General features: G+C 40.2%; 4 protein-coding genes and 1 non-coding gene across 35 annotated transcripts; 3 read left to right on the forward strand and 2 right to left on the reverse strand.

Annotated features, from left to right (window-relative positions):
• Nucleotides 1-14,324: 14,324 nt before the first annotated feature.
• On the reverse strand, nt 14,325-81,400 carry ARL6IP6 (ADP ribosylation factor like GTPase 6 interacting protein 6). Of its 2 annotated transcripts, none has more exons than XM_060409926.1 (4): nt 80,992-81,400; nt 79,129-79,182; nt 69,165-69,297; nt 14,325-14,870 (listed from the first exon to the last, which is right to left on the reverse strand). In XM_060409926.1, exons 1-4 carry the CDS (start codon nt 81,389-81,391, stop codon nt 14,852-14,854), a joined length of 606 nt encoding a protein of 201 aa, XP_060265909.1. In that variant the 5' UTR covers nt 81,392-81,400; the 3' UTR covers nt 14,325-14,851. The 2 variants fall into 2 exon arrangements, with proteins under 2 accessions (XP_060265909.1, XP_004004740.1); XM_004004691.6 differs by lacking the exon at nt 14,325-14,870 and adding an exon at nt 43,522-44,946.
• Nucleotides 74,534-74,636, forward strand: LOC114113342 (U6 spliceosomal RNA). Its single transcript, XR_003588395.1, has one exon. It is a non-coding gene; the product is annotated as a U6 spliceosomal RNA (small nuclear RNA).
• Nucleotides 81,401-82,514: 1,114 nt separating the features above from the next.
• On the forward strand, nt 82,515-145,908 carry PRPF40A (pre-mRNA processing factor 40 homolog A). 15 transcript variants are annotated; one of them, XM_060409920.1, is made up of 28 exons: nt 82,537-82,746; nt 83,876-84,007; nt 85,356-85,435; nt 95,591-95,630; nt 97,127-97,207; nt 98,453-98,483; nt 100,685-100,701; nt 118,505-118,615; nt 120,386-120,506; nt 120,735-120,788; nt 122,391-122,415; nt 123,074-123,445; nt 125,401-125,509; nt 126,009-126,073; nt 126,440-126,604; nt 127,441-127,549; nt 128,496-128,646; nt 130,135-130,268; nt 133,882-133,996; nt 134,154-134,257; nt 134,354-134,470; nt 134,765-134,902; nt 135,151-135,246; nt 137,213-137,299; nt 137,386-137,482; nt 137,566-137,627; nt 139,448-139,579; nt 140,862-145,908. In XM_060409920.1, exons 1-28 carry the CDS (start codon nt 82,537-82,539, stop codon nt 140,952-140,954), a joined length of 3,048 nt encoding a protein of 1,015 aa, XP_060265903.1. In that variant the 3' UTR covers nt 140,955-145,908. The 15 variants fall into 15 exon arrangements, with proteins under 15 accessions (XP_011992529.1, XP_027820746.1, XP_011992586.1 ...); XM_060409921.1 differs by having other exon boundaries at nt 134,166-134,257; XM_060409922.1 differs by lacking the exon at nt 120,735-120,788.
• Nucleotides 145,909-147,278: 1,370 nt separating this feature from the next.
• FMNL2 (formin like 2) lies at nt 147,279-475,672 on the reverse strand. 16 transcript variants are annotated; one of them, XM_042243860.1, is made up of 28 exons: nt 475,087-475,672; nt 283,808-283,891; nt 254,493-254,573; nt 248,734-248,810; nt 238,674-238,757; nt 235,599-235,751; nt 215,241-215,349; nt 211,313-211,389; nt 209,302-209,395; nt 185,196-185,270; nt 180,581-180,691; nt 177,644-177,793; nt 175,564-175,665; nt 173,330-173,642; nt 172,771-172,983; nt 169,777-169,797; nt 167,526-167,650; nt 166,745-166,947; nt 165,234-165,468; nt 164,105-164,173; nt 163,897-163,977; nt 162,246-162,375; nt 159,374-159,537; nt 158,329-158,430; nt 155,616-155,714; nt 154,760-154,883; nt 151,138-151,184; nt 147,279-149,332 (listed from the first exon to the last, which is right to left on the reverse strand). In XM_042243860.1, exons 1-28 carry the CDS (start codon nt 475,201-475,203, stop codon nt 149,294-149,296), a joined length of 3,279 nt encoding a protein of 1,092 aa, XP_042099794.1. In that variant the 5' UTR covers nt 475,204-475,672; the 3' UTR covers nt 147,279-149,293. The 16 variants fall into 16 exon arrangements, with proteins under 16 accessions (XP_042099794.1, XP_042099792.1, XP_027820761.1 ...); XM_042243858.1 differs by having other exon boundaries at nt 151,091-151,184; XM_042243859.2 differs by lacking the exon at nt 151,138-151,184 and adding an exon at nt 152,708-152,833 and having other exon boundaries at nt 149,224-149,332.
• On the forward strand, nt 201,461-202,032 carry LOC101117395 (large ribosomal subunit protein eL21). Its single transcript, XM_027964963.3, has one exon. It carries the CDS (start codon nt 201,501-201,503, stop codon nt 201,981-201,983), a length of 483 nt encoding a protein of 160 aa, XP_027820764.1. The 5' UTR covers nt 201,461-201,500; the 3' UTR covers nt 201,984-202,032.
• Nucleotides 475,673-576,716: the final 101,044 nt, after the last annotated feature.

A 576,716-nucleotide genomic window follows, 5' to 3' on the forward strand; every position in this document is an offset into this window, starting at 1 on the left:
AAAATGAATATATGTATATGTACATATACACACATACGGGGGAGCCTGGTGGGCTGCCGTCTATGGGGTCGTGCAGAGTCGGACACGACTGAAGCGACTTAGCAGCAGCAGCAGCAGCATTTATATAACTGACTCACTTTGCTGTACATCTGAAACTAACACAACATTGTAAATCAACTATACTCCAATAAAACTTTTCATAAAGATCTAATGGAAAAACCAGATTCAAGCAAAACAAGTATTAACTATATGGGACTAAACCAAGTGAAAAAGATAACTATTTTTTATGATTTTTTGTTTGCAACATAGCTAGTTACTTAATGTTTTGTTTTTCCAAATTTAAGGAAACTTTTTTCTTAAGCTATATATAACACGCAACAATTTGACTGACTATACCTTTATATAGGGGTTTCCCTGGTGGCTCAGAAGGTAAAGAATCTGCCTGCAATGCAGGAGATTTGAACCCAGGTTCAATCCCTGTGTCAGGAAGATCTCCTGGAGAAGGGAATGGCTACCCAGTTTAGTATTCTTGCCTGGGAAATCCCATGGACAGAGGAGCATGGTGGGCTACAGTCCATGGGTCACAGAGTCAGACACAACTGAGTAACTATTACTTTCATTCTGGGCTTCCCTGATGGCTCAGTGGGTAAAGAATCTGCCTGCAATGCAGGAGACACAGGAGGCATGTGTTCTATCCCTGGGTTGGGAGAATCCCTTGCAGGAAGAAATGGTAACATACTCCAGTATTCTTGGCTGGGAAATCCCATGGACAGAGGAGCCTGGTGGGCTATAGTCCATGGGGTCACAAAGAGTGGGACATGACTTAGTGACTAAATAACAAACAAACAACATTTACAAACAAAGATGAAATATTATTTTCTCCCTATCTGATCCCTCAAGACATTGGAAACGCTTAAATATTCTTTTCATGGAAATACAGTTAGTTATTTGCATAAGCTTAATAAGAATCTATTCTCCTTGTAACAGGACACAATTAAAACACTGGCTGTATTCCCAAGACTTTGACTGGAATGGCATATTTGAGAGAGATGTGCATAGACTTAGATATAACAGTTTAAAGAAACTAAGATTAACTTTACAGAGCCAATGTAGCCCCTTGGGAAAATAGAACTGGTACCTTGCTTACCAGGTTTCAGCTATGCAGTCTTAAAGTTTATATAATCACTATTTTGCAGCACTTATGTAAATAATCAGGCCAAATGTAACAAAAACAAATTACTTTTACTGTGATTATCCTTGAAAAAAAGAAATAGGGATAATTATAGAAAGAAAAATTAAGTTTGCACCTTTGTAAATATTAAATTCTAATCCTGTTTTGAAGTTTTGCTATATACCTGTAAATTGGACTGGATCCCATATTCTAGTTTCCTCAAATATGAATCTCCAAACTAACATTTCCAATTTTCTCCCCCTTTTTTCCTTGGGATCACTGAGAACAAACTCTGCCCTTGAATCTCCTTGCGGGGAACTATAATAAGTCTCCTCACTACCCAAATGGCAACCAGACTTCAGGGACTTGAACCTTAGAAGAAGGCTCCACTTGCAATCTGGCCCTAAGAAAATATTGGAGACCTCTAAATCAAATAGTCTAGAAAGAGAAGTAGCCAGCATTGAGGTAGACTGGTTCCTCCCAAGATGCCAGATCAAGACTTCATACTGTGGCACTCCCTGGTGGTCCAGTGGCTGAAACCCCACGCTCCCAATCCTGGTGGCCCACGTTTGATCCTTGCTCAAGGAACTAGATCCAACATGCTGCAACTAAGAGTTTGAATGCTACAACTAAATATCCCATGTGCCACACCTAAAGGTCCCAACTAAGACCCAGTGCAGCCGAATTATAAATACTTGAAAAGAAAAAAAATGATTTCATATAAACATGAAACCCGTGTCATCTTCTCTTTCTTTCCTTTACTCTGGGCTTGGCCTGGAAAGGTAATGCCACCACCCATATCTCCCAGGCCATTGCTAAGGGGAGTAAATTTTCAGACTGCTAGATTTGTTATCAGAAAGTCTAATCTGTCCAAGATGGTATAGAACCATGGTCTATTTCCTTGTCTCTGATTAACAACCGCAAACTTGGTGAACTTTACATCTGGCCTCTATGCAAAGAAAGGAATGCAAGGCAAAAGTACCCAGAATCAAACTGCCTGTGTGGTCTACAAATCCTTAAACTTTTACTGGCCTCCATGACTATCAGTCCTGAGCCACAGATTCACAGGCATTATCTGGTGGGTTCTTTTTATTTCCAGATTTTATTTTATTTATTTTTTTACTTTACAATATTGCATTGGTTTTGCCATACCTCAACATGAATCCATCACAGATGTACACGTGTTCCCAATCCTGAACCTCCCTCCCATCTCCCTCCCCATACCATCTCTCTGGGTCATCCCAGTGCACCAACCCCAAGCATCCTGTATCCTGCATTGAACCTGGACTGGCGATTTGTTTCTTATATATCTGGTGGTTTCTGATTCGCTTCTTTTAGCAGGAGCCCTACTTCCCTGATTAGGAGTAAATGTAAATGAGGCCATCATCAGAAGCCTCTTCCTAACTCTTGAAAGTATTCATGGAATTTTCTGTAGAAGCAATAGATGCTCAACAAAAATCCTTAGATTCTCTGCCCAACGTTGTTCTTGATAATAGGACAGCCTGTGATAATCTTTTAGCAAGATGTCTGTGTTGTGGCCAACATCCTGTTGCACCGAATTAACTCCTCTGGAGAAGCTGAAACTCAGTTATATATAATTACTCAGCAAGCTGCTTGGCTTGCAAAGACCCCTTCAGGAGGGTCTTTCTTTGATTTACTTGACTCTATTAGTTTGGGTCTTGGGGGCCATGGTTTCTAGATGCACTCCAAGCACTGGGAATTATCCCACTTACAATAATCATAATGGTCTCCCTGATGCATGTGTTCTCTGAAAGAATTTAAATGCATACTTGCAGCCATAAACCACCAAGCAAATGATCTCCCAAAGACTGGAATGTCAGAAAAGGAACAAAGAGAATGATTGACTTAAAAAACAAACAAAAAACCCCTGTGAATCTGAAGTTGTGGCCTGTGAATATCACAGATGTTAAGCAAATAGGCATCGTGACCTGTGAATGCCACAAGAAGGATCAACAAAACCTGCAAGAACATCAGAGCAGTGGCACCTTAAATTTTTGTCACATCTCTCAGTTAAGCTGAGAGTCTGACCAAAAGAGGGGAATTATTAAAAAAGAGACAATAGACTCAAGATGGAGTCACTTGTGCTAAGCCCATGCCACCAAACCAAGACTTAATACCTAACCTATTAAGTTTCAACCTCCATCAAGAATGCAGTCTTAACCAGTCAGTCAGGAATTTCCTAGTGAGGTACTAGCACTAGTGAGGTAATCCATTTGATAGTTCCTTTCATCCCCAAGGGGAAGATGACCTTGCTTTGAAACAATCCATTCTTTTCCATTATATCTGTAAGAGCCTATTGTACAGTTCCTTGGGGTTCTTTTCTGCTTGTTCAATTTATGAATCATTCAGTTCAGTTCAATCGTTCAGTCATGTCCGACTCTTTGCAACCCCACAGACTGCAGCACGCCAGGATTCCATGTCCATCACCAACTACCAGAGCTCATTCAAACTCATGTCCATCAAGTTGGAGATGCCATCCAAACATCTCATCCTCTGTCATACCCTTCTCCTCCCACCTTCAATCTTTCCCATCAAGGTCTTTTCCAATGCGTTGGTTCTTCACATCAGGTGGTCAAAGTATTAGAGTTTCAACTTCAGCATCAGTCCTTCCAATGAATATCAGGACTGATTTCCTTTAGGATGGACTGGTGGAATCTCTTTGCAGTCCAAGGGACTCTCAAGAGTCTTCTCCAGCACCACAGTTCAAAACCATCAATTCTTTGGTGTTCAGCTTTCTTCATAGTCCAGTTCTCACATTCATACATGACTACTGGAAAAACCGTAGCTTTAACTAGAAGGACCTTTGTTGGCAAAGTAATGTCTCTGCTTTTTAATATGCTGTCTAGGTTGGTCATAGCTTTTCTTCCAAGGAGCAAGCGTCTTTGAATTTCATGGCTGCAGTCACCATCTGTAGTGATTTTGGAGCCCCCAAAACAAAGTATCTTACTGCTTCCATTGTTTCCCCATCTATTTGTCATGAAGTGACGGGACTGGATGCCATGATCTTCGTTTTCTGAATGTTGAGCTTTAAGCCAACATTTTCACTCTCCTCTTTCACTTTCATCAAGAGGCTCTTTAGTTCTTCTTCACTTTCTGCCATAAGTGTGGTATCTTCTGCATATCTGAGGTTATTGACATTTATCCTTGCCATCTTGATTCCAGCTTGTGCTTTGTGCAGCCTGGCATTTTGCATGATGTACTCTGCATGTAAGTTAAATAAGCAGGGTGACAATATACAGCCTTGATGTACTCGTTTCCCAATTTGGAACCAGTCTGTTGTTCCATGTCCAGTTCTAACTGTTGCTTCTTGACCTACATACAGATTTCTCAGGAGGCAGGTCAGGTAGTCTGGTATTCACATCTCTTGAAGAATTTTCCAGAGTTCGTTGTGACACAGTCAAAGGCTTTGGCATAGTCAATAAAGCAGAAATAGGTGTTTTTCTGGAAGTCTTTTGCTTTTCTGATGATCCAACGGATGTTGCCAATTTGATCTCTGGTTCCTCTGCCTTTTCTAAATCCAGCTTGAACATCTGGAAGCTCACAGTTCACATACTGTTGAAGCCTGGCTTGGAGAAATTTGAGCATTACTTTGCTAGTGTGTGAGATGAATGCACTTGTGTGGTAGTTTGAGCATTCTTTGGCATTGCCTTTCTTTGGGATTAGAATGAAAACTGACATTTTCCAATCCTGTGGCCATTGCTGAGTTTTCCAAATTTGCTGGCATATTGAGTGCAGCACTTTCACAGCATCATCATTTAGGATTTGAAATAGCTCCACTGGAATTCCATCACCTCCACTAGCTTTGTTCATAGTGATGCTTCCTAAGGCCTACTTGACTTCGCATTCCAGGATGTCTGGCTCTAGGTGAGTGATCACACCATCGTGGTTACCTGGGTCATGAAGATCTTTTTTGTATAGTTCTTCTGTGTATTCTTGCCACCTCTTCTTAATATCTTCTGCTTCTATTAGGTCCATACCATTTCTATCTTTATTGTGCCCATCTTTGCATGAAATGTTACCTTGGTATCTCTAATTTTCTTGAAGAGATCTCTAACCTTTTCCATTCTATTGTTTTCCTCTATGTCTTTGCATTGATCGCTGAGGAAGGCTTTCTCATCTCTCCTTGCTATTCTTTGGAACTCTGCAACAAATGGGTATATCTTTCCTTTTCTCCCTTGCCTTTAGCTTCTCTTCTTTTCTCAGCTATCTGTAAGGCCTTGTCAGACAACTATTTTGCCTTTTTGCATTTCTTTATCTTGGGGATGGTCTTGAACACTGCCTCCTGTACAATGTCAGGAACCTCCATCCATAGTTCTTCACATACTCTATCAGATCTAATCCCTTGAATCTATTTGTCACTTCCACTGTATAATCATAAGTGATTTGATTTAGGTCATACCTGAATGGTCTAGTAGTTTTCCCTATTTTCTCCAATTTCAGTCTGAATTTGGCAATAAAGTGTTCTTGATCTTAGCCAAAGTCAGCTCCTGGTCTTGTTTTTGCTGACTATAGAATCGCTGTATGAATCCTTGGATAAAGTCAGTTCAATCTTCAAATTTACTTGGTGAATTTTGTTTTTCAATCCTTCAGTTTGGTTCAGTTCAGTTCAGCCACTCCGTCATGTCCGACTCTTTGCGACCCCATGAATCACAGCACGCCAGGCCTCCCTGTCCATCACCAACTCCCGGAGTTCACTCAGATTCACGTCCATCAAGTCAGTGATGCCATCCAGCTATCTCATTCTCTGTCGTCCCTTCTCCGCCTGCCCCCAGTCCCTCCCAGCATCAAAGTCTTTTCCAATGAGTCAACTCTTTGTATGAGGTGGCCAAAGTACTGGAGCTTCAGCTTTAGCATCATTCCTTCCAAAGAAATCCCAGGGCTGATCTCCTTCAGAATGGGCTGGTTAGATCTCCTTGCAGTCCCAGGGATGCTCAAGAGTCTTCTCCATCACCACAGTTCAAAAGCATCAATTCTTCAGCACTCAGCCTTCTTCACAGTCCAACTCTCACATCCATACATGACCACAGGAAAAACCATAGCCTTGATTAGACAGACCTTCAATCCTTAGACTAGTGTTAATTGTTTTATTATTTTATAGACTAATGTCTTGAATATATTTATGATATTTTACTGGCTACCCTTTTTTTAAATCATTTAAAACAGTAACATTATTTACTTCCAATTTCCTTGAACTTAACTCTGCCCACAGTCTATTTTAGATTAAAACTATCTATTGAGACATGCTAAATGGTGAATTAATTTAGGCTCTATAATTTTTTATTTCATCATTTATCTCAAATGAGATCTTGTGTTTAATTTATTGATTCTAGGCACCAGCTTAGTCTAAAGATGGGAATACATTTCCAGATGTTAGCACATAGAGAAAAAGAAAATCTTGCTTCTTTTAAATCAGAATTGCTTTTCTCTTTCTTCCCACATTCTCACCCATATACCCTTCTTGAGTGTTAATACTTTGCTTCCTGGAGAACAGGATTTGCTTCCTGGAATCCTGACCTAAAGCTTTAGGGACAGACTTCAGTAACAACAGATAATCTCTGAACCTGAATTGATTTCTTAGGGGCAAAAAGCTGACTGGCCAGCAAGCTTTGATATGTTTTGTGAAGTGAAGTGTGAACAGAGCTGAAGGGCTCCAGAAAACAGTTAAGGTTTTGGAGGCTCTGGAAGAGATTAGGACATGAACATAAGTCAGCCAGAAAGAACATTTGGGAATAGATCTAAGATGTATTATAGAGATATTACTAAGTATCACTGTGGTATAGGCAATCTAAACTGTCTTCTCCATTACCCATTATATCTTCAGTTAAAAAAAATCTACATTATTTTGAGGAAGAAGCCTATTTTTTATGATGTGACATCTTGCTGAAAAGAACAACTAAATGTGTGTGGGCAGTAGCTGTCCACAAGCCTTACCAAGGTTATGTACTGGTGATAAGTTATATTGGAGGCAGGCAGGCGGAAGGAGTAATGCTCTGCAGACTTTTCTGAAATACTGGTAAGGTTGACAGTGTGCACTGATCAGCACTTGATGTCTTTGGGGGGCTTTTGATCAGGTCCTTTGTCATATCCATTTTGCCTAGTTAAAGAGATTTACAAGAGATAGATTAATCTCATTCTCCAATAACTCTATGCTCTACTGAATAATCACAGTGCTTCTTCCTTTCAAAAAGCACTTTATAAATATTAATCCCCACATCATTCCCATAAATTCCACTTTTTAAATAAAAGGGAAAAGACAGCTGCTTCCCATTAATTATCATATCAGAACATTGATTGGACATTTTCTGAAGAGCTTGATTATGTATGAGGGAAAAATAATTTTTCCTCTATCCTTCTGAGTTCTTAGCTGAGGACACTGTAGTAAAAGATTAGCCAGAGATAAACTCATAGAAGTTTATTAACATGTATATGCATGTATGCATAGGAAATATCCAGGAAAAAATGAGTCACACCCCTAGATGCCTTTAGAATTCAGGATTAAAGACCATCTTAACAGGAAAAGCAGAAGAGGGATGTAGAAGCTCTTAGGGCACAGTAAATGGATTTTTACAAAAGATGGAAAGACAAGTGGGCCCTTAGGAGAATACATAGGGGGTGTGACAGATTGTGACAAAGTCTGTCTGGCTGTGGTGCCAGTTTTTAGTCTCCTGTCCTGTGATATAGTAATCTTCCCTGGCTGATGAAACTTCTTCCTGGGATTTGTGACAATTGAGTTCCTTTTGGAGGATTTGTCTTTAGACAGATAAGGAGTGTTAGAAAAATCCTCTCCCTGCATTTGTGGTTTTTCAACTACCTACAGCTCAAAATAATCAAAATACCAAAGTGGCATATTTTAGTGTGGAATGCCGTGAACTCCTACAGTGGTATTTTGGGGTGACACATTCTGCTACCCTTTAACTATGAATATAACTTCTATCTCTCGGGGTAGGGAGCCCCAAAGTTGAAAATGCCAAAAGCTCCGAGCCTTCAGTCTTAATAATGGGCTCCATTTGGCATATGGAATTGGATGAGTCACTGTTTCCAGTCTTGCATGAGGCACTTGCCCAGTTATGTGATCCTAGAGGTGTCACCTTACTTCTCTCATCTTAGGGGAGAAAAAAATCTCTTCCTCTACCAATCTTACCAACTGAAGCCCTGTAAATTAGATTAACAAGAGAAAAACAATAGAATTTCATGAACATGAACATGTACGCATGGAAGCTCCCAGAAATGAGTCACCCAGATTAGGGGTTAGATACCCTGTTGGCTTTAAATACCAACAAAAGAAGAGTTTGGGGCTTTCCAGGTGGTAGCGGCAAGTTGGGGGAAAGTGACAGGAAAATTATGTTTAGTAAAAATCTGTTGTGCAGATTTTTTTTAACATTTTTTTTCCTTGCTTTCCTTCTTTTGTTGCAAAGCACAGGCTCTAGGTGCATGAGCTTCAGTAGTTGCAGCTCAAGGGCTCAGTATTTGTTGAGCACGGGCTTCACTCCTCTGCAGCGTACGGAATCTTCCAGCACCAGGGATCGAACCTGTGTCCTCTGCAATTGACAGGCAGATTCTTATCCATTGCACCACCAGGAAAATCCTGTTGTTCTGTTTTAAGTATGACCTGGGCTTCCCTTGTGGCTTAGCTGGTAAAGAATGTGCCTGCATCCACCTCATTAGAACTGATTCAAATGTATTCTTTTTAATGGCTGAGTAATACTCCATTGTGTATATGTACCACAGCTTTCTTATCCATTCGTCTGCTGATGGACATCTAGGTTGCTTCCATGTTCTGGCTATTATAAACAGTGCTGCAATGAACATTGGGGTACATGTGCTCTTTCAATTCTGGTTTCCTCAGTGTGTATGCCCAGCAGTGGGATTGCTGGGTCATAAGGCAGTTCTATTTGTAGTTTTTTAAGGAATCGCCACACTGTTCTCCATAGTGGCTATACTAGTTTGCATTCCCACCAACAGTGTAAGAGGGTTCCCTTTTCTCCACACCCTCTCCAGCATTTATTGCTTGTAGACTTCTGGATTGCAGCCATTCTGACTGGTGTGAAATGGTACCTCATTGTGGTTTTGAATTGCATTTCTCTGATAATGAGTGATGTTGAGCATCTTTTCATGTGTTTGTTAGCCATCCCTATGTCTTCCTTAGAGAAATGTCTGTTTAGTTCTTTGGCCCATTTCTTGATTGGGTCATTTATTTTTCTGGAATTGAGCTGCATAAGTTGCTTGTATATTTTTGAGATTAGTTGTTTGTCAGTTGCTTCATTTGCTATTATTTTCTCCCATTCCAAAGGCTGTCTTTTCACCTTGCTTATATTTTCCTTTGTTGTGCAGAAGTTTTTAATTTTAATTAGATCCCATTTGTTTGTTTTTGCTTTTATTTCCAGTATTCTGGGAGATGGATCATAGAAGATCCTGCTGTGATTTATGTCGGAGAGTGTTTTGCCTATGTTCTCCTCTAGGAGTTGTATAGTTTCTGGTCTTACGTTCAGATCTTTAATCCATTTTGAGTTTATTTTTGTGAATGGTGTTAGAAAGTGTTCTAGTTTCATTCTTTTACAAGTGGTTGACCAGTTTTCCCAGCACCACTTGTTAAAGAGATTGTCTTTAATCCATTGTATATTCTTGCCTCCTTTGTTGAAGATAAGTTGTCCATAGGTGTCTGGATTTATCTCTGGGCTTTCTATTTTGTTCCACTGATCTATATTTCTGTCTTTGTGCCAGTACCATACTGTCTTGATGACTGTGGCTTTGTAGTAGAGCCTGAAGTCAGGCAGGTTGATTCCTCCAGTTCCATTCTTCTTTCTCAAGATTGCTTTGGCTATTCTAGGTTTTTTGTATTTCCATACAAATTGTGAAATTATTTGTTCTAGCTCTGTGAAAAATACATTCGAATCAGTTCTAATGTGGTGGATGAAACTGGAGCCGATTATACAGGGTGAAGTAAGCCAGAAAGAAAAACACCAAATCAGTATACTAACACATATATATGGAATTTAGAAAGATGGTAATGATAACCCTATATGTGAGATAGCAAAAGAGACACAGATGTATAGAACAGACTTTTGGACTCTGTGGGAGAGGGAGAGGGTGGGGTGATTTGGGAGAATGGCATTGAAATATGTATACTATCATGTAAGAAATGAATCGCTAGTCTAGGTTCAATGCAGGATACAGGATGCTTGGGGCTGGTGCACTGGGATGACCCAGAGAGATGATATGGGGAGGATGGTGGGAGGGGGGTTCAGGGTTGGGAACTCATGTACAACTGTGGTGGATTCATGTCAATGTATGGCAAAATCAATATAGTATTGTAAAGTAAAAAAATAAAATAAAATAAAAAAAAAAGAATGTCCCTGCAATGTGGGAGACCTGGGTTCAATCCCTGGGTTGGGGAGATCCCCTGTAGAAGGAAAGGTTACCCACTCCAGTATTCTGGCCTGGAGAATTCCATGGACTGTATAGTCCGTGAGTTCCCAAAGAGTCAGACACGACTGAGTGACTTTCACTTTCACTTTTCTCCATTCATAAAAGAGTTGGTAAAAGTCCTCCTCTTCCTGTATGGGAGAGACATTTCCACAAATGGAAGTCTTATTTACTAATCCTATGTATATTTCTTTACAAAAGAAACTCTGTGCCCTAGTTTTAGAGCCTCTGCTGTGTCTGCTGGTTCTCTATGGCCTTTAATTCAAAATAACCCATACTCCAAAAAGGCATATTTTGGGCAGCATATTCTGGTATCTCTCACTGCCCCTTTTCCACAACAGAAACCTTCCTTTGTGTTCATTTTACTTAGGGAACTGGATGTAGAACTGTTAACACAGAGATATATTTTAATGAGACATTAAGGTGCATGCATGGGGAATTAGGAGCTTTCTCTAAATAACAGAGAGAGAAAAAGTTCCCTGGAGAAAATTCAGGGAATTCCCTGGAGGAACACAGAAACCAGAGGGTTTGCATTTTCTTGGTAGAATGAAAAGCAGAAAAGAAGAAGACTATAGCAGTGAACCTCTAACAGTCTGGTTTTAAAGCTCAATTTTGCCCCCAATTAGCTGTGTTACCTTGGGCAAACTATTGCTCTTTCTGGACTTTCTGGAATTTCCTTACCTGTAAATAGTAATAGTATTCATCTAATAGAGTCAAACATACAAAGTCCTTAAAAAGTACTATATGAACCTCCCTTTACTGTAAACTTTCCTCTTCTTGAGGCAAGAACTTAGATGAGGCCTGAGAGAACAAAATTTTGAAGGCAGATTTTAAACTTAGCTAAGAGGATAGCAAATAAGCCTTATATGTCTCTATTGTGTAGTTTTCAGTGGAGTATACATAATTCACTAATGTTTTTATGCATTCTTACTTTATTATGTTTGTCTTTAAAAAAAGAACATTTATAATACTGGTGCTGAATATAGGTCCTATCTATTTCTTCTGAAAATACCCACTTGTGGAAGATAACTGCTTTATTATAGATAAATATGTAATAAAGTCAAAGAGATAACTACTGGGACTGCATTTCATGGACTGTCTTTCATCTCTTTAAAATTAAAAAAATAAATAAAATATAATATAAATATTATAGCAAACACCCTCTTGCAACAATACAAGAGAAGACTCTACACATGGACATCACCAGATGGTCAACACCGCAATCAGACTGTTATAGTCTTTGTAGCCAAAGATGGAGAAGCTCTATACAATCAGCAAAAACAAGACCAGGAGCTGACTGTGGCTCAATCATGAACTCCTTATTGCCGAATTCAGACTTAAGTTGAAGAAAGTAGGGAAAACCACTAGACCATTCAGGTATGACCTAAATCAAATCCTTTATGATTATACAGTGGATGTGAGAAATAGATTTGAGGGACTAGATCTGATAGACAGAGTGCCTGATGAACTATGGATAGAGGTTCATGACATTGTACAGGAGACAGGGATCAAGACCATTGCCATGGAAAAGAAATGCGAAAAAGCAAAATGGCTGTCTGGGGAGGCCTTACAAATAGCAGTAAAAAGAAGAGAAGTGAAAAGCAAAGGAGAAAAGGAAAGATATAAGCATCTGAATTCAGAGTTCCAAAGAATAGCAAGGAGAGATAAGAAAGCTTTCCTCAGCAATCAATGCAAAGAAATAGAGGAAAACAACAGAATGGGAAAAACTAGAGATCTCTTCAAGAAAATTAGAGACACCAAGGGGACATTTCATGCAAAGATGGGCATAATAAAGGACAGAAGTGGTATGGACCTAACAGAAGCATAAGATATTAAGAAGAGGTGGCAAGAATACACAGAAGTACTGTACAAAAAAGATCTTCATGACCCAGATAATCACAATGGTGTGATCACTCACCTAGAGCCAGACATTCTGAAATGTGAAGTCAAGTGGGCCTTAAGAAGCATCACTATGAACAAAGCTAGTGGAGGTGATGGAATTCCAGTGGAGCTATTTCAAATCCTAAATGATGATGCTGTAAAAGTGCTGCACTCAATATGCCAGCAAATTTGGAAAACTCAGCAATGGCCAGAGGACTGGAAAAGGTCAGTTTTCATTCTAATCCCAAAGAAAGGCAATGCCAAAGAATGCTCAAACTACTGCATAATTGCACTCATCTCACAGGCTAATAAAGTAATGCTCAAAATTCTCCAAGCCAGGCTTCAGCAATATGCGAACCGTGAAGTTCCAGATGTCCAACCTGGTTTTAGAAAAGGCAGAGAAACCAGAGATCAAATTGCCAACATCTGCTGAATCATGGAAAAAGCAAGAGAGTTCCAGAAAAACATCTATTTCTGCTTTATTGACTATGCCAAAGCCTTTGACTGTGTGGATCACAATAAACTGTGGAAAATTCTTCAAGAGATGAGAATACAGACCACCTGACCTGCCTCTTGAGAAACCTATATGCAGGTCAGGAAGCAACAATTAGAACTGGACATGGAACAACACACTGGTTCCAAATAGGAAAAGGAGTACATCAAGGCTGTATATTGTCACCCTGCTTATTTAATTTATATGCAGAATACATCATGAGAAACGCTGAGCTGGAAGAAGCACAAGCTGGAATTAAGATTGCTGGGAGAAATATCAGTAACCTCAGATATGCAGATGACACCACCCTTACGGCAGAAAGTGAAGAGGAACTAAAAAGGCTCTTGATGAAATTGAAAGAGGAGAGTGAAAAAGTTGGCTTAAAGCTCAACATTCAGAAAACAAAGATCATGGCATCTGGTCCCATCACTTCATGGGAAATAGACGGGGAAACAGTGGAAACATTGTCAGACTTTTTTTGGGGAGGGCTCCAAAATCACTGCAGATGGTGACTGCAGCCATGAAATTAAAAAACACTTACCCCTTGGGAGGAAAGTTGTGACCAACCTAGATAGTATATTAAAAAGCAGAGATTACTTGCTCAACAAAGGTCCATCTAGTCATGGCTATGGTTTTCCCAGTGGATGTGAGAGCTGGACTGTGAAGAAAGCTGAGTGCCAAAGAATTGATGCTTTTGAACTGTGGTGTTGGAGAAGACTCTTGAGAGTCCCTTGGACTGCAAGGAGATCCAAGCAGTCCATCCTAAAGGAGATCAGTCCTGGGTGTTCATTGGAAGGACTGATGCTGAAGCCAAAACTCCAATACTTTGGCCACCTCATGCGAAGAGGTAACTAATTAGAAAAGCCCCTGATGCTGGGAGGGATTGGGGGCAGGAGGAGAAGGGGATGACAGAGGATGAGATGGCTGGATGGCATCACAGACTCCATGGACGTGAGTTTGAGTGAACTCCTGGAGTTGGTGATGGACAGGGAGGCTTAGCGTGCTGCAATTCATGGGGTCGCAAAGAGTCAGTCACGACTGAGCAACTGAACTGAACTGACTGAACGGAATATAAATATATTTAATTTTAAAAGTTATGATTGGATCTGAGAAAATCATTCATATTAACCAAATTCATAGGAGATCAATTTAAGGGTTGATAAAGGAAAGTACATCTTTCAGAAAAGTCTGTTGTGAGGCCTAAGATCACTTAACAAATCACATTATAGATTGGAAACTAATGAATTGATTTAGAGTCCAGTATTAAAGATAAAGGAACTGAATGAGCAAAAGCAGTATTTTCAGGAAAGTACAGCGATTTGCTTAATGAATTGCTTTGTAGGCTCAAGGAATACTTCTTTATTCAGAAACAGGACTTGTCATCGGAAGATCACCCTTCTCCCAGAACCACAGCAGAGACACAGAATGGACACATCTTTGATTCTCAAGACTCCAGTTTAGAGGAGAATAGGATATGTTACCCAACAAATTGGTTCCCACTGCTTACTGCTTACAAAATCAGTTACATACTCGCAAATGGTAGAAGGGAACGGTGCCTTTGATCAGAATGCTGGCAATCTGAGGACATGGAATTCACATTCCCCCCAAAACCACCTCCAGAGATTCCGCTTGGCCATGAAAGCTTTTTAAGAGAAACAGAGACATAATCTCAGTTAATCATTGAAATAGGGGTCAGAGTCATCACCATCCCCTTCTCTGTGCAGACTTGTGTACAGGCTTGTTGACTCCTTGTGATCTTCCTCTAGATGTTATCCTGTTCACACAGTTTGGTTGCAGAGTTTGTTCTGGCAATTACTGGAAGGGAAGCTAGGGAAGAGATCTGATCATCTGTTACTCATTCTTCATTTCTGCTGATTTAATCTACAAAAAGAACCAACAAGTTAGGCAAGATATTGGGTGATTAAAAGATCTGAAAGGTGTGCTTGGGCCAGAGATGAATAGAATAGCATGAGGGTGCCTGGTTTAAAAATGCATTACTATATAGCTATAGCTCTGCTGAAATGACAAGAAGAGGGGGCTTTTGGCTGAGGGCCGTTTCCAGTAAAGAGCTGCTTACAGGGCGTGGAAGAGAATTCACTATAGGCAGGTAAAACCTGTGTTTGAATCCTGATTCAACTACTCACTAGTTTTGTGAATGGGCAATTGAGTAACAACCCTGCCCCTTGGGTTTTTAATGTATCAAATGGGGCAGGTATAGAAGGTACTTTATAGAGAATGAATGAGACAATAAGTGTAGCACTTACCACAGGGCAAATTATGTATGTTAAAAAATGTTAGTTGCAATGGATCATACTCCTATTATGACATATCCTTGTCCATAATAACATTAATTGTATCATGGCCTTCACTGTATCATTTATACTTTACTTCTCCATGTAGAATTTTGAAGACTCCCTGGTTCTTTAATTGGGCAGCATAAGTGGTATATTTACAATTCATCTCAGCCAGATAACTTCAAAGAGACGAACTATCTCATCCATTTTCCTTTTCTTGTTCTTATGAGCTTTATACTATTTAAAATTTTAATCACACTCATTATCATGTCAATTTTTCAGAATGGCCTTCCCTTTTGTCATTCTCGAGTCTTTTGGCTCCAGGAAGACAAAATCATGATTTCCTTATGGCCATTTATATCCAGCACTTAGCATTGTGCCAAGCATATAGTATATACTTTTTCAAATGAAAAATATACATGTATCACTCTTTCCTGATTATATAAATAGCCATCTTCTCCTACAAATCCCATACTGAATTTTTTTATTTGGAAATCATGGAGGTTAGGGGGGCACTTTTTTCTAGGAAGTCTAATTTGTGCTTTACTTGAAAACTTGAGTTCTAATAATTGCTTTGTTCAATTTGTTCTCCATCTAATCTAGCATCTCTATTTCTTTGGAGGCCTATTCATATTGTTCCCTTTGTTTGCCTCTTTCTAGTGTTAAGCCTGCTTAGATGTAGTGCAATTTTTCTTCATTGGCCCATTGAGACTATGGGGACTTTAGTGTGACTGATACCTTAAGTGAGGAGGGTCATGAGAGGTGGAGGGGCCTGGAGGCTGGCGCTATAGCCACCAGAAGGTTGGTTGTCAGTCCTCTTTTAAGGCATCAGAATGAAACTTCTCTGCTGTTCTCTCTCCTACCTCAAGGAAGAGAGGATGATCCCATTATTCAGTTCCTCCTCCATTTCCTGGACCATAACTGGCTGATCCTTCCCTGGAAGGTCAAAGATCCTTAAAGCCCACACTTTCTACGATCCAAAGATGCAGCATGCTGTGTTGATCTCAAGGCTCTCGTTGGATCCATAGGGGAGAAGGCCTTGTAACAACCTCTAGTTGGCACCTCTGGACCCCAGTATCTGCTAGGCTCAGGGTAATTGGGCAAGACAGAGTCAGAGTGCAACTCCAATTTCACAGAGTGACATTTTTTGATCTCTTAACCAAATTCTAAATGTTAACCATATTTTGCAACTTATGAATGCAAACCTCTCCAAAATTAGTTATTCTTATTTATGTGGGTATCTCGAGAACCATGGGAAATAAAACTATATAAGCTGGAAAAAGAGCATAACAGAGAACCTTTCAAATGGCCCTTTTATCTTCTCTCACTGGACACACAAGTGATTGCATCCTGGGGAGCTGGTAGTCAGTGCTCTTCTCTCACTGGACACACAAGTGATTGCATCCTGGGGAGCTGGTTGTCAGTGCTCTTGAGAACAGGGGCTTCTCTTCAGAGTCTGAGTTAGTATTTAGCACATGTATGATGCAACTGAGAACTATAGAGACTTTGGTCATATTTACACAATTGACCAGTAGTTTTTAAAACCCATTTTTAGCCTAAAAGACTTTTGTTCAAATAACACTTAGTGGGAAATCTCAGTTAATGAAACAGAAGAACTATTCTGGCTGAAATGAGCATAAAGTACTCAAACCATTCCTGTTTAGGTATCTCTCTGGCCAGTGAGAGGGCTCCCCAGAAACCTTTTTATTCTGAGGGGTCACAACACTGCAATAGACAAACAAGGCTCTTAAATGATTGTTACACTTATTTCAGCTACATTTTCTTTCAATATCAATCTCACCAGCTGAACCACTGGATTCAATGAACTGCATCAGTTATTGAGATGGATAAGTAAATGAATGGGTCATTACGTTTATGAGCAGTCTAAGCTAGTCATTAAGTCAAAATGATAAAAAGTCAGAAGATTGAAAGTAAAGCTGGGCAATAACTTCAAAAGAAATTTAATCAATTATCATATATCTAATGTAGAAATTTTTGGAGAAATTTGATCAATTTTTAGAACTTAACTAACCAGATCCTTAATAAACTGAATTTTTCTCACATGTGTTTATTAATAAAGATGTAGATGGTGAGGAGATACTAAAATCAATCATTAGTATTTATATGTTATGCTGTCTATCCAGCACAGCTCTTAGCATTATGAAGGATACAAAGATATATAAAACATGGCTATTAGAGTTAAGCTTTATACACATATAAGCTTTTACAATGTACCTGGGAAGATAAAACCCACATATGTGAAATTATCTGGAAAGAATTAAGTGTTAAATTCTATGTAATTAATTTTTAAGTAGGTAATTTAATTATTTTAGGGCTATTCTTTGTAATTCAAGCACTATTAAGTAGATTTTCAATGCACATTCTTAGAATATACTCTGGAGTCAGTAAAGATTGAGTTCAATACATTATGGTTTTATAGTAATATAGCTGTCTACCATGAAGGGTAAGATTTAGAGTAATAGCTTTGGGTTATTATTTAATCCACAGACGCCAAAGTTCACATCAATCAAGAATTTTAGGCAAAAGTGATAGAGCAAAGCCAAATCATAGGCACCATATCTGGAAGGTTTTATAATCTACTCTTACCAAACCTTCAAAGAAAGAATAATTCCTACTGTAAACAAATTCATAGAATAAAAAAATGGAGGTGTTCCTGAATTAATTTTATGAGACAAGAATGACACATACCAAAACCACTCCTGATTAATAAAAAAGCTTTTGGTGAAACTCACTTATGAAATGAGATGCTAATATACCAAGTTAAATAGCAATTAAGTAATCCTGCAAAATCACAACCAAGTGGAGATTACCTCCAGGAACCTGAGCTCATCCTTAGAAATTCTATTACTATAATGGGTTATTTTTTTTCCAGATTTTATTTTATTTTACTTTACAATACCGTATTGGTTTTTGGTAAAGGTGATGGATTAAACAAATGCATTTACTTTTGTTATCTCCAAAAGTCCCATTAAGATGACAGTAAAGAGGTATTTGAGCTTCCCAGGTGGCACTAATGGTAAAGAACCCATCTGCCAAAGCAGGAGACGTAAGAGATGAGGACTGGATCCCTGGGTTGGGAAGATCCCCAGGAGGAGGTCACAGCAACCCACTCCAGTATTCTTGCCTGGAGAATCCCATGGCTAGAGGAGCCACAAGGCTGCAGACCATGAGGTCACACAGAGTCAGACACGACTGAAATTATTTAACATGATGCACTCAAAGAGGTGTTTTGATTTGCTTGCTTTATTGGGTTTTTCTTTCTTTCTTTAATATATATTTCTTTCTTTAATGTATTTACTCAGATAAGAACTGAAGGGGAGATACAACAATAAAATTATGGAAATTGGAAAACAGGAAGACAGGCAGTAACTAACTGGAGAAAGATGAGCTTTAAGCAAACAGGAGAAAGCTGAGAGATGACCAGATGTGTGTGTGTGTGTGTGTGTGTGTGTGTGTGTGTGTGTGTGTGTGTATAATAGAACATCAAAAGCCTTGGCATTTGGGACACCAGGAACTTCTGAAGGTAGGAAGAAAATGAAACTAAGAACCAAAAGATTATTTACAACTCCACTTATGAAGAACCCTCCCCAGTCACGAAATCAGCTTACTCCGACTTTCCAGCAAACTGGGCAGGAGACTGAAAGCTTACTCAGTGAAAGGAAAGAAGGTTTCTCATTGCAGTTGCTCCTCCTGCGGCAGAGCATGGGCTCTAGGCAAGTGCTGACTCTGTAATTATTGCCACGTGCTTTGTTATTCCACGACATGTGGGATCTTCCCAGACCACGGATAGAACCAGTGTCCCTTGCATTGCAAAGCAGATTCTTAACCACGGGAGTATCAGGGAAACCCTGAGAAGAAAATCTTTTATGCTTCTGGAATGGAGAGTGGGACCCAGGTAGAATACAAAGTCTCAGGACTCAGAGCAGCTTGGAGTTTTCCATGTCAACACTAGAATCCAGAAAATAATGGAACAAAACCTTCACAGTTCTGAGATAAAAGGTTTTCAGTCTTCAGTCAGGTTATCAATTGGTGTGAGAGTAGGATGTAGACATTTTTAGACATGTGAGTTTTAAAATATAAATTACCTCCCAAGCACCCTTTCTTAAGAAGTTACTGGAAAATGTGCTCTACCAAAGTGAGGGGACACAACAAGAAAAAGGAAGATGGAAAAGGAAATAGGATATCCAACCAAATAGACAAGCAAAGGAATCCCCAGAGTGATGATGAAGAGAGATTCCAAGATGACAACTGAATCCCAGGCAAATAGAACACCCAGCAGAGACTGGGGCAAGTCCAAGAGCTCCAGGAGACTTCTCTTCAAGAAGACAGACTACCTGCTGTATCCAAATACGTAGTGAGAGGAAACTAAACTTGAATCAGTGATAAGTACGTCGAAACTAAGCAAATAAAATGGGTAATTATGAGCTCTGGGGAATAAATACCTGCTTCTCTGGTGGGACTCTGATACAGATTTTGGTAATTATAATTCTTAAAGAGGAACAGAATCTTAATGCATTTCTTAAATTGCTTCAGAGTTTTCTTGCATTGGGCCTCTAATTTGATTAGATTTAAAATACTAAAGGGTATCTAGTAGTAAAGAGGGCATTTGCCCTCCACAATGTGAAGTGGCAATAAAGATATGCAGAATATCACCATTTGCTGCTACTGCTGCTGCTGCTAAGTCGTGTCAGTCGTGTCCGACTCTGTGCGACCCCATAGACAGTAGCCCACCAGGCTCCTCCATCCCTGGGATTCTCCAGGCAAGAATACTGGAGTGGGTTGAGGTTCTTAGTGACTATGTAGTTGATAACCTTAGAACATTTTAGTCAAACTGAGGAGTATAATAAGATTCAGTGATTGCTCCTAAATGCACTAGAGAAAATGGGCAAAGAAAATGATGAGCTCAGGGCTTCAAATTTCCAGCTCAAGCTCAGCTTAAATGACCTAAAAATCTCTATGTCCGATCTGAAAAAAAAAAAAAAAAACAAAACCAAAAAGCCTTATCACCTATAGTTGCAAAGCTGAGATTTCTGAAAATAACCAAAGTTTCATCCTGAAAGTAGCTGAATTACAATGCAAACTGAATTCTCAACCTCACCCAGTGTTTTCTGTTAAAGTAAAACATTGATTGCTAAGGAATGGGATCCTGATAATTAGAATGAGGATATCTGGGAAGATCCCAATGAAGCTGGGGGCACAAAGCTTTTAAGTTCTGCCAGTAGAAGCAGCCCTTACACCCTTGCCTGTGGAGGTCAACCCTGCTTAGTCTGAAGAGCCCATAAAAACCTCTCCTGAAGTAGTTGCCTTGCAAGTCACTACTGATTCTGTACAGGACTTACCACTGCCACTCCCTGTGCCTCTAGACCTAAAAGCAGACTCAAGTCCTGACAAGCCCTAAAGGATGAGAGGTGAGTTTATCATGAGCTGTTTCTCCACACAACAAAAGAAGTACATGAGTTTTCCAATTTATAAGGACAGAAATCTGGGAAGTAGGTATTAAGGGTGTGGGTGAATGGGGTAGAAAATATAAAGTTAGGCCACATTTATTGATATGGGCTCCCTAAGCAAGAGATTCTGAACTTTATGATTTAGCTTGAATGGTGAAAAAGGCTCTGGCAGATTGTTTGGTTGACTAATACTCTGACCAAAAGTTGTGCTACACTAAATTAAGTTAGAATGCCACACCTGCCTTGGTATGCTATTGAAGAAGGAATTAAAAGGCTTAAGGATATAGAGATGTTAGAGTGGATTTATCATGTAAGACCTCTTGGCCATGTTTAAAGAGTCCAGAAGAACATTTTAATTATCTAGTAGATAGCATGGCCCATCTCTGCCTACCAGTCATCCTCTTTTTCCAGTCAATACTGTCATTACCCAATAAGCTCATGAATGGAGTAGGCAAGGAGTGGTATGAATGGAGATTTTAGATGGGCTCAGTAGTGTGGCCTCAGTCTCCAAGGCTGACCTGACTATAGCCACTGCTGAGTACCCAAACTGCCAGCAGCAGAAACCAACACAGACTCCACACATTCTTCAGGAGATCAGCCAGTTAACTGGTGGCACATTGATTATATTGAACCACTTCCTTCAATGCAGAGGCAGCATTCTGGTTTTACTGGAATAGAAACTTAAATTTGCCTCCCTGCAGACAATGTTTTTTTCAAAACTATTATCCATGGACTTACATAATACCTTATCCACTATCATGGTATTCTACACAGTGTAGTTAGAAGTGATAACTAACTTCACAGTAAATGAAGTGTGATAATACAATCATATTATGGAATTCACTGAGCTTACCATGTTCCCCATCATCATGAAGCAGCTGGCTTGATAGAATGATGGAATGAACTTTAGAAGACTCAGTTACGGGATCAATTAGGCGGCAGTAACTTGCAGGACAGGAGCAAAAGCTCTTCAGAGAATTATACATGCTCTAAATAAACACCCAGTATAAGGTGCTATTTCCCTCATAGCCAAGATGCACCGGTTAAAGAATCAAAGAGAAGAGATAGGAGTGGCATCATTTACTACTAATCCTACTGATTCACTGGCAAAATGTTTGTTTCCTGTTCCTAAAACCGTATGCTCTGCTGGTCACAAAATCTTAGTCTCAAATGAGAGGAATGCTTCTACCAGGAAACTCAACAGCGATTTCATTGAACTAAAATTTAGACTGCTACTCAGTCACCTTAGGCTTCACATGCTTCTGAATCTACAGGAAAAGAAGGTTGTTACTATACTCATTGGAGCAATGGGGCACTCGATCCTGATTACCAAAGGGAAATTGGGCTGCTACTACAAAATAGAGGTAAGGAAGAATATGGCTAGAATACAGAAAATCCCTCAGGGGATCACTTAGTACTATCATATCCTGTGATTAATGCCAATGGAAAATTACAACAACCCAAGTCAGGAAGGATTTCTAATGGCCCAGAGCCTTCAGAAATAAACATTTAGGTTACCCAACCAGCCAAACACAACTCCTTGAAATGCTTGCTGAGGACAAAGGGGGATATGGAATGGGTAGTAGAAAAAGGTAGTTAAAAATAGCAGCTAAAATCCTGTTACCACTATTGAAACAATTCCTGTAATAGTTGAGTATTTTTATATGTAAATAGTTTTATTCCCTCTCTTATTCCTTATTATCTCATATAAAATATGCTGCTGCTACTGCTGCTGCTAAGTCGCTTCAGTCGTGTCCGACTCTGTGCGACCCCATAGATGGCAGCCCCCTAGGCTCCCCCGTCCCTGGGATTCTCCAGGGAAGAACACTGGAGTGGGTTGCCATTTCCTTCTCCAATGCATGAAAGTGAAAAGTGAAAGCTCAGTCATGTCCGACTCTTCACGACCCCATGGACTGCAGCCTACCAGGCTCCTCCGTCCATGGGATTTTCCAGGCAAGAGTACTGGAGTGGGGTGCCATCGCCTTCTCCCCTAACTTTATATCATAATATTTAAGTTATAGAATATCAAGTAGAAAAGTGAAGTTTACTCAAGGATTTTGCATTCTGTTTTTTTAAAAAAAACATTTATTTGGCTTCATCAGGTCTTAACTGCAGTACATGGGATCTTCATTGCCTCGTGGGCTCAGTAGTTGCGGCATATAGGTTTTCTGGTTGCAGCCTGCAGGCTTGGTTGCCTCAGGCATGTGGGATCTTAGTTCTCCTACCAGGGATCCAACTCGAGTTCCCTGCAAGATGGGTTCTTAACCAACCACCAGGAAGTCCCAGAGTTAGCATTTTTATCTAGGGAAATGGTTGGTGAATTTTAATGTGTATTCAGGATAGGTGAATCATATTAAGCAGAGCTATGACCTTGTTATTGTTTCAGAGACTAAGTGTCATTTAAGGAGATGTGTATGGGTGCTAAGTTGACAAAGGGTGGGTCATACCAGTTTGTGTCAACTTGCTTAGGCTATGTGTGCGTGCTAAGTTGCTTCAGTTGTGTACAACTCTGTGAGACCCTATGGACTGTAACCAGCCAGGCTCCTCTGTGCATGGGATTTCCCAAGCAAGAATACTGGAGTGAGTTTCTGTGCCCTTCTCCAGGGATCTTCCCAACCCAGAGATCAAACTCCTGTGCAGGCAGATTCTTTACTGCTTGAGCCATCAGGGAAAGCCTGCCTAGCTTATAGTACCCAGTTATTCAACCAAACACCAATCTAGGTATTCCTGTAAAGGTATTTGGTAGATGTCATTAATATCAACAATCAGTTGACTTTAGGGCAATTATCTCCAATAATTTGGGTGGACCTAATCCCTGCTTGCAACTTCCCTGTGTCTATATGTGCTAAGTCGCTTCAGTCCTGCCTGACTCTTTGCAACCCTATGGACTGTAGCCCACCAGGTTCCTTCCCTGAAGAAGAAGAAATTCCATTTATGGACTGCAGTCTCAGCTTCTAAGAGTTTTCAGCCTGCCTTTCCTAATAGCCTGCCCTATACATCTGAACTTGCCTAGTAATTTTCCCCAGTGGCTGACTACCAATATCATTAATATTATATGATAATATGCTATATTTTATATATAATACATATAATAATATATAGAGAGGTTTATTGTAAAGCATAGGCTTATAAATAAGTATATAGGTATCTTTACACCTATCCATGTATCTATCTCCTACTGATTTTGCTTTTCTGTTGGAATCCTGTTACAGTATCTTTTAAAGAGACTTTCTCTGTCTTTGAGATTAATCTGAAGCAAATGACCTGAGAGAATTTTTTGTTTGTTTTTTCTGTGAGTTTGCTTCATAATGTTGTAAAGAGGTAACATAAAGTGCAGGGCCACTGTTTCAAAACAAAGCAGGGCTACCAGGAAAAGATAAGGGCTATTAAATTCCAATTTTTTTTCAGCTTCCTTTATTCCTGGGAAGCCAGGAAAACATCTTTGATTTATAGGCAAAGTTCTTTTAAAACGTCTCGAAATTATTTCTCTAATTTCTTGAAGAGACAGGTTTCTTTTGTAGATGTCTTTTTATTTATGGCTGTGCTGGGCCTTCATTGCTGTGCCCAGGCTCTCTCTAGTTTCAGAGAGAAGGGGCTACTCTTTGTTGTGGTGCATGGTCTTCTCACTGCAGTGGCTTCTCATGTTGTGGGGCACAGGCTCTAGGTGTGCGGGCTCAGTGATTTCAGTCCACAGGCTTAGTTGCCCTGTGGCAAGTAGAATCTTCCCAGACCAGGGGCCAGGCCTGTGTCCCCTGCATTGGCAGGCAGATTCTTAGTCATTGAACCATGAAGGAAGCCCTATAGATATTTTTTAAATATCAAGAATAACACAAAACCCCATGCCTATAGTCACTTAAAATCTTACTGTTCTTAAGTTGTTAAAAAAAAAAAAAGCATGAAAGATTCTTTCAGCTTTCTCCAATATACTCTCCACTGATAATCACTGTTTTTGAATGAATTCTTTAAAATTTTAATATGTTTATATATATATATATACCATTTGTTAAATAAAATAAATTTTAAAACTATAAACATCTAACAGCCTTATCATGAATAATTTCCCCAGGTATATAAGTATATACCTAACTCATTACTCTTTGAAAGTTAGAGTCATATCTATTGTACGGATATACCATAAATTGGTTACTATTTCCATATTGATAGATTCAACCTCTTTTATTCATCTTTGTATCACTGATCCCAAGCACAATATCCACTGCATAATGGGCTCAGAGAAAATAGAGGAAGAGCAATGAATATGTGTCTGTTTTCTGACAGCAGTGATCTTGCGCTGGAGAGTATAAGACTGAACAAACAAGTCCCATCCAAAACTGTCCAGTGTTGCTGCAAAATTGCTCTAACTCAGCTCTTCCACCATGACTATGCCCTCCAACTTCACCAAAGCCTTGGAGAAATCAACTCTGTCTCAAAAGGATCACAATTTTTTTTTCCTTTACTATTGAAACATAACTCCCTCTCAAACAAGCACAGCAGAAAATATTAAATTAATATAATATGAAAACAAGGATGGAGTTATGACAATGCCACATGGCAGACTCTGAGATGACCAACAGTGGAGGAGGGTCTGTATGAACCTTATTTTCATACGTTGCCCTTTTTGAATGAAATTAATGTGCCTTACTTCCCATTCAAAAAGCAAGTAAGAAAGACAGCTATGCTTTCTTTTAAAACTTTTTTGAAAAAGAAACTACTGCTACTGGGGTACTTTTATTAATTTAGCCAGTGCTGTGTGTTTCCCCTGGGCTAGGATCCTCTGTGCAGAACTTCTAACCTCCCCTGCTCATTGAATCAAACTGAAGAGCCTAAAAACACACTTAGGCCTGGTTCCACTCCTCAGAGATTCTGGTTTACTTGTCGTGGGGCATGTCCTGAGCCCTGGGCATTTTTAAAAGTCCCCAGACGTGCAGCCAAAGCTGAGAGGCAATCTTCTACAAAAGGAGAAGCCACAGTGGTGCCATTAGTCCTCACAGGATTTCCTATCCCATCACTAGTACAAGAAAAGGAAGGGAGAAGGTAGATGGAGTTTCAGAATAAGAGGACTGTAGAGGCATGAGGGAGAAGAAAAATAAATGTGCATCGCATGGGGGAGCAGGATGAAACAACACAGGCACACCCACAGTACAGCTTCCCAGCAAACCTGGCCTGTGGCTCTCAGATTGAGAGACTGACTGAACTTGAGGACAATCTTTTCTCCTTCTCCCTCTCTCTGGAGAATGAAAACGAGGTATCTTTATTATCTGAGTTCAGGCTCCTATAATGAGATTTCATTGACCAGAAGGCTTCAACAACGGAAATATAAGTCTTATAGTTCTGGAGACAAGTCTAAGAGCAGGGTATACTGGCAAATTCAGGGTCTAGGGAGAGTTTCTTGTGTTCTCACATGACTGTGAGTGAATTCTGGTCTCTTTTTCTTCTTAAAAAGGCGCTCTACGCCAACCATGGTGGCCACACCCTTAGGAAAGTGTTAGTCATCAGTCATGTCTGACTCTGAGAATCAATGGACTGTAGCCTGCCAGGCTCCTCTGCCCATGGGATTCTCCAGGAAAGAAGACTGGAGTGAGTTGCCATGCCCTCCTCAAGGGGATCTTCCTGACCCAGGGATCTAACCTGAGTCTCCCACATTGCAGGCTGATTCTTTACCATCTCAGCCACCAGGGAAGCCCTGGGTACTGGCACGTTCAGTGTCTATGGAGAGCTGTCTTCCTTATTTGCAGACAGCCATCTTCTTGTATTCTCACAGAGTGAGAGTAAGCTCTAGTGTCTTTCTCTTCTTAAAAAGGCACTGTAAGCCAATCATAAACTTCATCTAAACCTACACCTCCTAATATCATTGCATTGGTGGTTAGGGCATCACCGTATGAATGGGGGAGACAGACAAACCTGCAGTCCATACTGATCATAAGCTCACTATTTTATTTTTATTTTTACTTTATTTTACTTTACAATACTGTATTGGTTTTGCCATACATTGACATGAATCCACCACAGGTGTACATGCATTCCCAAACATGAACCCCCCCTCCCACTTCCCTCCCCATAACATCTCTCTGGGTCATCCCCGTGCACCAGCCCCAAGCATGCTGTATCCTGCGTCAGACATAGACTGGCAATTCGATTCTTACATGATAGTATGCATGTTTCAATGCCATTCTCCCAAATCACCCCACCCTCTCCCTCTCCCTCTGAGTCCAAAAGTCCGCTATACACACCTGTGTCTTTTTTGCTGTCTTGCATACAGGGTCATCATTGCCATCTTTCTAAATTCCATATATATGTGTTAGTATACTGTACTGGTGTTTTTCTTTCTGGCTTACTTCACTCTGTATAATCGGCTCCAGTTTCATCCATCTCATCAAAACTGATTCAAATGTATTCTTTTTAACGGCTAATACTCCATTGTGTATATGTACCACGTAAACTCACTATTTTAAAGATATTGGCATTGTCACCATCCTAGAGGTCTGCCATTCAGATCTTCCTTCAAGATAGAAACTGCTTGTAAGAGTTGGAGTTTGCTGATTCCCACTAGTTAATGTTGGGATCCCCAGCAGTGGGGATCCCCTACTCTGAGACTATGGTCCTCCTAGGCTGCTTATAGCTAATGACACAGCAGAGGTACCAAAACCAGCCCATGGCAGGACTCTGCTAATGGGCAATCTTTGTTCTGGGACTCCCTGAGACCTTCTCAGAGCTGTGGTAAAGTCTGAGATTTTTAACGCCTAATCCTCCTTCCTTTCTCTTCTTTCACAGGACTCAGATGGTATCACTGTCTTTGCTTCCTGCTGCTCCTTTACCCCTTCAGCTTTTGTAAGCATTTCCTCCAGCAAATCTCTTGCACCCTTAATACTTTCTTGGCATCTTCTTCTCCGAGGACCCACCCAAACTGACACAGGATGAGACCTCAAACCGCACAGGATGAGATCTGTGTGCTGTGTGCTAAGTTGCTCAGCCATGTCTGACTGTTTGCGCCCCCATTGACTGTATCCTGCCAGGCTCCTCTGTCCATAGGCTTCCCCAGGCAAGAAAACGAGAGCAGGCTGCCATGCCCTTTAGGCTCATTAAATACTTCTTAACTTGGGAATCTGAGATTTCAGATGATTTTCTGAATGTCACAAGTCTCCTACTTGGCTGACCAGGATTAGTGATAGGTTTTACAACCCACAATCAAATGCTTTTGCTACCAAAATAGGAGATTCAAAGTAAAGATGCTGAAAGTAATAAAAATAGAATTGCAACAATTTATACTAAGAACACTGAAAGATTCACAGGATAGTCTAACAAGGAATGCTCACAAAATAGAACAGGCAAAGCAAACACAGAGGCAGGAGCTGGAAAGCAAAGAAAAACATTAGGAACACCCACAACATCCAAGCACAGTTTCAGGTTCTCTCTCAGTCGCACAGATATTCCTCATTTCCAAAACGCAAACCACCAGAGTACATGTGAGGTGTCTTGTCTCAGAGAATACAGTGGGTTAAACAGTACCTCCTCATCCCCCCTCCACTCAACAATTCATGCCCACCTGGAATCTCTGAATGTCACCTTATTTGGAAGTAGGGTCTTTGCAGATGCAATTAAAGGTAAAGACTGAGATATGAGCATACTGGGTTAGCATGCAGGCTAAGTTGCTTTAGTTGTGTTCAACTCTTTATAACCCTATGGACTGTAGCCTGCTAGGTTCCTCTGTCCATGGGATTCTCCAGGCAAGAATACTGGAGTGGGCTGCCATGCCCGCCTCCAGGGGGATCCTTCTGACCCAGGGACCAAACCTGCGTCTCTTGTGTCTCCTGCATTGGCGCTACCACTAGCGCCACCTGGGAAGCCCATACTGAGTTAGAGTGGGCCCTAAATCCAATTCAAATGTCTTTATAGGAGACAGTAAAAGACAGAGGAAAATAGCCTGGAGTGAGGATGCATATACGATTCAAGGAATGCCAGGAACCACTAGACACTGGAAGAGGAAAGGAAGAAGTCTCCCCATGAGGTTTTGGAAAGGGTGTGGCCCTGCCAGGACCTTGATTTTGAACTTCAGAACTGTGAGTGAAGAAATTTCTGTTGCTCTAAGCCAGCAAGTTTGTGGTAATTTGTTATAGCAGCCCTAGGAAATTAATATGCTAAGGCACAAGTTTACTGATGGGTCACCGAGCCAAAAGCAGACTGTGTGACCAAATATAAAAAGGAAAGACTATCAGTGTATGTCTTTTCAGCAAACAAGATAGAGAAACTGGTATAGGATACCCCAGGAGAGTTTTGGACTTTAAGACATTCCATTGCCTACCATTAGGTAGCATATTCCACTCCCATGCTGATCAAGAGTGAGTACCATGGTTCCATGTGGCCTGAGAGAGAAGCACAGAGCTCCCACAGAACAGCTGCAAGCTAAACTGTCCTTACTCAGTTACAAAGCCAGAGAATTGGTCTAGGATCCTGTGGTGAGAATGTAAAGAAAGAATCAACCAGCCTCAACCTGTCTGCCATCCTCTCATCCTTAGTTTCCTCAGTTATAGAATGAGGTCAGATTAAATCAACTTCCAGTGCTAGCATCCTCTAATTAAGGACCTCTGTGTATGGGTGTATGGGTCAAGCAGACCTCCTTATTTGGGGGAGGGTGGTTTAACACTTATGTTGGTTTTAAGATTAGGAGCGTAGCTATCTTTTGACAAATTTTTGGTTAATTCTTGTATCAGGGTTCGCAAGACCACCCTTAGGCTTGGTGATTTACTAGAAGGACTTGCAGAACTCAAAGGATGTTACACTCATGGTTACAGTGTATTACGGCAAAAGGATGCAGATTGAAATCAATAAAGGGAAAAGGTATATGGAGTGAAGTCCAAGAGAAATCAGGTATTGCTTCCAGGGGTCCCTTTTCAGTGGAGTCATATAGTGAAGTGAAAGTTGCTTAGTCGTGTCTGAATCTTTGCGACCCCATGGACTATATGGTCCATGGAATTCTCCAGGCCAGAATACTGGAATGGGTTAGCTGTTCCCTTCCCCAGGGGATCTTCCCAACCCAGGGATTGAATCCTGCATTGTAGGTGGATTTTTTTTTTTACCAGCTGAGCCACAAGGGAAACCCAGAGTAATTTAGGGACACACTAAATTCTCCCAACAACACAGGTGAAGTGCTATCAACCAGGGAAGCTCACTTGAGCCTTGGTGTGCTAGACTTTTATTGGGATTCAGTCATGTATGCAGGGTAGTGCTTGTGTGACTGACCTCAGCTACTCACATTTCAACCTCTTCCATCCCAGAACAAAAACAGGCATTCACCATAAATCATCACGTTGTTAGGATAAATTTCTCTCATCAAACTGGTACAGCAGGCCAAAGACCTCGGGCATATGAAAACACTTTTATCAGGGAGAATGTGCCAAGACCTTTGTACTTCAGCCTGTGTCTGAGATTCCATAGCATGCATATAATAAAGTAGCATAAGTCCATTTCTTTTACCTGCACCCAAAAGTCTTGTCAGATACCTTAAGCTTAGTCATTTGCTGATGTCTTGCAACACTAAAATATCCAGATTATGCTGATTTTAAAGTTGAAATCTTAACTTAATACTTGGACACATAAGCTAGAGGCATTTTTCTAATTTGTAGATCAGGTACTCAGCTATATCATCTGTTTAGTCTCTTAAGAATATTATATCAGACCTATAAAATGTAAGATTTTTTTCCTGGTTTCATTTTGCCTTTGATAAAGCCAGGATTATACTATAATTCTGTTCTGCAACTTAGCTTTCATTTAAAACTATATCATGGATATCTTGGTTTTTAAGGCTTCCATTATCTATCTCATTATTTTTATGGGATAAATATAATTAACCAAACCAAACAAAATATACTTAATCCTCCATTGTAATTCATTTAGGTTGTTTTCTGCTTTTAACTATTAAAACAATTCTCAAATTAGTATCTCTGAAAATGTGTGGAGTGACAGAATTTGATTCTGTGCAGCATGCAGGATTTTTTATTACTATTTTTTGACAATAATGGAAGCAACTCTGATTGCTAGGTGGTGAAGCCACCCCTTCTTTTAGTTGTGCTTTAAAGGAAATACTCAGTATTATATATGCTAGAGAATTTCATATCCAGGATCTTATGTAATCCTCACAAGAACTGAGAGGGTAACAGGCAGGAAGCCCAGGGGTCTCCAAATAGAGGAAATAGCCTGCAAGTGTCAGACATTTTTATCTCTCTTAAGCGGCAGGAGGAAACAAAGTAATGATATTTTTCCTTCTCTATACAAATTTAAAAGGAGGTTTCTCTTAAAATTCTGTGTTGCCATGACACCTGGTTTCACCTGAAGTTAACCAATGCCTTTTTCTTATGGAAATGTTTATCTTAGGCCATGCTAATGTACTACGCATTTACCCCAAACTCTGTCTTCAAGTCAGAGAACCTACTTGATAAACCAGTATGTTATACTCCCATATTGTTCCTTTAATCTATGTAAATGACAGTATTTGTATGCTGCTCTGCCCTTCTTCAAGATTCAAGCTTATCCTCTTATGGCCCAAGATGAACCATTTGGAGCCAAGATTATCCCAAAATACATCCTATGGGTGAGGGGCCTGGTGCCATTCTAAGTTTAGAGACATTCCTTTCTTTCATTAACAGACTGCTGATAACTATATAACATCCAGCTAAAGACTAGCAGGGGGGTACTCTTTCTGCCCCCTTCTGATGCCTATGTCAGAAGCTTTCTCTATCTCCTTTATACTTTAATAAAACTTTGTTACACAAAAGCCCTGAGCGATCAAGCCTCGTCTCGGCCCCGGATTGAATTCTTCTCCTCCGGGGGCCAAAAATCCCGGCGTCGTAATTCAACAACCTTTCAGAACTATATGTAGTTAATGGCTATTCCTAGTTTTAAAATTCTAATATTTTTCTAATTACAAAATGATACATACTTATAAGGAATTTGGAACATGTGGAGGGGCTTTCCTAGTAGTTCAGTGGTTAAGACTCCACCTTGCGATGCAGGGGACACCAGTTTGATCTCTGGTCCAGGAAGATTTCACATGCCACAGGTCAACTAAGCCCGTGCACCCCAACTATTGAGGTCCATCCATATGCACCTGGAGCCTGTGCTTTGCAACAAGAGAAGCCACCTCAATGAGAAGCCCATATACCGCTACCCTCTGTGCAGCAACACTCAGCATAGCCAAAAATTACATAATTTTTTAAAAAAGAACACATAGAAATCCTTAAAGAAGAAAACTATCACCACCTATAATTTAGCTGTTCTATGAAAATCTCTATCAATATTCCAGTGAATCTCCATGTCTTCTGTCTGTGCAGTATTTCACATGGTTGAAATTCAGCTCTAGACACTTCTATATCCTGCTCAATTTAGGGATTGAACCCATCCCCCCCTGAATTGGAAGTGCAGAGTTTTAACCACTGGACTGCCAGGGAAGTCCCTTGTGTCCTGCTTTTTAATTTAAGATTATAACATTTCTTATGTCACTCCTCTTGATAACCATTTTTAAATGCTACATAATACTCCATTATGTTTCTGTACCATATGTTACCAGTCTTTTAGTTTGCTTCCATTATTTCCCACTATAACATGTTATTTGCTTTGAAGGATATCTTTCATGTATAGAGATTTTTCTGCATTTTGTATTATTTAGGAGAGAGCCCTAGAAGTGAAATTAGGAGATAAAAGCTCTTATTGCATATTGCTGAACTAAAGGTTTCATTAGTCACTCATTGAATTGTTCCTACCAAGCCTTTAAGATAATCAGTCAGGAAGGAGGATGCCTTTAGCACTCCTATACCCCTCTAGCTTTGTGGTATCAACATCAGCCATTTACTACACATTTTTCTTCTTGTATTATCAGAAAAAAATCCTTTATATAAGAAGATATGAATAATCAGAACAATTATAATAAGAACTTGGCTATCATATACTTTAAAGTTTTGTTCTTTGGGGTTTCTATTCATATTTCATGAAGTGAAGTGAAGTCGCTTAATCGTGTCCGACTCTTTGCAACCCCGTGGACTGTAGCCTGCCAGGCTCCTCTGTCCATGGGATTTTCCAGGCAAGAATACTGGGGTGGGTTGCCATTTCCTGTTACCTATATCCTTAAGATTTATTTCTTTAAATACCAAGACATTTTTAATTGTTTACAATTTTTATTGTTGGGTTGGGAGTATTTTCCTGTTGTGGGTAGCAGTAAGTTACTAAAATTTAAAAAATATATATCTAAGATTTTTTTCTATGAAAAATTGCTTAATTTTCCTTTTATGTATTTATTACTAAAATAAGCTTTTTAAAGAAATCACTGATTATGTTTCTGAAAAATTTCTACAAAGTAAAAATTTAATTCTAACTGGGAAACAGAGAAATAGGAATCATTAATGATTCTGATTTACAAAATACACTTCTGATTCATTTTAATTGTAGATTTCTACATGCTATTAGGTTAGTATAAAAATGTGTTTATCAAGATTTTTTTTAAGAAACATTTTCTGACATTCATTCTTGTATTTCCTTTAAAACAATTTATCTGTCAGTTTTATAGGATATTTATTGGATGTTTATATGATATTTAAAAGTATAATCCTTATTGTGTTTCTCCAAACTTGAATACAAATGGAAATTTGTACAACCTGAAAGTATATAAAACTGAAACAGAATAAATGTCAAGCAATCTATATTTTATATTAATAGGAACTTATAACATCCAACAGTGTAAGCACCAGTTGTATTTAAGGCAAAATGGAAAATTATACTCTCATTCTACTTTTAGATCCAGCATACTTTCACCTTGGGCAGATTTGTACAGCACTAAGAATCATAAATGATTATAACTTACCTAGAAGTTGGAGTAATTACTTTCTCAGTATCTAGCTAAAATACAGACATAAGAAGTCCTATCTTTTGACACACAAATTATGCTGACAGATTTTTAAATGGTACTTTAAAAGGCTGAACTTTCAGCAGCAGAGCCATCTACAAAAGTTTGGAGGGAGTCAGGATTTTAACTTTGAATTGCTCTTAGGAATTCCTGTCTTTCCTGACATATCACACTAAACTGCATATCCAGGTCCATTCTGGAGCTGATTCAAAGCCACTAACTGGCTGGTCTTGCAGTCTTCTTTAAGGAGAAGGAAAATTGAGTTTCATTGAGTCCAGGATGGGCTCATCTCAGCAGTTAGTTTCATGTAAGCAGCTATAAAGCAGTGCTGATTTCTGGGAATAGCGGGAGAGACCAGGAGTATGTTGCTCAAAGAGGCAGCAAGGAGGCTGTGTTTTATTAAGAGTTTTGTTGGAAAGGAAAAGCTGTTAGGGCAAAGCAGTGATTTTCATTCAGTTTACTGCTCTCTCAGAGAGGTAACACAAAACAGCTCTTATTTTCCAGAACCTTTTTTCTCCCACAAGATTAATTATATCTCTGAAACATTCCCCCTCTAAAGACTGCAGCTTTCTTCTTTCATGGTTTTATAAGCCTTTATCAAAGCTGTATGCTCAGTGGCTCTGTTGTGTGCAACTCAGACTCCGTGGATTGTAACCCAAACAGGCTCTGTCCGTGGAATTTTCCAGGCAAGAATACTGGCTGCTGCTGCTGCTAAATTGCTTCAGTCGTGTCCGACTCTGTGCGGCCCCATAGACGTCAGCCCACCAGGCTCCCCCATCCCTGGGATTCTCCAGGCAAGAACACTTGGGTGGGTTGCCATTTCCTTCTCCAACGCATGAAAGTGAAAAGTGAAAGTGAAGTCGCTCAGTCGTGTCCGACTCTCTTGCTCCTCCGTCCATAGGATTTTCCAGGCAAGAGTACTGGAGTGGGGTGTCATTGCCTTCTCCAAGAATACTGGAGTGGGTTGCCATTTCCTACCCCAGGGGATCTTCACAACTCAGGGATCAAATCCATGCTTCTTTTGTTTCCTGTACTGGCAGGTGGATTTCTTTATCCCTGTGCCATCTGGGAAGCCCTTATCAAAGCTATCTAGATTTTTAGGCCATACTATATCTGTAGGTAAAAACTATCACAACTTTGCAACGCTCTGAATATTTTTCTTCTGACATTACCACAGACAAGCCCTAAAGTATTCTTTATTATTTTAATATCTATTTATTGGTTATTTGCCCATGCTCATTTTACTTGTATTCATTTCCGTTATGATTTAATAAACCACTAATGACTACTCCCCTCAAGTCCCCCTCACCCCAGCCACACGTTTAAGCTACTCTTAAACTTAGGATTTTGGTCCATCTTTTCAGCACAGATTTGCAATACTTTTTTCTTGAGCAGCAGAGGCTCCTATAGACCAAAGCAAGTATTTCAGTTTGTTTCTAACACCTCTCCAGGTGGTCCTTTATAAAAACATTTGGATTTTCTTCCCATGCTACCAGGGTGTCCACCATTAAACATATGTTATTTTTCTGCCCACTTGTACATCTTTCTGGGATATTCTTGTAGTTTTTCCAAATTCCAGTACTGAGGGGAGTTTAGTTCATTGTACATTTGGATGTTTTGTTGTACACAACTTTTCCAGATTATAAGTAAAAATACTATCATTCTAAGCACTGATGTTTGACTAACCATCTTATGCTGCTGGAAACTTTTTACTCCAAGAAGTGACTTATAGTTCTGTACAATGACTACAAGTGACTTGTACTTCTGTAGTTCTGTACTCTGTGGAGTTTGGTTCTGATATATGAACTTATGAAAATACAAATAAATTGCATTCTGACTGCCCTTTAATTATACCACTTGTCTGCTCAGTCCAATGTCAATTGTAAATGGTTAGACCTAAAGGAAATCCAAAGATATGTTTTATTTCAAATATCACACTTATACATTCCTATTAACTTTCTTTGCATTTTTGAAAAACAATCAGCATTGTATAAAAAGATATTTGTACTAGTATAAGGAACAGTTACTCATGTGCTTGTAATAAGTTTTCTTATTGTCAATTTATGTATAAGATCTGAAGTAATTTCTTCCAAAATTAAAAAACAAATTTCCTTTACCACTTTGTAATTCTATGCATAGATAAGTGTTTAAAACATGTCATATACAATTACTGAACACCTGCTGTGTCTAAGCCTCAGCCTAAGTACTGTATGCATTTTAAAAGAATCTAAAAGATTCTTTAGGAAGACAAGTGATTATAAAATAATAAGGCTGAGATAGCATACAATAATTTTTTAAATTAGTAAAGTAAATAAGTCTACGTCGATGAAATCGTGGTGGAACAAAGTTTTTTCAAGGAGCTTTGTGGACAAGCAGTGGTGGAAGTTGATATATGAATCCTTAGTACTTGATTTTAAACATCAGAATCTAATTTTTGCTGGCTAGGAACAAAATAATTTTATTATAAGGTTAAGGAGTAGCTCACAAAATTGAAGAAAGGTCAGACAACCAGGATCATAAAATGCCAGACACCAAGGAAAGCTTGGTAGCAAAGACAGCAAAAGTTATGCATCAAAACAGCCTGATCAGGATTCTATTACTGGCCTGATCAGAGCAAAATGCAGCTAGAAACCATTGCCAATGCCACAGACTGGCACAACTGCGAATGAATTCTAAGTCTTCTGTTAGTTATTATGCCATCCTTTCACAACTCAAAGCTCAGGCAGGAGCAGTAAAATTGGTGGCACCAAGGTTACATATTAGCAATCAATTTGTGAGAAAGAAAACATCTATTCTCTTAGCCTTCTCTAATGCAGTGTGGAGGTTTGCCTTCTAACAGACATTCACATAACAAGGAATCCCCCCTAAATAAAAACAGGTTTTGGGATCTGACAGTCAGTAAATGACAAAATACCCACTAAAGTCTACTCCTCCTCCTGCCCAATATACACATACTCATTATTTCCCATGATTACACTTCAAAAAATTATCTCATCTAACATAATGTACAACGATTGATTGCTCATTCAATTGAGAATGCACTGATCTTTCCTCATAGGAGGACAATTAAAGTTCTCATAGGTTACTGTATTTAGTTTCATGGTCAGGATTACAGGGAATGCCATTCCTTCCCAATTCCACAATTAATCCCATCACAACATATTCTGCAAACAATGCACTACATTGTAATTAGAGCCAATGTCAAAATCCTTCAAACAACAGTGTGAGAAATTAAAAAAATAAAAAGGAAGTTAGTTAGACTACATGAATGCCATTCCAAAAGAAATACGGATAGAGGCTCTAGCTATTTGTTTTTTGAAAGTAGTTTTGAGGACCAAAACAATACCTAGCTGGTTATTACCTTGTCTAATATCTATTTAATGTTCCCCTGACTTTCATCCAGAACTCTTACCAGGTGTAGGACTTCAATCCAGTGGGGTGACGAAAACCTCATGTCTGAGGGACTTGAGGCTCTGCCTGTTGTAATATTCTACTAGCAGTATGAGAGTCTAACAAGGAAGTAACTTTATTTGGGTTTTGGGGCCTTTGGGTTTTTGTCCATACTCCTTCTGGCTCCTATTGTGTGGCAGCCAACTCAGTTACCTCTTGGCGTATTAGCAATCACTCCAGTCAGTGCCCTAACATCCATTTTGCTTGTACCCAGTGCTTAAGGAATTTGGAATAGGCAAATGCAGTCTCAGCTTCCAATTCAACAATAATAGCATTGTTATATGCAAACTTTGTGGAAGCATTCTCCCTTGAGCACAAAAACAGATAACATATGGAGATGGGAAGAAAATGTTTTGTGGGTGGATTTTATTTTTTATGAATTCTTTGACCAGAAGTAGCATCATGTGGGGAATCTCAATAATATACAAAGTCATAGTAGTTACTGACTAGTGTCTATGACAGAACTTGCCAAGCAGAGGTCCACAGGGTAGTCAGCAGTAAGTACTCTTAGGATAATAATTTCCTTTTGAGATACAGGCTCTTTCTACTTGGCCTTTTGAAGAATGAACACCTGACCTTGGGACTCCAGATAACCCTGTTACCCGAGCTGTCCATTCTGAACAGGACATCATCTAATTCACTTAGTCATGTATATATATACATCAGGGTTTCTCAACCTTGGCACTACTGATATTTGAGGTGATTATTCTTTCTAGTGGGGAATTGTCCTGGGCCTTACAGATGTTGAGCAGCGTCCCTGGCCTGTATCAACTGATTGCCAGTGATATCCCCCACTCACGACCATAAAAAATGTCTCTCAGTTCAGTCAGTTCAGTCATTCAGTTGTGTCTGACTCTTTGCAACCCCATGAATTGCAGCACGCCAGGCCTCCCTGTCCATCACCAACTCCCAGAGTTCACTCAGACTCACATCCATCGAGTCAGTGATGCCATCCAGCCATCTCATCCTCTGTCGTCCCCTTCCCCTCCTGCCCCCAATACCTCCCAGCATCAAAGTCTTTTCCAATGAGTCAACTCTTCGCATCAGGTGGCCAAAGTACTGGAGTTTCAGCTTTAGCATCATTCCTTCCAGAGAAATCCCAGGGCTGATCTCCTTCAGAATGGACTGGTTGGATCTCCTTGCAGTCCAAGGGACTCTCAAGCGTCTTCTCCAACACCACAGTTCAAAAGCAACAATTCTTCAGCCCTCAGCCTTCTTCACAGTCCAACTCCCACATCCATACATGACCACAGGAAAAACCATAGCCTTGACTAGACAGACCTTAGTCGGCAAAGTAATGTCTCTGCTTTTGAACATGCTATCTAGGTTGGTCATAACTTTTTTTCCAAGGAGTAAGCGTCTTTTAATTTCATGGCTGCAATCACCACCTGCAGCGATTCTGGAGCCCCCCAAAATAGTCTGACACTGTTTCCACTGTTTCCCCATCTATTTCCCATGAAGTGATGGGAGATGATGCTGTGAAAGTGCTGCACTCAATATGCCAGCAAATTTGGAAAACTCAGCAGTGGCCACAGGACTGGAAAAGGTCAGTTTTCATTCCAATCCCAAAGAAAGGCAATGCCAAAGAATGCTCAAACTACCGCACAATTGCACTCATCTCACATGCTAGTAAAAGTAATGCTCAAAATTCTCCAAGCCAGGCTTCAGCAATACGTGAACCGTGAACTTCCTGATGTTCAAGCTGGTTTTAGAAAAGGCAGAGGAACCAAAGATCAAAGTGCCAACATCCGTTGAATCATGGAAAAAGCAAGAGATTTCCAGAAAAACATCTATTTCTGCTTTACTGACTATGCCAAAGCCTTTGACTACGTGGATCACAATCAACTGGAAAATTCTGAAAGAGATGGGAATACAGACCACCTGACCTGCCTCTTGAGAAATCTGTATGCAGGTCAGGAAGCAACAGTTCGAACTGGACATGGAACAACAGACTGGTTTCAAATAGGAAAAGGAGTACGTCAAGGCTGTATATTGTCACTCTGCTTATTTAACTTACATGCAGAGTACATCATGAGAAACGCTGGACTAGAAGAAACACAAGCTGGAATCAAGATTGCCGGGAGAAATATCAATAACCTCAGATATGCAGATGACACCACCTTGATGGCAGAAACTGAAGAGGAACTAAAAAGGCTCTTGATGAAAGTGAAAGTGGAACCAGAATTGAAAGAGACACATGTACCCCAGTGTTCATCGCAGCACTGTTTATAATAGCCAGGACATGGAAACAACCTAGATGTCCATCAGCAGATGAATGGATAAGAAAGCTGTGGTACATATACACAATGGAGTATTACTCAGCCATTAAAAAGAATTCATTTGAATCAGTTCTGATGAGATGGATGAAACTGGAGTCGATTATACAGAGTGAAGTAAGCCAGAAAGAAAAACACCAATACAGTATACTAACACATATATATGGAATTTAGAAAGATGGCAATGACGACCCTGTATGCAAGACAGGAAAAAAGACACAGATGTGTGTAACGGACTTTTGGACTCAGAGGGAGAGGGAGAGGGTGGGATGATTTGAGAAGAATGGCATTCTAACATGTATACTATTATGTAAGAATTGAATCGCCAGTCTATGTCTGACGCAGGATACAGCATGCTTGGGGCTGGTGCATGGGGATGACCCAGAGAGCTGTTATGGGGAAGGAGGTGGGAGGGGGGGTCATGTTTGGGAACGCATGTAAGAATTAAAGATTTTAAAATTAAAAAAATAAAAAAAAAAAAAGTGAAAGTGGTGAGTGAAAAAGTTGGCTTAAAGCTCAACATTCAGAAAATGTCTCTAAACACTGCTAAATATTTAAGCTAAATTGCTAAAAGTTTGCCACTGTGAGGCAAAATTCATCCTTACTTGAGAACTACTGGAGTATTAGTTGAGTATTAGCTACATGTTCTCATTCCCCATATGGGTTCTCCTGTCACGCTGCCTCTTTTCATTCAACTCAAAACCATGGCTGCATGAGAGTTCCTTATGGACAACTGATTGATCAGAAAAAAAATCCAAGCTTGACTTCCAGGTGGCTCAGATATTATGTTCCTACCAGTCATAAACGAGGTGGTGGAGGCCATGAAACCCCCTGTGCACAGGTGGCAGTGAAGAACAGACAAGGAAAAGCCTCCTAGGGAGCAGAACTTCAAGCAGTTCAGTGTTGTCTCTGTAGCCTGAAGAGACGTGGTAGGAAATAAGGATTAGACACAGTCGTGGAGAGGGAACTAGCAGTGTGGCTGGATTGTCAGGGGCTTGGAAAAGAATTGGTGCCAACTTAATAAGGCTGGGAAGCGGATCCAGAATAAGAGAGTATGTCTGAGATATGTTAATGCACATACCAAAGCCCTGTGAAAGAGGCTCTAAATAATCAAGTAGACAAGATAACATATTCTGTATTAGTGTCCTCCTGTCAAGCCATGTTTGATGGGAGAATTAAGTGCGGGATGGCAAGGATGGAATCCACAGACACAAGTGTGATTTCAGAGGTGATCCTGGCTACTGTCGTGTTCCCACCCCATCTTCGCCCCCATCACCCTTTCATGGTGTCACCTGTTGGGGGAGGGGAAGAGGGGCAGGGCAGTCAGCCTTGTTACCTGGTAGCTAACTAACTGCATTAGGAGTAACATCTCAGTGGTTTTGTCCGCACTGGTAAACATACTATGGTCTTAGATTTGCTTTTCTCACCTGTGTTACACCTGGCAGCACCATTATTTATGGATTTACTGAATAGTTTATATATTATCATGGATTCTCATACAACACTGCCCTAGCCAAAAAAACACAGTCCATAGGAGAGGTCAGATGATGTAATTAATTCTTATTTTGTTAATCTCTTTATCAGCTGCTAGGTTTTGTTTCTGCTTGCAGGATCTTGGTTCCCTGATCAGGGATCAAACCTGGGCCCCAGGGTCTGAGTCCTAACCACTGGACTGCCAGGGAATTCCCATTAGCTAGTATTGGAATAATCTACTGAAGATTTAGTTATGGAGCCAACTGGGACACAAGATTTTAAGTTGGGGTCTCTCCAGATGTTGTATGTATTTTTATCCAACAATTGACTTTTGATGCTGTTTCTCCCATTCCTATATTACACAGGTCCAGGAACCAAGAGGCCTCTCACTATTACACCCAGTGATATCCTCACAAAGTTTTTGCCCTTTGTTCCCAACTCTGAACTCTGCTGTTCTTAAAGATTTAAGTACATAATGAAAGAGTTCAAAAGAAATTAGTTCAGAAGAGTTCAAACAGCCACATTATAGATTCTTTATGCCACCAGGTAATCATGCAAAACAAAAAAAGACTGCTAAGTTAGTTGGGGTGTTTTACCCTTGTGATACATTTGCTACCACACGATGTGAGCAGAGGAGTATAGAGAGAAAACTAAAGATACTCTGGGGTGTGTTGTACTACCACACATGGTAGCGAAGAATCAACAAGACATTAGACACGTCAGAAGTAAATTTGTTCACTCTTAGGGAAACCTAATTTGCCAAGACAGTGGCCAAAGCAAAGATAAAAGAACGGCTACAAAGGAAGGTCTTGTGACCAGGATCTTAAGACAGTAACTTCTACCTATCTTCTTGATGTCATATACAATATGTATTTTAAGAAATTTCTCTTCCCTGTCACTTGGATTAAAAAGAGCATATTTTGTAGAATGTCCAAAACTAGAAGAATGAACATACTCTGAAGTCCTGGCCTCAGATGTAGTAAATAGCTGCACTGTTAGGCACGCTTTACTTTTAGAAAGTCAAGTATGAAAGGAATGGTATGTGTGGGGAAACTGAACAGTCAAGAATGAGCTGTAGTGAATGTTTCTCTTTTGGGGCTGCTCATCCCAAATTACAGAAGCTAAATAGAGGAGGCACATGACCAAATCTTGGTCGGTTGGTAGTCTATCCAAAGAGTCTGAACGTTGAGCTGATCTTGCAAGGAATAAGAACAAATGACAAAAAGGATTCATTTTATTATCCTGATCATACTGTTCCTACCAACAAACAGTTCCTTTGCTTCCTCCTCGTTCACCTTTCAGTACTTTTTTGATTTCTGCCTACCAGTTCTGAGAGTCACTGGATATCCTTCCACTAAATTCCTTTTCCTTAAGTCAGTCAGATGGTATCTGTTGCTTACAACAAGTTCCTGATATAATCAAGGAAACAGGCAGAAATGGAAAAATAGACAAACATGGAAAATCTCTTTTAAGATCTGTTTTATTACTAGAAGTCTATCTTATCTTTTCAAAGAACCTACTTTTGCTACTGGTATTTTATGGACTGCACGTTGGTGCCCCCTGAATACCACCAAATTCACTGGTTGAAACTAAAACTCAACAGGATGGTATTAGGAGGTGGGACCTTTGGGAGGTAATTAGGTAGTGAGAGTGGAGCCCTCATTATGGGGTTAGAATCTTTCTAATGGAAGACAGCTAGCCTCTCTCCCACCAGTGAGGACACAGTAAGACAGCTATCTTCACTAGAACCCAATAATGTTGGCAGCCTATTCTTGGACTTCTAGCTTCCAAAACTGTGAATAAACCAAATTTCAATAACAGCAGGGTCACCACTGGGCATCAGGGACTATAGGAAATGTTATTAGCAGTATCCATGTCAGCCTTATTCTGTTTCACTGAATTTGGCTAAACCCTGGTTGCCAGCATCTCCTGGGTTTGTATCTTCCCAGCTTAATTAACCTTAATTTCAACCTGAAAAATTCTGGGAAGAGACTAGCCTAATTTAAGTCATGTCTTTATTCCTACTGCAATCACTGTGGCCAGGGAAGATGAGAAACTAGGAGTGGCCTAGCTTTGGTTAGATACCTATCCTCAGTCAATCACTCTGCTAAGGAAGTAGGATAGTTTATATTTTCATCCTATGATAGACTGCAGAGAGGAGTTTCCCAAGAAAGAGGAGTCCCAGTCCAAAAGAAACAGAGCTCCAGAAGTAGCTTAAGAGATACATACTGAGTAAATTTATATGTATCCATGTTATATAGATATAGTATCTTATAGATACTTACATGTAAAGGGTCTACTAGATTTTCCTTAGTCATAAGACATAAAAATCAGGAAGTTTTCCAAATTTGAGGGTGCTGGGGAGTTCTTGGGGGTAGAGAGAAGAAAAACTGATTTTGTTACTTGTACATTCCTTTGCAATAGAAGAGCCCTTTGGAGCCAAGGTTGCTGGGGAAGGGAGAAGGAGAAGGGTTCGTGGGGTAGGGAAGAAGATAGGAAGCACTACTCTGCAAGGAATCATTAAGCCATGGGATGTGTGTGTTTGTGTAATATGTGTGCCTTACAAAAACACCCCCTTCTCCTATTAATCTAAACACTTTAGATAATTTAAATTAGAGAGAGCAGCATTTGGCATTTTCAATGAAAGGTTTTTGAATGGTAAAAGAAAAAAAATGTTAAGACTTTTAGAAACATTATTAAATCATTTACTCAGTAACAACAATTAGCAGGTAACATGAACAGATGTATATATTCGTTTCCCATCTGGCCTGAATAAGCAGTTTTGCTACACAATGCTATCCTAAGGCAGGTTTTCCTATGGCCAGGGAAAACAGTATTTTAAATAGTCCATCTTTCTAAAATTCAAGTGACTATTCCTAAGCAGGTATTTAGAAAGGAATTGGAACAATTAAGGCTTAATTAGAATGAGAACAAAAACAAAACAAAACAATTACAAAAGAACATTTAAATAGGAAAATAAGGCAACTATACATAAAAAATTATACATGTACACGCACTGTATCAAAATACTTTTTCTATTTTGGTAACCAAATTTTGGAGACTAAAAACAAACTATTTCAAGCATTCCTAAATATAAAAATGTCAAGTCTATATTTATTAAAAAAAAGATAGTATCAGTTCTGTTGAAGTAACCATATATGCACCAAGATAAATATTTGGCATTGTGAAAATGGAAAGAGGGAATAGCTTTAAATTTCCTCAATATTATCATTCCTTAAATAAACTTTTTTCAGTTACTTTTTTGTCAAAAATAAGTTTACTTAGTTTTAAATGTGAGGCCAATGTGCTTTTCTTAAAAGACAAAATACTTATTAAAAGTGGAAGGTATTAGGTTTGCACCAGATAAAAAATAATGTTTACATTTGCCTAGATGCAACAATTTAAAAAGATACAAATTCAATATATAGTAGGAAAATATGTAAAAAAAACAAAAACAAAAACACCAAAGAACCATACCCCGTTAAAAAAATAAGTGCACCTTCTATTGATTATATATCGAAAACTAAATATTCTGATTTAAAAGTAGCTTCTATAAAATGTCAAAGTAGTAGGCATTGTTTGCTTTTCTAATATAATGAATAAATAAGAAATATTTCTATCTCAAAAGTACTATCAGTATTTCTTAGCAAAAATGTAGTAGATACATAGAAAAGCAGGCTTTGATACAGGATGTTCTGCATCTAGGTTTCTGAGTTTGATTTGCATTAAATTGTTTTCTACAACTTATAAGGACAACACACACAAAAGTAAAAAGATGAGGTAAACATCTTACACTTTTAAGAACTACTTGAAACTTAATACTTATACATTCCCAATGCCTAGGCTCTAGAATGATGTTTAAAAAGTCCTCCATAATGATGATGATATGACTTGTATCTGAACGACATAATGAGCAGCAACTTTCTTGGACTTCCGAATAGGCAGTGATATTCTTCTGTTATTACAAAGTAATCATGACTAAGTTTTATCCAGTACTTTGCTTCAGTGCAGGTTTACATGAGGCACCAAGCTACAGTCAGAGCAGCTACAATGCCATTCAAAATTGCCATACTGTAGCCCATGTGGAAGGAATGTCCGGTCATTTTCCTAGGGGGAGAAAAAAACAGATGAAAAAAGGAAAATGTAATTTGGTGTAACAAAGACACCATCAGTTTTTACTGAAAATGCTTACAACCTGGAAACACGTTTCCCAAACACTGTTTATATATTAATATACAAGTTAAAAAAGAATATTAGACAGCTACAGGATTAGTAAAGATGTAAGCTCTCTGTCAAAAACTGTGTTATCAAATATAATTTTTCAATCTCATTAATTGGAGTAAAATGCTGTTTGATCCCTGTAACTTCTTTACTGTGTTTCATAGTCACATGTGTGTACCATCACCTAATTCTAAAATATAAATCTTGTTACTACTATATTACAAGCATACTTTTTCATTTAAATTAGCACTGGTTTCCCCACTCTCTTCTTACTGCTAATTTAAAATACGTATTTTTTCCAGTATTTGTCCTACTTATACCATGTTTTCTTTAGATTACATGAAATTCTACTTTTTCTCTGAGCACTAAAAACAGCATTTGTCCATATGTAAATCATTAACAGATATGTCTATTATAAACATTACAGTTTTCAACTTAATAGGTTACTTAATTTAGGTGGCTTTCAGTGGGTTCCCAGGTGTCAGTAAAGACACTGTCTTATGATTACTATGAGGGCCAGCTAGCTCATGTGCACAGACTTTCCATGACATTTGTTCCCTTGATCGTGGAGCAATTTTACTTATTTTACTACATTTTCTTAACATTCTTTACACTAACTCTATTGCAGTTAATATTCTTTGCTTATCCTAATAAGGATGAGACATGCTAAGAAGAACAGAAGGTAGTGTCCAATTGGTGTCAGAGGCAGAAAAGAATCTTCTCAGTGGAACAATCCAAATCGAGGACATAGAGGGAGGTATACTAGTAGTAGTAAGACTATCAAGTTGTTAAGTATTAAACAATAAGGGCCCTGGACTGAGAGGGTTACCATGCCCCTAGTCCTCTTTAATCGCAGATCAAAGCCAGGCAAGTATTTAGATAAAAATTAACATCTGAAGAGCACCTTATTATAATGATTCCAGTCCAGTAAAATCAGGAGTAAAGACTAAAGAATTTACACTTTTCGAAGAACAGCCCCTTTGCATTCACCTGGGACTACAGAAGACTTGTATTCTGAGAGCCTCCTATTTTGGTCATGGGAGTTATTACTCTCTCCACTCAGTCCTTCTCATCTGGGACTAGTTTAAGATACTTCTCGTTTGCTCATAAGGGCTATTCTACCTAGCTGTATAACCTACTATTTGGTAAAATAAAACAGGTAACACTAAATATTTTGCCCCTTTAAGAAAAAGAAATTCCTCTCACAAAAACTGGTGAACAGAAATCTAATTGTAACTGTCAACATTATCATTCATTGTAAAAAACAAAACAAAACCTATCACTGACCTAAGAATATTTAAATTCACACTAACAAAGTTAATCATGGAATAGAACTTCAGGACTTTATTGTTCTCTTTTACTAGTTTGAGACCCCACATTCCAATAAAAATAGAAAAATCTCTAAAGTACAGCTTATCAGACATTAGGAAATTATAATAACTACAATGCTGACATAATTGAATTTTACTGAGATGTACAAGCTCAAATGCTCAGTGGCTTTCACAAACCAGTAAAACAATGAATTTTAATAACATTGAAGAAATACTCCAGAGCTGTGGTTCTTATTCTCTCTACCACCTCAGACATACCATGCTCCCACTGCAAACACTGTAGCGGTTCATGAATGTACTGCCAGGCAAGGGACTTAAAATATTTGAGGAATTTCTAGTTTAAAACTGCTTTTTAAATTCACATGATTTTCCTCCCTGAAGAAGATATACAGAACCCTTGGCAGGTTTTCTCTTCTATGACCTATTTGTGACCTTTGAAGTCCTGTAAAAAACTGAAGGTACTTTAATTCCCCTTTGTCAAATACTCCATAAGATGTTATGGAAAAACCTGAACAAACTTTTGGCCAACCCAATATAATGAAAACTAACATGTGACTTCATTTAACATACGAATTCAAAAATTTAAGACCTGACTATTCATTTGACCATTTAAAAATAAATACAGAAACACACAGAGACCTCAATGACAAAACCAGGATCCTTCCTAAAGTAAATGTTAGAATTCCCAACTGTGGATTTTATTATGCTGAGAAACAGTTCTATTCCACCGCAATACATTTCTGAAATCAAAACGGAAATAAATGGGCAACATTGAGTAAGAAAAAATACTAGAAAAAAATATGGTTACAAAGCAAAGCTCATAATAATGCAACTCTTTCTATATCCTAAAAGATTAGTTATAAGAAGGTACTATCTTGTTTTGGTTCTAAAGAATTCCTAATAATAAAGAATCCTACAAAAAGGTACTCATGTGAATCCTATTAGTGGTTAAGAGTCTTTGAGAGACAGTTTTGAGCGCCAGCTTTGCCACTTTCAGGGTGTATGAAGCCAGAATTTGACCACTGAGCCTCAATTTCCCAAAATAGAAATAAAAAGAAAGTCTACTCTTACATAAAGTTATGAGAATCAGGTATCTGGCACATACCAAATAATCAATAAATGTTAGCCACTATCTACTATGGAAAAGAAAGCTTAGCTATAGATTTTGAAAAATTCTTTTGATCTTCTACTTCAATTCCTGCTTCTAAGTAAAACACCTAAATCTAGACCCAACCCAAATCAAAACAGAGGAACAAGAACATACAAGCACACTCAAGAGGTGGAGGGAAGAAAAGAGACTGAAGAACTACAGGTCTGTGTTTGTGTGTGCGTTTCTGCTTGCTATTACCCTCTTCCAAAAAGTTCATAATCACTTCTCCCTTTATAATTCACAAGGGAACTCAAGACTTCCACTATTTAGATCTAGATTTTGTAGTCTGGAAATGCACTTTCTAGCAATATAGTTATATTGATATCTAACAAACTTGTAAAGTGACTAAATCATGGAAGAACTATACCTTAATTATTTTCATTTATTCAGGAATGGAATACATTTCAAATTTAAGATTCAAATTAATTCAATGATTCTGGCAATTGGTGGGCTGCCGTCTATGGGGTCGCAGAGGGTCGGACACGACTGAAGTGACTTAGCAGCAGCAGCAGTCTTACTTTTAAACTACAAATTAAAGCACTGAATAAGCCACTACCATAAGTCTCAAATAAATTACCTTTGTTTATTTCAGAGAGAGACCAAACAGATTGGCAGCTCTTTTTTCATGTTTTATATTTACTGCTTTTCCTCTAATCATGGTCTGGTTGACTCCTAACTGAATCTCTGTACTACACAGTGCTGTGCTTAGTCACTCAGTCGTGTCCAACTCTTTGTGGTCCCATGGACTGGGGCCTGCCAGGCTCCTCTGTCCACAGGGATTCTCTAGGTTAAGAACAGTGGAACGGGTTGCCATGCCTTCCTCTAAGGGACCTTTCCAATCCAGGGATCAAACCCAGGTCTCCCTCATTGCAGGTGGATTCTTTACTGTCTGAGCCAATACTACATAGTGGTCTTCACTTTCTTGAAGTCTTCATTCGTATACCATATTAATTCCTATATTTCCTTTCCCTCACATATATTCCACATTTCAAACACGCTTATGACAGAACTCTTTCAATTTAATACAGTAACATCACTGCCAACTGATTTTGCTCTGAGCAGAAAGCTCTCTGCTTGCCAGTAATACAACCAACTGGCTATTTGTCTGTGTGTCTGACTGGCTCAGCAGGAGACAGGATGACTAGTTGATACTAATCTATTCCTTCTTCACACATCTGAGCTGCCTTTTACTGCTCATTCTCTCCCTAGCCAAGACATCTCTAATGCCGAAAGAATTTTAAGCTGTGTGAGCCTGACTGGAGTAACCAGCAGTTACCTGGAATCAGAAATTCTTAACCCAAGCCCAAAATCTGAAAGAAAATAACCTCACCATATTTCAATCACTTGCAAAGCATTTCTCTTATGTTTCTTTCAGAAACACAAAATGATACAACAAATTACTTGCAAAAATTGCTGAGGAAGATGAAACTGTCAGTATTCCAATTAACTTTACCAGTGTTATTTAAGAAGGGTTACAATTTCAAAGAGAAAGCTTTCCTCCCTGAGGAAATGCTGTCTCTCATTAAGGAAAAAAACAATATATATTACATTCACCGTTTATACTCTAAAGTTCCGTTTTCTGTTGTTGGAGAAATGTCTTTCTTCTTCACTTTTTAAATTATTTTTTAAGTTGCAGTAGAGTTGATTTACAATGTTGTGTTAGTTTCTGCAGTACATCGAAGTGAGTCAGTTATATACTTATACACATATATCCACTCTTTTAGATTCTATTCCTATAGGTCATTAAAGAGTATTGAAGAGTCTCCTGTGCTATACAATAGGTTCTTATAGTAGTGTGTATATGTGCCAGGTGGCGCTAGTGGTAAGAACCTGCCTGCTAATGCAGGACAGATAAGACAGCAGTTCAATCCCTAGGTTGGGAAGATTCCCTGGAGGAGGGCATGGCAACCCCTCCAGTATTCTTGCCTGGAGAATCCCATGGACAGAGGAGCCTGGAGGGCTACAGTCCATGGGGTTGCAAACAGTCAGACACAACTGAATCTACTTAGCATAGCAAGCACGTGCATGTCAGTCCCAATCTCCCAATTTATCCCTCCTGCCCCCTTTCCCCCTTGGTAACTGTATTTGTTTCCTACATCTGTGACTCAATCTCTGTTTTGTAAATAGGTTCATTTGTACCGTGCTTATATTTCACATATAATCGATATCATATGATATTTGTCTTTCTCCATCTGACTTACTTCACTTGGTATGATGGTGTCTAGGTCTATCCATGTCACTGCAAATGGCACTATTTCATTCTTTTTAATGGCTGAGTAATATATACTTACCCCATCTTCTTTATCCATTCCTGTCAATGGACATTTAGTTTGCTTCCATGTCCTGATTACTTAAATAGTGCTACAATGAACATGGTGGTGCATGGTCTTTTTGAATTATGGTTTTCTCTAGATTTATGTCCAGGAATGGGACTGCTGGATCATATGGTAGCTCTACTTTTAGTTTTTAAAGAAACCTCCATAGTGTTTTCCATAGTAGCTGCACCAATTTATATTCCTACCAACAGTGTAGAAGGGTTCCCTTTTCTCCACATGTTGATTTTTTGACTATGGCCATTCTAACTAGTATAAGGTGATACCTCACTGTAGTTTTGATTTGCATTTCTCTAGTAATTAGTGATGTTGAGCATCTTTTCATATGCTTTTTGACCCGCTGTATGTGTTCTTTAGAAAAATGTCTACTTGGATTTTCTGTCTACTTTTTGATTGTTTTTTTTTTTGGGGGGGGATACTCAGATATATGGACTGTTTATATATTTTGAGATTAATCCCTTTTTGGTTGCTTTGTTTGCAAATATTTTCTTCTATTCTGTGGGTTTTCTTTTCATTTCCTTTATGGTTTCCTTTGCTGTGCAAAAGCTTTTAATTAGGTCCCATTTGTTCATTACTCTTGGAAATAGATCAAAAAAGATCTTACTGCAATTTATGTCAGAAAGTGTTCTGCCTATGTTTTCCTCTAAGAGTTTTATAGTATCCAGTCTTCTATTTAGGTCTTTAATCCATTGAGTTTATTTTTGTATATGGTGGTATAGAATGTTCTAACTTCATTCTTTTATATGTATCTGTCCAGTTATCCCGGCACTATTTACTGAACGCACTGTTTTCCTCTACTGTATATTCTCACCGCCTGTCATGGACTCAGTGACTCAAAGTGCATGGCTTTACCTCTGCGGTTTCTATCCTGCTCCACTGATCTGTATTTCTGTGTTCTGTGCCACTATCATTCTGTTTTGATTAAAGTTCTCTATTTTATAATTTTCTTCTCTTTCCATTAAACTTCACCAAAATTTATAGGATGAGTTCTTTATACCAGGCAATATACATGGGAGACAAGGATGTGTTTATTGACATAGTGTGCTAAGAATTAAAGTTCTGCAGACAGCATTACTTAGAAGACAAAGCGCTGTTTGGTTTGTAGAAGGGGAGAGATTTTAATTTTAAAAGAACAGTCAGTACCTGAGCTAAAATTGACTATGATGAATTCAGCATTCTAAACAAATAACAATATGTGCAGGGGCAACACAGAGAGAATGCAGGAAATGGTTAATAGTTTATCATGGTGAGAGAGAAGGACTTGGAAAACTAACTCTCCTTCCATGGGGTGGAGGTGGAGGGGTTAAACCTGGCTCTGATATTTATAGGACTACTTTAGCCTCCTTGAAAATCTAATTCCCATCTTTAAAGTAAGGTTAATAATTCCTCTCTTTAGTGCTCCTGTGAAGACTGAGATAATATTAACAAGTACTTGTTGCAGTGTCTTGAATGTACTGAGCACACAATCATTAACACAATAAATGTCAACCATTATTTTTCGTGCTGGACTGGCTAGAGTTAATGAGAGAGAAGGAAGAACTGAAGGTGAGGGCAGATTTCCCACTTTACTGGCTGGATGAAATATCACTCACCATGATAAGGAACCCGAAATACAGGTTGATAACAAAGTGGGAAATTTTAGATGTGTTAAACTGCAAATAGCTACTGGACACTGAAGTAAAAACTCCTAGTAAGCAACAGGAAATACAAATGAATATTAAAAGGGAGGTTCTCAGGAGAGAGACTCAAGACAGGCTAGACAGACTCAGAAGTCTATTTCTCAGAATAGTAGCTTAGGAAAAGGGATTCCACAAGTGCCAAGTAGGGGTCAGAAAGCTGGAAAGAAAGAACAAAACAAAACAGAAGGGAGCAGTGTCAGAGAAATTAAGAAAGAACATCATTTTGAAAAGGAATATTTGACTTTCAAATAATGGATTGAAAGTGATTTTAAATTTTGTAATTAAGAGTTCTGCGGTCAATTTAAGGAGAAAAAATTTTAGTCTAGGAGTGACTGCACAACATACGTGGTAGCAACTATAGTTCACTGTGAAGCGGGAACTATCTCTTCTCTAGTCTTACAAGATACTTAACTATGGAGAGATTTAGGCATGAAGATTTTTTCTCTAACACAGGAGAAACTTAAATGTTTTAAAAATATCCTAAAAAGAACACTGGGTATAAAGGAAAGGCTGCAGTGAGATGGGGCAATATACACAGCACAGGAAGTAGAATTAAGTTTGGGCAGGGAGAACCCTTTATCCTCTGAGATACAAAGAAAAATGGTATGATCGAAGTGGATGTAAATTAAGTTTGTAATTAATTTCATGAAAGAGGGAGGAAGAAGCAAGAAGTTCCCTCATGATGTCATGAAACTGGAGGTGAGGTCCACTGAAGCCTAAAATGCAAAGTGAATATGTGGAATAGACACAGAGAAAAAAAACGGGACAGGGATGTAGGATGATGCGCTGCTGATGAGTTCAGCTGTGTCTGACTCTGTGCAGCCCTGTGGACTGTAGCCCGCCAGGCTCCTCTGTCCATGGGATTCTCCAGGCATGGACGGATAGTGCTAGCTAGTAAGATTCTAGTTCAGAATATGAAGGTTGTGAACTTTAGTTACTCAGATCTTAATTTGGATGATTCACCACTTAGTCTCTTCATCCTTTCTATATGGAATACCACCACACCTGATCCATTTTAGAATGGATTTGAGGTCTTCTGCTGTTGCAACGTTTTGCTAGCTTTGCTGCAGGCTCTCTCCTACCAGACCTTCCTTTTTTTTTTTTTTTTTTTAATTTTACTTTGTTTTACTTTACAATACCTCTATAACTTTACAATTTTTCAGGGCAGGCACTTCATCCTTCCTTCTCTGCACAGGCCTGGTAAAAGGAAGCTAGTTTTACTTATAGTTCCTAACAACTATGACCAAGTTTTGATGTATTTCATTTGGCTTCCCCTTTTAAAGTTTCTATTATAATTATTTTTCTTGCCAATAATTTATTTCTCCTAGTCGATTTCTTAATCCTGAAAAACACTTACCGTACTTGGGAAAAAAGTAACTTGTAGACTCACAATCTAAAAGAAGTGCGTAAAGTTACTACAACGGGTTTTTATAACTGTCTTGGGTTGTTGTGTGTGTGCTTGCTCAGTCATGTCCAAATCTTCACGACCCCATGGACTATATTTTGTCAGGATCCTCTGTCTATAGGATTTTCCAGGCAAGAATACTGCAGTGGGATGTCATTTCCTTCTCCAATAACTGTCTTCAGTTCAGTTCAGTCGCTCAGTCATGTCCGACTCCCTGCGACCCCATGAATCGCAGCACGCCAGGCCTCCCTGTTCATCACCATCTCCCAGAGTTCACTCAGACTCACGTCCATCGAGTCAGTGATGCCATCCAGCCATCTCATCCTCTGTCGTCCCCTTCTCCTCCTGCCCCCAATCCCTCCCAGCATCAAAGTCTTTTCCAATGAGTCAACTCTTCTCATGAGGTGGCCAAAGTACTGGAGCTTCAGCTTTAGCATCATTCCTTCCAAAGAAATCCCAGGGCTAATCTCCTTCAGAATGGACTGGTTGGATCTCCTTGCAGTCCAAGGGAGGCTCAAGAGTCTTCTCCAACACCACCGTTCAAAAGCATCAATTCTTCAGCGCTCAGCCTTCTTCACAGTCCAACTCTCACATGCATACATGACCACAGGAAAAACCATGACTAGACAGACCTTAGTCGGCAAAGTAATGTCTCTGCTTTTGAATATACTATCTAAGTTGGTCATAACTTTTCTTCCAAGGAGTAAGCATCTTACTTTGTTATAATTTTAAACATCCTCAAGCTGTAAGCTTTCTTGTTTGTTCAAATGGCCTTTAGAGGACCCTTTATCACTACTTTATCATCATTTATTCACTAAAACTTAGATGTTCAGTAAAAGTTAATACATTTACCATTTAAGTGTGAAGGAATTATTATGGGCTTCCCTTGCAGCTCAGTTGGGAAAGAATCCACCTGCAATACGGGAGACCTGGGTTAGATCCCTGGGTTGGGAAGACCTCCTGAAGAAGGGAAAGGCTACTCACTCCAGTATTCCATCCATGGGGAAGTAATTATTATAAATTAATGTAAAATGGGACTTTAAAAAAAGTGTGTCATATCCTGACAACTATAAAACTGAGCTGAACAAACATATCCTGACAACTATAAAACTGAGCTGAACAAACATATCCTGACAACTATAAAACTGAGCTGAACAGACAAGTCCACTTGATCTTATAAACATATATGTGTGTGTATACACATATATTTCTCAGATTTTTAGAAACTTTATAAGAAATGTCTAATTTCAGAGTGGTCCTCTAAGGAAGGCTTAGCAAACTAGGACACACCTGTCCTGCCACCTGTTTCTTTTTCTTGGAACATAGTCTCAGTCATTCCTTTATGTGCTGTCTTTGGGTGCTTTGGTGCTACAGTGGCAGAGCTGAAGAGTTGTGACAGGGACCACATGGCCCACAAAGCCAAAGTACTACTTGGTACTATACAGAAAAAGTCTGCCAACTTTTTTCCTAAAGCCTTCCTATTCAAAGTATAATCCATAGATTAGCAGTATACTAGCCTTGCTTGGGAATTCCTTAGAAATTCAGAATTTCAGAATGTACCCCGACATACTGAATCAAAATTTCTCTTCAGCCAGAACCTCTAGTGACTCTAAAAACCTCAAAGTAAATACTATTACTGTTTGGAAATATATAAATTAGCAAAGACACTTCCTAGAAGATTATCACTTCAGAAATCTATCCCACTTCAAAAATCTATCCCAATTGCTTTCCACTTGAAAGCTTCAAAGTTACTACAGTTTTAAACAAAAAAATAAGTTGAACAATGATAAAACGTATTTGTTTCACTTTATCATTATGTTCCTAAAACAGATTTTGACTTCTTTAGAATGTTGTAACACAGATAACTCAAATAAGAAATCAAGTAAGAAACTATGCAGAAGTTAAAAAAATTCTCCCATTTGTCCCTCTCTTGTTTTTGTGTATATTTACATTGGTAAGACAGTGGCTACACATTGGATGCATTGTACAACTGTGCATGTATATATACATTTGTATTTCTTTTGCCTTAAAAAAAAATACATTTCAAAGTAATCTGTCAGGAGAAAATACAGCAAAATATTTTTAGAATGAAGTGCCAGAGAATAAGACTAAAACTATCATATTAGCTAGTTTAACAGATTATAAGTCTAACCCCTCAAGAAAATCAGAGATACCAAGGGAATATTTCATGCAAAGATGGGCTCAATAAAGGACAGAAATGGTAGGGACCTAATAGAAGCAGAAGATATTAAGAAGGGGTGGCAAGAATACACAGAAGAACTGTACAAAAAAGATCATGACCATGATAATCACGATGGTGTGATCACACACCTAGAGCCAGACATCCTGGAATGTGAAGTCAAGTGGGCCTTAGGAAGCATCACTACGAACAAAGCCAACGGAGGTGATGGAATTCCAGTTAAGCTATTTCAAATCCTAAAAGATGATGCTGTGAAAGTGCTGCACTCAATATGCCAGCAAATTTGGAAAACTCAGCAGTGGCCACAGGACTGGAAAAGGTCAGTTTTCATTCCAATCCAAAGAAGGTAAAGGTGAAGGTGAAGTTGCTCAGTCGTGTCCCACTCTCTGCGATCCCGTGGACTGTAGCCTACCAGGCTTCTCGGTCCACGGGATTCTCCAGGCAAGAGTACTGGAGTGATTTACCATTTCTTTCTCCAGGGGATCTTCTCGACCCAGGAGGGATCGAACCCAAGTCTCCCGCATTGGAGGCAGACGCTTTAACCTCTGAGCCACTAGGGAAGCCTAATCCAAAGAAAGGCAATGCCAAAGAAAGCTCAAACTACTGCCCAATTGCACTCATCTCACATGCTAGTAAAGTCATGCTCAAAATTCTCCAAGCCAGGCTTCAACAGTACGTGAACCATGAACTTCCAGATGTTCATGCTGGATTTAGAAAAGGCAGAGGAACCAGAGATCAAATTGCCAACATCCGCTGGATCATCGAAAAGCAAGAGAGTTCCAGAAGAACATTTACTTCTGCTTTATTGACTATGCCAAAGTCTTTGACTGTGTAGATCACAACAAACTGTGGAAAATTCTGAAAGACATGGGAATACCAGACCACCTGACCTGCCTCTTAAGAAATCTGTATGCGGGTCAAGAAGCAACAGTTAGAACTGGACATGGAACAACACACTGGTTCCAAATAGGAAAAGGAGTAAGTCAAAGCTGTATATTGTCACCCTGCTTATTTAACTTATATGCAGAGTACATCATGAGAAATCCTGGGCTGGATGAAGCACAAGCTGGAATCAAGATTGCTGGGAGAAATATCAAAAACCTCGGATATACAGATGATACCACCCTTATGGCAGAAAGTGAAGAACTAAAGAGCCTCTTGATGAAAGTGAAAGTGGAGAGTCCAAAAGCTGGCTTAAAGCTCAATATTCAGAAAACTAAGATCATGGCATCCAGTCCCATCACTTCATGACAAATAGATGGGGAAACAGTGGAAACAGTGTCATACTTTATTTGGAGGGGGGGGGGCTCCAAAATCACTGCAGCCATGAAATTAAAAGACGCTTACTCCTTGGAAGTAAAGTTATGACCAACCTAGACAGCATATTCAAAAGCAGAGACATTACTTTGCCAACAAAGGTCCGTCTAGTCAAGGCTATGGTTTTTCCAGTAGTCTATGGATGTGAGAGATGGACTATAAAGAAAGCTGAGAGCCAAAGAATTGATGCTTTTGAACTGTGGTGTTGGAGAAGACTCTTGAGAGTCCTTTTGACTGCAAGGAGATCCAACCAGTCCATCCTAAAGGAGATCAGTCCTGAATGTTCATTGGAAAGACTGATGTTGCAGATGAAACTCCAATACTTTGGCCATCTCATGCAAAGAGCTAACTCATTTGAAAAGACCCTGATGGTGGGAAAGACTGAAGGCAAGAGGAGGTGATGATAGAGGATGAGATGGTTGGATGGCATCACTGACTTAATGGACACGAGTTTGGATAAACTGTGGGAGTTGGTGATGACAAGGAGGCCTGGCGTGCTGCAGTCCATGGGGTGGCAGAGTTGGACACAACTGACCGACTGAACTGAAGTGAACTGAAGGTGTAGTTATATTTGGGTGGAATGATGTATTTCCAGTGCATATACCACACCATATACACACATATGCATGTCTAGAGTCATATGGTTTTAGTAATCAAGGTTACAGAAATAATTATTTTAAAATATGTGCTATGTGATTATACTTGTATCAAAACAGGAATATTTACATATATATAGTTTTTTTTAAAATCTGAAGTATAATCTGCAGTCTGTTCACATTGGTTAATTCAGTATTATTCAAAATAAGATTCTGCAGCAGTTAACTAAGTTATACAATTCTGTGCTACATGTATTAATTCTATAATCATAAAAAAATCAATAAAGAGAAATTTTAAATCAGTCACTGTCCTAGCAGATAAATTTCTCAATTACTACTTGAAATAGAAATGTTATTAAAATATAAAGCATTAGAAATACGACTGTGCACTGACTTCAAGGTTTCACGATAATCCTAAGGATCATCTCGAAAAGCATTTACTTAAAAGATGTGAGGGGGGGAATATATATATATACACACGTAATGTTGAGCTATAATGCATCATTCTTAAAAATATATGGGCTTCTGAGGTGATGCTAGTGATAAAGAACCTGTCTGCCAGTACAGGGAATGTAAGAGGTATGTTCGATCCCTAGATCGGAAAGATCCCCTGAAAAGAGGGTTTGGCAACCCACTCCAGTATTCTAGCCTGGAGAATCCCATGGACAGAGAAGCCATTTTGAGCATTTACTCCATTGTGTCATTAGCCTGGTAATTAGGCTAATGATGTGCATTAGGAGTAAGTATTAGTTATAAAGTAGCTACCATTTTAATGAAGCAAGTTGGTTTATCAATCTACACAATGGTAGACTATGTTATAATACAATTCAAATTTCAACTTTAAGCAGCTCCTCATTTTTTAAAAAAGGATTTTCTTTTTCCTTACTTTCCCAGCTATACTGCCAACTTCTCTAGTCCTTATGATGTCTTTAATCACGTCTGGATCTCCATTCTATAATAATCTATGCCTCATCTAGAATTTTACCAACTAGAAATTTTAACTGAATCACAACCTATGTTTTGCTGGTGTGATATTAACTAACATAATAACATACAAGCACTGAAAGATCCTAACAATGAGCTGAGTTCTTTAACATGGAATTAAAATGTATGCATTTATTTCTCATTGTATTACAGTTTCCTGAAAATTAAAGAGAAATAAATGTATATCTGGTTGGATGAAACTGCATACTAACTTACAGTCTAGTTTACTTATATACAGCAATCTGTTGTTACTGTTTAACTGTTAAGTCCTGTCCCATGCTTTGGCGACCCCACAAATTGCAGCCCATGTGGTTCCTCTGTTCATGGGATTTCCCAGGCAAGAATACTGGAGTGAGGTGCCAGGTTGCCATTTCCTTCTCCAGGGATCTTCTCGACCTAGGGATTGAACCTGCGTCTCCTACATTATTAGCAGATTCTTTATCAATGAGCCAACAGGAAAGCCATATAGCAGTTTACTTGGTTGCAAACTGAACTAAACATGTTAACTTTATTCATCAGTGGATCGAGGTAGAAAAATGGCTAAGGACATCTATCTGTCCTGGATACTGTCCTTAGTTAGACAAAGTCCTTATTTGTTAGAAAGTTAGGCCAAACAGTATTAAAAAAAAAAAAAAAGGGATTCCCAAGACCTTAGATTTCATAAGTCAGTTTAAAAATAACACGATGTTTTGTTGACAAACCTGTTTTGCCAAGAACAAGGTTTAAAAACCACTACCATGTACTATTAGCATTATTTAATACAAGAAAGAGCATATTACTATCAAAAGAACAGAAAGGGGAAAAAATTTAAAGGATAAAAATCTAGAGATAAATAACAATTACTCAAGAAAAGATAATTTGTAACCAGTGGTAGGCCACAGTCAGACATCCAGCTTGAATTAAGGAAAGGAAAGCAAAGCTCTGGGACTGTATCAGATTTATCATCTGATGTATCTGTTGCTTTACGTGGTAAACATATTTATTGCCCATGAGTGTAGATATCACTGCTTTCAATCCCATTTTGGAGAGGAGGAAATTAAGGTTCAGAGATACCAACTGACTTGTTCAAAAGTTCTTCTGAGTAGTATATGGTATAGCCTGCATTTGGAAGTTGCTCCTGACTTATAAGCTCTTTATAACATACCAAGCTGACTCGTAATTTATGTAGATTGTTGAACACATATAAAGGGTTTGAAGTATAATATTACCAAGTGCTATCTCTCAGGTATTTCTTATCCATGCTATTCTGTGCATATGGACACCCGTGTCTATTCAGCAACCCATACATAACACATTGTAAATCTGTGTAAGCAAAAGCCATAGCAAATAGGTGCAAAGCGAACAGCAGCTATATTACTTTATGAAAGCAACAAAGAAACCAAGAATATTTAATATGATTTCTTACAGGATTTTGTTACATCTATTTAAGTCTCCATTCAGAATTTTAATGGAATATATAAGACATGCATATATTTTAACCCTTCAAGAAGCCTCTGTGCAGTGCCATCAATATATTCATTAATAGTGACAGCTTTACAACTGATGGCTCCAAACAGTTCCTAGAATGAAGATAATGAATAACGAAAAGATAAATAATGAAACTTCATGATACTCAAATAGCAAGGCCAAGTTCTTGATCTGTCTCTTTTGTCAGTAGCTTCTCTCCAACTGCAATTAGCCATCTGACATCTGTTTCATTAGCCCATGGCAATAAAGAATATCTGATCTCACAAAGCGGCAACTCTCCAAAGTCTGTATAGAAGAGTCACACCATCAATTTATTGTGTTCAATGTTAATCTTGTGTGCTTGGAAAAGAAACTTCCAATTTAAATACTAAATCACCTACTTGTCTTGATCTTTAAGACTTATATTACTGATCAAGAACTCATAACCTCATTTCTATTATGATTTTACTATTTTGTTTGTACTATATCTTAACCTGTAAGAAAAATAACGGCCCCAGTATTAAGAACAAGAACTTAGAGAAAACCCTTTCACATACAAATGTAGTAGAGATTTAAATATTTCAGCATCTGAATATATCCAGAACATTACACAGGAAATAACATGTGAGATATGTGAATTTTCATTCTGTAAAAGTTACCAAAAACAGTTTACCAAAAAGCAATTCAAATGAAAATCAATTGTTCACTTTTCTTTCTTACTTCTAATTTAATCTGCAAATACCAAATACCATTGCAACACAATTAAAAAAAAAAAGGGCTGTTCAGAAATGTTTAAATTGAATTAAAAGTATGTGTTTGTTGAAACTGAGTGTCCTAATATTCACAAATATCATTTGTGATTGGAAGAAGCAGAAAGGTGGATAACTCAGTGATCCAGACAAAAAAACCAATAGCACCAGGAAGACAGTAGTTTGTATATTCAGTATAGACTGCCAATCAAATTCTATATATTTTAACATTTTAGGAAATGCACAGATGTGACCATTTGAGAGGCATCTACATTACAAATGAAACAAAAGGGAGGGGGAAGGGAACAACCTTTAAAACAATGATATGGCCATAGGACAAGACAAAAACTAGTTAGAACCAACTAGGTCCAAGATGGTAGAAGATTGAACCACATCATATACTCCTTGTAATACCTTAGTATCTAAATGATGCCCCCACCAGCCCCATGACAGTTCTGAGGCTAACATAAAAGGTCAAGAAGTAGGTGGTAGCCTAATCTTGAAGTTGCTGCACCTTCCCCAAATTAATTGGGATAATCCTCCCACTCATTAGCCTATGAAATTACTCAGCCCATAAAAAATAACCACACCATATTTCGAGGCTCTCTCACCTTCTGAGACAGCCCATACTCTGCGGAGTGGTGCTGTTGTTCAGTAACTAAGTCATGTCTGACTCCTTGCAACTTTATGGACTGTAGCAGATCAGGCCCCCCTGTTCTTCACTATCTCTGAGTTCGCTCAGATTTACTTCCATTGAGTCAGTGATGCTCTTTAAGCATCTCATCTTCTGCTGCTCCCTTCTTTTGCTTCCCTCATAGCTTAGTTGGTAACGAATCCACCTGCAATGCAGGAGACCCCGGTTCAATTCCTGGGTTGGGAAGATCTGCTGGAGAAGGGATAAGCTACCCACTCCAGTATTCCTGGGCTTCCCTTGTGGCTCAGCCAGTAAAGAAATCTGCCTGCAATGCAGGAGACATGGGTTCCATCCCTGAGTTGGGAAGATCCCCTAGAGAAGGGAAAGGCCACCCACTCCAGTATTCTGGCCTGGAAAATTCCATGGACAGTCACAAAGAGTCGGACATGACTGAGCGACTTTCACTTACTTACTCTTGTTTTCAGTATTTTCTAGCATCAGCGTCTTTTCTAATGAACTGGCTGTTCACATCAGGTGTCCAAAGTATTAGAGCTTCAGCATCAGTCCTTCCAGTGAATATTACAGGGTTGATTTCCTTTAGGATAGACTGGGTTGAATTCCTTGCAGTCCAAGGGACTCTCAAGAGTCTTCTCCAGCACCACAGTTCAGAAGCATCAATTCTTTGGTGCTCAGCCTTCTTTACGGTCTAATTCTCACATCCATACATGACTACTGAGAAAACCATAGCTTTGACAGTACATACCTTTGTCAACAAAGATATGTCTCTGCTTTTTAATATACTGTCTTAGGTTCCTCATAGCTTTCCTGCCAAGGGGTAAGCATCTTCTAATTTCGTGGCTGTACTAGCTGTCTACAAGTCTGTGAAGTGTGTTTTTCTCTAAGTAAGTCTAGTTTTTAACCCATTACTTTGTCTCCAAATTTTTTCATGATGAAGCAAGAACCTTAAATTCACTGGCAACACAAACACTGCCTTTGACTTGAGTTATAACAAAAATATAATATTTTGCTTATTTCTGATAATTAAAAATGGCTACTTGAGTAATAATTTTCACTCAAATTTTGGGCTTAGGTCTCCTTTAAAAGCTATCTAAGAAAACTTACAGTGATGTCTATTTTTTGTTTTAACAAATATTCCCATATCCTTAGAAACTTTAAATATAAGCATTAGTTTTTCCTCCTCGGAAATAAGTCTCTGGATATTTCCAGAACAAAATAATATTGTTATCTCTATAATGCTAACATCTTGGCTTGAATGTTACAGGAGTAATGCTGTTAAATTTGAACTCTGACCTAAATAAGATCAAAGAAGATCATGCTAGCAGTTAAGACTTCTGTCTAGCAACTGAAATTAAAGAATACCTTTACTTCTTAAAGAATACTGGCCCTTAAAAAAAAAAATACTGGCCCTTAACCTCTGACTCTATGTAAAAGTCCTATAAGGCAGACAAACTTAATGACTTATTTAAATATATTTTTCATCACTTTAATGGAATATTTTGACTCAATTAAAAAACTAGTGAGCTATCTACATTGTGTTTTTGCTAGACCCATCACATACATTATCATTTCCCAACTAAATTTATTTCTAGATTATCAACTAACATTTTTACCCTAGACAGGACCTATGATAATCATTGAGTTATCTAACAAGCTGATAACTATAAAACTGCAGCCACATCACTGGAAACAGTGGGAGACATTATTTTCTTGGTCTCCAAAATCAAAATCATTACAGATGGTGACTGCAGCCTTGAGTTAAAAAACACTTGCTCCTTGGAAGAAAAGCTATGACAAACCTAGACAGCACATTAAAAAGCAGAGACATTACTTTGCCAACAAAGGTCCCTCTAGTCAAAGCTATGGTTTTTCTAGTAGTCACATATGGATGTTGACAGTTGTACAATAAAGAAAGCTGAGTGATGAAAGAATTGATGCTTTTGAACTGTGGTGTTGGAGAAGACTCTTGAGAGTCCCTTGGACTGCAAGGAGATCCAACCAGTCAATCCTAAAGGAAATCAGTCCTGATATTCATTGGAAGGGCTAATGCTAAATCTGAAGCTCCAGTACTTTGGCCACCTGAGCAAAGAACTGACTAATGATGCTGGGAAAGACTGAAGCCAGGAGAAGGGAATGACAGAGGATGAGCTGGCTGGATGGCATTACTGACTCAATGGACATGGGTTTGAGCAAGCTCCAATAGTTGTTGATGGGCAGGGAAACCTGGTGTGCTGCAGTCTATGGGGTCGCAAAGAGTTGGACACTACTGAGGGACTGAACTGAACTGAGCTGGCATTTGTGCACAGGTAATATGAGAGAAATCATTCTGAAGGGGAACACTCTGGTCCCTGAGAGAAAACAGTGAAGGGGAGAACAGAGTAAGACTTTATTAATAAGAACAGACTTTAACTGGATTTGGCAATATTGCATGGGCAAAAGTGCCACAGAGCAGACTCACAGCAAGTGCCTTTAATTGTCAATAAAACGACACTGCTTTAATCAGTGAAATTCTCCCTGTTGATTTGAGATGGGCAAACAAAAACAATAAACATAGTTAGGTGTCAGCTATGCCACATGCAAATTATTTGACTTTGTGCAAGGCACTAATATTCCTTGGGACTCATGTCTTTATCTGTTAAAAAAAATGGAGGACCTAGACTAATGATAACCCCTATGAGTGACTCAGAGGAGACTAAGTTCTCCAAAACCTTTAATATGAAGGTCTAAGACATCCACAGTGATCTCAGAATATTTGTTAAAAAGTTGTACTTTTTAACAGCTCAAGTACACATCTCCTATCCATACCTATCTTCCTCCCTATTCAGGAGGACTTAAACAAGTTCTTGTGCTGCCACCAGCTCAGCCTGGAAAGAACCCCAAGATTCTTTTAGGCTTTGGATTCTCTGACTGTAGTATCTTTACATGGGTGGTCATATACTTAAAACGCATTAACTCCTGAAAACTATAATTAAAGCAGATTACCATTATGTGAAATATTAACTACAGAGTTGGGCATGACTGAAGTGACTTAGCATGCATGCATGCATTGGAGGAGAAAATGGCAGCCCACTCCAGTATTCTTGCCTGGAGAATCCCAGGGACGGAGCCTGGTGGGCTGCCGTCTATGGGGTCGCAGAGAATCAGACACGACTGAAGCGACTTAGCAGCAGCAGCAGCATACTGTTAAAGTTGTCTGCTTGGAAATCACTAACAAAACCCAATGAGTGAACAGGAAAAACCTAATGAATAGTGAACTAAAGATGCTGATTAAATAGGATAGAAGAATAGGATAATGAATTATAAAGTAGGGAGAAGTGGGCAATGCCTAAATAGACACCCCAGGGAATCTAAAGTTACTGCCTTTGCCTCTAGCTCTTTAACAGCTTTTTCAGGAACTAAGAAAATAATTTAAAAGTACAATTGACCAAAATTTCTTTCTCTGCAAAGAAAGTGACTGCTTCCTCATCAAGAAGTTTATACATTTGACAATGCAGCATACCTTCTAACCCAGTAAGTTTGCAAAGTCAGCTTGACAACCATCTTTCTTAAAAATATGCCTCTGGGGGTTTTCCCTGGCAGTCCAGTGGTTAAGACCCCATACTTTCACTGCAGGGGGCGTGGGTCTGAGACCTGGTTGGGAAACTAAGATCTTGCATGCCTCAGTGAGTGGCAAAAAAAAAAAAAAAGCCTTTGAAGCCCATTAAGTAGCTGACTAAAAATACACCTTGCAAAATTCTTTAACCATCTCATTTCCTAAAGGTCTTCCCTTGTGGCTCAGCTGGTATAGAATCCGCCTGCAATGCAAGAGACCTGGGTTCAATCCAGGGGTTGGGAAGATCCCCTGAAGAAGGTTAACAGCTACTCACTCCTGTATTCTGGCCTGGAGAATTTCATGGACTGTATAGTCCATGGGGTCACAAACAGTTAGACACAACTGAGCGACTTTTACTTTTCTAAAGTTCTGTGCGTATGTAAAAATGAAAGTTTCTCAGCTATATCTGTTATGGACTATGTGTCCATTTCCTTACCACCCAATTCATGTCAAAACCTTACCCTCCAACTGACCGTATTAGAAAGTAGGGCCTTTGGAGGTAATTAGGATTGGATGGGAGTCATGAGTTAAGCCCTCATAAATGGGATGTGGGTAAGTGCTCTTATAAGAGTCACAAGAAAGCTTGCATCCTCTCTCTGTTCTCTGCCCTATGAGGATACAATGAGAAGGATGTCCTCTGCAACCCAGAAGATGGACCTCACCAGAAACTGACCATGCTGGTACCCTGATCTTAGAATTATAGTCTCCAGAACTGTGGGAAATAAATTTTTGTTGTTCATGAGGCTTCCTAGGTGGCTTAGATGGTAAAGAATCTGCCTGCAATGCAGGAGACCCGGGTTTGATCTCTGGATCAGGAAGATCCCCTGGAGAAGGGCATGACATTCCACTGCAGTATTCTTGCCTGATGAATTCTATGGACAGAGGAACCTGATGGGCTACAGTCCATTGGGCTGCACAGTCGGACATGACTGAATGACTAACATACGCATATGCATAAGCCCAGTTTATGGTACTTTTTTATAGCAGCCTGAACTAAGACAATACCTAACAAACATGAAAATGTAAATATAAAAAAAATTTTATGAGTACAAAGGTTTTCTTTCTTATCTCAACTCCTCTAATTAATTATTGATCCAAACTGTGATTTCATTGAACATCTCATCTAAAATTTACTATTATAACAATAAAGATTATTATTTTCTCCCCTCAAGGAGTTTATGTTTCTAAGGAAGTACAACTAATTGATAGCCATAGTAAATATGGGCTTCTCAAATTTTTTTCCCACTCTACTAATTAGTTTAAAAAAATACCCTTGGGTTTAAATCTGCAAAGGAGAGCAAACGACTGCTTTTTGTAAAAAACAAACCAATTAGACTTGATTATTTTATTCTCTTCATCATTGATCCTCATGATGGACTTAGAAATATGGAATATTTTTAATAATAAACTTAAAAAATAGAAAATTCTCTTTGTTTTACGTCTCAACTATCGTGCCTTTCTTTACTTTTTAGTTAACGAGACCTCTGTTTAATAAATTATCTTAGAATCTAGCTATCATTTATATTAGATTTTCCTTAAAAAATATATAGGATGACTGATCTTTAAAATATACTTAAAACATTGAAATCTCAAAGAAATATTGAATAGAAAATGTTGTAACAAAATTTAAATTAAAACTGGATTACAAATATCTATACTATGATCCCAATTTTAACTTTTAAAAAATGCTAAGAATGGAAAGATACATATTAAAATGTCAGTCATTTTCTCTAATTTAGAGTTTTTCCATTATTTTTCTTTTTGTCTTCTGAATTTTTAACAAAGAACCTGTACTTTATGTAATGAGGAAACATTTATATTAACATCGCTTTATTTTAAATAAAATATACATAACCTGTTATAAACATATTTCTATAAAAGTGTGATGTTGAAAAATAATAAAATGCATCAATCTGATTTCTCAGAAAATAAAAGTCTGAAGATTTTAACTTTCTCAAAAGGCAGAGTTGTTTCCCTGTACAAGCACTCACTCTGCTGGTAACAAAGAGAATGTACTTATATCCTGCCAGTTCTGAAGTAATTGCATTATTTGCTTCAAACACCAGAGGGCAGGGTTTTCACTAGGAAACAACTATCAGTTATCACTATGTTATATACCTTTTTTGGGTCTGTGGTTTCCGTTAATCTGTGATCAAAGGCCACTGTATTTATTATGTCTTTTTGGACTGTACTTCTATTTAGTAAATATGGATCAATTAAAATTACAGTTTGACTCAAGATAAAGCTGAAGATAAAGTTGGAAAAGTAGAGTAGGGTCACTTGGGGAATGCCTGTTAGGCTATTCTTGGGAGTCAGACTTGCTTTTGAGCTAATAGCTGATTTATCATATATAAAATTGGACTTCCCAACTTTGGGTGACTCAGACAATACAGAATTTGCCTACAATGCAGGAGACCCGGGTTCAATCCCTGGTTTGGGAAGATCTTCTGGAGAAGGGAATGGCAATCCACTCCAGTATTCTTGCCCGGAAAAATTCCATGGACAGAGGAACCTGGGGGACTACAGGCCATGGGATGACAAACAGTCAGACACGAATGAGCAACTAAGACACACACGTATGTAAAATGAACTTCTCTACACTTATCAATATGTAAGTCTCTGACCTGACACTATCTCATATTTGAATGACTAATTAAGACATTGAAAACTGAGGTCCATCACTACTGGTTCTAGTCTAATAAAAAATGCAAAGATAAATTTTAGGAAATTAGTTAAATGTCCTTAGAATTCCAGATCCTTAAAGGAACACTGAAATGCTTTTTTCTAACTCTAAAAGCTTCTAACACATGAGTCTTAGGAATTCTGGTGACAGTGGAAGTGAAGCTGAGAGGGAAAATATTCCAGGAAGAAAGAATAGCAAGAGCAAAGCCAAAAGTTCAGTTTGTTTAGAGAATGTCACAGTAATTTGGTAATGGCTAAGAGAGAGGGAGCACTGGAGAAAAAGCTGGAGATAAAGCTGGAAAAGTAGAGCAGGGTCACTTGGGGAAGGCTTGTTAGGCTATACTTGGGAGTCAGACTTGCTTTTGAAAGAACTGAGAAAGCCACTGAAGACTTTTAAACAAGAGAACTGTGACTAAGATCTGTTTTTTATAAAGGCTGTAACACACAGGATAAATCAGAGTAAGAGCCTGGGAGCAGGGGACTCCAAGGAGTCAAGTACCCCAGCCAAGACTTTAGATAAGGCAAAAACACCGTGGGTGCTAGGACAAAGTTTTCCAATAACACCTCAAAAGGCAAGAATGACTGGACTTAATGAAGGGCTCAATAGAGTAAAAAAGGGTTTCAGGCCTTGATAAGTAGGTGGATACTTATGTCTTAGACTAAAAGTTTTAACAATTCTAAGTGCCAGGTGCTTTCTGACTCCAGGTGGCAAAATCTACTAAATACCTGGAAATATAGGACTAGAATTCAGGGGCGAAGTGAGACATAAATAAGTAAAAGAAAAAACAATAAAATTAAGGTCTTTTTTGTATGACTTATTTTATCATCTACATTAGACTCACAACCTCATTAAAGTTAACTGGTTGATGTCAATGAGCAGCAATAGAAAGTTAACTCTGAAGTGAATACTCAGCAAAATTAACTTTCGAACTGAATGTCACCCATGTAAATTATGTAAGGGCACTGCACCATTACATATAACTTAGTTTAGATTATTAATTAATCATTATCCACTCAAAACACACACACACAATTTATTGGCAAGTATGTGATTTATGTTACATATATAGATAGGGATCTATTAAGATGCTTTAAATAAACTTACACATTTCATTTAAAGTGAAGTCAAAAATTTTATAAATTTATTTATAAGACAGAAAAATGAATTTAAAAATAACAAAGACCACTAATAACAATGATTATTAGTAACTATCATTAGTATCAAACTTATTTACAGAGTGCCTCAAACATATTTCATTTGATCTCTATGAGTTGTCCACGGGGTGGGCAGGAACTGGTAGTAACAACAGTACCAAGTATAGTACTCTTGATAACATATGTATCATTAATAGAATTTATTTTCTACTCTTCATACTCTTCTCCCACTTCTTCCAACCTTAGTTTGTAGGATAAACTAGAGGTCTTAGATGCTTTCATTTGGAAAATTGTATTTAAAACCCGAGTCCTCCTCACATAAACAAACTAGATTAGAATACTGATTACCAAATTTTCTGAAACTCTTTGAAACAGAAAATACAGACCAAAGAAATTTAATGTTCCACTATAAAACAAATCTAATATTGTCTAGATACATAAATTTGGGGGGTATGCCATAAATGCTTGCTAATTATTACACAGAGTTTAAGGAAAATTTCAACTCAATTATTAAGTCTTAACTATCCAAGCATGAATTTTTAATTCAGCCTTCATAAAGTGTTTCAAATGAAATTTCATCCCCAAAGGATTAATAGCCGTCAAAGTTGGATACATCTTATTTTTTGAATTTAATTTTTAAAAACACCTCTGCATTATCTACATACAGAGTTTAAAATATTCTTCTCCACTTATCTAAAGACGGAGCCAAGCTGTACTTTATAAAGATTGGGACCTCAACATATTATTTCAAAAATAAGCAGCCTCTTGCTTCTATTGTAGTATGTTTAACAGAGCTGGAATGGGTTGGGGAAAAAAGAAACAAGAATACTTACTTGAACCTGGCAGGTGAAAGAGGAGTAGGAGGAAACATTCCTGGTTCAAAAGAATCAAAGTAAGTCACTGTCCAAGAAAAGCTGCAGCAGGAGAATCCAGCAGTTAGGGATATTATAAGTAGACTCCAGAATCCTTAATGGGGAAAGAGGAGAAAACTTGAATTATTAACACCAAAGCAATTAAATTAACTCAGATCACGTTCAGAAGATCATACATATTTCTAAGCCTCTAAATTATACGTAATAAAAGAGATATGAGCCTTGGAGAAAATCTTTTGTGGAAGTGTAAAGTATTAAAGCACAACTAGAAGTCATATCAATGAATATTTTAATTCAATTATAATTTACCATGTGGAAAAGAATACAAATTCAACTTAAAAATAAAGCTTTTATCTTCAGTTTTATATAACTGAAAACTGTGGGGAAAATGTTAAAACACTTCACTGTTAAAATGTCCTAACATTTTTTATTTAACTCTGTGATCACAGCTTGCTACTTTTTATTACTTAGTACTAAGTGATCCTTGAGAAACCTATAGGCAGGTCAGGAAGCAACAGTTAGAACTGGACGTGGAGCAAGACTGGTTCCAAATAGGAAAATGAGTACATCAAGGCTGTATATTGTCACCCTGCTTAGTACATCATACGAAATGCTGGGCTGGAGGAAGCACAAGCTGGAATCAAGATTGCTGGGAGAAATATCAGTAACCTCAGATATGCAGATGACGCCACCCTTATGGCAGAAAGTGAAGAGGAACTAAAAGCCTCTTGATGAAAGTGAAAGAGAGCGCAAAAGTTGGTTTAAAGCTCAACATTCAGAAAACTAAGATCATGGCATCTGGTCCCATCACTTCATGGGAAATAGACGGGAAACAGTGGAAACAGTGGCTGACTTTATTTTGGGGGGCTTCAAAATCACTGCAGATGGTGATTGCAGCCATGAAATTAAAAGACGCTTACTCCTTGGAAGAAAAGTTATGACCAACATAGATAGCATATTAAAAAGCAGAGACATTACTTTGCCAACAAAGGTCCGTCTAGTCAAGGCTATGGTTTTCCAGTGGTCACATATGGAAGTGAGAGTTGGACTGTGAAGAAAGCTGAGCGCTGAAGAACTGATGCTTTTGAACTGTGGTATTGGAGAAGACTCTTGAGAGTCCCTTGGACTGCAAGGAGGTCCAAGCAGTCCATCCTAAAGGAGATCAGTCCTGGGTGTTCATTGGAAGGACTGAGTTTGAAGTTGAAACTCCAGTACTTTGGCTACTTCATGCGAAGAGTTGACTCACTGGAAAAGACCCTGATGCTGGTAAGGATTGGGGGCAGGAGAAGAAGGGGATGACAGAGGATAAGATGGCTGGATGGCATCACCGACTTGATGTACATGAGTTTGAGTGAACTCCAGGAGTTGGTGATGGACAGGGAGGCCTGGCATGCTGCGATTCATGGGGTTGCAGGGAGTCGGACACAACTGAGAGACTGAACTGAACCAATCCCTTTCTTTCCATACCATGAACTTTTGACATATGAATTAATTTTATTAGAGTGTCTACTCTTTATAATTTTCCTACAAACATTACAAACCTAATCTGATTACTTAACTTTGCTTGGTACATGAAGAAATGTTACTTTCCAATTTATAAATGGGCTGGGATCCTAGATTTTCATTCACACTGTAACTGCAATTTATGAGAGATATCAAGTCAAAAGAACAGTACTACAACGAGCTGCAAGAGGAAAGAGTTAAGATATGGAACAATGTGGGAAATAAACAGAGTGACTGAGAGAGAGAAGAAATTAATTTGAAGGATTGAACATACACATTCAAATTACCTCCTTCATAGTTTACCAAGCCACCACTACCGATGAGTGTATCCCAGGCCTCAGGAGTACACAGAAGAAAGGCTGAGAAGACTACAACAGATGCTGACTTATGAATTACCAAATTCCCTGGCTGCACAAAATGCACAACCAAATATAGCTTTATTTTAGCAAGTAGAAAATAAGTATGTGGACTGGACTGTCTGTAAACTAATTAAAACTCAGTACCAGACTGAGTTACTGAAAGAGAAACTCAGAGCAATGAAGTAATAAACAAATCTGTGACAAAGTATTTTTGAAAGATGAACCTAATTTTTTTCTCCTGATAGTTCCCCTTCCCTTACCCCGTTTTCAAAAGATAACGAACTTTGTGTTAACTGCCCCAGAAGGATGTGGCAAAGAAAGGAGAAACAGCCCTACGTCTCTTTGGTTTTTATGCTGCAAAATTAAGGGAACTAGTAGGACAGATATAAGAAGGAGGAGGGTAAAGACAAAATATTTTGGATAGCAAGGATACAGAAAAAAATGTGTAGAACAGGGAGACAGTGAGGGCTTTATCTATAGATGAGAAACAGTCCTGGTTTTGAAAGTGGTGTATGTGTGGCTACATTTGTATGTGTATATGGAGAGGTGGTAGTGTTGCTGAGGCTTCCTGGTGGAGCCATCAAGAAGCCACACACACTAAAGAGGAAATGGAGCTGTATACAGAATCTTGGCAGACAGGTCCTGAGCCAAGTTTGCAGATGCCTCTGCCTTAAGTGGGGCATAGAAATAGCACATGGTCATGTGGCTTGGAAGCTGCTGTATCTGAAAGGCCATCCTGAACAGAATGCAAAATGTTTCAGCAGTAAGTCATTTGAGCAAATGTCTTGAGGACTAGATCATATTCCCATCCCAATGTCCTGGCACAGTCAAACCCTAAAACTGTACCCAATGTGGGACTGAGCAGAGAGAACCTGAGTAAAGACTGAGGGCAACCTTCCTGCCAACTCAGAGACTGTATGGGGACTATGGTGGAATGATGGAAAATTCTAAATATCTAAAAAAGTGAGAAAGACACAAAATAACCAACAAGAAATGTGAGGCTCCTTAAGGCCCATCAGGCTTTTTTACTCAGGTGCTTTAATAGAACACTTATCGGATTTAATACAAAAATATTCTTGAGTCTTCAGAAATAACTACTATTCTATGATCTAAGTGCCTGCTTCATTTTAGGCATTTTAGTTATTTTACATTCACTTCGAACTGATCAACAGTTACATACCTGATAAAAGTCACATCACAACGATAAGGCTAAAAGAGTACCTCGCAATACTGTAGTACATTGCAACACTGTGGTCTAGAAGTGTGTGTATGCTTCTGAAATTACTCAATTCATGTATGAACAAGCAGAAAAGCCACAAAAGTTGGCAGTTCACAAATGCATTTTTTAACAAAAATCTTTAAGTTTAAAATTTGATAACTTATGTTTTATAAACCCATTTTACCAAGTTAACATAATTTTTTAAAGGTACATAAAAATTAAGTTAGTCTTCCTTCTCCAATTTACCAACTCTGTTTCTAAAAGCAACCAGTTTATTGTTCATCTTTTGTAAAAATTACAGGTAATGTAGATAGCTATGTACAAGAATGAGCCAGTTACATACAAATGTATGCCATGTATTTATTTTCTCAGTTTATTTTCCACAAATGGGATTCTCACTAGAAAAACTGTTCTGAACTTTTTCACACAACATTTTTGGAGACCTTCCATATCCAGTACACATAGCCGCAATTCCATTGCGTATTTTTATTATTGCACTTTTCACTATTAAAAACAAAGCTGCAAGTAACATTCTTATACAGCTATACAAAGACATCTGTAACAAATTTCTGAACAACTGCTGTGTCAAAGGATACAGGTCTTTAAATACACACATCCTTGTTTCTTTTCTATAGTTAATTTTCATCAGTTGATATGATGGAAAATCTCTTTCATCCACTGTAACCCCGTGGACTCAATGGTTTCACCTAAAGCAAATACGAGAGCAGGTGGGAAATTCCTATTCTAATCCCTTTACTGGAGTTTTATATTCACTTATCTAATTGAGGAGATCGGTTTTCAAAATATATGATTTTTATTTCAAAGTATAGTTATTTTCCTAGAAATATGATGGCAGCTCTGTTTTCTAAAAAAGCTTCCAGCAAAGAAAGATTATGATATGTTGTAAACATTTCAATTTTATTTAGCAATTTCAGGCTTATAGAGATGAGATGACTTTCAGAAGTTTTATGAAGTCAGAGATGTAAGCAGAAACAAACAGAAAAACAAAACAAAAATCTCCCATGTTCCCATACTGGGAAAGGTGTCTTATTAAAAAATGTTAAGCTATCAGTTACATTCTTCTAAGATGTATTCCTGTCATAAGTAAACAAGAGGACAAGATGTGACCACATATTGATAAATTCCAAGTTCTGTTTTAGAGCTTCTGACGTTTGAAATGTTTAAGTAAACTGAAATAGTATGAAATATAATGCAGTAATAAAAAAGAATGAGGTAGAACTATGTTTACTGATACAGAATGAATTCCAAGATATTTTAATGAAGCTGCAGCATATGCATGGTAACAATTATTTTTTCTACAGCTGTGATAAAACTGCATATCTTAAGTTATTACACTTATTATATACATATAAACAAATAGAAAAAAACCTGAAAATACACAAGTAGGTTAATGGTCACCTTTGTTTTAATGAAATTTTTTTCATGAGACTATAACTCATATAACTAAGTTATGAAATTAAAAATAAAAATTAACGGTAGTTTTATAAGCTGTAAAAACTATACCCACCTGGCTACTAATAAAAGCTTTGATGGACTTATGCATAGAACTAATCAACAATTTTAATGGTAAGCAAATGTGTGCAACTTTATCAAAAAGCTCAACAGCCATGGGTCTTCAAACTTATTTCCAAGTATAGGAGCAGAGGAAAGGGGTCTTTCCTCCCCTACCAGTGCCATCTGACCTGAACACACAGTTGGAGTAGAGCAGCTGCACTGATAAAGGTCTCCACTCAACTATTCTGTCAATCTGCCACTCAGCTTGTAGGAATTTCACTCTCTTTCCTATTAAAAGGTTAAGGAGTGAAAGGGAATATTCTGACTGAAACTGATGAAACTTGAGTTAAGTATCATTTGTAGTTTTCCAATCCTGTTAAAACATCATATTCACAAGGGAAACTTTAAAAAAAAACTTTTTTTTATTATGAACAATACACAAAAGTAAAAGAAAGAATATAGTGAGTGCTCACTTTGGCAGCACATAAGGCGATGGCACCCCACTCCAGTCCTCTTGCCTGGCAAATCCCATGGGCAGGGGAGCCTGGTAGGCCACAGTCCATGGGGTCACTAAGAGTCGGACACGACTGAGCGACTTGATTTTCACTTTTCACTTTCATGCATTGGAGAAGGAAATGGCAACCCACTCCAGTGTTCTTGCCTGGAGAATCCCAGGGACGGGGGAGCCTGGAGGCCTGCCGTCTACGGGGTCACACAGAGTCGGACACAACTGAAGTGACTTAGCAGTAGCAGCATACTAAAACTGCAACAATCCAGAGATTAGCATGGCCCCTGTGCAAGGATGACATGCAAATTTATTAAGTGTTCCACATTTTTGGAAGCAACCTAGATGACCACTGACAGATGAATGCATAGAGAAGCTATGGTATATGTATACAATGGAATATTACTTAGCCAACTTAGCTCCATAATCTGTAAAACATCTTCATTTTTAGATTTTTAAACAATCTGAATGCTCAATCCAATGATTTTTCCCCCTATTCCTTTCCAATCACCTGACATTAGCATTTGTCCATTTACAAACAGTATCAAATAAACTAGTAGGCACAGACTCATAAAAGATGAAAAGAATATTATACATATTTTAGCAAAAGGGGATGGTTTCTGTTTTTCCTTCGTCCTCTCTGTTAAATGACACCTGGTTGAGAATACAATAGTTTTCCCGAAAACAACCAGATGGTAAATATCCTCAGCTCCGCTTACCATCAGGTCTCTTTCCCAACTACTCAACTCTGACGTTTTAGCATGAAAGCAGCCATAATCAATATATAAAACAATGGGGCACAGGTATGCTACAACGAAATTCAATTTGCAAAAACAGGCAGCAGATCAGGATTCGCTGACCTCTGCTCTGGAATATTTTATCAAAATTATTTTATTCTTTTTAGCACAGTTGAGAATAACTGATGAGTAATATTAAATGATTCCTAATATAATACAATAACAAAGTGTTTCCAGATACAGGAAAATAAATCATTAAAATCTTATAATGTATCTTTGATATATAAAAGAGGCCAATGCACCAGTAAGGTAATTTCAAGATTAAATAAGCTTTATTCTATCAAAAAATATATATCTCAATTTTCTCTTTATTCCGTGGAAGGTCCCATAAGTAAGAATAAGCGACATGAAATAATTCTTACAAAAAGAACTGCTCAAGAAAATTTAAAAATGAAGACTGGGTCTAACAGACCCTGAGAGGATACTGAGAGTGCAGCCTATTAGGTGACTTTAACTTCGATCCAGGAGACTAAGGATAGGGTCTGAAATTTCATAAATTTAGAGTAAGAAAATCTTCAGGGTTTTTTTTTGTTTGCTGTTGCTATAACTGAGGAATAAAAACCACTAGACTAGTGGTTCTTATAAACTAGCAGCATGAGCATCACCTAGAAATCTATGATGAATGAAAATTTCTGGGCTCTACCTTATACTTACTGAACAGAAACTCTAGGTGCTGCTGCTGCTGCTAAGTTGCTTCAGTCATATCTGACTCTGTGCAATCCCATAGACAGCAGCCCACCAGGCTCCCCCATTCCTGGGATTCTCCAGGCAAGAACACTGGACTGGGCTGCCATTTCCTTCTCCAATGCATGAAAGTGAAAAGTGAAAGGGAAGTTGCTCACTTGTGTCTGACTCTTCGCAACCCCTTGGACTGCAGCCTACCACGCTCCTCCATCCATGGGATTTTCCAGCCAACTGGGTGAAGCCCAGCAAAACGCTTTATAGCAGTTTTCCAGGTGATTCTGATGCTAACTTGTCTGACTTCATTAGCCTAAGAAACATCCTTTCCATCAGCTGGGCCAGGTAGCACCACACTAACAATAATAAACCAATTTCTTGAGAAATAGAGCTCCTAATGTCTGCTTCTCATTAATACTTTTACGTGTTAGGAGGAGACTTGTAATGATTTAATGACTAATAATTCACCTGCACACTGTAATTCCGGATAATGATCTGTATCGTTTTTGCCTTGCTACCACACCTAAGCTATCTGATGGCATAAAAATTCTAATATACACTGTCTTGAGTTTTGATTTAGAACGAGTATTTTATATTTATGGATGCAGGATAGTTGGGAATACCAGGTGAGATAACACATTTTTGGCATACTGTAATAGTTCAGTACTATTGTTAATTGTTGAACATGGTTTTCACACTTTCTTAAACTTACACTTGTGCTTTTTTTAAACAAAGTTTTTCTCATTAGGCGTTAGAGTCATTCATTACAAACTACAGAGATTAAAAAAAGCTATAATTTCAAAATTCAGATAAACTAACAGTTTGGTTGTATCCTGCCAGTGTTTTAGGGCTTTTTGCTTTTCTCTTCTTTTTTTGCCTTGGTTCTTTTACTGTTATCAGCAATATACAAAATTTTACAAAGACTCTGCTGCAGAATAGGATAACATATTTGTGAATTTTTAGATGAAATATTAGAGTTACCCTACCCAGCTACAGAGTACTATATTATTTCCTTAGTAGACTGCGGGCTCAAATTATAAGGTTCATATTATACACCCACTAAAAAGATCAAGTTTATGGTTTCAATCAGCTTTCACTGTGAGGAAGAAACTGAGTCCGTTGCTACCAACTTGCACCTTTCTAAGAGAATGGGTCATTTCCCAACACATCCTTTCCCTTGGAAATTTTTACCATATTTCTAATGTTCTGTATCATTCAGTTATGATGATACAAAGTCTCATTTATCACTCTGCAGAAGAAAAGAAATCAATCATCATCTCTTTAAATGAGCAGGCTTCATCTTTGTCAGTCATCTCTCCTCTGGAAAATGTGTAGAAGCCTGGAAACATCTCAAGCATAAAACGAGCAGTAAATGGGCAGCTAAAAAATAAACAGCCCTTGACACTGCTAGGAATCTGCTCCTAGCCACAAAAGAGACTTAAAGGTAACTACTAACTAATAGATGTCATAGGAACCAAAGATTAAATTTAAAACCTTTTTTAGACACTGAAGGAACTCCACAAAATCTGATTACAATTTCCGTATAGTACTATTTACAGTGTTTGTAAAAGTACTAGCACTACATTTGATAACAACAGTCTCAGATTAAGGAGTATCTGCTAAGGGCAATTCCTTCTATTATTTTATGCACTTATTTCAGATTTGCCTCAAATAAAAAATCATTTATCATTCTTTCTTATACTTTCCTAGTTATAAAACTAAGGAAAAAATGCAAAAATTGGAAATAGGACTAACTGTGAAACGTGATAAAATTTGGGAAAATGCTGAAAGAAAAGCAAATGTGGAAAATGAAACAGTTCAATGTTATATATGATTAGTGCAATCAATTTGGCCAGAAAATAACTTCAAGGAGGAATGGCTGGAATGTGATTTTCAACTAAATGACCTTAAGTTTTATTTTATTAATTTATCTGAAAAATAGGCTTACAGGACAATTATAAAAGGAAAGCCCTACGAACTCTGCAGTGTGATTCCAATGCCACCCAGGGAAGATTTGGGGAGATGAGTTCCAAAGCCAACCGCAAGTATTAATCACATCTCCTTGGTGGGACTACCTCACTAGTTAAGATGAACACTAATAGCCTAATCCTGTTAGCCATTAGGATCAATTAACTCCCAAAGGCACTGATAACAATGCTCATCAGGAACTCTAGGGGGGTTCATGTTTGGGAACGCATGTAAAAATTAAAGATTTTAAAATTAAAAATAAAATAAAATAAAACAACTATAAATGGGGCTCCCCATGAACATTTCTTTCACAGAAATAAGCATGAGCATAGCAGTGTCTCAGCTCCTTTAGAAACTAAGTTTCTTAACAGGCATTTAGGCTTATATACTGTTCCTTTCAGTCAAGAGTTGACAGATCAATAAATGCTATGAAAAGCCTTATGATCACTGTTGATTTTAGAGATGCAACAGTTTAACAACACAGAGGCACACTAACAAAATGAGCAACTGAAAAGGACGTGTTTTCTCATGCCAGAAGTTAAGCACAGACAAGTTTTCATGGGACATCCAGCAAACTAATCTGTTCATAATTTGAAGATGTAAAGCTTCCCTTTCGGCAAAATCAGGTGGACTCTGTTGTCCTAATCATGAGGACATTAGGCTTGAAGAGCTAATTTAAATAGTTAGCTAAGATTGGGAGAGGGAATAACAAGTGGGATAGGCTCTCAATCATTTCCCATACCCTCATCCCCAATTCAAAGTGATCAGCCAAATAAATTATAGCAAATAGGAGAAAAATATGCCAGACAGGTAAAATTCTGAACTCTTCACAATTATTTTGGCAGAGAAAAATAAAGATTAAATAACAACTGAATTTTTTACTACAAATCTGTAAACTAGCATTCTACTGACATTCTATAGAAACTCAGGTCTTTTCCCTGGTCATAACTAGCTTGTGTTAAGTATACCCAATACTTTTCATATTTTTTAAAAAACCAAGTTGCTTATAAGGAGATTTGAACTTAAACTTCTGAGGCCTGCTTAAGATGTTATCTTTGTTAAGTCTGTGGGGAAATGTTTGTTTACCTCCTCAAAAGAAGTGTAGAGAAGCTTTTGCAAAAGGTAACTAAAAAATGTTAAGTATTCTCTGGGTCTGTTACATACAGTTGTGTTCAAAATATATTCCTAGTGTGTCTGGCATACACACAAACATATACATAAAAAGAAAGTCTAACGAAATATACCACATACATATACAAGTGAAGAAAAGTGAACCACCACCACACAGGGAATATATTAAGTATTTTATCCAAACCTGTATATCATTAAAACATAAAAAACAACAGTGAGCTCAAAAATCAAGTGACAGTAAGGTCCATACCTAACAGTCCAGTGTTTACATCATCTTCATTCTTCAAATTTTCAGCATGTAACTCTGTAAATACAAAAAAGAGATGATTTTATAACTTGAACAGAAACGCAAAGGCTAGAAAGACGCAGAGTTCTGGAAACTGCTCTGGAGCTGGGAACAACTAGGTTCAAACCTGGATTCCATTTACTAGCTATGTGACTTTCAGGAAGCAAATAAGATGTCTTTATGATCAACTGCTATGTATTTAAAATGGGAATTTCTATTCCCAAGACATTTTATACAAGGCAAATTACTAGTTTTTGAGTTCAGCTCTTTATTCTCCAAAATAAACACAGTTTAAGGTCTCCTGCAATGCACTTCCACTTACCAAGTTTTATGACTTTATGAACAAAGGCAATCTCTCTGAGTAAAACAGAAATAACTACCTACAAGACAAAACTGAGCTGCTTTGAAAAAATGGAGGAAGGGAGTGGTTGAGGAATGAAACACTGGTACCCAAATATTTAACACTGACAGTTTACACCCTGTACCATTGTATGAAGAGGTCAAACTCTCACATTAACATGCCAATCTGTCTTCTGTATGAAAATCAAGCATGGAGAGGTGTTGCTACTGCTAAGTCACTTCAGTCGTGTCCGACTCTGTGCAACCCCATAGATGGCAGCCCACCAGGCTCCCTCCTCCCTGGGATTCTCCAGGCAGGAACACTGGAGTGGGGTGCCATTTCCTTCTCCAATGCATGAAAGTGAAAAGTGAAAGTGAAGTCGCTCAGTCATGTGCGACCCTCAGCGACCCCATGGACTGCAGCCCACCAGGCTCTTTCATCCATGGGATTTTCCAGGCAAGAGTACTGGAGTGAGGTGCCATTGCCTTCTCCAGGAGAGGTGTTAGATGCCATGAACAGCTCATGAGGGGCCTGAAGCAAAGAGGGAAATAAAAACTATAATTAAATAGATTTAATTCTACTTAGTGAAGTAAAACTAATACTCGAGTGATGTGTTGGGTGCTTTTCATACAACTAAGGTAGTTTTTTTCCCCAATAACTTAGCCAAAATCACAGAACTGAGGTTTCAACTCAGGTCTGATTCTTCCTATGGTAAAATATCCAAACACATAATACATTTGTACGAGTTCTGGAAAACCTATCAAGGCATATTTCTATTTCAACCTGGCCAGTATTTCAACTTCAGACACGGAAATGTAAAACCATTAATCAGAGAAAGAACAGACTTGGTTTGCAACAGAATTTCACCAATACACTGGGTTGCAAACCTAGTACAAAATCCAAGAGGGACTATTTTACCTAAGTAGCGTTCTTGCCTGGAGAATGCCAGGGACGGGGGAGCCTGGTGGGCTGCCATCTATGGGGTCGCACAGAGTCGGACACGACTGAAGCGACTTAGCAGCAGCAGACATTTTGGGCTGTGCAATGGAAATCCTTGTTCTTTAGGAACTCAATGTGTACAGAACAGGTGGACTGTACACCTCTAGCCATTTGTGGAACTCGTATAGCTTTTTTAGATTACCCTTTTCACCGCCTTCCTCTAAGGATAGTTGTTTTGCATTTTGCTTGATTTTACCAACATTTTATCCCCAAGTGTTCACTGATTTCATTATTTCTTCAAGACTACCAACCTATCAAGACTCTTTCTTAAAATGGGCCTCTTGATCACCGACCAAAGTCTTCTACTTTTAAGAAAAGAGAAGACAAAGGGGAAGACCAAAGAAAAGTGCGGGTAAGGCGTACGGATGAAACCAGCTACCAAGCTTGCAGCTTCGATAGGGGAGAGGGCGATGAAGGCAAAGGCCACGTCCAGGCTCAACCGAAGTTAACTCTGGATAGACTTTCAAGGCCCGGGCTTCCTTCTGTACCTTTTACGATCAGGTAGGTGATGGCGAGCACGCAGGCAAGGAGGATGGCGAACAGCAGCGAACAGAGAATTGAGAGGACCTGGACCGGCCAACGCCGAGCCAGGGCTTTACCACCCGCATCCGCCGAGAAAATTCCATTGCGTTTATCGGGCAGAATCGGAGATCCGTCCCCATCTGTCCGGAGTACCGGGTCCTTTCTGAGTTTCGATGACGCCCCGGCCGAGAACTCCGCCCGCAAATCACGGGCCACTTGGTCGCATCCCTCCTCCTCTTCGACTTCGCCCTCACCCCAGCTATCTCCCTGACTGAAAACTGAATACGGAGGTCGAGCGAACGGGACAGGGGTGCCGGGCCGGCGGCGCAGAAGGGCCGAACGCCTCCCGCTCTCCACAAACGACATGGCGGGAAAGACACTCAGGCCCTCGGAGGTCCAACGTCGCCCACCTACCCCGCCCCGCGGTCGCAGTAGCCAATGAGCAGCCTGGCCCCCCCGCGGCCTCCACCACTAGGCCCAGGCGCGCAGGGGTGCGTGCTGGGGCAAGGAAGGTGCCGTGGGGCCGACGAGAGGCTGAGCGCCCCTGGACCAGAGCACTACCCGCAAGCAGTACGAGGGAAGGCGAGCCGAGGCCCAAGGCAGCCGAGTTTCCTCTCCGTGCAGCGTTTAGTCTCTCCGCCAAAAACCTCCGCCACCTTCGCGTCACCTCTAAACTAGCGCGTGCCTTCGCAGTCCCAAAGCCGCACCTCCTCTACGCCCGGTCCTAGCGCCCGCCAACACACATTCCCGAACCTGTTTGCTTTCTCCCATCTTCTCTGCACCTGCACTCTCCCTCGGCTTCCCTCAGTAATGGAAGCTCAGCGCCTAGCGCCCTCATCTCCCTTAACTGCCCAATACAGGTTTCCCTTTCACATTGTTCTCCCCGCCCCTACCACAACTTTCCTCCACGCCGCTGGGCAGGCCTCCACCCCTGCCCCACCCTGGCGCGCGCCGCCCAGCTGGTGCGTAAGGAGCTCGAACCCGCTCCTAACGACCCCTCCTCTAGCTTGCCCCGCCCCCTTCCTCCGCCTGTAGTTCCGCGCGCAAGCTCCTGCCCTGGTCAAGGCTAACGCTAGAGGCTGCTTACCCCACCCCCATCCCATCCCACCTCTGGCGGCCTCAGAGTTGTGGGGCATAGGTAATTCGGACGGGGGAGTGTTGAAGGTGGCAGGCCTCCACTGGTCCACCCCCTACGGGGTGTGGCAGTCTAAGTTCGGGAAGCTGGGACACCGTTGTCTTCCCTTCCCCGGGGAAAGTTGGTGGTTTTCCCTGCAGGGGAATCGGCGCAGAAACTTCTTCCGTCCCCCTCCCCCAACTCCATGCAGTCGACGCTGAGTTAGGGTGAGGCTGGGGGCGAATCGCCAAAGAGCTGCGAGTCAGCAACGCAGTCTGATTGGACAGCAGGGAAGCCTGTCAGCCTACTGGCCCCGCTGATCCCGCCCCATAGCGCAGGGCAGCCTTTAACCTTTGGCCCCACTGGGCGCCAGCCACTCAGATCGCTTCTTGTTGGTATGTGTAGCGGCAGTGGCCGCCGGCGGAGCAGTCTGAGCCCAACGATGAGGCCGGGGACGGGAGCCGAGCGTGGAGGCCTCATGGTGAGTGAAATGGAGAACCATCCTCCCTCGCGGGGTCTCGGGGACGGGGAGCGGAGATTGTCCGGCTCAAGCCTCTGCTCCAGCTCTTGGGTCTCTGCTGACGGCTTCCTGAGGAGACGGCCCTCGGTAAGGGAGCGGTGGGGCAGGGGGAAAGCGGCACAATGAAAAGCGGAGTCAGAGAGACAGGAAGCATTCTCCAAAAGGAGAAGAAGATGAGAGTGGACGAAGGAAGAGCTCGAGATGGTGGGATTTGTTCCGAGGGAGAGAAATGGAGAGCGGGGATGCACAAAGGAAAGGAAGTGGGACCCTGGAAGTTCTCAGTAGGTTCGGCCTAGGCAGATGCGCGGTGGAGGTGCTGGGCCCAGGGCGGGGTGAGCGTTTTGGAGAGGTAGGCCGGGTTAAGCAGGGAGGGGGAGGCGGAGACGGAGACTTTTTCCGTAGACTTTTAACAGAGTCTGCCAGAATCTTAACTAATAGTAGTGGTGTTCGCCGCAGGGGGATAGGTGGGAGAATTGGCAGGAGATAACTACCTGGTTTTACGACCTGGAACAATGGACACAAGTAAAAAAAGGAGTTGTCTTATAAAAAGCGCATTAAGGTGCCTAAATTAGTTGTTTACGTTTAGTGTTCGTAAATAACAGAGCTTAGTCTTTGGGGGGAAAATTTTTTTTTGCATAAGTAATTTTAGCTGTGTTAGAGATTCCATTAGGAAATAATATGTTTGTTTGTTAGGAGTAAAGTGTCCCCGGGTACCGACGCTGTCTTTTATAAGATCAGCCCTCATCTCAGTTAATTGGGTAAATTTTCAGCGTTCTAAAGCTTAAAATCAGCTTAGAAATGAACTTGATAATGCGACGTTATAAAATAAACATAGTTGGCTATCTTATATCTGTGAAGTAGGACAAAGTTGTGGTTTTCACCATAACAGTTAAAGTGGCCTTCACATGCATTTCCTCCCAGTTTAGCAAGCCAACTGGCAATTGATTAAATCAGCATGCTCTTAAAAAAAAAAGAACAACTATGAATTAGGTGTCCGGTACTGATTTTAATTTTTCCTTTTTCTGAAGTTTGGTCAAATTCAAGCTCATAAATACTGGTATGATTCTTTTATTTAAGACAAGAAAGTATAAGCTAAGTAATTGAGTCGAACATTAGCCAAATATTATGTCATGCACAAAACTGATTTGTAGGAGTCAGATTTTTGAGAAGCATTTATTGAAACTTGGCAAATTTTTAAATTGTCCCTCTTTTTCAGATGGGGCACCCTGGCATGCATTATGCCCCAATGGGAATGCATCCTATGGGTCAGAGAGCGAATATGCCTCCTGTACCTCATGGAATGATGCCACAAATGATGCCCCCAATGGGAGGACCACCAATGGGACAAGTAAGAATGTTTTGTTTTGTATTTATTTGTTTACTTTTGCCTGTGGTATTCTTATGTCAAAGAATTTCAAAATTTGGGTCAATACTTACAGCTGTTTGTTTCATTTTATGTCAAAATAATGTTTTAAGTAAGTGAAATGTGGAATAATCATGACACTAATCAAATTTTGATGGTATTGAAAAGTCTTCTGTATAAGAGGTTTGTTTTCTGCAGTAACAAAACTGAGTTGTTTTTATTTTGTATTTTTAATTTAAAAGTAGCAGTGTATATCTAAGCTTTTGAGTTTAATGGCTTTACTCCCCCCAAGAATGTCAACTGAAGTAATTTGCTATGTCAATACAATTTATGTCGGTGGACGTTGTACATGCATAGAATCTGAAAACAGCAATTGTTTAGGCCTTTGACTTAGAATGAATTTTATTTCTGAAATAGCTTCCTGTCGTGTGTGGATGTGTGTGGTGGGGGTGGATGTGGGAAGATTCTACTCTGATTTGGTTCTTCATAGGATGGTGCCAAACAGGTAGATTATTTTCCACTTACACTAGTTTGTTTTTTTGTTTTCTTAAATGCTTATTGCTTCTGCACTCCTGCTTTTGAGCTAGCTATCTCTCATCTCCAGCATAAATTATAAACAGACATTTTGTGGGAGTGATTTGGACCAAAAGATTTTAATGCTGACTCAATGAATTCAGTAAACTGAATTCCTAGAAAAACAGTGAAGAAAGGTAACAGGTTTGGTTACCATAAATAATTTTATGCCCCCCGTTAGGTTCTGTAATACACATATCCTTTAGTGGCTGGGTTCTTTCCATTTAGTATCTGGATAAATCAACTGTTTAGGCTAACAATATTTTGGAAAGCCAGTCAATTAGGTATGAGCTTTCTGCCAGTTGGGGGCATCATTTGCTTTGATAATCATTTAAACCTTGATGGTTTGAGTTAAATTGGTGAAATTGCAGTGGAGAAGGGAGCTCACTCTGTGTCTTTTTTTTTTTTAACTCAAGAGTAAAAGGGCTTAATGTCAAGTGGTTTATCTTTTTTATTTGGAATATAGCCCTTAATTTTGTATAAAAGTCTTTATTCAAAGGCACCAGGCCCAAAATTTCTACTTATAGGAGTTCTTTAAATAAGAGAACTATTTATGTTACTTTAGGATGACACAAGTTTTAAAACTCCCTAGGTGATGGAGAAACAACTCTGATTCCTCTTCTGTTTCCTTCCATCTCTAAACAACAAGGAGCTCTTCTTGTTTTCTTAGTAGAGCTGCTCTAACTAGATAATGAGCTTTAAAAAAATATTTACTCTTTAAATGCTCTGGTTCTTATTTAAAATTAGTTTCTTTCCACAGAAAGATAAAATAAAACAATTTGCTACTGCCAGATGCTTCTCTCTTTTCTGGGGCCTTCTGTTTCCATTGGGCCAATCAAGGTAAGTTTTGCAAGGGATTGACCTGCTTACCCTTGCTGTATTGGTGCTATTGCACTACCAAAGCCAAGATACCAGCTAGTCATTTCGAGTAACATGCAGATATTATTTTATTTTTTAAGTATTCATGTATCTCATTGACATAAGCTGGTCACAGTTTGCTTTATGGCCCTTTCTCTTTACTTTATAGTGACCATCTTCCTAGTGAGGTTATTTGCTACTTGGTACACATTCATTCAGATACTTTTACCTTGTGGTTTTCTTCTACATTTTTCCTAGCCCAGGATATGCCCTTTAAGCTTTTGTGCCTTTATGCTTACCCTGACTATTTAGATGTGTAAAAGTCTGTCTGTCTCTTTAGGATGATAATTGAATGACTTAAGAGTCCAGCTTTGAGGAAATCAAGAGAATCCTTTTTTTTTTTTCCCTTAAATTAGATTACTCCGTTTTTTTCCTCTTGGTATCTAACAAATATGGAGCCCAAATCTTGGTAAAACAAATTTTTTTAGGTGTTATAGCAGACTGAGAGGGCATGAATAATATAATCATGTATTCAGGAATCTAAAGCCCAGTGAAAAACTACCTTAAAGTAAGTTGATAATTCTCAAACTTGATCTTTCTTTCTGCATCATGTCTTCTTTCTACTCAACCTCAGAAGTGTTAGTGAGCAGTAAGTGGTCAGAAGATAATAAGAAGCAGGGTGCCTATATAGTTGGCTGCAGTGATACAAAGTTGGTAGGGTTCTGCCATCCAATTTTAAAAAGTTGATTCACAGATTCTTTAGACTTTGCAACTGAAGGTTATGGAACCTTCATGTGTATTATCTAGTTCACATTAAGATCTCATTCTGGGGCCAGCTGAGGACTATAATTGGTGGCAGTCTTACTTGCTAAATGATTGTGGTATTTGGAATGCTACTGAACATGACATGAAATTTTAAAACTTGTTTGTAAAATAATATGCAGACTGAACGTAACAGTCTACATTAGCCAGAGTTTGTATTTTTTGAAATTAGAGCAAATGATTTTGATTAAAGGAGTAGTATGTTTTCATTTGTTTTAATTTAGAAGATAACCTAGAATGCCCCTTTTAGAATTCAGACTCAATCTGTTAGTAATAAGCATTTGGGCTTAATAATATTCTTTGAAGTTTATCCTGTAAGTTAAACTTACCTTTCTCGTTGTACAGTAGCTTCAGATGGGAAAGTTTTGCTTCTACTTTTATAGAATTATAGGATCTTATAGTTGGAAGGGACCTTACAAGTTGTATAAATGTTATTTCCGGTAAGAGAGTGTATTAAGATATGTATGAAGCTGTCTTCTTTCTCCATGTGTATTGTAAATAATGTTTTGCTTTAAAATATTTTCACATCTTATTCTTCTGTTGTCTTTTCTACAACATAAACTGTCCTTATACAGGTGATTTTGTCTTCACTTAAGCCCAAGAGAGTCTTCCTCCCTATCTTTTTTTCCCCTTTCTTTAATTCTTAATATTTCTCTTCTTTCAATGAGAAGAGTAGAGTAAAAGAATTAAGGTCCCTTTCAGCTCTAACAGCCTATGATTCAATTTAGATCGTTTGATAAGGATAGATGATATATATAAGATTTTATGGGTTGATATATAAGAAAATAAATTCTTTTAGTAATGCCTCCCTAATTCTAGTTATTCAGTATTTTTTCTTTTTGCTTTTGTTCATTAAAATTGATAAATGAATAATTCCTCTTTAAGTTGGGTTTTCTTGTTCTTGTATTGAATAAGGCAGGTTTTTATAGACCTTATTTCTATTCCTGTTGCTATCTGAGCTGCATCATGCCTTGGATATCGTTATAACGTTTTAGCTAGTTTTCTTGCCTCAAGCTTGTCCCCTCAAAAACTTTTTAGATTTCAGTGAGTTATTTTCTTGCCCTAACACTTTCAGTGTTTTCCTGTGTGGATAGTTTAACATCTACTTTCCACAACTTAACTTTCAGTGATCTCCTGTTGTATAATTCAAAGCATGATTCTGAGCTGCATGCCTTTGCATTCCCTAATATGAATTCAGACTGGTCTTCTCATGGTATTTTGAGTGATGATATTTCACAACCAAGCTTGTGTTTTTCTTGCTCTCCTGCCCCCAGCTCATTACCACTGTGAACTTTACTTTATTTACCTAAATTCTCCCATTTCAAGTCCTGCCTTCTCCAATAGGTACTCAGCAATAAATTTGCCCAGCATACATCTCCCCTTCAGATTATCAAAATAAAATCCTATATAATCCGCCCATAACTCTTACTGTTTCACTTATTCTAGCCTTGTTTTATTATGGTTTTACTTGCTTTGTCTTTTCAATGAGTAATAGATTGTAAGCTCTTAGAGGGCAGAGGCTGTGATCTGAACTTTTAAGAAGTCTATAGTGCTGAGCACAGTTCTTGGCACATCATGGGTGCTCAGTAAATTACTTGTTGAATGAATGAAACAAACACAGATACTCTTTCCTACAATATAAGCCAGGAGATTAGTCAGTTACATGTAACTGTTTTCAGTAGTTACTTATGACTTTACATTGTTACCACTTATTTTTAGAGTCTGCCTTTACTATTGATTTTTCATTTGACAAGAATGGAAGATACATAAGATGAAATACATAAGTAATTTTTGTTTGGTGAATAAAATTAAAGAAGTTACTTCCATTTACTTTAAATTACAGGCAAGTGTATTTCTGTCTGTATGACTTCATTGGTGATCATCTCTTTAAGTTTTACCACATATTTTTCCATACCCTAGGGAGAAATGATTTGAAATATAGGCCTTCCAGAAAAATCCAGTATATTGGTATCTTAGATTGATTTGACTATGACTAACGTTATAAGTTGATTTGTTGTTGCTTTTAAGTTATTGTCATTTTTGGGTGTTCACAAAGTCCTTCCCGTGTAACTGAACATTAGCCAGTGACAAAGAGACTTTTTTTAGGTTGTCTGCTTACAGATTATTGAATCTGGGTAACTTTCTTTATGCATTTATATTACCCAGATGAGTACATTTTAAAAAATAGATTGACCCATACCTAACGTGTTGGTATAACTTTTGGCCTATGAATACAGTGAGATTTTGATAGGTTTTAGTTTCATTATTTTTACATAGTAACTTATTTAAGTCTGAATTTATTCAAAAACTTCAGCTAAAGTAGTATTTCTGAGTATATGGGGATTACTTGGAGAGATGTTAAGGAGACTATGTCCTTTTGGAAGAATGAACTGTACCCCTTTGGCCCTCTTGAGATTCACAGGGTGCAGTATTTTCTAAAGATGTCAAGTTTTGCTGAAGCCTTTTAAAACTTTTTACCTAGTATTTTCAGTTTTATTTGGCCATCTTTCTCTCCCCCACTTCTGCAGTTTCCATTACTGCCCCCCTTGTCTGTTTATTTTGCTTTGTCTATCACATTGCATAGAATTAACATTGCCTGAAATTTAACAATTTGTGAGAAATGGTGGATTGGGAACACTTACCCATTTAGTCTGCTTTTTTAGGAGAAAAGGGCATATTAACACACATAAATGTATGTGTGTGTGTGTTAGTAGCTCAGTTGTGTCTGAATCTCTGCGACCCCATGAACTATAGCCTGCCAGGCTGCTCTGTCCTTGGAGTTCACAAGGCAAGAATACTGGAGTGGGTTACCATTCCCTTCTCCAAGGGATCTTCCCAACCCAGGGATTGAACCCAGGTCTCCTGCATTGCGGTAGACTCTTTACCCTCTGAGCTCCCAAGGAAGTCCAGGGCAACATTGAAATTACTAAGTATTAACACACTTCGGCCACCTCACGCAAAGAGTTGAATCATTGGAAAAGACTGATGCTGGGAGGGATTGGGGGAAGGAGGAGAAGGGGATGACAGAGGATGAGATGGCTAGATGGCAGAAAGTGAAGAGGAACTAAAAAGCATCTTGATGAAAGTGAAAGAGGAAAGTGCAAAATTTGGCTTAAAGCTCAACATTCAGAAAACAAAGATCATGGCATCTGGTCCCATCACTTCATGGGAAATAGATGGGGAAACAGTGTCAGACTTTATTTTTGAGGGGCTCCAAAATCACTGCAGATGGTGACTGCAGCAATGAAATTAAAAGATGCTTATCCTTGGAAGGAAAGTTATGACCAACCTAGATAACATATTAAAAAGCAGAGATATTACTTTGCCAGCAAAGGTCCATCTAGTTAAGGCTATGGTTTTCCCAGTGGTAATGTATGGATGTGGGAGTTGGACTGTGAAGAAGGTTGATGCTGAAGAATTGATGGTTTTGAACTGTGGTGTTGGAGAAGACTTTTGAGAGTCCCTTGGACTGCAAGGAGATCCAACCAGTCCATTCTGAAGAAGATCAGCCCTGGGATTTCTTTAGAGGGAATGATGCTGAAGCTGAAACTCCAGTACTTTGGCCACCTCATGCTTAGAGTTGACTCATTGGAAGAAACTCTGATGCTGGGAGGGATTGGGGGCAGGAGGAGAAGGGGACGACAGGACGAGATGGCTAGATGGCATCACGGACTCGATGGACGTGAGTCTGAGTGAACTCCGGGAGATGGTGATGGACGGGGAGGCCTGGCGTGCTGCGATTCACGGGGTTGCAAAGAGTCAGATATGACTGAGCGACTGAGCTGAACTGGACTGAGAGTTGGACACAGCTGAGCGACTGGACTGAACTGAACTGACTGAACACACATAAATGTAACAGCTTGTAAAGTGCAACAAATGTATTCATTAATGGTGGGATCAAAAAGGAAAGTGAATAAAAGGACTTCCCTGGTGGTCCAATAGTTAAGTGTGTGCTTCCACTGCAGGGGTAGGGGCACAGGTTTCACCCCTGGTGGAGAAACTGAGAGCCTGCATACTACAAGGCACGATCCAAAATAAAGGAGAAAGGAAAGAACAGGCTAACTTGTTGATTTTTAAACTGGATTTATTAGAAATTTTGATGGCATTACTTCTGGTCATTATAAAGTAGTAAATCAGTAGATTTTACAGAGTTGGCACCTATATATGTACACACAGCTGTGTACTAGAGTTTTTGTAGAAATAATTGGCCTAAGTTGTAAAGGTTTATAAGTAGGAATCTGTGGATATACAATGTCTCATAAAGTTGTTGGTCTTGCATTCTTATTTCCTATTTCTATACCTTCATGTTTCCATTGTCAGTTTAGCCAGTAGACATTGTCCATTTTAGTCAGTAGATGTTAAGCCTCTTTTTGACTATGCATCAGTACAAAGACGCTGTATGTGTACCCTGCACTCAGGGAACTTAAGGAATTACTGAGATGCCTGCCCAAACTGGGTTTTCTCATCTTTCAACTGTTGATTGGATTGTCATGATAGTTGTAGATTTGTAGATATTTGGATATTTAGTGAAGATGAATTTTGTATTTGCCTTTTTCTCCCTAGTCAGGTAATCATGTTTCTTCTACTTATTAAAAAAGGTTCGTTGTAGTTAGTGGTCACTAAATATGTGATACTTTGCATGTCGGGCTTGAAAGAAAATCTGCTTCTTTCTTAATTAATAATCCACTGCACTTAAAGTGGAAATCTGAATATTCCCCAAATCTGAGAGTTGCTGTTTGCCCAGTCTCTTAAAGGACTAAACATGCCAGCAAGTGAGAACTGAGCTGAAATGTAGTTTGCTTTGTCTTAGGCTTTTTTTTTTTTAACAAAATTTTCATCTCATTTATCTTAGATTTATTTTTAAAACAATTTTCATAATTAGCTCCTAATCTGTTTGGGCTAAGTCTTTCTAAATTTTAATTAACAAATGAGCATTAAGTTTATGTTTGAAAACATGGGCTTGGTATACTTTATTTGGTCCTCAGGTATCAAAGTTGTTAATTCTCAGATGATTTTTTAGTAGTTTTAAGATTATTGCATATTTTTATCATATTTTTGTTAAATAAAATAGACAATTAAACTCTTTCTTTTGCAGTTGTAAGAACTAATCATAAAGTTGTCTACTACAAGTGTTTTGAGTCTCTGCTATATCTGTGTAATTAAGTTTCATGTAGACAAATATCTAATGATTTAGCTAGATACAATATTAAATCTAGTTTAAAGCATTTGGGGTAGTAATAGTCTTATGCCCCTCTTTGCTTGTGTCCTAGAAGACTTGAATCCGTTGACTTTCTAGAGTAAGTTTTATAAATCTTTTAATTGTATGTGACATGAAACACCACAATTTGTGTGTGTCCCCAGTATGTTTAGAGCTTTTTAAAAATTAAAAGTTCATTTTTATTCAGGTCCTTTCTAAGTTTTTGTGTCATGTATATTTTCCGTACCTCATTTAAGAAGTTTGGGGTTTAACCAGAGACAGTGGACTAAATATTTTAAACTCCTTACTTGCCCTTTTTTCGTATAGTTTTGTAAGGTTTCAGGGAGTAGAACTGATACCTAATCTGTGTTAAAATCATGATTTTTATTGCTATGTTTGTATATAACTGATTTCGTATGCCCTATTGAATTTGATACAACCAGACTAAAAAGTGGATTGGCTAGATGAATGTCCAATTTTAGAGAGGAATAATAAGGCCTAGAGAGTTGGGTGACTTGTAAAGTGACGCTGAGGAGCCAGCACTAAATGTGTTCCTTAATCTAGGATTGACTTCTTGTTAACTTGTTTTGATTTCTACTGAAAGTGATGGTTTGACAGTATTTATTAGATGTCTTTAAAGAACTGAAGTTCCTATCTAATAGATAGCTAGGGAATAAAGAAGGGGCAACATGAGGGATACTTTATATGAGTTGGAGAGCAGTTGTAATGAAACAGCTTTTATTTATTGAGTGCTGCTTTAAGTGCCTATGTGTATTCATGTGTTATTCCCTTTCATTCTACAACAGTCCTATCAGATGAGTACTGTTTTTCCTCGTATTGTGGGTGAGGAAGTTGAGGGTTAAGGAAAGTTGCCCAGGGTTACACAACTGGGGTAGGAATTCTGGCAGTCTGATTCCAGAGTATACTTAATAGTTGTACTAGGCTTCTTCCTTGTATTGCTGTTTGAGATTATGCCATTACATTACACCTTAGAATTTGAAGGAATAGCGTTTTACTTTAGTGATTCTAAAGTCTCTAGGTTGAAAGAATTTAGCAAACTAATAATGACTACTGGAAGTTGACTTATTAAATGGAAGATTTTACTCCATGTGGAAGCGGTTTTGCAAATATTGTCAATTTTTTTGTTTAAATGTTATATCAGAAAGTGACAGATGTCTGGAGTTTATGTATAACTGCAGGTGAAGAGGAAGTAAGTGATTGTCCCAGAATATAGCCACTTATTTTGGGTTGTTAAGAGTATGCTTTAAACAGGTATTTCTATATATTTCCAATTGAATGAACATTTAGTTACATTCAAAGATGTAGTTTTCACATTTATTCAAAACTTAATTTGCATTCATGTATTTGTATATAAGGTAAGTTAGTGGTATAGGAAATAGTTGTCTGTAAATACTATACTTACTAGGCTCTGTAGAGTGTGTTGTGGAATTAACTTTAGCACATTTAAAAGGAACCAAGTATAAAGGCGAGACTCAAACTATCAGTTTCCAGCTACAGGGGGAGCAAGAGTGGTTTTTTAAAAGTCAACCAAATTCAAGAGTTAATATTTAGACAAAAAGTAAGTTAGGTTGTGTGATTTCTTTCCAACAGGAGAAGCTTCAGGAAATAATTATGAAGAAAAGAAAATTTGAGGTGCCAACATGAAGATGTGCACTTTTGTTTTCATATCATAATAAAATTGGGCTAATTTACATTTTGTGTAACTAATTTGCTATAGCATTAACAGGATTGCTTTTATTACTGAAATTTTGTTTTAAAATTAAAATAGAGTGATCAATGAATCATGCTTGTTTTTGTCTAACATGAGAAATTTTCTAAATTAGGATGCTAAGAATGACTGAGTGGATTGTGTGGTGCTTCCTAGTTTTTACTCATTTTTTAATTTTCTGCAAATGGATGATTCTTAGAATTTTCAAGAGATTTTCTTGATTTAACTTTTATCATTAAAAAAATAGAAACATATCACACAAATCATTGCCTACTTTGAAAAAGCATATCAAGTTGTGTATGAGTTATTTTTTTAAAGGTGCCGAAGTGTCCATTATATTTAGATGCTTAATATTTTAGGCAATTTAGTTTATATCTCACGTATGCCTTTCACCCTTCTCATTCTTCCTTTGTCTCCTAACAACTAAAAATTCTTAATTATAGCACTTAATATATTTGCTAAAGTAGCTTAAGTAGAAATTTGTGAAGCTCTACAGAGTCATTTGTAATTTTATAGTGTGCTTCTCAGCAAGCTTAGTGTAAGCTACCACTTTGAAGCTTTAAGAGGATCTGGCTTATGGAATTTGTTGTGGCATTATTGTAGCAACTGTGCAAGAATTGTTCCCTTTAACCATTTTTAATGAACATCCTGTCTTCGTTGAACTTAAGATCTCAATATTGATGAGAAATTCCATTATATCGTGTTGGCCAAAGAGTTTGTTCGGATTTTTGGAAAAATCAACTCTTTGGCCAAGAGAATATTACATGCCCTGAGTGAGAAAAAAACAAACAAAAATGAGAAGTCTGTGGATAAAGTTGGGATGCCAAAGGGCTGTTCCCTGCCTGTGAAGCAAAAGGTAATCTGCCATGTAAAAAGGGACAGGAAAGCAACTCAAATGTCTTGACTTTGCTAATTGGGCAAAGGGGAAGGCAAAAAAGTCACTTCTGAGGATTTAACCACAAGCCAGTTCTGTCATAAGCTTGCAGCCTAGATTCCATTGTGGTGTTAAAACAAGTAACTTAGAAAAATTTAATAATCTCAGATTGATGATGCTGCCAAGTGACTGGCATCAGTCAACACAAATCCTCCAAAAGAATTCAGCTTCAGTCAGTCAGGCTGACACATGCATCTCCATATTAGGTGTATCCTAGAATTAATGCAAAGTGGAAATCATAGCAGTTCCACAAAATAGATTTTTCAGACTTTGAGAAACAAGCTTTTCTATGATGTGCAAGTCTCTGGAGGAGCTCTTAATTTTATCAGATTCTTGTAATAGTTTTTCATGAGAAACAATACTTTGCGTATTTATGTTTTTGTCCCTTGGTTTCATGTTAATAACATCACAGTTTAGCTTTAGAATTAAATTAATGATCTGTTTACTTTTAGAGGGCTTCCCAGGTGGTTCTAGTGATAAAGAACCCACCTGCCAATGCAGGAGAGATGCAAGTTGGATGCCAGAGTTGGGGAAGATTACCTAGAGAAGGAAATAGCAACCCAGTCCAGTGTTCTTGACTGATACTCAATTGTACATAATTTAAGAATCTTACCAGTGTTTGTTAGGATGAACAGGCTTCAACTGGTTGCTACCCTTCAAAATGTACAGAGATTCAGAGGGAGAATTTAACTTTTTATTTGACATTAAATTTCATCATATAACCAGTAGCACTAATACTAACGTATAAAGGCAAATTTTTGAGACGTTTTAAAATCTGAAGTGTGGGAAGAATAACAATTGAAAGAACTCTGTCAAATTCTCTTCAGATATTATTTGCTATCTCATTGACCTGGTCTAGTAAAACTTTTGTTATATGTAAGTCCTGTTGTGCTTTGTTTTAAGATGGGCCTTGATCACGATGTCTTAATGAAGTATAGTATTTCAGTTTGCAATTAAATTTATTTGTACAGTCGTTTGTACTGCTGTCATGTGGAAATACTCTGATTGCATGATGGAGATTTTACTTTTAAAATGTCTTTAATCCTTTTTTTAAGAAGTAAAATTAGGACAGAATTCTTTCAGTTTGGTTCTTTAGTTTTAAAGACATCATTCCAGAAGGTTTGAAAAGTAGAATGAAAAATAAATAACCCATATTATCATTTCTGGTAAATTTTATTCCAGATTTTATGGTATGTACATCTCTGTTTCAAAATTTTAATCATAGTTTATGTACTGTTTTGATTATGAGTTTTTCCTCTTAACATGGAGTCATAAGCATTTTACATGTTGCCACAAAAGTCTTGGTAGCTACAATTTTGATATTTGCTTAGTGTGGAATTTATTTTTCTTTTAATTGAAGTCTAGTTGATTTACAATACTGTGTTAGTTGCAGATGTACAGTGCAGTGATTTGGTGATCCATATATATGTATATTTTTTTTATTTTTCATTATAGTTTATTACAAGATGTTGAATATAGTTCTCTGGACAGTACAGTAAGTCCTTGCTGTTCATTTTATATATGGTAGTGTGCATCTGTTAGTCTCATATTCCCAATTTATCTTTTCCCTTCAGTGTCTTTAATTCTTATGAGAAAAGACTTTGATTCATTTTTCTCTTTAAGTTTTTTAACTTCAGTTTCTCTATTTGGCTTAGAATCCTAGTTTGGGGATGTGTTACTAGCTTTTGATTTTATACACAGACCATTTTAATAGCAGGCCATTTCTCTCTGTTGCCCACTATGCTTCCCCTCACAATATGTTACTTAGTTCTTTTAGAATTCAAACATACTTTGCTGTTAGCCTAAAGCAGAATTAATTGTGCAGGAAGGCGGAGATAAAACCTAGTTCTGTTAGTCATGGGGTTGTAGAGGCTCGTCAGTAATTTGTTTTGAAATTCTGTACTTTAAAAAAAGAAAACATTATTTTAGTCACATGTTTTCTGTCAAGTTCTTGTTTAGTGATGTTTAAACAATAAGTGTTTTGAGGACTAAAAAGACTTTTTTGGTTAATTTTTTTCATCCATAAATATCATGCAACTTCATTTTAATGATACTTAGCCTGGTTTTGCATCATTAGTTGACTTGACTTTCACAAGTAATAAACATCAGTGTTTGAGTGTTCTCCTCTACTTTCAGTAGGCTTTATATGTTCCTGTTGACCAATATCCTTCTTTTTTGTTGTTCCTATTTTTTAGATTGTTCATTTAATTTGAAACTGCTGAATAACTGGTTACCTTGTTCCAGTACCTGTGATTGATTGTTTTATATAATTTTATCTCTCTTCATGTTTTCCTTACATTTGTTCATATTAAAATTATGATGTGAGATTGAACTAAATATGTGACAAATCCTTTGGAAATTTGTGTCAATTTTTGTGATTTTTATTCATAGTAGTGAAGATTCATTCATAGGTTTGGTTGACAGTCATTGGTAGATGAGATTAAGCCACCAAGCTAATACTTTCTTTCTTCAGATATGCGTGTGTATATGTGCTTTAAGTTTTTCTTTATAGATTTGAGTTTGAAAAGTCTATTACTTATGTATTTGTTTAAAGTCAGTGAGTTACAGGCACCTTTGACTTAGCGATTTTAAAAAGACCAGATGAATATGAAAATTATTTAATACAGATATTAAAAAACAAAGGTGCGAAACACTGAAAAAAAATTTTGCCTTGCTCCAAAGAAAGGTGAAAAACGTTGGTTTTGAGTTAAAAGGAAATTAATATTCTTAAATTTTAGGTTACAAATAGCACATAATCTAAACTTTTAAATGTATTTGTTAAAGTAATTATGACACACACATAAATAGATTGTTAATAAAATCACTTCATTCATTCAACAAGCACTTACTAAGCATGCTATTCATATAGTATAGTATTCATTGGGTTTTAATCTTAAATTGTACACAGTTGCTTTAATAACCAGATAGATTCTTAAAATCTTACTAGGTGCTTTGGCCTTATATAGTAATCTTTTTTTACTTTTGTTCTAGATGCCTGGAATGATGTCTTCAGTAATGCCTGGAATGATGATGTCTCATATGTCTCAGGCTTCCATGCAGCCTGCCTTACCGGTAATCTTGTGAAAATAACTTTTTCTGTGATGTTTTGATTTCTTTTTGAAATAGCATATATATTTTGTAGACATTCATGTTAGTCATTTAAGCGCCTCCCGAGTACTATAAGATAGGAAGTAAGTTTTTAGATTCCAGGCATTTACATTTTTTGTATGTTTATAATAGATGTGCATCCTTAGTTATTCTACGTTAAGCAAATCTAGAATTCTGAAAAGCGTAATTTGTTAGCTAGAAGCATTTAATTGCTCTGCTGCTGCTGCTCAGTCGCTTCAGTCGTGTCCAACTCTGTGCGACCCCATAGATGGCAGCCCATCAGGCTCCTCTGTCCATGGCATTTTCCAGGCAAGAACACTGGAGTCGAGTGCCATCGCCTTTTCCGATTTAATTGCTCTAGTAGCATTCTAACCTTAAACAGTAGACATTCTTTACTGAGTGCTGATTAAAAGTTGACGTGATGTGATTTAATATTGGATCCTAAATTTAGAAATCAGATTTCATTTGAAATCCACAATTCATGAGACTTCAGCTATGGCACATTACTTAGAAAATTTTTGAATAATCTTACCACCCTATTAGATAGTATTAGATAGTATAGCAATATAGAAATCATTATGATATTAAAATTAGTGTGACTTATTTATTGGTTAGTTTTAATGAACAGATGTGGCATACTCCACTGGGATGGTAAGTTTGCAGTGACTTCTCCAAAACCCCTCGGGGCAGATACATTTCAAAGTTTGTTTTTAATATTATAAAGTAGTACACTGCATATAGTATATAATAATTATGTATAATATACCCACGGGGTCTTGGCCAGTGCCCTTTAATTTCTAACACATATTTCTAAATCAGAACATAGAGATGTTTATTCTGATATGGGATAAATAAGACTAAAGAATTCCTATTACTCAGGTTAGCTTTGGCCACTGTGATGAGTTTTGATGACAAACTTAAAAGGTTTTCAGCTTTTTGAATCTTAGAATTGTGGATCTTTTATATAATTGATGATCATATAAATAAAACATTTAAAGTGCTTCAGTAGCTGTAGGTTACTGTTTTGTTTTTAACAATTTATAGCAAGCTTAGGGAACCAAGATCATTAAAACTTAACCAAAATTTTTGAGTCGGTGACTAGAGAATTAATACAGAGAAGGGGTTGATTTACTATGCTTTATGAGGATTGTATATAAAATATAGCTTGTGCAAAGTAAATGTTACTAATTTCATTTTTTCTTCTTACAGCCAGGAGTAAATAATATGGATGTAGCAGCAGGTATGTATACCATTTATGGTGATATACTAGACTTAATATAGACAGTCACAGCCATCCTCGAATGAGGAATAAAACAGTGTCTCCTGGGCATTATAATCAGCTCCCAATATTTTTTTTTTATATAGCGTTCATAATTAAATCCATAAGAAATTGTCATAATTTTAGGTGTGGAGTTCTGGGACCAGATTTGGTCTATAGGATATACTTTGGCCCATACAATGTTTTTACATTTTATAATTTAGTTCAGTTCAGTTGTTCAGTCATGTCCGACTTTGCGACCCCATGAATCGCATCACACCCGGCCTCCCTGTCCATCACCAACTCCCGGAGTTCACTCAGACTAACATCCATTGAGTCGGTGATGCCATCCAGCCATCTCATTCTCTGTCATCCCCTTTTCCTCTTGCCCCCAACCCTTCCCAGCATCAGAGTCTTTTCCAGTGAGTCAACTCTTCGCGTGAGGTGGCCAAAGTACTAATTGGTTGCTAACATTAACATCTGTAGGCTTATATAAAGTTGAATTTATCATTTTACACAAAGATTGAATTTATTTTAAAGTTGGATGATTTGTACTTTTAATATTTACAGTGGTCCTCAGTACAGTAGATACTCAAAGAATATTTGAATAAAAAATTCTGGTTGAGTCCATATTTGTGTTCAACAAACCCTGTGGAATGGAATAGGGACTCTATACTTCAGATATCAAGCATGTACTCTCAGCCTTCTGGACTATTTCAGTCATTTTTTAGGTACCTGCTTGGTCTGTGTAGTTTGTAAGTCCTCTGATAATGCATATTTTTTTCCAGCAGGTTACCTATGAGTGTTATAAATATAGCTAGTATGACTTTAATGTATAATAATAATGCTTCAATTATACACAAGTAATGTTCCATGTATTCTAGATGGTGTACTTTGTCCCATGATTCTGCCAAAACATTTTTTCTTTTAAACATTATCAGTTGAAACATGTTTAAAATGCAGTATGAGGGCCGTAGTTGATGTTTTTAAGATGTTTCATGGATTTCATCATTTAAGCTATAACAATATTCTGATATACTTTAAAATAGTATTCTAGGTCTATTTAGATATCTTGAGCTGGTTACTATTACCCTAAATAATCCTGAACAATTACCTTAACATTTTCTTTTTAGTTTTTAAATGCTCTGGCTCTCTTACTGATATTTTCATACTAGCTGCTTTTGATTGCTGTTAGTATCTATGTACTTAGTTTTGTTTTCTTTTTACAGTCAGTTTGTTTTTTTACATACAATTTTAAGCTACTTGTTTCTAAAGTTAAAGATTATTTGTATGAACTTCGTAACTAATGTGGATTTCCTTTTATGTCTTAATGGGGCTTTGGTAGTAATTTAAGATAGTACCATCTGATAGAACTTTCTGAAAGGAAGGAATTGTTCTGTGGTCTGTAGTGTCATATATAGCCACATGTAATTATTGAGTATTGAAATGTGGCTAGTGCACAGGAGGAACTGAACATTAAAATTTTACTTAATCTAATTTAAACAGGGCTATGTGATGGCCAAAGGATACTGTATTATACAGCATATGTTTTGGAACCTAGATAATTGAAATTGTCATAAACCTAAAGCATAGAGGGCTTCCCTGGTGGCTCAGGCGGTAAAGAATCTGCCTGCAATGCAGGAGACCTGGGTTTGATCCCTGGGTTGGGAAGATACCCTGGAGAAGGAAACAGCTACGCACTCCAGTATTCTGGCCTGGAGAATTCCATGGACAGAGGAGTCCATGGAGTCACAAAGAATCAGACACGACTGAGTGGCTTTCACTTTAAAGAATAGACTCAGGGGCCTGAAACATTCATTACTGTACATATTCATTACTACCAGCAGTATAGCAGAGAAACAGAAATTAACAGTTAAGATTGGACAGCTATAACAACAGGAAGAGGAGAAACAAAAGGCAAACTGTTAGCTTCTCTAACTGCTGTCAAGTGAGTTTGTAGATTGCAGGTTCAAAGTGCCAACTTAATTCTGAAAGTGCGTTGCACTGTAGATGTTTTATTTTTGTGGGAAAGAGAGCAAGCACAGAAGTCATATGGGACAGTCTTAGGATACTTAATGTGATGGCATGAGGAGAAAAAGTAGTATGAATAAATATTTTAAAACTTAACTCAAGGACAGCATGATTTATCACACTGTAATACTCTTCCCCCAATTTTTTTTTAGGTACAACTTCTGGCGCAGTAAGTACCTTTGGAATATATTTATTTCTGTAATTGTTTGCCTGCTACACTGATTCTTATTTCTTTGTATTTTAAATGTTACTTATTATTTACTTCTGGCTGTGCTGAGTCGTCTTTGTTGTGCATGTGCTTTCTCTACTTGCGGCGTGTGAGGACTACTCTAGTTGTGGTCCATGGGCTTCTTGTTGTGGTGGCTTCTCTTGTTACAAAGCATGGGTGGAATAGTACTGACTCAATAGTTGAGATGCACCAGCTTAGTTGCTCAAGGTGTGTGGAATTTTCCCTGACCAGGGATCAAAGCTCTGTCCCCTGCACTGGCAGGCAGATTCTTTACCACTGGACCACCAGGGAAGACTGATCCTTATTCTGTTTTAGAGATCATCTACTCACTTGAACCCTTTTACTTTCTTTTCTGTGGTAAAGATTGAAAAATTGTTTGATTTATTTTAAAACATAATTTTCCTGGGACTTAATGAGAGATTGTTGTTGTTCAGTCACTAAATTGTGTTCAGCTCTTTGCAATCCCATGGACTGCAGCTTGTCAGGGTCTGCTATCCTCCGCTATCTCTCAGAGTTTACTCAAATTGCTCTCCACTGAATCAGTGACACTATCTGACCATCTCATCCTCTGCTGTCCCCTTCTCCTTTTGTCCTCAATCTTTCCTGGCATCAGGGTCCTTTCTAGTCAGTTGGCTGTTTGCATCAGGTAGACAAAGTATTGGAGCTTAAGCTTCAGTATCACTCCTTCCCATGAATACTAAGGATCGATTTCCTTTAGAAGTGACTAGCTAGAACTCCTTGCAGTCTAAGGGATTCTCAAGACTCTTCTCCAGCACCACAATTTGAAAGCATCAATTCTTCAGGCTCATCCTTCTTCATGATCCATGTCTAACATCTGTACATGACTACTGGAAACACCATAGCTTTGACTTTTACTGACCTTTGTTGGCAAAGTGATGTCTGCTTTTTAATACACTGACTAGGTTTGTCATAGCTTTCCTTCCAAGGAACCAACTGTCTTAATTTCATGGCTGCAGTCACCATCTGCAGTGATTTTGAAGCCCAAGAAGGTAAAATCTGTCACTGTTTCCACTGTTTCCCTATCTGTTGGCCATGAAGTGATAGAACCAGATGCCATGATCTTAGTTTTTTGAATGTTGTTTTAAGCCAGCCTTTTCGCTCTCCTCTTTCACTTTCATCAAGAGGCTCTTTAGTTCCTCTTCACACTCTGCCATTAAGAGTGGAATCATCTGCGTATGTGAGGTTGTTGGTATTACTCCCACCAATTTTGGTTCTAGCTTGAGATTCATCCAGTCCAGCATTTTGCATGATGTACTCTGGATATAAGGTAAATAAGCAGGGTGACAATATACAGCCTTGTTGTACTCCTTCCCAATTTGGAATCAGTCCGTTGTTCCATGTTTAATTGTTGCTTCTTGACCTACATACAGATTCTCAGGAGACAGGTAAGGTGGTCTCTATTCTCATCTCTTTTAAGAATTTTCCGCAGTTTGTTGTGGTCCCCACAGTCTAAATCAATGAAGCAGAAGTTGGAGAAGGAAATGGCAACCCACTCCAGTATGCTTGCCTGGAGAATCTCACAGACAGAGGAGCCTGACGGTCCATGGGGTCACAAAGAGTCGGATACAACTGAAGCAACTTAGCACAAGCAGCACATGGAAGCAGACGTAGATATTTTTCTAAAATTTCTTTGCTTTCTCCATGACTAGCGAACCTTGGCAATTTGATCTCTGGTTCCTCTGCCTTGTTTAAACCCAGCTTGTACATCTGGAGATCTTGGTTCATGTACTGCTGATGCTTAGCTTAAAGGGGTTTAAGCATTACCTTATGGGCATGTGAAATGAGTGCAGTTGTTCATTGGTCTGAATATTCTTTGGTAGTGCCTTTCTTTGGGATTGGAATGAAAATTGACCTTTTCCAGAACTGTGGTCACTGCTGAAGTGGTGAAATGAAGTCGCTCAATCGTGTCCGACTCTTTGCGACCCCATGGACTGTAGCCTACCAGGTTCCTCCATCCATGGGATTTTCCAGGCAGTAGTATTAGACTGGGTTGCCATTTCCTTCTCCAGGGGATCTTCCTGAGCCAGGGATCGACTCCCGCATTGTAGACAGACATTTTGCTGTCTGAGCCACGGTAAATACTTGGATTTTAAGTAACTCAGTTGGAATTCTGTCACCTCCACTAGCTTTGTTGTAGTAATGCATCTCAAAGCCTACTTGATTTCACACTCCAGGATATCTGGCTCTAGATGAGTAACTACCTAGATCATCTAGATTTTTTAAATCATCGTAGTTATCTGGGTTAATAAGACATGTTTTTCTGTGTGTTGTTGCCTCCTTTTAATCTCTTCTGCTTCTGTTAGGTCCTTAACCATTTCTGTCCTTCATTGTGCCCATCTAAGAAAGCCACCTTATTAACTCTTTGCTCTTCTCTGGAACTCTGTGCTCAGTTTGGTATACCTTTACCTTTCTCCCTTCCCTTTTACTTCTCTTCTTTCCTCAGCTATTTGTAAAGCTTCCTCAGATAACCACTTTGCCTTCTTGCGTTTCTTTTTCATGGGATGGTTTTGATCACTGCCTCCTAAACAGTGTTAACACCTCCGTCCATAGCTCTTTAGGCATTCTGTCTGTGAGATCTAACCTGTTAACTATTTGTCACTTCCCTGTAAAATCATAAGGAATTTTATTTAGGTCATATCTGAATGGCCTAGTGGTTTTCCCTACCTTCTTCCATTTAAGCCTGAATTTTGCAATAAGGAGCTCGTGATCAGAGCCATAGTCAGCTCCAAGTCTTGTTTTTGCTGACTGTGTAGAGCTTCTTCATCTTGGACTACAAAGAATATAATCACTCTGGTTTTGGTATTGACCATCTGGTGATGTTCATGTATAGAGTTATTTCTTGGGTTGTTGAAATGTTTGCTATGACTAGTGTGTTCTCTTGACAAAACTCTTGTTAGCCTTTGCCCTGCTTCATTTTGTACTTCAAGTCCACACTTGCCTGTTATTCTGAGTATCTCTTGACTTTTTACTTTTGCATTCCAACCCCCTATGATGAAAAGGACTTTTTTATTTTAACAGTATTTCTAGAAGCTGTTCTTAAACCAGTCATCTTCACCTTCTTCGGTATTAGTGGTTGGCACATAGACATGTTGTGATGTTGAATTATTTGCCTTGGAGATGAATGGAGTTGATTCTGTTGTTATTAAGATTATACCCAAATACTGCATTTTGATTCTTTTGTTGACTGTGAGGGCCACTTCATTTCTTCTATGGGATTCTTGCCCGCAGTAGTAGATACAGTGGTCATCTGAATTAAATTCAGCCATTGCCTTCAGTTTTAGTTCACTGATTCATAAGATGTCAGTGTTCACTCTTGGCCATCTTCTGTTTGACCACTTCCAATTTACCTTGATCCATGGACCTAACATTCCTGTTTCCTATGCAGTATTATTTTTTTTACAGCAGACTTTACTTTCACCACCAGACACATCTACAACTGAGGGTTGTTTTTCTCTTTGGCACAGCTGCTTCATTCTTTCTAGAGCTATTTATCACTCTTCTCCAGTAGCATACTGGACACCTTCTGACATAGGGGGCTCATCTTCCAGTATCATATCATTTTACCTTTTCATACTATTTGTGGGGTTCTCCTGGCAAGAATACTGGAGTGATTTGCTGTCCCTTGTTTTGTTAGAACTCTTCACTATGACTGATCAGTGTTGGGTAACCCTGCAGGGCATGGCTCATAGCTTTATTGAGTTACCCAATCCCCTTCGCCATGGGTAGGCTGTAACCCATGAAGGGGTAATGAGAGATACGGGAATCAAATATAAATCAGTTTTTACAGGATTTGAATTCTCCCTATCACAATTAGAATGGAAACAGGTATATAGTAATTAATAATTTTTAATTAAGCATTACATTAGAATGTACTCCTTTGTAAACAAAAATTTGTCTACTTTTGTCTATTACTGTAAATTTGATGTAGATTTTCCCTAATATTTAGTTGTTTAAAATACTTCTTTGCTTGTATCTTCCTTAACACAGAATCAGAAAGACAAAAGTTGCTTGATTTTCCTTAGAAAAGGAGAGAATGACATTGCTGTACAGCATTCCGCACCCCGCCCCCCTTAGGACTTAATTTTAAGATAGTAATATTCTAGTTCTTTTTGCTAATGTTCTGAATGCTCTTTTCTCATACATTTTCATGGTGTTTAGAAAAATAATGTAAGCCTGAGGCCTCACTTAAAGATGGCTATTTTATGGTTATTGATAATAGCTCTATTCTTTAGCCTCCAAGCATTTTCTGGTGTTTTTTTTCCCCTTAAAGCTTTATGAAGTTTATGTGTGTAATCTCGTTTAATCAAAACAATAGTCTTGAGAGGTAGTTGTCATACTCAGAGTTGAGAAAATTCAGAAAGCTGTGAATTAATTGCAGGTATGGTAAATCTGGGGGGAAAGATGTTTAATTGTGAACTGTATTTAAATATATTAAACTTATATCTTTTTTTAAAAGCTTTAAAAGTTGAATGGTTATAAAATATCCACTTGGTATTTTTTCATTATATGTCTGTCTTTTTGGTTTTGACTGATGATAGCATCTTGTTTTTCCTGCTTATTTAAATAATATGGGCTCACTGGGAGGAAAATGAAGCAGACATAAGTTAAAAAGAAGAAAGAAAATTACCTTAAGTTTCTATTTCCATGAGGAAACCACCAAGATTAATATTTTGGTTGTTTGAATCGTGTGTCAAACCTTTAGTTTTCTCACTTGATTGAAATAGCTTTCTTTGTCATATATTAAACTCTCACATATTCTGACATCTATTTCTGGGTTTTCTTTTTCACTCTGTTTCTAATTCAGTATTATACCTTTTCCTGATTATTGTTGTTTAGTCACCCAACTCATGTCTGACTGATGACCCCTGGACTGTAGTCTGTTAGGCTCCTCTGTCTATAGGTTTTCCGAGGCAAGAATACTGGAATGTTGACAGGCACCAACACAATCCTGTAAAGCAATCATCCTTCAATTACAAGTAAGTAAAAAAAAAAAATACTGAATTGGATTGCCCTTTCCATCTCCAGGGACTCTTAGGATTGAACCTGAGTCTCCTACGTTGGCAGATGGATTGTGTACCGCTGAGCCACCAAGGAAACTTAGAGTAGATTTCATATTTAATGAGGCAAGTTGTTCATGGTTTCTCTTTTCATTATTTCCTTTGCTATTTTCAGATATTAGCATGTACATTTCCCTGTTCCCACCAAAAATAATCTGTAAATATGTAAACAGAGATGCTTAAAAGGCAAGATTGTGTTTTCATCTGGAATTAAATTTAATTCTTCCATTTTAAGAGAAGTAACAGTTCATATTTTTCAATTAAGTTTTCTTATCCAAAAATAGAATGTATTTATTTTAAAACTTGTTGTTTTTTTATTCTTCTTAGAGTCCTGGTACACAAATTTGAGTTACTTGTAGTTTTCAGACTGTGGTCATTATTGTTGATCCATGCAGGTTCCCTCATAATTTTTCCCTTTGTTCTTCATCTTTGGGCTTCCCTGGTGGCTCAGCTGGTAAAGAATTTGCCTGCAGTGTGAGACCTGGGTTCGATCTCTGGTTTGGGACGATCCCCTGGAGAAGGGAATGGCTACCCATTCCAGTATTCTGACCTGGAGAATTCCATTGACTGCACAGTCCATGGGGTTGCACAGAATCGGACATGAATGAGTGACTTTCACTTTCATTCCATCTTTACTCCAGTTTACCCTCCCTAGTAGGTGCTCACTAGGATATATGTCCTAAGACATGTAAATATTGGGGAAAGCTTATGAAATTTTTTTGTTTTCATTAAGTATAATTGACATAAAATATTAGTTTCCGGTGTAAATGCAGTGGTTCGGTATGGTACTTGTATACATTGTAAAATAATTACTATAAGTAAATCTAGTTAACATACCAGCATTGTTTTTTTTCTTGTGAGGTAGAATTTTAAGACTTACTCTGATCAACTTTGAAAGACATAATACAGTATTGCTAACTATACTCACCATGCTGTACATTTTGTCCCCCGTGATTTCCTTGTTTTATAGCTAAAAGTTTGTACATTTTGACCCTCTTCACCCATTTCTCTCACCCGCCAAGCTACCCTTCTCTACGGCAGCCATCAGTCTGTTCTCTGTTTCTGTAAGCTTGGGTTTTTTGTTTTTTTATATTCTACTTGTAAGTGAAATTATATTAATCTTGTCTTTCTCTCCCTGGTTTATTTCACGTAGCCTTCAGGGTCCATCCATGTTGCAGGTGGCAAGATTTCATTCATTTCATTTTTATGGCTTAATTGTTTTGTTCTGTGTGTATGTGTATTTTATATATATCTTCTTTATCCATTAATTCATCCATGGGCAGTTAAAATTATTTCCATTTCTTAGCTACTATATATGATGCTTAAGTGCAATTTTATAAGAAACTTCATACTGTTTTCCATTGTGACTATACAGCTTACTTTCCACCAACAGTATACTGGGCTTCCAATTTCTGCGCACGCTTGCCAGCATTTGTTATTTCTTGGTTTTTTGATAACAGCTATCCTGACAGATGTGAGGTGATATCTCATTATGGTTTTGATTTGTGTTTCTCTGATTAGTGATGTTGAGTATCTAATGTACCTTATGGACATTAGTATGCCTTTTTTCACCCATTCTTTAATTGGATTATTTGCGATTTCTTGATATTTATTTGGAGGAGTTTCTTAGGTATTGTGGCTATTAACCCTGTATTAGTTATATGGTTTGCAAACATTTTCTCCCACTCCAAAGATTATTTTTTCGCTGTTTTCTTTACTGTGCAGAAGCTTTTTACTTTTTAGTTTGATGTAATCACACTTTCTATTCCAAAACATGAAGAACTAGTTCAAAATTACTTTTGGTTCAGTTCACTCAGTTGCGTCTGACTCTTTGCGACCCCATGAACTGCAGCACACCAGACTTCCCTGTCCTGGAAGTCTCCAACTTCCAGAGCTTGCTCAAACTCAAGTCCACTGAGTCAGTGATGCCATCTAGCCATCTCATCCTCTGATGTCCCCTTCTTCTCCCGCCTTCAGTCTTTCCCAGCATCAGGATCTTTCAAATGAGTCACCTCTTCACATCAGGTGGCCAGAGCATTGAGTTTCAGCTTCAGCATCAATCCTTCCAATGAATATTCAGGACTGATTCCCTTTAGGATGTACTGGTTGGATCTCCTTGCAGTCCAAGGGACTCTCAAGAGTCTTCTCCAACACCACAGTTCAAAAACATCAATTCTTCATCCCTCAGCTTTCTTTATAGTCCAACTCTCATATCCATACATGACTACTGGAAAAATCATACTACATAGCTTTGACTAGACGGACCTGTGTTGGCAAAATAATGTCTCTGCTTTTTAAAATGCTGTCTATGTTTGTCATAGCTTTTCTTACAAGGAACAAGAGTCTTTTAATTTCATGGCTGCAGTCACCGTCTACAGTAATTTTGGAGCCCAAAAAGATAAGTCTTTTATTGTTTCCACTGTTTCCCCATCTATTTGCCATTGAAGTGATGGGACTGGATGCCATGATCTTAAGTTTTGTGAATGTTGAGTTTTAAGCCAGCTTTTTCGCTCTCTCCTTTGACCTTCATCAGGAGGCTTTTCAGTTCTTTGCTTTCTGCCATAAGAGTGCTATCATCTGCATTTCTGAGGTTATTGCTGTTTCTCCCGGCAGTCTCGATTCCAGGTTGTGCTTCATCCAGCCCAGCATTTCGCATGATATACCCTGCATATAAGCTAAGTAAACAAGTGACAGTATACAGCCTTGACATGCTCCTTTCCCCAGTCTGTTGTTCCATGTCTTGTTCTAAATGTTGCTTCTTGACTTGCATACAGGTTTCTCAGGAGGCAGCTAAGGTGCTCTGGTACTCCCATCTCTTGAAGAATTTTCCAGAGTCAAAGTCTTTGGTATAATCAATAAAGCAGAAGTAGATGTTTTTGTCAGAGAAGGCAATGGCACCCGACTCCAGTACTCTTGCCTGGAAAATCCCATGGATGGAGAAGCCTGGTGGGCTACAGTCCTTGGGGTCCCTAAGAGTCAGATATGACTGAGCGACTTCACTTTTACTTTTCATTTTAATGCATTGGAGAAGGAAATGGTAACCCAGTCCAGTGTTCTTGCCTGGAGAATCCCAGGGACGGGGGAGCCTGGTGGGCTGCCATCTGTGTGGTCGCACAGTGTCGGACACGACTGAAGCGACTTAGCAGCAGCAGCAGATGTTTTTTCTGGAATTTTCTTGCCTTTTCCATGATCCAGCAGGTGTTGGCAATTTGATCTCTCGTTCCTCTGCCTTTTCTAAAACCAGCTTGAACATCTGGAAGTTCATGTTTCACGTACTATTGAAGTCTGGCTTGGAGAATTTTGAGCATTACTTGGCTAGCGTTTGAGATAAGTGCAATTGTGCAGTAGTTTGGCATTGCCTTTCTTTGGGATTGAAATGAACACTGACCTCTTCCAGTCCTGTGGCCACTACTGTGTTTTCAAAATTTGCTGGCATATTGAGTGCAGCACTTTTCACAGCATCATCTTTTAGGATTTGAAATAGCTCAAGTAGAGTTCGATCACCTCCACTAACTTTGTTCATAGTGATGCTTCTTAAGGCCCCTTTGACTGCACATTCCAGGATGTCTGGCTCTAGGTGAGTGATCACACCATCATGACTATCTGGGTCATGAAGATCTTTTTTGTATAGTTCTGTGTATTCTTGCCCCCTTTCTTAAAATAATTAGCTCCATACCGTTTCAGTCCTTTATTGTATCCATCCTTGCATGAAATGTTCCCTTGGTATATCTAATTTTGTTGAACAGATCTCTAGTCTTTTCCATTCTATTGTTTTCCTCTGTTTCTTTGCCGTGATCACTGAGGAAAGCTTTCTCTCCGTCCTATTCTTTGGAACTCTGCATTCAGATGGGTATATCTTTCTTTTTCTTCTTTTCCTTTACCTTCTCTTCTTTTCTCAGCTGTTTGTAAGGCTGCCTCAGACAACCATTTTGCCTTTTTGCATTTCTTTTTCTTGGGGATGGTCTTGATCCCTGTCTGTTGTACAGTGTCACGAACCTCAGTCCATGGTTCTTCAGGCACTCTTATCAGATCTAATCCCTTGAATGTATTTGTCACTTCCACTGTATAATCATAAGGGATTTGATTTAGGTCATACCTGAATGGTCTAGTGGTTTTCTGAATAGTATTCCATTGTTTGTGCACGCACAGGTCTGTGTATGTGTGTGCGCGCACTGTGTTTACCACCTTTTCTTTATCCATTCATCTGTTGATAGACCCCTTAGTTTCCTTCCTTGCCCTGGCAATTGTAAATAATTCTACTGTGAACATTTGAGTGCGTGTATTTTTTCAAATTTAGTGTTTTTATTTTCCCAGGAGTGGACTTGCTGGGTCATATGGTAGTTCTATTTTTAGTTTTTTGAGAAATCTCCATATTGGTTTCCACAGTGGTTGTACCAATTTACATTCCTTCCAGCATTTATGAGAGTTCTGTTTTCTGTATATCCTTGCCAACATTTGTTATTTGCATTCCTTTCAATGATAGCCATTCTGACAGGTGTGATGTGGTATCTCACTGTAATTTTAATTTCCATTTCCTTAATGATCACTTGATGTCAAACATCTCTTCATGTGTCTGTTGGCCTACTGCTTTTCCTCCTTGGAAAAATGGCTGTGTAGGCCTTGTGCCCATTTTTTAATTGGGTTGTTTGGGAGGTTTTTTGGTGTTGAGTTGTATAAGCTATTTATATTTTGGATATTAACCTCTTATCAGTCATAGCATTTGCAAATATTTTCTATTCGGTAGTTTCTTTTTTCAATTTGTGGATGGTTTCCTTTGCTGTACAGAAGCTTTTAAGGTTGATTTTGGATCTAATACTTTTTGAAGGTAATGGTTTGGTGTTACCATTTCAATTTTCTTAGCAGTTATTGGGCTCTTCCAGATGTTTATGTTACAGAGGTTTAATAATTATTTAGCATACAATTAGAGATCATAATAGCCATCATTGTCCTTTTTTTTTTTTTTGGTAGGGGCAAAAAGTAAATATTCAATTTCTATTAAGTTTTGATGTAAAAGGGTTTTGTTGTTATTTAGCTCTCAATATCTTGTTTTCTGTTTTCTTCATTTGATTTTTCTATTTACTAGGTAGTAAGTGGGTTTTTTTCAGCTTCTAGATGTAAGATTTGTTGTTGTTATTCAAATTACCTGTTGTTTTTTAGAGAAATCTTAAATTCAGTGCAAAGTAGAGAATCTCACAAACATACAGCCTTCTCTACCATCAGCATCTCTTACAAAGTGGTACATTACTGCAGTTGGTGAACATACAATGACACATCATTATCGCCCAAAGTCCGTTTTGTATTAGGGTCACTCTTGGTGTTATGTATTCTGTGAATTTTGACAAATGTTTAGTGACATGTATTCCACACAGTAGTGTCATACAGAATAGTTTCACTGTCCTAAAAATCCTCTGTGCTATTCCTCTTCATCTCTCTTGCCACTTCCACAACCATTGTATGCCACAATTTGTTTGTCCATTCATCTGTTAAAAGACATCTTGATTGCTTCCAGGTTTTAGCAATTATGAATAAAGCTGCTACAAATATTATGTACAGATAATTATATGGAAAAGTTTTCAACTCATTCGGGTAAATATTCCAGAACATGATTGCTTCATCGTATGTTGTTCAGTCTCTGTCACGTCCCAACTGTCTGTGATCCCGTGGACTACAGCATGCCAGGCGTCTCTGTCCTTCACTATCTCCTGGAGTTTGCTCAGTCTCATGTCCATTCAGTCAATAATGCCGTCCAACCATCTCATCCTCTGTTGCCCTTTTCTCATATAGTAAGAGTATATTTACTGTTTTTAAAAAAGAAAAGATTTGTTCAGCTGCATCAGGTCTTAGTTGTGGCATGCAGGATCTTTTGTTGCAGCACATGAACTCTGGCTGTGGTGTGTGGGCTTAGTAGTTGTGGTCTGTGAGCTCCAGAGGGCATGGGTTTCAGTAGCTGGAGCACCCAGGCTCAGTAGCTGTGTCATCAATGCTCTAGAATGCATGGGCTTCAGTAGTTGCAGTTTGAGGCCTTAGTTCCTCCACAGCATGTGGGATCTTAGTTTCCAGACCAGGAATCAAGCCCACCTTCCCTGCATCACTGCAAGGTGGATTCTTAACCACTGGACCACCAGGAAAGTCCCAGGAGTGTGTTTACTTTTATAAGAAGCTGCTGAACTGTCTTCCAATGTGACTGTACCATTTTGACGTCTCATTAACAGTGAATGAAAGTTCCTGTTGCCCCATAACATTTCACATTATTGGTGTTTTTAGTTTGTTTGTTTTTCATTTTAATAGGTGTGTGGTGCATTTTAATTTCCACGTCTATAATAATGTATGATGTTGAGCATGTTTTCATATGCTTACTTGCATCTATATTTCTTTTTTTGTTGAGGTGTCCAGATATTTTTACTCATTTATTGTGAAGTTTAGAGGTTTGGTGTGTTTTTTTAATGTAATTTGGTAAATTATACTGGTTAAAAGTACTTAAATGGATGTGTCTTTTTGCAAATAATTTGTTTGCGGCTTTTCTCTTTCTTTGAACTGTCTTTGGGAAAGCAGAAGTTTTTAATTTTAATTAAGTCCATCTATCAGTTATTTATTTCATTGATCATGCCTTTGACTTATTTTTTATAAGGCATACCTTTTTGCATTGTGATCAGAAAGCACAGTGTATAAGATGTTGATTCTTTGCAGTTTATTAAAGTCTCACTTACGTTCTGTGTCAAGACCAATTTTAAGAGTATTTTTTTGTGTTGACAGTTTAAAGTTACTTTGTTATTCTGTATCTTGGCATATCTAATCTGCTTGATCTCCCTAAGGAGATAGGTATATTAAAATCTTTTTTTATCTTGTTCTCCTATATTTTTCTCTCATTGCTCTGTATTTTAAGGCTCGGGTGCAAAATAAATGCATGTATGATGTAGCTCATAGCCAGCTATATTATCACAGTCATTGGATAATTAGAATAGATTTTATAGGAGTTCTTAGCAAAGTAAAGGCAGGAGAATTTATCTTTTTCCCAAACTTAATACCCATCATTGAATTTTATTGCCATGCTTTTCATTGAATTATGGTGATTGCAGACTCATATTTTGGTCATAAGTTTAGTAGAAGTGGGTTTAGAATAATTTTTATTGGTTTTTGATAAATTATCATTTAAATATTTTTCTTTTTATTATTGTATTATTTGAGAATTTATTTTTCAGGATGTAGTTTGGTTGTGAAAAGTGAAAGTCAGAGTAGTTCAGTTGTCCAACTCTTTGACCCCATGGACTGTAGCACACCAGACTCCACTGTCCATCAAGATTACTGCAGTGGGTTGCCATTTCCCTTCTCCAAGGAATCTTCCCAACCCAGAGATGGAACCTGGGTCTCTTGCATTGCAGATTCTTTACTGTCTGAGCCACCAGGTTGTACCAAGTCTGTTGGTGTGATCCTGTGATGGTGGATTGTTTTGTTTTGTTTTTTTTTTTCAGTTTGTTAATAGAAATACTATTACACATTGCCTAATATTGAATTACCCTAGCACTTTTATATAATAAATTCTACCTTTTCAAAGTGTATACATTGTAGAATCCTCTTGGCTAATATTTTAATTCTTACATTTATAAGCATCATTGCCTGCCTTTCTTTTTTGATACTTTTTTGTTGTGCCTTGTTACTCTTATAAAGAGCTTTTCATCTCTTTCTGTGATCTGAAATGATAATGAACTACTCTATTCTTGAAAGGTTCCATAGAGTTCTGCTGTAAAATCAGCTGGTTTAAGTTTCTTTCAGTTGCATCTATGGTAACTGAAATATTCAAGTGTGATGTTTTTTCTTTTCGGTGAATTTTGGTAAATAGTTTGGGAGGAAATCTTTTTCTCTAGATTTTGAAATTGGTTGTGAATCTGTTCTCTGTGGTTTGTTTTCCTTACTTAGAGTAGTGAGCAGCTTTTCTACATTTCTTGGTGTTTTATTTAGTCATTTTTAAAAAATGATTTAGTTTTTTTTTTTCACTCAGTTGAGCTTATACATTGTATAAATGTTCACATTTTGAGTTTGAATGTGCTGAGTTTATTCACAACCCAGTTGTTGACTGACTTTTTTGACTCTGAAAAGTATGTAAGGTCTCTTATAATTATGTATGTGCATTTTCCCCCCTTATACCCAGGATTTTGTTTTTGTTTTTTTTCCTCTCAGGTATTTTTGGTATATATTGTGCCACTACATCTTCTGTTACAATGTCGTACTGTTTTTAGTTAGCTCTGCGTATTTTTCACTATATTAAAAGCAGATCTGAGTTTATAGTATGAATTGAGGACTGTAATTGAACTGTCCTTGGGTGATTATTATCTTAAGTCTTTGATAGGTAACTTTTGCTTATTGCTTTGGGGAACTCATGTTTTTTAAAAAACAGTAATTTTGTAGGTAAATGTTTTATATTATTATTAACATGACTGTCAATACTTAGTAACTACTTGCCTAGGTCATATTTTAGCCTATGAAGATAACTCTAGTTGTTAGTTGTTGCTAATGTTTTTTATGCCACTCAACATTCAGATATATTTGTTTTTAAGCTTTTAAAATATTATGAGTTTTGACCAGAAACATAATTTTACTGTAAGTTGCAGATTAGATATGTTTAAGGTAAAAGAGTGAAAAATTTATCAGATAAATGGCTTTTCTCCAAAATTGACTTTTATAAGTGAATTTGGTGTATTGCTTAAGACATTTATACAGAATTTATATTCCTGTCTGGAATGATTCAATTTCTATTGATGCGAAGAGCTGGACCCTTGATCCATAGTAAAACCTTAGTTTTGGGCTGAGACAGTGTTGTTAGGAACTCAGGCTAGCTATATTACCTTGGGCATGTTACTTTACTTCCTTGTGCTCCCTTTTCTCTTCCATAAAGTGAGGCTGGTAGATGGTACCTACCTCATAGGGTTTTTAAAAGGGTTATTAAAGAGGATTATTAAAAGAGTTAACTGATAACTCATGCAAAGCAGTTAGTACAGGGCTTAATATTAAATAGTTGGCCATGAATTTGTCTATTAGACTGTCCCTGAATGCAGGCTTGAAACAGTGGTATTTCCTGAATCACTGTGAGCAAGTTGTTAACCCTTGTAAGCTTTGTTCTTTTAATTTGTAAAATGAAGATAATGGTCTTACCTGCTTTTAAGATTCAAAGAAAGTAATAGGTAGTGAATGTTAAATTGCTTACTGTTTTGTATCTTCTCTTCCCATTTTTGGTGAAGAGCACATAGTCCTTTTTCATTCTGTTATCTCGTGTTTGTTTATCTGTGTTAACATCATTTAATTTATGAAGTAAGCATTACCCATACAGTTGAAGAAGCTTCCATATATGTCTCTTACTGTATCACTTTTTTATTTCATTTCCAGCAATTATTTAATGTTGGCTCCAGAGAAATTGTCATATTCTGCAAAGGTGCTGGAACAAGTTAAGGAATTTAAATACACTTGCAGTTATATAGGGGCTTCTCTGGTGGCTTAGATGGTAATGAACCTGCCTACAGTGTGGGAGACCTGAGTTCAGTCCCTGGGTGGGAAAGATCATCTGGAGAAGGGAATGGTAACCCACTCCAGTATTTTTGCCTGGAGAATCCCATGAACAGAGGAACTTGGTATGAGGTCTAAAAGTCTCAGACACGACTGAGCAACTAATGCTTTCACACTTCTCTTTTGCAGTAACCTAACTATCCTGCTACATCATTCAGAAATCCATTCTGTAAGGTTCTGACTGTTTATGGAATGGAATTATTAACAAGTCTCGAAAGGGCTAGTCATTTTGTTATTAAATAGCCCAAATTTGGTCAAGTCATTTCCTTGAATTCTAATGGTTGTCTGTAATTCCTTGACATAACTCTAGTTCCCTTTTCAGGAATTACAGAAAATAATCATCTTACCTCACCTAGTTTGGTTAAAATTACATTGATTTAGATCCTCAAGTTGTCTTTTTTCGTTGTGTATGTGTGTTTATTTATTTATTTATAATTCATTTGGTTCTTAGTTGCTCTGTTTGGGCTTTCTCTAGTTAGGGTGAACTCTTCATTGTGGTGCATGGACTTCTCATTGTGTTGGCTGCTGCTTTTGTTGAGGAGCATAGGCTCTAGATGCACAGGCTTCAGTAGTGACATGCAGGCTCAGTAGTTGAAGGTTAGCGTCCCTAGAGAGGTTGGGCTTCAGTAGTTGCAGTACGTGGGCTTGGTAGTTGGGCTCCCGGGCTCAGTAGTTTGGTTGCTCCACTCAGCAGTTTAGTTGCTCTGTGGCATTGGAGTCTTCCCAGACTAGAGATGAAACCCATGTCCCCTGCACTGGCAGGCGGATTCTTATCCATTGTGCCACCAGGGAAGTCCCTTAGATTGTCTTTTCTTATTTTCCATTCCCACATTTTGCAAATGTTTCTTAACTATTTATTTATATATTTTTGATATGTTCGGTCTTCGTTGCTTCACAGACTTTCCTGTACTTTCAGCAAGCATGGGCTACTGTCTTGTTGGGGTGTGCAAACTTTTCATTGTGGTGGCCTCTCGTTGTAGAGCATGGGCTCTAGGGTACACCGGCTTCAGTAGTTGTGGTTCCTGGGCTCTAGAGCACAGGCTAAATAGTTGTGGCGCACGGGCTTAGTTGCTCTGTGGCATTTGGGATCTTTCCAGATCAGGGATGGAACCCTTGTCTCCTGCATTGGCAGGCTCAGCCACCAGGGAAGCCCTGATTTATTTTTTAGTTAGTGTATTGCAACATTTAACACATTTGAAACTGGAATGCATTCTACCATTCATGTTGTCCTGTGCTCTCTGTTCTCCAGCCTAGTTGTGCATGATTGAACAGCAAAAATACCAACATCAGAAGATTGTCAGTGGTTTGTAAGAAAATCATGGCATGAAAATAATGACACAACACTTTTATCAGCTAGGAATAAAGTGGTTATGGTGAGAGAATAGGAAAAACAATGAAATCATGTGTTTAGCCACGTTCCCAAAGCAGAAATCAGAGGCAGATCTGCTCCATTACTCAATAAAGTTGATACGGAAGGGAAGATAGGGGGCAGTTTTAAATCATTAAGAAGAAAGTTAAGAACCAGTACCAGTGGTTTTCAGATATTTTATGGCTTGTTTTGTTTTGTTTTTTAAGAAATGCTGTGTTGCTAGGAAGATTCTTAGTGTTCAGCAGGGAATTATGGAGAAATATAATAGACATTAGCAAGTTAGTCACAGTAAGCATCCTCAGTGTAAATTTTGAGAAATAGACTATTTTATTTGCCTATTTTCCTTTTTATGTATTCACAAAAGTGATAGGGGATGAAACCAAGTCTTAATTAAGAATCTGTGTATGCGGGCCAGGTCGCTTCAGTTGTGTCTGATTCTGTGCAACCCTGTGGACTGTAGCCTGCCGGCTCCTTGGTCCATGAGATTCTCCTGGCAAAAATACAGGAGTGGGTTGCCATGCCCTCCTCCAAGGGATCTTCCTGACCCAGCGGAACCTGCGTCTCTTACATCTAACAACCTGCATTGGCAGGCAGGTTCTTTACCACTTGCACGACATGGAAAGCCCCTAAATAAGAATAAATTCTTTCAAAAAGTTTAACATAAATCTGAGTGGTAAAAACTGTGATAGTTTGACAGTGATTTTACCTTTTCTTAGAGAATTGAAGAAATTTAGTATAGATCATTTTTATAACCCTTTTTAAAGCACACTGTAGTCTGTTACCATCTGAAAAATCTGATGCCCAGACCTGGGCTTAGTACCTTTGAGCTCATCCAGTAATTCATTCATTCATTGTAAAATTACTTTTTAAAAAACACTATTAAGTTATTACTGACATATGAAAACTGTACATACTAAATATGTATGACTGGATTATTTGGGGAATAAATACACATCCATGGAATTATCACCAAGAATATAGACATCTATCATCTCTCAAAAGTTCTTTGCAATCCCTTTTATTATTATTTTATGTTAGCGCACATGTGTTTATATGGTGACCTTACAGAGCTTGTAACCATGAGGTATCACATCTATTGATAACTGAAGTCTTACTAACACCTTTTAGTAGGTTCTTAACATTAGTGAATATGTATTCTGTATCAAAGTAGTTTCTATAAACCGTTCCCATCTTATGTTGAGGCATTTGAATTCACATTTTATCCCTGTTAAACTTCACCTTGTTGATTATTAAATTCTGATTGTCATCAAGAGGCATCTTTTCCAGTTTTGACTCCTGCATCTTTATTGCATGTCAGTTCAGAACTTTGTTCAACTTTATGTAAATATTCTTTATGTTAGAGTTGTTGAGCTCACGGTCAATCCTCTTGTATTGCATTAGCATCTCATTCATATATTCTCTTTTATCCACAAGGCGTAGAATTGTGTTGCTGAAAGATTGTCTTATGTGTAGTAGTTATACAAGCAGTTGTATCCTTATAACTTTGAGACTGTAGAATAGAGATCCTAAAACCTGGACTGATCCATACTGCTTTTGAAGTACTTATAAAATATTCTATTTTCAGTTACCTCCCTACTTATGTTAATCAGTTATTCAAAAGTATACCCATTTTATACTTGTAATTTCTTCATATATTACTTTGAAACTGTAATAGCATTCATGTTTACTGTCATTGTCACTGTTACATAATTTGAATCTTTGTATTAATATCTTTCGTTAGAAATCAATGTGGACTGAACATAAATCACCTGATGGAAGGACCTACTACTACAATACTGAAACAAAACAGTCTACTTGGGAGAAACCAGATGATCTTAAAACTCCTGCTGAGGTAAAAGTTTGTTAGAGATTAAGTTGAGTTCTCTTTTCATTTCTTTTTTTTATTTTAAGGGTTTGGGTAGGTATTTGGCTTTCCAAAGAATCAGTTCAGTTCAGTTCAGTCGCTTAGTCATGTCCGACTCTTTGCGACCCCGTGAATCACAGCACGCCAGGCCTCCCTGTCCATCACCAACTCCCGGAGTTCACTCAGACTCATATCCATTGAGTCGATGATGCCATCCAGCCATCTCATCCTCGGTCGTCCCCTTCTCCTCCTGCCCCCAATCCCTCCCAGCATCAGAGTCTTTTCCAGTGAGTCAACTCTTCGCATGAGGTGGCCAAAGTATTGGAGTTTCAGCTTCAGCATCAGTCCTTCCAGTGAACACCCAGGACTGATCTCCTTTAGGATGGACTGGTTGGATCTCCTTGCAGTCAAGAGTCTTCTCCAATACCACAATTCAAAAGCCTCAATTCTGGCACTCAGCTTTCTTCACAGTCCAACTCTCACATCCATACATGAGGAATAGTACCACTTATATCAGAAAAGGATGCTGCAAAGGCATTCAGAGGAGAAAAGGGTTTGTACAGTCACACCAGTAAGCAAAAAGACAAAATTTCATTCCCTTCTATGAGCAAACCAGTTTTATTTACTGATTTTTACCCCTGCTCAGGAACCTTTGTCAGGTGGTTATCAATTAAAAGAAAAGTGACTTAAAGACTAAATTGGAAGAAAAAAAGTACACTCTCTCCACTTGGTCTTTGTTTTCCTCTTTATATCAAACCTGAGTGATTTCAGATGTCTTCTGGGTGCTTATGTTTTTCCAATGAAGCTAGTGTCAGTGAAGTTGAAGTTAAAATACTTCCATCTTTTAAAATGGGAAATTATGTCTGTGAAAAATACAACTCCCACCTGAGTATGTATTATTTCATTTTATGTTGTAAATTTTACCATTCAAACTATACAGATATGAAAGTAAGATTGAAGAAATAAACTGGGTAAGCAGTGTTCCATTTGGTTTAATTAGGAACTCTGGTTTCCTAAGTGAAAGTTGATATGGCATTTCAAAGCTATACTTGAAAGTTTTCCCTAGTTGGCATCTTTTTTTTTGTCCCCCGCGTTCTTAATTAAGAATTTGAAGAGGTAAAAAGTGTTTTTCAGGCCACCACAGTAATGATAGTATAGCAATACTTGGGTAGGGAATTTGGCAGATGATAAAATTTTTCTTTATCCCATAGATATTTGCCCCAGACACGGATAAGATTTGTTTTCAATAGAATTCTCATCCCACCACCATAACAGGTTCTGTCTGTTAGGTTTTAAGTATATCACATTTAAACTGCTTCCTTACATGGTGTAGTCATATAGGTTTGTGATAAATTGTTTGTGAAACTGAAATCTAAACATGACTAAATCAGATTTTGCTTTCTGTTAAATTTTGTTTTTCCTACCTATATTAGTATTTGTGGAAAAAATGGATGGTAATTATTACCTGTGGTGAGTTGTAAATGGCAAGAGCATTCAAATCTGGATTTGAAAATCAGACCTGGTTTTGAATCCTGTCTTTGCCTCTTAATAGGTACATTACCTTAGACAAACATAGTATATCTAAATAACTTAACATCTCTTATTTAGTAAGTATCATGCAGTGGTTGTTTATATTGTCACCATCTTGCTAGGTTTAGAATTGTATGGGTTGATAATACCTAGTAAAATCAGTGATGTAAATGATGAAAATAGACTAGATCTAATACTGCTATCTGAAGTTTTATTTTTTTCACTTAGCAACTTTTATCTAAATGCCCTTGGAAGGAGTACAAGTCTGACTCTGGAAAGCCTTATTATTACAATTCTCAAACAAAAGAATCTCGCTGGGCCAAACCTAAAGAACTTGAAGATCTTGAAGGTAAAACAGGGAAAAATAATTTTTAATGTTCCTTTTTATATATGTGTGTTATTCACAGTCCTTCGTAAATAGGATTGTTCAATCAAAGGCCTTATTTTTTTTAATTAAGTGATTAGAACGTTTTAAATGGTGTAACAGTTTTATGGGCTCTTATTTTCTTGTTGCTCTAGATCTCAGTTCTATAGATTTTAAATAGATTTTTATTTGATTTGATTCCACTGAAACTAGGATACCAGAATACCATTGTTGCTGGAAGTCTTATTACAAAATCAAACCTGCATGGTGAGCTGCTTTGATAATTCATTTTCTGTCATTATTTAACATTTTTAGAGTATGTCACTAATGTTCACTAACCATAATTGGATAAATCTGCAGTGAGAAATTTCTAATTCAAAAAATTCCTTTCATTTAAGGGTTATATTATAAATGAGCTTGTAATTTTTAACGTTGTACTTGGACTTTCTTTTTTTAAACAAAAGCATCATTCGATAATTGAACAAAGATATCATATACAATATTTCTAAAGACAGCTCTGAGTGTTGGTGCATACATGGAATATGTGACTTAACTCATTTAGCAGATAGAGAACCTTGAACTCTTTTATCAGTTTAAATTTTGTTAACATACTGTCAGACTCTGCATTTAATGCTGATTTTATTTTACCACAACATTGCAAAATAGCCTTTATGTTTATTAATGGAGAATTAAATTAAAATGCCATGCATCACAGAATTAAATTAAAATGCCATGCATGACAGAAGGAGAATATTCTAGCATCCTCAACTATTCAGAACATTCCTGCAAATCTATGAATATTACCTACTATAAAAACCTTGGACTTAAAATAGATTATGGGTAGGAATTGAGAATTTATTTTTTACTCTGACTTATAATAGAATCTGGTGTCATAATCTATATCCGGTTAGAAAAAACAAATTGTAGGAGAATGGGACTGTTTGAAACATAAGATGACATCTGAAGGAAAGAGAATAAGCATTTCTTAAAGGCACTGTGCTCTTATGTCTGTTTAACTTTTCCCTGTGTTACCTCATTCGCTTGGATGATCATTTTATCTGGAGAATTGAATTAGTAGTGATAACACCTTCAGTATGTTTTGTCAGCCATTCTAAACACATTTCCTTTCAAAGGGGACAAGTTTCAAAAATACTTCGATGGAGTTAAGCTTATATTATCATTTACATGGAGCACCTCATTCCTAATAATGTGAATAAATGAGATATCTGTGTTACCTGTAAAGAAAAATTTACTTTAACTAGATTGAAATCTGAAATACTGAGTGAAGATCTTTAAAGCTTAACTTACATTTCTATACTAGCACTGGCTAATAATACTATTGTAGATAGGTAGATTCCCACTTCATTCATGTAAGGAACGTCAAGCTCATTTCTGATATAACCCTACTACAAATAGTTGGTGTGCATAACTATCTATCTACCTGTCAATGCTAGTATATATGTGCTGGAATTTCATAACATACATTCAATCCCATTTTGAATTTAGTATCTTAAAGAAAAGCAAATGGTTTTATCCCTGAGGAAAATGTTGTTTTATTTCAGAATTACGCAGATATTTTAAGAGTGTTTTTGCAGTAGCCAGCAGCCTTTGAGAAGGTAGCATTGTGGGAAGAAGCTCTCCTAAAACCTGCTGTTAATTTAAAATTTGTTTTTATTCTTTAATTTCTGTCCTGGAATTTATAGAGCACTTGCACTGTAAATGTAGTGTTTTGTTTTTTTTTTTTTTTAAAGGCTGATAAATTAAATCATACTGTATGGAACTTTTAATCTCCTTTTAAAGTTGTTTTCAGTGACTTTATTTAAAAACTATGTAATATTTATTTAACTTTTCCTTTTTTCTTTTTAATAGCAATGATCAAAGCTGAAGAAAGCAGGTAAGCAATTTTGGACATCAGTACGTATTTATAAATTTACAGCATCCTCCTATAACATCCTTGTTTTAATTGTCTGTATACATAGTGTTTAACATGGTAGACCTGATAGTTTGATATCTTTGGAGGATTTGGGACAGGGGAAGAGATGTACTCAGGATACACACATGATGCTCCTAGACAGTTATTTGAATTTGGACTACATCCTTACCAAATTAAGACCATTACAGAAATGTCCAAAATTTGATTTTGGTTAATTTGAGAACAGATGAAATATTTTATCTATCTCTTCCTTTACCCAGATTTTCCTTTCAGTGGGTGAAATAAATAAAATTTAAAGAAATTTACAATATAAATTGAATTTTAAGGCATAATACAATCTAATTGGACATTTTGCAAATGAAAATGATTATTGGTTTTGGAAATGCAGATTGTTGCATCAGTGCATTATATGTTATCACAAATGTTTGCCAAATTAAAGTAATTCTGTTTCATACTGTGGTTTTAATCTTTTTAGATGGCTTAATAGTTTGGCAATACTGCCCTTTTTCCCTTTAGTTTCTCTTATTCATTTGATTTTATAGTAATTTAAAACAGACTTTATTTGTGTTTGCAATTATTTGTATCGAACTGACCAGTTTTCTCTTTTTTAAATATATAGTAAACAAGAAGAGTGCACCACAACATCAGCAGCCCCAGTTCCTACAACAGAAATTCCAACCACAATGAGCACCATGGCTGCTGCAGAAGCAGCAGCTGCTGTTGTTGCAGCCGCAGCCGCAGCCGCAGCAGCTGCTGCTGCAGCCAATGCCAGTGCTTCCACTTCTGCCTCTAGTACTGTCAGTGGAACTGTTCCAGTTGTTCCTGAGCCTGAGGTTACTTCGATTGTTGCTACTGTTGTAGATAATGAAAATACAGTAACAATTTCTACTGAAGAACAAGCACAACTTACTAGTACCCCTTCTGTTCAGGATCAAAGTGAAGTGTCTAGTAATACTGGAGAAGAAACATCTAAGCAGGAAACTGTAGCTGAGTAAGTCTAGTAACTTGTTTTCTGCAAATCAGTCACAGACATCATTGGTAACAAGAAATTGCTGATTTAGTCAATGGTCATTACGTGTTTAAAAATTGAGAATCAAAACATATACCTTTAGATAACAGTTTTTGAGATTTACTTTTGTGGGATCGTGCTCTCAAAAGTGTTGCAAAACTATTCTACTTTAGCTTAGAAAGCAGTGCTGGTGATGGGGTGAGTCTATTTAAGTCTGAGTTATGGCTTAGCACAGCACTGCAGGGAAGTTGCTATAAGTTGATACTGAACAAATATGGAAAAATCAAGATAACACTTAACAATGTATAGGCAAGCTGTTAGTAGGATTAAATTGGTACAGCTTTTTGATAAAGCCTGAGAGCTGCATCTCTGAGTTTACAGGTTCTAATTTCAATAGCTGTGCTTTCTGTGTCTATGAAAAGTAACCTTGAGCTATGCTGCTTGACTTAAAAGTTATCACATGTGAAATATTAACCATGATATCAAGATCCAAACATGATCACCCATCTTAATATTTAAGTCTATTGCTTTCATCTCCCTTCCTCTTTTCATAAACTTTTTTTAATTTTTAGTGTGAATTTTCCAAAGTGAAAATAGCTTTGTAAATTTTTTTCTTATGTTTAGAAGCTTTAAAAAGATATATGTATAGTATATTTGAAGGCATAAAAGAGTTAAGATTTTTATTCTATCTTTCTGCTTTTTTTCTGTGCATTTAAAATATATGCATATGTTTAATTTTTAAAATACACCAGAGACATCCACGTCATTAGAGATCCATATCCCATCATGTTGAATGATGACAGACATTTATATGAACATGAAGTAATCTCCTACTAGTAGACATTTAGGCCTTTTAGAGTAATATTCTTTTACATCTTTTTGTACTTATCCTGTTTTTTCACAATAATTTTTCACATTTTTAACAATCAGTTGTTTTCTGCTTCCTTTTTTCTGTTTCCTTATAGTTCTTGAGTCATTAAACTTGATTTCAATTACTCATAGATCATTTTACAGCTGGTAATTTTTGACCATGTTGTTTCCAATATTTTTGATAATTTTAAGTATTCCAAACTAATATTGGAATGAGTTAATTGTATTTTGGGTGTGATTCAGAGGGTGTGAGTTAATTGTATGTTTTATTAGTGTGTACTCCATAATCTTCCCCTATACGTTCAGCTTAACTATTGGGGATTGAGGTGGGTTGTTGTTTTTTTTTCTCCTGATGTGTTTTTTCCCAGCATTCTCTTCTGTAAAGGAAGAAATGTTAAGATAATACAACTTTTCGTAAAGATGGCTCAACCAAGTATAGTTGATAATTCTTGGGTAATTCTCTTCTGTTTGAGATCACTGTTTGGCAGACTTTTCCCTAAACCTTCAAAGAGTAAATACTTGGTTTTGTGGGTCATATAGTGTGTCAAAGTGACTCAGTTCTGCTGAGGTAGTACCCAGTCAGCCATAATCAATATGCATATCTTGAGCAGGGTCATGTTCTGATAAAGCTATATTTAAAGAAATTGGCAGCAAGGCTGGATTTGGCCTTGGGGGTCATAGTTTGCCAACCTCTATTTAGATTGATCTCTATATCTTATTTTATGCACACTTGCCCAAAGCCTGTTACTAAGACACAAAAATGAGAGCATTGAGTAAGTTTTATAAGCCATTAGAAAGTATAAACTTGTGGACTAGTGAAAATAGTGTTATAGTGTAAATTTTATTTTGGCCTTTGTGCAAGGTCTTAATAACTGAATGTTAGAGAAAATATATACTAGTATGTATGTTCCATTAAATATATACTACTATTTGTGTCTCTTACAGATGAGCTTATTCTAAAATTGTCAAATTTTGCTTAAACATCAAAGAGTAATTAAAACATTATTTTCCGAAGTAAAGCAAGTATTTATTTAAATTATAAATACCATGTATAAATCTTTCTTTAGTTTTACTCCGAAAAAAGAAGAGGAAGAAAGCCAACCAGCAAAAAAAACATATACTTGGAATACGAAAGAGGAGGCAAAGCAAGCATTTAAAGAATTATTAAAAGAAAAGGTATTTATATTGTAGACTTTTATATGATATATAGTATCTAATAAATGAAATTATCCTTTAATGCAGTTAGTATCTTGATGCTTTTATTAAAAATACTAATCCTATAAATAGATTTGACTGAAAATGAACTAAATTTTTTTTTATCTTGTTTTTTAAACTTCCAACCAAAAAAATGTATAAGGTACTACATAGCACATTCCACTTCAGTCTTTAAAGCTTTTATTCAGAAAAGTTTTCTGTCTTCTAATCAGTAGTCTTAAGAAAGTATTAATGTACTGTTTAAATTAATGGTCTGTTTAAATTTCAGTTTTAAGTTTTCTTTTTAATCTATAGACTGTTACATACATTTGCCTTGTGTCAATAAATTATTTTTTAGACCTTTTTTAAAACTCCTGCAAAGGAAAGTGCTTGATGTTTGCAGTGAGTATTACACTTTGTTCTCTGTTGTATGACTTACTGTTTTGTGTGAAATTTTAACTTTTCATTAAATGATTTTCAGCGTGTACCATCTAATGCTTCATGGGAGCAAGCTATGAAAATGATAATTAATGATCCACGATATAGGTAATACTTTGGTTTTTTGTTTACTTTTTACTTTGAGCAAAGCAAGCCTAGAAAATTTAAATTGTGTCAAATAATGTAACTTTTTATTCCCATTGATCTTCTTGTTATTTTGGATACCAATAATAGAGTTGCTTTATGTCTGATAAGAACCAAAAGTTAAAAAGGTTTCTCACACAATGTGGGTGCCCTTTTATAGATACTAGAATTAATTTTTAAAGTAGAAATTATTTTCTGTGTTGTGTTTAGTTAACTTTCTGAAATTTTCTTAATTTGTGAATGAAATATTTTTTCAAGACACTAATATCTGATCCATCTTCATTTACTCTTACATGATTTTTTTTTTTTTTTTTTTTTTTTTTTTTTTAGTGCTTTAGCAAAGTTGAGTGAAAAAAAGCAGGCCTTTAATGCTTATAAAGTCCAAACAGAGAAAGAAGAAAAAGAAGAAGCAAGATCCAAATACAAAGAAGCTAAGGAATCCTTTCAGCGTTTTCTTGAAAATCATGAGAAAATGACTTCTACAACTAGATACAAGTAAGATTTTTGCTGATTATGTTGTATATTTACTGTACTGTTTCCATGTTAGACTTTTTGCTAGGTACCGTAACTAATCAGAGTAGATGCTCATTAAATAAAGCTTAAGTGATTGTGAATATGGTAGCTTCATAAAATAAATCAATAGCTAAATGTGGAATTCATAGGACTTAGTTATTAACTAGGGACTACAACAAAAAAGGAGAAAGACTTATTTAATAATGAAATGTTGACTCCTTTCTCTTAATATAAGAGTTCAGTTATTTTTGTATTTGTGGAATAGAAATGGGCCATTTTTATTACGTGTGGCATTTTTGAAAATTTACATTTACCTAGCATGCTTCATTTTTGAGTGCTTTATTATTTAAGATTGTGAGTAATTCAGTATTAACATCTTTGCAACGAGGTACTGGGTTCATTTTATGTATAGTTTTCTTATTTTCCTCACTCTTCTGGAGAAGCCTTACTGAAGAACTCTTCATTTCTTTAAGTAGTGTTGTTTTATCTGTTAACTAAATTTCTTAAGAGTTTGCTGAAGTCTGTAATTTAGTTCCATGGGTGGTTTGGAAGTCTCTGTAGCTGCCTTAAGAAATAGAGGTAGTCCTAACTGCAAAACATTGCTCACTTGTCCCCACTGTCTCTAAGGAGAAATCAAGACTTGACCTGTCTTGTTTTCTCTAAATTTCCAAAAAATTTTCCTCTATAATACCATTATGAACTTAAGAGTGGAAGAGTGTTCATCTGGTGGTGTTAAATTTAGAATAAAATTTAAATGGTTTAAAATTACTTTTTATGGTATAATACAGAAACATTCATTTATTCTTTTTAACAAACAGAAAAGCAGAGCAAATGTTTGGAGAGATGGAAGTCTGGAATGCAATATCAGAACGTGATCGTCTTGAAATCTATGAAGATGTTTTATTCTTTCTTTCAAAAAAAGAAAAGGTATTATTCACTGTTAACAGTATTTATAGATTAAACAACATGTTTCTTATTTAGGAGTTACTTTATAACATGTCCATTCTTGTTGGCTTATCTACTATATATGGTGCTGTAGATCTGTTTATTAGAAGTTAACTTAAAAATAGATAGCTCTTGGATTTTCCTAGTGGTCCAGTGGTTAAGAATCCACCAGCCAATGGAGACGACATGCATTCAGCGCCTGTCAGGGAAGATCCCACATGCCACAGGGCAACTAAGTCTGCCACAACTACTGTGAAGTAGCTAATACCTAGATTGTCATTAATTGTCTGTCTTACGCCCACTTAGAAAATGCTTTTTTTTTTTTTTTTTTTTTTAGCTTGAGTTTAGAAAATACTCAGTATTTTTCCTTACAGGGCATTAATTTATGATTATTTTAAAAGAATAGCAGTAATGTGTAATTGTTAAAATGTGTTTGTATTAAAATGTATTTGTAGGGTAGTGTTTTTGAAATAACTGTCCTGCAAATACATTTAGTTTTGCTCATGTCTATTTCATTATTTACTAAGTTATATGTTATCTAGTCTTCCAGGAGACTTATAGAAATGTAAGTATTATTAACAAAAATTTGAACATCACTGAAAGTGGTTGAACACATTATCTTTTACCTGTTATGTGATTTGTCTGCAGTAACTTTTGTTTGGACAGTGTCTACAATACATAGTTGTGGGAAGAGAGATTTTGTGAGGCAGAGAGGGAATTCCAGGTTAGTCTTAGAAGTTAAAAAAATTGAAGGTAAGAGAGAAGCAGTTAGGCAAGAGTACTGAAAAGGTAAAGAGTGTTGATATTTAAAGTAAATGGGTAGCATTTGAAGTTTGGACATCAGAATATGAGGAAACCTTCATAGATTGCATTTCATACATTATGCTTTATTTGAACGTTAAAACGTATATTCATATTTTTTACTTAGGAGCAAGCAAAGCAGTTGCGAAAGAGGAATTGGGAAGCCTTGAAAAACATACTTGACAACATGGCTAATGTGACATATTCTACTACTTGGTCTGAAGCCCAGCAGTATCTGATGGATAATCCAACTTTTGCAGAGGATGAGGAATTACAAAGTGAGAGTTACAACTAAGTGGAAGGAATAGTTTTTAAACAGTTGTCTAACAGGGAAAATTGGTCACTTTTTTTTTTTTAATGAGATCACTAACTGAATTTTGCACAATTTGTCCATTCCTGAAAAGTTGTTTTGTTTGTTTCTAGATAGGATATTTCTTTCTGAGTTTTATGATTCAGTACAAAATATTTTCCCCAAAATCTGAAGTTAGCTTTGTCAAGTATAACTGAAATATATTTATTAGGACAAACCTGAAATTTTGCCTTGCTATTTATTTGTGATTTAATGGGAACTAAATTAGTGACCAGATTTATCATACTGTGCTCTTGAGGTAGTAATGGCTTTATAGAGATTTGCAAAAGGCCAAAAAAAAAAAAAGTGTATTAGCATTTTCTTATAGTAAGCTTCCCTAAGTTCTGTCTTATTTTTGACCTACCTAGTTGCTTATTAAATTACAGCTTTCTTGATTACCCTTTTGAATACCATACTTCAGTAGGTTTGAGGGAAGGCATAGAATTTTATACTTCAAAAGCTCTTTGGGTAATTCTGATATTGCTAACCAAGTTATCACAATTCTATTTTCATTATTTGTGTCGTATGTATTCTCGGTTTCATCCTTGAATTCAGAGTATGTTTTAATGAAGTCTTTTTGAAATTTTCCATGTGGAAATTCCCTGACAGTTAAGTGGTTAGGACTCTGCTCTTCCACTGCAGGGGGCCTGGATATGATCCCTGAATCAGGGAGCTGTAGACTTCAAAAATAGTGACCACCTAGAAGTTGAGAGTTATGTTTTATTTGGTGGAAATTTTTAGGATTTCCAGTAGACTTGGGCATCTCAAGTAACCATGAGAAGACTGCTCTGAGGAGGCGAGAGGAGGAGCTGGGATATATAGAAGTTTTATAACAAGGGCAGGTAGTCTGAAAGTCAGAAAATGATTTTTAATTAAAGGAAGCGGGATACCTCAAGGAATTTAGAAGTTTAGCACTTTTCTATGCTTGGCAAGGTGTAAGAGTCTGGGCTCACTGAAATCATTCCTTCAATATGCATCTCAGCTCTCTGGAGCCAGTATCCTGTATTTTTATCCCACATCCTAAGCTTCCATGGGACTCAGTTTAGGGAGTGGTTGCAGCCTCATAGCTGCCAGATTGCAGATACTCTATTCTTTCCTGAGTGACCTTAGGGCCTGCAATTGCTGATGACTGTTAAATCCTTGTTTACTAATATGGCCAGAAATACTTCATTTCTCAGAACTAAGATCCTGAAAGCTGTGCACCTGGCCATAAAGAAATAAAAGATCAAGAAATAATTATATAAATAAAAAATTTTCCATAAACATTCCCTGTTTAGATAATTAAAATTTATATTTGAGTTTAAATACAAATATTCTGATAAAGTGAATTTGAATTTTGTAGGGAGTTAATGCAAATAAACCTCTTTCTTTACTGATATTTGATGTTTTAATTTTTTATAACTGATAAAAATTCTAGATATGGATAAAGAAGATGCATTAATTTGCTTTGAGGAACACATCCGGGCTTTAGAAAAGGAAGAGGAAGAAGAAAAACAAAAGAGTTTGCTTCGTGAAAGGAGACGGCAGCGTAAAAATAGAGAATCTTTTCAGGTAATTTTAAAAGCTCTGTTTTTCAGCTTAATTTTGTAATATGGTTAATGACCTTTAACAGTGATAATAAGCAATTTTGAAAATCCTGGTCTCAGATCATTAACCTGGGCTTTGCAGATGATCCATAGACATTTAATTCTTAGAGTCAGACACAACTGAGCGACTGAACTAACTTACTTATAGTTAGTTATGAATCCACTTAAGGAAAGTAGCCATTCTAGGCAAGAGGAACACAGAAGGCTATAGCAGATTTGGTATTTAAAGTGAACACTGATAGGTATGGTTTCACTCAGGAAAGAGGAATCAATAGCATAAGGGAGGACTGAAAATAAAATGTGTGATGAGTCAGTGGTACTGATTCATTTTTAGGTCTTTAAAGAACTATAGGAAATGCTGAATGCTGTGGTATGCTTTTGAGGATGGGCCATAATTCTTAAACACTATACAGAGGAGCTAAAATTATAGGTTCTTTGTATAGCCTTTTTTTTAATCTATGTCATGTTTTAATTACTGGATCTCTTTCATTAAATCCTGTATTAGGGTAAGTGCAACTCCCCATGGTGCCAAGATCACCAGTCACCTTAAATGCCACAGCCAATAGCATTATTGCAGTCTTCATTCCATAAGAATGTAACGTTTACTTCTCTTGATGGTTTTCTTTTATCTTAGTAGTTTCCCAAAGGATCATTTGGAGTATTGTTAAAAGCAGGGGTTGTTGAGCCTCACCCTCAGAAATTGATTCAGTAGGTCTCTTCAAGTTGTACATAGACCTTTTAAAGAAAGCAGAGCAGCAGAGGAAGATTACTGAGCTGAATGTCTCTCGTAGAACCAATAGAACATGCTTTTGCTTTGTGTGTGTGCTTGCTGTGTTCAGTCACCAAGTCATGTTCCCCCAAGGACTGTAGCCTGCCAGGCTCCTCTGTCCAATTATATCAATAGTAATCAGAAACCATGCCAGACATATACTAACGTGATACAAAGCTATATTTTAGGCTTAAGAATCAGATTAAATATTTTAGGCTTAAGCCCAGATTAAAAGTAGAGGCAAAATTAGACGTTTGTCTGATGTTTTGATTAAATAGTTCAGGGTTTAAGACTAGCTTTTCTTTGGTAAGAGAGACCAGTCAAGATGGAAGGAATGAAGAAAGAATTCAAAGATGAAGGTATTCTATTACTAAGTAAAATCTTTGAAGGTTTATTCAAGTATATATGAGTAGTTATATCATGGACAATATATAAGGAGACCAAAAAGAAGGAAAGGAAATGAGGGAAAAGAGATTATTGAGTTAGACTGAGGTAGTGAGTGGTATTGAACTAGTCATTTTGTTGATGGTCATGATCTAGGGATAAGTTACTACTAACATCTAATTGGATAGAGGCCAGAGGTATTGATAAACATCTTCCAATGTACAGGATTCCCATCCTGCATTGTGCCCCCCAAAAGTTTACGAGCTCCAAGAAGTCATTAGTGCCAGCATTGGGAGCTGCCTTCTCTAAACATAAGGCCTAATGTGTTCTGGAGGATTTATTTTTTTATTTAATTTTCTAAGAGGAAGATGCATAATTTTACTAAAGCAATACATTTAGAGTTTGGAGAACTAGGACTTAACCCCCATGTCTGATTTTAAAACCTATTCTTTTTTTCCATATTACTATTATTATAACTTAAACAAAAATTTTTTTAGGCACACTTTATTATTATTTTTACTATTTACCTACTTTTCAGGGAAACATACTGACTTCAGTACTCTGCAATTTTCAGATTTCCTGCTTCCTGAAAACCAGCCTCAGCCATCTTTGAAGCAGCTTGCTTTCCATCTTGTCCCCATCCTTCCCAAGATGGGGTTAGTAAATACTGGGTTAGCCACAAAGTTTGTTTGGGTTTTTCATAGTATCTTAGGAGAGAACCTGAAGAAACTTTTCGGCCAACCCAATAAAGGAGAGTAAAAGCCATACAGTTTTAGCATAATGGTTTTCAAACCTGAATTCACATCAAAGTTATCTGGTGATCTTTAAAAAGTAAATCATAAATATCTTTATTTTAATTCATATTTTAAAAAGAATCTCAAGTTATTTCTAATTATCACTCAAGTTAGATTGACTGTTGAAACAGTGGTGGTGGTGGTGGTAGTTTAGTTTCTAAGTTGTGTCTGACTTGCAACCCTGTGGACTGTAGCCCACCGGGCTTCTCTGTCCATCATATTTCCCAGGCAAGAATACTGGGGTGAGTTGCCATTTCCTACTTCATCATTACTGATGTAGATTCAGTGTCAAAATTCTGTTACTTATCAGATCTTAGCAGCCAAGAAGTGAAACAAATACTAGCAAAGCAGATATGATAGAGTAGATTCTTAAGATCCTAGAGAGCATCTTTGAAGATGGTTTCCAAGCTATTTTATGGATTCCACAGAGGGAGAAGTGTGATCACTTAGTGATCACATAGCAGGGGTGTTGTTAAGCTCCCATTTATGTTGAAGGGTAAGGATGAAAGGATAGAAATTTTAAGTTTGAGAAAGAATTTTGGATATAGAGACTGAATCGACATGTTTATTCCCATTTGGAGAGAAGTGGGGCTATATGTCTGGTATCATTCAGGGCAGTGCTATTCAATAAAAATGTGTATGCCACATACATGATTGTAATTTCTTATTAATTTAACTAATATTAATTTTAGTAACCTCTTATTTCACCCAGTATACCTAAAATATTTTCGTTTTAACATGCAACAAATACTTATTTTGGTACTAAACCTTCAGAATCTTTGTGTGTTGTATACTGCTAGCACATCTCATTCAGAGTCATATTTCATGATACTTAGCAGCTGCATTTGACCAGCGACTGTGGTATTGAACAGTGCAGGTATAGGAATTTTAGGAATAGAATTTGTACCATAGTTTAGGGACATTTATAACATTAAACTCTCTAAGGATTTCAGGAAGCAGCAAATGTGAAAATTGCATACTATTGAAGTCAATATGTTGCCCTGAAAGTAAGCAAATAGTAAAAATAATAATAATAATAAAGTGAGCCTATAAAAATTTGTTTGTTATAACAGTAATATGGAAAAAAAGAAATAGGTTTTAAAATCAGACATGGAGGTTAAGTTCTAGTTCCCTAAACTCTATGTATTGCTTTAGTAAAATTAATATATCTTCCTCTTAGAAAAAAAAATTAAATAAGAAATAAATCTTCCAGAACACATCAGGTGTTGTGTTTAAAAACAAAAAGTACGTTTTACAGTAAAAGTGCATGTACCTTCTTTAGCCTCATTATTTGTAATAATACCCAGTGTTTTGAATTTATTTGTTTACATATTTATAAACTGGAAATGATGGCCCGTCTTAAGGGGCACATAAACTGAAGTCTGTAAAAGTAATGCAGTCCTTTTGTCTGAAGTCCAAAATAGTTTCTTTATGTAAAAGTAGATTTTACTTTCATCAAAGAGCAAGTATCAGTTGCACCTAAACACATTTGTGATAACACTGGTGGAAGAGTTTTTTATATTGCTATTTTTAACATATATTTTTATTCATGTTATACCAATATTTCCAAAGTCCTTAACGATGGCTTTTGAATATGTAATGAGTTCATTGTTGTTGTCCCTTTCCCCTAGATATTTTTAGATGAACTGCATGAACATGGACAACTGCATTCTATGTCATCTTGGATGGAATTGTATCCAACAATTAGTTCTGACATTAGATTCACTAATATGCTTGGTCAGCCGGGTGAGATTCTTCTTTTTCCTAAATTGTAGTTATGATAGTTGGAACGGGCCACAGGGAAAGGTGGTTGTGTTTGGGGCATGGGGTGTGCTTTCTTTTGTTTTATAAACAAAAAAGTAATTGCAGCTCTTTGATTAGAGCTAGCTTTTGACTTCTTTAGTTTTTTCATTAGGATCAACTGCACTTGACCTTTTCAAGTTTTATGTTGAGGATCTTAAAGCACGTTATCATGATGAAAAGAAGATAATAAAAGACATTCTGAAGGTAAATATATACTATTAACTTTTACTCGGGCATATTTTTTTTAAATAATACTATGTTCTTTTTGTCACTGATATTAACAAGATTTCTGTTTTTTAGGATAAAGGATTTGTAGTTGAAGTAAATACTACTTTTGAAGACTTTGTGGCAATAATCAGTTCAACTAAAAGATCAACCACATTAGATGCAGGAAATATTAAGCTGGCTTTCAATAGTGTAAGTTACCATTCTTACTGTTATAAACAACTAGATTAATAAAACAGTTCTTAATACATTTGGCTAAAGATACTTAAGTTGTATGTAAACTCCTGAAATAAGGGAATAGGAATAGTATTTTACAGAGTAGTGGACACGGTTTCAAATAAGGTAACAGATAATATACTTAGATAATGAGTGATAGTAAATTCCTTTGCTAAAATTAATTGACCCTTACCTTATAGATGATGGGAGAATAATGAATTTAACACAAGTTAAATTGTACTACATATATATAAATATGTTTTCTAAAAGTTACTAGAAAAGGCAGAAGCCCGTGAACGTGAAAGAGAAAAAGAGGAGGCTCGGAAGATGAAACGAAAAGAATCTGCATTTAAGAGTATGTTGAAACAAGCTACTCCTCCAATAGAATTGGATGCTGTCTGGGAAGATGTATGTATACTTAAAAATTTTTTCCTTTTACAGTTGAAAATAAAAATCTTTTTCTTTCTCATAGCTACAGAGATAAACTGAAGTTATTTGAAGATTGTGAACTCAGCTGTGATGGCATTTAGGAATACTGGAGAAACGGAAATAAAGACAAGGGGGCTGGGCTGTCAATTTTCACTTGCTGTTTTTTTAGTCATATTGGTATATTTTTCTCAGTTTTCATATTTTTATTGCATATCTGAATTTTTCAGATCCGGGAGAGATTTGTAAAAGAGCCAGCATTTGAGGATATAACTCTAGAATCTGAAAGAAAACGAATATTTAAAGATTTTATGCATGTGCTTGAGGTAATTTTAGTTTTATTGTAATTGGCTGATACATTAAAAAATATGTAAAACATTTTTTTAAATCAAATTTAGAATGATCAAAGTGTTTTTCCTAAATTACACTACTTTTATATACATGTACTTAACTATCTGGGATGATTAGGGAATGGTTTATTCTATAGAAATTGCTTTTAAGTGAAACACACTAGGCTTGCATGAGAAGGTAAAGATCTGTTCTGTGAAGATAGTTCATATATGTTTCATATTTATACAGTGTTACAGAAGTTCATCAATTTAGGAGTCACATGGAATGATTAATAAACCTGTAAAGAACTTAGAATCTGTAAAGCAGATAGGAAACGGTTTTAAGCATATTTCAAATAGAGGTGTTGGAAGCACAGGGATGTTCTGAAAAACAGTAAGTTTTTGCTAAAACAAGTAATGATAAAATTGCAAATTATTCCACTAGCTGAATTAAGGGTATTTTGATGAAGATTTCAGATAGTCACTTATAGATAGTAAACATGCTAAATTGACCAATAATAATTATTATTTGGTGCCCATGTTATGTTTTATAAATATTACATATACGAATGTAATCCTCACAGAAACCCTGTGAAGTTACAGATGAGCAAACTGAGCCCAAGAGGAAAAGTAATTTGCTGTGAAGGGATTCCAATGTAGGCTTTGACTCTAGGGCCAGTGCTTTTACCAAGTATGCTTTGCCATCAGTTATGGATAAACTTATACTTCACAGCAGAGTGAAGTTAGCATATACTTAAATTTGTAATGTTCATGGTCTTTGGGAATAGTAGGTAACTTAATTGTTGATGATTCTTTGGATTTATTGTCCTTGATAAGTATCAGTGTTGACAACAATTTGCTCTGTTAACATGCCCCACATGTACCATATGTTGTCTCTCAGCTGCCTTTAGATCTAGTGCTATTGGCCTGTAGATCTTTTCTACTCAGATCAGCAGCATTTGCGTTGTCTGTAAACTTGTTAAAAATACAGAACGTCAGGCCCCATTGGCAGAAATGTATCAGAATTATTATTGTTGCAAGATTCTTAAGCACAGGAATGTACATTTAATTTTGAGAACCTTTGCTGTAGTGTAGTGTGTTAATATTTTCCCCTAATTCAGGAATGTCCACAACAAGATTCTTTCATGATCTATGCTGGTAAAGTGATGAGGTCATAAATGGAGCTGATGACCACATAGGGAAGAGCTGAACATACCAGAAAAGGATTTGGACCTCAAAAACGGGCGTTGAGGTAGAAAAGGAAGAAGAGTTAACAGTTAGTGACATAAAAAGTGAGAGTCCCTGGTTTGGGAGTAGGGGACTTCTACTGCAGCATTTCCTCTCTCCTTCTAGCCTGATCATTGTTCTAGTAAAATAGTTAAAATCCATAGAACATTTCCTCTTTTGATTTCATGTGTAGTTAGATTGCCTTTGGATATCTTAAGTTTGACTAGGAAGGGAATGCTCCTTGAAAAGAAAGTAGATTTTGTATTCAATTTCTGAGACTAACCTCCTTGACAGATGGCTCTGGGATAATCCTTTATTTCAGTGGTGAACTTAGCTCACTGACAAAAGGCACGTTCATCAAATAAATACTATATAATTATATTTCATTGTTTTTGAAAGTAGTATGACTGTTCTGAAGACATATACCTTTATAGAGGGTATCGGTTGTCCCCACTGTACCCAAACCATTCTCATTGCTGTAAAATGTATTTTATTAATACTTTTAAACCTGTGTTTAGATGTGAAATGAGTACGTATAGGATAGTTAAAATGTTCTCTTCGCTTTTAAGTGATAGTAACTCTTTGCACAGTTTCAAGTTGGGGAGTACATCCTAAAAAGGCAAAATGAATGTCGTTTTTACTCTAAAAAGAACTTACTTGCAAAACTATTAAAAATTCTCTGTGATCTGTTATCTAAAGTGTGAGCTTTTGTAATTTTTTTCTTTTGCCCCTGTAGCATGAATGTCAACATCATCATTCAAAAAACAAGAAGCATTCTAAGAAATCTAAAAAACATCACAGAAAGCGCTCCCGCTCTCGATCAGTAAGGAAGTTTATTTCAAATGGTACCATAAGTATATTGAAGTATTTATTACCATCATTATGAATAAAATTATTTATGTTGTGTAGGGGTCAGATTCAGATGATGATGACAGCCATTCAAAGAAAAAAAGACAGCGATCAGAGTCTCGTTCTGCTTCAGAACATTCTTCTAGTGCTGAATCTGGTAAACATATCTTTTAACTTGATTAAAGTCATTGGCATTTGGATGTCCTCAAATTCTGACACTTTTCTTTTCATGCTGCTTAGAGAGAAGTTATAAGAAGTCAAAAAAACATAAGAAGAAAAGCAAGAAGAGAAGACATAAATCAGTAAGCAGACTCTTGATTTTTATACTGCACCTAAGCTTTTGCCCTTAGCTTTCTCAGTGGCAGTAGACATTTCTGCTTGGTCCTATACAGAGTTTAGGTGAGCACCTGAGCTCAAGAGTTTCATAGTTGTGGTTCACCTTAATCTTGCAATAAAATCCTTTGGTGAACTTGAAACAAATAGTAATCTTAGAGAAAGACCCGTGTGTGTGTGTGTGTGTGTGTGTGTGTGTGTGTGTGTGTGTTATAGCTATTGTTGAGAACCACAAGTTTAAGCAACTTTCTCTTCTATGCTCGGTTCTTGGTCTTAGGTACACATCAAGATACACCTAATCTTAGGGATGAAGGTACACCTAATTTAGTGACCCATTTTTAGTGATAATTTACCCTATCAGACTGTCATGTTTCCCATAGGAAAGACCAGCTTGTTGCCATGAATCTTTGGAATGTTTTAGATTCCTTGAGGTTATCAATTCAGATTTCACCACTCTCAGTTCACTTCAGTCGCTCAGTCGTGTCAGACTCTTCGCGACCCCATGAATCGCAGCACGCCAGGCCTCCCTGTCCATCACCAACTCCCAGAGTTCACTCAGACTCACATCCATCGAGTCAGTGATGCCATCCAGCCATCTCATCCTCGGTCGTCCCCTTCTCCCCCTGCCCTCAGTCCCTCCCAGCATCAGAGTCTTTTCCAGTGAGTCAACTCTTCGCATGAGGTGGCCAAAGTACTGGAGTTTCAGCTTCAGCATCATTCCCTCCAAAGAAATCCCAGGGCTGATCTCCTTCAGAATGGACTGATTGGATCTCCTTGCAGTCCAAGGGACTCTTCACGAGTCTTCTCCAACACCACAGTTCAAAAGCATCAATTCTTCTGCGCTCAGCTTTCTTCACAGTCCAACTCTGTCATCCATACATGACCACAGGAAAAACCATAGCCTTGACTAGACAGACCTTTGTTGGCAAAGTAACGTCTCTGCTTTTGAATATGCTGTCTAGGTTGGTCATAACTTTTCTTCCAAGGAGTAAGCGTCTTTTAATTTCATGGCTGCGATCACCATCTGCAGTGATTTTGGAGCCCCAAAAAATAAAGTCTGACACTATTTCCACTGTTTCCCCATCTATTTACCATGAAGTGATGGGACCAGATATCTTCATTTTCTGAATGTTGAGTTTTAAGCCAACTTTTTCACTCTCCACTTTCACTTTCATCAAGAGCCTTTTTAGTTCCTCTTCACTCTTCTGCCCTAAGGGTGGTGTCATCTGCATATCTGAGGTTGTTGGTATTTCTCCCGGCAATCTTGATTCCAGCTTGTGCTTCTTCCAGCCCAGCGTTTCTCATGATGTACTCTGCATATAAGTTAAATAAGCAGGGTGACAATAGACAGCCTTGACGTACTCCTTTTCTTATTTGGAACCAGTCTGTTGTTCCATGTCCAGTTCTAACTGTTGCTTCCTGACCTGCATATAGGTTTCTCAAGATGTAGGTCAGGTGGTCTGGTATTCCCATCTCTTTCAGAATTTTCCACAGTTTGTTGTGATCCACACAGTCCAAGGCTTTGGCATAGTCAGTAAAGTAGAAATAGATGTTTTTCTGGAACTCTTTGCTTTTTCCATGATCCAGCAGATGTTGGCAATTTGATCTCTGGTTCCTCTGCCTTTTCTAAAACCAGCATGAACATCTGGAAGTTCATGGTTCACGTATTGCTGAATACATAAATACCATGTTAAATGTGGGTGTTCTTAAATATTACCAATACAAGGTTTTTTTCCCTAATAGCATTTTAATAAAGTAACCATTTTAACATTGTCTTTTATTTACAAAGGACTCTCCAGACTCAGATGCTGAAAGAGAAAAAGATAAAAAAGAAAAAGACCGGGAAGGCGAAAAAGACAGAACTAGACAAAGATCAGAATCAAAACACAAATCACCTAAGAAAAAGACTGGAAAGGATTCTGTAAGAATTTAGAATTCTTCCTCTTTGTATCTACCAGTTAGCTGCTTTTCACACAGAGCAGTTTTCTAATGTATGTCATCATGTGTGACCCAATTTAAGCATCCTAAATTTCATATTCATTAAAAAAATAACATGGCATTCTGTCACTGTTGTTTAACCCTCTAAGAAAGAATATGTTGTTCTAGCTTTGTACATTCTCATTAAGAAATGCCAATGGATGTTTTCTGCCTAATTTAAGAAACTCAAATTGGGTTTTCCCTCGATATGGCATCGTTGTAAATCCTGTTTCAACACGTAGCTTTCCAACAGCTTTTAGAAATAATAATCATTTGGGAGGGAAGAGGTGAGGGCAAAAGGGGATCTTATAAGCCAAATCCAGTGTTTTAATATTGAATTACATAGTCAATCCTTAGTTTTCCCCCATATGTATGTGTGTGGCAGAGCATATAACACAAGCCTTTCATGCCACAAATTCTGTGGGCTTAGCAAGTATAATGCCTCTGAGCTACCAACTGAGAGTTTAAGCTGTGTAGTAAGTCCTCGTCCTCCCTTAGGATTTTCTCCTTCGGTCGGAATAGGGTGGAGAGGTGTTTGTTTTCAAACAGCACTGAAGAGTCTGATGTACATCTTTAGTGAGGAATGATTATTTCCTCTGTACCTACTTAGTGACTTAAGTGTCCTTACATTAGATTAAATGGGATCCCTGAAGGGTGATGGAAAATATAGGTGAACACTCTATGTTTGAAGAGTTGAGTTCCTTCTCAAAATGTTTTGTGTGGTTTTTGTTGTTTTTAAAGTTTTTCCAGCCTAACTTGTCCTAATAACTCTGGGTACAATATAATAATGCTGAAAAGATAATACTTTAGTATAAAGCACAGGATAACCTAGATTCTGAAAAATTAATGAAGAATACTTAGAAAATGAACACCCAGCTTCCATTAAATGGAAATAAGATGATTCATATTCAGTTATGTAGAAGGAAGGAAAAGAAATGGATACATACTATTCTCCCTGATCTACATATCAAACTGAAAGTAAACACCTTAGAAGAGTTCCGTTGTGAGAGAACTGTCTCCCCTGGTTACTTACTCCACAAGTAACCAGGGAGTATTTGGTTAATTCATTAGTAGGCTTTTGGGAAAGAAATCAGTCTTTAATCAGTCTGTGATGCCTTAGTTTTTGTGGAAGAGAATCCATGTAGATTTTGTATTCTTTATTCAAAGGTTCACTACTATTTACCCTTTTGAGTACTGACACAATCGTATTCATTGTTGTTTTTCAGGGTAATTGGGATACTTCTGGCAGTGAACTAAGTGAAGGGGAATTGGAAAAGCGCAGAAGGACCCTTTTGGAGCAACTGGATGATGATCAATAAATTATACCAAATATGTTTACAGTATGATTTAAAGTCTAATTCAGACCAGGGACTCTATTTTAAGTTCAATTGAAATAACACTGGGTTTTAATTATATCACAGGAAAAAAAAAAGTGCATTTAAGTATTGTTATTGTGGACTTTATAAAAGCAGAGGAAATTGAAAATAACTTTTGATTCTGTATCAAGAATCATATTTTCATACAGTCATAACTGTCTGTCTGTGACCCTTTCATAGGGCACTGCAGGATGGATTAAAGGTGGCAATTTACTGATAACTGCAGGTGTCTCTACTTTATTCTAAAGTGTAAGTCATGAGGTGATTTGATTTACTTTATAGAAGTTGGATTTTGAAGATATAATGGAAAAATTTTGATATCTAGTAGTACAAAAAAAAGCACCAGCAACTGATAAACTGCTTTTTTGTGCACTACCCAACTGGTTAATGATATGATCTTTTATGGTAAACTCAGAAATAAGTGTTCATAATGGAAACCTGGTAGACCCTTAACTATAGTGGTGCTGCTCAGCACTGCTATAATAAAGCCACCATTATTTTTTATGGAACATCTGAATACATTTTGAAAAGGCTACTGTGAGGGCATTATTTTGAGGTGATGTTTAAAAAGTTAACATCAAATCAAATTGTAAATTAGCTTAAATATATTGCCTTAAGGACCTACTAAAGAATGTGCCACCAAACTTTAAGTGATGGCTGCAATATCCTTGTCTAAAACAAATCAATGTTGACTTCAGCAATTTCTTTAACAGTTTTTTTTTTTTAATCCGAACTTTCTCTTGCTTTTTTTCATTGAGGAAGTCTTTTACCTTCCCTACTCACTGAGAAGTATTGACTTCGTGGTACACATTCTAAAGCATTTCTGATTTGAATATTTTTGTACATTTTTATCAATTATTAAATCTTCTCTTCTAGTGTGTACTAGTATTTATTTCTACTGCTCAGCTCTGAAAAAAAAATTGTATGATTCTTTAAAGGTTAAGATACTAAACCCCTAAAATTTTGCTTTATCTAACCCACATAGCTAAGTTACTTTCCTTTTTTAATATTTAAGAATATTATAAATCATACAGGCCCCTCTATTTGTTTTTGATCTATGAATTTCCTACAGAATACTTTAAGAAAGGCAATGGTTTGAAGCTAGAATACTTTTTACATGCTAACTTTTGAAGGTTGGTAATGTAATTTATACTATTTTCCTTCAGTGCAGGAGATTTTTTTTTTTTTTTTAAGTAAATAAGTAAATTTTAGCACATAGTCTTTGGTATTACCTTAGGTATTTTTTTATTTTGGGCATTTGGGGCAATCCTGTTTCACGTTGGGATTTAGAAGAACAAAAAGTTCATTTTCCCTTCACCATCCTAATGAATTTGAAAGTGGGACATATTGGGATGACTTTTCCCATCTCTGCCCCCTATGTTTCAATTAAATCTAGTATCCACTCTTGAAAGCTGCAGAAGGCTGGGGGAGTCCTGAACTTTTCTCAATGCCAAGTCATATTTCTGCTGTGAAATATGACATGACTTTGTAGAAAGTAAAAACCACTATCTTCAACAAATGCAAAGCCAGTTTCTTGCTTGACGTTAGTCTCCTATTGTATATTAGAACCACAACATATAACAACTTTATCAACAGGCAAGTTGCCTAGACTTAATTTTCAGAGGCCCCTTCATAATAATAGTTAATATTGCTTATCGTGTCAAACACTTAACCTGGACATCAAAGTAAAATTTACATACGATATTGGCAGAAATATTGGTGGTGTTTCACAGAATTTAGAATCTGTAAAACTTTTAATTACTTCCATGAATCATGATTTTTTAAAGTAGAACTTTAAAGTTTTTAGTTTTCCTATTAAACTATTGACATGATTTAGCATATTCCAAATTAACTTTCTGTATTACAGAGATACTATCTTATCACAACTTCAGATTCCCATAAGACAGTACAAACTCAAGTTTCCTTATTGTTCCAACCATGAAAATTATTTGACCTAAAAACAAGGCTAATGAGTTGTAAAGCAAAACTACAACGTAGTTTTTATAAAGTATGTAATTGAAGTGACTATAATCCTGTAGTGATCCCATCAAATGGCATTAAGTTGCCAGACAGATGCTATGGCCTGGGATATAGGTGATGGGTAGATTTTATTAAAATAAGAGTTATGTGTGAATATCTTTAATCCATTTCATTAGGTTTCTGGGTCTTCAGTCTAATAAAGTTGAAATGTCTTAGAATATTGGTTTTAATAGAGCTGAACAGTTATGTTCAAAATGTGTTCAAACAGAAAGTATGTTTATATTCAGATAAAGGGAATTTATACTTTTCAGTTAAGCCTCAGACTTAGGTAAATGTTAAGGGCTTATCTTCCCTCATTATCATTAATATTAATGCACTCTTGGATTAAATTCAGTAATACATTTAATATCATGCTTAATAATCAAAATTAGGACTTCAAATATTTTTTATTCCTTCCAGTATAAAATTCCAGTATTTAATTCCTATGTGGAAAAATTGAATTGGTTTAAAAAGTTAATGACATATGAAGAATTCTTTGCACCTCTCCCAAGTGTATTTAAACAACATAAAACTTTTAAATAAAAGCAGTGGTCCCAACATTTTTAATATAGTGATGCCATTTCATTATCATTACCCAAAGGAGCGTCAACCTATAGATTATTCATGTGTTTCAACAATGAAAATAATTTTTATGCCTCCCAGTAAATCTGAAAATACTCAAAGTATCACAGCCATTTCATCTTGATCTTTGCTAATTGCACCCCGTGTACAACAATAGTGTGAAAGGGGTTGGCCTAGAGTAAAACAGTCTTTTAATTCACAGTAGTAAGACTGTTAAACTTCAAATATTTGTATACATTTTTCTGAAAAGAAGGTCCATAGTTTTCATTCAGTTACCAGGGGGCCTGCATCTTGTGTTAAGAATCATTTGCCTAGGTGATCCTGGTTTTCTTCCAGTGTTAATGATCAACTGAGTGCTGACTAGGCAGCCACTTTTATTTTTGCATCCAGATAGGGGTAAATCCTTTATTTAAGGATTATTTAAAACTTGGATACTATTTGAGAGAGCAGTTTCTCATCAAATAGTACCCAGCAAAGAGTAATGAATGCATTTTTTTAAATGAGTTTATAGGGTGTTGATTATGTAACTTAAATGTAAATTGCAAAGCTAAAGAACTAAATAAACACTTCTAAAAGCAAAATTGAGGCAAAGCACATTAATTCCTTTATCTTAAATCACTTTTTCTTTTCCCTGGGGGAAGTCTCTCCCAATAGCAGGTCAATTTTTTTTTTTACATTTTCTAGGACTCATTTTACATGAAGGAAAAGCAAAGTAACATCCCAAGTAATTTTCATGGAAATGCATTCTTAGTTCATAGTTTCATTCTATGGTTCAAATAATGGTGTATAGCAATCTAATCATTCTTACCTTCCTTATTCTTACCTTGCTGTTAAGTTTTTCCACCATTTTGATGTAGGTGGTGGTCAGATTCCTTGGGGGCAAGGATTTGTGTTTTTCCACCATTTTGATGTAGGTGGTGGTCAGATTCCTTGGGGGCAAGGATTTGTGTTTTTCCACCATTTTGATGTAGGTGGTGGTCAGATTCCTTGGGGGCAAGGATTTGTGTTTTTCCACCATTTTGATGTAGGTGGTGGTCAGATTCCTTGGGGGCAAGGATTTGTGTTTCACTCACTGTCATGCAAATTAGAACAGTGCCTGGCACATAGTAGGCATTTATTGAGTGAATGTAAAGTAAAATATCAGTTGACAGATGTGCTCACCCAGCATCCGTGGTACTCGTCATCTGTATTAAAGGGCTTGAAAAAGCATCATTGCAATAAACCATACTGAACCCCAAACTAACTGAAGTTCAGTGAAGAGACGTTCTAGTGACTGTGCCTCAGTCTTAACTATTCCTTCAGAAATGTCCAAATGGTTATTATATATGAGAACATACAACTTTTCATGTGGTTTTTGAGTAGGAAAGGCAATCCCCTGTGATGATTTGAAGCATATCTTCTTTCATATCATACACATACTTCTGTTACAAGAGTAGTGGTTTGAAAGTAGTGACTTTTGAGGAGCTAACCTTTAGCTCCTCCTCAGTCCAGTTTTTGACTTTAGATCAGAGCTTGATCTAAAGGCCCTAATTAGACAAAATTCCTATTTTAAGTTCTGAGAACTAATCATTTCAGGCCATTTTTGACAAAACAGGTGAATGATAGTGACAGGGCATGTATGCACTTGCAGTGCTACTGGAGCTGACTTAAAGGTGAGTTAGGAAGGGGAAGATTTTGCTCCAGTTATCCACATACTCTCCCTAGCCCTCCCAACCATACTGGGTTTCTCTATCTGGCTTAAGTTTCTTAATTGCAGTGAATTTTTTATGCTTTTTAAAAAATCACTATATAAAAACTGTTCTTGTGAGTCAGTATGATCTAGTTCAAGGCCATCTCATCATTATTTGTGATTGATACTTAACTTGATGGTAATTTGTCCTAGGTTTAAGGTTGATGTTTGCATTTGAGGGGAACTAGCTTACCTCCAGTTTTCATTCAGACTGAAACAAAGTGGCTGTGTAATCTCACACCATATTCAAACTAAGCCATTTCTTGATGCCCTTCTTTTATGCTGTCTTGGGGGGTATCTAAATGTGGTAATTACAATCTTTTTTTTTTCGGTCCTGCCTGCACACTTTTTTGGTAGGTGTTGCTCTCTTGCCTACCTCTACAACTAAAATGAAGACTTGTTTCTGAAAGGTGAGTAATAACAAGGAACAAGGTTTCTACTTTGTGTTTGTACTTACCAGATTTTCTCTTCTGTTCATATATTGTTCTGATGTAAAGAACTTCAATTATATAAAAGTAGACCTTTTGTAAATAAATATAATTTATTAGAAAAATGATATCTACTAAATTGGATCTGTGTCAGCCTTTTCCTTTAAGCACTGTCGTTGCAGCAGTTCTGTGCTGTGGGGTGATATGCCCACGTTGTTTTCTCAATGTTAATACTTGCTTTTCTTTATAAAAAGTTAGAACAAAAAAAGTATATCAACATTTGTCCATGCATTTGTTTCTTGCTTCAGATTTTTTTCTTAGCAATAGTTGGGAGTATTCGTTTAGAAAAAGTGGAAGATTAATCCTTTGGCACAAAGTGGGCTGATAGTATACTATTTGTCTGTGGACACATTTCTGATAAAAACATGTATTAGGGCTAAGAATTTCATTTTATCAAATTTAAAATTAATAGATGTGAATTGTAAATCTAGTACTGTGAAAGTATATTTCACAGTGTAAAATTAGGTGATTCTACAAAATCCAGTATGTTGAACCAGCAGAGTCAGTGGTGGATGTCAAGTTCCATTAACCACTGAGCACTGTTAAGTGAGCAGGGTTGCTGGACATTCACTGCAGTGTCATTGGCAGTGACTTTTATTGGATTAAGATACAGAGTTTTAGTTGCAAAGATTGGGAGTGAAAAACAAATAGACTTACCTCTGAGTCATTAGAAGAATCTTTAAAAATGGGTGCTACTGATAAATTTCCAAAACCTAACCATATCCACCTCATTTTAACTTATTGCTCTAGTTTATTCTTGAAAATATCCTGACAGAATACTAATGACCTGATTTCCTTTACCATGAGGCACTTCTGGTACAAAACAAACAAGAGTCTTAATAATTTTAACTTTTTTTTGTTTTAAAAGTTTCAGCTACAAGTCTACTTTGGGAATATTGCAAGTTTGGTTCCAGATTATCACAATAAAGACTTAATTCATGCCCCTTTGTTTTTTAAACCACTTGGACACTTTCTTAAACTATAAATTCATTTGCTTCCCTAAAAAAATATACTAAATGAATATATTAAGAATATACTCTGGTGACTTGGAATGACAAATATCTGTGTGTGCGTGCGCACACACGCATGCACAGATGTTTTCGGTGCTTGGTGCCTATCTGCAATCCACTAGTAGACTGAATATACAAATGTTGAGAGGCAGTATCTCACCAAGAAAGTGCTTTTTCTCTGGAAGGAATAAATTCATAACTAGGATTCTGGAGATACTAAATCTCCATGCTAAAATACTCAATACTAAAATCTGCTTGGTTCCTACGTTCCGTACAGCAAGTGACCAGGAGTTTTGTAGAAGGAGGAGTTTTCCTTACATTTTACCAAGTCTATTTAGGTTATGAATTCAAGCACACTAGAAGATAAAAGAGTATGCGTGAAAACTGGCACATAAAACCCGCTGAGGTGTACACTGAAAGACTACAACACAGTACAGGATAGTAGTGTAAATAGTTTATTTGCTCATATGCCATGAAAAGACCAGGAAAGTAACATGAACTGCTTTTATAAAACATTTCTAATATTGCTAAGAAGCAGGCCCATTAAGAGACAAACAGAAAAGGACATGCCAATATTATTGTCTATTTGTAGATTAATAAATAGCCCATTTTAACATATGTTCATCAGTATTGAGCTTTGGAAAACAGCTGCTTTGTGGTAAAGGACCAACTATTTGTGTTAAATCTCATGGTCAAATCACTCTTCATCAAAATGAAATGTTGAATGAGTCAGACACAATCTTGGCATGTTCTTTTTTAAAGTACACATTATGACAATGTGCTAGCAGGTGGCAGTTTAATCTTTTTGTAAATAGATAACGCTAAAGTGAAATGTGGTAACTGATCCCTAAACTGTCCTTGAAGTTAAATATATATTAAAAAAAAAACCTATAAGTTAAAATAACATTCAGATTGTATAGCATAGGCTGATGCATTTTTAAACAATATTTACAATATTACCCAGAGGCTTAGGTGGGAATTAAAGAGAAGTGTAAAAACCATAAAAAACTGCACCGATTTCATAGCAAAATATCTGTACATTTAAAAAGAGATATATAACTACACATTATCCAAGGGAAATGGGACCTTCACCAAGGAGTTCACATGAGCACAACATAAAATAAGAAATTCAGTGGTTAAATACTATACAATAAACTTTACAATTAATATACTGGTGTAATGTACCAATAAGGTAAGCCAGAAGCAGAATGTGTGTGATGAAAATTACAAATTAGCTTCAGTCCAGTTTTTGACTTTGGATCAAGTGCCCTGCCAGAGATGAAGGAACAACAACAGTGGCTTTGTTGGCCATTTAGTGCCATTACATATCATTTAAGCTTAATACCAATGTAATTCAGCAATTTAATTGCAATTCCCCACAAGGTAGTCTGGGAAGTACAAGAATTTATTAGCTCTGATGTGCGATGCCAAATATATCTAATCCAACCTACAAAAAGAAGGAGGGGGGAACCCTGCGATTGTCAGAGTGATAAGGCCAGGTTACTAACACTACTCTGCTAGCGGAAGTAAATCTTGAATGCTTGTTCATAGAGCTAGTGAACTTCTCCCTGGCTAGCAAGGCACTGATTTCTATTCTCAGGATTGACCCATAGTGGTCCTCAGAAGTCCTAATACTGATTACTGAGATGTTAATTTTAGTGGTAATTAATAAACATTTGTATTTTTTAAAAGCTGCCTCTAGCTGAAGAACACAGTACTGCAAATAAGTCTTGTACAATATCTGTATGCCATCGTATGGTCTCATTCATACCGATGAATATCTCATGAGGCATCGTGCCCCAGCACAGAAGCAGAATGTGAAACAAGTTGACTGACTTCTGTGCCACTGCAGTTATATCCCATTTGTACTTGGCTGGGGCTTGGGTACAGACAAAAGGAATTTATCACATGACTTTTTCCTTCTGTGCTGCAAGCCCTTAAAAATACCAAGTTGACAGGTATGGCTAAAACAAAATTAACTTCTTAAAAGACAGCAAAGGAAGCCCACAGCAGATGCATTCCGTGTTATTTACAACTTACAGGAAACCAGCATGGGCCATCATGGGACAATCACAATGGCAGGTAATGAATGTAATATGAAATTTGTATTTTGGTTAAAAAATAACAAACTGGTGTAAAAAGATACTAACCAAATCAAATCCTATTGCTTTGATTAATCTGAGCAGGTACTTCCACTTTTAGGCACTTGTTAACAAAGGTTGAAAGCAGAGCCCATCATTTAAAAATTGCTATGTGTTTGCTAAATCTGAGCCCTTAGAATATTTTATCTATGTTCAAGGCTGCAGTTAAATGGTAGCACAGAAAGTTCACATGGACATCTTCATTCACGCACACCCTCTATTCATACAAGCAGGTCTCTGGTTCACATGGTCATTTCGGCACCATTAACAGAACGCAAGTTCTGGTCATCAAAGCGCCGCCTAACACTTCTCCTCACCGCATCGGCTCGTCTGTATGGCTGGTTTCTAAGATCTGTAAAGAGGAGAGCACCAATTAGAGAATTGCAATCTGTAATACCATGTGTCTAAGCAAGACAAAGGGCAGCTGGCAGCCAATCAAAGCAGCTTGTGTAGAAGAGTCAGCTAATGGGCCCTTCAAACTGAATTTGAGCCAAAAACATGTACTTGGCCCTTGATATTTACAGTCAAGCAAAACAGCATGTAATACTGGTGTGATTCTGGCTCTTTTATTAATACAAGTAGAGTACTTCTGTCACTGGCCAGAGAGTCTAGCCAATGTCATTTTGACATGTTTCTTCCATTGGGAAGTAGCTATTAGTAGTCATTTTTCTTTCTGAGAACGTGAATACCAACACTTGCAATGAATTTTAAACTGCAAGACAACAGACTGCCTTGTCCTGAGATTTTAATTAAGGAAAGAGCTTAAACCTAGTCTGCAGCCACGGCTTCCAGTATTATTCCATTAAAATGAGCTGAGGTCAGTTTATTTTGTGAATCAGATATATCAGTCAACCACTGAACAAAAGCAATCACTAAATCAAAATAACACTCCATTCCTAAACGTTCTTTCCTGCCACCCAAGGTGTTTTTCATCAGAGGGTAAAGATTGTATGGGCCCTCTTGGATTCCCCAATTTGTACTGCCAGTGAATGGCAGGATTCCTAACAACAAAACGCTTGAATGAATCAACCACTGCACATCAGTTCAAGCAAGTTGAAGGAATGAATGAGACGCACAAGACGGATTTTAGTAAGCACTCTGCATATGAAGGCATGCTTTCTCGAATAAGGCAGGGTAGCCTCCATTTAATGGAGTCAGAACACACTGAAAGGAAAAAGCAGGCTTCATACCTTTTCCCCTTGTTCTGTTTAGTATGTATTTCCCTTTCATCAACTTAGTATTGTTGATTTCTGTTTAGAAAAAAATCCTATCTTTAGAAAGGGGAATGAGAATTAAAACAGTTCATCTTTTTAACCCTTCACTGCTCAGATTGAAAATGGATGGGCCACAGCTGGTCCACAAGATGTTTGGCCGACACCTTAAATTTTTAAATACAGTTTCCTAGAAATTTAAACTGGGAATTAACATAAAAACCAAGGTTTCTTGACTTCTCTTGGAAAACTGGTTTTGGGCCCATTTAATTCTCACATGGCAAAATAAGCCAGAGCTAAGTGAGTGCTCAGCTCAATTCAGCCCTGTCCCCACCCTATAAGCTCCTGACTCACTGGAATTTGACCTTGCCCTACTCCTAAATTCAGGCCAAGAATGGTTTTGCATGCCTAATAATGTTCTCAAGCCTTTGCTTCCTCACCCAGAGTGGTAATGGAGGTCACAATTCCATTTCTGGCTCAGGATATGCAGTGACCTGCAGTTTCATGGTTCCTGAGTCCTCAGAGCAATTAGTTCTAAAAACCCTAATCCTTCTTAGAGACTATACATGTTCCCTGGCCAGGACTTGGTCTCAATCAATTTCTTTGGATCAAAATGGGGTTCACCGAGTAACTTAAAAGTCAAGAAGGGGTTAAGGGAAGGACAGCCTCACACCCAAAGTAAGTATAACCATCAAATACCCTTCCCCAAGCCATCACATGTGAGAACACAGCAGGAGACCAAACAGTCCAACAGAGAGGCTTAGCCTCACATCTTTGGAATGTGAGGTGCAAAGACTTCTCCCTGCTCAGACTCTCACCAGTATTACCCTCAGCCAGAGATTGAAATCATTGATCTGCATACAGAGAGAGGAGGAAGCTAAGTAAAAAGTGATGCTTGCCAGCTCTGTGTATCCTCCACCACCGGTGTGCTAGAAGAAATCCTTACCCTCGAGTGAACATTTGGAAATTTAGTGATATTATTCTTCTTTAAAGCTAAACAGAAAAAAAAAACAAAAACACAAAATGATGGTTAAGTAAAAATGGGATGAAAATGGAAAGCAATTCAACTTTGTGAATAACATTCCCGGGCATGTTAGCCAACAGAAGAAGAAAGGAAGCCACACTACAAGAAGTGTTAGAGAAAACAAGGGAAGGGCGAGCATGCCTTCCCACCCAGCTCTGACCACCCAGATCCAAGCTGCTTTGAAGTTTGGCTCCAGAAAAACAGTCCGGCAGCAAAGCTGACAACCTCAGTCAAGTAGATAACAGTCTCTAGCCTTGTTAATAAGTACTGGTGAGTAGGCACACCACAGAACAGGCAACAACATACCACATCCTTCATTATCTTGAGACACAGGAGCATACATAACAAGTGCAATTCAGATAAGAGAACGCCACAAACTAAACATGTAACCAGTTCCATGTCAATCTCAGCATGGCAGTCAAAGAGTGGCTATTTCATACACTCAGAGTATGTCTTTCCTTTGTCACTTTTCTAATCATCAGAGAAGTTTATTCCTTATTCAGCCTTCAGAAACTAAGCCTAGGCTCATTTCTTGGGAAAGTTTGATCATGTTTTTCTTTTATTTTCAAGAACAGTAGCACATGCCAATAAACATGTTCATTTTCTATGAACATGTAGCCACCATCTTGACCAAAGAAGCAGATCCAGATATGAGCTCATCACAGTAGCAATGCCCTGGGTTTGACATGGAACAGAGCCACCAGTGAATAAGCATGAATGAGAAGACAGTGGGGTCTCCCAAGCCTTTATCTTCATTGCTTAGTTCACAGCCTTGCTCCAACAGGGAACTGCTGACAGCTGAAACTTGGTCATGACACTCAGAAGGAAAAAGTGAATATCAAGCTACCTATTTCAGCTTATACAGGCCTCTCGATCTAAAGAGCTCCCTGAGTTTAGCTTGTACCACGAGCTCCACCACACTGGATGATGGCTACGAACTACATACGGCACTTCAGATCCAGCTTACAGGTGCGTGTACCTCACAGATCCTTCTGCAAATCATTTTGCATCTGTAGAGCACTTTGTATTCCTGAGAGCTTGTACAGCAGCTCGTTTTACTATCAAAGCAAGCTGCGCACAAAAAGGTCGGTTTAATATCTATATAAATCTATTCCAAAACAGAAAGTGCTCAATAAATGGTAGGAACAATAATTACTGTTATTGGTGACTGTCATTTTGTGTTGAAAGATATTAGCCTCAAAATCTTACAAGCAACCTAGTTCATCCCCCCCGACTCTCAAAGAAGCGTTCCATTTTCTGAAAATTTCTATATGTAACTGTATTAATTCAACTGGCACACACCATCCCAGTCATGTGGGTTCAGGGTGTATTAAAAATGCTAGTGAGTCAGCAATTGTGACCGAAATGAGAAACCATGCAGCATGAAGACAACGTAAAATACAACACAGTGGAGATGGCAGTTCCATGCTAGACTGCTGGGTAGGCCTGACACACACACAGGGGCGTTAGAGGTCAAGAAACCCACAGCAACCTTTTAAGAGCAGCAGGCGAGAAAGAGTCATAGTTTAGTAATGGTATTCCTCAGTGAGAACAGGTTCGCAGAAAAATCGAGAGCCACGCTTGGCGGTGCGAGCAGTAAAGGGCACAGTCTTCAGCACTGCATTGAAATAACAGTCAAACAAGACAAACAGAAGAGAGTAAGAAGCCACAATCTACTGCATTAGTACATGGTTAGTGCTTTGTTAATTATACCTGGGGGAAGGGTGAGGGAGGGGAGCAGGAAACGGGGAAGGCAATATATAATATGCACCCAGGTGAGTTCAAAAAGCCTAGAAGAGTTACTCAGTCTTTACTCAATCTGGGGCAGGGTTGAGTAAATCATGGAAAATAGCCCAAGCAGAAGAAAAAAAAAACTGCTCCATAAACATATTTATTTACCTCCTATGGTAGATCAGGTCAGGCAAATAGAAACTGTACATTTTATGAGCCAGTGTCGCTAAGCTGGAGGACAGGTTGATGAAAACGGAGCTCTGAGTTCTTAATGTGCCACGGCTGGATGCTCCTCTACCTACAAGTCAACCCCATTGTGGCCTTGAGGCTACAACAGTGCTTACCCAAGGAGATCTGTCCTGGTCTTGCTCAGAGCAGAGCTTCTCGCTCCATGCAGAGGAGGCAAGGAGAGATGCTAGACAAGGAAGCTTTATCTGGGAGCCACCTGCCAGCCACTGCAGGGTGGACAGACACTGGCAGGCACAAAGGTACAGAACACGTGTGTACCCTGCAGACACTGGCACTTTCATCAGCCACTTACCTATTCCACTTCTCACACTGGTTTACTCTGGACAAGTAATTATTTATTGACTTCCTTTTTTAGTGATTCATTCTCCTAGTTTATTTCTTTGGGTCTGTGATGGTAAAAAATCCTGACTTGGCCATTTTGTAATCCCTATTTTCAATGCTGACTAAGCTATTAACAAGAAATGAGAAATCAAAAGTCTGGAGAGTTATATTTTTTTTAAAAAATTAGGACAATTAAGGAAATATGAATAATGATTGGCTTTTTTTTAAGGAACTCTGCGTTTCAGAGGTATGTGATAATGGCCCTGTGGGTATGCTTGTTTTACTAAACAGACCTTATCTTTCAAAGATTATATGGAAATACTTCTAAATGAAATTACATGTCTTGGATTTGCTTCAAAATAACCCCAAGGGAACAGGTAGAAGCAGATATGGAACAAAATTGGCCATGAGCTGGAAACTACTGACTGGTGATGGGTACTGTTCTCTATACTTTTACAGAGTTTCCTCTACACTTTTGTGTAACATTTCCTACCAAAAAGTGTTAAGTATCTTAGAAGGTGAGAAACTTTAGGTAACAAACATGAAAAGGCAGTCACTTGTAGCCACTGCCCCAAATTACTGCCCCCATCTTTAACAGGGAATGTAGAGACTCTGAAGAGTCGGTTTGAGCAGAAAGCATTAGGCTATAACTTAATCAGACAAGAACCAAGCTGGGTTAGTCACGATTTCTAGCCGAGAGAATGACCATTCCTCATCCCTCTGGGCTTTTGACCTGTTGGTCCATCCTCATGAAAGCACTGATTTCCTAGCATCTTCACTTACTTTGAATGAGTAAAAAGGCTTTTGAAGAGCATGTTGAAAACACACGCATTGACTGCGGTTAGTATAGTATGGGCCCTGTCCATGGGTAGAAGTGGCCATGAATGAGAAAATGGAGCGTGGGGACAAATCTAAGACAACAGGACATCATTAGAAGGAGGAGCCCCGGTGAATGATATTCAGGGTTCCAATGATATTGAGATACCGATACATGATATTGAGAAACAGATTTTTGTTTCTTTGTTTCAGAGAGAATGTTGGAGCTCTTTGACAGGCAGTATACAGGTTACTATAAACATACTTCAAACACTAGCATGGAGTTTCTCTGTAATTCTGTGTCTGGATAAAATCAACTGAAGAACTTGTAAACCCTGGACAAAAGCAGTAGCAAAATCTGCAAATGGTCCAGAAACAGTCAGGCCAGTGGGATCTCCATGGGCCACAATGAGGAAGTAGCTTTTACCTGTGATAATATCTTCAATGGCACCATCTTTCCCTTCGTATACATGTCTATTATCTTTAACTTGCCGCCTTCTTAATTCAGCAATTAATTCTTGCTGCTGCCTCTTTGATTTGTGGGAAGGCGACTGAGAAGAAAAAAGAATGGCAAAGATTAATGAGACCAACACCCACTGGAGGTCCGAGAAAATCCAAACTGGATCTGAGCATTTTGTGACTAACAAGCGGCCTCAGTCTGAAGCACAGACAGCACCATCCCAACACACTGCTCAGCAGAAGAAAACATAGGAAGTTTCTGGGAATGAAAGCTTTTTCACAAAGAACACACAAACTGGCAGCCACAGGAAGGCCGGATCCCATGGCAACAAAAGGCAGCTAGTAATAGCCACTGACTTGTTACACTTCAGTGCAGAGGATCCTGATGAAAAATACTCTGACCTGCCAGCCTTCATCATGGTCTCCACCTGTGTTGTTTCCCTCCCTAGAATGCTCTCTCCCATTCCTCCTTACAAAGCCCTGCCCCCAATCAAGGCCAGCACCAATGGCGACCCTGAGAAGCCTTCCCCTTCGCGGACACTTCGCTGTTCAGTCAGCAGGTTACCTGGGATGGTCTCTCTACATCCAACCAAGATTTAAGTTCCCTATCTCTATAAACTTGGAAACGCTATACAAACATGCTCTCAGCCTCATTCCAGTGATGGCTGAACAAGTAAGGAGTGAGCAAGCATCCACATGCCAAGTTTCCAAGCCCAAGAAGGAACTGAAGCATCCTGTCCCAGCCCCTCTCGCCCGCGTGCCTCCATGGAGCCATCAGGACCCTGCTCACACGAGGACCACGGCTGGAGCCTGGCACGTCTCACCTTTGGGTCCTGCTGCTCCAGCAGAGCTTCCTGCTCCAGGAGCTTCTCCATGAGCGCTTGTTCCTGCTTTTTCCTCAGCTCATTTTCCTCTTCTGCTTGCTGGGTGAAATCAAAAGAAGCAGAAGATTATGTTGCTGGAAATGCCAGCAGTCAAGACTTTTAAAAAGCCCTTCTGAGCGGCTCCTTAGGCAGGAATGAGAGTGAAGGGAAGCTGTAGAAGCTCTACACTTTATTCCTACAGTGACTGTGGGGTTTTGCCATCAGTCTATATCACACCTCTTCAAAACTCGTAGTTGAGATTCACCTTTTTCAGAAAATTCCTTTCCCGATGGTCCTCTCCCTACTCAAGCCGCTTCCTAGTCTTTCTCACAGATGTGTGGGGACTTCCCCTCCCTACAGTTTCTCTGAAAGGAAGGTCTCAGATTCCTCTCCTTCTGCCCATTCTTAGGGGAAAACCTCCACCCCTGGCCTCCTGTTTCCTCAGGGGCCTCACTGAGTGACACTCTTGGACTCCCTCCTCACTCCTTTCCAAGTGAGGCAGCGGCAAGGTTGACAGATTAGGGACAAGAAATCTAACAGGTCGACCTCAGTTCAGCCCTCTAAGCATCCTCTCTTTGGAATCCAGCCTCCCTCAGCTACTTCTAATAGTCTAGCTGTGCAGTGATAAATCATCTAATTCAGGGCTGAAGTATGAACTCACAGAGGCACACCCTATCCTCCAAACCAGCTTTCATCAGTAATAAACTTTACATTTTCATCTTTGTTGCTTTCGTCTCAAGTTTCACTTCGGTTCACACTTCAGAAGAGAAAACATCCTAAAATCCTAACATCTGCCCACCAAGTCCCTCGGTCAGTGTCAGGCCAGGCAGTTATTATCTATGTAGTGTGTTTGGGCAAGTAGAACATCTGGTTGCAACCCTGCCTGACAAGTGCCTCACGGAGCCAGTGAACAGGACCCCGGGGAGAAACGATAACATGGAAGGAACGTGCTAAGAAGCTCTGACCTGTGATACCCCACAGACCACCAAGAGTGGCACCTCTTCCTTTTCTCCAGACATGGAGACCAACCCCTCTTCCCAGCTTGGATCATGCATTTGTAAACAGCATATATTTTCTCTTTAGACCTTAGACTTATAATTTCTCATGTGAAGAAACATGGTCCCAGCTCATAACCAGAGCTAGCTCAAGCCATCTCTACCCCTGAGCCAGGGAGCAGCAGAGCACCTCGGTCAGCAGGCCCGGTGCCCAGCCCTTCTCACTGCTCACAGCCCCTGGGATCACGCACATGGACCCGATGCTGTGCCTGTGCCCACCCTCACATACACAAGGGGAAGCCTTCCTGCTGCTGGTCGTATCACCACTACACTAAGCCATGCTGAGAGAAGAGGGCTGAATAGCGGGAACCTCACGGGTTTCAGTGAAAAGGCCCAGGGGTGGTTCTCCAAAGCCATCAGGATGGTGAAGTGACTCACTGCTTCCCATCACATTTTTCAGAAATGTCCACTCCCCTGTCACATCCCTCCCCACTCCACCATCACATTCCTCCTTCCTCCACCAACATCACCCAGGTGAGCGTGCAGGCAAGCCTGGAGAGTGGAAGCCGCACTGTCTTCTTGAGCACTTGCGTCTGTGCTCAGTCATATCTGACCCTTTGCAATTCCATGGGCTGTAGCCCACCAGGTTCCTCTGTCCATGAGATTCTCCAGGCAAGAATACTGGAGTGGGTTGCCATTTCCTCCTCCAGGGGATCTTCTCTGCCCAGGGATCTAACCTGCGTCTCCTGTACCTCCTGCATTGGCAGGTAGATTCTTTACCACTGCTCCATCTGGAAAGCTGAGCACTGAAATCTCGTAATGCTCTCCTTGGCTTCCTTTCTCATTGGACACATTTTTCTGACACAGATCTGAGTCATGCGCTTTTTCAAAACCATGGTCTCAAGGTATATGGGTGTGTCACAGAGGGCCTCCCATTTAAAGGAAGGGCCATTATGGGTCCAGATAAGGAAACAGGGAGCGACTACCCTTCCAAGAGCCACCTTTCAGCCCACAATTAGGGAAGTGCTGTCCAGAGGCCTGTGGTCGTGGGCGTGCCCAGCACCAGCAGGCTGTCCGTGACCTCGGCTATGATACTGAGGCTCACTCCTCCTACCCCAACCTGCTTCACAACTCCATAGGAGGCCTGGGTTTCTCAGTCCTTTGACCTGCCTGCAAGGGTGACAGTTGACGCAGCAGCTTCCAAAGATGGCTTTGGATGGTCCTGGGTCTCCCTCGCCCCATGCGATAGCCAAAGGCTTTTGTTTGGGGGCTGAGCTCCTGGCTGGGTAGGTAGAAACAGAGAGCATGACAGTCTGAGGGCCTCAGCAGCAGGGCCAGAATTCGCATCTCGTCCTCCCCACCCAGATCTGCCGCCTGAAGCCCCGGGGCAGGCCCCTGCAGAGCTCGAGACTGCAGTGCAGCTCCAGGAAGGCACCCGCTCAAGAAATAATGCACAGGCCAGACGTGTGTTGGTTGAGGTGAACTGAATACAGGACTCATGGTAAAGGGAGCCTAGGAATGGACGGGAAGCGGGGGTGGGCCTCAAGAACAAAGGGTGAAGACCTCAGATCAGAAGAGGACAATGAGCAGGCTAGGGACAGCTCCAGGCACAAATGCAGAAAGACCCTGTCCCTGCTGAGCACAGTTACACAGGGGAGGCTTGACAGACACCGGTTTACCTTATAGGCTTTCACAAACCGGACAAAGACGGGGAAGAAGACAGACGGGGGTGTCGTCTTGGGGTTTTCTCCAAAATACTTCACCACGTCATCAAAGGCATCCTGTGAAAAAGTGAATTTCTCTTAAATGTCATTTTTTCCAGCATGTGAACTTGGGAAAGAGCTGCAGGGGCCCCTGCAACTCTCTGGCCTCTGCTCTCCCTCACCTCCCATGATTCTCCACAGCCTGTGTTAAGGCAACCCAAAGCCATCCCTGGGAACTCCTGCCACTTTACACACAGACACACACACACACACACACACACACAGTCACACACAGACACACACACACAGTCACACACACAGACACACACAGACACACATACACGAGGAGCTTCTCCTTACAAGAGTGTCCTCAGGCCATGGGAGGACTCCTTAAAGTCGACCAAGTCAGAAGGGACCTTAGAAACTGGTCAGACTCCAGCTCACTGCTTCCACACTCCTTCCAGGGGTCCCACAGCAGGGCACTCATGTCTTTGCCCAAATCCTCCTGGGACACAAGGCAGCCAGCCTCACACGGGAGCCAGCCCAACACGTCTGCTTCCTGGGTTCCCCTGACACAGCCTCCCCTTTCTGTGATGGTGTCCAGTCCACTCTGGCTGCTTCTCAAGTACGTAACTTGACCCCCAGTGTGGCGAAAGATTGCAAGGTCAAGTCCCACAGAAACCCAACACACTGCAAACACTGCTCTGCTGAGCACAGGCCAGACGTGTATTGGTTGAGGTGAACTGAATACAGGACTCATGGTAAAGGGAGCCTAGGGATGGATGGGAAGCAGGGGTGGGCCTCAAGAAAAACTCAGATTAGAAGAGGACAATGAGCAGGCCAGGGACATCTCCAGGCACAAATGCAGAAAGACCCTATCCCTGCTGAGCACAGTTACACAGGGTATCTATCCTCAGCAGACAGAGGGGAATTTACCCCCCATTGTCAGGACAGGACCCCAGGTGGCTTTACGGAATCCAATTCCTTCTTCTTCACGGAGGTCGGGGACACAGACACTGACCTGGGCAATCTTGGCATCGTCCTGCAGCTTCTTCAGCTTCCCCTCATTGTTGAAGATGAACTCCTTCAACAGCGTGTTGTGGTCATGCATGGTGTACTCCCTCTTGGTCAAGTCCATGCCCCTCTGCAGCTCCTTGACGTCCAGTAAAACATTCTCGAGGGACACTGAAGTAGGGAAAGCAAGGTGACTTCAGTGGGAAAGGTCAAAGCCACAGTGAATTCTCACTGGGAAGCCGACTCCTCAGTGGGCTACCAGGGTTATGCAAGAGCCTGGGATCTGGTTTCCAGTCTTCAGTGAAGAGAGGCTTCCATAGCAGGGATTTACTAAGCGCTCACCATCAAGCACTGCAGTAAACCCCTTATATGCACTAATTCATTTGTACCATCAGCCCACGTTGCTGACGAGGAAAAGCAGCACGAAGAAGTCACACGGGCTTCCTCATGTCACAAGCTAGGAGGTGGCAGAGATGGAGTCTGGATAACAAATAACGGACCCCAAATCTTGTGTTTGTTTCCAACTATTCCACTCCTCTTACTGGATGTGATAACCTATTGCTTAGCCTATAGGCTCAGAGGTTCCTTAACTGACTGGCCCAAGAGCTTATCCTCTAAGCGGTGAGTGAAGTGAAGTGAAGTGAAGTGAAGTGAAGTGAAGTGAAAGTCACTCAGTCGTGTCTGACTCTTTGTGACCCCATGGACTGTATAGTCCATGGAATTCTCTAGGCCAGAATACTGGAGTGGGTAGCCTTTCCCTTCTCCAGGGGATCTTCCCAACCCAGGGATCAAACCCAGGTCTCCCACATTGCAGGCAGATTCTTTACCAGCTGAGCCACAAGGGAAGCCCTTGAACTCTTCTGCATTTCTATGACTCTCCAGCAGGGGGCAGCATTTCACCTACTGAATTTCAGTTGTCCTGACCACCAGGACCCAAAGCAACCTGGAACAGCTTCTTTTTGCTAACAACCCTTCCGTGCTTCAGAAGGGATTATGAGCAGGAATCTTTCCATCTGCAGGGTAGCCATCCGCCCAGGGAGGCTTCACCCCTGCAGCCTCTTGCAGGAGGTCCGAGCCCCACCTCCGGCTCCCCATTCCCTGACTCAGCTCTGCACAGGGAGGAATTATAGAACAAAGTAGCATGTTTTTCCCGAGCTAGACCCACACTGTGTTATTCATCTCTGACTCCTCAGTGCTTAGGCCAGTAACAAGTACAAAGCAGGAACTCAAAAAAGGTTTCCTGGCTAAAGGAAGGAGTGAATGAATAAACGAGGGGCGGGATAAAGAATCTGTCACATATCAAACTTAAAAAGGCATTCCAATATACATTAGGTGCAGACAAGTACTGTTTGATTTCATTTTATATGAGATATCTAGAATAGTCAAATTCAGAGAGTCAGAAAGTACATTGGTAGAGGCCAGGGGTTGGGGGTGGGGTGGGGAGGGGACAAAGGATGGGCAGTTAGTGTTTAATGGGGACAGAGATTCAGTTTAGGAAAGGGAAAAATTCAGGAGACGGATCATGGTGAGAGCTGCGCAGCAAAGTGAATGTACTTACACATCCACACTGATCAGTGTCCCTGGACTGCACGGGTGAATATAGTTAAACGGTACTTTTTAATATTACATGACTTCTACCACAGTAAAAATAAATGAATAGATAAAGGAATCCACGTGGGCCCCAGAGTGAGAATGCAGAAAACAAGTCTGTCAGAGAGCACCTCAATCTCCCCAATCTCCCCCACTGGGTTTTTTGAAATGACACTTTAGGGGAATCTCATTTGGGCCAAAATGAGCTATAGGAAATTTTTAAACTTGTTTTTTCTTAATTAGAATTGTGATGCTAAAACCCCTTAATTTAGACAAAGGGAAACTTGAAAAGGAAGGAAATCACTCCACCAGAAGAGAAATGCATATGAGCAGACAACCTGAGTTCAAGTTCCTTTCGCTTTTAAATTATTATTATTTATTTATTGCCGCGCTGACTTCTCCTGTTGCGGCGCACAGGCTCAGTAGTTGTGGCACACGGGCTTCATTGTGCCGTGGCTTGTGGGATCTTCCTGGACATGGGATCAAGCCCATGTCTTATGCACTGGCAGGCAGCTTCCTAAAACCACTAGACCACCAGGGGAGTTCCTTGAGCTGTGTTTCTATCACTTTCTAGCCATGTATCCTTGGTAAAGGCATTTAATCTATAAAAAATGTCAAGTTTTCTCACTTGAAACATAAGGATTCTATTACCCAGTACAGAGCCACAATCTCAGGGTCATTGGTGATTTATACAAAAAAATTCCCAACTGTCACAGCAACGAGAATTACTGATAATTTCTGATAATTCAGGCTAAACACAAACGTTTAGAACTGCCACACCTGTGCAAGTAGGACGGCACAAAATTTAATTAAAGAATTTGTTGGGGCTGAATCTTAGATTCTCATTCTCTTACGTCAAATAACAGCAACAGGGACTTCCCTGGTGTTCCAGTGAAGACTCCATGCTTCCAGTGCAGAGGGACACAGGTTTGATCCCTAGTCGGGGAACTAAGAACCCACATGCTGAGAGGCATACCCAAAAAGTGAAAAAAAAAAGAAAATGACAGGAACAGAATAAAAAGGGCAACAGATGGAAGAGGGAAGTCGCATGAGCCCCAAAGACCTGGATCTTTATAAAGAGGACACTAAGGTCACCTTTATGTGCATGTTTGTTATTGATCCCAGGAATGGGCAGCACCATAGCCAATGTGTTTCAGCTCAGAGCCTCTGATATTTTAGCCTCACTCTCATAGAAGGGTTCTGAGGAGTGCTATTTACACAGGGAATGGTTCCCCCATGACTCAAGGCATTTACACCCAACAGTAATGTTAAAAGCTGAAGTTGAGTACCTGCAGCAGCTTTCTCCACATAATGAAGCTCATTATAAAAGAGGGACACTTGTTGATATTTTTCTTTTACGACATTGGATATATAGTGCAAAAGCGTTTGCTTTCGGTCCGTTGACTTCGTATCTAAGAGCTGAAAACCAGAGGGGACACAGGTTAGAGTAAAGATGACATCCTCCCACTCAGAATAAACACCTGTGCACAGGAACCCCAGAGGAGACGGAAAACACCCCCACAGGAGAGTCAGCTTGGTTCTCACGTGAACCAGCCCATGGATTATTAAGTGACAAGAGGACTTCATGACCAGGGGATACACCCAACTTCAGAGACGACTCTAAGCACGAGAGCCGTTCACATTTCTCTCCTCACGGGAACTCCTTGTCCCCATCCGCCCCACCGCCTCCCCGGTGCTTACAAGCAGCAAGACTCCAGGCTCTGCTCCCCAAGTAAAGGCCAGAGTGGGGTTGGGGCTGGAACTGGCAGGTGAGCACAGGTGTGCCCTGGCAGGCAGAGGTCCTTTCCCCACAGTCCTCACATCCCACTTGGCCGCTTTTATTTCCCAACCCAAAGCAGATGTGCTCAATGGACTGTGGCCTCCTAGGGGCCAGAACTGAGACTTAATACACACTCCCCATCAAATAACGCCTAGCCCTGGGCCGGGGACTCCACCCACTGCCCCAGAGGCTCCTGTGAAATCATGGTACCCCATACAGCCTGGGGGACAGGGCTCCACAGAGCATTTTCTCTAGTGCTATTCACACAAGTCAGGTGACTGAAAAGCAGAGCACCCTTCTCCATCCAAGAAGGAGGAAAAAAAAATCTTTTTTTTTTTTTAGACAACACAGAAAAATAAAAATAAGCTTTAAAGAATTTCCTAATTCCATTCAACCTCTCTGTTAACACCTGACTACTTCCATTCGGGTTTTTCTTCCATATTTTACTTAAAAATCAAACTGTATAGACAACTTACACCCTTTCTTTCCTAAACATCAAATTACCTATTCCTTTTAAAACTCTTCACAAATATTCTTACACTTGGAGGAGAGCTCATTGGATCAACTATTATTACAGCATATTTAATCATTTCCCCAAATGTCCAATCTTTACATTGTTGCTACTACTAAGTCACTTCAGTCGTGTCCAACTCTGTGCGACCCCATAGACGGCAGCCCACCAGGCTCCCACGTCCCTGGGATTCTCCAGGCAAGAACACTGGAGTAGGCTGCCATTTCCTTCTCCAATGCGTGAAAGTGAAAAGTGAAAGTGAAGTCACTCAGTCATGTCAGACTCTTAGCAACCGCATGGACTGTAGCAGGAGTACTGGAGTGGGGTGCCACTGCCTTCTCTGTTACATTGTTGCTAATTGTTTGCAATTATAAATAAAACAACAGAATCCATACTTCTGACTCCTGAGGAAAGAGTCCTAAAAATGGAAATACTGGGTCACAAGGTATGAGTATTCCTAACATTTGAAGTACCCGCTGCCAAATGGTGTTTCAGAAAATTTGTACCAACTGATCCTCCCACTAGCAGAGAATCTTCATCAAAATATCCCACCCTGCTTCCCAGAGCAGAATCTCTCTGCTTCAGGGTTTAATCTTTGCCAGCTGTTTCATCTCTCATATAACTCTTGTATTTCTTTTAACCCACTCACCAGATCTAAACTCTGAAGTTTAAATCCATAAACTGCTCCTCGTTTACTGCTATTCATATAGTTTCCAAGGGCCAAGATGATCTGTAAAGAACAAGAGAAAAGATTAGCCCATCAGGACAGCATCTCAGACACTCCCCAGCCGAGGAATGCAACTGACAAGTCAGCTCTTCCATACGTGCATAATGCGTGAAAGGAAAACTTCACTTGCCTCCAGGATTTTCTTGAGTTTTTGGGACGACTTTATAGAGACAGATGCTGCTATAATTGAGTGCAGTTGCTAGATTCCAAGTCAAAGGAAAGAAGGGGGGAAAAAAGACACGTTAAAAATGGGGAACTCTAACTGAAAACTAAAAATTAACACAGAAGAAAATAGGCCTTCATTTAGAACTTAGAGCCTTAATGTTGAGATTCTATTTTTTCCTAAACATAACAAATTTAAGTTGTCCTGCTAGGTCTTAAATAACTATCGCATCACATGTAAGCTCTTCTCTAAATAGGAAGCATTATGAGAACTAGCTTATCATAAAATCTGTAAGCAATGAGACTTAAGAGTTAGGAGTCAACAGTGTCTTTCAATAGAATTCAATTCCTTGCCCACCATCTGTAATCATGTAATACAATTCATATTTTTAAATCAATGGAGCTAGCCAAGAACAAGAACACAACAAAATAGCAAAGAAATACCATCACTGTGCAGAAATTCTCAGAATACATGCTACTATAATCAGCAATTAACAAACATTTATTTAGAAACAGAACAGGGAAAGAGCTATTTATGATATTCATAAGCATCTACCAGTTTAACACAAAGGAATAAGAGATGGTTGGCTATTATTTCTACATCACCACAGTGTATTGTAACAAACTTCCAAGGAAGAAGACTCCCGTGGTAAATTTAATGCTTCCAATGGAAGCCAATAAGCCTGTTCACTAAAGATATGAGATCATTTTTAGAAATGAAATTACATTTTCAGTCTTGCTAACCCCAGCCAGTGGACTGGTACTTTGAGGAGGGAACCAAATTTAAGAAAATGATTTTCCTTGTTCTCTGAATTGAAGTGTCATTTGAAATCCAAAGGACATTTGCAGACACAGGAAACGGCATTCTCTGGGGGAAATAGCCACATAGAATAGGGAAATTCACTGTTTTCAAATTTACATGGCATACACAGTGAGAAAAAGACGGCAAAAATGAAAAATGCCATCTCTAAAGTTCTGGGAAAGCATGTTAGAGTCCACGACATGAAGTGCAATTCTGCGAGAACCATAAAAGAAAACAACAAAAAATTCTATCCCTTTGCACCCCTCCATGCCCTTGCCAGAGCTGGGCCACTCACAGGAGTCAGCATTTGAATGCTTTCAGCGAAGTTCCCGATGAAGGCCATGATGGTCATCTTCTGCATGAGCCTCTCAATTTTACTGAACTGCATCATGAACCGGTCTTCATCCGACAGGTTTTCCAGGGGCTTCCGTTCCCGCTCATAGAGCCGAAGCACTTTTACCTCATTCTCAGTTGGCAAGAACCTCATCAGACATTCTACAAAGTCTACAGGCAAGGTCTTCAAGTCAAATCTGAAGACAGAAGTGAACGTGCCAGTGTTAGAGAGAGAACCTCCTCCCCGTCTGGTCCAGCTCATGCATGAGCTGATGTTTACAGCAGGCCAGTGTCTACAGATGTGCACATGCCCCGGGAGCTGGCTCCTGACTGTGCATCAAGGACCTTCACTGGTCCTTCCTGGAAACCTGGAGCACAACTGCCACACTCAGTTTTCAGGCTATTAGTAGCCCTAAGCCTCTGGAAACCACCAATAAATGACAGGAGGAAAAAGCAAAAGGAAGGCTGAACTTCTGGTGGTTAAGCGGTTCAAGGACATTTTTAAGGCATGTGAAATACTACTAATTAAAGAGATACAAATTATATGCATGATTACAGAATATCTGGTGAACTCTGTAAACTATTTCAATCAGACCAGCAAGTCTGGGATATTTTTCCTTGTGTTTAGGAAAAATACATCCAAATGCCTATAATAAATGGATGTTTCGCTTAAATGCATACATCCATTTAAAGAATACCAGCTCTTTGTAGACATATGCTCAATGTGAACTAAAAGAAGTATGTGCTACAACCCCTGTTTTATTCTCTGGACAAACTCTGTTCAGCAAAATAAGAGAATTACATTTAATCATGACAAGCAAAATAAATATAGATTAAAAACCATAATGCATATTAGGTTTCAGCACCAGAAATCAGAACAGAATCGCTGATCAAAATTTATAAAACATCAATGACAAATTAGTTCCTAAAACATCTAATAACATCCTTATCATATTTGAAAGTTACCACAAGTGAAAGAGTAGAAAGATTCTTCTCACAGAAGAGTAAATAAAACCAATGCCATCTCTGCAGTTCACGGATTAAAAAAAAAAAAAAAAAACTTGGGGTTAAAATGTTCGGAAAGTGCTAAGGAGCAACAGGAATCACATTCCTATTGTTATGAATTAAAATATGCATCTGTATCCTATTTGCATCTGGCATTGAGTTGAATCATTCCACAAATGCCATCAAATTTGTACTCAGCAAATCTGGATAAAATTCAGATACTCCACAGAAAACTGACATTTTCTCCCTTTTCTTATCATCTGCAATACTTCTCTCAACTTTCCTTTTATGTAGGTGTTGCTGTCAGCATATATGAGAGCAGAACAAGATAATAAGTGACACCACGATCCAACTGGTTGTTCTAAGACAGTTACTCATTCTAATACAGCACCCCCAAGGGCCATTTCTGGTCCGTCTTTTTATCCCAAATTCACTAGGATATAATCTTCCTGAATGCCCTGAACTTACACATGAATAGCTTTACATATCTCTTCAGCAGTCTTTCCAGCTTTCCTTAAAGTGATGGCAAGATTTTTAGCCCTATTTGCTTCTAGTAATGTCACTTTGCTCGATCCTTTCTGCGTTATCTTCTGTTTGCTTGAAGAAAGATCAATGGCAGGACCTTGGGCTTTTGTCTTAAATATCTCCTCAAATTCATCCACATTTAAATCCTGGGGGTGGGGGGAAGAGGGATGAAATAAGCAAATTAGATTATACTTAAAAATGAAGTCAGGAAGCCACAGTTTGGATAGTCTCTTAAGCATCAAAAAGGTTACTTTCTCTACCATGTATAATACTTGTTTTTTTTGGCCACGGCTTAACTCTATTTCACTATTTGGACAACTGATTCCAACCAGTTAATTCAATTGCCTTTCAATTACTGGCTTGTAGGGATGGCCAGCACAGACCGAAGCTATCCACCAAACCAACTAGTTGGTGTGATTATGAGTCCTTTCTTATTCACAGTTCAATAAAAGGTTTTTATGCCCTTTTATAAATTAAGGGCAGAGATTGCGTCACTGTTGTCACATACAGTGAATATGTTCAAAACTATTCCACTTTAATGTCACTTGTTAAACGCAGTTTTAGAACCACCTTATAAAAGAGCATTCAGTTTTATTCTCCTTTTCTTCTTTTACATCAAGACACTTAAAACACTAGCTTTTTGAAATGTTCCGGTTAACACAGCACCCATCCTGGCTTTGCTGCACAGAGAAGGTCCCTGGTTTCTAACCAATGAGAAAGATACCTCCAGAATTCGTTCGTCATCAATTTCGTTGAAGACTGTGCCATTGATCTGGTTTGGCTTCAGGGCAACCCAGTTAAAAACTGGCATTCTGAATTTCGTCTTGATTGGCTTCTTAATTTTCACAGCTACAGAGGTCAGAGAGAATGCAATGAAGATTCCACCAAGACCCTTGAGAACAATCAGACAACAGTCCTCGCAGATGACACTCTAACCCTGGAGGAAGACTGGCAAAAGGTGGCCAGGTGTTTTTAAAACAGAAAATGTCACACAACGCTTTGGCCAGAGCAACTTGAGGTCTTCATTTGGCTGACTGATACAACAGTGTGTTAAAGAGGCCTCAGCCCTGGGCTTTTCACTTGTATTCACTGTTTTAATGTAGGCAACTGGATGGCTGAAATACAGCCACAGTGTCAAGACAGTGCTTAGCACAAAGTGTCGGGGAGTAAAAATTATTCTTCATGTTATTAGACAGCAGAGAGGGCAAATACCCTGTGTCACTTGGTTTGACATGCGTGAATATGACTGTAATTCTGACATCCTAAATTTCTGGCTCTTGAACATTTATTAAAAAAAAAAAAAATTCTTCAACAATTAGAAGCTGCAGATAGTATCTGCCTAAACCACCAGGAATGAAAGGTCCAGAAGGCTGCCTTTCAGCCACAGCAACACAACCCTACGGATGATTCCAGTCACAGGGATTATACTGGCTGCTGAGTTATTCCGAACAGACTAAGGGCCGTGCAAGTCTCCAAACAGAAAATGTGTAAGAAGACAAAAAGGGTACTCAGAAATGGGGGTTTGCGTTGCTTTTGTGATAAGGGCTGCAATCTCTGCCCCCTCTTTTGAGGAGCAACATCTCCCCAGGAGTCAGCTACCTGCAACTAGAAGGTAAGAATGCACTCATCAAAAACACTGGAAACCTCTTAATAGAGAGGAAGGGCTCTATCTCTGAGGGGATGGGGGGTGGAGGGGTGCTAACTCCTCTTACTTTGGGGAAATAAGCTAAAAAAGATAATCCACTAAAAATTCCATTAGTTAACTACACAACATAAAGAAGTCTTCCTAAACCAACTAGCTATAAATATTCACCTTCCAAGGCTGTCTCAGGATGCACACCACACTATTAGGGAAGGGAGGGAGAAGAAGAAGTTCAGTCAGTGCAGAACAGAAGAAATGTAACACACAAGTGGGCTTTTACCCGGCTGCCCGCCTGACTGTAATAAGGGGGACAGACAGTGCCTCTCGTTCCTCCAGAGTTACGAAGGCCACGGAAACAGCAGGAATGTCATCTGACAGATCCACACAGAAGCATGCAGGGACACAGAAACACAGCGTTCGCCAAACCAGGCCGTCCACCCCCAGATGCGACACCTTAGTCCCCACTGCCTGCTGGTGACCATGTTTGCCAGTGCTGCCCAGGAAGAACCATGTCTACAGGGGCCGAAGGATCAGAACTTCCTCTAGTCTGGCGCCTCAACAAGGTTCAGGGAGAAGAAGTAGGGGCTGGGGGGCAGGCTGCACCTGCCTCTCATAACCTGAGACGGCCGGGTCAGCATCACCTGTTTCTATCATCCCTCCAGGCCGCAGGACACTCCCTACAAGTCACTCCACGGGCAGCCACCCTACTTCTAACTCAGCAAGATTAGGAATAAGCCTGAGATCAGAGCACAGGCAAAAAAAAATGTTCTCTTCAGAAAGGCTGTCCTGACCCTGAGGAGTTGGGGAAGGGGGGATGCGGTCAGCAGAGGAGGGGTCATTAGGTGACCATGTGCATCTTGCTCCCAGGGTTCTGGCTCGAGAAAGTGGCTGTGTGCGTGCTGGGGGTGGGGTGGGGAAGTGGTGGTGTTCCATGGAGACAGCCGGGCCCCAGGCAGAGGGGATGTCCAGCACCCAGCTTGCCCTTGTGGGGAGGAGCTTTTTTCCTCCCGCTCAGGATCAATCTAAAACCCTTCCAGAGCTGAGGCCCTGAGATCCAACTATGAAGATAAAACTAGAAAACAGTCCTCTGTCCAAGGGGAAAGGAACATGGTGCCTGAAGTCCAGGATGTCTGCCTAAAGGGCCATAACCTCTTCTATAGATTCAACTAAAACACGGGTAGCCCTGGAACCACAACTGCCAGCCAGCACCGCGCCTCCCCACAGACACAGAGCAAATGTAATGGCTCGACGGGAGATGGGGGATGTCACGGCACAGTGTGACCCACGGGGACACAGGGCAGACACTCAACACACTCAGGGAGGAGCAACCTACAGAAAAGCTTGATGGGCCCGTCTTTTGTGGAAGCAGAGAGAACAAAGAAAATACAGAAAAAGAAAATTAGATATGGTTAGCATCCAGCGGCTCAGCAGTTCACATACTCTTAGCAGAGAATTCCACACTTCTGGGACACATTTCACAAGGCAGCACAGAGCCAAAAACTCATTTCCTTTCAGGCCTGCCTTAAAGACACCCTTACTATTGGTTTTTTTTTTTAATAATTCTTTTTTAGAAAGAGAGGAAAAGATGATTTCATTACAGTGGTCCCAAACATCCATATTGACCTGTACCAAGTATTCCATAAGATCTGAATAGTTTTTTTTAACGAAAAAAATAATCAGTTGAACTCTCAATTCTCACTGTGAAGTTCGAAAACACATTCTTCCAAAGAGACAGCAAAGGTTCCATTTACAGACTACCCAAGGGCCTGTCATCAATGATCTGACCGAGAAACAGGAACCAGATTGATCCAACAGGTTTCAGGAGCCAGGCCTTACACTTTGAATGCATGCTTCACACTAATAATACTTTCTCTATAAAATGCAAAGAAAAGTCAACAAGATAAACTTAGGGACCTCCTCCTGATCCCCTGACTTGGTCACCAAGAAGATATTTGCTGGTTGCCTGCTGAAGAACTAAGACACCCAGTTTCCTGTAGATCCAGGAGCCTAGCGATGTCACAGGCTTCCCGGGAGCCTTTGGCTAATCATCTCAGCTGTCTCCTGGCTCTATGGGGACATCCTGATTCTGTCTCACTTCCTGGTGTCAGAAAGAGCGTGTTACTGAACACATTGGCAAAGCGGCCAGTAGCCCAAAGCAGCCCACAGAATGGGCTACAACCACTAAGTATTAATGGTCAAATTAAGGATGAGTAAAGAAAAGAGATTAAAGGCCTTGTAGAAACCAACTGAGCGACTTGACTTTCACTTTTCACTTTTATGCATTGGAGAAGGAAATGGCAACCCACTCCCGTGTTCTTGCCTGGAGAATCCCAGGGACGGGGGAGCCTGGTGGGGGGCCGTCTATGGGGTCATACAGAGTCGGACCCGACTGAAGCAACTTAGCAGCAGCAGCAGAAACTGCCTGATGCCAAGCTATCAAAGACTCCTAAGGATCTCATTGTCCTTACGTCTTGATAAAGAGAACACCTTATAGCTGTTTAGTGGATGCTTACGGCACTAAGGAGGAGTTTCTTCAGTCCCACATCCAGTCCTTCAAACTGCACAAGAAGGGGACAACCTCCAAATGCAGCAACCCTGGCAGGAGCCGTGAATGATCAGCTGATCACAGAGTCTCACTGTGAAACTGAGGCAAATCAACAGAGCCGACAAATTGCAGAGATGAGGTAGGAGGAAGAACCCAGGCAAAACATTTAACCTGAGAGGCCGAGACTCATTCAGCAGGGAGCCCTGGACCTGCGCGCCTCAGCCTCTTGGCTCTTCTCTCGGCCACAGCGGTTTGGAGGTACAAGTCGGAGCCCAGGTGAATGGAAGTGGAGGGGGCACCGCACGTTAGGTTCTACCAGAGAGAAAGGAAGCAGAACCAAAGGAGGGACGCCGGGGTGACACAGCTCACGGTGAGCGCTCCTGGTGCGCTCATCCCCAGGCCTGGGTGCACACGACAATCTCAAGCTTCCACAACATCACCGAAAACAGCCTGTTGATGGAACAGACTCCTGCGGTTTCTTAAGAGGTTTTCTGTTTGCTTATGTTTCAAAATCCAACAGTCTCATTGTGACACTTTAACTTTTGTCCTTCAGAAGCAATAAAAGTTCTACAAGAAAGCAGTGGATGAGGAAGATCTTGAAAGGTTGAAATAAGTCACTGGTTTATTGCCAACACGACTTTGAACAGGCATCTTGCATGACAGTTTTATATGAACAGGGGTGGAAGTAAACACCACAGATTTGATGTAGAACAAGTTTGTTATGGGTGGTTTGGTGGCGTTGAAAAGGGCTTTAGTCACTAGGATGAATTACTCCTAATGACCGGCCAGTCCAGCTGCCGATGGCACAGGCAGGCTAAGAGAGGGAGGCTAGGAGATCGCCTATAATTAAGACTGTCGTTTAGACTTGGGGCAAAAAGCTCTGAAAACCACTGCAGCCTTGGAAATCAGACCACTAGAGTGCTAATTCATTGGAAATAAGAGACCTTACGAAGGGACTGAAACAGATGAGGAAGCAGAACTATCCAATGTTACAGGGATGGCTCCGCAACGCTCAGAGCAATTCCAAATGGCAGGGAAACGCTCTGACTGGGAAAATGGCTTGCAGTATTTTAGAAAAGAGTAAAAATTCCTTTCCATGAGTCAAAAATAAGAACTTAAGATTTCAAGACATTAGAGTAATGCTCTTGCTCTCAAGCCACACTGGCCCTGCCTTACTTCTGATGTGCAAGGAAACCCACACCCAGTCCTGGCAGCAGGAGGACCACGTGCATCAACAGGAAGCATCTCAAGGCAAGAAGATACTGCTTGTGGGACATTTCCCTTCAAAGCTTAATTTCACTATAGTAAATTGTGATGTCCTCAAATGCTCGGAAGAAATGCCTGGAAGCCCACATCAGGCAGTTACACAGAAAGGCATCTTCCTCTTTCGCAGATGCCACTGAAAATACCTTCAAAGAAAAGAGCCGTAAGCACTGGAAGCACACATGCTGTCAGAGCTTGGATGGTCCTGTTTCCTGAGCCCATAAAGATCCCTAAGAGGGTCACCTGTCTCTCTTCCCTTCTCTAGGTAGAGAGAGAGAAGGTGGGAAGACAGTGGGAAACTGGAACTTCCGCAACAAAGGCTATTGAGAGAAAAACGCCACCCCTGCGAGACAATTTCCCCTGTAGTGGCTGTATCAGTAGAAATGAATGGTCTTACATTAAGAGGAGACACGTGATTTCAGAAGAGACCTGGAATTGAAAAGAATGCCTCTAACTCTCTGGAGGTAAGACAACTGACTCTCAGTATTAAGTATCTGGTTCTTAAATTTCTGCTCTTACCTGCTAATCCTGAGTTGAAAACCACCGTGGGTGAAGATGTCCCGGGCAGCGGGGGTGCAGAAGGAGGAGGTGGGGGTGGTAAGGGAGGAGCAGGCAGGGTCTCAGCTGCAGGACCTGGGAGAGGGGGCGGGGGAGGAGGCGGGGGTGGGGGCGGAGGAGGTGGGGGAGGGGGAGGCGGGGGTGGTACAGGTGGTGTTGCTGGACCATTTTGCACTGACAAAAGAAAAGAAACAAATGGGCTTTCAAAACAGAGGAATGGTTTCTCCTGCAACATGCCATGTGCACATAAAGGAACTGAAAACAAAACACTGAAAAGGATAAATGTGGTGGGTTTTTTTTTTTTTTCAGATTACAAAATGTCCTCAGTGACAAATGGGGAGTATTCTACAACATATGAAATGAAAGACTTACAACTTTAATCTCAAAATGTAAACAGTTCTTAAAAGTAAATAAAAGAGCATGCACACAAAAGCAGACAGAGGACATAAATTAACAGTGGGTAAAAGAAGACATACAAAGATCCCAATACGACCTCAGTTCTCCTGCCAAGGCTTCTTACCTGCTTCAGGTGCATCTGACGACAGAGGTAGTGGTGGGGGAGGGGGAGGCAAGGGTCCCGAGGAGGAGGCCCCCATTACTGGTCCCATGAAGTTACCCACTGCCACTTCGGACCCTGTGGGCAATGTGCCAGAAGCCACGACAGGGAGTATGGCGATGTCCCCATCCCCTTTCTTCTGAATTTTAATGGTCCCTTGTTTCTCCAGCTCATGAATCTTTTTTTCTAGGGTAGACTGTCTTTGAATGGCTTCTTCTTTCTCTTTGACCATTTTCCTTAATGTGTGAACCTGGGTATTTGCATCTTTGTAGATTTCCTGCAAAAGAGGCCATGGTCAAGAGTTTGTCTTCACATGACATCCATATGTATTAGCATTAGATTGGCAAACTGAAGGTAAAGAAAATGGAAAAAAAAAAAAAAAAGAAGAAGAAGAAGAAGAAAGGAAAAGGATACTTCTATCTATGGAATTCGGCCAGAACCTGTAAAGTCTCATTGTTATCAACTGTTCACTGGTAATCCATGCAATGCATGCATTCTAGCAATTGTTGCTGTTAACGTAGTTCTTTCCTTTAATAAATACAGCCAAGTCAGTTTTCCCCACAGGTGAAGAGGAAAAGGGCAGAGGTAATCCAAAAATAATTTTATAGTTGACTTGGGAATATCCTGAGGGTATTCTGGTAGTACAGCATGTTTTCCTTTTAGTTCTGTTAAAATTCAATTGTAACTCCTAGATACATATCAGCTAACAGCAGACAAAAGGTCCCTATATCAGACTTGGATAGAAGTCAGACTGGGATTAAAAATCTGCAAATCATGGAATAATCCAGTCATGAGTAACCAGGGGCTGACTGTTTTGAATGGATATCTCTGGCCTTCACAATGCCCCCTTGACCAAGCTCAGTCCAGGACAGCAATTGTTGTAACATTTTCCCTCTGGTAATGCAGTGAACAAAACAGTCCAGTGCTGCCCTCCACTAATTACTTATTTCTGTCTAGGTTCTTAGCAGAAAACAAAGAAGTCACGACTTTTAATTCAAAGGCTGTCCTGGTTCCTTTTCTAAGGGGCCCACAGAAGCTCCAGTGAAAGGGTTTTATGGAAGTCACTCTCTGGGCCTGACTCACGTGCTCTCTCACCACAAACCTCTAGCAGGCAGGGAAACATTCTTCACACCCTGTCTATTATTAATAATCTGAGAGTCTGAACTTGAATTGAGTCCATATGCTACAACTTTGTCTCAACGGTATGCCAGAAAGCAAATTTCCTAGAGTTAACTGTAGGACCTGTCAGAATATCAAGCAATGCACGTAGACATGATAACCATCGCATAAAATGTGCCATGTCATTAACAGGGGCACAAAAGCCAGCCATTTGCCTAAAAGCCTTCCAGGCATTTTGGTGTTTTTATGTTCAAACACATGGATGGTACCCCATAAATACCTAACCTGTAAATAAAAACAATGCTAAAGCCAGGCAGAACAACTGGGATTATCTGATAATAAAATGGATTTATTTTACTTTTGCCTTTTTTCTCTCTTTTTTCTTTTTTTTTTTTTTGGTGAATGCCAGTAGGTCTTGCCTGTGTTGTGATTTCACTGTTTCCAAGGCAACCACCAAATCTGGTTTCAAGCAGAAGCAAAGCAAAGAAATACAAAGAAGTGCAAGGTCTAATAAAAATAAACAAGTGGCATGAATTAAATCCATGCTGTGTTTTTCTTTTCAACCAAATGGGTGATCTACAGAATCCACTCAGACTTGTCCAGATGGGAAAATATTGTTGCTCCCAAAACCTGTGATAAGGAACTAGTGAACCCCTGGTATCTGACTGCACACACATATGAAGACATACTCTAACTATGAGTTACTTTCAAGTTTCACCTCTGAAATGGTTGCAGCAAATACGCTACACCCATGCATCCCTCTGCTGTGACCATGTGTGTGTGTGTGCTAAGCTGCTTCAGTCATATGCGACTCTGCAACCCTGTGGACTGTAGCCCACCAGGCTCCCATGTCCATGGGACTCTCCAGGCAAGAAGAATGGAGTGGGTTGCCATTTCCTCCTCTTGGGGATCTTCCCAACCCAGGAACTGTACTCATGTCTCTTGCATTGGCAGGCAGCTTCTTTACCACTAGTGCCACCTGGGAAGCCCGTGACCATATCAGGGTTCTGTCTCCTAGGCTGAAGCCAGAGCTGGTTCCCCACAGTGCCCACTGGAGCAGCTGCCACCATCACACTTACTCGAACCACATCCAGCTCCTTGTTCCTCTGCATGAGCTGCTTTTCCAGTTCCACAATCTTGGACATGGCTTCATTCTCTGTGTCCTGCAGTTTTTCCGACAACTGTCAAGTTTCGAGAGGAAAGATTTGTCATGACACAGGATCATTCTGACCAGGTCCTCGGTTTTCAGACAGCAGAGCTCAGAGACATGAGGGGCCCCTCAGAGTCCTGCACGTGTACCCCAAGTTGTTTTCTGAAATTGTTAATATTTATAAGATGGTCCTGAGTACAAACTTGTTTCTAACAGGAATTCATTTACAAGGGACCCTTAACAAAACTCACATGTCAGCTCTTAGTACTTCCACATACATAGTGTATCAATCTCCATTTCTACAGGGGCCAGCAAGGGTAGAGAAGAGTGGGTGAGGGAGGTGGACTGGTCACCTTTCCCTCCCTAAGAAAGGGCTATTAGGCAAGAGGTTTTGAAAACTGTTGACTGAGAAAAGTTGGTTCTGTTGAGTTATCGGTTGAAAAAATACCACTGCTTGTTTTGACCTAAATTATCGCAAAAATAAAAGACATTTTGGACATGCTTAGTTGCTCAGTCGTGTCTGACTCTTTGTGACCCCATGGACTATAGCCCACCAGGCTCCTCTGTCCATGGGATTCTCCAGGCAAGAATCCCGGAGTGGGTTGCCATTTCCTTCTCCAGAGGATCTTCCAGACCCAGGGACTGAACACATGTCTCCTGTGTCTCCTGCATGGCAGACAGATTCTTTACCCACTGAGTCACTGGGGAATTTCAATAATAAAAGTCATTTTGGAGGGGTAGTTCAAATAAACAGGTGGTTACTACAATAGCAGACTATTTAAGCAGGGTCATGCAGTGCTGGCTGAGGCTTCAGAGAAACATGGGATGAGCCATCAAGGAAACAGTTACTACATAAGGCTCTACAACTGGGTGAATTCTGATTCCTTACATCTCACTGAGAATAATAAGTAAAGAAAATCAGAGAGAAATGAGGAGGAGGGAGAGTGGATTTACTGCTGTCCAGGCTCAGAACACAAGATTGGGGTGGTCAAAAAGTTTGTTTGGGTTTTCCTGTAACATCTTACGGAAAAACTCAAACAAACTTTTTGACCAAACCAATACATATTTTGAGAGACGAGACAAAAAGGAAAAAAAAAAAAAAAAGGAACAGCCTGTAAATTCTCCTCCCAAGCAGGTGCCAGGTGCCAACTGAGTCAGCACAGCACTTAATAAAGGGAAGGGTTTTGGCAACCTGACCACGAAAATTCCCCTTTTCAGACAGATGGGGAAAAGGGAACAATGACATGGAGCACACACATATGAAGACATACTAGGAAATGCAGGGGAAAATAAATGGACTGTTCAGAGAGGAGAAACCACATCTCTCCAAAGAGACACAACTCATTTCACAATCAAGGGCACTTTCAATCAGAATTCAGCAAAAGAATTGGTCTTCACAATGTTTGGGTTTTTAAGAAGTACCATATTCCTCTTCATCATACTGAGGGGATACTCCTTGAAAGAAATGGTTATGTGGGAAATTTTGCTGATTTCCTTGAAAATGCTACTGTTGTGATGAATCTATTTAGAACCTAAGGACCCATGAGGCAGAAGGTGAAGACCCACATCATAAGGTCACTGGATCAGCCTGTACATGGCTTGCGTGGACACATTTGGTACAAGGTACTCATGTTCAGAAGAAAATACTTCACCAAACCGAAATGTTTGAGGTGCTTTTCCTCCCAGGTAATGCCAATCTTCTTTTTTTTTTTTTTAACACCATCCTGTAATGCTTCTGTGCTTGTAACTAAAAGGGAAATCTGGATGCAGCAGAAAACTGAGCAGTGAATGAAGGCAAGGCAGTGAGTTTCACTTAGTTGTAAGTAGCACACCTGCCTTCTTTGAAAGAGCCCAGAATGGCTTCAGGTTGCTTTCTAGCTTACATTGCAGCTCATTCCCAGACTCCACATCCTTCTGTTTGCTGTCATAAAAGCCATAAAGCTAACATCTACTCTGCTTTGCACCTAGCCAAAACGTTAGCCAGTTTTCCTTTTCTGAGAGGTAGTTACATGAGAGATGTTTTCTTCCAGTTCCTCCACCCTCTCCAAGGCTGCATTCTTGGTTTCGGCATCCTCCAGAAGAGCTCCCACATCAAACACGTTGTCCAGGTAAGCCTGAATCTGTACCTGCAATTTGTCACTCTCCGTGTGCTTCAGCTTCTAAAAAAAAAACAAAATGCAAGAGAACACGGAGTTAGCATAACTGTCAAATAGAACATACTTACCCAACGGCCTGCATATTTTCGTTTGTTCCTTCCAAGAGAGGGTTTTCTATCTCATCCTCCTTAAGAGAACTCTGGAGTAATCATCTAAGAGGGTATCATCAGATTACTTTCTGGCGCTTACTCTCTCCCAAATATACACACATTTCCCCCTAATCCTTCCTGTAGATAGATTTCCCATGCAGATATATTTCAACCTAAAACATTTTTGATGCAGGTGAAATCAAGAAAATAGAAAAATCATAAGGGAACAGCAGTCACAAGTAACATAAACCCCAAGGAGTATCTGTGTGGTAGAAGAGATTACAGTGGGTGGTATCTTGCCTAGGTAGCGATGATAGTTCTGGCTGGGGGTGAGGCTGGGAGGCGGGAAAGACACTGATAGAGTATCTTAGCCTTGGGGACTATTTTGGCACTAATTGCTTGAACCCATCCTCCATAATTAGATGACTAAGACACTTGCCCAACATGAGAAGCTCATGGCTCCCAAAGCACAAATTAGGATGCTTTCTGCCATTCTCAGCATTCTACGGTCAGGCATCCCAAAGGAAGTCAACCAGCTCTAAGGTAAAATTAGAGGTCGAGTAATGAATCAGTCCATCTTTTTCACAAGTACTGTAATTCATGTCTCTCCCTGGGGAGCAAGTGAGTGGTTACAATAATATCTGGCACATGGATGATGCCAGTAGACCATTACTGAATGGTGACTTTCAAGGCTGGGTTTTTGTAAACTAATGAAGCATTTATTATATGCTTATATTATTCATATAACCACTTCTATCTATCAAGGTTCAGTACCAACAAGCCAGGAAGTTAGAGAAACAGAGTTTTGGAAATAATCTTACATTTTTAAGAGGAATTCTACTCTACAAATAAAGTCTCAGGAAAATGGATTTTTCTCCTGGGTCTAATCTAGAATTCTACATATTACCTGTCTCGAAGAGAATATGTTCTATCTAAGTTTACGAGTCAGAAAAGAAAAAAATTTCTGAATAAGGGCAAAGTCTAGAAAAGAAATGAAGCAGCAGCTTAGTGGGATTCTTCATAAGATTCACAGTGAGTAACAGGTGCTGATGTCACTACCTGTCATATCCTGTAGCCTGAAATGAGCTCTGTGCAGCCATCACAAAACTGAACCCAAAACACCATTAGGAATACACCCAACTTTCACTCATATATTGCTACTTCAGAGAGTGCAGAGAAAGAGAATAGATGAACCCTAGTTCAAAGCAGGAAAAAAATATTGAATACAATGTGCTGTCAAATATATTAGTGGATCTTTAACAGGAAAGATATTTAAACAAACTTTTCAATAGAAATCTTTCATAGTTCCACCTGAGTAGTCATGTACGGATGTGAGAGTTGGACCATAAAGAAAGCTGAGTGATGCAGAATTGATGCTTTTGAAGTGTGGACACTTGAGAGACTGCAAGGAGACCAAACCAGTCCATCCTAAAGGAAATCAATCCTAAATATTCATTGGAAGGACTGACGCTGAAGCTGAAGCTCCAATACTTTGGCCACCTGATGCTTAGAGCTGACTCACTGGAAAAGACCCAATGAGAAAATTGAGGGCAGGAGAAGGGGTGACAGAGTATAATATATTTGGTGGCATCATCAACTCAATGGATATGAGTTTGAGCCAACCCCAGGAGATGGTCAAGGCCAGGTGAGCCTGGTGTGCTGCAGTCCATGGAGTCACAAAGAAAGAGTCAGATATGACTGAGCAACGCAATGACAACAAACCTGAACGGAGTCTTTAGACAACATTAGGCCGGTCTACTCAAGGGCAGCCTAGCTGGTCTGAGAAATAAGGCCATGAGCCCAAGAGTAACCAACTCAGCGATTCTACCTTTCAGTAAACTGAGGGTACCATCAGTGTAGTTCTCTGGCTTCACCCTTAACAACAATGAACTCTCCAGGTGAAATCTGGACATGTCCAAGGGAATTACTTCTATTTTCTTCACTTTTAGAAACAGCCTTGAAACTGAGGTCAACAATTATTGTCCTATCACCAGCAGTCTTTCAAATTCAGGTGAATCATTCCTTAAGCAGAAGGGAAAACAAAACTGCCTAAGTGTCGAAGGACATCTGTGTACACACAGTTACTTAAGTCTATTTATGATTTTCACATCAACTTTGCTCCTAAGGGGAAGAATTTCAGGGAACCAGCTAAGCACTTCTGCAAGGAAGCAAGAGAAAGAGAAACTTTAGCTCTCTCTTCTAAGAACTAAAAGCAGAATTTCTAAAGCCACAAACACTTTAAGCAGAATTTAACAGCTACACAAGGAAGTCTCTAGTGTCCATTTCCTCATTATTTTTTGATGCTGTAAGCATTTATTCATCACTTTATGGTAGCCTTCATTTGGCTCCCCCTGCCCAGATGGAGTCCCTAGAGAAACTAAGAGCACACAGTGCCCAACAGACCTGAGGAAGGGTGCGGCAAGACTTGACCCAGACAGAGCTCAAAAGCAGAGAACAGCTGCACCACGGCTCCAAGAGGCACTGAATGCTGTTGACAGAAGACAGTGCCAGGTCCCAGGAGACCTGCCTGCATCCAGCTTCCCTGACAGATCACATCGCTCAGACGGGCTCCTTTAACTCGTACTACAACACCTGACTGCATAGAGCCTTAGGCGATCTTTGGTCATTATGGAAGTGCATCTTTGAGGGTCCATGATAAACCAAGTCTCATATTAGAACAAAGCTTAATGGCTATACTTACATCCAAGTATTCGTCCAGGCCTAATTTGGTAAATTCATATTGGAGGTGAACTCTGAAATTCATGTCTTCTACTGAGTGGACTACAATATTAATAAACTGCATAGAGGCCACCTGAAATAAAATTGCCAACAGGTTAGAAGAGGTCCAAACTTATTTTCTCAGCGTAATCATAGACGTATACTTTCAATTTCACAAATCTAAGCTCATTTACCTAAGCTCATTTACCTCATTTATCTAAGCTCAATTTGCTTTTCCTTTGTTTCGCTGGATCTTTAAAAATATTTTACAATTAAAAAAAAATTTATTTTTAAAAATGCAAAAGTCCCTGTATAACACGGGGAGCTCACTTTGATGCTGCATGATGACCTAGAAGGGTGGGATGGAGGCTCAAGAAGAAGGGGGTATATGTATACATATAGCTGATCCACGTTGTTGTATAGCAGAAGGTAACACATTATAACGCAATTACACTCTAATTAAAAATAAACTAATTTTAAAAGAACTATTTTTTCAATGAAAAAAAATTTAACGTGCAAAAATGAAGATGGTACCCCAATAAGATATCACTTCATAGCCCCTACGATGGCTTTAATCAATACCACAATAACAAGTGTGGACAAAACATGAACAAACTGGAACCCTCATCCACTGCTGATGGGGATATAAACTGCTGTCAAGCAGCCAACTTGGAAAAGCTTGACAGTTGTTCTAAATGCTATTCAGAGTTACTGTGTTACCCAGCAATCCCACTTCAAGATACATAATCAAGAGAAATGAAAAAATACATCCAGATAAAAATAGGTACACAAATGGCCATAGTAGCATTATTCATAATAACTAAACAGTAGGGGAAACAAAAAGAATCCCAATGTCCATGAATGGATGGATTTTTTAAATGTGATATATGCATTCAGTAGAATATTATACAAAAATGAAAAAAATGAAGTCCTACACGTGCTACAACATGAGTGAACTTGAAAACATTGTGCTAAGGAAAAAAAAAAAAAGCCAGTCACAAAAGACCATGTATGATTCCATTCATGTGAAATATTCAGAATGGGCACATGTGTAGACAGTCAGTAGGTTAATAGTTGCCTAGGACTTGGGGTGGGAAAAATAACCACTAGCGGGTACAGAAATTCTTTGAGGGGCAACAAAATGTCCTACTTTAGATTGCAGTGATGATGGCACAACCCTAGGAATACACTAAAAATACACTGAACTGCACATTTAGATGTGTAAGTTGGATGGTATGTTAGTTATAGCTCAGTCATGTCCAACTCTTTGCGACCTCATGGACTGTAGCCCGCCAGCCTCCTCTGTCCATGGATTCCCCAGGCAAGAATACTGGGGTGGGTTGCCATTCCCTTCTCCAGGGAATCTTCTTGACTCAGGGGTCAAACCCAGGTCTTCTGCATTGCAGCAGATTTTTTACCTTCTAAGCCACCAAGTAAGCCCCAGTTACATCTCAGTAAAGGTATTTTTAAGCAGTCTTATAGGCATATAGAACAACCTAAGTCACTATAGGTACACTGTAAAAAAGTAACAATTATTACAATGAAGAACATTTAAGTCATCTGCAATCCCAGGGTAATCTCTTCTAAAACTGTACTGGCGGACCCACCATACCAACAGAAGAGCAACAGAACATCTGATCCCTTTTCCCATTTTAAACAACCAACCAGTTTCTATTCCATGAAAGTCTTGGACTTGCTACTTTCTTCCCACAACTGCATCAGTGGCTCTGATCTGCCACAGAGAAAACCTGTCCCCTGCTTAGTATACAACAGAAACAGAGTTTAACGTAGCTATTGTATTTTCAGGTAGGGACAGTCGGTGTGTTTACAGGGAAAATCTCTCTCTGATGCTCTCCCTCTATAACCAGCCAGAGACTTGAAAGGAGGCGTGACAGTGGAGTCCAGATTCACATCTACTCTGCAAACTGCTTCACCCTCCTCTTCCCCAAGCCCTTCTTCCTTTACCTTGTTTAAAGTATTGTTTATCGAATTAGATTCTGTGAGTGTATGTTATCCCCCAGTATCTGTGGAAGACATGTCAGCTCTCTAGGTTACACGGGATTCTGTTCTGATTTACTAAAAAAAATTACTTCAAGTGCTAATTTTGTCACTTTTTTGTTTTCTTATGCCCACCAAAAAATACTTAGAAAGGTCTTGTGCAACATCTGAAGCATGTATATTATGTCTTAAGGGAATATGTTGTTTGGGAGGTTTGACAACTTAATTGCATTCCCAAGACAGTTTATGAAAAGCCTCATCTGGAAAAAAAAAATATGGTTGGATTTTGGCATTTTTCTGTTACTCTTCTGAAAGCAGGTCTAAATGATCTATTGAGTGTTATGATATGCCTAAGAGGCAACTATTTGCTAGATGGCACATGAATTGAGCACACAGTACCGATATACTAGCAGCACTGAAATAAGACTCCCAATGCATATATATGTATGAATAAATGAACTGACAGGAAATACGCTCTCATTTGCCAACAGTGCAGGTGTTCTAAAGGGCTTAACACCATTTATAATTTCAGTAGAACCTCAAATGGCAGAGGGATCTGGTATGTATGATAAATGAGTGAAGTGGGCCATGTGTAATACAATAAGGAATGGTGTGGACTGTGACAAATTGGCACGGTTACCTTCAGACTTAAGGAATAGGGACTACTTGGCACCAGCAGCTTATACTCTGTAAGAACAGGGACCAAGCATTACCAGAACTTATTAATTCTCAAGACAATCTACAAATCTGTATTTTCAGGCCAAAATTTCCAATTTTTTAAATGCAAGGACATCACTGTCAGACTAAACTCACAAGTCTGTATGTATGCTGGCTTCAGCCTGGAGGCTCCAGTTTGCAACCTCAACTCTAAAGGAATGAACAAGTTCCTCCTATGAAGGCAGAGGAAAGAACCTGGTCACGTGAGCAAGGGCACAGCTTCTTTACATCTTTGTCACCAGGGCCTTAAACACTCCAACAAAAATCCAAACAAGAACATAAAAGTCAATGTAAAAGTATTCCTTGTTTCAAATTTATTTTTTTACCTTTTTAAAAAGTATATATACATATGCTTTATGGAGCAGAGAACCTCTATAAAAGACTTCAACCAATACTGTTTTGGGAAAGGGCCAAGGATTAGGATGCATATGAAATTTGAGGACCCAGAAAACATCTTTCATATAAAAAGGGTTAGAAATCTGCAAAGCTACAGTCCATGTTTTATAACCACTGAAGCAATTCAAATGAAAACTGCCTAAGCATCGCAAGCATAGGTTTTGGAAAACTTGACAACAGAAGAAGTGAACAGGCTATCTGCTCCAGGCTAGATGGGATCTGGGAAATTAAGCCCCAGTAAAGGAACTCCTGGGTCCAGAAGATCCTGAGGTTAAATAGACTGGGTCAAAGAAAGCAGACCTGGGTATACTCGGGGGTGACCTGGCTCTGGAAATCCTCTACACTGGAGTCTACCTTCAGTCTAGGATTAAGACTTAGGTACATAGATTCAGAGGTGCTCAGAATCTTTTGCTTTTTGTCCCTGAGGATGACAGTTATGATGCTGAATTGCATGTTCTTACATGCAATTTACCCCACTAAGGAAAGGTGCAATACCATCACAGTCTCAGAGAATTACTAGAGTTGGTAATCAAAGGAGGAAAACACAAAATCACTGCTGCGTGTTCATTTGGGGATATATACTACCAGGCCTACAAATCAAAGCACTTCAGTGTTAGAGAGCAGCCTGGAGAAGGCCACTGGATGGGGTGTGCAAAGACACAATGGTCCAGCACTCCTGGTCTCTAGTTTAAGGATTCTTATGCAGCACTACTGACTTCTCAGGGCGTCACTGGCAGCTCAGCTGGTAAAGAATCTCCCTGCAGGGCAGGAGACCCGGGTTCAATCCCTGGGTGGGAAAAATCCCATGGAGAAGGAAATGGCAACCCACTGCAGTAATCTTGCCTGGAAAATCCTATGGACAGAGGAGCCTGGTGGGCTACAGTCCATGGGGTCACAAGAGTCGGACATAACTTAGTGACTAAACCATCACCACCACTGACTGCTCAAGCTGGCTCCTGCAGGCATTTGCGCCAACTGTTAACTTCCTTTTCACAAATGCATGGCTTCCCCCTTTATGCTATAAACACAGCTGATTCTTGAACAAGATGTGTTTGAACTGTGCAGGTCAAATTTTTTTCAACAATGAAGACTAGGTACTACATGACCCACAGTTGGTTGAACCTGCAGATGTGACACCACATAACCTCCTGTAAGTTAACAGGAGGGTTTTCCACTGTGAGGAGGGTTGGAGCCCCCAACCCCCTGCATTGTTCAAGGGTCAACAAAAGCACTGTAACCAATAAATACTTTTGGCCTTTATGATAGAAACAAAACAAAACAAAACAAAACCTGGAGATAAATGCCATAAAGGTCAAACACAGATGAAGAGAGCAAGTAAAATTTGAATCTATAGCATATAAAATTGTTTCCTATCCTTTGTAACATTATAATACATACATATACATAATATATAAATGTAAGTGGATTTAAGAAATAACTGCTAAATCTGAGTTGGCTTTATTGAATGTAGCACTGAAATAACTCACCATAAAATCTATGTTATTGTCCTCATTCCTGAAATGTTCCATCAACTTCTCAAAGCGTTGTTTTTCTCCACAAACCTGAAACACACATTATCATTGTGCATGTGAAATTCCAAAAGTAAGCACTCCAAAATTAGATGCAGAAATTTTAGCACTAATAATTATTTCCAGAACATCTATTTTATCCCCCTCTCACACGCTATTTACTTCTCTCCTGTTAGTTAATGCACAAGCAGCAACATGAGCCAGCACCAAAGCTCATCCTCTGTTTCTCTTACTTGTTCTCTTCATGGCTTGAAATCCATACCAAATGTGCTCTTCTTTCACTGGTCACTTTTTTTGTTGCACGCATCTTTTTAGCTGGCATTCACAATCCCAGAATGTTGGTTATGGTTTTTAAAAAAATGACCACACTTTTCCTTTTCACAAAAGTACTTTTGAAACAGACATGCTAACAGATTTTTCATAACTTTGTATTTAAATTCCTTGAGAAGCAGATTCAAAATGTGTATATCATGTCTAACATGCCTAATAATTATTTTTAATTTATTGATGATTGCTTTACAATACTGGTTTTATTTCTATCATAATAATTTTAAGCATAAACTACTACATAAAAACTTAGGAAGCTATCTAATTCCTTCAAGATGAGGACAGAATTTTGCAGTCATTTGTGAAGCAGCATTCCAGAGGCCTGAAAGACATGCATTCAGCTCAAATGAATGCTTCTGCTGAACAGGTGAAATAAGCAGATAAAATGCTGTGAACTCCAAAGTCCCAACGTATTCTGCATATACGGGAAATTAAAAACATGGAGCTAAAAACACAAAGAAAGATTTGTACCAAATGACAACAACCTGGAGACTTGTGCCCAAAATCAAAAGATGAGCTTTAATTCTTTCAGTGTCTTTGTCTTGCCTTTTTGTTTTTGGAGCAAAGTCCTAAATCCACTAGTTTATTTCCTTACACCTTCAGAAAATTGCTACCTGAACACACACGGACTCCTTGTTGACAGTAAGACAGTCTCTGGTATTAATATTTTGTGAATTTAATTCAGGTTTCACATGCTTAGTTTTCTGATTCCCTTTGTGATCTTAGAAATAATCAGGCCAATCCTAAAGATTTCTCCTAAAATTACATTTCATAATGCTATAATGCAGCCATTTAGTTCTGTCATGTTAAATTGATGCATGTACAAACACACACAGACACACACACACACATACACACACACACTTTGGGGAAGAGTGTGTCAAGTGAAGGCAGGAATTTTATGTTGTGCTCCCTACTCTATCCTCAGCATCTAGAACAGTGCTAAGCATGTTGTAAATTCTCAATATTTGCTAAATTGCACTGAAAAGAGGATAAACAAGATATTATGTTAAAATATTCTTAATGAAACAGTGAATGATCTACTACTGCTCCCCATGATGTTTTACAATAAAACAAGAACCTTCAGATCTCTGTAGACAGGGACAAGGGTTAATCTTTACTAGTGGTTCCTGTGCCTTAACTGTGTGCTAGGAATGCTCAGTAGACTCCCTCCCCTCTGAAAAACTTCTTTTCTCATAGTGAGTTAATTTTCTCAATAGACTAGACCACAGTTTACTATATTCTGATAACAACTCCTCATTTATCTATACCCACTTTGACAAAAAATAATTACAGAAGACACAGGAACAGTGCATGGGCCAGGTCAGAATGAAGAAAAGCAGGCTCCAGAAGGGAGAGTTTAAAGTGGAACCTTTAAAAGACATACATGTGTGTCCAATCCCACCCTAAAAAGCCTGAGTCAGGGGGCCCAGGCAGGGCTGGTGTGACTTGGGTGGGTACATTTGAAAAGTACTACAGACCATTCTGATGCTCTGCAAAGGCTGAGAACCAGAGATTTAAAAGAAGTCACATTCTGCCCTGGGGCCCACCAGACTCTCTAGAGCATATACCACAAGTTCTGGGAAACTAAGGCTTATTGAAGGGGATACGGAAGTGCAGGATCAGCTCCCTAAACCATGACATCAGTCACATCTTGTGCTCAAAGACGCAAGTGTTCCTAGGCTGCAAAAAAAGCCCAGTTGGTAAAAACTTCCAAGACATGGTATAGAAAAAGTCAGCATTACAACTTGAATTTTCCTTAAGAGAAACCTCAACATAAGAACTTGCTTCCCAGTAGGACAGTTTACTTTCATCTGTTTTGGGAGGTGGATATGTTGCAGGGAGAAGTCAATTCTGACTCCACACTGGAACTATTTCTTTGACTTGGTCTCCATTGCTTTTGTTATAACTATACATAACAGCCTGCCTTAGAGAATCCTCCCTTTCTACCTGACTGTTAGAGTGCCTTTGTTCAGAACCCTGTCCACCTGTAGACGGAAGGAAGGAAGGAACTCACACATCCCCCTGCCTGAGGCTGCCATTCTAGGAGATACCTTCAAGACTAATGGCCTGTTTACTTTGTTTCCTCACCTCCCTCCCCATCTCTGATCCATAGAAGAACCTGGCATCCAGACCCCAACAAGCTGGCTATGCTGAGACATTAGTCTGCCATCTTCTTGGTCAGCCGGCTTTCTGAATAAAGTCGTATTCCGTGCTGCAACACCTCGTCTCTCAGATTCATTACCCTGTCGTATGGTGAGCAGAGCAAACTTGAACTCAGTGACATGCAGTGACAGGAGAAAGGAAGAGAGGTGGTTTTGGACATGGGGACAGCTGCCAGTTTTCCTGAGAAGCAGGCTGTGAGCAATGCTCTGTTGAGCAGCTCAGCACTCACTGAACCAGGAGAGGCAGCAACCCTCAGTGAACAGTGATGACGAAGACAATTCCTAGCAGGGCAAAATCTTCCAAATCAAAGAATGTCAGAAATCTGGAAAGTACCTTGGGAAACCTGGTGCCCTCAATTTGTGAATGAGACTGCCACCTAAACAGACCAAGTATCTCCAGCGTGATAAAACATCCACACAGAGACAAGAACCAGGTTTCCAACTACCAGCCTGATGTTCCTGCTCTCACACAGCCCAGAATGTTCAGAAAAATATATTCCATTTAAGATGATAGTAAAAGCATTTCAGAATCATCTGAGACACCAACAGAGATGGAAAATGTTATCATTAAGAAGCACAATCATTACATCGGGCATGCACTCAATTAACCATGCACCAGAATCTCCCATGGAACTTCTGAAAATGGACAATTCCTAAGGTCTACACCAGGACACACTGAATGAGAATCTCCATGGACAGAACTAGGAATCGGTGTCTTTAAAAAGGACTCATAATTGTTGGACCAGCAATTGGGACCAGTGGCTTATTCGGTATTAGACTAGCTGATTAAAGCCTCATCCTTTTTTACTCCCAGTTGTAAATTGGACAGCTACATCATTAACTCCACAACTTATTCAACTTCCAATTTAACTACACATAAACACAATTATTATAACTGGGTATCACAGGAATGAAGCAGGGATTGGCCCACTGTCCCTGCATGGATACAATGAATAATAAGCCAACTCCCAAATAATCAAAGATTGTGTCCAGGGCATTAAGAAAGTAGATTTTATACAGCTGAGGAAAGCACATGTGGACAGCAAAGCTACCCAGATTGTTAATAAAAAAATATGGAATCAACTTCAGAACAAGAAATATTATATTAATTTTCAGCTGAATAAAGATCTGAAAAGTCATTGTACTAGACTGGTAGACTGGACCGAAATAGCTATTAAGAGGAGGCTTGAATATATGCCTTTCCTTAGAAATTCTTCATTCTGTCAACAGACAAATCCATGCTGAGAACATGTGTTATGAAACAAAAGTATTAAATACCTTTACTCTTTAAAAATAATAGACTTAAATGTCTTCCAACTTACAGCTCCTTGGAAATGGGTGCAAAGGATCCCACTGCACCAAACAACACATTGTCAACATAGATGCCGACTTGGAGAAACCACGGAAGACTGACCACTCTCCTCACCCAGTGGAAGAACTAGAAGGACTCCCCATCAGCCCCACCATGTCACTCTCTGTAAAGGTTTAGCTACAGTGCTCTGCTGTCGATCTCAGCTAATGAATTCAGGGTGGCACCTTCTGACATTTGTTCCACAGGAACAAGGATTCTCGAGGACCCCTTCGTTCCTGCTGGAAAAAAAAAGGAAGCGTGCAAACCAGATTCACATTTGTTTCTATGTTCCTTTAGCAATCATTAAACCAGAGTATACTACAATCCCACAGGAAATGGGAAGACATGTTTGGGGAAGGTTGGTAAAAGTCGTGTTCTACATCAAAGGAAAGTTGTCATAGCTCCTACAGCTCACATCTGGACCACCCCTGCAAACTTGGTTCAAATAAGATCATCATGGCTGAACATGCCTCTTCTCTCCTTTGAAACTGGCCTCATTTAGAAAACTGGTGAGGATGAAAGGAACGAAACACTGATCCCCAGTTACTTTCCAAATCTACAACAGCCTTCGTGAGGATGCTCTCGAGGGCTTCATCAAGATGTACAGGACAGCCAGGCGCATGTTTGCATGTATATGTTACTGCACATTATAAACTGCTGCATATAACTTCCATCTGCCAACAAAGACCAGACAACGTGAAAACTTCCAAGTAAAACAGTTGTACTATTGCAACTGAAACTTGTCATTTCTTGACTTCTCCATTCACTGGTATTTCTCATTTCCCCACTAACTTTGACACCTTCCATCAAAAACACACAGCCCCCAGAGTAGAGAGGGTAGGAAGTGAATTTAAGAGACACAGGCATAGAAGGCAGAGATGGAGAGAAGCCTATTCCATCAGGAATTAGACTTCTACAGCAGGGCTGCCAGATAAGAAGTTAACAAGGCAGAAAAAAAGTATACACTCTGGAAAAGCACATACTCGGCTGTATACTTATAAGGCATCTTCGTGTGTAAGTCATTTATAAATCAGTCCCATGTGAATAAATTCACTGACCCTGATTAACACTGTGTAAGGAGAAAGCACTCAGGCTGGGATCGACCCCAGACTTGACTCTGAACCCATCCCTGTGGGGTCCTGCCTAACACAGCAGCCCTCTTTGCACCTTTAAGCTCTAGCACTGGTGAGGGTGATAGGACATGAGAAATAGGTCTGTGGAGTATTAAACAGGAGACCATAAAACCTAGGTTATAAGTCAGTACCATTTCTAAGCTACTGTGAGCCTGGACAATTCCATGAACCCCCCTGGAATTTGGTTTTCACATACATTGATTTAAGAGCTTTAGATTATATTGTTGGTTGTCAAATCTTTTTTTTTAGGAAGCATGAAAGGTTACAGTGATGCCCACCCAGGGATGGATCTCCCACTTTGAGCTTCCTGGGTGGCTCAGTGGTAAAGAATCCACCTGTCAATGAAGGAGACATGCGTTCAATCCCTGGGTCAGGAAGATCCCCTGGAGAAGGAAATGGTGGACTCTAGTATGCCTGCCTGGAAAATCCCATGAACAGAGGAGCCTGGTGGGCTACAGTCCATGGGCTCTCAACAGAGCTGGACAGCACTGAGCATGCAGACAACTGGCAGTGCAAGGGGAATGTACCCAGGGATGGGGGCCCATCAGGGACAGGAAGGAAGCACAAGTGAAGTTCCTGAGACTCCCATCCTCGTTTATTAATTCTGTATCATACTGCGTTGCCTGATAAGATTTATTCCCAGGGGAAAATGTTTCACTGAAAGTTTTCATTGCTAATAAAAGTTGGAAAAAAAAATTCTCCCATTCGGTATCTTGAAGCTCTAAAACTAATCTAGGCATGGCCACAGAACATGATATTCCCAAGCTGACTGGCCTGGAAACTCTACACAAACCAACTTTAGAGAGACGCTCTCGGCTCTGCAGGCCCCCGAGTACCAAGCTGGAAGGCCAAAGCACCATCTCATGGCATCAGGCTCACTCTGCTTATGAAGTGGATAAATCCTGCCCCGACCAGACACAAATGGCCACACCAGAGGCAAGCCAGATCCATTTCACTTTTGAAGCAAAAACATAGCCCCTGCCAAAAAAACAACTTAACTCTGTCCTCCAACATCTGTGCAGGACATTTCTGAAGAGTGTTCCAGATCATTTAGACAAACCGGAGGCCCTGGATGCAAAAGAGACAGTGGCTTAAAGCATCTCTAAGGGTGGACAGAGTTTAGGGTGTGATTTCCCTAAAAGCTAATCACAGAGAAAAGATGGTTTTACAAAAGCTTTAGAATGAAGACTATTATCTCGCTAGCCAGATGTTGCAATGAGCAGACTGCCAGCTTTCAGCCACCTCTCCGTCCCCATCAAGGTCAGAGACTATCTTTGGTTTCCCCCAGCAATAGCTCCCAGAAAACCACGCCAAGTCTACAGCCAGACTGCGGCCTGACTTACGAGGTGGGTATAAAATATGCTTCTAGGTTACTTGTATAAAAATTAAAGGCCTCTCGCTTAAGTGTTTCCACCTTGCTCTGTTGCCTGGTGCCTGCCTCAATGCTTTCTTTTTCTCTTCTCACAATAGGCCCCTGTGATCTGCAGGGCTCCCCACAGAAAGGCACTCTTTTAAAAGCACAGGCTACTATGACAGTTAGACTACCCCCCTCAAGGCCTGCCCAGGAACAAAAGTTTCGTTTTCTTCTTGGGGTCACATGAAGTAAACAGTTAATGCCTCGTTGGACCTAGGAGAAAGCATCTCTTATTCTCTGTTGAGAGCGCGAGCAGTCCATGGATTACTGACACCATGGTGACCCAACAAAACCACTTTTCTGGGGTGTTCTGTGGTTGTGAGCGTCTAGTATCTCTTCCCCGAGGTGACTAGACATTTCAAACACAGACACCGAATGGCTGCCGTGACAGCAGCCGACCACTCTGACCTGCTGCTGGCTCTCCCCTCTCCTTGGAATTTAAAAGCGGAAATGTTCATCAGACTGAAACGTTCTGAAATGCAACAACCTGATATCACTCCACTGCAATAAAAACTAGTGAAAGTCAAACAACAGTGTACTGTACAATCGACCAACCTTCCTTCCTCATAAATTAATGAAACATTTATAATCAACCTTGGGTTGGCAGATGTCTGATTATGAACCAGAGGTTTCATCCACATAATGCTGAACACCCTCGTGAAAACTTCAGTCACTTTTCCAGATGTTTCCAAATACCCAGATGTTTGGCACCAGGCACACAAAGCATCCAGACGACTGTTTCACTTCCCATGCACATATGTTGCAGTACTGAACAAAGAATCCTGACATAGAAGCAAAGGGCTAGTAAAATCCCCAGAGGACGACTTGTTGACACACCACACCTTAAATGAGAAATGCATTTTTATTGCTCCTCTTAAAAAAAGGATGGCCTTCATTAAATTCTAGAGAGTGAGGCTCCACCATACAATTCCTCATCAATGACATCTTTCAGGAATATTTCTAATGTCGGACTTGAAATTCTCTGGTTTCACTTGCAAGTCTCACATCTCTTGGTCATCAGTAATGATACGGATTCTTTCAAGGCTTCTATTCCCACGGGAAGACCAAAATACCTTCCAGTTGTTTAAAATGATGGGCTTTTTTAAACTGGCAAATGGCAAAGGCCTCTAGTCATTTCTGGGACAACTAGCCAGTCAGATCCCCTGATAGTAGAAAAAAGTCTAACTCTATGCTTTATCCCATTCATTTTCCCTCTCAACTTTGCTCTTTGAACATATACACAATTTGGTCAAGTGAGGTGGGCGGGGGGAACGAGAGGGACACAATGACCCCTTTCCAGTGGTCACCACATGTTCGCTGAACCACAGCAACAGCACATGGCAGGAGCTGTGTCAATCCTGTGACATGCCCACCACAGACCATGGGACCTGCTTAGGAGGCAGACGCCAACCCAAGCTATCCTCTTGCCTGAATCACAACAAATCAAATTAAATTCAACAAAAATGTGCTAAGAATTCAGAGCCCTTGAAGACAAGGACTCTTTGCTTGCTAGATCAAAGACCTCAGTCCACAAACAGGCAAATGCCTGAAGTTTATCCGCTGCTCCTACCTAACTCTCATTTCACGGTCTCTTCTACTTTCTTCTGTGCTCTGCCCCAATTCTGGGTCTTCATCAGGAAGACCCTGCTTTAGCCTCTGGTCACCACATCCACCAAGTCAAAGATGACAGGAGATTACAGATTTGGGCAGCAGTTCTTAAAGTGGGGTCTTTGAACACTGAGGGCTCCTGAGGCCCTATTCCAGGGTTTGTGAGATCAAAACTATTTGTACAGTAATACTAAGGTGCTACTTACCTTTTTCACAGAATTAACATTTGCACTGGTGGTACAAAAGCAATGAGAGATGAATGAAATTACTGGTGACTTATACAAATCAAGGCAGTGGCAACAAATTATGTGAGCAATCATTGTATTCACCACAGCCATGCATTCTCAGTTTTTTTTAAATACAGTTTCACTTAAGAATATCCTTGATAATGCAATAAAGTTTTAAAGTGAAGTCATTCAGTCATGTCTGACTCTCTGTGACCCCATGTACTATATAGTCTGCCAGGCTCCTCCGTCCATGGGATCTCCCAGACAATAATACTGGAGTGGGACGCCATTTCCTTCTCCAGGGGATCTTCCAGATCTAGGGATCGAACCCTCGTCTCCCGCATTGCAGGCAGGAGCCACCAGGGAGGTCACTTAGATGGCTCAGGCATCTGAGCCACCATGGGAGCTGATAATGCAATAAAAAGTATTATTTTATTGTCTCAACCCCTGAATAGACACCTTTTTAATATTCTATATGAGGAAATAAGAACCCTACATAAAGCACTTTTGCTGCACATTAACATACGGGAATCAACCACACCATATAAAGAACAACCTATATGCCATCTCTCCATGAAGATAAGTCAAACCATTCAGAGACAGGATACGGTCTTCTATGCAGAAAAGAGCCCTCCATTAGTTTACGAGGTAGAAAAATAAAAGACTTCCCTTCAGTTTTTATGGTTAACAAGGCAAGGTACAATCCCTGGCATTTAGCAGGTTACACTGAAGCAATCCCTTACTGTTCTCTGGATGTCTCTGGGGTGTCATGTGGAGGCTCATTAGAAGACCAGGTTTTTCTTCTCAAAGCCAAGTCAATGTCAGATTCCAAGCAAGAATATGAGAGAAATACAGAAACTGTTTTCTCCTGCATGGTCTATTAGCACATATGTTCCCCAAGTTCAGGGAGAATCAGACTCAGTCAATCTGCCTAATTAGACAAATTCGTCCTAGAATGCCTGACATGCTGTAATCTCAAACCATCAAGAACAAACAGGCAAGGAACCAAAAGATTACTTTCTACCAAAGCACTAAACATGTCCTTGCTACCTACCATACAGAAAATACTCTTCCCTAGGTTTTCACCTATTCCTGGAAGCCACTTCCACATGGAAAATTCAGTGTGGTCCTTAGCAGCGTATCAGCTAATCTGGGCTACCACATGTATTGCTGGTACATGTACTAGTATGGAAGGAACCCTCATTTTCCCATGGCCCAAACCAAACTGCTGAAACAAAACAGAGCTACAGCTCATGTTACTGTGATTGGCCATTTCCACTTTGCAGTGACGCACAGCTGATGGGGAGACTCTGTCTGAGAGTTCAACTTTATGAGGAAAGGAGAGTGGCAGTGGTTGCTGGACCATCATCAGGAACCACTGAGCCACTTTCCTGTTCTGAGCATCTTTCAGTCCAATGTCTGAATGAAAACTGAGTGGACTATATATTCCTGGCAGATCGGTACATAGTATAAAGAGCTGGGCAGGAGCCAAGCGTGAAAGGAGTGTGAAGTGGCTATGGATCTACCGTGAGCCAGAGCTACAGAGCATAAACCACGACTCCGGAGCGCAGGCTTTCACACACGCCCAAGCCAGGATGCTTTCAGCTTTCCCAGACGCGATGTTCCTAGGGGCAGGTACCCACAGCATGTCCACAAGCTCAGCCCGCCTGCTGGTTAGAGGAGCAGCAAGCTCCTTTAGATTTTTAAGTGAGATCTGGGCTTACAGGGGCTTCCCTGGTGGCTCAGATGGTAAAGAATCTGCCTGCAATACAGGAGACACATGTTCAGTCCCTGGGTTGGAGAGATTCCCTGGAGAAGGGAATGGCAGCCCGCTACAGTGTTCTTGCCTGGAAAAATCCCATGGACAGAGGAGCCTGCCGGGCAACAGTCCATGGAGTCACAAAGAGTCGGACATGACTAAGTGACTAACACTTTCACTTTCTGGGTTTAGAGACTGATGCAGCCATTTCCAGGCAGTCATAAAAGGGAACTAGAGACTAAAATCACAATGTAGGCTAAAATCACCGTAACTTATTAATATTTCTGTCCTAAGACTGTCACTATCTTATCAACTAGCCTAGGACACGTTACTTTTTGCTTGTGTTCATAAATTCTTGTACCTATCATTATCTAGGTGTCTTGTTTTAATATCTGTAGTCAAAGAAGCACTTTATCTTTATTTTTATATAGAATATATAGTCTATATACAATTCTAAAATTTTATATAGAATCATAAAATGGTAGAACTGGAAGGGATATAGAGACCATGTGACTAACTTGTCACCTAAAGCAAGACTTGCACACAATATACCAGACTCACCAGGGATCCTCTTCCTTCTTGCCTACCTGTGCGTCATGTGTTGGCTTCTTCTGAGAATCCCTGTAGCTCATTCTAGCCTGGTGCCTTTGTGGAGTTCAACTTCTTTAGTATAATCCTATTCTCTACTTGGAAAACACACACACACAATTCCCAGTCACCTCTGTTTAAGCCTGTTCTCTCATTCATTATCTTCAGTGCAGAACTAAGACTCTGATCTTGGACATTTTACCATCACTAAAAAAATTAACCTAAAAAGACAATTTTCTTCACCTGGAAAAAAAAAAAAAATCCCAGCTCTTATTTGTTCACTGTGGCTGTGTTTCCTTCTTAAATAAATTTATGCTGTCAGAATAGATTCTTATTCTCCACCTTATGTCCATCCCCAATTCAGAGGATCACGCTGTCTCTTGTCCACTTTTCCTCAGTTTTATGGCTTCATACCCACCATCATGGACACAGATTTGGTTCAGGGCCCAGTCATTTAATGTCTGACCTGCCTGTCTTCCAAACTCTAGCATCTCTGCCCTCTGTTTTTTTATGCAGGGATTGATAATTTTTAAGATATATCAGGATTGCATATAATGCCTTCTTAGATTTCCACAAAATCAAATAGAGTTGATATAAAAGCACTTTAAAAACTATAAAGTACTGTTGCTTCCCTTTCCATTTTCCTTTTCCCTCCTACTTACATCTGTCTTCCAGTTGAGATTTCTTTTTTCATCACAGTGAAGATTTTCTGAACCTCCACTATTCATCAGAACCTTAATTGTGATTGCCTCCTGTCATGCTTTATACTCTGTAACATGGGTCCCAGTCAGATATTTTTTTCTTGTAAACTAGCACATTTATTCCAACACATACCACCCCCAGGACAGACTTGCCCGTCTCTCTCTCTGCTCCCAGAGTTGCCTCCACTGACTAAATCAAGTCTCTTCCTTTGTAATTGTGCACAAGACTTCACGCCTCTCTTTGGACTCCATACAAACAGCTCAGATTATCTTGGGTTTTTTTGTTTGTTTGTTTTTTTAATATTTATTTATTCATTTGTCTGCATAGAGTCTTAGTTGTGGCATCTTAGTTGCCTGACCAGGGGTCGAACCTGCATCCCCTGCATTGCAAGGCAGATTCTTAGCCACTGGACCACCAGGGAATCCCATTCTTGGGTTTTACAAATAACTTCAAACATTCCAATAATCTACCCAATCAATAACTGTTTGACTAAGTTTGCCTTTTGGCAGAAGATTGAAGGTGTGTAGCAATTTGTGTAGAAGGTGTTTGATATGTGACAATATGTTATATACCACTATGAGCCTTGACAATATGTTATGTAACACTGGCTATGAGTTCAATGGATCGGTATAAAAATGCCAAGCTTGCCACTTACTAAAGTATGTCAGTTGGCCTATTTACTCTGAACCCCTCTTTGCTTATTCCTAATTTACTGGGTAGCGATTATCATTAGAGTAATATATGCTAGCCTGTCAGCACTCAGCAAATAAACGTAGCTTTACTATTACTGTACATGCATATGCCTTTTTAAAACACTTAACTAACATACTAGGTAAGATTTAAAACATGGAATAAAATGCAACACTTTCATGAACACTGCTCATGTTTTCTTTCTGAAGATGATTGTTTGTTAATTTAAAACAAACCAAAACAAAATCCTTGTGTACTGACTTTGGAGCCCAAATAAACGTGCTCATGTTTTAGAATTATTTAAATTTCAAATGAAATTTGAACTTCACTCATAAAGGTCAATCAGCATATTCATTGGCAAAAAGAACTAAAACTTTAGCTTAAATTATAAAAGGGAATAAAATTTTAAATATAAACACAACTCTAAGTTTTGAGTTATAGCTAATTTTAGCCCACATTTGGTCCTTAACTAAGTATTATTAAAGTCAGCCCTGTCTTTTTCAAAGCAATGGAAATTTTGTGGGACAAAAATCATGACTTTTATTTTCTGTCACACTCTCCTGATCTTACAACAATGTTTTTTCTCTGAGAAGAAATTTGCTCAACAATTCCCTAGAACTTCCAAAGAATTCTGCCTTACTAGTCCTGGGGAAAAAAAAAAAAAAAAGTGGCCATGAGCCATGCTTGTATTTTTGGAGAGATGTTACACAAAAGACAACTGCGCATCTTTAGAAAGGACAAGAGGAAGCCAAATGGAAAGTTCCTGGGAGGGAAAATCTCACTGTACACAACAGGGACATTTAACTACACAAGACAAAATGTTACCTCCCAAACATTACAAGCAGTAGAAATAAACATACATGCAAATTGAAAGTAACACTGCTACTCCAAACTCTTTCACTGGCTTCTCTTTAGGGCTTACTGCTGCTGCTAAGTCTCTTCAGTGGTGTTCGACTCTGTGCAACCCCATTGACAGCAGCCCACCAGGCTCCCCCATTCCTGGGATTCTCCAGGCAAGAACACTGGAGTGGGTTGCCATTTCCTTCTCCAATGCAGGAAAGTGAAAAGTGAGAGTGAAGTCGCTCAGCCATGCCCGACTCTTAGCAACCCCATAGACTACAGCCTACTACTATGCATAAATGGGCTTCCCAGGTGGCAGTGCAGTGGTAAAGAATCTGCCTGCCAATGCAAAAGGCAAAAGAAGCACAAGTTCGATCCCTGGGTCAGGAAGATCCCCTGGAGGAGGACATGGCAACCCAGTCCAGTATTCTCGCCTGGAGAATCCCATGGACAGAGGAGCCTGGCAGGCTACAGTCCACAGGGTCACAAAGAGTCAGACACGACTGAGCACACATACATCACTGTGCATAAATAATCTTTCCACTGTTACTCATAACACATGTATGTGCATATAACATGTATACATACAGATGCATAAATATGATTTGTCTTTTCCTAGTTAACAAATCTTTTTTTTTTACAAACACTTTCATAATTATTTTAACAGCTCTATTTGGATCTACAAGCTTATTTAGTAAGATGGTTTATGTGGTCCTATGTCTTGGCGTAGCCACTGCTTAGCCTAGACTTAACAACAACTAAAATAACCCATAATTCAAAATTATTTGACATTGAAAAGCAATTCTTTCTAGTTCCACTTATTTAAAACAACTTAAAAAAACAGCCAAACAAAAGGTAGAATACAAAAGTATACTTAAGTCAGGATGGGCAAGGAGGAGAGAGAATAGGGAGGCAGTGCTTTCACATGGAGAAGGCAATGGCCCCCACTGCCTGGAAAATCCTATGGATGGAGGAGCCTGGTAGGCTGCAGTCCATGGGGTTACGAAGAGTCAGACACGACAGAGCGACTTCACTTTCACTTTTCTGCATTGGAGAAGGAAATGGCAACCCACTCCAGTGTTCTTGCCTGGAGAATCCCAGGGACAGCAGAGCCTGGTGGGCTGCCATCTATGGGGTTACACAGAGTTGGACGTGACTGAAGTGACTTAGCAGTAGCAGCTTTCACATAGAAAAAGAAACCAAGGAGAGCCTACAATTAAAGATCCTTTAGCCTTACTCTGCAGAAAATACCAAATCCTGACCAGCAACTGAAAATTCCCATTCTAATGGTACTTGGTGATGATATTGCCAAAGTTAGAGGGGTTGTGACTCCAATTCTATTATCAACACACAGCAGAGTGCTTCATACCATTCTTATGTACCCACAACCAAAGCATCATCTCAATGTCAAAGAAACACCTCCCAGGTGAAACATCCATGTGGAGGGCCCTGAGCCAGCCTCTGCTTCAGATTCTCTGGAGCCTTAAAGCAATCATATACAGCTCTCTCTGCTTTCTCTCAAGATCTTTCATTACCTTCCTAGAATATAATATCAGGGCATGCAGGCCAACTGCTTTACAGTTGGCAAAGGGCACAAGAAATAGCATTTTACATGCATTAAAACAAGGAGGCAACACCCTATCTTTTTTTTTTTAAGTGGTTGCTACAAATGAAATAGAAGATGAAGATCCCTGTTGTGCAAAATTGCATTCAGTCTTGTGGAGAGAGACAAGGGTCTAATAAAAGTTGGGTTGAGAGGCAAAGCATCTCTACAAATGCTCACCAGAAATCACGATAATCTGCCTTGTACGTGTGGGCTCAGTCATGTCCAACTCTCTGCAACCCCATGGACTGTAGCCCACTAGGCTCCTCTGTCCACAGGATTCTCCAGGCCAGAAGACTGAAGCAGTTTGCCATTTCCTCCTCCAGGGGATCTTCCCGACCCAGGGATCAAACTCATATCTCCTAAGTCTCTTACATTTGGCAGGCAGGCTCTTTACCACTGTGTGCCCCAGGTATCATCATCTCCTGTACTTTTTTTAATTAAAATTTTAAAAAAAGCTTTCCCGGCCCACATCCCAGGAAAGTCCTGAAGATGTTAGAAATGAATGAATATAACCACTGGGGGAGCAGACAACTGTCAATGGAGGAAGAGGCCCAAGGAGTTGGGCCTATGAGTGTCAAAGTGTCTAAAAGAAACTTCAGACCCCACCCACAGCCCACTCTGTCAACCTGACCCACCCTGGGCCCACCCACCTGACTTCTGCAGCAAAATGTTACAGCCGGTTCTTTACTAACAGAGAGTCAACTGAAACGTCCACTGCTTGGAGAAGAGTGAGGAATATATCACCTGCTTTTTGTGACCTCAGGCCACTGGACAACAGGAAGTCTCTAGAGTAAGTCATGAGGGATTGGTTTCATGATCTGCTCGTAACTTTCTATCCCATCTGTTCTCTTCCCACAGCCTACCTTCTGTGAGACTGGACTTAAGGTGGACTGGAGATACAAGGTAAACTAACGTCCTGGAGGGCTCCCTAGGGCTCGGATGGTAAGGAATCAGCCTGCAATGCAGGAGACCTGGGTTTGATCCCTGGGCTGGATAAAATCCCCTGGAGGAGGGCATGGCAACCCATTACAGTATTATTGCCGGGATAATGCACATGGACAGAGGAGCCTGGTGGGCCACAGTCCGAGGGGTCACAAAGAGTTGGACACGGCTGAGCGACTAAGCACACAGCACACAAAGTCCTTGAAGGTTTATGAAGATGCCACGTTCTTCACATCAAGTGACATTTTTACCTGATGTGGTAGGCCACAGAGATGTCTAAGTCCTAATCCTATTACTGTGATTATTTACCTTATGTGTAAGGAAATATGCACTTTGAAGATATGATTAAGCCAAGGATATGGACATGGGTAGATTATCCTGGATTATCTGGGTGAGCCAAATATAATCACAATGGTCATTAAAGGAAGGAGGCCAGAAGAGAAGGGGCCATGAGCCAAGAATGGAAGCAACTTCTGGAAACCGAAAGGACAGGAAATAGATTCCCCAGGAGAACAGCATCCTACAGACTATATTTTATATACATACAACCAACAAAACTGCAAAATAATAAATTTGTGATGTTTTAAGCCACTAAAGCTTGTGGCAATTTGTTACAACAGTGACAAGAAATTAATATACCTGGTTAATTCTTATTCATCCTAAACTCAGCTCAGGCACCCTTTCCTACAGGAAGCATCCCCTGAAAGCTCAGACCCCGTATCTGCCCTCCGTCCTTCTCCTCCTCCTGGTTAGTTGTTCTTCTTTGCGAAGCACCTGGCATTTACCTTCATACAGCCTGGAGCAATGACTACAGAAATACTGGTTTCCTTAACTGGATTAGGATGGTCCCTCTTAAGGATAGAACTCTTAGCTTTTCGGCCGGAACCGCCATCTTCCAGTGATTCGCCAAGATGACCAACACAAAGGGAAAGAGGCGGGGCACCCGCTACATGTTCTCCAGGCCTTTCAGAAAACATGGAGTTGTTCCTTTGGCCACATACATGCGAATCTACAGGAAGGGTGATATTGTAGATATCAAGGGAATGGGTACTGTTCAAAAAGGAATGCCCCACAAATGTTACCATGGCAAAACAGGGAGAGTCTACAATGTTACCCAGCATGCTGTTGGCATCATTGTAAACAAACAAGTTAAGGGCAAGATTCTTGCCAAGAGAATTAATGTGCGTATTGAGCATATTAAGCACTCTAAGAGCCGAGATAGCTTCCTGAAACGTGTGAAGGAAAATGATCAGAAAAAGAAGGAAGCCAAAGAGAAAGGGACTTGGGTTCAGCTGAAGCGCCAGCCTGCTCCACCTAGAGAAGCACACTTTGTGAGGACCAATGGAAAGGAACCCGAACTGTTGGAGCCCATCCCCTATGAATTCATGGCCTGATGGGTGTAAAAATAAAGACCTGGACTGTACAAAAAAAAAAAAAAAAAAAGGATAGAACTCTTAATGGTCATACTTATTTCCAGTGTTTATCATTGTTTCTGACAGACAGGGGCACGGAAATGCTCATAATTTTTTTCCTGCAAGTTAGCATGACTCATCCTTTGATTCTCAGCAGGATAGCAGCCTTCGCTTCCTTACTCCACAATAAAGACTGAGATGATAGACAAGCAACTAGTTCCTCACCACGGGCTCAGTAACCCTATATAAATGGCTCCTTTCTCCTCCAAAAAAAAAGTAGTAACCAGTATTTTTCTCTCCAATGAAAAAGTTTATACAGTTTTTGGTTCTGAGGAGAAACCAAGTATTACATTGGGTGAAAAAGAAAAAATAGAAGAGGAACAGCTAAATGGATAAATTCTCAAAAAGTTATTAAGGTGAATTGTATTTTCCAAAGATGACCCCAGGAGTCTCTTCCACCCACATGTTCTTCTGCACTGTGACCCTTACCCTCCACCATCAAGAAGTCGAGTCATTGCCTTCCCCTTGGCATCTGGGTTGGCCTTAGGGACTCGCTTGTAACCCACAGAACATAGCAGAAGCGACACTGATGACTTCAGAGGAAAGTTCAAAAGACACGTTGTGACTTCTGTCTCTCTGAATGCCTGCTCTGCAGCTTCTCCCTCCTGGACACTCCCTGTGAGAGGCCAGCTGTCAGGCCACAAGAAGCTCCAGCCACAGGGAGTTCCACATGCAGGCAACTCTGGTTGACTCACAAACTCAGCCTTTGAGTCATCACAGCCCAGAAACTAGACATATGCACGAGAAAACCTCCAAGTGAAAGCCCGCCTCGTCAATCGGATCTTCCCTGATGAGACCCGAGATGCAAAGGCCCAAAGACAATTAACCATGGCATGCCCAGCCTGACCTCCTGACACACACAATCCATGAGTCTAAGAAGACTACGTTCGGAGTAATTTATCACGAGCAAGTAACAACTGCCTCAGTGAGTACACAGTCCAAAAGACAGTCACAGTGACTTTACTTCCCGATTCCTTCCAGACTCTTATTAGACTGACCTAATTCTGGCCTGCTAGGCTGAAATACACACATGCTCCAGAACTATCACTCCCAGAGTTTGAGACTTAAACGACTACTTTGCTTATAACTCAAGAAAAGACTGAAAAAACTAAGTACCCTGCCCTCTATGCTGAGAATTTTACCAGTGAATGAGTTATTCTGATGGCTTGTGCTGGGTTTATAATCCTATCCCCTTCAAATATTTGAGAGGTTAGATTAGATGGGATTAAACTCAGAAGGATGCTGGAAACACACCAGAATGTCTGCTCTCCTTCCTGCCCAATTGGGTCCACTGTAAATAAAACTTGACAGGCTTTCTTAAATCAACATAATCATGTGTAGCACAAGTGCTTTCAGATGCCCAGTAGCTAAACCACATCAGCTTACTTAGCAAGCCTTCTAGCAATAGGTGAAAAAAATAATGGCTCCTGCCAAGAGTGCTATGTCCAAGAGAATTGGTGGCCTCAAGTGACTCATTTCACAAGGCTCCATTTATCTGTGCTGGAAGGTCCAAAGTGGGAAGGCGTTGGGCCTTTAATAACCAAACTCAGGCCTCGGGTTTATTTGTTAAAGCCAGATGCTGTCATTTTGGAAGCAGATGAGAACACAGTTATAATCGATCTGGAATCCTGATGAATTCCAGGTGCACCTTCCAGCAGTCTGGGGAAGTGGGTAGCTCAAAGACCTCAGAGAATTTTTATTATTAGTGTCATAGTGAGCTATTCTGCTGCAGAGTCTGCACGGCCTCAGTACTTTTTCCTTGTGATTTAAAACAGGCATGCTTTTTTTGACCAACTTTTGGGGACACTTTCTTAAAGGCAATTTCTAAGCTACATCAAAGAATAAATATAGCAAAAAGAAATAGGCTGACCTAGAGCAAGGTCTAGGTAGGCAACCTCAGGGTTCCTAAGGGAAACTGAATTAAATACAGTGTTCTGACTCCAAAGTGGAGGCCAGTTGATGTCCTTAACCAGTTAAGCTAGCTTTATGACCCAGTGGGTTGCTAGCTGTGGTCCATGTCCTTTGAGAGAAAAGAAAAAGCATGACCAGAACCCCAAACAGTGTTTATGGTGTCCAGGCTTCAAGGTCGCAGCCTGAGTCCAACTACCTTTTAGGAATGCCTGCCTATTTTCCAGGCCTGTTTCTCCAGGCTCCTTATGACCTCTGTGCATTCCCTGACATCCTTCCAATCAACCCATCCTTCCAATCTTAGCCTAGACACTGCTAGGCTTAGTTTCTGCTTCTTGTAAACAAGACCCTGAACTAATGTAAATACCAACACAGCAACCTTTACTTTCAAATGTATTCTTTCTTCTGTCTGGTAGACCAAATGCTCATGAACATATATTGCTAGGTAACTAAGAAACCATCAGTTAGGGAAGATGACACTCTGTCCTTATACGTGGCTAAATTAGAAAAAAACAGATGACTCCTTGTTCTCACCCTAGTCCTCAATTCAGGACCATAAATTTTCACGAGATGTTTCAACATCACAACCAGATGTGTTAACTTCTTTTACTTAAAAAAAAAAAAAATAACTTTTTAAGGGAAAAGAATTCAAGGAGCATAAGAGATGACTAAAGGTTCAGTCATGTCACAAATGATGCTTGGCACAAGATTTATGTAATTACAAAGTTATGTAATTACAAAAAAGTTATGTAATTAAAACTTATTTATTATGATAAACATTGAGGTGATATATGTGCTTGCTCAGTGATGTCAGGCTTAGTCCCAAACCTCCAAACCCACCAAAAGCAACGTCTTGGGTTAATATCCTTCCCCACCATCTTGCGTGCCTGCTTAGTCAAGTCAGACTTTGGGATCCCATAGACTGTAGCCCGCCAGGCTCTTCTGTCCATGGGATTTCCCAGGGAAGAATACTGTAGTGATTTGCCATTTCCTCCTCCAGGGGATCTTCCCAACCCAGGGATCAAACCCACCTCTCCTGCGTCTCTTGCCTTAGCAGATGGATTCTTTACCACTGAGCCACCAGGGAAACCCTTCTCACCGTCAGATACTATTAAACTAGAAGTGCTATTTTCCTAAAATATGTACTTCAGATATTGTAAGACAACCCATAAGACTTCACTGCAAAAACACAGAAAATCACACTTGTTGGGATTTTAAATATTAACTGAAATATGATAAATTAACATAATCACATGTTAAAATCTGTCAAAAGCTAAAATATACTTTCTTTTCACTTACGTTTGAATTAATTAGTGGTAGTGAAATAGGAGAGAATGGATTTGCTGGCTCAAGAAGCAGAGAGGAAAAAAAATCGTGCTACCGACTTAAAATGTGTAGTCTTTAAATATGCTTTCAGCATCTGGTGCCACATTGCAGCAGTATGCTCAGCTATGTTCTAACAGTGATCCAAGCCCAGAGGGTCTGGCTGCTGCTGCTACTGCTGCTAAGTCGCTTCAGTCGTGTCCAACTCTGTGCGACCCCATAGACGGCAGCCTATCGGACTCCCCCATCCCTGGGATTCTCTAGGCAAGAATACTGGAGAGGGTCTGGCACTCTAATGCATATTACTTTATCTTCAAAAATAGATATCAATACCTGATGTTGAAGCCCTCCAGTCTTCAACTGGTGGGTTAATCTCTTCATTTTTCTCTAAGGAGATGAATGGAATCCCACTTACTAAATGAGATAAAAGCATGAAAAACAATCTTCTTGAGGGCAAAGACCCTGCCATGGTCCTCCTCCCGAGGATTCTGGTGGCTGTCTGTGTTCTCTCTGCTATGGGCAGCTCAATAGGCATTTCTCATTGACCAAGATTCTACCTGCACTGGGCATCTGAGACCATAAGGACAACTTTTCCTAGTCAGGAACAACTGCCTCCCAAACCTCCCTAAACCCAAGATTTCAGTGACATTTTGCTAAAATGACTGAAGAATATACTGTTCACTGTGACATATATGGGGGGAAAAAATCCCCTCACATAAAGATAGAAGCAAAAGAGAAAAGAAATTCAGAAGATGCTGACCTGTGGGTGGCATTCTATTCTTTTAAAACAAAGATCAACATAAACTAACACAAATATTCAAACCTCAGATTGAACAGATAAATAAGTAGATTCTCTTCTCACATACCCCTAAGAATGTAGATTCTGGTTATTAGGATAATCCTTCTCCTGGCCTGTCTACATGAATACCACAGCTTGAGGTCAGCACAAGCCAAGAGCACACACAGAACCAGCACTGTCCTTGTCCCCTCTCCCATGTGACATGGTTTGTTTTCTCTGAGAAGCAACTGCTGGCCCAAGGAGACATCAGAATTTAAACACCCACCATCGTTCATAAGAAATTACACAAATGAGGGAGATCTGGGTTAAAGCTCTACAAATTCAGAGTCAACACTTACTTCTCTGTACTACTAACCAGCTATAAGATTTAGGATTACTTTTTGTTTTTCTCAACTGAGTACACATAATGCCCTAAATGGCTAAACCATATACAATTCTGATACCAGATAGTTAAAACTCAACTCTGTAAGTCTTTTGTATTATGTGTAAGAAAGGCACTCTACCTTATCTAAGAGAAAACAAATTTAACATTCATCTCATGATTTACTGGTTTCAACAAATACTGACTCCACTGCTGCTGCTGCTAAGTCGCTTCAGTCGTGTCCGACTCTGTGCGACCCCATAGACGGCAGCCCACCAGGCTCCCCTGTCCCTGGGATTCTCCAGGCAAGAACACTGGAGTGGGTTGCCATTTCCTTCTCCAATGCATGAAAGTGAAAAGTGAAAGGGAAGTCGCTCAGTTGGGTCTGACTCTTAGCGACCTCATAGACTGCAGCCTACCAGGCTCCTCCATCCATGGGATTTTCCAAGTAAGAGTACTGGAGTGGGGTGCCAAGGCCTTCTCCGAAATACTGACTCTCTACAGTTATAATTTCAAGGCATAATTTGATCTGCAGTAGAATCAGTTGCTTGTTATTATTAGCACAGTTATATCCACATTGCACAGATTCTTTACCAGCTGAGCCACAAGGGAAGCCCAAGAATACTAGAGTGGGTAGCCTATCCCTTCTCCAGGGGATCTTCCCAACCCAGGAATCAAACCAGGGTCTCCTGCAATGCAGGCAGATTCTTTACCAACTGAGCTATTCAGGGAAGCCCAAGGAAGCCCAGTGACAAGGGTCACTGATAACTGTATAGTGAGTGCTTCCAGTGTGGAAAAGACTTTTCAGCCTTTTCAGCATGTGATATGATCTAATGACAAAGATTTTCAAGTTCGGTTAGCTTCACATGCTGTTTTACTTTCATTTTAGACCCATCCACCCACTATCTCCTTATTTATAAATATAAGTTTTACATCCTGTTTATGACATATAAAAACATTCACAGACAAGCACTCACACATTCTTCTCTCTCAAGACTATGTGTTTTATGGGACAGGGTGCTTGGGGCTGGTGCACTGGGATGACCCAGAGGGATGGGATGGGGAGGGGGGGTTCAGGACGGGGAACACATGTATACCCGTGGCTGATTCATGTCAAAGTATGGCAGAGCCACTACAGTGTTGCAGAGTAATTAGCCTCCAATTAAAATGAATACATTTATTTAAAAAGAGACTCTATGTGTTTTGGAAGCCAGAATATGAATTTAAAGATTCACTACTATTCTTCATCATTTTCTTAGAACCCAGATATTTTTTTTACTACTAAGGTTGAATACAGAAAAAGACAGTATTAGGTTCTGTCCATGGTTGGAATTAGCAAAATGGATAATATGAAAATCTAAAAGCAGTGACAGCAGGGGAGGAAGGCCATGTAAATAAAGAGGCAGGAGGACCGTTCTCCCTGTTGACAGAAGCATCTTTGAAGCTCGCCAGCCCATGAAGAGGATTATGTGTCAGTCATTAGTATACCTGTCAGCTGCGGTAGTGAATCCAATTAAGGGAGCAGAGCGGGAGCATGGGCTCCTAGGTCCTGTCTCAGGATCCTGATACATAACCAGGTCCAAACATCACCCGAAACAGAAGTTCAAAATCAGGAGCACCAAATCTTAACCCCAGCTTTTCTACTTGTCTGACCATGGGGCCATGGGCAAACGATATATTTGAAATTTTATTCTCCTATGACATGGAGATATTAACACTTGTCTATAAGAACCAAACAATTTCATGTTGTATCTGGCAAGCCGCCAGCACACAGTAGGTCCTCAATAAATACTCCAAATAGTTGTGTTCTACCCTAGAGGGTCCCAGGAAAGACGAGAGAGAGTTTGGAAGTCCCTCTGAGATCTGGATTTTTCATCCAGCTTGGGTCTTAAGCCAAAAGCATCTGAAATCAAATGGGATTACCAGGATAAAAGGCACACCTTGGCTGATGTTCCTATTATAACCTGGGGCTCCAAGTGCCTTCCATTGCTTTTGTGACGTCCCACCTCAAAGTAGCCTCAGATGTTAGACACATACACGGGAGTTGGCAGGCACCCTTCTTGGCTACAGAATGCTGCATGCCACCACCAAAGGAACCTGGCTGTAAGTTCAGTTGTGATGTCTTGCTGTTTTGGTTCAGAATCCCTGGTGTCACATTATCTGTGTGTAATTGTTTCTTCATTTGTTGTCATTTCGTTTCCATTTCAAACATGCATGTACACTGGTTTATTGTTTTCATGTGACAGGACTGCTTGATTAAGATTACAAACTGCTAAAAATCAGTGTCTGTATTTATTCGATCAGTTCCTCGTGCATCTAGCAAAGCAGGAATCATACATGTGATTTGAGGAAAGTAACTATGATGAAAGAGCTCATAAAATGTACAAGGCGGATGCTCAAGTAACAAATGGAAACCACATACGTCTAACAAAACCGGTTTTCAGACTTGGCTATTTCATATTCTCCATAGGAAAAGGAGTGCTACAAAGAGTTTTTAATTCTTCTTGGAAATGGGACAGCCAAGAAAGCTTAATGCATCCATTTAAGATATTTAGACCAAGTTCATTACTTCTCCCTGAGTGACATTTGAGAAAATTAACAATTATATCTTTGGGCCCTAGAATAAATAACAAGTAAACCATGGTGGTGGACGTTAACTAGACTTATTGCTGTGATCACTTTGCAATATATACGAATATCAAATTACTATTACTATGTTGTACACATGAAACTATTATATGTCAATTCTATTTCAATAACACACACACAAAAGGTAAATCATTCTGTTCAAAGATGTCCAAATAGAAGGTGCTTATGTGAACATACTTTTTAAGATGAGAATATCCTACCTCCTTAAAGTTGTCAAATGCTGATAAAATGATCTCATGCCCGCCTCTGACAAGACAAACGGCTGCCAACAGCTCTAAGACAAGGGCTTTTGTCCTGTTAAAACAAGAAGGAAAAAACTCACAAATCAGTGAAAGGGAATGAACGATGAGTCAGCTGTTCCTTCCAAGATGAATAAGATAATAAATATTTGCCAGTGTATTTTTTTTAATGTTTATTAATTAAGGCACAGTTATATTAAAACACACACATTTTATTTTTTTTTAAACTTTTTATTTTTACTTTACTTTATAATACTGTATTGGTTTTGCCATACATTGATATGAATCCACCACGGGTGTACATGTGATCCCAAACATGAATCCCCCTCCCACCTCCCTCACCACAACATCCCTCTGGGTCATCCCCGTGCACCAGCCCCAAGCATGCTGTATCCTGCATTGGACATAGACTGGAAAACACACACATTTTAAAACCTTTACGATCTTCCACACATGTGGCTTCTCTGGGGTAGCAAGTTTGCAAGGCATATTTCCCACTCCCAGGATTACAAGTTACTTAGAAATGAAAATAAATTCTGGGAAGATTCAGTCTTTTTGTTCTATCATCAAGTGACATTGTTAATATGGTCGAAAAAGTATTTTTTAATGAGTTAAAGAAGATAGGAAACACAGAATTTTCAGTAAAATCACCCATTGGATAAACATTTTCTCTGGTTCTGAGTCAAAGATATAACATTTGCTGAAAAAGTTCAAAATCCACTGAAATCAATGTCCTGTTAATACACTGCAAATCTGCTAATTTGCAGTGGCTCCATACAAGTCTCCCATGATAATGCAAGCTTCCAAAACTACTTCTTCCCATACAGGATCTGAAAGGAGCTGGCTTACAGCTGTGCTAATACAAGAATATTTTCTCTGACTCAAGAAAATAAAACTTCATCTAAAATATTTTTAGAAGGAGAACCTTAGAGATACAATCTAAGTTTTCAAACACAATGTCAAGGACAGCATCATTTCTTCAGAGTATGATTACTTCAGTATTTCATCTTTTTTCTGGAATAAAAGCTATTGCCAACCTCTAAACAAAGATCATTCTGAAAACCCACAGTATCAATTGTCTTAAGAAAAATGAATAATGACTTCCCTCAGTGTCAGATAGAGAGACAAAGACGCATGACTAGTTGGGATTCTAGTAAACTTAAGGAAGCAAGCACAAAGTTGCAAAGGTGTTCATCAGGGAAAGTATGAAATAATAATAGTCAACATTTAAATAGGATTTACAGTTTGCATTGCATTTTCAATCACAAAGGGTGTAATTTCTAATCACATTTTTTAGCTGAATGAACAGTTTTCAGATGTGCAATCTTGTCAGAGAGATCTGATAAAAGGGAGTAACAGTGTGAAACTAGACATGCTTTAGAACAGAAAAGGCATTATACGAACTAAAATAAATAGATGAAGACAGGCTTTTGGAGGTAATCGGTGAAATGAATAGTATATGGCACTTGCCTTTATAGGAAAGTGAACATGAAAAGAAACCTGCATGCAGTTATGTTTGTTTTGTGGTGTTTTCTGTTTGGTTTGGTAATAAAAGTTACATGTGTAAGGATTGCAAATGAAGTGTGGACAAGCGGTAGTAGTTTTAGTGAGCTTTCAACACCAAGTGGTGTGGCTAGGGCTGTATCAAGACTCTTCCTGGATCCAAGCCTGACAACCTGGCAGCTTCAAGCTCTTCACCAAGTTTTGCTAAATTTGAAAGGATGCTGAGAACCAGGCCTCAAGAGGAATGAAAGCCTGAAGAGAAGGGCCAGAGTTGTCACCAGTTTCTCAACTCCACGACATGTAAAACTGTAACATTGATGAAAAGAAAATTCTACTTAGCCAAGGAGTCTACTGGCAATCCGAATTCAAAAAGTCACTCCTGAAAGTTTCCAAACTCCAATCTGATTCTTGACGAGCTCTCTGCTGTCCCTAGTTTGATTAAGATTTGGACAGTATGAATCCAGCTTACCTTGGATTCTTGTTGTTCAGGCTTAGTGCAATCTCGTTGACAGCATGTGGGTGAGACATGACCATGTTGAAACCATACTGAAACGGATATGAAAACACAAAGCATTACGAGCTATTTGAGAGAAGTGCCAATGTCGATTAAAAAGCAAAAACCTGAAGTTTCTACCTAATGTAATTTTATATCATCATAAGTACACTTATGTCTCTAGCACAGTGTCTGCACGTATTTCTCTATGAAAAATTTCAGGAATGATGTTATTATCAAGGTACTATATTCCCATTCTCTATGAATAAACTATATGTGTCTCTATCAAAATGATGAAAAGGCTCCAATCCTGCTGTTTGGAAAAGTCAACAAAACACCAGCTCTCTGGGCCTCACTCCAGGTCAATTTATTCTGAATCTCCAGGATGGGGCCTAGCATGTGAATTTCTTTGAGCTGACTTCACTACGCAGCAGGGTTGACGACCACCACCTCTAATCCCTTCTCTATCAGCAATGGCTCTTAGGACCCAAAGCCTAGGGAAAACCTGCTTTGCTCTGAGACATGTTACCTCGTCCTTCTATAAAATGAACAAAGCTCAGTAAAAGGATCAAGAGTCATTCTCAATTCTGCCAAGTTGAGGAATTATTCCTTTTCCTGCAAACTCTCAGCTCATGACCTTATTTCCAATTACACCCAGAAAACACAAGCAATTAGGAAAAAAAAACTTCCAAAAAAGCTCCCACCACCACATCAATACACCCACACAGATCTGTGGCTTCCCTCCTTACTTCTTCCTAAAGATGAACTCTCCACGCTCCCATCTAAGGCCCTTCCCCTACTTGAGCTCTTGATTCCAATCCCTCTTACTACTCAAGAACATTATCAGTCATGTCTGACTCTTTGTGACCCCATGGACTGTAGCCCACCAGGCTCCTCTGTCCATGGAATTCTCCAGGCAAGAATACTGGAGTGGGTTGCCATGCCCTGCTCCAGGGGATTGTCCCGACCCAGGGATCAAACCCAGGTCTCCTGCACTGCAAGTTGAGTCTTTACCATCTGAGCCACCAGGGAAGACCAAAGAACATCATATGCTCCAGCAATTCTCCCATTCCCCCATCATTATTTTTCTCTCTGACTCATGACCATTAGCATAAAAAACATGATGCAAATTCTTTTATCTTAAACAACAAAAACAGAATCTCTCTGAACCCTACAACCTGTGTCCAGCCACTGTCTCATTTTTCTGCTATTCTTTTACAGCAAAATTCTAAAACACTCATGGTCTCCAATTCCTCTCCTCCTATTCTCTCTCAACACCATGTCCATCGGGCATTGCATCCCCACCATTCCAACCAAACTGTATCAAGATGACTCAAGACTTGCACTTTGCTAGAGCCCATGCCATAACTTCATCTTACAAGACTCAGCAGCAGCACTGGGCACAGCCAACCACTCTCTCTCCTGGACCCGGCTCCTACTTCTCGGCTGCTTCCCGGTCAGTCTAGCTAGTACTTCCTCATCTCATTGACTTTAAACAGGGTGCCCAAAGTTATTTGAGACCCAGCTTATTCTTTGCTTCTCAGTCTATCCCTGCTGATCTCTTTCACTCCCCCATCTTAATAGGCCAGCTACTGACTCTCAAACTTGTAGCTCCAGCCCAGACCTCCAGACCCTGAACTCCCGACTGGCATTTCTGACCACCTATTTAAGATCTCTATTTAGACGTCTATGCACATCTCACAGTTAACATCTCTCCAACTGGAATACTAATAAGGTCTCCCAAATCTGCTCATCCTGCAGCCTTCCACGTCTTAGCAGATGGCAACTCCATCTCAGAGGTGCCCAGGACAAACCGCTGAGAGCTGTCCTTGACTCCTCACCACATCCCCACTGCTACTGCCCTTACCACCAAAACAAAGTCAGAGTCTGGCCACCTCTCTTCACCTCTGCTGCTATTACCTTGGTTCATACCACCATCAACATTCACCTAAATTAACGCAACAGCCTTCTAAAAGGTCTACCTCCTTTCGTCTTTGCCCCCTGGAGTCTATTCTAACAAAGAGGCCAGACGGATCATGCTAAATGCCAGTGACAGATCAAGTCACACTTTTCCTCAGAACCCTTCAATGGCATTCCAGCCAGCATGAAGCCAATGTCCTTTCAATGACTTAAAGCCCTACATAATCAAGACCCCTCTGTAACTTCAGATTTCACCTTCTGCTCCTCTTCACTTACTCATCCTGATCCAGCCAAACTGACCTGCGCACACCAGACCTATTCCTGCCTCAGCAACTTTTGCACTTGCCCTTCTCTCTGACTATAATTTTCTTTCTTAAATATTCCTTACCTTGTTCCCTTATTCTAGTTGTTACATAAATGTTACCTTCTCCATGACACTTTTCTGGCTAGCCTATTTAAAAATGAACTCGCATTTTTGGCACTTATTCTTATTGCTTGATTATTTTTTCTACAGGACTTAGTTCTCTGGAGCCAGTCTTCCTCAGTTCAAATCCGAGTTCACTGCTTATAGCCACACTTAACTTCTCTGTGTTTCAGTTTCCTCATGAGTACAACGGGACAGTAATATTACCAATCTCACAGGATTCTTTTGAGGCTTAAATGAAGTAATAGGTTTTAAAGTCCTAGACTGTAGGAAGCACTGTGTAAGTGTCAGCTTCTATTTCATCACTATTATTATCTGGAGTGCTATATATAGTTCACCAATTGTCTATCACTGTCTCCTCTCAATAGAAAGTAAGTTCCCTGGGGTATTTATTTTTTTGCTGCTGTGTTCCCTACGCTAGAATAGGGTCTCGGAGAAGGCAACGGCACCCCACTCCAGTACTCTTGCCTGGAAAATCCCATGGACGAAGGAACCTGGTAGGCTGCAGTCCATGGGGTCACTAAGAGTCAGACATGACTGAACGACTTTACTTTCACTTTTCACTTTCATGCATTGGAGAAGGAAATGGTAACCCACTCCAGTGTTCTTGCCTGGAGAATCCCAGGGACGGAGGAGCCTGGTGGGCTGCTGTCTGTGGGGTCGCACAGAGTCGGACACAACTGAAGCGACTTAGCAGCAGCAGCAGCAGCAGAATAGGGTCTATCAGGCAATGCTCAAAAAAATTAATTGACTGGAAGAATAAAGGCATGTTTCCCTTCTTAAATTTAATCTGGCAAGTTTATGTTGGGTTTGAACTCTAATACTGATCTATGTATTTACCATCAGCTTCTATTTGGACCCATCTATAGAATCTGTGTCAATGGAGATAAAATCCTATTTTCTTATTTGAACCATGTCTAAATTCTCAGCCGTGGTTCGATTTTATAACTATACCTTTGACCCTTCCGTTCACCATAGATACTCCAGGCTCTAATTCCTACTCTGTCATTAGGATTAATCCCACATACTGTAATTAGTAACTCCCAATGTTTCTCAGAGTGAAGATAATCTGTATCAGTCATCTAAGGAGGACTCTGCTCTTCTACCAAGCATCCTCTAAGTGCTTCTCATGAAGATTAGGAACCACAGAGTCCAACACATAGTAATTATAATTCCTTGCCTGTCATCACATAACTCTTTGAGGAACAACAACCTACCCAGTGTGTGGTTATTCATTCCCAGGTTCCTAAAGTTGTTCCATTATTGCCCCAAACCAGTGGCTTACTCTGTCTCTAATAGTCACAAACACTTACCAAGTAATCTAAACAAGCTTACCACTGGAGGAGGAAAATGTCTTCCCTTTAAATATATTATACATCAGAAATGCTAACTAAAAGGGCAATGAATTACGAGCAGTAGAAGGAACCAGACCTTTCTTCTCTAAAAAACTTCATTAAATCCTGATATTTACTTCAAATAGAAATACAAAGATACCAAAGAGAACAACAGTTAGTCTGATGATTTCAGGTTTTTTTTTAAGTATTATAAACAGAAACATACCTGATAATTCATGATGGCACGTAAACACATGATACAGACATGCACGTCATCTTTCTTACTCACTAATCTTGAATTTTTCAGGGTTCTTCTGCTTGGCAAAGTATTGTATCTACAAATAAAAAGGGACACTTCTATAAAACTAAGGATTACTTTCTTAGCATGGGCAGATGCACTTTAAAAATGGACACTGTTCTCTATTTGTTCCTACACCTAAATGAAGATTGCAAGTCAAACCACCACTAACGAACCCATCAAGCAGCACAAGCAGCCCATCACCACAAAACTGTTTCCACTGTGGGGTCTAGACAATGTCGTGCAGTTGTTATCATCTTGTCAGGCCATATACCCGTGGACAGTGATGCTCAACTCCACTCACAGCATATAACAAATCAGACTGTACATGAGACTCATCAACAAGCCAGGCTCTAATGTGCAGACCAAGCTAGATTTTCAGACATGACATGCACGCAGATTACATATGTGAACAAGTGAAGGGCTAAAACTCAGCTTGTACAGAGATCTCCTATCATCTGACCCAATTTTAACTGTACCTTCCCATCACTGCTTTTAAGAGTCCCTGTTTCAGAGTTTAAGCCTAGGCAAGGTCATACAGCTGTCATATCAGCCTGTGATACAGAATTTTAATATGCAAAACCTAAATAGTATCCATATGCCCCCACACCCTCACCCAAACTCCGGTCTAGCAGCTAAAACTAAGATAGAAACGTGGTGACATTTCAAATGGTTAGGATGTTACAACGTCGGGGTTCATTCTGGAGAGCCTACATTACTAGGCCTTAGTTCTCCCTTCTGCAGATTTATCAGAGTATACCAGGCATAGAGAGTGACAGTGTAAGACAGGGGAATTAGAAAGATGGCAGTTCTAAGGGTTTCATTATGAGCCTTAAATGACAGCTTCAGAGGAAAAACAGGTAAGTTTTCTCTGCAACTCCAAGCCTGAAACGAAAACAAGTTTCAAAAGCCGTCAACTACTTTCTGAGAGTCAGTGACAGAAATGCTCCACAAAAGCAGCTATAGACCTTCCCTCTCCTTGAATTAAGCTAGTTAAAAAATTTTAAGGAAGCCATGATTAATATTAACTGCTTTCAGAAGTCTCACAGGTGCAGACTAAGAGTTGAAAACTGAATTGACAGGTTTGTCTCCAACAGTTCAGCTGAGCAGAACTTTGACATTTTCTATTCAAAAACTATCAAACAGAAAAAAAGATGACTCATTTACATAAGCCTACTAATGAGCCAAAGAAATTTTTGAAAAGCACCCCAGTAAGTCACTTGCCTCAACATACCTGACTGTGCAAAATCTGGTTTGCTCATGCTACTTTTAAGGAATGTTTTTTTCTAAGGACTGTCTTGCTTTCCTCACCCTGGAAAACAACGTTTCAGCAATGGAAGATAGCCTAATTCAGTTTTGAATGCAAAAACAAAGTTCAGGAAACACATTCAGATTTCGCTGTTAGTAAGCCTAATTTCAAATTCTAAAATATAGTTTTAAAAGGTGTTGCACTCTGTCATAACTCCAGCCCAAGCATGATGGCTGACATACCTGACCGAGGTCTCGAAGAATCTGGGCTGCTTCACAACCACATGACTAGTCTAACCCAAGAATCTGTAATCTTCTTAGTCTATACCCAAAGTTCTCTCCCTTCCTCTGCCCTTCTGAATTTATTTTAACCTCAGGTTTGTATTTCTTATTTCTAACTCTCTCTCTAATGTAAAACAGACAAATGATTAGTGTAAAACAAAGAAATCTGAGTTTTAAAAAAGAAAAGGTATTATTGAAGGGAATCAATCATCCTTTGCTAAATTATATTTAAATGCAGCAGTGACTGCAGAAGAGATATTGACCAAAGCCAGCTATTCTTTACGAACACGGAATAGGTCATTCACACAGGCACATACTTCCACATCACTTCCAAATAAAGTTTAATGATTCCAGCAAGCAGACCAAACTTACACATTTAATGGTACTTCCTAGGCGTAAAGTAACATAGCAGGTTCCTCCCTTTTATTTATTAATCTGTAACATCAGCTATACCGTAATAAGACTTTCTAAGGAGTTATTGTCCTTACTAACATTATTTGCAGAAACCAGTAAACACTGATTATAATATCCAACTTACTAAACATTAACACAAAAGACTTGTATTTGTTGTAGTACGTGGTTAATCTCAAATACATTTTCTGAATCAACATTTGAAATGTATCTAATATGAAAAAGCACATGGATACTTACCAATATTCAAGGCGTTTAGAAAGCATACAAAGATGTCAATAAGTAAAACTGATATAGTTAAAGTAAGTAAAAATTTATTAATGTTATTCTGTGCTTAAAAAAAGTTGAACTTTTTTTCTAAGGTGAATGATAGTTAATATAAAATTAATTTTTCTCTGATTTTTTTATTTACATAAAAACAGAATTAAAGGCAACATTGGAACTTGTGTTAAAACACCACCATAACCAGTAACAACAACCAACCATAGTATTGACAGTTTAAGGAGATCTGTGATATTATTTCCATCAACCTTTCCTGATACAGATGAGAAAAATGATGACCCAAGACGTTACATCTACAGAGCAAGTAGACGTTAAGAGATGAGACCAGACCCCCAAGTTTCCTCCCTGGAATTCAGGGCGGTTGCTTTCTACAGGTTGCTTCTCAACCTGACTCATCCATCAGGTGACCACATGAAAAAGCTACTGCCTGCAGCCGTATGTGCTAATGAATTCTCTGTCAAAGGTTCCTATGCTGTCAGCCCAACAGTTTTCTGTCCTGGCTCTTAAAAGATACCTTTCCCCCATTCCTCCAATAATTATCCCACCATATAGAATTAAGGCTTAGGTGGCTAAGAAGAGCAGTATCTGAGCATTTTCAGAACACAGTGGCTGATCCACTCTGTAAGCAAAGTCTTCTTTTTAAATCTTTATCCTCAATCACTTACCAGGCAAGGAAGGATTTTTTTTTTTAACTTAGTAATAAATTTTTCTCTGTATTTTGGAATTCTCATTCCAAAAAAACTCTCCCCTATTAAGTAAATGCACACCTGATAAACGTCACAACTCTATACCTCGGCAGAAATGAAGTATTTGCAAACAACCGAGAATCACTTTAAGTCCCCAAGGCTAGATTCTAGGGACTGTGTCATGGGTCAGCATGTACATTAACCTACTCTTCAGCATGCACATTTTGTAGAATTTGGCCATTTATGTCATCAGATATTTATTTGTTTTAATTATCACCTGAGTAACTTTCCACCTTTTACCTTTTTGAACAATGTTTTAAATCCAGCTCCAATGAACAATATCAATACTCTCCAGGAAACACATCCGCATAGAGCTGGTTTTAATAGACTCTAAAACACCAAAAGAATTGGCACTAACAATTTACTACATTTGAACTTTCCACAAGCACTCCCAGATTGAATAAGCAGTCTTAAAGAACTGGCCTCTGGTGCTCTATCAACCACAGGAAATCAAACCAAACCTTGTGTTTAAGGCCCAAAATTGGTTTTCCCAAGCAACTATTGTTTATGCTAAACTCTATTAAATGCTAAGGGAAAATGAAAGCTCAAGATGTTGCTTCAGCCACCATCACTTTAGGAAGCAAGAGATTTTATGGGTAGCCTCTGTGCTAAGATGTTCTCTGTTCACACCTCAGCCCACCCCTTCTGCTGCATGCACGTTCTAATGTGTAAAAGGAACTCAATAAGTGTACACACACCTGCACATCACAGCACACTGAAGCAATAATAGGCACACCTCAAACAAGAACATTTTCTCAAATAGGCACACCTCAAACGAGAACACTTTCTCGCAAATCATGATCCTGAAAACCCTCATACAACCTTTCTTCAATCAAGCCATATTTGACCAAGCTAATACAGACTGAACCGTGGTAACTATCTTTAGGCATATGAACGTTGTTTGAATGAGGCTCTAATTCAAGAAGTATAAAAGGAAAGGACAAATTGTGGGGTATCAGAAGGTGACATACAATGAACATAATTGAACATGAAATGTTACTAATGCAGATCTGTTTTTTTTTAATTTATTTCTAATTGGTGAATAATTGCCCTACAGCGTTATATTGGTTTCTGCCACGCAATAGCGTGAAGCAGCTATATATATGCACACATCCCCTCCCTCCCACCTCTCCCACCCCACCCCTCTAGGTCATCACAGAGCACTGAGCTGAAGTCCTTGGGTTATACAGCAGCCTCCCACTAGCTATCTGTTTTACACAAGGGAGTGTATGTCAATGCTACTCCCTCAATTTGTCCTCTCCTCTCCTTCCCCCAGTATGTACACAAGTCCACTCCCTACGTCTGTGTCTCTATTCCTGCCCTGCAAATAAGTTCATCAAAAACAGTTTTCTAGATTCCATATGTATGCGTCTAACACAGATTTAAAACACACCATCTCACAAATCTGCGTAACAGAATCACAAGACACTTCCATTCATCTTTATCTATATTTAAAATTTTCTACAATGGATGTACAGTAGTCTCCAAATAAAGAAAAAGTTGCACCAAAAAAAACCTCTCGCAGATGGTCTAGGTTTATATTCATCTGACGACAGAAGGCTAACTAGATCATAAGATGATAACACTTTCCCTACTTCAATCATCCCACAGAAGAATGTTTCCCAAAGGCCTCTTGAGTGGAGAGCTGGTCCATAAACAGACAGCCAAGCTGAGGGTTTTTGTGAAGAAGCTAAATTCTACCACAATACATGCAGCAAAAGACCCAAGTATCATCAGAACAACTAAGCTTTGCAAATCCTTTTCCCTGGTCCCACACACACCCACCTGGATGCCAGTAAAAACAGAATGCCATGAGTAACTTTCCAGAGAAAACTGATGAGGGTGATTGATTAGAGCCACACACCTCTACCAAGCGTATGAGTCACACGGATTCATTTAGGTAGGGCTGGAACATCACAGCAAGAGTCCATCACCAATTAAAAATGCGAGCAACTCACATGAAATTAGTCATCCCAGTGAAACACTGCATGCACAAGGAGCTCCTGCCTGGTCAGGTTAACACAAGTAAACATGATGCGATGTATTATCTTTAACAGGGTAGGTAAGGGCACATCCGGTTCTATGCCACAGCCCTCGAGGCTAACCTATCTTCATCTTTCACAAACACTGAGCATCCCACGTTGGCTATTGGAATAAACGTTCCACAAAGACCTAAGTTTTACAAGGATGACATCACTGCCTCAGTAGAAGATATGGGTGCTTCTGTGGAAGTCTAATATCCTTGGCATGTGCTCTGTTACAGAATTACATATAGCAAAACAAGAACTATAATATTTTCTTCCTGGAGTTATTAAGAAACATATAAATCAGGGCCATGTTGGAGACTGCCCCAATGCATTGTGATATATGAAAAAGGCCCCAGTGGGAGGCAGTACTAGCTTCCCTATGGTCTCCTATGGATAACTGAGGCAGATAATCTCAAGTCTTGCCCCATGTAATATCTCGACTGACCCTAGATTTTTTCAGCAGTAAATGGTACATGTTCCCTTAACTGAGATTTGAAATTGGCTTCCTCACTAGCAGTTCCCAAACCTCACGGTCCATCCAGCTTAATGTAGGAAGAGGAAGAAAGCTGGCAGCTCCATTCTGCTCCTCCTCCACTGCCTACCAGACTGGTGGTTTATACTCAGATTATGAGAACTAATGGTTTTTGAGCCTACTGTGGATCTAGAGGAGGAGGAAGGGGAAACAGCACAAGTTAAAATGTCACCAAGCTAGCTATTCTTACTGAGATCCAGTTGTTTTTCCTAAATCGGTGTTTCCCAGATTGCTACAAGACTTCACTCTCTAGAGTTCTGAAACAGTTGGCTCTGGCTTATTTTGCTGGTTTTCTCATTGCTTTCATGGGTCTTGTACTTCACCATTTTCATTGACATCTCATAACATTTAGAGAATCCTGAGAACCTATTCATTCTGAATACATGTAACAATTCCTTCAAGTTCAAAGGAACAGTCAAACAAGATTCTGCAAGAATTACATTTCTCTGGTGACTTGGAGCTGGTTCTCTAAGACGTCAGGATCAGAGAACTATCAAAGGGAAAAACAAGGGTAATCCGTATGTATAGAGGGGCTGTGACCCAATGCCTGGACCACGAGGTTAGGGGACTAAATGCCTTCCTGACTACCCTTCCTCCTGCAGATAAGCAAGCAAGAGTTTTGAGATTCTAGGTCTGTGGACACAAAAGAGGGGTTTCCCAGAGGCAGAAAACAACCCCGAGTCCAACTTTTGGAGCTCCTGTCCTTTGTAGACACGATAATGGAGAAGGGATATTTAGAGCTGTGTTTTTGAGGTCTCAAGAGTTTTAAGGAAATCCTGCTTTTTGAGAGGTCATTCTGACAGGAACACCACCAAATTTCTCCAGCACTCTTCTCCATCGACTGTGAGAACTGCCCGCTCTCTTGTCAAGCACTGAATGAAAACGAAACATTACCCTCACATTCAAAGATAGTAAGACACTATCTTGGAAGAACTGCCAGTAATAGTCACCAAGTTCTATGTGTGTGGAGAGAAACATGTGCCCAAACTGACTTAAGATCAAAACCAAAGAAAAATGACTCTAACCGGCTGTATTAGTTTATGCATCAGTGTTTTATAAGTTTACATGAAATAATAATAAATGTGGAAGTGACTGTCAATGCTATAGGGAGCAAAACACATAAAAAATTTAAGCAACTGGCACAAATAAATATCTTTTAAGAAACCTATACAATGTGCCCTGTTTATTACTACGGTGACAGCTGCGCTGCCTACCTCACAGGTGGCAATCCATCTGCGCAGGAGCTGGTAGTGAGCACCTCGACTTGCCCAGCACCGGCAGCAGGTGCCATGCAGAAGAGGCTATCTCTGCTTTGAAAGACTGTTAGAATGACTGATTAGCGAGAGCCAACCAATTGATTTCTAATAAATGACAAGGCAACTCAAACCTCGATTTCTGAGTCCGGAAAGCAAAAAGAATGTCGAGGTCAGCAGACAAAACCTGGGGAAGTAGCTCTCTTGGATCTACTTGACGACAGAGTAGATACACAGGAATTTCTCTTACCAGGTATGTATTCAAGCCTGAACTAGATACAGCGTTCACTAGAGTTCTGGTTATAACCATGTCTTGGTGTCCTTAAACCACAACTCACTGTAAGAAAGTCTAAAAAAAAAAATGCTACAGTAATTCCGAATGAGCTCCTCAGGTTTAAGAATGTAACAGACAAGTGAGACTACATCAATCTAAAAAGCACAATAAAAGAAAGTGAAAAGGTAACCTATGGAATGGGAGAAAATAATTTACAAACCAAATATGTAATAAGGGGTTAATATTCAGAATATACAAGAAACCCCCACAAATCAATAGCAAAAACAAACAAAAATTATCCAATTAAAGAATGGGCAAAAGGAACTTGACATTTCTCCAAAGAATATATACAAATGGCTAACAGGTACATTTAAAATGCTCACTAATTAACAGGAAAATGCAAATCAAAACCACAATGAGAAAGCACCTCATACTGACTTTCAGGATGGGCATTATCAAAAAAGACAAGAGAAACAAGTGACAACAAGAATAAATTAGAGCTCATGTACACTGCCGGTGGGAATGCAAGTTACACAAGCATTATGGAAAACAGTATGGAGGTTTCTCAAACAAAAATAGAACTTGTCCATGTAATGTTCCAGCCATCCCACTTCTGGAGGTTTCTCTAAAATAACTGAAACCAAGATCTTAAAGAGGTATCTGCACTCACATTCCCTGCAGCACTATTCACAGAAGCCAAGATCTAGAAACAACCTAAATGCCCATCACCAGGTAAGTGGATAAATATGGATAAAATATGGTTTTAAAAAATAATAATGAGGCGATGTGACAGAAGTGTTACCTGATGTTACGGTAGTAATCACTGCAATGAATAAACATACAAAATCAACATACTGTATAAGTTACACAACGTTACACAACGATTATATCTCAATAAAAAATTAACATATATTCTCATAGACACACAATATCAAAGTCCTGAAAAACAAAGAAAGAGTTGTGAATTCCCTGGCAGCCCAGTGGTTAGGACTTGGTGCATCCACTGCCGTGGCAAGACTTCAGTCCTTGGTCAGGACACTAAGAGGGTAAGGAGGGCGGGATGAATTGCAAGACTGGGACTGGCATATACACACTAATATGTATAAAATAGATCACTCATGAAAACCTACGGTAGAGCACAGGGACCTGTACTCAGTGCTCTGTGGGGACGTAAACGGGAAAGAAATAAAAAAAGAGAACAGATGTATACACACAGCTGATTCACTCTGCTGCACAGCAGAGACTAACACAACACTGCAAAGCAACTATACTTCAATTTAAGAAAAAAAGAAAGGGAAAGGGGTGGTTCCAAGGAAAAGGATGCTACACAGACACAACTAAGCACAATAAATGATCCCTGTGTTGGATTCTGGACAGAGTTTGAAAAAATGTTATGAAATAGACTGGAATAACTAAACAGACTGAACTAAAAATGTGCCAGTATGTAAAAGTTCTGATTTTAAGAATTACACCATGGTTATGTAAGAGCATGTCTTTGTTCTTAGGGTATCTACACAAAAATAATTAAGTATAAAAGGCATGATTCTGTAACTTGTTCTCAAATGGTTAAAAAGTGTGTACGTTTACAAAGCAAATGTGCAAACGGCAGAGTGGACAAGATGTTAAAACAATTGCTGAATCTGTGTAAAGAGCATAAGGAGGAATCATTGTACTATTGCTGCCTTTTTTTAGTTTTCAATGACATCAAAATTAAAAGTCACAGAAATAAAAAGGAAATTATGGTAGATACATACACTGGAATGTTATTCAGCTTTCAAATAAAGGAAATCTTGCAATATGTCGTAACATGGATGAACCTTGAGGACAGAGCCAGTCACAGAAGGACAAATGCTGTATCATTCTATTTATATGAGGATCCTGAAATAGTCAGACTCACTAAAGTGGGGAGTAGAATGGTGGCTGCCAGGGCCTTAAGAGAGGGCAGAATGGGAAACTGCTAGTAACAAGTATAAAGTTTTGGTTATGCAAGGTAAGTGAGTTCTAGAGATCTGCTGAATAATATCTTGCCTACAGTCAATGACACTGTACCATATACTTAAACATTGTTGAGAAAGTAGATCTCATGGTAAGAGTTCTTAGCATCATAAATAAAAAATTAAAGCAGTATTCTTTAAAAAATAACAGCGGGTGATAACATAAGAATTAATTATAAGTAATGTGTCTATGATAATTCTACGTGTACAGGAGAAGACCCACTCCTGGTCAAAAGCTACATGTGACCAAACCCTGAATTTCTTTCAAGACCTACATCTGCAAAGCACCAAAATCAAACAGAAACTGCTATTTACATACAGGGTCGTCATTGCCATCTTCCTAAATTCCATATATATGTGTTAGTATACTGTATTGGTACGCAAGACAGGGAAAGAGACACAGATGTGTATAACGGACTTTTGGACTCAGAGGGAGAGGGAGAGGGTGGGATGATTTGGGAGAATGACATTCTAACATGTATACTATCATGTGAATTGAATCGCCAGTCTATGTCTGACGCAGGATGCAGCATGCTTGGGGCTGGTGCATGGGGATGACCCAGAAAGATGTTATGGGGAGGGAGGTGGGAGGGGGGTTCATGTTTGGGAATGCATGTAAGAATTAAAGATTGTAAAATTTAAAAAATAAAAAACTAAAAAAAAAAAAAAAAGCTCAACATTCAGAAAACAAAAAAAAAAAAAAAAAAAAGAAACTGCTATTTAACCAGTGGTGCCTTGAAGAAAAAAAACGTCTGATCACACATCTATTGTCTTGAAATATATTTATTTCTAGACATATTCCTACACGTGAGTTTTGTACATGTCTGCCTCTCCTTTTGAGCTCCTATTATCCAAGAACAGTACGTTACTGCAGAACCTTAAATGGAATGTTCCCTGAACTGACCTAATCAGGTCTTCCCAGAGTCCATCAAGGAGGTTTTTGAAAATATTCTGTGAAGTCTCCATGCTAATGTTTGTGAGGTTTGTAATATTTAGGTCCTATTGGCAACAGAAAAAGACAAGGCATATTTTATTCTTCTTACAAAAGTATCTTCAAGTAACTGAACTACTCAGATATTAAACTAAATAAACTAAATAAACCTATAAATAAAGACTAGCAATCAGAACGCCCTTGGAAGCTAATGTTAGTATTCAGCCCAATTGGAATGCAATGCCATCCGAGTACATCACATCATTTGGCATAACTGTACTAGTCTTTTATGGTTCCAAGGTCTGGACTAATAGAACTTTACTAAGATTTGGGGTTTTCGGTTTCCTCTCCCTGACTATTCAGACATGACATCACCTGGGCATAGTTTTTCTATCAATTAAACTCATAAAATATTAATACTTGATGCTAAAAAAAAAAAATGAACCAAGCACTTCTCTGTCTCTAAAGCCAAAAGAAACAGAGCTGAAAGAGTGGAACCCAGATAGTCTGAAGTGGGAGTGAAGCAGGTGGGGGAAACAGGGACAGAAACAGAGATATGTGGGGGGTGTTGGTTACACAAAACTCCTAAGGAACATTTGTTTCTATTCAGTTGTTGAAATGTTCTGTTCATCTGATTCTCCTATCAGAGAACCAGGTGATAGCTAGAACAGAACCTGTAAGGTCTCATTTACATGCTTTTTGAATGGAATACATGAATCAACAGGCTCCATCAAATGAATGAAGGGCCATTAGTTCGAATTTTCTGTTTTTCAATTATATTCCTTGCATAAAAGGCATTTGCTGCGGAGTGGCTAATTAGGATATGACCCTATGGGAAAAGTGTCCAAGGAAACTAATGCTTGTGACTTTTCAATAGAAATATTTCTATGTTCATCAATATTTGGCCCCTCTTTTCATAAACCTTCAATAAATCACTGTCAATGTGTCAAAATGACAATTCCACAGCCTGGCCTTCAACACAGTACCCAGTTTGGTTCAGTCACTCAGTCATGTCCGACTCTTTGTGACCCCATGGACTGCAGCACACCAGGCCTCCCTGTCCATCACCAACTCCTGGAGTTTACTCAAACTCATGTCCATTGAGTCGGTGATGCCATCCAACCATCTCACCCTCGGTCGTCCCCTTCTCCTCTCGCCTTCGATCTTTCCCAGCATCAGGGTCTTTTCAAATGAGTCAGCTCTTTGCATCAGGTGGCCAAAATATGGGAGTTTCAGCTCAACATCAGTCCTTCCAATGAACATTCAGGAGTGATTTCCTTTAGGATGGACTGGTTGGATCTGCTTGCTGTCCAAGGGACTCTCAAGAGTCTTCTCCAACACCACAGTTCAAAAAGCATCAGTTCTTCGGCACTCAGCTTTCTTTAAGTCCAACTCTCACATCTGTATGTGTACGTAACAGTACATAACCTGGCTCTACATGCCTTCTAGCCAGACTTATCTGTTCACTGTTTCCTGAACAAACCATGCTGTCTCACAGCTGACCACTGCTCCTGCAGCTCTCTCTTCCTCCCCTGGTTGCTACCTTCTCCTCCCAACTTTCCTCATGTGTCACATGCAGACCAAGTTATGACTCTTCTCTAGGTCTGGTCTAGTCTCTAAGGTTCCATATAATTAGTTCTGGTTATACACAAGTGATACCTAACATGCATTAGTAGGAGCATGAACATACACACACTCTTCTCAATCAAATCGTATAGAAAGACACTGACAGAGTGGAAAGAAGTTAGAAGACTCGGATTATACATTCTGGCTCTATCACTTACTACCTACGGGTAACTTCTCTGAGCCTTCTTGTCTGTAAAATGAGGCTAATAATTCTCAAACACTTTCCTATAATTTTATGAAAATATAATGATGCAAATGTGAAAAATTCATTTATCAAGAATGAATATATTATGTACAAATGTATTATTCCATGTGTCATTCTGTATCCTCAGCATTTAGCAATGCACCCTTCACATATTATGGATGCAATCAATCTTGCAGATGAAGGTTCCAGACTGTAGCTGGAGGAATTTGCTAAGTCATCTTCAGTATTTTTTTCAATCTTATACAGTTAACATTTATTGACTACACACTACTGTGCCAGGTTCTTTACAGGAACTGTTAATCTCACAGCCTATGAGGCAGGTCCTAGATCTGATCTGAGCATCTGTGAACCAGATTCCCAACAATGCACTGGTCAGGTAGGCTTGTTTTTCCATTTTCACATAGCCTCTTTCAGTCGATTTTCTATTGGACAAAAGACCCAATAAAGAAGTGGAACAAGGGAAGAAAACCTCACAGTGAAAAATGCCTGACATCTGCCAGTATGGTGCACCCACAAGCTATAATTACAACTGTCACCATTTCTACTAGCAAGGTCATTAAAATCAGTTTCGAGCTGAGAATCTGGAATGTACACTCAACCCAAGTACATTTTTCTCTTTTTACAACACCCCATAAAAAAGAAATGCAAAAATCTGAAACACAACAGCCTAACACTTCAAACTTGTTTCTGCTTACAAATGTGCTGAAAAGGAAAAGTGACAATTTGTAGTTACAGATTATTTTTGGAAAGTCTAAGAATTTACAAAGTCTTTCTTCTATACACGGGTACTGCATTTTCTGCAACTTTAGATCTTCAGGTCAACTGTCCAGCAGGTTAAGGGGCATCTTCAACATTGCCCCTTCCGCAGAAATAAAACCCAGGTATTGGCTATAATGATCATCCATTACTCTTTCTGCTTCTACTCCTTTTCAGCATTTTCTCTGCTTCTAAAGTAGGCGTTACTGAAAATTTTAACCAACATCTGCCATCTCATCTGGTGAACAGACTTCAAACCTTGAGAATAACTGTTTAAATATACTTTTCTTTTTAACTTTTCCCCTTCAAGCTGGCAGATAAGGTAAATTCCTCAAGATCCTTCCATAGGGAAAACTTAGAATAAATAAAGTTAAGGGAAAGGAATACACATAGAAAAAAATATAGATTACAAGTCTCAGTCATGAACTACAGAAGATCTGAGTTGATTTTATACAGTTCGGGGGGAGAAGAAGCAGAGAATAATGATCATTTCAGAAATTACATTCTTAATTTACAGAAGTTGGAAAATGAACAAAACTGAGTTCAATCTCCTTGTTGAGAATCAAGATAAAAGTGTTTTCGCTTCTAACCATAAAACTCAAGTATATTTTTTATGTGCTACTCTAATGGTTTAAGTTAAAACGTTAGGTGATCTTCTTCACCCACAATAAAAATTCAAGGTAAAATGCTACTACTGAAATAATAACTCGTAAGTGGAGAAGGCAATGGCACCCCACTCCAGTACTCTTGCCTGGAAAATCCCACAGACGGAGGAGCCTAATGGGCTGCAGTCCATGGGATCGTGAAGAGTTGGACACAACTGAGCAACTTCACATTCACTTTTCACTTTCATGCACTGGAGAAGGAAATGGCAATCCACTCCAGTGTTAAACCTTCTTTTCAATGTCTTCCCATTTGCAAATGTGTGTGTGTGTGCTCAGTCATGTCTGACTGTTTGTGACCCCATGGACTGTAGCCCTCCAGGCTCCCTCTGTCCATGGAATTCTCCAAGCAAGAGTACTGGAGTGAGTTGCCATTTCCTACTGCAGAGGATCTTCCCAATCCAGGGATCAAACCTGTGTTTCCTGCATCTCCTGCATTGGCAGGCGGATTTTTTACGACTGTGCCCGCTGGGAAGTCCTCATTTCCAAATAGGTAAAAATAAAACTGTGTTCATAGAGAACTTTCTTGTTCCTGTCTTTCATTTAGGAAACTTCCTTCACGTTTCTATATGATGGTTATCTTCTAATGGTTGTAAAGTACATAAAATCCAGCACGTTAATCAGGTCTCCACTAGGGCATTTAGCACCTTTGGGTGAAGTAGAAAAAGACACAGTTTCTGGGAAAGCTTAACAAGTCCTCTTCTGCACAGTACAATTTACATAACTCCATTTGGACACCCTGATATTAAAACAATATATTTACTGAGGGAAAAAAATCATTCTGTGAATATATAGGCAGGATCATGTGACATGACAGTTGGGGTCTGGCCACCTCACTTCAGATCCCAGGCAAGTTGCTTAACCGCTAGAGGCCTTGGTTTCCTCAGAGTGACAGTATTAACTAGTAGTAGCAGGTATGCGGAGAAGGCAATGGCACCCCACTCCAGTACTCTTGCCTGGAAAATGGACATGCCATGGACAGAGGATGCAGTCCCTGGGGTCACTAGGAGTCAGACACAACTGAGCGACTTCCCTTTCACTTTTCACTTTCATGCATTGGAGAAGGAAATGGCAGCCTACTCCAGTGTTCTTGCCTGGAGAATCCCAGGGATGGGGGAGCCTGGCAGACTGCCATCTCTGGAGTCATACAGAGTTGGACATGACTGAAGCGACTTAGCAGCAGTGGCAGCGGCAGGTATGTATCTCATAGAGGCCTTGTAAGCAGTGAACAATTACAGAGGGCTCTTAGGACAGTGCCGGGCACACAGTGGACACTCAACAAATTCTATTTTTCTCCCCAATAAAAATCAATGCTGCCAATATCTTTGTGCTCATTTTTAAGCAGTTTTAAGAATACTCCTATGAAAAACATTGCCAGGAAAGGATTAAAGATGTGTAAACAAGCATGTAAATTTGAACTCTTCATGTAAATCCAGTAAGTATATGTAAGTGCTAAATATAGTGATGATGACTTCACAAAATGCCAGTCCATTAAGATAATAATCTCAGGAAAAACAGTAAAATTTGTTCTAGGAAATCTTAGAAAGAAATGTAAGTAGGGGTTAATACATATTAAAGAAAATATGGGATCATGATTTTCTTTTAAGTGGGAAGGTCAGTAAGGGTGACCTGCAAGGCTTTCCCAGTTTGATATGTCTATGACCCAGTCACCACTAGACAGTCCTATCCCACTACAAAGATCACAGAACCTCTGTCCTAGAGAGGCAGGATCTTCCCTCTATCCCAAACAGATCTGATCTCTGATGTAAGATTTTGGTCTTCCCATGTTCGTTCATTTTACGTCTACCTGCAACAGCCTTTCCTCACCCAGACAAGCAACTCTGGCCATCCCTCGAAGTCCCAGTTTAAATCTGCTCTTCCCTCCAGATTCCTAATGCTCCACCACTTTCTTTTAAACCTTGTAATACTGATTTATTAACTATAGAAAGAAAATGATTTTGCTCAGTCGTGTCCGACTCTTTGCAACCCCACAGAATGTAGCCTACTAGGCTCCTCCATCTGTCCATGGGATTTTCTAGGCAAGAGTACTAGAGTGGGTTGCCATTTCCTTCTCCAGGGGATCTTCCCAACCCAGGGATCAAAGCTGGGTCTCCTGCATTGTAAGCAGCTGCTCTTACCATCCAAGCCACCAGGGAAGTCAGCTTATTTAAGTTTAGTGGCATTAACCATGACATTCTTAAAAATTACTTTCTCTTACATCTGAGTTAATGCAATCTTTGCCTTAAAAAATCTAGAGTGTCCATATATGCATAAAAGACATCATTTAATTTAGCTAGATCAGTAACAGAAATCTATCTTAACTGAAGGCACACCAGACTCTAATCTTATGAGACGGCACCCTCAAGGTTTCCATTGCATCAATAAACATTTCTACAACTGGCTACTCTGATAAACTTATGATAGTACAGAATCTACAAGTTGATACAACTCCAGGTGAATGTCATGTCATAAAATGCTTAACCATCTATTTTAAGTATTTTTAAAAGGCTAAATATGAAAAGGAGAGTGCACCATTAGAATTTTGTTTTGAAAGTAGACCATTTTTCCTTTTCTTCAATCAAGCCACATTTATTGTCTTATATATATATATATATATATATATATATATATATATATGAAGTGTTTTAAATTTCTTGAAATCTCATTTATTCCTCCAAGTTTTTAACCAACCCTTTTGTCAAGTGATATAGGATAAGACTGCTGAATCTACATTATTATCTGGGGATGGGGATGAGAAAACTAAAATCTGCATTTGGATACAGAAGACATATTCTAATCAAACAAAGATACCAGAATAAATCGTCTCTACAGAATGTGACTAAGTGTCTTTTTTATCAGTCAAAAAACAAACAAACCTGTAATATTAGTTAAAATGCAGTATTGCTTGAAGGCTCAAACTCTTAAAATGAAGAATCATAATATGATAACAGAAAGAATCAAAGTTTAAGAGGTACTGGGCTTTCCCCCAGTACGAGGTGATGGAGTGAGGCCATGCAGTCGTCACACTATAATACAGAGAGCAGGTACCACGCTCCGCTGCCACACACTACAAGCTCTCTTGGGTATCACTGTCACTGTCATCCATGACTTACAAGATGCTCCGGTTTGAACCCTGTCATCAATGTGTAAACTGAAGGTGCTCCAAAGGCAACAAGGGGAGAAGCAGCTCTGGTGGCATTTGAACTGAAGATACTCAGGCAGAGAAACTAATCTGGTGGTGACATGAGAGATGAATGGAACTGGAGGAAGAGGGGACAGGAGGATGAGAAAGGGCAAGAGACAGGAGGAGATGATGATCAGAAATGACATGGAAGAATGAAAAAGAAGACCAACAAAAATAAAGTCAAAAAGTGGAGGCAGCAGAGAAAAGAAAGGGGAGAGAGGAAGGAGAAGGAAGAGAGAAAAAAAGTACATATGTTAACAGTCTTTGAAAATCGCTCAGTTGTGTCCAACTCTTTGTGATCTCATGGACTATACACAGTCCATGGAATTCTCCAGGCCAGAATACTGGTAGCCTTTCCCTTCTCCTGGGGATCTTCTCAACCCAGGATCAAACCCAGGGCTCCTGCACTGCATGCAGATTCTCGACCAGCTGAGCCACAAGGGAAGCCCAAGAATACTGGAGTGGGTAGCCTATCCCTTTCTCCAGTGGATCTTCCTGACCCAGGAATCCAACTGGGATCTCCTGCATTGCAGGCGGATTCTTTACCAACTGACCTATCAGGGAAGCCCAACAATCTTTCGGTATGTGAAAAGCAATATGTTGCATATGCCTGTACCTCTGGTTGCTGTTTTTACAAGTTAGAGATGCTATCAAATGACCAAATACAGAATTAGAATCCATTAGACCTGGAATACACTGATACACATTGTTTAAAAAACAAAAATCGAAGCTTCAAGTCAACAAGTGTCATGAGATTTATTGCTATACTGGTTTTTGTATTTTTTGGAGAGCCCACGAAGGAATCAAAATTCTCCAAGCCAGGCTTCAGCAATACGTGAACCATGAACTTCCAGATGTTCAAGCTGGTTTTAGCAAAGGCAGAGGAACCAGAGATCAAGTTGCCAACATCCACTGGATCATCAAAAAAGCAAGATTTCCAGAAAAACATCTATTTCTGCTTTATTGACTATGCCAAAGCCTTTGACCGTGTGGATCACAAGAAACTGTGGAAAATTCTGAAAGAGATGGAATACCAGACCACCTGACCTGCCTCTTGAGAAACCTGTATGCAGGTTAGGAAGCAACAGTAGAACTGGACATGGAACAATAGACTGGTTCCAAATAGTGAAAGGAGTAAGTCAGGGCTGTATATTGTCACCCTGCTTATTTAACATATATGCAGAGTACATCATGAAACATGCTGGGTGGGAGGAAGCACAAGCTGGAATCAAGATTGCCAGGAGAAATATCAATAACCTCAGATATGCAGATGATGCCACCCTTACGGCAGAAAGTGAAGAGGAACTAAAAAGGCTCTTGATGAAAGTGAAAGAAAAGAGTGAAAATGTTGGCTTAAAGCGCAACATTCAGAAAACAAAGATCATGGCATCTGGTCCCATCACTTCATGGGAAGTAGATGGGGAAACTGGAAACAGTGTCAGACTTTATTTTTTGGGCTCCAAAATCACTGCAGATGGTGATTGCAGCCATGAAATTAAAAGACACTTACTCCTTGGAAGGAAAGTTATGACCAACATAGACAGCATATTAAAAAGCAGAGACATTACTTTGCCAACAAAGGTCCGTCTAGTCAAGGCTATGGTTTTTCCAGTGGTCATGTATGGATGTGAGAGTCGGACTGTGAAGAAAGCTGAGTGCTGAAGACTTGATGCTTTTGAACTGTGGTGTTGGAGAAGACTCTTGAACGTCCCTTGGACTGCAAGGAGATCCAACCAGTCCATCCTAAAGGAGATCAGTCCTGGGTGTTCATGGAAGGACTGATGCTAAAGCTGAAACTCCAGTACTTTGGCCACCTCATGGGAAGAGTTGACTCATTGGAAAAGACCCTGATGCTGGGAGGGGCTGGGGGCAGGAGGAGAAGGGGACGACAGAGGATCAGATGGCTGGATGGCATCACGGACTCGATGGACGTGAGTTTGAGTGAACTCCAGGAGTTAGTGATGGACAGGGAGGCCTGGTGTGCTGCAATTCATGGGGTCGCAAGGAGTCGGACACGACTGAGTGACTAAACTGAACTGAACTGAAGGAGTCAAAGGAATTTCAAATGTTCCATTCCTGAGCCTGAAACTGTTTAAACACAAATAAAAGAACACAATGTTGGCTTCTTATTTGGTCAACACACCTGCCAACCAGAAATGTCATAATGCTTCCCAAGTTTCTCAAAACAGTATTTCCATCATGTCTCTCTATATACTTTGGGTCTTTTTTTTTTTTCCAATTTAAAATGAATTATATGGGAGGCAGGATTTATAGGGAGAGGACATATGTATACCAATGGCTGATTTATGTTAATGTATGTCAGAAATCAATATAATATTGTAAAGCAATTATCCTGCAGTTAAAGATAAATAACTTCTTGTTAAGATGGTAGCTGGCCAGTATATGATACTTTCCAGGTAAGAAACAATGAAAAAGCAAATTAAAAATGTACTTTTGTCAATTAAATTCCTTACACATCATTATAGCTGTATCAATGGTAAGACTTTCCATTTGGGTTACAGAGTGATTAGGGAGTTCTTCAGGCACAACTGGCCCTCCTTCAATTTCCCAGTCAGCCCACATAATCCTCTGTCCACATGTTAGGCTGATGCAGACTAGCAGGTTATACAGCCCTTGCGTGTGTGTGTGTGTGTGCACGCACCTTGCGTGCACATGCATGTGCTCAGTTGTATCCGACTCTTCGCAAGCCCATGGACTATATATAGTCCACCAGGCTTGACTGTCCATGGGATTTCCCAGGCAAGAATACTGGAGTAGGTTGCCATTTCCTTCTCCAGGGGATCTTCCCAACCCAGGGACTGACACTGCATCTCCTGCATCGGCAAGCGATTTTTTTTTTTTTGGGCCAAAAGTCAATTTTAGGTTTATTAACAAGACTGGCAACCTGTTTCTTTACCACCTGGGAAACTTGTACGTGTGCTATGCGTAGTTGCTCAGTCATGTCTGACTCTTTGCAACGTCACAGACAGCAGCCCACCAGGCTCCTATAGCCCTTGACCTATTGCAAAAATCGTGAGAAGAATTGACACACAATTCTTCATTATTATTACTGAATAATTCCAAAGCTGTTAATACTTTTGGCATTTCCAAACAAGGAAAATCTGCATGGCTGATAAGAAGCATACTGTTCAAACATCAAATCCTGAGCAGAACTGAATTTATAAAGACTTTAACTTTCCATGACAAAAACCCACCAAGCTCTACAGTAGGTATGAGTGAATGTACAATTTCAGTGATATACTCAGCAGTAATACAGGTGTGCACCCCCCATCCTCCCTTAGCAAGGTGGTATTTCAACCAAAGGAGAAGGAATCTATAGGAGGAAACGGAAGGTTGACATTGGAGAGCACACCCCACCCAAGGAACAATGCTTAAAGGCATCTCTTTAATAAAAATAATCACTGCACCTATGACTAAGGACACAACCCACAGAAGACACACCTGAGTTACCACAGGAAGAAGAGAGGAAGGAGCAGGGTTTAAATAACAATAAGGCGTTCCTGAGATTCTCAGATCTCAATGTGCTGACTCTACCTAGGAAACAGCCCAGGATGTGAGCATCTCCTGGGTTTCAGGAACTGATCTGTCTATGGAGACTGCTCTGCTGTGACACTTGGAAGAGTTTTCTTTCTGTGCTGAAAGAGTAGTATTTGCAGCGAGCTACTTAAAGGCATTGAGTATTGCCCAACAGATGATCCCATGAACTCCCGTAGGAATCTGCATTTGGAATCGTTGATAACACAAGTGTTGTGGGACAAGATACAAGTGATACATACACAGCCCAGGATCCTCAACAGAAGTTGTCTCAAGGTATCCTACCAAACCCGCCTGTTCCTGAATTCAGGCACTCACCGCAGGGCAGAATGTCTTCCCGAGCGGGATACACTGTTGCCCACGGGGGAAGGCAAGTTGCTTCCTCTGTGCAGGTCCTCAATGGACCGACTCCAGGGCTTTGATTTGTCCACCGAGCTCTCCACAGTGCTCTCCACACTTTCAAAGTCAAAACTAAAACAAAAGAGAAATGCCACTCAAGACTTAATTCAGATTCACACAAACACATGGATGTGTAAAACTTGCTCCTTCCAATTACACATCTGCACCTTAATATGGGTAGTTTTTGCAAATAAAGAAAACTGATAATGGAATACAAATGAATTTCCATGGACTATGTGTTAGCTTCAAAAATACAGAATGACAACTAGGAATGTGTTATTTGCATCTTATTATAAGGCTTGCTGACTTACTGATTACTAATGAGCTCTGGTGGGATAGGGAAAAAAGATCTTAGAGCTGTCTACATTTTGCTTTAACGAGTCAATATGTTAGGCTTATACTAATTTATTCCTACCCATCAATTTTCACCGAGCATTTTCCCCTAGTGCGTTGGCAAATGTGCTTTTCCAACCATATGTGATACATTACTTGCAAAGTTATGAATTTGCTTTGATTTTGGAATCTCTCCCCAGTGTGGTGCTCTTTAAAGTAGGGCTGTTGTTTCTCTGGCATATTTTTGAGGTTATTACTCATGTTAACCATGTTAGAATAAATGGCTAAATTGCTCATCCCTGTATAATTTTAGGAACAAAATTTTAACACACAGGCCTCTGTGTTCTATGCATTTTTCCCCTGCCAAAGTTAGTAGCTCTACTTTCTCAAAAATATATTTTGTCAATGGTTTCTAGCCATAGTTCCAACAAGAACACCTGATCAGGTGGAAAATAAACAGAATGCAGCTTTAATTAGTATCATCTGTAAGATTTTGGAGGCTATCATGGAAGAAATAACACATATTGGAAATAGCAAGTATGACTTTTTATACAAGTGTGACTGCCAAAAGAAAATATCTGCTTAGAACAACCATCTGTAAACTAAGTGATACTCTCCATCTATTGAATTCTAATCCAGATAACAGAGACGGATGCACAAAGTCATTGAATGGGTCTAACAATTCTGTTGTTCCTTAGGATCCAGAAACCAGTGAACAGAAAAGACGTGGAATTGAGTAATCAAACAGATCCTTAAATATTAAAAATAGAAGCCTATAACTGACATCAGAGAAAGTAAGCCTAGGGGCATCCTAAGATCACCCATGTTATTAAGACTCATGCTAAGTCACTCTGCAGCCCCCATATGTTCAGCCATTCAGCATCCTTATGCTCCTCTCAGCTCATCCCCCCACCCCCTCACCGAGCAGAAAAAGGAAACACGCAACTTGGTGAATGCTCCTGTTTTAGGGAGGCTGCATGAGTCTGCTGTTTCACATTACATGGGAAAGAAAATTGCCACATGCTAAGAAATAGCAAGAACTTTTTTCAGCCCATTTAGTTTCAAGAAAGGATAAAACGTAAATTACTTATCTACATATAATTTTCTAATTAAACCAAAAGTAAGACTAATAAGCAAAGACTGTAAAGTTAATTCTAAAATTTTAAAAAGTAGAAGATTAGGAACTAAAAGCTCTGAGTTCTTATTTTTTTGTTGCTGTTGTCTTTGTTCTTGGGCTTCAAATTAGAAAAATTCCCTTGGAGAAGCATGACCTTTTCCCACTGGTCTTATGAGTAGATGCATTTGGGAAAGCTGGTTTATAAGCTCTGATGTGATGGGGTTAAAGGCTGATTACAGCAAACATATTACTAGTACACAATTCTTTTCCATTATTCCTGAAGTTTCTTAGTCCTTCCTTAGTTCCTTATTAAATACTCTTCTAGATTTTAAAATATGCAATAGGATAATACTTCTATTCCATTTTGCCATATAATATGAAGTGTAGGGGAGATAAGCAGTTTTCGATGTAATAGGGGTAGATAAGAAACAACCTTTGGAAGAGTATGCTATAAACAATAGCATTATATTTCAGAAGACAATTTCTCATGAAGATAAGAACTTATCTGTTGAATTTTCTTAATATAGTCCATATCATATACAAAGCTATCAAAACTGAAACTCATCAAGCCAGTTTCAGTTAACACTTTAGTTTCTGCAGCATCAAGGCAGGAATAATTACAGCTTTCTCCTCACCAATTCTCAAGGAAGTAATGAGGATTATAAGATAACACATGGTTACATCTTAAAGTGGAGCAATAAAAAAACAAGTTCTTGCTTTAAAAAGAACTGAGACCAAAAAAACAGCACCATGTAGGCCAAAATGCCTTCCAATAAAATTAAAAATAATACAGTATTATTTCCTTAATATGTGTGTGTGAGACTGTCCATCTCTGGATATTGGAATAGTTTTCGATTAAAGAGGGAAAGTGGAGAAAAGAATGCATCATTCAAATATACACTTTTCATTCCTACTGTAAATCTTTCCAGAAGCCTAGCAAATGAGAAAACTGAATCAACAAAAGTAAGGTGAAATAGTACAATTTTTCCTGCTCTTCCCCATTTTTTCTTTTTTACCCCCTATAAAGGAAAAGTCAAAACAATACAAATATATATACATTTAACCTTTTGCTTACCCCATTTCCTCTACTCCCACTGTGTTTATTATCTATTTCTGCATTAATTTTCTCTGTATTCACTAGCACATACAAATATATACATACAAGTTTTTTTTAAATAAAAAAGGAGTCACTCTTCTGTACCTTGCTTTATTCACTCAATAATATATCATAATACCTCTTCCAATAATTGCTAGAGTATTCTGCCATATGAACATATGAAACCTGAGCACTAAAGAAAGCACTTCTTTTGAAATAAGGACTCCTCTAAGGGTGATCTTACTCCCGTTTTATTTTTGCCGTAAAAGCATTTCTACCAACAATTATGTGATTTTCTTTTAGTTACTTGAACAGAAACAAACCTCCTTAAGCCTTACCACATCTGCTTCTGGGTTTTTCCCCTCAGTGTGGTATCTAATTTTACCACTGAGCTGCATCTTCTGTGACCACATAAAATTTAAAAGGAAACAAGCCAGGTTTTACTTACGTTACTGCATACTGCGCAAATGATAGATATTCTACCAGAACATCGAGACCTTTGTTTTCTTCATTCAGAAACTCTCTCACCCATCTGTTTGGGGGGGGAAAAAAATTCATTGGCAAAGATTATCATATGCTCTACCATAAAAGGGTTTTCACAGATGGTTCAGTGGTAAAGAATCTGCCTGCCAATGCAGGAGATGACGGTTTGATCCCTGGGTTGGGAAGACTCCCTAGAGGAGGAAATGGCAACCCACTCCAGTATTCTTGCTTGGAAAATCCCGCGGACAGAGGAGCCTGGTGGACTACAGTTCATAGGGTTGCAAAGAGTTGAACACGAATGAGTGACTTAGCACGCACTACCATGAAAAGGACACAGTGAAAACTTGTTTTTCCATCAGAAACATCTGCTGCCTGAAAGGAACTTCAGCATTAAGCCTAGACCATCTCACATAAGGAAGGAGCTTTCAAATATGGCCACTAAGAAAACCACAACATGTCCGTGTGAGTGACTGGGGGCAAAAAGTGTTATGAGTGCCTTCTGTGTATTTCACTGCTTAGTAGGAGGAGGATAACAGGTAAGAAACTTTCTAAATGAGGAACTTGCTGCTGTCCTTTTTCTACTATAACTGATCGACAGACTGCTAGTTTAGGGAGCCAAGACTGCATGGGGAGTCAGGCAGACTGGGGACATGACGACATAACCACTGAAATCCAGGCCTGATTCCAAATCCACATTCAACTCCTTCTTGGCACACGATGCTGTAGTAAACACTCAGATAGCCAATGAGACACCAGTGTTTATGGGCTTCTGGAAGTTCCATAGGGATAACGATTGCTTAGTTTTTTCCGTGAATGTTAAAACCTTTTAAAAAGTCGCAGGCAACACACACCGACCGACCTGAGATGTGACAAACACGTTGTTTAAAATCATTTTAAGATGATATCAGCTTGCATTTGAGCGGTGGGTTTGAATGCAGTTCTCTGAGCATGTGTATACATTTTTATTTTCACATAAGATGAAGCAGAGTGGTCAGATACTGAGGATGAACACCTGTTACCCTATGTGCCAGGTCTCCTCCAGGACATCCACCTTCAAAGAACACGTGGTATCCCATCAAGCCTGCACAGCGTTAGAAATTCCAACAAATAGTAAGTAAATGCCATCTACTATACCACCACAAAAACGAATCTTGGGGTATATGTGCCAAAAGCATTCCCAAATGGCTGCTTTCCTCCATGAACACTGCGCCAGTAAGGTCCAGCAGTTATGGACACTATGGCTCCTATGGAAACCAGTCTTGAAGCTATGAGAATGACGGTCGGACAATTCTACTGTGTGTCTGAAAGGATGAGCAGTCCTTTTAAGGTTTTTGTCTTAAAGGAAAAATAAAACCAATCTGTTGGGCTCAGAATGCCTGTCTTTAAAATTTTGTTTTTAGGGGGATTTTGTTGTTTTATCCTCAAGCACATCCTTTCCTCTGGTCCTATCATCTGCATAATGTAACCTCAGGTCTGCAGGTAGGTCCAGAAAATGGTAAGATGGAAAATGTAGACAGCTTACGTCATCCTTTCCCCAGCGCCCAGGCAGGCCATTATAAAATGTATGCACTTAACACAGCCGTGTGCAAAAAGAGACCTAGAGGGGAAACACTGGCAAAGAACACATGACCTGTTGGGTCTCACGAAGTGGCTTTGTTAGGAGAGCTGACCAGAACTAAGGGGCTGGCCACTGGGAGAGGCTGGAGTTCCCTTCACACCACTACCTCATACATGATCTCAGTGTCTGCTTCCAGATCCTTATTTTCTTTTAATATTTATTTTTATTTATTTATTTGGCTGCACAGGGTCTTTTGTGGCATGTGGGATCTAGTTCCCCTACCAGGGATCAAACCAAGGGCCTCAGCACTGACAGCTCAGAGTCTTAGCCACTGGACTACCAGGGGAGTCCCCGGATCCTTATTTTCATTTGATTTATTTTAAATTAGTCCCTATGTGGCTAGGTCTTGGAAGACATGAGGCATTTTTAAGTGCCCATTCTTCAAGCTTAGAAAGAGAAAAAAAATATTTTTTTCCTTTTAAAACTGGTAAGAGACTAAAGAAAGGTTGGAGCTCACTATTGAATTGGATGATTAGCTTTGCTCTTGAAATTCAGGCCCTTTAGCCTCTCTGTGGCCTTCCCATTGGTTGGGTCTATGGGCTCTGAGGGTATGATTTAAACCAGCCTTCCACAGTGGGGGCACAGCAGAAAGCCCCAGAGCTGGGCAGGTGTGTGTGGGGGGGGGTGTCATCTTTTTAATTTGAAAGAAAATCAGATTTTTCAGAGTGATCTTGATTTTACATAGTCTACGTGACCCATATTTCACTCAGTGGCTCATATTTGTTGTTTGGGAGCTAAGTCGTGTCCGACTCTTTGTGACCCTACAGACTGGCCCCATAAGAACACTCTAATTTAGGAGTTGAGAAGAATAGTCATTATAGTTTCTTCTTGTTGATTTTCCAGACATTGCCTCTAAAACATAAATGGTCCAGGACACCCTAAGGACCTGCCATTCTCTCATCTCAACCCATAGCACCTTTACCTCACTTAGTTCAGCCACAAACTGGAGAAGAGGCAAAATGACTCACAGATTTTTTTTTTTAAAAGGAAGGAAGGACGGCAAAAATGGTAGGAAATAGCCAAGTACAGCCAAAGCTCAATCCTCTTGACTCAAAGTACTAACATGCATATATTTTGATGCAACTATAAAGCCTATTAACTGGCTTTTATTTCAAAGCCTTTATCAATACCCCTGCTTGTTCTTGCTGACTTTGAGTGAAAGGACCTTAAAAATAAATTTCAAAGTGAAAGGCAGGAGCCACTGCTCAGTTCCTAGAAATAGGCAAGAGTATAACATGCCTCTGAAAGGTTTAATTTCATTTTTAACCTCTTTTTCGAAGCTGTGAGATCTGCCTTGGGTCTACAATTTGGCTCGGACCCCCGCAGGTGATTTAGGAAAGAAGAAGATAGAACTCCATCACAGCTCACTACCTTACCACCCCTTTTGTCAAGTTTGTATACTCGTCTCAGCAAAAAGGCTCTGGGCTATAAGAAAACAACAATCATATTCTGCATCGGAGAGAACAGAGGTGAAAGTGAACTTCTGTGGAAATGAAAGAGTATGGAAATCAAATAGAGATGGTGGGTAGAGATGAAAAAAGGGCAACTTTCAAAAAGAGTATCTCTAAGGGCATAATCAGGCGCATGATTATGACGTATCATAAACTGAGGATTCCTGTAGTAAATTTCCATTTTCACCTCTGTGCATGCTACACACTCTTCAACATAGTGCCAGTATGGAGAATTTCAAATTGGGTGATTACAGGTCTTGGAAAGCAGAATTGTTTCCGATTCTGACAGCATGCCTCATTACTGAGTACCTCACAGATTCGATGTAAATACCATATGTTGTAAATTTGAATTTAGGGAAATTCCAAACTGGCTGCTGCGGAGCTGGAAGGCACAGTGATAATGAGAAATAGCTCTGGGAAAAAACTTATTCAAGGAAGGACTCTAAATGCGGGTGCCAATAGTTACTGTTTTACTCTAGTCAGGTCAAAGCTTTGTTTCCAGATTGATGTTGTCTTTCCTCTGATTCCCTCTCAAATCTTAGAACCTCACTGTTCTCATCTAGAAAATAAAGTCTCAAAGGACGTTACTGGCCTTAAATGTGTAAGATCAAATGAAGCAGATGCAAAACACACAAAATGAAGGAACAAATGGTAAATCTGTTCTGCCACTCTCCTTTAGAGAGGTGCGACAGGCATCTGAAAGGAACTGCAGTTGCTGACAAATCATGGAAAAAAAAATCACAAGGGAGAGAAAGGTTAAGTATCACCCAGATTCACATCAGCGACCACGCCTTTTCTGCCAGACAGCATCTCAAACTGTTTCTCGGTTTCTCTAACGTAGCCCATGGACCACCGAGGGTCCCTGAAACCCTCTCAGGGGTCTGCGGAGTTAAACCGATTTTCACACAAACATTGAGTAGTTGCTTTTGTCACTCTTCTGACACTTGCACTGAGGGTACAAAAGAAATGTGAATGAAATCTACCACCAGTGAGTACACCTACTGATTGTATTCTTCACCCCAAGCCCTTGAAAGGGGCACAAAAGCGAACTTCACTTAAAACTGTTCTTAGTGAACCGCTAAAATTCCTGATTTTATTGAAGCTTGCTCCTTGAGGATACATCTTTTTAATTCTGTGTGACAAAATGGGAAGCCCACAGAGCATTTCTGCTGTGTGCCCCAAAACTACGCAACTATGCGATCTTGAGGAAAAGCAAGGATACAATTGTTAGAGCTGCAAGCTGACCCAGACACTGTTTACACGGAATGTCAAATGACAGACACATTGTGGTTATTCTATCTTGGGTATCCATCAGATAGTCTCAAAAGTGAAGGATGTGAGCCTGCCATTTTGAGGAAAAGAACTGAGAATATAAAATTTGAGCTTACAAACAAAAATTGGACTTTGGGAACACTGGTATTCACCACCATGAGTTTGAGAGCTTCCCTATGCTTATATTCTAATGAGACTGGTGATTAACAAACGTGATTATTTTTATATTGTAGAATAAAGTGTGTTTACATTTGAAAGATCAGGACAACTCAGTGAAACATTTTTTAAATGATTTTTTCTTGTTTCAAAATGGTGCACAGGTGAAAATCCCCATTCAGAGTGCAAAACAGCACAACAGATTTTAGTATAAAAGAGTACAAAAACTCACTGATATGCTTTCAGATTCCACGTTGCAACTAACTTTAAGAAATCATCTCTTTTGAATTTTGGTGATTTCTGGCCACAATTACGTGAAAGTGAAATGAAGTGAAATGAAAGTCACTTAGTCGTGTCTGACTCTTTGCGATCCCATGGACTATATAGTCCATGGAATTCTCCGGGCCAGAATACTGGAGTGGGTAGGCTTTCCTTCTCCAGGGAAGCTTCCCAACCCAGGGATTGAACCCAGGTCTCCCACATTGCAGGCAGATTCTTTACCAGCTGAGCCACAGGGAAGCCCAATTATCTGAAAAGTTTAATTTAAAAACTTTTTCAAGTACATATCTGTTTAAGGCCAGGTTTTCTTAATATACATAAATCAAAACAAATCACAACAACTTGAATTCAGACAACGGTATGAGAATCCAGGTGTCTTCTATTAGTGAAACATTAAAGAGACTTGTAAACATGCACAACAAAACCACTCTTGTTACTAATTTTTTTTTTTACTTTGGAAAATAATTATTCTCATGCTATTAATGCTGTATGATGTTTATTATTTTATATTTACATATCTACAACTAATATTTATCATGAGGTAATAAATTATTTTAAATAAGCATATATAAAACTTACCAGCTCAAATTTCCAATACAGTGACATTAATAGATAGCATGTTAGTCACTCAGTCCTGTCTGACTCTTTTGCAACCCTATGGACTGTAGCCCTCCAGGCTCCTCTGCTCATGGAATTCCTCAAGCAAGAATACTGGAATGAGTTGTCATTTCCTACTCCAGAGGATCTTTCCGACCCAGGGATCAAACCTGGGTCTCCTGCATTGCAGGCAGATTCTTTACTGTCTGAGCAACTAAGGAAGCCCTAATAGATAAAATCCACAGAAATAAAGACTTACTGGATTTCAAAATAATTTCAGGAAGTAAAGGAGTCTTGAAATCAAAAAAATTTTTAACTGCTGGTCTGGATAACAGCTTTAGATTTGGACATCTCCAGGTTCAAACCTTAATGCTTCTCAATTGTATGGACTTTAGCAAGATATTTAATTGCTTGACTCTCAGTTCCCTCATCTAGAAAATGGGAGGTTCAATGGTCAAGAGCAATTAAAAAAAAAAAAAAAACCTGTTAAGAAGTAACACTTTTAACTTGCTGAATACACTGCTTAACACATAACAAAATTATAATGATCTCATGAAATTTCCAAAAAGCACCATCTAAGAATGAATTAAGGGATTCATTGGTGGCTCAATGGTAAAGAATCTGCTTGTCAATGCAGGAGACACTGGTTTGATCCCTGGGTCAAAATGATCCCCTGGAAAAGGAAATGGCATCCCTCTTGCCATTCTTGTATTCTTGCCTGGAAAATCCCATGGACAGAAGAGCCTGGCAGGTTACAGTCCATGGGGGTTGCAAAAGATCTGGACAAGACTTAGCAACTAAACAATAACAACAATGAATTAATCATAGGGTACCTAGTTACATATACACCATAGGTGTTGTACACCATTAAGACCCAGCCTGAGCCATTCTGTTTCCTCTGCTAGCCTAGCCCAGCCAGCACTGTTTCATAAAGAAGCCCCGGAAAGAAGATGCTCACCTCACATCCTTCAGCTCCTTCCTCTTTCTACAGATATCCTCCTCTTGTCCTTGCTGACAAGTACCTCCCACCTATAATCGCATGCCTATTCTCATCTCCCCATTGAGATACAGTGAACCAAGGAAGCATCTTTGAGAACTCTATGACCTCGCACTCAGGATGAAAAGTAATTTTCTATCCTAATAGGCAGTTTCACTAAAATAAATTACCTGCAAAGAGAGTGAACCTACAATACAGTTTCATGGATTAACACCTATCAATCTATCCAGCTCACAACCATCAGTGCCTCTGGAATCTTATCACCCAACCTTCAAAATGTCACAGCAGCTGCCTGTTCATAATGCACAGCCAATGTGTTCTAACAGTACTTGGCTCCTTTCAAGGGTATTTCAAGTCATTTCAAGGGCTTGTGTAAGTCATAATCCAATTCTTCTCTATTATTATAGTTCCTGAGAGTAAGTGAATGAGATTTTTTCTAGTCCATTTCTTATTTCAATTTGACTCCAAAAAAATTAATTTTCTTTCTCAAAAGACCATTCACTTAAAAGTTTAGGCTTATGTCAAAACTCAGAACACACCCTTTGCTTGACAAAGCTGTAGCTTGGAATGCTATTGCAGCAAAGCCCCAGATTTTAACCTGGAAAGGCAAGCATGTGCCAAAGATAATTTTTTTTCAGGACATTTAAAGGTAATGTTTGCTTTTAATTTCTGGGAATCATAAACTCCTAAGTATAAGGATACTTTTAGATAGAGAAGGTAACATTCTCTGCATGGATTATACAACATTGTCCAATTATTATTATATAATATTATTTTCAATAAGCATAACAAATAACTTATCATATATTGACAGTAACCGTTGTTGTTTAGTCACTAAGTCATGTAAGACTCTTTGACACCCTGTGAACTGTAACCTGCCAGGCCCCTCTGTCCATGGAATTTTTCCATGCAAGAATCCCGGGGTGGGTATTTCTTTCTCCAGGAGATCTTCCCAACCCAGGGGACAAACCCATGTCTCCTGCATTACAGGCGGATTCTTTACCACTGAGCCACCAGAGATACCTTGAGAGTAATTACTTTGTATTAAAGCCTATATCAGGTCTTTCATAAGTTACCTTTAGTCCTTGCATGCATGGTAGGTCGCTCCAGTAGTGTCCAACTCTTTGCGACCGTATGGACCATAGGCCACCAGGCTCCTCTGTCCATGGACTTCTCCAGGCAAGAATATTGGAGGGGTTGCCATGCCCTCCTCCAGGAGATCTTCCTGACCCAGGGATGGAACCTGTGTCTCTTACATCTCCTGCATTGGCAGGTGGGTCCTTTACCACTAGTGCCACCTGGGAAGCCCATTTAATCCTTACACATTCCTATAAGTATTATTATTCTTATTTTATAGATGAGAAGTTAACTTAGGTCACATGATAATTACAGAGAGCTTATGTATAATAATTTGAGTAAAAGAACTGATAAGGGGGCATGGCAAAAATAGGTCAAGATCTCCCTTTCCCCAAGGCAAATAAGCACCCGATTACCTTTCTAATATGGTATCTCAAAGAGTACAACAAAAAATCTAAGGATTCCCTCTACAGCACCTCGCATTTCCAGAATTTCTCCTTGTATTCATTGATTATATTCACACTCCTAACTCTTCACAACTTTTTCCCCATCAACAGTGGTCAAGCCAGTTAGCTTCATACAGAAGAGTCCATTTCAGGTTTGGGTTTTCAGGATAAGCAAATCAGGTCAAAATCCTGGTGTGTGGTTTCATTCCATATAAGGGTATGTCACAATGCACTTTCATGAATTTTTTGCTGCTAATGCCAAAATGTTCCAAGCGTCTCACACAGGTAGTAGACAAGGGGAAACTTCAGCTGATGAAGATGAAAGAAAAATGTAAAACTCTTTCAATGTGCCTATAGCATCCTAAACAACAAACCACTCCAATTGCTTGCAGATTTGTACTGGCTTCTAGCCAACCAGAGTGCTTCTACTCCGCCAACTTTATATCGGAAATGATCGCCCTGCCTTGGTATTTGATGGTCAATTTCACATTATTTCATCAATGCTTGAAGAAATGCTTTTCGACAATTTGTAGAAATCCTGACTGCAGATCAACCCACCATTTTCATTCAAGAAGAAGTACCAACAGTAAGGGGTTGGCCTTACCAAGTGGAATCTAGTTCCAGATCCCTGAATATTGCACAGTGTTTGAATTTCCTAAGCTCTGGATGCCCAACCATATTATATTAAGTCACCACCACTTTCACTCCCAACAGACAAGCTCCATCGCTTTGATCCCAGAGTCCTGATTATCTTATTTCCTTTCAGGGAAAGAACTGCCAGATGAGGCCAGATAAACAAAAGGACAGCATTCTGAACAAAGCATCTGGGTCTACAGCTGTCAACTTTGGGAAAGTCTCTTACCTTCTCTGGCCCTTAATTCTTTTAATCTGTGAAATGAGCAATCAATTTAAGCAATCCTAAATGTCTCTTCCAGTTCAATTTTCACGTCACTCTGATCCACTGTTCTACAGCACACTTTCTGTGACAAAGGTGATTATCAACCTAGGTTAGAATCAGTTCATCTTCCGAATATTTCACTCTCTAGGTGCCAAGCATGTGAAATTATCCTTAAGGAAATGAATATTCTCACCCAGGTTCTGAAGCTAAAAATTAACCTTACATTTCTTTGACTTAAAAAAAAACTTGTGCTGAAATAACTGTGGAAAATAACCATTTGGATGGGTCATACCAAACATAGTCAGAAGAAGAAGTAAACTGTTATTTGGGTAATTATTTTACAGAAGAGTCTGAAAAACAAAAATGCAACATACATGTAAAACTTCATTTCCAGTAGACCTATCACGGGGAAAAATTCTAAAAGATCTGAAGTCCATAGTTTTTCCCTTGTAAATCTCAAAGCCTCAAAATCCAGAGGGGTTAAATAATTACCAGGTGTTAAACAGATACTTTGGAAAGAAAGGAAGCTATAACAGAAAATACTGATATCATCTGCCTTAGAGACAAAACACGTTATTTGAAAGTACTGTATATAACTCTGTCATACACTTCTGGAGAAAGGGAGTATGTAATGAAATTGTACTTGCTGGAGGCAAAGCAACCATGCTGTTGCATGAAAAACTCTGAAATGGTTAGTGCAGAGATTCCCCAAACTTTGCTTTCATGGTATGGATTTACACTTCATGGTCCTAAAATTTGGGGACGTAGGAAGAAGAGACTCAGAACAAAGTAAGTAGTAACACAAGGAGGTATGTCAAGTGATACTGACCCAGCTTCTGCCCTCTTTTGGCCAGAGAACTGAGAAAAGTACGAGGCAGCTTCAAGTAACCAACTCAAAGAACTCCAGGGAAGGCTTCAAGATTTTCCAGGCTCTCAGTCTACATGACTTGTTGGGGGTTCCTATCTTTCAAGGGAATCACTCTACATACACCATCACTGAATGCAAGCAAAGAATCTTACTGTTCCCATAAACATCCCAAATCAAGGACTGTCTGTCCTGCCTCTACTGATTCTTGCACAGTGAGCAATTCAAGAACTAAACGGTTCCACCAGTCTAAACCTCAGTCAAAACTTATAATGAACAGTAAGGAAGCTTAGTTCTATGGATGGGATTCAGTCACTCTCTTAAGTGTCCAAAAGCTTTAGAGCTAAAATGTTCAGTGGGAACACTTACCCAATATGGTTGGTTCTTAAAGAAATTTCCAGTTCTCTTAGCACTTGTGTGGATTCTTGAACACGCCGTCTGAATTTCTATAATTCAAGAACACATATTCTCACAAAAGATACTTTAGCAAGTGTTATAACTGTAGCTTCCTTGTAATAAGTTTAACAACTGTAGCTTACTTGTAATAAGTTTAACAGAATACAGAAACATCTCTGCTTCTAAAATGGGCTTTTCTCACATTTCTTTTTGGCAAAGCACACAAATTTTTCTCATTGTTAACAGTCACCTTATGCACAAGGACTAGGGAAAATGACTTATTTCATGTAATAACTGTCTCTAAGTAGCTTATTTTTTTCCCCTCCCCACAATACAATACCTATGTGTTGGGGTCCCTAAAATCATTCATTTCAATGATTCAGTAGGGCTCACAGGACCCAACATATAGCTATCCTTACAGCTAGGATTTATTACAGCAAAAAGTTACAAAGTATAATCCACTGAAGGAAAAGGTGAACAGGGTGAGGTCCAGAGGAAACCAGATACATGCTTCCAAGTCTCTCCCAAGATGAGAGACAAATGACAATATTTGTGAAATGTTTTCAACCAGGGAAGCTCATTGGAAACAGCATTATTGTTTAGTTACACAGTTATGTTGACTCTTTGCAACCCCGTGGACTGTAGCCTGTCAGGCTGCTCTGTCCAAGGGATTTCCCAGGTAAGAATATTGGAGGGGGTTGCCCATTTCCTTCTCCAGGGGATCTTCCCAACCCAGGGAATAAACTCACATCTCCTGCATTGGCAGGCAGATTCTTTGCCACTGAGCCCCCAGGGAAGAACAGACACTTAGTACCTGGGATTTCTATTGGGGACTCATCACTTAAACACTCTGCCGAGCACATACCAGAAGTGCAGACTTCCAGAAGGAAACAGGCACTCTGCATAAACCATGTGGTTGGCATCAACAGTTCAGGCACAGTGAGCCATTATCAACAGGGAATTCTGGGAACTCTCCCGAAATTCAAGTGTCTGGTTGCCAAACGAGAGCCAACCTTGCAAGCATGCCTTTCCGAGGTGGCGATCTCAGGCCTGCTATGTTTATTCTTTTCTGCATTAGCACACATGGAAGGTTCCTCTAGACACTTCCCTTCTGCCTGACGAATGTCAACATTCCATGTGTCCTCAGGATACTTGGGCTCCTTCTCTGCTGCCATCACTGCAGAAGGAACAGGGTCATCCAGCTCCAAAGACAAAGGTGTCCCAAGGACAAAGGACAGGAGGAAGGTTAGAACGGAGGATTCCGGGATGTGGGGAGGGGAGTGCCCTGCCACAGGCCAGCCTTGGTGCCCCAGAGCAGACCGGACTCCTGCTCAGCACAGATGGGCTCCAGCTACCCTTGCCTCCTCTGCTGAAGGTCCCTGTGCTTCTCCACCAGCTGCCTCTCCAAAGACTCTCAAAAGCTTCCCCCCGACTGCCGTTCCTGAAGACCTTCTCAGGTGTGCAGCATCCAGGAGATGTGAAATAAAAGCATCCCTGATGGCATGAAAAAACAGAGCCACCCCCAATTTGTCAAGAATGGCTTAGGACAAAACAGAGTCATCCGCAGTTTGGAGGGACATCTAAGCCCAGTGCTTCTTGGAGAGCTTTTCAGCAGACGAGGACTGGCCTGTGGTCACACAGCTGAGGAAACCACTTCCAGGTGTGCTGGCTGCTCCCGAGGAGCCAGTCCCATGGCAGAGTCACAGCCTTGGGCTGTCTGCACACGTGCCTCTCGGAAACAACTCAGCTATGCGTTACGCATAGTTCATCCCCCGCAACCTGCGCCAGTTCCCTAACTCAGCCTTATGCTTCCTCAGGGAAGGTCATCCCTCATACAGAGTGACAGGGACAACCGGGGTACAACCAAGAATCTGACTGAGTACAAAGGAGGATCCGCTGAAGGGCTAAGAGGCACATATCAAAACAATGTAGCTCAAAATACTGAGAGAACAGGTATGACAACAATAGCGATGATATTTATCAGGCATTTCCTATGGAAGGCGCTTTGCAACTGCAGGGTTAACTGAGACGCAACTAAACAGACTTCACCGTGTGTTCTGTTCTCTGGGGGAACTGTCTGAATTTCAGTCGGACTCTGCACCAAAGAGAAACCTTGGCATATATTTCCCTAACACATAATGACTGCCAACACTCTGCATCTGTACAATGTACCCAGGATGCTTTAAAAAACTTCAAACTGTGTGCCTGCGGGAATCAACAACAACAAAAAAAGAGCTGGGTACCATTTATTAGCAGAGTTCAGCCTCCCCCAGCCCTCTCTGTAAAAGGCAGGCCCAGGGAGGAGCCCACGGAGACAGCTAAGCCCTGGAGACCCGTATAATAGGTTTCCTTTTCCATCTGCAGCACCCACAGAGAACCAGACTCCTCTCTTCATGGCCCGTCTCCTTTCTCCACACCAGACATGAGCACACCCCTGTAAAGTGCAGACTGAGAACCGCCTGGTATATTAAATAAGGAGGCTGGTTTGGAGAGATATCTAATTTAGGCGCTTCCTTTCCTGCCCTACAGGGTTTCATTTAAAACTACTTAGAAGAAATAGAATATGCTTAAGAATTTTTTTTTTTAAGGAAGACAGCAAATTAAGAATCTTCAATTCAGTGTGAACAAAAGATTAATGAATGAAGTACTTGAGGACTCCAGATGCAGTTAAGGGGAAACTGCTCGGTTTAGACTGTCTGGCTAAAATAGGAAGCCTGATTGCAAATCTTTTACCCCTTAATGCAACTGAGAATTGTAAACTCATTTCAACTGCAAGCCATGCCTTACTCCAAGCAAAATCTCCTTTTCTCCAGACTTTAAGCATGACAATTATGTTGAGTGGAACAGATCATTTCCCACTGCCAGCTCCTGACAGAACTCTTACTAAAGTGGGGATGGTTGATCCAATGTCCATTTTAAGTTTTTGGTTTTTGTTTTTTTCCTGAGAGCTGAATGACTGATCTTGAAAGATAAGGCACAGGCCAAATACAACCATTCAGATGAACACAGAAGGCCAGGGCAGAGATGTCAGGAATGAAGTCAGTCCAAAGAAACATCCTTTGTCTGGGGTCTCTTTATGAAGTTATTTGCAAGGAAGCAAAACACTTTCCGTGCAGCTGATTTGTTGTTGCTTTTCATTTTGCATCCTTGGCCTTATTCTTTATCCTTTTCCAAGGGAGAATGGGAACTGGGCCAGAAGATCCCACCTCCTCCCTCCAACCATCTTCCTCCCCAGGGGGCTCGGGGCTGGAGTCTAAGTGCACTCTAGGAGTTTTCGTATCTTGCTTTTTAAAGGATTTGACAAATATTGAGATGACTGTTAGAGGATGGGAGATACTCTGGGTGAGGGGACCTCTCAGTACTGTACCGGATTCTGCCACATCTAGCTTGGGGCTTCCCTGGTGGCTCAGATGGTAAAGAATCTGCCTGCCTGCAATGTGGGAGACCTGAGTTCCAACCCTGGGTCGGGAAGATCCCCTGGAGAAGAGAATGGCTACCCACTCTGGTACTCTTGCCTGGAGAATCCCATGTACAGAGGAGCCTGGCGGACTACAGTCCATGGAGTCACAAAGAGTCAGACACGACTGAATGAGTAAACACACACACACGGAGCTCAGGATGAGTGTGCTCAATGCTGGGATCTAAGCCATCTAGCCAGAAGGTTTACAAGCTAGGGGATTTCTGAAAATATTTCTCATATAGAATTTTGCTGCCCTTGTGCAAAAGAAATAATTTTTCTGGGTTCTGTTTTATGCATATGGGTACACCTTCCTTTAACTTCCTCTAATCTGATGAAATTGAAGGCTGCTATATCCTTGGGGAGGGGGACAAGAAAGAAATTGAGAATGATGCAGCTGTCGCACAGTGGGTAAGGAGAGGGGGGACGAATTGAGAAAGTAGCATGGAAACATACATATTACCATATGTAAAATAGGCAGCCAGTGGGAATTTGATGTATGATACAGGGTTGGACTGTGAAGAAAGCTGAGCAGAAGAATTGATGCTTTTGAACTGTGGTGTTGGAGAAGACTCTTGAGAGTCCCTTGGACTGCAAGGAGATCCAACCAGTCTGTTCTGAAGGAGATCAGCCCTGGGATTTCTTTGGAAGGAATGATGCTGAGGCTGAAACTCCAGTACTTTGGCCACCTCATGCGAAGAGTTGACTCATTGGAAAAGACTCTGATGCTGGGAGGGACTGGGGGCAGGAGGAAAAGGGGAACAGAGGATGAGATGGCTGGATGGCATCACTGACTCGATGGACGTGAGTCTGAGTGAACTCCGGGAGTTGGTGATGGACAGGGAGGCCTGGCGTGCCATGATTCATGAGGTCGCAAAGAGTTGGACATGACTGAGCGACTGAACTGAAATGAACAGGGAGCTCAAACCTGGTGCTCTGTGACAAGCTAGAGGGATGGGGTGGGAGGTGGGAGGAAAGTTCAAGAGGGAGGGGACATATGTATACATATGGCTGAGTCATGTTGATGTACAGCAGAAACCAACACAATATTGTAAGGTAATTATCCTCCAATTAACCATAAATAAGTTATAATAAAATAAAAAAGAATTAAGCAGCTGTCTCATTTAGGGAACCTGACAGAAGTCCTGTGTTGAAAAGAAACATGTGTACCATATTTAGGAGGAGGATATTAGGATACTTTGACAGGTACATTCTTAGAAGAGGAGGCTATGTCATACATGGCTTCTAGGTGACAGCAGAGGCCCACAGACTATTTGCCTCATCACCCCTAGACTTTATTTCTGCTTGTCTATATAGCAACCACAGGACAAAGGGCCAGGAAACATCCCAAAGGAAATAGTAGTTGTTCTCCTTTGCTTGGTTTCTTTTGGCAGAGGGAGGGCAGTGCTTAGAATGCAAGCAGGAAACAAAATTTAAAAATGTATCCCAAGCCAAGAGACCCGGAAAGAGCAGCTAACTAGGAGAAGTGTGCCTTTCTGCTCCTGAGTCATGTGCTGAAACAACAGAGGGAATTCAGCTCAAAATATTGTTGGGGCAGCCCTGAAAGCAGGAGCTGTGGCAGGTCAACTGAAAAACAAGCGCCGTCTGGTGACGGGCCCTGCACCCATCGTGAGCAAGGGCAGCTCTGCCCTGAGACATCCCAAGGCTGATCCAGGCCCACCGGGCTGTGCCAGGCTACATGCTTTACCACGAGGCATCAGTTTAAACCAATTGTGTGGCTGCACAAAGCAGAGCTTGTTTGTAGGAGGAGAGAGTCTGCTGAGAATGGAATCAGCTATTCTCTCCTTACCTTCTCGGGCCTGGGGCACGGCTGGGGGAGAAGCCGTGAAGAGCATCAGCACAGGATGTGAGCACACAGCTGGGATGACAAAGCCCCAGTGATTTTTCAAGGTCTCTGGAAATGCACCAAGGCATGGAAGACAAATATTCTCTTTACGAGGCCTTGTTTTTCTGGGGGCCTGAACACCTCTGAGCTGAACTAACCACCCAGTATAATTAAAAATGGCAGCTACTCAATAACCATCAGAGGTACATGACTCCCATCTCAGGAAAGAACTTTTAAACACATTCTCAAGAGATGATGACTTTTTTCTTTGTCTTTTCATGTTGTCAGGCTCCAACAACTCCAGGATTGTTTCCCCAGAGGCATCAGCAGAGTTTATACCAGAGAGGAAGGAAGGTCTCCTCCAGGGCACGAGGATTGTCCCTGCCAGTGAGGAAGTGACAACACGCAGTGGAAACAAATCCATCTTACCTTCCTGGTTACCGCTGGATCCAGATAGCCTTTGAGCTTTTGAATATAAGTATGGGGAGGGTTCTTCACCTGGAATCGTTCCTGCAGGAAGCACGAAAGTACAGTGAAAAGCATGAAAGCTCTGAAGGCATGAAAGTCATATTCACATAGATTGATGCCGCTGATCCAAAGCCCAAACGCACCCGCAGCCTGACCGTGGTGCTGCACAGTCATTGGTTTTGAATCTTCAGAGTAGATCTTCTTATCCCCTCTTTGCCAAGGAGGAAACTGAAACATAAAGGAACTCAGTCCTTCCCTAAGATGAAGCAGCGAGTCAGGGACACCAGTGGATTCAAACCCATGTCTGCTCAACTTGAGAGTCTGACCTGCTTTCCCCATGGGGCTCTGCAGCTCCCTTTCTGGAAATAATCTGCCTACTCTGTGTGCAGGGTCCTCTTTCAGCAGGTCTTCCATCTGTTGCATATTCTTTGAAGCTCTTGTTAGCAGATCTTTTTCTTTTGAATTTTTATCTTTGGAAATACCCAAAATTTGACTCAAACTAGATTAAATTGTTTCAAAAATGAGCAATGAGGCTACTGCTCAGAGACTGCAGTGAGTATGTGCATATTTGTGTGCATGTGTGTGACCATTAAAGGATTCCTAAGGCAATGGCACCCACTCCAGTACTCTTGCCTGGAAAATCCCATGGGCTACTGCTCAGAGCCTGGTGGGCTGCAGTCCATAGGGTCATGAAGAATCGGACACGACCAAGCGACTTCACTTTCACTTTTCACTTTCATGCATTGGAGAGAAATGGCAACCCACTCCTGGCAACCCACTCCTGTTCTTGCCTGGACAATCCCAGGGATGGGGGAGCCTGGTGGGCTGCCGTCTATGGGGTCACACAGAGTCGGACATGACTGAAGCAACTTAGTAGCAAGGCAGTTTCCAAATCAGAAAACCCCAAAATATTGTGACTAAAGACATAATCACTGAAATAGCATATAATATATAAATATATATATATATATATATATATATAAAACACATATATCTCAAGGTGATATTTGAATGTAGATCTGGGCTGAGGCCTGAGACTCTGCATTTCTACCATGTTTCATGCCAGTGCTGAGGATGGAAAGACCACTCCTTGAGAAACTCATGTCCATGTGTATTAGATTTTATAGGCCATAATATCCAAAGCAAAAGAAGCAGTAGTAAACTGGACAAATCCAAAGGCCCACACTATAAAATGGTTAAGTACTATACTACAGGCATATCATGATATACTACATTCTGATGAAAAGGAACACACTGTATTGCACGGTGCTCTTTGGATGGATCTTTATAAACCCGTGGGGGCTCCCCAAGTGGCACCAGCAGTAAAGAACTGGCCTGACAATGCAGGAGACGTAAGAGTTGCAGGTTCAGTCCCTGGGTTGGGAAAATCCCCTGGAGGAGGGCATGGCAACTCACTCCAGTATTCTTGCCTGGTGAATCCCATGGACAGAGGAGCCTGGTGGGCTGTGATCCATAGGATTGCAAAGAATCGGACATGACTGAAGCGACTTAGCACAGCAAAGCACTATAAACCTGATGCTGAGATGAAAAAGAATACATGATTTCTTTACCAAGAGGCAAAATTAAACACTAACGGTTAGGGACGCACACACGGGCGGTTTGCTCTCACACACATACACACGCACAGCTGAGTGATTTGCATAAAGATAATAGTCAAGGACCAAGATGGGGAAGGGGAACACAGACTGATTGAGAGGCTGGCAACGTTCTTTTTGACCTACCACTAGTTACACTGTGCTGATTTTATCTTACTTATTATGCTATTCTTAAATTTCACAACTTTTCCTGTATACAAGCTGTTTTTGACACACAGAAAAAGGTTATACAAATCAGCTCCAAAAGGGAAAAAACAAAGATTCATCATGAAATCAGGACAATTCTTATCAAGTTTTTTTCTACACACCACTCAAAAGATGTTTTCCTAGGAATTATTTTTAGCTTGATTATTGTTTACACCAAAATGGAATTCAGTGTTTCACAACGCTGACAATTGGCCAGCATGATAAGTGTTTGTTTATCCCATATAAATTTGTATTTCTTCAACACAGGGAACCACAACATTCTTCTTGGTCCACTCAAGGCTTCTGTGCTTACAGATTTAGAAATGCTAAATTTCTATTGCTAAATCTTATTATTATCAAAAGATCATTTTACTAGTGAAAAAATCTATTTTATTACTTTTTAATATTACTTTAAAATAAAAGAAAGTGGCTTATAGTGAGACACCTATCAGTACTTCCCCTTTACTTAAAAATGATCACAGCAAGTTTCATAGTATACAAACTTGTTCTACACAGAACTATTTAAAAGAAAAAGGTCAGCTTATTATTTCTAATTATCCCCCTGAATTTTCAATCCCACAAGCAACTTCTAAATAATGATTCATACATATCTGACATCTTGGGTGCCACTGTGTCTATGTATCAAGTCCTAATTTTTTTTTTAAACACTACCCACTAAGGAATCAGTTAGGATCCAACTGTCACGGGATTTTAGCAATAGTCCAGCTGAGGGCTAAAATAATAAACAAAAAGCATCCCATTCCCAAAATGAACTGATAAGTGACCTAGAAACCAGTTATTATTTCCAACCTCGTGTATGACAGCAGCTGATGCCAGGGATACACCTGGATATAAATGAAACAATGCTTTTTAATAATACAATCCAATTACCCAAATTTTTAGACATCCCATGACCAGCAACAACTCATACTGTATTCTATTCTACTATAGCCAATACTACCTCCCTCTCTCTATAAAGTTCCTAACACATGAAACTCAGTGAATTTTAACTCTGGCTATTGTAGCATTTGCTTGAGGACCTAAAATTTTAAATCTGTGGACAGTTACTGAGAGATTTCTAATGTTTCTTCTTGTAAACAATGTCTTCACACCACAACAGCTATATTTATTCTTTTAAAATAATTTGGCTGACTAGCATATATAATATATTGACATTCACTCAGTTAGTAAAATCCCACTTTCTTTCTTAGGGTAATTTCCTGTTTCTTACTTAAGACTGTGGTCTTGTCACAGTCTATTTGGCCTTTGCAAATAGACACATTTGCTGGTCCTGTTGACTTGATTGGTTTCCTTATAATTAAGCCTTTGAAATTATAACCAGGGTCTAAATTTAGCAAACATACTTTTTCAAATGTGCTTAGGATTTGCTATTGTGTTTTAGGCATTTTTCCTTCACTTGTCTGAGTAAGTCACTAATATTATTTCTAAGAAACATAAAATGAAGAAAATCAATGCTTTAAAACACAGTCAGGGGACTTTCCTGGTGGCACACTGGTTGAGACTCTGTGCTTCCAATGCAGTGGGGGAACTAAGACCCCACCTGCTTACACAACCAAGAAATAAATAAACAAAAAGATGATGATTGTAGATAAGTTTCAAAATGTCATTAAAATTTTAAAATTTAAAATTAAAACACAGTGGGTCTACATCATGGTGACTTCTCAAAACACTGTGACTCTGCCTACCTTCAGGGATTCAAGAGAAGTTTATATAGAGGAAAAATACAAAGCCCAGCTATTTTCCTACAAGTTGGAGTTGTTTGTCTAGCCTCAAAAGGAGCTACCGTTTGAGTTATAAATCCAGCACCCAGTGCACCAGGCCTTTTCTGTCTGTCTTCAACATGGCCATTTGGACAACAGAAACATTTGGGGGAATACATTGGAGAATTTCAGTACCATGCCAAAACATATTTATTTTGAAGAACTTTGGGTGGATTACTGGCACCATGCTCATTTAAATGAATTTTTTTTTCTCTGAGTACTAGAATTTTAGATTTTGCATTGAAACTCAAAATTGGTATGATGGCAGTTTTCCATTATCCTCACTTCTGAGACTCCTTCATATTCCACATGTTATTTTCAATAACTAGTTACCTACTTGTTCAACATCATTGATAAATATAGCTTAATTAGATTAAGCCCATAACTTATAGAAATATTATACATTATATAGAAATTACATTATATAGAAATATTGTTCTTAGGGATAAAAATTTGGTGATTCGTCAATAGGAACAAATAAGCCATCTGAAAGGGCTTTAAAAATACAAATTCCTTTCAAAATATCTAATCAAGCAGCATCACTACCACTCTGACCTCCTGCCATTTGTTTCCTTGCGTGACTGAACTTTATTCATGAGATTTCTAGATGGGAAATAACAATGGCTCTGAGGATTTTAATTATTCTCCATAAACACTCAAAGAACCGAGCCCAAATCCATTTCTTACTATTCAGGACATTATTGCTAACAAACTGCATTGAAAGAACCACGGGAGGAAAGAGAGGGGAGAACAAACCTTAGAATCTTCATGAAGCATCTGAGCCTTTCGCAAATATTTTATTTTAATAAATTAGAGTGTTAGGAATTCAATTTCTCTGGTAACAACCAGAAAATGTCTTCCCAATGCTAAAAGCAACTTCATTTATACAAGTCCAGGAGCACAATTACCCTTTCCTTTGGAGCAGCACTTTCTGTTTCTCAAAGATAATCAACTTATCTTTCGACAACACTTTACAGTTTACCATATTCTTTAGACCTCTTAACTTCTCAAGCCTCCCTACCTGCCAAGTAGGTATTAAGTCCGTTTTACAGATGAGGAAACCAAAGCTCAGAGAGTGAATGATCTGCCTTAAATCGCACACACCCACACACTCAGGTCAAGGATTCAAACTCAGGTTTTCTGACTCTGGTCCTTGTTCCTTTCACTACACTGTAATAAGTGTGCCCATCTTGCTTTTGATAGAAAGAAGAAAGAAAGAAAGAAAGTGCTCAATCGTCTCCGACTCTTTGCGACCCCATGGACAGTAGCCTGCACCAGGCTCCTATGTACATGGGATTTTCCAGGCAAGAGTACTGGAGTGGGTTGCCATTTCCTTCTCCAGAAAATGCTTTTGATAGAATAAGTTTTTAAAAGACAAAAAACATGCTTTATTTTGAGTTCTAATATATAGATAAATACTTGGCACCCAGTCCTTAATAATGTTCAAAGAATTAAGCTTCTTTTAGATGCCATATACAAGTCACTTCTTGCTTAAATTACGGCTTTTGAAGTTTAAAAGTACACAAAGAGACTGAGCGCACTCCGTATGGGGCACACAACCCGCAGGTTCTGTGCCAGTTATGTCAGCCACACTCGGGTCATAGCTAAAGGACTTCTGCAGATAAGCTTGGGCATTGCCTCCCACGGCTCTGAAACCACCGAGTGACTTCCATAATTACACACTTCTCAGTAACTCAATCCATTACGGCCTACACCAGTGTCCCCTCTCCCCACTGGCCACCAGCAAAGTCGCTGACTACACACAGGCCAGCCCTGCAGATAAGGAAGAAAACAAAGCATTGACTGAATTCCACTATTGACCATGGTTCAAGTCTACAGCAACCCAAATTAGAAAACCAGGTCATTCGTGTAATGACCTTTAAGGGAAAAGGATCTTAAAAAGAGGCGGTATGTGTATATAACTGATTCACTTGGCTCTACAGCAGAAACTAATACAGCACTGGAAACCAGCTATACCCCAGTAAGGGATTCCCTGGTGGCTCAGCAGTAAAGAACGCACCTACCAACACAGGAGACGCAGGCTTGACCCCTGGGTCAGGAAGATGCCCTGGAGGAGGACATGGCAACCCACTCCAGCATCCTTGCTGGGATAATCCCATGGACAGAGGAGCCTGGTGGACTACACGGGGTCGCAAAGATTCAGACATGACTGAGTGACTGAGTGTGCATACTCCAATTAGAAAAAAAAAAAAGAAGAAAGAAATTCAGGTCATTCTTTAAGGAACTTAAATGAAGGGGGCTGTGAGAGAGAAGTGCTAGATTCATTAGCTAAGTCTCGGTGCATGGAACTCATCTGCTATGCTACAACATGGCCTTCTCTATTAGACACAGACAGGCAGCCTTGGATTCTTTCTAACCAGCTGAACTGTTTCTCCAGGGCCTCCCTCCATGCTGCCCTCTCCCCACCTAAATCTAGAAAAGTCTATCATTGAAAACCTTTCTGCATAAAGGTTTGGAATTGGACATTCCACTCACCTAGTATATTTATGTTCCCTTGCATCCTCTCCATCCATGTGTATAATTATATGAGAAATTACTTAATTGAGGGTAATCTGGCATTGGCTGGGCTTACAACAAGCATGTTATAAGCATTTCCGCTCCATAAATTCTATTTGGATAAGCAACTCCAAAATCAAACAATTTCATTCAATTTTATCTTATACCTTCATAGTCTCAGGTTTACGGAAAGAAACTATAGTGAGTCTCTAGAAAATGAATGGCTCATGGGGAATACACTTCGTGTTGAGTTTTCTCCCTGTTTGGGACAGTCACAGGTCACTGGCTCTATTACAGTAGTGGATTAAGCAAAGCTATACAAACTGCTTAAACACCCTTAGAGACAAATTAGACATCACCATCATTATGCCATTATTAATGTTTCATTATTCTGCTCCTGTAATAAATTTAGATAGTGAAAATTCAAAGGGCTTTTTTTTTTTTTTTTTTTGCTTTTGGGCACATCATAAGCTCTCTAAGCTTGAATTATTTTTCTTCCTAGCTGAAAGTATTTGGGCTTCCCTTCCCAAGGCTGAGTAAGCCAACTGTTGTCTCTAAATGAGCTCTAATTACAATCAGCATCACTACTGTCAGTGAGTAGTCATTTGTAGGACTTAACTTGGTGCTCAACGCTCTTCAGAGTTACACTGACAGGAATAACCTATGGCCTCAAAGGGTTTCCCTCTAAACTGGAGAACGCTGACATGAGTAGGTGAGGAGAAAACTCAGAAATAAAATGTTGCATGAATCTTGGACATAGACAGAAGTGATTTACATGATACAGCAGAGACCAAGAACTAGTGCGTGGGTGCGGGGAGTGGGTGCAGGGAGCAGGTGCCAAGACCAGAACCCAGGTTTCTAAGCAGAGGGACTAAGGCAAGCCATAACATCTCAGCCCTCACAGGGGTAACAACTTACACACACAGGGAAAAAGCTCACACAAACAGACCCAGATTCCCTTAAGAAGCTGAGAGTATCAAAGTCCCCGAGGGAATGTACATACCTTATTTCCCCAAAAAGGGAAAGAAAACTTCTGAAACTTCAGAAAGGCTGCCAGATGACTACCCCAACTACAGAAAGTGTGTGCGTGAAAGAGGTGGACAGTTAAGAGAAAACAAAGAAAAAGTTTTAAGACTCTACCTACTTATAACAATAGACGGCCAAGAAAGCACTTTCACATGGAATTCTAATTTTGTCTAACGACTACCAGAGGCCGCTAGTGCCAGTTGCGCTACTATTTAGAAGGATCCCTGTGGTTGTTACTGGATGAAAACATTTTACTAGAGAAGTCCCGGCCTCTGAACATCTTAAATCTTGCCATCACATTTAGGTCTCCTTTTTCCAGGCACTAACATTAAATATGCCAAAGTGAAAAAATTTAAAAAAATAATAATAAAAATTTTTGTGGTCATTTCATTCTTCCATTCATCCAGAAAATATTATGCAAGACACCATTCAAAAAGCACAAAATGAAACAAATTGGATTCTAAAGCGTTAAATCTCATCTGAGATACAACAGACACTTCTGTAATACAAAGTAGAATATGATCAGAGCCATATGTGATCCTCTGGAAGTTCAAAGAAAGGTAAGGCTCTTTCCAACCGAGACGATCAAAGGAACTTCCCTGAAGAAACTGGCTTTTGAATTGCATTTTGAAGGACACACAGCATATAGATATCCTGGGACAGTGTGAGAGGCAGCAGACAGAAATTTCCAGATGGGGAAACATGAAAATAAAGGCAGAGAAGCACAGGGAGTGTGCTAGCAACTTCAAGGGCTTTAGTTAGGTTCCAGTAATGCAGTTTACGAAAGGCAGTGGCATAAAGGAGCTAAACAGTGAGTTGGAAAAGACAAAGGCAGATGTTAAATAATAAGCAAATGTGTGCATATAGAATGGACAACAGGGAGCCTACAAGGAGTTCTAAATAGTGGAAGAACCTACAGTTAATACCGTATAATTCCCCTTTCTCTATTCCCGACTTTAAAAGTTGGCCATTTCTGCCCTTAGACTAGACTTGACTAATCAGCATGTCAGATTCATTCCACAGCCATAGTTTCTTGGAGAGCTGTGAAGCATTCTTCAGCTCTGCATATGAAATCATTTTCCTAGTCTGAGGAGAGGACAACCTTCCAAGTGTTCCATTACAGCTCTCAGACTGAAAATAACTTTTGATGAGACTTTTCCAAATGATTTCCTTTATTTAGACTAGGAAAAGTCTCTTCTAGTTCAACAGGTCTTTCCTAATCAAAACATCCTATAATTCATTCCCTAATATGTAATATTGATTTGGTTTCTTTAAGCCTATTCATAGTTCATCATTTCCTCCTATTTAAATTGTTTGAACTGAGTTTGTAAGAAAGGAGGCCATACTAATAAAGCTTATTCTCTTCTGCTGTCCTAAGCAAAGACTACACCATGACTGTGCTTGCCACATAGCAGTATTCAGTAAGGGCAGATGTCACTGTTATTGTTATTGAAGATCTAAGAATGGGCAGAGCGATGGAAGTCTGCATTTATACTGGAAAACTTTCAAGATAATCTTCAAATCCTTTGCTCTGTCCCTTCAAGAGCCACAGCTTTCCTTTCCTCTAGACTGGTATTTCTTAAAATATACACAACCAAAGACCTGCATCTGAAGAGGCTGAAGATGCTTGTTAAATTGCAAAAATTCTCCTGACCCAATCACAATACTAAGGAACTTGTAGTTTCTTAAATTCTCCAAGTAGGCTTTCTGCCACTAAAGTTCATTAATCATAGCTTTAGATTATACTTCCAACTTGGATAGCTGAATCCTTCTCTTTATTCACTCTATAAAGGGAATGTGCATATCCTTGGTAACCAAAGACTTAGGAATATTTTCAGTTAGGTTCAAAGACACAGACTTACATTATAAAAACTACAGGTACAGTCCATGCTTTCATGAAAAATTTGCAGTATCCCTGGGGATACTCTTCCTATAAAAACACAAGTGGTATAAACACACCTTATTGTTTCCTCATCTGAAAAATGGAAATATGAAACCCTTTTCCTCCATTATCACATATTCCTAAAACCTTTTAAAGTCTTTATTGAATTTGTTACAATATGGCTTCTGCTTTATGTTTTTTGGCTGCAAGGCATGTGAGGTCTTAGCTCTCTGACCAGGGATCAAACACATACCACCTGCATTGGAAGGCAAAGTCTTAACCACTGGGCCATCAGTGAAGTCCCCCAAAACCCTACTTAATGATGCCTTCCAAACAAGAATAACACACTGCAGATATTTTAGAGTCTCCTGAGCTAACCATGTATCATACAAATATAAAAGATATAGGAGGGAAACAATAAATAATAGTTCTGATCCTGACCAGGGCAAGGGGAAAAAAAGAGAGTAAGTCTTAGATTTCTTATAGAAAAAAATGTGTATCTCAAGATTCAGATAGAGCAATAATATTTTTCAATCATTCAAGAATGTGAAAGCATTGGAAGCTCTTGTTTTAAGAATTGCTTTTCTGCTTCTCTGGTGACTCAGACAGTTGAGTCCATTTGCAATGCAGGAGACCCAGGTTCAATCCCTGGGTCGGAAAGACCCCCTGGAGAAGATGATGGCTACCCACTCCGGTATTCTTGCCTGGAGAATTCCATAGAACAGAGGAGCCTGGCAGGCTGCAGTCCATGGGGTCGCAAAGAGCTGGACATGACTGAGCAACTAATACTTTCATTTTGGGCTTCCCTGGTGGCTCAGATGGTAAAGAATCTGTTTGCAATGCAGGAGACATGGGTTTGATCCCTGAGTGGGGAAGATCCCCTTGGGAAATGAATGGCAACCCAATCCAGTATTCTTACCTGAAGAATTCCACAGACAGAGGAACTCAGTGGGCTAGTCCATGTGGTTGCAAAGGGTCAGACACAACTGAGCAACTAACACTTTCACACTTTCTGGACTGTAAGTTATACCATCTGGATTCTATGAAACTTCATTTGCCCCAATTCAAACAGTGTGCAAATACATGGGTAAAATTCATAGAATTTCAGTAGGTGCTTGGTGAACCAAAGGGTGTAAGTCATATAAGTAAACCTTCAATTAGACAGCAGGGGAAGAGATAGAGATGGAAGCTGCCAATAATATCAACAAGTGACTAGTACCACACAGAAAACATCCTATGAACAGAACATAAGGATGAAAATCCAGGAAAAGTTATCAGATCTTAATCATTTCCATACCAATTTCTTTCATTTACTCAGCACAGATGTAAACATAAGAATCAAGCAGATGTCACTGAGATGGTGGTCTACTGTAGAACTTGGTTTTGATAAATGTATTGCTATAGAGAGCACTAACCACCCTTCTGCAAAAGGGGACCAATGAAGCGGTGAAAGGCTGTTCAGAAACAATCTCTCTCTGAAAATAAACCACTGGAAATTTTCATTTTTAAAATGTATCACTTGGACTTTCCTGATGGTCTAGTGGTTAGGAATCTGCCTGCCAATGCAGGGGACATAGGTTCAATCCCTGTTCCAGGAAGATTTCACGTGCCATGGGGCAACTAAGCATGTGCACCCCAACGACTGAGCCGCCGTGTTGCAACTCCTGAAGTCCACACCTAGAGCCTGTGCTCGGCAACAAAAGAAGCCACCCCAGTGAGGGGCCCACACACCAAAACAGAGAGTAGCCCCTGGCTAACCGCAACTAGAGAAAGCCCACGCGCAGCAACAAAGACCCGGCACAGCCACAAATAAACAAATAAATCTTTAAAAATGAAAATGTATCACTTAAAATCGCCCTAAGAATCATGAAACACCTAGGGATAAATTTAACAAAATATGTGCAAGACCTGTACACTAGAAACTTCAAAACATTCCAAGATATTAAAGACCTAAATAAACAGAGACGCCATATACACAGATGGGAAGAACCAATACAGTATTGTTAAGATATCAGTGCTGAAACTGATCTCTGGAGTCATTGCAACCTCAATCAAAAGACTTCAGGATTTTTCTTAGAAACTGACAAGGTGATTCTAAAATTTATATAAAAATGCAGAAAAAAAAAAAAGAATAGCCAAAATAATTTTTACAAAAGAACAAAGCTGAAGAATTCATACTACCTGGTTTCAGGACAGTAATCAAGAGTGTTGAATGGAAAAAGGATAGAAATAAAGATCAGGGAAACTAAAGAAAACAAAAATAGGCCCACACATATATAGCCAATTCGTTTTTCAAAGATACTAAGGTGGTTCATATAAAAACTACAAGTCTATTTAACAAATGGCTGAAATAACTGTATATACATATGGGGGAAAAGCAGTGAATCTCCAGCCTTACTTCATTCCATGCATAAAAATTAACTCAAAATAGATCATAGACTAAACACAAAGATCAAAACCATATATTTTCTAGAAGAAAACATAGGAGATAGTCTTTGTCTGACTTAAGTGTGCAGATTTCTTAGGCTATAAAAATGAACCACTTAAAAAATAAAAGATAAACTAAATTCTGATTACCAGAAAAACTTTAATTCTCTGAAAGATACTTATGAATATGAAAATGCAAAGCACAAGCTAGGAGAAAATATTTGTAAAATATATGTGACAGACTTGTATCCAGAATATATTTTTTAAAAACTCTACACAAAGTTGGAAGTAGGACCTGATACTTCTGGATTATTTGACATCAGCTCCAACTTAATGCTACCAATTTGTTTACTCTGTCATTTGAAGTTGGATGTTTTGATTTTCTAATAAAATACAAATGTATCAACAATAAAAACTTCAACAGTAAGACAACCTAATTTTTAAAAATAGGCAAGAGATTTGAACAGATCCTTCAACAAAAGTAGTACACAAACGGCAAATAAGCACATACAAAGATATTCATCGTTAGGGAAAGGAAAAGTAAAACCACAGTTCCAGATACCACTGTGCTGAGCTGTGCTTATTCCCTCAGTCATGTTCAACTCTGCAACACCATGGACTGTAGCCCGCCAGGCTCCTCTGTCCATGGGAATTCTCCAGGCAAGAATACTGGAGTGGCTTGCCATGCCCTCCTCCAGGGGATCTTCCCAACCCAGGGATCAAATTCAGGTCGCCTGCACTACAGGTGGATTCTTTACCAGCTGAGCCACCAGGGAGATAACACTATATATCCATAAAAATGGCTAGAATAATAAAAAACAATACCCAAGGGGTTGTGAGGATCTGGAGTAACTGGGACTCTATGACACGGCTGGTGGGAATGCAAAATGGTCCAGCCACTTTGGAAAGCACAACTGGTAAACTTTGTTGTATATAAATTATACCTCAGTGAAGATGATTAAAAAACAGCAGCTCAAAGTAATTTATTTAATAATGTATTTACTTTGTTACTGAGCATACCTCTTTCTAAAAGCTATTCTTGACATGTTGTTGGCCTCACTTGCCATAATTAAAAAGAAATCCACAAGCTAAATAGTCAACTTTGCCAATTAACACATTTGTAATAAATAATTCACTCCAAGGGGACCATACAGATCTCTTAGATTTACAATTTTCAAAATATTTCCATAAGTCATTCATAATTCTACTTAAAGAAATAAAAATTCTGGGAATTGTGTCACAGCTGTTTCCATCAAGGTCCGAATGTACCTGCATTCCTCAAATTATTACTTTATCTTCACTGACATTTCATGAGATTTGCTTTATCCACCATCCTTATTCAATCTGCCGTAGTTTGCAGCAACCCAACACACATCCCTATTTCCTAGACATACGTTCACCTTTTAAAACATAAAAACAAAAGTAACATGTGCTACCAACCTGAAAACCTAAATTAAAACTAAGCTCCAGTTGGGTCTTTTATGATTTCTTTAGATATTCCACAATTTCCTATTTAACATAATAAACACACACATACCCACTTCTTTCTAATAAGCCCTTCTTTTAATCTTCAGATCACAAGGTTCAGATAGTTTCAATCTGTGATCCACATGGTCAAAATTAGTCATTAAATCAGGCTCTCAGGCAGTGCCTGACAAGGACGGGCTAAAAAGGGACGTGGAAGCGGCTCCTTTGAAATTGGTCATCGTTGAAAACATTTGCTAGCTGTGACAGAGATATATTAATACAATAATGTATCTATTACAGGTGTTTATTTCATAGGACCTTAGATGGACTTGGAACATTCTGTGTGAAACTATGAGCCCATACATCAACAGCCTAGTTAAGCTGTTGGATCAAAGTTTTTGTGAAGAGGTAACAAATCTCAGCACAATGATGGTATTTCTAGTACCTGAAGATGCTGCAAAACCATGGTCTGGTCCATAGCTAACATCCATCATGTTGATACAGATTATACACAATCTCTTCCCCTACATACAGCTGTATGTATAAACCCAAACCACATTTCTAATTCACTTTCCTTCTATCTCTTTGCACCCACAACATCTACAGTCTAACTGGAAATCAAAACCAGTTCCTTATACCTATGGCTGATTCATGTTGAGGTTTGACAGAAAACAAAATTCTGTAAAGCAATTATCCTTCAATTAAAAATTAGATAAATTTATTTTTAAAAAACAATTCCTATTTTTTGCTATTTAAGTGAAACTAAAATACTGTTTTACTACTATGGCAGGGATAAAGACAACAGATACCTGAATTTCCTCAGTGACTTCAGAAAATAACTACTTTTAAAACATGTAATTTAAAGTTCAAAAAATAAAAATAAAAAATAAAGTTCATCAAGATCTACAGTGAATGCTACAGATAAGTAGGAGAGAATATGGGACTGAAAGCTCTGTTTTAAATTTAGTCCTGGGACTTCCCTAGCGGTCCAATGGTTAAGAATCTACCTTACAACGCAGCGGACATGGGTTTGATCATTGGTCTGAGAACTAAGATCCCACATGCTGCAGAGTAACTGAGCCCAGGTGCAGCAACCAAGACCCAATGCAGCCTAAAGAAATAAATGTAAAAGAAATAAATTAAGCCTTTTCATTGGGCTTGTATGTACTTAGTCGCATCCAATTCTTGCAACCCCATGGACTGTAGCCCGCCAGGCTCCTCTGTCCACAGAATTTTCTGGGCAAGAATACTGGACTGGGTTGCCATTTCCTCCTCCAGGGGATCTTTCCAACCCAGGGGTTGAAGCAGTCTCCTGCATTGCAGGCGGATTCTTTAACTGCTAAGCCATTGGAGAAAAAATCTTTTCATTATTTATGTTTAAGGTGATGTCTTATTCTTTCCTTAAGCTCTTCTTTTGAAAGATTCAGCACTGTGTTTTCTGAACCACTAATGTCACAGCACCCAGAGCATCACTCTTCACAGTGTGTACTCAATAAATCACTTAACTGATGGATGGATTGATGAAAAGAGCCACAATCACAAGGTGGTGATCCAGGTCATCCACTGGCAGTTTTCTCAAAAAACTTTTCCAAACCATTATGGTGCTTCTCAGAACATAAAAAAATTTTCAGTATTTTTTTAGTATCAGCTCAAGCACTTGCTGGATAACTTCCCAAAAGTCATTTGACTTGTCTTTTTCATGAAAATTAAACAAAAACAACCTTCCACAGCAAAGGTGATGAGCTAGATATCCAAGGCTGAAAATAATGTAAAGTAGTATTCGTACTACCTGGTTGAAATTCTTGGCTAATACAACTTGGTAAATAAATTACTTCCTAAAAGATAGTATCAGAAGTCAAGCTCAGTGTAGCTTATATACATTAAATTGACTCTCTGAGTCTTCCTTTCCTGTAATAGTATCCCCAAGTTTACAAAAGGCGCTCAAACAATAAAGCTTTCTTCAAACAGCATAACCAAGTTGTCTGAGTCAGCTCAGGCAATTCAGTTGTTTTAAGGTGCAGGAAGTGGGGGGGGGGAGCGAGTTAGGGGGGCTTGTAATTCCATTTGTATTCACAGGCAGGAAGGCAGGCAATGTGATGTTCATGTTCATTTTGGCAAAAGATAAACTCTTCACATCAGACTGAGCCCCAGGCCTCTTGCTCTGGCTGCTCATGCCGAATAGCACTTCTAAGAAAGCATTCACATCAAGCTGCCAAAAAGGATTCCTTTAAAAAGAAATAATCTCCCCTCCTTGTTTAGCTGACCTTCTCCCCATTTTCTGTTCCTTTCTCGATCCCTGTGGGACAGGCCAGCGTCTTTTCTCACTATAAAAATTGTGTGACAAAGGGCACCTCTGGATGAGGGAAGATGTAAACTGGTTTCTGGGTTCAGGCTTAATTTTCCATGACTCCAGAGATATTAAACATCAGAAAGCTCACCATACAGAGAGTTGGCATCTACTCCTCTGACAGTTTGTCCATTGTTTCAGAATCCAGAAATCGGAGGCCTGGAGTAAGTCATTATGGAAGAGAAACTTTGTTTTCTGGAGGGAAACTGAAAGAAAGGTGTCTTCTTTTTAAGAGCAACTAACTCAATACATTTCCTCTAGTTTGGAGACTTCAAGAAAAGGACAGTTTCTTTAAAATCTCAACCCAGAGACAATTCTTTTTTTTTTTAAATTTGGCAAAAATGCATGTCCCAAAGCCAATCACGCCTGGTCTGGTCCCCTACTGGACCTCATAATAGACTAGTATTATACTATTCAGTTGGCCAAAAAGTTCATTTGGGTCTTTCCATAACATCTTACAGAAAAACCCAAATGAACTTTTTGGCCAACCGAATATTAACCATTTAGAGTTCTTTCCAACTCCAAATATGAGGTCATCTGTTTTGAGAAAACTCAGACTCATATCCTCTCTCACTCTACTCTTACTCTCACCTGTACAACTAAATGTGTACTCAGTGGATAAACTAATAAATACATAAAAAAATTTTAAGTTGAATACAATCTAAAATGAATTAAACTATCAGACTATCAAAATTGGTAATCATAGCAGAGACTAGCTGTTTACTAGGGTCACAAAGAGTAGGACATGACTGAACAACAACACTTACCACTGCCTGCTCCAAAAAACTCCCCAGGTGTGTACCTCGTTTTGTCTTTTGATTGCAAAGCTGAAACTTTATGTTGAAAACAGCCTTACCTGGGTCCCTGATTAATAATGTAGAATTTAACACCCCGTGATCAACAGTACTAAATTGGATTGTTATGTGAAAGACAAGCTTGTTATGTAAATCATTGTCTTGGGTATCTACATAGTGGGTCCCATGGTGTCCCCCAACCCCTATGTCATGCCCATATCCTAACCATGAAAACCAGTGAATGTTACTATATTCAGGAAAAGGGTCTTTGTGGATACAATGAAGTTAAGGATTTTGAGTTGAGATCATCCTGGAGGATGCAGGTAGGCTCAAATCCAGTGCTAAGTGTCCTTATAAGACAGAAGAGAAGAAACAGACACAAGGAAAAGAGTTTGAAAAGGCCATGTGAAGAGACTGGAGTTACACAGCCACAAGCCAAGGAATGCCTACAGCCACTGGAAGCTGGAAGAGAGAGGAAGGGTTCTCCACTAGAGCCTTGGAGGGAGCATGGCCCAGCAGACAGCTTGGTTCCAGACTTCTTGGGCCACCAGATCTGTGATAAAACACTCTGTAGTTTTAAGCCATGGAGTTTATAGTCATTTGTGATGGAAATCCTAGGAATCTAATATAGCATCTGTGTGTTAACTAGCATTACTCTAACTTATACTGGAAGTTAATAACAGAAAAGGTATCAACATCAAGTGCTGATACTTTCAAATCATAGTACATGGGACATTGTTAATAGGATGCATTCTGAGGATACAAAAGTACAAAAAAAAATAGCCTTCACTTAGTAATTTTAGTAATATTTTAGTTAGTAATGATATTGATTGTTATTTTGAAATTATTAATATTATAGGAAGACAAATTATTAATGTTAGGAATCAAATACTTCAATAAAAAATGATAATTATAAAATAAAAAATAAATTTATTTATAAAAATTAATTTGGAAAATACCAGTATGAACTTACAATGTTTAGACATACATTTTCAAGGTCTAGACACTTAAACTGAGAAGCAAATTCACCCAGGAGCTGTGACAACTTAGTAATATGACAACTTCTAATACCACAGCCCCAGGCAAAAGAATAGGGCTCCTTGGAGAAATGTCTTATTCTAGTTCTAGTGCAAGGAGAGTACAAGTTATTCCTAAGAAATGACTTTTGCACCATAGAGCCAGCTTAAAGAATTAATAGGGTCATGTCAAAAGGACAGAGGAGCCAGAATGAAGGCGTTCTCAAATGTTAAAGTGCTGTTAAGGTAGGCCTTAAAAAAAAAAAAAAAAAAGCCCTCATGACTGAAATACACTGACTATGGAAATCCATGGCTTCACAATGCTATTCACAAAAGGAAGCCAAAGAGAACTCATTTGTCACCTTTTGAGGTATCAAACTAAGGCCTTACTGTGAGAAATGACAATTGAAGGGAAGAATTACAGGGATGATTATATTCCAGGGTAAACAAATACCAGATGAATCGTTAGGTGCTAGCTTAATGTTGAAGGGAAATAAAATTTTAAAAACTCAGAGATTTTTTCTTGCAAGTATTTTTTTAAAAAATTTTTTTCTTAAATTTATTTATTTCTAATTGAAGGATAATTGCTTTACATACAGTGTTGGTTTCTGCCATACAGCAACATGAATTAGCCACAGGTATACATATATCTCCTCCCTTTTGAACCTCCCCTCCCACCCCTCCAGGTTGTTACAGAGCCCTCTTGCAACTCTTAATGAAATTGATTCAGCCAAAAATTGGTAATTGATTTTAAAACTCATGAGGTACAAGGCTGACAGGTAACAAGATGGACATGTGATGTCACAATAACAGCCCACAGATTCCTTTCTGTATGAGGGAAAAGCAGACAACAGAGAAATCAGGTTGTCATCTGCTCCTTTGACCTTTATTATTTAATGGTGAGATAGACATTATTTGTCTCATATTCCAGTCAAAAGATGTTCAGCACCAATCTACCATATCTTTACAACTAACTTCTAGTTAACAGGAAATTCAGGAGCTCAGACACCTCATCAACCAGGTAAATGCAGGAAACAAAACTTCTACAAAATGGCTTACCTGGTCACTTTACTATATGAGCATCATGAATAAAACTCTGTTCTAGAATGAAAGAAGCAAAGAACATAACCACTAGATGCAATGTGTGCCCAATTCTGGACTAGATTTTCATTTGAACAAAACTAGGTGGGAAGAATGTTAAGAAAACTGAAACATGAACTGGGCAGTAGATGCTATTAAGAAATTTCTTACTCATTTTAATTGTGATGACTTTATTTGGATACAAGAGAAAATTCTCATTTTTATAAGATGTACAGTGAATTTTTAAGGTAAACTAGAAAACAAAATATCAAACAAAAAATCCAACTAACACATAGTAAAATGAGGATTACATAAAAGGGCAAGACCAAACAACCAAAACAGTAAAAGAAAAATATTAAGGGTTTGAAAGACTTTAAAATGAATGAAACAGATCCCAAAACCTAGAATGATTTTGAAATAAACAGTATTTCAACACGTCACAGGATTAGGGAAATATAACAGAAATTCAAACAATTTAACACCAAATAACATTGAATACAGTAATAATGTCAGCAAGCCAGAGGAATCAAGGGGGAGAGGCAGAGGAGATGGCTGTCTGCTGAGGAGACAGCTGAAAGCCTCAATGAAGTGAGTGGTACTAAACACAGAATCAAAGCCTGGAACTTGGGGATGGAGGCTGAAGGCAGATTAAACCTAGAGTCTTGGAGCAAGAAGAAAGGGAACAGAGCAAGGGGAAGACTGTGGCTGCATCACTCTCTCTTCCCTCAGCTTCTATCCCACTGAGTATGCTACCTACTGTTGTTTAGTCACTAAGCCATGTCAGACTCTTTCCGACCCCATGGACTGCAGCACACCAGACTTCCTTGTCTTTCTTTGTCTCCAAGAGTTTGCTCAAACTCATGTCCATTGAGTCAGTGATGCCATCCAACCATCTCATCCTCTGTCAGCCATATGCTGTTCCAATGACTAACCTGGAGCTGCCACTAAAGCAGGCTACAACCCATCCTTCCCACTCTTTCTCATCACTCCTCATTTAACTCCCCTGGGGCTCCAAGGACAAACCCTCATGATCTGGAATCTGATGGTCCGTAAGAAATCATTTACTTATCAGTAATATTTGCTTACCTAGCACAGAAGAGCTCTAACTGGCTCACAGAAACATAAATAGTTAAAAAAAAAAAAAAAGATATATGTATGCTCTTCAATATTTTAGGAAATTTGACTCCAGTGGCAAAGTGGCTTAATAGTTATCCAGTAACTTCCTTGGCTTTCAAAAGAAATAGTATTAGAAATTAAGTGAAGGGTTTAAAAAGAATTATATTCTTAATGATTAAATACATTCAAATGGTAAGGATCAGTAGTGTTAAAAAAGACGAGAGCATAGTAAAGTTGCAGGATATAAAATTAATAGATAGAAATCCCTTGCATTCCTATACACTAACAATGAGAAAACAGAAAGAGAAATTAAGGAAACAATCCCATTGCAATGAATAGAATAAAATAATTAGAAATAAATTTACAAAAAAAAAAAACAGAAGACATAAAACACTGATAAAAGCTATAAACACTGATAAAAAACACTATAAAACACTGATAAAACACTGATAAAAGAAATCAAAGATGACACAAATAGATGGAGAAATATACCATGGTCATGGATCAGAAGAACAATATAGTGAAAATGAGTATACTACCCAAAGCAATCTATAGATTCAATGCAATCCCTATCAAGCTACAACTGGTATTTTTCACAGAACTAGAACAAATAATTTCACAATTTGTATGGAAACACAAAAAAACCTTGAATAGCCAAAGCAATCTTGAGAAAAAAGAATGGAACTGGAGGAATCGACCTGCCTGACTTCAGACTATACTACAAAGCTACAGTCATCAGTATGGTACTGGCACAAAGACAGAAATATAGATCAATGGAACAAAATAGAAAGCCCAGAGATGAATCCATGCACCTATGGACACCTTATCTTTGACAAAGGAGGCAAAAATATACAATGGAGAAAAGACAATCCCTTTAACAAATGGTGCTGGGAAAACTGGTCAATCACCTGTAAAAGAATGAAACTAGAACACTTTCTAACACCATACACAAAAATAAGCTCAAAATGGATTAAAGATCTAAATGGCAAGACCAGATACTATAAAACGCCTAGAGGAAAACATAAGCAGAACACTCTCTGACATAAATCACAGCTAGATCCTCTATGACCCACCTCCCAGAGTAATGGAAATAAAAGCAAAACTAAACAAATGGGACTTAATTAAATTTAAAAGCTTTTGCACAATGAAGGAAACTATAAGCAAGGTGAGAAAAGACAGCCTTCCAAATGGGAGAAAATAATAGCAAAGGAAACAACTGCCAAAGAATTAATCTCCAAAATATATAAGCAGCTCATGCAGCTCAATACCAGAAAAATAAATGACCCAATCGAAAAATGGGCCAAAGAACAAAACAGACATTTTTCCAAAGAAGATATACAGATGGCTAACAAACACATGAAAAGATGCTCAATATCACTCTATCAGAGAAATGCAAATCAAAACCACAATGAGGTACCATCTCACACTGGTCAGAATGGCTGTCATCAAAAAGTCTACAAACAGTAAATGCTGGAGAGGGTGCAGAGAAAAGGGAACCCTCTTACACTCTTGGTGGGAATGCAAACTAGTACAGCCACTATGGAAAACAATATGGAGATTCCTTCCTTAAAAAACTGGAGACAAAACTGCCATATGACTCAGCAATCCCATTGCTAGGCACACACATCAAGAAAACCAGAATTGAGAGAGACATGTGTACCCCAATGTTCACTGCAGCACTGTTTACAATAGCTAGGACATGGAAGCAACCTATACGTCCATCAGCAGACAAATGGATAAGAAAGTTGTGGTACATACACACAGCAGAATTCAGCTATTAAAAAGAACTCATTTGAGTCAGTTCTAATGAGGTGTATGAAACTGGAGCCTATTATACAGAGTGAAGTAAGTCAGAAAGAAAACACCAACACAGTACATTAACGCATATATATGGAATTTAGAAAGATGGTAACGACGATCCTATGTGCAAGACAGCAAAAGAGACACAGATGTAAAGAACAGACTTTTGGACTCCGCGGGAGAAAGCGAGGGTGGGATGATTTGAGAGAATAGCACTGAAACATGTACGTTACCATAGGTGAGACAGATGACCAATCCAACTTCCATGCATGAAACAGAGCACTCAAAACCGGTGTACTGGGACGACCCAGAGGGATGGGATGGGGAGGGAGATGGGAGGAAGGTTTGGGACGGGGTAACACATGTACACCCATGACTGATTCATGTTAATTCATGGCAAAAACCACCACAATATTGTAAAGTAATTAGCCTCCAATTAAAATAAATTTTAAAAAAAGCTACCTAACACATAAATATGGAATCTAGAGAGAGGGCACTGATGAACCTAGATGCAATGCAGCAATAGATATGCAGATGTGGTGAGCAGATCGTGGACACAGTTGGGGAGGGATGAATTGGGAGAGTAGCACTGAAATATGTACACTACCACATGTAGAACAGAGAGCCAATGGGAATTTGCTGTATGATGCAAGGAGCTCAAATCTGATGCTCTGTGACAACTTGGGGGTGGGGTGGGATGTGAGGTGGGAGGGAGGTTCAAGAAGGAGGGGACATATGTATACTTATGGCTGATTCACACTGATGTATGAAAGTGTTATACATCACACTGATGTATAACAACATTATAAAGCAACTATCCTCCAATTAAAAATAAATTTATTTTTTAAAAAAGAGAATTACTCTCATCGTACTGGCATATCTGAGTACACTCGAGTACCTTTGTGCAGTAGAGTATCTTAGCACACTGGAGTACCTTAAAGCCATTGGCCTGGCTCAGCACCTGCTGAGTGGCAGGAAGGACACATGCAAGCCTAGAGAGAGGCAATCTGATCTCCCTGAAGTGCTAAACAAAGAAAGCTGAGTCTAAGTGGGTATAATTTCCTGCTACTTCTTCTCTCTCCCCTTTTTTGTGTTTGTTTTTAATCCCCTTCTCCCATATCATTCTATACAAGCAAAGTAAGGAAAGACCCCTGTCTCTTGCTAGGTTATAATGCCAAGCAAGAGCCAGCCATTAGGGGGCAAGGTAGAGCTGTGCCAAATCAACTCCCCCTTCCTCGCCCCTCACAAAAAACAAAATTGTGTGGTCCCCAGCAAAGTCACAGGAAAGCTTTCTAACCCAGCTCAGGTGTGGTACTGCTAACATTTTGGGGACAGGATTATATACATTCACAGAATCTATACCCATCAGTATTAGTCATCTGCAAGGTCCTGAATTTTTGACTGACCACTTTCACTTAACCCAGCAGAGGAAACTTATAAACCAAGTCCACCACCACCACTAAGTTCTATAGATCATGCGCCTTCTACACCAAAATCGCCTGAGAAGCCACAGAATGAAGCCTTGGTGATAGCCCCTTACCTACCACAATGTTTGTTTTAATGGATTGTTTCCAGGTCCCTAATAACTAAAAAGGCTCATGACTGGAGCTTGTCACTGGTATTCTTGTCTAAGTAGCCAGAGTGGTCTTGGCACTGGCCATGTCATTTATATTTTTGAGCCTCCATTTCATCAACTATAAAATAAGTTAGGTGAACAGAAAGGAAAGGCAAACGGACTTCTGCTTTACTTCATATGATCCAGTACAGTTAAATTTTCTTTTCTTTGACAAGCATTTGTTAACTTTTCTAGTAGAAAAAATTTAAAGAGTGGCTTGAAATAAATGACTTCTAACAACCCTTCCAGATATAATAACCTTAAAGTCTTAAGTTCATCCAGACCTCTAAGGTCTGTATGTGTAGCCTCCATCCTTCACACATGGGAAATAGTCAAGACCCCAAAGCCAACCAGTACAGCATAGGATCTGAGTTTAGGGAGCACAGGGTCTGTGTTTAGGGAGCACAAGGTCTGTGTTTATGGAGCAGAGGGTCTGTGATTAGGGAGCACAGGAGTATGAGCAAGGGCTTTCCCTCCCTGCCCAGGTAAAAAGACCAATGAGGAAGATCTCTCACTGCTACACAGCTTGTAGTTTTGTGTGCAGTTGCCACAAGAACTCAGCATGTCCAGCTTTTTCCTCTCACATTGTCATCTCAGGCTATAATAAAACTAGCTCATTGCCCACACTGAGTCCTCATATTGATGGCCTCATGGAACTCTTGACTGCTGACTACAGCAGAGAAATAAGTTCTCTGGCATTCACCTAACACCATGCAAAACCCAAAAGAAAAGCTTCTCTTTTCTCAGCTTCTATCTTCCCATTCAGACCAGAATTATATGGTTTTCCCATTTCTAACCTCTGAGACCTAGGTGATGTTGGTTAAGTTCCAGTCATCTTTACATTTATGCAGTAATTCTAGGAAAGGACTAACAGATACTGCTGAAATACTGCTATTGTTGAAAACTCTTTGAGATTTACTCTCTTAAGAATTTTTACTTTGCTCCTGAAATCAGCCAGAGAACTGGATTTTCAGTTGACCATAGGAGGCAGAGATAGAGCTTCATCACCGATATGCCCATATAAACTCCACCTTATCTACATCAGGCACCTTGCCCTCTTTACTAAAGTTTCCAGAATTGAGCAGTGAAGTTGAGTTTCACTTATCACAAGCAAATTACATCAACAGGTAGAGGAAGGCGAAAAGGATAAAGAAAAAGCAAATCTACACTTCCAGGCTGCCGTTTCTACCTTCTTCTTCCTGCCTTCTCTTCTTTCTTGTCCACTGCCCCCCAAACATTATTTAGCTATTCTCTCTTTCATTCAACACACTTTCCGTAGGCACTAAGCGAGGTGGCGGAGATGCACCAATAAACATGGCCCATTCCCTTGAATGGGTGGAAGCTGTGTTTAGTCGCTCAGTCATGTCTGACTCTCTGTGACCCCATAGACCGTATGTAGCCTGCCAAGTTTCTCTGTCCATTGGGATTCTCCAGGCAGGAATACTGGAGTTGGTTGCCATGCCCTCCTCCAGAGGATCTTCCCAACCCAGGGACTGAACTTGGGTCTCTAGCATTGCAGGAAGATTCTTTACCATCTGAGCCACCAGGGAAGCCCAAGAACACTGGAGTGGGTAGCCTATCCCTTCTCAGGGGATCTTCCTGAACCAGGAATAGAACTGGGGTGTTCTACCTTGCAGGCTGATTCTTTACCAGCTGAGCTACCAGGGAAGCCTCTTGGTGGAGGAGAACTATCCAAAGACTTACAGAATAAGTGATAGCCTATTGCAACACCCTGAAAGCATGAAAAATTGATAATCCCAACAAATGGTGAATTGTATTCAACAGAATTCGAAGCTGAATCACAGTAAGACATTTATTCTGACCCTCTGTATACACTTCCTTAAAGAAAAACAGTAGATCTGCACAATGCCCACAGCAGATAGAAAAGTTAAAAGTTATTATCCGTGAAAACATAATTTTTATTCACTAATAATTGGACATGTTTTATGTTCCTCTTGTTCAAAAAGAAGATTTACCAAACTTTACAGCTTGATACATTTTTTTAAAGTGAGGAAATCAGTGTGGAGAAAAAATAGGGGCAGGAAAAATTTGATGAAGCCGAGATAAGCCTGGCAAACAGAACACAGCCCACCAAGATACTGTATGCTGCGTGAGGGCAGACACAGACCTAGCTCTGCGCATTCTGGCAGCCAAGGGTAAAAAAGGAGAAACATGTATGACTCACAGTATCCACATAAAATTTTTCATAGGACTAAAGCTTGAAGTAACCTCTGCCTAGGTCCTGCAACACTCATGTTCACATACTTCCTTTCAGAATTAAATTTCTTTAATATCAAATTTCACTTTTCACACCTTGCCTGTAACATGTATTTTAAAATAACAGATAATGTATCTTCATTATTTGCTTTAAAAGAAATAAAACTATCATTTGTATTCAGTATGCTATTGTGCACAAAGCCTCTGTGTCCAGAGAATGGCTTGTGCATCAGGCAGCAATGACAAAACACCATGGTCATTGTTTTAAGACTTCACAAAAAAGAAGTTCACCTTGATATTTTCTTGGGCTGAAAATCTATAGCTGTGGCTTTTCCTGACTGCATCATCTGCCATGTGTTTAAATCGTATATTTGTAGAACATGATGACTGATTCAACACAGTAAATTTTCCTGAATTTTTTGAAGACAAATTGACACTAAAAATAATCATAGGTCCAATACTTAATATCTGGGCTGCTCAGCAGCAGCAAAAGCAGCCATACCATTTATGAAGCACTTACTATATGTCCAGGGTTAGTCTATGTACTTTATATACATACCTCCAATCTTCAAAATAGTTTAAGAATGTTAGTATTAACTACATTTTACAGATGAGGGGAAAAAATGAAGATCATTAAAGTAGCAAATATTTTTGTTTTTAAATGTTGTATTATACATGTTCAAAAATTCACAAAAGTTGAGATTATACTATAATCTAACATATTCCACCAAGATTCAACTAAAGATTTTCCCACATTTCCTTTATCTACCATTTTTTTGATGTTTTTTATAGAAAACTCTTAGTCATATAATTTCACCCCTACATTAGTACACCATTTTTTAAAAATAAAGGCAGATCCTTATTTATTCCAATGCCAAAACTAAGTCCAACAAAGTCAATGATAATCTAGTAATTACTCTGGAGTCACAAGTCAAATATCCCAAATTTTCTCCAAGTCTTTTCATAGTTGGTTTGTTCAGATTAGGATCCAAAGAAAATCCACTCATTTAGTTATTTCTCTTGAGTATTCCACACCTCTTTTTTCCCTATCTCTGGTTGCTGTAAAAGCAAATGTCTCTTTTGAGGCGTGATTCACATATCATAAAATTCACACTTTTAAAGTGAATAATCTTAATATATTCACAAGACCATGCAATCATCACACTATGAAATTCCCAACACTATGTAATTTGCAGTAAGTTTTGTCACACTAAAAAGGAACCAGCACACATTAGCAGTTACTGCCCATCCCCCACTCCCAGGCTATGGCAACCGTTAATCTACTTTCTGTCTCAATAACTTTTTCTATTCTGGACATTCCATATAAATGAAATCACAAAAGCAAATGTATTTTAAGTGTCTATCAGATTAGGTACCATTGACAGATATATATAGGTACCATAAATACATATGACATAATTCCTGTCGATAACAGATAGTCAACAAATACCAACGCATTGTATTTGCCACATAAATACTACATTATGAATGCTCTAAACTCATGGTTTTTATCGTTCACCTCACAAATATACATAGGAGAAACAAAACTCGTGTATGTGACATACTAATGGGTTACCTATATGTGACAGAAAGGCCAGTTTTCTGCTGGCCACAATTCCCACAATAACTAAGTTAACCAAAAATGGTAGTTCACCATAACGGTGGCTCAGTGCCTGTCTTCCAACTCCAGGCTTCCTCTCGCTCTCAGAAAAGCATACCAGAATGCAAGTTGGAGAAACAGAGATAACATGTATTCTTACATTTATTTTTACTATATCATTCACACACTTTAGCATATTATAAGGAAGGAAGTAAAGAGCTAGCGGTTAAGGGAACAGCCCCCAGAATGAGCATATTCTCCAGGGTCAGACTTGTACACCCCTTTACCACATAACAGCCATGTGACCTTTGGCAATGATTTAATCTCTAAGTCTCAGTTTCCCTGCATGTCAAATGGAGATACTAATAAGCATGACTGCTTTCAAGACTTAACACAAAACTCTTATGAAGAAAATCTGCTTACTAAATGTTGGTTAGTGGCAATAATACTTATGATCATTTTACTATTTTTAACAAATCACATATGCCACTTCACAACTGACAGAGCCACTTCCGTTTGCAGCTGTCAGCATGTGTGAGACTGACCACCAGAGAGGAACGGATAAAGTAGCTCAATCATCCACACCCTGGCGTGTTAACATTGAAGGGAAATAATAACCTGAACTTGGAGAATTTGAAACTCAGAAACATTAAGATAACTGACTTGTTACTCCCCTGTCTCAAGATCCCCAGCAGACCTCACCACCAACTCTATGAAGCTACTTACGGGCTGAGAGGAGCACAGCTGTTAGAAGTCCGTCACCAACAGGCTTTCCTTTCCGGTATGCTGGAGACAGAAAACACCACCCAAGACAACCTTCCTTTGCCTGTGCCTGGGTTCCCTGTCATACCCAAGATTTCTAACCCCCTGCCTTGGATCTCTCTCATCTGCACGGTTACCTTTCCTTTACACTAATTATCACTATACTATTTGTTCACTATCATAAAATCATGTTTCCTGGCAATAATAGACTTAGGTAATGTTTATTGAAAGTTAAGTCTTAAGGAAGAAGATTGTATCAGTAAAATTTTATTCTTTTGCCTCATGATCCTAGGCAATACGCTTTCTCTTCAGCCTCTATCTACTCATAGGGCTCAATATGGCATGGAGAAGAGAGGATGGCGTCCTCATCCTCTTTCAGCTCAGGAGCTAAAGTGAAACAACACACAATGGGCGCTTCGGAAGCTCCATGAGAACTGCAGGCATCTATTCCTTAGGGAACGTGGACCCTCTACTTTTGAGGAACAGAAAATGCCTCTGCTGCCCACAATCTGTCCCATAGCAGAGACCCAGGGGAGCTGAGTTAGGAATTACAACACTCCCAGGAATTTCCAGGGTGGCGGGGGTTGCAGAGAGGGGCACAACCCCCCTGAAGACATTCATGGCACAAAGTCAAAGAGCTAATACATAATATACACAGTCTAACTTTAGAGGGTGAGCCTTCTAGACTTGAAATAACTAGCTGGTACCTAGCCCAGGAGTGAAGTGCCCCCCAAATTACTACCAATTACAGCAGAACATTATGTAACACTTACAAAGAATGAGGTAAGGACATGTATACCGATGAAAATATCAAGATACAGAAGAGCATTTGTGGGCATTCACATATTGTTTCCAAAAAACAAAAACAAACTAGACAGAGATACTTCAGTCTTACCAGTAGACCTCTAAAATGTAGAATTTGGAGGGCAGAGAGAAAGAAAATGGAGAATTTCCCTTTTTATTTTATACCCCTCTGAAGAACATAAATTTGTTATAAGTTAACGATAAAAATGGTGATTGCAGCCATGAAATTAAAAGACGCTTACTCCTTGGAAGAAAAGTTATGACCAACCTAGACAGCATATTCAAAAGCAGAGACAATTACTTTGCTGACTAAGGTCCGTCTAGTCAAGGCTATGGTTTTTCCAGTAGTTATGTATGGATGTGAGAGGTGGACTGTGAAGAAGGCTGAGCGCCGAAGAATTGATGCTTCTGAACTGTGGTGTTGGAGAAGACTCTTGAGAGTCCCTTGGACTGCAAGGAGATCCAACCAGTCCATTCTGAAGGAGATCAGCCCTGGGATTTCTTTGGAGGGAATGATGCTGAAGCTGAAGCTCCAGTACTTTGGCCACCTCATGCGAAGAGTTGACTCATTGGAAAAGACTCTGACGCTGGAAGGGATTGGGGGCAGGAGGAGAAGGGGACGACAGAGGATGAGATGGCTGGATGGCATCACTGACTCGATGGGCGCGAGTCTGAGTGAACTCCGGGAGTTGGTGATGGACAGGGAGGCCTGGCGTGCTGCAATTCATGGGGTCACAAAGAGTCGGACACAACTGAGCGACTAAACTGAACTGAATGATAAAAAACACCTGCTGGAGATTTGCCAGAATATGAAATAATTTTTTTATCATCCTAAGTAACGTCTCTTTATAAACAATTCACCTTCTGGCATCAATATGTATCAACACACATGAACAGAAAAGCCATCTAAATTAGAGAACCTGCATTATTCAAGAAGCATAAACTGCTATATAAGATAAATAGAAAAACAGATCAGCTAAATTTGATTTGACCACTTGACCAGATTAATCAGAAATTTTACCTGCAAAACATTTAAAAATCAAGAATTAAGATAATGCAAGAATAAAATGTCTTTTTCTAACTTTTTATTTGGTCATGAGAAACAGGAAGGCAAATCACAAAACAGAAATCCATGTATCTCTTGGAAAAAGTCTGATATATTTAGGGTTTAAATCTGGTTTTCTTCTCTCACTATGTGTTGAAAAAGCATCAGTGTTTCTTACCTGATCACAGATCAGTTCCCACTTTTTCTCATTGTCATACTGCCGCAGCAACCTGGCTTTGTCAGGGGGTAGGTTCATAGCATTCTGTAAGAAAAAAAAACAAAAAGGAAATATGTCATATCTCACAACAAGAATAACAGGCCACCCTTGGGCAGGCCAAAGAATACTACTGTGGTTCTTTAATGACTTCAAGTCCTAGCATCTGATGAAACAGAAACACCCTACACAAGTCTTTTAACTATCAAATTGCTTGAATGAGAGGAGACAGGCTCTCAAGTCCTATGTTGGGACACTGGGGTGGTCTGCTCTGAACTACAGACTTGCATTTCAGCGAAAGTAATTAATTCTTCACTTAATAGCCAGCTCCCAGTCTTCTCAACAAAGCACCAGAGGTTATCGAGAAGGTACTGTCCCAATTTTCTTTTCCAGGCATAAGAGTCTTCCATTTTGAACAGTGGGAACTTGATTTTGTTATATCCTTATCAAAATTTGCTCCCAATTCCTTTAGAAGTACTACAGCCCCACCAGACACAGAACAGAAAACACTAAAAGAAAACTCAATGAACAGAACCATTGATAGATAACATCAACTTTGACTCACTTTGAAAGACTATGAGTAAAGGAACAGATGAAAGAAGAGAAGAAAACAATGCAACCAGTTTTTGTCCCCTCTGTGAGATGACAGCACTCCTTCATGACATAGGTTAATATCAGTAACTTCAACTCTCAGTTTAGCTGGGAAGTGGGGTTTGCAGTGAGAAATGAGTCATGAGCTAAAAGATGTCCAGACCATCAGACTTCATGAAACCCTCCTCCATTAATAGAGCACATTTTCTATAGTGTTGATGGTAATTTTCCAAGGGCTTCCCCGGTGGCTCAGGTGGTAAAGAATCTGCCTGCAGTACAGGAGACCTAGGTTTGATCCCTGGGTTGGGAAGATCCCCTGGAGGAGGGCATAGCTACTCACTCTAGTATTCTTGCCTGGAGAATCCCCATGGACAGAGGAGCCTAGAGGGCTGCAGTCCAAGGGGTCCGCAAAGAGATGGACACAACTGAGCAACTAAGCACACCCAGGTACATACACATTAGTTAATGTCCCAAATAACCAATCATATACATTTTCAAGATACTTGTCTTGGGTCTGATGTGATTTCAAGATATTTGGGCATGGAGCATGGCAAAAAGAGAGCCCCAGAAGAAATTCCTACCTGTTCCCCTGATCCCCCTAAAGCTCCCATGCTTTAAACAACTGAGCCAAATATTCAACTAATTTCATGTACTAACTGTCCCATCTAAACCCCTGTATCAACACTCTAAATCATATCTGGCTCATAATAAATAATATAGCCCCTTGCCTGGGTCAATATTTGAGTAGACAAATGCAGAGATCTTGAACTTATAATACTCAAACCCCTAGCTCTCTGGAGGACTTGGACTTACAGAGAAACGACTCCCCTTGCCACAATTACTGTCTTATGTCATCCAGCAAAACAAATTTAATCGAGGCGAGGGTGGGTAAGTCATTCTGACTTAATAGCAGACAATTAACCTTTGATGATTTTGACTGATATAACTGAAGCATTTTCCCCAAAGCTCAATCTAGTATCCAGACTAATGCGCATAAGGAGGTAGTAGATATGTACCACTTATCAATTTGAATCTAATAACCTTTTTCAGAATATTAATTTTTTATAACCCCAAAGCTTACAACATTATTAGAAAATCTTTAGACTCCAGAGTTTTCAATGATACTGCCAAGATTTCTCCATAAAAATATCTAAAATGGGAAAAATATTTTCATATGGCCTATCTCTATGGAATATCTACTTGAAGTAAAACAGAAAATAACTACTTGTATTTATTTGCAATTACACTTTTATTATGTTCAACAACCACCCCTGCGATAAAGCAACATTATTGATCATTAAATAACCAGCCCATCATTGCTTATTTGCACCCAAAAGATAAGATTATTTCCTCTTAAACTGATTTTGACCCTCATGTTAGCGCCCCTGGGTGTGCATTAAATAAGAACAGTAAGATTATAATAAGGTAGATTAAATGAGCTTTTTTCCCTGAGTCCTTATTAACCTCTCGTGATACAAAGGGGTAACACAATGAATGCCTAAACTCCTACAAGGTGCCAAGCACTGTATGGGCACTCTGTGTACATAATTTAATCTTCATAACAAGCCCATGGGATAGATATAACTTCCCCAATTTTACAAATGAGAAAACAGGCCTAGGAGTGCTTACTCAAGGTTAGACTTCTTTACAGAAGAAAACAGGGCCTAAACTTAGTCTGTTGGACTCCAAGGACAAACACTAAAAATGATAGGCCCTTTTTTTTTTTTTTTTTTTTTTTGGCATTGAAGTAGAATGGCAAATAACTGACTTTCTGTTAGTACTCCACAAGACAATCACGCAGAAGCAGTACGCAAATAGTGCTACGGAAATTAGATGCAGGCCCTGTTGTTACCACAAAGAGAAAGCCAAGATAATCCTTTCTGGATCGACTTTTCTTTTAATAAAACAGTCTTTCATTCAAATGTTTCTGAAGCACCACCCTAGTACAAGCACTGTGCTCCAAAGCACAATGGGGAACCTAACAGATATAGTCCCCATGGGGCATCATATTCCAATGAGATGAAGATGAAACAAACTAATCTTCTCAAACTCTGACAAGTCTTGTTAGAGATTATCAGAAGACAACTTATAGACTTAACTATCTGCAAAGAGTGCTTCCCTGGTGGCTCAGATGGTAAAGAATCTGCCTACAATGCAGGAGACCTGGGTTTGATCCCTGGGTCAGGAAGATTCCCTGCAGAAGGCAATTCTTGCCTGAAGAATTCCATGAACAGAGGGCATGGAAAAACTATGGTTTTTCTAGTCATCATGTATGGATGTGAGACCTGGACCACAAAAAAGGCTGAGCGCCAAAGAATTGATGCCTTCAAACTGTGGTGCTGGAAAAGACTCCTAAGAGTACCATGGACAGAAAGGAGATCAAACCAGTCCATCCTAAAGGAAATCAACCCTGAATTTTCACTGGAAGGACTGATGCTGAAGCTGAATTCTTTGGCCACATGATGCAAAGAGCTGATTCACGGGAAAGACCCTGATGCTGGGAAAGATTGATGGCAGGATGATAAGGGGACGACAGAGGATGAGATGGTTGGATGGCATCATTGACTCAATGGGCATGAGTTTGAGCAAACTCCTGAAGATACTGAAGGACAGGGAAGCCTGGCATGCTGAAGTCTATGGGGTCGCAGAGAGACAGACATGACTGAGCAACTGAACAACATCTGGAAAATCTTCCTAAGGAGAAGATAACAAGTAAGGTAAGTTCCAGAAATGAGAAAAGGTAAGTCAGGTAAAGAGTGGATGGCAGTATTCTAGGCAGAGAAAACAGGGGAAAGATGCTAAGGTAAGGAACAGTTTGGATACATCAAAGCTGAAAGTGAGTCAACATGGCTGGAAAGAAAACAAAAGAGAGGAAATGAGGGAAAAATAAAGTTGGAGAGGTGAGTCAAGGCTAGGTCATGTCCAGCCATGTAGGACTGGAGTCAATACTTTTCCTTTGCTCTAAAGTGCAATGAGAAACCAGTGAAGGCTTGTAAGCATGAGATGACATAATCAGGTTATGTTTTACAAAGATTATCATGGGTGCTTTATGGACAACTGATTAGAAACAGCACAAATGGAAACAGGGGAACCAGTTGAGAGTAGTTCGAATGAACAGCAGCTGTCAGGGCAGTAGTTCGAATGAATGCCGGCAGGCTGGGACAAGGTGAGATCTCGACTGAAGCAGGTGGATAGATGTCAGAAACAGTATGTGAAACTGACTGGATAGACTTAAGGGCTGAGGGAGAATGTTGAGTGTTAATACCTGGTTTCTACCTTAAGTCACTAGGTGAACGGTGGTCTGTTTAAGAGGGGCACACTGCAAAGGTGGCATGGAGGCGGTGAAGAATAAGATTTCTAAATGGCCCTAACTGGTTAGGTATATGATAGCTATGAAACATCCAAGAAAACACTCAAGCAATCAGGCAGATGTACAGTTCTCAAGGTCAGAAGAAAGGTCTGCATCTTTCTGAATGAGAAGAGTCCTGAGAACTTTGAACCTGAGAACTAGTTATCATCAGCACCCACACATAAAAACATATACTCGGTAATCATTCACCAAGCATTTAAAATCAACTCTTAAACAGGTCAAGCCTCTGAGCAGTTCAGGTATACATTACCCAGCTTAATAAATCTACAAGGACTGTGAGGAAGCAGCTCCATTTAAAATCAGACCCTCCACAGAGGCCTGGTTAAAGTTCAGGGATGTTGTGATTAGCTGGCAAGAACTGCCCTTCGACTTTCTGAGAATGCATTCATTCCTTTTGAGCTATATAGGGAAGGCCTTGGGAATCCAAGCTAAATGTTTGTGCAGGTAACTCCTGAGAGCCCAAGCTATTTTCTGAGGAACCTGATGTGAACAGTCCACTCATTAGAAAAGACCCTGATGCTGGGAAAATCGAGGGCAGGAAGAGAAGGGGACAACAGAGGATGAGATGGTTGGATGACTTCATTGACTCAATGGATGCGAGTTTGGCAAACTCTGGGAGATAGAGAAGGACAAGCAGGCCTGGGCTTGCAGAGAGTCTTAACACAACTTAGCCACTGAACAACACTGGCTATCTCTCTAGGCTCCACTACTGCCTGTATAAAAATGTACTGCCCTTCTATTCGGCAGAAAATGTACAACTTTCAAGTGGTCCTAGCCCCTGCAACAACACAACCTCATATATACTTAGTGATATCTCAACACAGAGCACTCCTTCCCTCCACGGATTCAACCTATACGTATGTACTAGGCTTTGACCATGCGCCAGTGTACCTGCCCTGCAGGCACAGGAGGAAATTCAGTCATGAAGCTGCTGTGCTCAAGTACATGCCAAAGGTCCACTGGAGAGAGATGATCAGTTCAGTTCAGTTGCTCAGTCGTGTCCGACTCTTTGCGACCCCACGGACTACAGCACACCAGGCATCCCTGTCCATCACCAAGACATATGATATCTGAGTTGAAATATCTAGTGGATATTAATCCTTTATTTTCTAGATTGCACAAGTTTCTAGCTCAAATTAATCAGATCATTCAAGGGCATTTTTTTTTTCCTGTAAGGAATGTCCCTTTCTATTCCACCTGGCAAATTTTAAGAATCAGCTCAAATATCATTTACCATTAGAACCTTCTCCCAACTTCTCCAAGAGGATATACCCTCTGGTTGGGCTCTGACAACACTGTATACATCTCTCCTTTACAGCACCACATACACTGTGCCATAATCATGTTAGCCTACCTAAATCACCCCCCAACTAAGTTCTTCAGGGATAATTTCTTTATCAGATACAGTACAAGGCAAACAGGAGGCACTCGACAAGCTGCTGAATCAATGAAAAGCAAGCTAACTCAATCATACTATTCAGTCTATCTTCACTGATTTAGCATTTATGCTTTAGCTACTGACAAAGTCTACAAACGGAAGAGCCTTTTTTCTTGTAAAAGCTCAATGATAATGTCTATTACTTATTAGAATTCATGGGGTAACAAATCAAGTTCAATTCTAGCAACATTTCCTTGAAAAGAAAAATATTTTACACATCCTTCTGCCACATATAATAAACATGGAACCTAAACTTTGTTTTGGTCTTGTTGCCAGTAGATTCAAATCAGTATCAACTATAATAATTAGTCTAATCCAAAAGTTACTTAGGGATACAAGCAACTTATGCAGCTCAATTCCAGAAAAATAAACGACCCAATCAAAAAATGGGCCAAAGAACTAAATAGACATTTCTCCAAAGAAGACATACGGATGGCTAACAAACACATGAAAAGATGCTCAACATCACTCATTATTAGAGAAATGCAAATCAAAACCACAATGAGATACCACTTCACACCAGTCAGAATGGCTGCGATCCAAAAATCTGCAAGCAATAAATGCTGGAGAGGGTGTGGAGAAAAGGGAACCCTCTTACACTGTTGGTGGGAATGCAAACTAGTACAGCCACTATGGAGAACAGTGTGGAGATTCCTTAAAAAATTGCAAATAGAACTACCTTATGACCCAGCAATCCCACTGCTGGGCATACACACCAAGGAAACCAGAATTGAAAGAGACACATGTACCCCAATGTTCATCGCAGCACTGTTTATAATAGCCAGGACATGGAAACAACCTAGGTGTCTATCAGCAGATGAATGGATAAGAAAGCTGTGGTACATATACACAATGGAGTATTACTCAACCATTAAAAAGAATTCATTTGAATCAGTTCTGATGAGATGGATGAAACTGGAGCCGATTATACAGAGTGAAGTAAGCCAGAAAGAAAAACACCAATACAGTATACTAACACATATATATGGAATTTAGAAAGATGGCAATGACAACCCTGTATGCAAGACAGCAAAAAAGACACAGATGTGTATAACGGACTTTTGGACTCAGAGGGAGAGGGAGAGGGTGGGATGATTTGGGAGAATGGCATTGTAACATGTATAATATCATGTAAGAATCGAATCACCAGTCTATGTCTGACGCAGGATACAGCATGCTTGGGGCTGGTGCACGGGGATGACCCAGAGAGATGTTATGGGGAGGGAGGTGGGAGGGGGGTTCATGTTTGGGAACGCATGTACACCCGTGGTGGATTCATGTCAATGTATGGCAAAACCGATACAGTATTATAAAGTAAAATAAAGTAAAAATTTTAAAAAAAGTTACTTAGGGGCTTCCCAGGTGGCACAGTGGTATAGAATCCGCCTTCCTATGTAGGAGATACAGGTTTGATCCCTGGGTTGGGAAGGTCCCCTGGAAAAGGAAATGGCAACCCACTCCAGTATTCTTGCCTGGACGATCCCATGGACAGAGGGGCCTGGCGGGCTACAGTGCACAGGACTTGCAAAGAGTTGGATATGACTTAGCAACCAAATGACAAAGAAAAGGGGTAGTTACCTTTATGGCCTATATTGTTTTTAAGTCACTTTCCATCTCAGAATATTTTAAAAATGGAAGATTTAATAACTAGATAACAACACAATATGCAAGTTTCTGGGTATTTCATGGAGAAATTATGATTAACAGAGTCTATAAGAGTCTATATGTTAGAAGTGATACTTATAGATTATCATATACAACACAGAGAAGAATGAAAGTACCCAAACCATTCAGAATCAGATAAACCCAAGCCTTAGGAATAGAGTTTTCTGGTCTCAGCTCTTGCCCTGGATTCATGGGAACAAAAAAACCTTGCAAAAGATCCTCTTTTTCCCTGATATCTTCAAGGCTCCTGTTGAGAAATCCACGGAAACATGCATACGCAGGAGTGAAAGTGAATTATGTCAAATACACCTTATGTAATATACTTTTGATCTTATAGTCTCTACATTAAAGCTTTCAAGTATTAAGTCAAAAGATTTTAAACAGAAACTCTGCTATTACACAACCACCTGCATACACTTCACAAGCAGCAGTGCTTATGGAAGTAGGGAAAAGATGTTACTAGAGAAAAGGCTAAGACAATCACTGACAGTTGTTGAATGATAAAGGTACAAACATTCTACAGTAACTTAAAAGAAGGAACCATTACATTTCTTTGAACATGGGGTTAAAAAAAAAAACAGAATAGAAAACTTGCTTTTTTTTTTAACCATGTGTAAGTGTACAGTTCAGTGGTATAGTCACAGTTGGAACTGGACTAGCTAGACCTCAACCCAGACTTGTATCACGTATTATTGGTGATGTTGACCCACACAACTTGAATCAAAAAGCAAAGATGAAAAAGCCAGTAAATGAAATTCAAAACCTGAAGATCAGAATCCAGTCAGAATCAAAGCTCAGTTCAGTTCAGTCGCTCAGTCGTGTCCGACTCTTTGCGACCCCATGAATTGCAGCATGCCAGGCCTCCCTGTCCATCACCAACTCCCAGAGTTCACTCAGACTCACGTCCATCGAGTCAGTGATGCCATCCAGCCATCTCATCCTCTGTCATCCCCTTCTCCTCCTTCCCCCAATCCCTCCCAGAATCAGAGTCTTTTCCAATAAGTCAACTCTTCGCATGAGGTGGCCAAAGTACTAGAGTTTCAGCTTCAGCATCATTCCCTCCAAAGAAATCCCAGGGCTGATCTCCTTCAGAATGGATTGGTTGGATCTCCTGGCAGTCCAAGGGACTCTCAAGTCTTCTCCAACACCATAGGTCAAAAGCATCAATTATTCGGTGCTCAGCTTTCTTCACAGTCCAACTCTACATCCATACATGACTACTGGAAAAACCATAGCCTTGACTAGATGGACCTTTGTTGACAAAGTAATGTCTCTGCTTTTGAATGTGCTATCTAGGTTGGTCATAACTTTCCTTCCAAGGAGTAAGCGTCTTTTAATTTCATGGCTGCAGTCACCATCTGCAGTGATTTTGGAGCCCCCCAAAATAAAGTCTGACATGTTTCCCCATCTATTTCCCATGAAGTGATGGGACCAGATGCCATGATCTTCGTTTTCTGAATGTTGAGTTTTAAGCCAACTTTTTCACTCTCCTCTTTCACTTTTATCAAGAGGCTTTTTAGTTCCTTTTCACTTTCTGCCATAAGGGTGGTGTTATCTGCATATCTGAGGTGATTGATATTTCTCCCGGCAATCTTGATTCCAGCTTGTGCTTCTTCCAGTCCAGTGTTTCTCATGATGTACTCTGCATAGAAGTTAAATAAGCAGGGTGACAGTATACAGCCTTGACGTACTCCTTTCACTATTTGGAACCAGTCTATTGTTCCATGTCCAGTTCTACTGTTGCTTCCTAACCTGCATACAGGTTTCTCAAGAGGCAGGTCAAGTGGTCTGGTATTCCCATCTCTTTCAGAATTTTCCACAGTTTATTGTGACCCACACAGTCAAAGGCTTTGGAATAGTCAATAAAGCAGAAATAGATGTTTTTCTGGAACTCTCTTGCTTTTTCCATGATCCAGCGGATGTTAGCAATGTGATCTCCGGTTCCTCTGCCTTTTCTAAAACCAGCTGGAACATCAGGGAGTTCGCAGTTCATGTATTGCTGAAGCCTGGCTTGGAGAATTTTGAGCAGTACTTTACTAGCATGTGAGATGAGTGCAATTGTGCGGTAGTTTGAGCATTCTTTGGCATTGCCTTTCTTTGGGATTGGAATGAAAACTGACCTTTTCCAGTCCTGTGGCCACTGCTGAGTTTTCCAAATGTGCTGGCATATTGAGTGCAGCACTTTCACAGCATCATCTTTCAGGATTTGAAATAGCTCAACTGGAATTCCATCACCTCCACTAGCTTTTTTCGTAATGATGCTTTCTAAGGCCCACTTGACTTCACTTTCCAGGATGTCTGGCTCTAGGTGAGTGATCACACCATCGTGATTATATGGGTCATGAAGATCTTTTTTGTACAGTTCTTCTGTGTATTCTTGCCACCTCTTCTTAATATGTTATGCTTCTGTTAGGTCCATACCATTTCTATCCTTTATCGAGCCCATCTTTGCATGAAATGTTCCCTTGGTGTCTCTAGTTTTCTTGAAGAGATCTCTAGTCTTTCCCATTCTGTTCTTTTCCTCTATTTCTTTGCATTGAATGCTGAGGAAGGCTTTCTTATCTCTTCTTGCTATTCTTTGGAACTCTGCATTCAGATGCTTGTATCTTTCTTTTTCTCCTTTGCTTTTCGCCTCTCTTCTTTTCACAACTATTTGTAAGGCCTCCCCAGACAGCCATTTTGCTTTTTTACATTTCTTTTCCATGGGGATGGTTTTGATCCCTGTCTCCTGTACAATGTCCCAAACCTCCGTTCATAGTTCACCAGGCACTCTATCAGATCTAGTCCCTTAAATCTATTTCTCAGAATCAAAGCTAAGGGTTAAAATCAACAAGATGGACCATTCATTAATGGTCTGATACATCTCAAGCCCTTAGGTTCTTTGCCTTCATTATCCAATTTAATCTACTTTAAAATCCTGACAAGCAGGTATTATCTTCTCCATTTAACAGAGAAGGAAACTAAAGGGCAAGGCGGTTAAGTAGCTCTTCCATGCAGAAGATAGGTGACAGATTCCAAGGCTCAAAAAAGAGGTCTGTATGATCACCCTCTTTCCATGACACTTAAGCTATAATGTTTCTAAAATCTGACCTCAGTGAACCAATTCAACAATCCTACCTGAATACCAGACACATAGTCATTATGTGCGAGAGTAAGGTGAAAATGCACATATTTATCACTATTTTTAATAAGCTATTAACATTTTCAGACAAAATATTGGTACTTCAATAGAATTCTTCAATTTCTTTGAAAATATGATATAAACTAGAAACCCTTCCCCCCAAAAAAGTTACTGGGTCAAATCTTTAGCTAGCCAGGTACTGTGTCAATTCAACAATCACCTTCTAAACCCTGTTAAATATCAAATGAAGGCAGAGATACATATATAAGGTAAACTTGCACTTCAATGACCCAAAAGAGAAGATAAATCCACAACACACAACTGAACATGTTATGTAATATAGCCAAGCCGCAGAGAAAAAGTCATTACTTTTTGTTAAGGAAAGCAAGAAACGCTATGGACTGATTTTGGGTGTGTGGGGAGAGCATAAAGAATGCCATTTAATGGCATAATCTGGTTTTTAACATTTGGCCTCTGAAGATGGGTCACATGGGTTGCAGTCCTAACTCCGCCACTCATGAATAGGTAATCTCAGGTACATTATTTAAACTGAACCTCAGCTTCCTCACTTAAAAAAAAAGGGAGATGGTGGTGGTGATAATGATGAGAAGGATGAAGGTGGTAGTAATGCTACTACCCACCTCATGAAGTATGAGGAAAATCAAACTGGATAACGCTTACACCTAACAGAGAGTAAGTGCATGGAAAGCACTCCTTAGATCTTATCATTCTCCTTGTTTCAGGTGAATAGAAGCATGAATACAAAAGGCAGAGGACTGTGAACTACACAGAACAGATCAGAGGATAAGGAGTGGGTCATGTTAGACCAGGTTAGAAAGGCAGGGCCCTGGACACAGCACAGAATTTCAGACTTACTAGACAGGCAATGGTAAGTCATCAGCCAAGGAAATGTCTTACCAAAAAAAAAAAAAAAAAAAAGCCAGGCGTGGGGTCAACTCACATTAAGTAAAGGGTTGTTCCTCCTCTGTTAATTCTTCCCAGATCACCCTTTTTCCTTGTATTATTATTGGGACATCAAGTTGAGTCACCTGATGTTGAATAATGCATCAATTCTCCTATGAGTTCACTTAGACTTGCAACATCTGGGTGGTTGCAAATTCAATAAGTGACCCGCCCCTCTGTTCAGCTAACCTCAAAGCCATTTCCTTCCTTGCCCTCTATTCTTGTTCCAAACAACTACCTGACATCCTAAATTTTAATATCCTCCTAGCCTAGAGGATGCTGCTGAAATATAGTCCACTTCTTTCCTGGCACAGGTCTCCGGCAGCTAGCCAAATAGTTCCCCAAAGCGAATCATCAGTCAGTCATCTTTCACTGTCACTGTTAGTCTTATTTAATCATTGAGGTATTAACGTCATTCCCTTGCCAGTGAAGCCCACAGTAGGAGAAATTGGTCTGCTCCTGGTCTAGTTATATCTTCAGAATGAAATCTGACTGGAGAGCTGTCCTTTCCAGGGAAGCTGTGAGAATGAGACAGCTCCCCAGTCTCCCATTCACAATTTTAGTTACAGCCCATTTTCTTGGAAGGTTTTCTTTAAGGACTGAGCTAAATAAAAAGGACTCCTCCATAACTTTTTTATAGTCTAAGAAGTACAGAACTAGAACACAAGCTTGTGGTATTTTAGTCTTCTGTTTTTTTCAGAGGTGACCAAACTGACTCCAAAAAATGAAGGCTGTGTTCAAGTTTATTTAACTGGTTATTACCAGACAGAAAAAAAATCTGGGCCAACATGTCTTCTACTCATTTTCCACTATCAAGAATGAAAGCCCACTTATATCTGTTGTGTGTGTGAGTATATGCACATATATTTTAGAAAATCCAATAAGATAATGTACGTAGAGTAGTTAGCACAAAGCCCTCCATTCAGTACATGTTGGATATTGTTGTGTGGGTGTTCAGTGGCTATGTCATGTCTGACTCTTTGTGACCCCACGCACTGAAGCCTGGTGGGCTCTTCTGTCCATGAGATTTCCCAGGCAACAGCACTGGAGTGGACTGCCATTTCCTGCTCCATGGTATCTTCCATACTGCTTCTAAGTCGCTCAGTCATGTCCGACTCTGTGCGACCCCATGGACTGCAGCCCACCAGGGTCCTCCGTCCATGGGATTTTCCAGGCAAGAGTACTGGAGTGGGTTGCCATTGCCTTCTCCGGGGATCTTCCCTACCCAGGGATCAAACTCAAGCCCCCTGTCCTGTGTCTCCTGCATCGGCAGGAGGATTCTTTACCACTCAGAGCCATCTGGGGAGCCTGTGACATTGTTCCTCTTGCTATTATCATTTTAAAGAATACATGGAATTACTATTATGCTCCCCTCCACTTAGTAAGCCTCCATCCTTCCTGACTACACAAGTTTCCTTATACCACAATAATAAGTACCAGCACTGTCCCTACCATTCTTCCTGACTTGGGGCTTTATAGTCAGAAAACAATTCATTTTATCTATAAAATTATAAACCTGTAGAAACTTCCATATTTGTTTTTACCAATAAACACAAATTAAAACCAAAAACTTAACAAAGTTGCCTGCAAATTAACTGGTTTATTTTGTTTGGGGGGCCATGCTGTGTAGCTTGTTGTTGCTATTTAGTCACTGTTGGGTCTGACTCTTTTATGACCCCAAGGACTGTAGCCCACCAGGCTTCTGTATCCATGGGATTCTCCAGGCAAGAATACTAGAGTGGGTCACATGCCCTCCTGAAGGGGATCTTCCGTATCCAGAGATCGTACTTGAGTCTCCTGCACTAGCAAGTGGATTCTTTACCACCAAGCCACCAGGGAAGCCTCGCGGGTACTTTAAAAGGTATTAATTCCCTGACCAGGGATGGAAATGGGGCCCCTTGCAGCGAAGTGTGGAGTGCTAACCATTGCACAACCAAAGAATTCCCATACTTTAATCACACTTTCACTACTCTTTGCAAATGGGAATGAAGACGGTTGATTGTGCATATATATACGTTTATATTATCTTATTTAATTGCATGGCCAGAGCATCATGAATATGGGTAACGTGGATGGAAGAGTCCATGCTGCCTACAGAATAGGAGGGCAGAGCTATAGTAGTCAACGCCGAGTTTTCCCATGGCTCCTTTTTTGCTACTCCCTATACCACTAGCTTAAGTGAGTCAACATCCCAAGAGGCCAAAACCACATACCCCTCCTCTGGCCATCATGCCAGCTCCTGAAATACAGATTCTTGACAGTTGGAACCATAAAGAAGGCTGAGCACCAAAAACTTGATGCTTTCAAACTGCGGTGCTGCAGAAAATTCTTGAGAGTCCCTTGAACAGCAAGGGGATCAAACCAGTCAATCCTAAAGGAAATCAATCCTGAATATTCATTGGAAGGACTGATGCTGAAGTGCCAATAACTGGCCACCTGATGCAAAGAGCCAACTCATTAGAAAAGACTCTGATGCTGGGAAAGATTGAGGGCAGGAGGAAAAGTAGAGGACAGAAAATGAGATGGTTGGATGGCATCATCGAATCAATGAACATGAGTTTGAGCAAACTATGGGAGATAGTGAAGGACAGGGAAGCCTGTCATGCTGGAGTTTCTGGGTTTGCAAAGAGTTGGACACGACTGAGTGACTGAACAACAACAACCGTATTCAAACAGAAAGGGAATAAGTGGAAAGAAACATTCAATCTCTTTCAAACCTCATATCTGATTTCCTTTGGAGACCTGATGTCTGATTCTTTGACATGCTCTGGAACTCAAACAGTTGTTTACCATCTGTCTGCCAATTGCTATTCCAAGAGCAGTGTCCACCTGCACACACTTGTGTAATCAGATGGGAAGTTACACAAGGGGCCACATTTAATGCTTAACTGTCAATCATTTGACAATAGGAGAGCAAATACATTCACATGCTATGCTTGCTGGCACAGAGTCAAAATCCAATGAACGGGTTCTAGACTTTGGATAAATATTAACATCCTCTGACATAAAATTCTCTGTGTAAAAACATTTTGAGAATTGAAAATACCAAGTTCAAATTAACTACAACATATTAGATAGCTGAATTCCATCACAATTAAGGCAGACACATGAAACAGTTGATAAAACATTCATGAGTTAAGTAAACACTCCAATGTACCAGCCAAAACAATATCTCCTGATGTTTGGTACATGGCATTTTAGATTTTACACATGTACTGCAAAACAATTATGACATTAAATAATGGAATTTTTATTAAACAGCTAAACCAAATCATATATTACAAATGAATTCTCAGATACCTGAGTAAGTGGTATCTCTTGTTGGGGGTGTAGGTTTTCGATCTTCACTGTACCTATCTAGAGAATATAAAATAAAATCCAAGCCACTGGAATTATCCCTGGTTTTATGTTCTCACCATACAGTGATATGTTCAAGGCATAAAGCGCTACCTAAATGCATGATCTGGTCTCAGACTAAAATGAGGAAAAATGGTCAAATCTGGATTGCATGTACCAGGCAGAGCTAAACAAGAATCAAACACCTTTCAGGGAAAGCAAACACCTACAGTTACAGAGAATGTGTTTGGGGAAGCAGGCCCCAGGGTTTGCACGTCTCGGTTCTAAGTGCTAGACATGGTGTGTGCAAGAAAAAAGGAGGAAAAAGCACACAAGCAAGAGAGAGATGACAAAGAGAAGGGGCAGGGCTGGGGAGGATCCGACCGCACTGAAGCCCTGTGCTTCTCAGCTGAGTAAACCACAACAGTGACCCTGGCTGCTGAACTCAGCACACCCCCTCAACAATGTTCTGGATGTAAACACTTTTCTGTTTCCTACATAGCAGTGTTCTGCTTCTCCAAGAGAGCTACAAGTATTTGGGAAAATGCCAGAATAGGACAATGGCCATTTAATCTGCATTCTTATGTTCTGTAACAACTCTACTCTCCTGACAGCAGATCGACCATACCCAGGTCACCAGGAACCAATTTATCCTACTGCAAAGTAAACCTCAAGTTCAAGTCCTAAGGATCCCAGGGGTAAAGCAATACAGTTCATCCAGGAACCTCCACCCAAAGAAGTGGCCAACTTGGAGTGCAACTCTGATTTGGATTTGTCTTCTTCCAGACAGAAATTCAACTCTACACTAACTCCAGTGTACATGAACCACTGCTGGATATTAGGCTTTAAGAAGTGACAGGATCAAGAGAACATTCAATTTGTGACTTAAAAACTACCTAGTACTTACTTTACTTCCTAAATGAATTTTTTTTTTTGCAGTGAAGTCTTATTTTTAGAATACAATTTAATCTTCATATGTTTAGAAAATAAGAAAATACAGACAAGTATAACAAAAAATAATAATAATAACCTTTCCCACTGTCCAAATGTTATCACCATTAACCCTGTAGAATGTAGACCTAAATGAACTGTTATAAGCCAATCCTGAAACCTAGCCCTCCACACACATCCCTAGCTTGGGGGTCTGCAGGCCTCTGTGGCTGCAGTGCTCCGTCCTAGCTAGCAGGCCCACTGACAAATACGTCTATTCATCTACCCCTTCTCCTCTGTACATATATTTATAAATGGTAAGCACAATATATTCTCTGTCATTCCACATGGTTGGCCAATAAAGACATTGTTTAATAGAGAGGTGCCGCACATACCATGCATGATTTTAAAATGAATAGGATTTATCAAAATATATTAACACAAAAGCCATATTATCATAACTTAATCTTTCTTTAATGACTCTGAGAAAGACTCTAAAATTTTTACAATGTTTTCTGGTCATCCCTATGGATTACAACGATAAGCTTTGTGGCTGGAATGACTGAGACCTAGGTTCAAATTCCAGTTACTAGCAATTCATCTTGGCATGTAACAAAACTCTCTAAGTATCAGCATCCTCTTCTGAAAACGAGGACCAAAGAACCTCCCTGCTAGGATCACCATGAAATACATGTACCCCTCACAGCAGGAGATCCAGGGACAGCAGTGTGGTATCTACAAGAGAAGTTGTGACTGGGGACAAATATTCTGGCCTTCAGAGTTTAAAAAAAAAAAAAAAAAAAGAACTTGAGTTTATATCCTAGATGTGAACCTCCTTGCTGTATGCTCACTAGCAAGACACTTAACTTTCTTAAAATTATAATTGTATTTATTTATTTTTGGCTGTGCTGGGTCTCTGTGTGGGCTTTTCTCTAGTTGTGGTGAGCAGGGGCTACTCTCTATTTGCAATGGGCAGGCCTCTTTAGTTACGGAGCATGAGCTCTAGAGTGCATGAGCTTCAGTAGTCTCTGCTCCTGGGCTTTAAAGCACAAGCTCAATAGAGATGGAGCACGGGATTAGTTGTTCTGTGGCATGTGGGATCTTCCCCAGATCAGGAACTGAACCCATATCTCCTTCATTTGCAGGCAAATTCTTTACCACTGAGCCACCAGGAAAGCCCTTAATTGTTTTTCTCTTTAATTTCCTCGCTTGTAAAATAAGGATGCTATCTACTCCAGGGGTATTTCCAGAGAAGCCTGACAGGAGAGGCTTTAAAAAGTAGGGTGGCTATGAGAAGTAAACATCAGATGGGTGAACACACGTAAAATGTGGCAATAAGCTCAGGGAATGACAGAATAAGGACTCAAGAGACTTGCTGCTATGTGTATCAGAATCCAACACAACTAAATTCAAGGAGCAGGGCAGGGGAGATGAGAGCATCTTACCCTCTTAAACATAATGTCTTTGAGAGCTTCGCAACACACCTGAAAGAATCTCTGGCACTCTAGATACAATGCATTTTAGCTAATAGCCCAAACAATGAACCTAAGAGAAATGTCCTTATTTGTGGTTCCCAAACTGGGTACCAAGGCATCCCAACTATGAATTTCCCAGAGGGAAACTGCAGAATTATTTAAAATTTTTTTTAAAAAAAGGAACAAAACTCAAAATCCACTGTCACCACTACAACCCTGAAGTAGTTTCCAGCTTTTAATTGCACTATATTCCTTTCTATAATGCGTACTTCTGCCAAGGTGATTTTCTTTTAGCAGGTGGTGTGACAGAAAGCAAATCATAAGGAAAAAATTCAGCAGGAAATGACTGACAGTATCAAATCTGAATTCAAAGTTAGATAAATCATGCAGTGTCCTATAGGTATTACATCAAATTTATATGAAACTGTGATTTTTTCTTAATACAATGTATTTTTCTTTCAAATTTCATGCAATTATTTTTTCAAACAGCCACTGAGTTGCTAGTGTAGTGCTAAATTGCTTTCATTCGTGTCTGACTCTTTACGACTCCATGAATTGTAGCCCGCCAGGCTCCTCTGTCCATGGGATTCTCCAGGCAAGAAAACTGGAGTGGATTGCCATTTCCTTCTCCAGTGGATCTTCAAAACCCAGGGATCGAATTGTGATTTTTTTTAAAAAGAATACAATGAAAGTATTTTTCTTTCAAAGTACATGTAATTACTTTTTCAAACAGCCACTGAGTTATGCAGACATAAATACTTGTAAAGTCGCCTGGACATGCATACTTCATATCAAACATACATACTTTGTATTAGGTATTCCGTTTGGCCTCAGGCACCATAAAGAATTGCTAAGACACCAAGGGCACTGCACACGGAGAAAGTGTGGAGACTTCTGGTCTAGGTTACATCCATGCTTTCTTCCCTCACCTCTGATTACAGCCTTCTGGAAATATTCTAAAATAAAAGAGCCTCTATAAAGAATTTCAAACTTTCATCTTAAGGCATACAAGAAATTATTAAAAGAAGTGGGTGAGTATGACTCAAGAAAAATATACATACATATTTTTTTAACTAGATAAATAAAATTTTATCATAAAAAGAAATTTCTGGGATTTTCCTAGCAGTGCAGTGGTTTAGACTCCGTGCTTCTAATGCAGGGAGTCCAGGGTCCAACCATGACTGGGGAACTAAGATCCCACATGCCTCATGGCCAAAAGATAAAATTATATTAAAAAAAAAAAAAAAAAAAGACTTCTCTGAGTGTTCCATGCAAACAAAGTGTCAGATTACATGCATCACCCTAACCACCCTCATAAATAAACTTCACTTTAGGTAATTTCTTTTCACAATTAATTTCTAAAAATATCTTTCAGACTAAACACTGAACTTAGTTCAGTGAACACAGAACTTAGTTTTGCAATAGAGTATTATTCAGAAAGGCCAGTGGTCCTGGTATAACTGTTAACGGCGTCTTTCACTCTTAAAAGTCTTTCATTTGGAGGACTGACTTTATGGTCGCCCTAACTTAAAGAACAAATCCATGCTGAAGAAATTAAGATATGATTGTTTATTTGAAACTAAGCATGAAGGAAAATTATAAAACTGGATTTCAGTTTTTAAAAATCTTGATAGCAGACATTTAAAGACCAGGCTGTGAGCATCTGACCCTAGAAACCTCCTTCCAATCCCGCAGTCCTGTGACTCTTAAGTCACTGGGGTAGACAGTGAACCAGCATTTCCAGAGCCCAGAGCTACTGGTGACTTAGGCTCTGCACTGTATACATTCCATGTACGTTTTAGTAAGTTGTTAGTAATAATTAATAACTTGTAATCAGCCAAGTAACAACTTGGCTTTACTTATTTAAAGAAAATACCCCAAAAAAGGCAACTCAGTTACTCTAAATTCTTACTTATCCAACAGTTTTTCATGACTGCTAAGTCACATCAGTTGTATCTGACTCTGCCAACCCCAGGGATTGTAGCCCACCAGGCAAGAATACTGGAATGGGCTGCCAAGTCCTCCTCCAGGGGATCTTCCTGACCCAGGGATTGAACCCCTGTCTCACTGTCTCCTGCACTGGCATAGGCACACTAGTGGCACCTGGGAAGTGCTATCTACCCAAAGGTTTTTCGTGTGTCATTTAAAAATATCTACAATTGGATCTTTTCACTAATTCTACCACTTTTTTCCTTCTAACTCAAGTTGCCCTTAAGCAAATTCTAATTACTTTTTGTCATTCAAAAACACACTGCTTATTCACCAACACTTAATTTTCTTCTCAAGAAACTCACTAAGTAGAGAGTTTTCATGTGGTCTCCTGTTCTCTAAAAATGAAAAACAAAAATATATTTTTCCTCCTCACAAAACCTCTTATGCCTCAGGGTAAAAAAAAAAAAAATCTTTTGACTTAATAAAATACAGACTCCTAGAAAATAAGCAGAAGCACGTACGAATGTCCATAACATCCAGGCCAAAAATACTACAGATAATTTCTTCATTCCCTTTCTGCAGAATTGTGCTTCAAATGTGACAGTATTTCAAGAGAGTTAATTCATTGGTTTCATCCTTGCTTTTCTCCACAACCTAGCACCTTCTACATTTAAGGCCTAAGATGAAGGTAAATGACAGGGGTATCTCTTTGAATGTTCTCATCATATGAACCTATAGATATGCACCTTCCTAAGCCCCAGCCTGGAAGTACCAACTCAGGAGCCTTAAGATTCAAACCCAGGAACCCACATCTCTTACAAATCTCTTGGGGAATCCTCACATACATCAGGTTTGATGATTAAAAAAAAAGTGCCCCCATGCGTGTGCACACACATGTGCCTCCATGCATAAAAGAAAGGCTTAGATTCAGTGAACAGCCCACTTACTCTTTTCTCACAATTTTGAGCATGAATGTATATATATTTTTAAAAAGCATAAAATAAGAAACTGTGGGGGAGACAGACTGCACAGGTTTTTAAGAAGTCTCATATTACTCAGCCATAAAAAGGAATGAAATTGTGCCAATTGCAGAGGTGTGGATGGACCTAGAGACTGTCATACAGGGTGAAGTAAGTCAGACAGACAAAAACAAACTCATGTATTAACGCATATAGGAGGGATTTCCTTTATAGCTCAGTCGGTAAAGAATCTGCCTGCAATGCAGGAGATCTGGGTTTGATTCCTGGGTTGGGAAGATCCCCTAGAGAAAGAAATGGCAACCCACTCCAGTATTCTTTCCTGGAGAATCCCATGGATAGAGAAGCCTGGCAGGCTACAATCCATCGGGTCCAAAGAGTCGGACACGACTTGGTGACTAAACCGCCACCAATGCACATATGTGAATCTAGAAGAATGGAGCAGACGAACCTATTTGCAAAGCAGAGAGAGAGACAAAGATGTAGAGAACAAACACGTGGACACTAAGTGGGAAGAGGGGGCTGGGATGAACTGGGAGATTGGGATTGACATATATACACCACTATATATAAAACAGACATATATACAATACTATACACAACACTCTAATGAGAACCTACTGTACAGCACACGGAACTCTGCTCAATGTACTATAGCGACCTAAATGGGAAGGAAATCCAAGAAAGAGGGAATGTATGTATACATATGGCTGATTTGACTTTACTGTACAGCAGAAAACAACACAGCATTGTAAAACAACTATACTCCAATAATCATTTTTTTTAAAAAGTTTTCCTGCACGTGGATGGGAGGAGCTAGGGGAAAGGAAGTACAATTCAAACAGACCAATTGCTCCTCACTGTGAAGACAGTACAAAAAAATCACCTATCAGAAACTCAGTTGCGAGGGAGCACCTTGGCTGTTATTTCAAGGAATTTTGTTTTTCCTTGTACACTGTAAACACTTTCCCCAAACTTGCGGATTCTTACTTAGTAAAGAATTTCTATCATCAGTTCATTCCTATCTGCAGTTCTCTCCTTCTTAGAATCTGTGGTCCAGGTAAATAACATGCTTGACAACACAGGAAGTATTTTGCTCCACTAGCTATCTTTCTAGCACAGCCACCTAACAAACCTCAAAATCTAGATAAACTTGGTTCCCAATTTGCCCACCCAGGTAGGTGAGCAGCACTGCTACACGGTAACGACAGGCTACTCAATCTACTGAAGAGTGACAACCACCATTCTCATATGACCCTCAACACTGCCCATCCAACTGTTCTCATTCCTCTGGCCAACTCACCCTGAATCAACCTTTTCTAGTCTCTTCAAGCCTCCATCCCCTCTCCCTACTTCCTCTTCAATCTTCAAACTAGCCTCCACCCCCTTTGCCTCACAAAGGAAATGAATGCCCTTCCACCAGAACTCTGTCCACCTCCTGCTATGAAATGTACAAACCCACCACACAGCTGTACCCTCCTCTTCCCTCTCCTGACCGTAAAATAAAGGAAGCACCTCTTCCTATCTCCGGAGACCATGCCCTCCTGTCTTCTTTACTCATAGGGCCACAGTGAAAAATAAAGGCTAGATCTGCACACAATGAGTGGCATATCAAAACTTATTCAATAAATTGTACCTGTTTTCACTAACAAGGTTTCCAAGAGAGCGCTGTACAGTGGGCGCTCCGAGGATAAAATAATCCCATATTCACACAGGAAGAAAGGATCAGATGAGCATGTACTTCAAACAAAATTCTCACAGCTACCCTCTTCCCCTAAACCAGCGAGATAACCCAAATATTTGTCACCACAAGAAAACCTTACCTCAGAGCTTAGTATGAGAAAGGTAAAAAGTGAAGGCACTGATATTTTGTTGCCTTTGCTGATTTTAGAATTACTCAGGACTACTTTTAAATGCTGGGGTACAAGAGTGAAAACTAATCCTATACTTTCCTCTCCATACTTGCTATGCTATACTTGGTTACCAGTTTCTCTTCCAGGAAACTGTAATTTATGAAATTTAAATGACCTAGAGCATTTGGATCACATTCAAAGTATATAATATACCTTGCAGTCAATATCTAAATCACAGGGTGCACTGGACACCAACAGAGAACAGAGCAGCACATGCGTCTATAAGACCCACACAGTAATCTTCCTTCTAGATGGAATCTTGACAATTTCTCAAAAGAGAAATAGAAAAGGCAAAAGAAACAAAGCTAAATATATGTATACAGAGTGACATACAATATTCAACTCGTTAAAGCCAGAAACACAAATCAGGCTCTTTGCTCACTGCTACGAAAATATTCCCAAAGCCCTCTCACTCAAAACTCTGACAGCCTGAGGATTTCGCCTGCACATCAGGGTAAGTTGGCTGGATTGGGCTCGGCCTCTGCGCTGGCCACTCATTCAGGGTAATTCCTCTGCAATGGCCGCTCATTCAAGATAATTTTAAAAAATGAACAGAGCCTTGGTTACTGTTTCCATCAACCCACCTGGAACTCTCAATATCAGCTCATAGATACTTGAGCTTTTAAGTTACAAACCATATCTTTAGAACAATCAGAGGCACATTTTCCAAGCTACTAGGAAAGCTAGGAAGGCCATCCTTCAAGTTTCACTGGACACAGGGAAAACTACCTTCTCCTCTGCCCCCAACCCAGTCATTGTATGAATTCTTATACCCACAGTATAGTAAGGACAAAAATCCCAGAATATAAAAATAATCCCTGGATTAAATAAATTTAGCTTTAAGAAAGCATATTCCACCATAAACTTCTATTTAGGAACTACCTAGAATAGTTTGCAGGGACACCGCAGACCTCAGAAGGTGTTTTCAAATGCCAGTAAATCTCTTAAAACTGTGAAATGTGAAAGATTTCATGTAAGAATCCAAATTTCTGCCTTCTCATAAATAGTGGAAAGTCCTGCAACTCTGGTCTGCCTTGCCAGTGCAGGCTAACACAGAGTGGTGCTGGCCTCGTGGTCAGGGCATTGACTCTCTGGCTTGCCAAGGATCCAGCATTCCCTTCCGTCTCAAATCCAGGGAGTTTTACCAGTTTAAAGGACCTACCTTATCCTTGTAGGCACCAGGGTTTTGATCCCTTTTTAAGGCACTGTTGGGGGTCTGGGGTGTCATAGAGGGTAGGGAACCTATCTGAAGCATTCAGCTGTTATTGATTCTTTTTCAAATTTTTATTGGAATACAGTTGCTTTACAATGTTCTGTTAGTTTCTACTGTACAGCAAAGTGAATCAGCTATATGTATACATATGCCCCATCTTTTTTGGATTTCCTTCCCATTTAGGTCACCAAAGAGCACTGAGGAGAGTTCCCTACACTATACCGTAGCTTCTCATTAGTTATCTACTTTACACATGGTATTAATAATGCAGGTATGCCAATCCCAATCTCCCAATTCATCCTATTATCCTTCTTCCCCCCTTGGTATCCATACATTTGTTCTCTATGTCTGTGTCTCTGTCTCTGCTTTGTAAATACAATCGTCTATACCAATTTTGTCAGCAGTTGTTGATTCTTCAGCAGAACAAACCTCAGATGGTTTCCGAGGAAAGGTTTTGAGGGCATGGGTGGGAAGGTTTAATCAACCATGTACTCAGGACCTGAGCAGAAACCACGAGGGGAAACAACAATCAAGTTTATTCCCCAAGTCAATTTTGCCCAGGAAAACAACAATCTTGTTTTCCTCTTTGATAAAAGTGATGTTGTAGAAAGGGAATTAGGCAGTTTCTTTATTTATTTGAGAAGACAATTTAGTTCTCACTCTCTGGCTCTCTTGGTGGGCCAGAAATAATCCAACGATTGTTATCACAGTTTGTCAATTTTCCTCTGGGTGTTGCCTGTAACAACATGTTATCTTCAGAGATTCCCCCACCCAAGCGGTCCTGCTCTGAGGTCAGCACTGTCTGATTTAATGTTCTGCTTTTCTTAACATTGCATGAGCTCTAACAACATGAGACATTACTTCAGAGGTCACCGTTCTAGCCCCTGACTGTGCAAAAGAGAAAGCAGACAGACTTCTTCCCACAATAAAACTCAGATGAATTCTTCAACCAATCTGGAGCTGGGTTTGGGATAACACAGTTCAACTTAATTCTCCAGAAACCAGTATCAAGAAAACCGAAGCACCAGATTACCAAAATAGAAAAAAAATAAGAACTTACAACTCAATATGTTGCTAGCTAATATATGCTCACACCAATGTCTTTTTGTAAATCATACATTCTCTAGGCTTATGCCACAGAAGAGAATCTTATTAGAATCACGATCCTGGGAGGCTGATGGCCAAATATGCCCATCATTCACTGGTAGAAACTCTTTCGCACCCAAGCTTTCTCAAATAGGATAGAGCCCACTCAGGTTTCAAAGAGACACACGAAAGAGCCTGGGGCTTCCCTCACGGCTCAGTGGTAAAGAATCCGCCTGCCAATGCAGAAAACAGGGGTTTGATCCTAGCCTGGGAGCAACTAAGCACATGTGCCACAACTTCTGAGCCTGTGCTCTGGAGCCCACGGTCTGTGGTAAGAGAAGCCACTGCAATGGGAAGCCCGTACACCGCAGCTAGAGGAGACCCAACTCACCTCAACCAGAGAAAAGCCCGCACAGCAACGGAGACACAGCACAGCCAAAAATAAAACTAGTGAATTAAAAAAAAAGAAAGAGCCTGTATTAGGTCTGCAGTGATCTATAACTAAGTCAGGAAATCCTCCCACAAATTAGGTACTTGACTCACTTCTCACCAGTCTTATGATTTCTTGGATGTAAATTTTAGGTGGCCTTGGTTATTAACTAAGTCAGAGTCATGAAAAATTCTAGAGCTATATTATATAAAGTCCTGGACATCAGGAACCCCAACAGTGCAAACACTCAGCTATCCTCCAAAACAGGAAGTCAAAGCCCTGCAGACAGGGAGGCCAGGCTTCAAAGCAGTCATCTTCAGGATTCTGGACCACTATTTAGAAAATCATCCTATCAGTGCAAATTCTGACCATTCACTTATTCAATTTCCCAGAGCTTCAACAGCTTTTCAGCTTTGAATTCCAGTGAGCTCGAAGGGACATCCTGAATACTGATCCTCTACGATCTACACCATCATCACTCACATTCTCCAATGGGCAGACTTTCACTCCCTAATCAGGCTTAATGGGAACCATAGCTTACCCAGCCCCCAGAGAAGAAGAGCTATCTATTAACTCTGTTTTTCTATTTAAAGAATGCTATTGGTTCTTCCCATCCTGCTTAGGTTACATATAGTCAAAGATCTCTCTTCCTTCATGCTTCTGCCTTACAGAATGTCATTTATTCATCATCAGGCCCTTTATGTTTACAAAGATGCCAAATTTCTGTACTAATTAAGTTGATTAAGGAACCATTCCTTCTCTTTATAAAATAGAGAACTTGTGCTGTTTTCAATAATGCACATAAACGGTAAGGTCTTAGAACATTCGGGTAAGTTTCCTTGTCCGTATTCAGTATTTTTTTATTTAATGATCTCTGAAACTCAGTATTCTCTGAACTCTAAAGAAAAAGAAGAGGAAAAACACTGTTATAAGGATAATCATATATGCTCCCAAAATTACACAGAAGGAAAAAATAAGTCACACAAAAGCCATGCCAGCAGCAAAATCTAAAAACAAAGAATGAAAATGCAGATCTGGAAGACGAATGCAATAATGCTGCATGTTGTGTCAACACAGAAATAATACAAGTTAACGAACTGGAAGAAGGGAGAATGAAAGAGGAAAATAAATTAAGCTCGCTGACTGCCGTACAGGAAATAGGTAAGATTTAAAGACTATCATTAGAAACTGACAAACCAGATAATATAAGGTTAACTAAGAAACCAGCGACTGAGGGCTTTTTTATAAAAAAAAAAAAATAAAACAAAGGCATCCACTAGAAGCAAAATTCAGACCTTCCTAAGTACCAAAAATCATCCTTTAGTAATTAAAGAACAAAGTAGATAAGTATAACAAATACATTTCTTTTTTTCATAACACTGCATTATAGTATGCAAAGCACAAAAGAGGACCTACTGTATGATGTCTGGTAAGGCAGAATTCTAAGATAGCCCCCAGGATACCTGCTCTCTGGTACACATGAACAGACAGAACTGACCGTCCTGAATCCTGTCCCCTCTGGAGCATGAGAACAAATTATGAATGTGATAGAAAAGGTCATTAGGTTACACTGTATGGCAAAGGTAAAGACAGAGGTTAGCCTAGGTGGGTCTGATCTCATCAGACAACTCAAGACTCTACAGTGAGAGAACAAAGTAGTCAGAAAAATTCAAAGCAGCACAGACATTCTCCTGTTGGACTTGAAGAGGCCAGCAGGACATACAGAGAAGGCCATGTGCCAAGGTATGGTGGGCAGCTTCTAGGAGATGACTCCCACAGTCACCAGGAAGTGAACCCTGTTAACCAGGGAGTTCAGAAGAGGACCCTGAGCCTCAGGTGAGATCACAGCCTGGCCCACCCCCTGATTTCAGCTTACTGAGATTCTGGGCAGAGGACTCAGCTAAGACAAGCCCAACTCCCTGGTGCAGGAAATAATAAATAAGAGATAATAACTTTGTGTTAAGTTACTTAGTCTGTGGTAGTTTTTGTGCAGCAATAGAAAACATGAAAGTATACCACTTTCATATAAGAAAGAAGAAAATACTAATGTGTCCACTGATTTGTGCATTATACATATATAAAATAAATACATACATATAGGAAGGATAAGCCAAGAGGTAATGAAATTATTTACCTTCAGAGAGAGGGTGGGAATGGGGTGAAAAGAATGAGAGAATGGGAAAGAGGTAGAAGGGACAAAGAGGAAATGACACTTTCTGAACACACTTTTAGAAAGGCAATATTTCATATACTTTCACGATAAATAAATAACTAAAAATCAGCTAGGATGGGGCTTCCCAGGTGGCATTACTGGTAAAGAATACACCTAAAATGCAGCAGATGCAAGAGACCAGGGTTTGATCCCTGGGTGGGGAAGATCTCCTGGAGAAGGAAATGGCAACCCACTCCATCATTCTTGCCTGGAGAATTTCATGGACAGAGGAACCCCGTGGACTATGGGGCCACAAAGAGTCGGACACAACTGAGCACTTGTCAGCAGTCAGCAGGGTATGGCAGCAATCGGAACAAAACAGTAATAAGTGAATGTAGCTAAATAAAAATCAACAACAAAAGCCCACCAAAGTAGGTAAAGAAAAGAACTAACCCAAATAACTTTGGTCAACACTAGTTTGACTAAATATTCTGATTTCGCGGAAAAATAAATTGTCCACAAACAGTGTTAACTTAGCTAGTAAATTTGTTTCTCACAAGGGTATATGCTAGCATTCTGAAACTACTTTATATGTAGCTGAGGAGTGCACACATAAATAGATATTAATATGTTTTGGCTACAAACGCCAGGTTTCTCACTTTCGGAGAAAGGAGTTACAATTAAGGGTGAAAGCTAGAATGAGCCCTGGAGTTTATAACTCTTCACTTCATCTGCTGAGGACCTAAAATTAATAATGTCTCAGTGGCAATGCCTTTCTCGCTTTTTGAAGAAATGGCTGATTCTATGGCTGGAGCAGGAAAAATTCAGGATGAGCCTGGGATATCTTATGCTGTCAGAAAGTTAAAACGACTCCTAAAAAATGATGGGAATATGTCAAAAGGACACAGGACCTAAATTTAAGGGACTCCCAATGGCCACATCTAGAACAATCTGAGCAACACCAACAAATGATAGTAGGAGATTATAACTCTTAGGAAAATATCCACAAATCTGTACTGATACAAATAATTGAATAAACAATGAGGGAACAAGCAACAGCTCTTCCTCACTAAAGCAGAATGCCAACTAATAAATGAAGGATGGATGGCTGAAATTAAAAAACCACCATTTGGCAAGCAACACAGCAATAATTATTTCAGACAGGGAATCAATGGATGCTAAAATTAACGAGTAAAAGTAACACAACTTCAGAATAGCTACCCCTGTCAATCTCTAGTTTTAAACACTAAACAAATCATTCTGGTCAATTAACACTTGGTACATGCTATCTAGTCATGTCTGTGTATGCACCCATGTGCGCTGGGGGTATGTGTCAGCGCTGACAACTATGAGGTTTTTAGAGCATGAACATCGCATCAATCTTCAGAGTCCCTTTGTCTGGTCATGTGATCTTCATAGAACAGGAGCATGATAAAACTTACAGATGACATGTGCCTGTTACATCAAAGGCATTACCTGGAATTGCAGTGGAACTCAATGATATTCCAATCCTGAATGGCTCTCCTGTTGCCTCTTAATATTTTTAATAAAAGCTTTTCCTAAGAGAACTCTGAACTGCCCTTTACATTAAGAGACTGTATAGTATACAATAATAGAAGTATTACTAGCAGGCAGACAGCACAGCCAAATAAGGTGTTTCAGTGAAGAATCCCCAAGTGTTCCACATATTCTTCAAATGTTTTCTTTTTGTTAATCGACCTGAGCTAAAACAAAATAGCTGACTTTGTAGAAGTGACTCACATGTTCCACACATACTACCTACAACTCAACAGGTGTACAGTAAATATCTGTCATATAAATAAAACCTGCATGGCCCTGATCATGTGTTTTCAGAACCAAGAGTCCCAAAGCGGACCACGTCACTGCTCTAACAGGCTTACAACATAGGACTTTCTTCGACAAGAGCCAAGGGACATGACATAGTGCACTTCATAAAACCTTTCATTCTGAATCAAATTTAAAATCATTATGAACTCACTGTGCAATTGTTTGGTGGGTAAAAACTCATTCACCACAATGAGATTAACATTTTTTAAACTGTTCATTAAATCCAAATGATAATTCTCAAATCAATTTCATTCCGTGGCTCTCTGAAAGGAAAGAAACTAGCAGCAAATTAAGAAGTGTTTATTGAATACCATGTGTTTCTGAAGCCAACTTGAAACACTACTGAAACTGAAAACATTGGAATATTATCATCTCAGTGGTAGTTTCTCTATAAATTTGGCTCCCATCGCACTTAGTGCAGTTTATAAGCCTTATTTTACAATCAGATTTGTTCTGTACTTGGTCGCTTTTTAACAGTTCTGTCCTTTGTGTTGAAAACAGTGCTTGTTATTTGGGGTCAGATCTTGAGAGTGAACTAGGAAGTACAGCAACACTGCGGTCAATGGCCCTTTAACATTTTGGTCCAACCAATCACTCTACAAAAGGGAAAGCTCACAGCTTCCTGAAGATGGCCCCCTTCCTCCGGCCTCACACTGGCCGGCCCTTGTTTATATATCAGGCAGTTTTCCAGAGACCTCAGTCTGACTTACCCAGCGCTGCATCCTTCCTGGGGAAGATGGTTAAAAGGGTTCACCAGGATCTGCAGCTGGCTTTCTTTATTTGTAAATCAACAATGTGCATTTTCTTTTGTTTTTAACCAAGCCTGTGTCCTCACCAAGCCAGTAGCCTATATGAGCCGAATGATTTGGTAATACTTGAAATGGGTATTCATGCTTTTCTAAGAAAAATTGCAAGATTCTAATTGCCAGCTACTCTACATGCCCAAATGAAAACTGACTGAGACATTCATTTTATCAGCACCTTAGTCTCTTTTTACCTAGTACACATTCTTCTAGAAAGGACAGCTGAGTTTTAAAAGATTCTTCTATTTTTCCTTATAAAGAACATTTTCAGAACTCTCAGGCATTACTTAAAAGGGAAAAAAGACATTAAACTGGAAGCTTATCCAATCCTCAATTTAAAATAAGGACAAGTTCAGTGAGAAAATAGTTCCACCTCTCAACTTCCTCTTCCTTAAGAACACTTTCCATAATTGCACAACAATCTCAGCCTTCTTTAAGTTTCTGTAGTTCTTACAGACTGCACCATACCATCTGTAACTTATTCTTACAATACCTATTTAAATCATTAACTGCTTCTAATCATTGCTTTAAAATGAATCTCTCGCTAATCTAACAACATTATACATTCTTTAAAGCTAGGAAACAAACATCTACTCTCCTACTCAAGGTTATGGCTGGTATCCTATTGGGCAGTACTAGGGAAAGAATTTCTGTTGACTCTGTTTTCATGAATATTGTTAGAGAGGCAATGAAATAATCTTGCAAAACAATGTGAAAGGGGAACAAAAAACAGAACAATCACTAATATCTCAGTTATTTTCTTTTTTCCATGAGTACTGCTTCATAATAATGAATATTGCTTCTTGTTAAAAAAAATATCAATTCAGTTCAGTCACTCAGTTGTGTCCGACTCTTTGCGACCCCATGAATCGCAGAACGCCAGGCCTCCCTGTCCATCACGAACTCCAGGAGTTCCCTCAGACTCACGTCTATCAAGTCGGTGATGCCATTCAGCCATCTCATCCGCTGTCATCCCCTTCTCCTACTCTCAATCTTTCCCAGTATACGGGTCTTTTCTAATGAGTCAGCTCTTCGCATCAGGTGGCCAAAGTACTGGAGTTTCAGCTCCAAACTCAGTCCTTCCAATGAACACCCAGGATTGATCTCCTTTAGGATGGACTGGTTGGATCTCCTTGCAGTCCAAGGGACTCTCAAGAGTCTTCTCCAACACCACAGTTCAAAACCATCAATTCTTCAGCGCTCAGCTTTCTTCACAGTCCAACTCTCACATCCATACATGACCACTGGAAAAACCATAGCCTTGACTAGATGGACCTTTGTTGGCAAAGTAATGTCTCTGCTTTTGAATATGCTATCTAGGTTGGTCATAACTTTCCTTCCAAGGAGTAAGTGTCTTTTACTTTCATGGCTGCAATCACCATCTGCAGTGATTTTGGAGCCCCAAAAAATTAAGTCAGCCACTGTTTCCCCATCTATTTCCCATGAAGTGATGGGACCGGATGCCATGATCTTCGTTTTCTGAATGTTGAGCTTTAAGCCAACTTTTTCAGTCTCCTCTTTCACTTTCATCAAGAGGCTCTTTAGTTCTTCTTCGCTTTCTGCCATAAGGGAGGTATCATCTGCATATCTTAGGTTACTGACATTTCTCCTGGCAATCCTGATTTCAGCTTGTGCTTCCTCCAGCCCAGTGTTTCTCATGATGTACTCTGCATATAAGTTAAATAAGCAGGGTGACAATAGACAGCCTTGACGTACTCCTTTCACTATTTGGAACCAGTCTATTGTTCCATGTCCAGTTGGAACTGTTGCTTCCTGACCTGCATACAGGTTTCTCAAGAGGCAGGTCAGGTGGTCTGGTATTCCCATCTCTTTCAAAATTTTCCACAGTTTCTTGTGATCCACACAGTCCAAGGCTTTGGCATAGTCAATAAAGCAGAAATAGATGTTTTTCTGGAACTCTCTTCCTTTTTCCATGATCCATCAGATGTTGGCAATTTCATCTTTGGTTCCTCTGCCTTTTCTAAATCCAGCTTGAACTTCTGCAAGTTCATGGTTAACATATTGCTGAAGCCTGGCTTAGAGAATTTTGAGCATTACTTTACTAGTGTGTAAGATGAGTGCAATTGTGTGGTAGTTTGAGCATTCCTTGGCATTGCTTTTCTTTGGGATTGGAATGAAAACTGACCTTTTCCAGTCCTGTGGCCACTGCTGAGTTTTCCAAATGTGCTGGCATATTGAGTGCAGCACTTTCACAGCATCATCTTTCAGTGTTTGAAATAGCTCAACTGGAATTCCATCACCTCCACTAGCTTTGTTCATAGTGATGCTTCCTAAGGTCCACTTGACTTCACATTCCAGGATGTCTGACTTCAGGTGAGTGATCACACTATCATGATTATCTGGGTCGTGAAAATCTTTTTTGTACAGTTCTTCTATATATTCTTGCCACCTCTTCCTAATATCTTCTGCTTCTGTTAGGTCCCTACCATTTCTGTCCTTTACTGAGCCTATCTTTGCATGAAAGATGATTTGCATGAAAGATTGAGCCCATCTTTGCATGTTCCCTTGGTATCTCTAATTTTCTTGAAAAGAGCTCTACTGCTGCTAAGTCGCTTCAGTCATGAACATCTCTGTGCGACCCCGTAGGTGGCAGCCCACCAGGCTCCCCTGCTCCCGGGATCCTCCAGGCAAGAACACTGGAGTGGGTTGCCATTTCCTTCTCCAGTGCATGAAAGTGAAAAGTGAAAGTGAAGTGACTCAGTCGTGTCTGACTCCTAGAGACCCCATGGACTGCAGCCTACCAGGCTCCTCTGTCCATGGGATTTGCCAGGCAAGATCTCTAGTTTTTCCCATTCTATTGTTTATTTGTTTCTAATTTCTAAGTTCAATTAGGAAGTTCAATAATGGAACAAGATCTGCTTAGGTGCTGAGAAAAATTTAGTGTCAGTAGGAACAAGGGATGAATAAACCGCAAAAAATGCTTAGATTCCAGATCTTTTAAAATACCAGTTTGTCTGATTCATAGCTAATTAATTCAACACAAATATGAAAAAGGGTGAAAGATAAGGGAAAGAGGATTTTCCTAATTCCACTCTATAACTGAGCATCCCACTTACAAAGCATTAGATTAAAATGGATGAAAAAAATCCGTAATTTCAAAGCACTTAAACCAAGATCATTCTCCAGCTGATAAAAGTCAAGACTGTAATAACAAAAGAGCACATCTATTAACAAGATGACAAAGCCAAAAATATTGAACTAATTTCCTTGCTAAAAAGCATTACTGAAATATTTCTGATACTCTTTTTTATAGCAAGCAATCTTACAAAAATCTTCCCTGACATCAAGTTCCTGTTTTTATAGACTGACCGTGAGCTTCAATTTAATCTATCCCAGTTGCTTTTGGAAGTAGAAATTATTCTAGCAAGAAATTACATAAAGTAAAGAAAGTGTTCTGAAGGCAGAATGAAGAGATGCATTATACAATGATCATCTAGCTAGACAACATATTAAAAAGCAGAGACATTACTTTGCCAACAAAGGTCTGTCTAGTCAAGTTATGGTTTTTCCAGTAGTCATGTATGAATGAGAGAGTCAGACCATAAAGAAAGTTGAGAGCCGAAGAATTGATGCTTTTGAACTGTGGTGCTGGAGAAGGTCTTGAGAGTCCCTCGGACAGCAAGGAGATCCAGCCAGTCAATCCTAAGGAAATTAGTCCTGAATGTTCGTTGGAAGGACTGATAATGAAACTGAAGCTTCAATACTTTGGCCACTTGATGTGAAGAATTGATTCATTAGAAAAGACCTTGATGCTGAGAAGATTGAAGGCAGGAGGAGAAAGGGACAACAGAGGATGAGATGGTTGGATGGTTCTACCAACTCGATGAACACGAGTTTGAGCAAGCTCCAGGACGTGGTGATGGACAGGGAAGCCTGGCATGCTGCAGTCCATGGGGTCACAAAGAGTCAGACACGACTGAGCAACTGAACTGACTTAAAAAGTTTGTCAAGAATATACACTGGTCATAGCAAACACCCTTTTCCAACAACATAAGAGATGACTCTACACGTGGACATCAGCAAATGGTCAATACCAAAATCAGATTGATTATATTCTTTGCCTCAAAAGATGGAAAAGCTCTGTAAAGTCAGCAAAAAACAAGACCTACAGCTGACTGTGGCTTAGATCATCAGCTCCTTATTGCAAAATTCAAACTTAAATTGAAGAAAGCAGGGAAAACTATTAGGCCATTCAGGTATGATCTAAATCAAATCCCTTATGATTATACACTGGAGGTGACGAGTAGATTCAAGGGATTAGATTTGGTAGACAGAGTATCTGAAGAACTATGGCCAGAGGTTCATAACACTGTGTAGGAGGCAGTGACCAAAACCATCCAAAGAAAAAGAATTGCAAGAGAAAGTGGTTGTCTGAAGAGGCTTTACGAATAGCTGAGGAAAGAAGAGAAGTGAAAAGCAAAGGAGAAAAGGAAAGATATACTCAACTGAATGCAGAGTTCCAGAGAATAGCAAGGATAAGAAAGCTTCTTAAGTGAACTTTGGAAAAGACCCTTACACTGGGAAAAATTGAGGGCAGGAGAAGAAGGGGGTGACAGAGGATGAGATGGTTGGATGGAATCATTGACTCAATGGACATGAGTTTGAGCAAACTCTGGGAGATGGTGAAGGACAGGGAAGGCTGGCATGATGGAGCCCATGGGGTCAGAGAGTCTGACATGACTTAGCAACTAAACAAACAAAACAAATTCCTGAACCAGAATTTATTAAATGGCTGACCCTCAAAATCCCTTCAACAGGAATAATGTTAAGTCCCTTTTCCATGTTACTATTAAAAAAAAAAAAAAAACTGCTTGCTTTTCACAGTACATAAGCCATCAAGTAGAAATACATACTTTAGATCAGTATCATTCTATTGGATTATAGCATTCATTTTTAAAACTACCCTTGGGACTTCCCTGGTGGTCCGGTTGCTAAGACTCCATGCTTCCAGTGCAAAGGGCCCAGGTTCAATCCCTGGTCAGGGAACAAGATTCCCTATGCATCAACTAAAGAGCTCCCATGCTGCAACTAAAGATCCTCCATACTGCAAGGAGGATCAAAGATCCCACCTGCTGCAACTAAGACCTGGTGTGGCCAAATAAAAATTTTTTTTTAAATAAAACCACCCTTAAGCTTCCCTCATAGCTCAGTCAGTAAAATAATCTGCCTGCAATGCAAGTAACCCAGGTTCGATTCCTGGGTTGAGAGGATCCCCTGGAGAAGGAAATGGCAACCCACTCCAGTATTCTTTCCTGGAGAATCCCATGGACAGAGGAGCCTGGCAGGCTACTGTCCATGGGGTCTCAAAGAGTTGGACATGACTGAGGGATTAAACCACCACCATCACTCTTAATGGGCTTTCCTGGTGGCTCAGATGGTAAAGAATCTGTCTGCAATGTGGAAGACCTGGGTTCGATCCCTGGGATGGGAAGATCCCCTGGAGAAGGGCATAGCAACCCACTCCAGTATTCTTGCCTGGAGAATCCCCATGGACAGAGGAGCCTGGCAGGCTGCAGTCCATGGGGTTGCAAAGATTCAGACACAACTGAGTGACTAAGCACAGCACAGCAACCACCCTTAATAGTCATGATGAAGATAAAATACTTTCGGGTAAGAAGGTAAACAAAGCAAACTTTGGGAGATAAGCAGGTGAGATTTACAAGACTGAAATTTCCTGTGGCCCATGTGGCTTGACTCTGGTGAGTGATTAAGAGGACAATAGCTTTCAATTCACACCTACTGTCCTTTCACAAAACTGAAACAGGATAGAAAACAGCAGCATCCTGGCAGGCCAACAGCCACTCAGCTGATGCAAAATGTTTTTCCGGCCTAAGCAGCAACCCTAGTGCCCCATGTTTTTCCGGCCTAAGCAGCAACCCTAGTGCCCCTACTCACCCCACCCTGGCCCCCTGACCCCTGAATAACTGTGTAGCAAAGTCTCCTTTCAGTTGACACTTGAGCAGAAAGAGGAGCTCATAAATCCAGGGAACTTCCTCCTTAAATCAGGGTGGCTTCTTTGCCAGATGCTCATTTTTACTGGCTTTCTTCTCCACAAAACAATGAAGGGTGGGGGTGGGGAGGAGATGAAAACACACTCATTGTATCAGTGATTTCCAACAGGCAACAGCAAGAGCAGGCAGGAAGCAAGCACAAATATACCATCAAACCTCCCTGGGCACCCCCATGAGCAGTACAATAGAGCAACACAGTGGGCTCTAGAAACAGCAGCATTATTTGAAGCAATTGGCAAGCAAGATGGAAGGCATAAAAGTAATGTAACGCATTGAAGATAGTTTTTTCCCCACTTTTGGACATAGTCAGATATTACTTGGCCAGCTACACAACGCATTTGTCTTTGCATCCCCACCCATCAGTAAATTTTTTTAATCTCATGTTCTGTTCACACACTGGTCCATCAACAACTTGACTGGAGCCTGATGATTTTCCTTTTGGTTATTTTCAAGCCTAGAAACCGTCTCCTGAAGATAAGTTTTCTCCAATGGGGAGGTCAAGGCTGAATGGGATTCCCAAGTATAGGCTGTGGCTCATCACCAAAGCATGGAGTCAACAGGTTTTCTAAGTTTTACACACACACAATCTAGACTGCAGAAGCTGAAGAGACGCATCTGTGGCCCGTGCATGTAACAGAGCCCTTATACTCTTGGCTCAAAAACAAGTTGGCCCAGAGGCCAAAGACTTCCAGGAAAGTTTATGTTCGAGTACATCATAAACTGCGGCAGTAAAGTCCTCACAGAATCGGCCTGAGCAGGGTGGTGATAAGTTTTTAATTTTCAAAGAAAAGGAGTGAACATAAACACCATGGACCTGCATTTTATCTTCCCTCATCCTTCCAACCCCAAGCCCCCTCCTTGCCCTGACTCCTCATTTAACTCATTCCCTACTGATGCTTTAATTCCATTGCATCCGTTCCTCCCCCATTCCTCTTCTGGTAAGTTTCCTCATCAACTCTACTGTGACAAAATTAACACTAAAACATTTTTAGTACAAGTTTTATATCACTCCTACTAACAGGCAAAACTAGAGATGGCATCTGGTTTTCTAAATTAGGGAGATTTAAAAGGGTCTACTGTATACTTTCCTCGCTCATCCATAAGTAGAAACAAAATGCTGATTCAAAAATCTATTCATTGTGGTTTATCACTAAAATATAGGTAATGTTTTTATATCCCTCTAGTGGCAAAACTTTCAAATCATGACTACCACTCTCTGCACATTTGACTGGCAAAATTTATTAAAATTGTCAACCACTTAAAAAAATAAATAAATTTTTAAAAAAGAAAAAAAAAACTGTCAATCATGAAAAACTTCGCTGACAATGGAATCTTTGGCAGGTCATCTTCACAATGCCATCTCCTAAGCTTAAGACGCAAACTTTGCATTTTTTAAGCATCTGCAGCTACCCTGTTTGCTCTAGAGTCAGCTGTCATGCTCAACTTGGTCCTTCTTCCATGCTTTTCTTTCTCCTTAAATGCCACATCCCCTACTGGTACAGGCAGCAGGGGAGGGCTTCCTCCACTGTGGTGCAATGCATTTCTACAGCTGGCTCCTCCCTACGAGGGGAAGGCTGAAAAGCAGACTCTATTAGAGTGCATTTAGAAGGCATGAGGATGAGGACAAGAATGCTGGGGTCCCAGAACTGCCAAATAGGGCAGGCTAACTTCAGGTGTATTTCTGGCTTCTGGGGATGCTGCTTTCTTTTTTTTTTTTTTTTTTCTATCTCTTTTGACACCAGGATTATTTTGCTGCTGTTGTTCACTTCCCTCCCATTCTTCCCCACCACAAGGAAAACACCAGCTATTCCTCCTCCTCAATCTCTAAGAGTTTCTTTTGGTTAGAGAGCTCATCTCATGGTTTTAGCCTGTGAGCTAGTATCAAGCAACTCTTTACTGGGGGGGAGGAGGGTGCCCCCCAGATTCTACCATTCACCATCCTACGCGCTCTCCACAGTCTTCATCACAGTGACTGGCCCCTCCACTCCCTGCCCTGTGGACTCTGAGCTCACACTCTCTTTGGAGTTTGACCAGTGGCCTTGTCTTTCCGTTTCTCCAAATGCCTCATCTTCTCTTCATAGGAAGGAATATCGTGAAAGGGTTCTCAGACCCTGGCTATCAACTATTTTCCAGAAATTCCTCAGTATTTCTTGCCCTGTAAGGATTCATTTCCTATTTCCTAGGGGTTTTTTCCTTTTGTGTCACTTCAACGGGAAGAGAGAGAACCCATATAAGTTGTAAATATATCCACCCTGTACAGAGTTCCAAATATCCACAATCTTCCACCTCACTTTCCAACTGACACCAAAACCCTGTGCGAATATCCTGCAGGCTGTTTCAGTTCAGTTGCTCAGTGGTGTCCGACTCTTCGCGACCACATGGACTTTAGCACACCAGGTTTACCTTACTCAAACTCGTCTCCATCACGTCGGTGATGCCATCCAACCATCTCATCCTCTGTCATCCCCTTCTCCTCCTGCCTTCAACCTTTACCAGCATCAGGGTCCTTTCCAATGAGTCGGTTCATCACATCACGTGGCCAAAGTATTGGAGTTTCAGCTTCAGCATGTCCTTCCAATGAAAATTCAGGACTGGTTTCCTTTAGGATGGACTAGTTGGATCTCCCTGCAGTCCAGGGGATCCTCAGTGGTTTTCTCCACCACCACAGTTCATAAGCATCAACTCTTTGGCACTCAGTTTTCTTTACAGTCCAACTCTCATATCCATACATGACCACTGAAAAACCATAGCTTTGACTAGACGGACCTTTGCTGGCAAAGTAATGTCTCTGCTTTTTAATATGCTGCCTCGGTTGGTCATAGCTTTTCTTTCAAGGAGCAAGCATCTTTTAATTTCATGGCTGCAGTCACCATCTGCAGTGATTTTGGAGCCCAAAAATAAAGTCTGTCACTGTTTCCATTGTTTCCCCATCTATTTGCCATAAAGTGATGGGACCTGATGCCATGATCTTTCTTTCTCCATTCTCCTCTTTCATCAAGAGGCTCTTTAGTTCTTCTTTGTATTCTGCCATAAGGGTGGTGTCATCTGCACATCTGAGGTTATTGATATTTCTCCCAGCAATCTTGATTCCAGCTTGTGTTTCATCCAGCCCAGCATTTCACATGATGTATTCTGCATATCAGTTAAATAAGCAGGGTGACAATATACAGCCTTGATGTACTCCTTTCCTAACTTGGAACCAGTCTGTTGGTCCATGTCTAGTTCTAACTGTTGCTTCTTGACCTGCATACAGACTTCTCAAGAGGCAGGTCAGGTGGTCTGCTATTCACATCTCTTTCAGAATTTTCCCCAGTTTGTTGTGATCCACACAGCCAAAGGCTTTGGCGTAGTCAATAAAGCAGAAGTAGATGTTTTTCTGGAACTCTCTTGCTTTTTCCATGATCCAGCGGATGTTGGCAATTTGATCTCTGGCTCCTCTGCCTTTTCTAAATCCAGCTTGAACATCAGGAAGTTCACAGTTCATGTACTGTTGAAGCCTGGCTTGGAGAATTTTGACCATTACTTTGCTAGCATGTGAGATGAGTGCAACTGTCTGGTAGTTTGAACATTCTTTGGCATTGCCTTTGTGATTGGAATGAAAACTGACCGTTTCCAGTCCTGTGACCACTTCTGAGTTTTCCAAATTTGCTGGCATACTGAGTGAAGCACTTTCACAGCACCATCTTTTAGGATTTGAAATAGCTCAACTGGAATTCCATCACCTCTATTAGCTTTGTTCATAGTGATGCTTCCTAAGGCCCACTTGACTTTGCATTCCAGGATGTCTGACTCTAGGTGAGTGATCACACCATTGTGGTTATCTGGGTCATGAAGATCTTTTTTTGTACAGTTCTTCTGTGTAATCTTGCCACTTCTTCCTAATATCTTGTGCTTCTGTTAGGTCCATACCATTTCTGTCCTTTATTGTGCCCATCTTTGTATAAAAATTTCCCTTGGTATCTCTAATTTTCTTGAAGAGATCTCTAGTCTTTCCCATTCTATTGTTTTCCTCTATTTCTTTGCACTGATCACTGAGGAGGCTTTCTTATCTCTCTCTGCTATTCTTTGGAACTCTACAGTCAAATGGATGCAGAGTTCCATCTTCTCCTTTGAGAAGAAGGAGAAAATCTTTCCTTTTCTCCTTTGCCTTTCACTTTTCTTCTTTTCTCAGCCATTTGTAAGGCCTCCTCAGACAACCATTTTGCCTTTCTGCATTTCTTTTTCTTGGGGATGGTCTTGATCACTGCCTCCTATACAAGGTCATGAACCTCCATCCTTAGTTTTTCAGGCACTCTATCAGATCTAATCCCTTGAATCTATTTGTCACTTTCACTGTATAATCATAAGGGATTTGATTTAGGTCATACCTGAATGGTCTAGTGGTTTTCCCTACTTTCTTCAAGTTAAGTCTGAAATTGGCAATCAGGAGCTCATGATCTGAGCCACAGTCAGCTCCTGGTCTTGTTTTTGCTGACTGTATAGAGCTTCTCCATCTTTGGCTGCATAGAATATAATCAATCTGATTTTGGTGTTGACCATCTGGTGATGACCATGTGTAGAGTCTTCTCTTGTGTTGTTGGAAGAGGGTGTTTGCTATACACCAGTGCATTCTCTTGGCAAAACTTGTTAGCCTTTTCCCTGCTTCATTCTGTACTCCAAGGCCTAATTTGCCTGTTACTCCAGGTATCTCTTGACTTCCTACTTTTGCATTCCAGTCCCCTATAATGAAAAGGACATTTCTTTTGGGTGTTAGTTCTAGAAGGTCTTGTAGGTCTTCATAGAACCATTCAGCTTCAACCTCTTCAGCATTACTGGTTGGAGCATAGACTTGGATTACTGTGATACTGAATGGTTTGCCTTGGAGATGAACAGAGATCATTCTGTCATTTTTGAGATTGCATCCAAGTACTGCATTTTGGACTCTCTTGTTGACTATGAGGGCTCCTCCATTTCTTCTAAGGGATTCCTGCCCACAGTAGTAGATATAATGGTCATCTGAGTTAAATTCACCCATTCCAGTCCATTTTAGTTCACTGATTCCTAAAATGTTGATGTTTACTCTTGCCATCTCCTGTTTGACCACTTCCAATTTACCTTGATTCATGGACTTAACATTCCAGGTTCCTATGCAGTATTGTTCTTTACAGCATCGGACTTTACTTCCATCACCAGTCACATCCACAACTGGGTATTGGTTTTGCTTTGGCTCTATAAATACATCCCACCCTCTACAGAGTTCCTAATATCCACAATTCTTCACCTCACTTTCCAACTGACACCAAAATCATGTGTGAAGATCCTGCAGATTGTGTCAAGTCAATCTAATTTAACTTACGGGCATTAATCTAGCTACTAGGTTTAGAGACAAACTGAACAGAGTATAAGAAAGTACTGTGATTAAAAAAACATACATACAAATGTATATCTACATATATGTGTATATATGAGTATACACACACACATACATAAATGCATTTTGGATCCAAGTAGATATACAGTGAGCAAATTCTTTGAGTGTTATCTCAGCATTCCTCATTTTTCTTGGATGACCAGCGTATATCTTGGACAAACAGCACTTTTGATTGAGCAAGTGTTGCTGGTGTGACCAAGGCTTCAGTGGCAATAATACAACTAGATTTAAGCAGCTAAAAAGCTGACTTGCTAGCTCTATGGGATCTACCAATAGCCCGACCTTTCTCTTGCCCTCAAATGTCTAATAAGATGATACTTGCTACTACCACCCACAGGCAACCTCTTTTATAAAGACCTCATAGACGTAGACTGCTTCATCTTAGAAGTGTGAAATTTACTATAACATCTATAAATCACAAACCCCAGCAAGGTCCAGTAAAGGGGCAATTCATTCCACAGTACTAATGTGAAACACTTTTGCAGATATGTAAAAAATAAGTTTCTAAAAAAAGTGATTCACCTAAAAGTGTTTTTATTATGTTTCAAAAACACATAAAGAATTTAATGCATTCCTCATGAACCCAGACCTGAACTTGTGTGTGTGATCAGTCACTTCAGTCGTGTCCAACTCTTTGCGACCCCATGCACCATAGCCTACCAGGCTCCTCTGTCCATGGAATTTTCCAGGCAAGAATACTGGATGGGTTGTTGTGCTCTCCTCCAGGGGATCTTCCTTATTCTGGGATCAAACCCAGGTCTCCTGCATTGCAGGTGGATTCTTTACCGCTAAGCCACCAGGGAAGCCTGAACCCAGACCCATCTCTTTTCAAATCTTAACCTACGCTACATTTTCTCCAGATTATCCTCAGATATGTTTTCAAGTTGTTTTTTTAAAATAGTCATAGCATGACTAGATCAAGAATTAGGGGGGAAAAACCATTAGAAAAGGGTTCCATTTTTATATAAGCCAAAATCTGAAATATAAACTATTATTCTTAGCTTACTTCCTAACATTCTTAGCCTTCACCATCAGCATCAATAGATAGTGTAAACTATCTTTATTTGAAGACATTCAACTCAATGACATACTTAAAAATCAGTGTTAGATTTAGATGAAATTAAAGCTATCTTTTCACCTAACTTCCCTACCTATGTTCATGAAAAAAAATTCTGTTCTTTAATATCTATAATTAATGATTAATGAAAATGGCAATACTTTAACTTTTGGAATGAAGTTTCTCTTTAAATGTAAAAGAAAACAAATGGCAAGCTTAACGATATTTTGAACAAGGAAATCAGAACTTTTATGACCACAAAGTCCCTCAGGGACAAGTTTTCCTTGCTTTTAGAAAATCAGATTTATGCAAAGGTTATCAGAGGCTGATACATTTATGGTCTGACATCATTACTGACATTAAAACTACCTAACATGGTATACAAAGAGCACAGAGCAAGGACCCGATAAATACTTGAGTTTATTTGTTGTCCGGATTATACAGAAGAACCATTCAACAGCCTATTAAAGCAAATACAACTTGACTTTAATTACCTCACACTGAAGAAAAATCAATACCTTAAGCAGTTCATTGATAACTCCTTCTTGTTATTATATTTTGGTAGAATATCTGTAAACCCTCAAACAACAGGATTATATAAATAACTAAGCCTACCAATACTGGGAATGATAAGATAGCTTTTTCATTCACAACGTGAGAAAGACACAAGAAAACAAAACAATCCCAAAAAAGATTTATTCCCTCCCCCTCCAAAAAAAACTTACAGAATTCAGTAGCCACCCCCAGCACCTCTTCAACCCTTACAGAAAATAAAACCTGAACATCAAGGCTTGTAACTCATAAAGATGTTCCAAAGACTAACTCAAAGAAACATTAACTTATTTTCAAACTCTGGACATCTTAATTCCAAAAGCCAAAGAAAGTAAGTTAATAGTAAGGGCTGAGAAAAGATAAAAGTGTTTAACCTTCAAGAGAAAAATCCTATTAATTAGAAACTGCCCTTTCTCCAAAGTAGTCTCAGCTAATTGAGGTCTTACTGTATGCGTTGTTCAGTCGCAAAGTCGTATCCAACTCTTTGTGACCCCATGAACAGCAGCATGTCAGGCTCCCCTGTCCTTCACTATCTCCCAGAGTCTGCTCAAATTCATGTCCACTGAGTCAGTGACGCCATCTAACCATCTCACCCTCTGCTGCCCCTTTTGCTTCTGCCTTCAGTCTTTCCCAGCATCAGGGTCTTTCCCCATGAGTTGGCTCTTTGCATCAGTGGCCAAAGTATTGGAGCTTCAGCCATCACTCCTTCCAGTGAATATTCAGGGACTCTAGTATTATTCTAGGATTATTGTATAGGGCTGTTCATAATAACCCGAAATGTTGACTTGAGTTAGAACAGTTGGAGCCCAGTGCCCACCTCTCTATTACTCAGCCTCAGCTATATAAAGAAAGCATCAAATATTGTTAAGAACATAAAAAATTCTCCTAAAATAAAGGGTGGTGGGAAACTTGAGACTTGTGACACACATGAGTATGCAGGGTGGCAGGAAACACCCTGTAAATTAGATTAATTTTATAGCAATTAGCTGATTCCAGAAGGGGAGCTGGAAGGTGATCACACAGACCTTCCACAGGCCAAGCAGGACAGCAATACACTTGAGCTGGGCTCCTGGTAACCACTGGACCAGCATGATCCATTGCTACCCACTGGACCAGCATGATCCATTGCTACCCACTGAGGTCTCAAGATACCCATGCCTTTTCCATGAAATCAAGCAATTATTCCTAAATACAATATATTCCCACCTTTAAGTACTCTTCAAAAACTGCATGTTCCTCCCATGTCCCTGCACAGCCTGGGGTATAGTTTAACAAACAGGTACGTTTTTAAAGCTTTCTCTTGGCAATGAATTCACTAAGCTTCCTCTCAAACTGTTCTTTCCCTGTAAAATGGAGGGGAGGGGTACTCTTGCTTAAGAGGCAAACGCAAAAAAAAAAAAAAAAAAAAGGAGGCAAATACAGCTCCCCGCCCTCTCCACTCCCACCCCTGCCCCATCGGAGAACAATATCCTTATTCAAAGAGTCACTGGATTTCCCCTTCATGGAACACTCTCACCACACTTAGGTTAAATATGCTTTTTTTTCTTTTTTTTACATTTATAATATTATTGTATGGAGGAAGTATTTTCAGTTTTAAAAAAAAAACATCAGATAAATTTTCAATACACACAAATCACTTTTAAGTTGAAAACAGCCCATTTCAGAGTATTTTAAACTCTAGAATAATTTTACTTTAAAAATAAAAATAACCAACAGCAAACATCAAATACCTATTCTTCTACTTCTGCTGAATGTCCTTGAACATGATCATCTCTACTGGAAAACCCCCAAGACACTCTACCACATTCAGCATTCTTTTTTCCAAGACACAAAACACTGATGCACCACAGACTCCCAATTCCCCAAGAATGTCTTGTTTTCCTCCAGTAAAGCAAATCTCTTCTGCATCACTGCTTACAGTCTGAACCCTGAAGCCATTGATCTCGCCTTTTAATTAGGCTTGTTCATTGAGGAAATGGCAACACGGACTTTCAACATTACATAAGCAAGAAAAAAGCTACCGGGTGCCAAGACCTGGGACCGAGGCAAATATTTAAAGTCATTTTGTAAATGTTAGGTGTCTGATGGAAAAAACTGAGAAACCCTGGACCTGCACACCAATGGCACTGTTAAAATTCAGCATGTGAGGAGGAAAGGAGGCCAAAATAAACCACATGCGAAGGAGCCATTACATTAGAAATTGCTTACTTGGGCAGCTTCTGATTCAAAACAAATGCCCAGCGGAGGGGATCCATTATCTGGCTCCAACTCTACACATACATTAAGCACTAGTGATGATTACCTGCACCCTTTATAAATCTATCATAAGAGTCCTGATCACACAAACTGCATCTTCCTTACCCCAAAACAGGAGACTGGATCGTGAGTAGTTTCCGCCCCTCCCCAACCTGGGCCCCACATGGAAACTGTGTCTGTGTATGGATTTCTCAAGAGACATCAAATTTTTGTAGCTATTAGCTACAAATAAATAGCTTCAAGAGAGGATCAATCCCTATAATAAGTAGTCTAGAAACACATGTGCACAGCAACAGCGCTGGAGCCTTGGCAAGCTCTCTGCTGGTGAAGCAGAGCATGGACACAGTAATGAGCTATTAAATGCAAATAATGTCCATGTGGAATCCTTCCCTGGGGCTCAGTGTAGCAGGGAGGGCGCAAGTGAAAGAGCAGAGGACCGTGGTCAGCCTGGCGGTCTGCGCTTCAGCTCCTGATGACAACTCCTAAGGGCTGGTCCCTGGGAAGAGTTCTGAGCTTCCATGACTAGGTTTAGGAAGTCTGCCATACACGTCAGGTGCCAAGTTCATGGACAGAATCCAAATGTAGTTATCTGAACTGGGTTGAAAACCTCTTGAACCCACAAGCAAAAACTAGTAGACTTGTCACTTTCTTTTTTGCTTTTTTTTTTTCTTTTTTAAAACATGTCTATCGTTCTGGTTATGGAAATAGTTGATTCTAATTTTAACCAATACCTACTACTGTTTCAGCACATTCCTCTGGTTAAAGGAAACTATGACTTTCCAGTCAGTGACTATAATGACACAGACATGACCTTGGAGAATTAAGCTTTCAGTTTTCAGCCACACCAAGATGTTATTCTAAGTATTTCTTTTTAAAGTTAATGTGTCATGATCTTTATGGAATTCCTATTACTATAGGATTATACCATAAGATTTATTTTAATAGCCTCATATACTCAAATACAGCTGATAAACAAAAATTTTGCATCCCCTGACAGAAAGAGATGGATTTCTTTTTTCATTCATTTTTTTCAAATAGAATGAAAGATTCTTAGCCTCAGTGAGCCTGCAACCAAGGAGAGATGTTTTAACTCATGAAACAGAGGGTGCTGTACTCAGCTGTGTCAGACTCTTTGCGACCCCACAGGCTATAGCCCGCCAGGCTCCTTTGACCATGGGATTTTCCCAGGCAAGAGTACTAAGGTGGGTTGTCATTTCCTTCTCTAGGGGAACTTCCCAACCCAGGGATCAAATCCAAGTCTCCTGCATTGCTAGGAGGAGTCTTTACCACTGAGCCACCTAGGAAGCCCCATGAAACAGAAGACCACATGAAAGAACTCACAGAAGACGACCTAGAGGAAGACAGTTAATTCTTTTTCTTAATAATTCATCAATGACCTCAGTTTTGTTTTGTTTAGCTGTTAAGTCGTGTCTGACTCTCTTGCAACCCCATGGACTATAACCCGCCAGGCTCCTCTGTCCATGGGATTTCGCAGGTGAGAACAGTGGAGTGGGTTGCCATTTCATTCTCCAGGGCATCTTCGTGACCCAGGGACTGAACTCACATGTCCTGCACTGGCAAGTGGATTCTTTACCACCAAGCCATCAGCAAAGCCCGACCTCGGTTACCTGATGTTTTCAAAGACTATAAAAGAGTAATAACTGAGACAGTACCAGGAAAAGCAGCAGTAGCTGCACTAGTTATGACGGTGGGGCGCAGCAGCAGCCAACATTTATAGAATGCCAGAAGCATTCAAAGGCTTTGAAAGATATTTAATTGTCACTACTACCCTATGGAGGAGGTAAGTACAATTATCCCCACTTTGTAGAAATGAAGAAAATAAGGCATTAGTTCAGTTCAGTCACTCAGACATGTCTGACTTTTTGCATCCCCACAGACTGCAGAACACCAAGCTTCCTTGTCCATCACCAACTCCCGGAGCTTGCTCAGACTCATGCCCATTGAGTCAGTGATGCCATCCAACCATCTCATTCTCTGTCGTCCCCTTTCCCTCCTGTCTTCAATCTTTCCCAGCATCAGGGTCTTTTCAAAAGAGTCAGTTCTTCACATCAGTTGGCCAAAGTATTGGAGCATCAGTCCTTCCAATGTATACTCAAGACTGATTTCCTTTAGGATTGACTTGTTTGGTCTCCTTGCATATGGCATAGAGAAGTGTTGTGTTTTTTTAAATACTCAGGTCATTCAGCTATGAAGCCAGAATTCAAATCAAAATGTCTAGGTTAAGAATCTATACTCCTTTTATCATATGGTCTCATACAAAAAACCCATCAAAGCCAGTCTTATGAAAATGACCACAGACATTTCTTCAGAGATGACATACAGATGGCCAATAGGCATATGGAAAGAAGCTGAACATCACTAATTAGTAGAGAAATGCAAACCAAAACTACCATGAGGTATTACCTCAGTCCTCATAGAACGGCCATCATCAAAAAGTTTATAAATAATAATGCCAGAGAGGGTGTAGGGAAAATGGAACCCTCCTGCACTGTTGGTGGGAATGTCAACTAGTGCAGTCACTATGGAGAACAGTATGAAGGGTCCTCAAAAAACTAAACATATAGCCGCCATATGATCCAGCAATCCCACTCCTGGGCATATATCCAGACAAAACTGTAATTCAAAAACATGTGCGCACCCCTGTGCTCACAGCAGCACTCTATGTCCATCGACAGATGAACAGATAAAGACATGGTACACAGATACAATGGAATACTACTCAGCCATAAAAAAAGAATGGAATAATGCCATTTGCAGCAACATAGGCAGATCTACCAGGTGGCGCTAGTGGCAACGGACTCACCTACCAATGCAAGAGATGGAAGAGATGCAGGTTCGATCCCTGGGTCAGGAAGATTACCTGGAGAAGGAAATGGCAACCCACTCCAGTATTCTTGCCTGGAGAATCCTATGGACAGTGAAGTCTGGTGGGCTATGGTCCGTGGGGTTGCAAAGAGCTGGACATGACTGAAGCAACTTAGTATGCATGGGTGGATCTAGAGATTATCATACTAAGTGAATCAGAAAGACAAATACCATATGATATCACTTCTGTGTGGAATCTAAAATATAACACAAATTAACGTGTCTATGAAACACAAACCAACTCACAGACATGGAAAACAGATTTGTCTTTGCCAGGTTTGGGGTGGGGGTGTTGGGGAGGGATGGATTGGGAGTCTGGGGTTAGCAGGTGCAAACTATTATTGATATATATATATAAAATGAATAAACAAGTTCCTATTGTATAGCACAGGGAACCATATTCAAAATCCTGTGATAAATCATAATAGAAAAAAAAATTTTTTAAGAATGTATATATGTGTATAACTGAATCATTTTGCTATACAGCAGAAATTAACACAACATTGTAGCCAGCAGGGAAGCCCATAAATCAACAGTAAGTCAATTTAAAACAACTTTTAAAGACAAAATCAACATTTTTTAAAGCTATAAAGTGAAAAAAATGATCATAAACTTCCCCTCAGGCTGATGAGTATCAGAGAAGAACAAGAATGAGTAAGACTCAATGCATCACATTATCACATACTGTTCAGTATGAGTCCTGCTATTTGTGGAACAAATATGCTGCCTCAAGATATGAATGGAAAGGAATCCATGTACATGCAATTAGGCTGTATCTAGAAAATTAACATCAACTGGAGGAAAAAGAAAATCGTATCTTCTCCTAAAAAAAGGTTTTTTTTAAAAAGACAATACATAGTTCTAGTTCTGTGGATTTAAGTTGTTGTTGTTGTGTGTGTGTGTGTTTTTTTTTAAGGCATGCATGCTAAGGCTTTGTTATTTCTTCCTTTTAAAGCATAGTGTCCATTTAGGTATTTGAGACTTTCACAGGGACCTGTCATTGACTATTTACCTAAGATCTCGCAGAGAAAGGTAAGAATGCTGCCTCCTGCGTCCTTAATAAGGCTCTACTGTGCTCATTGTAGCCAAGGTCACCTGAGCAAATCCACTGGGCTCCTCTCCATGGTGAAGGAGAGTTCACAATTGAAATCAGTTTGTGTAAAGCTGGCCGAGGCAGTGTGATTTAAGAGGCAACTCTGAGAATTACCCAAATGCCTGAATGGAGTCATAAAGGAAGGCAGTGATTTCCCAGGCGAGCATTACGGGTTTATTTATGCAACTAAGTTTCCTCCACCAGTCTACCAAGAATGGTCCAAAAGCAGTAAACTGAAAACAGGATATAAATAAAATTTTTTCGACAGGATGTTAATTTCCTAGAAGATCTATCAATTAGCAGGTTGATCTGAACAACAGAGATGACATAACTGAACAGTCCTGTAACACAAGCATCTAACCTGAATTGCTTAGTTTAGATAATACAGTATGCAGGTAGGCTGCATCTACAAATTAGGGTCACCTGAGAAGTTTCATAAAAAAGTATGGATGCCTAGGCTCTGCCCTAACAATTAAAGCAGAATCTCTGTGGAAGGTGAGCTGTTTTTTTTTAAAGCTCCCCACTTGCAATGCATATGGAACCAGGGTAAAAAGAAATACTATTTCTTTTAACAAAGCCAATATCTTGCTTTTTGGGTGTTAAAAGTGCTCTATCAGTCAGAGGAATCATCTGAAAGGAAATGGATGATTATGAAGGAGGGGAAGTGTTAAAATTTGGTCAATTAAATATTTTAAGAAAATATAGCATAAACTGTTTTTTTTTTTTTTCCAATTAAGTTATCTCTTGGGGGATTTAAACCTTAAGTAAAAACCTGCTGATAAGCAGCAGACAGATACAGGGATATTTTATCTAGAACTCTCCTACTGAAAAATAATTTTTTTTCTTTTTCTTTTTTTTTTTTAAATTTTAAAATCTTTAATTCTTACGTGCATTCCCAAACATGACCCCCCCTCCCACATCCCTCCCCACAACATCTCTCTGGGATGACCCAGAGAGATGAAAAATAATTTTTTTAAAAGCATAAACCTGAATTTCTTATACAGGTAGTATTTTCTTTAGAGAGCAATAAACAAGTACCTACAATAAATTTATTTAAACACCCACACAGAGGCTGACTGGCTATGCAGAAACACATACATTATGTTTAAAACCTGCTAACAAATATGAGAGATGTTGCTGTGTATTGCTATTGTTGTCAAGTCGCTCAGTTGTATCTGACTCTTTGTGACCTCGTGGACTGTAGCCTGCCAGCCTCCTCAGTCCATGAGATTCTCTTGGCAGAATACTGGAGTGGGTTGCCATTTCCTTCTCCAGAGGATCTTCCCGACCAAGGGATAGAACTCGCATCTCCTGCTTGGCAGGCGGACTCTTTACTACGGAGCCCCTGGAGAAGTCCATTCCTGTGTGTGTGTATTTTACAAAATTCAGTGTGTATAGACACACAAAAGCCAAATTGTTGTTTCTACTATGCTCAAAAAGAGGCTTACTCCTTGGAAGAAAAGTTATGACCAACCTAGAGAGCATATTCAAAAGCAGAGACATTATTTTGCCAACAAAGGTCCATCTAGTCAAGGCTATGGTTTTTCCAGTGGTCATGTATGGATATGAGAGTTGGACTGTGAAGAAGGCTGAGCGCCAAAAAATTGCTGCTTTTGAACTGTGGTGTTGGAGAAGACTCTTGAGAGTCCCTTGGACTGCAAGGAGATCCAACCAGGCCATTCTGAAGGAGATCAGCCCTGGGATTTCTTTGGAAGGAATGATGCTAAAGCTGAATCTCCAGTACTTTGACCACCTTATGCGAAGAGTTGACTCATTGGAAAAGACTCTGATGCTGGGAGGGATTGAGGGCAGGAGGAGAAGCGGACGACAGAGGATGAGATGGCTGGATGGCATCACCGACACAATGGACATGAGTCTGAGTGAACTCCAGGAGTTGGTGATGGACAGGGAGGCCTGGCGTGCTGCGATTCATGGGGTCGCAAAGAGTCGGACACGGCTGAGCAACTGAAGTGAACTGAACTGATGCTCTAAAGTAAGTCATCCAGGAGTCATCCAGGCTCTTATTCCAGACCATCTAGAGGTCTCACTGGAAAAGCAAAAAGTGCACTCTTAAGTCTGGCAATATTTTTTTTTAATGCATGTATCTGGTTTTGCCGTATGGAGTTTTCTTGAAAATGCCTATTATAATGAATCCTAGGTCACTGCACTGACCAATTAGCCCTTCATAAATAGTCAGAAGACCCTTAACAGTCCCTTGGACTGCAAGGAGTTCAAACCAGTCGATCCTAAAGGAAATCAACCCCAAATATTCTTTGGAAGAACTGATGCTGAAGCTCCAGTACTTTGGCCTGAAGTGAAGAGTCGACTCACTGGAAAAGACCCTAGTGCTGGGAAAGACTGAAGTCAGGAGGAGAAGGGGACAACAGAGGATTACATGGTTGGATGGCATCACCAACTGGATGGACCTGAGTTTCAGCAAACTCCAGAAGACAGTGAAGGACAGGGAAGCCTGGCGTGCTGCAGTCCATGGGGTCACAAAGAGTCACACACGGCTGAGTGACTGAACAGCAACATATGGTCAACATTCCCAAAGTTATTTTTGATATAGAAATTATCTAAGTAAACTATCTTGGATGCAACTCCTAACTCTAGTTCAAACAAAAGGGGACTATTATTAGACTTATGAGTTGTAGTAGTTAGATTAGATCTGCTAGGCCAACAGGTAGTTGTAGTCTGATGCATCGTCAAGATTTGAGTCCGTCTACTCAGAGTCAGCTACACCACCTAACCTGCCTCATTGTGGGATCCAGGTTGAAGAGGCAGTAGCTAGCTAGAGCATAGTTTTCTCATGGCAATCACAGAAGCACCACAGCCCTATTACACTTAAGGCATCCCTATTTAAGCCATCTGATTGCATCATTCATTTATATTTCATTGGCTAAATAGGTTACAGTCCAAGTTCAACATCAATGAAGCAGGAAAAATACTCTCATGTAAGTCACATAGCAGAGGAGGAAAGTGAGACACGAAAATAATCTAATCTACAGCATCCATGATCCATAAATCTGCCACTTATAAGACAAACCAAAAAAAAAAAAAAAAAAGGAGGGTTGGTGCAAAACTGACACCACCACACAGACTCTAAAAATGCTGTATTTTTTTAAAGTAAGGCGGCAATGAGGATGAGGAGCTCTGAAACTATAGGAAGAGCCAAAGAGTGGTACCAGTGAAGAAGAAGTCGTTGCTGAAGCACGTATGATGAAATAGTTTAAATAGAACAGGTTCATGAAAACAGAATGAGAAATGCAGATTTTCTAAGTTCATAATATTTTGGGTATAACTAACCCTAAGACTGCGTGTGCCTGCGCCCGCGGACAGTTGCTCAGTCACGTCCAACTCTCTGCAACCCTACAGACTGTAGCCCGCCAGGCTCTCTGCCTATCGCATTCTCCAGGCAAGACTACTGGAGTTGCCATTTCCTCCTCCAGGTCATATTTCAGACCCAGAAATTGAACCCATGTCTCCTTGCACTGGCAGGTGGATTCTTTAGCACGGAGCCACCGAGGGAGCCTAATCCTTAATATATTTTCCATTATTTCATCTACATTCTGAGAAAGTTAGATATTCAGACTGAAAACCTGGGATCTCTCTTGAGAAAATAGGACATTGCCTTATTTGAGGATTGCCTTATATTCAGGTTCATACAGTTTCTATTGTTGTATCTGCTTTAAAATTCACCAGGCCACAAACGAATCTGGTGTTTCTAATTGGTCCATATAATCTTTTTAGTAGCGCTTGTCTGTCTTTATGATAATTCTATCAGTAAATACAAAGCAATAAAGCTTCCTGAAACTCAGCTCTTATGCTACATGTCTTTATATCACGAATATTTGTTCCAACACTTGATGTTAAACACACATAATTTTCAATGTAAAGAACTAGTTCTTACTAACACTTCACCACCGTAACACTGGAATGATGTTCTATAATTCAGTTCTTCGGTGTATTTTACCTATGTACAATGATAACTGAGATATATTTCCATCAGGTTTTTCAGACAATGTAACCTCGGTCCCCAAGGTCCCTGAAGGCACTAAAGGAGCCTAGGAAAGTAGAACTGTTTTGCTTTTCACTAGTTTATACACTGTGGCTCTGTGTAAGTTTTAATTTGGGAAACCAAGGTTCCATTTTAATTTTTTTAACCACCAGTTATGAATTATCAATAGTGTTTAGACCAGTTTATCCAAGGGCTCAAGTTTCCTGAGGTTTGGTGTAGCAGACTGCTGAATCGGTAAAAATTACAAGTGGTATGAAGCAACAATGTGGCATTAAATTTAGAACCTGCTATGTTTACATGTATATAGTTTGTGAATATATATACACCATGCATCATTTCATTTAACCAAAGACACCTTTACTGGAAACATGTCAGACCATAATTATAAAGGATACAAGTCATTTTTATATTGTTATTGTCCAACCTATACTCAGGGTCCATCCTCTGCTTCCCTCTGCCTTAAAAAAAAAAAAAAAAAAAATGTGTGAAAGAACTCCATCTATTTGGGAATGACCAGGATCTGAGAGGCTCCAAAAACCTAAATCAATCAATCAACAATCTGCTCAAGACTCGTCTTATTTGTTATCTTCTTTTTGTTTTTAAGACCCTGATCTGTCATGATCTCAGACCAACAGGAAGCAAAATTGAAAGGATTTAAAGAATTAAAACCCAAGTTTGAGACAACGTAGGTAGCCCAAGAGCAGAATCTGGACACCATAGTTGAAGATTCCTTAAAGGTCATCTAACCCCCATGCCTCATTTTACAGGTGATGAAGAGACTTTCCTGGTTCACACAGGTATTCCTTTAGCTCCCAACCATCTCAGAATTTACTAAAGAAAATTTCAGTTCCACAAGTGAAAGCTAATGATGAGTTGACTTTTCTCTAGTAAGTTTTTGTGGATTTAAGAAGCTCACAATCAGCCTATATTCCCTGTTAACCAAGGCAGTGAAGTATTTTTCTTAATCGTGCAGGATCAATATGACCAACTTTCTGACTAGGGAGGGTTATCAAGCTACTTTGCCATAGCTTTTCAGAAAACTTAAACATTCCCATACTTTTTGTGTCTAACCAGGGGTATTTCCATGTTTGGGGAACTAAACAGTGTTTATAATTCTGATGTCTGAAGACTGCAAAAGGTCAAGATCCAGATGACCAATGCAACTTCCCAGATAGGAAATCCTGCCTCCAAATTAGACATGGGACTCACCTCTCAGCCCAGACCTCCTCCCATGAGCTCTTATTGCTTAGAGGTGAGGATTTCATGGTCAGCACAATTATTATTTCTTAAAAACCCCATAAACATCTGTCAGACACTAACTTCTGGCAGGGTGTTTGGTCTCTAGTGGAGAATTCTTACAGAGTCTGGATGACCTTTGTGCAAGTCAAAGTCCATCCCTCATCTGTAAAATGCTGGGAATACTTTTACGGGAAAATATATAGAAAACAAACACAAATGGCTAATAAAAATATATCACCAAAGAGTAAAGATAGCTGATCCTTTAAGGACAGTCATTCCTAGAATGGTGCAAGCTTGGGTATTTCAACCAGCTGCCACCAAAGACCCTTTGAAAGGAAGTCATGTTGTTGACATCATTCACAGGATCCTTAGGATACCATTTAAGGCAGAAACTTTGAAATGAATTGTCACTGTGTTCATAAAAGGGACTACTCCAACCCTGAAAACCATGATATGGCAGGCACCCCACTCTACAGATAGCTGGCCTTACTAAAAATGTATAATCACCCATGATGTTAAATCTAAGATTGAGCCCATTTTCAGTTTCAACACCTCAGTCTAAGAGGCTGAATATCTGTCCTCATCCTCTCGATATTCATGTCTAAAAATTAAAAAGAAAAAAAAACTAACAGCTTTCAGAGTCATTCAGAGGCAAACTAACATCCCAGAATTTACTCAACAGCTACAAAGGCATATAGCTTTATATGGATGCAATGATGAATCAGATACAGATCCTATCTCACAAATTCTAGTACTCTACCACCATGCATTTTACATTTGAATAGCAGTTACCAATTTTTGAAAATGACTTAACTTACTCATCTTCACATAATTATTAAAGGTGAGCTATTTACATACAGTTTTCTTCATTTTATAGATGAGCAAATAGATTTCAAAGATTAAATCACCTGCCCATAGACAGTAAGCTTTAGGGACATAGCCTCCAAAAAAAGATAAAAATCCTTGCAATCAACTCAATGATACACATAAGACAACATTAATGCCCCCTTCAAATGGCTATGTGACTGCTTTCCTCTGCTTTCAGGCCTTCAGATCAAGCACTGAAAAGTAAAAACTCCACAGCTATTAATATATAGTTCCACTCAGACCGAACTAATGGTCATTAGCGTTCATCAACAAAGCTCAGCCTACACATGCATTTGAAATAAGTGCTGACTGCATCTTAATTATATCAAACTACTTAAGCTCGTTTTCCATTTACTTAAAATGCTTTGCACTGAGAGTTACAACTCTTCCACCAACATTCCGATAAAAAAACAATTGTGAGTCACAGAGCCAAGGGCCTTTCCTGATGTCGGAATGGAGTGGCACAGGGCATGACCACGAGATGACATTCTGCTTAGGAAAGCAAGATGAGACAAGAGCAAGACAGTTTCTTGGTTGGTTTTAAGTAAATTTGGCCTCTGATGAAACAAACTCCTGAGGGGCAGAAAATCCCAAATGGGATAAAATCCCCAAATATTCACGGTCCAAGAAATTCAGTATGTGCCTTTCTTACACTAAGAGTTTCCTAACAGAGGAGTAATGTCAATATTTTCTATGGAGACCTTTCAATGCTTGGTCTGCACACACAGTATGAAATAAAGAGCGAAAGCAACTATTTAGACAGAAACAAAATGCAATCTTTGGCCTTGATTTTTTTGGCTATTGTAAGCCCAAGGAACTTTGACTCATAACATCCCCACAATTTTCTCAATTCTCTGAACCACCACGTGAGTATTGTATATTAGACACCTCGGGAAATTATCAAGCAGCAGACCATAAACAGTGTTTGGGGGACTCCTGGATCCTCTGTGTGCCATTCCCACAACTGGAGGGCAGTGACTCAAGGCACACATATACAAATGTATAGGCATTAAAAAAAAAAAAAAATCACACACAAAAATCACCTTGACTTTATGCAAAGCATAAGTTCTTTTTATCCTATCACTATATTTCTTTCCTATACAAGTCATAAGATCATGACCAACTACCTACTATGTAGAATCCAAGACCCAATCTTGATGAAGCAAAAGAAAGTGAAAGTCGCTCAGTTGTGTCAGACTCTCTGGGACCCCATGGACTATATAGTCTAAGGAATTCTCCAGGCTAGGATACTGGAGTGGGTAGCCTTTCCCTTCTGCAGGGAATCTTCCCAACCCAGGGATCAAACCCAAGTCTCCAGCATTGCAGGTGGATTCTTTACCAGCTGAGCCACAAGGGAAGCCCAATCTTGATAAACAGCTTGGGAAAAAAATACTTCACTGGGTCTCATGACAACATACAGTGGACCCACACCAAGAAGGCGGCTCTACCACAGGCCATCATAGTTCCCCAAGGGGGAACTTGCAGTATTTTCAACTTCCTTAAACATCTATTTTTAAAACTCTATGTACATTATTCCTCTTCATCTTCACAATTGCCCTAAAAGCAGATACCATCATTTGCACCTCTTTATAGATGGGAAAGCGAGGCTCAAAAAGATCAAGCAACTTGCCCTAAGTTACATGATCAGTAGCAGAGTTAGAATGCATAAGCAAAGCATGTGACTACAAAAGGGACTCTAGGAATGGTATCTGAGTCAAAAGTAATTCAGAATTCACAGTTCTTTCAGAATTTAGTAAAGTAACAAACAGCGCGAGGTCCTCTTTAATCCTCACAGTGGTGCCTGGGTTAAAACAGTAGACAAAACAGGAGCAGAAACAATGAGCACATTAAGTTAGACAAGTCAAGGCTGTAGGTAGCCTGACTTTAGCTGAGGTCAGGGTGACTGCCAGGCAATCTCAGTTTGGCCAGGCTCTGCCCACCAAGAAATTACTGTAAAAGAAAAACCTTCCTGAAGCTTTTAATCTGAAATATGTACCAATACAGAGATGTGGACCTATACAAAAGAGCACAAACTGAGATACAGGTGATGGAACTGGTTTCACATACACTGACTGGACATCAAGAGCCTGTTGATTTTCTATCATCAGGATAGAAATGATGATGGATGGCGTTACTGACTCTTTGGACATGAGTTGGAGCTAACTCTGGGAGACAGGGAAGCCCAGTGCTCTGCAGTCCACGGGGTCACAGAGAGTTAAGACATGGCTTAGCAACTAACAACAGAAGATACTAAACCAGGTACCTGAAGACATTTCAGGACACCTCTGGGTGGTTTCTATTTCAATAAATATGTCTGATTCATAAAGCCTCCACTACTGGAACATCAAAAGGCCAGGCTGATCAGAGTGATGAAATCACTTAGCCAGACCATATTATCCTAAGACTGTCGCTATTATACCATCACTTTGTGTTTGAAAGGAAACTTCTTTCTTCCAGTGGGTAGTGCACAACCCAGTCTAGATGACAGCAGGTCTGATGACCTGTTCTCAGATTTGGCTGTGCTCTGGAATCGTCTGGGGCACTTTCAGAAATCTCAACGCCCGGGTCCCACTCCTGAGGCTGTGATTCAGTCAACATGGGTTCAGCACAGGGTTCAGCCTGGTATTCACCAATTTCAAAAGCTCCCCAGAGGGCACCTATTATGCAGCTAAGTTTGAGAACTGCAGAGTTATAAGACACACGCCAAGATGTGTCTCATCTCGTCTTAAAGAAAGGCCTTGACGATGTCATAAACAGAATATTGTTTTCCAAAATATCATCATCTGGAACCTCAAACTAGCTAATAACTGGCCCCAAGTGATCCGGCATAAGAAAAGGTTCCTATTTATAAATTTCAGGGAGTGTGAGAAGGCAGGGTTAAAAGTTTCTAAATCTAACCACAAGGAAACAAATGTTGGCTCCAGCTCTGGAGCAGGGCGGCTTCAGACCCCAGCGCCGACCCCACACCCCCACATGGACTGTACTGAGAGCTCATTCTTTTGCTTATTTTTGGTCCCTTGCTTTTTTAAGGCACCCTGCAGTCAAGTGCCAGGTACAGGAAACTAAAGAGCTTTCTGGTAAATAATTTGCCTTTCTTTGTCAAGAAGAATAAATATATCTTACTTGCTCAATGTAAACAGCCTCTCACTCCTCAGAGGATCAAAATGAGGGGCTGAACAGCCTCACTTTGTTTAGTGAAGAACATGATTTGTAACTGCATTTTCCCAAAGGCAGAATGTGGTCCCAAATTGCCAAGGGAGTTAGACTCAGATCCCTTGGATGTTCAAATGGTACAAAGGGCAAAAATGAAAGGCCGGCTCAGATAAAACTAAGACAACAGCCTCCAGGACTTCTCTGCATGCTGTCTCCTTTTCCTTTTCTTTCTTTCTTTTATTTTAATGGCACAGCTTGGGAAATTAAATCTTTCGAACAACTTAGTTACATTCTTTGCCTCTTTAAACATGAAAGGGAGGTCTCTTATGTGAAGCCAAACATTCTCTAACACTTCCACAGAACAGGGTTTGGTCATACTGAGAAATCAAGGACAAGGCCAGCTAACTGTTAGTAGGAAGCCGATCCTCCACTTTGAAAAAACAATTACATTAACAGCCTTCATTAAAAGAACATGCAGCTCTGAAGCTCCTGCTCTGTTCCCACTTTCAAACGAGAATTGTATATGTTACACTTTCTTTAACTCAATGTCAAATTAGCTAACTTGAGTCTCCAATTCACGTTATAACCAGAAAATTCACTCCTTTCTGGAACTATATATGACCATTAAAATCACTTTAATTCCATAATACAATTCAAATCCTGCTTATAAATCTGGAATTAAGCTTGCAAAGGGAATCTAGAAGTGGCATTGTGAGAAGACTGTATTATAAAAACCTGTATTGGCAGAACTATGTATTCATCATGGCCCTAGGAGGAAAACCGGTTGACGGGTATTTTTCCATTATAGAGTATTATTTATAGTTTCTAAACTAGGAAAAAAGAAATTTTCAATCTCCTTTATAGATAGTATTTCCATCTTTACCAGTTTTTCCTCTGCTTAAGACCTAAAACAAATGTCCTAGTTATCAACTAAGGTTGACAAGTCATAGACAACAATCTTTTAAACACTATCATCTAAATCCTCAAGTAAGAAAACAGCCAATAATAATGGCTAATGTTTATTGACCAATTACAACATAACAGACCTGTTCTAAGGGAGATATACATGATCTCAAATTAAGGAACATGCTCAATTAATAACATGACTAAATAGGCAAAAATGAAAACCGAATCCAAGCCTCCACTTTCCAAGTATATGCCCTACGCACTGCATTATTCAGCCTCAGACACCACCTACCTCTCAAATAGCCACCTTCATCCTCTACAAGAAAGGATGGAAAAGGTTATCCTTAACGCTAAGAGTTATTCAAGTTATTTGAAAGTTTTAAAGCAATAATGAGAGCAATAATGCAGACACAAAACAAGCATAAGGGTAGAAAAGAGGAAAGAAATAGACAAATTAAGACATTCATTTTCAAAAAGCTTTCAGAGGAATAAACTCAGCAAATCCAGTGCCTCCGTTTAATGTACTGTTTCAAATCCAACAGCAGGTAACTCATCTGCAATTCAGCACAGAGCCAAGCACAGTGCATCACAGATTCACTGTGGTTCTCTAGGACGATGCTATGCTGCTCTGGGAAATTCTCTGGATGCTTATACTGCTCCCATTTTACAATGGAAGAAATTCAAGGACTGAGACATTCAAAGCAAAAATAAAAGATTGTGAGAAGAAAAAAGTAGTAAGAAAAATTAGAACATGTAGTTACTGACTCTAAATTGTATGATCAATTAAGGACAGAATTTGAAACTACTGGTCCCTTCAAGAGGAGTACAGGACACATGAAGTTCAGCACTTCTTTCCAGCTGGACCAGCTCCTCAGAACCCAGGCAAGAGAAGCTGAGGCCATGAGAGTGCAGAGGAAAGCTCAGGAATGGTGGAGAAAGAGAGAGACATGAACTGGGGGAGAAGAGTGTAGACCAGGCATGCAAACATTTAGAGGGCATGTAGCAAATGAAATACTGACCAAGACGCTAGAGAAGAGCAGCCAGCATTGAAGGTAATGGAGGAGGGGTGGAGAGGCAGCTCTGTGCCATCACTTAGGGAGTGTGGCTTCCCAAGGCAACACACTCAACTTTGATTCAAGAGATGCTGCCTGCCTCTTAGGTGTCACACACAATAGCAGGTCTGAAATGGCATGTGTGTAGGGCTCCTCAGATCACAACAGAATTGGTGAACAGCAGGGGAGAAGGCCGGAGCAGGCAGAAGAGGCTGGCCGTGAGAGCTTCATACATTTAATTGTCAAATCTGGTCAAAGGGAAAGAAAAACAAATCAGGTGCTACAGTGAAATTCAGCAGAAATGGAAAACTCCTCTTGACTGAAAGAATAATTGACTTGTCAATTTTTCACCACCTTCATCTGATCACACGATATTCCAAGTGGTAATTTATTCAAAGGCTATAAAGCATTGTGAATGTGATGCCCAGCTTATTATATATCATTGTTTTTGCATTTGTACCCTAAATAAGACACCAACTTCAACAAAGTCATCATGTTACATTAGCTCTCCCCACTGAATCAATTGTTACAGGCAGCTGCCACCAGCAAATTACCCATTCACCATCTTTCAAGCACTCACTTTAGCAGAAGTATTATTCTATAGAGGAACATTCACATCTATGATTCAAAAGAGCACTGCCAAGCAGAATTATAAGGTGAGCCACATATAGAACTGAATTCACCAGTATCCACATCAAAAAGTAAAAAGGAAGTGAAATCAATTTTAATAACATTTTAGATATGTTGGTTTAAGTAAGACATATTATTTAAACATGTAACCAATATAAAAGCTATTAACGATAAAATATGAAAAAGAATGCAAACTTTGCTTTCAAATCCTGAGTATATTTTATACTTAGAACATATTCCAACCCAGATGCTAAACTTTCATCAGATATACTTATGTTTAAATGTCACGAAAGATCCAGTTGAAATAGGGCAGCTTTACATACCCAAGTTGTTTCAAACATAGTTTATCTGTTTCAAAATTTCATTAAAAGTGAAATGAAATGAAAATGTCTGCTCTTTAGTTAAACCAGCCACATTTCGGTGCTCCATAGCTATGTGAGGCTGGTGGTTCCTGAATCGGATAGCATTGTTCTAGAACCAAACAAACCCTCTCTTGAGGAAACTAGGCAGGAATATATCAGGGAAAGTTTACTTGTTAACGTAAGGTGTCAAGGGAAGTAACGAAGTCAGAGTTCTGCACAGTCTCTCCAATAAAGACATCACTGTTAAACCAGAGCCATGACTCTTCTATGGCTTCTCAGAAGCTAAATCAATCCTTGCATGATCACTTGGGTTAGCAATTTCAGAGCAGCAGTGTAGATCTGGGAGCAGGGGTTCTGCAGACTAACTGCCTGGGTTTAGAATCCAGATCACCAGACACGGCACCTTGGGCATGCAGCCCAACCTCTCTGTGCTTTGAGTTCCTTACTGGGAAAATGGGATGATGGTGATGAAAGTACCCATGAAATAAGGTGATTTTGAGGATTAAATGAGCTAAAACACATAGCTGAGCACAGTGCCAGGCACACATTGAGAGCCCAATAAAAGCATGCTACCGGCCTGCACCACCTTTCACCAAGAAGTAAAATGCTGCATGGCAAAAAGCCACTGTGTGCACATGCACACCCTGGAGAAAGACCACAGCTCTCTCACTAAGAAATGCCAACCAGAACAGACCCTACACTGTTAACAACTTTGGCAAACAAAATAACATCTGCACAGACAGTTCTTTAAACAGCGTATACAATCAGAACAGGGTGCCCAGGATCAAAAAAGATGCAGCCTAACTACACAGGATGAATCATGGGAGAAGCTCTGTCAGTCTCCATGTGCAGAAAAGGAGGAGGCAGGGAAGGGCCAGAGAGTGGGAGAAGTACCGCTTACCAAACAGAGCAAACTCAAGCCCAAGTGTGAGCACATGTGGTCTTTATTAAGTCTGAGGAGTCTGGTTACATCTATTTTCAGACTTTTGTGTTTTTGTAATTTCAGTTTGCCAAAAGGAATGACAATCCATCAAGAATTACTGATGAGCAGGTTCAGCACAGAGAGAAATGTTTTGGCACTTCCAGGAAAAAAACAGTAGGATGGTGGGGTGGATGGGCACAGTCCATGACCCTAGCTCTGCTTGTGGGGAGGGGGGAGAGCCAAGTTACCAGGAAAAAACGAGAAGTGAGATTTTTGCCCAGACACCAGGCTTCCTCGGGGGTTAAGCTAAGGTGATATCAGTCTGGCGAAGAAGTAAACACAGGGTGAGAACACTATGACTTCTCTCAGGGCAGGAGCAGCCCCCACTGGCTCTATGTGAGGCTTCCCAGGCTGCAGGCGGCGGGACAAAGGAAGAAGAAATGATCTTCAGCAGCACCAGAAACTTCAGACACAAAATCCGAGCAACCTGATACTCAAGAAGAGAAGCCACAGAGTCACCGGCGCCAACCCAACTCTACAAAAAGATGTGACCAGTCCTCCTGGCCTCCAGCTTACGGCACCTGGAGTGAAAAGCAGATGTTGCTATGCTTCTTTGGGTCAAGCTGAGAACAGAAGATCTCTTCTGTCAAGTACAAAGGAGAAACTCTGTAAGAATTTATCTTGCTTAGAGTTCCAGAATACCACAGTCATTGGGCTGTCTACCCCACCATCTCCTTTCCCAACAACCCCTCAACACTCAGGAAAACTTGAGAGGTCTTAGGAGGGAGAAGGCCAAAGGAGGCCAAGTGTTAACAGAAGAGCCTGATGCCATTTTCATTTCATCAGGCGACTTCAGGTCCACACTTCAAATCCAGTTACTGGCCAGATTCCTGGCTTAATGACTCAATCCAAAGTGGTCCAGACTGTATCTAGCATTGCTTAAGAGCTGAAGTGGTAACTGGCGACAAAGAGGCTATAAAGGGTTAAGGGAGAAAAGAGAATTCCAAACTCTTCTTGGAAATTATCTCCCTCTCCCTTGCGGCTCAGCTGGTAAAGAATCCACCTGCTATGCAGGAGACCTGGGTTCAGTCTCTGGGTTAGGAAGATCCCCTGGAGAAGGGAAAGGCTACCCACTTCAGCATTCTGGCCTAGAGAATTCCATGGACTGTACAGTCCATGGGGTCGCAAAGAGTCAGACACGCATGAGCGACTTTCACTTCAAGAAAATCCTAAGGAGAAAATAAACTAAAGAAATGAAGATTTGCTGATAGTGAAAATGTTTTCTCTAAAGGTGGTTTGCAGAATGACAGGGAGTCACCTCAAGGCTGGCCCAGCCCTGGCTCATCACAGGGAGGACGACGTAAAGGGCGGCCAGATGGAGGTGCCAAATGACAGGAGGCAGTCAGGGCTCATGGATTGTCAAGGACTGTGTCATTTTCCAGCCTTCCAGAATCTTTTCAGTTCTTCCAACTCCATCTTCCTCATTTGTCTACTAGGAAATTTGTCGTCATTGTGCCTGCTTAGTCGTGTCTGACTTTTTGTGACCCCATGGACTATATAGCCTGCCAGACTCCTCCGTCCACGGGATTTTTCAGGCAAGAATACTGGAGTGGCATGCCATTTCCTACTTGAGGGGATATTTCCAACCTAGGGATCAAACCTGCATCTTCTGAACTGGCAGGCGGATTCTTTATCACTAAGCCAACAGGGAAGCCCACTAGGAAATTAAGGTTCAGAAAGACCCAGGTCATGGGACTAGTTAGAATAAAATGAGGATTAGATCCAATCCTTGTCCAGTGCTTTTTTCCACAACATCAAGCTGCTTCTTATTTAGCAACTTTCCCAGTAATCATTCGGTCCCTGTCACAAACCCTCATCTGCATCATTCACTGATGCTTTCATGAAGGACAGTCTTTAATCATATCTGCATGTTCCCAGAATGGAAAGGAAATTCCAGGGAACCCCTTTCTTTTGCTGTGGATATAAGGCCACCAGTGTCCTGGTGCCTGTACATTAAGACAAGTGTGTTGACATTATTCTTCCATGGAGGAATTGTGACCTTTCTTAAGAGAAGCAAGTACTTCCAGCTGACAATGCTGAGCCTTCTATTCACTATGCAAACTGTTTAATTTGGGCAAGGGGAGAACAGATCCATTGTTACAATTTGGCATAATTACTGGGATTAAAGTAAAATATGTCCTCAAAGAGGAGCAAAAACAATCAAAACATAGCACCATTTGTTGTTGTTCAGTCGCTCAGTCATGTCCAACTCTTTGCAACCCCATGGGCTGCAGCATGCCAGGCTTCTCTCTCCTTCACTGTCTCCCAGAGTTTGCTCAGACTCATGTCCATTGAATCAGTGATGCCATCCAACCATCTCATTTTCTATCGCCCCCTTCTCATAACACCATATTTGGACTCATATCTGAAAGTCTCATTCAGGATACTAAAAGGGTCACATGTCTCCCCTCATCCCCCTGGATTCCTTCCCATACTATGCCTTTATCCAACTTGAACCACTTAGTCCTTGTAGCCTGCTGCCCTGGAACATCCCAGCCAAATCTAGCTAGTTCTGCTTCGGGGCTCCTCTGTACTGCCCACCAGATACAGAGTAACACTTAGAGTTTTCCCTTCTCCTGCACTTCGTTCTTCAACACATCAGACTGTCTCATACCTCAGTGCCTTTGCACATGGTACTCATCTCCCAAAATTTCCTGTCCCACAAGTCTGCCCAGCTCCACCCCTGTGAAGTCTCCCCAACTTCCCTGACAGCTGATCTCTGGCTCTGTGCTATGAGCCCTTGCTGCTTCTTGTTCACACTTCTACCGCTGTACTCATCACACCGTGCGTGACACAAGTCAGGGAGGACTTCTCTACCAAGCTGTTTATGCAAAGAGGGTAGCGCTTGTAGTTCTTTTTAAATCTTTGTACATCTTATGCCTCGCAGTGAGGAGGTAGATTGAGTGTCTAGAAAATAAAGTCAGGTTCCTAATTCTATAAGCTTCCTGAGGCCAGAGATAAGGGTACTTTTTTTTTTTTTCCTTTTTGCATGCTCCCCCACAAAACAGCACAAATGTCAAAGGCATAAACAGCAACGGCATACACACGGTAGCTTATTTCTCTATGAAATAGGACAGGCAATACCCAGAGCAGCTCTTAGGGAAATGCTCTCAACCTCACTGAACTAGAGGACTTAGCATCTGAACTTCCTCCTTGTGGACCGATCTGTTTCCACTTCATTTGTGCTAACTCATTTTACACTCAATCAAATGTGCGCTAAGATCCAGGGTTATCCTCTAGGGACAGGACAGTGACATGGAAATACTAAAAGCTCATCAACAGGCAAATGCCAGGAGAAACCTTCCAGAAAGTGTATTCTGCTCCCTTTTCCCCCAAACAATTTCACTGGAGTGGACAAAATTCAGTCCATAAAGATGCATTCCCAAGGAGTGACAGAAACCTTGAAAATGATCATACTCAGCAAATGGGAGCCAAATAAGAAATGTCTGCCTCAAGTTTTTAGAAAAATTATAAGGCTAAAAGAAGAACATATTTAAACCTAGCCAAAGAAGAAGATAACAAAAGGATTCAGCAATCAGTAAAAAATAAAAATAAAATAAAAAATAATTCAAATAAGTCTGCTTAAAGCAAGAGAGGGGAAAGAAAATACATATAGTATTTGAACTTGAACCATCATAGAAGTCAAATACCTAATTCCAGATTTAAAATACTGTTCATCAAGGGAAAAGGAGCCAGAGAATGGAAAACAATATTCAGTTATTTACTAACTAATTCAATTCAAACTAAACTCTGGATGAATGGTACTGGTATCTCCAAGAATCCCTAATAGAAGAAGACAGTCTCAAAGCTGCCTTAGCACAGCCAGCTCACTGTTCTTAAAGTGAGAGACACACGAACAGCAATATTTTCCAAAGCCGTTTTTACTCACAGTATATTTGAGACTGAGGAAACAGTCACCATCTCTTTCAAGCCTAAGCAAAAGAACTTCAAAGTCACTAATGAATCTTGCCACCTCTTGGTACCACTGATACGGAACACAGGAGGCAAACTGCACTCGGGGCATAAGAATATGACTTTGGAGCAGATGTTACTGCAAGCTTTGGAGCAAGAGCCCATTGGTTCAGATCCCAGCTCTGCCTCTCCTAAGATGCGTGACCATGGGCAAGTCACTGAACATCAATTTCTTCAATAGTAAGATGGGGTAATAAGTGCTGTTCCCAAGGTGGTATGAGGATTAATTCCCATCTGCCATATGAAAAAATACTCTTGGTTATTTAAAAAGAGTCAAGGAAAAAATACCTTACTCTCATAAGTATTTCAAGTATAATTTCCAGAAGCATAGTCTTTTATTCAGGGCAATGACTTTTTTTCACAACAATTCTATAAGTTATAAAACAAGCAGGTTTGTTCATTCCTGTTCTGGCAACTAGAAATCAGATGCACCAACTAACTAGCTGGTTGGCTCAAGATCACCAAGCTCATATGTTGTAACAGGAAAAGAGCAGAGATCTCCCAACACCCAGCACAGTGCTCTTTAGAGGATCATGAATCTGTAGGGACTACAAACATCCAATTGTTAATGAGATTTTTTTTCCTGAATATCAAAAGAAACATTCTTTATAAATCCAAGCACAAGGGCTCTATTATGAAGAGAGAGAAAACAAGCCACAAACTGGAGGAAGCTGGATACTCTATATTGCTCTGCTTATGTGGTGGCAGAAACACGAGATCCAGGTTGAAGCCACAACATCTGACCCCCCAGCTGTGTGGCTCTCAGCAAGTGAGCTGACCTTTGAGTCTCTTCTTATTAGCCAAATGGGAATCACTTCTCTTCTGTCTAATGCCCCGAGTTCTGTATGATCCAAAAGGAGCAGGTATTCAGTAGTCTTAAGAACCTAGAAAACAGCAGGTACTGATTTGGTTTTTTTCTTTATTTGTCCTTGTTTCTAACAAATTTCTATATGATATGAAGAGAAAACAAATTTACAAAAAGCCAGCACAGATCTGCTCCTGAGGAGCTTTGGAAAATTCTAATAACTAGGTCACCTACACCAACTAAATGAGCATGTCTGGATGTGGTAGCTGAATATATGCTCAGTCGTGTCCGATTCTTTGCAACCCCATAGGCTGCAGCCCGCCAGGCTCTTCTGTCCATGGAATAGCTCTCCAAGCAAGAATACTGGAGTGAGTCGCCACTTCCTACTCCAGGGGATCTTTCTGACCCAGGGATCAAACCTGCGTCTCTTGTATTTCTTATACTGGCAGGTGGGTTCTTTATCATTGTCACATGGGAAGCCTGAATATAGGTGGTTTGCTTTTTCCAAGATCCTCCTATAATTGTGATGTGCACTAATGTCTGAGAAGCACTGGTCTATGCTAGTCCCCACTCAGTAATGTCTTGTTCTTTTCTCACTGTCTCTGTTAATACATGCTCCTTTATGAAACTTCCGGCAGTGCTAGCCAATATGGCAGCCACCAGCTCCATCCATGTGGCTATCTAGTTTTGAACTAATTAAAACTAAAATATAGTTTCTAGTTGCACTGCCACATTTCAAGTGTTTGAAAGCTGCACAGGGCTAATGGCTCGCTTACTGAGCTGTGCCAATAAAGAGCATTTTCATCATGGAAAGCTCTATTGGACAAGCGCTGCTCTAGCCCACACTTCTCTTAATTGTCCATTACAAATACACAGGCATTCATTTTTATAATTATGGGGCTTCCCTAGTGCCTCATACAATAAAATAAATCTGCCTGCAATGTAGTAGACCCAGGTTCGATCCCCAGATCGGGAAGATCCCCTGGAGAAGGGAATGGCTACCCACTCCAGTATCCTTACCTAGAGAATCCCAACATACCATCTTCAATTTTTTAAATACTGAATGTGCATAAAGTCTTGTCTCAACATCTAAATCTGTACTGTCCAATACAGTAGCCACTAGTCACATGGGGCTACTGGCACTAGAAATGTGGTTAGAGGGACTGGTAAACTGAATTTTTAACGTTACTTTTTAATTCAAATTTAAAACAGATGTTCACTTCAGCTACTGGGCAACTTTAGTATGTGACTACTTCTCCAACTCTGCATTTTGTAGTCTAAAGATCCAGTGTTTCCAATGAAAATTTAACATCCGAATTGAAATGTGCTTTAAGAGTAAATCAAACAGATTTTGAAAAGTTAGTATTTTTTAAAATGTAAAACTTCATTTGTAATTTGTATACTGAGCACATGTTGAAATGATAATATTTTTATATTGGGGTTTATATTAATAAACAATTAAAAGAACAAAAATCTGGACTTAACACCATTAAAATTAACTTCACCTGTGTCTTTTATCCTTTATAGTAGCTACTGAGAAATTTAAAGTTATGTGATTCATACAGTATTACTATATATAGTTCTCCTCTAAATTATCAAGATTCTACATAAATACTGACTCAATTTATTTCAAGACATAGCCAAAATACCTTGATCATTCCTAGATTTGTTTACACAGGAGTGAATTTTAACTGTGAGCTATGTGTTAAAAATGCAGATTTCCATCCAGACGAAATAACGGTATGCACAAACAACACAGTAGTAACTTCCTTCATTCTTTCACTATTTCATCTGGAAGGACATTGCACACATAATTGCTACTTTAAAAAAATAAATAAAACATTTGAAAGCAAATAATGACATTAATTATCCATATTTTAATTTAGCTCTGGACGCACAGCACATGTGCTACTCCTCACCCCTGTCGGTCCCACATGGTTATCAGCACATTCAGAATCAGAAATCATCATCACAGAACCAGCTGAAGAGAACATGATCATCACACATGCAAATAAGCCCCCTGAAAAAAGAAGGAATTCTCACGACTTAATTTATGGAATATTTTTAAAATTTAGACCGCACATACAAAACTGGTTTAAATTAAATCAAAGATTGTTATTAAAGTGCCTAACACAATTCATCTTATACTAAAGCTCTTCTTCTTCAAATCTTCAAATGAAAGCTAGGAATATAATGCATCTGTTTTGTTTGGTAACCAGCGAAGCAGAAGGAAATTTTGGTAATTTCCAATTCAAGTGTATCACTGCTGTGACAGCTTAGAGCTCACAGAAACATCTGTTATTTTTAATACTGTCTCCTCTGGTCCAGGTTAAATTCATTTAATTATTTATAATAGGAAGACTTCTATTATAAGAGGAACTCTAAATTAACTAGCTATTTAAAGCTCTACTCTCAATAAAAATTGCTCTCTTCCTTTTCGGCCACAAAGTTGATAGAAAATCAATGAAAAGTAGAATACTAAAATAAACAAAACAATATTTCTGCTTCATAAGCTTGTTAATAGTTTCAGTTCCTGCTATAAGATCCCCCCAAAATGGGAAAAGGCAAAAATCAGTCTCATAAAATAAATCCACTCCTTCGGACTTAAACTCTCCAGGAGGTCTAGGAAATAATGCAAACCAACAAAGACTCTATTTCAATCTTAACAAAAGCAGAAATTAAAATCATGGCATATTCATGAAGGGTCTCATTCCAAAAATGCTTGGTTCAGTGGGAATTCAGATTTGGGGGTATTCTTTGCATTCCAGTCATCTAGAAGAGCTAGTGATGGAAAAGGGCACTAAAAGCTCAGAGTTCCCTCTGCAAGCTCCCAAGAATTAGCCATCTTCCGTTTTTCAAATCTTTTCCACAACAGAATTTCTGCTTTTGATACGTCACTTTAGGTCCCTGAAACACAGAAAAGTTAAATATAGTAAATCTAGAGGCTTGGTCACTTTGCCTTCTTAATAGGTTATTTCCAAATCACTGTTGATCTTACCCACTTCCACCAGGGTGCACAGACTGTCTCTGTCCCTCACTGAACTTTCAAAAATGATGGTGCACACCGTTTGGTGCCCTGAACTCCATTATAGACTTCTCACAAGATCCTCTTTCTCTTTAGATTCAAACTCTTCTGCAGAAAACCAGGATTCATTCCCCCCCGCAAAAAAAAAACATCATAATCTCCCCTACAAGGACAACATGATGTTCATCACTATGGGAGGACAGGTCATTCACCTCCGCTCTCAACGAGTTCCCGGCACAAGCTGTGTGTGGGCTGCCTCTATCAGCATCACCCACAGGGTCTGTTAAAAGCCAAACTCCTGGGCTGCATCCAGGCCATTCAATCAGTCTCTCTGAGGGCAAGTCCCAGGACACTGCCTTTCTAACAAGCACCCTAGTCTAGATGAGAAGCACCCTAGTCTAGATGGGAAGATAAACACACTCACACGAAAGTTAAACAATAGGGCTTCCCTGGTGGCTCAGCAGAAAAGAATCTGCCTGCCAACGTAGAAAATGAAGGTTCAATCCCTGGGTTGGGAAGGCCCCCTGGAGACGTATTCTTGCCTGGAAAACCCCATGGACAGAGGAGCCTGGCGGACTACAGTCCATTGGGTTGCAAAGAGTCAGACATGACTTAGTGACTAAATAACAACAACTAGAGCCAGGGAGCCCTGTGCCACAACTGCTGGAGCCTGCACTCCTCAATAAGAGAAGCCACCGCAATGAGAAGCCTGTACCCCCAATTACAGAGTAGCCTCCGCTTGCTGCAACTAGAGAAAAGCTTGTGCAGCAACGAAGACCCAGCAGAGTCAAAATAAATTTAAAAATTAAGAAATAAATTATAAAAACATTAAATAATAGTAATTATGAAGATGACCAATGTCACAGGATTTTATAAGGATGGACAAAAATAAAAGAGGGTGTCTTGGTCTGGCAAGGACAAGGCAGGCAAAGGAATGCACAGAACGAACAGGGGACAGAAGGCCATGGTAAAGAAACACATCCAACCAGAACACAGAATTCTCGATCAAGACCAGGATGGGAAAGGGTGCTGAAGGACCTCCTGTGCAGTGACCCGAGTACCTGGCCAAGCAGTATTCTGAGCCAAGGAACGACCTATCAAAGACAACGGTCGAGCAATTACGGCAGTGATACAAAACTAGAAGGAAAATGAATCTGGAGGCCCGTTCACCCAGGTTAAGAACCATAGGCCCAGGCAAAGGAGCCCAGTCCTCCTTTTCTGATAGACAAAGATGTCTGCATTCTAATCCCCATGAACCTGTGAGTATGTTACCTTACATCATGAAAGGGACTTTGAAGTTATGATTAAAGTTAAGGACCCTGACAAGGACTATCTCAGCTCATCTGCGTGGGCCCAGTCTACAACGTGAGTGCCCAAAGTTAGAGATCCTTTCAAGACCAGGGCCAGAGAAATGACAGCATAAGAAGGACTCGTCCTGACATTACCTGCTTTGCATATGCAGAAACGAGGCCAAGAACCAAGAAATGTGGCAACTGGAAGAGGCGAGGAAGCAAGTTCTCCTCTAGAGCCTCCATAAGGAACACCAACATCTTGACTTCAGCCCATGTCCAACTTTTGACCTCCATAAGTGTCAGATAATCAAGTTGTGTTGTTTTAAGGCAGTAAGTCTGTGGCAATTTGTTACAGCAGCAGTAGAAAACTAGAGCATCTTTTGACCGTTTTTTTCTTACCAAGACCTTTACTATATACCATCCTCTCAGACCTATATCCACCCACCACAAAGAGCTATGGAGAGATCTCTTGAGTTGAATACAAACTCCCAACTGTGTGTAACTATCACTACTTTCAGAGATTTAAAGCCATACGTGTGAGTAAGGGCGAATTAGGAACCACTGTAGTTAGTGTACCTTTCACTAACATCAACGTTAAGACTTCTTGTATCACTTCTCCCCAAAACAATGGGGAATCTTGGAGCAATCTACACCACTACAATTACGGTAATGTTTAAAAGTATCTGTATTAAATGGATAAAGAGGATATGTACCATATACACAGTGGGATAGTACTCTGCCATAAAAAATAACGCCATCTGTAGCAATATGGATGGACCCAGAAATTATCTTACTAAGTCAAGTCTGAGAAAGACAAATATCACATATATCATTTATATGTGGAATTTTTATTTTTAAAAAATGACACAAATGACCTTATTTACAAAACAGACTCAAGGACACAGAAAACAAACTAATGGTTCAGTTCAGTTCACTCAGTCATGTCTGACTCTTTGCGACCCCATGAATCACAGCACACCAGGCCTCCCTGTCCATCACCAACTCCCGGAGTTCACTCAGAAGGCCAAGGTCCATCGAGTCCGTGATGCCATCCAGCCATCTCATCCTCGGTCATCCCCTTCTCCTCCTGCCCCCAATCCCTCCCAGCATCAGAGTCTTTTCCAGTGAGTCAACTCTTCGCATGAGGTGGCCAAAGTACTGGAGCTTCAGCTTTACCATCATTCCTTCCAAAGAAATCCCAGGGTTGATCTCCTTCAGAATGGACTGGTTGGATCTCCTTGCAGTCCAAGGGACTCTCAAGAGTCTTCTCCAACACCACAGTTCATAAGCATCAATTCTTCGGTGCTCAGCTTTCTTCACAGTCCAACTCTCACATCCATACATGACCACAGGAAAAACCATAGCCTTGACTAGACAGATCTTAGTCGGCAAAGTAATGTCTCTGCTTTTCAATATACTATCTAGGTTGGTCATAACTTTTCTTCCAAGGAGAAAGCGTCTTTTAATTTCATGGCTGCAATCACCATCTGCAGTGATTTTGGAGCCCCCAAAAATAAAGTCTGACACTGTTTCCACTGTTTCCCATCTATTTCCCATGAAGTGATGGGACCGGATGCCATGATCTTAGTTTTCTGAATGTTGAGCTTTAAGCCAACTTTTTCCCTCTCCTCTTTCACTTTCATCAAGAGGCCTTTTAGCTCCTCTTCACTCTCTGCTATAAGGGTGGTGTCATCTGCATATCTGAGGTTCTTGATATTTCTCCCGGCAGTCTTGATTCCAGCTTGTGTTTCTTCCAGTCTAGCGTTTCTCATGATGTACTAAATCCCCACTCCCACCCATCTATCTGCTTGTTCTTTTCTTTTCTGTTCACCTTCTGGTGCAGCGTCATCCTGTGCCCTTCCTCCCAGGCCTCCCTTCTGGCTGGTCATACAAAAGGAGGGTTACCTCCCCACTCCAGGGGTCCCCTCCAAGGGATCTGATCAGAAGAGAAAACCCCTGAGGTGGGCTTTGAATAATACCAGGCCTTCTGTACGCAAAACCTTCTACTCCCGTATCTAGGGGGTATCTAGGTGGTGGTGTTTAGTCGCTAAGTCGTGTCTGACTCTTCTGCGACCCTGTGGACTTTAGCCCTCCAGACTCTGTCCATGAAATTCTCCAGCCAAAAATACTGCAGTGGGGTGCATTGCTTCAGGGGATCTTCCCGACCCAGGGATCGGGCCCATGTTTCTTGCACTGCAGGTGTATTCTTCACTGCTGAGCCACCAGAGGAGCCCCAAGTATCTAGGGCTCTAGATATCTAGTATCCCCACAAAAGCTTGGAGACCCTTCATCATCTCTCTGCTTCAAAGGGAGGAATCCGGATAGGGTTTCCTGGCCCTGCAGCAGCATGGGGCTCCTCCAGGCACACTGCTTTTTACATCCAAGTACAAACAGCTACAGGTGGGGAGGGCTTCCCCCAGGGTCAGTCCTTTCTCTGGTTATTTCAATGGCATTAACAGCCACCTTAGGTCCCTTCCATGGGCACGCTGATTAAACTTCCAATCATGCAGCGGCCCTTGAAGACAGGGAGCCTGAGCTTAATGAAAAGCTACTGGGATCTCCTTAATGCCCACATTCTTTTCACAGCACGCCAGCAGTGAGCAAGTGGATGGCAGCAGCAGTAAGACAAAGCTGGTCATCTGACAAGATTCAGAAAGCATCCACAGTCAAAAGGGAGCTTTTTCTGTGCCTCTTGCACTCTGTTACCTGTGATCCCGCAGGATTTTAACAGTTCTTTTTCAGGTGAAACATGACACCCACACAGAAAGGGAGATTTTCCACTTGATGTGTGAGGATTTTCACCTAGGTGCCTCCAAGTACTGGTGATAAGTCTACAGTCTTAAATTTAATACAAGGCCAAAAAAGATTAAGAAAATCCTGAAAGCAAGCCCTCATTATCAGTTGACTGCACATCCTCTCCCCAACTACAAAGAAAGAAAAAAAAAAAACAAAAAGACTCTTAATATTATTAACTTGTTCATTTCCTGCTGTATAATATCTGAGCCATTTAAACAAATCTTACGTATTTTCCATCACATTGTCCTATTGTTCAAGTTTTTGAAAATATTTTCTTGGCCACAGGAGAACCCGTTTTGAACATGCATAGTGTTTGATTAGGCTCTAAAGCCTTGTCTTTTTGTTACAAAGAATCTCCCTTTCGCTTTCTGTTCCTAAAGGTTCTACCCTCAAAGAGCCAGCATGGAGGGACAGAAGAGAGACCAGTCTAAACTCATCGAAAACCCAAAGGGATCATACAGATCTTCACCTTCCACCCTCCTGACCCACCCAGCTAACCTTCAGTGCAAGCTGCTAAACCAGAAGGGAAACCAGAAGCTGAATTTTAACTCCTTTTGTTTGTTTCCTCCTCTAACAAAGAGGCTAATAAGCAGTAAAACAGCCAGAAGGCTGGGCCGCAGGGGAGGCAGAGAACAAAACAGGCCTCCTGCAATCCCCAAACTGGACTGTCCACTCGTCTCGGGGACCAAGGGCTGATGATTCTAGACACCCACCCCTTCGAGCCAAGTGTTAACATCCAGCAATTCACCTTTCAAGCCAGATGCAGAAAGCTCTTTTTTAAATATATACATAGGGGTATTTATTTCTTAGCAGACCACTCCTAATTAAGCAGTCTGTTCATAAACACACAGGGTCAGCCCCGCCCCAGAATCCAATCCTGACCTTTCATACCGCCGTGTTTTCTTTCTAATCCTGGCCCACACTGAGGCTAAACTCCAAGGTTTACACTTGGACTGAGCAGCTGAGAACCCAGCCCTGTGGCTTCCACACCCACCCCCTCCACCACCTAATTCAACCACTAATTGCAGCTCACCTGGCACAACACCCCTCCCATCTGGTCGTGACAAAAGTCTGCAAAGGCAGCCCTGGGCCAGAGGCAGGCCCTCCTCTGCAGTTAGGACAGTTGCTCACTTACTTCCCCTGCATCCTCAAACAGGTCCCTCACCTGAGAGAAAGAGAGAGAGAGAGAGAGAAAGAAAAAGAGAGAGAGAGAGAGGAAAGATATTCTAAAGTGCCCATGTGGGAATGATCTGAGCAGTCACATCTGTCCCATTACAAAAGTGCTTTTTAAAAGATTTTTTTTTTTTTTTTTGCACAAATTCCTACCAACCCACAAGTGTCTTTGTAAAGATGTTTTTGCTCCATCAACCTACTGCGTAATGGTTTCTGCCCACAAAAATAAAGTGGCAGCCTAGCCTCATCCTCCAATGGTGACCCCCGGAAGTAAAATGTGCATGTGAAGGGGCAGACAGACAGACTGACCGTTCTGAAATGTGACCAAAGACAGGCGGGACATTAGGCACAGAGGCTGCCTTCTGCAAGCATTGCTGGTGGTTCAATGAACCCTGCTTCTGAGAAACTGATTTCAAAGATCAGTGATCTTCCTTCAGCATATAAGCCCCTTAACCATCTCTGGAAATGTGGAGAGGAAAGATCCTAACACCTGGCCTGACCAAAGCAGCACACTTCCCCACCGAGGAGTGAATGAGTGAAGGGGACAGGGAAGCCCTACTCTGGGCCAGGTGACCACGGGCACTATCCTGACATCAGAAATCAATGGTCCAGAGACTTCAGATCAAGGCCAGGGAGCACACTTGGCCACAGTCCTTCTGGGTTTGGGGGCGATGGCTCTTAGCCTTGGTTTCCCCGACTTCGTGGCCCAGTTTCTCCTGCTCCAGTTCTCCTCCCTCTGCCCATGCCTGACATGCCCCATGCAGGCTTGGGCTCAGGAGTAATGTAGGGACACATTAAGCCCCAAACTGAAAGTTCAGCCAGAAGTGTATACAGAAGTGACGGATGGCTGTGCTTCTCCCCATCAAGTTCCCAAAGCCACCTCATTGTGTTAGTGCACCGAGTGTTTGTGGACTCTGCAAGTCTTGGAGCTCAGGCTCCTGGCTCTACACTTACTCACTATAACACCTCGGATAAGAGAGTTCACCTGCATGCCCCAGTCTCTCATCTGTAAGACGGTGCTAACTAATGGCATGGACATCAATCAAGTACAACTCAAATAAATTAATATGCATGAAAGTGTGAGTCACAACAAACACTCCATAAACATGAGCCCATGAACTGCAGAACAGCAAGTGATTGGAACATAAACATACATTTAATGTATTTTGGAACAATATAAAAGCTTAAAAAACCAGAATGCTGAAAGTTCAAAGTTAGCACATCCAGCAGAATATGAGGGAATGCATAGCATTTTCATAGTTACCTGATTCCATGGCTTGCAAAAAAACTTAAGTCCTGGAACATTATATTCAACAAAATCCTATTCCAAGTTCAAAAGGCAGAACAAAAGTGGAGCTACTCCAACTGAAGCTGTGAGGATAGGGGTGAGGGGAACGAAAACCTGGGGACCCAGAGGCCCAGACACATCGGAGACGCACCTTTGAAAACCTTCACCACAGGCCAATGGACACACAGAGCAGGGATTCGATCTCATGATCTCATCCCGTGCTGTGACATGACAACATTCAATGGTTTTGAAGCATGGAGCAAAGAGGTAAGAGGGTGAAGACAGTGGCTGGCTCTGAGATTTCTGTAAGCACTCAGGCAGGAGACAGTGAGGTCAAGAAGTGGAGACTGGGGGCTGACTTATTCAGAAGTGGGGAGCTGAAGATGACTGCTTTCTGGCCTAACTCTATGAATGTGTATGTTACGGATATGCTGCTGCTGCTGCTGCTGCTAAGTCGCTTCAGTCATGTCCGGCTCTGCGCAACCCCAGAGACGGCAGCCCACCAGGCACCCCATCCCTGGGATTCTCCAGGCAAGAACACTGGACTGGGTTGCCATTTCCTTCTCCAATGCGTGAAAGTGAAGTCGCTCAGTCGTGTCCAACTCCTAGCGACCCCATGGACTGTTATGGATATGAAGGCTGACCAATTACTTTTTAACAGGAAAATTTTAGGGAAATGGCTTTGTAAAAATAATCAATCTAGCTAAAAGCAGAAAAGATTTGGGGTTTTCATCCTTAAATATAACACCAACCTGTATAAAGTCTCCAGTTACTGTAATTATGATGTATGGAGGGTACATAATACCTTAAGTTTCTATCCAGTCAATTCTCACTGTAGAATACCACAGAAGTAAAAAATATAAGTTGGTCATGTCTTCACGACCTCATGAGTTTACTCAAAGGTAATCTTGTGTTCCTATTAAATCCTTCCTTTTATATTCTCTTATATCTTCTCTTTCCTATCAATGTAAAGCAAAAATAAATGTGATGTTAACTAGAAGTTCTGATTAATACAGTTTTATGTATTTGGGTTTGAAATGTAGATAAGCATCTGCGGTATATTTGTCTAATTGTTTGCTAAGGCAAATATTAAAGTTAGTTTTTTACTCCCTGAGCATTTGGTTATTGAAAAGCCTCATGGGGAGTTTTTCAAGAATTAGATTATTTCCACATGGGTGACTGAGAAAGTGCTATAGCTACAGAGGCCTTAAAATTAGACGAAAGCACACAGAAGTGGCTAGGGGTAGACTTGGAAGAAGGTATCACTCAGCTTTGAAATATGTTTGAGTGAGGGAAAGTTTACATCTGGGTGGTAATAATTCTTCAGACCACTGCAGGAAATCACAGGGATTTTATGTGGTGTATCAACTACACGCTTCAGCCAAATAGACTTGACTCCTTATCAGAGAAACTTCTTCTAAGATCAAATTTCATTTTCAAAACCTTTGGATTTTTAAAGGACTGTCTCCATCCTAAATAGCCACAACTCTTATATAAATCTATTTGCACTAGGTGACCAGGCAATGAAAACAAGACCTAAGTAGGAACACTTAATCTGTGCAACCCCAAAGTTCTGCTCAAATGGTATGAACTTCACTGGAAGGTTTTCCATCTGCTCTAGGCTAACAGCAGGCCATTTCAAACACCTGAAAGAGGCATTTACCATGAAAGCCTTGATTGGTTCTTCCCTACAGGGTTGGGAGCCCCATGGTTCTGCCATAAAAGTACAGATTACTTGGAGGGGTATGGGGCGGGGAAGGGTCAAGAAAAGAACTAAGAAATCCTACACTTGTTAACTAATTTTGCAGAAATCTTTAAGATGGCAGGGAAATCCTGAAAAGGGATCATATATCCCAGTGCCTGGATATAAGTGGAGAAAAAAAAGAGAAGAAAGTAGGCCCAGACAGTCTGTTCCCTGCATATAGCCATGGATTAAGCTTAAAGGTTACACATCTAAGAGGCCTCCTGCAATAAACACTTGGTCATCTGGGAGAGAGAAGCCAAAGAATGAAAGAAAAAGGGAGGGAAGAAGTATATCCATAAAGAGATGGCATCTAGTCTTTTCTAGCAACTAAGAGGCACGATGTATTCACAACGAGGGACACATTTGGCAGCCCCCTCTGGTGCCTTCAATGTTGAACCTGACTGAGTGACATCTGACCCAGTGACACTGAGCTTCAAACATGCCTTTGTCAGGCACAGGTCTTTCGTTTTTCTCACCAAGCCAAAGTGCAAGGCTTAAAAGCACTACACAGTTCTGTACTTTGGAAACTCGTAAAGGGACAAGTGCATGAGACAGAGCAAAAATCAAGACACACACTGCATCGGTTATCTGGGTACAAGCTTATACAGATCTCACCAAAGCAGCAATCCCCAGGGATCTTTTTCCTTTTTTTTTTTTTTAAATAAGTGGTCACTGATCTACTTTTAAATCCATCACTGAGAAAAGTGCAGGACTTCAAGAGAATTGCAAAGGTGTTTGACAAACGCAAAATGACAAAGGTGTTTGGTGAATGCATCCAGGCTTGGAGAGCATGCTCAGTTTATAACAGGTTTCCTTTTACATCGTAAAAAACCTCAAAAGAGAAAACCCCCAAGAACTGTACCCCACGTTTCACCTGTCCTTCCAAGATTAGTCAAAAAAGGAGAGGTTCCTGAGCAAGCTTGTTGTTTTGACTGAGGGTCAGTCTAGGCTTGTCCTGACAATTCACATTCCACGTCCCTGGAGAATTCTTTTATGTTACTCTTGTTTGAACATTACTAAAACTCCACACGAGACAAAGATGCCACATCCTTTAAAACACATACACACATACCAGGCCCAAGCAGGTATAAACACTTGCTTGACTAATGCTTTGCACATGCCCTTAGAAGCAGCTCCATAAAAGGATAATACAAACCAGTAGTATTATCCAAAAACATGAAATCAAGCAATGAATCCTTAAACACCAAGGACTACTGAAACAATCAAATACAGAAGTCTTTTTCTTATTAAATGTTTTTTTCCCCAAGCCCCAAATGCTAGGTGCAAAATTCTCTGCTGCAAAATATTCATTTTAAGCAACTCCCTTGAAGATGCAACCAGGTTCAACGAATTCTTCAGGTGTAGGATAAAGTCCAGAGATGCATTTGTAACCATTAGTATAACCCGCAATGCCTTATACTGACAAAGACGCCAGTGAAAACTTTTCCTCTATAGAATTATACAGATGAAAAATAAACCCAAGTAGCGCCTGAAAGACTAGTTAAATTTCACAGACATTTTCCACTGAATGCCAGCAGTGTCAGGCAGTTTAAGAGAATAACCAACTGTTAGATGCGGTTATACTATCTGCGTGATTGGCAAACAAAGGTGGCATACATGTCATTAAAAAACGCATCCTGAGACACGTGGCCCAAGCACAGCCGGCAAAGAAGAGAGAAATCACTTGAAGGAAGCAGAGGACAAGGGGCGGGGCACGACTTACCGGCAATAAACCAGGCAGTGGGGGATTTGGGCCGAAATAGCGGGTGCAGGTGACAGGGTACGGAAATGGGGCAGAAATACATTAAAGGGACATTTCAAGTGGGCAACAATGGATGACAAATTGGCTATATCAAAGGGAAAGAACAGGACTTCCCTGGTGATCCAGTGGTTGGGATTCCATGCTGCCAATTCAGGCGGCAAGGTTTCGATCCTTAGTCCGGGAACTAGGATCCCACCAGTCTCATTGTGCCACGAAAAAAAAAAAAAATACAAAGGGAAAGAGTAGGCCTAGGTTATATACTATAAATTGGCATGACACACATGGCTGTTTAATAAACCACTTCTTGTAATTATCAAGAAAATTTTAAATACTTACCCAACTCCTACTATCTAAAGAAAATCTAAAAGCATTTCCTAAACCAAAAATAAGTTGAATTTATTCATACAGCCTTTTGAACATCAAGAAAAGTCTTTTTAAAAAATAAAACACTCCTCTCCCCTCCTTCAGGTGAATATCATCACTCTCCTGGAAAAATGTAAACTCGGGCATCCAGGAAGGTTTAGCTGCCTACAGATGGTGGTGATATGATTCCCCACCATCGCCCCTTCTCCCACACTTCTTTTTAAAACTCTTATTTGTCCAAATTAGGGACAATTTTGACACATGAAAGTGAGAACCATTGTGCTGGGGATATATGTTTGTAAGAGTTATCTGTAGCCATGTGCAGAAAAATTAGCAAGGGTATATTTCCCCCTCCTTAAATACCACAAACACATACAAAGTACCTCACTTATTTGCAGCTTCTTCATGAATGACTCTCTGTAATCCCCTATACTAAAAAAATTGCTATTTTCTTCTATTACTTCAGAGCATCCTTTAAATCAAAATTTTATGCCAGCTAAATTCCCTAGAGTAAAACCAACAAACTACTTTCCATTTGCAGCTTCGACTATTCACCTGGCACTTGATTGTAGCTGTTGTTCAGAAGCATCCAACTCTTTGCGACCCCATGGACTGCAGCATGCCAGGCTTCCCTATCCTTTACGATTTTCCGGAGTTTGCTCAAACTCATGTCCATTGAGTTGATGATGCCATCTAACCATCTCATCCTCTGTAGCCCCCTTCTTCTCATGCCCTCAATCTTTCTTCATAAATCACTTTGTAAAAATGCTATATTTAGTTTCTCTAAGAGGATTTTTTCTTATTCTGTAAAATTTCAATCACAAAAGTAGACTAATGTAATACACCTCATGTGGACCGTCTACAATCAATTTTTTTCAGTCTTGTTTCATCTACCCTCCCTTACCCAATACTCGAAAATAGAATTTCAGATAGCATGTCATTTCATCTGTAAACACTTCCGCTTGCATTGTAAGAAGGATTTTTTTTAATAAGCAATCACCCACAAGAGAATGCTTAGTTATTATAGAAACTGGTTTTTCTTTAAATGGCATTTCTGAGTACTGAAAAATGATTTTATCTCTTTGCTTAAAAATAAAGGCTACTGATTAAAATTAGATTCTAGGGACCGTCCATCTGAGCCCAGTCCAGCCATCCAGAATGAACACAGAAATCATTCACTATAGTATAAACTTGGCAAAAACAAAATTACTAATATTCTACATATACCATACACATGGTCAATTTCTTGTAGGGTTAGAAAATGAATTAATAAAGCTGTAATGAAAACCAAAGTCTGTTCGGGGCTGGAACTTCCCCAGAAGGCCACTGTTTCAGCTACTGCGGCTGCTCAGAAAGTGTCATGAGTCAGCTTTAAAGATGAGCTGTGCTGATTGGGAAAAAGGATCTAGTGTGGAGTTGAGGAGTTGGGTGAGCGAAGAGGTACTAGGCTACTTGTCCAGTAGCTGACCAGGGGCCCTGAGGGGCTGATGGCATTTCCATCTGTATTAATTAGTTGAAAACTGAATGCTGAACACAGGTCTACAGTGGTAGTTCTCCAAGCAAGATCTTCCCCAGACCAGCACCAGTACCTGTCAGAAAAGCAACATGTCAACCCTTAAGCCAGACCTACTGAATCAAACTTTCAGGGCCAAGCAACCTGTGCTTAGCAAGTCCTCTTCGATGATTCCGCTGTACATCAGAAATTTCAGAACTGCTGGCCTAACACCATCTACATGTGATAGTGACTAACGACACATCACTATCTCACTTTAAATTTAAAGTGCCCACGTGTGCTCAGCCGCTTCAGTAACGTCTGACTCTGCAACACCATGGGCAACCTCACAGCCCGCCAGGCTCCTCTGTCTGTGAGATTTTCCCAGCAAGAGTACTGGGATGGGTTGCCATGCCCTTCTTCGGGGGATCTTCCCAACGCAGGGATCAAACTCACGTCTAAACTAAAAGTAATTACAATTGAATAAAATTTCAAACTCAGCTGTGGCTACCATATCAGTCAACACAGATTACAGAACATTTCTACCATCACAGGAAGTGCCTATGGGCAGCAATGGTCTAGAGCATTTAAAATGAACTTCAATTTACCATCCACAGAATGCAATGCTTCTCTAATTCTGGGGCACCCAAAGGTGAAATTCTGATTATTTCTGGATCTCAAGAGCCTGTAGCCTCCAGGTATCATATGATTGGATTCCACAGTGGGAAACATCAAGAGAATTGGGGTAAAGAGGAAAGCATGGTGACTGTTACCCAACTTGGCCACATAGGCCAGGTCTGGGTCCGTGGAAAATAGATGTGGCTACAGGTAGCCGCTGAAGCTATGTTTTCACCAGGCACTTTGTGAAACAAATTGGAGTAAGTAAAGCTCTTTGTTTCATTACAGAGATGAGACTGATACACCAAGATCAAAGGGATCTGATTAAATCGGCTGTCAAAGCTCTGCAGACTGAGATTCACTGAGACTCCTGGGGGTTACCCCATCCTCCAGGAAGGCCCCCAAAGTCGCAACAGAGTAAGACACATCCCGCCGATGGCTCTGCCTGAGGAGAACATGGCACGACTGTGAACCATGTGTGATATCCTCAGAGATAATCAGACAGTAAAGAATCTGTCTGCAGTGCAGGAGATCCAGGTTCAATCCCTGGGTCAGGAAGATCCCCTGGAGGAGGGCATGGCAACCCACTCCAGTATTCTTGCCTGGAGAATCCCATGGACAGAGGAGCCTGGCAGGCTACAGTCCATGGGGTCGCAAAGAGTTGGACACAACTGAGCAACTAACACACACCAAGATAAGCCAGAGAAGTCAGAAGAGGACTGAGGGGCTGCCTCGCACCTAGGAGGGCCCAAGGCATTGGCATCATTTCCATACGAGTGCTGATACCAGCTCGTGTGCATGCTCCCACAGGGCAGTGGGGCGGGGAACTGCCCGTGTGCTGAACATACACTGCATTCTATCCTATTTTAATATCATCTTCAAACTGATCTCAAGGAAATGGCTGTAAAATCTCTGCTAATATGACACAGGGCCATTTATCTGCACTGAACTGAGTTAAAGGAGGCAAGTTGAGAAAGGATCCTCACATCTCTGTGCACCTCCCCCCCTCACCACCCACCATCTCAGTACCTCCCACCAGGATGAATGGGAAGCAGAGAACTCACTTGCTCAATGGAGTCTAGTTTCGTAATATGCTATTGCTCTGAGGAATAGCTTTAATAGTAATTATGGAAAACAGCCCAAAGAAATGAATCTTTGGGCTTCCCTGATGGTACAGTGGATAAGAATCCACCTACCAATGCAAGGGACAGGGATTCAATCCCTGGTCCAGGAAGAGTCCACATGACATGGATCGACTCAGCCTGTGTGCCTCAACTGCTGAGCCTGTCTAGAGTCTGGGAGCCACAAGTACTGAGCCTGTGTGCCTCAACTACTGAGCCTGCGAGCACAGAACCTATGCTCCACATAAGAAAAGCTACCGCAATGAGAAGCCTGCTTGCGGCAACTAGAGAAAAGCACTCTCGCAGCAACAAAGACCCAGTAAAACCAAAAAACATACATAAAGAAAGAAAGAAATCCTTAACGCTGGAAACTCAGGCCCTTGCGGGCTGTAACTGAGAGACCCCACTTGGTCCAAGTATAAAGCTGGTCACTGTGGGATAGGCAGGCAGACCACCCCGTGCTGCGGATCCATGCCGTGGTCTCCTTCCCCTATCAACATTTCCCATCCTTCTAAACCTCTCTGAGGCCTCCTATTACATCTAAACACGCTCAAGTCTCTTCCATCACAGAGAGAAAAAAAAAATCTTCCCCCAGACCTCATGTCACCCACTCTCCCCTCTGCTCTGCCTCCTCTCTCTTCCAGCCGACCTTCTAGAATACACTGTTTAAACAGTCTGTCTCTACCCTGATCCTCCCTAAAGCCAGTGTTGTCTGGCTTCTTTCTCTTCCCAGCCACTGAAAAATCTAGGTCATGGTTAAAGCCACAGCGTCTAGCACAGAGCCTGGCCCCACACAGGCTTGGTCAACACTGAGTGCGTGGGGAATTTCTGTGCTCTTAGATCAGATGAACGCTCTCTCAGTGCTTATGTCTCTACATTCCCAGCAGCACCTCCCTCCTGAAACAGTGCATATCTGTTTTTTTTTTTTTTCAATCCACCTCTCAAGCTGCTCCTAATCTTCCTCCTCCAGCTTTCCTTGATTCGTGTGACCCTCATATCCATACATGACTATGTGAGAGTTGGACTATAAAGAAAGCTGAGGCCTGAAGAATTGATGCTTTTGAACTGTGGTGTTGGAGCAGACTCTTGAGAGTCCCTTGGACTGGAAAGAGATCCAACCAGTTCATCCTAAAGGAAATCAGTCCTGGGTGTTCACTGGAAAGACTGATGTTCAAGCTGAAACTCCAATCCTTTGGCCACCTGATGCAAAGAGCTAACTCATTTGAAAAGACCCTGATGATGGGAAAGATTGAAGGCAGGAAGAGAAGGGGACGACAGAGAATAAGATGGCTGGATGGCATCACCAACTCAATGGACATGAGTTTGGATAAACCCCAGGACTTGGTGATGGACAGGGAGGCCTGGTGTGCTGTGGTTCATGGGGTCACAGAGAGTTGGACACGACTGAGCGACTGAATTGAACTGTGATCCTCAGGGTTCTGTCCCTGGTTGTCTTCTCCTTACACATTCTCCTACCCATCTCATCTACTCCCAAGGGTCAGCTCCCAATCCCACGCTGATAACTCCCAAAGCTGTTACCAGCAGCTTCTCTCACCTCTGAACTTAAGGCCAATGTCTCAACAAATGACTTAGATGTCTCAAAGACACACAATCTCATCACCATCCTGCCCCTTGATCACTCACAAAAAAATCTGATCACTGTGTGCTTTCTAGTGAATAGCACCACCACCCACCTGGCTCCCCATGTAAGAAGCCAGGGTATTTTCCTTGGTTTCTCATCTCTGACCAATCACTATCTCTCTTAAGCATCTCCTGATAGACCTACGTCTTCTCTTCATCACCATCTGACATAGTGATACAGCTTCCAGATTGTTTTCCCTGCCTCCGGTCTTGCCCACCCACCCATCCATCCCCATTCATCTCCACTTCAGTTTCAGTGGCCCTTCTCAACGGGTAATTCTGCAAGTGGGGTCCTCAGATCAGCAGCATCACCTGAGAACTTGTTAAAATGCAAATTTTCAGGCTCCTCCCCAGACCTACTTAATCAGAAACTCTGGGGGTGGGGCCCAGTAACATGTTTTAACAAGCCCTTCAGGTAATTGTGGGTAGCTCAGCTGGTAAAGAATCATCCTACAATGCAGGAGACCCCGGTTTGATTCCTCAGGTGGGAAGATCCCCTGGCGAAGGGATAGGCTACCCACTGCAGTATTCTTGGGCTTTCCTGGTGGCTCAGGTGGTAAAGAATCCACCTGCAATGCGGGAGACATGGGTTCGATCCCTGGGTTGGGAAGATCCCCGGAGGAGGGCATGGCAACCCACTCCAGGATTCTTGCCTGGAAAATCCCAAGGACAGTGGAGCCTGGAGGGCTACAGTCCACAGGGTCACAAGGAGTCAAAACGACTGAGAGACTAAGCACAGCACAAAACCAGGTAACTGGGATGCAGTGAGAGAACCACGGCCTTAAAATATCACTCTGCTCACATCACTCTCCTGAGTGGAAGCCTTCAGTGGCTTGTCACTGTCCCTACAACAAAGATCACGTTCTTCAATATCATTTATTGTAGAAGCCATTACCCCCAATATGAGAAATGATGGTTGAATAGGGACCAAACAGACAAACAATGTCTATGGGTGAGACCATGAGGAAGGTACTACTGGCAAAAGCAATAGCATATGGAAAATGAAGAAAGAGAATTATGGCACACTGAGGAAATTGGTTAGCACCTAGAACGATCAGGAAATGAGACCAAGAAGATAAGCTATCTAAACACACAGTGGAAAAGAATCCTTTCTTCCTTTCTCAGGTATCAAAATACCTGTTCATCCATTCATCCTGTCCCCCTTCACCAACCAAAACACCCGCCACAACACAGACTGACTATACAGAGCTCCCTAGCCACTATTTCCTGCTTAAAACTCCTAAGTGGCAAGAACTTACACTCTCAATATTTGGTCCTATAAACTATACACACACTTCATTTGGCCTCCTGGGTTCTCACCAACTACTCATTCCCCATCACAGCGCTGTATCTTCTTTAACTCTACTGCCCCAAGTCCCTCACTTTCTGCTAAAACTGCTTCAAATCCCACCTCCTCCCAGGAAACATCACTGCAATCAGGCAAACTCCTATCACTCCACAGAACCTCAGTATTTAAAGGAGGTGTGTATGTGTGTCTGTATAAGTATCCCTTGCTGCACCATCAAACTCAAGACTATTTATAAGACACTTGTATCTATCTGCTCAACAGTTTGACTTCCCCAAGGGCAAAACTGTCTCTCTCCTCAGTTTTCAAAATAAGCAGGAAGAATAAAATGACAACTAAGGTCAATTCCAACTCTAAAATTTCATTACCTATAATCACATTTAGTGCTCTGCATATATTAAACAGTCCATAAATGGTGCTGATTAAGGCTCTAGAAATCACACTTCTAAAAAGTCACAGAGGACTTGCCTTCCCAATTATTTCCCTCTTTGAAAAAAGCAAGGTAAAGGCAGTTTTTCTTTGATTTCCACCTTTTCAGAGGTTTACATTTCAACCATCTTGTAGGCTAGTAAGATTTAGCCATATTTCATATTTAAGTAAACAAGAACTTAATAACCTTTCCATAATAGCATTCTTATCACTCCCATAAAACTAGTCTCCCATCTCTGGCAGGGAAAGACCAAAGAAACACTTCAAAGGGAAAGAATGAAAACTTGTCATCATCTTCTACAGGCAGATTCTCCCCTAAGGACTCACAGCTTGAAAAAGAAAGTATTTTCCACATGGCTCTATCTGTAACAAATTATTCTTTTTCATTTTTTAACCACAAGTTTAGTCACTGCTGTGAACTACAGATATGTATCAAGGAGGACTTCTGAAACTGATGTCACAAGAATTGAATCCTATGTGAGAGTTGGACTGTGAAGAAAGCTGAGAGCCGAAGAATTGATGCTTTTGAAGTGTGGTGTTGGAGAAGACTCTTGAGAGTCCCTTGGACTGCAAGGAGATCCAACCAGTCCATTCGGAAGGAGATCAGCCTTGGGATTTCTTTGGAAGGAATGATGCTGAAGCTGAAACTCCAATACTTTGGCCACCTCATGTGAAGAGCTGACTCATTGGAAAAGACTGTGATGCTGGGAGGGATTGGAGGCAGGAGGAGAAGGGGATGACAGAGGATCAGATGGCTGGATGGCATCACCCACTCCATGGACGTGAGTCTGAGTGAACTCCGGGAGTTGGTGATGGACAGGGAGGCCTGGCGTGCTGCGATTCATGGGGTCGCAAAGAGTTGGACACGACTGAGCGACTGAACTGAACTGATGAAGACAGTTTCAACTTGACCTTCCAAAAAAACAGTTTTTGTTCTAAGGCAAAAGGAAGAATTCCTGAGCCCAAACATAGTCAGTCATGCCATTTCCCTTGTGCTTATCACCAGTGTGTTTGTCAAGAGGCAGAAGGACATGTCAGTTTTTACAGCCAGACTAACAAGCAGAGGATTTTGGTTCTTTGCAAGCATAAAGTCACAGCATGCACATTTATTAAACGTTTCTCTTTTCCATGTCTTTCAACAAGCAAGCAACTTCATAGCTTAGTTCGGTACTAAATGCCATAGTAATGGCCCAATAAAGCCATCACTGGGGCCTCCCTCATGGCTTGGTGGTAAAGAATCCACCTGCTAATGAAGGAGACCTGGGTTCAATCCCTGGGTCAGGAAGATCCCCTGAAGAAGGAAATGGCAACCCATTCCAGTATTCTTGCCTGGGAAATCTCACAGACAGGGGAGCCTGGCAGGCTACAGTCCATGCGGTTGCAAAAAGAGCTGGACACAACTTAGCAACTTAACAATAACAAAGTCCTAACTCTTTCATGTGGGAAAGCAGGTTGACCCAAGGTTCTTGTAAGCTCACTCCTCACTTTGTGGCACTTCCTTAGACATTCTCAGTAGAGGATCCACTGGGCAGTACTGCACTGCAACTTCATTATCTGCTTGCTACTGGTGGTTAAGATGCCAACTCTTTTGTTCAGTTCTACAAAGCATGTGATCAAAATTCATTTATGGTAAAACCAATCTACCCAGTTCAGTTCAGAGCTGGACAGCACTGAGCGACTGAACTGATCTTGCAGATTGTTCTTTAGCATTAAAGGAGTAACTATATAATTCACTCGTTGCAATGCCTGGCACATAATAGGGACTTGTTCGTTTTTTCAGTGTCTTTAGGGTCAAAGATATTAGGGCATTGACTTCTAAGGAAGTGACCGTACTGATCCTAGCTGGGGAAAGAAAATAACTTGAAATGTGCAAAATATAGGAAACTGACATGACTGAAGTGACTTAGCAGCAGCAGCAGCATTCCCAACTTACAGATGAAGGTTCCCACAGAGACACTATGGAGTACAAAGGTCACTTTCATACCAAGAACAAAACACCTTTTAGTAAAAATGCATGTTTTAAAAGCGGTTTTCTTATTTAATTTCAATACCCATTATGTAAAATAAAATAAAATTTGGGTTAGACTGAAAAACAAAGCACACCCCAAAAGATTTTTCTTCTCTTAAGGAAAATAAATCTTGAACCTAACATAACCTGCATTCAGTTCCTGATGTGAGAGTTCAGGATTTTTTTTTGTGTTTGGAGTAGTGAGATTTTTCAATCCTCAAATAAGCAATTTTTAAATAGACACACAACACTCTTAGTTTCTTTCTAATTATATTTATCTTTGTCAATTTCCACATTTTACATGGTCATTTCTTTTTCAACACTACGGAACTTTTTTCTTCTAAATGCCAAATCTCCTAAAAAGATACGGATATTAGTCCTAGAACACTTAAATTAGCTATGGCAACTCACACAAAGAATTAAACGGAATTCAATCTATTTGATAGACCAGTCAAGAATTTGTTTTTAATTTTACCTTCTTTTCAATAACTGAATAAATTACAAACTGGTTACGCTTTCAATCCCAAATCAGTCAGTAAGTAGTGATCGACTCTGCAGCACCATAGACTGAAGCACACCAGGCTTTCCTGTGTATCACCAACCCCCAGAGCTTGCGCAAACGCGTGTCCATTGAGTTGGTGATGCCATCCAACCATCTCACCCTCTGTCATCCCCCTCTCCTCCTGCCTTCAATCTTTCCTAGCATCAGGGTCTTTTCAAATGAGTCAGTTCTCCGCATCAGGAGGCCAAATTATTGGAGTTTCAGCTTCAGCATCAGTCCTTCCAATGAATATTCAGGACTGAATTTTTTTAGGATGTACTGATTGGAGCTCCTGCAGTCTAAGAGACTCTCAAGAGTCTTCTCCAACACCACAATTCAAAACCATCAATTCTTTGGCGCTCAGCTTTCTTTATAGTTCAACTCTCACATCCGTAACATGACTATTAGAAAAACCACAGCTTTGACTAGATGGACCTTTGTTGGCAAAGCAATGTCTCTGTTTTTTAATATGTTGTCTAGGTTGGTCACAGCTTTTCTTCAAGAAGCAAGCATCTTTTAATTTCATGGCTGCAGTCACCATCTGCAGTGATTTTGGAGCCCCCCAAAATAAAGTCTCTCACTGTTTCCATCGTTTCCCCATCTAATTGCCATGAAGTGATGGGACTGGATGCCATGATCTTAGTTTTCTGAATGTTGAGCTTTAAGCCAACTTTTTCTCTCTCTTTCACTTTCATCAAGAGGCTCTTTAGTTCGCTTTCTGCCGTAAGGGTGGCGTCATCTGCATATCTGAGGTTATTGAGATTTCTTCCGGCAGTCTTCATTCCAAGCTTGTGCTTCATCCAGCCCGGCATTTCTCATGATGTATTCTGTATATAAGTTAAATAAGCAGGGTGACAATATTCAGCCTTGACGTACTCCTTTTCCTATTTGAAACTAGTCTGTTGTTCCATGTCCAGTTCTAACTGTTGCTTCTTGACCTGCATACAGATTTCTCAGGAGGCAGGTCAGGTGGTCTGGTATTCCCATTTCTTGAGGAATCTTCCACAGTTTGTTGTGATCCACAGTCAAAAGCTTTGGCGTAGTCAATAAAGCAGAAGTAGATGTTTTTCTGGAACTCTCTTGCTTTTTTTGATGATCCAACGGATGTTGGCAATTTAATCTCTGGTTCCTCTGCCTTTTCTAAATCCCAAATAAACCTTCTTTATTACTGATTTCCCAATCTCAAGTACTAGAAACTTATATGTAGGAAACTGATGATTATGACATTCCTATAAAGTAAATAAATTTTCAGTTTATGAAGGAGTATCAAATAATAGCAGATTCTCCATATAGCCCTATGAATTTATACATGCAGAATAACATTAGCACCCTGAGATCACGACTGCAAACACTGAGCCTTTTACTTGGACAATACGCTGCTAAAGCAGGGAGCCTCCCTGTCCATCCTGTGCCCAGAGGCAAAGATGGCATTTCCTGCCACTAAAATGGAAGCCACAGCCCAGCAGCACCCAGGACAAACAAGACACGCATATCAGCTTTCACTAGCCTACACAGTACGCATCTCTCTCCAAAATAATCTGAAGATCTGGCAACACTGGCGCTGCATCTCTGTCTAAAGCCTACTTTCTCTCCCTTCCTCCAAAGCCTTGATCTCTCCCCTGCCCTCTCCTCCAAGCCTGCACCACCCACGTAAGTTAACTGTATGGCTCCTGCACCCCTGAGTCTGTCCCTTCTGCTTCTAGATACAAGAGGAAGCTGGCCAACTACTTCTGATTTCTCAATGACTGTGCCCAGAAGGAAGATGAATCGGCATCATGACACCATTTTCTATTTATTCTATTGAAACCCAATGCTGAACAGGCGGTCTCACTCTCCCTAACGTCTGTGTGGTCTCATTTGAACACATTTCCCATTGTCTAGCCAAACTTCCCTTTTAATGTGTCAAATGCTAGCATTTGGGCATCCTGCCTTCTCATTTTGGCACTAAGAAGAGAGAAGACAAACTTCAAGGGCAAATTTCACTGAAAACACCTCCCAACATGTCCATGTAATTCTCTTTCATTTGTTATGGCCAAATTGAAGGAGAACATCTCTCTTGTTTCAAGTATACATTTCATAAAGGCTCTGGATTTTTCCTCCTCAAATATTTTAGTGTCTTTTAGAACACGTATGAGAGGTTCAGAACTGAGTAAATGGTCTCAAATTGCCCTGTTTCAATAGACACACCCAAGAAACAGCCAAAAGATAATGATATTTAAGGACCACTATATGATTCTCACAGATGTGATGAAGAATGGACAAAGGGGACTACTGGATCACTTTTTGTTTCAACTGCTTGAATCTGGGATTTTTATTATTGGACCCTGATGTCTTAGCTGTTCTCATTGCCACTAGAATTACAAAGAATTTCAGCCAAACCAACAGACTATAAAAAGGCATGATAAAGATTTATCTGTTTTCAGAAAAGCAGCACTAAATCAATCCAGTGACCTGCAGCAAATTAGGGAAGGTTTCATGAAGTTAGTGTTATTTTTGCTGGGCCAGAGCATCTTTTTCACCACAAAGAGGGCTCACTCACTGTCATCATTCCACTGTTTGGCAGCTAGAGTCTGTTTCCTCTTGCCAGTGTACTCTCATTCTCTTTCATTTGATCTTTACAAAGATCTATGCAAACAGGCATGGCAGGTAGTAAAATGTATCCCAAGACGTTTATAATTGGATCCCACCTGAGATACATAGTGGCATATCTAATACCTAGTCCCACAATATCTAAATACTAGATTCTTGGAATCTAGTCCAGTCTAGATTCTTGGAATGTATAAATGTGGCCACAGGGGATGACCTGTCCACCAGGATGCTTACTTCCTCTTCATACCATCAACTTGTCACTGGGAAATGGGTTTCTAACCATGGCACTATTTCCTAGGCTCTTTGCATCTCATATTTCTCAGCATCAGAGACAACTAGCGGAAGTGATATACATCACTTCTGAGCTAAGCTGGCAAAGAAGTGGAGTCCCTTCACCCTCTCGTTCCCATTGGCTAGCTAAACTCTGAAGAGTCCAAAGCTGAAAGGACAGTAAGGCAGAAAAAGAAAGTCTGGCAGCCCACTCAACTAACAAGAGTATCTATACTAAACTGTAACTTGAACAGATGAACGATAAGCCAGTGAAATTCCGAGACAGGGTACAGCAGGTGGCGTTCAGTTCCTAACGTTTACACTAGGTCTGTAACGGGGTCAGGAAGCAGGGAAAGATCGGAATTTATCAAGTATGGGACTGCAGTACTGCACAGCACTTTCTGCTGGAGAAAAAGTCTTCACTGAAAAAGATGAGAGGGGAAGAAAAAAACCAAACAGGTCTTCTGGTGGTAGGGACACTTTTCGTACACACTGGAATCCTGCAAGAGTGGAGGGAGCAATCTTGGGACTCCAGTGGGTGGAAGAAGTACGTGGTGGCAGCCTCATCAAGTCTCGGCACCCGGGCTTATTTCTAGACAGGAAACAGTCAAGCTCCCTCTAACTCCAATCAAGCAGCACAATCCTAAGAGTATCACAGGGACTTGCTGAGGTCAGCAATTTGTTGTTAACAATTTGTTGTTCAATTTGTTAAATTATCTTTCAGTTCTGTCAGTCCCAACAAGCTATACCTCTCGATCCCACAATGAACAAAATTAAAATGCTGGAAAATCTATATTCAAGAGGGATAGTCTAAAACAGCCCACTTATCCCACGCATCTCTTTTTAATCACCTTTACACAATGCACCATCACTAGTCATGGCTTTTTTATTTTTTTTAAGTATGGTTGATTCGGAGCATCCCTGGTGGCTCAGTGGTTAAGAATCCGCCTGCCAAGCAGGAGATGTGGGTTCAATCCCTGGGTCATGGCAACTCACTCTGGTGTTCTTGCCTAGGAAATCCCATGGACAGAGGAGCCTGGCAGGCAACAGTCCACGAGGTCTCAAGAGTCGGATATGACTTAGTGACTAAGCAACAACATGGTTGATTTACAGTGTTGTCTTAGGTCCCAGAAAAGTGATTAGTTTAGCAAAGTGATTCAATTATATGTATATATATTCTTTTTTATATTCTTTTCCATTAAGGTTTATTACAGGATATTGAATAAAGTTCCTTATGCTATACAGTAGGACCTTGTTGTTTATTTATGTTATACATAGTAGTTTGTCTGTTAATCCCAAACTCCTAATTTATTCTTCCCTCAACCCTTTCCCCTTCAGTAACCACAAGTCTGATTTCTACGTCTGTGAGTCTTCGTTTCATAAACTCATTAGTGTCATATTTTACTTATATATCCCACATACAAGTATAATCATGTGATATTTGTCTTTTTCTGAGTAAAGAAATCAAAGCCATACAATTCCAGTGCCTCCAGAGACATGCAATGTAAGAACACCTTCTAGGCAGCATCTGTGATCTATCTTGGATACTGACACATGCTCCAAACCTCCTTGGCCACAACCGCACAGCCTAGATAGTAAGTGCCAGAGCCCACTCAGCACTCCCGAGCATGTGCCTGTGAACTTTGATGGGAAAAACAAGCATGTGAGTGTGCTGCTCGGAGGGACCGGCCCAGGGATTAGTATCACATTCATGCTAATCCTGCAGCTGGCCTAGCCAAAGAATTCCTACCCAAATCCAGGCCCCAGAGCTCTGAATAGTCAGCTTATGCTTTCCCAAAGTGGCATGAATAATTAAAAGAGCTAAGCCTACCTGCCTAACTACAGCCAGTAACAAACCCATCGGCCACCTAAAGCCAACTTCCAGCCCACTAGGGCAAGCAGGACTCGGGCTGGTTCATAAACCCACTGCAGTGTTCTGCAGGAGCCCCTCAGCTATACAGGAAGATCCCATCATCACCAAGGTACCAGCTCATCACTGCACACAAACTAGAATCAAAGACCAGCAGGGACCCAGATCACATCGAAGCCGAGGAAGCACTTGGCTTTCTGCATATTGCATAAGATGCAGGAGATCAAATGTCTAATTCTTATCCCTAGTTTGAGTCAAAGAGATTAAACTCTCAAAATCAGATTCAGCTGCAACTAGAAATAAGAACCCCAAACATGCAGTTTTCAAAGTGCTGCCAGATCATACACAACCCTAACGCCTCCATCCACCTACAGCCCCTGGCATCTGTACATTCTAAAAGGGCTGATCTAACATGGAAACTCACTGCGCGTACTTTCCTGCTATACAACCCAGCCTGCACAAAATTTACATACCTCACCCCTTCCCTCCCCTGCTGCTCCAGGTCGAAGCAGAATTTTGTTAATGGCTACTATGCTAATTACTAGACAACTTCCTATCAGTTGGAAGATTCCTTTTAAAAAATTAAACGGAATAATCATAGTGAAGTTTCTTACTGCTCAGTTTTGCCAAAACCAGCCAACTTTCCCCTCATAAACCTCCTTCTGTTTCTACTCAAAATGGGCTTTCTCCTTACATGACATTAATAGTACCAGTTTCCTCTAGTAATAATTCATTGTTTGGCCTTGCATTTGAGATTTTTCAAAGCTGGGGAAAGCAGGGCAGGACACAAATTTTCTCCAGACTACATCAGACTAATTTTCTCCCACTGCCATCTACAGAGCTTTCTTTAGCAGGGTGGGGCCAACAGTGGGGAGGGACCAGAATACAGCAGTGAGGAAGGAAAATGCTCACCGTGCTTTATCCACCACCCTTGGAACACAGGCTCCATCAGGCAGGCACAGCCGGCGACATGGTGACACATTTTCCTCAAGGACTCCTAAGCATCCTCAACAACCCCACTTACTTTCTCCAACTTTTCCTATCATCTCACAATGAAACATCATACTCAGAAGCAATTTAGCTTACGGTCAGACCAACCTTGATACCCTTGTTGTTGCTATTTAGTGGCTAAGTCATGTCTGACTCTTGCGACCCCGTGGACTGTAGCCCACCAGGCTCCTCTGTCCATGGGATTCTCCAAGAAAGAATACTGGTTGATATTTCCCTCTCCAGGGGATCTTCCCAACCCAGGGATCGAACCTGCGTCTTCTGCTTGGCAGGCGAATTCTTTACTAGTGAGACACCTGGGAAACCTAACACTGATAGCCTTACCGCACTTCATTAAGAGTCAACACAGACACAAGACAAGACTTCCCATTGACAGTCAACCCTGCAGCCTGGTGGCAGGAAGGGAAGAGGTTGGGTTTATTTTCTCTCCTATGGGATGAACACATCAATTTCCTTCATTCACCTTTAGGTCTTTCATCTATGGACATATGTAACCTATATGATTTCTCCCCATAAAATGAGTTCTCACCAACAAGGGCAAGCCACTAGTTTAAGACAACCTACATTCTCCCTTGGCTGGATTACAATAGTTGAAAAGGGCCTAAGGCAATGGATTACACAATGGATGATAAAGGAGCTAATAAAATTATTCATGTGATTCTTTTTCTGATTCTCTGCTTGGTAGCACACAAGGTTCCTTCCCTTGGTTCGTCCTGAGCCTCCTGTTCTTAAATGCAGAGATTTAAGAATGAGCTCTTAGGAGGAACCATGAACCACTTACTGAGCACCCATTACATCTGATCGGTTCTGGGCTGCTGCTATACCTAAGGCCTCATTCAATGCTAACAGCTCTATGAGGTAAGGTCTGCTAGCACACAGCAGAGGCAGAACCCAAACCCAAGTCTGCCTGACTCCAAGACAATGCCTTGTCTCCTGGGCAGCCTCAAAGCTTCTTTCAAAGCCAGCCCTCAGCAGAAGCATACTGAAGCTTCTATATTCTCTCACACTGCAGGACTCAGGAAATACCATAGAATGTTCTCCAGTTTCAACTCATCTTTAAATCTGTGGCAGTCACAGGAAAGCCTACGCTACATAAACCTGAGAAAGAACAGCCAAAGACCTCCATTTATTTATGACAACAAAACACCTACTGGCGATGGCCTGGAAGTTTACTCTCAGAAGAAATCTGCCTTTCTCCAGGCTAAAGGTCATACAAGGTACAAATTTAGAGCTTTGGACAGCCATCTGCTGATGCATCTGGAAAACAAAGGGAGGAGACAGGAAAAGAACAGAAGGCAGCCAAGTCCCTTCAGATGTCCCACTGGCTGTGTGTGTGTGTGTGTGTGTGTGTGTGTGTGTGTGTGTGTGTGTGTGTGTTTCCTGGTGAATCTTTAGAACAATACTGTCAATTAAGATAGATGTGTCAAACCTTAAGAAAACTGGCATGATTCTCATGATGCTTCAGCTCCACTTTGAATTACTGCAAAATCAGAAGATAAATCACGATGTCAAGCTTCCACATGCTCATTCAACAGAGGCAATACCAGAATGAAAGTAAACTGGCCATAAAAACTCTTTGCAGATTCTCTAAAGAATGCAGCCACTGATCCCTATTTATGAGAAGGAAACACATATTCAGCATGAGGTCCCCACTTCCTTTTACATAGGTATCAGCCAAATACAGGTAACAAGTGACAGCACAAAGCCCATTTCATAAAACTTCACACACACACACACAGACGGGAAGGGGGAAACTTTTCAAAAATATTCAAAATACTTCTCAGATTTAATCTTTAAAACAGGCACAGGCACATGGCATATTAACACCTCTTACTTTGTCCTGTACTTCAAGTTTTACAAACTGGTTACAAATCATAATAATACAAAGTATGCTACTCAACCTGAAAATATTATATCTGATGCTTAAATGGCTAATTCAAAATCACAGTAGTTTCAAAAACATGTTACTCATTTACTGTAGCAGCTAGAAGAGAGAATGTTTCATTTCCACCAAAAAAAAAAGAAAGAAAATTAATCTTTCTCCCTTTGCTGAAAAGCAGAGCCTCTTGGATTAACTGAGCACAGGCAGCTCAGGTAGCAAGCTGGTAGACAAGACACCTTTTAAATTTTAGGTAACTGAAACACTGATAAGTAATCCTAGATTAACTCAATTTCTCATAAGTCTAATTTTCAGTCTTCACATCATTATCTCAACTGAACTTTATAATGAACCCATGAGGGTGTGGATTAAGTTCCTCCATTTTTGGATGAAAGAAGACAAAACTAACTTTTCAAGGAAGATGATTTAAACCAGCAGTTCCTAAAGGTGATCTCTTTTCCTTGGTGTGATAAAGAAAATAATAATTGACCTTTAAAAAAAATCATTATTTTCCAAATCTGCAGAAACCAAGAAAAAAAAAGATCAGCCTTCAGCCCTCAAAAACTTTGCCTTTGTAAAGCAAAACACAAAACCCAATCATTCAAAACAGATGCAAGGCAAGGTCCATTTTTAACCATCATTGAGCAAAATAAGAGCCAGTTTTATAATGTGAGGATTTGCTGAAATAAATCCTGAATCAAACTTTTAAAGAAAGATGACGGATTAATGGAGCTGAAAGCAGGTATATGAACATTAACTTGACACACAATGTTCACATCTTCAACTGGCCCCCTACGCCATCATGCTGCTGCTAAGTCGCTTCAGTCGTGTCTGACTCTGTGCGACCCCACAGACGGCAGCCCACCAGGCTCCCCCGTCCCTGGGATTCTCCAGGCAAGAACACTGGAGTGGGTTGCACTTCCTTCTCCAATGTATGAAAGTGAAAAGTGAAAGTGAAGTCGCTCAGTCGTGTCCGACTCTTAGCGACCCCATGGACTGCAGCCCACCAGGCTCCTCCGTCCTTGGGATTCTCCAGGCAAGAGCACTGGAGCGGGGTGCCACTGGGGCCGTAGGAAATGATGTTCCACTTTCATTTCAACTAAATGACGTGAGTAAAACACATGCAGCACAAAGTTGGTTTAGCCAAAACAGAACTGTAATAAACAGAAGTAGAGGGGTAAGCACACGTTTAAATGCATGCTGGCGAAGGGGCGCCTTTTGCCAAGGAACAGACCAAGAATCACATAGCCCCAAGTTCCGAAGAGGGCTAATATGAGAACATTTCCTACACTCAGGCGAATGACAATCTCTCCACCTCCACATGGAAAATGAACACCCCTGCACCTGCCAGTGAGAGGATACTCAACCACTGATTGATAAAACCAGTTGTATAAAAATCCTTCAGTCATTAGATGTTCAGAGTGCACGCCTGCTGCCATACTGCTTTCTGAAGATTCAAGACAGACACACAGATGTGATACATGCATGGAACTGCTGAGCTGAATGGAAAAGATGGAGCTCACTGAGTCTAGTCCCTTCATTTCAGAAGGTGGAAGAAGACTGCAGAGAGGAAAAAATAGACACTTCAACCTGAACAAAGCATTCATGGCCCTGGGGAGCAAACTCCAGTCCTGGATTCCTATCCTACAGTATTAGTTCAGAGACAAATCTTAAAGAATCAATTTCCTAAATACTTAAGAGTTAAAAATGAAAAAGAATTTAACCAAAACTGAAGACAGGTTGAAAACAGATGCTGCCAAAAAAAAAAAAAAAAGCCTTAGAAGGAAAAGAAATAAGAGAAGTGACTCACCTAAGGGAACTCACAGTAAATACCAAGCACATTGATTTGGCCATGGTTCTTCACTGCAGATCTGGAAAAGCTGGCAAATTCAAATACTAAGCTTTTATCCTTCTCTTCAGGAGTAGGAAATGGCAACCCACTCCAGTATCCCTGCCTGGAGAATCCCATGGACAGAGGATCCTGGCAGGCTACAGTCCATGGGGTCGTAAGATTTGGACACGACTCAGCGACTACACCACCACCACCATCGTTTTCTTCCCTTTAAACTTCAATAGTCTCTATCTCTGAAAGGGTGTAGAAAAGAAAAATTAATCACCAGAGGCAGGACATTATTACCAATTTACCCTCCAGTTTTCACAGTCAGCTCCTTAACAAGATTCTAGAAAGGGAGCAGAGTTTAAATGCAAAAGAAGGCAGGGGTGTTCACCAGAAGGGGACAACTGGACAGATACTGCACACTGCCTGAGACTTTAAGCATTTTCATACAACAGGGTTAGGTAAGTTGACAGATCAGAAAAATACCATCAGACCTTAAGATGTGACATACTGTAATAACTAGGAACATTTTCTACCCCACAACTTGACCTCCATCCAGAGTCACAATGATTAAAGACCAACAGCCATGTTACAAAATTACAAAATGCGATTTAGTTAAAACACAGGCTTTCTACAAACTTTTTTTAATATTTACTTATTTTTTATTTGGCTGCCTCAGGTCTCAGTTGCAGCATGTGGTATGGTTTTTTTGTTTGTTTGTTTGTTTTTAATTGCAGCGTGTAAGATCTAGTTCCCTGACCAGGGATCTAACATGGACCCTCTGTATTGGGAACATGGAGTATCTTAGCCACTGGGCCACCAAGGAAGTTCCTCTATAAACTTTTGCTTCAAACTATTAGACATTTCTCACCTTTCCAACACACTATATATTAGTCCCCCTCCTAAAATAGAAGAATAAAAATGGTATCATTTCAGAAAAGTTTTTAGAAGAGTCTCTAAACACAGGATACCTGCTATTTATTTAATGTGTCTGGAGGGAAAGGAAAGGCTCTTAAATTTGGAGATGAGGTTACTTAGAAGGTGCAAGAAGAAATCAAATGGAAAACATAGTACAGGTAAGAAAAACACCGCAGCAACATAAGCATCAATAAGGCCTACTTATGTAGCATTTTAAGCTTTAAATTAAACTACACAGATTACTACAGTTGCCCCTTTGTTTCCAACATAAAGTTATGCATACAGTAATTGTGAATTGTGATTTGCTTACTTTTCTGTCCCTCCCTCTCAATAAACCATAGGCTTCTATAACAGCAGGAAATATGTTTCTGATTTACTGTTCTTTTCCAGCAGAGAACACACAGTAGTCACTTAAAACATTTTTTTAATGTTATGAAAAAATTATGTATTTTAACTGTAGAATAACTACTTAAAACATTTTTGGAATGAGAATTTTATCAAACAATTGCCAAACATTTGATAATATGCAAAGTTGGAAAGAATAGGGGGAAGGAAACAAGTATTTACACCGTTGGTAACATAAATCAGTACCATTTTTTAAAACATATTTATTTTTGGCTATGATGGGTCCTAGTTACAGCATGCAGGATTTTTCACTGAGGCACGGGCTTCTCTCTAGTTTTGCAGGCTCACCCCAAATCAGGGATTGAACTCACATCCCTTGCACTGGAAGGTAGATTCTTAACCACTGGACTACCAGAGAGGTCCCAGCGTACCACCATTTAAAGGGTAATTTGGCAATATGGCCACACACTTCATCATTTAAAAACAATTGGCAAAGTTGCCATTATACATACTATTAAATGGAGAAGACGCAGGATAGCACAACACATTGAGTGTGAACCTATTTTGTTGTGTTTTAAAGGCAGTGTATACTTTTTCTGCATACAGAGCAGAGTCGGGGGGACTGGGGGTAGGAGTCATTCATAGTGTAACCTAAATGTAATCCACATATCCAATCCTAGGTGCCCTGCCTGAATACACAGCCAATTCTGGCAGGATTTACAAGAAACTTTCACACAGGCTACCTGGAATGGAAATACTGGGGAATGAAACTGCCATCACAAACGAGGAAAAGTCTTCTTTTTCATTATCTACGCTTTTGAAGTGTCTTGCCTTCACATATTGAAGTTTTAAGCTCCTTTTTAAGAGAGATGTTATGTTAGAAGAGAGAAAGAAGGGTAATTTTAGAAAGTGAAACAAATGATTTTAAATCATATCCCCCTCCCCCCAACACCCTCCCTACCCCCTGCGCTAAGTCCCCTAACCCACATATCTTCAGAGTCAGTGGTTAGAGCACTGGCTTCCATTTCACACTATTTGGGGCCTAAACTGAATCATTTAACGCATTCCCGATCATGCCAGCACTGGAGCAGGAGGAACTAACTGGGCTGACACAATCCTCCACGACCAGGGGTAAGGAAAGGCCCACTGAGGGTTTCCATGATATAAACAACAAGCCTGCCGTTACCTAAGGCACCTGACCCCGCAGGGCGGAGACCCGGAGGCCAGGCATGAAGAGTGTGCCTGGTGAGCAGCAAGTGCTTGATTTTTTGTTTCTTCAGATGGGTCAGTTGTGCTTAAATTTTAATTTTCTTACAAATACCTTCTAGGTATCTTAGAGATATTTGCCTAAATGTGAACAGGTAATGAACTTAACCATTAAAGTAGATTTCCTCATGGCAGTTCAAACTAACAATAGGAATAAGCTATAAACAGCTTTTCTAAAACTGTCCAGTAGTGAGTATATGTAAAATAGATCATTGCTTTATACACCTCTTTGTGTTTTCTAAGAAAAATACATCTTAACTTCAGCTGCCCAAAGAATCATCTTGGGAGCTTTTAAAAAATCCCCATACCTGGGTCCCATACTTCAGACCAATGAAATCAGAACCATGGTATCTCAACTGATGATCAAATAACATATTTCACATCAAAGCTGAGTAGGTAATCATCCCATTACCTGATGAAGTGAGGGATAAATTTTCAAGAATTATACAAACATTTCTTGGGCACTTAGACGGTCCAGGAACATGGCCTTTGTCTTTGGGGCTAAATGCTAATGAAAAAAGGAATAAAACAAGCAATACAAGATACTAAGATGCTACAGCAACCACCACTGGGGTGTTGCCTTTTTAGGTTTCTTCCCACTACCTACGTGTCTGTGCTGCTAGTGATGCTTAGAAATGCCTTCTAAATACAGAAGCACCTTGACAGACTACAGCTCCCAATGCCAACAGCTATTCGGGTGTTTCTGCACAGACAACTACAAAAATAAACAGCCTTTAATCACAGCTCAAGGACCACTTGTGGCCTGAAAGACTGTGAACTTCTCTTTCTCATCTCCATATACGAAGATGCCATAACATTTAAATCATTTTACATGTCAGCAATGAGGCGGGTGGGGAAAAAAAACCTCATCATCCTTGAAATGATGCACCACTAACATCAATCTCCCACAACATGCAACCGAATGCCAACAGAGATTATGCGCAACCTGTGAAGTCACACTCCCCCAGTCAAAAATTGTCAAAAAGCTTACAGCTCTCTCCCTGTGTTCTAGTCAAAGACTATACAGCTTGTTTCTTAGAACATTCATCTCAAGGAGAGGGGGGTGGGGGTCATTTAGAAACTGTCAAGAAATAGTCCTTGGAAACATATGGAAAACCACAAAAGGCACTACCTTGACTTATGCTAACCTAAGGAATGGTTTGTATCTCTTACAAATGTTACAGACATGCCCTAACTAGAACACCATTCAGGATGTCAAGGGAGGGGGACACAATTTCACTCACACACACACACACACACACACACCCTGGTGAAAACATGACTCTTAAACTCTTAATTGATCTTAGCATAATAGGATATAATATTTTATTTCCTTTATAAATGAACAGGATCATCAGTACAATCTTAAGTAGAATCATTTTTACTTTTGGCTTCTGTTTGGAAATTAAACCAAGGAAGAATTCAAGAATTTTGGGGAAAATATTGTATAATAAATTAACGTGTTCCATAACTATCATTTATGGGGATTTTACCAACATTTCTGATACACATACACTGGAAATCCTTATTAAGTCTGACTCAGCATTACTCGACAGCACAGAGTGAGATCAAACTGTAAAGCTCTTTGCAGTTACTTGATATCAAACAGCTCTATCTCCACCCCCATTCACTGCAGTAGCATAGGGTGCTCTGACCCAGAAAGGCATCTGTCACAAGTCTGTGTCCTTAGCTTTTTAATAAGGCTCTATGTTATACTTTTTTGGATGAAGAAACACCAGAAAATTAAGTCAGAAAACTGTATTGCTTCTTTCAACGAACTCCTCACAGTACTTTGTAAAACTGACTTAAACATTCTAGGCTACATATATAAAATAAGCAGACTGTGCTTAAAGATTTACTGACATTCTTTTCAGCTTCAAAAATTTCTCCGAAATCACAGCTGGGGGGAGAAAAAGAAAAAAAAGGACACCTGAAAGGTTAAAAGTGAATACACATCACAGACTTGGCCCTACCACCAATGCTGTCTTTGCTCAATGTTCCCTGTCTGAGACATGCATGTTATACCAGACAAGATGGAAAACAGAAAGAAATGGGTAGCTTCCTTACCTCTACAAACAATTTACAGAAGTAAGGTTTTAAACACGAAAGAGTTGGGCACGACTTAGCGACTTCACTTTGACTTTTCACCTTCATGCATTGGAGAAGGAAATGGCAACCCACTCCAGTGTACTTGCCTGGAGAATCCCAGGGATGGGGGAGCCTGGTGGGCTGCCGTCTATGGGATCGCACAGAGTCGGACATGACTGAAGTGACTTAGCAGCAGCAGCAGCAGGAAGGCAGTTAAGTTGTACAGACCAAAAGGAACCAAGAAACAGGGCCATCTGGGGTTGAAATGTGGCAGGAGGAGCTATCCACAGAACTGCCAAGCACCAGAAACTATACTCAGTGCTCTAGTTTCATCCCATTTAAACCACAGGCCAATATAGAGGTGGCTAGTGCAACTGCACAGCAAGTACATTGTAATAGCTCCAAGCTTAAACAGCAAGATCAAGGAGGCATCTCATAGAGCTGATAAAGAAAGCCCACTTCAAGGAGGGGGGAGTTAAACTTAATCCTATATGCTGCATTGGCCTTTGGTGTTACTCGAAACTGCATCTGTGTAGGGACAGAGACCGAGAAAGTATCTTCAGCCAGGCACCTGACCCATTCTACTTACCAGAGAAAAGTCAAAGTGTTAGTCACTCAGTCATGTTTGACTCTTTGCAACCTCATGGGCTGCAGCCCACCAGGCTCCTCTGTCCATGGGATTCTGCAGGCGGGAATACTGGAGTGGGTAGTCATTCCCTTCTCCAAGGGATCTTCCCAACCTAGGGATGGAACACAGGTCTCCTGCATTGCCAACGGATTCTTTACTGTCTAAGCCATCAGGGAAGGCCACTTATCAGAGAATGTCCCTCTAAATAACTAAGGCACAAACCCTGAAAGAACTATTTCATACATATGCAAACTCAGAGGGACAAACAAATGCTAAAACCTCAGCCCACAGTTCCCACAGAGCTTCCCAGCATCACCCAAACCACACCATCCCCTAACAAGAGGTGTCCATCACACTCCGGAATTGTCCCTCTTCTGGTTCCCAAAGCTCAGCTCTGCTGCTCCCCGGGTCAGGCCAAGACTCGACACCTAGGACTTGAAGGTTCTAGCAAACGTAGGACCAAACTATGATTCGAACAGACACAAACCCTCTGAGAGCTACAAGGAGAGTACAGGGCCAATTATCTTCTTTTTTTTTTTTCAGATAAGAAAGTTTCAGAATGCTTGGCGGTTCTGACTCTGCAACTGACCCAATACCATGGATTCCTATGGTCTTAGGACAGAGGTTGCATAACCATGAGAAAAAAAGGCCTCTCTACCAAGTCAAGTCATCATCAATGTTACTTATCTCTACAAAATGTGGCTAAGTTTGATGCCTAGCTCATGAGTTTGAAAGAAAGAAGCTTATCAACACAAGGACAGACAAGTCAGACTAAGAAATCACCGATCAGGGCGAAAGGATTTTTATTACATTTCAGGTATTCTCAGCACCCAGGACTCAACATGGGTTCAAATGTTGTTCCTGTTGTTGAATTTATAAAACTAATGGACAGAAATTATTTACCTATGTTCTCATCGATGTAGAGTCCTAAATCCATAGTTTGCTTTTCAAGTATGTAACCCAAAAACCCACAGGAGCTGGTGCAAGGAAGAAAAAAAGCAGTGGAGTTTCAAGTTTAGCAGCTTTCCAAGTTTCAATACATTTCAACAGTTCTGACAGATAACCCTGCATTCCACATACTGTCTGATTCCCTCCTGAGCAAGTTCTTGTGATCTTTGATAAGTTAAGATGCCCTCAACCAATGAAAATCTGCCAACAGCAAGATGAGGGCTATACCTGATAGAGTGAAAAGATGGTAGCCCCGGCTAACTAAAAAAAAAAGAACCCAAAGCCAGTATATTTGAAATGAGCAAAAAGCAACATTTGAATGCCAAGTACATTACAGATTAAGTAGGAAGGGTCAAATTCTCCTACCGGAATGCACTAATCAATTAATATTTATTAAACATAAATGTGAACACACACCCAGGAAAGGGGGGGGGGGGTTTTCTCCTCGTTTATACTACTACTCAATTCCTCCATAACCTTTGTGTGCCCTGAAGACACAGGGGAATGCTAAGTAAAAACTAGAGTGGCAATTTTCCCTTTGAGGCTAAAATGGAATTATTACCACAGTTGGCATTTTTCAGATTCTCCCATTTCCAAACATTTTATTTCTGATAGGCAGCTGAACTCAATTACTCTACAATCATTATGGGCTTGCCTCCCGAGAAATCTAGTACCCTGAGAGATCAATAGATCACCCCTAAACAAAGAAGGGGTCCCAGGCTTCAGAGTAAGCAACGTCAATGGGCAGACCCAAGCGTCACAGCATAACCATATGCAAGAGAAGGGTGATGGGACCAGACCAAGGGCAGGACACAGGGCAGTGGACTGGGCCCGGTTCTTCCTGCAGATGACACCAAGCCAGGCACCTCAGATTCTCACTAAGGACCTTTTGACCAGAACACACCCTACCTCCAACCACCTAACAAACATCCCTCTCAGGTAAGGAACCCCTAGCACAACGCCTTACCTCTTTCGGGTCCAGTTCGTAAGCCAAAGTTAATTCCATGAAAACAAGTTTCGCTCCCTATGACACCAAGGTAAAAGGGAGAGTGAATAAAGTGACAAATTCTAGGTGATAAGCACTGCTGCATAAACCACTAGGATGGATTTATCTGACTTCTTCAATAACTTACACTGAGGCATCAAGTAACAGGGTTTACTAAAGGTTGTGACTCTTTCCTGGAGGGCACTAGCTTACTCTTTCTGAGGCTCTGAATCCCGGCTGACTCCTGCTCCTCCTACTCCCTCTGGTCTCATCAGGTGCTTCAAAATATTTACAAAGGCATGTTTTGATCCCTGACTTCACCATTACTAGCACTGTGACAATACTTAACTTTTCTATACTTCTGTGTCCTCATTTGTAAAATATAAATAATACGAGTACTGTCTCAAAGAGTGTTATAAGGAATTAATGAACTAATAAATAAGTTGATCGTCACTAAGCATTTGGCATTCACAGGGCACTTCAGAACAGTGCCTGACACAGAGAACACTGTATGATAAAGTGTCTGATAAAACTGAAAGATCATTTTTTTTTAAATGGTTTCTTCCTCTTTCAGTTTTAGAATCAGGTTTTCATAGCAGAGGGGTGTGTGTTAGTCACTCAGCTATGTCCAACTCTTTGCGACCCCATGGACTGTAGCCTGCCAGGCTCCTCTGTCCATGGAATTCTCCAGGCAAGAATACTAGAGTGGGTTGCCATTGCCTTCTCCAGGAGATCTTTCCGACCCAGGGATCAAACCCAGGTATCCTGCATTACAGGCAGAATCTTTACCATCTGAGCCACCGGTAAGCACTCAAATCAGATGGGAGTCCCACAGAAGAGAAGTTAAAAATTGAGATAACAGGAGCAAAATTTATTTTCAGCACAATGGAAATGCTATAAAATTAGATTGTGGTGACAGTGGCATTCTGTTCATTTCCAAGGCAAACCATTCAATATCACGGTAATCTAAGCCTATGCCCTGACCAGCAATGCTCAAGAAACTAACAGTTCTATGAAGACCTACAAGACTTTTAGAACTAACACAAAAAAAGATGTCCTTTTCATTAAAAGATGTCCTTTTCATTATCGGACTGGAATGCAAAAACAGGAATCAAGAAATACATGGAGTAACAGGCAAACTTGGCCTTGGAATACAAAATGAAGCAGGGCAAAGACTAATAGAGTTTTGCCAAGAGAACACACTGGTCATGGCAAACATCCTCTTCCAACAACACAAGAGAAGACTCTACACATGGACATCACCAGATGGTCAACACCGAAATCAGACTGATTATATTCTTTGCAGCCACAATGGAGAAGCTCATACAGTCAGCAAAAACAAGACCAGGAGCTGACTGTGGCTCAGATTATGAGCTCCTTATTGCCAAATTCAGACTGGAATTGAAGAAAGTGGGGAAAACCACTAGACCATTCAGGTATGACCTAAATCAAATTCCTTATGATTATACAGTGGAAGTGAGAAATAGATTTAAGGGACTAGATCTGGTAGACAGAGTGCCTGATGAATATGGATGGAGGTTCGTGACACTGTACAGGAGACGGGGATCAAGACCATCCCCCAAAAAAAGAAATGCAAAAAAGCAAAATGGCAGTGTGAGGAGGCCTTACAAATAGCTGTGAAAAGAAAAGCAAAAAGCAAGGAGAAAAGGAAACATATAAGCATCCGAATACAGAGTTCCAAAGAATAGCAAGGAGAGATAAGAAAGCCTTCCTCAACGATCAATGCAAAGAAATAGAGGAAAAGAACAGAATAGGAAAGACTAGAGATCTCTTCAAGAATATTAGAGATATCAAGGGAACATCTCAGACAAAGATGGCTCAGAAAAGGACAGAAATGGTATGGACCTAACAGAAGCAGAAGATATTAAGAAGAGGTGGCAAGAATACACAGAAGAACTGTACAAAAAAGATCTTCATGACCCAGATAATCACGATGGTGTGATCACTCATCTAGAGCCAGACATCCAGGAATGTGAAGTCAAGTGGGCCTTAGAAAGCATCACTAAAAACAAAGTTAGTGGAGGTGATGGAATTCCAGTTGAGCTATTTTAAATCCTGAAAGATGATGCTGTGAAAGTGCTGCACTCAATATGCCAGCACATTTGGGAAACTCAGCAGTGGCCACAGGACTGGAAAAGGTCAGTTTTCATTCCAATCCCAAAGAAAGGCAATGCCAAAGAATGCTCAAACTACTGCACAACTGCACTCAGCTCACATGCTAGTAAAGCACTGCTCAAAATTCTCCAAGCCAGGCTTCAGCAATACATGAACTGTGAACTCCCTGATGTTCAAGCTGGTTTTAGAAAAGGCAGAGGAACCAGAGATCAAATTGTCAACATCCGCTGGATCATGGACAAAGCAAGAGAGTTCCAGAAAACATCTACTTCTGTTTTATTGACTATGCCAAAGCCTTGGACTATGTGGATCACAATAAATTGTGGAAAATTCTGAAAGAGATGGGAATACCAGACCACCTGACCTGCCTCTTGAGAAACCTGTATGCAGGTCAGAAAGCAACAGTTAGAACTAGACATGGAACAGACTGGTTCCAAATAGGAAAAGGAGTACATCAAGGCTGTCTATTGTCACCCTGCTTATTTAACTTATATGCAGAGGACATCATGAGAAACGCTGGGCTGGAAGAAGCACAAGTTGGAATCAAGATTGCCGGAAGAAATATCAATAACCTCAGATATGCAGATGACACCACCCTGATGGCAGACAGTGAAGAACTAAAGAGGCTCTTGATGAAAGTAAGAGAGGAGAGTGGAAAAGTTGGCTTAAAGCTCAACATTCAGAAAACGAAGATCATGGCATCTGGTCCCTTCACTTCATGGGAAATAGATGGGGAAACAGTGGAAACAGTGTCAGACTTTATTTTTCTTGGGTCCAAAATCACTGCAGATGGTGACTGCAGCCATGAAATTAAAAGACACTTACTCCTTAGAAGGAAAGTTATGACCAACCTAGATAGCATATTAAAAAGCAGAGACATTACTTAGCCAACAAAGGTCCGTCTAGTCAAGGCTATAGTTTTTCCAGTGGTCATGTATGGATGTGAAAGTTGGACAGTGAAGAAAGCTGAGCGCTGAAGAATTGATGCTTTTGAACTGTGGTGCTGGAGAAGACTCTTGAGAGTCGTTGGACTGCAAGGAGATCCAACCAGTCCATCGTAAAGGAGATCAGTCCTGGGTGTTCATTGGAAGGACTGATGTTGAAGCTGAAAATCCAATACTTTGGCCACCTGATGTGAAGAGATGACTCATTTGAAAAGACCCTGATGCTGGGAAAGATTGAGGGCAGGAGGAGAAGGGGACAACAGAGGATGAGATGTTTGGATGGCATCACTGGCTCAATGTATGTGAGTTTGGGTAAACTCCAGGAGTTGGTGATGGACAGGGAGGCCTGGCGTGCTGCGGTTCATAGGGTCGCAGAGTCGGACACAACTGAGCAACTGAACTGAACTGACAGTGGCATAATATGACAAGTCCACTAAAAATCATAACACATTTTAAAATCAAAACAGATCACATATAAACTAGGCCTCAGTCAAGCAGTCTTTTAAATAAAAGCAATGAGACAACTAAATAATCAATCTAAGTCACCTATGTAGTCCAACTAATGGAAAATCAAAATTGTGAATTCAGTTGGGATCTGAATGAAGGATGCAAACCCCTGTTCCTGGTACCTCTTCACAGGACAGCACGAACACATGTGACCTCCCCACACTGGGTTATCCATGACTTAATAACTGGCAAAATATGGGAACAAGAGAAGCCCTAGGAAGCTTTTGAATTCTGGGAAGAATGCTTCACACAAGCACAAAAATAATTTAAGCACCTGGTGTCTAAGAACACATGCCTCAACATGAAAGTCAGTCAGTCAGTTCAGTCACTCAGTCGTGTCCGACTCTTTGCGATCCCATGAATTGCAGCATGCCAGGCCTCCCTGTCCACCACCAACTCCAGGAGTTCACTCAGACTCACCTCCATCAAGTTGGTGATGCCATCCAGCCATCTCATCCTCAGTCGTCCCCTTCTCCTCCTGCCCCCAATCCCTCCCAGCATCACAGTCTTTTCCAATGAGTCAACTCTTCGCATGAGGTGGCCAAAGTACTGAAGTTTCAGCTTTAGCATCAGTCCCTCCAAAGAAATCCCAGGGCTGATCTCCTTCAGAATGGACTGGTTGGATCTCCTGGCAGTCCAAGGGACTCTCAAGAGTCTTCTCCAACACCACAGCTCAAAAGCATCAAGTCTTTGACGCTCAGCTTTTTTCACAGTCCAACTCTTGCATCCATACATGACCACTGGAAAAACCATAGCCTTGACTAGACGGACCTTAGTCGGCAAAGTAATGTCTCTGCTTTTGAATATGCTATCTAGGTTGGTCATAACTTTTCTTCCAAGGAGTAAGCATCTTTTAATTTCATGGCTGCAGTCACCATCTGCAGTAATTTTGGAGCCCAAAAAATAAAGTCTGACACTGTTTCCACTGTTTCCCCATCTATTTCCCATGAAGTGAAGGGACCAGATGCCATGATCTTCGTTTTCTGAATGTTGAGCTTTAAGTACTTCCCCTGAATTCAAGCTTATTCCTCTAAATGTGGTAGGTACACAGTAATAGCATTCATTATAATTATATACAACCATAACAAAATGTACAATGATATCGTCACACAAAATAAGGCAATTCAACCATTCCACTTACCTATACTTACACTATTCCTATAACATTATTCCCAAGTAATCTCCCTGTACAAAAGGTAATGAACTCCATGGTAGCTGAGATTTGGTAGCAGAAAGACATGTTGACAATAGAATTGAGTCCTCTTACATTTCTGGAAGTTTTAGGTGAATCCATGGTGCTGTGAATAGCATCTGGGGGAAATTCTATGAGGAAGAGTTGAGAGAGTTTGAATGGAGCAATTATGCACTCCTGGTCATGTCTGTAGATTTCACAAAGAAGTGGTCACTTCTTCAGCCCCTCTGCCAGGCCTTTGCCAGACTCTTAAATTTCATAGTTGCACCCAATTCTCCCAGACACATTAGCACTAACTTGTTGCCCCAATGTGGCTGCACAGTATTAATTATCTGGAAACAGCATAACAAGGCTGTGGGGCTTAAAATGTCACAGAAAAAAAAGAGAAGAGAATTAATTCATGGCTGGTACCTAATGTTATTGGCGTTGGAATTAGGTAAACCTCAGTAAGGTCCACAATAAGCCAACAATTTATTTTTCCAACTCCAAAGTCATTCATTCAACTCTGATGTCTTCAGAGCCGAAAACTTTAATGGGAGCTTTGCACCGGCTGAGAAGAGAACCCTTAGCAATGCCAAAAGAGGAAACGAGTTGATGAGGGCAGGGCGGAACAGAGCAGTTATTCTTTCATTTCAGTTTTCCTATCTGACTTACTAATAACAACGCTTATCATTTTCTACAGTTCCAAAGTGATCCGCGTACATTACGCATCCAACAGTGGCCAGCCCACCTTGCAGAAAGATTAAGCAACCGACACCAGGCATCTCAGGCCAACAACAGGTAAACTGTGTCAGGAACCCAAGTCTCCTATGCCTCGTTTTGAGTTCAGTCTCATACAGAGAAGACTTTCTCCGCCCAAGTCTTTCTGCCAGTGCATTTCTAAGTATCTCTACGGAGGCACTGTTGCCATGGAAGTAGGAACCCCCAGCAGGAAGGCGATTACACAGACATGGACAATGCTGCTGGGGCACATCCAATTCATTCTTCTCTTTGCTCTAGTCTGCAGATCTCCACATAATCAATTGGAATGACTCCGAAGCTCAGAGCTGACTGACTGGCAACTTTCAGACTCAGAGGTGACTGGTCAGCTACTCCTGAAACACAATGAATTAGCCACTAGTGCTCAAAGGCCACCCAGTGTCAGGCATGATCCTCGTCACCTCCGCTTTGTAGGACAAGTATCATCCAGTGTCTTGGAGGAACCTGATTAAGAGCTGGTTCTTTCAGGTATGACTCAGAAATGGATGTTTCTTTCCAACAACTGCAGGTTAAAAAGCAGTAAGAAACGATATGGGTGTTTTCCTACGGGCATTTGAAGTAATATTTCTCTTTGGTCTTAGAAATGTTTGCAAATGAAGTAAACATTTCTTTAAAACTCAGCTTTACAAAGAGTTCCATTTCCCTCTTACAAGCATTCTCTGTATCTTTTTGAAAGTTTCTGTAATTTTTGATGACCAAATTACTCTTCGCACAAAGCACTCATTTTTGCTTCACTATTCTTCATTTAAATGCTCTGGCGTTTACTAACCGTATTCTGTCATCGCTCTTAATGGGGTGTTTTAAGATTCTTTTTCAAAGGCTTTGCTTAATCACAGCCTTAGCCTTCTGGTAAAATTGGGTCTTTTAACAAACTACCCTGTAAGGGACAAGTTTTTAAATTACTCTCAAGCTTTCCCTCCCCCATCAGTTTTCCCAAACTACTTAAAAGCCTCTCAGCCTTGGGGGAAAGGATGATAAATTAGATGATTTTTGCTCTGTCCCTGTTGCTTGGTATTACCCTGGTCTAATCCATTTTTGTCTCACCAAGAATTTGCTTCTTGCAAGCAGACTCCCTCCCATATTCTGTAGCATGCAGAGTGCAGATTACTAGTGAAGTTGCCCAGAGGCCCAAACCAGGCATAGGAAGCCCTTCAGTTTCCCCCTGGGGAGTTCTCAGGGGTGGCTACACACTCTTAACTATTCCCTTTCCCTTTCTGTAGTGAAGGCCATGTTTGTGTCCTTGCTTCAAAATCTAATTCTTCAGGTAAAACTGGTAAGTAACTTCCAGGTGGACCCAGAAAAATGCAATGAAAAAGTAATTTCAAGGCAAAACATGAGAAAAAAATTAATAAGCAGGGATGCAAAACGACACACATGCTGTGCGGAAACTTAAAAAATGATGCACACATGCAAATCAAAACCACGAGATTCCGTTTGACAGACCACTTCACACCCATGAGGATGGTTATTATCAAGAAAATGCACAGCCTTGGCAAGAATGTGGAAAATTGGAACCCTCATACATTTCTGATGGGAATATGGTGCAACCGCTGTGGAAAATTAAACATAGAATTACCTCAAAAAGTTAAACCTAGGCTGATTCACATAGTTGTACTGGCAGAAATGAACACAACATTGTACAGTAATTAACCTCCAATTAAAAAAAAAAAAAAAACAAACCAAGAGTTGGAGAGGTGATGAGAGACAGGAATAAAGTTGGGTCTGGATAGCAAAAAAAAAAAAAAGTTTAACCTAGAATTATTACATGATCCAGCAATTCCACTTCTGGGTACACATCCCAAAATAATGAAAGCAAAAACAGAAACGTGTACAGCACTTTTCAGAGCAGCAACATTCATAATAGCCAAAAGACAGAACCAACTCAAATGTCTCTCAATAGTGAACAAACAAAATGTGGCCCACACATACAATGGAATATCATGCAGCCCTACAAAGGAACGAAATCCTGCCATGTGCTACAACACCGACGAACCTTAAAGACCTGATGCTGACGGAAATCCACCAGACACAGCCAGACACAAAGGGCAAATACAGCCCGATTCCACTTTCATGAGGTGCCCAAAACAGGCAAATTCACAGAAGCTGAGAGGCAAAGTAGAGGTCAGTCACCAGGGCTGGGGAAAGGGAGGAATGGAGAGTTACTGCTTAATGGGTAGAGACTTCCAGTTTAAGATGACAGCTCTGGAGATGCCTAGTGGTGATGGCTGCATAACGGTGTGGATACACTACATGCCACTGACTGTACACCTAAAAGTCATTTAAATGGTAAATTCTGTTTTGCATGTATTTTGCCACCAAAAAGAAAAAGTATGGCCAAAAAATTCTATAAACATAAATGAGGAGAAAAGGGAAATTACCATGTGAAAGCCAATGGAATAATAATGGGTGACTTTTCTAGATTCCAACTGCTCCAAGAGCATTTTTTTTTTTTAAATCGGTACATTTGTTCACATACTCACTGGTGCACAAAGAAAACAGATGGAGCAGGTCAAAGTAACAATTCAGGTCAGCAAGATTTTAGCGCTGACTGAGATGCATAGAAGGTAAGATTTTATGTGAGGGCAGCAGACGAAGATGGAGTCATGTGTGGCATGCTTTCTCTCTTCTAATCTCTTGCTTTGAAAGCCAGCCTCTCAGTCCCAAGACTCGAGGCCCTGTTTCTCTCGGATAAATGTGCCCAGACCATGGGAACACTTCATGTCTGCACATCTAGCAGCCCCCACACCCTGGACTATTACCTGACACCCTCCTGGCCTCACTGCTAGCCCACCATACTGCCCAACAGCAAGGACCCTGTGGTCTACCCAGATGACAGATTCAGCTGCCAGAAATCCAAGGAATTTTCTATGTGTGTCAGTGTTGTTCAAAGACCTCCCAAGGAATTCCATGGTTAGGACTCCATGCTTTCACTGCCGTGGCCCAAGTTCAATCCCTGGTCGGGGAACTAAGATCCCACAAGCCACACAGTGTGGCCACCCCCTCAAAAAAAACAGAGCTCCCAAACTCTTCCAGTTCAGCCAGAACCTTGAACTTTTATATCAGCAGACTTCAAGCACAAGTTCAACACAAATCTTAGTCACCTCTCAATCACTGGCCTCCAAGAGTCAGAAGAGGGACAGGAATTATCCAGGTTCACAGACAAACTCATATTTTTCTCCTCGAACTTAAGGAACCTCACACCTGTCAAATCTGTGTGTCTATGCTATTTTGTGTTAGCTCAGGTGACTCTGAGTTCCCTAATGAGACAGGGATGATAAATGGCAAGAAACACTGGATTGCAATTCCCTGTAGATACCCATAGAGAACAAGCTATACCTGAATCATTAAGGCTTGACTACACACATCTAGAGAGTCAGGTCAAATCCCATTACACCAGGTCCTCTTGAAAGCAGGCTGCCCATCTGGGAGACACAAGGTCTATTTCTCCAAGCTCATGAAAAGTCACACAGGTTACAAACCACTGGTTGCTCTAATTAATTGCCTAAGACACACTAGTAGATTTTAGGGTTTCTTATATTGTTTTTTTTTTTTAATTCTGTAGTTACTTGATTCACATTTTCATGCTTTGGCTGAAACACTTGGGAAATTCAAAGTCATCCCAACAGGGTATAATTAAAAGTTAAATTTACCAACTCAAATCTCATCTCATGGAAAAGTCTCCTCCAAATCGCAGAAGTATCATTGCGGCAATCTGACCAGAAGTCAGCACAGACAAGTACGGATTCAGGCACTTGCCACCGGGATGCCTCTGTCAAGGCTGCAGCTGAGCAATGAGAAGCGCACACCCAACATGTTCTATTAGAGCATCGGTCCCTTGCTTCAAATGCTTTAAAAAATTAGATTTCATGGAAGCTCTGCCAACCAGTCAGCCCTCTACAACAAGGGCTAAACAAGTGCAGTCTCTCACAGAAATTAGATAATGAGTTCAAGGACTTCCCTGGTCCCCCCGTGGCTAAGACTCTGCACTTCCAATGCAGGGGGCCTGGGTTCGATCCCTGGTAGGGGAACTAGATCCTGTATGCCGCAACAAAGATCCAACACAGCCAAATAAAGAAATATTTTTAAAAAGAAAAGGAGTTCATGCGTCATGAAAGTTTAGGACAGAATATTAGTTTCTAGTTACTGCCACTATCTACTAATCTTGCTTTGAAAAATGAAGTGAACATCACTCTTCAAGGTCAATTCCAGGAATCGCGACATACGCCAACCCCCTGCCCTGTCCCAGGAGTCGTCCTAGCTTTGCCTTCCTTCTCCCACTTTCACGGGCACCCTGGCAAGAGAGCAGCTCTGCCTCTTCTCTTCTTGTTACCTAACAGTTTCAATAGTGCTTCTGAGTCCTAAGCAGGACATCTATACGACCATCCTTCCACTTAGCAGTCCCTCAAGAAGTCATTTCGTAATCATGAAAAGCCCTTCTCCATGCATGTTCAGCAGATGCTCCCAAAACGGGGTTTTCTAACACCCACAGAAGCTGTCACTGAACATGCATTTTCTGCACTCCCAACTCCAGACCAGCTGGCAGTCCTAGGAAGGGGCATCTGAATTCAGGACTAGCGTTTGTCTAGATAAAGACGGCTGCTAGTGTTGCCCCTGGTGACCACATTCACTTTGGCAGAAGCAGCAGTGATAAATATTTCTCTGGATTGTCAATTCACATCAGCCAGGTGCCTTTGTTTCAAGAAACACCTTCTTGGTAACTGATCTTGAAAAAACTCTTCCCTGAAAGTTTAAGACAGAACTCTCTTCCCCCTCTGACTTTATGTATCTCAGAGCCCAAAACTGGCTCATTTAGAGCAACGTATAATACCGTTGGAGTAGATTTCAAGTATAGCTTAGCTAAGAGTTGGAAAAAGATTCTCTTGACCTCAATAGATTAGCTAGTGGTTTCAATCTTCCACCACCTACCTCAAAAACACATAAATCAAGGTTAGCAAGCTCTGCCTGAGGGGTGCCTGTATTCTAAGAAGCTGCCCAAATGGAAACCATCTAGTGAGAGAAAATAGCATGCACAAATCACATATGTAGAGGGACTTAGTTTCCAGAAACACTTTTAGGAACCAAAATGTAACTTCAAGCCTGTCAAGTAAGCTGAGTTTCATTAGCCCTAATGTATAAGTAAAGCTGACAAGGGTGATGTCACTTGCCCACAGATACTCAAAACCCGGCAGCACTGGATGGTGAACTTAGGTTTTAACAACTTTGAGCTGCTTCTGCACAGACTATGTGGTCCCCAAGCAAAACCCTGCATGATCCAAAAACTCCTCCATCATTGAGAAGTGGATGTTTGTTTCACCATGATAAATCTCTGGGGTTACTTTAAAAACCAATAACCGTAACAGGACTGAAAAATGCCACAGGGAGACAAAGTTCACACCTCTGCTCTAGGTTTCCTTATCACAGCTTAAAATAACCAAAATATTACTGACCTCCAGCACAGTGGACTCTCTCTGTTAAGATTTTATAACATTTTATATGCTTCAGGCACAAAGCTCAAGAAATCCAAGAGAAACTCAAAGATGTTTTCACACAACATTTCCAAGCATATGTTTCACATTTCCCTGAAAATCAGTGGTAGTTACTAGATACTCAGGGTAGCAACCAGTGAGTGGGTGGAATTGCTTGGGCTTCCCTGGTGGCTCAGAAGGTAAAGAATTCACACGCAGTGCAACAGACCTGGGTTTGATCCCTGTGTCAGGAAGATCACCTAGAAAAGGGAATGACTACCCATTCCAGTATTCTTGCCTAGAGAATTTCATGGATAGAGGAGCCTGGAGGGCTACAGTCCATGGGGTCACACAACTGAGCAACTATCACATCACAACCAGTGAGTGAGTATGGTGAAAGTTAGTGTGTATATGAACCGGAATGACATCAGAGATAAGAAAACTAGTAAAGAACAAACTTGATTCAACTGAAATAAACAACCAGAAGAGATTGGTAGAAGCTGGTAGTTTTAAAAATCAGAACCCACTTAAAATGTGCTTTTAAACCCCCTCCAGCTTGCATCTTGACTCTGAAATGGGTCCTGGCATCTGGTTTTGGGGAGCCTAGTCATTCATATTTCCAGTGACAGGCTACCATGGGCCAGATATCATGGTACAATGAATAGAAAAAGCCTGCTATGGGAGAGCTGATGGCCTCATGGGGATACTAGAAAGCTTGCATACTTCTTCTTAAGAGCCACAAACCAGCAGTGGGGCTGCCTGCGGCATGTCTCCAAGGGCAGATGATTCTGAGCAAGAGCTCTGATGACAGTTATACGCAATTTCAGAAAGTACAAGCTACCATGGGAGAGATTCAAGCAGGAAATAGGGACAAAACTGTTTCACTGCCAGTGGGATTTATTAAGAATCACGAACTTTTCCAAATGAAAGGAGGGGACCAAGTCAAAGAGACAAAGGAAGAGTCTGTGCTAGACTGCAATAAGGCAAGGATGCAACCCTATAATTTCCAGGACAGACACTTAAAGAAGAGTCAAAGAATTAACAAGTCAATAAACAGAGAACCTGGAATAACTTTTTGCTTAATCCAAAAGAAATCAAGGAGGGGAAAAAAACCATAGAACAGATAGGTCAGATGGAAAACAAATTTGTCAGATGATAAACAAAATTTCAAATACACTGGTAACTACATACATGAACGGTAAACTGAAAGCTATCCAATTAAAATATTGTACAAAAACAAAAGTTGAAAAGAAGGACCTAAGTACATTTCAAAAACCATGAAAGAGAATAGATGCTGTCACCAGGGTCTGTCTCGCTGCCCATGATGAGGGCCTGCCAAGTTTTCCAGCACAGTCCTCCATGCATCAGCATCCCTACCTTGCACAACTGATTTGTTCGCTTCCATGCACTGTTAGGAAAGCAAATTGCTTCACTGGAAAAGGCCATAGAAAACTCTGCTGTCTTGCTGATTCTTTATTGAGAAAGCCCTTGTTCCTCCCTGCGAGGAATAATTCATTTAGTGCATCCTTGCATATGCATATTAAACCCTGCATTGTATACAGATTATTACATTGTTTTACTGGAAACTGCTCTTTATTGGACAGCTTTTCTGGGGTCACCGCTCATCATGGAAATGGATTTTTTTTTTCCTGCCCACATTCCTTGTCCCACCTTCCCCCCCAACTCCCGCAAGCCCCAGCCTCCAAGTACCAGGCTCCATTAGTGCAGTAATAAAACCACTACTGTTTGGTTAGCAGTAATGAGTTCTAAAAGCATCAATGCAGTGCTTCATGGAGCAGGGCTATTGTTAGGTGCAGCAAACTTCCCTGGCATCAATCAACGGCAGTAGATGGTAGCAGACTTTTTTGAAGCTTGCCAGGAATGCAGTGAAAAAGTGGACAATATGTGCTCAACGACAAGGCGATGTATCTCACACAAAATCAAACAAAATGACCAGTAACTAAATACACTCATTTCTATGCAGTCCAGCTCTACTGCAGGTCTGTCTTAAAATTTGGGTAACAGTTACTTCCCTAGTGTCTAGCAGTAGTGTTTCTGTTGCTGCCTGCTCACCACCCAAAATATCAGTCGGCCTCAGCTACAAAGACAGCTTTTATTCCTTTATATGTGTTAACTAGATAGATAGAAGAAAATGGGAAACAGAAGAAAAGAAAAAGAAGGTTGGGAGGAAGAAAGGGATAAAGAGTCCAATAAAACAGCTTTATCTCAGTGCCTCCAAGGGTCAAGGGACAGGATGAGGGATCAGCCATTAGCCTTCCTGGGTCTCCATTTCCTCATCAGGTTCACAGGGCTGATTCATGTTAAGACTGATGTTATTCAACTATCTTTTTACGTATAGCAACAGCAAATTCATAGGATTCACACAGATAGCATTGGAAACACTTGCTCAATTGGTTAAGATGGAACATAGAAATAAGTTTCTATTTCAGCTTGGCTCTCTGACCATCTTCAGAGATTAAATTCTTCACCTTTAAAAAATGAAATTTTCTTTAATACATACAGCTGTTAGCTAGAAAAATTCTGGTAACTTTATACTTTGGTCAATCCAAATTTCTCCACTTTTCACTGCCAAAAGACCTCTCAGGTTTTTTGTTGGGAGGCAGTAGGGGCTCTATTTTGTTTTGTTTTTGTCTTAGGTATGTACAAAGGGACTCCACACCTGTGGATGTAGAAATGCCAGGAAGACTATTACCCATGCCGCCCCTGAAAATGCAAACCACGTCAATGTCAGTAGCAAAAGAAGAATAAGGAGGGAAAAAAAGAACAGAAACACGTCAATACCTGAGTTAGCAAGGAGAAGCTATCGAAATGAGGAAAAGAAGGCAGGCTGGTAGAGGAAGTGGATCTGAAACGAGGAAGAGTGACAGCAGGAAAGGGACAGGCTTAAACCTTTCCGAGAAAGTCTTCATTTTGCTGTGTGTCAAGACCGATTCTGTTAGAAATGCCTGTTTTAAAACTGCTGCTTCTTGACATGAGATCAAATACTTTTGAGTACCTAATCATTTAGCCACAGAATATATAGTAAGACTAAAACTGAAAATTCTTTCCTTCTTTCTCTTGTCCTACATATATTTTATTGAGACAAAAAAGACATACGTCTCCTAATAGGGGCTCTAAAAATAAGTTGATCCAGGAAAAAGTTTAAAGCAAAATGAAATTTAACAGTAGAGTGGATTAAATTTTGCTCCCAATTAAAAAAAAAAAAAACTAATATATACATAACATACATGGGGGAAAGGAAGGGAAGAAGAAATGTAAGACCCAAGAGAAGACAGACAGAATTAGAAAATATTCTCTTCAGAAGGGCAATTAAGCAACATTCATATGTAAACCACACACTGGCCTTCCTTTCCCTTCTAGCCTGGAGAGAAAGTCTATCTTTTGATTTTCTTTTTGTGCTTTATTTAGCTCATGGAAACAATACACAAGGGTAGCCTTCACAGGGCTCCCAATCCCACCCGCCATGTGCTCAAAGACAATACAAAAGAGCAAGAACCAGCCTCATTTATGGAGGTGAGATAAAAAAGAATAATTTACTGAGTGGTGACATGTTAAAAGAAATGAAGTTTACAGTTTAGCATTCAAACTAATACCGAATCACTGTGTGCAAAATCTTAGGAGGAGATTAACCAGCCAAAAAGACTATGTAATCCAATGCTTAGCTTCCCAATGACACCTGGGACCTCAGCTGTAGGGCCACTATAAAGGGGTCACCTCCTCCGACCACAAAAGCTACACAGTAGGGCTAACACACACCCCTGCTCATGTAAAATATCCACCGGGGAATAGCTGTAAGCGTAACTGAAGGCTCAAAGCCCAGAGGATACAAAGGTTATCTTGTGACATCAACAGAGTACCACCATGAGCTCAGCCAGAAGCTTGGTCACAGTGGAGTCATTCAGGTTAAAGAGATTGTTCAGGGTGCTGGAAACTGGCTGAGATTCCACTTACATGGATGGAGGGGAAACTGGAGGCAAGGACAACACCAGGCTCCAGTGAATGAACTGAGTCATAATCCTACCTAAGGTAAATGGAGGAAAGAAAGGAGTGGCTGGCCCTTGACCCAGCTCAAAGTGGGTTAACCTTAAAGAGAGCCTCTTAGGGAGCAGAAGGAGTGGATTTCACACCTCATTTCTCTTTCCTGAAGAATGCTGTCAATGAAATGAATGAGTATTATGAGCGAAAGTGGGCACTGGACAGATTCCTAAGAGAGGGGTGTACTCCTTGTTCCAAGCAAACATCTACCTCTCTTGCAATGCTCTTCTTCTCGCAGGTGGCAGGTGTGTAGAATACTCACCACTTTTCTAAAGCATACAACCACACATACAATCAATTATGCCCGCTATTTATTCAGGCTTTTATTAAGGAACACAATGTCACTTTCCCCTCCCAGAGTTTCTCTCCTTTTCTCCACTCTTTTCAAAAGCTTACCCAGCTATATCTAATTCTCTCTGGACAGCATATTTGGCTGACTATCCTTAGGAAAGGACTTGCAAACTAATCAATGGCTTCAAGAGTCTTCTCCTAATAGCAAATATTTGATGCAGGTAAGGAGAGAAAGAAACTGTTTCCTTTCAAGAGGGTGTTGCTTTAAGTAATTTTGAGACCGCCTGGGGGCAGGTGGCTTACTCTTCTTTAAGGAGAGGCAATTACTGGGTTAGCCAAAAAAATTCACTTGGGTTTTTCCGCCAAATAGCTTCCAGTATATTCGGTGATGCTGTAGAAAGCAGGTGGAGGAAACCATTTTGAACAAAGGGCTCAAGGACAGCTCTAGGCAGCTGGCCAGATGCCCATAAGGCCATCCTGCACACATTAGTATTCTCTCCTAAGGGGAGGCCTATTTTAATCAAGGAAATATTTCACTGGGAAAGATTCACCCAGAAAAATACAAAGTTCGCCAAAAGGGAATAAAAACATGCAGTGATTCACAGTGAATCCACAGAGCCACCCTCGGACATACATGGTAGCACAGACGGTGGCCAACCAGGCTCGAGCCCTTGACAGATCCACTGCTGAAGTCACAGTACTGAGTCAAGCTTTAGCCAGCATTCTTCCCGAGTCGAAGAGAAATATGATCTGCCACAGGTTGCCCAGTAGGCCTGAGAATCCTGGGTCCTTAAAACAGTGGCCTGCAGAATGCAACATCAGCTCAGTATGAACTCTGCCCAAGAACTGGCTGTCCTTGTGGTCTTGAAAAGCTGATCTGGAGATGTTAGAAAAAAATGGTTTCTGGCTTCCCTGGCAGCTCGGCTGGTAAAGAATTTGTCTGCATCGCAGGAGACCCCGGTTTGATTCCTGGGTTGGGAAGATCCGCTGAAGAAGGGATAGGCTACCCAATCCAGTATTCTTGGGCTTACCTTGTGGCTCAGCTGGTGAAGAGTCCACCTGCAAGGCTGGAGACTTGGGTTCGATCCCTGGGTTGGGAAGATCCCCTGGAGAAGGGAACCCAGCTACCCACTCCAGTATTCCGACCTGGAGAATCCCATGGACTATATATATAGCCCTTGGGGTTGCAAAGAGTCGGACATGACTGGACGACTTTCACTTTTCCTAAGGAGGGTCTTGTCAACCAATGAAAATGGCTGTCCTACAGCTGCGAGACGCCCAGGTTAGCTGCGTCAGAGGACAATGTGGCGGTGTGATGTGTGAACCTGGGCTCTGCTGGGAAGGAGGGATTGGTCTGATGCTAGAATCAACACCCATGTGTGACAGGAGTATGACGTGAAAGCACTGCACTCGCCCTATGTCCCACGACCACAAGCGCATAGAGTGACAGCTGTTCTCTGAAAGCCAAAGATGAAATTAACACGGATAAAGGGCTACTGGCTGGTTTCTAAGACGAAGGGTCCATAAACACGGTTGGCATAAAGCCTTAGTCTTCCCACCTCCATCACTAGCACTATGATCTTGCTTTCTCTCCAAAATCGCAATTTTAAAATCCTCCTCCTCATTTTGCCTCAAGTTCACACACCTTGTCTGTTACTAAACATTGTATTGTGGCTCCTGTCCCTGAAATAGCTCTCTGGTTCAATTCTTCTTTATTTTGATAACCTTGCCTTTAACTTAAACTTGTCTTTACTTCCAGGTTCAATATTGTACAATATTGTTCAGTATGGTATGGTCGCTTCGGTCGTGTCCGACTCTTAGCAACCCCATGGTCGGCAGCCCACCAGGCTCCTCCATCCATGGGATTTTCCAGGCAAGAGTACTGGAGTGGGTTGCCATGTCCTTCTCCACTGCTGACCGTATAACCCTGGGCAAATTCTTCACTCCTCTAAGCTGCTGCTGCTGCTGCTAAGTCGCTTTAGTCGTGTCTGACTCTGTGCGACCCCATGGATGGCAGCCCACCAGGCTCCGCCGTCCCTGGGATTCTCCAGGCAAGAACACGGGAGTGGGTTGCCATTTCCTTCTCCAATGCATGAACGTGAAAACCACCTGAAAATGGTCATTGTCAGGATTAAACAGGAATGAGCATGTAAAGTGCTCAGCACGTGTTAAATCCTCAATAAAGCATCCATACCAGCAGCATCATGACAAACCAGGTCTCGACCTGTATGTAAATGAACCATACCAACGTGACCCAGTGTCACTGTTAGCAGTCTTGCTGGTGCCAACTTCAGTTAGCACTCTCAGTTGCATCCCATGTAAAACGAAGCACCTGTACCCCCAACTGCAAAACCCTCCACCACAGCCACCTCTCCCACAACCTCCATCTACTCCCTTCCTTAACTTCCTCCACAGACACGAAAACATCGCTCCAGTCCTTTGTCTTCTAGAAAATGCTTTCAGACCACTCTAATCCAGAGCAGGAAATGCAGTTTTCCTTCCTTTCTCTAGCTCCTTAGTCAAAAACAAAACACACAAACAAAAAACCATTGCTATATATAAACAGTAGTAAGTGGCATTGTACCACCTTTATGAATTTGCTTGTCCCAGTTACCGTTTTCCTAATCCTCCACAGAGGGTAATTTTTTTTTTTTTTTTTTAAGGCCTTGTACAAGACAGCTGGGTTTGGACAGAAAACAGCTAATCATTTGGAGTAATATTTTTATTTTCTTGGAACACCTTGAAAAGTGAAAGTGTTAGTGGCTCAGTCATGTCTGACTCTCTGTGACCTCATGGACCACAGCCCACCAGGCTCCTCTGTCCATGAAATTCTCCAGGCAAGAAAAATGAAGTGGGTTGACATTCCCTTCTCCAGGGGATCTTCCCTACCCAGGGATCCAACCTGGGTCTCCTGCATTGACAGGTAGATTCTTTACCATCTGAGCCACCAGGCAGCACCTTAGTATCTCATTATACAAATGAAATAAGGAATGAGAAAGCAAATGATGTGCCTCCTAGTGTTCCATCAAAGCTTCTTCTTGACACACAACTTGAAAGCCTGAGAAGAACTTTATGAATTTCTTAACTAGCAAACTTCTCATTTTTTTCCCCCAGCATCTGGTAAAGATTGACTTTAGAAATCACTGCACAGCAAGCATTTCTCCCAAGTCTGGTAGTCAGAGCTAACTTCTTCAAGGAAAAACAAAACAAAACAACTCACAATTCCCAGATTTCATTTGATTTGATTGATAAGGTCTACAGCTTGGGAAAAACCAATAGGAAAAGAACATTAAGCCAATAGTTAACCAGCAAATGTGAAGCTGCAAACTGTCATTTCAATTCTCACTCCCCAGAGACTTTAAATCCCTAAGTGTTTTATAAACCAACTGGCAAAGTTCACTCACTCATCCTAAGAAACAGAATACAACAAAGACAGGGAAGAGAACATTAAGCTATGGTGAAGAATACAAGGTAGATTCACTGTTTGAAGTGTTTTGTTGTTTAAGTTCTTTGAGGATAAAAAGACCTAAGTGGTATGTATTACAACCTATCACAACTTGTCAGTACCTGTCAATTACCCTACAAGGAGAAACTAATTCAAGGCTCTCTGTCAAATAATTTTCAAATATGTACCTTGTTTTGAATTGAGAGCTACACTAATCCACTTACCCCGAGAAACTCTGCAAACCCCTCCCTATTCCCTGTCACTCTCCCATCATCAGGCATCACTGCAGATGAAAGGGTAATCTTCCAACCCAAGTTACTGAATCTAATGCTCATCTTTTGTAAACCGCAAACACTGAACAGGGACTAGAGTCATCCACAGTTTGTTTCATCTGTGAGCACCTGCTGAGTGCCAGGTACTGCACTGGTGACTGTTCAGTTAACTCATCCCTGTGATAAGTTTCCTCTGCCTAGAAAACTCCTTCCTCCCAGAAGTTGAAGGGAAGGGATGATAAAGAAGTTTGTTTCTAAGACAGATGAAATGGACCAACCAACAAAGGTTAATTAGCCTAAGCCATGAGAAGTGTGCCCGAGTGGCTTCTGAACACAGAAGAGAGATGTTGGTGACAGCAGCAGGAGCAGCCACACTTCAGCAGAAAACCTTTGGGGACTTTCCCAGTGAACTGAGACAGGTGACAGGGAAGGAAAGCATGAAGACAAGGGGCTGATTACCATCCAAGCTCCATCCACCTCCCTGGAGAGGGCCCCTGCCAGGAGTCAGCAGGCAGAGCTGGGGCTAACACCCAGCAGTGCCTCAGGCTACGTGGGTTTCCCCTGAATGACTGGGGGAAAGGGTATCAAAAGAAATGGTATCTGATAACATTAAGCCCTCATAGTCCATGGATATGTTCATCCTATTACTGAGAACTCCCTGAGGGTAGCAGGCATTTAGGGGAAATGGCATGCTTTATCCTAAGGGGGAAAAAAGAGACAGTAAAAGCAATCTTGTAGGTTTTTGTTAATTTAACAGCAACACAACTATAACAGAGACCACTCATTAATTATCTATTATGTGCTAAGCACTATACAATGAGTTTAATGAACTTTATTTCTAAAGTCACAATAGCCCAGGGCAGCAAATAATAGTTTCCCTACTTTTTCAAGCGAAGAAACTGATAGGGAATTTTTTCTTATTTTGTTCAAGGTTACAAGATGACAAAGTATAAATGACTCAGAAGCCTCTGGCTTTCGTTTTCCCTTTCTGTTCATCATTCACTACCTTTAAATCATTAATAAAAAATGTTACTATTATGGTTCTATGCCAGGCACTGGAGAATAACATGGGGGGTAAAAAAGAGAACAATGGACTTCGAATCAGTATGAAAGTAAGAAACATCAACTCAAATTGGAGCAGAATGTGGCACCTTAAAGGTACTATGGTTAAAAAAAAGAAAAAGCATGAACTCTTAAGTCAGGAAGACCTGGGTTTGAGGACCGAAATGGCAACCCACTCCAGTATTCTTGCCTGGAGAATCCCATGGGCATAAAAGCCTGGAAAGCCCAGTCCATGGGGTCACAAAGAGTCGGACAGGACTGAACGACCAACACTTCAACATACAATCGGGGCAAGTTAAGCCCCGTAAGACTCGCACTTCGCGTCTGTCAAATAGAAGCAGTAACGGCAAAGGCAGTGATTCAATCTCTAACACCACTTAGACAAAAATTATACTACATCATAAAAGTCAGACTCTAAAAGGAGAAAGTGTGGGCTGTGGAAGGAATTCAGTGCCACAGTTACAGAACTTGCCAAGTATCTTCAATCTCAGCATTTAAGACACCTGAAATGGGAAATGGAATGATGGGTCCATAATTCACACACACTCACTGTCTTCCTGTTCCCATGGCTTCATCACAGCGCTTCTGATCTAACAGAGCCCTGAAGACTGCCCAGTGCGAGCTTACTCAGATTATCTATCTCCACACTCAGATACTACCAAACACAGCAGACAGCTCTGCAACTGAGGTAACCCCTTCTTTGATAAAAAGAATATTCATGGCAACAATACAAGCCCATATAAGACTGGAATTAAAGGGAAAGATTTACCCACATCGCAGATATTCTGCATCATCATGTGGTAGATATCTAACATGCCTTCATAGAAACAAAGATTCACAAAACTTCAGAGCTCAAAACAGCAAAAGCAACAGTCTAATCCAGCCCCTTCTGAGTAATGTCCCAAGAGGTAAGACTGACTTGCCCAACATCTGTCTGGAGGCTAAATTGCAACAGAATGTCCTGATTCTCAGAACAATTCTTACCCTTCCCCATTCCCTTAGTTTCCGAGGAACAACTTAATGTATGATGCCACGTATTCTTAAAAGATTTGACTATATGTAGTTTTAAATATATACCAATATCAGCAGAATTCTATTTACCAGAACTTCTAATTAGGTAGCCAAATGAACTGTTCAAAAACCCCACAACACACCACAAAGTCAAGGCCACAGAGCCAGGAATTGGGAGACTCAGGTACTAGTTAGTCCTGGTTCTCACTGGCCAGTCTTCAGATCTCAAATCACTTTATTTCAACTGGGCCTCTGTTTCCAGAACCATAAAACAGAATTGAACCAACTTGTCCCTAAGATCCTTCTCATATCTAAAGCTCCTGGATTCCCAATCTCACAACAGATACAGAAAACCCAACAGTTTCTTTTTTTTTTTTTTTTTTTAAGTTACAAGCACGGGCATGCACACACACACACACACACACACACACAAGATCACAGACATATATAAGGACAATATGTATATGTATCAAAGCTATGCATGCTTTAGGGTTTTTCCACAGAAGTAAGCACTGTTTTCCAAAGGCAAACAATTCCCTCTAACCAGAGCAAGGACAGGATGTTGGAGACATGAGTTATTCTGTTGACATTCTAGGTGCTGGTCAGTGAGAGGACAGGAACCAGAACGGCTTCCTACAGAGGATAGAAGACAAACTGGCTCCGGAAAAAAACAAAGAGATCCTCTGAATGCCAGAGGATCTTTGCTTCCCAAGCCCCTCCTAATCCAGCCTTCTATTTAACAGTAATAGTAATACACTGAGACTTATTGGTAATGTTCAATCTCTTTTTGGCAAAAGGAGTGAAAAGAATTTCCTTCTAGAACCAGAGTTCACATGAATAAACAGGGATGCTCCAACCAAGGATGCCCCAGGGAACGTGAAGCTTCCCAAACACTATCAGTGATTTCTTCCTCACCCTCTGTTCCCAAGCACCTACACTTTTCCCCAACATGTCAGGATACAAATGCGTCCTTTACCAAGCACTCTTTTTAGAGGCAGGAATGAACAAAGAGCATTAAGAACCCCGACAGGCTTTTAAGAAAGGGGAAGGAAGAGGATGAGCAATGGCTGCTCCAGGCCTGTTGTACAGAGACAGGGACCTGCTAACCTTGTCATTCCTAATTCAACCCTTCAAGAAACATCACCGTGGAATGTCCTTCACCTCATGTGATTTTGGAGCATATGTTCTGACCTTCTCGTCCTCTTCTCAAAAATAAGTTCTTAATTTGTCTATAAAGTATATATTTGTAAGTGTTTATAAATACATAGATATTCCTGCATCTCTTCTAGGACAGTAGCTGACTGCACCCTAACATCTCACTGGGTTTAACAATATAGACAGGGCTTTCTGTTCTGCCTTTGCTGTGTTTAATGCCACCAGCGTGTTGCCACGGATGGTCCAAAAGAACTCACAGGTGAAATACCCCACAGATACTTCTGAATTCCCTTCCTTAATCAGAATTCTACATAGTTCCCAGCAGGCATCCACCCATTCATTCGCCCATCACTGACAATCTCCTGATACAAGCCCTTGATTATGAGCAATGCAGAATTTGAAAGAGAATAGCTAGATGTCTATGCATAACTGAACCACTCTGCAGTACATCTGAAACTAACAACATTGTATATCAACCACACCCCAACGTAAACAAAAAATTTTAAAGAAGAAAAACAAATTTTTAAAAAGTAATGAAAATCATTTTAAGGGTTGTAGTAACAAAAGCAGTGAGGAAATAACAGTATCCCCAAACAAACCTTACTTTGTTTTTTCTACTTAAATGTTTTTTCTTTGTTTTTTTCTACTTAAATTCAGTTTGGTATCTCCTTTCTCCATTTTTTTCCTTTCAGTCAGCGGATAAATAAGTACCTGCAACCCAATGTTATGCTATGTGGAGTGAGAAGGTACAAGATAATTAACTTAGAAGATAAAATGTTTTATGTAGGAAAGGAAAAGCATGTCAATTAATACCCATTAAATCAATCAACTGACAAAAGCAGCGCAGGAGTTGCATTTATTGAACAGGCTCTGGTTCATTCAACAAACACGTACCGAGGACATGGGGAGATCCAATATGGAAGTCCAAGATGTGCTCCAATGCCAAAAAAAGGTGGAGGTGGGCAGGGATTTACTGAAAATGAACACGGTAAAACTCTCTTACATTCATTTGATTTTTACAACTCTGTTAGCTAGAGATTCATGGTAAATTTCATTCCTGAAACAAAGTCAGCTGAGTCGAAGCCAATCCTGAGTGCCCAGACCTCTGAGCATGTGATCTGTCACTGCTCCACTCAGGGCAAAAAGATGACAAGCACACACCAGAAGCTGGAAGGGGCCCTGGAGCACCAGAGCTAAGACAGGGCTTCCAAGTGAAACATGAGAGGATGCTAAAGGGTCACAGGAGCCAAAAGCAAAGCTCCCAGTGGCCAAAGCTGGAACCATCTGAACGAAATAATGCTGCATTATAACCCAAGGAATAAAATAAACATCCACAAGTCCACACTGACATGTATAAACTACTGAATAAACAAAGGAAGGGCGGGGGGGGGGGGGGGGTGGCGAGCAAGACACATCTCCCATGCAGGAGAAATCCAAATAATTGATGTAGATTCTCCACCCTCGAGGCCCTGGAGCCTGAATCCCTGTTCCTTAGGCGTGGACTACACACAGGGACTTCCCTCCAAAGTGTGCAGAGGGAGGGATGGAAGGCGGCGGGTGGGCCTGTGTTACAGTTTACAGAGCAGAAACCAGGCAAATGCCACCTTTGCCAGGTGATCAAGGTCAACATCGACAGTGCTAAGTCATATTAATCTTGACAAATGGTGAAAATGGTACTTTACCTAGTCTAACCATCAGAGAGAAACACCAAACAAATCAGAGCTAAGGGGCATTCTGCGAAACACCTAATGAGAACCTCTCAAAACCATCAAGGTTATCAAAAACAAGGAAAGCTGGAGAAACTGTCACAACCAAAAAGAGACATAAGACATGATGACTGTCATCTGGTGTCCTGGATGGGATCCAGAAACAGAAATATATATATAAGGTAAAAACTAAGGAGTAAAGGATGGACTTTAATTAATAAGAATGTATTAATATCAGTATCAGCTCATTCATTGTGATAAATGTATCACACCAAGGTTAAAACCCTGATGCTGGGAAAGAGTGAAGGCAAAAGGAGAAGAGGGTGGCAGAGATGAGCTGGTTAGATAGCATCACCGACTCAATGGACACGAATTTGAGCAAACTCCAGGAGATAGTAAAGGACAGAAGAGCCTGGTGTCCTGCAGTCCATGGGGTTACAAGGAGCTGGACACAGCTTAACGACTGAACAACAAAGGTTCAGCATACAGGGGAACTCTGTACTATCTTCTTAATTCCTCTATAAATCTAAAACTATTCTATGGTAAGAATTTTATTTCAAAAGCAAAACTAAAAAAAGAGAGAGGGAATGAGAAAGAGAGTGGTGTGCAAGGGAGAACAGACAGAGCCCGGCCAGTTCACTCCAGCAGCAGCTGCCCTCCTCACCCTGTCCACCTGCTCTCTCCTGCCTCCGAGGACTGGAAGACAGCAGTCAAAGCCTTGAAGGCGGAACCCTGCAGGGGTCTGACCCGGCTTCTGCGAAGAGCTGGACCACACTGCGAGACAAGTCCAGATTTTATTTCAATGGCCAGAGGCGTAACAGGCATTTCCTGGACTTTTCTAAGAAACAAAGGATCCCCGGAGCCTACTCCCCAGAACCCCACTTGGAATGGGGCAATAGGCCGGGTCTGCTGGGCCTCACCTTCACCCCCGCCCCCACTCCCCGACTGAGAGCACACCCGCTCACATCTCCTTCCTTGTTGTCACCACTATTTATAAACGGGAACAACTCTGCATTCATGGGCTTTTAAAGGATTAAACACAAAAACTGAAACTGCTTAGAAATAGTTCTCTTTTTTCCCCTAAATGCTTCTCTTTTCTGACAGTTTCTCGAGCCCCGGGTACAGCTTAGCAGGTCAGTCAGACCCCAGTAACCACTTCATCAGACAGCTGTCAGAAATCCATCTGAGGTTCAAAGGCAGGAGGGGAGCACCTGCAGACCTGCAGGCAGGGGAGGAAAGCCCCCACCTCAATCGGCAGTGCCTTCTGCTGACCCGACAAGCACCCCCAAATCCACAATACAGGTGTCACTTGAAAACGTGGACACTCCCCACATCCTCACAAACTTGGCCCTTTGATGCCTTGCATTGATTAAGTTATCACTCTTGGCCTCCCAGCACTACTTCTTCCTCTTTCAAGATCAAAAAGGAGGAATTCCTCAAGCATAAAGGACAGTGAGGATCTCAACTCGAATAACTCATCTACAGGTACACAGAAACCATTTGGAACCATGCACTGAGACCTCATGGCAATCCACTTACTGCGGCGGAGCGTTCAACATGCAATTTTAGGGAGCTTTATTATGACACATGTCTGTTTTCTTGGATAGGACATATTTAAATGAATTGTTCTTCCTAAAAACACTGAAGAACTGCACAGAGTCCATGTAAAATAATACTCTGTTTACAACTGATAAATTCCCCAAACTTCCAGAGCTGAAGTTCCTCCCCTCTAGCCCCCAACACCGAAATCCAGACATACAGTCACATCACATGCCCAGTCCTGCTAAGAGCTGAAATGAAATCGTCTTGCAAACCCATGCCTACTCTAGTACAGGAAACCACTTCACTGTTTAAGTTCCAGTGTTTTCCAATGATTATATTGGGAACTGAGTCACATTACATCTGAAGCCCAATAAAGGTTCACGCCTTTTGTTGGCACGTCTGCCCAGTCCTTCCTCCCTGGCTATGGTGTGGGTAGAATATATATGAAAAAAAAAGAAAGAAAAACATCCTGAGTCCTAGCTCTCAATGATGGGTGATTCTGCCCCTTCCGTAGCACATGGGGCAACGTCAGCAGACATTTTTGATGAGCATAACTAGAAGGAGAATGTTATCCAGTGCTTGCTCGGTTGCTCAGTCATGTCTGACTCTTTGTGACCTGCCATGGACTGTAACCTGCCAGGCTCCTCTGTCCATGGGATTTTTCAGGCAAGAATATTGGAGTGGTTTGCTTCTCCAGGGGATCTTTCCCACCCAGTGATCGAACCTGTGTCTCCTGCACTGATGGATTCTTCACCTGCTGGGCCATCAGGAAAGCCCCAACCCACCAGCATCTATCTAGCGTGAAGAAGCCAGGGATGCCGCAAAACATTCTACATACAAAGCACAGGACAGCCCTCCACACACAACAATCATCCACCCCAAACACCCAGCTAGCGCCGAGGTTAAGAAATCTTGTTTCAAAGCCTAGGAAGAAACTTGAAAACTGCCTAAGAACACATTTATGGAGAAAAATGTAAGTTACACTGATTCCTCCCCAACTCTCTCTGCAGCATCTTCCTTCTGTCCCCTGCTCAACAAGGTTCTGTCCTCTCCCCTTGAAACTCCACAAAACTGGTTTTCTGGTCCACTTTCCTGGATTGCCATCTCCAACCTCAGCCCATGATATCTAATCCTACAATTGATTACTTGCTGTGACCGACCTCAAACACAACACATCAAAAATTTCATCACCAGGGCCTCTGAGCCAACTCTTCACTTCCTGCCCTCTTTTAATAAATATCTCACCACTTTCCCCATGACAGAGGTTCAACCCTCAGCAACATTTCTTACTCTACTCCTCCCCACCGATCCAAGCACCCAGTTTTGCTCAGCACTGAATATCCAGTAGCTAGCACTTTGCCTGTCATGTAGAACATGTGCAAATATCCATTAAATGAATAAACCCAGGAGTATAATGAAAACACAAAGGTCACATTTTTAATCCTTCATCTCCCACCCTCAAATCAACAGCAAAGCCCTGTGAATTGCACCTCCAGATATAAAAGCAGCAACTCAAATGCCTGCCTGAAAAATCCAAACAATGTCATTCATCCCCACTAAATGCCAAATCCATCTCCCTCGAATGTAAGCCCTACTTTGTCACCACATCCCCCTCCCAGTCTCCCCCCAAGAGCTGTCAACACCCATCAGACTCTCCCAGTCTAAACTCAACACCCACATCCAGGTTCCACGTTTCTAGCACCAGCAGCTCAAGTTACCTATCCAGCCTTGTGTCTGCTACTTGTTGTCAAGACCATGAAGAGAACACTGACTAAATCACTCTTACCCATGTCCAGATTCACCAGCATCTGTGAAAAAGACACAGCCAAGGCCGTCTTTGGCCCAGAGAATCCTCTAGGCTCCCCTTACCACCGCCACTTTAACATTCTCACTCATGTCCCGTTTTGCCATTTTCCACTGTTCTACCTGTCAGGTCTACAATTTTTCTCTAATGTCACCACCTGGCCTCTGATTTGATTCAGTCTCTACCACATCCACACCATAGCCTTAGGTAGGAGAAATCTTGCCCCCAAACCCCATCTCAGGTCTGGGGTCCCGGCACCAATGCCCAGAGACTGCCTCATAAAGCCAGCTAAGCTGTCTGCTGTTCCCGGGCACTACCCAAGCTTGCCTATCCCTGGGACCATCACATTCTTCCCTGTCTGGCTCCATCTCTGCCTCTCCACAGCACACTCATTCTTTCTACGCCCAGCCCAGTGACACATCCTCCCTGAAGCCTTTCCTAATTTTCCCACCCAGACAGAACTGCCTGGTCTTCTAAGTCATCCTGGTGGCTCAGTGGAAAAGAATCTGCCTGCAATGCAGGAGACTCAGGTTCAATCCCTGGGTTGAGAAGATTCCCTGAAGGGGAAGGGAGATGGCTACCCATTCCGGTATTCTTCCCTGAGGAATACTATGGACAGAGGAGCCTGGTGGGCTCCAGTCCATGCAGTTGCAAAGAGTTGGACATGACTGAGCAACTAACACTTGTACTTTACTTTCACTTCTAAGTCACCTGGTCATTTTCACTTTTTTTAACTAGAATAGAATTTGACGTTTAACATTAGTTTCAGGTGTACAGGATAGTGATTTGATATGCATATACACAGCTGACCCTTGACTAACACTGGGGTTAGGGGAGCTGACCCTCTCCGCACAATCAAACACAGTATATAATTTATAGCTGGCCCTCCAAATCCATAATTCCACATTGATAGATTCAACCAACTATGGACTGTGTAATACTGTTGTATTACTAGTGAAAAAAATAAGTAGACACAGGTGATTCAAACTCACACTGTTCAAGGGTTAAATGTATTTCAAAATAGTTCAGTTCAGTTCAGTTGCTCAGTCGTGTCCAACTCTCTGCGACCCCACGAATCGCAGCACACCAGGCCTCCCTGTCCATCACCAACTCCCAGAGTTCACTCAAACTCAGTCCACTGAGTCGGTGATGCCATCTAGCCATCTCATCCTCTGCCGTCCCCTTCTCCTCCTGCCCCCAATCCCTCCCAGCCTCAGGAGCCTCATCCCTCCCAATGAGTCAGTTCTTTGCATCAGGTGGCCAAAGTATTAGAGTTTCAGCTTCAACATCAGTCCTTTCCATGAACACCCAGGACTGATTTCCTCACCAGAATAAATCTAGTTAACATCCATCACCACGCAGTTGCAAAATTGTTTCTCTTATGATGAGAACTTGTAACATCTATTCTCTTAACAACTTTCAAATATACAATACAGAATTAACTATTAATAAAATCACCAGGCTGTACAATATATTCCATGACTTAACTTATTTCATCACTCGAAGTTTTTACCTTTTGACCCTCTTCATCCACCTTGCTCATCCCCTGCCTCTGTCAACAACCAATCTGTTCTCTGTACTGATTAGCAGAGTTTTACGTTGTTTTGTTTTCTAAATTTCACCTCAAAGTGAAATCACCTAATATTCTGTCTTTCTCTGAAATTTCACTTGATATAATGCCTTTAAGGCCCATCCATGTTGTTGTGGCACAAATGGCAAGAGTTTCTTTTTTTTATGGCTAAGGTTTTTTTTTTACCAATGCCAGCTCTCAGGGAAGAACATGAGAATCAGAAGCTTACAGATGCTGCACTGGGGCCATTTCTCTCCAGAGACCTTACCTTACCTTACCTTGATGGATGAAAGGACTAACAGAAGGAAGAGAGGGAGAAAAGGGAGGGAAAAGAGGAAGGAAAATTACCAGCTGCATGTGTTAGCCAGGAAGTTGCCTGAGGTTCACACCCTGGAACTGACCTATCACTTTTCCCAGCACATGTCAGTCTATTCATGTACACGTCTTATATTTTACTAGAAAATTAAACTTCTCTCTTTTGACATTTCTTCTGGAAAGCTCATGTGCAATTCCAGCAGGTAATTCTAATACCACAAATCCCAATGTATTCTACACAGTTCAGAGAGTTAAAGGGAAAACTGAATTACTGAGATAATTTCCCTTAAGTCTCCCCCTCTATTCTGCCCATCTGGTTTCCATGCAAACAATCCAGGCAAACCATCTGTGCTTGTGATTTTTTTTTAAATTCTCCAAACCCAGTCACTAAGTTCTTCCATTAGTAATTTATGGATTAATATATACATACGTGTGTGTGTGTGTGTGTGTGTGTGTGTGTGTGTATAGTCTCATTTTCCATCCTGAATATCCCAGGTGAAGGATTAAGTCAAATCTAAAATCCTTAAGTAAAGCAATATTAAATCCAAAGCATATCTAACCTTGGTATAGCATCTATTAGCCAATTTCAGAACAGTGCTAATTGCAGTCTTAAAGGATGACAGCATCTTCTGGATGAGCCACAGAAATAATATATTTAGTCTGGAAATTTCGTGGACTACTGAACACGTCCGGAGAAGGCGATGGCATCCCACTCCAATACTCTTGCCTGGAAAATCCCATGGACGGAAAAGCCTGGTAGGCTACAGTCCATGGGGTCGCGAAGAGTCGGACACGACTGAGCGACCTCACTCTCACTTTTCATTTTCATGCATTGGAGAAGGAAATGGCAACCCACTCCAGTGTGCTTGCCTGGAGAATCCCAGGGACGGCAGAGCCTGGTGGGCTGTCGTCTATGGGGTCACACAGAGTCAGACACGACTGAAGCGACTTAGCAGTAGCAACTGAACACGTCAAGTATACTGCACCACCAAGGTCTTAGGATTTCATGAGAGAGGCACTGAGAGCTTCAGAAACAAAGGCACCTGTGGTGGGTAGAGAGGGCCACAAGTTTCCTACAAATCTCACTTGGAAAATGCCATGAGACAGGAGTTACAGCTTGATTTAAATAAAAATATACTTGCTAACTGGGGAAATAAAAGAAAAAAGACAATGTCTGAATGCTGAAATAAATTGCAGAAGCACCAAAATTTGCCCCTAGTAGGGCCTATATATGCTAGGACCTATGGGTTACACTTGATCTTCAGAGATGAGCAGGATACATGTAGAAATGAATTCTCAGAGAGGGTTAAGTAGCACACTTGGCTTTTATTCTTAATTGGCAAGTGTTGAAAACAATGAAATAGTCAATGACAACACTACCCACTGTATAAGATCATGAAATTATGAATCAGTTTCCTAAACTGACTAGCTAGACTCATTCCTATCTGACTTTTCAAGCCAGTTCAGCCCAAATAGCAAGGATATAGTATATGACTTCTAAAGCAAAAAAGGGAAAAATAATCCCTTCCCACAAAAAATCAGAACTGTACTCAGCCAAGTTCTTGTTTTCCAATGTGGAAATATTTAGTGATGGCCATTCAGATGCTTAGTCTAGATCTCAGACACTAAAAGAAATGAGAGGGTGAGATGCACGCGTAGGAGTTCATTTTTGCAGAAACGCCATGATTAAACAACAAGACTTACATTTATGAAGCCACATTAAAGACTTCAGAATCCCATTTACTCTCTGTAGTGACAAATATGCTTAAGCAATGACTTTCTGATTCTGAAAGCAGCTCATAAGAATTATTAAAAAAAAAAAAAAGATTTCACATTACTGCTTTGCTTTCAAATTAAGAAAAAAAGAAAACTTTTTTCTTTTACTTCCCAAATTCATTTTTCCTATTCATCTCACAGTTAGGTCTTTGGTTGAAGCATATTTGAAAGAGGAGGACAAAGCCTGGGCCAATTATCCGAAGAAGAACAAGCTGTCTTCCGTTAAAGGGCTATAAAAATAAATTTGGCTTACTAACAGGAATTCAAGGAGATTTCCACACTGCCCTCTCATTTCATGTGAGTCTGTTGACTTGTGTTACTCATCCCTGCTTTTCTACAAATTCGTGTAGGGTGGGGGATGTTGAACAACAATTCCATTTATCATTGTAGTCTAGCTAAACACAAACACAGGTTTCAAATTTCAAGCCAAAAGATCACATCTAATTTTCATTTTAAGAGATCAGTCCAGATGGTAGTTGAAGACCATCATGGAGACACAAAATTGAAACTAGTTTCCCAAGTGAAGCAAACAGCACATCTGGAGCCCAATCGACCAATGAATCTCCTTTAAACCCAAGGCACCTTGGAGTGGAGTGTTTCCTCTCGATTAAGATATTCCATTCAACCTCTCACCTAGAACTCATTGGCAAGTTGTACTTCCCGTCATCTGTATCCCCAGCACTACTCATCTTTTTAAGTCTTATGTGGGGTTTCCACCTCTTGCTGCCCAGCACCATGGCAACTCAGCTTGAACATACAGACATGCCTGGATCTGAAAGAACACTCCAACTGCTAATACAGGCTGATGAGAGGAGGGCTTCTGCAGGAGGGTTTTTCTTCTCTGAACCAAAGAATCAGAAAGGCATTTAAACAGATATATATTTTTTTAATTACACTTGGGAATGGGAAGTTGGGATGGAAAGTAACACATACCTATCACGGACACTCTAACAACATTATGCTTCACCAGGAATAGCTTGTTCTCAGAAAATAAAAGTATTATATCTATTCTTCATAGTCAAGTAAATTGAGAACAGCTGAGTTTTGTTTTTTTTTTTTAAGACTTGAGAAGAAGAAGCCATTCCTGAAAATTCAGTTTTACAAGTTTCAGTACAAGAAGTTTTTGCTTGTCCTCAAATTATATTTTGAATCATTTCAGTACACCGACAAAGACTAAATAAAAGATGATTCCTATCATCTTTCCTACCATACAGGACAGCCTGTGATAAATTACTTTACTTACAAATATACGTACAGTATGTTCCAAAGGCAAAAAACCTAACAGATAATGTTCTGTAATATAAACTATTAGCTGCACATTTCTCTCTTAGTGCGGGAGATGGAGTTGTCATTCTTCATTAAGAATATATATCTATATAAAACAAACTTTTTAAAAAAGAGACCAACTATTTCCATATGTATCTACTAGGCCTACAGGGGTTCCAACTGACTATCCTATAAATGCCAGCTCAAATGGAAAACAGACAAGCCAAGAAGAACTATAAGTGGAACTTATGGCACAAATTGCTGCCATTACTTTCAACCCATAAATGAAAAGTGGGGACATTATCACGGTGCAAGGCTGAGATCAAAAGTACCCGAAGCACAGCTGGGGAACCCAATACTAACTGTGAGTATTCAAAAATAATCGACAATTGGTTTGCTACTTGGAAGAGAAAACTAAATCGAGACCTCTGAATCCCACTATACACCAAAATTAATTCCAGATGAATACAAGTTAATTCTTTAAAAAAGAAGTCGCTAAAGCTAAAACAAGTCACGTGTATTTTGGGTTCCATCTTTAGTAAAGACGTTTTAACATTCAAAATGTAGACAAAGAAAATGGTCAGAAATTTTTAAATTTTTGATTACGTAAAAAAGTTGTACTTCTGTAGCTCTAAAACGCTGATCTAAAAAGGAAAGTGAGAAAAACAGTCAAAAACAAATCGTTACCATCTATTACAGGCGTTGGCAAGCTACAGCCCAAGGACCAGATCCAGCCCGTAGCATCGTTTGGCACAGCCCATGAGCTAAGAATGGTTTTCACATTTTTAAATGGTGGGAAAAAAAAATCAAGAGCAAGATTAATTCAGGACATGTAAAAACGACATGAAATTCACATTCAGCATCCATATTGGAGCACAGCCACACTACTGCTTCGCCCAGCATCTGAGGCTATATCCGCCCTGAAACAGTGGGGCTGAGCAGCTGGGACTGAATCTACAAGGCCCACAAAGTCCAAAGTATCTACTATCTGGCCCTCTGCAGAACTGTGCTGACGTCTCATCTGTTATACAAAGGGCTTAGACATAAGAAAACAATAAGGCCCAATAAAATAAGTAGGCGGAGGAGATTTTTTAATATATTTCTTTTAATTTTATTCTTTTATCTTAATATATCTTTTATATACCTTTAGTATATCTCCCAGAGTTTGCTCAAGTTCATGTCCTTTGAGTCAGTGATGCTTTCTAATCACCTCATCCTCTGCCACCCTCTTCTCCCTTTGCCTTCAATCTTTCCCAGCATCAGGGTCTTTTCCAATGAGTAGGCTCTTTGCATCAGAGATATTTATTATCTCATCAGAGATAACTTATCTCGTCAGAGATAACTTATTACAGTATCATTAATACAATTAAAAAAACAAGTAAAAAAAGCTTCCCTCAATTCTGAGCCTATTTAAAATTTTATTAAATCTGAAATGACTATATCTTATAATCTTATATATCTTATATAATTTAATGCACTATCTCCTGATATTAAAATGGTGACATGCCTTTTCATCAATGATGTCTTCTGTATGCTTGAGTACTATCAATATAGAGAGATAACTCATGGATTCCAAAGGAGAAACATGGCTGAAGGACTGACTTACAAAGATGTGGAGAGGGTGAAGGGAACAGGGGATGTTAGGGCAGAAAGCGACCTGAAAACACCAGGGGAGGAAAATGTGCTGCTGGAGCCCTAAGGGGTGCCCACCCGGCAGAGTGCTTCCATGGTGGACATAGCCACCACCCAAACAGTGGCAAAGAAGGCACAGGGTTGTGATGCCTGGTGTCTCTCTCCTCCCACCCTCAGCCCTCTGAGTCCTCTAGCTGCCCTGTGCAATTGAAAGCCTGGAACATACAGTCAGCATCACTGTCCACCCAAGAGGAGGGTGAGGAGCAGATGTGGGAACAGAAAAAAAAAAGAAAAAAACCACATCTCAGTTACACCCCAATCCTTTGCCTGAGTTTGTTGTGAGCCCTCAAATCTATCAGAATCTCCCGGAATGTCATTATCAGTTTCCAGAGTGTTTATTTCACATTCTCTAAGTCACACCCATCTTGAGAGTTCATGGTCAAGTGGCCCAAAAGGAACAAGCCTCCGAATCAAATTTAGACACTAACGTCCACTTGCCGGAAAATTTTGCCAAGACATAGTGCTAAAATCAGTCTGGAAATTTGGGAATCTGTGCTTTAGCTAAAGCTGCAAGAACAGATGGTAACTGAAGAAATAAAACACAATAAGAGTGTGGTTTCCATTGCTACGGTATTTATTCATGCCTCAGCTCAGCCAAGAAAGGCAAGGAACAACCCTTTCAAACTAGAGTGAAAACTGCCAACATCCTATCTGCTTTTGTCTCCTACAAGTCACGTTATAATCTGGCATCACAAAATAAGAAATAAATCAGTTATAATTTCCAAGAGGTATGTAAGAAATTCAGAGTTAAAGACCTGAGGGTCTTAAGACAAGGGAAGTATTTCCTGTATACTGAGCCATTTTCTGGGAAAAAAACAAACAAAAAAACTCCCCATTCATACCACCTCCCGGGTCAGTCTGAATCGGGAAATATCACTTAGACGCTAATCAATGATCCCATGACCTTTTTAGTTTTACTTTACTCATGACTCAGTTTCTTAGTGTTTATTGCCTCGTATTTCTAGCCACCTTAACTTTGATATTTTTAACAAGCACTGTTTTAAGTGAAGACTGATTTTTTTCATTTAAAAATACATTAAAATATAACATAGACATCCACAATGTGACATCCAAGTGACAACATCAGTCATTTTCAGTATCTGGTTCACTGTTCTAATTTTTTTGATCGAAAGTCCCTCAGTCATGTCTGACTCTCTGTGACCTCATGAACTGTAGCCCACCAGGCTTCTCTGACCATGGGATTTTCCAGGCAAGAATACTGAAGTGGGTGGCCATTCCCTTCTCCAGGGGATCTTCCCAACCCAAGGATCGAACCCAGGTCTCTTGCATTACAGTCAGAGTCTTTACCGTCTGAGCCACCAGGGAAGTCCCGCTGTTCTAATAGCACTTCAGGCTCAGAAGGTAAAGCACCTGTCTGCAGGGCAGGAGACCCGGGTTTGATCCCTGGGTTGGGAAGATCCCCTGGAGAAGGAAATGGCAGCCCACTCCAGTATTCTTGCCTGGAAAAGCCCATGGACGGAGGAGCCTGGTAGGCTACTGTCCATGGGGTCGCAAAGAGTCAGACACAACTGAGTGACTTCACTTTCAGTTCATAAAGTAAAGTGAAGTTGCTCAGTCGTGGACGACTCTTTGCGACCCCATGGACGGAAGCCCACCAGGCTCCTCCATCCATGGAATTTTCTAGGCAAGAGTACTAGAGTGGGTTGCCATTAAACCTCTCTTAAAAAGTGACACTACCTTCCTTGAACACCTGTGCACAAACTATTACTCAAACGGTCCTTCAATAGCATTAGAAAGTCAGCAATCTAAAAAAAAAAAAAAAAAAGCCGTGGTGACCATGGCACTTGAATTATTCAGCTGTTATTATCAGCAGCCTTCTAATTCATGCACAATCAGGGTGAAGATAAGTGACTCAGGGAATGCGATCTTGTGACATTGAAACTGAGCCCTGGTCCGCCAGCATTTTTCTCTTGTGCTCCTGCACTAACCTCAACCAGGACCTTCCAGCTCTAGACAACAGCACCCGGAAGAGCAACATTCACTCCACTAGAATCTTTACGAATCTCCGACATCTAAACAAAGATGATAAAGCGCAGGCTTCCCAATTCTTAAAATAGTAGCCTAATTATCAGCAGGACAATGAAGCTTTTTAATACAGAAGAACAAAAAATTTTTTCTAAGTATTCATTTATTGGGCAGCATTGAGTCTTAACTGCAGCACATAGGATCTTCATGGCGTCATGCAGGATCTTTCGTCGCAATGCAGACTTGCTAGTTGTGGCAATGTGGAGGCATGCCGGTTTATTTGCTCTGGGGCATATGGGATCTCAGCCCCCCGACCAAGGATGGAACCCGCATCTCCTGCATTACAAGGTGGATTCTTAACCACGGAACCACCAGGGAAGTCCCAAGAAGAACTTTTTTGTTGTTGTTGATAGAAAATGTGCAAAGTCACAGGCATTCCAGGCAGATATGAGGAAGGATTCCTTGGTGGTGAACCCAGAGTGACTTTGAAGAGAAGGTCAGGAATGTCTGTCTTAGTTTAAAAACAGACTTCCCTGGTAGCTCAAACGGTAAAGCGTCTGCCTACAATGTGGGAGATCTGGGTTTGATCCCTGGGTTGGGAAGAACCCATGAAGAAGGAAATGGCAACCCACTCCAGTACTCCTGCCTGGAAAATCCCATGGACTGAGGAGCCTGGTAGGCTACGGTCCATGGGGTCGCAGAGTCGGACACGACTGAGCAACTTCACTTCACTTCACCCTGAGTGTCCTCAATAAGGCGGGATGGTAGAAGTTCTAGAACCCTAACATAGCTCTTGGCTCTATAGACAGTAATATTTACAAAGCTTATGGAAATCCTGGATCTCTAGGTTTAACAAGATGAGAGTAACAGTACCTAGCTCAACAGGCAGATTTGAGAAACAAATATAAATGAAAGCTCTTCTTTTAAGATTACTTAAAAATTAAATCATCTCTTAAATACAACAATAATTTAAAAGTTGCTGTTCAGTCGCTCAGTCATGTCAACTCTTTGCAACCCCATGGACTGTAGCTCACCAGGCTCCTCTGTCCACGGAATTTCCCAGGCAAGAATACTGGGGTGGGTTGCCATTTGCTTCTCCAGGGGATCTTAAATTGGTTTAATCGCATTGAGTGACTGTTGCAATCAGTCCATGGCCCATCCAGGACACAAACTTCAAACTTCTTAGGAGACTGGGCTCTTCACACATATCACAAGAGTCCAGAGGAACACGGCCATCAGGAAAGCAGCTGAGTTTCCAATGGGTCCAACTCAGGAGATCGGCTCATGAAAGGCAAAGCTACCTAGCATAGAGCAAAACTGCTTTCAGAGGACAGTTCTCACTAATCCCACGGGGAAGTGGGAGGACCAGGAGGAGTTTTCCAAAGCTTTCCTCAACGTTCTATTCTGTGCACTGTGTCGGAAAGAATAACACCTCACATGGCACCTCTGCCCTGTTCATCAGACCTCCACTGGATGAGTTCATTAACGAATCTTCTGAAACACCTATACATGGAGTTCAAATTCAAGCATTATCATGAGCTGAACCTCAGCTACTGAATGCAATGTCAACAGGACACCCAGGTTTCCTCTGATAAATCACAGTCTTCCTCCACTAGGCTTATTTTAGAACCTTGTTTTATACTTCACATATTTTTAGAATAAAAGAATTCTCTATTTTGTGATTGAACGACAGTTCTTAGTTACAAGAAATTAGGCTTAAACTATTCACACCCAGTATACTTGCCTGGGAAATCCAATGGACAGAGGAGCCTGGCGGGCTACAGTCCATAGGGCTGCAAAACAGTCAGACACCCCTTAGCAACTAAACAACAACAAATCACACATCAGCAATCAACAAACTGCCAAACAATTAAAATTTAACAAACATTTATCAAAGGCCCACTACCAAGCAAGGCCCCGGTCTGGTGCCTGTCGTTAAGAAAAGCATCTGTGTAGAAACTCATCCAATAGGGATAACACAAAAGCATCGTTTTCAACCACAGTGTGGTCTGTTCAACTACAACTTTAGGGGGAGCTTGCCAATAGCACAGACTTTATAGATAACAGCTTGGGCTTCAGTATTTAACCCAGACTTTGGAAGGCATCTATGTGGTGTGTTTACCTACAAGGCAATAAAGAGCCCATTCCACTTCCTGGGAAGGTCTTAACCCCAAAACAAACCACACTTTTTCAATATCTAGGAAACGGTCCTTCCCTCATGACCCTTTTCGTTATAACTCATCATCCTTTCAAGCTTCTTGGACAAATGGTGCAGAGGGAAGATGGCTCAGGAAAAAAGAACAGCAGACTCTGTCTAGGTAAGTCCCCCAGCCTCATGAAGCAACAAAGTATATCTCTACCCTACTGCTGAAAGGGGTTAAACACACTCTGAAACCAGAACCCACTTCATTCTGCATTACTACTCACTGTGTTTAATTAGACTATAGTGAATATGTGGTGCTAGTGGTAAAGAACCCACTTGCCAGTGCAGGAGATGTGAGAAGAGACACAGGTTCAATCCCTGGGTTGCGAAGATCCCCTGGAAAAGGGCATGGCAACCCACTCCAGCGTTTTCGGCTGGAGAATCCCATGGACAGGGAAGCCTGGTGGCCTACAGTCCATGGGATCACAAAGAGTCAGACACAACTAAAGCGACTTAGCGTGATGGGTGCATGGTGAACATATAATACAGAAATGGGGGGATGGGGGAATGTCACAAGTGAATGATTTATGGTAATCCGCTTCTGAGTTTATCCAGGTCAATGGAAAACGCTTCTGTGCAGGAAGTGCCCAGGCCTTGGGGCAATAATATTAAATCAGATGACAAACTGCAGAAAGAGAAATGATCGTCAAAATCCTACAGGGAAGAACAGGCATATTTAAGGTCAAGGGCATGAAAATCAAAGTAAGACAATTAGCAGAGGAGACTGATAATTAAAAAGTGAAGCCTAAAGTTTGTTGAATGAGTTAATGAACTGAGAACCAAACTACTTACCACAGACCCAGACCCTACCTGGTTGAAGTATTTAAAAATCACGAAGCTTATCAACTACCAAGGTGTAACCTTCTCAGGGAGAAGGCGAAGTCACAAGTGGGAACAGCAGAGATCTTGGAATAAGGAAGCATCACATAAGTGAGCTAAGCTAGTTCTAAGCAGACCGCATTCAAAGGTCCTCAGAAGAGCCTTCCATCCAGTGACACCCATGCCACACTCCCACGTACAGAGCAAGGGGAATGCGCCCAGCAGGACCACACTGGGCACAAGGAGACCTCCAGGCATTCTTTCTTCCAGTGGTGAATAAATACCAGGCTAACCACCTACGATCGTGTTAGTAACAATGAACAATAACAAATAATAAACAGCAAGTTCACCTCATTTGCTGTTTCCCTAAAAACGGTCCTGCCTTCTACTGTCACTAACTATGGAACCTTTCCTGATCCTCTCACTCACAATTTCTTCCGCTCTATTAACAACCAAGCACCACCCATCCCTAGAAAAGGAGGGCACCTTCTGAGACCCCCACTTCTGAGAGACTGACAGGATGCTGCCTGCAGTGCTGAGTGGATGCCACTTAGGCTGAGTGAGAAGACAGTATGTCCGGGAGGGTGCAAGACAGATAAGACACCACCGACAGCCTTTTCTTACGCTGTGGCAGTCAGACTGCTGATACATTTTCACTTGGTTTTAAGTTGCTCATTTGAAGCAAATCCACAAGTTAAAATGCATAACTTAGGCCCTAAGAGCGACCATTTGGATAATTCTCAAAGTCATGTAAATAAAAATGTTATGAATAAACCAGAAAGCACGTGACTACAACTCCAATTAACAGTAAAATGTAACCCATACCAACAAACTGCTTTGGTGAACGTTTGTCGCGATTACATCCACTGAACGCGCCTTTGGCCCTCAGACGGATCAGTTTCGCCTTACCTTGTCTCTTCCCAGCCCAGGCGCCCTCACCATGGGGGTTGGGAAAGGGAGATCCTCCCTAATTCAAACACACCAGGACAGTGAACATTATACGACCATCTGTTCTGACAACATCTTGCACATTCATGGAGTATGGTTCCAATCACAGCACCATTTAAAGAGCTACCCTAGATCCCAGCAAGGTGCTCCTAAATGGAAGAATTTTACATTTCGCCTTTCAGTTTGTTTTTATTGGAAGCATAGTTGTGAGAACACTAAGAAGTAAAAGGCCTCAGCCTGAGCTTCAAAGCTGCAAGCACTTCACAAACCCACCAAGCTCATTTTCCCAACTCCAGCCTCCCTCCCTGCCTCCTGCCTTGTATGGACGAGATTCTATTTCATCTTTACTCTCTAAGGGAGCATGTACCTGCCAACCAACAGCAAGGGCAAAGCACTTCATTCCCGATTTAGATGCCGCTTCTTGAGCACTAGTGTGCTTTTAGCACCAAAACCAGATGCTTCATTGTTCAGGGGTCACTGTTAACTCTCCCAGCAAAGAGGCATTAGCAGAACACAGACTCTGAGGGGAAGGTGTCTCTCTGGAGCCTCTGGATTAAAGTCCTCACTGCTAGAGTCAGCAAGGAGTTCGAGTATGGCCTTTGGAGTCTACTGCTAAAGAAAAGAATACCTCTTCTGACACATTTTTATTAGTCCTATTAAAATGGATTCATTTATTAGGTCAGCTGATTACTATTTTTAGGAGTAGAAGATAAAGAAGTGTCACTGAAGAAAATAAACCCAGGGTGCAGCTACTTTTTTCTCTCTTGGTAGGTGCAGCAGGGAGCTTAAGAGAAGATTTTAGAGCAACGAGCAAGACCCTGGGCCAGGGAAGATGGTCCCCACACCAGATGTCTTCGCTTTCCAAAATGCAGATACACACCTTCTAAGAACTGAGACACTCCTGGTTGAAAATGAACCTGAGGGACCCAGGAGGGCTGCCTTCTCTGAGCCAAGGAGAGAAGTAGCCTTCTTTCAAAGTGATGATGCTTAAAGGATGCTCTAACCACTTGTTAAGCCTGAAAGGAAGCTCTGCTTCTGTACTTGGGGGGACCAGCCACTGGACCAGAGGACTCAGCTGCCCTCTTGCTAATGTCAGCCCTCTGTCAGACCATATCCCCACGAGCTGACTTCTACCCATGATCAGTCCCTGACCTGGCCAGCAATATGGACGCCCTCACCGCACTGCCCCAGCTCTACCTCAACGTTTCCAGCTTCTACTATACTCCACAAAGGCTGGTAGCCCAGAGTCTACAGCGAGGACAGGGCATGATAAAAGGAAATACAGGAAATGCGTAAGCTAAACCAGTACAGTAAAGAGAAAATGGGCTTTGTGATCCTCGATTTCAACCTGGGTGCTGTTAGTAATCTGTCACAAGACTTTGCGTAAATCATGTCACTCTTCACAATCTCAGTTTCCTCATCCTTAGAAGATTAAAATGCCTGCTTTGCCAAGCTGCTTTGAAAATTAAATAAGTATATATATATATATATATGAAGTAGTCATTCAGTAAGTGGTAATTACTATTGTTATTTATTATATCAAAGGGCAATTCCAAAAGCACACCAGTTAAGATTGAGATTTTACTTGACACCATTCTGACAGTATGACTCTACAAAAGTAAAAGATAAATTCTGTGTAACATATGGTTGCTATCCTGATTCAGGAAAAAAAAAACCACACATAATAATTTTACAAATTCCTAGTTTATGATGTCAAAATTCTCTAACAAAACAGATGCTAATGATCAAATCGCACGATAACTTCTGCTTATTTTTTCACTAAATAATCCAGACCCTCAAAGATGAAATAGAAGTCCTAATTTACTTTTTCTAAGTTTAGGGATGGCTCAGAGGTCTTCATTGACCATTTCTGATTTCAAAGGTTGACTGTGATGGTAATTTTCAGAAGGAAAAGAGCACCGAGTCTGCTATAACCATTCAGGAAATATAACAATAACATTATAATTATACTGTTAATAAAGTATTTACTACATTCAGAGTTTTATGTGAGTAAACTTTACATGCAGAGCGAATTAATGATCATCACTACAAATTTCAAAGGAAAAATAAAATGTATTTTTAAAAAAGGTAATTTTATGAAGAAACCACAATACTGAGCTTCCCTGGTGGCTCAGTTGATAAAGAATCCTCCTGCAGTGCAGGGCACCTGCGTTCAATCTCTGGGTCAGGACGATCCACTGAAGAAGAGAATGGCTATCACTCCAGTATTCTTGCCTGAAGAATTCTAAGGACAGAGGAGCCTGGTGGGCTACAGTCCATGGGTTAGCAAAGAGCTGGACACAACTGAGCAACTAACTAACAATATTGGTTCCCAAACTGTGGAAGGAAGGGAAGGAGGGAGAGGGAGGGAGAGAAAAGGAAGAAAATATTATCTCTTAAAAGTTTACACCTAAAAAGTTTCTTCTAGATTTCTAAAGCCCACTTGCCTTACCCCTAACAGAAGAAAACTGAACATCAGTATCTATCCTCTCCTCTCAGAAATTAAAGACTTCCCTCTCTTGGCCTCCTTGATCCTCCTTCACTACATTCCTTTATTTGAACATGTATTTTACTGAACTATAGTTAATTCACAATGTTGTATTAATTTCTGCTGTACAGCAAAGCAATTCAGTTATACAGATGTATATATTCTTTTTCATATTTTCTTCCATTATGGTTTATTATAGAGTTTTTTTAAAGATATATTAATATTTATTAATTTGCTTTATTATAGAATTTTTTAAAGATATATATTTTTCTTTATTAGTTTGGTTTATTATAGAATTTTTAAAAAGATATATTTATATTTTTATATTAATGTGGTTTATTATAGAATTTTTTAAAGGTATATTTATATTTTTCTTTATTAATCTGGTTTATTTAGAATTTTAAGATATATTTTTCTTTATTAATTTTTATTGTAGTTGCTTTACAATGTTGTATTAGTTTCTGCTGTACAGCAGAGTGAATCAGCGACACATATACATATATCCAGGCTTCCCAGGTGGCACTGGCAATAAAGAACCTGCCTGCCCAATGCAGGAGACATAAAGGGGTTCAACCCCTGAGTCAGGAAGATCCCCTGGAGGATGGCAGAAGATGACAATCCACTCGATTATTCTTGCCTGAAAAATCCCATGGACAGAGGAGCCTGACGGGCTACAGTCCAAAGGGTCGCAAAGAGTTGGACACGACTGAGCGACTAAACACGTAAGCACACACCTACATCCTAGGACATGTGGCTGCACCAGAAACGCAGTCGGCTGGCACAAACCTCCAAACGCAAATGGAGGCCAATCCTCAGGGTGAGTCAGCTCTTTAGGAAGCATTCACATGCCTGGGTTTCCACGAAGCAGGTCATTTCCAAGCATATATATCTTCTGCCAGGTGTTTCAAAAAGCAGAACAAAATCATTAAAACCGCTATGTAAAGATATCTTTTGCTATTTGTTAGGATAACTCATCAGGAGTTATGCGGCTTCTTGAAGTGGGCCATTTAAAACAACATTTTAATTTCCTTTTTAAAAAATGCCACAGCAACTGTGTTGAGTATAGCCACTGGGAAGTTCACAGAAACAGTTCTCACTTTCCCAAAACCCTGAGATGTATTTTCAAAAATAAAACAACTGTTATTTCACAATCCAGAATAAAGGCCATGACTCTTGCGGCCGCACACAGAGTGGGAACCCCAAGGGTAGGAATATTAAACCATTTTCCATTCTGCTCTTTTTCCAGAAGAGAAGAACTTCAAATAAGATCTCTGCTGTGAACAAAGATATTCAAACAAGCAGCTCAGCTCAGTTTTGCCCCTGTAGTGAGCACCCCTGGAGATGTGGCTTCCCCTTCTGGAAGAGGCCACATGAGAGTTCACGTACCATGAAACTCCTTCATGGAGCCCTGGACACCGACCTGAGATTTAGGAAAGAGACCATGGCCGAGACTGCAAAGCTGATTGCTCTCATAACCATTTCTGTTTCCGGGTGACCAGTCTTTTCTGAACTATAATCTGAAGGAACATCAATCCAAGACAATTCAGAAAACAAGTCAGGTTACCAAACTGACGACCAGGTGACAAGTATATGGTGGTGATGGTTTAGTAGCTAAGTCGTGTTCAATTCCTGCAACCCCACTGACTACAGCTCCCCAGGCCCCTCTATCCATGGGATTTTCCAGGCAAGAATACTAGAGTGAGTTGTCATTTCCTTCTCCAGAGGATCTTCCTGACCCAGGAATCAAACCTGAGCCACTAGGGAAGCCCAACAAATATACAGCAATCAATATTCGTTGATAAGACTTGGTGAGGTTAGCAGTCCTGATTTCAAAACGAGGCTGCTTTTATACCATTTGAAACAAGGGGAGGAACTTCTATTTATCAGGCACCTACTAAGAGCCACCCTTAAGTGTCAGATACATCCTCTCACTTAGTTCCCATTCTGCTTGTGAGAAAACTGAAGCTTGGTTTAAGTAATACCATTAAGCCACACCGTTAGTAACTGATGATGCCAACGTCACTTCACTGTTGCTACCCTTCCTGCTCTCACATTCGTGTGTTACCACAGACACTACCAACGAGCCATCGTGCAACAGACCCCATGGAAACTGGCCTACACATTCATCTGCAAACCAGCAAGAGGCAGGAAAAGTTTTTCCTCGATGATTTAAAAGATAGTCTTTTCTGGGAGAAAATATTTGTCAATGATGAGATCAACAAGGGTTTAATTTCCAAAATATAAGAACAGGTCATACAGATCAGAATTAAAAAAAAAAAAAGAAAAAAAATTGAAAAGTAGGCAAAAGACCTAAACAGATACTTCTCCAAAAAGGACATACATATGTGTGTATATACATACAGACATATAAAGACGACATAGAGCACGTGAAAAAATGTTCAATATCACTAACTAGAGAAGTACTAATCAAAACTACCATGAGGTATCACCTCACTCCTGTCTAAATTGTTGTTTTTCAGAAGCAAATTTGTGTCCAACTCTTTGTGACCCCATGAACTGCAGCATGCCAGGGTGACCATCATCAAAAAGTCTACAAATAATAAATACTGGAGAGGGTGTGGAGAAAAGGAACTCTCCTACACTGTTGGTGGGAATGTAAACTGGTGCAACCACTATGAAAAACAGTATAGATGTTTCTTAAGAAATAAAAATAGAGGTACCATAGGACCCAGCAATCCCACTCCTGGGCATATATCCAAAAAAGACTAACTCTAAACTAAAAAGATACATGCACCCCAATTTTCACTGCAGCAGTATTTACAACAGCCAAGACATGGAAGCAACCTAAATGTCCATCAAAAGATGAATGGATGAAGATGTGGTAAATACACACACACACACACACACAGGAATATTACTCAACCATAAAAAAAGAATGAAATAATGCCATCTTCACCAATATAGATTGAGTTAGCAATGACCATACGAAATGACGTCAGAAAGAGAGAAATATCATATGGTATCAATTATATGCAGAATCTAAAAAATAATCAAAATTAACTTACAAAACAGGCTCAGATATAGATAAAAACTATGGTTACTAAAGGGGAACGGGGAAGGGATAAATTAGGAGTGTGGGATGAACAGATACACACTAATATATATAAAACAAACAAGGATTTATTGTAGAGCACAGAGAACTATATCCATTATCTTGTAATCACCAACAATGAAAAATAATCTGAAAAATATATATGGGTAACTGAATCACTTTGCTGTACACTTAAAACGAACACAATATTGTAAATCAACTATACTTCAGTAAAAATTAAAAAAGGAAAGCTAGTCTCCTTATACAAGTTAGATAAGAACTCAGCCTCGGATGGATGTAACCTGGAGAGCAATCCATTAGGAAGGAGACAGCCAGAGAGAAGGCAGGAGACGACAGGCATTCCAGGTAAGAAGGAATACTAGAGAGGTGGGAGCACCCAAGCTGCAGCAGAAGAATGAACCATTCCTTCAACCTCGCTCCAACTTCTCCATGCCAGGATTGTGAAGCCTTGTAAGGTTACTAGCACCTCAAACTTCTGAGAGGTCACTACATACAATTAGGAGAGTGTGGGTACAATACTGCTGTCTTAATAAAGATCAGAAAGAGGTAACTCATTTGAAGGTGTTTCTCCTTTTTACAAAAGAGCTGGGCTGCTAGATGGCTGTACAAGCAAAAAGCTTTCCCAGCAGCATGCTGCCAAGGTTGACAATGGGCTCCTTTGGCTCCAACACAGGGATTTTATTTTGCACGTACAAATGGTTCATTCATTCAATTCTTAGTTACTGAAGGCCTTCTAGGTGCCAGGCACCGTGCTAGATGCTGGGGATACAAAGATGAACTGACCTTATTCTTGGCTGCTCAAAGCCTGGGAGGAGATGGCCACAATAATTAAAAGGCAATGAGTGCTGTAAAAATAGCAAATACGGAGTAACTAGTACCAATTAACTAGGTCCATGTTCAAATAGGAACAGCAGAAACATTTTTTTAATTCCCCTTTTGTCCACATCTATGCTTATCTTTGATATGGTTGCATCTATTTCTAGTTTACATATATGCAAACACTATCATAAAGCTACTGAATTCTCATCCACCTCTCTATTTTTATACACTTGATTACTTTTTTCTATGACCACAACATCTAAGAGAAATGATCAACTTGATCAGGTAAAGGAATAAGTCTTTCAAACAAATGCCTTTATATCAGTCCTGTATCACTCCTCACATTTGACTTCTCTTTTCAGTAAGGGTTCCTAACATTCCATTTACCAGCACAAAGCTCAGAACAATGTGCACGCACGTGAGCGCGCACACACACACACACCCCAGGTCCTGGGAACAAAATATTATTTCTTAAACCTGATGCAAAGCATTCCCTTCCAGTATCATTACATCTTTAGTAGGTTGTCAAAATACTGTTTTTTTTTAACTCAGTAAAAATGACATATTAATACCCATAAAAATACTAAGTACAACTTTAAGGGCAAAATTAAAGGATATAGAGCTAAACAAACAAGGGAATATTAACCATATCCTGATATGACATTTCACGTAATAAGGCACTGATCTACACTTCAAGATGGCCCATGTATCTAACTCTGAGGCCAATAAAACAAGTAATTTGGAAATATATAGGCCTCCCCACATTCTTACTTTTAAATGAAGTGATTACAAACAGACTATCTGACAGTCCCATCAGAGGTCCCTAACCTGGTGGCACTGATAATGGTGTGTGGATAAATCCAGGCAGGGCTGTGGCTCCCACAACCAGCACCTGCCCACAGGCATCAGCCTGGCTTCCGACTTAAAGGGCTCATGCCTACTACATGGACGCACTGCATGTACCTTTAAAGCATCATCAGTCTCTAAAGAAACCTCCTTTCCTCATCAGCGCAGCTCCGCATCACTCTGGTGCCTCAGTTTCCATTTCTGCTACACGAGAGCCTAAGGAAACACAAGAGACTGCAGGACCGTCAGCTGGGTTTCACCGCCTTTGCTGTGGCTAGGCTTGTTTTGTGGCTCTTCCATTTTGTCCCTCCCCAGCCATTCCTCACAACATCTGGAATAGGTTCTTCTCTCTCACCTGCTTCAAGACACACTTCTTCTCACTCTTAAAAATCTCTCCAGAAAACCCAATCCAAGAAGACTCTCAATAACAGCCCACATTTCCACCTATCCTACTGATAATAGATGATGTTTGTGTAAACGTAAGCAGTCTACATTGCCTCACATTTAAGCTTTCAGTACATCCACTGACAAAACAACAAGGCAGACAGGCCATGTATTACTGTCCCTACTTCAAACATGAAGGGACTGGTCGCCCCTCCAGGACAGAAACCACACTGAGATCATTTTTGCAACCGTAGCAATTCACACAGACAATGCTTAATAAACAAGAAAGCAAGAAAGGGATTTGGGATGGTGGAATAGAACAGACACGAGGTTTTGTAATTATTAAGCTGGTGCTAAAAAGGAAATAACAAAGAAAAACATAAGGACAAGTTAAACATGAACTCAAATACACATTACAAATATCTACTTACATCCAAAGGTGACAAGCCTGACAAATCGATAAGCTCACATTAGGATTTGGATAGTTACTCCAGAACTAAGAAAGATGCTGAAATTCTCAAAATCATGCATCATGTTAGCTATTTCCTCAAATGCAAAAATATACTAAAGTGTTAACTACTACTCATAGCAAACCCAATTTAAACACAGCCCTTTTTAGTGATCATTTTAAAAGACGCTTGCATATAAACTTTCACCCAAAAACAAATCAATCCTTAAAGCTCGATGGAGGTCTGGAGAGTTGGTGAGATTGTTTATAGGGTAAATATGGGTTAAATGTATCTTGTTTCTTTAAGTTTGAAATTTTGAGGAGCCTTGAGAAACATGTCTGAACAAACACAGTATTGTGGGTCATTACTACAGCTATCAATCATTCTCAGTAATCCAAAGTGAGGGGATGAGAAAGTTTTAGTCACAGGTTGATACAAATGAGGCAAGAATGAGCTTTTATTGAAATTCCCACTTCTTACTCCAGAGAGTAAGAACAGACCTGAGCAATAGAACTTTCTGTGATGATGGAAGCCTTCTGAATCTGCACTGTCCAACATGGTAGCTATTAGCCATATGTGGTTCCTAGGTACTTGAAATATGGCTAGTGTGGCTGAGAAACTGAATTTTCAGTTTTGTCTTTAATTTACATTTAAATAGCCACATGTGGGGAGAAGGCAATGGCACCCCACTCCAATACTCTTGCCTGGAAAATCCCATGGACGGAGGAACCTGGTAGGCTGCAGTCCATGGGGTCCCAAAGAGTCGGACACGACTGAGCGACTTCACTTTCACTTTTCACTTTCATGCATTGGAGAAGGAAATGGAAACCCACTCCAGTGTTCTTGCCTGGAGAATCCCAGGGACGGCGGAGCCTGGTGGGCTGTCGTCTATGGGGTCGCACAGGGTCAGACACGACCGAAGCGACTTAGCAGCAGCAGCAGCCACATGTGGTGCTGGTGGCTACCATTTTTGGAGAAAACAGTATGAAAGATGAAAAAGAAATGCGTTCAATTTCAACAAGAACTAAGGGTAGATTCACTCTTACAAGACTAAAAATAATACCAGATGCCTATCTAAGAATTTTAATACTAACATAGACCTTCAAGATCTAGAGAAAGGAGGTAAAGTCTTATCCAAGGTCAAGAAAATTCTAACAGTTACAAGCTAGGCTGACCCTCCATCCTAATCTCTCTCAGGAAGACAGTTTGCCTAAAAGGTCAGCCATGAACCAGATGAAAAAGGAAATTAATTTATATTTACAAATAATCTACTGTGTCAGCCATGTGACAGTTCTTGACAATCGCTGTCTTACTTCATCCTTGCCACAATTCTAACAAGTAGTCATTGCCACCCTAAGTAACTCTAGAGAGACTGTCAAAAGCAGGACTCTAGCTCAGATCTATGCAACTCCCAAAGGCATGTTATTTCCACACCACCATACTGGTTTCTTCTCAAGGTCTCTATCAGTCCCCTGACCCTCAGATTTTCACTGAAATGATTGCTTCCGTGAGTCTTAGTCACTCAGTCATGTCTGATTCTTTGTGACCCCATAAACTACAGTCCACCAGACTCCTCTGTCCGTGGAATTCTCCAGGCAAGAATACTGGAGTGGGTTTCCATACCCTTCTCCAGGGGATCTTCCCAACCCAGGGATGAAACCTGGATCTCCCAAATTACGGGCAGATTTTTTACCATCTGAGCCACCAGGGTTGCTTACATGCCTCTCCTGATACTCTCCACCTAGAATACTGGACATTAACTGGGGTCCTAACCAACCAAGCACAAGGTAACCCCTATCCCCAAGAAAGCAAAGACAAGTTGCATCCATCCATCCTTGTTACAGATCTTACAACTTTCAGCTCTACACCAGCACTGCCTCTGAGATGTACAGCAGTCGAGGAAGAGCTTAGGACAGCCATTATCTACTCATTAATCCTCACCAGTGTCTGCAGGGGGTCACTGCTTTCAGCAGTAGTATCACTCTTCCCCTGCAGATCAGCCAGCTGGCAGGCCACAGTGCATCTGAACCTAAATTCTCCATTCCTCAGATACCTGGGCTCAAAGCTCTTTCCATCAAGTCCTATCTGACTCCAGGCAAAATTCCCAATGGAAGATTTGACTTCAGAGAAACCCTCTCTTCTGACAGTACCAGAGCTACATACAGAGCTCAAAGCATTCCAGCCCTTGAAGCCTCAGCTAGAAACAAAGCAAGAAAGCTCCCAAGAAAACACATGTCCACACAAAAACATACCCATGAATGTTCACAGCTGCATCATTCATAACAGCCGAAAAGTAGAAACAACTCAAATGTCCATCAACTGATGAGTGGATAAATAAAATGAGGTACAGTGATACAATGGAATATTATTCAGCCATTAAAAATGAATGAATCACTGATAACAGGCTACACCACTTATGAACCTTATAAATGTCACACTAAGTTGCAAAAGACCACAAACTATGCGATTCCATTTATATGAAATACCCAAAATAAGCTGAAAAGACAAAGTAGAAGAGTAGTTTCTAGGAGGAGGGGGAAGCAAGGAGTGACTGCCAGCTGGTAAGGGATTTCTTAACAGAGTAATGAAAATGTTCTAACATTAAATACTGGTGATGGCTGCACAACTCTGAATATACTAAAAACCACTTAATTCTGTATTTTAAAAGAGTAAATTTTATGGTACATGGATTATATCTCAAAGTTATTTTAAAATGACAAACTCCTAAGATAACATAACTAAAGCAATGACAGGAGCCACACAGGATATAACCCAGGCCAGCTATATTTAAACTATTAATTAAAATGAGAAAATCAAACGATATTTTCAAGATATCTCCCCTAAATTTAGCTTAAGAATTCTCAAACTGTCTTTCATTGAAACCTGAAAGATGCCAAAGTCAAAGAAGAGCCAAAATCATCTGCAGCTGATGGAAAAGGAAATCAAGCCCTAGGTATACATGAATTTAGATGATAAAGCTAGACAGCACATTAAAAAGAAGAGACAGCACTTGACCAACAAAGGTCCATATAGTCAAAGCTATGGTTTTTTTCTAGTAGTCATGTATGGATGTGAGAGTCAGGCCATAAAGAAGGCTGAGTGCCTAAGAACTAATGCTTTTGAATTGTGGCGCTGGAGAAGAGTCCTGAGAGTCCCTTGGACTGCAACGAGAGCAAACCAGTACCATCCTAAAGAAAATCAATCCTGAATTTTCATTGGAAGGGCTGATGCTGAAGCTGAAGCTCCAATACTTTGGCCACCTGATGCAAAGAGCCAACTCACTGGAAAAGACCCTGATGCTGGGAAACACTGAGGGCAGGAAGAGGAGGAGGCAGAGGGGTGAGATGGCTGGATGGCATTACCAACTCAACAGACATGAATTTGAGCAAACTCTGGGAGATGGTGGAGGACAGGGAAGCTTGGCATACTGCAGTTCATGGGGTCGTAGAGTCGGACACAACTTAACAACTGAACAACAGCACAGAGTCGAATTCCAAAGAGAGTGTCAGAAAAACCTTGTCTGAATTACACTCAACATTCCCAAACTATCATTTTTCACCTGAAATAATATGAATGGACTGGACCAGATCATTATCACTGAAGACTTGCTCTGTGCCTAGTCCCATTCTAAGCACACACACTATCTTATATAACCTAATCCTTATAACCTCCGACCTTCAGGCAAGAGAATTTATAGAGTTATGTGGGGTCCTGCCCCAGGGCCTTTGCCCATTACTTCAGAGTCTGAGGAGCCACTGTTCACCATCAGTGAAGGGTGGACAGGACCCGCAGTGTCAGGCCTCCAACATCTGTCAGTACTCCAGACCTAGTATACTGCTTCTTCATTAACTGCAAACAGCTAAGATCTCAAAACTCTTCCTCCATATAAAGGTTCCATAACAAAAATAAGTAGCAGTATTCTTGGGCATGCAAGTGTGCTAAGTCCCTTCCACCATGTCCCACTCTTTGAGACCCTATGGACTGTAGCCTGCCAGGCTTCTCTGTCCATGGGATTCTCCAGGCAAGAATACTGGAGTGGGTTGCCATGGCCTTCTTCAGAGGATATTCCTGAGCCAGGGACTAGAAAGTAATAAAACTTAGTCCTCCAGGGACTTAGCTTACTGGAAAAACAATATAAATATATGCATACACACACACACACATATATACATTATATATATTATATATAACTGTAATAACGTCTCACATCCACCAATGAAATGAAAACCTATGGCTCTAGTTCTCTTCTAACAGTGAAGAGTAGTGACCATCTCACGGCCTAAAAGCAAAACAACCTAGCAGGGAGTGGGGCACAATAAATGCTGGCAACTCACTCTTGCTCTCTGACTTTCACTGACTAAACCCACCTGGTCAAGAGCAAGGGGCCCTATGATATAGTCTATGATGGTGAGCCGGTGGGGGGAGGGGTACACAGAGCAGATGGAGAAGGAATCTGGGGGCAAAGAAAACTAATCAGCACACAGGATCAGAGGCCCATGAGAAGATGGTGTGACAGCCAATTACGTTATGTAAATCCATATTCAAATGGAAGGAAAGTGGGTTTCAACAAATGGCAGTGATAGGGTTCCTACAGAAAATCACTGGAAAGCATATTCTCACAGTCCCTCCCCTCTGGTCTATGTCTGTCATGATCAAATATTCTGAGTTAGGCCTGAATAAGTGTAAAGCCATGAAAGACTCTGCAGTTTTCTGCCTCATTTTCATTCCAGTTACCTACCTCTTTTTCAAACACCTTGACTGAAATAACCCATTGATACAACACTGTCTTCTAAATGCTTATTTACAACTGACACAAGATCCGCACTCCGTTTTCTGAACTGTCAAAGTATTATCTCATCAAGAATGTCAGAGTACTAAAGACCAAAAAAGTAATGTTAATACACATGTTTGTAGCAAAAATAGTATCTGGTCCTCATGACCAAGACCCTCAACCATATGCCAAACAGGATCGTTAATCTCCCTTTGAGGACTTGGAAAATACAAGGCCCCAGCCTCAGAGGTTAGTCCTTCATCCCAGTTTTCAGAGTTTAGGAGAAAGGATTCCCCTTTGCAGCCTGTCTCATTAAATGCTAAACCAGTTACTAAGACTTAACTATTCATTCCCATAATTGGGATGTTTTCTACCCTGTACATCACCCCGAAGGGGAAAGTACCTTGAAGTAAAGCCTATCTCCAGAATCATATAGATGAACCATTTTTTCAAATATTTGTTCCCACTGTCCACATAGCCAATCACATCTAGGAAATTCCACTATTTTGTATGTAAAGAATATCTCCTAGACTACCTCTCAAACCCTCATCCAATCATGTTACCCTGATTTTTAGTACAAAAATATAGGGATTAATCCTGCTTTGTAAATTAGGTGGGACTCCCATATCCCATCATCTCCACCTAAGGATTTCCTTTACAATTCCACAGAACTAAAGTGCTTCAGAAACGCCAAACTCAGTTCTACTCTTTCATCTACATTCTGGCGTATAGTCAAACTCTCCCAAACTGCTCATGGAGAAAATTTCCCACTAATTATACCTGTCATGAGGGACCAGATTTCTCCCATCACCGTTAAATGCCCAAAAAACTTTTTAAAAAGACTGAGTCTCAAAACCTCATGTTGAAGAATTAGATTTGATTAGTTTTATAAAATTTTAGCCAATTTTAAACAGAATTTTATAAGCAGGGGCGCAGTAACAGTAACTTAGTTTAAATCCTTTATTTTCTGGATCTGAAAACTTGTGCAGAAAAAGATGAAATCATCCATTCCAAGTCACACAGTCAGTGTCAAGGCTGGAACCAAAACCCTGCCCCTGACTCGGGTTCAGAGCTATTTGACCTTACTGTGCTCCTGTATGTGTCCAACTCAGCCCAAAGACAGCATAACGAAAGAACGGAGCTCTTGTCTCCTAATCCCCAGACACCTCTCCTTGAGATCAAGATACTCTTCCTTTCCTCAAGTGAGCATCTGCCTCTTTCTCAGGTTTTATCAGCCAACAACAATCACCAAAAAAAGAGCTAAATAGTCTTCAGTGAAACTAGAGGAAGCAGCTCCGTTTCAGATGACTGGAATATGGACTGTAATTAATCACAATCCATTGAGAGAAACCACCCTTGCCTTTAATTGGTTTTAAATGACCAGAGTCAGGGCTGCCCAGAGGAAACTGCAAGGTCCTCAAAAGTGCAAGGTCAGCCATAAAGATCCTGCCAAACTTAGAGCACAATGGGTGAATTCAAGATCTTTATCAAATGAGTGAGCACAAGTCAATGAAAATTTCACTAACACGTAGCAGGCACCCCGAAAATAAATCCATGAGATGAGACTCATCACCAACACGGCTCCTTTGTCAGATGTGGTAATAAACTTTCTCCCATAGGACCCCATGCCAAGCTAGAAGTCTAAAACCAAAACCTCCAACTCTCAAGAGAATAACTATCAATTCACAACGGATGCTGTAAGAATTTATTTAAGCTACCTGAAAGCAGGCAACTAACCAGATTTCCACAAGAATCTTCCACATAATGAACACACTATAAACCATAAATCTGCCTCCAATACTCAATTAGACTCTCCATTGGTGGACCTCTAACGATCGTTCATCTCTGCAGAGTAATCTTAGGGCTTAGACAATTTACAGGCTAGTAACTTGTACTAATAAGTACATGCTTTTGTATTACCTGAAATTCTTCCATTAGCCACAGAAAAATTCTTAGCCTAAGGCGTATGGTTTCTCCCCCTGAACTAAGAACTGGTCTCCCGTATACTCTACTTCATGTCTAAGAGTAGAGAAGCTGTTTGTGTTATCTGACTCACTATTAGAAGGACAAAGGAATCTATGATTAAAAAAAAAAAAAAAAAAATCAACCATCCTTCTGCCAGCCTTCAAGACAGTCCACAATAATCCCAGGCCCTTGGCATAGGGCTGACTTGTGTTACCAATGGGATATCACGAAAGTGACAGTGTAGGATTTTCAAGGCTAGGGAATAAAAAACATTGCAGTTTCCATGGCACTGTCTCAGACAGCTTGCTTACTCTGGGGTGATCCAACTGCCATGTTGTGGGGGCAGGTGAGCAGTCAATGGAAGTGTTTTTTCCACCAAGAAGCACTGAGGCCTCCTGGCAAGAGGCAGCAGCAACTTACCAACCATGTCAATGAGACACCTTTGAAGTGAGTCCTCCAGCCCCAACCAAGTTCCTTCATAGGATTACCACCTCATGAAAGGCCCTGAGGCAGAACCACCCAAATTCCTGACCCACAGAAACTCAGATAATCAGTGTTTACTATTGTTTTAAGCCTCTAGGCTTTGCCATAATTTGTCACACAACAAGATTCCTAATATACTTTTCCTTTATTAACTCAATCCTCAGGAAACCCAAGTACAGCATCTTCTGTTTTTAAATGACTTTCAATTTTGTCCTTTCCAGTCAAAGTGACCTGAATCACTTCTTGATCAGCTCTTCTCTGCAAAGACCACATCATTTCTAAGTGACTAACATAGGTACTGGCATTTACTAGCCACTCTGCTCATGGTATCAACAGATGCTAGATATTATTTCTGAATTGATTCATTTCAATCATATAGTCCATTCTAATGCTATTAAAAGCTCATATCATTTGAAAGGATATGATATAAGTAAGTAGTCACAAGTCATCTTTAGCCACTTGAACTTTTAACTAAATCAAATCCGTGTACTTTTAATGCTTCTCCATCTACTCTTCTTCCCCTCAGGCTTCATCCTCTACTTCTTACTCAGAGAAAAAAAGAAATGAACAAAAAATTACAGAAATCAAAAAGACCTAAGGAGATGCATATAAGTAACCAACAACAGTCCAGCATTTGCTGTTGATTTGTTGATTTTTATACTGTCCCTAAAAAACAAGCTTCTTCATCTTAAAAAAAAAAAAAATCGGGCAATGGCAACACAAAAGCATTAAGAACCTTGAGGTTCCACATTCTTCCATCCTTTCAAACTAACTCTGACGCCATATGCTTGCCTAGGGAAAGAGAAATGCTTTCATGTTAACTATGTACATGTCTGGTCATGGAAGGCTAAATTACATGTCTCAGTGGTTTAGACAATCGGCATTCAGTGTTTGCACAAACGAAACTTCTACCTCCTTCACCCCATCAGTCTCCCTAAACCTACAAATTTTGAGGATTAACAGGGGTGCAAACAAACTCAATAAAATGAAGTATCAAAAGCAGAACGTAAGCAAGTAGACGTTACTGCACAATGAAAGCCACACTTAAGGTGAGGAGACTGTAATTTAACTGTATGGCAAGCACCTCCATGTCTTATTTGCCAAATCAGGCACATGGCTTTTTAAGTAGTAATCTGGACTTGAGAAAGATAGAGAACTTTCAGGTTCATTCCATTATGATCCAGCAAGTAATGTGGAACCTACATACTAAGTCGCTTCAGTCATGTCCAACTCTTTGCAACCCTATGGACTGTGGCCCACCAGGCTTCTCTATCCAAGGAATTCTCCAGGCAAGAATACTGGAGTGGGTTGCCATTTCCTTCTCCAGGGGATCTTCCCGACCCAGAGATCAAACCCCGGTCTCCTGCATTGCAGACAGATTCTTTACCGTCTGAGGCCACCCGGGAAGCCCACCCACAAGAATGTTGAACCTATAACTCTAAGGAAACGTAATAAGAAGCAATTAATGAATTAACCAGCATTGTCTCTTGGATCCTTTGTGACAAGATGATAAAATAAATCCTTAATATGTCAGTTCCTCCAGCTCTTATAATGAAACTACACAAATAAAATCCTTTAGAATAAACAAAAGAGGCATGATTCAAAGAATCACATTAAGATATTTACTGAGAATAAGGTCCCTTTCTCAACTAGATACATTACTTTAGGAAACTAAAGAGGATCTCATTTAGAGTGACAACTAAATTCAAAGATGCCCAGACTAAAAACATAAAAAGGGAAAGATTTAGATATATTTCTGAAGCAAAAGCAAAAAAAACCAGTGCAGACAATTTTATGACTTTTTTCCTTCACCGAAATTGAATTTATATAAAAAAGAGGTGGATAAAGCTCTGATATTAAAAAATCAGGAGGAAGATGTTAATTCTTCAAGTAATTCTGCTTTGAATCCCCAAATCAAAAATTTATAAAACTATCACTGACAGCAAACTCTTCATTTCCCATGTGACTGACTTTCTACAGTATTTCTGCTTTGGATTATAATCTAGTTTTCTCCCCTCCGTTTATTTTGTCTTTCCTTTATTTTAAAATAAGCCTCAAGTTCCAATGCAAAGGTATTCCAAAGACCACATATCAACTTGCTCCATTTTTAAGAAACAAGAGAAGCCAGTACTTTGGGGATTTGAAATTCCCTCAAGGAAGAATTAGTTGCTATTTGTTACTGCTTAGAAAATAACCTTTCAAAATTAAATGAAAGATATAGCCAAAAATCCCTAAATCTTAACAGCAGTAACATAAAATCATGGATCAGGAGTTACTTTGCTGACGTAGTAGCAAACAGACCCTGATACGAACGCTTTATACATTTCAGGGGAAAAAAAATTTTTTTTTAATCATCTAGGAAACAGAAACCAGAAGCAATAAAGGCTAAAAGATAAGCTTCTCTATGAGGAAAGAGATTATACAAAGTTCAGTTATTAAAGCTTAAAAACTGAAAGCTAAAAAGGCACCTACGTCATCTTTAAGTCTACAAAAATGTATATGTGAAAGATGCCAACTAGATGTTCCCATCACTTCTGAGTAGAAAATAAATGGAAGAAGCCTTGAACTTCAGCAAACGGACTCTAAGAAGGCAGGCTTCTGTACAGTAGGTAAACTAGTCCAGGAAGCCTCAAACTCTAATGTGTATTATGAATCACTTGCAGCATCGTGTTAAAAGGCAGATGGAACACGAGCTGAGACTCTGCTTTGAGTTCTAACAAGTTCTCACGTGATACCGATGCTCCTAATCCTGGCACCAGACTCTGAGAAGCAAGGAGCTAGACCAGAGTGGTGTGACAGTTCACCCTGTCAATTCCGTTGAACCAGGGTCATCAAAGTCCACTTAGGCTACAGCCACTGGGGTGAATCAGCAAGCCAAAACAAAGGGAACAGACCCTGTAAACTCTTCATCAATGAGTCTGAAAGTGGAAATCACAAGGAACACTGCAAAGTAGCTAGCTGTTGAAGAAGCAGAATACAAAATCTCTTTGAACCAGGTTGCAGAGTCAGCTTCCTGGAGCCCTGAGGTGTGGTTTTAACATGGTCGAGGGGAAACCAGAGGAGATGACCTCACGTACCTGGAAGACAGATTGATTTCACAATCCCTTTCCAACCCATCTTACAAAATCGCAGTGCATTCTCCAGTGACTCCTCAGATGTGGAAATTATTCTTTAAGAACTTTGTCAACTAAAATATTCCACATTTGAGTGCAAAGGCATGAAGTGTGTAGAAACAGGACCTGCTTAGATGCGATAATGATTTTTCTTTTTCCCAGCCTCTTTCTGAGTAGTCTCCAGCAATGAACCACATTTTCAAAGACTAAGAACACAAATGGCTACTAAATTCCTAAAGTTAAAACTGACAATACACAATAGGAGTGTAACTCCTATACTAAACAAGCAAAATAAAACCACTGCTCAGAGCATTTTAAACCAGGGCACACTATACTTGAAGCTGCAGCTCTACTAGGAGAGATCCATCAATGTGTCTAGACCCTGCATAGTCACGCATATTCTGTCTGGCTTAATCCGGTGGGAAGCAGTCTCCATCACAGAGCCCATGCTCAACAAACATTTTAACAGAGACAAGTGCAAGCTATTCTTATTCTAAAGGGAAAATCTCAATCTATCCTTCCCCTCTATGACACAAGATACTCTACCACATGCGCCCAGCCTGCAGGCTGCACCAATAATCTTCCAAATCCCCAGGCTCGAGGAAATGTAGAGTTATTCTCGTCTCTCCACTATCTATAGATCAAGGGTTCTGAACCTGGAATCCACAAACCACTGACACACTACGAATGAGTTTCTGGAACTGCAAGTTAATTTTTATGTGTAGATATATCTATGGACTTCTCTTGGGCTAAGGACTCACAGTTTTCCTAACAATGCCATTGGAGTCCCTGATCCAAATAAGAGCAAATTTGAATCTAAGTCCTTTCTTCTTGGGCAGCAGCTCTCAGACTTTTACAGACTCCTGTCTGGTCTATCTCTCCAGTCATTCACTGCCTGTTTATGACAGCAGACTCGTGACTAGGCTTTCTAACTCCGACTTTTTCCACTCTGAGCCATCCTAAGATTGCTCACAGACAACATTCCTTAACCCCAAGCCATCATCCCCTCTCCAACTGAAGAGTTAACTCTTCTTCAGCTTCTTTGCTAATTCCTTGTTGATCTCTGCCCCTCAAAGAACATATACCAGCTCTGGACTGCCACTGAACACCTACTTTTATTACATGATTTGGAATAAATAATTCTGTCTTCTGATCTCTGTGTATGTGCGTGCTAAATTGCTTCAGCTGAGTCTGACTCTTTTCGCCCCTAAGGACCATAGCCTGCCAGGCTCCTCTGTCCACAGGATTCTCCAGGCAAGAATACTGGAGTGGGTTGCCATGCCCTTCTCCAGAGGATCTTCCCAACCCAGGGATCAAACTCATGTCTCTTACGTCACCTGCACTGGCAGATAGGTTCTTTACCACTATCACCACTTGTATACTCCAAGATAATGCCTGCCACACCATGGCCACCCAATAAATCCTACTGGTGAATAAATCACACATTGAATAGTAGGTGTGCAATAATACCATATGTGGCTGAAAAAGTCTTCAAAAATATTTGTACTTCATTTTATTTCACAATTTTCTGAATCCTTATAGCTTAAATAAAAATATTGAGGGTTTATAGGAAGGATGGTCTAAATGGGAGAAGACAAGACATCTCAATCTCCCAAGAACCTCCCAAGTCAGTCATCACAAGAGATGACCCTGAACTCTCAGTAACAGCCTGGAAAACAGTTCAACTAAAACACTTTCTTTTTCCTCTCCTCTTCTGTTCTGGTGCAGCAGGGACTTCTGCAACTGTGAAGGCATGAGGTGAGCAAATGTCCTAAAATACTCTCTCAAATGAAGCTATATTTATTTCAGAGACTAAACAGAAATATCAATGAAGAAACTCATTTATGTAAGATCAAAGTTGCACACTAATTCCAAGATCTGAGTTAGTCTTCTCTAGTTGCACAATTGACCATTTTACCAGAAAAAGTACCCAAAACATATCTAAATAGATTAATTTATTAGAAATACTCATCATGCAACTGCTTCAGAAATTCTGCCAGATTTGCTCTTGTTGTAGTGGATTGCCTCAAGATATGTTTTCTGTTTACTAATGTTCTGGCTTAGAAGTCTGGCTCTCTGGCCACCATCATGACAAGCAACAGCAGAGCAAGAGAGGCTTAGAACAGGACTGCCACCATTCTCTTTTATTCGCCCCTTAGGTAAATCTACTTAGCAACTCCATGCATATCCTCTAAAATTTTGTAAAGAAAAACAAAGTTTGTTGACTGAATTTTAGCCTTAATGCTTATGACGTGGCAGAAACTCCTAAGGGCTTCCCAGGTGGCTCACTGTTAAAGAATCCACCTGCCAATGCAGGAGTCCTGGGTTTGATCCCTGGGTCAGCAAGATTCGCCTAGAGGAGGAAGTGGTCCCATTCCAGTATTCTTGCCTGGGAAATCCTGGGGACAGAGGAGCCTGGTGGGCTGCAGTCCATGGGTCAACAGGACTGAGCATGCAAGCATTCACAGAAACTTCTAAAGCATGTGAAATTTTCACTGAAAATGAACAAACAAGGTCTAAGTTTCCAAGGAAGCCCATTTCTTTACCCCTACTTCTGCCTTTCCTATCTAAACTCACTTTTCTCTGATTAATATACCTAAATGGAAGAAGTACCCAAGTAAAGCAGTAGTATCTGAAGCTCCTCAGGCAACTACCTCATGAGCAACTCACTAATACCCTCAGGCAAATAACCCAGAAAACCCAGAGTTGTGAATTCCAACAAAACAGCATTAAGAACAACAAAGATCAAGAATTAACCCCAAGCTGTCTTAATGATCCAGATAACCAGGATGGTATGGTCACTCAACTAGAGCCAGACATCCTGGAGAGTGAGGTCAAGTGGGGCTTAGGAAGCATTACTACAAACAAAGCTAGCGGAGGTGATGGAATTCCAGTTGAGCTATTTCAAATCCTCAAAGACAATGCTGTTAAAGTGCTGCACTCAATATGTCAGCAAATTTGGAAAACTCGGCAGTGGCCACGGGACTGGAAAATGTCAGTTTTCATTCCAATCCCAAAGGGAATGCCAAAGAATGCTCAAACTACCACACAGTTGTACTCATGTCACATGCTAACAAGGTCATGTTCAAAATCTTTCAAGCTAGGTTTCAACAGAACTGAGAACTTTCAGATATACAAGCTGGATTTAGAAAAGGCAGAGGAACCAAAGATCAAATTGCCAATATCTGTTGAATTATAGAGAAGGCAAGGGAATTCCAGAAAAACACCTATTCTGTTTCATTGACTACACTAAAGCTTTTGACTGTGTGGATCACAATAAACTGTGGAAAATTCTTAGAGATGGGAATATCAGACCACCTTACCTGCCTCCTGAGAAACCTGTATGCAGGTCTAGAAGCAACAGTTAGAACTGGACATGGAACAACTGATTGGTTCCAAACTGGGAAAGGAGTATGTCAAGGTTGTATTTTGTCACCCTGCTCATTTAACTTACATTCAGAGTACATCATGTGAAATGCCAAGCTGGATGAATCACAAGCTGGAATCAAGATTGCAAGGAGACATATCAACAACCTCAGATATGCAAATAATACCACACTAATGGCAGAAAGCAAAGAGGAACTAAAGAGCCTGCTGATGAGGGTGAAAGAAAAGAGTGGAAAAGCTCAATGTTCAAAAAACTAAGATCATGGCATCCGGTCCCATCACTTCATGGCAAAGAGATGGGGGTGGGGGGGGGAGTGGAAAACGGTGACAGATTTTTTCTTGGGCTCCAAAAATCACTGTGGACAGTGAATGCAGCCATGAAATTAAAAGATGGTTGGATGGCATCACTGACTGAATGGACATGAGTCTGAGCAAACTCCAGGAGATGGTGAAGGACAGGGAAGCCTGGCATGCTGCAGTCCATGGGGTCGCAAAGAGTCAGACATGACTGAGCGACTGAACAACAATACCTGGGGTCTGTGATGGCAAAATTAATGAACAGCACCATCTTTCAGACACCACAATTGAGGCTATCAAAGTAATCGAGTTTTCAGAAACATCCAGAAGGAGTATACCCTACAAGGTACTTTAGAAATCCTAGGAAATAAGATTGACAGCTGAGAAACTGTTGAGATTAGTATCCTGGGAAAAGCTCCAAAGAAATTCCAAATGGGAAGAGCAGAGTCTTATAAATTCAGTCATCCTCCCACACTGAGATTCAAACAGATTCTCAGGAAAGGAAATAACACATAACAATGGTAACATCAACTTCCTAGAAACTTGCAAAGGTTTTTAGAAGCAGACTGTGTGTGTGTCTGTGTGTCTGTGTCTGTGTGTCTGTCTGTGTGTCTGTGTGTGTGTCTGTGTGTGTGTCTGTGTGTCTGTGTCTGTGTGTGTGTCTGTGTCTGTCTGTGTGTGTGTGTCTATCTGTGTGTGTCTGTGTGTGTGTCTGTGTGTCTGTGTGTCTGTGTCTGTCTGTCTGTGTGTCTGTGTGTCTGTGTCTGTCTGTGTGTCTGTGTGTGTGTCTGTGTGTCTGTGTGTGTGTGTCTTGTGTGTCTGTGCGTGTGTCTGTGTGTGTGTCTGTGTATGTCTGTGTGTGTGTCTGTGTGTGTGTGTCTATGTGTGTGCACGTGCGCATGCACGTGCTGTTTCTGGTAACAGCTTTTTGAGATCAGTCACATACTGTACAATTCGTCCACTTAAATTATCCAATTCAATAGTTTCTAGTATAGTCAAGCATTTGCAACCTTCAGCACAATCAACTTCAGAACATTTTTATCACCTCCACAAGAAACTCTGTCCCCTGTAGTTATGGCCCATCATAACACTCCCTTCCTAGGGTCACCCCCTGGCCTAGCCCTAAGCAACCACTAATCCACTTTCTGACTCTCTGGATTTGCCTCTTCCAGGCACTCGCAACAAACAGACTTCTATGAGAGGTGGTCTTTTGTGGCTGGCTTCTTGGACTCTGCATGGTGTTTTCTAGGTCCATCCATGTTGCAGCATGATCAATACATCAATTCTTTTTACAATACACCCACCTAGTATTCCACTGTACAGACTGCCCACACTTCATTCCTCCATTCATCAGCAGACGGGATTGACTTTGAGAGGAAACAATGGTGAACTAAGCAATAACTTAGTAAGTGAAATTTTGTCAATGAAGGGACTTCCTGAAATCAGAATAGGCTCAGCTTCAGACACAAATAATTGTCATCAATGATTATCAATGATCATGACTCTTAAAGCACCACAGGCTGCTCAGTATCTGCTATATCACCAAAAAAAAAAAAAAAGGGGGAGACAACCAAACATAAAATTCATTAGAAGAGACACTACAGTTCATTTTGGTTCTAGTTTCCTTAGCTGTAAAATATCCCAAATGACTGCAGTCAGAATTAAAATCCCCTTCAGGAGTTCACTCATTTTACCTGCGACTAAGAAAGAAAAATGATTTAAAGATTTAAAGGAAAGAAAGTGATTTAAAGATTACAAACACAATGAGTGGCAAAGTTAAAAGTCGAATCTAATTCTCCTAATGCCTGTTTTGTTTTAAACACTCTGAACTGCCTCTTTAAACTGTATCCAACATCATCCTAAGGAAATGATTTAGAATGTGTGCCAAGACTCAGCTACGTGGATATTCATCTAGGTGGAGTTTAAGAGACAGACCATCCGGAGACACAAACAGTTAAATCAACTGTGAAATGCCCATCACTGTAACATTTGCAAGCACTCAGAAATTCAAATTAAAGGTGTTCATGATATGGCTGCACACAAGAAAACAAACCATACTGGAAATATGTACTCCAAAATAGTTACCAATGCTTATCGCTGGGCAATGGAATTAGAAATGTCCACATTTATTCCTAAACTGCATTCCCAGTCCTCCACCTGAGAATATATTATTTGCATTAGTAGAAAAAATTACTTTTAAATGTGTTTAGCAGTCATGTTGAATATAAACTGCTGTTCTATTTGGTAACGTTACAGTAACACGACTTTGCAGTCAAGTGTAACTCCTCTTTTCACATTATTAGGCATCAAAGAACTTCCTTCTACCAAAGCTCTTTGCAGGATTTTTCCTGCATCGATGCTCTGAGATGGTAAGAGCAGTATTTATCTCTATTTGCAGATGATAAAGTTAAAGTGCAGGAGATCTCAGGGATGTGGCTGGCAAGGTGGGATTAAAATCCCTGGGTTTATGTCTCTGGTCCTCACAATTAAACTCTAAATCAGAAACACAAACCCAGGATGTATTTGTTGAGAAAGGTGCTACCTGTAAAGGTCTACAAATGTAAAGGCACGCAGATACAAAGTATCAAACCACCTTCCATTGGGATCTATTTTCCTATTGAAGAGGAGCAGATGTGAATAGAAACACAGACATAATAAATGAGAACAATTATCTATAAAGTTATCAGAAAGTTTAGAAGTATATGCGGAAGAAAGCAAAAATACAGCCTCAGAAATGGCTTACTAACAATTTAGCACAGATACCCCAAAAGCCTGCCCTGTTGCTTTTGTTTCTCATTTTTATTTTAGTGAAAGCATTTCACTGATTTAAAATTAAGTGAAGCTATCAAGCTAAATTTCAAACAAAACTTTGCACAACTGTGTTATCATTATCCCTATTCCTACCACATAGGCAAAACTAGGAGACATAAATCACAAGTTATCAGAGTGAAAAAGTTTCTTTTACTGAGTAAGTGTAGTATTTTCCAGATGTTCTTCTAGGGGAAAAAAAGAGGCTACAGACCCAAAGATATTAACATACCTGCTAAAATTAAGCCCTCTTCTCAATACCCTCTTGAGTGTTAATTCTCCTTCACTGTTTATTAAGGAGTCAAAAATTTTATAAAGCAAATGTTTCCAATCTCAGCGTAACCACAAAGAATAGACACTGGCAACTCATCAAAGACCTAAGGAAGAGTCTGAAGATCAAATCTAAGGAGTAAACAATTTCTTTGGTGTGGGCTTTATCGAGCTGAGGGATTTAAATGATATCTGACCAGGTTGCCTCAATATTATATTACAAACAATTCCTGGAATTTAGTTATCATATAACAGATCTTTTCCATCTAAAATAAGACAACCATGTTTCAAAAGAACATAATGGTATTAAAAAACTGGAGTAGAATCCACTTAGTAAAGTATTACTTTATGAAACTTGTTTTTTATTTGGATTTACACAACTTGTACACATTAGGCCATGAACAGAAAAATATTGTACCTTCAGCTGCATTCAAGAATGAGAAAGAGCACGATTCAAAGAATAAACTTAATTCTTTCAAGCTCAGCCATGAAGATTTACTTTCAGAAGGTAAAAACGTAGGTCATTCATTAATAAGAAAAAAGTCCCTGATTCTAAGAAATGATATCAATTGTGCTCATTCACCTTAACGAGAAGTGAATCTCATGGAGTTCATTCACCTTCCTAGGAGCAAATGAGATCTCCAGATCTGAAGAATGATGATGCTATTGGAAGCTTATAGAACTCCTTTTATTACACTTTGGTTGCAGTTTCTCCTATCTGAAAATGAGAAATTAACACAAGTAGTGGCATTCCAATAAGCAGTGCTTCAGGGTCACAGTCCACAGTTTATTATTGAGGGATGGCACCTTCCAAGTGATATCTACTCCATGCCCACTTAGCCCTCACCCCTACCCCACCCTCTATCTTCATCAAGAGAGTACAAAGTAGCTGAGCATGTGCTATGGCGTCAGAGTGGCCTAGTTCAAATCACACTCAACCATTTACTAATTAAATTATTAAAATAACACAGGATTATTCTGAGAAATACACGTGGAGCACTCAGAGTGCTTGACCCCTATAAAGTCCTCAAAAACTGGTAAAGATTATTATTGCACTTCGTGTATGTGTGTGTGTGTGTGCGTGTGCACACACACACGCTAAGTCGCTTCAGTCGTGTCCGACTCTTTGCAACCCCATAAACTCCAGCCTGCCAGGCTCCTCTGTCCATGGGATTTCCCAGGCAAGAATACTGGAGTGGCTTGCCATGCCCTCCTCCAGGGCATCTTCCCAACCCAAGGACAGAATTCCCATCTCTTAACCTTTCCTGCATTGGCAGGTGAGTTCTTTACCACCACCGCAACCTGGGAATCCTCACTTGAGCAAATAAATAGGGTAAGACAGAATGCACAAAATTTCCCCTTCTTCCAAAACTATTCAGTATCTTTGTAAATGGTGATAAAAAAAATAGCTGGATATTAAGAATCCCTCCACCTAAATCAAAGACGGCTTAGAAATTCAATACCAAAGCCCCGGTAGGTCCTACCCCACCGCTGGTCAGGTTTCTCTGAGCCTCTGGTCACATCAATACATAAAACTGTTATGTGCATTTCTGTTTAATGTTACTATAATACATATTGTTGATTCATTACCATTGAACTCAACCCAACAGCTAAGTCACGTCTGAACAGAGCTTATCCAACACACGTACTTTCTCCATAAGCACGTTTCCGTCAGCTTGCACTCAGGAACACTAGACCGCACTTCAGCACTCCATTTAGAGGCCATTTTACACAGCAAAATCACCAGCAAAAAGCACAAAAAATGTGAAAAATGTCACTAAACAAAGTACAAAAGGACACTCATTGACAGAGAGCGGAAACAAGAAGCAGACAGTCACCTGTTCAACCTCGGCTGGAAAACTGCTCATCGGGTGACTCAAATTTTTCACCACCCTGTGATCCATGAATGACCACAAAAGTGCCCCAAGTACTGACTTTGGGACTATAAACAACTGCTCAAATAGGCAAATTTGCAAAGCCAGAATCCACGAACAGTGAAGACCAACAGTAAATGATTTATGGAACCCAATGAATATGACTCAAAACCTAACTGACCCAGAGCTACATGCATCAAAGTGAATACTTCTCCAACCAAATGCATGAAGATCTGAAAGGACACATGACTTAAGAAACCATTTCTATAAATTTTATTTTTGTCAAATGTGCATAGGGAGTGCATGCTTACTCAGTTGTGTCCAACTCTTTGTGATCCCATGGACTGTAGCCTGCTAGTCCCCTCTGTCCATGGGATTCTCCAGGCAAGAATACTGGAGTGGGTTCCCATGCCCTCCTCCAAGGCTCTTCCTGACCCAGAGATCAAACCCGCATCTCCTGAGTCTCCTGCACTGCAGGCAGATTCTTTACCACTGAGCCATAGGGGAAGGACACATGACAATTCAGGATAGGTTTCCTCTGAATAGAGAAGGAAGAAGAGGACAGAGAAGCTTGGACAGTATTTCTACAGGGCTGCGGGTATTTCATCCTACTCTTCTCTAATGTCAGGTCTATTTCATTAAGAACATTTCCATTAAATAGTACTCAGCCATCAAAAAGAATGAAATGATGCCATCTGCAGCAACATGGATGGACCCAGAGATGGTCATTCGGAGTGAAAAATTCAAAGAAACGGTTACCATAAGACACCCCTTATCTATGGAATCTAAAAATAAATGATACAAAGGAACTTACATATAAAACAGAAAGAGACTCGCAGACTTACGGAATGAACTTGTGGTTGCAGGGCCGGGGAGCAAGGAAGGGAGAGTCAGAGAGTTTGAAAGGGACATGTACACACTGCTGTATTTAAAATGCATAACCAACAAGGACCTACTGCACAGCACAGGGAACTTTGCTCAATGTCATACGGCAGCCTGGAGAGGAGGGAAGTCTGGAGGAGAACAGATACACGTATCCATATGGCTGAGTCCCTTGCTGCTCACTTGACACTATCGCAACATGTTAATTGGCTGTACCTCAATACAAAATAAAAAGTTAAGTTAAAAAAAAAAAAAAGAACATATCCATTAGAACAATTTCTCATAGTGAAGCGTGTGCAGTCAGTCGTTCCTGACTCTTTGTGATCCTATAGACTACAGACCGCAGGGCTCCTCTGTCCATGGGGATTCTCCAGGCAAGAATACTGGAGTTTCCATTTCCTTCTCCAGGGGATCTTCCCAGCCCAGGGATCCAACCCAGGTCTCCGGCATAGCAGGCAGATTCTTCACCCACTGAACCACATGGGAAGCTCCACAGTGAAGGACACAGGCCGGAAAGTCCACACATACCGCACGGCACTAAACTGCATGGAAGGAGACTTCTGCATAAAACTGCAGCACATATCTGCAGCAGGGATGCAAACCATTTAACAGCAGGACAGACGACAACAATTATAAGGGTCTGTTTGCACAGAAGAAAAGGATGCCTGTTAAGAGAGAGAGATGAAAAGACGAGAGACAAAGGGTCAAAGTTTTATTTCTGGGTACACCCTGTGTATCCGCTGCTCCTTTGAAGTGCACAGGAGTTTCTTCCCAGAGGGACAACACGCAGTCCAAGGTGGAACAAGCCCAAAGCAAGCTTAGTCACCAAGACATCAGGAGAAAACCCTTAAGCTCTAAAAGAATGATTTCTAGAGGAGAGGGCTTGGGAAGTGAAACTCTTCAGTGGAAACTAGCATAAGAAGCACAGTTGCACCAGCCAAAGACAGGGGATGACCCACCAGGGTCTTATTTTCTTTGGGATAAGTGGTGGTTTTCTCAGGGGGTGGGGGTGGGGGGGGTGTGATGGAAAAGACATCAGCTAATTCCCAATTTTGTTTCTGCTCAAGAAAAAAAATAAATGTTTGTGATGCTATTATGTTTCATTTATGATTCTCCTCTTTGTTCCCTTTTGGCAGTGACCATCATGAACGTTACGGTAAAACACTAACGCCGCCAAAAACACCAACATTGTGATTGGTGTGTGATTCAAAAAAGCTGTCAAAATGGATACTCCAAAAGGAATGAGTCACTCTGCTGGGGCGGGCATGCTAATATTTCTGTACCATGTTATAATCCTTTTCATCTGGACCTTCTTAGAGTTGGCTTATTACTTCCTTTCGTGCAATTCTAAGCTGACTAAGGACTACAATAAAGGGCATAATAAGCCTGACAGATTGGGTTCATACCTTCATTACTAAAATCCAAAAACTAAGGCTATTTGATATGGAAATAGGGCACCAAGAAAAAACATGCACACAGCTTCAGCTCATGAGACTTAAGAACCCTCAGGGGTCTGGGAACAGAGCATGTTATCACACTAGTCTGACAGTTCTATCAAATACTCTCTTATCTCAGTAACTTTAAAAAGTAGAATGCCACCATAAAATTTAGGGCATAAGTGACATTTATCAGTGGAAAGAAAAAGAACAATCTCCCTCCTTGTAAAGTGAATAAGAAAAAAGTGTGTAAAAGCATCTTCAAAAAATTCTAGGCTCCCACTTCAGGATGCTGGTAGCATACTGATCTGATTTGGGACTGGGCCCGGTTTCATAAGCTTTGATTCAGCAAGATTTACTGCGTAGATAAGATAATCAAACAAATAAGGAATCTTCTGAAAAAAATATAGAGCAAGGGGTTACTGGGGGAATGCGGCATGTAGTGACTTACGACTTTGTTTCCAAGGTCAAATCAGGTGACACTCTATTCTTGATTTGAAACAAGGACGAAGCTTTTATTGGACAATGCTCTTATCTCAAGCAGAAGGCCATCTACACACCAGTTACATAAATCCTTTTTTTCTTCTCTGCCACTACTGGAATTCAGAATAAAGTCCAAATGACTCCGCCCATCCCAGATTGAAGCTGGAGCCAAACAAAACACCAACCGCAGTTTCTTTAAGGCCCAGATGGTCATGACCTTGAGTGTATTTTCTCATGTGAACCAGCTGCCTATTGGTCACACTGCGGTACACTGCATGGTGCTCGTCAGCTCCAATTATGAAGATGTTAACACTTTCATTAGCTCTGAAATGGAACAACCCAATGCCCTGAACAACAGGCTTTTTCTTCTAGAAAGGACAAAAAAAGTCAGGATAAAATACCCAAGCAGAGGCCGCACACAATGGACCAGACCTCGCTCTTCACATTTAATGATTCACTAAAGTCATCCATGAGATACACAGGAGTCCCATTTGATGAGTCCACAGCTATTCCCTCAAATGAACACTTTAATAAAGGCAGATTAAAAGGGTACCAGGGTTTCCAAGTGGTGCAGTGGTAAAGAATCCACCTGCCGATACAGGAGACTCGGGTTCAGTCCCTGGGTTGAGTTACAACTTTAGGCCATATGTATTAACTTGTGACGGTTTATCAGACTTTACACTTAACATACCCTTCTACGGAGCCCACTATATATATAGCACATAAACATGATAGACACTTTACAAACACCATATTTCCATTTCTGCCTACCTCTCCCACTAGCCAATTGACTCCTCAAAGGTAGAGATGATGCTTTACGCACCTTTGCGTCACAGCATCTTAACAGTGCCTCAGTTCAGTTCAGTCGCTCAGTTGTATCTAACTCTTGACCCCATGGACTACAGCACACCAGGCTTCCCTGTCTATCACCAACTCCCGAAGCTTTAACAGTGCCTAGCTTGGAGCAGATACCCAAAAAAGAAACATTTGCTGAGGTACTTCCCTGGTGGTTCAGCGGCTAAGTCTCTGCTCCAATGCAGATGCCTGGGTTCATTCAGTTCCTGGTCAGGTAACTAGATCCCACATGCTGCAATGAAGAGTTCTCATGCCACAACTAAAAATCCCATGTGCAGCAACTACGACCTAGCACAGACAAAGTTATTTTTAAAAAACATTTGTTGAATGAAATGAATGGGATGACATGGGTTTTATTAAAAATAAGCAACCCCACATCAAGCTGATTAATACAAGATGATAGGGTTAATGCCTCCCAAGGAAGTCCAAAACTGTGGGTTATCACTGAGGGGTGATCAAAAGGCTTATTCCACGCCTGCAAGCTGTAACAACACAGCCATTTTACTAGGGAGATGTAAAAAAAACAAAGGTTCAGAGACAGTTGTCTGAAAGAGAGCCTTCAGAAAGCCTTCAGAGGACAACTGTTACTAGAAAAAAGCCAATTTGATCACAAGCTTACTTGGCCTTTACTATTTCAACAGTGGACAGTGGCTTATTCATTCAGTTCTTATTTTATCTTCAATTTTCTTTTTTGAAGGACATATAGTTACGCTTGGTTCTGGGCATATACCAATAAAATTACTATAGACTAAAGAGTCACCAAATTTATCCTCACAGGGTTTTCAATTTGCTCTGAACCACAACGTTTATATGTATATTTGTATTATACTTTCATACTTGAGAGAAAACAGTATGTTAGGAGCACGGCTTTAGAGTTAGCAAAGTTTGATTTTCAGCTCCAGAATCTCCTAGAAATGTGCGTCCTCAGGCAAGGTCCTTCACTTCTGGAATCCTGAGCTTCTCCTAGATGAAACAGGGCGATCCCTACCTTTCAGGTGTCTTGGGTCATCTTTCATGTCGACAGAAGAAATTAAAGAAACGCTCCATCAGTGCCCTTCACTGTTACTCCTGCTGTTCATGCACCCAACCACGTTTAACTTGAGCCCGTGGACTATGTAGCCCGTCAGGCTCCTCTGTCCATAGGATTCTCCAGGCAAGAATACTGGAGTGAGTTGCCATGCCCTCCTCCAGGGGAATCTTCCCAACCCAGGGGTCAAACCTGGGTCCCCTACATTGCAGGCAGATTCTTTACCATCTGAACCACCGGGGAAGCCCAAGACATGCACGGTCAGTGACCTTTATCGTTACTACAGATGTTCACGTATCCAACACATATTCAACTTGAGGGCTGCCTTAAAATCCTCACAAGAAACAACTTCCCTGATATGTATTAAAAGGTTCAGTGGGGTACTGAACGGAGTAAGTCTAGCGCAGGAAGATGTCATAGCATTCCCACCCACTGTCCGGTCACTGCTGGAGGTCTGAGAGGCAAAGGATAGCAAGAACCTGACCATCTGCATAGGGACTTTTCTCCTTCAATCGAGCTCAGAGGTCTCAAACTTTAACACGCCCAAGAACTACTTTCTAAGGTTGTTCATCCAGAATCATGCATACACTACCCTGATGAGCCACTTAAGGGACTTCAGAAATAATCCACTATACCAACTTACCTTACTTATAACTTCTGATTCAAATCTCTATGTAAAATTGTCATATGCTCTTTAAAAGTACAAAAAAAAATTTAAGGAAAGAAAGAAAAAGAAAAGAAAGGTCTGAGCAACAAACTTAGCAGCAAATAATAGCTTAAAAAAAGAAAAAAAAAAAAAAAAAGCTGCATTTCAACCCATGGCTTTAAGTAGAAAAAAAGGGCCATTCCAAGCACTGGGTACCTTCAGAGGACCTTTACTGAGAAGTGCACTGCTACACTAATCAAATACTCCATTCCCCAGCTGGATGTCTCACGGGTCCAGAACAGTGATAAGACTGCAATTTGTTCAAAAATCTATTGAATTCAACAAGTGGCAGAGGGCTGTGACGACAGAGCCAATTATTAACACAAGGAACAGCTCCACTATGGCAAAGGGAACAGCCTTCTGCAGACCCAGGCCCAGCCTTCTGGAGGTTTTCCCACACGTCAAGTCTGAAGCCACAGAAACTGAGGACACTCCTCTCACTGTTCCCTTTAGCTGCCCCGGGGTCCCAGGAACCCCCTCCTGGCCCTAGGGCTTGACAAATCAAGCCCTAATTAAACCTGCTGGTGGGCTCATCCCTGCCTGACCCCCATCAGTCAGATCTTAGATTATTTTTTTAATGAAAGTCAATTTTATGCTGTGACATTCGTATCTACAGTGTACAATCTGATGATTTTTGACAGGTTACATTTGTAAAACCAACACTCCAGTCTAGATTAGAACATGTTCATCACTCTAGGAATTTCGTGTGCCTCAGTCTCTCTCCCCAGAAGCAATTACCACTGTGATTTCTATCGCCATGTAATTATGCACCAGTCGGATCTTAAATGAGAGGAAACCACCTCACAACACCTATGTGATTCTCCTCACTACACTTCCTAGCATTGGAAATTCAGGTCCATTTATGTATCTGTGCCAAGGCAGGAGATACAGGAGATCTGGGTTCAATCCCTGGGTCAGGAAGATCCCCTGGAGAAGGAAATGGCACCCCACTCCAGTACTCTTGCCTGGAGAATCGCATGGACAGAGGAGCCTGGCGGGCTACCAGCCATGGGTCACAGAGAGTCAGACCCTTTCACGTCTGGCTGCCCCCACCACCCCTTCCCACTGCTGGAATGTAAGCTCCTTGAGGGCAGACAATTGTTGGGCCTCATGCAGCTCCACCTCCTCTAGTGCCCACAACATTGCCTAGCACATAGCAAGTATTCAATAAATACTTCCAGACTAATTAAGGTGTACACCCTTCTTAAGCAGTGACATGTGAACAAAACTGCAGTGTAGAAGAAAAAGTGTAGTCTAGCAGTGGTTGGGACAAAGCTAGCATCACTCCACTTCCTATTCCAAGGAAACTTTCTGAACACTCAAAATACAGAAATGATGCTTTCCCTCTCAACCCTCAGGACTTCCCTGTAGCTCAAATGCTAAAGAATCTGCCCGCAATGCGGAAGACCCGGGTTTGATCCCTGGGTTGGGAAGATCCTCTAGAGAAGGGAATGGCAATCCACTCCAGTATTCTTGCTTGGAGAATCGCATAGACAGAAAAGCCTGGAGGGCTACAGTTTGTGGAGTCACAAAGAGTCGTGGGGACACGACTGAGCGATTAATACATCAGCCTCTCAACCCTCAGAGCCCAGAACATCTATCACTACATCAATGCAAGACTCATACACTCAAGGGACAGCTTTTATGTGAGTGAATTTAGTCTAGAGGGTACATGAAGAATGAAAAATAAGAGGCCAACATTTAGGGTCTTCTTATAACTAACTTGAAAATATACATAGTGTGATACAGTAGAAATGAGCACGTTCTCTCATCAGACAGGCCTGGATTCAAATCGTGCCTCCATCCTTAGGAAGCAGCCACCTTATCACTCTGAGCCTCACAGCCTCATTTGTAAAAGGAAGATAATATCTCCCTCCAAGGGCTGCCAAGAGCATTAAAGATAGGCATATAAAGCACAGAAAACATAAACAGCATCTTATTTGACCCTGGAATGGCCCTGGAGTTTTGGTGATGGAGGACCTAGGATGAGCTCACCAACCTCTCCACCTTCTTTGGTAACTTCAAGCCACATACCTTCAGGCCCTCATGGATTAAGAACTCTTAGAATCACGATTATTTGCAAACACTTCACAAACAACAAAGCACTAAAATGCTACACTAAGGAATGCTGCTCACTGAAACCTGCCCGACTCCCAACAAAAAGGGAATACTATGAAGGACATTCGCTTAAGGAAAGCCCCACAGTACAGTTCCACCACTCACTCGATGACAGCTCATCATGACACACCAACCTGGCTTCGCAACAGTGAAAAACCACGGACCTCCTTTGATCACTTCCACTGCCTTCCGCCTCTTCTAATTCACCAGTTTTCCGTAAGGAGTCAGGCAAAAGCATGATGCCAACTTATCATCTCTGAATGCTTAGTGTGTCTGGGCACCTACTACAGTCAAGTGCTATGGGGAGTATCAAGATGAGTGAGAAGCGGCGACAAAGTGTCATTTCAACACAAAAGCAAGTTACGCGCAATTAACAATCAGCCCAGAAGGGCCAGTTAGATAGGTTCTTGGAGCAGCTACTCAATTCCCAGGCCTGTTTCAGCAGGCACGGTTCTCTGATCAAGTCAGTAATTATCTACTAAGACCTTTCCCTGGGCCAAGCACTGTGCTGGACAAGGAGAAACTGCCAGGACCTGTAAGATGTGATCCTTGGCTTCCAGGAGCCCACAGTGCAAGCTCGCAAATAAAACAGGGACACAAACAGATGGCCAAGAGGGTAATGAGTAGCTACAAAGCTACACATAAAAGCATCCCCTTATTTTACAGACACATCTCACACAAGGTGATACTTAATCCCAGGCCTCGTAAGTAAAAGAAATAAATCACACTATAAAGAGATCAAAGACAGGAGTTGTTTTTCCCACCTCCCCCAAGTTGATGCTGGATCCATAAGGACACGAGAAAGAGATGGGATTTCAGAAAAACCTTGAAGGCCAGATATAATTTTAAGGAAGCAAATAAGCAAAGGGAGTACATCACGCCCAAGAGAATCACCTAAGGAAAGACAGAGCAGAGGGAAAGTACAAGCCTGCTCTATGAGCAGGCATAAAGTCCACGTCAGGGTGTACTAAGGAAACAGCAGAGAAGACGAGTCTGGCCAGAATGTGGTGGTTTTAGTCGCCAAGTTGTGTCCAATTCTTGCAATCCCAAGGACTGTAGCTCGCCAGGCTCCTCTGTCCACGGGGTTCTCCAGGCAAGAATCCTGGAGTGGGTGGCCATTTCCTTCTTCCAGGGTATCTTCCCGACCCAGGAATTGAACCTGGGTCTCTTACATTGCAGGCAGATGTTTTACTGACTGAGCTGTGAGGCCAGACTGTGGAAGGCTTCAGTGAGCAAGCAGGCATGGGTGGGGAGCAGGGGCTACAGAAGTTACAGAGGAGAGGATGGAAGGCAAACCACTGACAACAAACGTGGCCAAAGAGCTTCTCAAACTGGATCAGCATCTAAAGTAACATAACAGGGTTCTGATGAGAAAACTGAACCAAAAGATGAGATTCACAACCTTATATTTTTAAATATATTTGAACATTAAGCTTACATTTTTAATATTTCAAAAGAGTCATCCTGATGGCAAAAACCTAAAGGCTGAAACTTAGGCTTCAAAGTGAATACACAAAACCTGTGTTTGCAAATGCCTATTCCAAGTATTGAAACCACAAAGGGCACATGCTTGTTGTCACTGTGGAAATCCCACCCATATTCTTGCTTTATTCTAGAAACACAAATCAAAATATATTTTTCTCAGTATTATGAAAGCCAGAGATACTCTAGCAAAAAATTAAAAATACCATTATGGTTATCGATGATGATATAACTGAAAGCAGCCCTAAGATGTCGTAATGTCAATATCTCCTAATGGTGAGGTCTGATTGAACTGAAGAAATCTCTCAAAGGAAGTGGTAGAAACCTCACGGTTAGAGCCATTTAGAATCAGACCACAAGGCACAATCCTGTGGCCTATTTTCTTCCACGTAAGTCTGGCTACCCTGAAAGTAAGTTCAGGTGAGCAACTGCGGCTGGGGAGGCAAGGAGCCAAGTCAAACCTTCTGTGAAGAAAAACACGGAGACTGCAACTGATTCCTGAACCCCAGCTGGTTACAGCATTGCTTTCACTCTGCGAAACTCTATCAGTCTGTACACTGATGAAAAAGGCCCATTTCTGTTTGTATATTACTCGCCAATAGATGATTAGGAGATACCATCCCAAAGAAGAACAACAAAAAGAAATTTATAGTAAAGTTAATGAAATTTCTGACAATTACTGGTGAAATAAAATACAGCTGTCTAATGTTAAAAAATTACTCCATTAAATGAAGACTGAGACCTGGTAAATTCTCAGATGATCTGAAGATTTCTCATCCAAATAAATGCTTTCCAAAAGCCTACCCTGAGACTCAAAACTTCTGCAGTGAAAGGACACTGGAGAAGCTGAATGGTCCCACACGCCCAGGAGGCACACAGTTCTAAGTCTGCCAGGGTTCACATCTAGATGGCCTCATTAGTGGGCAATAGAAGGATGATCTTGGGTCACACCTGGAAAATCACCAGTTTCAAGTTTATAGCATCCTGGTCTGAAGATATCTGGCCTGAACTGACTTCCTAGGTTCATCAGGCAGAAGTCCATGGGGAAAGAATCCTCATTGAGCAAGACTGTCACTAAAGAGGAAAAGCTTCCCTGGAAGAAGCAGAAGGCTGAACATACTGGGGACTGAAAGGGTTAAGAACTCAAAGTGACCTACAAAGCTACGAAATATTTTACACATTCATCACCTTTCCATGTAGGTTTCCCAACTTTTCACACATAAGAAATTAAGTGGTATTAATTCATAGAGCAATAGTGCCACGGTGCAGGTCCAATCATGTTCTATCTAGCTTCTCCTGGTTTTCCTAAGGCTTCCTCCTACACACACACTAAGATCACTGTTCACTGAAGGCAGAGGAGATTATTTTCAATCTTTTTGCCACCGTTAAAATCATCTTACCTTCTCCACCAAAATAAAATTCCGTTATTCTTTAATATTCCCATCTAAATCCATGCCTTCTTTTGCCCTCTCCCAAATACTAGAAAGCTTCATCTGCTAGAAAGATTTATATTTCCAGATAAAAATGAGCCAATAATTGTTTCTATCCTTTCAGCTGAGAAAACCACGTATGTTGTCCCCGTAACCCCAAACGCTAAAGATTAAGAATAAGGGGAATGTCTATTTGCTTATAACTATTAAAGGAATAACTAGAGTCTTACACTGAGAACAATCGGCTCATTCTTGACCTAGCATCCTATTTATCTTTCTATTCTCAAAGCTAATTGCTCATATAACCATGCCAATTTGCCTTGATTATAGGAGTCTTAATAAATGAACGTTGTTTACATTTCAGAAGTGTATTTGAATTTCACTCCAGGAAGCCAAGCTCATCAAGTCTTTGTAAGTGGTAAAACCAGAGATCAAAGCAAAAAGCACTGAACCAACAAAAATTAGGCTTGAGAATAGAGGCTATGCAAAAATACAACTGATTTATTGATTGCTCTATCCCAGTAGTAAACCTCAGGGTCACTGTTCACGCTTAAGCTAGAATGTATAGAACTTTCTCTGCAAATTATCATTATGATTATTTGACAGCCATTTCTTAAATGCATAGTCAAATAAATCTAATATTCAACAAGCTCTGACCCATCCCTTCTGTATTTCTCATCTTGGTGCTTTCAGTTGAATCAAGTATCTTTAGGAGCTTTTTTTTTTTTAACCCTCCTCAACTTTGCCTAATTTCTCTAGATTTTCACTGTGGTTTTAACTCTTATGCTTGGTCTCTGGGGCAGGGAGGAGAGGAGAAAAACTACTCTGGCACGTGGCTCTCAACCACGGCTGCACACTCACATCTAAGGAGCTTTAAAATTCTGACACCCAGGTCACACTCCAGAGGAACTGATCAGAATCTCTGTGGGTGGGACCCGGGCATCTGTCTTTTGAGGGTCCCGGTTTATATAGCCAAGTTTGAAAAGCACCACTTTGGCTTGTCAATCCCTTTGTCACCTACTTTAAATAAAGTATTCAGCCTAAAGAAACACCAAGGAAGAGAGGGCAGGTTCCTGAGTAAAGCCTCAACTCAAGGCAGGACCTGAGAGAGGTACTGACCAGCACGAGACATGGGGCCAAAATGTGAATGACTTGACACCTTTCCTAAAGCCAACACGATTTAAGGATAAACCAAGTCTGGCACACCACCTACCATACAGAAGTCAGTCAAGGGAGGTTCACCTGGAGACAGCAAGGACTAGACACCTCAAAGCTTTCAGTTTCTGGGGCAATGGATACAGCAGCTTACCAATGCAACAAAGCTTCTTCAGCCAACAAGAAAAGTAGATGAAGGTTACATGTGAAACAAGAGTCACTGAAGTCAGTTCCAGGTGGCACAAGAGTGATGACGATGTGTCCAGGGAAACAGTTTTGGTGTGCCCTAGAAACTATAGAAGGTTCGCGACAAGGTGCCCACCACGAGCTCCAATGCCACTGGGCATGTTTCCTTGGTCAGTTTAAGAGTATGAAAAGAAAGGACTCTTCTGTCTACAACAAATACCACCATACTTCCAAATAGGGACTTGGTGTTTTCCAATTTCGAGCCATCCTGGTCCACGTTTGTGGACTTCAGTTGACCCACAGTTCAGGAAACAGCTCTCCGACCCTCCAGCTCTTCCTCAGACATCCCTTCCAAATGATAGCGCATCCACCGGAAACAGCATAGTCTGTGGTGTTGTGTTGGAAGGGCAGCTGGCAGGGAAAAGAGGATGGGGTGACTGGGAAGGAGTGGGAAGATCACCCTGCAAACTGAGCAGACACCATCTTAAAGGAAAGACAAGACATGAGGTACCTCCACCTACACTGTTCAGGTTGGGAAGATCCTTTGGAGAAGGAAATGGCAACCCACTCCAGTATTCTTGCCTGGAGAATCCCATGGAGGGAAGAGCCTGGTGGGCTACAGTCCACAGGGTCGCAAAGAGTCGGACACAACTGAGCCACTTCATTTCACCATACTGTTCAGGTAGGTGAGAACCAAGAGGATGCAGGAGCCTGTCTCTGTAGAGACCAGGAACCCCAAAGTCTATGGATAGACTTCTTACAATGGAAGAAAGTAGGAAAGGTCCCCACTCTAGAGATGAAGAGCCTCTCTTATAAGATGGGGGGCTGCCAAGCATCCACATAGCTGGGAACCCACCTTCCCTCCTAAGCAATTCCAGTCTGTGCTTTTACAGGGATTCACTGCCTTTCTAAGAAGAGTCCAGGTAACTAGCACTCTCTTGCAAAGGAGACACAACCATCTGGCCTCAGTGCCTCGTTAGTTAGCCACTTCTTATGTTACTTGCTCAGATACAAGGACCAGGGAGCCCACTTCACCTTGTCCTTACTCCCCAAACCCTAAGCATGAAAAGAGCACAGTTCATGAAGACCAAGTTCTCCAGGCCACAGATTTTATAAAATTGAATGAATTTCCAGAAACAAGCATGAACCTACACTACTTTTTTTGCTTCCTTGAGCCCAGGAGGAGCCTCCTTGGAGACCCTTCCCCAGTCTTGGATGCTATAATTCTATTTCCAACACCTGCAGTTAGCAGACCTGCCCCAAGAAAGGTACCATGCAGGCCATTCACTAGCTGGATCCTGGGCTCAGAAAGACTTTCCAATTATCAGCATTTTTCATATAGCTTCTGTCTTAGCAATGCTAATTGGAAAGCTCCTTCTCCAATTTTTGACAACTCTAAATATTACAACACTTTTCTTTATACTTATGTGACTTTCAGTCATCCACCACGGAAATGCTACTCTCCAGACAACACAGACTACAGCTCACTCTTCTCTACACAAAACATCAACGAGAAGTTGGCTAATGGCTCACAATATAATGTTTCAGAAATTTTACACTTCCAAGAGCTATATTTCAAAAATCTCATAACTATCCTCACAGTTGTGTCAAACGGTATTCCCATTTACAGAGGAGAAAAACCAAGGATCACAGGAAAGATCACTCACCCAAGTTGGTGCAGGAGATGATGACTCTAGAAACTCCATCTGCCACTCCTGGGGCCAATGCTCTTTGCTAAATGAAAGGCCACACGTGCAAGTAATTCTTATCACTGAAGGGTTTAAGGGCAAACTTACCCTCTCCCCTCGGCGTTTCATCAGTTTAACGCAGCTGCCAGTCTCCCAATGGAGCCAAGCATTTATAATTCAGAGAAAAGCTTTTGATCAACCCTACCACAGAAACCCAAATATACCTTCAGTTTTTATTGAGATTATTAGAAAATTATTGGAAATGCACCCTGATAATGATGGAAAGTACCACCATACTCGTATATTCCCACTCTGGAAAATAAAACAACTCAGAGGTTACTGCCTGGAATAGGTCGTAACAACACTCCATCCACCCCCTTCTCACTCGCCTTTTCCCTCTCAACAGGAGAAAAGCGAGAAAATAAATCAGCATGCCTCTGATGATGGCCTAACTTCACTCCTACCCATCCATCTGCTCCGTGGACTTCATGGCAAAGGCTCTCCATGGAAGTGGTTGAAAAGGAACAACATCTTGCAGAGGGAAATAGATTGAAATGTTAAAACTGACCTTCCTTGTCCTTTTCACAAGTCATTACATTTGGAGTGCGTGCATCACACTGACAGGCTGTTTCTCCCCTCTGATCTGGGAAGTCCAGACTTCCCAAACAAGGCGGTTCAAGTCTGCCTTGAAAGGGAAAAATGGAGAGTACACACTTTTGGACCAAATCAATATTTAACTCCATGCCTGAAGACAGAATAGCACAGTGAAGATGCCAAAATGAATGACATCTAAAGAGAAACATTAAGTACACCGCACTTGGGTCGCTTCGAAGACATTTCTGCCAACTTTATAGTTTTGAAACTTGTACTTACCACAGTCAAGATTTTTTTTTTTAAACAGCTTTATTGCTAGTTCCAGGCCTTTCTGTTCTTGTTCTTTCTTACCAGTTGTAAGCCCAAGGAAGCATAATACAATATTGGGGGTGGGTGGAGAGGCGGGGAGTAGAGATTCAAATCTGGGTTAAAAATCCTAGCTGCTGCTGCTGCTAAGTCGCTTCAGTCGTGTCTGACTCTGTGCGACCCCATAGACGGCAATCCACCAGGCTCCCCCGTCCCTGGGATTCTCCAGGCAAGGACACTGGAGTGGGCTGCCATTTCCTTCTCCAATGCATGAAAGTGAAAAGTGAAAGTGAAGTCGCTCAGTGGTGTCCTAGACTGGGTGTCTAATAACTGAAGTAAGTCAACTGAAGTAGTCTTAGTTCCTCTTCTTTAATGTTGCCTATAGCTGGAGTCATTGTGAGGATTCAGTGAGAACATGCAAGCACAGGCCATCCTCAGAGTAGATGTTCAGAAAGGGTTCCCATTTCTTCCTAAGTAAGGTGACAACACTCAACCTCAGCGCCAAGAAAAAAACCAAAAAGGAAACTGACTCAAACTAATCACACACCAAAGTAGTTCCCGGTGTTAAACGTAAGATACTACAGCCCTAAGCCATCACTTCCAAATCTGTGGTTTTGAATCTGCTTGCAGAGCAGCCTGACATCTGCTATCACACAGATATAGCAGCCGGGATGGAGGGTTACAATTTATCTTTTCCTCTGAAACTCAGAAAGGACAGCTCCTAGACACAGGGATTGAGGGGCTGAACATTTTAAATTGTAAACAGTGACCACAAGCCAAAAATCAGTGAACAATATACGGAGCATCTAATGTCCAAAGAGTTATTCTTGGACAATCAATTGTTCACCACACCCAAAAATCACCTTCAGAGCATCATCTCTGAGAATAAAGGTCATGGGAGTATTTGTGTGTGTGTGCATTCCCAACAATTAGACAAATTTTTAAAAATGTAACAGTCACTTGGACAATTATAAATGTGGGAGACCCGAAAACACAGCCAATATTACTCATAAAATATGCAAAATATCTACAAAATACCTTAAAGGAGCAAAGACTGAAACAGATGATTCAATTTATAATGTATGAAACACTTCCATGGAAGAGTGTAACAGAAACATTGTACACACACAAAGGTATATCACCTTATAGCTCTATCTGACAGGTAGGTCCAAGGATGCCAACAGTTAAGTGTATAAAGGAGTCAGTAACCTTTTCCCTTAAATATAAGGTTTATAACTATCATTGTAATAATGATGAACACAGGTTCAGGGAGGGATAAGATTCTTTAGGAGGATTTTAACTCAGGATTTGGATCCGATTTTTACTACTACTGTAGTCATTAACTACAGAAGTTCAGTAACTGAAATCTCTATTCAAAAATTCCATTTTCCTATTAAAAGAACTTTTTAGAGTCTATCCCTTCACTGATCTTAATTCAGCAATCTTTCACTCTCTCATCTTTCCATTCATGCCCAGTATTTTTCTAGATATACACAGTTTAGCTTATATGGACTGATGAAGGGGTAGTCATTGAGTAGGTTTTATCTCAAGATTTTTGATAAATAGATGGACTTCTGTTATTCAAATTTTTACTTACTCTTCGTCAGTGCTTTAAATATTCTAGAGCTAGGTGGGGTGAGAGGAATTACTTTCCATGTCTGAGGGCTCAATCACTGCTGTAAGGCAAGTTTACAATGAGGTATTTGTATACTTTTTATACAGTATTACTATCCTGTTTTCCTCCCCAGAACTTACATGATCTTTATCATATAGGAAATAAAACTAGTATCAATAATGCCCAAAGGATTCCCACTGTGTGAAGGCAGAGAATTCCTCCATACACATGCTTTGAACATTACAACCTATAACTTGTCCTTCAAGCTTGATCTCCAGAATTAAATGGTTTTAGCTGATTTGTTAAGTAATTCATGAAGAAAAAGCACAGTTGAGAGCATCACATGGACACCTTTAGAAAAAAATTGACTACAAGAGAAGTCACCAGAACTCCGTACTTCTATCAGCCCATAAAAAGGATTCCTTTTAACTCCCCATACAGAATTCTGAAGGGCAGTTGGAGCTGACTAGGGAGAGTTGCATACCACATCAATGGTCCAAGGGCATCCCTAACAAGAGGGCCCCCAAGCTGATACTTTCCCAAAAGCTTTGTCTTAACCTGAAAAAGGTCAGCCTGGTATTTTTTGGTTTTGTTGTTCATTTGTTTTGAAAGGCGTAAAATATTATAAAGTTAAGGAAAGGAACTGCATCCAGTGCTTGTGTATGACAGAGTAAAAGAAGCTACACAGTAACCACTGCTCCAAAGAACTTGTGATGTAGAAACATGAATTTCTATATACTAAATTTGTGCTTTCTAGATTTAAAGTAACAGATCCACCATATTAATGCTGGGACATTATTTTCCTAAAGGGTAATTCATACCATGTGTCATTAATCAGCAGGGTAACTCAAAGCTCATGCAAAACATGCTATCCCAGTTGAGAACTTAATTGCATTATTGTTATTATCTGGTTTGCCTGCGTCACTGGCCCTCCCACTTACAGTGTACACACACACACCCACCCCCAGAACACACAACCCGCACACGCACACCCACCCAGCACAGCATGGACAGAAAGACAGAACACCCAAGGCTAGGAGGTAAGAACCATGTAGTCTGGTAGGAAGAGGATTTTGAACCAAAAAGGTTTGTCCCTGGAAAGACAGGTCAAGTTTGCACCCAGGCTGCCTTCAAAAGTAATTAAGCCCATGCAGTTCCATTTCAGAGTGTTTCATTCTGCACAACAATGGGAGCAGCTGTGTGAGATCTCAGACCACGGAGTGCAAGACAGGCAGCCTCATCTATCTCCAGACTGCCACGCCGGAGTTTCCAGGTGGTGTGAAAAAGCTCGTGGGTTCTTCTTCCAAAGAGCACAAAGCTAATCTGCCATCCAGAACAGTCCCCATATTAAACCAGTCCTTTTCAAGAGCCTGAAGAAAGGCTTTTTAAACGTCCCAGTGTTCTTCAGACTCTGGTCAATCCCCAAAGTTGGGAGGTTACATGCCCAAACCCCGTATGCAGACGCGAAATTCGATTGCCTTAAGCACAAGTTTCTCTTGCTGCCTACTATTGTAGGATGTACAGGTAATTAGCTAGGAAAAGGCAACTGTACGAGCGCAAGTATTAGAAACGCGTCGAATCTTATGTTTCCCTCCCAACAGCCCTTAAGAGAGGCTGAGACACTAAAAGTCGAAGTCTGGGGACTAACTGCGGTCCAGACGCCGGCTGGGGCGAGGGGGAGACCGCCACACCCTCCTGAGCTCACAGCACTGACAGGCTCAGGCTGGGAGGGGCCCAGAAACTTACACCCAGCAAGGAAAGGCAGAAGAGAGTCTTCAAGTGTCTCAGATTTACAAAGCTGGAAAGCTAGGAGAAGGGGATTCCGAGAGAGGGAGTCGGAGATTTGGTAAGGGGAGGGGAGGGATCCCTAGAGTCAGGACAGCTTGCAACACGTCCCCGCAAAACTGCACATTTTTGTGGTTTGTTTTAAGACGAAAAGGAACGCGCCGAGGCGAAGCTTCTCTCGCGCCGGTTTCAGATGTCCCCCTCCTCGCTTAGGGACGGGGACGCCGCACTGCCGCGGGTTTCCTTCTCTTTCCCTTTTGGGGGAGCTCCCCTCTGCCAAGCCAGACGTCCGCCTCCAAGTTCGCCTTCGCGCACCGCGCCGCCCTCAACCCGCCACATGCGCCCATCAGCCCCGTACCCCGCAGGGCCCCGGCTGGGCGCCCGCTGGATGGTTCTCGAGGACTCGGGCTTTGAGGGGAGTTTTTTTCTTAAACAAAAAGCCTTAGCGGCCAGCCGCCCCCTCCTCCAAGCCCGCGCCACCTTCCCTTCACGCCCACGCCGCACCTCCCCGACACACGCGCTGCGAGGTGCCTCTCCCGCCAGACAATGGGTTCGGGGCCGGCCAGTCAGCCAACCCCCAGACCCGTGCCCCATTCCGGGACCCCAAGAAGGCTTGGCGCGGGGAGATCGGAGGAGGACCGAGAGGAGGCCAAGGGAGGCCACAATAAGCGAAGCAGGCGCCTCCCCCTTGGGACCGGGGATTCGCTCCCGGCGCGCGGAGAAGGGGAGAGGGCGGGGGTCAGCTGCACCGCCTGGTCTGGGGCCCCGGGGCCCGGCTCCCGGCCGCCGCCGCGCACTCACCAGCACGATGGCAAATCGCTCCTCCAGTTCACCTGGCTCGGGCATCGGCAGCTTCAAAGGCACGTTGTGCGCCCTGAAATCGGTCTGCTGTGAATCCATGCTCCCGGCGTTGCCCATGTTGGCTGCACGCCGGGGCAGGGGGCTACTCCGGGCCCCCTGCGTCCGCGTCGGAAATCAGAACAGCTCCCGGCGGCCGGCTCCCGCCCGCTGGCGCAACCAGCCCGGCTCCCCGCCCTCCGCTGCGCCCCCGGCGAGTGTGCAGCGCGCGCCGCTCCCTAGCAGCGCTCGGAGCCGAGCCGCCCCCGGCCTGCCTCATGCTCCCCGCCGCCCCAGCGCCGCCCCGGCCTCCTTTCCTCGGGAGGGGTCGTCAGGGCGCTGGGCGCCTATCTGCATGTTGCTCCGCTGGCACGCCGCCCCCTGCCAGCGATAGCGGCCAACGGGAGCGTGGTTGCTCGGACTTGGTCTCCCGCCGGGACAGTGATCGCCGCTGACACTTCCAGCTCTACGCCGGCGATCACAACGGTGGCTCGACCAGCACCTAGAGCAGACAAATGCAGCTCCGCGCTCCCGACACAATGCCCCTCTCGCCCGGCCCCCGCCCCCGGCCCGGCTCCGCCCACTCGCCCCGCGGACTGCCGGGACCAGTAGTTTCTGCCCAAAGTGTCTGCACGCAGAAACCACGCCCTCTCTGGAGGGCCCGGCTGAGTTAGGGCCGCTTGCAGGAAAGGCAATCTGAGCACCTTCGGGAAGTGTCACTTTTGACCCCCACCCCCACGCCACTCCAACGGAAGAGATACTAATCGCCTACATTGATTAGTAGGCAATCGGGCACATTTGGCAAGTGAATGAATTAACCAGTCAATGATTGAATGCACGCATTTTGATTTAAATTTCAGGAGCTGTTCAACAGGAGACCTCATGGGTATTGGCAACTTTCTCCGTCATAAACTGGGATGTGGGTCCATGGGTGTTTGTTATATTGTTCTTTCTTCCCTGTGTATGTTACACATTCACATATTCTTTTGTGCAGTTGAAATGTTTTATAAACAAATGTACTTTTATGGATATTTACAAACTTTCAGATGGATATATACCTTTATACGTCCTGGTCAGACCCCAGGATTTGGATGAGGAGGATTCAAAACAAATATCTGTCAAAAAGCTATTACAAATGGGTTACTGTGTTCCTTAACTAGAGAAAGACTTTCCAGTCAAATGAAGGAGAAAATTTACACAACTATGCTTTGCATGAGAAATAAGAACAGAGCATTTGAAAAGGCTCTGGAGATGGTCTTTGGCTGTAGCTGTTTTATTCCTCTATAGCACTCTTGTTCCAGGTGTTTTACAGAGAAGACTGGGCCCAACCCTGCCCTTCCTGAGTGCTCTTACAACTATTCTGTCCATTCAGAGACAGTGGAATTAGAGACAGCCTTAGAAAACGTGTAGCCACATTACCCTTTGTAGATTTCAAGGGTACCCACCTGGTTGACTTGTGGCTGCAGTCCTGTGATTAGTCCTTTCTTAGCTTAAAATAGTGTTTCTTAATCCTGGTTCCTGTATCAGATTCACATAGGGAGGTTGTTAAAACTGCACTGCAGGATGGGCCCTGACTATTATCAGAATTTCCCTAAGCTAAGAGCTAGGGCCGGGACAGGTATATTTTTAACAAGCCCTCCAGGTGCTTCTGATATAAAACTGGAGTTGTTACCCTCTTGTTAAAAATCAACTGCTTCTAAATGAGGTAACACACCAAAACTCAGGCATCAAGAATCATGTTTCATTCAGGTTTATAAACTTCAAGATGACTTGAACACAGTGGATGTTCAATAACTACTGAATTTTTACCAAAAGCCTATGGAGCAGATATACACAAATACATCATGTGTGTGTATGGTCTCTTCGGTAAATCACTTATAGTTTGGTTTTGTTGTTTTTTCTTTAAGAAGGGAGCAAGTATAAATAAGTTCAACTTAAAATCCGAATAAATGCAATCTGTATTTCTAAAATTATACTATATCAAAGTTAATAGTAAATGTGTTACCAATCAAAGAAAGAAAAACAGGGACACACAGACACCAACTAGTGAAAATGAGTGAGAAAGAAAAGCAGTTAATTCAGACCAAGTGAGACATTTCTGACCCACAGATCTATTTATTTTCTTTGTAATCTCTAGGCATACACTTTGGGTCTGATTGACTCACAAAATTAGCCCACCTAGGGGCTTGCCCATCTGGATGGAAAATCTAAGATTCTTTTCTGCAATTGAGAAGTCTCTTTTTATTACATTTATGGCTCCCTCTGGCCATATTTCTGCCAGTAACCAGGACCTTTTTTCCCCTAAGTCTTATCACATCTAATCTCTCATAATGTCACACTTTGAGAGGAGCCAGGGACAAAGTGTACAAATCCAGGAACCAAAAGAACCTCTGTACCATTTCAAGTTCTGCAGTCTCTACTATTTGGTTATTATTTATGACTGTTTTTAAGTGCAAAAATAAATAAAACACTCATTATATTATATAATTTCTGTAGGAATTTCTACCAAAATCGCAGAAAAATGTTTGTTTAGGGGACAGTGTAGATAGAGAGGAAGAAGACATTTCTATTCCTTTAATTGAAGTCCTCTTCCTCCCTCCCTACAAAATTAAAACGAAGTGGTCATTTTAAAATATGTATTTCGTTTTCTGATCACTAATACCTATGATTTACAATTTTGCAAAGTTGGAAACTATTGGCATTTTTGTCAGTTGTTGCTTAGTCTGTTAAAACTATCCATTCAGCTTCCATGGAAAATGAAATATTAAAACTTTATCTGCTCTCTGCCAGGAATTTGCAAATGATACCAGGCATGGCTTGATCAGGAATTCCCCTATAACAGAGTCACTGCTTTCAAAGAAGCTTGTCCATCATTCACAACAAATACTCCTTACAAGACTGGCTGAGTTTCATTGGTATCCCCTCAGGTTTTTAACTTAAGGAAGTGCCCTATAGCAAAGTTCACTTAGCTTCTTTAAAGGCACTGGTGTTATCCTAATAAAATTCTCTTGGTGTGTATAACTATATAGAAATGAGATAAGTGTGATGTGATGAACTAAATATGATGATCAATAGCCCTGAATCAAATTTGTGAAGTGGTAGTAGCTGGGACCCTAGGATTGCTAAAGCTAGAAGGATTGCTTCATGTCAAATTACATCCACAAAAGTACTACAAGATTCACATACCCATCTATATTTATTTTTGAGGGTTTATTGAGCACTTACTAAGAGCCAGACACTGCTGTTGATTTTAAACAAAATTTAAACATTGTTTATCCAATTTATTTTTCATACAAATATCCTCAAGGTTAACTTACAAAGACTCTGCCTTCTCCTCCTGAATCAGTTAAGACTGAACATTTCTGCCACCAAATAAAAGAGAATCCAAATGATAATGGCTTAAATAATATGTCTTTACAAAAAAACAAGCAATCTGGAGAAAGGTGAATTCCAGTATGGGTTCACCAAGTGGAGTTTATCCCAGGAATAAAAGGTTTCGCTCAAAATTCTCCACGCCAGGCTTCAGCAATATGTGAACCGTGAACTTCCTGATGCTCAAAGGGTTTTAGAAAAGGCAGAGGAACCAGAGATCAAATTGCCAACATCCGCTGGATCATCGAAAAGCAAGAGTTCCAGAAAAACATCTATTTCTGCTTTATTGACTATGCCAAAGCCTTGGACTGTGTGGATCACAATAAACTATGGAAAATTCTGAAAGAGATGGGAATACCAGACCACCTGACCTGCCTCTTGAGAAATCTGTATGCAGGTCAGGAAGCAACAATTAGAACTGGACATGGACCAACAGACTAGCTCCAAATAGGAAAAGGAGTACATCAAGGCTGTATATTGTCACCCTGCTTATTTAACTTCTATGCAGAGTACATCATGAGAAATGCCGGACTGGAAGAAACACAAGCTGGAACCAAGATTGCTGGGAGAAATATCAATAACCTCAGATATGCAGATAACACCACCCTTATGGCAGAAAGTGAAGAGGAACTAAAAAGCCTCTTGATGAAAATGAAAGAGGAGAGTGAAAAAGTTGGCTTAAAGTTCAACATTCAGAAAACAAAGATCATGGCATCTGGTCCCATCACTTCATGGGAAATAGATGGGGAAACAGTGGAAACAGTGTCAGACTTTATTTTGGGGGGCTCCAAAATCACTGCAGATGGTGACTGCAGCCATGAAATTAAATATTTACTCCTTGGAAGAAAAGTTATGACCAACCTAGATAGCATATTCAAAAGCAGAGACATTACTTTGCCATCAAAGGTCCATCTAGTCAAGGCTATGGTTTTTCCTGTGGTCATGTATGAATGTGAGAGTTGGACTGTGAAGAAGGGTGAGCACCGAAGAATTGATGCTTTTGAACTGTGGTGTTGGAGAAGACTCTTGAGAGTCCCTTGGACTGCAAGGAGATCCAACCAGTCCATTCTGAAGGAGATCAGCCCTGGGATTTCTTTGGAAGGAATGATGCTAGAGCTGAAACTCTAGTACTTTGGCCACCTCATGCAAAGAGTTGACTCATTGGAAAAGGCTCTGATGCTGGGAGGGATTGAGGGCAGGAGGAGAAGGGGACGACAGAGGATGAGATGGCTGGATGGCATCACTGACTCGATAGACATGAGTCTGAATGAACTCCAGGAGTTGGTGATGGACAGGGAGGCCTGGCGTGCTGTGATTCATGGGGTCACAAAGAGTCGGACATGACTGAGCGACTGAACTGAACTGAAAATAAACATAAACCAAACAGGAAGTAATAATCATTAGCGAAAAATATAAAGTGATAAATGTGCATTAAAATGGTATATAACATACTCATATTTATTTAGAATCTATTCCAATATCAAAGGCAAATTTCAGCAATGCAAAAAGTGCAATTACTTTTTACCAACCTAATACACAGGTATGTCTCTGTAGAAATCAAAACACCTTGAAAAAATTATAAGTCAATAGTAAAGAAGGAAAAATAGGTGAATAGTGAGGCTTTCTGAATGAACTCTCAAGTATTGGTACCCCTAGGGTATTAGTGCGGAGAAGGCAATGGCACCCCACTCCAGCACTCTTGCCTGGAAAATCCTATGGACAGAGGAGCCTGGTAGGCTGTAGTCCATGGGGTCGCTAAGAGTTGGTCACGACTGAGCGACTTCACTTTTCCTTTTCACTTTCATGCATTGGAGAAGGAAATGGCAACCCACTCCAATGTTCTTGCCTGGAGAATCCCAGGGACAGGGGAGCCTGGTGGGCTGCTGTCTATGGGGTCGCACAGAGTCGGACACGACTGAAGTGACTTAGCAGCAGCAGCAGGGTATTGGTGAAACACTGTCTTGTTTCACCAATTGGTCATTTAAAGGGAGCTGAATTGGAGGAAGACTAGTTATCTTCTAGAAATCACTTGCAGCACTCTGGATGCAACTCTTGTGCAAAAAAAGAAAAGAATACCACAAAATGCAGATAGCCTTCCATGAAAAGTCAAGTTCAGATTATTTTTCACCATTCTCTCCATCTGTTACCTCTTCTCTCTCTTCATCCTATATTCCTCTACCATACCACCTCCTCCAAAATCCTCCTTAACAACTCGCTTTCAAAATGACAGGATGGGAGGGTGTTAGCTTTGATGTCGGCCATAGAGCAACAACAAAGGAATGTGCTGCTGACTTACAGTGTCTGCTTGTATTTCAAGGAGTCCTCATAACTTCCCTCCTTAATGTTAACTGTCATCCAAGAGGGCGAGGGTTCCTCAGCTGGGCTGCGTGGGCAGCCCGGGATGCCCCATCTACACCTGCCCTCCGCTGCAGCTAAATACAGCCTTCCCAGCCTTCAAGGCCATCTGTCTGGCACCTCTCAACAGCTTCCAAGTCTAAGAAAACAAACCCTTTTTTTAAAAAAAGTATTTTTTAAACAAGAAAGCCCAAAGGGGAATTTCTCTTTCTGGCTGCAGCCACTTCAACCAGAATAAGCAGCATGGGGAAATAAGCGAATAAGTGGGAATAAAATCCAGTTCCCCAGTTACATAATGCATATCTAGATTTACAATTTTATTAGTTTTCTCATTTGTTCTTCAGAGAGTTAATTTTTAGGAGAGAACTATAGATATTTCTGACTACAAGGAGCAAAGAGGCTTCTTATTCTAGAAGAGGCGATCAGACTTTTTGAAATTTGTCCTTTCCTCCTTCTTTGTCTCAGCCCAAATACGAAAAAAGTGCCCCTTTTTTTAACCGTCGGAGAAGAAAAGTTTACAAATCCATGATTATTCTGCCTAGTGAATTTGAATTCTTTGACTTGGAGTTTAAACTCTAAAGGCTAATATGTGGTAAAACCATGTGCTTGGCAGATCTGATCCCTCTCCCTCTTGCTTAGTGAGTGACCATGGGAAAATTCCTTAACCTCTTCAAGCCTTGGTTTCTGCATTTATAAAATGGAAATGAATACTTATCCCACCAGTTAATTGTTAAGATTAAGGGAAATAACTTCTATAAACCAACTATCAGGATCGCATCTGATATATGCTAAAATGTTCAATAGGAGGTATCTTCCTCCTTGTGATCTTTTTTCACGGTGGTAGTGAATTTAATCTTGGGCTTATTGTTGAAGCAATAAACATTTCTGCAGTACCTGAATGAGTAAAGAGAAAATGTGTAAATCCATGGTCTTTGTTTCAAATAATAGGAAGATGTATTTACAAAGCAGAACATGTGTTGGCGTATAATCTGTGAGTGCTTTCTAATGTCCCAGTTCTTCCAATGGTAAAGCTCTATTCTGGTCACTCTGCATAACAGTAATTAAAAAAATTAATACCACTGTCACAGGAATCCAACTTTCTCAAAGTTCTCTGATAATAAGCTCTACCTGGGATGTTTAGTGAACATACAGATTTCCACATGCCCTCCCTAGAAAGTCTAATTCAATTGGTCTCGGGTGGGCCCAGGAATCTGTATGTTTAGCAAAAGCCCCAAGTGATTCCTATTTTAGGCAAGTTTAAGAAACACTGATTAATTGCTTGGGGCTGAGGAAATGACTCATCTGCAATTAAGCTTAATGCCTCTACTGAAGAAACAATGCCAAGTTATTTTAAAGCCATTGAGTAATTATAATATATACACTCCTCTAAAAATTGAATTAGCTATTATTTCAATTAGAGAGATTGTTCCTTTTAAAATGCATTTACACATTTTTTTTTACTTTTAAAAAAGATCACCAGTTCTTCGTATTTGAATATTTTTTGTTTTAAGTTTTGGATGGGGAAGAAAGCATCCTTGCTTCTATTTAATAAGTTTTTCCCAACTGAGGGGCAGGTGTCAGGTGTCCAATTTTGACATGGAATTTTGATCAGGCAGATTTCTTCCTAACCCCAACTCACATCTAAATGCAGAAATAGACTGATTACATGCCAAACATTACATTATACATAGAAGAAATAAAATTGTCCAGAGCTACTGAACACTACTTCTACCACTGGACTTCACCAGATTAATTTAATAAATGTTTATTGTATTATATCATTTTAGTTGCAATCATTTTCCATACGCAATTAAGACCAAAGAAAAGTTCACTGATGGAAGGAAGAGGGAGAAGGCTGGGCAGCTAATTAGGAGAACTAAAAGATTTCCCTCAAAGGATCAAGCCCTTGGCTGGCTCTGTAATCACTAGTTATGAACACCTGCAGAGCTCACCTCTCTCAAGAGAACTGAACTCTGCTAACCTTATCCAACTCTACTGGAAGAGTTCTTACAACAAGAGCTAGACAGGCCTGTCTCGGGTCCATCTCATTGCCTCGTTGCTTTGTTTTGTCAATTTTATGGAGTGGAATGTGTTTGGTTTTTTTTACATTCTTAAAGAAACAAACCAGAATATTGAATTTAAATCTATGAGAAAAAAGCAAGTCCCCAAAGCAAAATATAAATATATATTTTCTAAATCTCTATTGCACTGACAATGATTTAAAATGGGAGTTAAAAATATTAAAAATGCAGTGAGTTTGTAGCAAATGCCTAGCCCAGATAGATGCAGTGGACACCTATGTTTTGTCTATTCAACACCCCTTATTCTCAGAAGAAAACCCCCTTTTTCTTGGAACTGTTCTTCCTTCCATTCCATCCTGCTATTAACAAAAGAGCTGCCATATTTCCTTACGTCTCTTGGCCACAGCTGATCGATTAAAGGATGGGATTCTAACTCCACTTTGACATTAATCCTTCCCCCTCCCTCCCCTCTGCTTTTTGACTTTGGACTAAAAGTATCAGGTTACATCTTCTCAAAGTGACTGAAGCTATATCTATTAAGCTTATATGTGGTTGATGACAATGGTGACTGATAGGTAGAGAGAAAAGAAGTAGATGAAAAATGAGATGCAAAGATAGGAGATAGAAAGATCTTCGTGGAAATACTACTAATGCAAAAACAAGGCAGTTGGCAAGTTGGACACAGTTTTAAAAATTCTCTAAGTCTCAGTTTTCTTGTCTGTAAAGTGAAGGTAATAGTAGTATTTAATTCAAGTAGTTTCTTGGGAATTTCCTGAAGGGGCTTCTCTGGTAGCTCAGCTGGTAAAGAATCCGCGTGCAATGCAGGAGATCCCGGTTCAATTCCTGGGTTGGGAAGATCTGCTGGAGAAGGGACAGGCTACCCACTCCAGTATTCTTGGGCTTCTCCAGTGGCTCAGCTGGTAAAGAATCCCCCTGCAGTATGGGAGACCTGGATGCAATCCCTGGGTTGGCAAGATCCCCTGGAGAAGGGAATGGCTACCCAGTCCAGTATTCTGGCCTGCAGAATTCCATGGACTGTATAGTCAATGGGGTCTCAAAGAGTCAGGACATGACTAAACAACTTTGACTTACACAGTGTTTAAGACTCCACACTGTGGGTCAGTCGCTGGTTGGGAACTAAGATCCCACAGGCCAAAAAAGAAAAATCAAGTAGTCTTTATGAGGAAAAATTGTGATAATTCATATAAGTCACTGAATACCGGACTCCCCAACACAGGAAAAGAGCTCAACAAACATCAGCCACCAAGCACCCCTAGGCATGGGGTTAAGAAACGGTAAGTTGCAGAAGTGCAACCCACATTCAAACGACATGATGTCATAAGATTTCTAGCACAGTTTGGTAGAAATATATCCCCAATGAAATTGACAGCTATCTAAAATTTTAACAGAAGTGCCAGAAAACCCCCAAACATGGCAAAATGTGGCCTTTAATTGTTCAGGTCCTAAGGGAAACCCCAGAACAGGGTTAATAATATTAATAATTTACCCTGAGTGCAAACTGTGGACTAGGCAGGAAGCTAACTGGCTTACCTTTAAAATCATTAATACTACCACTAGATGAGTTAGGTTTTATTCTTACTCCTATTTTACAGATGAGGTTGCTGATGCATAATGTTGAAATATGCCTTCAAGAAGACTAGTCACCAAGAGTCTGGTGTTCCAGTGCCTTGAGGATCATCAGTCAGTGCGTTTAAAAGACAAGGCTATTTCTCACTTTCCACTGTCACCTCTATCAGTTTCTCTTGGTTCTGATTGCCTGTCTGCCTTGGTATCCAACATCCTGATTTGGTCAGTTGCTAAGTCCAGGAATGGTCATTCCTGCACTAAGGGGGTTCAGCTCAGACCAGAGAAGCACATGTATTTCCTTCTTGCTTTCCCAGTGTGGGCATGCTCTCCTGGTTCCACTTTAGCCTTTCATGTTCCTCTGGGCACCACTCCCCTACTTCCATTTGTAAGCATCCCCCTGGAACTGCTTTCTTTCCCAATGGGAAGCCTGTAAGGAACTTCTGGGTACCACCCAAACCATCTCTTTATACAGTGAAAAAAGTGAAAGAAGCTCAGTCGTGTCCAACTCTTCGTGACCCCGTGAACTACACAGTCCATGGAATTCTCCACACCAGAATACTGGAGCGGGTAGGCGTTTCCTCCTCCAAGGGATCTTCCCAACCCAGGGAAAGAACCCAGGTCTCCTGCATTGCGGGTGGATTCTTTATTAACTGAGCCAATGTCTGTCAGCCATTTCTACAGTACCTAGGCTAACTTTGTTGGACTTACAGTCTCAGAACAGAACTCTTTCATATGTAGGGGACTTGTAGTTTTTTTGTTTTTTTTTAGTCTGTAATTCTTGATTGCCCTTGGTTCCTGAGGCTTTCTGCTTAGTCTCAATTATTGCCTTTGTCCTGACTTGTGGCATTATTGTATGTTCTAATTTGGACTGTTTATTTGTCTAGTTCCAGTTACCTGTAATCACAGCTTCCCAGCAAATGTCAGGATCATCTGCCTTCTAAAGCAACAAATTGTGATTGCCTGTCTCTGCCTTGGTATCCAACATCCTGATTTGTCATTCCATACCTTTGACCTTCTGAAATGTATATTTTTTACTTTTCCAACTACCTTAGAGGTTCTAGCTGGAAAATAATGTGCTTCATAGTGCAGTTCTCAGTTGATCTTCCTCTGGATAATCTGGAGTGACTGATGAAGATTTTTAGCCCCAATGTCATGAATCAGAATTTCTATGGTATGCCCAAGAAGTATGCATTTTTAACAAGCTACCCTGGTAATTCTTATGCATAAGAGCTTGTTGTTCCTATTGTTTAGTCACTGTCATGTTCAACTCTTTTGAGAACCCATGAACTGTAGCCCCCCAGGCTCCTCTGTCCATGGGATTTCCCAGGCAAGAATACCCACTCGGGTATTGCCATTTCCTTCTCCAGGGGATCTTCCTGACTCAGGGATCGAACCCATGTTTCCTGTGTTGGCAGGCGGATTGTTTACCACTGAGCCACCAAGGCAGCCCATATAGAACTTAGGACCCATTGTATTAGAAGAGCAAGAGGTCCCAAGTATCATCACCTACTTTTTTTTAATGTGCCAGGGGCTTCCAGTTCTGTGCTTAGAACCTGGATGATTGTCACGAATAGCTAGTTGGATTAAGGAATGAATAAATCTAACTTTGGGAGGAAATCCAGTCATGGGAAGTCTTCCCTGCTCTAAGGAAATTATTTGCAATTTTCACTAAATGTGCCCATAATACCAATTTCAATTAATATAATCCTCATTCCTTCACGAGCTAAATGCTTAGATCTCTTTTGGATTTTGCTTCTTCCCAAACAACGTAATTTTAACTACTTTGGTATGATGAAATATCACATCAAATTGGTTCAAAAGTCTCAAGGTGTTCTATAATTCAGTTTAGACCTTCTCCTGGGTAGAAGCTAGATATTTCCTCCAATTATAACTGGAAGAAAATACCAAAGTGATTTTATAAGCTGGGTAAATATTGTTATGCTGCTGCTGCTGCTGCTAAGTCGCTTCAGTCGTGTCTGACTCTGTGTGACCCCATAAACAGCAGCCCACCAGGCTTCCCTGTCCCTGGGATTCTCCAGGCAAGAACACTGAAGTGGGTTGCCATTTCCTTCTCCAATGCATGAAAGTGAAAAGTGAAAGTGAAGTCACTCAGTCGTGTCCGACCCTTAGCGACCCCATGGACTGCAGCCTACCAGGCTCCTCCATCCATGAGATTTTCCAGGCAAGAGTACTGGAGTGGGGTGCCATTGCCTTCTCTGAAATATTGTTATAGGGATTCCTAATAAGATTTTAATGTTCTACATATCGTTAATTTAACAGATATTTATTGTACTTAAACGTTCAGATTGTCACAAGCAGTTAAAAAAAAATCTCTGACTTTCTATTGCTCCCTGGGAATATTAATATTCCGACTTCTTTATTCAGTCTTTTTGCTTCCTCAGTTCAGTTCAGTTCAGTCGCTTAGTTGTGTCCAACTCTTTGCAACCCCATAAATTGCATCACGCCAGGCCTTCCTGTCCATCACCAACTCCCGGAGTTCATTCAGACTCACATCCATCGAGTCAGTGATGCCATCCAGCCATCTCATCCTCTGTCGTCCCCTTCTCCTCCTGCCCCCAATCCCTCCCAGCATCAGAGTCTTTCCCAATGAGTCAACTCTTCACATGAGGTGGCCAAAGTACTAGAGTTTCAGCTTTAGCGTCATTCCTTCCAAAGAAATCCCAGGGCTGATCTCCTTCAGAATGGACTGGTTGGATCTCCTTGCAGTCCAAGGGACTCTCAAGAGTCTTCTCCAACACCACAGTTCAAAAGCATCAATTCTTCAGTGCTCACCCTTCTTCACAGTCCAACTCTCACATCCATACATGACCAGAGGACAAACCATAGCCTTGACTTAGACCTTAGTCCGCAAAGTAATGTCTCTGCTTTTGAATATGCTATCTAGGGTGGTCATAACTTTTCTTCCAAGAAGTAAGTGTCTTTTAATTTCATGGCTGCAGTCACCATCTGCAGTGATTTTGGAGCCCCCAAAAATAAAGTCTGACACTGTTTCCACTGTTTCCCATCTATTTCCCATGAAGTCATGGGACCGGATGCCATGATCTTTGTTTTCTGAATGTTGAACTTTAAGCCAACTTTTTCATTCTCCTCTTTCATTTTCATCAAGAGGCTTTTTAGTTCCTCTTCACTTTCTGCCATAAGGGTGGTGTCATCTGCATATCTGAGGTTATTGATATTTCTCCCAGCAATCTTGATTCCAGCGTGTGTTTCTTCCAGTCCAGCGTTTCTCATGATGTACTCTGCATAGAAGTTAAATAAGCAGGGTGACAATATACAGCCTTGACGCACTCCTTTTCCTATTGGGAACCAGTCTGTTGTTCCATGTCCAGTTCTAATTGTTGCTTCCTGACCTGCATACAGGTTTCTCAAGAGGCAGGTCAGGTGGTCTGGTATTCCCATCTCTTTCAGTATTTTCCACAGTTGATTGTGATCCACACAGTCAAAGGCTGTGACATAGTCAATAAAGCAGAAATAGATGTTTTTCTGGAACTCTCTCGCTTTTTTGATGATCCAGCGGATGTTGGCAATTTGACCTCTGGTTCCTCTGCCTTTCCTAAAACCAGCTTGAACATCAGGAAGTTCACGGTTCACATATTGTTGAAGCCTGACTTGGAGAATTTTGAGCATTACTTGACTAGCGTGTGAGATGAGTGCAATTGTGTGGTAGTTTGAGCATTGTTTGGCATTGCCTTTCTTTGGGATTGGAATGAAAACTGACCTTTTCTTTTTTTTTTTTTTTTTTTAGTTTTTTATTTTTTAAATTTTAAAATCTTTAAATCTTACATGCATTCCCAAACATGAACCTCCCTCCCACCTCCCTCCCCATAACATCTTTCTGGGTCATCCCCATGCACCAGCCCCAAGCATGCTGCATCCTGCGTCAGACATAGACTGGCGATTCAATTCACATGATAGTATACATGTTAGAATGTCATTCTCCCAAATCATCCCACCCTCTCCCTCTCCCTCTGAGTCCAAAAGTCCGTTATACACATCTGTGTCTCTTTCCCTGTCTTGCATACAGGGTCATCATTGCCATCTTCCTAAAGTCCATATATATGTGTTAGTATACTGTATTGGTGTTTTTCTTTCTGGCTTACTTCACTCTGTATAATCGGCTCCAGTTTCATCCATCTCATCAGAACTGATTCAAATGAATTCTTTTTAACGGCTGAGTAATACTCCATTGTGTATATGTACCACAGCTTTCTTATCCATTCATCTGCTGATGGACATCTAGGTTGTTTCCATGTCCTGGCTATTATAAACAGTGCTGCGATGAACATTGGGGTACATGTGTCTCTTTCAATTCTGGTTTCCTCGGTGTGTATGCCCAGCAGTGGGATTGCTGGGTCATAAGGTAGTTCTATTTGCAATTTTTAAGGAATCTCCACACTGTTCTCCATAGTGGCTGTACTAGTTTGCATTCCCACCAACAGTGTAGGAGGGTTCCTTTTCTCCACACCCTCTCCAGCATTTATTGCTTGCAGATTTTTGGATCGCAGCCATTCTGACTGGTGTGAAGTGGTACCTCATTGTGGTTTTGATTTGCATTTCTCTAATAATGAGTGATGTTGAGCATCTTTTCATGTGTTTGTTAGCCATCCGTATGTCTTCTTTGGAGAAATGTCTATTTAGTTCTTTGGCCCATTTTTTGATTGGGTCGTTTATTTTTCTGGAGTTGAGCTGCAGAAGTTGCTTGTATATTTTTGAAATTAGTTGTTTGTCAGTTGCTTCATTTGCTATTATTTTCTCCCATTCAGAAGGCTGTCTTTTCACCTTGCTTATATTTTCCTTTGTTGTGCAGAAGCTTTTAATTTTAATTAGATCCCATTTGTTTATTTTTGCTTTTATTTCCAGCATTCTGGGAGGTGGATCATAGAGGATCCTGCTGTGATTTATGTCTGAGAGTGTTTTGCCTATGTTCTCCTCTAGGAGTTTTATAGTTTCTGATCTTACATTTAGATCTTTAATCCATTTTGAGTTTATTTTTGTGTGCGGTGTTAGAAAGTGATCTAGTTTCATTCTTTTACAAGTGGTTGACCAGTTTTCCCAGCACCACTTGTTAAAGAGATTGTCTTTACTCCATTGTATATTCTTGCCTCCTTTGTCAAAGATAAGGTGTCCATATGTGTGTGGATTTATCTCTGGGCTTTCTATTTTGTTCCATTGATCTATATGTCTGTCTTTGTGCCAGTACCATACTGTCTTGATGACTGTGGCTTTGTAGTAGAGCCTGAAGTCAGGCAAGTTGATTCCTCCAGTTCCATTCTTCTTTCTCAAGATTGCTTTGGCTATTCGAGGTTTTTGTATTTCCATACAAATCTTGAAATTATTTGTTCTAGTTCTGTGAAAAATGTGGCTGGTAGCTTGATAGGGATTGCATTGAATTTGTAAATTGCTTTGGGTAGTATACTCATTTTCACTATATTGATTCTTCCAATCCATGAACATGGTATATTTCTCCATCTATTAGTGTCCTCTTTGATTTCTTTCATCAGTGTTTTATAGTTTTCTATATATAGGTCTTTAGTTTCTTTAGGTAGATACATTCCTAAGTATTTTATTCTTTTCGTTGCAATGGTGAATGGAATTGTTTCCTTAATTTCTTTTCTACTTTCTCATTATTCGTGTATAGGAATGCAAGGGATTTCTGTGTGTTGATTTTATATCCTGCAACTTTACTATATTCATTGATGATCTCTAGTAATTTTCTGGTGGAGTCTTTAGGGTTTTCCATGTAGAGGATCATGTCATCTGCAAACAGTGAGAGTTTTACTTCTTCTTTTCCAATTTGGATTCCTTTTATTTCTTTTTCTGCTCTGATTGCTGTGGCCAAAACTTCCAGAACTATGTTGAATAGTAGCGGTGAAAGTGGACACCCTTGTCTTGTTCCTGACTTTAGGGGAAATGCTTTCAATTTTTCACCATTGAGGATAATGTTTGCTGTGGGTTTGTCATAGATAGCTTGAAAACTGACCTTTTCCAGTCCTGTGGCCACTGCTGAGTTTTCCAGATTTTCTGGCATATTGAGTGCAGCACTTTCACAGCATCATCTTTCAGGATTTGAAATAGCTCCACTGGAATTCCATCACCTCCACTAGCTTTGTTCGTAGTGATGCTTTCTAAGGCCCACTTGACTTCACATTCCAGGATGCCTGGCTCGAGATGAGTGATCCTAGTTGCAGCTTGTTTAAGGCTGGTTGACTAGGCAGACACTTTGGATTGCTGAGTTTAAGAGACTGCTAATTCATAGAGCTCCTATTAGCATAACATTAAATTCAAGCTTTCATCCTGTCTATGTCTTTCTAATAGAGGTTGCCTTGACCTCTTTGCTAATCTTACCTTGGCTCTGAACATATGAAATAGAAAATGGAGCAATGGTATCATACCTATTTGCTCTGACCATACTATTGCTTTTCATATTTACAGTAAGCTTGTGAGAAAGACAATTTCCTTCCCATATTATAGAAGTGATAGTTGAGGCTAATCATTATTATATAATTGGACCAAATAACACCAGAAAAAGTCATAGAATCAAGAACTCAATTTTCCATTTCTTTGGTTCCTAAGCTCATCTACTTTCTATTGCACTATGTTGCTTCCTCACTTTATTTTGCCACTTCTTATAGAGCTTTCTACTCTCCCTGGAGGATGCAGATCTTGGCCATAGGTTGATATGCCTACTCTGAACTGGTATTAACCAGGAGTTCCCCGAGCAATAAGATGCTCTGTTGATGCCCTGTCACTCAAGTACTCTCCTTTTTTCCCTCTGTCAGCTCCCCCTTTCCTAAGCTGGTGCCAGTCTTTCCTAAGCTTAGGCACCAGAGCACCACTTGCAGAATCAAAGGAATAATGGGTCTTCTTCAACAACCTCCATATGTCTTATTATGAATCAGATGAAGTGATTTAGGAATCAGATATAAACAGGTTTGGCTGCTTACAATGTCTAAACAAAAGGTATTTTATTTTTCTCATATAACAAGAAGTCCAGAAGTAGGTGTTTGTACAAGATGCTGAAATTATTTCAGAGGTAATGTCTCTGCAATTTTGGCCTTTCCCTCCCTTGTGATGGCAAAACAGCCATTATGTCTCCAACTATTAATCCACATTAAAAACTGAAGGAAGGAGGGAGGGACGGTGTGCTCCTCCATGTTTACCAAGACTGTGAAATCTTTCCCAGAACGCGTCTCACTATACACACCCAGGAGAATTCACCTAAGACCATGTTGAACAGAATGGGTCACAAGCCCCCATGTTTTTCCCCAAACAGCTATTTAAAAGGCAGAGAAAACCCTTGAAAATCAACTAATATAATCTAACACATCAGAAGGCTAAAGAAAAAGATCACATCAATAGGTTCAGAAAAAGCATTTGACAAAATCCAACACTCATTCATGATAAAAATCGCAACAAACTTGGAATAGAGGGAAACTTCTTCAAGTGAATAAAGACCATCATCTATGAAAAAACCCACAGCTAACATTATACTTAATGGTTAGAAGCTTTCCTGTTAAGACCAGGCAAGGATGTCCCCTCTCACCAATTCTTTCTGACTTCATACTAAAAGTCCTAGCTAATGCAATAAGACCAAAAAAAAAAAAAAAAAGAGCAGGGAGGGGAAGATATATGGACGGGGAAGGAAGAAATAAAGCTGTCTTTGTTTGCAAATGGCATGATTATCTATGTAGAATATCAGAATGAATCAACAAAATAGACTCCTGGAACTAATAAAAGATTATAATAAGATTCCAATAGGTTAATATATAAGAGTAAACTGCTTTCCTGTATACCAACAATAAACAAGTGGAATTTGAAATTAAAAATCAAATATCATTTACATTAGTACCCCTAATGAAATAATTAGGTATAAATAATGAAATATTTAGGTATAAATCTATCAAAATATGTACAAGATCTATATAAAACACTGATGAATAAAATCAAAGACCTAATAAAACTCAATGTTGTCAAGATGTCAGTTCTTCCCAACTTGATCTACAGATTCAATGGAAAATGAATGTAAAATGCAAAACTACAAAATTCCTAAAAGAAAATATAGTAGAAACCTAGAGGATCATAAGTTTAGTGATAGATTTTAAGATTCAACACCAAAGGCATAATCTGTGACAGAAGTAATTAATAAGGTGGTTTTATTGAATGAAAATCTTCTGTACTGTAGAAGACACTGTCAAGAGAATGAAAGGACAGTCCACAAGTTGGGAGAAAAATACTTGCAACAAAATATTTGATAAAGGACTGTATTCAAAATATATAAAGAACTCTTAAAACTCAACAATAAGGAAACAAAACTACCTGATTAAAAAACAGGAAAAATACCCTAACAGTCACCTTTCCAGAGAAGATATACGTGGTCAGTAAACACATGAAAAGATGTTCAACATCATATGTCATTAGAGAATTACAAATTACAACAATTATATACTACTATCCAAAGTGAAGAGGAACTAAAAAGCCTCTTGATGAAAGTGGAGAGTGAAAAAGTTGGCTTAAAGCTCAACATTCAGAAAACAAAGATCATGGCATCCGCTCCCATCACTTCATGGCAAATAGATGGGGAAACAGTGGAAACAGTGTCAGACTTTACTTTTTGGGGCTCCAAAATCACTGTAGATGGTGACTGCAGCCATGAAATTAAAAGACACTTACTCCTTGCAAGAAAAGTTATGACCACCCTAGACAGCATATTCAAAAGCAGAGACATTACTTTGCCGACTAAGGTCCATCTAGTCAAGGATATGGTTTTCCAGTAGTCATGTATGGATGTGAGAGTTGGACTGTGAAGAAGGCTGAGCGCAGAAGAATTGATGCTTCTGAATTGTGGTGTTGGAGAAGACTCTTGAGAGTCCCTTGGACTGCAAGGAGATCCAACCAGTCCATTCTGAAGGAGATCAACCCTGGGATTTCTCTGGAAGGAATGATGCTAAAGCTGAAACTCCAGTACTTTGGCCACCTCATGTGAAGAGCTGACTCATTGGAAAAGACTCTGATGCTGGGAGGGATTGGGGGCAGGAGGAGAAGGGGACGACAGAGGATGAGATGGCTGGATGGCATCACTGACTCGATGGATGTGAGTCTGAGTGAACTCTGGGAGTTGGTGATGGACAGGGAGGCCTGGCATGGTGCAATTTATGGGGTCACAAAGAGTCAGACACGACTGAGCGACTGAACTGAACTGATCCTGAAAGATAATGCTGTTAAAGTGCTGCACTCAATATGCCAGAAAATCTGGAAAACTCAGCAGTGGCCACAGGACTGGAAAAGGTCAGTTTTCATTCCAATCCCAAAGAAAAGCAATGCCAAACAATGCTCAAACTACCACACAATTGCACTCATCTCACACGCTAGTCAAGTAATGCTCAAAATTCTCCAATCCAGGCTTCAGTAATACATGAACTGTGAAATTCCAGATGTTCAAGCTGGTTTTAGGAAAGGCAGAGGAACCAGAGGTCAAATTGCCAACATCCGCTGGATCATCGAAAAAGCAAGAGAGTTCCAGAAAAACATCTATTTCTGCTTTATTGACTATGCCAAAGCCTTGGACTGTGTGGATCACAATCAACTGTGGAAAATTCTGAAAGAGATAGGAATACCAGACCACCTGACCTGCCTCTTGAGAAACTTATATGCAGATCAAGAAGCAAAAGTTAGAACTGGACATAGAACAACAGACTGGTTCCAAATAGGAAAAGGAGTACATCAAGGCTGTATATTGTCACCCTGCTTATTTAACTTATATGCAGAGTACATCATGAGAAATGCTGGTCTGGAAGAAGCACAAGCTGGAATCAAGACTTCTGGGAGAAATATCAATAACCTCAGATATGCAGATAACACCACCCTTATGGCAGAAAGTGAAGAGCAACTAAAAAGCATCTTGATGAAAGTGAAAGAGGAGAGTGAAAAAGTTGGCTTAAGCTCAACATTCATAAAACAAAGATCATGGCATCTGGTCCCATCACTTCATGGGAAATATATGGGGAAACAAAGTCAGACTTTATTTTTCTGGGGTCCAAAATCACTGCAGATGGTGATTGCAGACATGAAATTGAAAGACACTTACTCCTTGGAAGGAAAGTTATGACCAACCTAGAGAGCATATTCAAAAGCAGAGACATTACTTTGCCAACAAAGGTCCGTCTAGTCAAGGCTATGGTTTTTCCTGTGTCAGTTATAGATGTGAGAGCTGGACTGTGAAGAAGGCTGAGCACTGAAGAATTGATGCTTTTGAACTGTGGTGTTGGAGAAGACTCTTAAGAGTCCCTTGGACCTCAAGGAGATCCAACCAGTCCATTCTGAAGGAGATTAGTCCTGGGATTTCTTTGGAAAGAATGATGCTAAAGCTGAAACTCCAGTACTTTGGCCACCTGATGCGAAGAGTTGACTCATTGGAAAAGACTCTGATGCTGCGAGGGATTAGGGGCAGGAGGAGAAGGGGATGACAGAGGATGAGATGGCTGGATGGTATCACCAACTCGATGGACCTAAGTTTGAGTGAACTCCGGGAGTTGGTGATGGACAGGAAGGTCTGGCGTGCTGCAATTCATGGGGTCGCAAAGACTGAGCGACTGAACTGAACTGAACTGATACATCTATTAGAAGAGCCAAAACCTTAAACAGTTGACAACACCAAATGCTGACAAGGATGTGGAGTTAGAGGAACTCTCATTCACTGCTGGTGGGAATGCAAAATGGTCCAGGCACTTTAGAAGAAAGTTTGGCAATTTCTTTCAAAACTAAATATGTACTTACCATGCAATCCAGAAATTATGTTCCTTGGTATTTACTCAAATGCACTGAAAAATTATATCCGACCAAAAACCCAACAAATTTTTATAGGAGCTTTATTTATAATTGTCAAAACTTAGAAGCAACCAAAATGAATGTGTAAACAAATTGTGGTACATCCAGGCAATGGAATATTACTCAGTATTCAAAAGAAATAAATTATCAAGCCATGAAAAGACACAGAGGAAATTTGAATGAAAATTACTAAATGAAATAAGCCTATCTGAAGAGGTTATATATTGTGTGATTCTAACTATATGATATTCTGGGAAAAAGGCAAAACTATGGAGACAGTAAAAAGATCAGTGGTGCCATGGGTGGGGGGTTAGGGGACAGAGAGATAAAGAGGCAGACCACAGAGAATTGTTAGGGCAATAAAAGCACTGTGTATGATACTATACTGCTGGATGCATGTTGTATATTTGTCCAGAAGATAGAATGTTCTACACCAAGTGTGAACCCTACAGTAAATTGTGAACTTTGAGTGGCAATGATGTATCAGTGTAGGTTCAGCACCTGTAACAAATGGTATGGGATGTCAATAGTCTGGCAGGCTTATAGGTGTGGGGCTCAGGGGGGTATAAGTCAAGTCTCTGTATCTTCTGCTCAGTTTTGCTGTGAATCTAAAAGCCTTCAAAAAGAAAGTTTATTTTTTTGAAAGGAAGACAAAGAGGAAATAGGGTTGTCATTACTGACTTAGATCAATCATAATGATTTGCCTGAGACTGGGAACACTGATGCTCTGAACTAAATTAAAGTTTTGTTAGCAAGGAAGAAGAGGAGAAATCTCCTCTTTGATGGTATTTCCCAATTATGATGAATTTCCTGGGTAAGAATATGCTTCCTTACATCACTGTCATCCTTGTTGTATTTATGGCATATCTGTTGTGTAACCAACAGTGTCTACCATACAGGTGTCTCCCCATGATTTCCAGTCTTCGCACTGAAAGGACAGCCGAGGTGCCTGGCCTCCCTGCCACCTGATCTGACAGCCTCTCTCTGCTTCATTCTCTTGTGAGTTAAGGGTTCTTGTTTACAAAATGGGCAGCAAGGGTTCCAGGTGCACCCTGTGGTCATGAGACTACAGCCATGGGCCAGAGCTGTGGGTCAGGGAATTCAATAGAAGACTTTGTCCTTCACAGCACTGGAGCATAAAAACATGTTCTTATTTTTGTTTGAATGATATCTTTAAAAGGGAAGTGTAAGCGAATGAGTCAGATACCATCAGAATTGCTTGCCTGAATCTAGAATGAGGGCAGGAGAAGTTCCCCTAAAACTCTTCTGGAAAAGTTAAAACCCCCTGGCTGGAACCAAAGGCCTATCAGAGCTGCCTTTTAAACACGGCTCCCAAGGCCTGAGAGAGTTAAAAACGGCTAGTCTGTCCTCTGGTAGTTAAAAAATGGCCAGCAACGTTGTTGGAATAGACTTATGCATATTAAAATATTCATGTATGTGAATAATGTTCTGTTGAAGCCAGAACTTAAGTCAAAAATCCTTTAAAAGGAAAGAACTGTTAACATTAATTAATTAGAGTTGATGTTTACACCCTTATTATAGCAAAGCCCGGCTGCTTGTGTAAACCAAAGTCTTTTAAGTTTATTACAGCAATCAGAGTAATCTGTTGAGATTTCATGTGTGTATGTGTGTGTGAATAATGCAAATCTTGACATTCCTCAGCAGAGTACTCTTTTTATGCAGTGCTTTCACAAATAGCAATTTTCACCACAGCAGAGTATTTCTCTTCAACAAAGAATCCCAAACAGAACTCTAATCAATGGCAGAACTAATATCCCTTCTTTATTTGACACTAGCCTAAGTTTAGGCGTAGACTTTAAATTACGTTTAAACCAATATGTAAACTAACATTATTGCCTCCTATCCATGGCAGATAATGGACCATAAAAACTGTAAACTAGAGTATGATGCATTTCTATTTTCCACTCTCCTAGTTTCTTGATTTCCTCATGCCTTAAAAAAAGATCCAAATGGAATTAAAGCCATTCTAGAAATATCCTCTTTGGTAGTATGTCCCAATTATGACTTTTGGAGGGGATATAAATATATTTTCTCACAGTTTATTGTCATCATTAGCATATTTGTTGATTGTAATAAGAGTAAATTTCTCAAAAAAAAAAAAACCAGAAGAGAGTAAGATTACATATGTGCTGCTGTCAGAGGAGTTCCTTGCAGTGTGGTTTAATTTGTTCATTTATCCCACAGGCATTGACCGAATGCTTGTTATGTCTCAGGCATTCCAGGAGCTGAACCCTTACTCTCAGAAGTTCACCTAGCAGGAGAAGAGAGAAACTTGTAAGTACTATGGCCTGGTGCCCCTGTCCTGACAAGATCCATATAACACAGTATGCACACGCTGAAGAGGGATAAGTATGCCCCCATAGGACATGTGATTGGAACTGAATTTTGAAGGCTGTTTAGCAAAGCCCTCCTCCTAGTGGGGATTTTGAACTAGAGATCTAGTTCTCAGCTGGTAGGAGAGCTCACCTGAATGCCAGTTCTAGTGGGAAGTGCCAAACTTATTAGAGAAACAGAAACTCAGAATGGGGCAAAAATAGTTAACTTCACAGAACATGAGACAATTCAACCATCCAAAACAGATGATGTCCTCCAATCACTCATTCAACAAAAGTTTGAATTTCAACTATGTTTGCAGAGGTGTAATATTTTCTGGAAATATAGCATTGAACAAAATTGATATAATCTTTGCCCTGGTGGAACTTATAATGAGGAGGAAAATATTAAAGACCTAGGGAAATCTCATATGAAAAAACTGGTTATGGAATAGTATATATGGTATAATCTCAATTTTGTTATGTATGAAAAAGACTGAAGGATTATTTTAGTGGTTAGCTTTTGCTGCCTAACAAACTATAAAACTTAGTGTTTTGTTGTAAATAGCAACCATATATTCAGTTGAGAATTTCGTGGGTTTGCATTCTGGGTTGGGTTTAGCTGATGGTTCTTATGCTTCTCTCAATTGGATTCACAAACGTGTGTGTTCAGCTACCACTCATCTGCGCAGCTCTGCTTCTGGGGATTGACTGGGTGTTGTCCAATATGACAGGACCATGGGGCACATATCTCCTGTCATTCAGAAGGCTAGCACAGACTCATTTACAAGGTAGCAGTATATCCCAAAAGCAGCAGGAGAGGCAAGCACAACAATAAACATTTTCAAAGTCTCTGTGATCCACTTGCTACTGTCCCACTGGCCAAGCCCAGAGTTAGTGGTAAGAGAGGAATTTCCTAGTGGCGCAGACAGTAAAGAATCTGCCTTCAATGTACAAGATCCAGGTTCAAGCCCTGGGTCAGGAAGATTCCCTGGAGAAGGGAATGGCAACCCACTCCGGTATTCTTGCCTGGAAAATTCCATGGACAGAGGAGCCTGGTGGACCTACAGTCCATGGGATTGCAGAGAGTTGAACAGGACAGAGGAACTCTCTCTCTCACACACACACATGCACACACAAACACAATTATAGGAAAGTATGAGCAAATTTGTGGTCCCTGTTGCAACAAGCTACCTCAGATGCATGTCAAAAAGTTGGGGGTGGTTGTCTGAGTAGTAGGATTATAGTTTATGGTATCTTCTCTACTTCTCCTTTCATTTTTCAGGTTTCTTTCGGTAATCACATAGAACTTGTATAATAAGAAATTGAAACAGTAAATAGGGAGAGGCTTAAAGACCAGCAGTATGGCCTAGGGTAGAAAGGAGGAATCAGGAGAAGGAACTCAGGGGCCTATTATCAGATCCTGTGTGCTAGGGGACCTGCAACTCAGAGCACAGTGAAAGCTCCTAGTGTTAGCCCTGCAGCACCACATCCTGCCTCCTAGAAATCAATCACACTACACCATGCCTGGCTGAGCTGGGGAAGAGAGGCCTTAGCAACTTGCATTTGGGCTCAGAAATAAACTAGGTTATGTACTGTCTGCATATGTAAGAAGTTAGAAGATCTTGTTTGGGGTGCAGGAGCAAGCCCAGGCAGGAAGAATAATGATGGAGGAGCCCCTCTTAGGCAAATCTGAACCTCTTATTGGAGTGGGATGAACTTGGGAAAGAAAGAAAGAAATTCTAACTCTCTTTGATAACCCTGGAATTAGATATTAGAGTGTCACGTGCTCAAACATCATTATATTCAAACTCTTCATTACTGAACAGTTTCAGAGAAGTAGTAGGATTTGATAGGGCCACTGACATCTTGTGGCAGAGACAGAACTAGAGCCCAAGCCTCCTGAGAGCAGTCTGGTGTTTTCTGCTTGCTGCACTGCTGCTGGAGGGCAGGCTGATCCATTTGTGAGCAAAGGAATGTTGACTGCCTTCCTCTTCCCCTTTCCTTTCTCTCTCCCTCCCTCCCTCCATCTCTCTCTGTCTCTCTCACACACACACATACACATAGACTTTGGATATTAAGATGATCCAAGTGTTACAATTAATTAAAGTCACCATTTTTCTTCCTATGCCCTTAAACCTATACCTGGAACTTATGAGCTAAAATACACTAAGCAAGCACTTTTTAAAAGACTTACACTTAATGAGCACTTGAAAAACACAGGCTGATTTGCCAAGTCAACAATGGTCTTGGGCCTGAGGTTTGCCAGGGGGATAATTATCTGCTGCATTGATGGAACTTTCTTGGCTTTGCTTGACTTGAGCCCATTAGTGTGCTTAAGACTGTTACCTTGAAAGAAGCATAGAAGATAAGGTATCATTGGTGCAATGGATGTCTTGTTATTTATTAAGTCTGATGCTGTTCCTTTTTGTGATGGTCAAAACCAGATATTTTGTCATTAAAAGGATATACACAATTGCTTCACAAACATGAATGTGGGTTATAACATCTGTCTAAATATATGCAGGCTAAGGGTATGAGATGAAAGGAATAAGAAAAGGAGGGAGAGATGGAAGAGCTACCAAGCAGGTCATACTATGTTCATGATCTACCTACATCTCTAGTAACTAATGAATCTTTGATAAGTGAGAATCTACTCCAAACATAAGGCATTTGGTTGAAATATGTTTGGCTTTCAACTCAATGTTGCATGAGGTTTCAAGATCTCTAACCAACCCTCTGTTTTTTATGTAGTGAGGCTTTGAAAACAAATGAGGCTTTCCACCCCTAGGATCTTATACACCTGCAAGGGCCTGAGCCACATCTAAAGCTCTAGCAAATGGGTAGAACCATGATCTGTAAGCTTCTGCTTTTTAAACTCAGCTCTCTTCTGATTGCAAAGAGGGCCACAGAGTGAGAGGATCACAGGTTTGGGAAACACCATCTAAATCCCAACTTCAGCACTTCCTTTGGTATTATGCCTTTTTCAGAGCGCTTCTGAATCAGTCCAGAATATTCATTGGAAGGACTGATATTGAAGCTGAAACTCCAATACTTTGGCCACCTTATGCGAAGAATTGACTCACTGGGAAAGAATCTGATGCTGGGAAAGACTGAAGGAGGAAAAGGGGACAGCAGGGGATGAGATGGTTGGATGGCATCACCAACTCAATGGACATGTGTTTGAGCGAGCTCCGGGAGTTGGTGACGGAAAGGGAAGCCTGGCATGCTACAGTCTAGGGGTGGCAAAGAGTTGGACACGACTGAGCGACTGAACTGACTGACCGAACTGAGAACTCTTCTGATTCAGACAGACAGATACCTCAGGGGAGAATAATCTACTCTAGGGACACTCCTGAATCCACTCTACACACAAGTAGTTAAAAACATAATTTCAATGATTTATTAACAATATTTGTGAAAATCTACTCTAAGCCAGGTTTCTGGGGTCACAGAATTAAGTAAAGTAAGTCTCCCTCCTCTAGGAAGGCCACAGCCTGAAAAGGGAGACACATCTATAGAGAAACAACTTATAGCCTTTTGTCCTAAGCACATTCATCAGAGAAACTGAGTGGCAGGTGCGGTAATAGCACAGAGGGACAGGGATGCACGTCCTCTTGGGGCAGAGATGCTCAAGGAAGGCCTTTGACTCCTCATTTCAGGAGTGCAGGCCTAGCAGATCTGACAAGGAGCCATGCGAGTTAGCTAAGGTACATGGGATTGGAGGAGATTTAGGCTGAAACATGTCTTTAGAAACCATACTCGTCTATCTTTCTACATTTAGTTGAGACCACATGTATAATCCATTCTCTGCAAACAAGGAAGGCTACATAATTTGTGGAACCCCTTGTTCAAAAAAAAATAGGAAAAAAAAGCAGTGTCATATGTACTAAAATATAAAGGTTTTTTCCTTTCTTCTCTGACCTCTCTCTTGATTTGTGATCATTTTTATTTGCTATCTCATGTTGCTGTAAGTAAAAAAAGAGTTTTTAAAAATTATTAGCATGAATTTTACAACTCATCTTTATATTCTTCAGTGCCAATTTTAAACATAAGAGCCCTAACTTGTATGTGAGATCACAGAATTCTTATTCCATAGTGTATATATGCAGATGCAATTAATTCTTACCAGAAAAGCTGCACAAGACAAACTCAACTGTTTTTATGTCACTTCATGATATGGGCATATTCTACGAACATTCCACTCTGGCTTACCTGTGAATGAGGAAGAACAGAAAGGAAAAGTGTCAATCAGTTGCCTTAGCCTTGCCTTGCCTTTGATTTCATCATTTTCAGTGTAAGTGGCTGGGAAGTAATACGAATGAGAAAGAATGTGATAAGGCTCCTTGGCTTTCAGGCATTTGAAACAAATTCCAGTTTGAACAGAAAGCATGGCCTCTTGGGCTGTCAGCAACTCCACTTACTCAGTTGAGGATGTAACACTTCTGCTTGTTTGGAGTCTTGCTGCGGGTTCACCTAAATTCTGTGTCCATGGAGCGTTGGGAACACCCGATGCAAACGGGGTGTGAAGGAACAGTAGATGTATTTGTTGTGAGTATCTTCTCTGCTCATGTACGTGCTCCATTGTCCTGTCAGACCTCATTTAGAAAACACAGATTCAAAGACAAAATCATTAATGCTTTCATGATACCAGCAGATTATCAAACCATTTCTGTATTCAAAAAAGGCTAAACCTATGTTTAGGATAAAGAAAGCTATGTTGAATTATTACATTTCACGATTTTATGATTTGCCACCATTACAGCTTCTAGATAAACCTCCTGTGTTTATCTACCTTGATATATTCATAATCTTGGTTCACAATCATTCCTCAAAAATACTACAGTGCTATTACAATCATCATTTACACCAGGATATTTTCCTCTACCCAAAAAGGCCAACTTAATCAATGTGGTCTTTGTTCACCTAAGGGTTCACAATCTAACATAGGCCACAAAGACAGGAAAGGATGAAATAAGTACCCAGACAGTAGTTTAATACTGGACAAAATCTCTCATTAATAAATTATTTACTTTATGTAATCTCAGAGGGATGCATTTATCAATTGTACAGAAAAAAAGTGCCATTAAGATTGCATATTTAGAGGTCAGTGTACATATCTTATTTATCCACAAAGGGTTATTCATAAAACTCTGCAGTGAGAGAGTGTTGGTAATAAGTTCTCTGTGCCTGTAACATGAAATGCTTTACTATTTATTTTTTGTTTTTATTTGGTTTTTTGGTTTCTTTTTAAACAGACTTTTTTTTTGTTTGTTTGTTTTTGTTTTTTTTTTTTTTTGGTAAATTTCAAAGTGGTTTTTTTTTCTTTTTCTCTCTTTTTTTTTTTTTTAAATTTTAAAATCTTTAATTCTTACATGCATTCCCAAACATGAACCCCCCTCCCACCTCCCTCCCCATAACATCTTTCTGGGTCATCCCCATGCACCAGCCCCAAGCATGCTGCATCCTGCGTCAGACATAGACTGGCGATTCAATTCACATGATAGTATACATGTTAGAATGGCATTCTCCCAAATCATCCCACCCTCTCCCTCTCCCTCTGAGTCCAAAAGTCCGTTATACACATCTGTGTCTCTTTCCCTGTCTTGCATACAGGGTCGTCATTGCCATCTTCCTAAATTCCATATATATGTGTTAGTATACTGTATTGGTGTTTTTCTTTCTGGCTTACTTCACTCTGTATAATCGGCTCCAGTTTCATCCATCTCATCAGAACTGATTCAAATGAATTCTTTTTAACGGCTGAGTAATACTCCATTGTGTATATGTACCACAGCTTTCTTATCCATTCATCTGCTGATGGACATCTAGGTTGTTTCCATGTCCTGGCTATTATAAACAGTGCTGCGATGAACATTGGGGTACATGTGTCTCTTTCAATTCTGGTTTCCTCGGTGTGTATGCCCAGAAGTGGGATTGCTGGGTCATAAGGTAGTTCTATTTGCAATTTTTAAGGAATCTCCACACTGTTTTCCATAGTGGCTGTACTAGTTTGCATTCCCACCAACAGTGTAGGAGGGTTCCCTTTTCTCCACACCCTCGCCAGCATTTATTGCTTGCAGATTTTTGGATCGCAGCCATTCTGACTGGTGTGAAGTGGTACCTCATTGTGGTTTTGATTTGCATTTCTCTAATAATGAGTGATGTTGAGCATCTTTTCATGTGTTTGTTAACCATCCGTATGTCTTCTTTGGAGAAATGTCTATTTAGTTCTTTGGCCCATTTTTTGATTGGGTCGTTTATTTTTCTGGAGTTGAGCTGCAGAAGTTGCTTGTATATTTTTGAGATTAGTTGTTTGTCAGTTGCTTCATTTGCTATTATTTTCTCCCATTCAGAAGGCTGTCTTTTCACCTTGCTTATATTTTCCTTTGTTGTGCAGAAGCTTTTAATTTTAATTAGATCCCATTTGTTTATTTTTGCTTTTATTTCCAGCATTCTGGGAGGTGGATCATAGAGGATCCTGCTGTGATTTATGTCTGAGAGTGTTTTGCCTATGTTCTCCTCTAGGAGTTTTATGGTTTCTGATCTTACATTTAGATCTTTAATCCATTTTGAGTTTATTTTTGTGTGCGGTGTTAGAAAGTGATCTAGTTTCATTCTTTTACAAGTGGTTGACCAATTTTCCCAGCACCACTTGTTAAAGAGATTGTCTTTACTCCATTGTATATTCCAGACTTTTTTTTTAATTGAAGTATAGTTGATTACAATGTTGTATTAATTTCAGGTGTATAGCTAAGTGATTCAGTTACATGTGCATGAAACTGAATATATAGATGTATATATATGTTCTTTTCCATTATGTTATTACAGATAGTGAATGTAAGTCCTTGTGCTATACAGTAGGTTCTTGTTGTTTATTTTATATATGTAGCTTTGTATCTGTTAATCCCAAGCTCCTAATTTGTCCCATCCCCCCACCTTTCCCCTTTGGTAACCACAAATTTGTTTCCTATGTCTGTGAGTCTGTTTCTGTTTTGTAAATAAGATCGTTTGTATCATACTCCAGATTGGGCTTCCCCGATTCCTGGGTTGGAAGATCTGCTGGAGAAGGGATAGGCTACCACTCCAGTATTATTGGGCTTCCCTTGTGGCTCAGCTGGTAAAGAATCCTCCTGCAATTCAGGAGACCTGGGTTCGATCCCTGGGTTGGGAAGATCCCCTAGAGAAGGGAAAGGCTACCCACTCCGGTATTCTGGCCTGGAGAATTCCATGGACTGTATAGCCCATGGGGTTGCAAAGAGTTGGACATGACTGAGTGACTTGCACTTCACTTTCACTTCAGATTCTACATATAAGTGATATCATATGATATTTACCTTTCTCTGACTTAACTTCACTCAGTATAATAATCTCTAGGTCCATCCATGTTAATGCAGATGGAATTATTCCATTCTTTTTTATGGCTGAGTAACATTCTAATGTGTGTGTGTGTGTGTGTGTGTGTGTGTGTGTGTGTGTGTGTGTATACCACATCTTTTTCATCCATTCATCTGTCGATAGATATTTAGATTGCTTCCATGTCTTGGTGGTTTAGTTGCTAAGTTGTATCTGACGCTTGTGACCCCATGGACTGTAGCCTGCCAGGCTCCTCTGTCCATGGGATTCTCGAGGCAAGAATACTGCAGTGGGTTACCATTTCCTTCTCCAGGGGATCTTCCTGACCCAGGAATTGAACCCAGGTCTCCAGTGCTACTGAACATTGGGGTGCATGTATCTTTATGAATTAGAGATTTTATCTTTTCTGGATATAGGCCTAGGAGTAGGATTGTTGAATCATATAGTAACTCTATTTTTAGTTTTTAAGGAAACTCCATACTGTTTTCCATCATGGCTGTACCAACTTCCATTCCTACCAACAGTGTAGGAGGGTTCCCTTTTCTCCATACCCTCTCCTGCATCTATTAGTTGTAGACTTTTTGATGATGGCCATTCTGACTGGTGACTCATTGTGGTTTTGATTTGCATTTCTCTAATAATTAGTGATGTTGAGCATCTTTTCCTGTGTCATATGTATGCAATAGACTTCATTCTTAATAGTAGTTTTAGATTTACAGAAAAATTGAACACAAAATACAGACTTCCCATGTCTATACATGGGAAGTACATGACTTCCCTCCCCACACATTATTTTTTTTAATTATTTTTCACAGCATCCTTAGAAAATAGATGAACCTCTAAATCCCTGTACTATTTTTAGGAAATCATGGCACAGAGTTTTACTGCTTTAGACTGAAGGTATCCTAAAAATCAAGTTGGTATTTCCTAAGCTTCAGCCAATCAAGTTCCACCGCACAGATTCAGTGATATTCATATTTCATGCCTATTTTATCAGTGTAGTGTTTTTCTTTAAATCTATTCACATTTTTACTTAAATACATTTGTTTTTTTTAAAACTCATTGAATTATACACTTTAAATATGTGAAGTTTACTGTATATAACTGTAACACAATAAATTCAACTAAAGAGAGAAAATAACATTCCAATCATTTTCTTTCAAAAATTATATTATTAGAGTTATTAATCGGTGATGACTGCTTAGTTGTTAAACCTTCAATGTATTTTTAAAAGAATTCTGTGTTCTAATTCTTATCTATTAACAACTTTTGCTTGAAAATGTAGTCCAGTTCCTTTGGAGAACAGGAGAAAACAGATATTAGCTTGAATCAGGAAAGCAAAAGCTATTTTATTAGAAGAATTTAAACATTATCCTTCAAGAAGAAATCTATTCACTTAAATAGAAACTCTGCCTATTCCATAAATATGAAGGCAACTCTAAAAATTGATGCAGAACCATTACAATTAAGAATAAGTCTGCACATGTCTGACATCTTGGATCAATTCACAGAAGTATGCCTGTCTTGGTTAATAATGATTTAGTTCAGCATTCCCAGCAGTTTCCCTTGCTATGATACTACTGATTGATGGTGTCCACAACATCACACTTCCCCATGGTTATAAGGACCCATTTTAAAGGCAGAGCATGAGTTAGGGCAATATCCTCAACACTACCTGTCTTTTTACCTCGTTTTCTCCCACTGATGGTAACACCTCATTTATAGACAGAGCAACTGAAGCTAGGAAAACCAGCCTGTGCCCAATTTCTGCGGTCTGAAGGAGAGCTACGATGCCCTCCCTCCTTTCCTAATACTCTGAAGTTTACCAGGGACCTCTCCAACCCTCAAACTGAGATCATCAAGCAGTAGGTCACGGACATTAAGGCAAACAGGAGATTAAAGCATAAAGTGGGAATGCTCCTGCTGCTGCTGAGTCGCTTCAGTCGTGTCTGACTCTGTGCAACCCCATAGACAGCGGCCCACCAGGCTCCCCCATCCCTGGGATTCTCCAGGCAAGAACACTGGAGTGGGTTGCCATTTCCTTCTCCAATGCATGAAAGTGAAAAGGGAAAGGGAAGTCGCTCAGTCGTGTCCATCTCTTAGTGACCCCATGGACCGCAGCCTACCAGGCTCCTCCATCCATGGGATTTTCCAGGCAAGAGTACTGGAGTAGGGTGCCATTGCCTTCTCCAAAAGTGGGAATATTCTCTTGCAAATAAGCACCTACAAAAACTGAGCAATGCTTTCCCAAATGGCTACTCTAAGGACAGAAAGAGTGGAGGCCAATGTTTCCCAAAACCTAGGACATAAACATGGAAGATTTAGGGAGTACATGAATACAACTTTAAAAAGCATGGACACTTTTAGTAAGGAAGTCACTCTGTTTTGAATTCTATTTTAATCTTTCTGATTATGTCAGGAGAAAAATCTTTCATATTTTTTAAAACTTTCCTAACACTTGCTAATTTAGTTTCTAATCTACTCTTATTTTTTTACAAAGAGAACAGGTATTACACACAAGGCATTTATCAGGTATTTATCAAGCTAGTACTTAATTAATGAATTCTTTTTAGTTATGCATATATATGTGTGTGTTTTAGTCTGATAAGGCTGCTATACAAAAATACTTTACAGTGGGTGGCTTAAACAACAGGGATGTATTCATTACAGTTCTGGAGGCTGAGATGTCCAAGATCAAACTGCCAGCAGATTTGGTTTTGGCGGGAGGTATCTTCTAGATGCATCCTCACTTGGCAGGGAGAGAGCGAGAAAGAGAGCAAGGGAGCCAAAGCTCTGGTCTCTTCCTTTTCTTATAAGAACACTACTGGAGACCCTACTTTCATGACCTCATCAAAGGCCCCACCTCCAAGTATCATACCATTAAGGGCTGAAAAGTGAAAGTGAAAGTCTCTCAGTCGTGTCGGACTCTGTGACCCCATGGACTATACAGTCTATGGAATTCTCTAGGCCAGAATATTGGAATTGGTAGCTGTTCCCTTCTCTAGGAGATCTTCCCAACCCAGGGATGGAACCCAGGTCTCCCACATTGCAGATTCTTTATCAACTGAGACACCAAGGAAGCCCATTTGAGGGCTAGGGCTTCAACAAATGAATGGTAGTGGGGGAAGGTGACACAAATATTCAATTCATATGTTTTATGGTTACTTGCTATTTATAATTGGTGATTTTAAAAGTTCTATTTATGGTAGGTACGTACAATTTACCATTTAAAGAAACCTATTTAACTACAAAAGTGAAGTAATTTAAAGAAAACTCAAATAAATAATAGTTCTGATGGCATGTATATGTCAAAAATGTGAAAGTTGCGTAGGAGCAGCTGCAATTTGAGAACCACTGGCAAAAGTGAATGCAATTGACATTAGTTTCTGCTATGTGTTGAGTATTATCCCAAGCATTAGACATTTGTGAGGAAGTTATGAAAATCAGACAACTAAAATCCAGACTAACTATAGGTTCTCCTTTCTCAAAAGTTTTTTACTGCAAAGGTATCATAATTTATGTTATTTCATAAATTATGTTAGTGAGAAAGTAAATGTCTGTGTTGTTTATTTCCACAAGCAGAGACTGGTGAGAAAGAGAAGGAAAGGAAAAGGAGGGAATGTCAATCCTTTGGCAGCATTTCTGTGCTTCTAGAAACAGGGGCAGGAAGCAAGTTAATCGCTCTTGGGCAGAGCGTGCTGGTGGCCCTCGATGTGGAACAGTGGAAAGGAGCCAACTAGGGAAAGGAAGATCAATTGCTTTCCAATTGATGGGAGGACCTGATGTGAGGAGTGCCAGAACAGAGATGGAGAAAAGAAAAAAGATATGTTTGCATCTTTCCACTACCCCCAGCATACAAACACTTTGATTTCTTTGCTGTTGTTTCTTAGAGTGGAGGGTAGTTTGGGGAGGGAGAGGAGGTTAGAGAATGACTGGAGAATGCCTGTCATCCTCTGTTTAAGTATTTTCTGGTCAACAAATGCAATGATCATCTTTTATGGACAAAATACAAGTACCAGGCCCTGAGACAGCAGAGGGCAGAGAGAAATCGTACTGATATCACAGAACTTGCAGCCAAGTAGAAGAATGGTTGTTAAAAAAAAACTGACATATATGAATACATTAAAAACAAACAAACCTGGTGCTATCAGACAGTGAATGAGGGCTTTATCAGGTACTACTTGCTTGCACTTCAAATCCTTCTGTCCTCCCTTCCTAGTCCAGTAACTGCTGTAGTAATCAGTCCCACATGAGTACAATCCAACTGCCCCTCACCCAGACCCATGCTGCTGGCATCCAGGCTCTTGCCCTGAAGCTTCTTTGACTACTTGGTGTGGCCTGACATTGGGAATCCACTCAGCACTCATAGAGGTGCAACCCAGAGTGTGGCAGAATTAAGATTACGTGGGAGTCACTGCTCACATGCCTCCACCTTTCTAATAGCTTAAACACGTTTCATAAGGCTCCCAAAAGCTCCTGTGAGATTGGGCATCCAGTCGTTTGAAACAGTAGCCAATGCCATAACATACCCTTATGTTGTCTCTTCCTCATTCCATGATTCACCTCCCCTCCGTGATGACCTGTACTGTCTTCTACATTGTTAAATTTCAGATATTTTGCCTTTTGGTAGTTAAATAGAGACATTATTTAAAATTAAATTATATAAACATAAATTACATTAATAACAAAGGTAATAACTATTCAACATTTATCATTTCCTATTTTACTCTATTATTATTAATATCTGTGCTCTCAAGGTTATTTACATCATCCTATTTGTTTGATGGAAATACTACAAGGTATGTTATATTGGATTTCTTCCCATGGGTACATCATTCAATGACGTTATGTTGTTAATAATAGCTTGATATCAGCCATAAGGAAGTATCTATATCACAGAAACAGGCAAAAACTACAAATTAGGATTTGATTGTCCTGTTGATTATTTAGACTTTAGAAAATTATGGAGAAGATGTTAGTAATGTAGGCTAAACTTAGAAGTGGGTCATGTTTCTATCATGAATGACACACAGAAAATTGTAGTTCTAAATTATGTATCATGCAATTCAGCAAAAAGTCACTACATAATTTATGAATGAGAAAAGTTGGCATACATCTTTCTAGTTTTACTTTCATCCTCATTAGTGTAAATGAATCAGTTTTCATATTGCAACTGTACTTTTTGTCAGCCTCAAACATAGGTTGGCCGTGGTTATAAGATTTTAGCAAAAATCAGTTAAAGCATTCTGTGAAAACCAGTCAGGTATATGGGATTTTTGCTTCACAGGTGGCTCAGGTGGTAAAGAATCTGCCTGCAATGTGGGAGACCTGGGTTTGATCCCTGGGTTGAAAAGATCCCCTGGAGGAGGGCATGGCAACCCACTTCAGGATCCTTAGGGCTTCCCTCATAGCTCAGTCGGTAAAGAATTGGCCTGCAATGCAGGGGACCTGGGTTCAATTCCTGGGTCAGGAAGATCCCCTGGAGAATAAAATGGCAACCCACTCCAGTGCCTGGAGAATCCCATGGACGGAGGAGCCTGGCAGACAGCAATCCATGGTATCTCAAGAGTTGGACATGACATAGTGACTGAATCACCAGCACCCCATTGCTTCTTGTTCATATAGAGGTTTTTATTTTAGACTCTGCTTTGGGAGGAACCAAAAGTAAGACCATTGAGATCAAGTATGGCTCTAGAAAGCATACTCTTAGAGTGGAAATTTGGAACTAGATCACTTACCAATAGGATGGCAATTGGCACCCTTTTGCTGGCAGTCTGCTGATGAACTTTGGCATGCAGTAGCTTCACAATCACCGAGGCTACTCACTACCTGCAGCAATTAGGATGAAATAAAGATGGAAGCAGCAGCACTGGATTATGTGTAACGCTTGAGTACTGTGTGGCTATGGTAATTAAAAGGATTGTGGAGTTTGAAGTTTTCTTGATTCTACCCATTTGCTAGAGCTTTATTAATAGCTCAGAGACTTAAAGGTGTAGGAGATTCCAGTGATCAGCAACCTTGCCTGTTTTCAAGACTGTACTATATTAAAAATAAGAGTATTGTTTATAGACCTTTAAACCTCATAGCACTGAGCTGCCAGCCAAACCTCTTTCAAGCAAATGCTCTACAGGAGCCAGTGGATACATGGCCAAACTGCTCTTGAGATGCAGTTCCTAAGATTCCCAGAAGGTCCTGGGTGATTCGTCAACTCATTGCCCACAGTGGTGGTCAATTCAATCATGCAGCGTGTGTTGGCTCCCCTTCTCTCTTTTACTCCCCTGTCCTCACTCATTACAAAGCATTTGTCTCAGGCTCTGAGAATCCCAAGGACAGAGGAACCTGGAAGGCTACAGTCCATGGGGTCACAAAAGAGTTGGACATGACTGAAGCAACTTAGCACACACACACGCACTGAGGCTGGAGGAGAGAAAGCAACTGAGGAGAGCACAGGAGGTGGAGCTGGAGAGTGGGCAGGACCTTGTATTTCTCTTCACTAGACATTTCTTTGTCACAGGAAAAACTTCAATCCACTAAGCTGCCTCCTTTTTTCTCCTGTATTCCTATTCACAATGTCTTGAAAATTAGAATTGCAATGAGAGCAAATCAGTGAAAATGAAGAAATCCTAGTTCATATTTTTGCTCTTTCATTTACTTGAAGTGTTATTTTGGACAAATTACAAAGGTTCTAGTAGAAAAGGTATGGAAACAATAAATATCACATGAATAAATGCTCTATGTAAAATACATGATATTACTATCCTCATCACAACCTATGAAGCATGGGAGGTCAAGTACACAGTCCATGTTTCACAGAAAAATGAAGTAAAAACTGAAAGCATAGTCAACAGCCAAAAAGACAGTTCAAGGAAGCGTCACCTTTGCTCACAGAAAAACCACAGAATTAGTGATAGAATTTGGAAAAAAATATTCATGATCAAACATTTCAGAGCTGAAGGAACCCCAGCCCAAGGCTAGAGGAAGGGAAAGCCTTTGACGACCTGATATCGATAAAGCCAGACCATGTTACAGAAGAAGAATTTCCCCCATGTGATGAAATCTGTCTGTTGCCAGTGATGGATGGGATAAAGGAAAAGATTCAGCACTTGTAATATTCTCTTTAAAGCAGTTCCCACCTACACAATACATGTTAAGCAATTGGTAATCATGGCCTCCAGCATGGTGGTGTCACTTTATTTTTGAAAACCTGCTTTTCTGGCTCATATTTCAGTAGTAGAAATTCATGTGGCCTGAAATAGGATGACAACAAGTACTACCAGGAAGCAGGTCTGTGTCAAAAGCTATTTTGTATCTACTGGGTTACATAACGCAGTGGATTCAGCCCTGTTCCATAGTCTTTGATCCCTACCCTGGTAAGCACAGATGATTAGAAAGACTTCAAGAATTTCCCTCATTTTGGGAATTTCCTGGTGGTCTGGTGGTTAGAACAGAGTTTTTATCGTCAGGACTTGGGTTTGATCCCTGATTGGGGGAACTAAGATCTTGTAAATTGTACACTTCATTTAGACAGCCTTCTACTTCTAAACAAATGCTCACTTATGATGAACAGTTATGAACATAATCTACTTTTGTGATTAACACTGATTAATGATGCTTACTCCTTGGAAGGAAAGTTGTGACCAACATAGACAGTATATTAAAAAGCAGAGATATTACTTTGCCAACAAAGGTCCATCTAGTCAAGGCTATGGTTTTCCAGTAGTCATGTATGGATGTGAGAGTTGGACTGTGAAGAAAGCTAAGCGCTGAAGACTTAATGCTTTTGAACTGTGGTGTTGGAGAAGACTCTTGAGAGTCCCTTGGACTGCAAGGAGGTCCAACCAGTTCATCCTAAAGGAGATCAGTCCTGGGTGTTCATTGGAAGGACTGATGCTAAAGCTGAAACTCCAATACTTTGGCCACCTCATGCAAAGAGTTGACTCATTGGGAAAGACCCTGATGCTGGGAGAGACTGGGGACAGGAGGAGAAGGGGACGACAGCAGATGAGATGGCTGGATGGCATCATTGACTCAATGGACATGAGTTTCAGTAAACTCTGGGAGTTGGTGATGGACAGGGAGGCCTGGCATGCTGTGATTCATGGGGTCGCAAAGAGTCGGACACTACTGAGTGACTGAACTGAACTGAATGTCTACCATATACCTAGAAACCATAGCAAAAGCTAGGAAGGAAAATTATGTAAAGGTTTCCAAAGCATTATGCTTTTACATTTTTCCTTCTAGGTTAGAAGAATATAAAATTCTCCTGTAGTCCTATACCCCACCAGATCCCGGAAGATTTTGGACTTTGTTTTCTCTTTAGTTCTCAGCAGTTTGTTTCTACTGAGCCTGAGTGTGGATGTCCTTGTCAAATGCTTGTTCTATGTATATTGAGATGATCTTTTTGGGGTTTGTTAATACTGTGAATAACATTATATTTTGAATGTTAAATATACATTGCATTAATAATTATAATAATTATTTACTATAACCATAATAAATTTCTATCTCTATGGTAGGAAAGTGTTTATCACTTTTATGAGATGCCCAAAATGTACTCTTCAAAACATTAGCTCCATGACATGTTAGTGAAAGTTGTGCAAACAGAACAGACCAAATTAGTCTAGCAAATGATAGGCTAAATAGAGGTGACTTATCAGGGATTTTAGTATCCTAGAGTGAATTTTAAATCTTCAAGAGAAGGGGTATGTTATACATCACTTTCCACGATTCGACCTTAGACTATCTTTTCTCAAGACAAGAGTTCCATGAAATACACTCTGGGAAATGCAGTTTTCTATTAGATAGATAGGATGTGTTTGATTTTCTACTTGGACCATGAGCTTGCCAATAGAAACCATCATACTGAACTCATAGGTGTAACATCTATCACCTGCCTGGCATTCTTTCACTTATTCATTCTTTTTTTTTTTCTGTCAACAAACATTATTTGAACCCCTTTGTATGCTGGATTCCACACTTGAGGGTAAAAGAGATGAAACATGGTTTCTGCCCTCAAAGAGCTCACAGTCAGAAGGAGTCCTCATTAACTGAAAAACTCCAGTTAATTGAAGAAACATGCAAGTGAAAGAGAACTAGTGGTTTAAACCTAATCACAAGTCAGACACTTTGAGAGGAAAATAGAGGCAATTCCTAAAAGGAGACATTTCAAGAATTCCAATTGCCTATGAATTGCCAGCAGAGAAGGCAATGGCACCCCACTCCAGTACTCTTGCCTGGAAAATTCCATGGGTGGAGGAGCCTGGTGGGCTACAGTCCATGGGGTCGCTAAGAGTTGGACACGACTGAGCGACTTCACTTTCACTTTTCACTTTCATGCACTGGAGAAGGAAATGGAAACCCACTCCAGTGTTCTTGCCTGGAGAATCCCAGGGACGGGAGAGCCTGGTGGGCTGCCGTCTATGGGGCCGCACAGTGTCGGACACGACTGAAGCAACTTAGCAGTAGCAGTAGCATGAATTGCCAGACCCCATTCTCCTGCCAGAGTCCGTCACAAAATACTGAAACTTTCAAAATCCCAAGGAATTAACGAGCAGTACAATTATTATACATCATCTATCTGTCTGAATCAGCCCCTTTAATCTGGACACCCACCTACACTTCCAGTCTCATCTCCTGCATTCTTTGTCTTGCCCTTTTCCTTCAAGCAATAAAGTGTATAGTCTTAACCTTTTGGCTTTGCCCATGCAGTAATCTTTGCCTTAAATACACTTCTTCTTCCATATTTACCCCTCATCCCTTTGCCTGACCTGTTCATACCAAGCCTTCAAGGCTCAGGTCAGGATTGACCAGAAGCCCTTGGTGAGGTGCTCTTCCCATATACCTTCTACTATTTCTCCACACTGAACTGAAATTACCTGTCTTTTTGTTTCTCTCAGGCTAGTTTTTGGGTTTCCCCAGTCAAAGACCATTTTACTAGCATGGAGTCCTATATTCATGAAGTGGCCAATAAATGTTCATGGAGTCCAATCAGATTAACTCAACAGAAGTTCTTATTACTCTAACCAAGTTTCTAAGAAACTTCAGAAAAATAATTACAAAAGCTCAGCATTCTCTGAACAAAATATTTACTCAGAATTAAACTGTGTTGTTGGTAGGATGGCTGGGTACTCCTGAGAAGGGTAATTACTAACATCCTGGACTGTGCTGTCCAATATGATAGTTCCTAGTCATATGTGGCTATTTAAAATTTAAATAAAAATAAATAAATTGAAATAAAAATTAAAATTTAGTCACTCCAGGTACAATTAAAAAACTCAGTAGTAACTAGTGGCTCAATAGAATAGACAGCTCAAAATAAACATTTTCATCAATGCAGAATGTTTGGGGGCAACAGTGATCTAATCTATAAAACCCAAAGAAAATAAAGAACACAACTTTCAGTAACTATTTAGGAAACAATTTAAGATGGTTTTGTAGACCTAATGCCCAATGTTGATTTTCAAAGGATATTTTAGAAATTCATTCGTGGCTTCATGAACAGCCCAGGTGCTGAAGCTAATTTTAGGACATAATGAAAAGCCTAAGGATTATGTTTATAAAACGTTGAACCAAGATGACTGTGGGACAAATTTAAATTGTTCCTAAGGCAATAACTTGGGGACTTGTTTACTTAAGCATACTCTGCAACCAAGTATAATTGATGGCACTCCACATCTTTGTTTCTGGGGTCCAACATTTGAAATTCCATAAATTCACTTAAGAAGCAATTTACAAGTCTTGTGGGCTCCTTAAAGTGCCTGTCATATAGAAGGCACTTAAATACATGTTGGTTGAATGAAGACTTTTGGGGAAACAATCCTGATTCATACATCCAGATGTTCCTTGGAATTAAACACGCGGATGTTTGACATGTGATGACTCTTGGATTTTTTTGGAAGCTCTTTCCTGCTCAACTAGCTTGTGGGCCAAAACATTATTGAATTTGGCAACACTAAAACTGAAAGCAGAGTCAAACCCCTGGTCTACTTGGAAGCAGTGAGGGAAGTCTTAGCCACATGTCTCTGTCATGATAACAATAAAAACAAGCTTTATGAATACTTTTATATTCAATGGCTGTAAAAGATTGGGGAATAATCTTGAAAATGTAGAAAGATTCTGCATTTGAGATGCTTCCAAAATGTATTGAAGTTCCTGCTGCTCTTTAAAGAAGCTAAGCCTGGAAACTGTTGACCATTGATTATGGGTGTTGTTTATAAAAGGCAAACAAACCAAAAACAAACAACCCACCTCCCCAAGAATTTCAGTCAGCAGAGCTATACTAAAAGGAAAGATATTGGCTAAACATCAAAAGATTGGCTGCTGCTGCTGCTGTCTCTTCAGTCGTGTCCGACTCTGTGCGACCCCATAGACAACAGCCCACCAGGCTCCGCCGTCCCTAATTCTCCAGGCAAGAACACTGGAGTGGGTTGCCATTTCAGATGAACATAATTTCTATGTTGTAAGTTAAAACAAAATATATACATCATTTTTTTATGATTTTCCACTTAATCAACTCTCTTTGATTAGTTCATGTACAACCAGTCCTAATTCAACTGTAGTTGAAAAGCTGTCATTCACTTAAGTCAATAGCAAGGCAAATTAGAGTCCCTAGATCAGCAAGTGACTGGCATATAATAAAAAACATCAGCTAGTATTATCACTATCTGCATTTGGTAACTGCAGGACTAGTAACTGCTAGGACTTGACTTTGACAAATAAGTGTCAAGTGACAATCATTAACAAATTGATTCAAACCAGATGCAGATCTCAGATTCTTGCCAAAATATAATGATGCTAATTAGATCCTCGACTTTTCCTTCATCCAATATTTAAGTCTAGGAAAGCTTTGATTGAGCAGAGGAAGTTTTTTTTTTTTTTTAAGAGATCTGATAAAATCTAGTGTGGACAGGTTTACATCAGATCCTGGCAGAGCTATAGGAGGGGAAAAAAACCTCCTGAAATAAGTGACTTCAGTCAGAAGCTTCAGCCCAGGCATGTTTTTGTAAGAAAGCTGTTAGAAGGACAATGTGTCTCATCACTGCCTCTCCCTAAAATCCATTTTTAATTATTGATGTCACTCTTTCCTTCCTTCTCTGCCCAAACAAATATAACACTTAAACATTAAAGAGGCTACAGAGTCAATGACTGAATGGAATAAAGAGTGAATGATTCAAAGAAGCAGATCTCTAAACCCAGTTACCACCTAAGCTATGACTTACTCCATCACTTTCCTCATAGGTAGGATTTGGGGACTTTGTCATGGCAGAACACTGCTCACCCCATTCAAGCCAGCTCTAGAAACCACAGCAGAGAAGAGCAGCAAAAGAAGTATATATATTGGTGGGTATGTCCTGGGTCCTTACCTCACTTCTTTCATCTTACCCAACAGTTCTCTGTACATTTTTTATAGTGTTGGAACTGTAGTTTGTGCTCAAATAGATGAAAAAATTATCCATATGCTTTCCTGGGACACATAAGGGGATAGTCAAGCCTTTGTACCTGTGCCTGGTATTGAGGAAAATGGTAAGAACTTTGTATATATCTGATATTGATGAATACTTAAGAGATTGCTTTTTGAAGGCAGAAAACCACCTACAAGTGTTTATCAGAAAATTAAATCTCTAGATCAAACACTTATATTTACACCCAAACTCCAAGTCAGAAGCACAGCACTATCATGGAGGAGGCGTTGCCCGGAATCCACCTGTCATACTTGAGCACACACGCTCATGAGCACTCTGGCAGGACTCAGAGAACACGGGAAGTGAATGAACCCATCAACTAACCAGGCCAGCTTCTTGGGCGCCTGACTCTCCTAACTGCTTTCTTCTCTAAGCACTTACTATCCCACAGCCTAACACCTGACTACACATCGTGACCCCAACTTGGAATGCACATGCTTGAGGGTCTCTTACGCAACCAGACTGTAAGCTTTTTGAAGGCAGACCACATTTCACATTTGGCTTATATCCTCTTTTGTGCCCAGCATGAAACTCAACAAGAGGTTGCTAGGTGCTAGAGGAGGACATGTCAGACTCACAGAGATGACCGTCTTATGCTGAACCCAGACAACGATGGGGCACTTCTTGGCTCAGGTCACCAGCTATGTCACCTTCGCAGGGTTTTGACTTGCACACTAGAGAAGTCTCTCAGCTCCTCAGACATTGTATTTACATTTATAATATAAACAGCCATAGTGTAAAGTGATGGAGAAGGCAATGGCACCCCACTCCAGTACTCTTGCCTGGAAAACCCCATGGATGGAGGAGCCTGGTCGGCTGCAGTCCATGGGGTCGCTAGAGTCGGACACGACTGAGCGACTTCAATTTCACTTTTCACTTTCATGCATTGGAGAAGGAAATGGCAACCCACTCCAATGTTCTTGCCTGGAGAATCCCAGGGACAGGGGAGCCTGGCGGGCTGCCATCTATGGGGTCGCACAGAGTTGGACATGACTGAAGCAACTCAGCAGCAGCAGCAGCAGCAGTGTGAAGTGAAGGTGATTCTATAAATATCCACCACTGCCATAGCAGGGCCAACTGCCTATATCCTTTTCCAAAATCCAAGTCATTTCAGCACACTATATTATTACTTGGGCCAGCTGCCAGCAGTGCCAGCTGAAAGACCCAGGTCTGATCATGAGGAACTAACTCAGCTCAGATATGGTCAGCGGCCTCTTTAACTGAAAGGTCCATAAATAGGAGGAGAGTGACAAAGTTGGCAGTGGAGAACTTAACTAAGCAGAGTTTCAAGATCAAAAACTTAGTGCTGCACAATATTCTAAAAATACTGCAACCAGAATCAGAAAATTGATGTTTCCTTTTAAGTTGGAGAAGCTCAAGTAAACCTTTTCGGCCTCACTCTGCTTCCTGAAAATAATAGCTAGTATTTATTGGACATTTAGCTACATGTGCTAGTGCTTTATCTCTTGGAAACTTTCTAAACTTTATGTGTTAGGTACTACTTTTAGTCTCATTTGCCAAAGAAGAAATAGATGTAAAGATTAATTAATAATATCCTCATACCACACAGCTGGTTAATATTGGAACGGCATTTAAACCCAAGCACTCTAACTCGAAAATTAGCTTTTTGTCTCCTTGATTGACTGCCTCCAGTGAATACAAAGGATTCTCATTTTGTTCTCTCCTGTCACCCTCACTGTCAATATTCTCTGTACAGAGCACTTTCAAATGGTTTTGGGTCTTCTACAATTGGCTGAACTTCCCAGCCTTTCAGAACTCCGTGCATATCCTAAGGATGGGATGGGGAACTGTTCAAAGACCTTGGCCCCTTTACAGGGCACTGCTCATGTCCTTATGATGATAAAGGATCTAAAAGGGGCCTTGGACAATGGACTCCTTCCATCAAGTGATATACAGCCTTGCAAACACAAGTTCCTCAAATAAATGGAGGACAAGCCAATATATAATCACGTGACAGCATGACCTCCTTGTTCAGGAGAATGGGAGAATAAATGGAATCAGTTAGTTCAGTTCAGTCGCTCAGTCGTGTCCAGCTCTTTGCGACTCCATGAACTGCAGCACGCCAGGCCTCCCTGTCCATCAACAACTCCCAGAGTTCACTCAAACTCATGTCCATCGAGCCAGTGATGCCATCCAGCCATCTCATCCTCTGTCGTCCCCTTCTCCTCCTGCCCCCAATCCCTCCCAGCATCAGAGTCTTTTCCAACGAGTCAACTCTTCACATGAGTGGCCCAAGTACTGGAGTTTCTGCTTTAGCATCATTCCTTCCAAAGAAATCCTAGGACTGATCTCCTTTAGAATGGACTGGTTGGATCTCCTTGCAGTCCAAGGGACTCTCAAGAGTCTTCTCCAACACCACAGTTCAAAAGCATCAAGTCTTCTGCTCAGCTTTCTTCACAGTCCAACTCTCGCATCCATACATGACCACTGGAAAAACAATAGCCTTGACTAGATGGACCTTTGTTGGCAAAGTAATGTCTCTGCTTTTGAATATGCTTTCTAGGTTGGTCATAACTTTCCTTCCAAAGAGTAAGTGTCTTTTAATTTCATGGCTGCAGTCACCATCTGCAGTGATTTTGGAGCCCCAAAAGTAAAGTCTGACACTCTTTCCCATCTATTTCCCATGAAATGGTGGGACCAGATGCCATGATCTTCATTTGCTGAATGTTGAGCTTTAAGCCAACTTTTTCACTCTCCACTTTCACTTTCATCAAGAGGCTTTTAGCTTCTCTTCACTTTCTGCCATGAGGGTGGTGTCATCTGCATATCTGAGGTTATTGATATTTCTCCCGGCAATCTTGATTTCAGCTTGTGCTTCTTCCAGCCCAGCGTTTCTCATGATGGACTCTGCATAGAAGTTAAATAAGCAGGGTGACAATAGACAGCCTTGACGTACTCCTTTTCCTATTTGGAACCAGTCTGTTGTTCCATGTCCAGTTCTAACTGTTGCTTCCTCGCCTGCATATAGGTTTCTCAAGAGGCAGGTCAGGTGGTCTGGTATTCCCATCTCTTCCAGAATGTTCCACAGTTTCTTGTGATCCACATAGTCCAAGGCTTTGGCATAGTCAATGAAGCAGAAATAGATGTTTTTCTGGAACTCTCTTGCTTTTTCTATGATCCAGCGGATGTTGGCAATTTGATCTCTGGTTCCTCTGCCTTTTCTAAAGCCAGTTGAACATCTGGAAGTTCATGGTTCACGTACTGCTGAAGCCTGGCTTGGAGAATTTTGATCATTACTTTAGTAGCATGTGAGATGAATGCAATTGTGCAGTAGTTTGAGCATTCTTTGGCATTTCCTTTCTTTGGGATTGGAATGAATAGAGGAAAATAAAAAGACTGCCAGGCAGCATCAAGAACTCATTCAAAGTTGTGCTAAGTCTTTTCAGTCGTGCCCGACTTTTTGTGACCCTATGGACAGTAATTTGCCAGGCTCCTATATCCAAGGGAACTTCCTGGCAAGAATACTGGAGTGGGATGCCGTGCCCTCCTCCAGGGGATCTTCCCGACCCAGGGATGGAACCCATCTCTCTTTATGTCCTTCACACTGGCAGGCAGGTTCTTTACCACTAGCTCCTGGGAAGCCCTCATTCAAGTTAGTATTCAGGTATTCAAAGTGAGACCAGTTCGCATGGTGACAATTTTCTAGCCAATGCTCGGCTATGTGACTGCAGTTGCCCCACAGGCAAAGAGAACTATACCTGGACTGGGGTTTTTCTCAGCAAGTATTGTAAGAGTTGAAATACACTCAAGGGAATGATAATAATGATCGATCATGGAAGTCACCTATACCAGGTACGGAGGGAAGACACGAGGGATGTGGGGACAGTAGAAAGGTGTCAGTGGACGTAGATCCCAGTGGTTGTGAGAATTGCTGGAGTCAGAGTGTGCAAGGGACAACAGGAGTCCTGCAGGCATGAGTGCTGTGGAAAATCAGGAAAGGTACAATTCATAGGGGCCAGAATAGCTGAGGGAGGCTTCTTTGAAGGATAGCATTTATTTTGAGAATAAAGGACATAGAAAGCTCAAGTTGATTAGACAAAGGATAGAAGATGGAATATTTCAAATTAGGGGCATATCTAAGCAAGGGCATGAAACCTGCTCTAAAGATGAAAGATTTAGGAAATAGCAAGGAAACCAGTTTTACTAGGATATAAAGTTTGGGGTGCAAAGTTGATAGGGCATGAATTTTTATAGTAAGTACTGCAAGATAAGATTCAGGTACAGAAATACAAGGACTATTTCCATCTTCTGAATATTCCAAACACATTTTTATTCCTTTGTTTGCAGTTAGTATGAATAAGGTTTCTGCAATTTAAATGGATAATATTGCCCCTGTTTGAAAACCTTGTCACACTTTTTCAGTAACTTTTCCCTATTTTTAACACCTTTTATTGGCTCCATATGGTGAATTTATGTGTTTGCCTTACAGTGTTCTGTGTTGAATATCTTAGTGCAGATAGAGTTGACTGAAGCAGAGATTCAATACACATTCAAAACTTCTAGAAACTTAGCCAAAAATATCCAATTAAATAGATTTACATGATACCTAGAGCAAGGTCGCTGGTGACTACCACTGCCAGTTAAAAACAACCAAACACAAATTATTAATATAACTAAAACCAATTCTCCATGAAGGAAAGTTACATGGCTCAAAATAGCCTGGAGTTAAACATCCCCTCTGGGTCCTCCCCACCATTCTATGCAAAACAAAGAACTCTCTCACCCAAAGAAAAAATGGACATTAAGGTTGATTACGCCCAGCTCCCAACCAGTCCAGCCTCTGGCAGATCTCCAGAATTCCTTGCCCCAGCCATTTGAGAGATAACTACTCCGAACAACCTTGGAGAAGAACAGCCCCCTTAAGACAATAGATTTCCACATATATGCCTATATATACTTACTCTTTTCCGGGTTAGTGCAGCAGCTCACTAATCTGACTGCCGCTGCTTCTAGCCTCATTACAGGTGATCTGTTCCTGTAAAGTGCCAGTCTCCTTCTTTTTCTGAACCTCGCCTTCTCTAACTCCATACTCTACACTGCATGTTCCACATCATTCATTCATCCAATGTTTTTGAGCACCAACTATAAACTAAGAACCATGGTAGGTAATGGAGATACAGGAATTAAAAATAGACCCTCCCAGGCTAGTGAGCAAGGCGAGTGAAAAAGATACTAAGTGCTATGATAGCAGCAAAGATAGGAGCATATAGGAAAAGCTTCCTTACCCGGAAGCAGATGGGAATCCAGGAGAGATGTCTGAGAAGTACTGGCATCTGAGCTAAGTTTCAAAATTCCAGAAGCGATTATTTAACCAGCTACAAAGCAGCAGAATTAATTCCTAGTGGAGGCTCAATGCAAATGCAAAGGCTCAAGTGAGAGAAAAGCTCACTAGAGAGCGTGGAGCACTCCTGAGTAATTCAGTATCTTGGAGGTTTAAGTAAAGAGAGATTAACAAAACCAGATTTAAAAGGTATATGTTCTGCAGCAGAGGCAACTTTCAGCCATTAATCAAATTTAAGCAAAAGAAACTATTTACAAGACATGGAAGCAACCCATGTTCTTCAACAGATGAGTGGATAAAGAAAATGTGGTATATGTAAGTATATACACACTGTGGAATATTACTCAGTCATAAAAGGAATGAAATATTGCCATTAGCATCAACATCGATGGATCTGGAGATTATCATGCTAAGTGAAGTAAGTCAGAAAGACAGAGACAAATATAATACTATATAATATCATTTATATGTGGAATCTAAAAAATGATAGAAATGAATTTACTTGCAAAACAGAAACAGGCTCACAGACATAGAAAACAAACTTACGTTTGTTACCAAACAGGAAAGGTACGGAGGGATGAATTAGGAGTTTGGGATTAACACAGGCTTCAGCAGTACGTGAACCGTGAACTTCCAGATGTTCAAGCTGGCTTTAGAAAAGGCAGAGGAACCAGAGATCAAATTGCCAACATCCGCTGGATCATCGAAAAGGCAAAAGAGTTCCAGAAAAACATCTATTTCTACTTTATTGACTATGCCAAAGCCTTGGACTGTGTGGATCACAAGAAACTGTGGAACATTCTGGAAGAGATGGGAATACCAGGCCACCTGACCTGCCTCTTGAGAAACCTATATGCACGTCAGGAAGCAACAGTTAGAACTGGACATGGAACAACAGACTGGTTCCAAATAGGAAAAGGAGTACGTCAAGGCTGTATATTGTCACCCTGCTTATTTAACTTCTATGCAGAGTACATCATGAGAAATGCTGGGCTGGAAGAAGCACAAGCTGGAATCAAGATTGCCGGGAGAAATATCAATAACCTCAGATATGCAGATGACACCACCCTTATGGCAGAAAGTGAAGAGGAACTAAAAAGCCTCTTGATGAAAGTGAAAGAGGAGAGTGAAAAAGTTGGCTTAAAGCTCAACATTCAGCAAATGAAGATCATGGCATCTGGTCCCACCATTTCATGGGAAATAGATGGGGAAAGAGTGTCAGACTTTATTTTTGGGGGCTCCAAAATCACTGCAGATGGTGACTGCAGCCATGAAATTAAAAGACACTTACTCTTTGGAAGGAAAGTTATGACCAACCTAGATAGCATATTCAATTGGAAAAGACTCTGATTCTGGGGGCGGGGGGGGGGGGGAGGATTGGGGGCAGGAGGAGAAGGGGACGACAGAGGATGAGATGGCTGGATGGCATTACTGACTCGATGGACATGAGTTTGAGTGAACTCTGGGAGCTGTTGATGGACAGGGAGGCCTGGCGTGCTGCAATTCATGGGGTCGCAAAGAGTCAGACACAACTGAGCGACTGAACTGAACTGAACTACTATATATAAAACAGATAAAAAAAACAAGGTCCTACTGTATAGCACAGGGAACTCTGCTCAATATCCTGTGATAAACATAATGGAAAAAATGTGAAAAAGAATGTATATAGATGTATAACTGAATCACTTTGTAAATAACGCAACATTGTAAATCTACTACAAAAATACATAAAAAATAAATTTTAAGCAAAGGAAGGACACTTTAGAACATGGAATAGAAAGATCTCTCTCATGGCAGGATGGAAGATTGGGGCAAGGAAATTAGTTAAGGCACTTTCTCAGTGTCTTAACAGAAACAAAACAGAAACAGAAACTCAGTTACTCAGTTGAGAAATGATAGGGCCTTGAACAAGTGGGAATGAAGAGGAGCAAATAAATATGACAATCATATAGGAAGTAAACTTGATTAGATTTGGTGAATGATTATAGAAACACTAATGGAGAAAAAGTGAAAGTAAAGTGAAAGTGTTAGTTGCTCAGTCTTGTCTGACTCTTTGGGACCCCATGAACATGGAATTCTCCAGGCAAGAGTACAGGAGTGGGTTGCCATTTCCTCATCCAGTGGATCTTCCTGCCTGAGGGATCATACCTGGATCTCCTGCATTATAGGCAGATTCTTTACTGATTGAGCCACCAGGGAATATTTTCTATCTACCAAAGATCTCACTGGGGCATGAAGCCCATTTGTTCCTTAGACATATCACTCTAGAACTGTGAAATTTGAGTAAAAATTTCAGTCGTGAGCTTTCTCCTTTACCTGGGGGGCTCAGGGTAAATTTCCCTGGGTTTGGATTTTGGGTTTGTAGTCTCTGAAGGGAAAGTCTGGAGAGGTTGTCTTTTAAAAAAGGTCTAAATTTGTTAAAGTCATCCTACTTATGATAATTAAAAATAAACTGCCAGTGATTGCAGCCATGAAATTGAAAGGCACTTACTCCTTGGAAGAAAAGTTATGACCAACCTAGACAGCATGTTCAAAAGCAGAGACATCACTTTGCCCACTAAGGTCCGCCTAGTCAAGGCTATGGTTTTTCCTGTGGTCATGTACGGATGTGAGAGTTGGACTGTGAAGAAAGCTGAGCACTGAAGAATTGATACTTTTGAACTGTGGTGTTGGAGAAGACTCTTGAGAGTCCCTTGGACTGCAAGGAGATCCAACCAGTCCATTCTGAAGGAGATCAACCCTGGGATTTCTTTGGAAAGAATAATGCTAAAGCTGAAACTCCAGTACTTTGGCCACCTGATGCGAAGAGTTGACTCATTGGAAAAGACTCTGATGCTGGGAGGGACTGGGGGCAGGAGAAGGGGACGACAGAGGATGAGATGGCTGGATGGCATCACTGACTCAATGTACGTGAGTCTGAGTGAACTCCAGGAGATGGTGATGAACAGGGAGGCCTGGCGTGCTGCGATTCATGGGGTTGCAAAGAGTCGGACACGACTGAGCGACTGAACTGAACTGATCTTTTATAGCTTTATTTGCTTTCTTTCTGTTGGATCTTTAAAATGCCTTGAAGCCAGAACTAGCCCTGAGTCTGTATCACCTGCCTTATCTGATCAGCATGAAGCAGAGTACGAAGTAGCTCAGCTATCTTTGCCACCTTCAGCAGGATGGAAAAATAAGAGTGAGCCAAGCTTTCTAACATGTGTTTGATATGATGAAATCACATTTGTCCTCAAAACAGGAATATCGTTGACTTTTTTATGGCCTGATTTTTTTTTCAAACTAAAAATTCATCCAGATGTGGTCAAATTCCAAATGACAAAAGCCATTCATTTCAACCTCTTTAAGTGAAATGGAGTCCTTGTTGGAGGAAAAGATTACAGGATTATGGCTGTGAAGTCTTTTCCGCCAGGAACTGAATGACAGTTTGGTGGTGACCGAGTGATTCCACCACATGGCACGGTCGCGCCACCACCATCTCAAGCTGAGGGCAAAACTGATGCAGACATGGGCCAGGAAACATGGGCGAGACAAAGGAAAAGAGCAGTCTGTCTTCTTAAAGAAAGCTTTCCCGATGCCAAGCTTGAGGTTTACAGACAACATGAGACGCACAGCTGTGGGGAAAGCGGCTCACTTCTCCCGTCATGGCCGCTGGCGGAGTCCTGCCGACTCTGCTCCTCCTTGTCTGGCTTTTCTCTGCAAATCCCAGGCAAGATGCTATGTTGCCTGACTGGAACAGTGACCTCTGTCCCAGTGCTGAATGGATGACTAAAATAAACACAGAAAACCAAATCATTGTCTTTGGACCAAAACAACCATTTGTTCATTTTAGGCTTCCGGCTTCCCTTTGGAACCACTCTCTGGAGATGCCCAGATGCAGCCTTCTGAGCCTCCTTGTACGAGTTTGCTTTTTAAAGTGATACATGCCGTATGTTCGAGAGTCTAATAACAGCGCTCGTTATTGGCTGCAGTTAGAGGATGACTAGAAATCCAGTATAGGAAAAGAAGATAAGGAATAAACTTAGCTGTTCTCCTGAGGAACTGAAGCTGCTTTAAAATACATGCTTGTAATTCCTTGCCTGATCTGAAATTTGAAAGTTTTAGTATCGTCAAAATTTTTTACATGTGGAAAGGAAAAAGACTGGTTAAGTAAGTCTGGCATAAAATTTAAAAATGTATTAGGATCCATAGAAAATTTTTAAACCATCGTTGACCCTCCAATTTTTCCACAGAGTTTTCACTTAAAGTCCAAAGTTTTTGTTTTTACTTCATCCCACTATATTAGGCTAAGAATTATGGTAGTTAATCCTTCCCCAGCTGTTGGGAGAATATAAAACTATCTAAGCTCCAGCTGTTTTAGTGAGAACACTTTTGGTTGCAAGTGATAGAAACCCATATCAAATAGGCTTAAGCAAAAAGTAGAATTTATTGGCTCATATAGCAGATAAACCTAGAAGTTATAGCTTCAGGCATGGCTTGATCAAGATGCTTAAACAATGATATATGGAATCTTCATCTCTCTCCAAGTCATAAATCTGTTTTTCTTTATGTTGACTTCATTTTTCAGATGTGGTGGAAAGATGACTATTGGTAGTTCAAGACTTGGCAACATCAGTAGAAAGAGATTCTATTTCTATATAATACTTTCAGAATGTTTAGGCAAGGCTCTCTATGACCTGACTTAGGTCATGTGCCCATGCTTGAACCAACCACATTGCTGAAGTGCTTGTCTTGTGGTTAACCTCTCACTGGAGCCAAGGGTGGATCTTGTCCCATTTAAATCACAAGGATAGTTGAGAAAGTGTTTGGTATCCCCAAGGAAAATTAGGTTACTAATACCAAGATGGGAATAGGTGCTGTAACAGTGTTGGCTGCCTAAACAAAATCCACTTTCCTGGTTTTTCCTGCTAACCGAACCCTGGTCATGTTTAGGTATTTACTTGCCTCCATGCAAATGTGGCCTCAGGAAAAGGGCAAAGGGTTGGTGTGCTGGCATATAGTGTCAGAATCTAGGCAGGATGAGGAAGGCAGCCTGGTCACAGAACAACACTGACAGCCCAAACATGCTAAGGTCAGCATCCATATAAGGATGGGTGGTGATAACTTATGGGAAATTGGTTACATTCAGAGGAATTGATGAAAGGAGTAATTGGGGCCAGGTGTCTCACTGAAAAGGAGAAAAATGAGTGAACTCTATGCTGTTTTGGATTGGAATTGGAGATAATGTTGTGAATTAATGGTTTTCTACTTATATAGATATACAGAGAGAAATATAGATGAAATATACATATGTGTGCATGTGTGTGTGTATGCGTGTATGTACAGAAACACATATATATAGCCTAGCTCTGTTCATAGAGAGGCATGGGAACAGTAATACCTCATAGCAAAGAACAAACATCTAATGCTAGATTGGATAACATCTAATGTTCAGATCCGCTGGATCATGGAAAAAGCAAGAGAGTTCCAGAAAAACATCTATTTCTGCTTTATTGACTATGCCAAAGCCTTGGACTGTGTGGATCACAAGAAACTGTGGAAAATTCTGAAAGAGATGGGAATACCAGACCACCTGACCTGCCTCTTCAGAAACCTACATGCAGGTCAGGAAGCAACAATTAGAACTGCACATGGAACAGCAGACTGGTTCCAAATAGGAAAAGGAATACATCAACACTGTATACTGTCACCCTGCTTATTTAACTTATATGCAGAGTCCATCATGAGAAACGCTGGGCTGGAAGAAGCACAAGCTGGAATCAAGATTGCCAGGAGAAATATCAATCACCTCAGATATGCAGATAACACCACCCTTATGGCAGAAAGTGAAGAGGAACTAAAAAGCCTCTTGATGAAAGTGAAAGTGGAAAGTGAAAAAGTTGGCTTGAAGATCAACATTCAGAAAACGAAGATCATGGCATCTGGTCTGTCCCATCACTTCATGAGAAATAGATGGGGAAACAGTGGAAACAGTGTCAGACTTTATTTTGGGGGCTCCAAAATCACTGCAGATGGTGACTGCAGCCATGAAATTAAAAGACGCTTACTCCTTGGAAGAAAAGTTATGACAAACCTAGATAGCATATTCAAAAGCAGAGACATTACTTTGCCAACAAAGGTCCATCTAGTCAAGGCTTTGGTTTTTCCAGTGGTCATGTATGGATGTGAGAGTTGGACTATGAAGAAAGCTGAGTGCCGAAGAACTGATGCTTTTGAACTGTGGTGTTGGAGAAGACTCTTGAGAGTCCCTTGGACTGCAAGGAGATCCAACCAGTCTGTTCTAAAGGAGATCAGCCCTGGGATTTCTTTGGAGGGAATGATGCTAAAGCTGAAACTCCAATACTTTGGCCACCTCATGAGAAGAGTTGACTCGTTGGAAAAGACTCTGATGCTGGGAGGGATTGGGGGCAGGAGGAGAAGGGGATGACCAAGGATGAGATGGCTGGATGGCATCACTGACTCGATGGATGCGAGTCTGAGTGAACTCTGCGAGTTGTTGATGGACAGGGAGGCCTGGCGTGCTGCAATTCATGGGGTTGCAAAGAGTCGGACACAACTGAGTAACTGAACTGACTGACTGAATGTTCAGATGTTATTGTCTAAATACCATTCTCCACTAAAAGGAAGCAAGGTTCCTTATCAGTGGCTGATGTCTGGACAAGGAAAGTACAAGATGAACCTGGGTTATCTTGTAGTCCCAAAAGAAAAGGAAGGACTCCAGAAAGGGATGTGCACATCTTGAAGGGACACACGGACAAACGTTAAGAGGTTCCAAATGGCCAATCTGTGTTAATTTGAGCAACAAAATAAATAACCTTAGCAATGAGTTATGCTCAGTCACTTCACTCATGTCTAACTCTTTGCGACCGCATGAACTGTAGCCTGCCAGGCTCCTCTGACCATGGGATTCTCCAGGCAAAAATACTGAAGTGGGTTGGCATTCCCGATGGAGGGATCACACTGGTGTCTCTCATGTCTTCTGTATCAGCAGGTGGGTTCTTTACTACTAGTGCCACCTGGGAAGCCCCAGCAATAAATTATAGCCCATTGAAAATAAGAATTCTAGTGCATACTAATACAAATAAACAAATGAGGAAGAGACTTCTCCTGAACCACACGCAGAATTCCAACTAATAAATGTAGAAGGAGGGTGAAAATAGAAAATCACCATTTGGCAAACACTGCAGTAATAATTGTTTCAGGCAAGAATCATCAATGAATGATAAAAATTAGAGAACAAAACTATGATAAATCTTATGCTTACATAGTCTCAAAGTTCTTGCCATCAGTTAGTAATTTAGTAAATAGAAATAATTTTACAGTGAAGAAACCTGAAAGACACCACCTGAATTCAAATAATTAAAGTTAAATTTATCAAGGCAGAAGATGGGAGTAGGCGAAATGGGTAAAAGGGATGAAAAGGTGCAAACTTCCAGTTGTAAGTCCTAGGGATATAATGTACAGCACGGTGACTACAGATAATAATACTGTATTGTATATTTGAAAATTGCTAAGAGAGTAGATGTTCAAAGTTCTCATCACAAGAAAAAAAAATTATAGGGAGTTCCTTGGTGGCTTAGAATAATCCTTATTCTTAGGATTCTGGGCTTTCACTGCCATGGCGCAGGTTCAGTCCCTGGCTGGGGACCTGAGAGCCCACAAGCCACATGTTGAGGGGAAAAAATTATAAGTATCTGCGGCAATAGATGTTGTATACCTGAAACTAATATAATGTTATATGTCAAGCTCATCTCAATTTTTAAAAAGTTAAAATCACCAATAATGAGGCAAATCAACATTGGATGCCTCTGATAGGTTGTGCCGAGGACACCACAGCCCTTCTGTAGTACTGGGTCCCGAATACACAGCATAAATCTAATCATGGGGAAATATCACACAAACCCAAATAAAGGGATGCTTGCAAAATAACTGGGCAGGACTCCTCAGAAATGTCAAGGTCAGGAAAGCCAAAGATTATGGAGCTATTTCAAATGAAAGGAGACTCTGGACTGAATCTTATACCAGAAAAACTTCAATAGTAAAAAAACTAGTGAATTTGAATAAGGTCTATAGAGGATCTTGGGTATGTTAAGTAAAATCTAGTATTAAAATTCATTTTACCTGTTTGTTTTTACCTTTTTAATATGATATCTAGAAAATTATAAATTATGCATGAGGCTCCCATTATATTTCTTCTGACCAGCACTGGTTTAGATTTTTAAGGTCCTTCTGGTACTCAGGGTCACGCATTCTGAACAGCCTCCTAGTTAGCCTACTGACTGCAGTGACCGGGAATCAGCCCCTGTGAATGCACTCTGGGGGCCTGAGGCGGGCCGAATGGTTGAGTCAGGCCTCAGCAAGGCAGCAGGGTAGAAAGCCTCAGCAGTGAGGAACAAGCCTTACTTCGAGGCCCTCACAGTCATCTGTCTACTTTGCTGTTATTCTTGAAATGCTCATGTAGAGAAAGGATGAAGCGTCAGTAGGACTTAACCACAGCGAGAATGCAGTCAGACAGCTAGGATTCTTGCTCCTTTGTCTTCTTTTTCTGTTTGTCCCAGCCAGCAGTATCATAGTGGGCCAAGACTCCCGACTTCACTATGGCTATATCAGAACCTTAGAAACATGAGTTCCAACCAAAATGATAGAGCAAAGGTGTGGTTCAAGCTGTTTCTTTCCCCTCAAAAAGAAAGGCACTGCTGGTATACCTCGAATAATGTACCAGCACTTGCAGGGTTAACATTCATTTCTGTGCCTTTGGTGACTACACTCTCCACTATATGTCTGAAAGCCAAATTGTTGTGAGCTTCAGGAGGAATAAAAGCTTTCTAGAGTTTATCATTTTGACAGGTGAAGCTCATCTGCTACAATCAACAGTTCCTTAGGACGTTACTCTCACCACACATGTGCTTTAGAAGCACGTCTCCTTTTCATTAAATTAATTTATTAGGGTTCTAGTGTCAGTTTGCCAAACAAAGATTCTGGCAATGTCTGTGACTGGCTATGAAATTCTTACATAAAAAAATAGTTTTAAAGGAATAAATACTAGTGTAACTGCTTATCTGCCAATACTTCCAGAAAATTCCTTTGTGCTTTTTTTTATCCAGGAACTAAAGAGCAGCTGAAGAAGTGTATTCCTTGTACTGTAATTATGTCACAGTTTGCAGACATCAGTACAAGTCAATTAAAAGATAACCAGTGACATACAGTGATTCTATACAACATGGTACAAAAATAAAATACATTTTAGAAGAATCTCTAAGTTGTAACATTCACACAGATCTTCGTTTGCCTGACTCTTTCTAGTTGAGCAGAAGCAGTGAGTCAACATGTCAGAGCATGAGAAGCTATAAACCAAGGCACAACTCTTCCTTGAGCTTCTCCATGATTGTAGGAATGGAGGAAATCTGTATGGGGAAGGGGCTGATAAATTTCAGCCAAGCATCAAGACAGATGAGCCAGACCAATTACAAAGAAAAAGGAGAATCTAGACTTGGAAAATTAGAGTCTAGGTTTAGGAAAATAAAATTGGCAACTCTTTAGATATTTATATCTTTAACCCTGAAGAATTCCATTTTCATTATCAAAAGTGGTCATGAATGTTCATTGAGTTTATGGTGCTATCCAAGTTTGCTTTGACATGACACCTAAAGAGCTTTTGAAACACTTTTGTTGCAAGTGTTTGATGAAATTGATTTAAATAACAAAGACTAAAACAATCACAAACTGGAGAGTTTTTGATCATTGACAAGAGATGTGTTTTCAAAGCGTTTACCATGTCCTTCAACATTACAGTTGAGTTGAATAACCCTGTATTCCATTACATCATTCCATCAGGTCATTGTGCCAAGGCCTATATATTATTATACAGCTTCTTACCACCTAGGTCTCTTCTGGGCAGAGGAAAAAACTACTTGTAATTTTCATTTGAAATTTTTCAGAAATCAGATTATCCAGATTTTGAAATTAGTGATGACCAGTTAAAGGCATCATCTTGGAATTCATTAAGTATTTACTTTTCTACTTCTACCTAAATTCACATCATGCATTCCTATTAGCCAAAAATCTGAGCAGAAATCCCCAGAGAAATTTCTGCCATCTCTGTACTTTAATAAAAACCTATTCATCACAGTTCACTGCTACAGTGAAAGGAAAGTTGTGTACGTTTTTCCCATAGAAGCTGCTGAGAGTCTCTCCTCTGTTTAATTGAATCTGGAGAGTCCTCCTGCTCCTGCCCTTCCTGTCCTTTGACACCATGGGTACAGAAAGCCATAGAACCATGACCGCCAGCCCTACCTAGGATCCTGGAGTGAATCACTGGCTGAGTTCAACAACAATGGAAGCTGCAAGCAGAGCAAAGGGTTCAGGACCCAGAGCAAAGGACCCAGAGCTCCACAAGCGACAGTCATAGCACATTAAGCCATTGTCTTAACGTAGTTTCGTTTGGACCCAGAGGTGTAGAACAGATTAGTTTCTGTTTTGTGTGTTTCTCTATAACTAGGATCTATATGATCTGATAAAATCCAAAGAGATATGTCTGCCTTGGGAGATTTCTTTTAAATTGGGTTTGCTGGGAGGTACGCCAGATGAAGTCCTTTCTTCCACAGTGGATTCAGGGCAGGCAGCAGGCAGGCTGACCTTTCCCACCCTTTTCGTTCACACAGTTCTAAGGAGAGAACCTACTTTTGTTCCTGGTGCTCATTCAGCCCTCAGCCTCTCTGCTGAGCCTACCAATTAGTGTTAATAACGGTGGCTAGACTTTAAGGTCTGGACACAGGAAACAACTGAGTAGATGGATTCATTTCAGGAGCTAGACTAAGAAGAAGGCATCCGATAGAACATGAAGGAAGCAATTCACAAAGCTAAATAATAGCCTGAGGGACTTAGAGCTTCAAGTTTGGAAACTTACTCTATCAAAGCCTTTTCATGTTACATTGATCAACTCATTCAGTTTGCCTAAAATATTATTTGCTACAATTAGAATAGCATAAAAAGACAATTTTTCTACAATCGTTACGTTTATCTTGAAATACTCTACAAGACTCACAGATATTTAAAGTTCTCTACTAAATCAGGATAAAAACTTTGAAAAGCTCGTAAGTCACTTGTTCTCACTCTACCACTGTGTGCTCATTTGCTCAGTTGTGCCCGATTCTTTTCGACCCCATGGACTATAGCCTGTCAGGCTCCCCCATCCACAGGATCTTCCAGGCAAGAATACTGGAGTAGGTTGCCATTTCCTCCTCCAGGGGATCTTCCCGAGGTGGGGATGGACCCCAGTTTTCTGTGTCTCCTGCGGTGCAGGCGGATTCTTTATAGCTGAGCCACTGGGGAAACCCAACAAACTAGAATGTCTAATAAAGAATAGCTATAAATCAATCATCTATTTAGGAAGGTGGCTTTAACGTCTAGCAAGATGAAGTAATTTGCTTTAGTTAGGTGAATAGCATGATGGCTGGGACCAGAACACTATCAGGTTCCATGTGCTCAGGCCAGAGGGAGCAAAGCGAAGTGACTGCGTGCATGGGCTTTCACACCATTGTTGACTGGGTTTGAGTTTATCTGGTTGACTTTAGACCTCTCTGCCTCAATTTCCCCTCTCTAAACAGGGCTAATAGGAGTTTCTCACTTACAAGTTTTCGAGGAGGACTGGATGAGCTAATGTGTGTCAAGTGCTTAGAAAAATACTCAATATGTATTAGTATTTATTCAACATAGAATACAATGGGATGCTTAAGAGACCTTCTGTTTTGCTCCTTATATGATCGTTAAAAAAATGTTTCTTAGAAATTAATGTGCACAACATTCCTGGAGTGTTGGGGAACTACTGGAGACCCAGAATAGGGTCTGGCAGCTTGTCAGGCAGCACCGTGGTTGGTAGAGCTGTGACTTGTAAAGTCCATCACAGTTTCTTGTGCCCACCACCAGAACCCCCTGCTCACCTTAATTACAACAGGCTTTCATGGCCTGGTATTAATGAGTATCATTGCATCCTTTTATCAGAATTTTTGCCTCCAAAGATGGATTTGTAGTTTTGAAATTTTAATTTAAAAGGAAAATAAGCTCTTTGTCTATTGAGCACATATATTATGTAAATGTGACAATTATAGAGCTATAAAGAAGCATGCATACATGTTTAATGTGCAAATTAGCTGTGAGTGGGAGTTCAGTGGCAACACACAAGGGTCCAAACCTTCCATTTCAAAACCTCTAACAGAAACCAATGAAATATTTATGTTAGGAAGGCTTAGACATCACATATTCTACCATGAACAGGCAATTACTCACATTCACACCCACATATTCATATGTCTATATAGAAAATATACGATACTTATTCCTGCTTCATTTGTACTGGACAATGACAGATAGTCCTTCAAATGAAATGTCTCAGGGAAAAATTGTGGAATTACTAGGTCATAGTTAAAGATCATAAGCCTAAATTCCAAGTTGTATATATCCTTATCTTTCTATCTCATTTATGTGCATGGGTTTTGTTTGGTAACTATGATGGTATTTTTGAAGCAGTATAAAAAAGGTGCAGAGGTGGGTGGGGTACTTACATGTATGTCTAATTCAGGAAGTCTGGCAAGTCACTGCAGGCTACCAGCCACCTCCTTGCAATGCGAGGTGTGAATGTTGGGAATTTCCAAATGCTCTGGGCTTCCTCCCCTACACTGTGGGGGAGGGAACAGGTCCAGGTACCTAATAAGGGAAAGCACGCATTCCCCTGTTCTCACGAACTCCATTAAGAGATGAGTGGAAGAGGGACTTTCAGTCTCTCCCCACCTCCTCACTTACTCTACCTCTGGAAGAAATGACTTGTCTCATTGGTGACTTTTGGCTGTGCTAGGTTTATTCCTTCTGGGATTTCTAGAGAAGCCGGCCTGGCCATGTGACTCTTGCATTCTGGTTTGTCTCCATGATGTGATAAGCTTAGCAGGCAGGTTTCTGCAGGGGGAAAGTTCAACCTCTACGGAATGTGGGTTGTGGGAAATCGCTTTGGCTGTAGATCTAAAGTGGAGTTGCACATCAGTAATAAAACTGACATTTGGTTATAAAGCTGACATTTTAATCTTCATCTGTTTGTCTCTGTGCCTTCACTCTTATATAGTTTGAACTTAGCCATCTCAGTTTGGACTCCTAAAAGGCAAAATGAGGAGTTGGGATCATGAAATTTGCACATGTGTTGCCTCCCTCAGCCCTCAATCATGCAGTCACACAGCACCTCTAATCTAAGTAAGGGCTGTGGTGTTGAGCAGTGAAAGGAACATAGAACCAACAGGGGAATCCCAAGAAATAGAAAGCCACCGACTCATGGTGAGGACTCGAGATAATTTTGAGTGTCTCTGAATGATGCCACCCAAATTCCCTTTGACTTAGAGGAACTTCACCAAAATACATGAAGGAAGGACCCATAAGATTTTGAGGGAACTGAACTACACTTTAAGGAGCCTAATAAAAGAATCCATGATACAGATGCTAATGAAAAAACTCTTCCAAGTAAATCAGAGGTCAAGAACCGTGAAATTCCAGATGTTCAAGCTGGTTTTAGAAAAAGCAGAGGAACCAGAGATCAAATTGCCAACATCCGCTGGATCATTGAAAAGGCAAAAGAGTTCCAGAAAAACATCTATTTCTGCTTCATTGACTATGCCAAAGCCTTGGACTGTGTGGATCACAATAACCTGTGGAAAATTCTGAAAGAGGTGGGAATATCAGACCACCTGACCTGCCTCTTGAGAAACCTGTATGCAGGTCAGGAAGCAACAGTTAGAACTGGACATGGATCAACAGACTGGTTCCAAATAGGAAAAGTAGTACATCAAGGCTGTATATTGTCACTCTGCTTATTTAACTTATATGCAGAGTCCATCATAAGAAACGCTGGGCTGGAAGAAGCACAAGCTGAAATCAAGATTGCCGGGAGAAATATCAATAACCTCAGATATGCAGATGACACCACCCTTATGGCAAAAAGTGAAGAGGAACTAAAAAGCTTCTTGATGAAAGTGAAAGTGGAGAGTGAAAAAGTTGGCTTAAAGCTCAACATTCAGAAAACTAAGATCATGGCATCCGGTCCCATCACTTCATGGGCAAATAGATGGGCAAACAATGGAAACAGTGGCTGACCTTATTTTGGGGGGCTCCAAAATCACTGCAGATGGTGACTGCAGCCATAAAATTAAAAGACGCTTACTCCTTGGAAGAAAAGTTATGACCAATCTAGACAGCATATTCAAAAGCAGAGACATTACTTTGCCAACAAAGGTCCGTCTAGTCAAGGCTATGGTTTTTCCAGTGGTCATGTATGGATGTGAGAGTTGGACTATAAAGAAAGCTGAGTGCTGAAGACTTGACGCTTTTGAACTGTGGTGTTGGAGAAGACTCTTGAGAGTCCCTTGGACTGCAAAGGAGATCCAATCAGTCCATTCTAAAAGAGATCAGTCCTGGGTGTTCATTGGAAGGACTGATGTTGAAGCTGAAACTCCAATACTTTGGACACCTGATCTGAAAAACTGACTCATTTGAAAAGGCCCTGATGCTGGGAGGGATTGGGGGTAGGAGGAGAAGGGGACAACAGAGGATGAGATGGCTGGATGGCATCACTGACTTGATGGATGTGAGTTTGGGTGAACTCCGGGAGTTGGTGATGGACAGGGAGGCCTGGCGTGCTGCAGTTCATGGGGTCACAAAGAGTCAGACATGATTGAGTGACTGAACTGAACTCAACTGATTTCTGTTCAGGTGTTCTGATGTGTTATATAAATACCCATATTAAGGGTATTAAGTTTTTATGGAAAAAATGTCCCAGGTATATTTTTCTTCTTGCTTTATATATTATTGTGCATCCTCAGCAGGGAATTTATTGGAATTTGGATTCCATAGATATTTGAGTAGACCATTCATTAATTCATCCATTCATTCCATCCTTTTCTATCTTCAGAGATGTAGAAGGTGTAAGAGAGAGGATAGATGATATGTGGCTCTTAAATCCGTTGGAGAGTTGAAAGTTACATAACCTAGAATACCTGGAGACCAATTCTAGGAAGACATGAGGTAGCACAGCCTAGTCTAAATAGGGTGACCACACTTTCTATGCCAAAGAAAGTCAGAACATGTGGTCTAACAAAATATTCTTTTATTGATTTGTGAATTTCCTCTTTTGAAGTCTCATAAAGGTGTATTGAATTTGAAGTTTTACTGACTACTTGACTCAGTGACTTCCAGTTTAAAACTTCATGTCTTTTGCCTGAAAACATTCAGGCAATCTTGAGATTCTTGCATTCCATTTCCATCTCCTTGAAGGTGACCTGAAACCTCAAGACACATATTGCATATGTAATATCTTGGCATGGAGGATGAAGATGTGCTTATCTCTGTGGGCCTTTCTTGAGTTCTTCATTTCACACATCTGTTCATTGGCCTCAGTGGCTAAAGGGCTCTGGGATCCTTCTATGCTGGCTTTTGGGTACAGCAAGGTCACTCTGTGTCATTGATCTATCACTACGTCAGCTGATTACCCTCCAGCTCAACCACTTTGACACTTATTCTGCCATTCATGTGGCACAGCGGACTCTGCGGTGAGGTTTACCAGCTCCCAGCCTGTATTCCAGTAGTCCTTCTGATCCAAGATTCAAGGCTTGCTCGATTTATTCGGAGGTCCTCTCTTTAGCCAACCACCCCCACTCCATACTTCAGAACCTAGCCAAGGACCTTAGGCCTTTTCTCAAAGACAATCCATGGCAAACCTTAGTCATGTTCACTCAGCTTCTTTCTCACCACTAGTAGGAAAAAATAAAGTTCCTGTTCTATCTGTGAAGAGATTAGTCTTGCCATCATGATGCCTTCTTCACCACTCTGGCCTTTTATATAGAATATTTTCTCTCAAATTTGGGTCTTGATCTTCAAAATCAAGTCTGTAGAATTAAAAGCACTCCACAAAGACAACACTTCTTTCTGATTCTGTTTCATGAAACTCAAAAGTGCTTTAATTTCAGACTACTGCCTATGTCACAAAATTTTTAAGTCTCCTTAAATGCTTAGAGGCCGGATTTCACTAATTCCTCTCTCTGTATATCACCTCAATCTGGAGGAGAGTGCATATAGAATGTTCTTGGCACTGCTTGAATGATGTGGAAAGTGCAGGGGTACATGAGGGCTTTTTTCCTCAAATAAATGATTTAATATAAAAATATTTTCTCTGCTGAAGAATTATAGAATATTAATTCATATAGATAGGCTACATTTATTGAAAAGAATGAAATAGTATGGAGCTGTCCATACTGTTAACACTTCCCAGTTAACAGTGGTAGGGAATCTGCCTGCCAATGCAAGAGATGCAGGAGACTTGAGTTTGATCCCTGGGTCAGGAAGAGCCCCTGGAAAAGGAAATGGCAATCTACTCCAGTATTTCTGCCTAAAAAGTCCCATGGACAGAGGAGCCTGGTGGGCCACAGTCCATGGGGTTGCAAAGAGTGGGACACGACTGAGTGACTGAGCCTGCACGCACGTCCAAACTATTGGAACTGCCTTGGAAAACTGCAATTGGATGGTTGCTATAAGTTGCATTCTATGCATGTGAGTACTGAGGGAATTCCCTGTTTGGAAAAGACCACCAGGGGTTAGAGAAAGCTGTGTGGTTAGCCACTCAGTTACTGCCTGCATGTGGCTGTGCTAGTGGACAAGATGGGCCTTTGAGCTCTAAATTCCATAAAGCAATATGTTTGCATATGTTAAGTATCATTTCACTAATATTGAATCAATAGTTCTCAAATTTAGGGCTCAGAAAAATCACACCCAGGGAGCTTACTTTAAAATATATCTTGTTTAAAAAATTTTACAGTCCTCAATTCTATCACCAGAGATTTACTGAATAAGCCAGTGGTGGGACCCATTAAGCAGTTAAAACAGATACCCAAATGATTCCAATTCAAGAGGTCCTCAGACCACACCTCAAGAAACATCATCTCAATTCAGGGGAAGAAGACATCCATTCATTCGGCTGCTTTGTTTTCTTGTTTTTTTTTTTTTTTGCTGCTTTGTTTTCTATATAAGACTCCCCTAAATCAACATCGTCAATCACTACCCACACATGGATGGCAATGATCCTATGGCTTGCCAGGGCTAACTTAAGAAGGCCTAACTGCTGGGGAAGGTAGGTGCCCACCCATAATCACCCAGGCAGAATCAGCATCTCAGTACCACCTGTGATTCCAGGATTTGCTCAGCATTTTGGCCATCTGGACACAAACACACACAGCAGGTAGTGATAGGATTGCCAAATAAACTGCCTAGACAGCAGCAAGCTATTGTTCAGCATTCGACCAGATTTTGTGCCTTGATGATGAGTTATCATTTGTAGGAATTTTTTTTTCCCCCATAGGAAGATATTGCCTCTTAATTCTTCCTTTAAAATCTAGTTGTCATATGTGAGATATTCTTTTTGCTACCAAAATACCCTGAACATGACCCTGGCTTCATTTAAATAGAAGATATGAAGGGAAGATTATATTTATCTTCATGAATAAAAGCAGTACAGTGAAGCAAGCCACTGGTGATTGACTATTGTTCAGGTTTGTTATTTTTATTGCAAGCATCTTTAAAGGATCACTAGAACAATCTCATGAAATACAGACTTTTCTCTTCATTTATAGCATCAATAACCCCAAAGATATTCAAAGGGCTTTTATCCTATTCTAAAGGTGCTACATTTACAGATGTCTATCCAGGTGGAACAGACAGAGTGTGCTCAAGTTCACTGTGCTGACTCAAATCCGGGGTAGTAATTGGAACCAGGAGAGCTTGAAGGTAAAATACTGGGCTGGAATACAATAGAAAATCATACAGAGCTTTGTAAAAACACATTGGTGCTTATTTCAGTGTGCCATACTGGGAGAGGAATTATTTACTATCAGGAGTTACAAATAATGAGGTGAAACAAAATGGGAAAATGTAGGGAGCCTATCTGATTTCCTAGCAGTGAGACTTATTTAATAGTGAGGTATGTTCTGCTAAGAAAAAAAATCCATATCAAATGAAGCACTGAAAACCAGCCTGGACACTGCACTAGAAAATGGAGGGTTAAATCCTTCCCAAAGGGGAAATACATGGACTAATCCTCAGTGCTCCATCTCATTTCAGCATTTTAGGACACAATGTTCCTAAAGAAATTGTTTCTTCCCATTCATATGTCCCCACAGAAAGCTACTTAATCCAAAGTCCTCAGAAATTAGTTATAATATTGCTATGGGACATAATGAAAGTGACATAATGAAAGTGGAGGAGAGAGAAAACATCTAAGTAATTTAGGCTCAATAGGCAGTCCATAATGAAATTAAAAGATGCTTACTCCTGGGAAGGAAAGTTAAGACCAACCTAGACAGCCTATTAAAAAGCAGAGACATTACTTTGCCAACAAAGGTCCGTCTAGTCAAGGCTATGGTTTTTCCAGTGGTCATGTATGGATGTGAGAGTTGGACTGTGAAGAAAGCTGAGAGCCGAAGAATTGATGCCTTTGAACTGCGGTGCTGGAGAAGGCTCTTGAGAGTCCCTTGGACTGCAAGGAGATCCAACCAGTCCATCCTAAAGGAGATCAGTCCTGGGTGTTCATTGGAAGGACTGAGGCTAAAGCTGAGACTCCAATACTTTGGCTACCTGATGCAAAGGGCTGACTCATTGGATAAGACGCTGGGAGGGATTGGGGGCAGGAGGAGAAGGGGACGACAGAGGATGAGATGGCTGGATGGCATCACTGACTTGATGGGCATGAGTTTGAGTCAACTCTGGGAGTTGGTGATGGACAGGGAGGCCTGGCATGCTGCAATTCATGGGGTCGCAAAGAGTCAGACACGACTGAGCGACTGAACTGAACTGAATGAGTCACTGGGCTTTGCCACTGTTAGATTCCACTTCACTGTCTGCATAATTCCTTTCAGCTTTGTCTCAGTCCCTAGGCTAATTCAAACACTCTGCCCTCTCACTCCTTTCCCTGCCCCCAGTCCAATGGAACTGAATATTAAGTCCATTATTGGGCTAGGGCTCTAGGGACTCGGTGACTATGCAGCATCCTGGTGGCTCAGATTGTAAAGCATCTGCCTGCAATGTGGGAGACCTCTATTCAGTCCCTGGGTTGGGAAGATCCTCTGGAGAAGGAACTGGCAATCCACTCCAGTAATCTTGCCTGGAGAATCCCATGGTTAGAGGAGCCTGGCAGGCTAGAGTCCATGGGGTCACAAGGAGTCAGACATGACTGAGCAGCTAACACACACACACTCGAGACTTGGGGACTACTGCTGTACCCAGGGGTTTGCTGCCCAGATTCTTGGATTCTGGCTAACAGTTCCTTACTGCCATAAGTAGACCCCCACAATCATGTGTGCCTTATGCCCGAGTGCCAAGTAATGACAACTACTTTTGCTGGCATTTCCTGCCGTCATCACCCTTGGCTCCAGGCCTTGCACTTATGGGTTACGGTGTTAACTCTTCCCTCAGCATCTCACAGGGCCCTTTTTAAAGATAGTTTAGTTGTTGTTTAACAACTAACCAACAACAGCTTTACTTTTAAACAAATCTGGCTTCTCCTAATATCTTTTTTTTTAATGTTTATTTATTTGGCTCATTAGGTCTTAATTGCAGCACATCAAGATCTTCACTGTGGTGCGGGCTCAATAGCTGCACACACAGGCTTAGCTGCCCCTCGACATGTGGGATCTTACTTCCCCAAACAGGGATGGATCCCGTGTCCCCTGTTTCTTTGTAAGAGCACCACCGTACTAAAAGAGTGAGGGCCTTTTAGGGTGGCTCAGAGGTTAAAGTGTATGCCTGCAATGCAGGACACCTGGGTTCGATCCCTGGGTCAAGAAGATCCCCTAGAGAAGGAAATGGCAACCCACTCCAGTATTCTTGCCTGGAGAATCCCATGGATGGAGGAGCCTGGTGGGCTACAGTCCATGGGGTCACAAAGAGTCAGACACAACTGAGCAACTTCACTTTCACTTTCATAAACATCGAGGTCCAACTCTAAAGTAGTCTCCGTGATCCTTGGTTTTGGATATATCTTGCCCAAGTCTTTTTTCAGATTTAGGCCCTGTTCTGCTTTACTGGGCTTCCCTGGTGGCTCAGTGGTAAAGGATCTGCCTGCCAATGCAGGAGATGTGAGTTGATCCCTGGGTCACAAAGATCTCCTGAAGAAGGAAATGGCAACCCAGTCTATGGCCTTATCACCCTGAATCTGTTGGATCTCATCTGATCTCAGAAGCTAAGCAGGGCCAGACCTGGATGGGAAACAGGCAACCCACTCCAGTATTCTTGCCTGGGAAATCACACAGACAGAGAAGCCTAGTGGGCTACAGTCCATGGGGTTGCAAGAGTCAGACATGACTTAACAACTAAACAACTGCTTTACTTTTAAACAAATCTGACTTTTCCTAATTTTTTTTAAATGTTTATTTATTTGGTTCATTAGGTCTTAGTTGCAGCACACAAGATCTTCATCATGGTGCGGGCTCAATAGCTGCACACACAGGCTTAGCTGCCGCTCGACATGTGGGATCTTACTTCCCCAAACAGGGATGGATCCCGTGTCACTTGCATTGGAGGGCCCACCAGTGAGGTTCTTTCTAATTTCATTTTATGTCTCTAGTCTAAGCACACCTGGCCACTGAAGAAATAGTGATTTTACCATGTTCTTAAGGTCCCATCAAGTACCCAGGATCTTTTACGCCATCAGACCCTACCCTGTCTCCAGTGTCTTACAAGACTCTGTTCTGTTCTAACTCTGAATCATTTTTACTCTGATTCTCCTCTTAATTTGTTATCTCTTTCTCATTGGGAGGCCTAGACTCTACCTGTCTTTCACTGGTGCTCAATCTCTCCTGGCTGTGTAAAGTATGACTGCCAAAATAGAATATATAAGCGCTGCTGCTGCTGCTGCTAAGTTGCTTCAGTCGTGTCCGACTCTGTGCGACCCCATAGACGGCAGCCCACCAGGCTCCCCCTGTCTCTGGGATTCTCCAGGCAAGAACACTGGAGTGGGTTGCCATTTCCTTCTGTAAGTGCAGAAATTTCCAAATAAGAGTATGAGATATAAGTATGAGATACACAGGCTGAAGAGTTATATTCGAGGAAGGCATCTACCCTGCTCCCCAAATTAATTTAAACCTGAAAAGTTTAGTGTGGGCCTGAATTTAATATAATTAGATTTATCTCAAATGTAGGTGCTTGAGAAGAAAAATGCAATGGTCACTTATTAAAATAATGAAATTAAGTGGAATGCTTAATTATGCTAACATATGCTAACATACATGGCCGATGGAGATGAGGGGAAATGAGTTCTTTCATGTAAGATTAATGGAAATGTCAAGCGGTGTGCATTTTGAGGAAAGTAACTTAGCAATATCTATTGAAATTTAAAAGGGACATTTCTTTGACCCAACAATCTCATTTCAACAAATACTGTTGAGTGCCTCATCCATGTCAGGAGCAAGGAAAACCATATTGAGCAAAACAGACAAGGCCTGACCCTCATGGAGCGAGTATTCATGAAGGAGACATATAAATTAATCAAATCACCAAGGAGATGAAAGTGAAAGTGAAGTCGCTCAGTCATGTCCGACTCTTTGCGACCCTGTGGACTGTAGCCCTCCAGGCTCCTCCGTCCATGGGATTCTCCAGGCACAAACGCTGGAGTGGGGTGCCATTTCCTTCTCCAGGGGATCTTCCCGACCCAGGGATCGAACCCAGGTCTCCCGCATTGCAGGCAGATGCTTTAACCTCTGAGCCACCAGGGAAGCATGTTACTATTAGTAAGCCACAACTGTGATGCATGTCACAAAGGAAATTTACATGATGCACACACATGGGGACTTGATCACAGCTGTAGGGGAAGAAAGGTCTCCCGAGGAAGGAAGATCAAAGAAGGAGTAGAGTATACTCGAGAAAAGAGGGGACAATAGGAGGTGACTGGGTAAAAAGAAGGAAAATGGTCTAGACAGAGAGAACAGAATGTAGAATAATTTCTTCAACCTGTTCATTTTCACCACATCCACTCCTACCACGTCGATCCAACAAGCCAAGCTCATTCCCATATTAGCCTTTGCAGTCTCTATTCCCTTTGCCTGAAGTGCTCTTCCCCATGATCTCTGCGTGCTTGGCTACCTTTTTATTTCAAATCTCAGCCTCAAGAGAGGCCTCTTTAGAGAGGTTTTCCCTGTCCACCCAGTAAGGAGGATTCAGTTAGTCATTCTCTCTCTATTTCCCATTCTCTTATATCAGTTTCAAATTATTCTCAGCATAGAAATGAATAATTATCACTACCTTTCCTATTTATTTTTGTTTTTGTTTTTTTTGGTGTGTCTTCTCCCACTTTTCACCCCTCAGTCAGTTCAGTTCAGTCGCTCAGTCGTGTCTAACTCTCTGCGACCCCATGAATCGCAGCACACCGGGCCTCCCTGTCCATCACCAACTCCCGGAGTTCACTCAGACTCACATCCATCGAGTCAGTGATGCCATCCAGCCATCTCATCCTCTGTCGTCCCGTTCTTCTCCTGCCCCCAATCCCTCCCAGCATCAAAGTCTTTTCCAATGAGTCAACTCTTCGCATGAGGTGGCCAAAGTACTAGAGTTTCAGCTTTAGCATCATTCTTTCCAAAGAAATCCCAGGGCTGATCTCCTTCAGAATGGACTGGTTGGATCTCCTTGCAGTCCAGGGAACTCTCAAGAGTCTTCTCCAACACCACAGTTCAAAAGCATCAATTCCTCGGCACTCAGCCTTCTTCACAGTCCAACTCTCACATCTATACATGACTACTGGAAAAACCATAGCCTTGACTAGACGAACCTTAGTCAGCAAAGCAATGTCTCTGCTTTTGAATATGCTATCCATCATAACTTTTCTTCCAAGGAGTAAGCATCTTTTAATTTCATGGCTGCAGTCACCATCTGAAGTGATTTTGGAGCCCCAAAAATATAAAGTCTGACACTGTTTCCACTGTTTCCCCATCTATTTCTGCAAAATGGCTGTCTGGGGAGACCTTACAAATAGCTGTAAAAAGAAGAGAAGGGAAAAGCAAAGGAGAAAAGGAAAGATATAAGCATCTGAATGCAGAGTTCCAAAGAATAGCAAAAAGAGATAAGAAAGCCTTCTTCAGCGATCAATACAAAGAAATAGAGGAAAACAAAAGAATGGGAAAGACTAGAGATCTCTTCAAGAAAATTAGAGATACCAAAGGAACATTTCATGCAAAGATGGGCTCGATAAAGGACAGAAATGGTCTGGACCTAACAGAAGCAAAAGATATTAAGAAGAGGTGGCAAGAATACACAGAAGAACTGTACAAAAAAGATCTTCACGACCCAGATAATCACGATGGTGTGATCACTCATCTAGAGCCAGACATCCTGGAATGTGAAGTCAAGTGGGCCTTAGAAAGCATCACTACGAACAGAGCTAGTGGAGGTGATGGAAATCCAGTTGAGCTATTTCAAGTCCTGAAAGATGATGCTGTGAAAGTGCTGCACTCAATATACCAGCACATTTGGAAAACTCAGCAGTGGCCACAGGACTGGAAAAGGTCAGTTTTCATTCCAATCCTAAGGAAAGGCAATTCGAAAGAATGCTCAAACTACTGCACAATTGCACTCATCTCACGTGCTAGTAAAGTACTGCTCAAAATTCTCCAAGCCAGGCTTCAGCAATACATGAACCGTGAACTTCTTGATGTTCAAACTGGTTTCAGAAAAGGCAGAGGAACCAGAGATCAAATTGCCAACATCCGCTGGATCATGGAAAAAGCAAGAGAGTTCCAGAAAAACATCTATTTCTGCTTTATTGACTATGCCAAAGCCTTTGACTGTGTGGATCACAATAAACTGTGGAAAATTCTGAAAGAGATGGGAATAACAGACCACCTGACCTGCCTCTTAGGGGCTTTCCTGGTAGCTCAGAGGTTAAAGCGTCTGCCTGCAATGCAGGAGACCCAAGTTCGAACCCTGGATTGGGAAGATCATGAGCAACTTCACTTACTTACTTTGACCTGCCTCTTGAAAGTGAAAGTGAAGTAGCTCAGTTGTGTCCGACTCTTTGCGACCCCATGGACTGTAGCCTATCAGGATCCTCCATCATGGGATTTTCCAGGCAAGAGTGCTGGAGTGGATTGCCATTTCCTTCTCCAGGGGATCTTCTGACCCACCTGACCTGCCTCTTGAGAAATCTGTATGCAGGTCAGGAAGCAACAGTTAGAACTGGACATGGAACAACAGACTGGTGGGAACAAATAGGAAAAGGAGGACGTCAAGGCTGTATATGGTCACCCTGCTTATTTAATTTATATGCAGAGTACATCATGAGAAATGCTGGACTGGAAGAAACACAAGCTGGAATCAAGATTGCCGGGAGAAATATCAATAACCTCAGATATGCAGATGACACCACCCTTATGGCAGAAAGTAAAGAGGAACTAAAAAGCCTCTTGGTGAAAGTGAAAGAGGAGAGTGAAAAAGTTTGCTTAAAGCTCAACATTCAAAAAACGAAGATCATGATTCAAAAAACCATCACTTTTCACCCCTAGAATGCTCTATTAGAAGCAGAAAACTTGCCTGACTTGCCTGGAGTCTCAAATAAATAAAGATGTTATGTAGATGGAGGGAATGTAGGAGAATATTGGAGGTATTCAAAGAAGGCTGGTGTGGCCGTAAGGCAGAAAGTGATGAGGCAATCAGTCTGGTTATAGGTGGAAACTTGATTAGAGTAGAGCAAGAGTAGGTGATAGAACTTAATTAGGAAGATATTACAATGACAAGAGGTGGTGGTAGCATAAATTAGTTGGGTGACAGTGGAGATAGGGAGAGTTGGATGAATTGAAGGAACATTTAGGGATAAAACCATGGTTGGTGATGAATTGGGCTTCTCTGGTGGCTCAGATGGTAAAGAATCTTCCCACAATGCAGGAGACCTGAGTTTGATCCCTGGTTTGGAAAGATCCCCTGGAGGAGTGCATGGTAACCCACTCTAGTATTCTTGCCCGGAGAAGCCCCATGGAGAGAGGAGCCTAGAGGGCTACAGTCCATGGGGTCGCAAAGAGTTGGACACAATTGAGTAACTAAGCAAGCACAGTGATTAACTATATATGGGCAGCTATATCTATTGTACAAATTTGTAGATGACAGTAGCATTCAATAAAATAGAAATTACTGGGAAGGACCGTAATCCTCCCAATAATGGAAGGAATCATGAGTTTGGTTTTAGACAAAATGGGTTTGTGGCAGTAGGATTCATGGGTCTAGGGTCATGGAGAGAGGTATGAAGTAGAAAAATAAAGCAAAAGTAATCTGAAAAGTAATAAACATGTTGCAATATACATGGTTCTGGGATCCAGAGAGTCAAGGGTGGAGATACAAATATGGAGGTATACATGGTATACATGTATATATTTCTATATACACGGTAATTAAAGCCTTGGTTACTGACGAGGTTGTCTAGAGGTAAAGTACAACATGCAAAGGAAAGAGTGCCTAGACTAAGCCTGAGGAGGCTGCATTGAGGAAGTGTGGTGAAGCAGACTGAGAAGGAACAACATATGAGGTAGGAAGAAAAGCAGAGAAGCTTCCAAGGAAAGTTGATCCTTCCAAGAGAGGATGGTCAAGAGTGTGCTAAAGAAAAGATATTTCCTATTGGCTCCAACACCATGCTGATTATGGTGACCTTAGCAAGAACCAGTCTATGAAAAAAATATCTTTCATACACGTTACACCATCACATAAAACAAAATGATAGTCCCTGAAATAGTATGTTCAGTAGTGTAAAAGAAAAACATCTATATTTTAAAATTGACATGTCAATGGAAAATACATACATAGATTATGACATACCCCTACCCTGAAATGCAACAGTTATTGAAAGTGAGGAAATCTATGTATGATGATATGGAAATATATCCAGATATATAAATAAGGGGAAAACCTATGTTACAGATTAATACGGCTACCCTGATCCATTTTGTACGACCTGTGTAGATAAACAGATTGATTAAAATAGCTATGAAAGGGAAAATTGAAAAGAATTTGTAGTACCAGATTGTGAATAGTGTGCTTGAACTGCTAATAAACGGTGGGAAGAGGAAGATAGGGATGGGGTGAAACCTAAGTGGGGGGATTATGGATACTTTTTGTGTATCTCAGTTTCTTTTAAAAATGATGACATGCTAAACCTCCCTTTCATTTTGTGTTGTAAAAATATTTTATAAAAACTAAATCAATACAAAAGCTAAACCTATAAAATAACCACTTCCAGAAGTACATCTGAGAAATGGGTAATGTCACATAAGCTAAGAAAGTTCAGCCGAAACATTCACTAATTGGAACCTCTTTTGAAGTACGAAACAATCACTTTATGATTTCAAGTCAAATGCTGGACATACCCAACATGGTAGCCTTCCTTAATAAACGCTTCTTTATCCAATATGAATTCCCATCATTTGTACAAACCTATCATAGATCTATGCTCAGTACATACTTCCTTGGATTACATAGTTCTGCTCAGTTTATTTTACTTTTTCCTTTTGGTGTGATTTTTAATTTTATGCATTTATTTATTTTTGGCTGTTGCTTCAGGGGCTTTTCTCTAATTTTGGCAAATGGGAGGCTGCTCTCTAGCTGCCGAGCAAAGGCTTCTTATTGCGGTGGCTTCTCTTGTTGAGGAGCTCTGGACCCAGTGTGGGCTTCCGCAGCTGCGGCACATGCGCTCAGTAGTTGCAGCTCCCAGGCTCTGGAGCACAGACTCAACAGTTGTGACGCACGGGCTTAGTAGCTCCGAGGCATGTAATCTTCCCGGCGCAGGGATCCAACCCCTTTACCTACCTCTCCTGCATTAGCAGGCAGATTCTTACCACTGAGCCACCAAGGAAGCCCTCAGCTTATTTCTAAAATTAATGAATAGGGACTTCCCTGGTGGTCCAGTGGTTAAAATATCAGCCTTCCAATACAGGAAATGTGGGCTCGATCCCTGGTTGGGGAATTAAGATCCCACATGCTGTGGGGGAGCTGCTGAGCTCACATGCCACAACTAGATAGAAGCCTGATGGAAGTAAGGAAGCGCCAACACGCCACAGTGGAAGATCTCCCATACCGCAACGAAGATTCTACATGCTGCTACTAAGACCCATTGCAGTCAAAGAATAAATACATAAATATTTGAAAAAAGAAAAAGGAGGCAATGATGAAGAACAGTCCAAGATTCATGGTCTTATTAATGTTCCTTTTCCTTAGCGTATGTATGGTGTGTGTATATCTGTGGGCTTTAGGGGGATGGATATACATACAAATGTACATTATATATCTATTTATACTGTGTATATACAGTTGACCCTTCAACAACATGGGTCTGAACTACATGGGTCCACTTGCACATGAATTTTTTCAATAAATGCGTACTCTAGTATTATAAAAATAAAGTTTATTCTTCTATATTAAGGGTTGAAATGTCACGTGCAAACTGAAACTGATTTTTAAGAATCCTTATACTGTATACATAGCTATATAGTTGTACATAGAACGATAAATTGATTTATTTATATATTAGTCCCAAACAGAATTCTCCACATTTACTTATTCATTTAAAAATGGAATCATATCACTCATTTTAATTTTTTAGTCGCTGAAATTCATACCATCTTCCAATACATCAAACACATATTACAAAGCTTAGGCAGATGTGACATTTAAGATATTTTAAGAAGTTTCTTTTAAAATTGAATACCTTAATTTTAGTAAAAAGGATAATATCACTAATAGTATATTGTTATTTACTGTTTTAATTAATTTAAAAATCAAGGTGAATAAATTTCAGGACATTCTTCAAATGCTATAAAAGTATTATAAACATATTAAAAATATTTTCCATTAGCTGCATTTAGTATCAAAAATAGATCATTTATAAAATGTATATAACAGCCTTGACCAAAGTCCACTAAATTTGCATACTTTGTAATTTAAGAGAAACTTAACTGGAGTCACTCTTCATAGGTAAAGCATCTACGACATGAAACAAAAAGAAAAGACTTTAATGACAGAGAAGCTAAAACATTTTTTCTCATTTAATAGTTGGGAATAATTCATTTAATAATTGAGATGATTCATTAACATTCCATCCTTCTTTATCATATGATGTTTATGCTTTGGATATAAATATAATTTATAATCAACAATGTATATGGAGCACCACAGAAGCACATACAAAAAGACACCAAAAAAGACATAATACCTAAACATCACCTTGAATATATGAATATAATTGTTTTATTTGCTATCCTTACATTGTAGCTCTTGCAAGCCAAACTACTATTTCAAGCACAAAATCTCAAACATACTTTTGCAAAATTCTGAAAGGCTTAAAACTCTCAACACTAAAGCCTAATTTTACATACATCTTGCATATGCCTGTGAATTGTTGAGTTAAAATACTAAAGAAATTTCTCTTCCATTGTCCTGCCTTTAGACACTGTCTAGCTAATCATCCCAAGCCCTTAGTGCTATTTTATTTTTAAATATCTCAGTCATGATGATCTCACAACCTCCCTTGTAATCCATTCCTGTACTTAAAGTTCTTTTTTTCAGAAAGGCCTTCTAGGGTGAACTAGGAGGAAACAGAAAAAGAGACCTGGAAGGTCTATAAAAATATTCATTTTTCTTTTAAAACAAACCAAAACATATTCTCTTAGGGAATTTCACTGTCCTAAGCCAGCTGAGAGTCATCTTGAGCAGGTAGATCAAAGTCTTATAGGATTGTGCCTCTAGGACGGCCCTTTCCTCTCTGAGTGCAAACTTGGCTCAAACCGCTTAAGAGTCAGGCAATCATCCCAAAGAGCTCTCCTAGACAGAATTCCAAGGTTGTTCCAAGTTTGCAGCATATCCCTTGGCTGGACTCAAGCATCTGACCTCTCAGGCTTTTCCTGCCCCTTTTGTCTCCCCTGTTTTCACTATGAACTCAAAGATCTCATTACCATAAAAAACAAACAAGAGAAAACACCCTGCAAGTGTAAAGCATTACAAAAGTTTGATGTCTTGTTTATACGGTCCCCAGGTTTGCCCCAACATTTCATCTTTCCACTCTGTGTGACTCCTTCCACTACTGACTAGCTTGTGTACATTTATAAATTCATGAAATTGGGAGCTATTTTAGAAGGTTCTATTCTATCCCAGTTAATAGACAAACCCCAGCAAACCCAACTACCATTTATTATCATATTAATATATAACCACTTTTTATATTTGCAATTTAAAAACATCTAAGATCTTATAAAAATACTTGGTAAGACAGAGGGAAGAGTATTTTTGTTCAGAAAGATAGATTTTATTAATATTTTACTCATGGCAATGAGATACTAAGGAAAGCAAGCATCATCTTTATAAAAAGCATTAATCTGTCCATGGAAAGTGCTGATAAGTAGTGTATACTGAAAGCTGTTTGTTAAACTTAGCATGCATTTTATCCCTTTTTAACTTCTGGTTTAATGCTAATTCCTGTCACTTTTATCACTATGTTAAAGAAAACAAAGTTATATCATTCTCAGTGCTAATAAAACTGATGGTGAAAATCTGACAAAGAAAACAGATGGTCCTCCTGCTGCTGCTGCTGCTAAGTCACTTCAGTTGTGTCCGACTCTGTGCAACCCCGTAGACAGCAGCCCACCAGGCTACCCCGTCCCTGGGATTCTCCAGGCAAGATCACTGGAGTGGATTGCCATTTCCTCCTCCAATGCATGAAAGTGAAAAGTGAAAGTGAAGTCGCTCAGTCATATCCAACTCTGAGTGACCCCATGGACTACAGCCTACCAGGCTTCTCCGTCCATAGGATTTTCCAGGCAAGAGTACTGGAGTGGGGAGTCATTGCCTTCTCCAGATAGTCCTCCTAAGACCCATCAAATATGTCTACAGCCAGGCCTTGTTTCCTGGATCCTACAATGTTTTATTATTTGATGTAGCTGACAACTTATATCAGGCACACAATAGAAATGCCAGATAAATTTGTACTGGAAGAGCATTTTCTCATACTCATGTTGCTTATTCATTATAACTTAGGATAATCAAATGATAAACTTCTAAGCTGCAGACTAGTAGAATATCTGAGTCCTAGATTTAATATCAAAAAACCCAGGGCAAATCACTCAGGATTTCTTAATAATATTGTAATTCAGTAGGTCTAGGATGGTGACTCTGCATTTCTGACAAACTCATTTGATGATGTTGCTGGGTTCTCAGACCATACTTAGAGACCAAGACCTTAGGATATCTGACTCACAAGTGTAGATGAAAGCAGTCATAATTATTACACAGTAGAACTGCATGAGTAAAATAATAGGTGAGAAAATGTTTGGAAAGTAAAGAGTTATGTAAATGGGAAACTTTATTAAGATATTAGCACCTTTCTTTGGAAACAAACTCAATGTGAAAATTTAACTTTGCAATTGTTGTTCAGTCACTAAGCTGTGTCCGACTCTTTGCGACCCCGTGACTGTAGCCCACCAGGCTCCTCTATCCATGTGATTCGCCAGGCAAGAATACTGGAGTGGGTTGCCATTTCCTTCTCCGGGGGACCTTCCTGATCCAGGGACTGAACACACATTTTCTGCTTGGCAGGCTGATTCTTTACCACTGAGCCACCACGGAAGCCTATGATTTTTCAATATAGATCAATTATTAAGAAATAATATGTTATAGCTTCTCAGGAGCACAAGTATCTCACAAAGTTGTAGGTCAGTAATTTCCCATAAACTTAAGTCATACCTCCAGTCAGATTCTATTTAATACCTAGATTAAATAGAATTCAGTTTCTGTCTATATGATCTAAAGTTTTAACAGAACTCAATTCAAATAACTAACTTGACTATTTTTTCTGTACTGAGTGGATAAATGGCAGCTGCAGAATCTTGTGCATGTAAAGAGAGTGTGCATTTGTTATCGAACTGAGAAAATTAGCACTGGCTAGAGCAGTTAATATACCACACTAGAAATAATTCTATTTTAGAAAAATAAGAGTCGGACTCATCAAGGCAAAAATTTCTTAATATAGTCTGCAAATTTTCTTTATATCAATTCTGCTGCTGCTGCTAAGTCGCTTTAGTCATGTCTGACTCTGTGCGACCCCATAGACAGCAGCCCATCAGGCTCCAGCCTATACATAATCCAAGCCGGCCCTTATAGAAAGATATTAAAAATAAATAGTTCAAAATTGGTGAACCATATGAACCCAAAATCTAGACTGATGAAGAAATAAGAAAGAGAACACTGAGTGTGTGTTAATGTTAAGGACATGAAGTATTTATTAAGCTATAACCAAAAATTATACCACTAGTTTGAGTGATTTTGTGATTTGGCCTCTGGACAGAAAAATAAAAGTGAAAGTAAAAAATAAACCCAGTCCCAGTCCCTATTAAATTATTGTATAGTGAAGAAAATAAATGGTTCCCACAAGTTGTAATTTAAAGAAGAAAAATACATATAGAGTACAACTTTGCTGTCCTAATTGATCTGAATAACAACAGCCTGGCACTTTTATCCTGTTCCCTTTCCCAGTAACTGATCAGTTGGAACCATTTTGTAAAACACGGTCTTTTCTTTTTCTGATGTTAATGGCTCCTTGCTTATATGACTATATGTGGCATTGATTATAAGGACATTTGTTGGATTCTAGTTTTATACTTATACATTTATAGGAACACAGCAAGGATTAGGAGATACTCTATATTTTCTCAATTTATTGTGTAGTAAAACTAGGAACAAAGAAATGAGAGAAATCAGAGATTAGATGACACTGTAGTGGCTTTGACTGAATCCAGTTCAGGAAAACAGTTAACTGCTTCCAAAAGTATTTGTAGGAGTCCTGACCATAAACTGTATATTTGAGCCATATTTACTAGATATTAAAAACTGCTTGATGTACATGTGTGTTCAATGAATAGCAGTACTAGTCACAATAGCCAAAAGGAGAAACAGCCCAAATGTCTATCATAAGTGAATGAATAAACAAATTGTGGTATCTATATACAGTAGAATATTATTCAGTCAGAAAAAGGAGTGATACATGCTATATAATGTGGATAAACCTCAAAAGTATTATGGTAAGTGAAAGAAACTAGATGAAAAAGGTCATAATTTATACAAAATGTCCAAAATTTATATACACAGAAATCAGATTAGTGGTTAACAGAGGTAGTGTTCTTGCCTGGAGAATCCCAGGGACTGGGGAGCCTGGCGGGCTGCCATCTATGGGGTCGCACAGAGTCGGACACAACTGAAGCGACTTAGCAGCAGCACCAGCAGCAGCAGCAGAGGTAGGGAGAGGAGGTTTCATATTTTATTATTTATTTATTCATTTATTTTAATTGGAGGCTAATTATGTTACAATATTGTAGTGTTTTTTGCTGTACATTGACATGAATCATCCATGGGTGTACATGTGCTCCCCATCCTGAACCCCCCTCCCACCTCCTGGATTTCATATTTTAGAACTAAGAGGTAATGGTTGTACAACATCATTAAACTATTCACTCTAAACTGCTTAATTTTACGATATGTGAATTTCACCTCTATAAAAACCCTTTGAGAACAAACAAAAGTAAGCGTAATTATCACTCAGATCCTACTCAGCAGAGAGCCTGAATGACAGTAGGTGTTCAATAAACATATATTGAGCAATGAATGAATAATAAGATTATAATTCTCTTGTTAATGGTCTGTTTTCAGAAAGCCATCTTTCAGATTTCTATATTTCTCCCCACTCCTATGTGGAACCAGAAAATAGCATTAAAACCATAGAATTTAGAAGGTGAAATATTAGATGACAGATAGTTTAACCTGGTTACTTTATAAGGCCCGCAGTTGTGACTCACTTAAATTAGATACACAATCAGTTGGTCTCATTAGATCAGAATCTGAGACTCTAGGCTTCTAGGTATCTCTTTGCTATTCTGCACTGCTTTAGCACGACCCACGATCCCTGAGAAGGGTGGAGCCTGGTGGAAGAGGAGAGAGTTGGCCAGACAACAGCTGTAATGAAGTTAGTGTACTCTGTGGGTCAGGACTCAGGCCATATTTGGGTGTGGATGGAACACAGCTGTACTAAGAAGAGGAAAAACAAAGTGGGTGGTAAATAAATTATCAAAAGCGTAAAATGCAAATATCCCAATGGTGGATGCAATTCTATTCCTAGAGGGGCAAATATCTAGAACTGTAACTCTTTTTCATAAGGGAGTTAAATATTGCTTAGAAGGAAAAAGAGGGAGGTAGGTCCTACTCAAAGCCAAGGAAAATAATACATGTACATGTCATACAAATTTATCAGAATGATTTGAAATTTGATAAAATTTTAAAATATAGGACAATTTCAGAGGAAATTTGGCTAAGAATAGCATTTATACTCTCATATTTTGTAACAATGAATTTGCTTGAAAGTGAGGTTTTTTTTTTTTTTATTCCTACCCTTAAAGAATTTCCATTTTTTAAAAAGCTCTTTAGTTTATATTGGGGTGGGGTATAGCTGATTAACAATGTTGTGACAGTTTCAGATGAACAGTAAAGGGACTCAGCCATACATAATATATCCATTCTCTTCCAAATTCCCTTTCCATCTAGGCTGCCATATAAGATTGAGCAGAGTTCCATGTGCGATACAATAGGTCATTGTTGGTTATCCATTTTAAATATAGCAGTGTGTACATATCCATACCAAACTCCCTAAGTATCCCTTCCCCCCAGCAACCATAAGTTCATTCTCTAAATCTGTGAGTCTCTGTTTTGTAAGTTCATTTGTATTATATCTTTTTAAATTCCACATGTAGGGGATGTCATAGGACATTTCTCTTTCTCAGTTTGACTTATTTCACTCAGTATGACAATGTCTAAGTCCAGCCATGTTGCTGCAAATGGCATTACTTCATTCTTTTTTAATGGCTGAGTAATAGTCCATTGTATTTAAGTACCATATCTTATTTATCCATTCCTCTGTCAATGGACACTTAGGTTGCTTCCATGTCTTGGCTATTGTGAATAGTGATACGTGAACATTGGGGCACATGTACCTGTTCGGATCATGATTTTCTCCAGATATATGTCCAGGAGTGGGATTGCAGGGTCATATGGTAGTTCTACTTTCAGTTTTTTAAGGAACCTCCTTACTGTCCTCCATAGTGGCTGTACTAATTTACATTCCCACCAACAGTGTAGGAAGGCTCCCTTCTCTTCACACCCTCTCCAACATTTATTGTTTGTGGATTTTTTTTTTATGATATCCATTCTGGCTGGTATGAGGTGATATCTCATTGTAATTTTGATTTGCACTTCTAGATAGCTTATTCAAAAGCAGAGACATTACTTTGTCGACTAAGGTCCGTCTAGTCAAGGCTATGGTTTTTCCTGTGGTCATGTATGGATGTGAGAGTTGGACTGTGAAGAAGGCTGAGCACCTAAGAATTGATGCTTTTGAATTGTGGTGTTGGAGAAGACTCTTGAGAGTCCCTTGGACTGCAGGGAGATCCAACCAGTCCATTCTGAAGGAGATCAGCCCTGGGATTTCTTTGGAAGGAATGATGTTAAAGCTGAAACTCCAGTACTTTGGCCACCTCCTGTGAAGAGTTGACTCATTGGAAAAGACTCTGATGCTGGGAGGGATTGGGGGCAGGAAGAGAAGGAGACGACAGAGGATGAGATGGCTGGGTGGCATCACTGATTCGATGGACGTGAGTCTGAATGAACTCCGGGAGTTGGTGATGAACAGGGAGGCCTGGCGTGCTGCGATTCATGGGGTCGCAAAGAGTTGGACATGACTGAGTGACTGAACTGAACTGAACTGAATAATTAGCAATGCTGAACATCTTTTCATGTACCTCTTGGCCATCTGTATGTCTTCTTTGAAAAAATGTTTATTTAGGTCTTCTGCCTATTTGTTGATTGGACTGTTTGTTTTGATGCTGTTAAGCATCATGAGCTATATGTAAAATTTGGAGATCCTGTTGGTCACATCACTTACAAATATTTTCTCCCACTCTGTGGGTTGTCTTTTTGTTTTATTTATTGTTTCCTTTGCTGTGCAAAAGCTTTTAATTTGAGGTAGGTCCCATTTATTTTTGTTTTTATTTCCATTATTCTAGGAGATGGATCAAAAAGGATATTATGTTTAATTGGGTCCCACTTGTTTACTTTTGCTTTTATTTCCATTACTCTAGGAGGTGGGTCGTAGAGGATCTTGCTTTGATTTATGTCATCAAGTGTTGTGCCTATGTTTTCCTCTAAGAGTTTTATAGTTTCTGGTCTTACATTAGATCTTTTGCCCATTTTGAGTTTATCTTTGTGTATGGTGTTAGAAAGTGTTCTAATTTCATTCTTTTACATGAATGTCCAGTTTTCCAAGCACCATTTATTGAAGAGGCTGTCTTTGCCCCATTGTATATTCCTTTGTTAAAAATAAGGTATCCACAGGTGCATGGGCTTATTTCTGGGCTTTCTGTCTTGTTTCATTGGTCTATGTTTCTGTTTTTGTGCCAGTGCCATACTGTCTTGATGACTATAGGTTTGTAATACAATCTGAAGTCAGGAAGGTTGATTCTTCCAGCTCCATTCTTTCTCAAGACTGCTTTGGCTATTCTTGCTTTTGCACAGCAGAGGAAACTTAAGCAAGGCGAAGAGACAACCCTCAGAATGGGAGAAAATAATAGCAAATGAAACAACTGACAGAGGATTAATTTCCAAAATATACAAACAGCTCATACAACTCAATACCAGAAAAACAAACAACCCAATCAAAAAGTGGGAAAAAGACCTAAATAGACATTTCTCCAAAGACACACAGATGGTTAACAAACACATGAAAAGATGTTCAACATCACTCATTATTAGAGAAATGCAAATCAAAACTACAATGGGATATCACCTCACACTGGTCAGAATGATCATCATGAAAAAGTCTACAAACAATAAATGCTAGAGAGAGTGTGGAGAAAAGGGAACACTCTTGCACTGTTGGTGGGAATGTAAATTGTTACAGTCACTATGGAAGACAGTATGGAGATTCCTTAAAAAACTAGGAATAAAACCACTATCAGTTCAGTTCAGTTCAGTTGCTCAGTCGTGTCCGACTCTTTGTGACCCCATGAACCGCAGCACACCAGGCCTCTCTATCCATCACCAACTGCCAGGGTCTACCCAAACCCATGGCCCATCGATCCCACTAGGCATATACCCTGAGGAAACCAAAATTGAAAATGACACATGTATCCCATTGTTCATTGCAGCACTATTTACAATACCTAGAACATGGAAGCAACCTAGATGTCCATCGACAGATGAATGGATAAAGAAGTTGTGGTACATATACACAATGGAATATTACTCAGCTATAAAAGAATGTATTTGAGACAGTTCTAATGAGGTGGATGAACATAGCACCTATTATACAGAGTGAAGTAAGTCAGAAAGAGAAAGATAAATATCATATTCTAATGCATATATATGGAATCTAGAAAAATGGTACTGAAGAATTTATTTACAGGGCAGCAATGGAGAAACACATAGAGAATAGACTTATGGACATGGGGAGAGGGGAGGAGAGGGTGAGATGTATGGAAAGAGTAACATGGAGACCTACATCATCATATGTAAAATAGATAGCCAACAGGAATTTGCTGTATGGCTCAGGAAACTCAAACAGGGGCTAACCTAGAGGTGTGGGATGGGGAGGGAGATGGGAGTGAGGTTCAAAAGGGAGGGGACATATGTATACCTACAGCTGATTCATGTTGAGGTTTGACAAAACAACAAAATTCTGTAAAGCAATTATCCTTCAATAAAAAATAAATTAATTTTTAAAAATTAAAAAAAATATTACTGTGATTTATATCAGTGTGTTCTGTCTATGTTTTCCTCTAGGAGTTTCAGAGTATCTGGCCTCACATTTAGATCTTTAATCCATTTTGAGCTTATTTTTGTGTGTGGTGTTATAGAATGATCTAACTTCTTTTACATGTAGCTGTCCAGTTTTCCCAACACCATTTGTTGAAGAGACTGTCTTTCCAACATTGTATAGTATTGCTTTCTTTGTCATAGATTAATTGACCATAGGTGCATGAGTTCATTTCTGGGTTTCCTATCCTGTTCCATTGATCTACAGTTCTATTTTTGTACCAGTATATCCTATTTTGATGACAGTAGCTTTGTAATATAGTCTGAAGTCAGGGAGCCTGATTTTTCCAGCTCTGTTTTTCTTTCTTAAGATTGCTTTGGCTATTCAAGGTATTTTGTGTCTCCATACAAATTTTAAGATTTTTTTGTTTTAGTTCTGTGAAAAATGCCATTGGTGGTTTGATTCAGATTGCACTGAATCAGTAGATTACCTTGGGGAGTGTACTGATTTTGACATTATCGAATCTTCCAATCCATGAACATAATGTATATTTCATCTGTGTCTTCATTTTCTTTCATCTGTGTCTTATACTTATTTCTGAGTATTGTCTTTTGTCTTCTTAGTTAGGTTTATTCCTAGATACTGTATTTTATTGTTTTGATACAATGGTAAATGGAATTGTTTCTTAAATTTCTCTTTCTGATTTTCATTGTAAAGTGTGTAGCATTGCAACAGATTTCTATGTATTAATTTTGTAACCTGCAACTTTACCAAATTCATTGATGAGTTCTAGTATTTTTCTGGTCACACCTTTAGGATCTTGTATGTATAATATCATGTCATCTGCAAAAGTGACGGTAGCTTCATCTTTTCCAGTTTGGATTTCCTTTACTTCTTTTTCTTCTCTGACTACTGTCTCTAGGACTTCCAAAACCATGTTGAATAAAAGTGGCCAGAGTGAACATCCTTATCTTGTTCTTGATCTTAAGAGGAAATGCTTTCAATTTTTCACCTTTGAGTATGATGTTAACTGTAGGTTTATCATATGTGGCCTTTATTATGTTGAGGTATATTCCATTTATGTCCACTTTCTGGGAAGTTTTTATCATAAATGGGTGTTGAATTTTGTCAAAAGCTTTTTCTGCATCTATTGAGATGATTATACAGTCTCCATTCTTTAATTTGTTAATGTAGTATATCACATTGATTGATTTGTGGGTATTGAAAAATCCTTGCATCCCTGGGATAAATCTCACTTGATCATGATGTATGACCTTTTTAATGTATTGTTGGATTCAGAGTGCTATTATTTTTTTGAGGATTTTTGCATCTATAATCATCGGTGATATTGGCCTATAATTAGGAACTTCCATTTTTAAAAAGCCAACATGAGGCTTTTCTTATAAGATAGTTCAGTAACAAGAAACTGAAATTGTCACTAAAAGGAATACTAAAATTTTTCTTTTTTTTAATGCTAAAAATAGGTAACCGAGCTTGTAAATTATGCTAAGATGAGAAAGAGAGAGGGAATGTGTGTGTATGTATGTGTTAAAGTTCATTGCTAATGGAAATGTGCCAAGGACTGTAATACTAAGAACTGGCTTACAGCCAAGTGCTTTTGGTTTTACAGAAGGCGAGCACGAGCCAGAGAATGCTTTCAGTACTGGTGGGAGGTTACTTAAAGTTAAGGAGGTCAGCGTATTTGATGCTCAGGAGCATAGAGAAACAATGGTTCTCTGATAATTAGAACAGTAATCCCAGCAGGGAAGCCCCATCATCTATGAGTCTCTCAGACAGAAGTGTCTCCTGGCTATGGCTTAATCTGGCAAGTACTCTAATTTGGAGAAATCCTTATATCTTTGGTAGCATGCTGCAAGTGGACCCCTGCTTACTTTGCGAACTCTTTCTTCCATAAACGGAAGTTATAGAAGGTGAAATTCTATGACTAGATCCTTGTTCAAAGCATCCTGTAAACAACAGCAGCAATAACACTGCAGAATCATGAAGATGAATGCACATTTCTTGCCAGTATACTTATGTATGTTTAATTCTCAATTTTTTGTCCTTTATTCTTTTTTCTTTTGATATCTCTCTTTTAATATAAAGTTGATTAATTCTATTTTCTGTTTCCTCAAGCCCTCTCTTCCTCTCTACTCTCATTATTACAATACTTTTCCAGGCCTGATCCTGTAACTGTACATACAATATTTCTTATCCTGGTATTATCTAATCTTATGTATCAAAATCAAAGTTAATGTCCCATTTTCAGGATTTTTTTTTCATGTCATAAACATTTAGAGAGCACAAATCTGATCTTTTCTTAGGCCTAATGCCTCTGTTGGTTTTTATTTATTTGTATCATGTATACTCCTGTTTCTATGACTTTCTCTATTAATCTAACCTTCCAATAGCCTCTTTTTTCACTGAGAAAAATTCAGTTTTTGCTATAAAAAGATTCTTCTGACGATGCTGTAAAACTCATACTTCAGTGATTTATATGTAATGTTAATTGAGTGATATTATTTGAATTCACCAATTTTTGACATTCAGTTTGCCTACTATTTCTGCAAATAAGTCCTTATAAGGAGACCGATCTCTTCATTGCCCAGGGAGCAGTCACCTAAGTCTTTGGCCATAACGGGACAAACACACTGATGCCTCTTAGCAGCTACTCATGTCTAGACTTTGTTCCAGAATCTTCTTAGTACTTCAGCTAGTGGAATAAGCTAAGTTCTCTATTGCAGATTCATTTCTGACTCACAGTAAACAAGAAAATGTTGGGTGGAAAGATGCCATGACAGCAGAAACAAATGTTAGTGGGGAACAGTGGAAAAGCAGCCTCTTATAAGGCAGCAAGTTCAGGAAACAATGAACAATATGATGGCAACACCACAGGCCCACTGTACTCAGAGAGGCCGCTGGGTTCTACACATGCTTTGTGTTTAGCCTAGATTCATGATGAGGCCCTTAATATGCTCAGAGGAACGAATTTTTTAACCAAAAAATTTATATGTGAGTATTCCAATGAAGGATAATGACACTCTGGATCTGCAGAAATTCTTTTCTACCAAGAGATCAAATTACCTCAATACAAATTACAGACTAGGACAGCTTACAAAGAGGAAAACTAAAAAGCCTAGAGAAGTATACTGAGTTGACAAAGCAAGTCAGTGGCCAAGATGGAACTACAATTTAGGTCTTTACTTATTCCAGAGAGTTGACAATTATCTGAAGAATGTAAAATTATAAAAGTGGAATATGAAAGTATTAATTGGCTAGACAGAAATTCAGAACAAATGCATTCAACCAAGCTACTATTTAATGTCTACAATATATGAAAAATAGTATCTGACATATTTCATAAATATTTGGTATTAAGACTTTATTTAAAAGATTTTATAAAAGCATAATAAATAAAAAGATATAAAAATTGATAAAGCACAAGAGCCTTTTTATATTTAAAAAATAAATTTATCATGCAGCTTGTCATATCACTTTCTACAGAGCTTGTTGAAGCCAAGAGAGTCCTATGCTTTTTTAAATAATCTCTATATAACTTTATTAAGTCAACATTACAAACCAAAGCCCAAAGTCAAAACATAAAGTTCTCATTTCAGTTAGATATACTAACTCAAGAATCTCTGAAAACTTTCAAATTTTCCCATATTCTAAAACAGAGGTTGGCAAATTTCTTCTGAAAAGGACCAGGTAATAAAATATTTTTGAATTTGCAGGCACTCAAAGCAGCCACAGATAATATGTAAAGAGATAAGTACAGCTATGCTTTAATAAAGCTTTATTTATGGACACTGATAGTTGAATTTCATATAATTTTCACAAGCTATAAAACATTGGTCTTTGACTTTTTTCTCCAATCATTTAAAACTGCAGAAACCATTCTTAGCTGCAAGATACATAAAAAACAGAAGCAAGGCAGTTTGGACCCATGTGCCATAGTTTGCCAACACTTTCTCCAAAGTATGTGTTTTTTAGTACTTATTTAACTTTCAGGCTAAATATTCTCTCAATGACAGTGCCGGCAAAAGTATGATAAAAATGACAATCTTATATGGAATTACTCTAAGAGGCTAATAGTGGGAAGGAGCTGAAATTTAAGATAATAATAACATTTACAAAGAAGAGAATGAAACATTTATGTCATCATGTAAATGTATATAACAAAAGATAATCTTTACTTAATTAATATAAATTGCAGACTGAGCAAATTACTAATTCAGTGTAAATGAGCTGGCTGTATAACTGGTTACTTGACATTCAGTTATTTTGCACATGTTTAATTCCATTTTATTTTTGTTAAGAATTAAACACAAAATTTAATGTTTTTAAGCAAATCTCTAGAGAAACCATTGGCTTCTTAAAAATTGTAATAAAAAGGTAAAATAACCATAAGTGAAAGAACTCTAAATAAATGCCAGTTATTCAAATTTTAATTACCCAAAATGGGGACGTGTCTTCTGAAGTATATATTTCATTAAAATTTATCTTGTTTACCCAAATTTTCAATTTGTTGTTGTTATTGTCCTGTCACTCAGTCATGTCCGACTCTTTGCAACCACATGGACTGCAGCATGCCAGGCTTCCCTGCCTTTCACCATTTCCCAGAGTTTGCTCAAAGTCATGTCCATTGAATCAGTGATGCCATCCAACCATCTCATCCTCTGTTGTCCCATTCTCTTCCTGCCTTCAATCTTTCTCAGCATCAGGGTCTTTCCCAATGAGTCAGCTCTTCATATCAGGTACCCAACCTATTGGAGCTTCAGCTTCCGCATCAGTTCTTTCAGAGAATATTCAGGACTGATTTCCTTTAAGATTGATTATTTTGATCTTGCTGTTCAAGGGACTCTCAGAGTCTTCTCCAACACCACAGTTTGAAGGCATCAATTCTTCAGTGCTCAGCCTTTTTTATTGTCTAGCTTTCACATCCATACATGACTACTAGAAAAACAGTAGCTTTGACTGTACAGACCCTTGTAGCCAAACTAATATCTCTGCTTTTTAATATGCTGTCTAGGTTTGTCACTGATTTTCTTCCAAGGAGCAAAGGTCTTTTAATTTCATGGCTGTAGTCACTGTCCACAGTGATTTTGGAGCCCAGTAAAATAAAGTCTGTCACTGTTTCCACTGTTTCCCCATCTATTTGCCATGAAGTGATGGGACTGGATGCCATCTTTGTTTTTTGAATTTTGAGTTTTAAGCCAGCTTTTTCATTCTTCTCTTTCACCTTCAAGAGGCTCTTTAGTTCCTCTTCATTTTCTGCCATTAGGGTGATGTCATCTGCATATCTGAGGTTGTTGCTACTTTAATCCTATTCCCAGAAAAAGCTAGAATCATAGAACACTTTATCTCTCCTAATATACTTTTGTCATATATTTTTCTGCATTTTATAAAGACCAGAAGTTTTTATTATGACTGTTTATATAAAAACTCATTTATATTTGCCCAAATGTTTAAATCTCATTTCTTTCACCACAATCTACATCTTCAATTGGGATCACTTTTTTTTCTACCCAAAGAATTTCCTATACCAGGAGCCCCCAGCTTCTGAACCATGGCAGCAGTCCATGGCCTGTTAGGAACAGCATGGATGAGTGCTGGGCGAGAGAGCAAAGCTTCTGTATTTATAGCCACTCTCCATTGCTCACATAACCACCTTCTGTCCGATCAGCAGGGGCATTAGAGTCATAGGAGTACAAACCCTTCTGGGAACTGAACATGTGAGGGATCTAAGTTGCGTGCTCCTTATGAGAAACGAATGCATGATGATCTGGGGTGGAGCTAAGGTAGTGATGCTAGCGCTGGAGAGTGGCTGCAAATTCAGATTATCATTAGCAGAGAAGTTTGACTGCACAGGGACCATAATAAATCAACTGCTTGCTGACTCATTTCAAAACCCTATCAGTGAGTGGCAAATGACAATTAAGCTGCACCTCATTGCAGGTTTTATAGTGGAAAGTGAGTTGATGTGATTCAATTGTACAGCTACAGTACAACAGAATAATTGTACACCTAGTGGCAGGCTTTAAGTTAGAACCCAACACTTATTTCAGTCTATGCGTGACCTGCCCATTATTTTACTTATCACTTCCGTCTGAGCCTCCTTCCTGCACTGTGCACTTGTCTCAGTCACTGTTTTAGTAAGCCCACAAGCTAATCCTAGCCCAAATGAGCAAAAAACAAGTGTCACTGAAGAGCTTCTTTGAAAACAGAGAAAGGCCTGATGATGAGACTCTAAGCAGAAGACTCTAAGACTGCCAACAAAAAGAAAGCTACAGTTAAAAGAAAATATCGAGAGTCCTACTTAAATTACAACAGGGTTCACTGTGCAGGTGATTCACATCTCCAAGCCTGCTTTGTATATAATACATGGTGACCAGCTACCCAGTGAAGCCATGAAACCTTCAAAACTCCTTTGCACATGGAGATCAAGCATCCTGCATTAAAAGACAAGCCTTTGGAGTTTTTCAACATAAAAAAGTGTAAGAAAAGAACAGAAGCAATTACTGAAGGCCACCACTTCATCAAAAGTGTCTGCACCAAGAGCATCATTTTTAGTGGTTAACCGCATTGCTAAAACTAAGCCCTTTCTTACCTGAAGAGTTGATTCTGCCTGCTGCTAAGGACTTTTATCATGAACTTTGAGGAGAGGCTGCAGTTCAAAAGGTGGCACGTGTTGCTCTTTTACTTAGCATCATAACTAGATAAATTGATGAAATAGCAGAGGATATTGAGGCACAATTGTCAGAGAGGATTAATGAGTCACCATGGCATGTAATCAGGTTGATGAGTCTACTGATGTCGATAAGAAGGCAACAATGTTTGTTTTTGCGTGATATATTTTTCAGGAGGATGTGCAGGAGGATATATTTTGTTCACTTTTGTTGACGACCAACACTATTCAAATCTTTGAATGATTACATATTAGGAAAATGGAATTGGTCACTTTGTGTTGGTATATGCAGGGACATAAAGGCTGCCATGACTGGTTAACTTTCTGGTGTCTCTACTTGGGTCAAAGAGGTCACTTCTGAATGTGAGTCTACACACTGTCATTCATAAAGAAATGCTGGCTAGTCGAAAAATGTCACCTGAACTTAATATTTCTCAGGATGTGATTAAAATTATTGACCACATTAAAGTACATGGCCTTAACTAATGTCTGTGCACACAGCTCTGTGAGGAGATGGACACAGAGCACACATCTCTTATACACAGAAGTGAGGTGGCTTTCAAAAGGTAGACCACTGGCCACAGTTTTAAAGTTATGAGAGCCACCCCAGAGATTTCTTTTAGAAAAACATTCACCACTGGCAGCACATTTCAGTGACACAGAATGGGTCAAAAAGCTTGCTTACTTGTGTGACATATTCAACCTGTTCAATGAACTCAATCTGTCACTTCAGGGGAGAACAACTGTGTTCAAGTCAGCAGATAAAGTGGCTGCAATCAAAGTCAAACTAGAATTATGGGGGTGATGAGTGAATGTTGGGATTTTTTTTATATATGTTTCAAACGTTAGCAGAGATTTTGAAAGAGACTGAGCCAGGGCCTTCTTTCTCTCAGCTGATACATGATCATCTATCACAACTTTCAAAAGAGCCTGGGCACTACTTCCCAACCACAAAAGACCCCCAAACTCAGAAGGAATGGATCTGCAACCCATATGTGAAAAAGCCAGGTGAATCAACTTTATCCTTGCTAGAAGGGGATCAACTGCTTGAGATCCCAAATGATGGTGGCCTTAAAAGTATGTTTAAGGCAACTTCAAATCTCCATACGCTCTGGATTAAAGTCAAGGCAGAATATCCTGAGATAGCCACAAAAGCACTGAAAAGTCCATTTCCATTTCCAACAGCCTCTTTGTGAAGCAGGGTTTTCTGCGCTGACAGCAACCAAATGAATTTATGGAGTAGACTGGACGTAAGCAACACACTTCAGCGTCACTGTCTCCCATCACCCCCAGATGGGGTCAGCTTGTTGTCTGTAAAGAAGCTCAGGGCTCCCACTGATTCTGCATTATGGTGAGTTGTATATTTATTTCATTATATATCCCAATGAAATAATAATAGAAATAAAGTACACAATAAATGTAATGCACTTGAATAATCCCCAAACCATTCCCCGTACCATTTGTGGAAAAATTGTCTTCTGCAAAGCCCATCCCTGGTGCCCAAAAGATTGGGGATTGCTACCCTACAATGTTCCATTTACTGTAGATGTGCTTGTGACCAATTCTTTCAGATTTTATTTGTCCAAAAATGTCTTTATTTACCCTAGTTATGGGAGCATGCTTTCACTGCATACGAATTTCTGGTTTGGTTGTTTTCTTTCAGTGCCTTGAACTTATTATTCCATTGTCTTTTCTGTTTCTGTTTAAAAGTTAGTTGCTGGCTCTCAGTCTAGTTTTTGCTCCTTTGAAAGCAATCTGTCTTCCTTTGTCTGCTTTCTCCACGTCCCTGGCTAATTTTTTTTCCCTCTTTATCTTTTGTTTTCATAATTTTTTTCTGGACTTGGCTGTGCATTTCTTTTGGTTTATCCTGTTTATAGAGTTTTTAAGAAGTTTGAATTTTAAACTTATCTTTCATCAGTTTTTGGACAATTCTCAGCTATTACCTCTTCCAATATGTCCTTTCTTAGTCTCTTTACTTCTGGGATTCAATTATATATTGTTTTTTTCCTTCACAAATCAACCCTTATTATTCTTACCCCTTCACCTACAATTTCCATCCTTTTGACTCTTTGTGCTTTATTCTTAATAGTTTCTTTTGTTCTAATGTGTTTAAATCTGAGTTTTAATTCCTGCTATTCATGTTTCATTTCTAGGATTCTATTAGGTAACATTTTCAAGTATTTTTTGTTTTATATCTCCAAAAACTTGTAATGTTATCTTTTACCTTCTTTTTTAAAGTATATTTTTGATAAATCTCATGGACTCTAGGGCTTGTTTCTGTTCTCTATTTTTCTGCTGGTTCTCAATTATGTTGTCATGTTTCCTTGGGTAGCTGGTTATTTTTTTATTGTGTACTACACACTGTCCTTGAAAACATTTATAGAGGGGAGTTGATCAAGATAGTGAAGTAACAGAATGCTGAGTTCACCTTTCCCCATGAACACATCAAAAATACATCTATATGAAACAATTCTCACTGAAAACAAACTGGAATCTGATAGAAAGACTATACAACCAAGGCTGTAGGAAAGATCCACATAGAGTCAGGCAGATATGGAAGAAGAAGACATAAAGAGAAGGAGGATTACACAGGTACAGAGATGCTCCCTGGGAAGTGAACATCTCAGCCTAGGGTTTGACATTGGTAACAGTCCCCTTAACTGGTTTGAAACTTGGTGGGTTTAATCAGGGGGCTGTAAGAAACCCAGGCTCTACTTATAAACGGTGCATACATGCTTGCTTACTCTCAAGAACAAGGAAGAGGAAGCAGATTGAAATAGCCTGAGACTTCTGCTAATGCTCCAGCAAGCCTCCTAGCCCAATATAGCACCTGCTCCGGCCCCTGTAGCTCTGGAGCAGCTCTGCACTAGGGAAAAGGCTGCTGTTGCTAAGGAAGTATGCAGGTGGGGCAACAGAGTTGGCTCAAACTGGGCATGGCATCCAAACAGGACCAGGCAAACTGGTGTTTGCAGAGGTGACAAACACAGAGCAACCTCAAGCTATGGCTGGTGTGCTGGGACAGGCAATGCATGCCCTGGCCCACACTGAGTGCCTGCTCTGGCACTTTTTGCTCCAGTGTTGCTTCTGTTGAGATGAAGTTACCGTTGCTGGGGGATGGGAGAGCACACAGTTAGAGGGAACAAAATCAGCTTGGACCTGAACCTCAGGGTTTCTGCTTTAGCACCTTGGAACATGACACTACTTTAACAGGGCAGTGACAGTCACTGAACATAGGAGAAGGCCTAGCTCACACCTGGCTCTGGCTCTAACCCCTTCATCTCCAGCATCACCTTCCACCAAGGTGAGAGCTGCCATCACACGAGGGGAAGACATGGCCAGTGCTCACTTGAAATCTAACTCTCCCACCAAGTAACCAGACACACAGAGACTGCACAGGGAAGTTCCCACACAAGGACAACCCTTCAAGACCTAGACAGGCAACTGTTTCACCCAGTTTCATGGGGACAGAGGGAACCAAGCAAAATGAGAAGACAGATGGATTTGCTTTAATTGAAAGAACAAGAGAAAACTCCTGAAAAAACAACTAAGGAAACAGAGATAAGCAATTATCAAATAAAGAGTTAAAAATATTCATAATAAAAGGGTTAACTGAACTAGGGAAAAGAATAGATGAACACAGCAATAATTTAAACTAGGAATAGAAAACTAAAAAACAAATAGAGCTGAAGAATATAATAACTGAAGTGAAAAACACTAAAATGAATTAAGTAAGACTAGCTGATACAGAACACAAAAGTGATCTGAAGATGGAATAATAGAAATCACCTAATCAGAATAGCAGAAACAAAAATTTTTAAAAAGAGAAGCATTTAAGGGACCTCTGGAATAATCAAGCATATTAACACTCATATTATAGGGGTCCCAGAAGGGGAAGGGGAAGAGAAAGTGACTAAAAATTACTTGATGACTATATAGCTGAAAACTTTCCAAATCTGAAGAAAACAGATATTCAGGTACAGAAAGCATACACAGTTCCAAACAAGACGAATCCAAAGAGGCATACACCAAGACATACCATAATTAAAATGGCAAAAGTTAAAGAGAGAATAGTAAACATCAAGAGAAACAGAAGTCACATACCAGGAATTCCCCCATAAAGCTATCAACTGATTTTTCTGCAGAAGCTCTGAAGGCCAGAACAGAGTGACATGGTATATTTAAAGTGCTGAAAGGGAAAAAGCTACCATCTAGGAAATCCTAACCAGCAAGATTATCAATTGGATTTGAAGGAGAAATGAAGAACTTTTTTGGACAGGTGAAAACTAAAATTCATCAACACTAAACCAACACTAAGAGAAATGGTTAAAGGGTTTTAAGTGGAAAAGAAAAGCTACAACAGAGGTAAGAATTTATAGAGAAGGAAAAATACCACTAGTACAGGCAAATATATACTAAAGGCTATGGATCAACCACTTAAATAAAAGAGTTTAGAAAGATTAAAAGATAAAACTTATAAAAATCAACTATGACAGTTAAGAGATAAACATGATGACATGAAATAGGACATCAAAAACACCAAAAGTCAGGGAGGGGAGTAAAATATATAGATTATTTAGAATGTGTTTGAACTTAAATGATTTAATTTAGAACAAGTAGAATAATTATTGGTCAACATATATGAACCCCATGGTAACCACAAATCAAAAACCTACAACATATACATGAAAACTAGAGGAACAAGGATATACCAGCAAAGAAAATCCCCAAATCACAAGGGAGGCTTGGTTGCTCTGTAGCATGTGGGATCATAGTTCCCTGACCAGGGATAGAACCCATATCCCCTGCATTGCAAGGCAGATTCTTAATTACTGCCACTCAGGAAGTTCTGGAAAAAGAAATTTTTAAAAAATTCATTTACAGTAGCATCAAAAATAAAATACTGAGGAATGAATTTAACACAAGAAGTGAAAAAAGAATTCTGAAATATACTCAAATATATTTGAAAGAAATTAAAGATTTGGAAAAATGAAAAGACAAATCATGTTCATGGATGAGAAAATTAATATTGTTATGATAGCAACAATTTCCTAATTGACTCACAGATTTAATACAATTACTCTCAGAATCCAAAAGTGCTTTCTCTGTAGAAATTAATAAGGTGATCCTTAAGTTTATGTGGAAACTCAAGAGACCCAGAATAACTAAAGCAATACTGATAAAGAAAAATGAAGAAGACTCACTTCTCATTTCAAAACTTATTAAAAATAACAGTAATCAACAGTATGGTGCTGACCTAAAGACCAATATATAGATCAATGGAACAGAATTGAGAATCCAAAAATAAACCCTGACATTTATACTTATTTCCTACAAGTGTGTCAAAACAATTCAGGTGAGAAAGAAGAGTCTTTTCAGGAAATGGTGCTAGATAACTGGATAGCCATATCCAAAAGAATTATTTGAACCCTTCCCTCAAATTCACTTAAATTTGAGTAAATTAACTCAAAATTGATTAAAGACCAAATGTACAAGCTAAAATAATAAAATATTAGAAAAAATAAGATTAAGTCTTCATGACCTTGGATTTACCACTGTTGTTTTAGATATGACATCAAAAGTACAAGCAACAATAACAAAATATCCGAATTGAACTTCACCAAAATTAAAAAAGATTTGTGTGTTAAATGATGCAATCAAGCAAGTGAAAAAACAATTCATAAAATGAGAGGAAAATATTAGTAATTCATATACTGGATAAAGACTTGTCTCTAGACTATGTAAAGTATACCTAACCCTCAATAATAAAAGATAAATAACAAACTTTAAAAATGGGCAAAAGATCTGAATAGATATGTCTCCAAAGAAGATATACAAAAGGCCAATAAGCATACAAAAGGATGCTTAACATCATTAATCACCAAGGAAATGAAAATCGAAACAATAAGATACTAATTGACACCTAGTTGAAAGGCTGCAATCAAAAAGATAGCTAATGGAAAATGTTCATAAGGACATGGAGAAATCAGAACCCTTATAAACCACTGATGGGAAAAGAAAATGGTGTGGTTACTTTGGAAAATAATCTGATAATTCCACAAAATTTAAACATGGAGCAATTCCACTTCTGAATATACCACCAAGAAAAATGAAAACATATATCCACAGAAAAATGTGAATGTTTATAGCAGTATTGTTTACAATAGCCAAAAGGTGGAAATAACCCAAATGTCCATTAAATAATGAATAGATACACAAAATGTGGTATATCTATACAATGGAACATAAAGAATATTACTTGGCCATAAAAAGAATACTAACTAAAAAAAGTCAGTCCTGTACTTATGCTAAGTAAAAGAAGCCAGCTGTAAAGGACTATATATGATTTCATTTATATGAAATATCCAGTATTGTCAAATCTATAGAGGCAAAAAGAGGATTAGCGGTTGCCTAGGGTAAGGGTGTGGGGTGGGAAGACTGAGGGCTAACAGCTAAAGAGGACAAGGTTCCTTTTTTGGGCAGTGAAAATATTCTAAAATTGATTCTGATAATGATTGTGTATATCTGTGATATATGAAAAACCACTGAATTATATACTTCACTTTAAACTGGTGAACTGTATGTGACTGTATCTTAATAAAACTGCTACCAAAAATTTTAGATGTTCAATGTGGAAAGGTCAGGTCACCACTTTTGTTCAGAAAGTGACAATGATAATGTCTTGAAAATTAGTCTAAATAAGGCAAAAACCTAGAAAACCAAGGTGAGGAGAACCTGCACTTTCCTGAGATTGCACTTAAGGAAAGGAAATACACAAATATCAGTAAAAATTACTTTATTGCCCATAAACTTAGCAACAGAAAACAGGTCAGTGATTTTTGATGCTTATTTACAGTTAGTTTAGCTGAATGTATATCACATGACTCTTAAGCTAGAGAACAAGATATTCTCAGAAGTTTGGAAACATGATGTCTCTCTCATAACTATGGTCAAAACCAGATTGTCATAGGTGTGAACACTAAGAGACATCTTGGTAATGCATTTAGACGCTTTTCCAACATAGCTAAAAAACTAGCATAAAATACTGAAGCTTATTTTTTTCAGTATTGTGACTTGCTATGGATAGGTCAAATCATAAGCCTTGTATTTTTTTTTTTTTTTTGGAAAGCAATATAAAAATAAACGTGAGTGCTGCTTTGAAAATGATAGCATTTTAATTTTGTTTCATTGATGTATGTTATAAAATTAACATGGAGTTTTAGGAAATATTTTTATAAGATCTTGGTGTGAGTTTTCACATCCAACTGTGTGATATAGGTTTGCTATTTAAAAATAAATTTGTAAAATGAAAATCAATTTACCTATCATTTGAGGACCTAAGTAGATATGAAAAAAGCAACTTTCTTTAGGAGCTTGAGGAACTTGGAGTCTATAACAAGATTTCTTGATCTGTGAGGAGTAATCTCTTTCAAGGGATCTGAACCAAAAAAAAAATTTAAGGTCCTCAGTGTATCATGTGTATGCGCCCCTAAAATCATTATCTAGTGCCAAAATTGTTTACTGCTTAATACAGAGTGCTTTATATCAGGAAGAGGTTTCTCCATAGAATAGAAATTTGGATAATTTTTGGCTAATGAAGCAAAGAGAGATAAGAAGGCCTTCTTCAATGACAATGCAAAGAGGAAAACAAAGGAATGGAAAAGACTAGAGATCTCTTCCAGAAAACTGGAGATATCAAAGGAACATTTCATGCAAGGATGGGCATGATACAGGACAGAAACAGTAAAACTTAACAGAGGCAGAAGAGATTAAGAAGAGGTGGCAAGAATAACACAGAAGAACTGTACAAAAAAAGTCTAATGACCTGGATAATCATGATGGTGTGGTCACTCATCTCGAGCCAGACATTCTGAAGTATGAAGTCAAGTGGGCCTTAAGAAGTATTAATACCAATAAAACTAGCGGAAATGATGGAGTTCCAGCTAAGTGCTTTAAAATACTAAAAGATGATAGTGATAAGTGCTATACGTAGTCAGTCAGTCAGTTCAGTCGCTCAGTCGTGTCTGACTCTTTGCCACCCCAAGGACTGCAGCACACCAGGCTTCCCTGTCTATCACCAACTTGCAGAGCCTACTCAAACTCATGTCCATCGTATTGGTGATGCCATCCAACCATCTCATCCTCTGTCATCCCCTTCTCCTCCCACCTTCAATCTATCCCAGCATCAGGGTCTTTTCAAATGAGTTAGTTCTTCGCATCAGGTGGCCAAAGTATTGGAGTTTCAGTTTCAGCATCAGTCCTTCCAATGAATATTCAGGATTGATTTCCTTTAGGATGAACTGGTTGGATCTCCTTGCTGTTCAAGGGACTCTCAAGAGTCTTCTCCAATACCACAGTTCAAAAGCATCAATTCTTCAGCACTCAGCTTTCTTTATAATCCAACCCTCACATCCATACATAACCATAGCTTTGACTAGATGGACCTTTGTTGGTAAAGTAATGTCTCTGCTTTTTAATATGCTCTCTAGGTTGATCGGAGAAGGCAATGGCACCCCACTCCAGTACTCTTGCCTGGAAAATCCCACGGGCGGAAGAGCCTGGTAGGTTGCAATCCATGGGGTCATGAAGAGTCAGACACGACTGAGCAACTTCACTTTGACTTTTCACTTTCATGCACTGGAGAAGGAAATGGCAACCCACTCCAGTGTTCTTGCCTGGAGAATCCCAGGGACGGGGGAGCCTAGTGGGCTGCCATCTCTGGGGTCGCACAGAGTCGGACATGACTGAAGCGACTTAGCAGCAGCAGCAGCAGCTAGGTTGGTCATAGCTTTTCTTCCAAGGAGCATACATCTTTTAATTTCATGGCTGCAGTCACCATCTGCAGTGATTTTGGAGCCCCCCAAAATAAAATCTCTCACTGTTTCCATTGTTTGCCCATTGATTTGCCGTGAAGTGATGAGACCAGATGCCATGATCTTAGTTTTCTGAACGTTGAGCTTTAAGCCAACTTTTTCACTCTTCTCTTTCACTTCCATCAAAAGGCTCTTTAGTTCTTCTTTGCTTTCTGCCATAAGGGTGGTGTCATCTGCATATCTGAGGTTATTGATATTTCTCCATGCAATTTTGATTCCAGCTTGTGCTACATCCAGCCTGGCATTTCTCATGATATACTTTGCATATAAGTTAAATAAGCAGGGTGACAATATACAGCCTTGACATACTTCTCTTCCTATTTGGAACCAGTCTGTTGTTCCATGTCCAGTTCTAATTATTGCTTCTTGACATAGATTTCTCAGGAGGCAGGTCAGGTGGTCTGGTATTCCCATCTCTTTCAGAATTTTACAGTTTGTTGTGATCACTGCACTCAATATGTCAGCAAATTTGGAAAATCCAGCAGTGGCCACAGGACTGGAAAATATGGATTTTCATCCCAATTCCGAAGAAGGGCAATGGTAAAAAATGTTCAAACTACCAGACAATTGTGCTCACTTTCCATGCTAGCAAGGTAATGCTCAAAATCCTTCAAGTTAGGCTTCAGCAGTACCTGAATCAAGAACTTCTAGATGTAAAAGCCATTGCCAACATTCACTGGATCAGAGAGAAGCAAGGGAATTCCAGGAAAACAGTCAACTCAACTCCTGTTTCATTGACTGTTTGAATGTCTTTTGTAGATCACAACAAACTGGAAAATTCGTAAAGAGATGCGAATACCAGACCATCCTACCTGTCTCCTGAGAAACCTGTACTTGGGTAAAGAAGCAAGTTAGAAACTTTCATGGAACAACTGACTGGTTCAAAATTAGGAAAGGAGGCAACAAGGCTATATATTGTCACCTTGCTTATCTAACTTATATGCAGAATACATTATGCAAAATGCCAAGCTGGATGAGTTACAAGCTGGAATCAAGATTGCAGGGGAAAACATTAACAATCTCAGATATGCAGATGATACCACTCTAACAGCGGAAAACGAAGAGGAACTAGAGTCTCTTGATGAGGGTGAAGGAGGAGATTTAAGCTGGCTTAAAAGTCAACATTAAAAAAAACTGAAATCATGGCATCCAGTCCCATTACTCCATGGCAAACGAAAGGGGGAAAAGTGGAAGCAGTGACAGATTTTCTCTTCTTGGGCTCCAAAAGCACTTCAGACAGTGACTGCAGCCATGAAATGACAAGACACTTGCTTCTTGGAAGGAAGGTGAAGTGAGTCACTGAGCTGTGTAGTCCATGGAATTCTCCAGGCTAGAATACTGGAGTGGGTAGCCTGTCCCTTCTCCAGGGGATCTTACCAACCAAGGGATCAAACCCAGGTCTCCTGCATTGCAGGCAGATTCTTTACCAACTGAGCTATCAAGGCTATGACAAACCTAGACAGCATATTAAAAAAAAGTAAAGACATCACTTTGCGGGCAACGGTCCGCATAGTTAAA

This window comes from Ovis aries, chromosome 2 (genome assembly GCF_016772045.2).
Source record: "Ovis aries strain OAR_USU_Benz2616 breed Rambouillet chromosome 2, ARS-UI_Ramb_v3.0, whole genome shotgun sequence".
NCBI classification, from domain to species: Eukaryota; Metazoa; Chordata; class Mammalia; order Artiodactyla; family Bovidae; genus Ovis; species Ovis aries.

Bases quoted from the DNA above. Each gene is read 5' to 3' on its own strand.
- LOC101117395 (XM_027964963.3), top strand. From the start codon at position 201,501: ATGACCAACACAAAGGGAAAGAGGCGGGGCACCCGCTACATGTTCTCC.
- FMNL2 (XM_060409912.1), bottom strand. From the start codon at position 475,203: ATGGGCAACGCCGGGAGCATGGATTCACAGCAGACCGATTTCAGGGCG. The intron at 211,390-215,240 runs GTATGTTTCTGT...TATCCGTTTCAG, and splicing joins GTGCCATCATGAATTATCAG to TATGGTTTCAACATGGTCAT. The intron at 162,376-163,896 runs GTGAGTGGGTTA...TCTGGTTTTCAG, and splicing joins AACTTCAGAGTTTAGATCTG to CTCTTAGATACGAAGTCAAC.
- ARL6IP6 (XM_004004691.6), bottom strand. From the start codon at position 81,391: ATGTCGTTTGTGGAGAGCGGGAGGCGTTCGGCCCTTCTGCGCCGCCGG. The intron at 69,298-79,128 runs GTATGGACCTTA...TTCCCCATTAAG, and splicing joins TGTAAACACTGGACTGTTAG to GATTCTGGAGTCTACTTATA. The intron at 44,947-69,164 runs GTAAGTATTCTT...TTCTCCCCCTAG, and splicing joins CTTTCACCTGCCAGGTTCAA to GAAAATGACCGGACATTCCT.
- PRPF40A (XM_060409920.1), top strand. From the start codon at position 82,537: ATGTGTAGCGGCAGTGGCCGCCGGCGGAGCAGTCTGAGCCCAACGATG. The intron at 130,269-133,881 runs GTAATTTTAAAA...CCTTTCCCCTAG, and splicing joins AAAATAGAGAATCTTTTCAG to ATATTTTTAGATGAACTGCA. The intron at 134,903-135,150 runs GTATGTATACTT...TGAATTTTTCAG, and splicing joins TGGATGCTGTCTGGGAAGAT to ATCCGGGAGAGATTTGTAAA.